Raw genomic sequence first — 575,340 nt, forward strand, 5'->3', positions numbered from 1 at the left:
GATATTACCTTTAAATCCATTTCTGAATACTTCCTTAAGATCAGGGGCCAATCCTGTGGGTGTACGTAAGAATTTATCAAACTGCTTTTGCAAAAGGGGTATGTGTGAGCGCACAGCCTTCTGCCGGGCCCCAGGGTAGCGCGTGGGCAGCCTGGCACGCGTGGAGAGGCTTCCCAGAGCGAGATGGGGGCAGATGTGCCATCCACTTTCTCGGTCTCCAGTCCAACATCTCCCGGGTTCTGCGTGAAGGAAAGTCTGGAAGACTCGGGAGAAGTCGAGGAGCAGTCCAGGCCCACGTCCTCCTTCTTAGATCGCAGCCTTCTATCCCATGCCTCAGCGGGGGCTCAGGGAACGCTGGTTACACGGAACGCAGGCTCTGACTCTCCAGCACACAACTCAGAAACAGCCACCCTCCCATCTGAGGCAGCTGTGTCTGTGACATGCAACCGAATCTTTACAAAACCACCAGTGTCCATGACAGAATATTCTACTACGCTAACAGGGCAATGGGGTCGTCCTGGGGACTCTCCGGTGTCGGTAACGAGGCTGCATTACTTGAGATGGAGATTACTCAAGCTTCCCCCACCCGCCATCTCTTAATCATCTTTAAAATGGAGGAAATAACAGAAGTGCCAACTGTGTGTCCCACATTCCCCTGCAAATACTCTGCCTCGCCGATCTGCTCTCCGGTCATCCCCTTGCACACCCCCATTCTTTCCCCAGAGCTCTTTCCCTCCCTGCTTCCACTTGGGGTGCTCTCCTCTCTCATCGTAACAGCAAGGAGTTCCAGCCATACTCCAAGGTCGCTGGCAAGTTCGAGATTCCCGAGAGGCCAGAGGATGACCTGTGTTTCCTGAATCTTTCTCTGCTGCTTCACACCTGTTGCCAGTGCTCGTGCCTCAGCAGTCAGCAGCTCTCTGGCTGCTTCAGGTGAGTTTCCCCTGTGGCCCATTCTGGCCTGTACCACCACTAGCATTCAGCAGGAAGTTCTTTCCAAAATGACGTCAGACAGACCCGAGTTCAAGGTGTTGGTTCCATCACTGTTTGCCAATTCCATCATTCCTTCCTCGACCTCATTCTCTTGACTTGGATGTTACTTAACAGCACCCCCTTCTTATAATCGCTATTCTATTTTTAAGTACATGACCCTGAGACCCCCTGTCCTGCATCTTTCTCGGTGATGCTCCCACCTGCCCTGAGCCCAGACACCTGCTCCTGACGCTCAGGCCCCGTGCCCGGGGAATATCTTCACAACACTGGCTTCGTCCCTCCCTTCCCCTTTAGACCGGAGCTATCCTAGAATGCCTGCTCGGCAGTCCACTGCAGTACCCACCCCTCAGTCACCTCATGTTCAACACAACTAAAATTCATTCAACAATTCCTTGTTGAGCCAGGATCTATTCTGGTTATTGATCAGAAAACCCTGTAAAAATGTGTGCACTGACGAATGCGTGCATACCTAAAAGGGGGTGTATCCATATAACAGAACGTTATTCCGCTCCCACAAGAAAGGAAATTCTGAAATACACTGCAACATGGATACACCTGAAGACATTCTGTCAAGTGAAACACACCAGTCACAAAGGACAAGAGTGTGGGATTCCCCTTCCACGAGTCCTTAGAGCGGTCAGATTCCCAGAGACAGACAGAAGAACGGTGGCTGCCGGGACGGAGGGGAGGGGGTGCTAGGGAGAGGGCAAGTGGGGAGTAATTGTTAGTGGGTTAAGCGTTTCAGCTTCGCAGGATGAGAACAGCTCTATAAATGGACAGCGAAGGTGGCTGCCCCACAGTGTGAATGCACTTAATGCCCCGGGGGCTGTACACTTACATACGGTGAAGGTGGTAAATCTAGGGGCGCCAGGGTGGCTCAGTAGGTTAAGCGTCTGCCTTCGGCTCAGGTCATGATCCCAGGGTTCCGGGATCGAGGCCCACATGAGGCTCCCTGTTCAGCAGGGTGTCTGCTTCTCCCTCTGCCTCTGCCCCTCCCCCCACTCATGTTCTCACTCTTTCTCTCTCTCAAATAAATAAATTTTAAAAGTCTTTAAAAAATTTTTAAAAAAGATGGCAAATCTATATTATATGTATCTGTCAAAATGAAAGAAGCACTTCCCCTCTTGGCAGCTCTCCTCCCTAAAGGACGCTTCAGTAAAAAAGCAAAAGACTCTGTCCTCATGGAACTTAACATTCTGGAGTCAAGATGGCCGTCGTCACACAAGCAGTTTCCTTCCCCAAATCCCACAGCTTGCCCTGCTTCTTGGGTGTGTCTTGCAGTCGTTCAGCTCCCCCTTCTTCCCCGTAGCCCATCATTCTCCCGATCACCCTTCTTTAAGGCTCTCACCTTTCCTTCCTCCTTCCCAGTATCACCACTTCCATCACCTCTTAATTTCTGAGGAAGCAGCAACACTGCGGTGCCTGTTTTCAACCCAGGTTCTACCCCTGGCTCCTAACAGCCTCGCACTTTGGAGCTTCCATTTCCTCGCCTGTTAAATAAAGAGTCTGACAAGGCCTTCAGGAGGGCTACCGCTAGCTCCGGCACAGGAGAAGTCTCTGGATCACCGTGCCCTGAGGTCTGGAGTGTTCCCTGCAGGCACTGCACAGCCTGCGAAGAAAGGCCTCATTCAGGAGGGGAACCCAGCCTGGGAGACGACTCCCTCCAAGCGCTCCCTGGCTCTCTTTCCTGCCAGCCTGAACTTTTACTGCTTGCAACCTTGTGACTTTGGATTACCTGACCCTGAACCCTGCCAGCCCTGCACCGCTGCTGGGACCTCTTCTGACCTCACAGCCTGTAACTGGGACAGCCTTGCCTGCTGACACTGGACCCTGTTTCTGTTTCCACACACGGGGCGGTTAACAGCCAGGTCACTGCTCGCCAGGCTCTGGATCGTCCCTGGGCCATCCCCACAGCCCCCCATGGCGTGCCTGCCTTGGCCCTGGGCCTTGCAGTGTCCTCTGAGTTCATCCCCTTCGCTAAGCCGAGTTTGCAGTTTGTCTGGGATTGAGTCATTCACTCCAAAAACGCCCACTGTGATGTCTACACCACCACGGGCACGGCTCTAGGCAAGACACAGCAGGATGGAGCACTACTTCTCGTACCAACAGATCCACTGCCAGGACAAACTTCCCCACTCAACGAAGACTTGGGCTCCCCACTGTCGAGCTCTTTCCCTCAACGAGTATTTACTGAGCACTTACTATGTGCCAGGCGCAGTTCCAGACACGCTAATAAAACATTGATTTTAGGAAGTGCAACTTTCTATGTAGTACAATGGTTATGAAGCATGAGCTCTACAGCCAGAGTCTTAGTTGGTGACCCTCAGGAATGACAAAACCTCTCTGAGCCCGTGACCTCACTTGAAAATGGGGATGAGGGTAATAACTAACAGATAAGCATGTCTAAGGAATAAACGAGAGAGCCCATGCAAAATGCTTACAACAATGTACTACAAGGCGCCTGGATATCACAATTTTTATTTTTAGGGGACTCCAAAGGGACCAGTACCTAAGTAGGCCAAGAACTTCAAGAATCCCTGTCCCACCCTGCATGACCAGTATTCCAACAGTGCCTTTGTAGGTGAGTACTGACAGAAGGATACTGCAAGCCAAGCATCACTAACAAAGAAAAAAGATCCCTAGAAAGGGTGACAGGGTGGCTCAGTCATTGAGAGTATGCCTTTGGCTCAGGTCATGATCCCAGAGTCCTAGGATCGAGTCCCTCATCAGGCTCCTTGCTCAGCAGAAAGCCTGCTTCTCCCTCTCCCACTCTCCCTGCTTATGTTCTCTCTCTCTCTCTCTCTCTCTCTGTGTGTGTCAAATAAGTTAATAAAATCTTTCTTCAAAAAAAAGATCCCTGTACACAGTACTATATCTAATCCCAATGCTTTCACATGGGCTACACTTGGGGATATCCCTAAAGATACAGACCCCAAAAGCTACTGAAGGGAGAAAATATTTACGATACAAATAACCAACAATATATGAAGAGTTTCCTATAAGCCAATGAGAAAAAGATAGGCAACCCAATAGAAAACGGGCAAAAGACCTGAACAGTCCCTTCCCAAGAGGATAGCCATATGGCCAGTATCATGAAAATCCCAATGCAGAACAGAGTATAATACTACTTCCTGTCCACCAGAGTACGATAGACAAAGGAGATCATAAGAGATACCGACAAAGACATGGAGCAGCCAGAACTGTTTTATGTTGCTAGTGGGAATGTAATTGGTACAGCCACTTTGGCACGATCTACTGAAACAATGATCCAGCAGTTCTTCTCCTACGTGTATATCCACACAGCCCAAACATCAACCCCACAATGATAATAAATCATGGTCTATTAATGGAATACTATGCAGCCAGCAGGATGGAAAGCAGCAAGAGCATATATTGTGGATGAATGTCACAAACAAAATGGCGGGTGAGAGAAGCCAGACACAAAAGAGAATGTCCATTTATATAAAGCTGAAAAGCAGGCCAAACAGATGGGTAAATTTTAGTAGTCAAAATAGTGTTTATCCTGGGAAGGCGGGTTAGTAACTAGAAAGAAGTACAAGGCGTTTTCAGCGTGTGGAGGGGAGGGGTCTTATAATGTTCTATTTCTTTGCTTGGCCCAGATGTTGGTTAGAGGCTGTAAACACTTTATGCTAAAGTCTTAGGGGGTGCCTGGGTGGCTCAGTGGGTTAAGCCTCTGCCTTTGGCTCAGGTCATGGTCCCAGGGTCCTGGGATCGAGCCCCGCATCGGGCTCTCTGCTCAGGAGGGAGACTGCTTCCCTTCCTCTCTCTGCCTGCCTCTCTGCCCACTTGTGATCTCTCTCTGTTAAATCAATAAATAAAATCTTAAAAAATAAAATAAAATAAAGTCTAAGGATTGTGTTTGCTTTTCTGGACATATGTTATATAACAAAGAAAAATACAGTAAAAAAAAAAGTAGCTAACAAGAAAGATTTTTTTTAAAAACCCAAAACCCTTGGAAAAAATGAACCTTTATTGAAATGGGTTGTTGCTCTAGCACCAATAGATTTTTGTATGTACTCTCTCCACTCATGAAATATAAAAGACACATATACATTTCTGATCACTTTCCTGTTGCCATTTAATAAATGTCAGAGAAGTTACTCTATCAAACTTCAAAAGCCTTATAAAATTAACATGTTTTCAAAACTCTAAATTAATTCATCAAGCTTTATGTTCTGTGAAACAGAGTCTGAAAATGTGCCACAGGGGGTGAGTGTCAGATGGGCCTGGGCCAATGACTCAATCACATTGGGTTTATAGCCCATGTTGAAAGAAGGAGTAATTTTTATGAGAAATCAGATTTTTTTTAATTTTTAATTTTTTATTAACATATACTGTATCATTAGTCCCAGAGGTACAGGTCTGGGATCGCCAGATTTATACACTTCGAACTCACCATAGCACATACCCTCCCCAATGTCCATAACCCCACCACCATCTCCCTACCCGCCTCCCCCTCAGCAACCCTCAGTTTGTTTTGTGAGATTAAGAGTCTCTTATGATCTGTCTCCCTCCCGATCCCATCTTGTTTCATTTTTCCCTTTCCTACCCCTCAAACCCCCCACGTTGCCTCTCAAGTTCTTCATATCAGGGAGATCATATAATTGTCTTTCGAGGAGTCAAGATGGCGGAGAAGTAGCAGGCTGAGACTACTTCAGCTAGCCGGAGATCAGCTAGATAGCTTATCTAAAGATTGCAAACACCTGAAAATCCATCAGCAGATCGAAGAGAAGAAGAACAGCAATTCTGGAAACAGAAAAACAACCACTTTCTGAAAGGTAGGACCGGCGGAGAAGTGAATCCAAAGCGACGGGAAGATAGACCCCGGGGGGAGGGGCCGGCTCCCGGCAAGCGGCGGAGCAACGGCGCACAAAATCAGGACTTTTAAAAGTCTGTTCCGCTGAGGGACATCGCTCCAGAGGCTAAACCGGAGCGAAGCCCATGCGGGGTCAGCGTGGCCTCAGGTCCCGCAGGGTCACAGAAGGATCGGGGGTGTCTGAGTGTCGCAGAGCTGAGTGTCGGGTATTGGAACGGGAAAGCCGGCTACAGAGACAGAGCCGACAGTAAGCTCACAGCTCGGTGTAACCTTGAACCGGTCGCAGGCTCGGTGAGCTCGGAGCGCGGCTGGAGGTCAGGCAGACGGGAGTAACTGGCGCTGTTCTCTGAGGGCGCACCGAGGAGTGGGGCCCTGGGCTCTCGGCTCCTCCTGGCCGGAGACCAGGAGGCCGCCATTTGTATTCCCGTCCTCCGGAACTCTACGGAAAGCGCTCAGGGAACAAAAGCTCCTGAAAGCAAACCTGAGCGGATTACTCAGCCCGGCCCCTGCTAAGGGCGGTACAATTCCGCCTGGGGCAAAGACACTTGAGAATCACTACACCAGGCCCCTCCCCCAGAAGATCAACAAGAAATCCAGCCGATACCAAGTTCACCTACCAAGGAGTGCGGTTTCAATACCAAGGAGAGCAGCAGAATTCCAGAGGAGGAGAAAGCAAAGCACGGAACTCATGGCTTTTTCCCTGTGATTTTTTTTAGTCTCGCAGTTAATTTAATTTTTTTCTTTTTCATTTTTTGTTTTTTTTTCTCGCCTTCTGGTAAATTTTTTTTTTTTTAACTTTTACCTTTTTCTTTTTTAACGTTTTTTAACCAGTTTATCTAATATATATATTTTTTCTTTTTTATATTTTTCTTATTTGTTTTCTTTTTTTAAAAATTCTTTTCTTTTTTTTTTTTTTCTTTTTTCTTTCTTCCTTTTTGAACCTATTTTTATCCCCTTTCTCCCCCCTCACGATTTGGGATCTCTTCTAATTTGGTTAAAGCATATTTTCCTGGGGTTGTTGCCACCCTTTTAGTATTTTACTTGCTCCTTCATATACTCTTATCTGGACAAAATGACAAGAAGGAAAAATTCAACACAAAAAAAAGAACAAGAGGCAGTACCGAAGGCTAGGGACCTAATCAATACAGATATTGGTAATATGTCAGATCTAGAGTTCAGAATGACAATTCTCAAGGTTCTAGCCGGGCTCGAAAAAGGCATGGAAGATATTAGAGAAACCTTCTCGAGAGATATAAAAGCCCTTTCTGGAGAAATAAAAGAACTAAAATCTAACCACGTTGAAATCAAAAAACCTATTAATGAGGTGCAATCAAAAATGGAGGCTCTCACTGCTAGGATAAATGAGGCAGAAGAAAGAATTAGTGATATAGAAGACCAAATGACAGAGAATAAAGAAGCTGAGCAAAAGAGGGACAAACAGCTACTGGACCACGAGGGGAGAATTCGAGAGATAAGTGACACCATAAGACGAAACAACATTAGAATAATTGGGATTCCAGAAGAAGAAGAATGAGAGAGGGGAGCAGAAGGTATACCGGAGAGAATTATTGGGGAGAATTTCCCCAATATGGCAAAGGGAACGAGCATCAAAATTCAGGAGGTTCAGAGAACGCCCCTCAAAATCAATAAGAATAGGCCCACACCCCGTCACCTAATAGTAAAATTTACAAGTCTCAGTGACAAAGAGAAAATCCTGAAAGCAGCCCGGGAAAAGAAGTCTGTAACATACAATGGTAAAAATATTAGATTGGCAGCTGACTTATCCACAGAGACCTGGCAGGCCAGAAAGAGCTGACATGATATTATCAGAGCACTAAACGAGAAAAACATGCAGCCAAGAATACTATATCCAGCTAGGCTATCATTGAAAATAGGAGAGATTAAAAGCTTCCAGGACAAACAACAACTGAAAGAATTTGCCAACACCAAACCAGCTCTACAGGAAATATTGAAAGGGGTCTTCTAAGCAAAGAGAGAGCCTACAAGTGGTAGATCAGAAAGGAACAGAGACCATATACAGTAACAGTCACCTTACAGGCAATACAATGGCACTAAATTCATATCTCTCAATAGTTACCCTGAATGTTAATGGGCTAAATGCCCCTGTCAAAAGACACAGGGTATCAGAATGGATAAAAAAACAAAACCCATCTATATGTTGCCTCCAAGAAACTCATTTTAAGCCCGAAGACACCTCCAGATTTAAAGTGAGGGGGTGGAAAAGAATTTACCATGCTAATGGACATCAGAAGAAAGCAGGAGTGGCAATCCTTATATCAGATCAATTATATTTTAAGCCAAAGACTATAATAAGAGATGAGGAAGGACACTATATCATACTCAAAGGATCTGTCCAACAAGAAGATCTAACAATGTTAAATATCTATGCCCCCAACGTGGGAGCAGCCAACTATATAAACCAATTAATAACAAAATCAAAGAAACACATCAACAATAATACAATAATAGTAGGGGACTTTAACACTCCCCTCACTGAAATGGACAGATCATCCAAGCAAAAGATCAGCAAGGAAATAAAGGCCTTAAACGACACACTGGACCTGATGGACATCACAGATATATTCAGAACATTTCATCCCAAAGCAACAGAATACACATTCTTCTCTAGTGCACATGGAACATTCTCCAGAATAGATCACATCCTGGGTCCTAAATCAGGACTCAACCGGTGTCAAAAGATTGGGATCATTCCCTGCATATTTTCAGACCACAATGCTCTAAAGCTAGAACTCAACCACAAAAAGAAGTTTGAAAAGAACCCAAATACAGGGAGACTAAACAGCATCCTTCTAAAGAATGAATGGGTCAACCGGGAAATTAAAGAAGAATTGAAAAAAATCATGGAAACAAATGATAATGAAAATACAACGGGTCAAAATCTGTGGGACACAACAAAGGCAGTCCTGAGAGGAAAATATATAGCGGTACAAGCCTTTCTCAAGAAACAAGAAAGGTCTCAGGTACACAACCTAACCCTACACCTAAAGGAGCTGGAGAAAGAACAAGAAAGAAACCCTAAGCCCAGCAGGAGAAGAGAAATCATAAAGATCAGAGCAGAAATCAATGAAATAGAAACCAAAAAAACAATAGAACAAATCAACGAAACTAGGAGCTGGTTCTTTGAAAGAATTAATAAAATTGATAAACCCCTGGCCCGACATATCAAAAAGAAAAGAGAAAGGACCCAAATAAATAAAATCATGAATGAAAGAGGAGAGATCACAACTAACACCAAAGAAATACAAACTATTATAAGAACATACTATGAGCAACTCTACGCCAATAGATGTGACAATCTGGAAGAAATGGATGCATTCCTAGAAACATATAAACTACCACAACTGAACCAGGAAGAAATAGAAAGCCTGAACAGACCCATAACCAGTAAGGAGATTGAAACAGTCATTAGAAATCTCCAAACAAACAAAAGCCCAGGGCCAGACGGCTTCCTGGGGGAATTCTACCAAACATTTAAAGAAGAACTAATTCCTATTCTCCTGAAACTGTTCCAAAAAATAGAAAAGGAAGGAAAACTTCCAAACTCATTTTATGAGGCCAGCATCACCTTGATCCCAAAACCAGACAAGGATCCCATCAAAAAAGAGAGCTATAGACCAATATCCTTGATGAACACAGATGCGAAAATACTCAACAAAATACTAGCCAATAGGATTCAACAGTACATTAAAAGGATTATTCACCACGACCAAGTGGGATTTATTCCAGGGCTGCAAGGTTGGTTCAACATCCGCAAATCAGTCAATGTGATACAACACATCAATAAAAGAAAGAACAAGAACCATATGATACTCTCAATAGATGCTGAAAAAGAATTTGACAAAGTACAGCATCCCTTCCTGATCAAAACTCTTCAAAGTGTAGGGATAGAGGGCACATACCGCAATATCATCAAAGCCATCTATGAAAAACCCACCGCAAATATCTCTCAATGGAGAAAAACTGAAAGCTTTTCCGCTAAGGTCAGGAACACGGCAAGGATGTCCATTATCACCACTGCTATTCAACATAGTACTAGAGGTCCTAGCCTCAGCAATCAGACAACAAAAGGAAATTAAAGGCATCCAAATTGGCAAAGAAGAAGTCAAATTATCACTCTTCGCAGATGATATGATACTATATGTGGAAAACCCAAAAGACTCCACTCCAAAACTGCTAGAACTTATACAGGAATTCAGTAAAGTGTCAGGATATAAAATCAATGCACAGAAATCAGTTGCATTTCTGTACACCAACAGCAAGACAGAAGAAAGAGAAATTAAGGACTCAATCCCATTTACAATTGCACCCAAAACCATAAGATACCTAGGAATAAACCTAACCAAAGAGACACAGAATCTATACTCAGAAAACTATAAAGTACTCATGAAAGAAATTGAGGAAGACACAAAGAAATGGAAAAATGTTCCATGCTCCTGGATTGGAAGAATAAATATTGTGAAAATGTCTATACTACCTAAAGCAATCTACACATTTAATGCAATTCCTATCAAAGTACCATCCATCTTTTTCAAAGAAATGGAACAAATAATTCTAAAATTTATATGGAACCAGAAAAGACCTCGAATAGCCAAAGGGATATTGAAAAAGAAAGCCAACGTTGGTGGCATCACAATTCCAGACTTCAAGCTCTATTACAAAGCTGTCATCATCAAGACAGCATGGTACTGGCACAAAAACAGACACATAGATCAATGGAACAGAATAGAGAGCCCAGAAATAGACCCTCAACTCTATGGTCAACTAATCTTCGACAAAGCAGGAAAGAATGTCCAATGGAAAAGAGACAGCCTCTTCAATAAATGGTGTTGGGAAAATTGGACAGCCACATGCAGAAAAATGACACTGGACCATTTCCTTACACCACACACAAAAATAGACTCAAAATGGATGAAGGACCTCAATGTGCGAAAGGAATCCATCCAAATCCTTGAGGAGAACACAGGCAGCAACCTCTTCGACCTCAGCCGCAGCAACATCTTCCTAGGAACAACGCCAAAGGCAAGGGAAGCAAGGGCAAAAATGAACTATTGGGCTTTCATCAAGATCAAAAGCTTTTGCACAGCAAAGGAAACAGTTAACAAAATCAAAAGACAACTGACAGAATGGGAGAAGATATTTGCAAACGACATATCAGATAAAGGACTAGTGTCCAGAATCTATAAAGAATTTAGCAAACTCAACACCCAAAGAACAAATAATCCAATCAAGAAATGGGCAGAGGACATGAACAGACATTTCTGCAAAGAATACATCCAGATGGCCAACAGACACATGAAAAAGTGCTCCATATCACTCGGCATCAGGGAAATACAAATCAAAACCACAATGAGATATCACCTCACACCAGTCAGAATGGCTAAAATAAACAAGTCAGGAAATGACAGATGCTGGCGAGGATGCGGAGAAAGGGGAACCCTCCTACACTGTTGGTGGGAATGCAAGCTGGTGCAGCCACTCTGGAAAACAGCATGGAGGTTCCTCAAAATGTTGAAAACAGAACTGCCCTATGACCCAGCAATTGCACTATTGGGTATTTACCCTAAAGATACAAACGTAGTGATCCAAAGGGGCACGTGCACCCGAATGTTTATAGCAGCACTGTCCACAATAGCCAAACTGTGGAAAGAACCTAGATGTCCATCAACAGATGAATGGATCAAGAAGATGTGGTATATATACACAATGGAATACTATGCAGCCATCAAAAGAAATGAAATCTTGCCATTTGCGACAACATGGATGGAACTAGAGCGTATCATGCTTAGCGAAATAAGTCAAGCAGAGAAAGACAACTATCATATGATCTCCCTGATATGAAGAAATGGTGATGCAACATGGGGGCTTAAGTGGGTAGGAGAAGAATCAATGAAACAAGATGGGATTGGGAGGGAGACAAACCATAAGTGACTCTTAATCTCACAAAACAAACTGAGGGTTGCTGGGGGGAGGGGGTTTGGGAGAAGGGGGTGGGATTATGGACATTGGGGAGGGTGTGTGCTTTGGTGAGTGCTGTGAAGTGTGTAAACCTGGTGATTCACAGACCTGTACCCCTGGGGATAAAAATATATGTTTATAAAAAATAAAAAATTAAAAAATATATATTAATTGTCTTTCTCTGATTGACCTAGAGAAATCAGATTTTTTAACGTGACAGAAGTGGCAGGGACCAGGGTGCAAGGAGTTAAGAATCAAGACTGAGGACAAAACACAGCTCCAAACCAGCAACCCAGGGCTGAAATTTCCAGTGACCACTGGGCAACTGAATTCACTCTAAGCCTGGAAGCCAGGGAGTCCAAGCAGAAACCAAGGATCCCCAGACAAGAGCAAGATCGGGAAGCAAGATGGCGGCTAAGCTGGAAGGAGGCTCAGCAGGCTGGTAGGTGAACTAGACGCTACGGAATTATGAAAGGGGTGATGGGCACTTCTTGAGCTGGAGCAGGAAATAGTGGCTGGGTGTGGGTAGGTTTGGGTACATAAGGAAGTGACTTCAGCTGATCATGGAATAAGAGGATATGACCCTGGGTGTGCTCAGACCTGTGGCTGGGATGAGCCAGCTAGGCTTTCTGGGGGTTCTTTCTCGATGGGGTGTGACATTCTAAATATACACGCACTCATTTGTTCATTGCATTCAAATGCTTACTGTCATTGAACAAGACTTTGGAGGCTTTTGGTTTCAACTGCCCTAGTTGCCTGCTTAGCGAGCAGTAATCTAGAACCTGGGGTACTTAGCCCACAGATAGCACCTTGGTCCTGAACATGAGAATAAGGGAAGCAGTGAACCTGAACTCCAGGAACATCAGGATCTGCCCTATAACCCATCTCCCAGCGAATTCCACCAACCAAGGGGGACGGCAAACTCTCAGTGAAAACACAAAACAGGGAACCCCACATCATTTGTATTTACTCCTCCAAGTAGAATTACCTTCCTGTTTGGCTTGGGCTCATCCAAAAATATATTGGTCTCACTAGAGCGCATGGAAATTAAGTGTGTGTGTCAGTAGACAGAGGAAATAACACTGAGAAATGACCTGGGGGCCAGGAGGTCCAGTGCATCCAGGGAGTATCTGTCCATCTTCCACACTGCCTGGCTTCCCTTGGCTTCTGTCCTGACCCCATTCTCACCATCTCTTCTCCCCCCAAAATGGAAAGCTGCACTCACACCTTCACTGCTAAAGAGTCAGATAGGAAAGTCACACAGAAAGACCCTTGGAGCCTGTCCTGAAATGTAAAAAGTCAGTGCATTCTAGAATCTGTACACAGCCACCACCCACCTCCACCACGTAGAGTAAGGGAAGGTCCTCACGCTGGGAGACTTCTCATTTCCCTGCTCTGGCCTTAGAGCAGCCCTGCCGACCGCAGGAGAAGGGTGCTGGCAGATGAGAGATGTGCCCGGCTGCTGAGGTTACCTGGCAGCAGGTTCGATGTTTTATTGGGTAAGCAACATCATGTTCTCCAGGGCAACAGATAATGTTTCCTGCATTTAAGAACATTTAGCAAGCACCACTCAGTTCTGCAAGGCGGGAGAGAGACCCCCCGCCATTCCACATGATGTTTGCTCGGAGGGGCTTCTCGGCTGCACTGAAAAGTCATCCCAAAAGTATCAGCATCTAAAAATGCTAACAGCACAGCTGAATTAGGTGCATGGGGGACACAGCTGCATCCCCACCCATAGGACCGACAGAGGATATACACATGCTTAGATGGCGGACTTCCATGAGAAGCTATACCATATAAGGTCTAAGCATCTCCCCGTGTCTTATATTCATATAAGACAATGTAAATGCTAAGGAGAGGGGGAAACCTGGAGGATAAAGGGAGAAGACAATGGCCAGACAGCTCTTGGTCTCAAGTCATTTCTTTCCTTCTCCCCCTCTCTCTTTTTTTCTCTCTCTCCTTCCTTCCGTCCTTCCTTCCTTCCACCTCTTTTCTTTCTTTTTTAGTAGGCTCCATACACAGCATGGAACCCAACACAGGGCTCAAACCCATGACCTGGAGATTAAGACCTGAGCTGAGATCAAGAGTCAGATGCTCAACCAGCTGAGCCACCCAGATGCCCGTCAAGTCATTACTAATAGGAGCAGGGATCTAGAAAAAATGACCTCTCAAGGCCATTTCTATAAGACTCTTCCCCTCTACCAGGGTTTCTCAACCTCAGGTAGAAGGGAACACAGGTCGAGGTTTCTCAACTTCAACAGAGGACTAAATAATCCTCTGTTGTGGCGAGGGCTGCCCTGTGCATGGTATGATATTTAGCATTATCCCTGGCCTCTATCCACTAGACACCAACAATACCCCTGCTGCTTCTCCACTGTGATGACCAAAAACATCTCTACACTTTCCAAAGGTCCCCTGGGGAAATGCTCCTGGCAGAGAACCACTGCTTTAGACTCATAACAAATCCTGTCACAAAGACAAGACCCCAGCCATGGCCAGAACATAACCATTCACTTTGGAAAGGGCTGAGAAAATGTAGCCTGGTCATTAATCTCCTAAGGCATTAAGGCAACAGAGACTTCCCCAGGGCATTAAGGCAACAGAGACTTCCCCAGGCAAGGCGCCACCAGGAGATCTGAGAAGTGGGAGGAAGAGGTCTAGGAGGGAAAGATGACCAGCCGACCTCCACTCTCCAGTTTCACAAAAGCCACCTCCTTCCAGATACGGTCCACATCAGAGCAGAAGATGAAGCAACCAAAGAAATCTTCAACCACTAAAGCATCTCGCAGCTCTGTCCACGCCCTCACCCCATCACTCCATATCATAATTCACTTCAAGTAGAGGGAAAAGACGGCTTAGTCCCTCAAAACCTTGTTCAGCCGACCATCCCAGCTCGTTTCTTTGCTCCACTCAATGATCTTGACCAAAAGGTGTCCGAAGATGCCAGACGCCCTAAGAGCAATCCACCAGAACTCCTGTCTGCTCTCCAGGGCCTTGAGAATCAAGGCTGGCAACAGGGCCAAGAGGCACGGAAAAATGTGCAGGCCAAGGCTAACGTACTGAAGTGAGAATTCCAGACACGTGAGGGAGGGCGGGAGGAACCAAATCCCCAGGGGCTGTGGGGGTGGAGCCAAGCGTCCCAGGGGCAGCGCCAGGAGATTCTGCAGGACAGGCTGACAAGCTTCCAGGCTTCAGAAAGGGAAAGATCCTGTGCAACCACAGACTTGCCCAAGCAGAGACAACGCTGCCTGCATAGCTGACTATAAATCTAGTCCACTCGGGCCTGAGTTTGGCTCACTACAGTCCGGCCCCCCACCAGCGACAGTTTTGCTAAATTTAGTGCTGTTCCCAGCCACCCAAACGACTCTGCTCCTCGTGTCCATTTCAGGTTCACCCAGGGACAGGCGGAGAAGAGCAGGACTTGTAGAGAAGAGATCTGCCCTCGAGTGACCCTTGCCCCTCCCCGCTAAAGTCAGGGGCCCAGGGGAGCAGAAGATGTGAGAAACCACATTTGGAGGTCTTCAGGGCTCTGAAAATGTCCCTGCCCCAAGATGGCCCTCCGAAGGAAGAGGGACAGCAACCTCAGGAAAACACCCCCTCCCGCCCACTTCAGCCCACCCAGGTTTCACTCTTGGGGGTCCCAGATGCTATGGGGTGTGAGGGGTCCTGCCCTAAATCCTAGAGTCACGCTCTGCGCCATGGTGGGCGAGCATCAGATGGGCCTGGGCCAAAGGCCTCGTTGCCTTGGAGACACAACTGTATTCAATCAAATATTCACAATTCCTAACCAAAACTCAGAGGTTAACCTCGTGGTTTCCAAACCTGGTGGCACACTGAAGTCACCTGCGGAGCTTCAAAAACGACTGATGCCTGAGTCCCAGCCCCAGAGACTGTGATGTAATTGCTCTAGGGTGTAATGGAATTGGCCCACGCTTCGGAAATTTCTAAAGCTCCCCCAGTGATTCCAGTGCTCAGACAAGTTCAGGAACCAGCGGGTTAAGACCATGGGCCTCTGCCCTCTGGTTGCCCCAGCTGGACTCCTGACCCAACCACTTCCTTGCTATGTGACCATGGCGAGTTACTCAACCTTTCCACGCCTCGGTGCCGTCAACTGGAAAGGGCAGATCCGTGGTGCTGTGCAGACCCGTGGTGCTGTGCAGACTTCCTGAGAAAATCCACGGAAAAGCAGCCAGAACAGCGGTATGCAGTAAGCGCTCAGTGGAAGTTAGGAATCACTATTCTTGTTATTATCATGACAAAGAGCAGGAGAAAAGAGAGGGAATGCAAGAGCTGTCTCTCTAGGCCCGAGACAGACTGTTTCTAGAAGCGGGGTTGGGGGGGTGGGGGGGATGCGGCAGCCACCGCATGCAGGAAGACAACTGCCCACTCTTCCTGCCTGTTCACGCCATTCCTCCCACCTTCCATGTCCTTCCCTCTCCCATCCTTCTCAATGTCACCACTCAGGGCCCAGCTCTGACCAGCCTGGGGCTCTGTCCATTCTCAGACCTCCAACGACACCACCCCCGCCATGCCGATTACTTTGGAACTTGATTATGTGCTCCCCTAGAGCAGCAGCTAGCCAAATAGGTACCAGCCTGTGGGACGAATGAACATTTTAATATGTCCCCGTCTGGTCTCAAAAAGACAATGAGCAATTTGGGGGAGGCCCAGATTCTCATGTTTCTGTGTGTCCCCAACAGCCCTTAGTACCACACTGATTAATAAACATTTGTGGAATAAAAACAGATGTTGACCCAATAGAACTAAATGCACATTGGCAGGGACCCAGGCTCAGTTGCCCGGAGAAGCAAGGCCAGCACCCAAGACCCACGGAATTCCAGGCTCTCCACGCCATCATTAAAAGACCCACCATCACCCCATTCCATCTCAAGCGACCTCACCCACCCACTCCCAGGGCCTGTGTACTGTGCTGACAGCCAAAGGAGTATCAGGCAAATATCTCTGCTTCCCCAGGACCTTGCTTTCCTGGTTCTCAACAAGTCACAAGCAAGTCTGCGTGCCTGGTCGTTCCTGCCATGAAGCCACAGACCCCTGCGATTCCTTAAACACAACAACAGCCAGGCAAAGCCCAGCTCTGCCCCATGGACGTCGAGAGCAGCTGGCCACCCAACAGGCTGTAAGCCTCTTACAGATTAAAGGTCCTAATTTAAACCTCTATTTGAGGTACGACAAGTGGGTCAGCGCTCTGCAGGCCGGTTGGCACAGCTGGTGGAAGGGGTGGCAGCGAGCATCCAGGAAAGACTCCTCCCCTTTCGGGGAAAGATGGAGGCAGAGAATCACAAAGCCAAAGGGAATCGTTGAGTGGGGCTGGCTCATTCCCATGGGCCAGAATCTCCCCCAGATCCTGCGACCTCTGACACCCCTACCGAATGAGTCTGAGAAACAGAGAACAACAGGGCCAAATAATAGTTTGACATGGTCTTCTCTCTGCCCTCACCTTGGTGTGGATATAGCTAATAAAGTCAAGAAAGAAGAGGCCACGCTGCACTCCAGGGAATCATATCTGGTGAAACAGATGGGAAAGGGAGCCCTGCTCCCATCACCTGGTGTGGTTTCCCTGCCCCCTCCATTGTGGCAGGAAACATGGGGCACAGCGAAGGGGGTAGTTGGGGGGGGACAGGCGTGGGTAAGCAGCCCCAGACAGCCTGAATCACGTTGTGAGAGCCTGACTCTGCAGCTCTTTAAAAAAAAAAAAAAAAAAAAAGCCCTCTCACCACATCTGTCTCCATAGAGATGGCCTCTGGGGAAGCGGCTGGAACCCACTGTCTACACCAAGAGCCAAGAAAACCTTCCAAGACAGTTTCTCGAACTTTTGGACCCTGATTCACAGTAAGAAATAAAGTTTACAAGGTGACCCTCTACACACCCATACGCATATACTTTGTATATGAGAGATATGTATGCAAGCTTATAAAACGATATAAATATACATAAAACTGAAACAAACCTTCATGAAATCATACTCCTCTTTACCACACATGAGGCAGCCTAGTATTTTCTATTATGTTCTTTTAAAAAAATGTTGGTCTCAACCCATTAAATTGATTTCACCCTCCATTAAGGTGTCTGGACTTGCAGTCAGAACGCAACTCCGGGGAACACAGGAGGGGCTCACCTCCTTGAAAAAACCTTTAAAGCCCACTCACAGACTCATCTCCTAAAGTAAAATCCCACTGAGTACACGAGTGGGGAGCCTCAGCAGAGGGGAGGAAGAGCACTGGCTGCTCCCGAGGGTTCCCGAGCCTGCTCACTGCTTTGCTCCTGGGTCCGGAGCTCAAGGGCACCCCCTCTTCTACCCCCAGTGGTGCCTTCCATTGCCAGCAGGGAACATGGCCGCATGCAGGGCTCATCTTCAACCTATTCGTTCATTGGGATGAAGCATTACCTCCACGGGATGGACTTCGTAAGACACACACAGGCAGAAAAGTCAACACGGTGCTGCCCACATTGGGTTTTTCAAATCTCCAAATATTCCGTCTGTCTATGAGGGACACTATGAACTCAAGGAACTCGTGTCAAGGAAGTCAGGTCAATTTTTTTTTTTTTAACTGAAGGTACACAGATACTCTTTCTTCATAGGAAGTTTATGACAACAGGAGTAAAACAAACCAATTTTAAACTACCTTCAGCCCTAGCTCTCTGCTTTTTGAAGCAGCCTGAGAAATCGCCACCTCCTCCAGGCAGCTCCCTCTGATGGATCGGGACAGCTAAGGACCTCCTCGAACCCTGCGCCAAGGCAACATGAAACTCTAATGACTCCTTTCCACAATCACTGTTCCCAAAAAATGCAAACATTGCCTCTCTATATCCATAATTACTGCTGGTGTCTGGTGGCCAGGTGTCTGAGTTGGAAATCATGTCACAGAAAAAAGTTAGCATAAGCATCTCATATTCTGAATTAGTAAGTTGGAAAGGTTCATTTTTTTTCCTATTTTTTTTCCCTAGGTAAACTTTTTTGTCCCGTGCTAAATGGAACAAACACTAGACCTCCCCATTTCTGTCAGGACAGAGACCACTCCCGTCTTCTCCATGGCTTCTCCGAGCTTGTTGGATTCACTACTGAACCTGCCACCTATCAGGGTCCTTAAAAGCTGGAATGCCCCCAAACACACTCATGGGAATCAATACTCAAAGAATCCAAGGGAAAAACAAGTGTCTTGTATCCCATATGAGATCTCAGTGAGCACTGACAGCTCCCCCAGCCGACAGCATGGTCTTAGGACTTGGGATCTGTGAGTCCTCTGATCGTATAGGCCAGATCATGTGTTGTTGTGATTCTTTTCTTTTCATTTTTTTAAGAAAGAGACTATTAGTTTCCATGCAATTCCTAATGAGTACTGGTGCAAAAGAGGTTAAGAACAACTATAATCAAATTCTTAGAAAGTTGGTCAAGGCTCTCCCAAGACTGTCCTTAATTCTGCAATACAGACCCTTGTCTCCGGCCACATACAGCCCTCAGAGCACACCAACTAGTTTCTGAAGAAGCCATTTCTTCCTTCATCCCTGGGCCTTTGCATGGCACCTTTGGGTGAAGGCCTACACCTTCAGTGCCCAATTATTAACCATACATAATTACTGAGCACCAGAGAGGGACCAAGAACAATGCTAGCCTCTGAGGATTCAGCTATGAACAAGAGAGACAAGATCTTCCTCCTCACGTTCCAAGAGCTATTCTCCAATTCCCAACAGTCCCTCTGGCTCCTACACCCCCTTCTTCTCCATTCACATTACTTTTACACTTTGTCTTGTGTTTTAGTTGGGGGGGGGTCTCTCACCTTCACTAACCTCTAGCTCCTTGAGGACAGAGACCATGTCCCATTCACACGGCATATTCCTTCCTTTCCCATTCCCGCCCAATTCCATCCAAAAGACAGAGCCTTTCACCCAAACGTCCCTGTACAAATGTGTGTCGATGAACAGATGCTGAGGGACAGGTTAGTCATCTAAGCAGCAAAGACTGGCCCACTGGGGACGAGCCTTGTGCATTGATGCAAGGTGGGGGGAACATGGGAGGTCATCTGCATGGCAGAACGGACACCAGGGCCTCTGCTCTTGGCACAGTCTGCGGCTCTCATTCCAGCCACATGTCTTGGAAGTGGTGCTTCCGGTCCCAGCAGTGAGAAAATCAACTCCCAGTGTCCACGTCCAGCGGGCATACCTCCCAGACTGCCAACATGGATCAAAAGCATACTTGCACAAACATTTTCAGCACATAGGTGAGCGAATGGAAGACACAGCACACTCATCAAGCGTCAGCATCGCACCGCCCCATTCCAAAGCACCCACGCCTTCCACCCTGCTAAAGAAATGGCTCTAGAAGCTACTAAAGAAATCTGGCTACCAGACCTGGTTGTCCAACAAAGGCCCAGAGGTCAGAGAATAGATCTATCCCCCAAGTCTGTTCAGCCAACAAATATCGGTGCATCCCAGCCCTGTTAGATACAAGGAGCAACGGAGAAGAGAAGACCCAACCCTCAACTCGATTAAAGTGAGAGAAACGCGCTCAATATAAAAAGCACCAATGAGAGCCATCACCTCGGATGTGGCAAGTGCAAGACCCACCAGGATGAAGAAGAGTTTAGTAGGATGTCCGTATTTATTTTTATTTGAAGACAAGCAATGAAACACATGTGAATCGATGCCACCGCGACTCCTTCCATTTCTGTCCAGGGGTCACTGTCACGCCTGGCCCTGTGCAGGAGATTCAACACACACTCCAAGATGGTCGGGGACACCCCCGTTGTCTGTGGACTTTACTACCGTTGACATGTGCCCAGTGCAGCAAATCTCAGGGTACTGTCTCCCCTACAACAAATGACAGCCCTCTGTAATGAGAGGGTGAGACCCTAATCACCTGACACGGATCAATACCAGCAGACTTCCTGAACGAGGTGCTGCACTTCACGAGAAATCATGCATTTTTTTTTTTAAAGCAGAAAACAAATTGTTCTAAATCTGCTGACCTTTTCTGCAGTGAGTGCCTGTCAGTAAAATGCTACTTGATAAATATTTTTAAGCAGGTATTCAATCTGTCCTTTCAAGGTAAAGGTGACATCTAAAAAAATGGGTTAAGAAAGCCTTTACTTTTGGAAAGAGACTGACGTCACAGCAAGAACATGTTAAAAAACAGGCATTTGGAAATCATTTCCACCATTATGTGATAATGTTGTCACATTCAATGTGAGGACATCACCTCTGAAATGTCGTGTCTGTGCACACACTTGAAACAGACTGTTCTGAACATGGTTCAGAATCTCCCGAGGAAATGAATGAAATGCAGTGTTTCGGGGGTCTTGAATCCATTTAAATTATACATTGAACCCATAATCCCCGCTTTATAAATTACCCTGACTTGAACTAAACCTTCCAACTGCTACCCAGCAAGAACATGACGCCACCCAATAAAGTGCATTCAACGGGATGGTTCTTAACTAAAAAAGAATCGTTCTTAATAATTCATCCCATTTAATTCTTCAGAAACATCTATGTATTCAGCAGGACAGGCACTGCTCTATGCTCTGGAAATACAGCAGGGAATAAAAGTGACATAGAACCTCGCTCTCGTGGAGGTCACATTCCAGCAGGGAGAGAGGGAAAATATACCAGGTAAGAGAAATACACAGTATGTTAAGTGGGTGAAGGTGTTAAGAACAGAAAGCGCCGCAGGAAGGGATGCAGGAGATGCAGCACTGGACTGCAGGAGATGCAGCGGCTGGACTGAGCCGCTGCAAAGGTACTATCCCGGCACAGACCCAAAAGAAGGCAGAGTCTGCTACAGGGCTATCTGGCAAAAAGCATTCCAAACCCAGGAAGTAGGACCTAAAAGAGGAAATCCCTAGTTTATTGGAGGGGCAGCAAAAAGGCCAGTGGGGTTGGGATGAAGTGAATGGTGGAAGAGTTGTAGGAGATGAGAACACAGAAGCCAAGTGGGACCTGATCACAGAGGCGTACATTTCCACCCCGGGAACCACTAGCCCCAGGAGGCTGTGGAGCCCAAGATGCGTAGCTGACCCAAACTGAGATGTGCTTTGGGTGTGACTTAGTTTGAAAAACCCTGCAATATGCATCAGAAAGTAAAGTATTTTTGACATCCTGGATTAATTTATTAAGATCAATTTCGCCTGTTTCTCTTTCCTTTCCCAATTTAGCTACCAGAAAAGTGTTCAGCTACCTATGTGGCTTTCATGATATTTTATGATATGTAACTCACATGATATTCCTAGTGGACAGTGTTTTGAAACTACAGGGTCCTGTAAACCACCCTAAGAACCAAGACTTTCAGTGAGTGAGAAAAGAAGCCACTGCAGGGTTTTGAGGCTGGTTTCTTTATCATGGGATCTTTCTGCCTACTGTGAGGGTCACGTCACCTGTGAGAGGCCGAGGAGAAACAGGTGAGACATGATGGTGGCTTGGACACGGATGATGACAGTGAAAGTAGTTCTAACGAGTCATATTCTACATATATTTGCAGGTAGAGTCAAGGAGATTTGCTGATGAATGAAAAATGAAAGAACAAGAGAGAAGTCAAGCATGACCGTAGGTATTCTCATGAGCCAGTAGAGGGACGGCATTCCCACAACCAAGATGGAAGACTGTGGGAGAATATATTTGCGTGGGAAAAACAGGAGTTCAGTTTTGGGCATGTGAGTGTGAAATATCTATTAATATCCAAGTTAAAGTATTAAGTACAGTGGGATACACAGGTCTGTACTTCAGAAGAGGGGCTAGCCTCCAGACAAATAACTGGGGGACATTAGCATACAGGTTTTTAACTTTTCATTATGGAAAATTTCAAACATAAACTAGAGAGAACAGTATAATAACCCCTAGGTACACAGCACCCAGCTCCAACTGTTGTCCACTCACAGTCCACCTTTATTTCTCTCTCAGGATAAATCTGAAGCAAATTCTAGACATCATTCATACAGATGCTACTGAAAGCCAAGGGCTGGGAGAGGGTCAAGAGAGAAAGAGAGAAGATGGGGAGGAGGGGGCCCATGTTTCAAGGTCAGGGAGAGGAACTGCTACAAAGGAACAGCTAACGAGGCAGGCGGGAAACCAGAAATATGTGTCCTGGAAGCCAAGTGAAGAAAGAACTTCAAAGAAAAGGGTATGGCCAGCTGTGCCAAACTGCCGGGAGCCCCTGGGATGAAGACTCAGACGTGATGGCTAGATTTAGAAACATGGTGGTCATGGCTGGCTTGGTTGAGAGCCCTTTCCCCCTGGAGGGGTGGGGACAAACCTGCCCAGAGGGAGTCACGAGAGGAAGTACAGACTTGGGGCACTGAAGACCCTCCTGGGCGGGGGGAGAGGGGCAGAGAATGGGGCAGGAGTTGGAAGAGATGGGGTCCAAAAGATCGTAAGCTAAGAGACACCAGGGTACAAGGAAGCGATCCAGGAGAGAGGAGGGGAACTAGTGATGCTGGCAGGGGAGGGAACAATGGAGTGCTAATGTCCCGAGTGTGTGAGGAGGTGGGAAAGGAGTGCCAGGAAGGCGGGCTGCCCTCAGTCAGGACCATGAATGGTTCACGCTGCGGGGAGGAGGAGAATACACTGCACCAGAACTGCTTTTAATTCTGTACTTCATACTTTTTATTATATATCAGCACAACGTGCTGCATAGAAATTATACACACACACACACACACACACACACACACGGGGATCTGCTCAAAAATTTTAACCAATACAGCTACCTGATCAAAAGAGTCCAAGACCACTTAATTAGAAGAAAATAAAACATATCCTCAAACTCTAACCTATGAATCCTTCAATGACAGGAGATAAATCTCACGGCACATTGAATACGTTCTACATTATTATCTTAAATGTATAATAAGATATCTAGGAAAGGTGCAAGAATATTAGTCTTTATATCTGAGAATGTATTTACTCAATAGAGGTTTGTTTTTTTTTAAAGGCTCAGATACTAACCCACGAACTGCAACATATTTGTATCTGAACTGGAAATGGAAACAAATACAACACTCATAGACCCTTCCCAGAGTGTCATGGGGTCCAAACAGAAAGTCTGATTATTTATTTACACGGAAAAATGCAAATGAGTTAATAGTTTTACTAGCAAGCCCGACCTGAACTGTACCATTAGATTCCTCATCGGAAATGGAGAAAGTGGGCAGGTAACGAGGCAGGTAACCTAATCAGAACAGACAGAAGCCTCCGAGCAACCTGACATCCACGACATCACAGGAACAGCCAACCTGATCAAAGAACATCTTAGCACTCCTTGGTGTTTGCTGAGCCCTTCAACATTTCAGAGCACCTTCCAGATGTTTCATTCAGCCTCTCCACCATCTGCCAGGGAAGAAGGCTCTCCATTTTAACTTGCTTAGCTATAGACACTCAAGGCCAGAAGTGTTAACTGGATCCACGCCACATCTGTCGGTGACACTGCTAGACTCCCAATCCTGTGGCTTGGAAAGAGACCCACCAGAAGAGCCACACCTAACCTCTTGGACGGTTCCAGAGGTATCTCTTGTCAACCACATATATGACAGCACGAGAACATGAACGCCAAGTCCCAGAAAGCAGCAGAGCTGACAGCCCAGAAAGGACCATGTTGGTCACCCAGCTTGGCTGGGGTGAACATGTAGGGGAAAGAGACAACAGGCAGACCGAAACCACTGTCACGTGGTTAGCCTGTGAGCTCCACAGGGAGCAGGGCAGCTGCATGACTTCTCACGGCTGCGTGCGCAGCACCCGGCAGAGCGCCCAGCGCAGAGCAGGCTCTCCAGAAATAATTGACCAGTTCTATTAAACCACAAAGATAGGAGCAATAATGAAGTACACTCAGGAATCACAAAAATGGCTCAACAGAACTCGGGAAAGCTACTGATGGCAGCTGAAGGGAGACGGAGCGGAGGCAGCGAAGTCAATCTAAAAGGTCGAACTGCAAGACAAACTCTTTTAAGCACGTTCATAATCTTTATTCGCAGACAACGTGATATTAATCATCAACTCAAGGGGATGTGTGGATCTTGTTTGGAACCAGATTTCAAACAAAATTAAAAAATGGAGACCAGCAGAGAAACGTAAACACTGGCCGGGTGGGTGACTGGAGAGATTTCGGGAGGATCCAACGATGGGGCTATGCTTTAAGAGATCCATAGTGGAGAACTTATGGATGAAATAGGATGTCTGGGGCTCACGGCAACAAAATACAGAGAGGAGTAAGGAACAGGTGGGCGCGGTGCAGATGAAATGAGAGGGCCCACATGCGGATTACGTGCTGAAGCTGTGATAAGAACATGGAATCTTATTCTACTAACTCCATCTTCGCACACATAGGAACATTTCCATAGTAAGAACGTTGAAGAGTAACCGTGATCTCAGACAGCTGCTCATTTCCTCCTATCTGCCCGCCCTCCCTGCAGGGAAATGTGCTATTGTGGGGGCCGCGCCTGCACATGGTCGTCTCTGAGACCACAGAGCACCTCCGACACCTGTCTTCTCGGTCACTGCCCTCATCTTCCTCTGGGGCTCTCCTGCTTCAGCTCTGGCTTCACCCTGGGTCTGGAGAATCCACTGTGCTTTCTCTCCTGCTGGTTCCTACTCTCCCTGCCCTCTTACCTTCCTGCCACCCGCTGCTTCTCCTGCCCAACTCCGCCAGCCCTCCGTTTCCTCTGCAGTGGGCTGCCACTGACCCACCTCCTCATGCTGGGGTCCTTCTCCTATCTCATGGTCCCCTGATGCCAAAGGATCCTCATGCCCAAGGGGCATTACCTCTTTTATACACTCTTTCCCTCACATCACCAGGATGCCCAGGGACATCCTATCTTCCCTGAAATTGGCCACATTTGCTGCCCTGAGCTCCCCTCTTCCTCCACTTCCTCCGAGACTCAGATCACTTCGGCACACTTCCAGGACGCACTAGATCCAGAAGGGTCAACCAGTTAAACGACGTGCCCAGGACAATACACTGCACTGTGCTGACAGTAACGGACAGGACAGACACAGACCTACCTGCTCTCAGGAAGCTTGGGTTCTAGCGCGGATCACAGGATAATGGTTTCAACTGTCCACTCGCCTTCCTGGCCAGATGGTGAATCCTGTGTTTCCCTCCGCAGCCTCTGAACTTCACCCAGTGCCCTATGTGTAACACACCCTTAATAAATATCCGGTAAACAAATATTTCCCCAAGTCAGTGCTCTTGTGTCAACATCGGGTCAAGCCCAGGTAGGATGAGGTCACCCTAAGTTCTACAAATGAAAGGTATTTAGAGGACTTTTGAGGAAGACCCCTTTCTTTTTTCTTTTTTGGGGGCGATAAGAACAGTCAGAGAGCCAGGCTCTGGGGAAAACGTGTGTAGGGAGGTGTGAAGCAAGACTCCTAGAGCCAGGCTCACCCTTACCAGCTAAAAGCAGCTCTGAGTATGCTCAGCTTCTCTCCTTTGCTATTCTGGGTTGTCTGCTCCCTCCTCCCAGTGCCAGCCTCCTCCCTTCCAGCAGCAATGGGAATAAACCTCAGTCACCCCCGCCCGGCCCGCGCCGTGCCTTGAACATGGTTTCCTCCTACCACCAAAGTGCCTCACTTCCTATCCCAGCCCTGAGCAGCCGTGACACAAAACTATCCTGTGGGAGGGAGGGGGGTGGCTTCTACTGTTCCTATTCAGGAGTCTTCACGGTGACTCCGGTATGAGGACCAGGTCCAAAGGGTGAAAGCCTGGACGCAAGAGGAGACCATAAACTTGGCCACAAAAATCCTGACTCCGGGTTCCAGATGCAAGCCAACACAGACACACGCCCCACAAGCCCCAAGCTGGAGAGCCTTGCTCCATCGGAGTGGATGAGTGCCAGGTTCGGGCGGACAAGCGAGGCTTGGTGGCAGGTTCTCGGCAAATGCATTGCCGTGAGCCCTGGCACTGAAAGGGGGCAGTGAGGCTGGACATGACAAAGCAAAGATAGCAAGGGAAATACATGGCAGGACTTGGTAAGACCAACCAGCCTCTCCTTCTCCTTGTGGGGTTTGAGTTTGTCCATTCTGCTCTGCACAGCCTGGGAAAGCAGAATGAGATGAGAGGGAGCATGGGCGGTCACAGTGAGGGCACGACCCATCCCTGCAGAGGAATGCAGATCACCAGGCTCTAAGACATGGGGTGGAGAGCTGCACCTCCAGGCTCTGGGAAAGGGCTGAAAATGAAAGGGATCTCCCAGACACAGGACAGCTCTCTCTGGGCTGACTCCAGCACTCTCCTATCTCAGTTGCCCAATCATGCAATCATGGGTTAGCAAAGGAAGGCCCAATGCAGAAACTTGAAGAACCTTAGGGATCTGAAATGGCTACAGTAAGCATCCCCAGCAGAGATCTAAGCAGTTGCTGGCCTACAGCACACTTTTTCTTAAAAGGCAGGACAGTAAGTATCTCAGGCTTATAGACGAGGGTCTTGGTTACAGTTACACAGCTACACCAATGCGGCAGGAAAGCAGCCACAGACTGTCCAGAAACAATGAGCATGTCTGGGTTCCAATAAAACTTTACTTACAAAAGCAGGCGTCTGACCTATGGGTTGTGGTTTGCCAACCCCTGGTCACTGGAAAAATCTACTCTTCCAGCGTTTCCACACTCCCAAGAGGGATAGGAACCATACTCCCTCTGATGGGCTCCCACTCAGTCTGGAGACAGGGGCCTTCTCTGGAGACCAAACCTCTACCCTGTTACTCCTTCCCACAAAGTATCGAAGAAATCTGGGTGGTTTGTTCAAAAAGCGCGGCCCGCACCAGAAACCCAGAGGAAGGTGGATAAATCTTTGGATGTCAAATCTGAAGGCTTTAGAGATGGAAGAAACCAGACCTCTTAGACAAGGCACTTTTCCCTAGAAAAGGGAGTGCCTTGCCAAAGATCATACTGCTTGCAAAAGGCTCCGGACATTCTGTGCAGTACTCTTCTCCTCTAGAGTGACGACTGGGACGGAACCAGAACAAACAGCCATCCTGGCGTCAGGCTAAGGACCTATGGCTCACCTCTCTAGCAGGTACGTCTTGGGGCCTCTTAGGAATCTCTAAGTGAATGGTAAACCAAAGGACAAGGAGAAAGCTTGGAGAAGTAAGTGTCTGTATCTATCTTTCCAGGACATGTCCTCTTGGACATAGTTACCAGGGAGAAGGAAACTTAAACAGAAACCTGAACTTCAAAAAGGGGTGTGGTTTGGTAGCGGACGTGCATGTTCATTAGCAGAAACGGGTCCAGCAGTCTGGGCGGGTGCTGGGATCAAAAACAAGTACAAGACATACAGCCTCACCCCATCTAGGCCGATGTCCTGCACCCTGGGCTCTCTCTCTCTCAGTATACGTTCTTAACAACCTAGCGCGTTCAAGACCTTGTAATACAATTTCCTACAAGTCTTGTCCCAGAATTGACTTCCCCTGCAAACTTTGACCACGAACATTTCTACCTGGACACCCTGCCATGGTCTTGAAGGCAGTACGTCTGAAATCCAATCAAACACGATGCCCCTCAACAAGTCTGAATCCTGATTCTTCCATCAATCACTAAGACCCAGTATCGTACCCCTTATCCTCCCCATGTCCTATCCATAAGCCGAAGTGGCTCTCTGAACTACTCTTCCTCTGCATTCTGATAAGCTCTACCCTAATCTAGCACCTCCAGTCTGGAATACGGCCAGTCTCCTGCCTGGGGCGCCAGATTCCAGGCTTGTAACAAAGCCAGGGTGATCTTCCCATATATACCTACCTTCCTCCCATCTACCACAACCTCTTCAAGGTCAAGGCCCAGTCCTGTCTTCCCAGCTCCGAGAACCTTACTTAACATGGGAGGTATGTAAGTCTCTACGAATGAATGAACCCCAGATTTCATCGGGAGCCTGGACCACAAAAGAAACCTCGAGGCCTTCCTAATCCCTACTCTGGGACTATGCTGCCAGGCTCTGCAGGCCCTCACCCACCCTTTCCACCCCCAGGTCCCACCACCCCAGAAACAAGCGCCATCTAGCCGATCAATGTCTGACCCTTCTCGTGCGCCAGTCATTCCTGCATCCACGTCTCTGCCCACGCTCTGCTCGCCCTGCCCTGCAATGACGTCCCTGCCCTTCCCCCTCCATCCATCCAACTCCTGCGCAAATGCCGAGCTCCGGGGGGAGATAAGAGATGCAGAAAGGCGCAAGATGGTTTAAAAAAATGGGGAACAGGGGCCCTGATGGGGATACACTGGGGTCTCTGATCCCTGGAGCCATCAACCTCCCAATGGGTCGCAGGCGATTAGAGAAGGAAGAGGCGGGAGGAGGAGCCAGATTTTTCCACTGAACGAAAGGCATGATTTTCATCACTGCTTCTGTTGCCCTGGTAACCAGGGACAGCCCAGTGGAGAGTACAGTAAAAGAACACCATGTTTATCTTTGCTGTCTGATCCACTTCCCTGTACACCCTTCCCTGACCATCCCTGAGCTCCGAGGCCTGCTCCAAATTCCTCCTAATGCCACTCGACCATCCTTCTAGTCACTTCTGCTCAAAACCGCAAAGCAGAGTTAATTTCTGCCCCTCTCCCTCCAACCCTACATACCATGTATTCTTTCACTGCGACATCTGGGGTCCATATCACCACACCCATCCGCCATGCCAGGGGGCCCCCAAGATGAAACGCAGGCCTCAAAACTCAAGGATGGCAACCACTCCACCAGACGGTTCACTGGGCAAGGGGGGCCTCGGGAAGCAAGACGGCGAGGAAGCCGCCCAATCACCTCCTCTTTCTTCGCCCCAAACGGCTGGTATGGATGGGCCCCTGATCTCCCATTCGCCCTCCAGGACCTGGGATCAGGCAGAGGAGTCAGCCTGAGTATGGGGGAGAAGGTCCACCCGCAAGCTTCCACAGATCCTGCCTCCCACAGGGACACAGTGTCGGCGTGACCTGGGAGCGGAGACACAGCGCTCGCCCTGGGAGATTATATAAGCGTTATATAACATGGTAGCACCAATAAGCACATGGATGCAGGGGTGAGTGCCAGGGACGGGCCAGGGGTGCAAGCAAACCCAAGGGGCTGGAGGTACAGGCCTTTCACCACCAATGCCAAAGCAGCACCAGGCCCCGCTGCCCCAGCCTGTCTACACCTGCTCCTTTTACCCCAGAGGACACACAGAGAGACTTGCCTGGCTCTGCATTCTTCTTCCCACGCAGGGCAGCAGGGAGGGGCTGCAGCCATCATGCCCCAGCCCACCAGCAGCCTCTGTCCCGGCAGCCTAAGCCAGGCTGCCCTTCCAGTGCGCAGCAGCAAGGGGGCCAGGGTCCCGGGAGGGCCTGGGAGCCAGCAGCCCCCTCCTCTCTGTCCTTGCACCAGAGCATGTTTGTTTGGGGAACAAGTGCTGCAGCGGCTCCAGGATTGGCTGGGCCAGCCGTCCCTCTGCTCTGTCATTTGCAGTTCCTCTAAAAAAAAAAAAAAGAAGAAGAAAAAAAGAAAAAACAAAACAAACCGAAAGGGAAAGAAAAAAGAAATAAGCACATTTGGCAAATGCCAAATCCCCAATTTTGGTCGACAGCTCTAAACAAAGCTAGAAAGACAAGGTCCTAAGGACATTACCCTATTTCCCCACAGACCCCACTTCCTACCACCTACGAACTTGAGCTATACGCCTGGAGACTCCCCCTCACCTCCAACCCCAACCCCCCAACCCCTATCTCTGGGGCTGACTCTGTTGCTGAAGCTTCTTTAACCGCAGGCTTTCTCACAGACCACCCCGCCTCCGGCCCCGGCCCCCCAGCCTCTGCAGAGTGCTCAGAGTACGCGGCTCCGGATATGCACCAGGGAGCCAGGCGGCCGGCTAGGGGCAGTTCGGGGCAGGTCTGGGCCAGGTCTTCATCAAACTCCTCCACCCTCACCACCCCAACCACTTTATCAATTTGGGGGGGGGGGTGCTGATTAGAGAGAGAGAGCCCAGTGGCATCTCCGGCAGCCTGCCCTCTCCCGAGCTATGCCTCTGGCCTTCCCGCCGCCTCCTCCACACGCACCTCCGCGCCCCCTGAGGAAGGGGGGAGAAAGAAATACGCATTAATATCACGAGCCTCAGCGCACCAGCCCTCGCCCCCTCAACCACCTGTCTCTGCGCTCTCCCTCCCCCACCGCCTTCCTCAACTCCGGGCGCCCCCTCTGCAGCAAAGGGGCACCACGCCCACTGCGGAGCCGAGAAACGCAAGGTGGGAGTGGGCACGGGCTGCCGCGCCGGGGCCCGGGGGCTGCTCCACCACCTCCCCCGCCCGGCTAGCCCTGGCCCCAGAGCCCGGGGCTGCTCCCGGCCACGATCCACTCCCGCACACGCGGCCCGGGCAGCGGCATCCGGAGGCCGCACCGCAGCGCGGGTGGGGCGCGAGCCGAGGGGCCCCGGCATCGCCCCCGGCGCCCGCCCCGGGGCCCTCGGGGAACGTACGCAGGCCCGGCCTGCGGTGCCCCCCCACCTCTTACGCCCGACACCCTGCCAGGGCCCCGCTCTCACCTCCGGCAGCCTCCTCCCTCCCGGGGGACCGCGCAGCCCACCTTGCAGCCCCCAAGCGCCCAGCGAGAGGCGCGCGATGCGCAGCCGCTGCGGACCCCGGCTCCGCCGCGGCCGCTTCCCGGGAGTGTGAGCTCAGCCCGCCCGCGCGCCCGCGCTTCCCACGCTCGGTGCCCTGCGCCGCGCCACCCAGCGGCCGCGGGGGGCACGGCACGCTCGCGTCCGGGAAAATCTGCCGCAGCCCTGCCGACCGAGTGGGAAATTCCCAGAATTTGACCGAAGCCTTGCTGTGGGGCGGCGGACCTGACAGGCCGACTGACCGACTCCAGATTTGGGGCAGAACGGCTCCCCTCCAAACCCGTCTCCCTAGGCGCATCAGAGTTCTTGCTTGATTCCCGGATTTCCGCCCCCCCGCTCCTCTAACCTTGCCTTCTTTATTCCTGCCAGGGCAGTGGGGACTGTGGCACGGGTGGCGCCCACTCTGGTGGAGAGGGGGTGGGGGGTCAGGGGTGGGCAAAGGGCAGGAAGCGCATGAGGTTAGCATTCCAAGGCCTCCTTGGGCCTATCCAGAAAGATCCCAGGTATGCACGGGTCAATTCCCAATCGGAGCTTTTCACACACACGCACAAACACCCCACAGGTGTGCAAGCGCGCCTCCAGCCACCTGTAAATTCTAACTCAGGGGAATTGAAGTGCTATTTGCTTACCTTTTCTCAGATCCAGACCCTTCTGAGGATTGGAGAAGAGCTGTGGGCCCGCTCTCCGGTAAAGTCCGCATGCCTACATAAACACAGTTTCGCACAGTCAGGGCGTTCTCAGACTTCTCAGAGCGCCATGGACCCCAGTTTAAGAACTGGGTCTGCAGATACCCTAAGACAGCAGGAGGCTGAGCTTGTGATTACTTGTACCCACTGCCATCTCTATCATAGTCTTCCTTCCTTCAGAATATCTCCTTTGTACCCCAAGCTCACGTTTCTTCCTGTAGAAATTCCCATCTTTTCTGGTAAGACTCACCCAGAGGCCTCTTCCTTCTGATTTTCCCATTCAGAAGTGCCATCTGCGACCTCGGGAGGCATGTACTTTATGCCACTTATGGCTATTAACACTGTACACATGGAACTGTAATTATTTTGGGGTTGGTTGTCTTCTTGGTCCTTCCAGATAATACTCTTTTAAATCAGTTTCCCCCCTTGGCAACTACTAATGTGCTTTATACGGAATGCCCTTGACCAACAGCGCTTCAAAACCAAAGAAAAGGAAGTTGGTTGAGGGAACAGAAGACTCACAGGAAGCCGGGAGATGAATCTCTTTGCTCCAAAGGAACTCAAAGCCTCCCCTCCTCTCCCACGCTGTACCAACAACGTATAGCCACCATGGGCATACTCGGTGCCTGGCAGATGGAATTCTCAAGGTAGCAGGATCTTTTCATCCATTCCTCCTCCTCTGGGCAAGATGGCCATAATTTAGAGGTGTCTGGGGAAGCTGGGATACAATTTCATAGCTAGAAAGCAGACATTCTATCCCCAGAATCCCCTTATCCAATAAGGAAAACCATCACTGAGTAGTTGCTCAAGCTAATATCGTCCCTGACCCGTCCCTCTCACTGCCTCTCTCTGCGCACATTCCCCATCTATCGCCACTTCTTGGTTTTACTTCCTAAATCTATTTCAAAGGTTGTCCTTGTCTTCAGCCCCATGACCCCATCTGGAGCTCAGCTCACCATTATTTCTTGCCTGAATTTCTGCATTTTTCTCCATGTACCTGCTCTATCTGCCTCCAGTCTTGCCAGGCTCAGATCCAGTCTCTTCACATCCCAGCCAGAAAAATCTCCCACTGATCTCAATCATTTCCCTGCTAAAAATCTTAGGTAACAAACAAAAAACCCAAAACCAAACAGAAAACCCTTTAGGGTAGCTCCACATTGCACCAAAGATGAGGTTCAAACTCTTTTACCCACTTGCCAGGCCTCTCTAAACAGCTCAACTGTCCCTCCAGCCTCCTCTCTTGTCACTTTCCTCTTACCCTTTATGCTTTAGTCATCCTAAACACCATGCCCTTTCCCATCTTGAGCTGAGAACGCCCTTCCATGATGTTTTTTGAAGCTATGCCCTCCTCTAAAGATTGCCTTATGGTCTCCTCCCGTTCCCCTGTTCTAGGGCGTTCTAACGTTCATCACACAGTATTGTCCCTTACATATAAGATGTCTGCTTTCTCCGCCACAAGGGGAGCTCTGCAAAGTGCCCTCGATCCCTGGTGCCAGGCAGAAATGCAACCAATATTTACCGAATGAACAAAGGCTTTGAACATGACACGTACCCCAGAGCGTGGTGGTGTTGCTTGATCTGAAAGTCAGGTGTGGTAGGGCCAGGCAGCCTGTTTTGTTTTTGTTTTTGTTTTTTTGTTTCAAGATTTTATTTATTTTATTTGACAGACAGAGATCACAAGTAGGCAGAGAGGCAGGCAGAGAGAGAGGTGGAGACAGGCTTCCTGCTGAGCAGAGGGCCCAATGTGGGCCTCGATCCCAGAACCCTGGGATCAGGACCTGAGCTGAAAGCAGAGGCTTAACCCACTGAGCCACCCAGGCACCCCAGCCTGCTTTTGAGTAATTGCACTGCTCACTGTTCTTAGTGAATTTCAATCTCTCTGAGTCTTTTGAGTTCCTCAACTGAAAAATAGGGATAATCATACTCAGGTTTGAGGATCTGAAGGTTGCCAGAGATATCTGTGGAAGTATTTTGTAATTGTGCGTTACTTCACTTGATCCTCACAATAACACTTGTGGTAGGCAGCTGACATTTCCCATTTTGCGTATGAAGAAACTGAAGGTAGCTAATGCAAAGCAGTTTGCCTGAGGTCACCCAGTTAGTTGTCAGGGAGCAGGGACTGGTTGCTGATTCCCAAGCCCAGGCTTTCCCCAAACATACATCACCACCACCCCTCCCTCCCATCCCCGAAGTAGAAAGCAGAGTGGGGACCCATTCATATTGACATCCTGAGGATCATGCAGCTGGAAAATGTAACCGCTTACCATTTCTGAAGGGGTTTCTTTGGGAGGGAGGAGTGGTGTGTTGTTGCTAGAAAGTAAAATCAGTAACAACAGGTATTAGGGCAGGAAGGAGTAGGGCAGGGAGAAAATGACCTTGAGGCTGACCCTATACTTCCTATCTCTGACTCCTCTGCCACTTTGGTAGTTATCTCCCTTGACAGCCCACTTTTTCCACATAGTTGGACCCCTGAGAGCTCTGAGGTCCCCCCAAACTGGAGAACTTCCATTGCCTTCATGTTTCCGATTCCGTCTGTCAGCAAATATTTACCTTGCTAAGTGCTTTGTCACTGCCTGCAGAAGACTGGCCAAATGATTTCACCGCTCTGAGCCACGGGTCCCCCATTCTGCAAAATGGGATTGATGATAGCCTGTCACACGGTTGTTCTGAGGATTAAACAAGATAACCTAACAGCTGCTGGTGGGCTGTTGATGGTGGAGACACCTGCCTCCCTCACACCCCTCCGTGTCTGCTAGTTTTCATTTGAGTGCATGGGTATGTCAGTTCGGTAACTAGGGGAGGGTGGAGGGGAGCAGAGGTGCTAGAAAAGAGAAGGAGGGAGTCTGAAGGCCACAGTCCTCCCTGCTGTGCCCCTCCTGGGGACATAGAGAGAGCAGTGGAACCCAGAGGCTCTTTGAACTGTTCGAGCGAGAATGACTTGTGAGTTTCTGGGCCCTTTGAGTCAGCCTCAGTGATGAGAGGCCTTTTCAAGCTCTCGGTGGGCAGGGGGCACGAACCACTGAGAGTCAGAACAGGAGAGGAAGAGTCCAGCCACCATGGTTTGATGACCACAGCTGTGAGGGTTCCTATGCATAGGGCTCTTTTTTGAGAACTCCCAGAAATAACTCTAGGGCGCCCTAAGAATGTCGGTGAAGTCATCCAACAAGCTGTTGCCAATGTAAAACACAGAGGTGTACCTGGCACATAGTAGGAACTCAGTATGGGCCGGTTCCCCGAGATGAGCTTGCTTTAGCATCAGCGCGTGGAGGGCTGTGTTCCTGAGTCTTCTCACAGCGCTGCCTTTGCACGAAGCATGTGTGCTTCTCACTGTGTCCAGTGCCCTGGGGGACACCCAGTGGAACTGCCCTTCACAGATCCCCCTGTGTGGTTATGGTGGTTTTTCTCTTTAACGATTAAATCGTTTCTTCCTTTTCTGCTCAACAAAGACAACAGCCCTTTGGTTTTTGATAAACGTTCCTTCCCTACTAGCAGGTGGATTTGCCCCGGGCACTAAGAGCTGTGCTTTTGAAACACACACATGCCCAGCTGTTTGAATCAGCTACTTCCGTCTTTCTTACTTCTCTTATCTCCTGCCCGTGGGGCTGAGTTTTCTTTGCCTTGGCAGGCTGATAACATGTGGAAGGGTGAGAACAGTTATAATTAATAGACTAATTAGTGGTACAAGACTTTAATAGCTGATTATAGGAAAGTCATTCCCCACCCCCCAAATGATTGATTGATTTACTGCTGATATGTTGCATTATGACAAAATAGCCAGCTTCTAATTGTCCATTGGTTGCTTTAATGGGTCTTTTCCTTCTTTCTTTTTCCTCCTTCCCCTGGCTATTGGTGGGCACAGGCAGAATGGGAGAACTCAGAACCAGCTGATGAGCAGCTCTGAACACACGGAAGTTGTGGGATTCTGATGTCATCCCCCTGTTGAAAGCTCAGAGCTAGAAAGGGAATGGGCGGGATGAGAAGGAAGGAAGCAAGACAGTCCTGCCCCTGTTTGTAGGTTTACCTCCCCAGGACACTTCCCTGATGATACCTCACCTCCTGCAGGGCATAACTCACACACAAGTAGTTGCATTCAAAAATAGCAAAAAGCTTGAAAGAGTCCACTGAATGGAATGCCCACATGGCTCAGTCAGTTATAAGCCTCTGCCTTTGTCTCAGCTCATGATCTTGGGATCCTGGGTTCAAGCCCAGCAGCGGGCTCCTTGATTAGCAGGGAGTCTGCTTCACCCTCTCCCTCTGCTCCTCCCACCTGCTTGTACTCTCTTTCTCTCTCAGATGGACAAATAAAATCTTAATAATAATAATAATAATAATAATAAGAGTCCACTGAAATCCCACTGTTTTCAAATGCTGGTTCCCCCACTGGCCGCCATCTGAGCTCATCATTTAACTTTACTGTGCCTCGGTCTGGTCATTTATAAAGTGGGAATACAACTGTTTGTCCCCAGGAGTGTTGTGAGGATCGTATGAAACACACCAGGTGAGCCAGGTAAGGCATGGAGCACAGTTCGTGGTCCATCCTGAGCCCTGAATGACATTAGCTCTGATGACCAACACTGCCTGAGATTATTTAACTTACCTGATACACAGAAGGAATTTGATAAATGTTTGTAGAATGAATGAATGACTATATCATCTTTTTCAAGGAGATCGTGAGGCCTTGAAGCTCAACAGGGTGAAGAAAAAAGGAAATTGCGCACTAAATCGTAGTAAGAGGCTACCTGTAATTCCATGCTTATCACAGGCTGGGCCCTGAGCTAATTATGCTTTCTGTACCATCTCTCATCTAATCCTTATGTAACCTGATTTTTTATCAGCCTTCCCGGATCATGTGTTTTTGTAAATTTTTTTAAAATATTATTTATCTACTTGACAGAGAGAGATCACAAATAGGTGAGGTGGGGGGTGAGGGAAGAAGGCTTCCCGCTGAGCAGAGAGCCTGATGCGGGGCTCGATCCCAGGACCCTGGGATCACCACCCGAGCTGAAGGCAGAGGCTTTCACCCACTGAGCCACCCAGGTGCCCTAATCATGTGTTTTTGAAATAGGTCCAGTCCCCATACCAGATTTTGTGGGATGTCTGTGTTCTCCCCCAAGACTTTCTAAGATTCTTAGGGGATGAGCTGACATTTTCTTTTTAATAATTTTAAAAAATATTATCTATTTATTTATTCACGTGAGAAAGTGCATGAGAGAGCAAGCGAGCGAGCACAAGCAGGGGGGAGGTGTAGAGGGAAAGGGAGAAGCTGACTCCGAGATTAGCAGGGACCCCGATGTAAGACTCAATCCCAAGACTGTGGGATCAAGACCTGAGCTGAAGGCAGACATTTAACCAACTGAATCACCCAGGTACCCAAGGCTGACATTTTCATGATGATGTTTCTTTTGAATTCCTATTCTGGCTAAATTCAACCTCTTGCATCTATCTTCCTCCTGACAATGTCATTCTCTTGACCCATCACTCTTACTCATAGCAAGGTGGACGTCTTCCTTCTTTCCTTTGATCCTGGAAACCCTAAGAACAGGGGGCCATTTTGTATGGAAGACTTACTGGAGGTCAGAGGCGAGATAGGGTGCCTGTAGCAGCACTGAAGGCAAACAGCTGAAAGTCACCACACTTGGGCTCCCCACCTCCCCCACCTCATGCCCTCCAGGCTGTCCAGCTGTCCAGAGCCCTGCCCACGGCCATTTTTCCCTCCCAAGATACCTTCTCTTCCACCTCTCTACTGTTCTGCATCTCTCCCTGGAAACAGCGGTTTCCTGTTACTTTGCTACACAAAGACACTGAGCTCTCTGAACAAATGTCTCCGTTCTGGGCTATTCTCAATCTGGGGTCAGAGAAGAAACTGAAATGCGTGAATAGGAGGGTGCTCAGCTGCTTTTCTTAACCACTCAAGTCTCCTGAAGCATTTTCCTCAACAAATGAGCCAAGTACCTCTGAGGCGAACCCTGCACTACCCTAGAATGAAGAAGTTTGGCAGGCATATTTTTATATACATTTTTTTCCTCCCTGCTCTACTTCCGGTGATGATATGAGGTAAATATGATCCTTATTTTTTTTCTCCAGGTGAGGAACCTGAAATGATACAGGTTAAAAATGTAAACCACTCAAGATCACATAGATAACGCCAGAGCTGGACTCCCAGGGAAGGACTGAGTCCCAAGCCAGGGAGACCAACCACGAGGTCACATGGTCACTTGATAAAGTTCTAGCAGGTCCGAGGTTGATTCTTCTCACAGGGCAAGACTTTCGCAGGAAACCTGTCAGTGGGGAGGCGGTGTGGGTCACAGGAAAGCAAACTGATTGAGTGAAGGTCAAAGATTTTAGAGCAGAGCGAAAGCTAGAAATAACTACAGATCTCTAGCTCCATGTATGACACCCTGGAGTTATCGCTATTAATCACCATGGAGTGATTACCTGATTGCTTCATTTCTTGATGCAGTGCTTTCTTCAACCTTGGCCTGGGGCCCCCTCTTTGGGAAGATAAGGCCGACGTTCTTTGGCTCTTGGAGTGCTGACTTCATATTGTAAAACATCTCATTGGTAGCCCACCATGTCTCAGAAGCCTGGCCCAGTGACTGAGGCTCTTTCAAAGAGCTCAAAAAGTAGCTATGGAATGAATGGGAAAATGGCTTTCACTCACTTTAATTTGTCATTTCTTTTCCCAAGGGCTTACCTAAGGCAGGGAGGCTGAATTAGGCAGAACTAGACGAAGGGACATCTATTCCCGCAGGGCAGCCATCTGGGACACCGAAATTATAAAGGATGCAAGAGCATCACTGCCAATGGGATGAGGTTACCAAAATGGAATTTATCAGAACTCTTTCCAGAAAGAGTAATGAATATAGTTAGACAGAATTCTTTAATAACCCACTGGTGTAGGGGGGCCAGATTTGACCCAGTAGTAGCAGGGTGACTTTGCCTTTCCCATCCCTGAAATAGGGATTATGATACTTATCACTAGGGGTTTTTTCCCCAGTTAAGTTTGACAATGGAAAATTTACATCTTTTATTATTACTTAGGCGGCAGTCCACTATCATCTGGTTTCTGCCCTCCTACACCCTACTGATTACGTTCGTCAAGGTTGCCAACCACCCCTTTGTGGAAAACCCCATTTTTGACATGGTATACCAGCCCTTCCTCTGTGAAATATTCTCTTTCCCTGGTTTCCTGTTACCCCAGTCTCAAAGTTCGCGGCTCTCTTTGTCCACCCATCTAAGTTTCCACTGAGACATCAGTATAAGTTGGCTGTCTCTTGTTGCACAGCAAGTTCCCCCCAGATTGAGCGGCTTCACCCAACGTTGATGATCTCACATAGTTTCTTAAGGGTCAGGAGTTGGGAAGCAGTTCAGCCGGGTGGAACAGCTTACCTGGGCTGTCCTAGCTCTGGACTTCTCGTGCGGTCTCAGCCTTCATTCATTCACTCATTCCTTCATCCATTCATTTGTGTCTATTTTCTTCCAAGCTCTTCCAAGCTGCCTCACATGGCTATTGGCAGGAGGTTTCAGTTCTTGACCACGTGGACTTCTGCACAGTGCTGCTCGAGACGTGACAGATGGCTCCCCCAGTGATCCCAGAAGAATGAGCCTGTGTGGCCAAGATCAAAGCCATTGTGTCTTTCTTAATCTGATATCTGCAGTGATGCGTCCTCACCTCCGCCCTTGTCACACAGACTGGTACACGCAGGAGAAGCCAGTCCTGAGGAGCGTGTCTACCACGTGGAAGTAGGCTGTCTACCACAGCCTTCTCCTTTGCTGACCCTTAAACATCCATGTTCCCCAAGGTTCTCTTCTCTTCTCATTCCCTCTGCACACCCTTGATACTAGCCTGCTCTCCAGGACTTCCAATTACTGTCTAGACTCCAAAACATGCGGGGCTGCCTCTCTAGACAGTTGTCTCTCAGAAACTTCGGGGTGGACACTGCCCCTTGGGTCCCCAAGGTGCCCACTTTCCAGTCGGGACTCATCCTCACTCCCAGTCCTATTTCTCCTCCTGCGTTTCCATCTCAAGAACGGCAGCCTTGTCCACTCCCTTGTCAAGCAAGAAATGAGAAAATCAATCTTGATTGCGCTTTTCCTTTTCTCCCACATCCAATCAACATGTTAAGGGTTTTCGCGTTTTCATGTTCCCCCTTCTTTTTATTTTGAACAATTTCGAACAGACAGAAAGATGAAATGGAGAGTAAAACGATCCCCTATTCAGTAGAACCCTTCGTCGAGAGTCACCACGACGCACATTTTATACCGCATTTGCTTTTCCTCCCCACCTCCTCTCGCAATATACGCATATTTTTCATAATAATAGTAACATGTTACTCGCCTTTCCACCCCCCAGGCTCTCACAGATGTGCTGTGCATGTATGCGTATGAGGTTTCTATGTGAATATACAGGATTTAAAAGTAGATTGTGGATAATAGGACCCTTCGTCCTTCAACATGTCTGCCGGCATTTCCTAAGAATAAGGACATTCTCCTATATGTCATCATTACACCCAGGAACCAATGCCAGTTAATTTGATCTCCCCAATATATCTCCAGTGAAGCCACTTTTTTTCAGGCCCCCCTATCCCTTATCTTCAGGAGTGTGATCACCTCCCAGGTGCTTTTGCCCTCAATCCACGCTTCTCGTTGCTGCCAGAGTGAATTTTCTACGGTGCAAATCTGATGATGTCGAAGCCTTACTTGAGACCTTTCAGTGGCTCCACATTACCTTCAAAATAAAGAATAAACTTCGCATGGCTTACAAAGCCTTCACCGTCCAGATTCTGCTGGAGAAGCACCGCTAGACAGAAACCTAATATGAGCTAGTCCTGTGCCTTTACGCCGATAATAGCTACATTTTAAAAAGTGAAACAAACAAACAAAACTTTCAAACAATTGCAAAAAAACCCCCCAAACACACAAATGATGTTAATCTTGAAAATACATTTTACTTAACCCAATAGATTCAAAATATTACCATAGCAACACAAGCCCCATGTAAAAAAAAAAACATTTTTTAATTAATTAAAAATAATTAAGGTAATTAAGGTAATGAGACGGCTCTTCTTTTCTTTTTTTTTCCCCCAGGTCTTTAAAATCCGGTGTGTGTTTAATACGTACAGCACATCTCAAAGCAGATGTTGTCTTCAAGGGTTAAAGTGAAATGTATTCCTACCCAAACAGGAAGATTATATTTAACAACAACAAAAAACTCATCCTGCTTTGGTTTTAAAATTTGAATTGATTAAGATGAAATAAATGGGAAGTTCTGTTCCTGATTCATAAAAGCCACATCTTCTGTGCTCAGCAGGCACGGCAACAGACAAAGGATAATTCTAGAGCCCCAGCTCTTCACGTATGATCCACGGTCCCCTGGGGGTCCTTGGGACATTTCCAAGAGGTCTTTGGGTTCAAAACTATTTTTTCAATAATGCTAAAAAATGTGGTTTTCCATTTTCTACTTTTCTTCTCTCTGAAGTGTAGACACTATACTTTTCCAGAGGCCACGTGACACAGAACGTGACAACAGACTGAACACTGACCCAAAGGGAGTCAGGAGTGTTCTATGAGTCAGATATTGAAGAGATGGGCTAACGGGTAAAACAACATCCCTCTTCTCACTCAGTGTTTTTATTTTGAAAATATCATTAATTTTCATGAATGGGTAGGTTAGTTTGTCTACTCACATAAGGAGAAAATGATCATTTTTAAATGAATTACTGAGTAATTAAAAATTCCCCTGATTTAATTTCTGATGTAATGATTATCAATAGATGTAACTCTCAAAACCAAAAGCTCCTTGAAGTCCTCAATAACTTCAAACTGTGTGAGAGAGCTTTCAGGACAGCTTTCTAGAACCTGCCTACCACTCCAGCCTCGCGGCCTGGGATGGGCCCCTCCTCCTTCATGTTTGTTTGCATGAAATTACGGTTCCAGACTAGATGAAGCAGATGTACCTCTTCCTAGTCCTCGGGCTCAGTACTTCTAAAAACTCTGGATCGTGTATATTAACACAAAAGTAGGAAGACTCTGAAAGGTAAAGTGAGGCAGGGGAGGGACCTCATGACTCAAAGGATGCTGCGTCATCAGGGTGGCATCAACAGAGGGATAGCAAGGAGCCTGAACTCCCACTCTGGGTCAAGGATAATGGGGCACCCACCCCAGCAGGAACAAACAGTTGAATGGGGGGCCTGGACTTCCGTCCCCGCCCTCTGGTGCGAAGGAGGAGGCACCCCAGCAGGGCAGTTGATCAAATGGGGTCTGCCAAAGCAGGAGATGGAAATGAAATCTAGAGTCTCGTAACCTCGTACCTAAAACATCCAGGATAGCAATTTGAAATCACTCGTAATATCAAGAACCAGAAACATCTCAACTTGAATGAGAAAAGATAATTAACAGACACTAATACTGAGATGACTGAGATTTTGGAATTATCTGATGAGAATTTTAAAACAGCTATCATAGAAATGCTTCCATGAGCCATTGTAACGTGCTTGAAATAAAAGAACAAATAGAAAGTCTCAGCACAGAAATACAAGATGCAAAGAAGAATCATATTCTCTGCTTGGACTCGAAAAGAACCCCTTGCATTTCCGGAATGACTACCCTCACTTTGCTCTTCCTAGAAAACTGATCTCTAATGTCTTCCTTTAAAACCCTGCTTGTCCCGGATGTCACCTCTTCTGGGAAGCCTTCCCTGGTAGCCATGCCCCTTCCACTCAAAGTATCCTTCACCATATCACTTAGATTCAATGCTAATTATTCTGTCATGTGTCTCCCCCCCGCCATGCTCACCAGTCTAAAAACTTGACAAAAGAGACTGTATCTTATCCCAAGTGACTGGCATCGTATCTGGCTTATAATGAATACTTCAAAAAAAAAAAAAAAGGTTTGTTGAATAAACGAATAAATCAAGAATAAATGGGAACTTTTCAGTGGTTCTCTCTTTCTTATTCAGTACAGTTAGTCTCTGGGGCCTGGCACTCCGTGGGTTACTGCTCACTTCCTGCCTTGCACTTTACTGCGTTGTTGTCTAAAGGTACTGATCGTATTCTCTTCGAGATTTAAAACTCTGTGGGTTCCAATAAACTTGTACCTTACTTGTCTTTGCTTCTGCCCCCTGAGCCTCGAGCACAGCTCCCTGTTACTCTGAAAACTCAAGTTTTGTTTTCTGAGATAAGAGTCCTTGCTTCATTGGGTTTCTCTGAATATTAAATAAAATACACTGTTTACATTCTGGTATTTGAAGAAATACACAGAGAGACCAAGCCCTGTTAGCTGGACCTTCAAGACCTCTTTGCTCCATTTCCGCTGTTCTGACCCAGCTCCCAGCTGTGACCCTTGCTCTGGCTACGATCAGCCCACCTGCCCCCTTCCTTTCCGCTTCTCACCTCTCTACCCCCATTCTCAACTCAGCGGCCAGTTTCACCCTTTAAAAACATAAGTCAGCTCATATTACTTCTCTGCTCAAAACCTTCCAGTGGTTCCGCACCTTAAGCTAAGAGCCAAACTCCTTACCGAGGCCTAAAAGGCCTACTGGGACTGGGCCCGCTGAGCCCCCTGCACGGGTCTGATGTTGCCTGGGCCACCTTCTTGCCCTGCTTCAGGTGTTTGCATTTGCCATCTCCCCTGCACGGCACGATCTCTCCCTCGTTTCATTATAGTGAGCTGTGCTCTCAATTCTCATCTCCGTGGGCGTGACCACCATATGCTAAGTACCGATCATCCCTCTCAATCTTTTGTATTTTTCTTAGCTCTTCGTACAACCTGAAAACATAGGTCTTTATTTACTTAGATAAATGTGTTTTCTTACTGTCTTTCTTCTCCACCAGAATCGTAAGCTCTGCATGGATTTGTTCCTGCTCTGTCCCCAGCCCCTGGCACAGGGCCGATCCCCAGCAGGGTGTGTTTTGTGAAACTTTTGGAATGAATCAAGGTTGGCCATGAACTCCTTGGGTGGGGGCTTTTGGAAGAGAAGCAGCATCCTGTTGCCCAATATTGCTTACCTGCTACCGGATGTGCATGAGGAGGAAGTGTGAGGTTAATCTACCTGGAGGGAATGGAATAGGGATGCCCCGTGTATCCAGACTCAGAGGACAATTGTGTTTATCCATTCAGATGCGACTTGAGCAGAAGACACTTCTGGGTATGCTTTCCACAGTGGACTGTGTGACACTCCCCTTCATTCCCTGGGCTGGCTATGGGCACAGCAGTGTGAGCCGAGCCTCACAGCTTCCCATGGTCTTCAGTCTCTGCTTTGTCCCAAGACCCCAGAACCTGCTTGTCTGTCCAGGCATGGGAACACATGTCGATAAAAGGCTCTAGAGGTGAAGCCCCAAACCTATTCTGACCCTGCCCTCACCAGCCTCATGACATCCAACTGGAGAAACCCTGAAGCCTGGTGGAAGCGTGGGATAGTAGGATGAAGGGAAGAGCTTTGGGTGCAGGACACCGGAGTTCCAGGGCATCTGGGCAAGCCAGCCACGTCTCCTCTCTGGGCCTTAGTTTTTCTTTAATGTGACATAGGGAGTTAGTTACATGTGTCTCTAAAATCCTCTTCAGCGGTGACTTTTCATAGTTGTATGAGCCTCATGTATGAGACCTACCGGACTATTTAAGGGTGGGGCAGCTGGGAAGAGAACCCCCACATGGAAACAAGGGAACTGAGTTGAGTGGTAGGAGCCCAGCATGGCCAGCAGGTGGAGCCATTGCTGCACTTGGGTGCTCAGGCCAAAGGTGGGAAAGTTTGATTTTTAAACAAGCAAGGAGTCCTTCAGAGCAAGCTGTCCAGCCACCCGGGATAACTAGCCGCCACAGCACCCTCTACACACACACGCACACACATGCACACACATGCACACACACACACACACACACACACACACACACACACACACCCCTACTTCACCCCTACTTCCCAAAGCCTACATCGGTGGGCAGACTCAGGGTAAAAAAATTGATTGATAGCAGGTTGCTGGGCCTGAGGCTGGACATGTTTCAACGACCCAGGTGCTTTTTCTCCTCCTTCCACCTTTCCCAGAAGCTTGTACCCTGTACACCTCTTCTCCCTGCCCTCCACAACCTGCCAGACCCCATCGGGTCACTCTCATGGCAGGACATGACTAGATGGAGGTTAAATGGCTTCTCTTTCCAGACGACTGTCTCCCTTTCCTGCTACCCCCCAGGGTCAGCCTCACCTTCTAAGGAAAGTTCTAGATCTCATTCCTTGCCCCTTCACCCGACTCTGCCCCCTGAGTCCTGCAGAGGAACCTGTGGTGAGAGCGGTTGGAGAACATCTTGGGGGAAGTTGGGGTGGGGGAGCACTAAAGGGAAAGGTCTGGCTTTGGCCAGATAAGAATGGAAGGATCCTTTGTTTGGCCCCAACTGCCTCTGCCACTGTTGACACACTTGGGAGTGTTTCCTGAAGCTACTGTGCAGTGTCTGGCAGGGCTCCCTCCCCTACTTCCTGTGGGGGCAGGGGTCCTCTGGGGGCTGCCCTTGTGAGGCTGGTATCTTAGTGCTGAAGGCAGAAGCCACTCCCTCTTGGAGTTGGCCCCCAGGTCTCTAGAGCAGAAGCTGCCCACACCAGCTTCCCCTGCTCTGCTCCCAGCTCGGGGTAGAGAGGGTGGGGTAATCCACGGGCATGGGGCTCCTTCTCTTGCTCATGCATTATTTGCATACAGGGACCAAAGTGTGCCACTTCTCTGAGACGTGCTCACAGAGGCCCCAGGTCCTGTGCCCCCGCACACCCCCCTCCATCCTGAGGGCCTCTGCTGCACTCTGGTCTGGTCTTTCTTTCTAGGACTAGAAACATCTTGCCTTTCCGTGAGCCTTCTCCAGCACCCCACGTGGAGGAAGACTTGGTCAAAGAACAGCACGCTGGCTTTTGCCTGTGTCCCCCAAGATGGGCCCACCTCTTTCCTAGCTTACCCACCCTCCTTGCTCCATATCATAGCAAAGTCCAGCCTGGTCTGACCGAGACACGTCCGTGGCATTCAGTCACAGCTGGCTGGGACAGCTACACAGAACAGATGTGTCTCAGTATCACTTTAATTACAGTATTTACACACACCATTTTGTATTCCGAAATAAAATCCACCCAATCTTCCTATCTCTGGAAAGCTCTATTTCCAACCGTCATTGAAACCAGGATCCCTGCTCACCCCTCTGGAAAAAAATCAAAAATGCAAATAAAAACCCAGGCCACCTACAGAGGTGGCGGCTTGTGACGAAGGTCCTCTGGAGTTGCCAAGGGGACCTAACTACATGGGGGTGCAGAGCTGTGAGGGTCTGGGGTGGGGGAAGCAGAGACAGAAAGGATTCTGCTGGGAGACTGAGTCCACAGCTCAGCCCAGGAGTCAGGCGGAGGAAGGAGGAAGTCATCCAGATCAGAGGATAAGGCCAGGACCCAGCCTCCGAGCAAGGGGCTTCCTCAGAGATGCACAGGTCAAGAGGCTTGGCTCAAAGATCTGGTCCCATGTTCCCGTCCACTCGGACCCACAGGGGGAAACCAAGGCCCAGGATGAGACTCTGTGAGCCCGAGAGACAAGGACTGAGCCATTCCCTCTCCCTCATTTGTCCCCAAAGGTAGGAATGCATGTGTCCATGCACCCCTACTTTGTCTCCCCAAACAGACACAAGAAATTGTTCAAAACTTGGAGCTTCCTTCCAGGCTCAGCCGGAAAACAGGGCAGGCTTCTGTACGTGGATGTGGGAGTAGAAGGTGTGGAGCTCAGGGGAACCTGGAGAGCAGGACGGAAGCCAGTGCCTGAATCCACAGTGACTTGGCGTGGGCGTAAGGGAGACAGTTTAAGACAACAAGTCTTGCTGGTTATATCATTACAAAGGACTGGGTACACTGGGTTGCTCTGGTTTCCCTAAATGGGAGAAGACAGACATGAGGAAGAAACAGGAAAAGGCAAAGCCTCCTGGGAGGAAACTGGAGCCCAGAAAAGCCCATGCTTCCCCTGGGGGTTCTTTCAATAAGGCAGAGAGGAGGGTGAGGGAAGCTCATGTGTGAACAATGCAAGATGGTCCCCTCCTCCCCACACCCCTGGGAGCGTCTCTGCACTTTGGAATTTCCCCCTCACACCTTTGCTCAAAGTAGACCAGATTCTCGGCTTAGCGAGCAGAATGTGGAAAAGACAGGGGTCACCTCCCGGTCCCCCAGGGGGAAAGAACCCCTCAGCCTGGTACAGTGCGGGGGCCCCAGGAACGGCCTCCGAGGGTGTGTGCGGCAGGAAAGGGTAGAATGTAAGGGATGGTAGCTCCAGCATGGAGGCAGCCTGTTGTCAGGTGTAGGGAGGGGCTCCTTCCCCAGACCCTGCTCAGCCTCGCCCCACCCAGCCGAGTCACAATTCCGTGTCAGCCACCACGTGTTGTCTTGCTGAATGGCCGTTTCTGGATGTGGCCTGGCCGGTCCCGTTCTCCTGAGCCCCTCGGTTCACACTGGCCTTTCCCTGAGCCTCAGGGGAGGACCCAGGGCCTGAGCTATAGCCCTGGCCTCCACCGTTCTCCGTGTAATAAGGGTCTTCGCCCTAGACAGTGTATAAATAAAGGAGCATTATCTGGTAAGCAGGGGAGTGAGGTGGGGATGAAGGTAGGGGGAGGGACAGAGGGGGGTTGCAGCTGCATGTGCAGACTCCTTCCTTCCTGAAGAGCAGTCAGGGTTCCAGCTCCTAGAGGAGAAAGGACAGAGGAGAGGCACCACACCGTGCCACCACGACTCAATCACCAGCTCCCGCCAGCAACCAGGCAGTCCCCAGGACGGGATAACCTCCCCAGAGTAGGGAGCAGGCTGAGGCCAAGAGTCAAACCCCAGCCTTGTCTCCCTCATCCAGAACACTTCAAGAGTAGATTTTCCTACTCTGTGTCCTCTTCTTGGGAGCTGGATGGGACCCATGGGCACTTAATATGCATGCAAATAAGTGTGGCTGATTTAGCAGCCTGTTCTGGTCATACCCAGCTAAACTATGCCAGGCAAAATCAGAAACAGGTGAGAGGAGCCTTCCACTGCCCCAGTGAGCAGGTGGGCTGACCCCCCTAGGGCCCCCTCCCTAATCTGTTCCATATCACTCAGCCTCATCCACTGACACGGTAATGTGCGTGAATGCACGTCCATGTGTGAGGGCACAGAAATACCTTTTCTGGGATTTCTCCTCCCCCCACTTCATGACATTTGTGGACTGCCCCAGAAGGCCACTATCTTCCTCATTTTCTTCACCCTGGACCCCCAAACTGACCAGCCTTTCTCCTGTGGGGCTCCAGCTACGGCGGTTCATCAGGAAATAGCCAGTGGTTCCCAAGATAGCCAGCAGGATCCCTGAGGTGACCAGTGCAATCAGGGTCTTGCGGGAATAGCTCTGGTGGCTCCCAACATCTTGTTCAGTGAAGCCACGGATCCCCAGCTGGAAGGCAAGACACAGAAAAGACAGACCGTCCCGTGTGGGATGTGAGTTCTGGAGCCCACGCTAGACCAAAGAGTAGAGAAATACAAGACTTTGACCTCAGGGATTTTTTCTAAACAGGATTTAAGACTGACATCTGTTGATCAAGCTGCACCATAAAATTTTGGTTCAGGCACATAAAGGTAAAGACTGTCAGGTAAGGAGAGATAGGAGAGACGGGTCTAGAAAAGGGAATTGCTTTCTCCCCTACTCCAGTGAATTCCCCTGACCCAGTTCTCCCTCTGAGAATGTCCATCATCTTAGAGAATTTACCTTTTCGAGGTCAGTCTGGTGCTTCTGCAGAAGCTGGAACTTACTGGAACGTTCTAGAATTAGAAACAGGGGCTGCTGAATCTAGAAGCTGGAAGGGCTGTGTCCTCCTGGGATGTTCTAGATGACGGTCTGATGGCCAGGATAGTCCATCTCAGGAGAGCCTCTCCCATAGTTAGCTCCCCTCCCTAGCACCTGTGCTCTTTAAGCTCAAATACTAGATTTCTGTTCAGGAACCTCAAACTTCAGCCCCACTCCCCCCCCCAGGCCCCAAGACAGAGGCACCCCTTACCTGTTCTGTTGGCCAAGACCAGCAGCAGGCAGTGAGGGCTCACTTCAGACTGGGCCAGGAGCAGGGAGCACACCCCAGCCCCAGCCTCAGCCTGCTCCTCCTCACATAGCACTTGGGTCAGTTTCTCTTCATTGTCCTTCTTAAAGTCCTCCTGGGAAGACAGAGAGAAATGGCGAGCAGAAGATGAAGTTACCCACGTACCCTGAACTGCATCCAGAGTGTCAGGCAACAATCCTGATTCAAGTCACACAGTTACTCTCTAAATAGGAAGGCCCCTTTCTTCCCCCTACAATTATAACTAGAAGGGGGAAAAAAAAAATCCTGTGAACTGTATACGTGGAAAAAATCTAATCAGAAAAAAAAATAAAAAGCTCCAGAATTTCGCAGTACCAAAACATCTATAATTCAGTGTCGTAGGTGGCACTGTAAGGGGGCCGGGGACGAGTTCAGGGAACATTATTAAGGACCGTCCCTGCACACATATAGTATTTCCAATGAAATTCAGAAGAAATTGCCAAGACCAGAAAATAGGAACAGGGTGTAACTGACGAAGAGCAAAATCCTTTGTTTCAAGGTTACAACAGCCCCGAATGTTGGAGGAAAACCCCAGGGAAGTGAGGAACAGAGTACAAATCTCTGGCTAGAGAGTCCGTGGCATCCGCGGGCCCTTCCCTCCTCCCCGCAGGGGGCTCGCCCAGAGCCTGAGTCAGACTGAAGCGGAGTTTTCCCAACACCCCCTTTTCCTCATTAGCGGCCTGGAGCCTAGTTGTCCCTGAGGGTCACAGGTTTCTCCGGGTCGCGGGTTTGACTCTCGGACCCCGGGACCCAGCCCCCTGCGGACACACCCTCATGGTTTTTGGGCAGCCGAGTCCCCGGCCGGGGACGAATCGCAAACACCGGCTGCGCCCTTCCAACTCCCTGCCCCCCCACCCCCGCTCGTCCCAGCGGGGGTTCCAGCAGCCTCGGTCAGGGCGCCCCCCACCCGGCCCCGCCCAGGAAAGGAACCGAAACCAAGACTCTCTGCTCCGTCCGGACGGCAGATGGCGAGGAGGAAATGCCTGAGCAGCTCCGACAGCTTTCCTGTTCGGGGAAAACTGTCGGCGCGTGTGAGGCGCGTCCGCGCCGAGCCTCCGCCGGGGGGCGCGCTTCCTGTTTGTGGGGCCGCGCCGCGCCTTGGGGCCCTCCGGCTTGGAAGGCGGCCTGGGTATTTTCCTACTGCAGGAAAGCCGGGCTCCTTTGCTCCTGCACAAGGCAAAGTCGGGACTGGATCGAGGCCCCAGCTTTCTTCCCTCAGCTGGAATTAAGGGAGTCGAGGAGCAGCTCCCTGGGCTCGGAGGAGGCCCGAAGAGCGGCGCCAGCTCACCTCCACGTCTGAGAGACAGGAGTCCAGAGGGAGCCTCAGGAGGCCCTCAAGAGCCAAGGTCACAGAAAAATGAGTTCTCGGGCCACTACTGTTTCACCCCTGAGGCAAAGGTCTTTCAGGAAGTACTTGGATAAAGGCCCTGTTTCTGGAAAAATCTGGTTCTTACAAAGAGCATTTGCCGTGGGCAGTCTGGACGCGGTTGGTCTCCTTCTTCTCTAGGCCCCTTTCTCTTCGGGGAGCCTTCTGTTGCTCCCCTGTGAGCACCCCCCCGCCACACACACACACAACCATGCCTTCTGGATGAGGAGGACGGAAGTCCTGCCCTAGGTGACTCCGGGCTTCTGGGGTCTCTGGTTGAGGTACATCTCCTGCCTGAGAGAGGCAGAGGGACAAGAGCTCCTGCACAATCTAGACAAAGCCACACAAAATGGCACAAACTTCCTCAAACCACAGAATCTTAAGAAGCTGCACCTCAACCATAGTCACCTCTTCTGACAAGTGGGAAGCCCGGATTGCAAAAGGCTGTGCGGAAAATCTCTACACATGTATCCAGTGTGTGGTGGGGTGGTGGTGGGGGGAGGGCAGCTGTGAACGTCCCAGGGTCAGGGCTCTCAGTCTGCCTGCCTGGCTGTGAACATACATGACGCTTACTACGTCTCCGGCGCTGCTCTGAGAGCTTTACATGTATTGACTCACCTAGGCTTTGCATAACCCTCTGCGACGGGTGTTATCATCCTCCCCGTTTGACAGATGAAGAAACTGAGGCACAAAGAGACAGGTGACAGAGCTAGTTTCATGGTAGGCGCCACAACGAAGGGACCGCTAAAGTGCTTGGACATTCAGAGGAGGGTGAGCACACATCAGGTCTGGGGTTAGCAGAAATGTGACAAAGTAAGCCTTGGAGAATGGAGAAACTGTGCTGGAGAAGCTGGTAGGGACAGGCCTTCAGATGGTGCGGGGGGTGGGGGGTACCACAAGGGAAGCCCAAGTGTGTGAGAGCCTGTGACCTTCACAACCTTGGCTATGAGAAGATGGAAGGACACCGCCTTCTCCTTTGGATTCTCCATCTTTCAAGACTCCCACCTCCTCCATGAAGTGGTCCTATCTTGTGTAGACTGGGCATCAACCTTGCCTCTGCTGTTGATTAGGTTCTTTGCAAGACATACAACTAGTCTGAGTGTGAGTTTCCTCAGCTGAAGACTGAGTTGTGTCCAAGGAGATGTTGTAGGAAGAGCAGCGCACAAAGTGTGTAGAACTTAAAGGGACACTGGACAAACCGCATAGTACGATTACTATTCAATAACAGCAACACTACGCACCCCCTATCCCCCAGAATCCACACTCTGAGGTTTGATTATATTCTGCCTTACAGTCAGAGTTATTTCATTCTGGCTAGACTGTAAGGCTCCTTAGCTGGGGGAGTAGGTGTACATTACATAATTCCATCATTTTGAACCCAGGCTGCCCCAAGCATAGCACCAAACAAACAAAAGAACTCACTGAATTGTTGTTCAACTTAAGGTCCCAACTGGTTTGGCCTCCACACAGGGTCCCTCCACCCTTTGCTTAGTTTCTTGGACGGAATTCAAGGGAACAACAGCGGCCAGCCTCCCACTTTGGAGTCCAGCGGCATCAGTGAATTGTGTCGGGGCCGGAGAGGAGCAGGTGGATCCTGAACAAAGCACAATGCTTCTCCGGAAGCTTGAAATAAACATCCTCCCCCCAGAGAGGCTGTGGGCAGATATCATGGGAGAGTGGGCAGGAGGAAGCCACAGCCTTTGCCATTTTGCTCATGAGAATCAGATTTGTGAGTCCCTAGCCACATCTGTTCACACATGGTACTTTGCAAAAATAATACGGACAACAGTAAAGCCATCTAACCTTTCCTGGTAGCAACCTCAGACTCTGCCAAGACTTTTAACATGTTAAAGAAGCATGTTAAGCACTGGAGTGGGGAGGAGAGGGACAGGTATTTTTCTAAATGAGCCTTAAGGGTTTTCAGTGCTGAGATTTTAGAATCAATTCTCATGCTTTCTCTCTCTCTCTCCCACTTTATTAGGGTGTGAGTTTGACACTGGAGGCAAAACCTTGTTTTCATTTAGCGACTAGAGTGAAGGGCCTGCTACAAGTCACACAACAAGGGGGCAGCGGGCCAAGGGCAAGGAGTTAGGCTGTCTCTAGATCTCAGGCTCTCTGCAAGAGACACACTGTCGGGGCGCCTTCGTGGCTCAGTTGGTTAAGCAACTGCCTTTGGCTAGGGTCATGATCCCAAAGTCCTGAGATTGAGCCCCACATCAGGCTCCCTGCTCAGTGGGGAGCCTGCATCTCTTTCTCCCTCTGCTACTCTGCCTGCTTGTGCTCTCTCACTCTCTGAGATAAATTAAATAAATAAATAAATAGATAAATAGATTAAATTAAATAAATAAATTAATTTTTTAAGATTTATAAAATTCTTTAAAAAGAAAGAGAGAGAGACACACACACACTGTCTTCATCTGTACTCCATCTGTAAGTTATTTTTTTCTGCGTGGAAACTGACCTTTAGTGTTTGGGCAGAGGGCAAGGAAGGCGTGGGCTGGGGGAGATGATCTGGAGGCTGGAAGCAAACTGCCTTCGATGGAGTCAATGTGACAGAATAAGGGTGATGTGAGCTGGCTGAGTAGGTACAGCCTCGGCATAGAAACACATGTGGCTTGGAAGAAAGAAAGGTAGTTCTCAAAAACAAATTCCTTGGCAAATGGCTTGAATAGAGATTTCACCAAAGAGGATATGCAAATGGCCAGTAAGCACATGAAAAGATGTTCAGCATCACCAATCATCAGGAAATGCCCATCAAAATCCCAAGGAGATACCACCTCCTGCTCATTGGGATGGTCACTGTATAAAAAACATGATAAACGTTGGTGAGGATGTGGACATATTGGAACTCTGGTGCTCTGTTGGTGGGAATGCAAAACAGCACAGCTGCTGTGGAAAACAGTATGGCGAGTCTTAGAAGACTTAAAAATAGATTTACCATATAATGCAGCAATTCTACCTCCGAGTATCTAACCAAAAGATATGAAATCAGAGTGTTAAGGAGATATTTGTACACCCATGTCCACAACAGCGTTATTCACCGTGGTAAAAGCTGGAAGCAATCTCAGAATTCTTTGGTAGATGCAAAGATCCACAAAATGTGGTCTATATGAACAATGGAATATTCTTCAGCCTTGAAAGGGAAGAAATTCTGACACTTGAGGACATGATGCTAAGTGAGAAAGGCCAGTCACAAAAATATAAAAGCTGTATGACTCCCCTCTCGTGAGGTACCCAGAGTCATCAAATTCATACAGACGGAAAGTAGAATGATGGTGGCCAGAACCTAGGAGGTGGGGGGACGGGAACTGGTTTCATGTGTGTAGAGTTTCAGCTCTGGATGATGAAGAGTGCTGGAGATGGCACAACAATGTGGATGTTCTTAAGACCACCTAATACCACTGAACAGTATGTGGACTTACAAATGGGTAAGGTGGTATGTTTTATGTTATGTGTACTTTGCCACCCCTAAAAATTTTCTTGGTGGATTCCCCCCTGGATAAACGGGTAGAGTCTAAGAGAACAAAGTCATCTCACATTTTGGTAAGTATTTGGGAAACCATAACCACAAAAACTAAATTGCCCTGGCGCCGTGGCAAAGAGAATGAAAGTCAGACTCGGAGTGACAGGGGCTGCTAATGAGGACCTGAAGACGGGGTAGCAGGTGCTTGAGAAGAGCATGGGGTTGCCTTCCCTCCCCCAGCTGGTAGAGGTGATTTCTGTCTAAAGGTGAGGCTGGGGAGCAAAAGGAGAGTGGCTGAGAAATAAGTGTCTGCAGACACACCGACAGAAGATAGGCCTGTCTGATACACACAGTGAGCGCTGCCAGGTCAAATCCTCCATGCAGCCCAGTGCAGAGCGAGCGTCTGGAGGGCTGAGAACAGGCATCCGTAGCTCTGTCATGGGTAACACTACCCCTGATGCAGGTGCAGCCAACATGACCCAAGTACTCAAGGACACGATGCTATAGGAATTCAAGGCCTTCATGCTTCTCATTAGGCTGTGACTAGGACTTGAGTTTCCCACGGTTAGAACCAGTGCCTTGAGGCCCTCTGATGCTAAGAGTACAAATGCAACCCAAGGAAAAGGAGCAGGCACCATGCCGTTCACAGCCCCCAGAACACACTGATCATAGACAAGCGCGCACTGGGACTCAAGGAAAAGGAATCTGAAACACAGTCGGGAACTTTGGCCCAAGATTCTGAGCAAGGATTGCTGACTGGGGAAAAGTTACCTTGGGGAGCTTAGGAGGTACTGCTGCTTAGGGGCTGGGGCAGAGGAGCCCTCAGGAAGAAAGGGGGACCAGCAGTGGCAAAGGGACCAGGGAACCGGTAGCAGGATCGGGTGCTACCGTAGAGCTCATTCATCATGAGCGGGGCAGAAGCCTTCCTCAGGATGCCAGAGGGCTTGCTGCCTTTCCTCATCCCTACACAGAGCCTCCCCAGATCTCAGAAGGGAGCACAGACTTCAGCTCTGGCCTGAATTGAGGAGACAGTAAATAATACAGAGAGAAAGCAACCACAGCACAGTAAGAGGGGTTGGTTCTGGAGTAGCAGTAAGTTTCCGGCACTTGTCTTGAATGATGACCCTAGTTAAATGTGAACCTCAAAGATCAATGGACAGGGGCACCTGGGTGGCTCAGTGGGTTAAAGCCTCTGCCTTTGGCTCAGGTCATGATCCCAGCGTCCTGGGATCCAGCTCCGAAACAGGCTCTCTACTCAGCAGGGAGCCTGCTTCCTCCTCTCTCTCTGCCTGCCTCTTTGCCTGCTTGTGATCTCTGTCTGTCAAATAAATAAATAAATATATCTTTAAAAAAAAAAAAAGAGCAATGGACAGATGCTTAGAATGCTCGGCAGTTAGTTCTAAATCGGTGGGACAAAGAAGCAGCATTCTGGCATAGGAAAATAAGTGCTTAACCAGGATATTGCACACACACACACACACAAAACTCACTTTTTTAAAAGCTATAATTACCAAAGGGTTTGGCAATTTTTAAAAAAATAAGTAGAGTTGAAAATCAGTATCAGAAACAGAGTATTACCTGTACATTGTACATTCATGTTTAAGTTCACTATTTTGCAAATTGCACTTGTTAGTCTATTGTGTGAACTTGTGTCTGCAATTCCCATTGTTTTTTTAAAAGTCCTAGGCTAAATAAAGACCTTAGGTATAATTTTAAAAGATCTGTGAGTCAGAATGACCTAACCGATAATCACAGGTAAAACAGGTGTAATCAGAATGGACAAAATAACTAACCAAATGTTTTCTACAGACTTTAGTTCACCCAGGTCCTTTCCAATCTATGCAATCACACACCACATACATGGCTCCCTTAAATGGATTCCCAACCAGTAAGGAAATGTTTTTTCCTACAAGTTAATAGGAAGAGTCCTGTCATTCCATTCTTAGTTGAGGAAATTGTAACTGTCAGGAAAGATTACTGAAACAAAGCAAGGACGTCTGCTATCACCATTAAAAGTTAATGCCATACTGTATAGTCTTACCAATGCAATAAGACCTGAAACTGAAACAAAGTGTAACTACTAAGAGGGAGGAGAAAAACAATGTACAGCGGCAGTGGTAGGTAACATGACAGCTGGCCTTACAAACAAAATGAATCAACTAGAAAGCTCTTGTAAGTAACAAGTAAGTTAAAGAAAAAGGCTAAACCCAAGATAAATTTCAGAACTCAACTTTCTAATATACCACCAGTGATCAATGGGGAATCTATATTATTTTTTTTTTAATTTTTTTAAAGATTTTTATTTATTTATTTGAGAGAGAGACAGTGAGAGAGAGCATGAGCGAGGAGAAGGTCAGAGAGAGAAGCAGACTCTCCATGCAGCTGGGAGCCCGATGTGGGACTCGATCCCGGGACTCCGGGATCATGACCTGAGCCGAAGGCAGTCGTCCAACCAACTGAGCCACCCAGGCGCCCCGGGGAATCTATATTATAAATAACTTTAAAAAGTTCATAAAACCTACAGGGAAAAAACATAGCTTTTAGTTTTTAAAAACTAAAAAGTCAATATGCTGAACAGTACAAGAGTAGATCAGAAAAATATAGAGGGATTTATAGTGGCTCCAATGAAAAAAAATTTCTTTAATTTTGACAAGATGTTTCTGAAGTTTTTCTAAAAGAATAGACAAAAAATACATTTTTATTTACAGTGTAGTGAGCAACGACCTGCCTAGATGGATATTTAAAGTACTATAATGTAAAAGGATGATAATTATTAAAAATTTAAATAAGCAAAAAAGACAAATCAAACAAATAAAATATCTCTGAAGAATATGCCCTGGTACATATAAAAACTTAATAGAAGCTTAAAAAAAAAAAAAAGAAAACTAACCAGCATTCCAATCAACAATGGAGAGGATCATTCAATAAATGTTAGGAAAATCAGTTACATGGAAAATACAGCATTACAGCATAAAGACATTCTATATAGATTAAAACATTATTTGTCAATTATAATAATAAATTGGTATTTTAAGTTACTGGTTTATGTTTCACTAAAGACTTTCTTAACACAAAAGTAAACTTAAATCTGACAATGTACGTATTCAATGTACTCAAGAGGAGGGAAAAAGGTAACTAAATTTAAATAAAATTGTTTTTGCCTTCTTTGCCCACCAGAGGGGGCCTCTTACTCCCTAAACCCAAAAGCTCAGTGTTGAAAAGTGCCTGACCAAGCTAAATTCTCCCCATCCCACCCAAGTCTCATCCAGTCCAAGATGGCTTAAGGATGTTCAGAAAGGGTTGTGGAAGAAGAGGGAGGAGGAAAGGATAGAGGTGAGATGGGGGGAGTCTGACTTACACAGCTGGAGTCCTCATTTAGCTCTAGGCAGATACCTTGGGTCAATTTCACTTCCTTGACTTGGGAACATTTGATTTCTCCCTGTATTAAAACAAAAACAAAGTAAATAAGCCAGTATCTTTGCTCCCCACTCTCCCTCCCCCTACCGCTTTTCCAGTTTAATTTCTGTGAGGTACTCTCTTAAGGGGTTTTAGGAAAAAGGAAATTTAAAGATGTTAGGGGACTAGAGCTATATAATGGTGTTCCTCCCTTCCTCTGTCTCACTCCCATCCCCATCAGATAGTCAAAACCTGTGTTACTAGCCCAGGCTTGCCAGCAAGTAGCTATTTGCAGTCTTGGTAGACATTAGCTTGGATGGTACAGAAAAGGAAGAGGGGGAAAAACTTTTCCCACTGGGGCTGTTTTCCCTGCAATGGATTATATACTTGCAAGTAAGGCCATGTAAGCAAACAGATAATGGGGTGGCCAGGCAGAACCTGGTGACATTCTTTTTCCTCTTGGCCCCTAGGACTCTCCAGATTCCTCGTCTGGCTCCTTTAAAAACAGAAACCCAGACAGGTTCCTCATGCCTGCCTTCAGGCCCCACGCCCCCATGTTTTCTCCCCTTCCTGCTGAAAGCTGTTGACAACCACGGACCCCAACACTGAGCTCATCATCCCTGGTCTGCCCAGCTCTTCATGGCTTCTCTATTCCTGGCATACTGTCAAACCCTCTCACATGCAGGAAATGGGAGTTGTCCTAAACATTTTTGGAAAAGTCACCCCATTAAATGGAATATGGTCTCCAAGTATGCCCAAAGGAAGATGGTGCCCTGGTCAAAGCCCAGACCAAGGGTACGAGCAAGAACCACAGCAGACCTCCAAGAAACCGCTCCCCCCGACTTTCTATTCCCTAGAGATGCAACACCCACAATATAGATCAGCTACCTGTCTCTACTCCTCTCTTCCCTGTCTATCCTTTCCAGCAATATTTAAGCTGCCTATTTTCTTAAAAAAAAAAAAATTATTTACTTAGAGAGACAGAAAAAGAGCATTGAGGAGGGAGAGGGGCAGACGGAGAGGAAGAGAGAGAATCTCCAGTCAACTCCTTGCTGAACACAGAGCCCAACATGGGGGTCGATCCCACAGTCCCAACGTCATGACCTGACCCGAAATCAAGAGTTGGACGCTTAACTCACAGAGCCACCCAGGCACTCCTAAGCTGCACATTTACCTTATTAATTGGTACATGAACCAAATCTCACTGGTTGGGATGAAAAGAGGTTGACAGGAAGAGAGGGTCTCCATAAATATGAAGTGAGGGGGCAATCTGCCACTTTTGGCCCAATTCACATACCTTGATGATACTTGGGATAAGAGAAAAGGAGGTATAGTATTCAGTGGGGGATGTCACAAGGCTGGTGCTATTGTATGGAGGATCCGAAACATTTCCAGGTGGGAGGCTGGACTGCAAGGTCATAGCTGAAGTTGAAAAGTTGGTGGGAATAGAAGTTACTGTGGTAGCTAAAGAGGTCTGTGACTGGACGGTAGAGTTCATGGTCCCAGACACTAGGATGATCTCAGAGGTAGATGTGATGTTGACTGTAGTCTCTGAAATAGACAAAAACACAAGTGTACATGTGCACATGTGTGCATAAACACACACACACACACACACACACACACACACACACCCCTACACACATCTCAGTTCACCATCTTGAATTAAAATCTTATAGAGAATGATATGGGCATGGACTTCCCAGAAAAGGGAATTTGGGAAGTTAAGAGCTACTTCATGTCCTAACCCTTACCAAAGTGATTTCAAGCCAGCTGTTGGAACCACAGCTATAACTGAGAATATTACTAGAGGTTCTTTTGGGATTCTAACATTGAACTGGATTCTGATCTACCCTAAAGAAGTCAAAAAGCACTTTGAACCTAAAGAGATTAGAGATTTCTAGGGAGTCCTCATCTGATCCTTATTTCATCACTAACGTGAACTCAGCACGAGAGCAGAGTACAAGGAGAATGACTGATCAGGATTAGCTGCCAAAGCTGCCCGAGAGCAAGCTGTCACTATAGGAGAATCATCAGCAACTTACTTCAGGGTCCCCTAAGCATGACGCACAAATCATATTTCAAGGGGCTTGCGTATTTCCATCTGTGGGGGAAAGCAGGCCTGGTGGTGGCAATATCCTAATGCTTTACCCAGGCACCAGCAGCAGGCCCTCTGGGGCCTGAGACAAGCACTTTACCTGAGATGGCTGTTGTGGTCCCACTGGTGTCTCGAGAGACAGAGAGCGGGGTGGTATCTCCAAGAGGACTTTGTGTGGTGGTTTCCTGGTTGGATACATTTGCAGAAACAGCTGAAGTTAATTCTTGGGGGGTTGAATGTGTGGTAATAGAAGTTATGTTTTCCACAGTTGTGAACCCAGAGGCTATAAAGAAACAAGGAGGACAAGTCAGAACTGAAATCATCTTGGAGTCTCATGACATCATGACATCAAGAATATCCTTCTGGACAGGTGACTAATTTCTCACTACTAGATTTTCCCTAGGAAAATAAGGAAGGAAAAGCTTGCATACACCAAGTGTCTAATATGGTACTATTTATAGGAGGGGAAAGTGGAAAGCAACTAAATGAATTACAACAGGATAAATGCTAGATGCATTTCACATACCATAATCATCACAGATAAACAATTGTGAAAAAAAAAAAAACTAAAGCCACATGAGAATATAAGGCAATGTTTGTAACATGTTAAAATAAAATATTAAAATATCAGATTCTATCTGAATAAATATCACAGAGATCTAAACTATAGGAGAGGAAGTACCTTTATTTCCTTTTTAATGGGTCTTCCTCTCTTCTGTCGCTCTCTATCCCCTAGAGTAATAGAGTCTTGGAATAATCACTAGAGTCATGCCATCTCTAGGCAACCCCCTTAAAAAGCTTCTCTCAGTCTAAGGCTTTCCCACTCCCAAACTCCCTCCATTCTTTCCCTTATGATCTGCAAACCCTTCCTCTCCTTGTCTTTTGTTGAGGAACTCAGAAGGCCAACCCCCGGCCCCAAGATTTCTTTCAAGAAGCTCTGACCTAGGAATCCAGTGGATGGATTAGAGAACATAAGGCCTGGCTGCCCATCAAATGGGGTGGGAAGAAAGCCTAGTTCTGGCTCTGCCAATAACCACATAGTTTAATGCGTGTGCCTGTGTGTCTCTGTGTGTGTCTCAGTTTACCCATCTCAAGAGTAAGTGTCTTTCCCTCCATGGATTGTTGGGAAAATGAACAACAAATGTTGAATTGGTATACCATACTCTTCCTGGATTTAATTATTCTCTGAAGATCTTCCTGAGGGTCCTTGCCCTTCCGTGTTTCCTGGGGCACCTCCCAGTGCCATCCTTACACCCAGAGAGGAGAAGCCTCCTGACTGGACCCTGAGCTTTAAAGTCTGTATTTTGTTCCTCCTCCTACTGCCCTGCCCCAAACCGTGAGGAGTCCAGGGACCCAACAGAGATGTACCCTCTCTTCTAGGTCATACGGTGGGGACCAGAACTCCTAGAACCTCTTGCCCAAATGGCTCTTTGCCCACTTGAGGATCTTCAAGGGGCCTTTTCTCCCAGTTGTCCATCCTTCGGAGGGTGAATGCACCTCCAAGGCGTGAGGGTGGCCAAGAGGTGGCTGTTTCAGGAAGAAGGGGGACACGTGAAGCATGTGGGTGATGTGTGCGTCACTTGCATGCAAGATCCCCCACAATGTGTGCCAGATTTGTGGGGGAAAAGGCCAGAAAGACACGCTGGGACCAAAGGCCATCTCTTCCTGCTCAGCCACACTGTGGCCTTGAATTCAGAGACTGACAGGGTCCCAAATTCAAACTTGGCCTTCCAGAAGGCCATGAAGGTATGTTTTTTGAGGTAAGGGGCTAGAGGATATTTCATTTATAAGCTAACTGATAACTTGGGAGTACTTGGATAAGACTGAGGGCCTCTATTCTACTCTTGTTTGGGCTTTAGGAACTTTGGGGACGGACTTGGTACCCAGAGGTCAGCATCCAGCAGCACCACCCTTAAGGAAAGATGCCTGAGGATCCCAGACCACCCAAAGCTTATTTTTAAATTTTCCTGATTAAGATCTAGGTCTGTATTTTGGGGGGTTTCCAGGTAAATAGCAATGTAGAATGACACCTCTTCTTTCCCTCAGCATCCAGAGGGAAATTAGGGTTTTGTTTCATTGTAATTCACTTGGGACCAAGAATGCTGCCCTTAAAATCGGTGAGCGGTCTCACGCTCCCACATCAGCCTCCCTCCCCACCTGCTACAAGTAGATTGATATGCATGGTGAGGACAGTAATCATATCTTAATATTATGTGCAGGTAAGCAGGAAGAAGAAGTGATATTACCATCTCCATTTTAGAGATAAGGATCTTGGCCACGGTTTTGGCCAAGAGGGGAAGCCATAGTTTACGTGGGGCAGAGAGCAATGGGGCCTCTGAGGTTTAGCAGACACTTGAATGGAAGGAGCAAGAGGGTCAGGGAGTCTAAACTGCTAAGAATCAGGATGCATCCTCCCCCCTCCCTTCCAGACAGAAAAGAATGGGCTCCTATCTGGGCCCGGTGGAAGGTGGGCTTATCAAGATAAAATACATGGGAAGCAGATCCAGTCTTCCACTGCCCCTAGATAGGACCTGTTTAGCAATCTGCCCCTAAGGTATAAACTCACTGAAGGGGGCACGGGGTGGGGACACGTGGTCACTGAATTGAAGGGTCATCCTCCCTGGGTACGACTCCAAGGCACCGCTGGAACTCCGCCTTGGCATCATGCTTCCTTCCCACCCTTTCCTCTTCTTCCTTCCAACACATCAATTCCTGGGAATCCTATCTGGCTTAGGCCAGCCCAGCCTGGCCCAGCCCTTTTCTCTTTCCAAAGAAAGCTGGGTCTGACTGAGGTGATGTCATGCTTTTGAATCCCCTCCCCCAGGACCTCCTTCACCCAGACAAACAGTTTTGAACTTTTCCAGATGTGAGCGGAGACCTGCTGCTCATTGAGGACAGAGGTGTCTGTGCCAGATGAGTGAAGCAACCCGGGACCCAGGCCAGCTACTGACCCACTAGGGTCTGGCTCCCGGTGGCCGCAGCCTCCTCTTGCCCCCCAAGCTGGCCAAATTCTGAGCAACAGGTAGCAGGATCCATCAGCAAAGAGAATGAAAGCTCAACCTCAGAATCACGTCCCTGAGCCTGGAGTGGGCAGGGATGCCTGCTGAGAACCTGGAGAAACAGATCAAAGATGGAGACCAGAAAGGCAAGGCTCAGTGATGGGGTATGTTGTGAGTTGGTGTAGAGCGAGGGGTCACAGTGGTCGGGCCCTGGAAGCCAGTCCAACCAAGGGGCTGCAGCAGAGGGACTGGCCAGGAGGGAACCTCGTGGTTTCCCAGATTCTAAGGCTCCCATGAGAAGACTGCATCTCACAGGAGTAAAATTTACATGAAGCAAGACTGGCCCCAGGTCTCTTTATATCCCATCTTCCCACACACGTCCCCATGGCATTAAACCATCAAATGCTGAGCCTTCTTTATCTGAGCTTCCTTTCCCCCAACTCCATAAGGGAGTTACAGCAGCTTACCAGTTAGATTCTAGGAGACAATGGTGAAAGCACCACCCCATTGCATTCTTGACCGGAGCCTTTCAGAAACATAACCCTTAGCCCCAACCCACAGAGCATTTTAAAATTTACAAACAGATTAAAATCCAACAAAAGTACAATTTAAAATCAAACAAAAGGCTATCTTCTGCTGTTTACTTCTGATTCTACCTTTATTAGCTGTATCTCCCTAAGCACCTGATTTGACTGTGGGTAACCTGTTTGATATTGGGGCAAAGGGAGGAAACAAGGTATCAGGTAGTTAGCAAAACGAGGGTAAGAAGCCAAAATGGCCAAATAGAGGTCACGAAAGTCATGTAGTAAAAGTAATGCTTTTAACTTATAAGTACTTATTCCGAGGTGATTATTCTCATTTTCCACGTGGCTCTAACAAGCTTTATTATCAGATATCCTAGCTAAAAGCTAAAACTTAGAGACTCTTAGAAGCAATCAATAAAGAGAAACAACAGCTTATAAAAGAAGAAACAGATAAATGAAAAACAGACATGAGTATTAAAACCCACACCAGTCTGGAATCATTTAGGGTAGGAGTCAATAAATACATACACCTTAATAAGCATGAACAAAGTCACTGAGTTGCAACATAACCAAATTATTTTCCACATCCAACTGAGTCATAAAAGTTAAAGTCCTCTTTTTGAGGGACACCCTAAGGAAGCAGGGGCCCAAGATATTACATTTTTAAGATATTTCTACCTACAAGTAAAATGGAGAATCTTTTCATCTTGAAAGAGGGTGTACAGCATCTCTGATCCAGAAAACTCTGCTCCCTAACCAGCTAAATTCCCATGTCTTGGAGACTATACTTGGAATTGTTTTGTTTTGTTTTTTAAGATTTTATTTATTTACTTATCTGAGAGGGAAAGAGAGCGAGAGAGAGCACAAGTGAGGGAAGGGCAGAGAGAGAGACGGAGAAGGAAGACTCTGTGCTGAACAAGGATTCCATGACCACGGTGGGGCTCGATCCCAGGACCCCAAAATCATGACCCAAGCCCAAGGCAGACACTTAACTGACCGAGACACTGAGGTGCCTCTTGGTCTTGCTTTCCAAAGACCCTCTTAGGTTTAGTGGGGGTTTTTGCAGGTGTTTCCTGATCTCCGGGTCAGCAGGCTGCATCCGACTCTTCTGTTCCAATCCTGGCAGCAGCCGGCCCCAGAGGGGTCTCTGGGAGGAATTCTTGGGTATCTCAGCCCACCGGGAGAGAGTACTGGGAAGCAGCAGCCTGCTGCTTCTGCTGGGAAGCCCCAGCCTGTTTTTCTTTTTTCTTTTCTTTACTTTTTTTTTTTTTTAAGGTTTTATTTATTTATTTGTCAGAGAGAGGGAGAGCACACACAAGCAGAGGGAGCTGCAGGCGGAGTGGGGGCGGGGAGCAGACTCCCCGTGGAGCAAGGAGCCCAATGTGGGGCTCCATCCCACGACCCTGGGATCATGACCTGAGCCGAAGGCAGAGGCTTAATCAACTGAGCCACCCAGGCGCCCCACAGCCTCTGTTTCTGAAAAGTCAGTGAAGCCTCCATGTAAAGGGTAAGCTTTGCCCTCAGACCTTGTACCGAGGTTTCTTTTCCCCGTGCTTGCTGTCAGGGCTTGGAACGAGGGTTCCTCCATACTCTAGACCTTACCTGTGAAATGGGAATAAAAACCGCCCCTACCTCCTAGTTGTTTTGAGCAGCAGAGGAGAGAAGGGGCATAAAGCAGTTAGCCCAGCTGGTAAACGCTCAAGAAATAGCGGTTATCTTTAGTCGGGGGCCCCTTCCTTCTGCTTCTCAGAGGCCTTCAGACACGTCTCTCTGCCACTTATCTGGCTCAAAATCATATACGCTGCTTCCTGAGTATAGGTCTTGTCGCTCAGTTACATTATTAATTTCTTTAGTGTCGGAAGCGTCTCTTGGACTTATCAGTTTTACTCAGGGTGTGAAGCACGACCGTCTGAGCTCAGGAGAAGCCCTCAGATGGCACCGTGCCCGTGGAAGGCGTATTCACGCTCACCTCCTCTATGGAGAGCCGTCTCATTCAGGGCTCTAGTTGAAGAGGGAATTTATTAAGTTAGGGAGCGACCCTGGGTGGATAAGCAGAATTAGGAGAGCTCTAGAAACCAAATCTCATATGGCTGAGGGCCTGGAGTTATTTCATCTAGATCGGGAGTTGGCGAACAGCTGCTGGACCCAAACCGCCCACAGGCCGTGTGTTGTATGGCCAGTGAGCTAAGAAGGGCTTTTACATGTTTCAAGTGTTGTAACATAAAACAGGGTGGAATATGCATCAGAGACAACATATGGCTTCCAGAGTCCACAATATTTACTATGTGGCTCTTGACAGAAAAAGTTTGCCAACCTCTGATCCAGAAAAGAAGAATCTGGGAAGGGAGAATAAATAACTTAATTTATTTAAGACTTTATTCAAGACTCATTTCACTTACTTAGTCACACTTATTTTTTGTCCTAAGCACCAGTGATGTATAAAGGACCATGCTTAGTGCTGTGGGGAGCACAGAACAAGAGAAGATTCCTTCCTGCCTTGTGGGGTGGGTAATGCCAAATTAAATAATCCCTGTCCTCAGGGAGTTTATCATCTAGTGGGGCCAGACAGATCCGTAAGGATTGTCAGGAAGAAAGATCACATTTGTTCTGTGCTCGTTCCAAGAATAGAATTAGATTAGAGGTTACTGAAGATTGGAGCACCCAGTGGGTGACTCAGTGGGTTAGGCTTTTGCCTTCAGGTCAGGTCAGGATCCTGGAGTCCCAGGATCAGCCCCACATAAGACTCCCTGCTCAGGGGGAGTCTGCATCTCCCTCTCCCTCTGCTGCTCCCCCTGCTTGTGCTCTTTCTCTCTCTCTCTCAAATAAATAAAATCTTTAAAAAAAGAAAAAAGTTCCTGAAGATTAACTGATTCTAATTAAGAACAGAATTGAAAGTTAATGATTAGAAGATACAAGAAAGCTAACTTCATTGTCCTACAAAGAAAAGCTGAAAACACCGTCTTATTATTGTTGTTTGTTTTGTTTTGTTTTTAAATGGAATGAACTGGGGAAGTGCCACCCGCCTTTTCCGGGAGCAGTGAGGAAGTGTGCTTGTTAGGTGTTTCATTGAGATTGGGCATCTTGGACTGGCACAAAGAACCTGCCTGTCACCTTCCTACGGTTCCTCTGAATCGAAGTTGAGAAGTTGAGCATAAACCAAGTGTCTGTGGCCTGGGGCTAGCAGCGGACTGGGACTCCCCTTTAACAGGAAAATAGCTGGCCTTGGCCCCCACCTACTCACCCTGGAACCCCAGGCTCCGAGCTTTCCCTGCGGGCCCTCCGTTTCCCCCAGTCCCCTCTTCCTTCATTCTCCACGGACTCCTTTTCTGCAGCTCTGTGCCTCCCTGTCCTCAGGCTGCTGCCGTTCTCCTTGGTGCCAACCAAGCACCCAGTCCTTTCTTCCAGAGCACACTAATACCAGGCAAATGTATGTCTATCAGAGGTTTGAGAGCCTGGTGCCAGCTCACAGCCCAACCCAGAAGAGACAACGGCATAAGCTTGAACTCCTTAGACGTCACTGTGTTAAGCACCCTTGTCACACCAGAGAGTTTCTTCTTGAAGCGACTTTTCCACCCTTGGGCACCACTGTTTCTTTGGTGGTTCAGGGACCTCCCCTTCTCTCACTCTCTTCCTTCTGGCCTCTGGATCCCTGCAGCCTGCGTCTCTTGGGCTCGTTAAACACAAAGTTCCATTTAATTTTTATCCTACTCAGCATCTCAGTCTTCTGTCTGTCCCTGCATATCCAGGGCCTGGTTTGTTTGTTTGTTTTCCCCACCCAGGGATTCATTAAGGCATTTTCTTTTCTTTCTTTTTTTTTATTTTTTAAGATTTTATTTATTTATTTGACAGACAGAGATCACAAGCAGACAGAAAGGTAGACAAAGAGAGAGGGGGAAGCAGGGTCCCTGTGGAGCAGAAAGCCCGAAGTGGGGCTCAATCCCAGGACCCCGAGATCATGACCTGAGCCAAAGATGGAGGCTTAACTCACTGAGCCACCCAGGAGCCCCAAGACATTTTCTTTAACAACAAAACTGGCCATCTAGAGATGCTGCTCTGCTACAAGGTATCAGTTGTGGGTTCTTAGTGTCTTTTCCCCACAGATGAAGAAGAAGCAGACTTCCCAATTAAGCCAAAGGCCTTTTCCTTCACATCCAAAGGGAAGCAGATTGGTCTGGGATGGGGGTGGGGAGGCCACAGAGTACAGGTGCTACGACGGAGGACACCTTGGTCCATCCCTATTTGTGTGCAGCTTACTCCCCCAGGATGCATGCCCCTTTCTCCTCAGCAAAGTCAGGAGCCTTCGGGATGAAAAATTATAGATAATGTGTTTTTATTTCTTAGCTGAGAAGGGAAGAGAATGTTCTCATTAGAGAAGTCAAAATCCAGAAAAATAGGAAATTCTGCCCTGGCAACTCCGAGCGTTTTCTTTTGGAGGGTGGTGTTTTGTTCTTTTTCCACACCTTCACATTCTCACTTCCCCACACGCGGGACCATTTCGTGAGATCAGGCAAAGTCAACTAGAGAGGGAGGCCAGGCGCCCTCAGCGGAGCTGAGTAACCATCCAGCCCTGAAAGTGAGCCCAGGCCCTCCTGCCTGGGCTCTAAAGGAAATCAGGCAACGAGGCCCCGCGAAGTGGAATTTGTTCCTCTTTTTAAAATTTGTTTTTGTAAGACGCTGCGCCCGAGTTTATCTGCTGCAGTTTGGCACTCCTTGCCCTGAGCTCTTGGAGACAAAAGACTCAGAGAAGCAAAGAGGTGAGGACACGGGAGCAAGGCGGCCCAGGAGGTGGAGCCAAAGGGATAAGAACGAAGATGCCCGGGCGTGTTTTCTCAGTCTGACAGGAATGCTGCTGGAGACTCGCATTGGCAAAGGTGCTGCCAGCTGGACCGACCCTCCAAGGGGGACCACTGGGGGCCACTGAATTAGTCAGAGGTCCCCAAGGCTGCTCCTCCTCAGTCGCCATGTGGCAGAGATTCAAAGGGTGGAGTCCTCTCTCTTCTGGAAAATATCTGATAAAATTCTTTTCCCTTTTCTTTTTTCCCCTCTTACATGTAGCCCCAGACAGGATATGGGTGTGGGGTCAGCACGCACGAAGGACCCAAAGGAAGACGAGGAATGTGAAGGGGTGGGACGGGGGGGAGGGGAGGGGTGTCCTTATGGCGAGAGGAAAGATAGGCCCTGGAGGTCTTGGAGGAAACAGATACTCTGAGCCTGACAAGCAGGGTTTCCTATTCTCCTGAAAAGCTTCTCCTCCTAGCTGGTGGCATGGCAGTGCTACCTGGTGGCCTCTGAGCTCCCACTCTGACTCTGGTCACCGCCCAGGCAGCCCGTCCTCAGCCCGAGGAGTCTACTTTTGGTTGGCTGTTGTGCTCATCCTTATGCCAACTTCTCATGGGGACAGAAAGACCTCCAGGAACAAAGCTCTCTGTCAGCGTACATGACACAAAACCCATCAACCCCTCAGTGCCCTAAAATTTCCAGTAACAACACGAAATTCCTGCAATATTCCTCTGTTAGCAAATGGTCACTCACTCATTTGTCCCAAAATGTATACCAAGACAGAAAATGACTCCTGGCATTAAATAAATAAATAAATAAACAAACCCTAGAAAGTTCTCAGGGAAGATATAAAGCTCCAGACTGACCCAAGACATCTGGCAAGATTGCAAATAGGGATCTATGCCCCAGCTGTCACCCCCAAAGCTGAGACAAGGGAATTCTCAGCATATCTGGCCCAGATTTTGCCAGAGTTCAGTCTCTCTCCCCACCTCCTGCTGCAGGCCAAGGCAAGACTGAAATTGGCCAGCTGAGGAAATAAAAAAAGGGTGGGCCTCACTCGGCCCGGGACCAGGTCATCATAAGCTGTGTAGCCAAAGGAGAGAAGAACATTTAATCAGCTGTTCATCAACTCCCCCCTGCTGGGAGAGCACCTTCTAGCACCCAGGGGAGTTCCCCGGTCTAGGACTTCATCAGCTCTGTGACAGCTTTTTTCCCTGCCCAACAGGTCCACAGCTGCCAACTGGTCAACCCAGAGACTAACTTAGAGCTTTCTCAAGCCCAGAGTCTCTCTCCAACTGGGTGGGCACAGCGGGGGACAGCAGAGGACAATGAGAGCAAAGGGGCCTAGCTGGCCCCACTCTGTGGGGCCCTGGTGGGTGGCCTTTCGGAGGAAGAGTAGGGAGTTGGGAGCCCCAGAGGGCTGGAAGCAGAATCTTGAGCAAAAGGGAGAACCAACCAAGTTGAAAAGCTTCTAAACACAAGGCGATGAGATGGAGAACGTTATCCCCAAATGAAAGCAATTAAGAATAAATATTTATTAAGGGTCTATTACCTCCTCACCAAAGTGAGAGCAAGAGCTTAAGGAGTAGGGGCAAGTGTGGGTGAGTGGAAGGACATCCACTAGGCTGCTAACCTATTCACTAGTTTTAGAACTTGGGAAGGGGGGGTTGAGGGAGGGGAAAAAAGCCCCCAAATGTAACAAGTCTCAGTTGGTGCCAGGGTTGGGGGTGCCCGGGGAGAAGGAGGCAGCGCGCAGAACAGTCTCCATCTGCCGCCAGCTTCTCTCCAGCGGATTGGGAGTGGGAGTGGGTGTGGGAAGAGGCAGTTGTAATTCAGCTTTCCCATCCTAAAGGCAAGGATCGTTTCAAGGTCTGTTCTTCACTCCATACTCCCCTGGTCATCTAACTCAGTGGGACTCCTGGGCCTCCAGGGCTTCAGAGCCGGGACCTCTTCCCAGGCTGGCCTCGATCCCGTTCCTTAAAGGTCCAATTCAGACTTGCCCTGTCCCGGTGGTCTAGCGGGCGCCTGCGCTTTTTTCCCAGCAGCCGCTCAGGCCTGGGCTTTCGGAATCAACTCCCAGACGCAAAACTTTCCCTCTTCTCTCCTCCCCTCTCCTGGCTCTGGCTCCAACTTTGCGCTCTGCACCTCTAGCCACGCGAACAGACTCTGGCAATCTTCGAAGCGCTTTACTTTAGAAACAACTCCAAGGAGTCTCAGGGCTCCGACTCCGGGAAGCCTAGGGCGCGTACCTTGGGGAGCTGACCCTGGCAGCGGGGGTCCCCCGCCCTGCCCGTCCACCTCGCCGCTTCCCAGGTGACGCGCCGCTCCCAGCGGGGCGCGGTTCAAAGGGCCCCGGTCGCGCCGGAGCCCCGAGCCGCCGTGGGCGTGGGGCGTGGGTGGGGGTCGGGGTCCCTTTCCCCCCGCGCCCCGGGGGCTCTGCGCGCTCGGCCGCGGGAGAGCGAGGACCCACCCCGGCCGCCCGGGCGCGCAGCCGGTACTCACGCAGCAGACTGAGCAGGCAGAGCGCGGTCCAGCCCCGCGGCATCCCGCGCCACGCGCGCGCGCCCCTGCCGACCAGCATCCTTCCCGCGCCGCTCCGGAGAGATGCGCTCAGCCCGAGAGGCGCTCGGCCCGCGGGACGCGCTGCCCCCGCCCTCCGCCCGGGAGCGGGGTGGGCGAGCTGGCTTTTTCCCCTCCCCTCCCTCTTTATTCCTGGCAAGGCCGGCCCCTCTCCTTGGCCGCCACTACCGTGAGCTTCCCCGCTCAGTCCCACAGGCGGAGGACGTTAGCAGGGGCCGGGGTTGCCGCCGAGGAGGCCAAAAAAGGTGGAGGTTTGTGTGGGCCCCAGACGACTCGTTCAACTTTATATAGAGGCCCGTCTTACTCCTTCAAGCTCGACTTCCACTTAACTTTTAACCCCTTTGTGTCAGCCTGGCCGGTGGCCGGGGCAGGTTTCCTCGGAGTTCCGTGTGTGTTCTTTCCTTTTTGTTTTCCTTTATATTCAACTTTAAGCCGAGAACAGTGTCGCTGAAGGACTTGGCTGTGAGGAGCTGAGTTTACAAGTGTGAGTATACTGAATATTAGGTAAAGCTCGGCACATGCCTGCTGCATTTCGTGACTGTCACACCAGAGACTGTGCCGCATGTTAAGGAAGCATAAAGACAGAGCAGGACACATAAATGTAGCAGTCATTCGTTTCACCCGCCCAAAGCATCCTTGTCGATTTTCTTCTCACTTCTTTTTCCCCCTGCAGGATTTGTCTATTTGTGTTAATTTGGAGGGCTTTTCCTGTGACCGTCCCTAATTTCCCACATAGTTTGAGCCAGTCACCATCATCAAGACGAAGGACTCTCCCCACCCCTAGGAGGCTCTTTGTTGGGTACCCCCTCTCCAGCTCTGGGTCTGTGGCTCTGCAGGCTTTATCTTGCTCTTTCTTCAGGGAAAGGACTTCCCTGACCCCACCCTCTACTACCTGACTGATCCTGGAGCTCCTTATTCCTCACTAGTTGTTCTAGAGGTTGGTAAACTGAGCTGGGCAGTCAGCCTAGTCGCAGATTGGTTTGAATGGGGGAGGTAGAGGCTGGAGGACAGAGGGCGAGGCAGGAACAGATGATGGCACCAGGGAGGGGATAAGATAAACCACAGTCTCGGAATGTGCTCTGAGGTCCCGAATGGAATCACAGGGTTAGGAATACCCAGTCCACCGTCTTCCATGATGTGGGCGCCACACAGCCAGAGCAGGGGGGGAAGGAAGGTCAGACCAGCTCCCTCTGATTTCTCTTGATTTACTGGCCCGCAGACTCCCTAGCATCATGAAAGTAGACTAATCTTTACAGTCTTTCTCTGATCTACTATTATTTGGTTTGTACAGAAGTCAGTCCTGGCCTAAAAACAAAATCCAAAGCTCTCTATTCTGATCCTGTTGGCTAATTTTCCTTTAAGTAGGAAACAATGCCTTTCATCATGCAGTAAAACCAAAGGCTTAAGATGCAAATTTGATAGAACACAATGGTATGGAATGAATCTGTTTCAAAGTGTAAATGGTGATTCAGATCTGATCACCGTTGTGATCTCAAAGGCCTGCAGCTAGAGACAGAAAAGGCTGAAAAATACATTTTAAAATCAGGCATTTGTCCTTGGGACTCCCAATAATAAAGAAAAGAGGAGAGCTCCTCTCCCACTCCCCTTCTTAGCCGCCCCCCCCCCCCCACTTTCTCAGCTCCAGGGGCTGGGGCTGCTTCACACCCAATGAGAGATCCTGAACAAAATGTGAGGTTCTAATCCTTGTTAGACAGGAAAACCAATTTGGCTTAGATGGCTCTTCCTTCACTCTTTGCCTTTTCTTCTGGTTATTTCAAATGACGTTTGTCTGCCCTAGCTGGCCCACAGGAGACAGAAAAGAACTTGTCTCTAGCACCTGAATTTCTCAACTAGCTTTGGGGCAGACCTTCTCAAAGCGTGGTCTCCACAGAATCAAGGTTAGGGTCCGGAATGTGCAATTTCATAGGCAGTACCCGGGATTCTTATGCACACTAAGTTCAAGAAGCCCTAGTTTAGAAAGAAGACATGTTGGGTGCAAAGTGGAGGGCAGCCTTCCGGGAGGAAAAATAGGAGTAAAGGGATGGGAAACCAGCACATCCCTGCCTCTGAGAAACCAGAGCTGTTCTTCTCTGGTCTGCACCACACCTGTTCCACTGGGGTAACCACTAGTGGTTACCCTTCCTATTTTCCAGAGTCACTGAGACACACCACTTCAAGCACACAGAAGCTTGGCCCAACCACTCACACACTCTGGTTCGGTCCGACCACTGGAGAGGAGTCCACCTGGGGCTCCTGCCTCACGGTCTGTTTCCGGTTTCCTGTTTTCTCCTGTTTCCTCACGGTTAGAGAGAGGTAAGTTCTCAAGTCTCCTCAAAGCTCTAGACTTTCTTGGCTGCCCGTTGGCGTCTCTGCCCCCTACTTCACCACTTAATCTGGTGCTAGAAGAGGATGGTGACTATACTGCTCATAGTGGAGGGTGCCACAGAAAGATCCAGAGTGAGAGGCTCTGTCAGGCCCTTTACAGACCTCTAGGTCATGACCATTCTTACTGTGGCACGTTGCTCCATCTCAGCCTCAACACACACACATAGTATCAAGCCATTTAAAATAGACTTGCACTCCATGTTAAATATAACTTCTCTGAGTTAAAAAAAAAAAAAAAGAAAATGATTAAAAATTTTTTTTGAGTTTTAAAGTGTATACGTCATTTGGTTCTTATTATTCAAACTTTATTACATTTATATAAAACTGTTGGAGTTGAATTGTGGCTTACAAGTTGGCTAAGTTTACCTTTTATGGATAATAAATACAACTTTTGTTCATTTTGATTTTCCGATTTCATATTATAGAATCAACACTTTTTCCCGTGTTGCAAACTTATTTGGGCTCTTTAAAAACTCTCAGGGTTTAGATGCCATTTGAGCAAGGAAGGTAGCCTTGGTGGCAGAGGTGTTCAGATGCCACAGGGAGGCCACGAGGACTTAAAGCCCATTCCTTCCTCTTCCCGCCTCCCAGTCTCTCTCCAGTGCCTCCTCTTGGCAGAACCTAACTGGAAACCCACAGGAAAGGGGGTCTGGGAAATATGGCGTGTGAATTCCGGGCCCCAGTGTCTAGTGGAACATTAGTTCCATGAAGCGGGAGCCTCTGGCTATGCCATAGACCAGCTCTAGGGACCACAGAGCCAGAAGTCTCAGGCTGAATTATGATGATCAGGTCACAAAGGTTATTGAATCCGTTGAAAACATACAGCCAGAAAGAAGAGGAAAGAGCTGTAGGTTAGTCTGCATGGGATAGGGAGCAAGCCAGGTGAAAGAACCCCAGTCTTCCGTTCTGCTCCGATGTTATGGTTGTGAGGACCAGAACTGAAGTTAGGTAAGAGAGCAGTAGACAGAACATGGTTGGAGCCAATGTTGCCACCACCACTTGCTCTGTTGGGCTATGCAAGGGCAGGTAGGCCTGGTCCCAGATCTACTCCTCACAGAGTTCGTCAGTGTTCTGTGCAGCTATCCCCTTTGTTAGCATTTCTGGGGCAGAGCATACAGGGACCAGAATGGTGTCACCAACAGGCAGACAATTTAGGTAGATAATGACCTGGTTTTCAGCCCTGAGGTGATATGCTCTCTACCCTATGGCGACTTAATCTTTCTATCCCTTTCCACCGGCAAGTAATACTCTTGCTCATTCCATTGTTTTTACAATATATTCCATTTATTTTATTTTTACATGTCTTTGCAGATTAAAAACTGGCTACCTACTTTTAGCTTATCTGAATTCTGCCAATGTCTCGCAAGACTTGTTTATGTATTATCTACAGTGAACACAGCTGATGAATTTTGCCCATCCTGTTTGCTTTTCTTGGCCTCTGTAGAAGAACTGAATATTTTCCCATAACGGAGCAAACACACACTCTCCCCAGCATTATAGAGAAGAGTCTGGAAGTGTGGGGTTGGAACTTAGAGACCAGGGTGAGTAACTGGCACTGATCCAATGTCATATATTTTTCACACAGATAACCACTTTCCCATTCTGTTTACTGTGTAGCTTCCCCTTTCCCTCTGATCTGAAATGCCATCCTGTCATATGCCAACATTTTGTATAAATGTGGGCCTGTTCCTGGACTCTGTCTGCTGGTCACCCTGTGTACCCCAGGGCCTTTGCTGCTGTCTCATCTACTGCAGCTTCTAAGTCCCGATATGGGTAGCGCAAGGGAAGACCCTAATTTTCTTCAGAAAAGTAGCCTGCTTTTCTCTGCTCTTTACTCTTTCATATGTATTAGAATCTGCTTATCAGGTTCTTCCCCAAAAACAGCCTTTTGGATTTCGATCAGAACTTCTCTGTAAATTAATTTGGAGAGAACCAAATCTTTCCTTCGGTGAACTTGGCATAGCCCTCTGTTGTTTGGGTCTTCCTGAAAGTTTCTGATTTTCCCTGCAGTGGTTGTAATTCATCATTTGTTAGATTTATTTCTAGATGATGGATGTCCTCTAATGCTATTGTAAATCATATCTTCTTTTTAATTATTTTTGTTGCTGGGGTATGAAACAACAATTCATTGTTTTATAGTAATCTTCTATTGAGCTCCCTTGTGAAATTCTCCTATTATTCCTAAGTGTTTGTAGATTCCTTGGATTTTCTATGTAAATGATCATATCAGCTGCATATAGTGACAATTTTATTTCTTATTTCCAGTCCTTCTCCCTCTGAATGATCATTATTATTTTTTTAAGGTAATGTCCTAGCAAGAATGTTCGCTGCGAGGATTAAAGATGTGGTGATCCCAAACATCTCTGCCTCATTCTCAATTTTAAAGGCTAATATTTTAGTGTTTTCTCAACATTTGCTTAATTTTTATATGTGCTTTGTATCATGCTAAACACGTTCCCTTCTATTCCTCATTTGCTGAAAGATTTCTTTCTTTAATAATGAATTTACTATGATTTTTAAAAATGTCTTACCTAGATCTATCGGAATGATACACATTTTCTTCTTTAATATGGTAGTACAGTAAATTACATTTATAGATTTTTCTAACATTAAACCAACTTTGCATTAAGCCCAACTTTGTCATGGTTTATTATCATTTTTATAAACTATAGAATTTAATTTGCAAGTCCAGTGTTCTATTTATGATTTTTGCTTCTGTATTCATAAATGAAATGAGCCTGTATTTTTTCCTCCATCACTATGTCATTGTTTGATGTTGGCATTGGGTTATAAAATCCTTATAAACTGAGTTGGAGAGTATTTCTTTTCTCTTTCTTTTTCTATCAGGAAGAGTTTTTATAAGATTGGGATGATTACTTCCTTAAAGATCTGTTAGAACTTGCCTATGAAACCATTTGGGCCCAGTATTTAGTGTGAGAACATTTTAAAACACTGATTCCATTCATTGTTATGAATTCTCAGTTTAAAAAATTTTTCTTCTTGAGCAAATGTTATTATTTTCCTAGGCAATTATGTATTTATCAAACTTTTCGAATTGTTATTGATAAAATTCCTTCTGTCTCATTAATCTGTTCTTTATCTGGAGTATGTTTCCTTTTTAATCCAGATCATTACTTGTTCGTGAGTAATTTGTGTCTTAACTTGTTACAAATTTTTAAGTTATACGAGTTTTTAAATGACTCGTGGTTGTTGATGTATGTATGCAGGAATTACATGTTGGGATCACACCCCTCATTGCATTTGAGTGGGTGAGGCTGTTCCTTAGAAGGGAGTGAGCTTGGATTGACCACCCAATGCAGGCGCCCAAGAAAATCTGTTGGCATCTTTCACAGACCCCTTGGGATATCATTAAAGGCAAACATGTAATGATGATTAGAAAAGAGGCATAAAATGTAATGTCTCATTTCCCCCTCCCCTCCAAGCACTGGCCTCAGGCCACCATCTCAGTTTGGCTGCTAAGGGACAACCTTCGGAGTCCAAGAGAAAGGCTGTGGCATTCTGGCTAGACTTTCTCACAACCCATAGCTTCTCTGGGCATTGCTGCACCTGGTAAGAGCTGGCAATATATAAGTGAGAAGAAAGCATGTCACAGTTTGATGCTGTTTTGTGTGTGAAGTGGTAACATGTATCCAGTACATACACAAGGGTTGTGTGTGATGGTGAAGTTATGGGTAAATTTCACTTTCTTCTCCACTCCTGTAGGCAGCCCGTGCATTTGGTATTTGCAAGAGCTGTGCATTAATTTTAGAAACAAAAATAATAAGCAAAGCTATTTTCATTTTGAGAAGGTGAGAAGTGTGACGATTATTCACGATTATAGTTCTTTTCTTTAGCTTTGTCAGGACCTGGGCAGTCCCTCTGGGAGCGGCCTCGTGATTCTGAACACAGCTTGGCTAAAGGGTGAATGTGTCTATGATGAAACCAACTTGGATAAACATCCTTTAAGTCCAGGGAAGCAGCGCTCCGAGAATGGGTCAGACCTCCACCGTTTGTGACTGGGAGTGAGGCTGTACTTCTGGTGTTGTCTCTGCTGCTTTCCCTTGTGTCTGTTCTAGGCCTTCAGTAAATCTTCCCAGTTGTGCAGGTCTATCTTGTCATTGCTCATGAATGCTAGTGGATACCGTGTATGTTTCCATTAAAGCCAGGGTATCAAAGCGGGTCCAGGCTGCCCTGGGGGGTCAGCATGTAATTGATTCAAGAAAATTCCAAGATGAAGGATTTATGGATAAACAAGAGGCGCCACTTAGCAAACTGCCTTCCTCACTTGGAAATTCTGTCTGGTGCTACCTGAAGGTTGGTGTAGGGAAGGGATTTCCCTCATGAAGGTGTCCTGGAACCCCCTTCAAGGAGCTGGATCTTCTTGCACTCAATATTGCATCTAGTTCATAGGCCAATAGGCTTTAAAATTCGGGGACCCATCAGTCTTCGTCTCTGCAAACCCAACTGGAGAGTGTTAATAACATACATCTTATGGAAGCCAAAGCAAAGAGGGTGGCTATTTTTAACTTGGGGCAGGAAAATGTGGCTGGAAAGGAAACATCTGTCCCAAGCTATTGACTCGTATGCTTTGTGTAGAGGTCTTTTCTGTCTTGAAACCATCAAAAATAAAATAAGGTGGTTGGTCCAGGCCTGACTCTAGAAGAAAAAGGCAAAGCTTTCCTCAATTCTCATTTCTCCTGCTTATCATCTGCGTTGGTTCTGTGGGCCCAGAAGAGACCACCTTAGAGGCAGAGGGTGGGGAAAATGGCCCAAGAGCGGCCTGATTCCTGTGAATTTGTGATTCCTGTGAATTCCTTCATCCAAGATGGCCTCACCCTTTAGGGTTCAAAATTTACAGATTCCCCAGTTGGGGGTGGGGCAGGTCACCAGAGGTCTCATGCTGGGAGAAGACCTCTGAGTGTCAGAATACTTCCGTTGGCAGTTCTGGCTGCTGCTTTCCAAGCAGAGGAGTTGTTCTTTCTTCTAGGGGCAGCAAGAAAATTCTCTTTCCTCCAAGACAGGCCAGTCTTCTCTGTGTCTGGCTGGGGGAAGGGGGCAAATGTGGATCTGCAAAGGTTCAGAGACCTCTTTTTGTCTCCATAGAAACATTTTTCATATTTTAGAACATATAAAGTGAGGCTGAATTTATTCACCAGAGGCTCAGGATGGATTACCTGATGGAGGAGGCAGGGATGAAGTAGACAGTACTCAGGCTGTGCACTGCACAATTCAGCAGCACCAATCACACACACGTGCGGCATGTGAATAGCTCTCCCTGGAGTGACTAGAGATAGAGAAGAGGAAGAGGAGCAAGGCAGAGAATACAGCTGGTGAGGAGCTCTGAGCCTTTGTCTTAGAAAATCGACCAGTGTAGTTCTGTGTTCTTTCTCTCATATCTCTCTCTCTCTGTCTCTCTCACTCTCTCTCTCTCTGTTTTCAGCCAAAGATTGAACAAGGAAAGAAACAATTTTTGTTTTCCAGATTGAGTGGAGAGTTGGCAGGAGAAATGACTGGGAAGAACAAGAATAATAGATCTGCACAGATCTGCTCATTCCCTCTCCTGGTGCACTCCCAGCAGAGCACTGTCAGAGCAGCAGGGCTTGGAGGGTGTGAAACAGGGCTGCCAAATTGCATGAGTCTCTAAAAAGATCCATATGTCTGGGTTGCACCAAACTTCTGAGATCAGGGAGGGGGTTGATAACATCATCTACTGGATAGGAGTTCAGTTCTCTTCCTTTGGGGAAGATTGCATGTCAGCCCAACTAGATGCTGCTAGACTTGTAATGATCCAGGTTTGGAAACTCGGGGTGCAAGTGCTTGGGGTGTGGAGGAAGGAAGAGGGGCAGGAAGTAGAGTGAATGGGAAAGATGAAATCTCTAAGCCAGAGTCTATGAACCATTCAGTAGGAAAGGAGTTTGGAAGCCCCAGGACATTGAGTTTCCTTTAACATTTTTTTCCATGCCAGGGGAGAATTTTGGGGGAGCCACTGTGCAGATGGATTCCAGCCCATTTGCCTACTTCGTGGGAAGTCTAGACTCAATCCTCTAATCCACCCTCCAGAGCCAAAGAAGAGTCACTGTCTTTGCCTCACTTCCTTAACCCCCAAACTCTAGCTTCCTCTGGGATGGAGGGTAGCAGATGGTACACAGCTGTGAGACACATCTGGTTTTGCAGGGATCAGAGGAAGGCACAAAGGCCAGTTGAAATCCCAAGGGCTACCCTAGAGGCATGTCTCCAAAGCTGGGGTGGTGCCCCTGACACTCTACCCAGATCCCATCTTGGACGGGCTTCATGTTTTCCCTTAGTTCTCCACGCCTTCCCTCCACTCCAGCTTCAACTGGATTCGACGAGCATTTTGTGAGAGTGGCCAGGCAGCTGCTTTCCAGATGTGTGTTTTCTCCTGAGATGGTCACATCCAAACTGAGGAACTTTGGGAGGACTGGCTAGGGACAGCAGAGACAGTGTCTCCGAGGATGTATTGACCTAGGGGAGCAAGCACGGTGACCATCTGAAGACCCCATAGTCAAGCCAGAGGATGAGAACTGAAGAGGGAGTGGGAAGGTCCTGGAGTGTTCTCAGCTCTTGTCTCCAAAGATCTGTGTCCAAACATTTGAGTTTATTGAATTTGCCTAATAATCTGACTCATTGTGTGCATGCATTGTGCGTGTGTGTGTGCGTGTGTGTGTGTGTGTGTGTGTGTGTGTGTGTGTATGTTTGCTTACAAACAGAACATAATCTTGAGGAAGGAGTATCACTTCTCTGTTATCTCCTGCATTTCTCACTTGAAATTCCGGTGGCCTCTAATCTGGTCTCCCTCTGACCATTCTTGATTTTTTCCCTGTTCATTCTTCACACAGCAGGGAGAAATAAAATTTTAAAATTAAAACTAGGACATTTCATTCCCCTGCTGAAAACCTTTCAATGACTTCCCTTTGCTCTACAATAAAGTCCAAACTGCTCACCGTGGCCAATCAGATCTGAAGGGGCTGGGCTTCACCTTGCCTGTCAGCCTCCGCTCTGAGGCTGGCCTTTTCGTCCACTCTCCCCCTCACCAGCTGTGTCAGCCTCCTAAATCCTGCCAAGTTCTCTTCCAACTCCAGATCTCCACCCGAGCCATCCCTTTGACTGACTGCTCTTCTTCGGTGCTTGCTTTCTGTCAGCTGGCTCCTCATCTTGGGGTCTTCCCTGATCGCCTGATTGAAACGAAGCTTCTCTCTGATAGCACCATCCTTTAAAAACCTCATTCACAGCACCTGTGACATTTGACCATCATACACTTATTTGTTGGTCAGTTGTCATCCCCATTTGGCTGTAAGCAACATGAGGGCGGACCCGTGTGTGTTTTGTGTCCTGGAGCCATGCAGGCCAGTAAGGAGAACCCCCTGAATATTTCCTGAAAGAATGAATGAACTGTGGCTTTATTTATTTATTTTTTTTTTGGTCAATATTCTCTGCTTTATCGGTTTGCAGATACGTTTTCACCTCACACATCCGTAAAAGATGTTTTCATGTTAGGGACCGACATAAGATTATCATATGCTAGTGTTGTCATTTCATAAAAATAAGGTCATTTTTTTTTTTAACAATTCAAGTTGAGAAGAGCATAAGCTCAAAAGGAAACCCTTTCTACAGAAGTACGATTGGTGATCTTATCCTATTTTTCATCATTTTCCTGAGGACTTAAGAGGATGTTGTCACAGATGGCCCATGCCTCCTGACTGGCACTTGGAAACCTTAGCCCAACCCTGCAGTTCCCATAACCTAGGACCCTGCCCGGCACTGGTTAGAGTTCTGGGTCAGACCCTGAGTGTCCAGGGGGCCTGGACAAATCACTTCCCGGCTCAGGAGCTCGGCCTTGGCATCTGTGGAATGAGAGGGTTCCATGAAGGAAGTGAGCTGGTGGCTAACTGTGCCTACACCCTGACCCCGAAGAGGGAACCTGAGCCATGCTTGCTGCTGAGGGGACACCGGGGGTGGCCCGAGCCTGAGCCCTAGTCGCTGCTGGGTTGAGGGAGTGTGGTGGTCATTTCCTCATGTGAGGAGCAGCCAAAGGAGGTGGGGGAGCAGCCAAAGTGGGTGGCCAGTTCCTGTCTCTGACCCTTGGGGCAGCGCCCGCCGCTCTTGCCAGGCTCCCACACCTTGGCTAAGAATAGCTCAGCTCCTTCCTGATGGCCGGCAGTCACCCGGAGCCCAGAGGAAGGAGTGCGGGACTATCTAACCTCAGGCTGGCCTGTCCCTTCCGGCGATTCTCTCCTCCGCTGGGGGGATCAAAGGGCCGCCGGGCATCTGACGCGACCCCCTAATTATAGCACCGTGGTGTGTAGACAAGGGCGGCATTCAGGCCCCTGCTGAAGGATGATGGGAAGCTGGAAGCCTTGAGACTGAAAACTGAGGATTTGGGGACCCAGGGTCAGGAGGATGTGGGCTGGGGGAAGAGAAGGTCCTCAGGGGTCTTTGAGGGAAGCAAGGCCCTGGGGAACAGGAAGCTCCTGTTTCTGACTGAGCAGGAATGAGGTGCGGCCCGGGCACCTCCTTAACTGACCAAGGCAGGTGGCCTGAAGACCACACTTGGAGAAATGGCCAACCACGGATGATGGACCATTCCAGAAAGTAGATGCCTGCGTGACGGACCGGCCCTGTTCTGGTTCCGGAGCTGACTTCAGAACCATCACTGGGTCCCAAGGACTCTGGTCCCCCCCCTCATTTATCATCCGAACAGAGACGTTTTTGACAGCAGAAGAGGATGTTTTTAATAACTACGCCAGGACAGCAAGCATAAACAGTCTGTCCTGGGCAAACCAGGACGTCTGGTTGCTCCAGCCACAAACCGTGGCTGCGTGTCCATGTTCTCCTCTCCTTCGATCTCTCCATAGGAAGAGATGAGATAGAGCCAATTAAAGAAAAGAAGAGGAAAAGACAAGAAATGGCAGGACACCCCAGAAGTGTGGGGATCCAGCATCCCAGCGTGTCACAGGTCCTGTCCTTCATAAATCGGGTGGAGTTTAATTCTAACCCCAGAGGAGCTGTGCTCCAGAGCTGGGAAAGAAAGGAGCACGTTTCTCAGGAAGTTGCATTGCTTGGCTGAGGTTGGGGGCCGCCTGCATGGAGAGATAAGCCGGGCGGACAAGCCAAGAGCAGCTTCTTTCCTTGGTTTTCTGCAGCTGAACTTCTGGGCTCATAACAAGTGCCAGAGAAACCCCCTGTGCCTCTTTCACTGTAAAATAACATCAGCTTCCAGTTAACTGTCCGCAGTCTACACAGATCCCTTGAACAAACAGGTCTTCTGTCGATTCCTTAACGAGCACATAAGGAGCGGATCCTATGTTGTGTGCCAGCTTCTGTGCTGATTTTTGGAGATGTAAAAACAAACAGGGCAATGGTCCCACCTTCGAGGTACTCTCAATCATTCAGGGAAAACAGCGGGCCAGACAGTTCTGAAGGTGATGGAAGCTGCTCTGCTGAAGAAACCTGTTCTAGAGCCTCGATTTCAGAATCCTGGAAGGCTTTGACAACCTTTCTTTATTTTATTTTTATCTTTTTATAAGACTTCATTTACATATTTGACAGAGAGAGAGAGACAGCAAGAGAAGGAGCACAAGCTGGGGAGGTGGGAGAGGGAGAAGCAGGCTTCCTGCTGAGCAGGGAGCCCGATGTGGGGCTCAATCCCAGGATTCTGGGATCATGACCTGAGCTGAAGGCAGATGCTTAATGACTGAGCCACCCAGGCGCCACATAACCTCCCTTTAAACGCACAGCAGTTGTCCATAGAGCAAAACCCTCACTAACAGGAATGATGGAATTTACTAGGAAGACTTTGAGAGTAGTTGTCAGAGGTAGGGGCCTTGGAGCTAGTCAGACCTGGTTTTGGATTCTGGCTTGGCTAACTCAAAATTGTGCTCCTTCAGCAAGTTTCTATGGGCAGATGGTAGTAGGGCTTACTTCATGATGCAGGATGTTAAAGCTTTCAAGGACGCACAAGTCACCAAAATGCAGATTCTGATTCAAGAGGTCTGGGCTGGGACCCAGAATTCTGCGCTTTTAACAAGCTCCCAGGTGATGGGGATGCTGTGGTCAGAGGACCGCACTTTGAGGTGAAAAAGCACAGAATCTCAAAAGATCAAAGAAGTGCTGAGTGTGGTACTGATGAGTGGTGAGTTAAGTACTCCATAAACGTACCCTATTACCTTTCAAATGAAATATTAAAATATTTATTTTCATTTAAGTATCTCCCCATATATTACTTGTTATCATAATTTAAAAGCAAGTTTCTTAAGCCGGGGAAACACTCCTGGTTACATTTCTTGGGTACCATATGTTGCCAGTTTTTTCAAGGTTCGTGACAATAGGAAAACTCCAGAAAAGAGGAATGGGAGATACAGACTTTGTGTCTAGTACCATCTCACATCTTCTTGAGGTGCAGAGTCATGGGGACCTGTTCAAATGTCATATCCCTCCTGAAGAATATATCTAACTGTGGATATTGTGAGAAACTACAAACCCATGAGCACTGTCAAGATATTACTCCCAGACCCAATATGAGCCATAAATAGAAACTAGGGAGCAGAAATTAAAACAACAACAACATATGATTAAAGTTTTGATGTTTTTGTAAACTGGTGATTTTAGGATATAGTCCCAAATTTGTTGAGACTCCTACAACTGAGAGGCAGGCTTAGGCTCTATGTCCTTGTCCCTTAAATCTAAGCAGGCTTAGGGCACCTGGGTGGCCCAATCAGTTAAGCATCTGAGTCTTGGCTCACGTCCTGATCTCAGGGTTGTGGGATGGAGCCTTGCCTTCAGCTCTGAGCTGAGTGGAGTCTGCTTAAGATTTTCTCTCTCCTCTCTCTCTGCCCCTTCCACTCATGCTCACTCTCTCTCCCTCTCAAAGAAATAACTAAAATCTTCTAAAAAAAAATCTGAGCTGGTATGTGATCGCTTTGACTAAGAGAAGATGATGCCATCTCTCCCTGGCACTTCAGAGGCTAGACCAGAAAGGGTCCTGCAGTGTCCTCCTTTTTCTGGGAAGGCTCGCTTTCCAGACATGCTCCCTCTCCTGGAACCCCGCCGTCACTTGCTACATGGAAAGGCCCCATCTAGGTGCCCTGGCTGAAGGCCCCAGCTGAGCCCAGCCTTTCAGAGTCCAGATCAGGCGCCAGGAGTATGAATGAAGGAGCCTCCAGCCATCCCGGTTTCCCCAGCGGAATCCCCACAGCGGTGGAACAGAAGAAACCCCTCCTAGTATGCCCTAACCCACAGATTTCTCGAATGTGATGACATGCTTGTTGTTTGATGTCACTATGTTCTGGGGTGATTTGTTACTCAGCAATAAGTAATTCAAACATAAGCAATATTTTTAATTTATAATTAGAGAATGTTGTGGGCCCTCACTTACGAATGTTGAATATCATGTGCTGTAAAGTTTAATAACCTACAAGTAAACATCAAACCTCTAACAACTTAAGTCCATATTCTGCGATTATTATATTGTGTCATTGGAAGAGGAGGAGTAAATAGCGAAAGCAAAAACAAAACAAAACTGGGCTTTGGAATCAGACAGACCTGAATTTGAATGCCAATTTTAAAATTTACCTGTTGTGTGAAAGACAAGTAGGTTTTCTTTTCTCTATGTCAGTTTTCTGATCTATTAAAAGGGATAATAATATCTAACGCATAGGGGATACAGGAGAGATTGAATAAAAATTATAATAAACACATACATAATCATTATGATTCCCATATATATCACTAGGAAAAAACAAGCCCTGGAAATCATGAGTACATATGAGATGGGACCTTAAGTCACATGTGGCGGGAAGGTACGCAGGTTTCTGAAGAAACTGTCCCCTAAATTAATCCTTGACATGAGTGAGAATAGCTAAATTTGATATTCTTAGACTCTAGAATTTCAAAAATTTCCAAAAAATTTTGGGGACAGATATAGGGGAAAAAAATATTTCAAACAGCCTATGATAACCAAGACAAACTTGATGTGAAACAAAGCTGGAGATCTTATATTTCCTATATTAAGGTCAATTATGAAGATAAAGTAATTAATTTAAATCATGTGGCTCTGGCGGCACCTGGGTGGCTCAGTCGGCTGAACCACCTACTCTTCCCCCCCGCCCCCCAGTGTGGAGTTTCCCTCCCTCGGCCCCTCCCCCCCTTGCTCATGCGCACTCTCTCAGTCTCAAATAAATCTTAAAGAAGATTGTGTGTTTCTGGAACAAGGATATGAACAGAACAGAAGAGAGAATTCAGAAGCGCACCCATGCGCATTTGGTCACCTGATTTATCACAAACGTGATTAACTCAGAGATTATGAAGCAAACAGAAGAGGAGTAAGAGGTGTGAGGAGAAGGAGAAGCGGTGAGGGTCGCAGCACCGAGGGGCCCACAGAGCTTCGCTTGGGGAGCAGGAGGAGATCCGCAACGTCAGGGACAGCCGGCGTCCACTAAACGGAAGCGTTACTTAGAATTTGACCTTCACGTGACTGTGGGAACCAAGGTGAGCTCTTCCGGCCCAGCGGACAGGAACCAGAGAGGAGCGGTTTACAGAAGGAGAAGCGGTGGGCCGGAGGCAGGGAGAGTCAGCTGCGCCTCCAAGAACTCCGCGCGCGAGGGGAGGCGAGCCGTTCACAGCAGGTGTGAGGGACAGGGGGTCCTTACTCATGTATCGAGGTCAGTAGAGGCTTGAGAGTGTTTATAAGCTGAGGACACAGTGAACCCGGAGAGGAGAAAGGAGAATCTGTGTGCCGTGAAGATGCCCGATGCGGCCGGTTTAGAGGAAATACAGGGTCTTCCGGGGGAGAAAGGAAGATGGAGAGTCAAGAATAACCCATGAATACACTGTATTTTATGAATCTTTAGATGTCTCTAGAAACTTCCCTATTAATATTTCAGTTAAAAGAGCCCCACTTCTTGGACAGCCTCCTCGAAAGACTTTTTGCTGCTTTAAAAATAGATTTAGGAATATTTCAGGCATAAAAAGGCTATAAAGAGTGATGTAAGGAACTTGTGAGCCTTTTACTCTCTTTAAGAAATAGAGTGTTATCAATACAATAAAAGATAGCTACATGCTACATGATCATAAACTCCACTTCTCCCCACTCTGTCCACAGGAAATCACCATCCAAGCTTGGTGTTTCTTTATTTCTGAGTATTTCTTTATACTTATGTTGTATACAAAGACATTTGTATTTATCTCTGAGTGATATTTATTGTATTATGCATTTGTGACATTTAAATAAACGACATCATACCGTATGCTTTCTTTAACTTTGTTTTATCCCTCAGTATCTTTGCAAGATTTCTTTATGTTGACAGATGTAGCCCCAGTTTATTAATTTTTAGTGGTTCATGGTATTCTATTATGTGGATATACTGTAATTTATCTGTCTCATATTGATGTCTATTTCCAGTATTTCCAATTACAAACACTAACACCATGAATATTCTTGTACATGTTACCTTGTACGCATGTGCAAGAAATTATGTATATATACCTAGGGGTGAGATTGTTGGGTTGTTGGGAAATGCACACTCAACTTTAGGAAGCATTCACACATTGTTCTCCAGCTTGGGCACCCCTGTTTATGTTTTGGGGAAGGCTCAGTTATTAGGTCTTCAAATATTTCCTCTGCCTTGGTCTTTTTTTTCTGGAACTCTGATTAGGTACTTACTAGAACTTATAAATCAGTCCTCTATGTCTCTCCATTTCTTATTCATAATTTCTACCTCTGAATAGCTGAGCTGCATTTCAAATGATTTCTTCATTTCTATTTTATCATTTAGCTAATTCTACTGATTCTCTTTCTAGCCACATCTTCTTTCAAATCAATATAATATGGATTTGTAGATTTAAAATACACATTTATACAGTAGGGATGTCAACTGCATGTTTATGTTGCAAAACATATCACACATACAGAACTGTTGGGTGGTGTTAAGAAATCTTTATTTTTCGGGATATTAATTATTTATTAATTATATGTTACAGTATCTTCTCCCCGTCTGTGACTTGTCTTTTTTTTTTATCGTTTCTTTTGTTGTATAGAAGTTTTAAATTATAACGTACTTTAATTTATCCATCTTTTTCTTTATGAATTGTGCCTTTTATATCTTGTATAAGTTGTCTGTATCATAGTCTTAAAGATATCTTCCTATAATTTTGCCCCAAAATCTTAACTTTTGCTTTTCAAGTAGATTCTTCAATCTAATTGGAATTGATGAGGATATTGAATGATACAGGGATGGAATATTGTTATTTTGAAAGAAGTTAATGAACCCAGAACTAATTAATTATTAGTCTATCTTTTCCTTATCAATCTTAAATGCCACTTTAATCTTAGACACATTTTCCATATTTCTGGGCTCTCTGGCTTATTCCAGTTACATATGTCTATCCTTGTGCCAATACCCCACTGTCTTATTTATCATAGTTCAAAATAAATCTGGATGTAGAGATGGCAGCTTCAATTCAGTCCACCTCATTCCTTTTCTTCAAAAACAGCTTGCCCATTCTTGAACATCCATTCTTCCATATACATTTTAGAATCAGCTTAGCCAGAAAAACTCTCTGGGTAAGTTTGTGCACATAACAGTTTTATCTCTTTCTTTACATTTCTTTTAACATTTATTTCTTTGACTTGCTGCACAGGCCAGAACATGAAGCACGATATTCAGTGGAAGCAGTGATACAAGACATCTTTGCTGTGGTCCAGATTTTTTTTAAAAAAGAGTTTGTTTATTTATTTATTTGAGAGAGAGAGAGAGAGAGTAAAAGACAGCATGAGTAGAAGGGGTAGAGAGAGAGGAAGAAGCAGGCTCCCTGCTGAGCAGGGAGCAGGGAGCCTAACAAGGACCCTGAAATCTTGACCTGAGCCAAAATCAAGAATCAGATGCTTAATTAACTGAGCCACTCAGGAGTCCCTATTTTCTTAGTGTTTTAAAACATAGCTTATATTTATAGTCGTAACTGATTTGTAAATCTTACTATGAATTATTTTTTCTCTTTAAAAAAAAGAGTTAAAAAAACAGTTTTAAGATTTCTAAAAAGATCAACTTTTGGCTTCATTCTTTGTGTACATCTATTGTCTTTTTTTTTTTAATTTTATTTATTTATTTGACAGACAGAGATCACAAGTAGGCAGAGAGGCAGGCAGAGAGAGAGAGAGGAGGAAGCAGGCTACCTGCAGAGCAGAGAGTCCGATGTAGGGCTCGATCCCAAGACCCTGGGATCATGACCTGAGCCGAAGGCAGAGGCTTTAACCCACTGAGCCACCCAGGTGCCCTCATCTATTGTTTTTTTAACTTCTTAAGAAATTTGGCTCTCTAATTTCTATTCTTTCTTATTTTCTAATATAAACATTTAAAAATTTCCTCTAACGTTGCCTTTGTTCATTACACATATCGGGTATGTACTATTTAATTATACTTGAAATTAACGTATTTTCTAATTGCTGTCTTCATTTGTGTGTTTTTTAAAGATTTATTTATTTAAGAGTGAGAGAGTGCACACTCATGTGAGTGGGAGGAAGGGCAGAGGGAGAGGGGAGAGAGAATCCCAAGCAGATTCCCCATGAGGTAGGGCTCAATCTCATGGCCCTAAGATCTTGACCTGAGCCTAATCCAAGAGCTGGATGCTCTACCACATGAGATACCCACATGCTCCTAACTTCATTTGTTATTTGAACCATAGATATTTCAGAAATATGTTTAAAAATCTTCAAACATCCTTGTTTTTTAAAATGTTATTTTAAAGAAATGTGTAATTCCATTTTAGTCAGAAAAGATAGTGTCTGTGATATGGTAGCTTTCCCACTTACAGAGACGTGCTTAATTGACTTAATAATACAAATTTAACTTTCACAAGTGTTCCATGTGTGCTTGAACACAGTGTGTATTTGCCAATTGCTGGGTTCAGTGTTCTATATATAGCCTCTGGAATAAATGTGTTAATTACGTTACTCAAATCTATTTCTAGCTAATTTTTTGCCTGCTTGATCTATCATTTTTGGAGGGAATTGCATTAAAGTTTACCACTGGGTGAGTTCATTTTGCTATTTTCTTTTTGTAGTTCTATCAATTTTTGCTTTATACTGAAATTATTTTAGTACATATGGAAAAGGATAGAATTGTTATTTTTTATGGTGAATGAAAAGCTTATCAATATTTAATGATACTCTTAATCTTTAGTAATTTTTTTATGTTAAAGTGTATTTTGCTTGATATTATTGTAGCTACATGAGCTTTCTTTCTACTAGTATTTGCCTAAAATATCTCTCTTCATCCTTTCACTTTTGACATTTCTGTATCCTTACTTTAAGATATGTCTTTGGTAAAGGTATAAAGCTGAATTTTCTAAAATCCATTTTAATAATCTCTGTCCTTTAATTGATGAGTTTTCAGTCCACTTACATTTACTGTGATTACTTATCCACGTGGATTTATTTCTAACACATTATTACATGTTTTCTATTTGCCCTATGTTTTCTATTCTTTTTTCTTTTTTCTCATTTTTTTAGATTGGTCATTTTTTTTAATTCAATTTTTTTCCTCATAATAATTTGGAAGTTTTACATTCCATTTCAATTATTATAGATGATAACTTTAAACTTTTAATAATAAGTATATTAATTTTAACAAAGTCTACTGATCAGTATTTCCCCTTTTGTTATACATGTTGTTATATACCACTAATTTAATTTTATCTTCATACATTTATTTACTTATTTAGCAAACATTTATTGAGTGCTTGTTATGTGCAAACACTGTGCTAATAGCATGGGATACATCAGTAAGCAAAGTTTTCCAAAATACATATAATAAGAAAAGTCTTCTAAAGTAAGAATTCTTTACACCCTTATGAGGGTTAAGAGTTTTAGGAAAATGTTTTTTTGTTTCTCCTCTTTGTCTCACCACAAGACCCAAAGTCCAAGCAGAAATAGAAAAATTCCTTTGTGATTTATCTTTGTATACAAGCTGGTAAGTAGAAACTGAAAGAGATCAAACTGCCTATACATACACATATTTATAAATACACATACATGCCTACTTGTGTATGTACCCATAAACACAAATTTTATCAAAATGTATCTCTACACAGCTTAAAGATTCCCGTTATTGCATAACATTTATCACCAAACCTTAAAGAAGGAAAGAAAAAAGAAAAACAAACATACCTTTTCTCTCGTTTTCCCTCTTCAGGTCAACCTCTGTCCTCTCTTTTAGCTAATTCTTTTGGGATTTACTTCTAGATTTCTAAATAACATGTTTACCTTATTACTTTCAGACTTTTCATCTTAGTCATTGTGTGCAAATCCCCTGGGTTGACACCTGAAGCTGGGCTGGCTTTCACTTCACCTCCTCCATCATCCCATTCACTCCCCTTGTCCTCACAAGGTTAACTCCAGGAAAGACAGTAAGTGGCTCATTTTATGTAGTTATATCTTAATATAGGACTATATGATTTATGCTCGGCACTAGCTGTTTCATAACTATACAGACTCTATTTATAGATGAATCAAGCAACTTTAATATTTTTTCCCTTTCTGAACTAGTTTTGTTTATCTTTTCTGGAAATAACTAGAGTCCTGAAGTTTGGTTTGCCTAAGTCCCTATGCATTTATCATTGACTCAACCATAACCTCTTCACTATGATTGCATTCTTCTCTCAAGATGTTCAGGTACACCAAACATTCTGTCAATTGCAACTTCTTCAAGAAGGATGGCTTGCAGCCTTCAAATGTGCTCCAGGTAGGACTGGTGGCCATTTAATGCTTGAAGCACCGTCTCATCCTAGGCTGTCCCCTCACCCTCCTCCGAGGGAGTCTCTCTGTTTCTCTCCTGGGCTGGATCCCCTGTTTTCTGTGCCCATCTTCCTTTTTCTGAGCTTCCTCCCCTATTTGTGGTAAACGCAGCCTTCACCAGCATTTTACAAATCAATGTACTGGACGGAGGCAAAACTTTTCAGACCTTTTATGTTTGAAATGGTCTTTACTCTCACACTTAGTTTAGCTAAGAAAAGAATTATTTTTTATAAATTGATTCCTTCTATAATTTTAAAGGCATTACTCCATTGTCATTTAGGTCCCAGCATCGCTGTTAGGCCTGAGTCTTGTTATTCCAATTCCTGATCTTTGGAAGTGATCTCTTCTTTCTGGAAACTTGTGGGATATTTTCTTTTGTTCCTTAGTGTTCCAAGAAACCATGAGGTGTCTTGGTGTGGGTTATGTTCACCTATAATATTGGGTGATCAGTACATCCTTTTTCTCTGGAAAAACATACCTGCCTGTTTGGAGGAAAATATCTTGAATTACTTGCCTGTTTGGATTTTGGACTTTCTGAACCAGTGCCCTGGCTTTATCTTTTCAATAATATTTTCTGTCATGTGTTTTTACTCGATTCGGGGTGATTTCATTATATTTTAAATTTCTGCTACAGTCTTTTTTATTTCCAGAGTGCTTTTTAATTTGTTTACTAAATATTGCTTGCTTGCTTGCTTTCTTTCTTTCTTTCTTTCTTTCTTTCTTTCTTTCTTTCCTTCTTGTTGTTTCTGGCTTTCTATTTTTGTTTTATGGAAATAATATCTTCTCTTATCTCTCTGAGGATGTTTGTAATTCTACCTTTCTTCCCCCTAAATATTCTTCCTCTTATATGGTCTCCACTTCCTCCAAGTGTTTTTCTTTTTCCTGTTTGTTTATTTACTTTTTTGTTTTGGTTTGTGTCTTTCACGATAGAGGCTTTCTTTGCCATGTGATCACCCTTGAGTATCTGCATCTGTACGAATGGGATGCTAGCAAGCTGATTGGAAGCACTGAGAAAGGGGTTTGGCTTGCCAGGTGTGGTCTCTGCAGAAGGGGTGTTCTGGCTGGGATGTATCTTTGAGGGACTCCTGGCATCAGTAGCTTTAGCCCTTCCTCTTGTGCTTGCCAGAGGCCCCAGAATGTTCTCCTTTGTCTTCCCTAGAGGATTTAGTCCTAGATGCCTATCACTGGGAAGTGGCTGGGGAATCCCAGCTTTCAGTTTGGGCCCTTATTATCAGAAAGATGTACCTGTCCGAAACAAGAGCTGGTATCTGACAGTCTAGAGCCTTTGTGTTTTATTTCCATCAGCCACTAACTCTTGTCATCTTGCTGCAGTTTGAAAGAAGCAGTCACCTGTGGTATGGCGGGATGGGACAAGTGAGATCAGGGTGGAAACTGGAGGGCCAACTGCTCTTCAAACGGATCTTCAACCAATTATTTCATTTTTACCCTCAAATTTACCTCTACCCCCTAGAGATTCCTCATGTCAATTGTGAGTTTGGGGAGAAATTGGCAGTCAAAATTCTGCTGTTTCTTAGCTTTCTCTACTGCAGACTTAGGATGAAGTGCCCTAAGTTATCTTCTGAGTCCGTTACTACTCCTTCATAGGTTTTTAAGTTTCCAATATTTTACCATTACTGATTCTTTCCTGCAATCTGTTCTCACAGTAGCTCATTAAAAAATATATTTTTGTTCTGATTTTAGTGGGGCTTCCAAAAGGGTGTCAGTAAATGATGTATTCATTCTCCATATATATCCAGAAGCAGAGTGCATTTCTTCCTCATCCTTCTTTTGCCAAGCATGTAGCATTCTCCAGAGGTCTTGGTTCCAGGTTCCACATTGACTGGGCTTTGTCTCTTCTCTTCCTTATGGTTCTTTAAACTCAAACCTTCACTTGATCAATTGCAAAACCACTCTCAGTAGCTTGGCATGAGTGCAGATTTATGACTGTTTTCCTGCTTCTGTAGGGATTTCTCTTTCTATCTTGTGAGCTCAGCTTTGCATTTAAACAGATGTCAATTATATTTTATTTTGTTTTACAGCAGGAAATTTCAGGATATCTGGTCCAGCCTATCATTAAAGATGGAAGTCTACTGTAGATTTTTAGTCTCTCAAGACTGGCAGTGTTTACTCAAGCAGATAATGTCATACTCATTCACTTATTTAACAAACATTAATTGACCCCATATCCTCAGAGCTATGCTTGAAGCTACTTGTGGATATGTCCTTGTTGTACCTGTGCCCAAGGTTATTGGAGAACAGAACAGAGCAAGACAGTTGTGCATGGGGTTCCTAACTGAGCCCAAGAGGGTCTGCCAAATCATGAAGTTTGAAAGAACCACCAACTAACACACAAAAGAGGGCAGGGTAACAGAGTGATGGTGACTGTTAAAGAAAACTTGGTAATATGTCTGGACCTTGATCATTGATCATTGGCCTTTGGAAAGAGACATTGGCATTTGAAAAGAGACATTTCAATCTGACACAAAAAGAGATGGGAATGTTTCCTCAGCCAGAAGTTGTAATGACCAAATAGTGTTTCACCAGAAAATTCTGAGAGCTTCATGGTGACTACTGGGACAGGAAGGGATAGAGATAACTAAAGGCAGAGAATCCAGCTGGGAATGACCACAACAGTCCATGGATGGACTATGGCTTCCATACTCAATTTTGTTTTTCTTTTTTGAGAAAAGAAGAGTTTATGAAGATCTCTAAAACTTCAAATGTATTTTTTTGAATTTTGATTTAGGATTCCAACTTTATTTCAACATCACACAACTACTTTGAAGTTCTGGTATGGAACATTATCTAGAGTCATATGTTTGCCAAATATCTCTAAGTGACATAAAAATATTAAGTTCTTTGTAGTTTGAAAGGCCTTTCTAGATATGAAAACTTTAAGACAGATTTATTCATCACACCATCTAATTGCGTTTTCACTCTGTAACCTCGGGCATCCGGTGTTGTACAAATCCAATATAGTCCTGAAAATATTTTGGATATTGAAATTCCTAATAGCTTGAACTTGTATTTTCTTATTTTCAGTAGAAGAATAAAAAAGCATTTCTTAAAATCCTGATCAGTTTTCCCATATATCATTAAACCACTCTTAGAAACATACACAATTATCCATAGAGGATTTTGGAAAGATATAATGGATTTAAAACACCAGTTGCATTTAATGAACTCATTAGTAGTGAGTGGACAAATGCTCTGTGCGACCATGTTTTTTGGTAGCTGATACATGTTACATTGTCCTTTCTTATTGTTTACGGTTTTGTATTCATTTTCTTTTTTCAAAATGCTGTTTTTATTCTCTTCTCTTTTTAGTTATAAGGTTTTCTAGACCTCTTCATGTACTTTTTTCATAGGCTTTTCCACATTCTTAGAAGGCATTTTCACTTACCAATGGGGGAGGGGGAAGATGATGGCGATAACGCACAAGTTTAAATAACCCAACCAACAAGACAAACAAGAGAGAAGCCATCTTACAGGGGAAGCATCTAAATAGACCGCAGGGTGCCCCATGATCTCTTGCCCAGACTTGTGTTCAAATGATGAGTTTTTACTGGCCCCAGCATGCAGATATTTTATAGCAGAATTTCAATTAGGATAATGCATGTGGGGTAAAAATGGTTCCAAGTCATTACAGAGAATATTTGGAGAGTGTGATTCAGGTAGTAAATTCGATGTCTGTATTGTGTTCTGTGAACTCACTGTCTTTTTTTTTTTTTTTTTTTAAAGAAAGAAAAATGTTTTTATAATTAACAAAATAAATCCAAAGCACAAAAATACAGAAAATAAAACCAGTTATATTTATTTAATTCCTTATGGTTTGCACCCTGTCTTCTGATTAGACAACAAATCTTTTTGTGGAAATGACCTCATTTTACAACTCAATCCAACAAATGATGCTGGCCGCCTACGTGGTGGCAGGCACCAGGCCAGGCAAAGAGCTGCTTATGACACAGATGGAGTACCTCGGCTGAATTTGTAAGCTTGTTCCAGAAAGTGTTTGTTTGCTCCCAGTTTCCATGTCTGGATTCCATGTATCTGCCACTAGGTAAATGGGTTACTTCTCCTAGCACTCCACCTCCCCAAACAAACAAAACCTTTTCCCAACCATGACCAAAGCAGCAAACAGTCGGATCATTCATACTCATTCATTCATTCAAAATGTGATTATTAAAATAAGAACATGAATTATTAGACCACGAATAATCACAAATCATTGCATGTGATTCCTGTATACTTGAGAGGAAAAATCGAAAGCAGTAAAACACATAAGGGGGCAAATTAAGTATCCTTTCCCCATTAAACTTCAATTTTTAGCTGTAACCTCTTCTTCTAACCCCACTTTCCTTATTTTGCAAAAACATTTTACTTTCTTAGACTAAGTTGCCAGTGTCAAAAAGTCCTAGATCTTCAAAGGGTCCCAGAAGCTCAGTCTCTTCTTTTCTCTGCTTCAGCGTTTCTTGTTCTGGGGTCAAAAGCCTATAAGCGATTTCCTTCACTTACTAGAGAAAGGCATTCTCTTTCACTCCTTGGTACTCTGAATAGATTCTGACGTATGTTAACTGGCAGGCTAGACTTCCAGAGGAAATCTGGCTCTAAGCTTCCAGAACTGACCTTCCTTCCTCTTTTCTTTTCTTTTCTTTTCACAGTCAGAAGAGGAAAAATCAGGAAGACAATGGCAAGCAGTGACAAACACTTGTACACCCAACAGGACAAAAAGTTCTCCCAGTGATCAGGGCAGCTGTCATTGACCCAGACTGACTTCCTCCCCTCCCCCCTCTCCTCTCCTCCCCTTTGAAGGCGCATAAATTCAGTGTCTACTGAGGAGAGTTTTCGCAGGCTCCCCCAGGTCAGCACTGTCTGAGAGCAACACACTGTAAGCCACATATGTCATTTAAAACTTTTCTGCAGCCATAAAAGTAAAAATAAACAGGTCAGTTAACTCTGCTAATATACTTTATATAACACAATGTACTCAAAATACTACCTTTCAACATATAATCACTATATAATATAATAATGTTGTATTTTAGAATCTTTTCTTCATATTAAGTGTACTTTATCCATACTGCACAGCAAATTCAGATGGCTTGGTTTTTATGGGGAATAGAAGACTGGAAGACTCACCCCTCCAACTCTAGCACAGGCAGTGTATGATTTTATAGATGTTATAGTTAGAAAAGTATATTCATATACCTAAGGTGTTCCAAACCTACTTAAAAGTTTCCTCATAACTGAAAATCATTATCCTTCAATAGTCACATCCACATTGATAAAACCCATTCATCTTTTAGAAAAAAAAATAGGTTTGGGGCACCTGGGTGGCTCAGTGGGTTAAAGCCTCTGCCTTCAGCTCAGGTCGTGATCCCAGGGTCCTGGGATCAAGCCCCACATTGGGCTCTCTGCTCGGCGGGGAGCCTGCTTCCTCCTCTTTCTCTCTCTCTGCCTGCCTCTCTGCCTACTTGTGATCTCTGTCTGTCAAATAAATAAATAAAATATTTAAAAAAAAAAAGAAAAGAAAAAAAATAGGTTTGACTTCAAAGCAAAAGACATCATTTTCAGATTGATGTCTGCTTAAGTAAATTCATTAACTCTTGTGTTAATTCAGTATTAACATTGAACTCAAAATAGTATTGACAGATTGAAAAGCAGCTGTCAGTATCGAGTTCTTCATATTTTTCTTATAGTTCTTGCAGCCAGTTTACATAGTGCTTTCAATTACAGTGAAAATGTTCTGCCTATTGACTCATGAAAGGACAGTATAAAAATTATTATTATTGATTCTATTATGAAAAGCTTCGATTTCAATTTCAAGTTTGCATCTGTCTAGGTAGGTCACTGATAAGCTTTTCCTTTCTTTGGAGCTCCAAATTTAGCTCATTTATATGCAATGTGATATTGGTGTGAAAATATAGATCATGTTGCCATTTTTTATCTCTGATTATTGGATATTTGGTAGATATTCCTTTATTTTCAAGGATGAACCTTGGAATTGGACTTAACAGTACATTAATGTTTGTAAAACTTTTTCATCACTCAGTCTAAGAGTATTGGCAAAGAAGTCATGAGGCCATTAAATTCACTGTCTTCTACTTCTTTCAACACTTCTATTCACTTATAATGATTCACTGCATTTGCATGTATACACTGAATGATTTTAACAACTGTATCCATGATAGATTTCATGGAGTCTGCTTCAGAAAACTGGGCATAAATATTTGTAAGCTGTATCATACAGTGAAACAAAGAAAGAAAGGAAACATCAGTTCCTTTTTAAAAATTCCAATAAATCTGTGATTTGAGTTAACATAGCTGTTAGATTGTTTATTGTGCTAGAAACTAACTTTTTAAAAGCTAGCCAAAATTTTTCCTTGACAGATATAAAATAAAAAATATCTACGCCATGAGTTTGATATTTTAGGCTATGAATGGACAATATTTCTTTATAAAGTAAGACGTCCTCAGAGACAAAATAAACTCCAATTACTCACTGGGCAGCGTCTTTTATATTTTGTGACTCATTTAAAGCTAAAACAAAATAAAACGAAAACTTGTAATTTTTCAGATTTTGATATTTTTAAGAAGGTCTTGTATTTTATAAGCAATTGTTTGGTAGCTTAATTGAAGTTCTTTTGGTGAGATATCTTTTAAAAATATTTTCCTCATAATTTTCCAATAAAATTTCTATAACTGAAATAATAGTTTCTTTTACCATGTCTCCATCTAAAAATATATGCATGTGTGTGTATGTATGTGAGAATCAGAGCAGTTTTATATCTGGCCAAAATGACAAGCTGACATCCTCTTTTAAATTCTGAAAATTTTGTGACAACATGGATAGACATGGAAGATATCATGCTAAGTGAAATACATCAGTCACAGGAAGGCAAATACTGCATGATTCCATTTATAGGAAGTATCTAAACTAGTTAAACTTAAGAAAGCAGAAAAGTTAAGAGTCAGAAAAGAGAATATTGGTTGCCGGTGGGTGTGGGGAGGAGAAAATGGGGAATTGTTCAACGGTATAAATGTACTTCTAACAGATGAGTAAGTTCTAGAGGTCTGTTGTACAACATTGTGCCTATAGTTAACAATATAGTATTGTGCACTTAAATCATTAGGATGATAGATCTCATGTTAAGTGTTTTTAACACACTCACACACACAGCAAAGGGACACAGGGAGACTTTGGGAGGTGATAATATGTTTATTTCATTGACTGTAGTGATATTACAGGTGTCTACATACAACCAAATTCATCAAATTATTTACATTTAAGTATGTGCAGTTTTAAATATTTCAATTATACCTCAATAAAGCTGTAAAAAAGAAAAAAAAAAAAGATGAGGAATCTGCGCAAGTCAAACCTGTTAAAAAAACCAGAGAAGTAAAATGGCGGTTACCAGGTGATGGGGATTGGGGAGATTGATGGTGCTTAAGAGTATGAACTTATAACCAGTGGTGAATAAGCCATAGAGATCTAATGCACGCTATAATGAATACAGTCGGTAATGCTGTACTGTCATGACAGAATGTGATCAATATTGCTTCAATGGCAATCATATGACTCTATGTAAAGGTACCAAAGAAACATGCTGTACACCTTAAATATTTAATTGCAACAGGTCAAATTCATCAGATAAAAACAAAATTAAAAACTTTAAAGATTTATTTATTTATTATTTATTCAAAGAGTGTGAGTGGGGGAGGGGCAAATGGGGAGAGAGAGAATGAATCCCAAGAAGACTCCCTGCTGAGCAGGGAGCCTGACCCTGGACTGGATCCCCTGACCCTGAGATCATGACCTGAGTCAAAATTAGGAGTCAGACATGTACAGTGGAGCTACCAGACACCCCCCAAATTAAAAACTTTAAAGAAAGAAAATAGATTGTCTACAAAGGGAAAAAAGAAAAAAAATCTTAAATATTTGACTCTAATTTGAAATACAATTTCAACAATTTTTTTTTTTTTAATATGTAAAGGAAACTCACCAAATTCACCATGGCCACGTGTTTGGTGAAAATGTCTCTTACTTTTGCACATTTAGTTATCTTTTAAAAACTTTTATACAAAAATCAGCTTTCTCATCTTGTACCACTTCAGTAAATGATGATTGCTGTTCGTTGTGGCATTTACAACAGATCTTTTCCATGACAGTATTAACTCCTGGACCTCTAAGCAATGCAGCAGTAGTCGTACAGCCTCATTTTGAATTAAAAAATGAAAATTGTGCTAAAACTAAGATAATGTTTTCGATTTAACTACCAATTAGATTTATGGGTATCCCTGAAACTTGTACCGTCTACATAGAACATTCAAATAAGCACATCATAATATTCCTCTGGCATACAGAAAAAAGTCATTTATTTGAAAGATTTTATTTATTTATTTGACAGACAGAGATCATAAGTAGGCAGAGAGGCAGGCAGAGAGAGAAAGGAGGAGGAAGCAGGTTCCCTGCCGAGCAGAGAGCCCGATGTGGGGCTTGATCCCAGGACCCTGAGATCATGACCTGAGCTGAAGGCAGAGGCTTTAAGCCACTGAGCCACCCAGGCGCCCCAGAAAAAAAGTCATTTTAATTGAATCCATAGGTGGCCACCAAAGGGTCAGGGAAATGCTTACAAGTAATACTAGAAACAGCCCGCTTGCTCACCACGTATGCTGTCACGCCAGAGAAATGGTTGATGTGACGTGTGGTCCTGCCAAAATGATCAAGGGGTGTTATTAGAAAAATATTTTACCCTGCTTCAGTTTTCGAAACGCAAATTATAGCAATGAAGGAAAATAAAAGATGTGGTGCCCTGGTGGTGCTAGCCACATTGTGGGTGCCGTGGTCGCATGTGGCCAGTGGTCACTGGATTGGATAGTACAGTCTCGGATTATGTAGTAGCTAGCCCTGGCAGACTCCTAGCTGAATCTCCAGTCCCTCCAGCAGGGGATTTGGATTCCATTCCCTTCAGTGAATATTAAAAACCACTCATGAACCAATACTTTAAAAATATAATTATACTGTAATTTATGTGGCTCCTCTAAGTAAGGATATAGTGAAATAATAATATAAATTAAGAATTAAGAAAACTTGGGCGCCTGGGTGGCTCAGTGGGCTAAGCAATTGCCTTCAGCTCAGGTCATGATCCCAGTGTCCTGGGATCAAGTCCCGCATCAGATCGAGCTCCCTGCTCAGTGTGGTACCTGCTTCTCCCTCTCCCTCTGCTGCTCTGCCTGCTGGTGCTCTCTCACTCTCTCTGTCAAATAAATAAATAAAATCTCTTAAAAAAGAAAGAATTAAGAACACTCAACTTTCAGAAACCTAGCTTTCACAAGTTCCACCACATTTTTGTTTATTACATATTATATTAAATAGACTATCCCACCTAAACCATTTAACACAATAAAACATAATAAGCAACCCAGTTGTTTGTTTTTTCCGTGTATCATCTGATTGCTGATGATTTTGAGCCAAAAGGACTTGGGGGTGTTGTGCATTGGCTGTTGGGGTGGATGTGGGAAGAGGGGACCAAGGCGGGTGTTCAAGAATTGAGGCTGGGCTTGTAAGGTAGCAGATGTCCTTGTCACCATCCACCCACCGACCCCACCCTGTGACCCTGTCTCTGACTGTCAGGGTGTGAGGTTTGTTCAGCGTAGGAGCTCATCATCCCAGGCTGCTATCTTGCTAGGCCCCCTCCTCTGACCTCATATACCTGGAAGGCTGGCCACTGAGCGGAAGACCTGACCCTGGTGAGGTTGGAGGAAACAGCAAAGCAAGCCTTCATGCAACTACTGTTCTGGAAGCAAAAAAAAAAAAATCTTTTTCCCTCTACCATGATCCTTGTGTATCCTGAGAGGCCTGCAGAAGGAAGGGGGCTGCTCTGGGTTACTAAGCCTTGAGCTCCTCTTTCCTAATAACAGCTGCTTCTGTCCTAGCCAGCTGTGCCTGTTAAAGATCTTCATATGTTGTAGATTACTGGAGTTTGAGTGAGGCACTATTTACAGGAAGTACAGTTAAGGACTTTTCAACCCTTAGCATTTTGGGAAGATACCGCCTTAAAACATGTGAGCATGTTCTTTAAATTCTGGATATGGGACCTGGAAACTTTGTCAGGAACATTGTTATTATAAATGAGTAAAAGGGAGTTATAAGAGTAAAACCTGGTATTTATTGAATCTTTGCCACATCATAACTATCTCATTAATCCTCAAAGCAACATTTATTGAGAGTATTTTTACCTGTTATTTTAAAATGATGAACCTGAGAATGAGACAATAAATCTCATAGCCCGAGAACATAGAGCTGATGGGGGGGTGAAGCTAGGATTCAAACCTAGACAGTCTGACTTTAGAATCTGATAACTTTGCATAGGCATATATAGTATTTACATAAAAATACATATGATTTATGGGATATGTATAAGATATGATACCTGTATATATATCCACATATAGATATATCTTTCTCTCTATCTATATATTATATGTGCCTATATAAAACATCTCCAGTGTTTTTTACTCATTGCTTCTATTTAATCCTTTCTGAACAGAAATCTTGAATACCATCCAGTGATTTACTCACATTCGCTTATAATACCTAGTATTTTTGCTTTTATTGATGTTGCTATTTCATTTTTTTTCATTTAAGCATGAAAACCTTTTTTTCAGAAAGGAGTCAGAAAGAAAATGCAGTGCAAGATAAGGCAGTTCACAGCAAAGTCCTATGGAGTACGGTCAAAGGATGCAAAGAGAGAGGTCAACCAGACACTCACATTGAACAGATGGGCACGCATGGGCAATGAGCTGGTTGTCAGCTTTCTGGAAGTGAACACAAACGCCAAACATATTTAGATGACATAGTTCCCATTTTCTGACAATAAGAAGACTAAAACTCAGCTCTAGACAGAATTAATGTAGGGACCTTTAAATAAAGGGAATTAGGCAACACCGTGAAAGATACCTAATCCTGGTTTTATGTGGCTCAGAAGAGTCATTCAGTTGGTTCCCATCTTGTTCTTAAAGAAGAGCAGCTGCCCTTACATACTAACCTGCTACGTGGTAAGGCACCTCCACAGGCGGAAAACATGTGATCCTGTTCTTCCTTCCAGGCCTAAAATCACATGAATAAAACCTGGAGCGGTTTACCAGCTTGGACCCTCTCCGATCCCCCATGCATATGTGAAATACTTAGAAATAACAATGACAGCCTCCAAACAATATAGACTTTTCTGAACTGTTTGTTAGAATGATAGCTATCCAATTTAGATACCCGATGGGAAAGTGACATGTCCTTCTGTGTTGTTAATAGTAAGAGCTGGACTTGAACTCTTTTCTCAGACAGGCTGACCCCTGCAGACAGGCATGAGCCCCACGGCGTGGGGCAAAGGGTGGGGAGAGCTTGGAATCATACTTGGATAATGTCCTGGGCCCTGTTCTAAATAACCCTGTGAAGGAGAAACCATTATTTTCCGCATTCTTCAGATGAGGGCCTTGAAAGCTCAGGGAGCTCAGAGGTCACCTATACGTATCCTTGAATGTGGAGGTCCTGCTCTTGATAGAGAGCAGTACTCACTGGTCAGACTTGGGAATTCTAGTCCGTACTACTCGGCAAACCAAGACTTCCCTTAACAACTGGTTTCGGCTGTGGTCACGTGTCTATACCTTCCCAAAGCAAACTTCTGTATCATTCTGTACTTTTTGCTGAAGAAGGTGTCTTATTAGGTGACCCAAATAAGTAATAGTGTGAAAAAGCAACTTAAATAGTAGAGTGATTCAATTTAAACAGTTGGAGAAGATTAAATAAAATTGCTCTTTTTAAATTTTGATGAATGCTTACTTATTTCTATGATTTAATTATGGTATAATTTATATTAATTAATGTCCCTTCTGGCAATAGCTAAAGTACAAATTCAATTGTTGCTTCAGACCTTTCCTAGTCAAAGACAATAAAACAATGCCTCTGGTTCAAAGGAGAAAGGCTAGCCTTCCTGTTTCCTAAGGCAGAGGGACATGCTCCTAATTTTCCTAGTATTATGAAGATTAAAAAAGGAGCTTTGCTGGGTCATTGCCCCACTTGGTGCCATGTAAAATTGGTACTGTTTCTGCCATGAGACTAACTAGTCTAAGAGTGCTGTTTTCCCAGAGGTGCTAGAGAAACGGAGGCTAGCCTCAAGTCCGTGTTACGTATTAAATGACGTTGAGTGGCCTGGGTGTCCTTGATGATTTCCCAATGTAGAGGAAAACGTTCTTTAATAGAGCTTTGTCCTTATACAAAGCACTTTTTAATAGTAATAGTAGGAATAGGAAAGTGGGTGTAGATAGGAGGTCACATTAGTTGGCTGAGGGACTGCAGAGATCTGAGGGGCTACGGGAGAGTCAAATAAGAGGATTTTAAGTTTTAGTAGCCCAGATAATGGTGGCACCGCCAGGAGAAGTAGGAAAATTAAGAACCAGGTTGGTTTGGATGGTGGAGGGACTGAAACCACCCATAGAAATCTATTTGAAAATAGACAGTAGGTGGCAGTAAATTCTAAAAAAAAAAAAAAAAAACCAAAAACAAAACCAAAAAATAGCCTGAGCAGTTGCCCACCTCCCTTGTTGGGAGTCATTTAATAATAATGACACCTCCCTTGGGCTGTCATTTATTATTTCCATTAATATTGGCATGATGTAAAGGGTCCGTAATGGTCTGATAAAGGGCTGAAAGAGGCCAACGATTTATAGAAGCTGATATTGCCATGTTACAACCTGATGCAATTTATAGAACCAATGCCAGGTCATCCAGCCATCTGTTCCTCCATCCATTCGAATTCATTCATGTACTCAAGTAGCGTGTGCACCCATGAGCCAGGCACTGCAGGCGTTTTGCTAGGCACTGTGGATAAAAGGGTTAATAGCACAAGGAGCTTAATAAGAGATGATAAGAAAGCAGATAGTAACATCAGAGTGAGTATGCAATGGCAGGGATAGAGGAAGAAGCATGATGTGAGTTCATGGGAGAAGCATCTAACCCAGCCCCAGTGAGTCAGACTGAAAGGATGGGGAACAGAGAGCCGGGGAGGTGGCAAAGTAGGTTTCCAGGTGGAGCTGTAAGCAAGTCACTATGGTTGGAGCAGAAAGGGGTATTCATAAGCTTGGACTGGACAGAATTGCTGGGAGATGGTACCTACTGAAGGATTAGAATGATCTCTGCCTACAGTGGGAAGGCAGGAGTGGGCTTGAGGTAGAGCTTCGTGGAGCACTATGTTGTCTTCTGATCATCTGGGGACTAGAGCCAAGTGTTTCCACCTCAACAAGCAGCGTCTTGGAAAGTCAGGATCGGAGCTCTGGCCCCGGCCCCCCAGGAACCCCACTCTGACAGTCTCTACCTTCCACTTTAGTGCTACTTATCCAGGAATAGTAAGAAACTGTGTTTCATAAGTACTTTCTTCATACCAGGGACGATGTCAGCATCTCACAGTGTCTGTGAGGTAGGGATTATTTTTATCTCCTTTTACATCAAAGGAAAGCTGAAGCTCAAAAAAATTAGAGCAGCTCGCCAAAGTGACGGGAGGGTCTGAACCCACGCAAGCTGTCTCCAGAGCCCATACCTTTGACTGTAGGGAATGTAAAAAGGCAGGTAGCATTCATTTATCTAATTTAGATGTTACCATATCATAGGAGAAGAGTCTGGAAGATAGAACCACACTTTTTTTTTTTGTGGGGAAAAAATGTATATAACATAAAGGAGGGATGCCACTTTAACCATTTCTACACGTACAATTCAGTACCATCGATCACATTCATACTGTGTGCAACCATCATTACAATCTGTTTCCAAAAACATGTCCATCATTCCAAACAGAAACGTAGTACCCATTAAGCAGTAACTCCCCCTTACGCTTCCCCCTGCCCATGGTAAGCTCTACCTCCTGCTTCTATGACATTTCCTGTTTTATATATTTCATAGGAAGGGAATCATACAATATATGTTGTCTCTGGCTCATTCCACCTACTATAAGGTCTGCAAGGTTCATCTGTGTCCTAGCACGTAGCAGAACTGCATTCTTCTTTACAGCTGAATGATATTGCATGGAATCACACATTTTGTTTATCCATTTATCTGTTAACAGATACTGGGTAGTTTTCACCTTTTGGCTACTTTAAAAAATGCTGTAATAAACACCAGTGTACAGGTAGCTGTGTCAGTCCCCACTTTCAATTCTTTTAAGTATGTATCTAGGAGTGGAATTGCTGGCGTGTCTGATGAGACTCTGTTTGGCTTGTTGAGAAATCTCCAAACTATTTTCCGCAGCAACTGCATCATTTTATATTCCCACCAATAATGTAAAGGGTAGAACCATAAGACTTTAAAGGTGAAAAGGATCCTGAGTATACTCAGTTAGCTAAGAAGACATTAGTAGCTTAAAAATTAGTCACCATTTTTTATCGTTGACTGTATGCCAGATATTTACATATAACATTCCACTGAGTCCTCTCCAAAACCCCATGGTGTCAGTTTTACAGATCAAGAAACTGATGCTCAGAGAGGCTGATTTTAAATGCTCAGTATTACAAAAAGGATAAATAGTAGAGCTCAAGCCTGTGCCTTTTCTCAAGTACACTCCGGGTCCTAAACATGGATCTTCTCTGGGGGCACAAGGTTATTTCCTGGAACTAGGTCTCAGTTATGTCCCTCTCTAGGATGATCACAAAATTTAGTGTGCTAGCGAAAGCTTTTAATTATTTCTGTAAATTTATCTGAGGTTCACCTTTTGCGTGTGTGTGTTTTCATACTATCTGGGTTCATGTTTTTAAAATGCAGCTTCCTTGTCAATAAACAATGGAACAGGCAGGAAACAAAACACTTTGTTGTTACTGTTGAGTAAATATAGCATTGGTGCTGGTTCTTCCTTTGCTGAATCTTCTCCGAAGTATTTCTCTGGGTAGCGATTGTAATCTGATCAACGATAAACATTCTGCTAATTTGGATGCTGTTAGTCATTGGGAGAACTCATCAGATTTTTACGCCTGTCTTTTTGTCTTTCATGGGTGTGCTGAGCACCCATCTCTTGTCTGATTTTCTTTGTTATAGATGGAATTTCCACATGCTGCCCCACAGTGCCTGTAGCCTTCCTTTCCAAGTCTTTACTGTGTTAAGACGGTTCACACACTATTGTGAAACACAGGCGTGTTCTGTCTTTAGCCAATGACAACATTTCTCCCCAGAAATTTCCTTCTGCTTCTCCTCTATTTTATAGGTGTTCGATTTCATTCATGCGTCCTGTTTAATGTCCTCGTGACTCAATGTCCTCATTGCAGCGTGGCTGCCTTTTCTCTTTAGCTTTCTAAATAATTTGGTCGACCATTCTGGGGGTCGTATTACCTCCCCCCCCCATCTAGGATTTTAAACCCTCTTATCGGTGATACTGAGAGTTAATCTCACGGGCTTCCCAGTCTGCTCTTTTTTACTTACAGAATGAAAACACACTCAAAAGGAGAGTCCTTGCAACTGTTCCCGCAACGCTTTCTCCAAGGGCTCGTCTTATTCATTTTCTCTTCTCTGTTAGGTTTCTTGGTATCCTAGCCGGGACTTTCGCCGCTGCTGGCAGCCTGTTGGTTGTTCTGGCTTCATGGAAATAGTCGCTCACACTTGTATACCGCTTTATACTTCAGAAGTCACATTGAAATACATCATGTGGCTTGAGTCTAACTTCAGTGCAGTAAGTTTTGCAATCCCTATTTGTAGATGGGAAACTGAGATAGAAGGAGGCTAAAATAAATTTCCCCAAACCGCACAAGCTAAGGGGCAGAAGCAGGGACAGACTTTACATTTTTCTTATATTTTCTTATATTTTATCAGCACTTAGGTTAGTCAAATTCTTTCTGATTCCTAGCAATCAGATAGTAAATTGGCACAGGAAAAAATGATCAAGAGGGTAATGGAAACAAAAAGGAAATAAAGGTAGGAAGAACTAACGTATAAATCAGATGGTGGACACATTTCTAAGCCCTAAGTCTGAACTACATATTTTCTCACTGATCTGTATCAGGTTCCTATTGTTGCATACATAATCCTTACATATTTAACAGCTTGAAACAACACCCGCTTAGGATGCACAAGTCAGGGTTTGAATCTGGTACAGAGAGGCTGGGGTCCCGCTCAGAGGCTCCCAAGGCTAAAACCCAGGTGTTGACCAGCCTGGCTCTCATCTAGGTGGTCTGGGGGAAGAACACCTATCCCAGTCCATTCTTGGTGGTAGCAGAGTTCAGTTCCCTGTGGTTGTAGGACTGAGATCCCTTTTTCTTCCTGGTGGCCACCAGAGCTGCTTCTCCTAGAAGCCGCCACATTTCTTGACGAGTGGCCCCCTCCATCTTCAAGCCATCAGCAGTGTCTTGAATCCTTCTGCCTGAGATCCTTGATGCCCCCTTCTGTCACCAGCTAAGGTAAACTCTCGGTTTTTAAGGGGCTTTGAGGATTAGGTCCGACCCACCTGGATACTCTTCCTATTTTGAGGCCAACTGTGCATTTTAACACAACCTAGTGATGGCAGTCAAGTCCACCGTCTCCACAGTTCTAAGGGTTTTGCAGGATGTGTAGGGGACACACAGGGTGGGGAGGCTGAAACACCTTTTAGAGTTTTGTGCTCTGGAGGAGATATTGTTTTCCACACACCCACAGGCCTTGTTCCTCCTCATCATTTAAAATAATACCGCAGTGTCTCGTACCCCTTGTGAGGACTTCAGGGACCCCTAAAACCTCTCCAGTTCTCGTTGATTTTCTCTTCGAGTGTGGCTGGACTTCCGAGTGCTCCCTCTTAGATGTCTAGTGGACCCTTTTTGACTCTGGTCCCGAGAATTCCTAAATATACGTATCACGCCCCTAAAGGTCCTTTGGCTCCCAAATCCGGCAAATCCCATTCTTTTTTTTTTTTTTTTTTTTTTAAGATTTATTCATTTATTTGACAGACAGAGACCACAAGCAGGCAGAAACGCAGGCAGAGAGAGAGGGGGAAGCAGGCTCTCCGACGAGGAGAGAGAGCCCGATGCCGGGGGCTTGATCCCAGGATCTTGGGACCACGACCTGAGCCGAAGGCAGAGGCTTTTAACCCACTGAGCCACCCAGGCCCCCGGCAAATCCCATTCTTATTGCTGACCTCTCTCTTAGTGCCCAGAGTCGTTTGCCTCAGCATCATTTGCTGGCTGGTGACAGTGGCCTCTGACTCTTCCCTCGGAACCCCTAGCCGGTATCAGGCCTGGGTCCTAACCCACTTCCCATGTCACATAAGCAGAGCAATGACACCCTGGCTCAGCTCTCGAAGTGACTTTGGCTTTCTCTCCAGGTCCCGGTCAGATTAGCATCAATTAATGTCCTCTTCCCCAGACGCCCTGTCTGCCGGGCACCTCCCAGCCATTCCTCATTTCTGATCAGATGAGTACAGGGAATTCCGAGCTCGTTTTGTTGAGGCGGGTGACAGACATCGCAGGGCTCAGTCAGGGCTCGTCAGTCTGGACGGTGATCCTCTGAGAGTGACCCGAGAGCCCACCTGCCTCGGGAGAGGGGGTCGTTTAGAGTCACGGCTTTAAAATGTCATCCTGTTAATGTGCTCAACGTTTTCTCAGGTGCCTCACTGTATATAAAGAATGCAGCAAGCCTGCAAGGAGAGTTGTATTAGACACATTTTACCAACAAAGACACTGAAGCTCAGAAAGTTCAAACAATTTGCCTGAGGATATAGAACTAATAAGTGACAGAAACACCTCACTCGGCGCCTCTTCCATTCCTGTGATTGCTCGCTCTTAAGGAAAGAGTAACACACACTCTCTGGATACCACAAACACAGCAGAAACCGCATTGCAGTCACCCACGTCAGCTCCTCGTGGCTTGTATCCCATATGCTTTTTAAGAGCTTTGATTTAGGGAACCGTCTGCGGCGGTCCTTTCGCTGTCACGGCTGCTTCCAGCCCCACTGGCGCGGCTGCCTCTCACACATCCCAGCACCAGGCCTGCCTTGCAGGCTCCCCCAATGCCTCACACAGCAAAACAACTCGGAAAACAGTTGCCACGAAGAGCCGTATGGAAAAATCGCATGTGCAGTGCGCCTTTGGGACAGCGGCTGTGTCTGCTTCCTGTGGGGACAACCTGGGAAGGAGGGGGACAGTGTCTGAGCAGCAGGACTGTGTGTCTGGGGGCAGAGTGAGGCACCCGGGCAGACATTCTGGCTGGATACCCCCCTGACTCTCGGGTGTCTAACAGATCAACAGCAGAGAGGGGCTGTGGTTGCAACGGATTCCTTTGCTCTGACCCTGGTTGGCTCAGCACTGCCATTTTATTGCTCCCCACGAGGTCCGTGCTGGGGCGTCAGTCTCAGTACCTGCCAAGGGCTTTGTTTACTTGGTAACCTTCCCTGCCCACGGCCTCCACCCAAGGCTGAGTGGGGCTGGCCACGTTCTGCATCCACTCTCCTTACCATGGATGATCAGACGAGGAGTGGGACCCTGATTCAACGACATCCCATCCACTGACTTACTGGTAACCCTTGAGGATGCCTGGTATGAGAACTTCTTCCCTATCAGAAGCTGTGGTGCTTGACGAGGCCAACCAGGTTCTCGTCCTCGAAAATTTGTATGGGAAACCGTAGTGAGCACCAGTCAGCTCGTAGAAAGTGGAGGCGACAGACACTTAAAAGGGGTGGACAGCAAAAGCAACAGAGCCACATCAGTGGTGGGACAGGGCACTCCTGAGACAGGTGTGGAAGACCAAATGATCCAGTGCCTAGAATCATCAGAGACCCCAAATGACACACCCGTCCCCACCTTTCCAGGTCCATTAACTCAGTGGTTTAACAATGTCCTGAAGATCCCGAGTGTTTCCTGACTTTCTTCACTGTCACCCTCAATATGCTTTCCCCTCTTCTAGTCTAATCTCTTTCATTGTCTTTTTGGAAAGACTGAGGTGGTTCTGGGTGATGACATCTAGAGACACAAAAAAAGAGAAAATGTGTGTATCTTGTACCCTTTCAAAGAGAGAGGAAATTTTTCCATTGACTTCCCAGCAAGCTTCCCGGCCACGTCACTGGTTCAAATCCTACCTGGTATTTCTTCCTACATCAATCACTGGGGCCAGCTGGGAGAAGCACAGCCTGAACCCCTCCCAGCCACCCCCCACCCCAGCACAGGCTGGCTCTGTACCCCAACCGGGTCAGGGTCAGTTTTCTGTCAGCCAGGGAGAATGAAACAGCTGTGTCTGCTCTACTTACTTCCTCACACCCAACAACACTGTTCCATTTCATGACATGACCTGGTTGCACCTGTTTCTTTCAACTCAAAGAATCAGTGAACATCCAGATCATCGTTAGAGAGCGGAGGGACGGTCCACAGCAGGGACACTCAGTGTTTGGGAGTCACGTGTGCATGTGAATGCAATATTACATGAGGTCCTAGAAGCCTCCATTACTTTCCAATACCCTATATGGCCTCAAAGGTTTATACACACACACACACACACACACACACACACACACACACTTAAGAGGATCCAAGGAACAGACCTATCACACTGCTGCTAACCACTGGACCGGCTCATTCCTTGCCCTCTTGGGCCTCCTTGGCGGCGTGGCAGTCGGCCTCTTGGGTGTAGAATCTGCTTCTGGCCTATATAGAGGCTTTTCTAGTGGTTCTCAGAACTTCTTGAATATCACAGAATTGGCCCGAGGGTTTCTGAAAACAAAATGGCTAGGCTCTGCCTCCAGGGTGTCTGATTCAGGATTCCTGAGGTGGAGCAGAGGACGTGAACTTCTTACTGGTTCTGAGTGATGTTCCTGCTGCCGGTCTGGGATAAGACTGTGAGAACCACTGCTCTAGCACAAGGATCCAAAGCCTCTAAGAAGGCCACTGTAGAATTTGTCCTGAAGTCGGGACACCCTTCTTCCCTGTCACTTGCTATCACCACGTCCCAGGCAGCAGTGAGTAGAAGGCCTAATTCCCAGAGAAATAGAGGTCACCCCTCTTCAGGAACACTTGGCCTCCCGCTGAGGGACAGAGGGAAGGAGCGAGGCGGAAGAGGGAAGGGGTGTAGCTTCTGCTGACAGAGCCTAGCTGGGCAAATGGGCACAAACGGGCCTTTCCCATCCCTGTGCTTCCACACCTGTAACACGAATAGGTACTGCCTGCTTCGCGGGCAGCTGTGAGGAAACAGCCGAGGGAGGCGTTGGAAGTGTGCAGATCATCTAGGTCCACAGTCCTACTAACGACAGTAGGGGACTAAATCAGGGCTGTGTAATTTGGGGCTCCGCACAGATGAATTTCAGGGTTTCCTGTGCTTGTGATCCTCCCCAAGCAGGTGCCCACTTCTGGAAGTTGTGCGTGCACGCCGATCTCAGCCCTGCGCTCCGGGTCGGCGCGACCCCGGTGCACGCGTGGGGCCTGCGGATTGCTTTCGTTGAAGACTGCGGCCGCAATTCCTCGCCTCCCACAGTCTACTCAGGGATGCCCAGGCTCGAGCCCGGAGCCCCAGGGGCTGAGTGCGGGAGGAAGCGCGTGCTGCCCAGGACAGGAGTGGTCCCGCCGCTGGAGCGGGCGGCGCGGGCAGGGCAGGGGCGCCGAGGGAGGCCGCCCGCCCCTGCCGCGCGTCCCGGCCGGGCCCGGGGGCTGCGCGGGCCGGCCAAATATTATTCAGCGCCCCGCGTCAGCCTTGGCTCCGGGCGCTGGCGCGAGCCGGCCGCCTTTTGGCTGCCTTGGCCCCGTCTGAACCCTGCGGGCGGCGGGCCAGGCACCTCTCCCGTCGCCTCCCAGCCGCCCCGGGCTGTATTCGCGGGGCCTCCCCGGGCCGCCCCGGGTTCCTCCCGCCCGGGCCTCGCGCCGATCCGCCACGCTTGCAGAGCGAGGGCTTTGCTTCAGGGTTGGCCGACGTGCGTGCGCCCTGGCTCCCTGCGCTCTCCGCGCTCCCTCTTCCTCCCCGCTACCTTGGGCTACCCGGCTCGAAGAGCCCGCACCCCGAGCGGAGGCGCGCGGGGAGTGTCCCCAGCTAGGCTGTGCCTGGCGCCGCCCCGGGGTCCGCCCTGACCGCCGGCTCAGGGCCCCTCTGCTCCGGGGCGGGGGTCGGGGCAGCCGCTGCGAGGAGGAGACGCACGCGGCCGCCCAGGAGTCTCCCCGCGCAGAGGTTTCGGGTCGCGGCGCGCCCTTCGGGGCTCCAGCCGGGCGGGGTGCCAGATGTGTGCAGCTGTGCGGCGCTCGACTTCCAGCGGGTTCTGGGTGGGAGCCCCGCCCAGAAGCAGCCCCTGTTGCTCTGTGTGCGAGCCGAGGCGGGAAAGCTTTGTCTTGGCGGGCCCACGCTGGGCCACAGAAGGCTCTGAGAAATGGGCCTTTGGAGGAGAAACTAAAGACTTGGGTTGAAGATGGCGTCTTGTTTCCACTTACCAGTTGGCCAACTTTGAGAAATCTGTTTGCTTGACTGTAAATAATATAGCTATCATTTGAGTGCTTCCTATTTTCCATATTTAATTTTAAAATCTCAACGATTTGCAGAATAGGTGTTACCCACATTCTACAGAGGAATTGGAATCCAGGCAAAGTGACTTGTCAAGCTTAGACCACCGATCTGGGATCCATGACCTGAAACTGTCTCTAACCCGAGACAGTGCTGGCTCAGTGAGGATGTGAATGGCATCCAAAGAATTATGGATACCATTCTCTTCCGACTCGAACTTCAGCCAGGCCCTGAAGTCCAGGCCAGAAGCATGACCATTCCTCCTGCCTAACCTTCACAGCAGAGCCTCCTTAGGACAGCTGGGGAACAGAAGGGGCTCAGACAGGGGACCCCTGACAGCCTGGCCTCCCTACCCCACCTGGAACCAGGGGTGACCCTTCTTCCCTTCTAACGGACTGCTCTATGTCCTCGAGAGGCAGGATGGGCTTCAGTGCTGTGGAGATTTTCTCCCCCCCACAACCTTGGGCAAAGGGATTTTTTCTCCCATGTTCAAGGTTAGAAGCCCAAGGATTTTCACAAAGTCACTCTGGGTGGCCCAAAGCTCACTCAGTCTCAGGACCCCCTGCGAGGCTGGCAGTGCCTCAACTTTCTCATCTGTGGTTAAGAATTCACATTGCAGATGAAATGGGTGAGTTGCTGGGGACAGAAGAACCCGCGTGTCAGAGAAATTTGGGCACTAAAGTGAAATATATTAGTAATACATACTGGTCTCGCCTGACTTCACAAGAATTGTGGTAAGGCTCAAAGTGGGTAATGGCAACACTTTGGGAAGTGTGAAATGCCTCACCAACACTAGGAGGAATTATTCATACAAGGCAGAGGAAAGGACCAGAATATAAAGATGAAGGCCATCATGGAAAAGTGCAGGCTAGCACGGGAAATAAAAAGGACCATACAAATAGTTAAAACGTGAGACTACCAATGCATGCAAGTACTATATGGTATAACCCCGTGCTGCCTATTCATACCCATTCTGGAATAACAAAGAACGTATGGATATATCTGGATAGCCTCTGACATTCTTACTTCCGCTGTAGGAGTTCCTCATCTTCATATTAACTCCTGCCGGGTTGTCTCCTCTCCCCAGATAATCCCCCTCTTTCTGTGAACATGGATCTACAGCAAGATTTTCTTTTTTCCTGGGAGGCAAGGTATATTAGTTTCCTATTGCTGCTGTTAACAAATTACTGCAAATTTGGTGGTTTAAAATAACACAAATTGATTGTCTTACAGTTGTGGAGGTCAGAATTCCAAAATGTGTCTCCCTGGCCAAAAATCAAGGAATTGGCAGGATTGTGTTCCTTCTGGTGGCTCTAGGGGAAGAATCTGTTTCCTTGCCTTTTTCTACCTTTTAGGGGATACCTGCATTCCTCTCTTTATGGACCGTTCCTCCATCTTCAAAGCCATTGGTATTCAGCAGAATCTGTCTCACAGATTCTGTCTCAGCCTCCACTGACACATCTCCTCTGACCTTGACCCTCTTACCTCCCCCTTATAAGACCTTCTTCTGATTACAGGGGGCCCATGTGGATAATCCAGGATAATCTCCCAAAGATCCTCACCATAATCACATCTGTAAAGTTTCTCTTGCCATGTAAGGTAACGGTACCTGTTCCAGAGCCCAGGAACTGGATGTCTTTGGAGGCATGGGGAGGAGGGAATGGAGGGGTGGGGTGGGGTAGGGAGGAGAGCACTTAAAAAATCTAGAATTTCAATTAAATAGAAAGTCTGCTCTTAAAAAGCAAAATATGAAATGCCCAGCTCCCCTCCTTTTGCAACTTTTTGTATAGATGTAACAAATTCCAACAAAATACCTCCCAGCTCCTTGTTCTAGCCATTGAACATCAGACTCCTTGCTATCAGGAAAGAGGAAATAACAGGTAGCAGGAAACGGAATCCACGGAAAAGGAAGGCAGAGATGCTCAGGAGGTTGGCAAGTTGTCGTATGTTCTCCACTGGGGAGGTAGGTCCTTTGAAATGATTAGCTGCTAACAATCACAGCTCTTCAGCTGCTCTACCTCATAAGCCTTTGACGCCATAGACTTCAAAAGTTTCTGAAAGCATTAATAGGAACCTTGGCTCCTTTTCTTTCCCCACAAGAAAGACCTAAATAAAAAAATAAAAATGGTGCTACTCTGATGAAAGTGGGCACATCGAACCCCTCGAGCACTTTTGCCAAATGGTAGAACATGGTTTGAAATCTCTGTTTTGGGAAATCTTTTCTCTAAGTAACATAACAAGAATAATGAGTTAGAAATTACCATTTGGAATACAGAAATTGGGAGAACATCACATTCCAACACCATGCTGAAAGTTACTCTTCTCACTGTGGAAGCAAAGAATGGGACATTCCTTCAAGAACTGACTTTTACTCTGACTCTTGGTTTCCCCACCTGTGTCCCCGATCACAGGCTCGTCTCTCTCATAAATCTGTTTATTTTAGCGACGGGAGTGAAAGGGCCAATGCGCTATATAGTGAAAAATACACATGCCCAGAGATTGGGTCTGGATGAGCTAGCGCTGACCCATTCATTCATCACATACTTAGAGAGTCGCTCTCTCGCGTCCAGGACTGGTTTAGATGCTGGAGACATAGTATGCACCTGGACTTAGTGTGGGCCTTTCACGGGGTGAGGGGAGAAGGGGACTGTGGGAGTGAACGAACAGGGACAGTCTGTGTGGGCTTCCCAGAAGATTCTCAGGTAGGTAGGTGTCCATGCAAGGGGTACAGGGAAAGCCTGGAAAGCTTTTCAGAGGAAATGGTGTGTACAACAAAGTCTAAAAGTCCAGCAGGAGTTAGTCAGCAGAGGCTGGGTTTGGGGGAGGCTAGAATCATGCAGCCGAACATGCAAGGTCAAAGATGAAGAATCTAGTAGAAAGGAGGGTATGTTGGAGAATAAGCAGGGGGAGACGGTGCTGGAGGGCCTGGAGGTCATTTTAAGGAGTTCCCACTTTCTCCCAAGAACTAGGAGAGCCATCCCTGGGTCCTAAGTAGGGGACAGACAAGGTCTGATTTATTCCTCCCCGGCATACTCTGTGACCTTGGCTAATGTACTTCCTCCTTTCTTTACCGCTGCCTGGCTGATCCCTCAAATCCTTTTCTTCTCTGGCCCCGCGGGTCCTTAAGTGCAGAAAGGGCGTGTGGCGCGCAGCCCCTTTACTGGGCCCTCTGTAAACTGGGCGTCCCCAGTGGCCATTCCCCACGCCCCGGGCCTCCTGGTCAGTGCGACCTCTGGAAATAAGAGATCGAGTCGACCTCGCTCAAAGCAGAGCCAGATGGGCACGGGGAGGACGGCGGGAGGGAAAGGCGGAGGCCGCTCGGGGTGGCCAGCGGACCCTGGACTCCGCCGGGATGTAGGGCGGGGCGAGCGCGGCCCTTCGCCGGCGCCGTCATTCTTCCAACTCCCGGGCCACGGCCGGAGCTCACTCCTCTTATCGCCACTCGGGGGGCCTCGGAGCAAGGCTGGCCGGCCCTGAAGGCTGAAATCCGCCCATTGTTCCCTCCCGGGACCCAGAGCCGCGGCTCCCGCTGCGGGGCCCGCGGCTGCCGGCTCCTCCCCAGCGGCCGGAAGCGCGGGCGGGGCCCGGGGGCAGGGGCGGTCACGGCTCCGCGCAGGCGCAGGCGAGCCTGCCGGGGCAGAAGGGCGCGGTCGGAGATTCTGCGGCCCGCGGCTGCCCTCTCGTGGAACTTGGGCGCCATGGCGTGGCCGGCGCTGGCCCGGAGCGGCCGGGCAAACCCAGCCCTGGGAACTCAGCCAGGCGCTGTGTTTTTCCAGGTCCTCGCAGGGCCAGGGGAACCCTGCGTGTTTGTTTGGTGGGAATGGATTACTGGAAAACTAGACGGAAGGTACCCAGCAAATCGGCGTGCACTGTATTGTTTGGGAGTCAACAGCCTGTAAAGTAAATGTCAGGTGATAGCAGTGCTGGAAACCAACGCCCGATCCCTGACCTTGAGCAAGGCGCTGCTGGCAAAACAACCCTGCTGCTTAGAGCAGAGGGCGGGGTGGCAGGGGAGTGGAGACGTAGGAGTCAGAGCTAGCCTCTGTAAACGGTGGGGGAGGATACCACGCGCCCCTTTGCCCACCCTACGAAGACATAATCTATGTGGACTCGGAACACTTCCAGGAAGGCAGGCGTTCTGCAAGGTGGGGATGAGAGTGGAGGGGTCGCCGGGGACCCACCCAGTCATAAGAAACGCGGTCTGAAGGGCAACCCCAAAGAGGGAAGGTTTCGCTGAGAAGAGTGAAGACCCACAGTGGAACGAGAATTATGCGCCCCAGTCGGCTTCGGAACCGACTGGCCTACAGTTCCCTTTAAATGCATCATCACTAGCTTTGTGTGCAAGTCCTCCCCTCATTGCTGATTCTGGGTGGTCCCTGAACTTCTTGAGTCTCACCCTGTCCTGGTCTCCAGCGATTACTTTGGAATGTGTTTCCTCTCCTCAGAGATACAAAGATCTGTCCTGAAAACCGTCACTGGCCTCTGCCTCTGTTCTTTCCACCTGCGTGTCTGGGGTAGTCTGCCAGGGAATGGCTTCTTTAGGGCTCCGGGTTCTACATGCTCTCCCCGCGTGTGACTCCATCCCCACTGACGGGTGTCACCCAGTGCCTGCAGTTGGTTGGGAGGAGAGCGAGGTGGGGAATGCAGCGAGGAACTCTCACTTCTGCAGACGTCAGGCCTTCCATCGGAGGGTGCTTCCTGTCCCTGGCCTCTGCACGTTCAGCCTGGGTGCGGATGCTGGGGTTTATGGCGTCACCCTTCCACACCTGCTTCTGTGTAGGTTATCACTCCGCGATGGAGGGGACTGTAAGGGTTTCTGTGGAGGGAGATGCCAGGGACAGACCTTGGGTCTGGAAAGCTCCTGGTGTGGACTCTGGTGACACTGATGTTGCGTGTTCTTCAAGAAATGTTCTTCTAGACCCGGCGACCTCAATTTGCCCCTCTGTGTGGCAAGGGCTTAAATCTCCACCTCGCCACGTAGAGGGGCAAATTGAGACCCAGAGATGGGAAGCGACTGTCCCAGATCACCCAGTGGGTGCCTCACTGTGTGTTGGGTGCTGCAGGGGACGTAGACATATAAGAGGAGAACTTGCCTTCAAAGCTGGCCACTCACCTGGGCAGATAAGACATGCCTTTTAGCATCATCTCTGTATGCACGTCTGTAATTTTGATGCACGCTGTCTTCTAGAAAACTCCGGTTCTGAATGGGTGCAAATCCATTCCCCAAAACACATGTCAAATCCAGTTGCTGCTCCTAACTTATTGATAGACATCATCCAGTGGCCTTGGGGAGGCAGTGGGCAGCCCAGTCACAGCCTGGAATAAGGAGAGAAAACCCAGCATCCACCCTGCAGTGAATAATAGAACAAAAAGCCGCAGGTGCCCACAGGATCAAAGCACAGAGCAGTAGTGTTTCTGGGTTAAACAGCTCAGCAGAGCAGGCTGGGTGGGCAGTGGGCGCCATGGACATTCCGGGAGGGAAGGCTGGGCTGCGGAGGAGCCTCCAGCAAGAGGGAGGATTTGTGCCTCACAACATACTCTCCCATGGTGATCTTCTACACCTTCCTTGGCTGGGGGGAAGGGGCCTTTCCTCTGTCCTCCCTCCCCACCACCCGCACTTCCAGAGTCTGGAGAGATGGAGTGAGTGGACCAGAAGGTGAGGGGGAAAGAGGGCTGCCCAGGGAGGTAGGAGACACTGGATCCTTAGGCCATGATAAACTACTTTCCAGGCCTCAGTCTTTCCTTCTGTAAAATGAGGAGGTTGATATACAGTCTCGAATGTTCTTCCCACTTTTTTTGTTGCTATTGTTGTTTTAAGATTTTATTTATTTATTTGTCAGAGAGAGAGGGAGAGAGAGCATAGGCAGGCAGACTGGCAGGGAAAGGCAGAGGGAGAAGCAGGTTCCCTGCAGAGCAAGGAGCCGGATGTGGGACTAGATCCCAGGATGCTGGGATCATGACCTGATCCGAAGGCAGATGCTTAACTGACTGAGCCACCCAGGTGTCCCACGTTCTTCCCACTTTCTTAAAGGGTATTTCTGTGAAAAGAGACAGACTCTGTTGCTTGGGCTCCCTGTCCAGTCCCCTCTAGGCCACACAGAGTGATTGCCACAGCTGTCCCAGGCCCACCTTCAAACTCAGTCAGTCAAGCCTCAGAGCGAGCCGTTGGACCATAGGCAAAGAACACTCTTTGTCCCCTTGCCTGTCTTCCCTACCCCCTTGCCGGTGGAGCAACCAGCCTCAGCCTTAGAATAATATTTTGGGGATGAATTATCACTGGGATTTTTACCTTGAAATAGTATTTTGAGATGATAATACATTTGTGTCTTTAAATATATATATATACTGTTCTAACAGGAGCCCCCAGTGCTATGAGGGGCTCTGGAAAGTTTTGCAGGCATTCCTCTCCGTCCAGAAGATCCCCAGGGTCCTGAATACACTCTGAGAATGACACCCTGACTGCTCCCTGTGGAAGTGTGTATGAGTGTGTGTGCATGCGGGTGTGTGCAAGCGTGAGTGAGTGTGCGCGAGTGAGTGTGTGTGTGTGCTGAGTCAGCCCGAGTCCCGGGCCTTTTGTCTCTTCTGCCGAAGTAGCCAGTGGAGGAGTGAAATGTGTAATTGGAGGAAGGAATGTGTCAGTCAGGAAACAACTATTTTATTAGTGAGAAGCCACTGAAAAGCCATCCTACTGTGCGTGGGCACAGGCGTCTGGGAGCAGATGAGGAATCTCGGAGCAGATGAGGAATCTCGGAGCAGAGTGGGGAGAAAACCAGACCATTAGTAAAGAGAGGGGCTCCCATGTTTGTTATAAAGCCAAGACTCCTGCGGAGAGCCCAGTGCACCAGTGCCGACAGAGCACACAGGTGTGCCCCCCCCCCAGCTCCACACGGGCACTGCACCGACAGATCTGGCTGATGGCAGACCTGCACACACGTGCATACCCAACATCCAGATACATTCTAGGCAGAGGCTCAGTGTGATGGGTTGGCCTGCGTTCCCTGCCAGTGGAAGCTCAAGTCTAACACACACACCCCCCCCCCACTGCTGAATGGGACCTTATTTGGAAATAGGGTCTCTGCAGTGTAAACAGGCTTAGAGGAGGTTACACTGCGAAAGGGTGGGCCTGGTACAATGTGTTTGGGGCATGAACTTCCCTGCATGAAGGGGAAACTTGGACACAGACAGGGGCCCGGAGGGAAGATGGCCATGGGTGGGTGGAGGCGGAGATTGGGGGGACACTGCCATCAGCCAACCAATGCCTGGGGCTCCCAGAAGCTGGAAGAGACCAGGAAGGATCTTTCCTTGAGATGTTGGAGGGAGCATACGCCTGCGACACCTCGATTTAGGTTTCTGCCTCCACAACTGGGAAAGAATAAATTTCTGTTGTTTCAAGCCGCCTCGTCGGTCGGTGGTGCTGGGTGACAACAGCCCAAGGGCTTGAAGACGCCACCCCCCCCCCCCCCCGCAAGTAGGTACGGCGCATGCGCACATCCAGGAGACAGGATCTGCGGGGAGGACCGCAAGGGACGCTCAGGTCAGCCAGACTTCACAGGCTCCTCTGCTCCCTCACGCAGCCCCGGGTCTCTTTCCGCTGGAGCTCATTCTTCCAGTGGCCTTAGCCCACCCTCAACCATCACCACCGCAGCCAGCGTTTCCTGGGCGCTTTCCTCTCTGCTGGCCTCTGCTTCAGATGCTCCAGGCTACTCTGAATCTCCCTCAGCAGACCCAGGCGTTGTTTCCATTCACGCAGGAAGGGACAGAGGCCCAGAGAGGTCGGGTAAGTTGCCCGAGTAAATAAAGACACAGAACTTGGGGTTTGGTGTTGATCGTGCTTGTGTCCTTCCACACCTGGGAAACAACTTTTTCCTTGGGGATCCATTAAGGACTGTGTCCCAGATAACACCTGGCCTGTCTATCAACAGCTTTGTGGGTCCCGGGCTGTGATGTCCAACGCTAGACTGGGTCCTCAAGGCTCCCTGTCCCTGTGCCCGGCTGTTTGAAGGTAGAAGACAGGCTGGGGGCAACGAGTGTTCAGGGCTTTCATCCCCCTCCCCCTCTCTTGTTTTGATTGAGAAATATTTTATTCATTAGGGAATATGCCAGACCCTAATATACGCCCGTTGACGTATGAAGTTTGATGAGATTTGACAAATATATCCAGTCGCATAACCACTATTCCAATTAAGAAATGACCGTTTCCATCACCCCAGAAAGTTCCCTTGGGCACCTTTCCCAGTTAGTCCTCCATCACCACCCCAGGCAATGCTTGATCCCATTCCCAGCACTACAGAGTCATTCTGCCTGTTCTCAAATGTCATATACACAGACATATGGAGTATGTCCTTTTGTGCCTAAGTGGCTCCTTTTACTCAGCATATGATTTTTTAAATTGATGCACATAGCTGTATGCCCATAGTTCACTCTTTTGTTTACTGCTAACTAGTATTCTTTCGTATCAATGTACCACAATTTGTTTATCCATTCACCTGTTGATAGACATTTAGATTGTTTCCAGGCTTGGGCTACTGCAAATAAAATTGCAGGAACATTTCTATATGAGTCTTTAGGGGACGTGTATTTCTGCTTCTCTTTGGTAATACCTACTAACTGAACAGCTGGTGTGTGTTTAACTTTTTAAACTGTGAAACTCATTTCCAAAGTGGTTGTACTATTTTACCATCCCGTCTGCAGTGTGTGCAAGTTCTAACTGTTCCACACTCTCAACTGAACTTGGTATTGTCTATTTTTAACATTTTAGTTGATCTCTTGGGGGTGAAGAGGCATCTCATTGTGGTTTTAATTTAACTACAGGTGTTGGCCATCTTCTAATGTGCTTATCTTCTTTTGTGAATGAAATCTGTGGAAAATTGAGTTGTTTATTTTCTTATTATCGAGTTATAAAAAATTCTTCATGTATTCCAGATATGACCCTTGTGTCAGATATATAAATTGTGAATATTTTCTCCCAGACTGCAGCTTGCCTTTTCATTGGTTAAGACAATTATTTTGAATTCTTTGTCAGGCAGCTTGTTGATATCCATTTCTTTAGGGTCAGTCCCTGTAGTTTTATTTTGCTCCTTTGGTGGTGTCATGCTTCCCTGATTCTTTATGATACTTGTTACTTTGCTTGGTGTTTACACGTTTGAAAAATGGTCCCCTCTTCCAGTTTCTACAGATTACCTTCTGCAGGGAAAGCCCTTCACTAGTCAGCTCAGCCAGCATCTGGGAAGGACAGTTGGGGAGGACTGCAGGGGAGGACTTGGGGTGGCTCACAGGGGTCCCTGAGCGGGCCTGTTGCCAGGACGGGACACACAATTAAGGAAATGAACACTGCATTTATGTCATGCTTCTCTTCACGTCAACAACCATACTTGTAAGTTCCCTTAGACCTCTCTTGGTAGAAGATGGATCTGAGTAAATGCTAACATAAAGTCAGCTGAAGTTACTGAACAGAACCTCTCAGACTGCAAACTGGAATCCTGTTGGCTCAGATCTTTATTCTCTCCCTCTTCCTCCAATCTGCAGCATATTTACTTTTTTTTTTGGGCAGTCCACCCCCTTCATTCTCACATATCCCTAAGAACACACTCATACCCACACAAACATGAAGATACCCTCAAACCATCAGACTCCAGATCAGACACCTGAGATCCCTGGACCAGAAATTCACAGAGACAAAGGAGACCTGGAAGTGGTCCTCGCACTGTCCCCAGGGAGTTTGGTTATAGATGGAGACAAAGGTCATTGGGAAAATGGTAGGAGAAACACAAAACCTGTAAGGAGAAACACATGAGTCAGTACACACAGGAATAATGATAGGGAAGGGGGGTTTAATCTGGGAACTAGAGGGATTCCCCCAAAGTTGTGCAACCCTACTCTTACTGAGATGCAAGAGATCATGCAGCTCCCAATCCTTCTTTGACAGACACTTTTTGAGTTTGTGAGATAGTCTGAGATGGGAAGGAAGTCCCTGTATTAATGAGGCCTTTATGATAGTAGCACAACTCATACTATTGAGCAAAAATAGAATCTAGGCTTCAGGTAGGGCTAGGTTTAAGACTTCCAAATGTCATCGAGGCTTTGTCTCTCTGAATTGTAGTCGGGTGTTCTCTTCATGGTGAGCATGGTGGCCATTAATAACACAAGGCTCAAGTCCTACCAGATCAGCAATTCCAGGGAGAATAAAGCTTCTTCCCTTAGAACTTTGGCAGCAAAGTCCAATGGAAGGGGCTGATTGGCTTGGTTTAGGTCACAGGACCATCCTTGATTGGATTACTGGGGCCGAGGGCACTATTCCTAGTCTTGGGCACATTGTGGAAGATGGGCAGCTACAGTTGCATCCAAGCCACTTGGAATGGATTCCCCACGATGCAAACAATTTAACCTGAAGAAGAATGTTCTCGACGTGTGTAATATTTACACACCGATGACATGGGGGCTGATGGTCAAGAACACTCTCTGAGATGTCAAGGGGCTTGTGTTGGTCTCAGCTGTCGCTCTAGCCACAGGCATTTTCTTTGTGGGAAGCCGCAGAGAGAGTGGTCACGCTCCCTGAGCCTCTTTATCTTGGTCACGAACTGAGGTAACTGGGAACTACCCTGGGAGAGGCAAAGGCACAGAGCGGGGCAGAGAGAGCAGGTAATAAGGACTGCAGTGTCCAACCCTCTCTCCCTGCAGGGGATCCATGACCACCCACTTGTACCCTGAAACACAAGGATGGGCACACACTGTGTGGCCTTCCTTCCCCACCCCCACCTCCACCCCAGAACCAATGGCAAATAAGATTACAGAAGCCGTGGAAGGCAGCATTTGGAAATGTAAAAGATAAGCGTGCACAGGGTAATTGAATAGAAGCATTCTGCTGAAAAACGAGCTCTCAGAGCTCATAATCAAGACTATGCTTTACCTGAGGGGCTCTCCCCTGCCTCCCTCTGCAAACCCAGCAGAGTTAACCCTTTGGGAGGGCTCTGCTCGGGGAAGGCAGGTTTTGTTGTCTGAGGACTCACTGGAACAGTCTGATGATGGAGTGAGCTGCCTGCATGGTAGGGAGGGAGTTCCTCGTCCCCGGTGGTGTTCTAGCAGGGGACAGAGGGGCGGGGTGAAGGCTCTGGTTGTTAAAGGGCTTATCAGCAGGAGATTTGGATACCCCCATTCTGATTTTTCAGACTCAATCTTCAGATTTCTATCCAGAGCGTACTATATTGTCAGCAGCAGGGTCAGGCCTGTGAGAGAAAAATGCAAATGCGAGTTTATACAGCGCTTAGTAGGTCCTAAGCTCTATTCTAAGCACTTTGCTTGTAGGAACTGATAGATCCTAGCAGCAGCACCCAGAGGAGGTAAGTACCACTCCTGTCTCCATTTTACAGTTGAAGAAACTGAGGCACAGAGAGTTGAAATAATTTCCCCAGGGATTCAGACTCGGATGACAGGAGAAAGTAGACCCGGCTAGCTGGAAGTCACCATCTTGTTGGGGAGAGCAGAGACTTTGAGGTTGGAAGATGGGGGAAGGGAGATAAGGGATGAGACCCGGGGTGGCTCCCCAGGGCGGCTCTTCAGGGCCTTTTTGTCAATCCCCCTGGCCTCTGAGGCCTAGCCCTTCTCCAGCCCCCCTCAGAGGGGGCTGGGGCTGGATGCTGTCCCTTGGAACTGTCACTCACAGTTGGGCTGGTAACCCCCACCCCTCCAAACTCACCTTCCTCTCCCCCTTTTTTCTCTTTCTCTGGTTATCGTAATTATTTGGGAATTTACAGAATAATCCGTCACCGAGTCCTCCAGAACAAATTGAATGTCAGGTTTATAAAACAACCTAATAAAGCAGATGGCATTACCCACTGCTAAATCTCTTCCCCATTTCCTGCCCCACCCCCTACCCACTTCAGTGTCTCGGAAAGCTGACAGATTATCCATTTACAGGCAGATTAATCCTGAACAGTATAAACACGGGGAGAAAATTACACTTTCTTGTCTCCATAATTGATAAGAAGGACGCATTAATCTATAAAGCCCAGAGGAAGGCCCATCTGTCTGCCCAGGCAGACGTGGGGGTGTCTGGGAGGGAAGGAGTCCCGTCCATCTCTCTGTCTGTCTGACTTTTTATCAGAAAGCACTTTCCCAGGGGCTGCCCTCCCTCTCCCAACCTTGGCCACTGGGCACCTGCAGCCTGAGACAGCCTGGATCCCTGTCCATGAGGCAGGCAGGGTTCAAGGTCCAACAGTTCAGGATTCCAGGCCAGGGGCGGGGGATCTGCCATCGGCATTCTCCTTTCCAGAAGCTCCAGCAGAGAGCCTCCTAGTCTGTCTCTGTGGTGATTCCATAAGTTTGCCTCAAGTGTCCACTCTCTTACCCTTAAGGGGATTCCAAGAGCAATTTGTTCAATAACATTTTGATTCAGTTCCCTCCCTATGCTCTACTCTTACTTTAAAACTTTTTGTAAATTTACACACTTCCCTCCCCCGCCTTCCTCCTCTTCCAGCACCTTCCCTGATAGAGGCAGCTGTGAGGCATTAATTGTCTCCTTGAGGCCTGTCAGAGCTGTCAGGAAATGTCACACCGGCCAACTCCTCTCTGCAGAGGGATGTGAGTGGAAAGAGGGTGTCTGAGAAGACTCTGCTCCAGAAACAACCATCCCCCTCCTGGCTTAGAGACATACAGTGACACGGACAGCCAACAATCCTATCCTCGCCCCTCCAACCCCATCTGAGGAATTTAGGGCAGGCTCCTCTGTCACCGTGCCTGTGACGTCTTGAGATGGGGATGAAGGGAGAGTGGCAGGTGGGAGTGGGAGAGAGGGCCCGGGGGAAATTCTGGCAGGTCCCCATTTGACCAGAACGACCCTATTGGCCAGCAGGACCTTGAAGTAGAGAGAGGAGAAAAACACGAGGATGGGGAGGGAGCAGAGGAGACAACCAAAAAACACGGAGGGACAAGAAGGAAGGAAAGAGGGGGACGGAATACAGCAAGACGGGGAAGTCTATGGTAAGAACTCAATCTCTGCCTTCAGGATGAGTGGGCATCTGGTATGATCTGGATTTCTTTGTCCCCTCACCCCCTATCGTGCTGTTTCCCCCAGAGCACAGGAGAGCGCTGGCCTCCTGACAACTGGGCTCATTTCTAGTGCATCTCCCCAGCTTCATGTGAAGTTGCACTGGGTGCCCAGAGTCTGAAACCTCTCACAGGTGAACTGTGTGTCACAAACACTCCACATCCCATCCCCCCCCCGACTGCAGGCTAGCCTTGGCTAGGCTTCTCCTAAGAGACAGTGGGAGACAGTGCCAGGGACGGAGCTGGGGTCCCCTGGGGCCACTTCTCTCTGTTGGCAATTAATGGGCCCAGAAGTGCTCAAGCATCTGTCTTTGGACTTCCATGCTTTTGGCACAAATGACACATGGTCATCCTGGCTGGCTTTCGAGGATGGCTATGACCAGAGTTTCCCAAATGGTGTCCCTGGGAGCACTGATGGGGCTTGGCTATTCTTTGAGCTCCACAGTTAAATTTGAAGATGCCGAGCCAGCAAAGTTAACATCATATCCTCTGTTTTCTTTCTTTCTTTTTTTTTTTTTTAAACTTTCCTTCTTTTCTCTACTCTGTGTGGTTTTTCTCTGCTTCTTCCTAGTTTTTTTTTTTTTCCTCACCTTCTATATTATAAAGCATTGATTATGGGCTTAACACAAGCCCAGGGAAATCATAAATACTAACCCATTTTTGTTTCATGCTTTCCTTCTTAAAATAAATCATTAAGTTCTACATATATATTTTCTAAATTGACAATTATAATTTTAAAGAAGAAAAAATAAATGACTCTGACCCTAGGGTCCTGAAAGCTTAGAGGTAATATTATTCCATTTTCATTGACTAATTTTAATAAAAATTATTGCAACATGAATTGTGAAATAATGATATGTAAATTATCTACAGAAACCAACAAAGCACTTAATTTTAGCCCCTTAAATGTAGTAATTAATGCTGGATAAACATCTAAGGTTTGGAGGGTTAGTTTTAATTGGTATAAGTTTGGGTGAGAAAATGAAATTTTTTACTTATTCTGTTTCTAACGGTCTCAAACTGCTTCAACCAATTAACTTGTTACTGTCTAAAGAGGCAGGTTTTTTTAATAGGAAAAACTGAGTTTCTTTGTTCTGCTACTGTATTTTCACAAAGTGACAAAGCAGTCTCCACATGCTATCCAAAGAGCAGGGTTGTTTTTTGTTTTGTTTTAGGGTTTTTTTTTTTTTTTAATTTGTGAAGTCTTGTGTTAGACGTTCTCTGAACATGCAGGGAAAGGGAGAAATGTTATTCCTGCCCTTACAAGGACAAAACAGATTGAGGAAACACGTGCAGCCTGAACATATCATTAAGAATTTCACCAAACAGAGGCGCCTTGGTGGCTTAGTTGTTAAGCATCTGACTCTTGATCTCGGCTCAGGTCTTGAACTCAGGGTCAACTTGAAAAGAAAAAAAATTCACAGAACAAAGCCAGCTGGCTATAAAATTTTTTTTTAAAAAAAGATGACGTGAAGTAGAACACTGGAGAATGAAGAGCTGGGGTCCGTCCACATGCGTCACCTTTCATCGTTTTGTTCATGCTGTCCCTGTGTCTAGCCTGCTTGTGCCATTGCTCTCTATACCTGCTTGTATCCATTCCTGGCCTCTCTTCCCCTTCAATGTGGTAGAATTGAAGACACCTCTTCTGGGCCCTCATTGTATCCATTTCAGACTTCCAGTAATATATTATTGAGTTTCTATTATATTTCATGTTGGCATATCCAAGAGTCAAGAAGCTTAATGAACTCCAAACAGTATAAAATTAAAGAAAACCACATGTAGGCTTATCATAATTGATATGGTGGAAATTAATGTGAAGAAAACCCTTTGAAAGCAGCTAGAGGAAAAACTACACTTTACATATAAAGGAACAAAAGTTCTAATGACAGATTTTTCATTAGATCCCTGAAGGTCAGAAGACAGTAGAACATCATTTTTAAAGCGCCGAAAGAGAAGAACTATCAACCCAGAATTCTATATCCAGCAAAAATATCTTCCAGGTATAAAGTCAAAATTAAGCTATTTTCACATGAAGGAAAACTATGAGAATTTGTCGCTAGAATGCCTATTTTGTGAGAATTCTTAAGGAAATTCAACAGGGTGAAGGAAAATGATAATAAAAGGTCTTGAGGAATGAAGGAAGAAAAACAGAAAGGGACAAAAACAAATATCTGGGTAAGCATAAAAGACCATTTTTTTCCCTTTTAAGTTTTTTTAGAACAAACATGAACAAAAAAAGCAAAGATTATAAACTTTCTGGTGGGATTTTCAATGTCTGATGATAAAATACAAATGACAATGATAAATCTCAGTTGAGGGAAATAGTAGAGTTTATATGAGTGCATAACTTCTATATTTTACTCAAATATGGAAAGATATATTTATATAAATATATAATAATTAATATAAATAAATATAACTAATATGAACAAATATAAATGTATATAAAATAATAAATACATATACATATTTATATATATAATTTCTAGAGCAAAAAGTACAAATAATACAAAGAGATTTAGCCAAATGCCAATGACAAATAAAAATAGAACGCTAAAAATTATTTCCATAATCCCAAGGAAGACTGGAAAGGGAGGATAAAGGTACAAAAATAAGGGGAAAAAAGAAAATAGATGGTAAAATGGTAGAACTTAATCCAACAATATTAATAATTACATTAAGTGTTAAAGGTCTAAACCCTTCAATTAAAAGGCAGAGAGTAGATAAAAAAGCAAGTCAGTCCCTGCTATACTCTGCCTTTAGGTGACATGCTTATATACAAAGACACTGGCGACTTTAAAGTAAATAGATATCATGCAAATAATAAGTGTAAGAAGGCTAGAATTGCTATATTGAGATCAGATAAAATAGGCTTCAAGATAAAGAGTATCACTATAGGTAAAGAAGAACATATCATAATGATAAAAGGGGGAATTCATTAGGAAGACATAACAACTACAAATGTACATAAACCTAATAACAGAGCCATTTCAATCTTAGGAATAAAAACAAAAAGGAATGCATTTTGATACACAACATGGATGAATCTCAAGTCATCATATTTAATGAAAGAATCAAGAAAAAAAAACCCAGTACATACTATATACTTTTATTTTTGTAAAACTCCAGAAAATGCACTCTATTCTATAATGACAGAAAAAGTATCAGTGGTTTCGTGGAAATGGACATACAGGCAGGGAAGACCACAAAGAAACTTTTGGGAATTGTTTGTCAGTTCTTTGTGGGGATGGTTTTATTTGAATGTACACTTGTCAAAACTGAACATATTGCATACTTTAAGTATGTGTGGCTAGTTACTGCAGTTATATCTCAATAAGGTTGGAGGAAAATGAATCCTTAAAAAATCAGGTGATCACCTCTCATTCCAGTCTAATGCTGCAGGATCCTTGCCCTCCTTTCCCCTTCCTTATGTGTATCTCCTTCTTGCACACTGATTCTCTCCAACAGCTTTTCAACCTCCCTGGTTCTCAGGCACATTGGTATATGAGCTTATTTGCTCACTGCCATACTACGTACAAAATTGCTTTGGATTGCAATACCAATCCACCTTCAAAACGATGCCGTTGGATAAAATTCAAAACTTCTTTGCAGTTATTTTTAGAGTAGGTCTCACTGAGACTGTACAGCCCAAATACTATGCTCAAAAGTTAATTGGTTTTTTTTTCCTTCTGTAGAGTTATCTTATCGATTCAATACACAGATAGGTTCATTTATTTCTGTTTACATTATTTTTAAGGTCTTTCCCTCCTCCTCGTGTTCAATGATTTAGTTTCACTGTTGTGTAGTGAAATATTTACATGGGTCAAAAATCCAAATGATACAAACAGTACATTTAGAGAAGTTTCTGTCCTTTTCTTAGCACTTCTTCTTTGTATCCACTCATTCCCTGTAGGTAACCAATTTCACTAATTTATCCTTCCTATGTTTCTTTTGCAAAAATGAACATAAATTCTTATTTTACTTTCCTTCTTACAAAAACATAGCATACTATCCATGTCTTTTACTTAAAAATATCCTGGAAATTACTTTCCATCAATTAACAGAGATAATATTCAGTTTTACAGCTATATATTATGCCAAGGTATGCATAGACAATGACTTATTCTACTAATCTGTTCTGCATATATGCATATACATTATTCCCAATATATTGTTATTATAAAAATGCTACAATGAATCATCTTGTGCGTATTTTGTTTCAGAGATGGGTCTTCAAAGTAAATTAAATGTAAATAGGATTATTGGGTACAAAGTTAAATGCATATGTAGTCGTGGTAGATATTGCCAAATCCTTTCTGGGGTTGTACCATTTTGTATTCCCATCAGTGTTAACTTTGAGAGCCTATTTTCCCATATTCTTGTCAATGGAATGTTTTATAAAAAGCTTTTGAAATTTTGTCTATCTTGAAGTTGCTGAGTGGTGTCAATGAGTTTTAACTGGCATTTCTCATATCTTCTCATTTTCTAATGATCTTTTTATATATTTCAGGACCCCCCTCCTCCCCATTTCTTTGGTTTAGTCTGTTTCAACTTTCTCTCCTTGATTTTTGTGAATTGTTTACATGCCATGATATTAGCTTTTTATCTGTGATACACATTGCATAGATTTTCCCAGTGTATAATGTGTTTTTGATTTTGTTTATAGTGATCTTAGGTATAGGTTTTTTTTTTATGTCACTGAATTATCTTTTATTGGTTTTGGATTTTGAGCCATAGTGAGAAAGTCTTTTTCCAGTCCAAAACTGTAAGGTAATTCACCTGTCTTCCCCTAGTACTTGTGTGTTCACTGATACATCAAATGAGCCTGATTCATTTTCAGAATGTGAAGTGTGTTTCAATTTTATCTTTATCCAAATGATTATCCAGTTGTCTCAACATCCTTTATCTAAAATTCCATCTTTTTTCCAGTAATTTGAAGATGCCATCTTTATCATATAATACATTTCTTTATGTATTTAGGCATGTTTCTGGATTATTTCTGCCATATCACTTTGTACCTTCCATATATTCTACATTTTTTTGGATTTTAATTTTTCTTCTGTTATGATTTCCATTACATAGATAGATTTTCTTATGCTTATGTAAAAATTATATCTTCTATTTTTTATTATTATATTGGTTGCCTTTAATTTAAAACCTGCACTTCTGTTTATGTGTTTGATAATGTCTAAAATCTTAGTTTTGAGGCTTATAAATATGCATTTTCTTTTCTAATCCCTTGTTTGATACTTGCTGTTTTAGACAAGCTTTATTAAGGAATTTGATCATTTTTCCATCTAATTTTTTTAGCAGCACTTTCCTGGATTTATTTCTGTTTTTATTTAAGTGCTCTTCCAAGAGAGTTATCAAAATGGGATTTTGTGTGGTAAACCTCATATGCCTGAAAATATCCTGGTGGCACTCTTGCATATAAACGACAATTTGGCTATATATAAAATTCTAGGTTCGATGTTATTTTCCTTTAATACTTTGATAGTATTTCTCTGTGTGTTCCTATATCCAACATACTGTTAAGAAATCTGATAAAAGCTGAGTCTTTACCTTTTTTAAGATGACTTGTTTTTCTTTCGGTAAACTTGGAATTTTCCTTTTGTATCTTTGATTTCTTAATATTGCCAAAATATGCCTGGATGTGGGTTTTTCCTTATTATCCTATTTGGGACTCTATAAATCCTTTCTGTCTGGGGTCTTTCATCTTTTATTCTTATTTCTTCAACCAATCCCTCCCCTCTTTTTCCCTCAGTTTATTGGAATTCCATTATTTAGGCATTAGTACTTCTGTTTAGTTACAACTTGTGTTAGTGTTTCTTGAAAAGTTTCTATCATCGTATTTTCGCTGCTGCCTTCCAGAATGCCTCAGTGTGATCTCCCAGCTTACACATATTCTGTCTTCAGGGTTATCCATTCAGTTATTTATCCTTTCTACTTATTTCAATTATTATCCATACACAGTGTTTCTATGAGTTCATCTTTTGTGGTTTCCACCTACTTCATGTTTCAATAGTGTCTCTTTTGTTCAAGATACTTATTATGCATATTTAAAAATCTTGGTCACCTGTCCCAATTATCCTGCTTCATGGGATGTATGGTGCTTGGTTCGTTATCTTTCTTTGAGAGTGCTATTATTCCCCAGGGTCAAATTGTGTTGACCTGTAAACCCATGTTCCCTTGGGGATACAGTTATTCTGTCTGTAATGTGTTGTGGGGAGGATTTGGAGTCCTAGTTTGCTCCTTCTGGTGAATTTGAAGAAGAGGGGAAGGTGTGAGCTCCAAGGCAGAGAGCCCCTGAATGAGTGAACAGCCAAGGGTGACTGGAAGCGCACTACTGGTCCCGTTAACTTTTATTCCAGCAGAGTTTCAGGATTTTTCTAAGACTTCTGGAATCCCAGAGGCCTGGATTGTGATGCTGCTTAGTCTAAGTAGACAGTGATCATCTCAGGAAGCTCTGTGCGTGTGGGGGGGGTGGGGGGGTGGGGGGTGGGGTGGGAGGGTGTTTGTGCGGGGGTGGAGGTGCGTCTGGGTAGGTGGGTGACGACATGTAAGACCAGAGCTGGAGAGCCACCCTAATCTTTCCCTGGAGCTTCTCCCCCTCTGTTCCCCTTCACACACCCACCTGTCCCTTTCACACACAGACTATTCTCCGTTGTCAGGAGCCTTCTGTCTCCCAGAGATTTCTCACAGTTTTATGTTTAGATCCTCAGATAACATGACTTATTTTCTCTGCTGTAGTCTCTCCAGCATTAATTTTGGGTGAGGAAGCTAGCAGCTTATGCTAGTTTGCCATCTCCTTGGGAACTGGTGACTCATCCTTTGTGGGTAAATGCTCAGTCTTGGAAATGTCCTCTTCCTCTCCCCGCTCCTCTGCATTGTGGTAGAGGGTTTACAAGGTGATGGGCTGCCATGGGGGAAAGGTGTCTGAGATTCACTCAACATCATTCCCAATGGCCTGCTCTTTCCTGAAGAATGGCTGATCTGAGCTGGTGCCTGCCCTGGTGACTTCTGAGGCCCCCATCTATTTGTCTGAGGCCTCATGCTGGAACCCACTATTAGTAAGTAGGGTCCGGTTTGGTGACTCTGGGTGGGAAACACCTGAAGTCTTTTCAGCAGATCTCAAGGCTCTGCTGGTCTGATGACCCACCAGGCAGCTCTAAATTTGTTCACCAGGGAACAGGAAGGTCCTATGTCATCCCTCGCAAGCCTCGCGTAGACCTAGCAGGGACCTAGGGGTGGCCTCAGGCTTACAGATGCGGCAAGCACCCTCCGTAATGACTACTTTGGTGCTCTGTGCCATGTTGGCTGTCTAGGTGCCAGGCTTCTCTTAGACTGAGATTGCCAGCCTGCCTTAACCTACTGCCTGGAGAGCACCCCACTGTCCTTCTAATATTCTTGATCTCCCCACCTCTCTCTAGATGTTTCCATAGTGCTTCCCTTAATCATAACCTATAGAATTCTGCTTAAACTTCTGTTCTGACCCCTTTCCCTTTGCATCATAAGTATTTATGTTTCTGTCTCCTTGGTGAGAGCATGAGCTCCCCTAGGGCAGGTATGTTTAATGTTTTTCCTTGCACTGCTTAGTGTCTGGCTTAGGGCTTGGCATAAAATAAGCATTGGATAAATGTGTGTTGAATCACGTTGAATAATACAAGTTAGAAAGAGATAAGTGGTTTAAAAGAGGTGTTTGGAGGGGAGAAAAACATTATTTATGGTTGGAGGATATGGAAAGGTTTCTTAGGAAGGTGAAATTTGAGGGTTTTGAGTGATGGAAAGAGAACACTTGAGGTGCCGAGAATACCAGGAGTAAAGGCATAAAGATGAAAAAGCACAGGACGTTTGTTCCTTTTCTTGAATTTCTTTGCAGACCCCTTGTGCAGTGCCTTAGACACAAGTGGCATTAAGAATAGAGAGCACTGAGTAAGATAAAAGTCCCTGTGTCCTTCTTCCTCCCTTAGAAGGTGAGCCAGGAGCTGCAGATGCCCAGTGGTCGTAGAAAACTCAAGGTCAGAAAGAAAAGGACATTTCTTTGGTATGGATGTGTCTAAGATTACAGTGTTTCACACCTGTATCATTCAGTCAAAGTCTCTGTAGGAACGAAATGGCACAGCCAGACAATGTGACTGAGGAGAATTTAAGGAAGGAGCTATTCACAAAGGTGTGAGCTAGTAAAGGAAACCAACGTGGCGGGAGGGGTGGCGGTTGGGCACCACTGGGCTGGAAAAGGCTCATCCCTAGGCCCGAAGGACAAAGAGAAGAGGACATGCCCCATATGAGGGGCTGTCCAACAGGAACTCTGCCTCTTCTAGAGACAGTCAAACTGGGGGTGTGTGCACATGTGGGTACATGTATGTATGTGTGTGTACACATACATCACTTTCTCCTCCTGCCCTTTCACATCCCCTACCAGTGCCTGCCACTGGCCAAACCCAGCTGAAAGCCTCCAGGGGTACAGAGCAGGGTGTGGGAAGGTGCAGAGTGGGCCCGCAGATGGAGAAGACACCCATTGTCTCATTTAAGTTCAATGACCCAAGGAAGATGGCTTTAACTGTTAACAGCTGGGAATTAGAGTTGAGGAAAATAAAGCCTGAGAAGTTGACTTTTCCAGGATCAAAAGTTACTCCAAGGAAAAATTGGGTCTTCATTGTCTATAGGAGCTGTTGTTGTTGTTGCTGTGTGTATGTGTGTGTGAGAGCAGGGGTTCATGGTAAGGAAGAGGGGCATGTATCAGGCTGGAGTCTTCATAGGCCACCCTGGAATGGAATCCCTGGGGCTGATATTATGTGTTAGAAACTGGACCCTAGGGCTTGAAAGCATGAAGAACACTAGGGGCCCAGGCCCGAGGAGAGGTGATAACGGTGACTGGAAACTGTGAGCTAGAGTGGGATTCTCAAACTTTTTGGTCTGAGGAGTCCTTCACACTCTTCAAAAGAATAGAGGCCTCCGAAGGCATATGTTTATGTGGGCTGTATTTCTAATATGTTATTACCTGTATTAGAGATTAAATCAGAACTGTTAAAATACTTATTTTCAATTTATTAAAAAATAACAGTAATAGAATGACTACATGTTAATATAAATGACTTTTTTTTTTTATTTGACAGAGATCACAAGTAGGCAGAGAGGCAGGCAGAGCAAGAGAGAGGGCAAAGCAGGCTCCCTGCTGAGCAGAGAGCCCGATGCGGGGCTCCATCCCAGGACCCTGGGATCATGACCTGAGCCGAAGGCAGAGGCTTTAACCCACTGAGCCACCCGGGCGCCCCTAAATGATGTATTTTTATAAAAACTATTTTCCAAAATAAAATTAAAAAAAAAAAACCAAAACTGTGAGAAGAGTGGCGTTGTTTTACATTTTTGCAGCTCTCTTTAATGTCTGACTGGATCCCATCTGCGTTTGCAGTCAGTCTGTTGGGATATATCGTTCTGGTTGAAATATGTGAAGGAAGTCTACCTTCCAAATGCGTGGTTAGAATAGGTAGGAGTTTTTTTTTATTATTAAATTAATTAATACATAGTGTCTTATTAGTTTCAGAGGAAGAGTTCAGTAATTTTTATCAGTTGCATGTAACACCCAGTGCTCATCACATCATGGGCCCTCCTTAATGCACATCACCTGGTTACCCCAATTTTCCCCCCAGCTACCCTCCAGCGACCCTCAGTTTGTTTCCTATAGTAAAGAGTCTCTTATGGTTTGTCTCCCTCATATTTCACCTTATTTTATTTTTCCCTCTTTCCCCCTATGATCCTCTGCTTTGTTTCTTAAATTCCACATATGAGTGAAGTCATACAATAATTGTCTTTCTCTGATTGAGTTGTTTCACTCATCATAATACTCTCTAGTTCCATCCACATCTTTGCAAATGGCAAGATTTCATTTTTCTGATGGTTGAGTAATATCCCATTGTGTATACAGGTAGGAGTTTCTAATAGTTTTTTTTTTTTTTTAGAATTGTGACTATTCATCTTTGATATTATACCAAAACTCAACCAATAATAATTTTTTAAAGGTTATTTGCAGTGAAGAATTTGAAACCATATCAATGAAACTTTTATACTCAATTCTAGGTATTGTATAAACTACATGGGTGAATCTCCTTCCAACGGTCCTTTTACCCATGCATGATCTTGTAGAACCATGCATTGGATGTTTGGAAAATATTATTTCATTGAGTTATGTGGATTTTCCAAATGTTGACACATTTCATTATACAGGGTCTTCAAAACCACATCAGATTTGTTATTATCACCAGTGACCTCATCGGGAAAGATTTTAAATATTGGAAAGCTGGTAAGTTTGTGGTGATGAGTCCACATTTTCCAAAATTCTAATTTTTACATGAAAGTCAAATTTTATCATTGGCCACAAATTTGTCAATTGTTTTAAGTGATGGGCTCATTTTGTTCATTTTCTTTTTTGTTTGTTCTAATTAAACCAATAGTTTTAATTTTTTTTAAGTTTTTATTTTAATTCCAGTTAGCTAACATAGAGCATTATATTGGTTTCAGATGTGCAACACAGTGCAATTCAGCACTTCCAGATGTCACCCAGCGCTCATCACGAGTACCCTCCTTAATCCCCATCACCTATTCCGTGCTCCCCCTCCCCCGCTGACCTCCGGTGAGCAGTTTGTTCTCTATAGTTCTGAGTCAGTCTCTTGGTTTACCTCTCTTTTTCTCCCTTATGATGATTTGTTTTGTTGTTTAAATTGCACGTATGAGTGAAATCACATGGTATTTGTCTTTCTCTGACTGATTATTTCACTTAGCACAATACTCTAGCTCCACCCACGTCATTGCAAATGACAAGATTTCATTCTCTTCCACGGCTGAGTAATAGTCCATTGCGTATATACACCACCTCTTCTCTATCCGTTCATCAGTTGATGGGTACCTGGATGCCTCTATATCTTGGCTATTATAAATATCGCTGCTTTGAACATAAGGGTGCATGTATCCCTTTGAATTGGTGTTTCTGTATTGTTTGGGTAAGTACCCAGTAGTGCAACTGCTGGATGCCATGGGAGTTCTATTTTTAACTCTTTGAGGGACTTCCAAACTGTTTCCTGCAGTAGCTATGCCAGTTTGCATTCCCGCAAGCAGTGCGCGAGGAGCCCTTCTTCTCTTCATCCCCACCAGCACCTGATGTTTCTTACGAATTTGATTTTAGCCATTCTGACAGATGGGAGATGATATCTCACTGCAGTTTTGATTCCCATTTCCCTGATGATTGGTGATGACAAGCATGTTTTCATGTGCCCATTTGCCATCTGTATGTCTTTCTTTGGAGAAATGTCTGTTCATGTGTTCTGCCCATTTTTTAATTGGATTATTTGTTTTGGGGGTGTTGGGGTGTTGAGTTGTATAAGTTCTTTACATATTTTAGATACTAACCCTTTATCTGATATGTCAGTTGCAAATATCTTCTCCCATTCCACGGGTTGTATTTTAGTTTTGTGGATTATTTCCTTTTGTTGGGCAGAAGATTATTATTTTGATATAGTCCCATTAGCTTATTTATTTTTTTAATTTATTTTTTTTAATAAACATATAATGCATTTTTATCCCCAGGGGTACAAGTCTGTGAATCGCCAGGTTTACACATTTCACAGCACTCATCATAGCACATACACTCCCCAATGTCCATATCCCCACCACCCTCTCCCGTCCCCCCTCCCCCCTCCCCCCAGCAACCTTCAGTCTGTTTTTTGAGATTGAATCTTTTATGGTTTGTCTCTCTCCCAATGCCACCCTCTTTCATTTTTTCTTTTCCTACCCCTCAACCCCTCCACATTGCATCTCCACTTCCTCATATCAGGGAGATCATATGATAGTTGTCTTTCTCTGATTGACTTATTTCGCTAAGCATAATACCCTCTAGTTCCATCCATGTCATTGCAAATGGCAAGATTTCATTTCTTTTGATGTCTTCATGGTATTCCATTGTGTATATATACCACATCTTCTTTATCCATTCATCGGTTGATGGACATTTAGGTTCTTTCCATAGTTTGGCTATTGTGAACATTGCTGCTATAAACATTCAGGTGCACGTGCCCCTTCAGAGCACCACATTTGTATCTTTAGGGTATATATCCAGTAGTGCAATCGCTGGGTCATAGGGTAGCTCTATTTTCAGTTTTTTGAGGAACCTCCACACTGTTTTCCAGAGTGGTTGCACCAGCTTGCATTCCCACCAACAGTGTAGGAGGGTTCCCTCTCTCCGCATCCTCACCAGCATCTGTCATTTCTTGACTTGTTAATTTTAGCCATTCTGACTGGTGTGAGGTGGTATCTCATTGTGGTTTTGATTTGTATTTCCCTGATGCCGAGTGATGTGGAGCATTTTTTCATGCGTCTGTTGGCCATCTGGATGTCTTCTTTGCAGAAATGTCTGTTCATGTCCTCTGCCCATTTCTTGATTGGATTATTTGTTCTTTGGGTGTTGAGTTTGCTAAGCTCTTTATAGATTTTGGATACTAGCCCTTTATCTGATATGTCGTTTGCAAATATCTTCTCCCATTCTGTCTGTTGTCTTTTGGTTTTGTTAACTGTTTCCTTTGCTGTGCAAAAGCTTTTGATCTTGATGAAATCCCATAGTTCATTTTTGCCCTTGCTTCTGTTGTCTTTGGCGATGTTCCTAGGAAGACGTCGATGCAGCTGAGGTCGAAGAGGTTGCTGCCTGTGTTCTCCTCAAGGATTTGGATGGATTCCTTTCTCACATTGAGGTCCTTCATCCATTCTGAGTCTATTTTCATGTGTGGTGTAAGGAAATAGTCCAATTTCATTTTTCTGCATGTGGCTGTCCAATTTTCCCAGCACCATTTGTTGAAGAGGCTGTCTTTTTTCCATTGGACATTCCTTCCTGCTTTGTCGAAGATTAGTTGATCATAGAGTTGAGGGTCTATTTCTGGGCTCTCTATTCTGTTCCACTGATCTATGTGTCTGTTTTTATACCAGTACCATACTGTCTTGATGATGACAGCTTTGTAATAGAGCTTGAAGTCTGGAATTGTGATGCCACCAACTTTGGCTTTCTTTTTCAATATTCCTTTGGCTATTCGAGGTCTTTTCTGGTTCCATATAAATTTTAGGATCATTTGTTCTGTTTCTTTGAAAAAAAAAAATGGATGGGATTTTGATAGGGATTGCATTAAATGTGTAGATTGGTTTAGGTAGAATAGACTTTTTCACAATATTTGTTCTTCCAATCCATGAGCATGGAACATTTTTCCGTTTCTTTGTGTCTTCCTCAATTTCTTTCGTGAGTACTTTATAGTTTTCTGAGTATAGATTCTGTGCCTCTTTGGTTAGGTTTATTCCCAGATATCGTATGGTTTTAGGTGCAATTGTAAATGGGACTGACTCCTTAATTTCTCTTTCTTCTGTCTTGTTGGTGTAAAGAAATGCAACTGATTTCTGTGCATTGACTTTATATCCTGACAACTTTACTGAATTCCTGTACAAGTTCTAGCAGTTTTGGAGTGGAGCCTTTTGGGTTTTCCACGTATAGTATCATATCATCTGCAAAGAGTGATAGTTTGACTTCTTCTTTGCCGATCTGGATGCCGATTTAATTTCTTTTTGTTGTCTGATTGCTGAGGCTAGGACGTCTAGTACTATGTTGAACAGCAGTAGTGATAACGGACATCCTTGCCGTGTTCCTGACCTTAGCAGAGAAGCTTTCAGTTTTTCTCCATTGAGAATGATATTTGCAGTGGGTTTTTCATAGATGGCTTTGATAATATTGAGGTATGTGCCCTCCATCCCTACACTTTGGAGAGTTTTAATCAGGAAGGGATGCTGCACTTTGTCAAATGCTTTTTCAACATCTACTGAGAGTATCATATGGTTCTTATTCTTTTTTTTATTAATGTATTATATCATATTGATTGATTTGCGGATGTTGAACCAACCTTGCAGCCCTGGAATAAATCCCACTTGGTCGTGGTGAATAATCCTTTTAATGTACTGTTGGATCCTATTGGTCAGTATTTTGGTGAGAATGTTCGCATCTGTGTTCATCAAGGATATTGGTCTGTAATTCTCTTTCTTGATGGGATCCTTATCTGGTTTTGGGATCAAGGTGATGCTGGCCTCATAAAATGAGTTTGGAAGTTTTCCTTCCATTTCTATTTTTGGAACAGTTTCAGGAGAATAGGAATTAATTTTCCTTTAAATGTTTGGTAGAATTCCCCTGGGAAGCCATCTGGCCCTGGACTTTTGTATGTTTGGAGATTTTTGATGACTGTTTCAATTTCCTTACTGGTTATGGGTCTGTTCAGGTTTTCTATCTCTTCCTGGTTCAGTTGTGGTAGTTTATATGTCTCTAGAAATGTATCCATTTCTTCTAGATTGTCGAATTTGTTGGCATAGAGTTGCTCATAGTATGTTTTTATAATTGTTTGTATTTCCTTGGTGTTGGTTGTGATCTCTCCTCTTTCATTCATGATTTTATTTATTTGGGTCTTTTCTCTTTTCTTTTTGATAAGTCTGGCCAGGGGTTTACCAATCTTATTCTTTCAAAGAACCAACTCCTAGTTTTGTTGATTTGTTCTATTGTTTTTTTAGTTTCTATTTCATTGATTTCTGTTCTGATCTTTATGATCTCTCTTCTCCTGCTGGGTTTAGGCTTTCTTTGTTGTTCTTTCTCCAGCTCCTTTAGGTGTAGGGTTAGGTTGTGTATTTGAGTCCTTTCTTTTTTCTTGAGAAAGGCTTGTACTGCTATATATTTTCCTCTCAGGACTGCCTTTGTTGTGTCCGACAGATTTTGAACCATTGTGTTTTCATTATCATTTGTTTCCATGAATTTTTTCCATTCTTCTTTAATTTCCTGGTTGGCCCATTCATTTTTTAGAAGGATGCTGTTTAGTCTCCATGTATTTGGGTTCTTTCTAAATTTCCTCTTGTGATTGAGTGCTAGCTTCAGAGCATTGTGATCTGAAAATGCGCAGGGAATGATCCCAGTCTTTTGGTACTGGTTGAGACCTGATTTATGACCCAGGATGTGGTCTATTCTGGAGAATGTTCCATGTGCACTAGAGAAGAATGTATATTCTGTTGCTTTGGGATGGAATGTTCTGAATATATGTGTGATGTCCCTCTGGTCCAGTGTGTCATTTAAGGCCTTTATTTCCTTGTTGATCTTTTGCTTAGATGATCTGCCCATTTCAGTGAGGGGAGTGTTAAAGTCCCCTACTATTATTGTATTATTGTCGATGTATTTCTGTGATTTTGTTATTAATTGGTTTATATAGTTGGCTGCTCCCATGTTAGAGGCATAGATATTTAAAATTGTTAGGTCTTCTTGTTGGACAGACCCTTTGAGTATATAGTGTCCTTCCTCATCTCTTATTATACTCTTTGGCTTAAAATCTAATTGATCTGATATAAGGATTGCCACCCCAGCTTTCTTCTGATGTCCATTAGCATGGTACATTGTTTTCCACCCCCTCACTTTAAATCTGGAGGTGTCTTCGGGTCTAAAATGAGTTTCTTATAGGCAGCATATTGATGGGTTTTGTTTGTTAATCCATTCTAATACCCTGTGTCTTTTGATTGGGGCATTTAGCCCATTAACATTCAGGGTAAATATTGAGAGAGATGAATTTAGTGCCATTGTATTGCCTGTAAGGTGACTGTTACTGTATATTGTCTCTGTTTTTTTCTGATCTACTACTTTTAGGGTCTCTCTTTGCTTAGAGGACCCCTTTCAGTATTTCTTGTAGAGCTGGTTTGGTGTTTTCAAATTCTTTCCGTTTTTGTTTGTCCTGGAAGCTTTTTATCTCTCCTTCTATTTTCAATGATAGCCTAGCTGGATATACTATTCTTGGCTGCATGTTTTTCTCGTTAAGTGCTCTGAATATATCATGCCAGTTCTTTCTGGCCTGCCAGGTTTCTGTGGATAGGTCCACTGCCAATCTGATGTCTTTACCCTTGTATGTTACAGACTTCTTTTCCCGGGCTGCTTTCAGGATTTTCTCTTTGTCGCTAAGACTTGTAAATTTTACTATCAGATGATGAGGTGTGGACCTATTTTTATTGATTTTGAGGGGCGTTCTTAGCATCTCCTGGATTTTGATGTTTGTTCCCTTTGCCATATTAGGGAAATTCTCTACAATAATTCTCTCCAATATACCTTCTGCTCCCCTCTCTTTTTCTTCTTCCTCTGGAATCCCAATTATTCTAATGTTGTGTCATTTTATGGTGTCACTTATCTCTCGAATTCTCTCCTCATGGTCCAGTATTTGTTTGTCTCTCTTTTGCTCAGCTTCTTTATTCTCTGTCATTTGGTCTTCTATGTCACTAATTCTTTCTTCTGCCTCATTTATCCTAGCAGTAAGAGCTTCCATTTTTGATTGCACCTCATTAATAGATTTTTTTATTTCAACTTGGTTAGATTTTAGTTTTTTTATTTCTCCAGAAAGGGCTTTTTTCTCTCTGGAGAGGGTTTCTCTAGTATCTTCTATGCCTTTTTTGAGCCCTGCTAGAACCTTGAGAATCGTCATTCTGAACTCTAGATCTGTCATATTACCAATGTCTGTATTGGTTAGGTCCCCAGCCTTTGGTACTGCCTCTTGTTCTTTTTTTTTGTGGTGAGTTTTTCCGCCTTGTCATTTTGTCCAGATAGGATTTGCTTTCTCCTCCTCTGGAATTCCGCTGTTCTCCTTGGTGAGTGAAGTTGGTCTTGGCTGGATTTCTTGTTGATCTTCTGGGGGAGGGGCCTGTTGTAGTGATTCTCAAGTGTCTTTGCCCCAGGAGGAATTGCACCGCCCTTACCAGGGGCTGGGCTAAGTCATCCTCTCGGGTTTGCTTTCAGGAGCTTTTGTTCCCTGAGCGCTTTCCATAGAGTTCCAGAGGACGGGAATGAAGATGGCGGTCTCCCAATCTCCGGCCCAGAGGAGCCGGGAGCTTGGGGTCCCGCTCCTCAGTGCACCCTCAGAGAAAAGCGCCCAACTGCCCCCATCTCCCTGGCCTTTGGTGGCACTTGGAGAAAAACGCCCATTACTCCTGTCTCCCTGGCCTCCGGCCGCGCTCTGAGCTCACCCAGCCTGCAATCGGTTCAAGATAACCCCAAGCTGAGAGCTCACTCCTCGGCTTTGTCGCTCTAGCCAGCTTCCCGGCTCTAATACCTGCGAGCTCTGCAACACTCAGACACCCCCGGTCCTTCTGTGACCCCTTGAGACCTGGGGTTATGCTGACCCTGCGTGGGCTTCCCCCCGGGTTTAGCCTCTGGAGCAATGTCCCTCAGTGGAGCAGACTTTTAAAAGTCCGATTTTGTTCTCCGTTGCTCCGCCGCTTGCCAGGAGCCGGCCCCTTGCCCCACAGTCTATCTTCCCGTCACTTTGGATTCACTTCTCGGCAGGTCCTACCTTTCAGAAAGTGATCAATTTTCTGTTTCTAGAATTGTTGCTCTTCTCTTTGTTTTCCCGTTGGATTTGTAGGTGTTCGCAATAGTTAGATAAGCTATCTAGCTGATCTCCTGCTACCTGATGTCATCTCAGCATGCTACTTCTCTGCCATCTTGACTCCTCCCCCCCATTAGTTTATTTTTGCTTTTGCTTCCCTTGCCTCAGGAGACCTATCTAGAAAAATATTGCTACGGCTGATGTTGGAAAAAGGACTGCCTGTGCTCTTTTCTAGGGTTTGCTTGTTTTCAGGTCTCCCATTTTGAATTTATTTTTGTGTATGATGTAGGATAGTGGTCGGTTTCATTCATGCAGTGGCTGTGGAGTTTTCCCAACATGATTTGTTGAAGAGACTGTCTAAAGAGACAGTCATTGGATATCCTTTCCTGCTTTGTCACAGATTAATTGGCCATATGATTGTGCATTGGTTTCTGGGTTTTCTCTTCTGTTCTATTAATCTAGGTCTATTTTTGTGCCAGTAGCATACTGTTTTGATTACTACAGCTTGATAATATCACTTGTAATTCATGGGAATTGTAATGCTTCCAACTGGCTCTTCTTTTTCAAGATTGCTCTGTCTTTTTGGGTCTTTTGTGGTTCCATACGGTTTTTAGGATTGTTTGTTCTAGGTCTGTGAAAAATGCTGGTGGCTTTTTGATTGCCTTGTGTAGTAGAGACATTTTTACAATATTCGTTCTTCTAATCGATGAGCATGGAATGTCTTTTATTTTCTTTTTATATGATCTTCAATTTCTTTCATCAGTGTTTTATAGTTTTCAGAGTGCAGGTCTTTCACCTTCTTGGTTAGGATTTGGTGCAATTGTAAATGGGATTGTTCTCTGTCTCTCTCTCTCTCTCTTTAAAGATTTATTTGACAGAGAGAGAGAGAGAGAGAGATCACAGGTAGGCAGCGAGGCAGGCACAGAGAGAGGGGGAAGCAGGCTCCCCACTGAGCAGAGAGCCTGATGCGGGGCTCGATCCCAGGACTCTGAGATCATGACCTGAGCCGATGGCAGAGGCTTAACCCACTGAGCCACCCAGGCGTCCCTGGGATTCTTCTCTTCATTTCTCTCTCTGCTGCTTCATTATTAGTGTATAGAGAAGCAACAGATTTCTGTGCATTGATTTTGTATCCTGCAACTTTACTGATTTCATTTATCAGTTCTAGCTCTTTTTTGGAGGAGTCTTTTGGGTTTTCTATATATAGTGTATCATTTTGTTCGTTTTTGAGAGAATTTCTACCAAAACACCAGTCTGAGTTACTATTGCTCGTCAGTTGTTCTTTCAAATAAAAATGGTGCTCCGTATCAGGAGTAACTGGTTCAGCTCACCACTCCGTCCCACAAATGCCTTTTATTTGAGATGAGAATTGGGTTTTGAAATGCAGCAGAAATGCTTTGTGTGTACGTCTCAGCTAGTCACGCAGAATGTTAAAAAGATACTCAAGGGTGGAGATTTAATAAAATTAATGATTTCTACTACTTCATAAGGAACATTCATGAGTAAAAGTGGCTTTTTTTTATTGTAAGTGTGTGGTGAGGAAGAAATAAAATAACTTTTTGTTCGATTTGATGCTAGTATTTTGGCTCACACAGGTGTCAGCAGTTTTGCTGACTTCCCACCACTGCCTTCCCACTACTGGGCAGATGTCAACTCCGTGAAGATGACAAATGTTGTCTAAATAGTTAAAACTATTTTTAACTCCTTGGCCCCTGATAAGGTCTCAGGGAACCGCAGGGATCTGTGGACCATCCTTTGAGATGCGCTGAGCTACAGAGTCAGGAAGAGGTGGTAACAAGGCCTGGGAAGGGAGCCCCACCTGTGGGAGGAGCTGCTTCCAGCCACTCCCACACCGTCCAGGAGGTCTGGGCCTCTGCTGCCCACACAAAGGGCAGCATCTAGGGCTGTGGGGGCTGTCTCGGCTGGGGAGAGTGTGTGCTAGGGATTGATCAACTTTAGTCTGAAGCTCAAGTAGCTTTTCCAGGTCAGACAGTGCAGCCTTCGGAGAGTGGGGACTGGAAAATGCAGCAGAGGCTGCATGGGCAGCAGTTGCTAAAGAGAAAGACCTAGAGGGCCATGGAATGGGCTATCCTTCTAGAAGACACCCAAGGAGACAAGTGGCTGCAGGTTTGCTGCCCTGACTCTGGGCTCCGGCAGGGGTCCCTGTCCCTGCCTACCTGCCTGCCTGGTAACCCCACCCCACAGCCAGTTTGGGGGCCTTTTAGGGTCTGTTGTTCCTTCCTTTAGTGGCATAGCAGGGGTAAGTGTGCAAATGGAGGGAAATGTCTCCCCGTCTAAGCTCACAGATCTGAAGAGGGGTCAGGAATTCATTGGGAGGATCTGGGTTTGGTTCTGTTTTATTTTAAAGTGCTACGTACATCTTGTAGATGAAGCTGAAGCCTCACGTATGCAGCCCTAACTGATTCCTAAGTCTCATGGCTCATTATTCTCACCTCCCACCCTGAGTTTGGTCCATTCCATTCTGTCTCCCACCAGAAATCCCTGACACCCTCCTCTTCCACCCCCACATCAAGCAGCTTCCCTCCTCTGCTTTAAACTTGCCCCCAAATTCACCTTCTTCAGAAATCTTTCTCCATCTCTCCAGTCTTCCTCTGCAGAAACTAGTCTCTGATTCATTTCCAGTTCCTCAGTGCTCATAATAGGTAAAGCTCCCATCTTTGAGCAGCAGGATTGCTGGGTGCTGTGCTGAGTATCTCATGTGTGGTGTCTCTAATTCTTATCATAGGAGTCATCCCCCGATCCCCAGTCCCCTTTTTCTGGATCTAGCATCGTCGCAGTGATCTGGTCAAGCATGTCGATTTTCCCTCTAGTACATCACCTTCCTCTGTTCTCCTCTTTTCATCTGCACACCTCTGCCCTGATCCAAGCCTTGTCTCCATGCCCGGACTACGGCATGGCCTCTTCCCAGACCCCATGCACTAGGACTGAAGCTCCTTGAGGACAGAACTTGCCCGTTACATTCAATGCCATCTCCAGAGCCCAGCATAATGTCTGATCATACTATCTGTAAGACATTTACTTTGAAGAAATGAACAGATGGAAGCACTGGACAAAGGAAAACTGATGGCCATTTTACAGATGAAGATACTGAGTCTCATTAAGGAATGTGCCATGACCTCATGCTCTCCCCACAGGAAGGGGCCCCAGTGAGAACACAGCCATGTGCGTCGGTCGCTAAAGCCTGTGACTGCTGCCCCCCCCACCCCGCCCCCTGCCACCTGTCTTCCTTACTTGAGTCAGACTCCCATCATCCATTCTGCCTCCATGCATTACTGACCAGCCTAGATGGATCGTGAACTCCTGCGGGAGGGCAGTGACGGCAAACGTTCTCATAAGTCCCTGCACCTGACAGTTGCCTTGATTTTGAGTTGGGGGCTCAGGGTTTCGAATAGGATCCCTCAGTGTTAGGTACACGATCCTTAAACAAATAACTCCGCCTCTTGGAACCTGGCTTCCTGGTGGGTAGATGGGGTTGATGATGTGCGCATCTACCACTCAGCAAAGCCACAGAGAAGCAGGAGGCCAAGGCTGGGACAGGGGCAGTGGCAATGGGGTGGGAGAGAAGCCAATGGGATGGGGACATGTCCTGGAAGCAGAATCAACAAGTGTCACCAGCATAAGGGATGGTGACCATCTTTCCTGGTTGGGGACCTAGGACTGCTGTGCAGGCCAGAATGAAGCCCCCGTCCCTCACTGGGGTTCTTCACCACATGGGCTGTTTACTGTGCTTGAGCTGTTGAAAACATCCTCCTTTCTCAACAATAAAGTCTTAAAATCACCTTTGGTCGCCCTCTTCCTTCTGTCATCCAGGGTGTTCCCCAAGAGCATTCGCCGCTGACAGCGTGAGGCCGCGCTCTCCTTCCCGGGCTCGTTCTTACTCTGTTCCTGGGCGTCTTCACCTCGGCCTCTGTCGGAGCAGCCGCCTCGAGTCCCAGGATTGCCTGCTGCTCCCGGGTGAGCCCTAGAAGGGCTCCCCATTGCCTGTGGAGATCAGCCTTCGGAGCCCGGCTTCGGCTCCCTGCACATGGGCTCCCATCTTGCCTTAGTGGCCTCTCGCCCCCTCAGGAGCCCACCCTTCAGTCAGACTCATCTCCTCACTTCTGTCTTCCAAAGGGGCTTTGCTGTCCTTGGGAATCCTAAAATCTTTACTCTGGAGGAAAGCTGAATGGCATCTATCCGGCCTCTCCCTCAGTTCAGACTTCCTTCCAGATTCTTCGCTAATAAAATGGTTTCCTCTGGATTGCAATGGTTTCCAGCAGTCCCTCCTCCAAAGGGGTACTAGCTGCTCCCCTGCATTTCATTTGCTACTTGGCCTCCCCCGAACCCTGCCTCCTGCCACTGCCGATCTGCCTCCCTGGGGCCCCGTTCACATCTCACTCCTCCAGCGCCCTTCTCCGGCCACCAAGCCTGCAGTGGTCATCCTTCTTCCTTCCCCGTTTCCTGGTGGTGGTAGTTAACAACGTAAGTTGGTTTTGGTTTTTTGTTTGTTTATTTGTTTTAAAAATTGTCATAAAATACACATACCACAAGAGTTACCATCTCAACCATTTTTAACTATTCATTTCAGTGGCCTGGAGTAGAGTCACGCTGTGGGGGGCCCATCACCGCCATCCATCTCCAGAACTTTCTCATCAACTCATTAAACACTAACTCCCCATCTCCTGCCCCACCAGTCCCTGGCAACCACCCTTTTATGTTCGGTCTGTATGAACTTGACTCCTCGAGGTTCCTCGTATGAGCAGAATCAGATGCATGTGACCCTTCGTGACTGGCTTACTTCACTTAGCCCGTGTCCTCCGGATTCACCCGTCCTGTAGCACGGATGCATAGTCAGCATCACCTGCCTTTTTGAGGCCGCCTCATATTCTACCAGGCGTGCAGGCCACATGTTGCTTATGCGCTCCTCCGGGGGGGGTCCCCTGGGTCGTTTCCCCCTCTCGGCTACTGTGAGTGAGCAGCACGAGTTTTGAGTCAGACAGGATTCAAAGTTTCAGTCTCGGCTTGGTTTGCTTTGTCGCTGGGGTCAGATGCCTAACCTCCAGGAGTCTCAGGCTTCTTACATATACTATGAGGTTGTGTTACATGCCTTTTAGAATTTTTATAGGCAGTGAAGGAGAAAAGGGGCGTGCGGGAACTGGTGAGCCACCTGCCAATGGGGGGGTGCTCGGGGGAGCCGGGAAGTTCCTCCCGTGGGTCACGTACCAGCATGACTTGGTAGCGCTAGCTGCCCTCTTTGTGAAATCGACAGCAGCTCCATCTCTATAGCTCCTGTTAGACTCTCAGGGGGCAGGGACTTGAACATAAAAAATAATCACTAACTCTTTGCTGATTGTTTGACTTGGAAACAGCTGTGTGTGTGAGCGCATAAAAGCAGGAGTGTGAGTGTGAGTCGATGTAAATATGTGTGTGCACGCCCATATGGGCACGAGAGAGGGGGTGGGGGGGTGTGTTTGCAGAAGGCAGGGTCAGCCCATAAATATTGCCTCTAGTGTGTATGACTCACATGCTGGAAGACCCCACATGGTGAGGGTGGGGAACAGGGGTGCATGTTTTGTGTCTGTTTATTCTGTATTTCTTGCCCCCCCCAGGTTCTCCATGCTGCTCCCCCCTCCCCGGGGGCGGAGGCCACACATGTATGGAGTGAATAAGTGCGCTGGCAGTTGGGGAACAGGGTCGCACATAACAGAGGAGTATGGACAATCGCACGTTCTTTGTTCTGCCTGCTGGTCCCCTGTCTCCACTTCACGCCCACCCTAAAGCCCCGTTCTCTGTGCCAGCCTGGCCTGCCCACTCCCGCAGCCCAACAGAAGGCCTGTCGCCACTTGGCTTCTGCGTGCTCTGGCCTTGTGACAATGCCGTCGCCCTCCCAGCGCCTCCCCCTCCCCGGCCACTTTGCTTTGGCAGGTGTGAAATATTAATTGCCTCACTGGGGACTGGGCTCTTTCTGTCTGTCGTGTCTGACCAGAATATCATTCTCTCCTGCAAATATAATTACCGGGATGTGGGGGGGGGGGGGGCTGCAAGGTAGGGAGGGGTGGGGGGGGGCATTGAGAGGGGCTGCAGCTTTTTTTCTTAATCGCCTCTCGCCTGTCTGTTAATTAGGAGCCGTGCTTTGCTACATGCTGAGATATTTTGGTTAATTATGAAAGAGAAAAGGACAAATTTGTCACGTCTTTTGTTTTCATTCCGCCACGTCTCGTGGTGACAGCGGTGTAAGGCTGACGGACTGCTCAGGCGGCAGCGCCAGATGCTCACAGCCCCTCCTCAGGAGGTGGGGGGGGGGAGGGACCTGGTGGGGGGGAAGGGGCCGCCTGCGCCCATCCGTGGGGGTCCAAGATAGAGATTCCCATTCTCTCACGTGAATGTGCGGGGTATGCCAGGGAGGGTCCCCCTCCCCCAGAAAGAAGTGGTGGGGAGACACCTTCCTGCACTGTGGGGTCTGCATCGCTGGCCTTCAGCTGATATCCCGTGGGGCAAGCCTGAACTTGCCATGAGAGTTCAGGGCAGACAGGTGGCTTGCTGGTACCTCAAGGGCCCTGAGGAAGTGCGAGGCCTGTTCGTGTTGGAGTCGGGGGTGAGTCTGATGCAATGTGGTACTCTGTGAGCGCACCATGGCATAGCCCGCCCGGGGCTTGTGCAGAGATGTGCTAGTCCTCTGGCCACTGTCGTCTGGCTAAGGCCTCCAGGCCCACCTGTACCGTATTCCCCTAGAGCGGGGGAAGACCCCGCCTTTGGGCTCGGTGGCTCCCTGAGCTCCTGTGTGATGGTTAAGTTTATGTGTTGACTTGGCTTGGCTATGGTGCCCAGCTGTTTGTTCAAACACCAGTGTAGATATTGCCTCAAAGATATGTTTTAGATGTGATTAATATATCACGCCAGTAGACTTTGAGAGAAGCAGATTAACCTCCATAATGTGCTTGGGCCTCATCCAATGAACTGAAAGCCTGAAGAGCAAAGGCAGAGGCTTCCCAAAGAAGGAGTAATTCTCCCTCAAGACTGCAACATGGAAATATCCCCTGTTTCTCACCTTCTAGCTGGCCTACAGATTTCAGACTCAAGACTGCATCAACTTTTACCTAGCCTACCGACCTGCCTTCCAGGTTTTGCCTTTGCCAGCTCCCATGATCCCATAAGCCAAATCCTTAAAATAAGTCTCTCTCAATATATATGTTATAGAAAGTAACCTATAGCCATACCTACATATGATATATGATGCATATGGTATGTGTATCTCCTGTAGATGTTCCTCTGGTGAACCCTGACTAATATGGACCCCAATGCATCCCTTACCCACAACCTGGTCTTAGAGTTGCCTGCTTCATTCCCTGTCTTCTCCACGAGTTGCAAGGAACAACAACAAGGATGCTAATGCCCTAGTATCCCCTGGGCCTTGCACAGGGCCTGTCTGTACTAGGCCTTAATATGCATTTGTTGCATATTGAATGAGTTCATTTGGGAAACAAGAAAGACCTACATCCCCTACAACCAATCAAATAACCATCCAAGACATCCTGGGCAGTTCCTGACTTATAAATGGGTTGGGTTCCAAAAATTCATTTGAATTAGTTGTCTGAAGCTTTTTCCCATAACAACAAGGATATCAGTGCTGGCAAGCCTCCAGGGCTGGCTGCCAAAAACCTATTTAACCCATAGTATAGATTAAGTACTGTGCATTTGCCATGAAAAATAGTAGAAAACAATACTCTTGCAAGGCTAGTAATTAAAAGAGAAATATGATAGTATTGAATAAAAATAGATGAAATTTTTCATTTTGAATATTGGAGTTTGAGGAAAAACAGGAAGGGATGAGCAAGTAGAGGGAGACTTAGGGAAAATCTGAACGGAATTTCTGAGTCGTTGCGACAGTTTTAGGAGTGGATGGGGCCACGTCTTTATTTGATCTAATTTCTGCTGAGAACTCAAGATTGTTCCTATCGCTCCTTGATTGCTAAATAATGAGGCTCCTTCTCACTGGTCTCAATTAAAGCCATTAGTTTGTCCACAACTGTAACAAAAGGAGGAAGTAAAGGAACCCTGGGGTGCACAGGAGAAAGCCCACAAAAAAAAAAAAAAAAAAACAAAAAAACCAGAATGGGAATGTGCCCAAGTGGGAAGAGCCTGGACTGGAGACCCGCCCTGAAGCCCTACTGTAGGGAATGCGGCGCTGCCAACTCGGCAGTTCCCCGCGCCTGTCACCAGGAGGCACTATTGTGCCGTTGTCGCCTAAGACTGGGGGTGCGCTGCCTTTGAGGAGTGGTTGCCTTTGGGAAAACGGGAGGGATAGCGTGGGGTGCACATTTCCAAGCTGAGTGTCAGGCCTGCATAGGCATTCTCCAGTTCGAAAGATCGAGATGAGTGTTACAGACAGAAAAAGATGTCCCAAGATCCAAAGTGGGGAAGTGCGGACAGTGGGAGACTCATGGGAAAGGTGAGCCTGGGACTGGATCTTTGGGGCTAGCATAGTGGGGCCAGTGGAAAGACCGGAAGCCCCCCCGGGGGGCAAGTTTCAAACAGGGTCAGTGTGAACAAAGTTCCTGAAACAAGAGGGGGGCCCAGTATGTTCTGGGAAGGGAGGTAACCCTGGGGCATTGACTTTGTGAAATAAAACAATGGGGAATAAATGTGGATGTTAGGATCCAGAGGTCGTGGTGGTGGTGGTGGTGCTGTTTTCATGTGTGGAGTGGGGAGCAAAACAGTGAGTTCTTTTTTAAAAATCAAAAGGTTTTGACTTTGAATATTTTCAGATTTGCCAAGATAGTCCAGGGTTCCGTGTACCCTTCACACAGCTTCTCCTAATGTTAGCATCTTACATGATCATGGCACATTTATCAAAACTAAGAAATTAACATCTGTACAATGCGAATAAGGAAACTATAGACTTTATTCCACTTTAACCAGTTTTCCCACTGAGTCTCGTTTCCTGTTCCAGGATCCCGTTCAGTATACCCTGTTATCTTCAGGCCTCTGTCTTCTTCAATCTGTGACAGTTTCTCAACATTCCCTGATTTTATGGGTTTTTAGAAAGGATACCACCTGGGGGAAGTATCCTTCACATTGAATTATTCCAGGAGGCACATGATCTCAACATGACTTATTACTGGGGATGTGAGCCCTTGAAAACTTTCTCCAAGGGTAGATTCAATCTAATTTTCCAAAATAATTGAACATTCCTGCCTACACACATCTTGTTGTCCAGATGAACTAGAAAAGCATTTCTGTTCCTGAGAAGCTGCACACTTGACCCTCTCTGGATAACTGACCATCAGCATTTTCTTTAAAAAGTCACTATTTCTCTCTCTCCATGCTTTGTTAGAAGTGAGTCACTAAGTCCAACCTACACCCAAGGAGATGGAAATTAAGCTCCACCTTCTGGAAGAAAGAGTGGCGAAGAATTTTTGGAGCTGTGGTAAAACCACCAGGTAATAATACATATTGGGGGAAGATAATTTGAAGCTATGCAACTATCTTATTTCGATGAGTTCATGACTGGGAACACTGATTTCTGTAACTGTGGGACAGAGGACATACTTTGGAGGGAGATAGACATATGATAAGAGCTCTGGGGTTCCTAGGACTAGGGGTTTGTGTGTGAGAATCAGGGAAGCCCATTCCTTTGCCCACCGTCAGTCTCCAGCACCTTGTTGCCAGACCTGGGAGTAGCTATGTGTTGAGACCCTAGCTGGGACCCCTACAGACATGGTCATGGAGGTGGTGGAAGTGGGGCGGGGGTACGTGCAGATGTGGTAGGAGAAAGGTGCAATTTGCATGGTTTCCTGGTCATGAGTTATTGGCCATCTTTTGCAGGGGAAGGGTCAGGAACCCCATCAGCTGTAAGAAGTCAGGCTGTCTTGTCTCATGGCCCTTCCTGCTGGCCCTGGGATGGATGGGAGTGGAAGGGTGGCTTCCAGCTTCTTTGAGGGCCTTCCTTCTGAGTTGAGACAGCAGCCTGCTTTCCAGCCCACTCAGGAGCTGCTGATAGCCTCCTCTTTAAGGCTGGAGCCTGACACAGAGCAGCTGGCTAGTCCACTGATTGTGCTTGATCTCGATCAACCCTCCTGCCCCCCAAGCACCCCAGATCCAGGAGGTCCGTTTGTAACTGGGACTCTCTTAGCTCTGTTGGGTTGCCAAGAGCAGCGACGCACTGATACAAGCTGCTGGTGTCCTAGCCTCAGGGCCCTGGGGGCTTTGGCCCTTCTATTTTTTCCTTCACAATTCAGCTTTAAAGACAGTTGCCTGGAGAAGGGAGCTATTTGTGCCTTTAGAGCTGAGGTTTGGATCGCCTTCAGGGTGTCCCTCGGGCTGGTTATCCTCCTTTCTCCTTTACTTAGTCATCTCTGGCCTGTCCAGCCTGGCTGAGTTGGTGGGATTCAAAGAGTGGCATCCCCAAATATCTCCTATGATTGATCATTGAAGGAATGATCTCTTTCAGCATCTTCAGCCTGTCTTTGACTGATTTGATTTCATGGATCTGTGACCTGGTCTATCTCACCTCTTCCAAAAAGCTTTCCTGGATATTAACTTTACATCTACCCAATTTTAATTTAGCTAATTTAACCTCAATTCTGTGCTGTCTCTGAAATTTCAGATGTAAACATTCATACTCCCTTACTAAAACGTCAGCTCTTTGAAGGCATCTCCCTCCTCCTTAAGTCCGTATTATTGATAGGCAGATTAAAAGATGAAAACAGAATTTTTTTTTTTTAATCCTATATGGTCCTTAGTGCCTTCTGACTCAGTTTGTCTTCTGGAATGGTCGAAGACCTGGATCAGACTTCCAGGAACCTAGGCTTGTCCCATCCATTCTCACCTGTGTGTGTGTGTGTGTGTGTGTGTGTGTGTGTGTGCTGGGTCGGGGTTGCCTGTTATTCCAACCCTGTGGCCAGCCCTCTGTGCTGCAGCTTGTCCAGTTCCCAAAAGAAATTAGCAGGAGGCAGAGTTACCCTTCCTCACAGGGCTTCGAAGAATTCCCCCTACCCCAAGGCAACGAACTCTTCCCTGTCCCTTCAGATGAAGGCTCCAGTGCCTACAATAAGGAAACCACGGACAGACATCTTCCATCTGTCAAGAAGGGGGGAAGCGTGCTGGGTCTCTCTAGGTCTTTTATTCTTTTCCTTGTCTCCTTATTTGCATTCAGTAAGGAGGTGACACATTCTAGAACATAACCTCCCTTTTTCATTCCAGGAATCTAATTGTTATTTCTGTGTTTGTGAAAGATAAAGGATTAGCAAGAATGCTTTGCATTAAGGCGCCATTTATAAATGCTTTATAATTATTTATGAAATTATCCCACATTTTATAGCATGGGAGATAATAACTTAAGTTGATGTATTAAACATGCACAATCATTATTTTAACAATATTAAATGCACCTCTGTAGAATAATCATTTCATAAATACGAAGAAAGCATTCAGAAGTGGCACCTTAATTTAAGACATTACAGGATTCGTGACACCCAAATCCACGACCCTTTTTCTTGAAGACAGATGGAGTTTCTTATCTGGCTGCAGTGTTCCTCTTTCGTGAAGTGAAAATGAATTCTTAAATTAAAAAATATATTATCGAGGTAATTTTGGCAATGTGATGAAGCAATGGGAGAGGAGATAAGCAGAATTTCCAGGGACCAGAACAAATTGGACAAACCTTATCTTTGCTTGTCTCCATCCTCCCCACGCCCAGGGTACTGGAAGAGTCATCTGGTCTCTGGGAATCCTGCAGTGTTCTGGGGAGGAGGTAAGAATGGGCTGATGGTGAAGACCGTTGCATTATTTCCCTCTAATGCCACGGCTTGGGGGGCTGTTTTGAGAAACCCTAAGAAGAAGATCCATTTTGCACAGCAGTAGGTTTCTGCAATGAGGGGCTATAAAATAAATTATTTTTTTTGCCAGGTTAGTGAATCCAAGGTAAGTAAGCCATGCTCCCCAGAGGTGCAGCACCACTGTCTTTTGCTGGTGGTGCCCTCTGCTGGCCACTGCCAGAATTTCAATACCATACATTCACCGTCTGCACGGATAGCGAAGCTCTTTTTAGGGTCTATGCCCTGTGCTAAGCGTTTGGTCAACATGATCTTATTCAATTTTCACAACAATCATTGAATGACAAAACTGAGCCTCAGAGAGTTTAGGCGCAGGCTCAACCTCTTAACCACTGCACTATCCTAAATCAGCAGGCCTGACCTCAGGCGGCCCATGATCCAGCTCCAGGCCCAGGGATGAGGGCAAATCTACTCTGCATTTAGAGACCACGCTCCACGGTCTTAATGAGTCTATTTAGACGTGCATCTTAGTCTCTAACTCAAGTCTAGTAGTATCTCCAGTGCAAGTCCTTTGGGAGAGATGGGGGTCTTTGAAATGTATACTCTGTATTCTCCGATCCAGTCATGGCCCCTGTACTTTCAAATCCTGGAAGCCACTGCGGACTCTTCTTTCTCTCTCACCTCATACGCAGGCCCCGTCGGGACCATCTGTTGGCTTCACCTTCAAAATATATTCAGGATCCAGCTGCTTCTTCTTCCTTTTTTTTAAATTTTGTTTCTTTCTTCTTTTTTTTCTTTCTTCTTTTTTTTCTTTCTTCTTTCTTTCTTTCTTTTTTTTTATTACCATATAATGTATTATTTGCCCCAGAAGTGCAGGTCTGTGATTCATCAGTCTTCCACAGTTCACAGCACTCACCATAGCACATACCCTCCCCAATGTGCATCACCCAGCTACCCTATCCCTCCCCCTCACCCCCCAGCAACCCTCAGTGTGTTTCCTGGGATTAAGAGTCTCTTATGGTTTGTCTCCCTCCCAATCCCATCTTGTTTCATTTTTTCCTCCCCTCCCCCCACAACCCCCTGCCCTGCCTCTCAAATTCCTCATATCAGGAGATCATATGATAATTCTTTCTCTGATTGACTAATTTCACTCAGCATAGTACCCTGTCGTACCATCTACGTCGTTGCAAATGGCAAGATTTCATTTCTTTTGATGGCTGCATAGTATTCCATTGTGTATATACACCACATCTTCTTTATCCATTCATCTGTTAATGGACAACTTGGTTCTTTCCAAGAAGCTGGACATTGTTCCAGCTTCTTTTTTTCCGAACCACTTCCTCCATTACCATCTTGGTCTAAGGCCCTGCCACTGCTTGTGGGTGTGACGTCAACAGCCTCCTACCTGGGTTTCCATAGCCGTCAGAGCGAGTCCGGCAGGACACCAGTGAAGGTGTACTCCTTCACCTTCTCATGGCACGTAAAAGCCAAAGAGTCTCACAGTGATCCAAAGAACCCTACAAAGTCTGGTCTCTGGTCACAATCGCCACCTCTCTCCCTCTCCTCCCTTTTGCTCACTCTACATCTGCCCATGGGCCGCCATGGCATTCCTTGAATATGTGAGTCGAACTCAGCCTCTGAACCTTTGCACTGGCTGATCTCACTGTCTGAAATGCCCTTCTCCCACATATCTTCGTAACTTGCTTCCTCACCTCCTTCAACCTTGCCTCAAATCCCACCTACTTAGTGAGGCCCACCCTGATCCCTCTATTTAAAATTACACTCCTCTGTGCCTCATTGCGAATCTTCTTTCCCTGTGTTGCTTTTTCTCCATCAATTTCTGGTCTGTTATATAAGGTACTTAGCGTGCTCATTCTCTATCTCCGCCATCTCCCCCACTAGAATGCAAGCTCCCTGAGGGCAAGTTTTTGTGTGTTTGGTATCTGTTTGTTTCCCAGCACTCCGGAAGAGCACCTGGCACAATGTAGGTCCTTAACCAACCCTGTTTCACGGCGCAGCATTGCTGCCTTGTCCCCAGTTGGTGGAGGATAGAGTGACTGTCCTGGTTTGCCCAGGACTGGCCTGGTTTTCATACTGAAAGTCCAGCATCTAGGAAAACCTCTTAGTCCTTGGCAAATCGGGACGGTTGGTTACCTGAATGACAGGCAAGAACGTCAGGAAGAAGGGACAGCTGTCCCCAGGAGCTAGTTAGATCTCCACCACCCCCACCCTGGCCTGAGCCTGCCTTCGCCCACATCACTAGAGGATGGGGTGGGGGGCGGGGAGAATGGCTCCATCTCAGAAAAAGCCTTTGAGTTATTGAAATTGCAGCTTATTATGAAGAAGAAAGCGAGTTTCTATTTCCCTGTAAGTGGCACAGGAGTAGAAAAATGATAGTGTAGTGATGTTCCAGTGGAACAGTTATTTTCCCGAGCCGGAGCAACAGAGTGCAATCTTTGACCACCCACCCCCTCCAGCTGAGTTTAGTGGCCGATAAATCTTCCTCGGGCCTCCCGGACCTGTGGCTGCTGCCTCCGCAGGGCCTCCCTGGCAGGCTCGGTCCTCATCTTCCCCACTGACCCCTGCTTCTCCTGACTCTGCTTTTTGGGTGATTGATCTGGGCCAGAGCCGAGGGCAGAGGTGAAGGGAGACTGAGGCAGAGGACAGGGAGGGGGTTTCCACTCACTCAGTCAGGCTCAGGGCGTGACCTTGAAGCACAGATGTAGGAACGTCTGCCTCGGGGCTGGGCTGGGGCAGTGACAGAGATACAGAGCAGGGAGCAGAGATCAGAAAGGTTTTAAAGCCCGTCGCATTAAGATGGTCTGGGAAGGCAGGCGAAGGAGAAGGCCGGGTCGGAAGGCGAGGCCAGGTCTGGGAGAACAGACGAGCACAGGTGGGCTTGTCTGTCCTGCCTGCCCGAGGAGGTATACCAGCAGAACTTTCTCTCCCTTCTGACGAAGTCTCAGTGTTTCCTGAAGTTGTTTGGTCCCTGAGTCTGCCTGGCTTTAGCCCACTGGCGCGGCCCCGGGGAGGACGCCACCCACCGGGGAGGTCAGCAGCAGACTTGTCTTGCTCACAGCTCTGGAGGCTGGAGGCCCAGGATCAAAGTGCGGGGGAGAGCGCTTCCTGGCTTCCAGATGGCCCTCGCACAGGGTCTTCCCAAGGGAGAGGGATGAAGTGGGAGGAGAGGAAACGGGCGCTGCTGTGTCTCTTCCTCTTCTTCTAAGAGCACCAGCCCTACTGGGTTCGCCCTCCCCCCATGACCTCATATAACCTTTCCACCCCCTTACAGCCCTGTCTGCAAACACAATCACTCTGGGGCTTGGGGCTTCAGCCTATGAACTTGGAAGGGGTGAGAGGGGCAGGGGGACACAGATATTCAGTCCAGAATCCTGCCTTCTCGCTGCTTCCTCTTGGTTCCTGGATTGCTACCAGAGAAGCGGTCTGAGACAATCTCACGCTCAGCCTGGATCGTGTCTCGTCCCCAGATATTTAAGCGGTTCTGTCCTTAGACCAGCAACATCAGCGTTCCCTGGGAACTACTCAGAAATGCAAATTCTCAGGCCCTACCCCAGACATCCTGAATCAAGGACTCCAAATCGGTTGTGTTTTAACAAACCCTCTGGGCAATTCTGGGCAAAGTCGGGTTTGAGAACAGTGTGGGTCCGTGCATCAGGTGTCACAAGCTGGTTTCTGCCCCTTACCTGGCCTCTTCCATCACCTGTCTTTCTGGACCCAAGCTGGGCCCTGGTTGGGGTGTCCAGTCTCAGCCAGTTTCCCTCACTGCTGGCAGAGCCTCGCCTTCTCCGTGTTTTGATGTCCTTCCCTAGTACCTGGTTCTTGTACATCACTGGGTCTGTATTTTCCTTTCTGCTCCTGAACCTGGATGCCCAGGCCAGGGCCCTCTGCTGACTGCCGGCCTTTACTGCCGGCTTTAGCCTTCACTGGCTTCCTCCCACTGCCCACTGGAGTTGACCACGGAGGACTTCCTTCCTCCATGCAACCTGAGGGCCTAGGCCACCGACTGCCGCCATTCCCCTCACAAACCTGTGTGTCCACATCAGCTTTGGGCCCAGCGGGGGGACCACAGGGGCCATCCTGGCCCAGAGTCCACCCCCCGCTCAGCCCGCCCGCCCAGCTGCAGCCATTCTCGTAGGCTGGACCCTGTCCTGGGCTATGACAGGTCCCAGGTTGCTCCTGGGGTGATGCCGGCACTTGGAATGCGAGGCCGTTAAACTCTGCAGGGTGTGGGCTGGGGGGATGGGCTGAGCTGTTGGCTGGGCTCCCAAGTCCTTAGGATTAAGGACAGGTGGTGGGTTTTTATTTCATTGTTATCAATTATAGGGGTCCTTCAGCAATTGCTGGCTGGGAATGAGAGGAATGAAGAAGCCTGTGGTTTTTGTCCTAATTTGTTTGGTTTGGGGCTGGACCCCGAGCTCGGGAACCACAGTAATTAGCCCAGCTGCAGAATTGGGCAAATGTAGCACATGGCTGTCATTGCTCCAAGGGGCCGGGCTGGCACCAGAGCCACTGGCTCCAACAAGGGCTTTTGTCAGCTGGGGGTGGGCTGCGATCGTAGCAGCGGATGTGGGGGGTGGCGGGGGGCGCTTTGCGTTCCCAGCCTCCCTCCCCGCTCTCTCTCCCACCCCTTTTGGCTGGTGGAGCTGCCCCATTGCCGAGTCTGGGGGTGGGGGTGAGGCAGGGAGAGAGCCCTGGGATGAAGAGGGCAGGGGCCAAAGGCGTGGTCGTGGGGACTTGCGGGAGAAGTGGGGGTCTGGTGTTGGAGGAGCAGGGGAAAGCTGAGAGAAGGGGCATGGCAGCCACGGACAGACAGAAGTCATGTGTAAGCCCAGACCTCGGGGAGAGGACATCAGCCATTTGCCAAGCCAACCAGAAAATTCAAAAGATGGGTCAGCGTGCAGGGGAGCGCCCCGGATGGGAGAAGGGGAGGCGACTTGGAGAAGGAGTGGGCGCTGGGCTACTGAGAAGGGCTCTGTGGCAAGCCGCAGCAGGGCTGGGGCTGAGGCGGTGGGGGCTCACGGAACTCCCACGGGGGAGCCCATCGCTTGCGTCTGGACGTGCGTTCACAGGGCCCGACCGTGGAGCCACAAGCTGTGGGACCCGCACGCGCTGGCCTGCGTCCCACAGCCTCCCTGGGGCTCCAGGACCTCCCTGGCTTTCCTGCTGCCCCTTTCAAGTGCTGCTCGAGATGCCACATCCTCAGCTTTCCAGTGTGAACAGTTAATGCCTTCAGGCACTTGGCTTCTGTGGGCTGCGGAGGGTCCAGAATCTGTGACATTTTGCTGACTCCAGTTCTTTGCTCTTAATTGTAGAAGGAAATCATAGCAGGAGGATTTAGGGCAGACATTGGAGAGAAACTCTGACTCGTAAAAGTAGGTGAGGCATAGAAGAACAGTGTGACTTATCTCAACCATCCGTCCAGAGCTCTGCGAGCTGACCTCTTCCAAGGCTGCGGAAGAACCCCCCCAACACGCCCCGCCACCACCACCCTGCCCCTCTCCCCAGCCACAGACATTTTAGGGCTCTGTGAGTAGACTTGAAACCAGATGCCTCCCTGGGAGCTAAAAACTCAGCAGCTGCCATTTACTTCTGTACTGAATTGTCTTCTTTGTAGGATGACCAGAGGGGCCGCTGTCCTAGGACCACAAGGAGGCACAGTGCCATTAAGAGACAAGTAGAGGAGTGGGGATGCTGGGCCTCTGCTATCTTGGGCCAGATGCCCCTCCACCTCTCCCAGGTAGAATTCTGTTGGCCACACATCCTTCCTCTTCCCGTCAGCAGACCGGAGGACATACTCTCTTCCAAACCCATGGCAATGGCAGCCACTGGCTTCTTCTCTTGCCCTTGCCATTCCTAAAGATTCTGGATGGACAGAGAGGCAGGGAAAGGGTTAAAACGCCCACACCCTGAGGGATGGTTAAGGCAGTGAGAGGCCAAGGGAGAAGTGGGCATGAGTCAGGGCAGGAGCCCAACGCTGGGCTTTGGGGTATGGCCAAAGCCAGGGCCAAGGTTTGGGGTGAGGAAGGTTTGGAGGAGGCATCCCAGGTTTGGAAGGGACATATCTCCAGGAAATCCCCCTCCAAACCTTCCTCACCCCCATTTCCTGGGAAATACCCCTCCAAACCTTCCTCACCCAAAACTTGGCCCTGGCTTTGGGCCACAAATACGGATGGGCTGCAGGCCAGAAGGTCACAGACTGCTGTGCTGGGGTTGCTTAATACCTTTGTAGGTACACTTTCATCCCAATAGTCTGATATCCTTCCGGGGGAGCCTCAGTGCACTGACCTCATTTCTGTCTCCCCCCTAGAGCGATCTGCGGTCTGCGTGAGGGGCAGTGATGTCTCTTTTGTTCATTCTTATGTTCTCTGGGCCTACACCTTAGCAGGAACTCACTAAAGTTACCTAAATGAATTTGCCCAGGAGGGAAATACAGTTGCGGGGCCTGGAGCTGGGTGTGGGGGGCTCCCAGCCATTTCTGCCCTGGGCTCTTCCCTCTAGTTTCTTTTTCTTCTTGTGTCCCCTCCCTTCTTCATAGTCTCCGGCTGTCAACTTTTATTTTTCCCATTTTCTCTCTTTCCTCCCCGTAGACCTGACCTGGTCCCTGGCTGTTATAACCACATAAGCAGAGGTATTCACAGTATGCCTGCTCAACGGGGACCTCCCGGAAGGCCCGGGCCTCGTGGGAAAACATTGAGCTATTGTGCTTGCCTCCCAGGGCTCCAGCTTCTCTCTGTGGCCTTCAAGAAGCACCAAGGTCAACTTCATCCAGGCAGCCTGCGCAGGTCCAGAATACGACTTTGTTCTGTCACCCTGACCACGCATCCTACCCCACGTTCTCACAGACAGTGAGTGGTTAGTGCCCTTTAGGTAAGACACAGATTTGTAGCGCAGGCAATAGACATTTTTGAGGAGGGATAATGGGATGAAGGGACAAATGTCAGAATGCCATCAGTGATTTGGTCAAAAAGTCAGTTTCTGGAGAATATCTGAAAATCACAAAATAGTTAACGTTAGCTGTCTATACCTCCTATCTCAACATCGCTGCCATGAAAAACAATAACCAATGTGGGTGCTAAATGAGCCAGGGATTCTGCAAGATTCTCCTCCATCAAGGAAATTGTTGGTTCCACATGCTGGTGTCCAGCGTGTAAGGTCCTTTTAAAGGAACCAGGCTTGCCTACACATGCAGTCCCATTTGGGGAACTAAAAAGCTATCCCAGGGTGGTAGGGAACCTTAACAATATGCGTCAGTGATCTCTGTCTCTTGGTCTTCACCTCCTTATATCATCCCTTGTCCTTTGGTATACACTGGACTTCTTGATTTGCTTCTAAAGAATAAAACATTGCACTTCCAAGACGAGGTTATAAAAAGACAGTGGTTTTCATCTCGGGTGCTTGTGGTCTCCTAATTTCTCACTCAGTTTTTTGGTTTTTCTTTCTCTCTCTTTCGCCCATTACCAGCTACCATGCTTTGAGGACCCTTAGACAGAGAGGTCAGTGTGATAAGGAATCGAGGCCTGCCAGGTAACCCATGCATGAGCTTAGAAGTGGGTCCTCCTAATAAAGCCGTTAGAGGAAGCCACAGCTCTGGTCTTCAACCTTACAAGAGACTTTGAACCAGAGGCATCCAACTAAGACATGCTCAGATTTACGACACACAGAAACTTTGAGATAGTAAATTTTCGCTATTTTAAGCCACTGAGTTTTGGGGTAACTTGTTACACAGCAGTAGATAACTAGTGCACCTGTATATCACCAGTTTTCATCTCATTTCATCGCCAATTGTCTCCACTGCCCCTACTCCCCATTCCCTAGCACCCTGACTCTAGCTCCCCACCCCCTAACCTCTCATTTTGATTCTTACTCTTTGGCTTCTTGTCCAGCTTCTTGGCTGGTTTTGACCTTGTCAAGTGGTTTTGACCTTGATTCCTCTCCAGACGCAGTGTTGGGGGTCTGCCTTTTGACACCATGCTTCATAAGCTTGTGTAAGAAACTCCTCCCTCCTAAACTTTCTCCCGGCCAAGCTCACCTCTCACCTGCTCCAGGTCCACACAGAAGCCAGATCAGAAAGTCAGCCTACTTCTAGAACAGGAAAGCTTAACCAGACACGCTGGAAAGATTTTCAGTGAAGGCTGAAACAACCTTCTTATCATGAGAAAATCCACCACATTCTCCTGCTGTTCCTATCAATCCAGACTTTCCTGCATTTGTTAGCTGATGGATGGCAAGTGGCTAGTCCATTACTTTGTAAAAACAAGATGTTGTTTTCAGATATTTATCTTTCCTCCCTCTTGCTCCCCGCTCCACCTCCAAGAAAAACTTTCATTTGTTAAGTCTAGTCAGTATTTCATTCATTATTATCGTTATTTTTGAAATTTAGACATTAGAATGATCAGGTCTGGGTTCCATTATGGGGCTCTTGTGACCTAGGGTAAACATTCTCTGTGACTGGGAGAGTATGTGGCTACTTTTCCTCAGTCACCCTGGTTTCATGATAGATCAGGCTGCAGAGTCAATCAGAGGCCAACTCAAGATTGGGTACAGAACCAGAACTGATTCACATTCATTGGATTGCCTACAGATATTGATGACTCAAATTCAACGTTTCCATGTGGGCTGGCGGGGAGGACCTAGCCTAGATTGGAAGCTGGACATGAAATTCCTCACCTCTTGTCACCAAGAAAATAGTACACTAACAGATGGAAATGCCAGGTAACAAGAGATAAGTCCCTTGCCCACAGAGGATGCATGGTAAATGTTTGCAGGAATGATGAACAGAGATTTTTTTTTTTTTTTAATTTATTTGACAGACAGAGATCACAAGTAGGCAGAGAGAGAGGAGGAAGCAGGCTCTCCGCAGAGCAGAGAGCCCCATGTGGGGCTTGATCCCAGGACTCTGGGATCATGATCTGAGCCGAATGCAGAGGCTTTAACCCACTGAGCCACCCAGGTGCTCCTGAACAGAGATTTTTAAGGCCACTGAGGACCTGCCTGGCCCCTCTCGCCACTCTTCCTGGATGATTTCATCTAGGACCATACTGTAGTCTTCACCTATGACCTGAAAATTCCCAAAGCATTATCTTCAGGCCATTATCTCCAGGCCTTGAACACTAGAGCCACATATCCAACAGCTTTAGACAAATGCCCTTGATTGTTGCTCAGAAACAGAAAGTCCTTTGTGTCCAAAATTGAACTTACTGTCTTTCCCCCAAAGCCGCTCCTCATCCTGTCCCATCTTCTGGAATCTCTCTACTTTGCTCAAGCTAGAAAACAGGAGTCAGATGTGAGTCCTCCTTCTTCCTGACCCTGCCCTTGTGATCAGTCATCGAATTTGGCTGGTGATTTCTTGCATAGTCCTTGAAGGGGGCCATTGCTGCCTACCTCCCTTATCACCCTGGTGTCTCTCCTGTGTTACTCCTAACTGGCCCTTCTCTTCCAGGGTAGGTGTGGCCAATTCATCTCCAGATTCCTGCTGGAAAGCTAAGTGCAAAATGCAGTTCTGTTCACAGCATTTCATTCATTCATTCATTCATTCATTCATTCATTCGAGAGATAGAACACGTGTGCATGCAAGTGGGGGGAAGAGCAAAGGGAAAGAATCTTCAAGCAGACTCCCTGCTGAATGCGGAGCCTGACGGGGCTTAATCTGGCCACCCTGAGATCACAACCTGAGCTGACACCAAGAGGCAGACACCTAGCCGACTCACAGCACTTTCCTGTTTAGAATGATTCAAAGTGGGGCTCTACGCTCGACACGGAGTCTGCCTGAGATCTTTCTCCCTCACCCTCCGCCCTTTCCCTCCTTCATGTGCTCACTCTCTCTCTCTCAAATAAATAAACACATCTTTGGAAAAAAAAAATTCAAAGATTTATTTATGTATTTATTCATTTTTGCCCTTGGGTCAACGGCCCAAACTGTGAGTAGAGGCTGCAAAGCCTCACCTGGTTTGCTCTTCCCTGCTTCCCTCTCCAGCTTTAGCTGCTTGTCCATAACATACCTTGAATCTTGTGTTTCAGGCACAGAGAACACCTTATGGCATTCTAACCCCTTTGTACACAGGACTTCCTTGCCCGGGAATTAGCCCTCGGCTTGTTACTCGGCCTGGGTTCCTTCTCTTTGTCCTTTCGAAGTCAGCTTAGCTGCCACCTCCCCTTGAGGAATGGTCGCTATCCCCCAAGTCTGGGGTGGCTATTTCCTGGTGGGCCTTGACCGCACCCTGGGCTTCTCTGCCATCACAAATACCTGCTTGTTTCTGGGGCAGCCGGGGCAGCCTTGTGGCCAGAGCCTCGGACAGTGCCTGGTCTGCAGAAGGGGACTGGTAGGTAAATCATGAGGCCCCAAAGGAATGTGCCAGATCTACGGAGGGGAGGTTCTTCCCCTTCTAGCTGCTGGTACACAGTAAAAACCTCTACCTGCCCCATTCAGCCAGTGGGGAAAATGAGCCAGGAGAAAGTACCGGACTCAGGATCCAGAGGCTGCTGGTTTGAATCCGACTCTGCCTCTTACCAGGGGAAGTTACTGAACCTCTAAGCCTGAGTCTGTTCCACCGTGAGGCAGGAACCCTACCCCTGGGCAGACAGGGCTGGTGGAAGGAGCACACAGACAGGGCTCGCCAAAGAGCCCAGCTCAATAGATGCCTGGTTAGAACAGAGTCCTCCCCTCTGTTCCCACGGAAGCCTGAACCCAGGGCAATGAACTTGAGCTTTCAAGAGCAAGGCTGACAGAGCAGACTTGATAAGCACCCTGGTTGTCGGATATGATAATAATAGTCTCATTTATTAATATAAAGGCCCGCTAATAGAGGCGGCGCTTTTAATTAGCCAGCACGGCCACAATATTAATTTTTATCCACAGTTATTTAAGTCCGGGAGCCTTCCTCCCCTCTTCTGTTAGCACTTAGCTGCAGGGCGATTGAGAACATTTGTAATTGGATTTCTGTGCAGGACTTAATTATAAGGAGACAATAAAGCCCCTGAAATGCGGCAGGTTCTACCCTGCTAACTATTATTTTCCAGACACACGCTCAGGCCAATGAATGCACAGATTTATCTAAATTATAATTTTTAAACTTAACAAAGCTTTCCTTGCCCCGCCCCGCAGGACCGAGGGGAATCTGCCGGGAGCCCGGATTTGCAGGGAGGAGGGCGCGGAGGACGCAAGCTTCATTCCTGTAATCGAATGCTTCGCTCCATGGGCCACCAAGCGGCTTCCCCAGGCCCCTCGGGATCTCGGAACTGTATTTTCTTCCCTTGGCCAAATGGCTTATTAATAGAATGGGCTTATTTATATCTCACCCAGAAAATCCCAAAGTGATGCGGCAACAGGGAGATATCGAGCCAATTAGTTGTGGGGCTTGTTGTCGTGGGGGGAAATCTAGTTATTAATTTACTGCCCTTCACCAGTGGCAGAATCGATTCCAAGGAAACCAAAAGGAAAAGAAGAAGAGAAAGAAAACCACGTGCTGTAGACCATCTGGGAAAACTCAAAGAGAGAAGGCTACACCATTTCTACCTTCAGCAAAGCTGTCTAGCCATAGGAGGGCAGGGAGCCGGAGGCCTGGTCCCCCGTCAGCTGGGTGTGCTGTGAGCTTCAGCCTCTCCGAGTATCCATCGTGCAGGCCTGACTGTTACCTCGGTGAGCACATTCGGTTCTCACCACACTCTGCGAAATGGGCTTATTTCACCCACTTCAGGAAGACACATCGATTCGTTCATTCAGTATGAATCCTGTAGCTTTGGAGAGGCAAGAGTGGACAGGGGAGAGAGGCTACCCTCTTAGAGGTTCCTTTCCAGCCCAGGGGGTGAGTGGCCCATGGCCATCAGCCAGCATTCGTAAGAACCCAGGTAGGTTCCGGCAACGACCCAGGTCTGGGGCATCACTTCGCCTTCTCCTGGCTGCCAGGTTCTGCGCATGCGCGGCTGGCTACACAGCACACCCTGTGGAGGTCTACCTGCCATCCTAACTGGGCGCCATCAGAGAAGGAAAAGGGTTCCCCAAGGGGTACAGCTCTGTGAAGGACCTGGAAGAGGAGGGTCTGCCGGGATGAGGGGGTGGGAGATTACCTTCTGCTCCCCTCGGAGCGGTGGTGGAAGACGAGTTCAGAAATACAATATTGTTTTTTAAAGAAAAAACTACGATCATCATTTTGCTTGTGGAAACTGTTCAGATCACATTGTAGCATATCGTGAATGGTTTTCCCAATCATTAGAAATTCTCCGTGGCTGTAATGTGAAATGCTGGTATAATATTCCATCTCGTAGATAAACCACAGTTTATTTAACTTTCCAAAACTCGTGGATATCCAGACCTTGGTGAATATTTAATTTGTTTGTAGTTATTATTATAAATAGAAGAGAGGAACATATATGTGTGTCCTTATTTTCACTTGCTCAAAATCAAAGTGGAATGATTGCAACAAAGAGAATGAATTTGTTAAAGATTCTTGAGGCTTCTTGGCACACTGGCCCTAGAAACATTGTACAAATTTCTTCTGGGCTGGTGATGCGTGAGAGGCCTTATCATTATGCCTTAACTTCATCAATACTCCGCATTGACTTTTACAAGTATTTGCTAATTTGATAGGGTGAAAAAATATATTTCATTGCTGTGTTTTCTTCCAGGGTATTGACTGCTAGTGAGGCTCAACATTTCTTTGTATGCTTAAACCATTACTTGTATTTCTTCTGCAAATAGCCTATTCTTGTTCTTTGCACATTTTTCTTTTGGGTTTAGAGGTTTTTTGTTATGTATAAATGCTATTTTATATTTTAAGAACATAAATTTTTTGATGTTTTTGTTGCAGACATTTTTCTCAGGTTGATTTTGCCGTTTATTTTTATTTTCTATGATGTTTTTTTGTAGAGATGGTTTGAATTTTTATGCAGCCAAATATATGTTTTTTTTTTCTTTGTGACTCCTCCAATTGCTTTTGTGCTTAGAAATTCCATCTCCACACTGAGATGGAAATAGTAATCTATATTTTATCCTAAGTATTTTATGGTTCTCTCTTTTTTACACTTAACCCTTTAATTCATTGGACATGTATTTTGTTCCATGTTGTGTGATAAGGACTTACAAGATTTGTCCCCTAAACAGTTAACCATTAATCCCACCATCATGTATTAAAGAATGTTTTCTTTCCCCATTGGCTTGGATGCCACTTTTATCACATGCTGATTTTTTTTTTTTAATATACAGTACACTGTTCTGAGCTGTCTTATTCTGTTCAGTTGGTTCTTCCATTATAATCACACTGTTTTAATTATTGTATCTTGTACATTCACATAATTTAAAATATGACATATTTGTATATGAAATGTAGCATTTTATTATCCGGTAGAACAAATCTCCCACAATGACTCTGTTTTAAAAAAAAATTGGCCATTCCTGTTCATTTTCCAGATGAATTTTAGAACCATGCTGTCTAGCTCCAGAAAAAAAGAAAAAGAAAAAAAAAAACAGAAAAAAAATCCCATTTGGGACTTGAAAGGGATCAGATTCAACATATATCTTAATTCATGAACCATTTGCATCTTTGTACTATTCAGTCTTGCCATTCGGGGAAAATGACATGTTCTGGGTTGTTTTTTCCCCCTCCTCTTTTCTTTGTTTTTGCACACTTAACTCTTTAATCTAAGTGAAATTTTAGTGTGCACTGTATGGTGAGGATCAAAACTGATTCTTTTTCAAAGACGATTTCCCACAGTCCCAGCGTTTGCTTCACTTGCACCTTCTCCAGTGGTTTACGGCGGCTATTATCATTTATTAAGTCCTTAAATACATAGTAGGGTCTGTTTCTGAGCTGCCTAATCCCATTGATGGGTCCATTCTTGTGCTAATGCTACACCATTTTGATTCTTGTCTGGTCTTCCACAGGAGGCGCTGGAAGCATGACCTCCTCCAGATGGCTTTTGGAGTCTCCGCCCCCTTCTTCCAAACCAGGATTCATTTCCTGTTATAAACACTCAGCCCCTTGGTCTGAGCCTCTCTGGTCCAGAAGCTTTTCAGTGACCAAGGGACTGGGATGGAGCGGTCTGATGCCAGGTTTGGGGGTTTTAGTTGAGAAAACACCAAGGGTGGTGGTGACTGAGGTGGGGTCCCTGTGTCTATTGCTTCTGTCCTTCCCACAGTTCAGAGCGCTCAGAGGCCAGATGTTGGCTGTGGGGCAGCTCCAGTCTCCAGGGCTGAATGAGGGAGAAAGCAGGGCCAGAAATTTCAGGGAGGTGGTGCAAGTTAATAATGCTTTGCTAGAAACCTCTTTCTTTGAGGGCCTGCTCTGCACCGGGCCTGGGCTAAGGACCTTACATACATTGCTCTAGTTTTCACCAGAACTACCTGAGCTAATATCGCATTTTACATATTAGAAGACTGAACTAGAACCTCAGCCCCTCCCACAAGGGAGGGAGAATTTACCAAGGTTTGGGCTACTTTGAGCCCTGTCCTGGTGACAGAATAAGGTGATGTGGGGTCCAAATGTTTGCAGCTGGTCATCTGAGTTGAAGGCTCAGTGGTCCTCTCTCCATCCAGGCTAATGGGGTTACGTTGGGGGGCCATGTCATTCTTGGCCATGGCAGAAGCTCGGCTTCTGGTCCTGCCTCCCCCCTCCCTCCCTCTCCCCAGCCTGCTGTAGTTCCCTCCTCTCTGCCAAGTGGACAAGTTGGCCTTTGTAACCGCTAACTTCCAAAACTGAGAGTGTTTAGGGGAGAGCTGGTGTGCCCACCGATGGTGGGAAGCAGAGATGTGGGGCATGGGGGACAGAGTGAGCAGAAGGAACCTGTGAGTTGAGAAGCCTGTTGCTTAAAGGAGGGTTCTGTGGACCTGATCACATTCTGTCCAAACCAGTGGATGAAATGGCTAAAACAGCCAGAATTTAAAAATAATACACATTTGTTTATTTCATCTTTCATTAAGAAAAGACTACAATCTAAATTTGTGTCTAATCTTGGTCAACAAACAGGGAGCCCAAGGTCACTTTACTACCCATGCAGTCTGTGCGTCCTTGACACCGTGGGATCCCCCCCTTTTCCACTCGAGTTCAGTTCCCATTCACATACCCGAGTATTGACATACCTCCCACGTTTAGCTCATCGTGGCCTATAGCATTCCATCATATCGATGATCCACATTTTAGCAAAACGTACGCTGTCTGGAATGGGCAATGCATGAGCAGACTGATAACGAAAGATCTGGCCATGAGAACATAAAACTTGGCTATGGGGGGATTTTACCTTTTAGAGGCATGGGGACTGTCATAATGCAGATTATCATTCCGATAATGAGACGGGTAGAGCCCTGGGCAGGGAATCTCACTATCTAGGTTCAGAGCTTGGCACTTTCTACTGTTGACTTTGTGTGTCTTTGATACTTTCTTCCCCTGGTTCTCAGATTTTCCTTGATCTCTTATGATTCGTGGCAATCATGAAACCACAGAGATGGAAGGACATCACAGTGACTTTGTTTAACCCTCTTGTTTTACAGATGAGAGAACACGGGGCCCTGGAGGTCAAGTGACTTGCTCAAGGTCACAAAGTCAGCCATTATCTTTGCAGACGCCACCCCAACCAGCCTCATGGCTTTGTGACTCATGTCAGAGGTTGGCACTCCCTTGAAGTAACACCCTTCATTATTACTCGTGCCAGTCCCCTGGCAACCTTTGGAGGGTTTTTCCCTCTGAGTTGTTGACGGCGTGCCTCCTGGACTTCTGCCTCTCGTTCTGGAAGCCCCATAGCTCTGACTTGACCAGGCTTTATAGAAGAGGGAGAGGGCCATGAGGTTTCCACCTGGGCTCTGGGGCTGCCTTGTTTCCTTACAGGACCCCTGCCTCATGTCTTTCATCTTTTCCATCTGTCTGAGCCATCCTTCAAGCTGCTTTTGGAACAGCCTGAAGCAGCCACATATCGCTATGCTGCGCGGGCCGAGCCTGGGAGCTATTTAGCTTATTGTAATTATCTCACCATCTTGCTATGTTTCTATCTCAGTTCACAGAAAGCTCTAAGTGAACAAAGACCCTGGCACAGTGGGCTAGGGTAACAGGGCAGGGTGGGGTTTGAGCCCCTGGAGATTTGGCTGGATCAGACAATCCATAGGTCTCAGGTCCTGATGGAGCCTCTCCTAGGGAAATTGTCTTGTATGGTAGGGACTGGAATGAGACCCTAGGAGCAGGTCTTGCCCATGTGACGGTTTCATAGAACAATGGCAAGTCAGTGATGTTGCTGAAGCAGAGAAGGGACGGCTCCACAAAGGAAAGAGACCAGCTCAAGGTTGAGGAGGAGGGAAGAGTGGCTGTCTCTGGTAGGTGGGTGCGTGTCCTTTTCCATCCCCTATAGGGACCAAAGGAAGGCGACCCTGAAAGGAAAGGCCGGCATCCTGGGGGATGTGGGGGTGGGGCTCAGAGAGAAGAGAGAATCACTTCATAGTTTTCCAAGTTCAGAATTTTCTAAAGACTGGGATCAGAGAACATCAGAGGAAGTTTCCTCAAAGGGGATGTTTTGGACCAGATCTGTGTACTTTTGTCCACTGTCCCCTGGCTCTTTTTTGCATCTTACATAAAATGCAATTTTAGGGGTGCCTGGGTGGCTCAGTGGGTTAAAGCCTCTGCCTTCAGCTCAGGTCATGATCTTGGGGTCCTGGGATCGAGACCTGCATCAGGCTCTCTGCTCAGCAGGAAGCCTGCTTCCCTTCCTCTCTCTTTCTCTGCCTGCCTGTCTGCCTACTTGTGATCTCTGTCTGTCAAATAAATAAATAAAAATATTTTAAAGTGCAATTTTATTCCAGGGCAAAGACTCAGAGAAGAAGGGGGAAATGGCAATGGCAGGGCAGGAATAAGGAGAGGACAGTGATGATAGGAAGCCCCGGCTGGTGGGAAGAAGCTGGATTCCAGCCTCCCTAACACTGAGGCTAAGGTCATGTTGGATCCCCCTTCCCCAGAGTTCCTTGAGAAGGTGACATAGAGGCATTGTCCCTGGAAGTTTTCCACGGCCTGGGTGGACAGAGAGCTAGAAGGGGATAAGAAAGAAAGGAAAGGAGCGCCTGGGTGGCTCAGTGGGTTAAGTCTCTGCCTTCGGCTCAGGTCATGATCTCAGGTCCTGGGACTGAGCCCCACATCGGGCTCTCTGCTCAGCAAGGAGCCTGCTTCTCCTTTTCTCCCTGCCTACCTCTCTGCCTACTTGTGATTTCTCTCTCTGTGTCAAATAAATAAATAAATAAATAAAATCTTAAAAAAAAAAGAGGTAAAGGAAAGGTGCCATATTTAGTCCCCACCATGTCTACGCCATGTCCCGTCTATCTTTCTATTCCTTTCTCTCTTGGTTCTAGAGGAGGGACATGACCTGTTCCTCTGTCTTGGTACCAACTGTCTTGTCGGCAGATCAGCTCTCACCAGCACAAGCCCCATTCATTCTCAAGATTCTCTCAGCTCTTCACCAGATGAAAACAAGCAGAGTTTACAATAGAACAGACCTGGGACCAGTAAAGTCTATAAATCTCGTATGTCATGGGCATTCCTGGTCTTCACTCAAGTATAAACGGATTGGGTGCTCCGACCTCAGATTCCATGTCTCTCCTCCTTCCTTGTGAGGTGGCAATAGGGGGGTCTCTCTCTCCCTCTCTCAACGCCCCCACCCACCCACCCCCAATAGCCTGAACCACCTTGGGGCCTCTCCCTTGCTCTCAGTCTCCTAGCGCAGCGGGAATCTTGCTGGTTCTCTGGAGATGGAAAACGAGTAACTTAGGACCCAGTGATTTTTGTTTTGTTCCTCACATTGCTCTAAAGCGACCGTCTGCCCTGGACTTCTTTTTTTTTTTTTTTTTTAAGATTTTATTTATTTATTTGTCAGAGAGAGAGCGAGCGAGAGCGAGCACAGGCAGACAGAGTGGCAGGCAGAGTCAGAGGGAGAAGCAGGCTCCCTGCGGAGCAAGGAGCCCGATGTGGGACTCGATCCCAGGACGCTGGGATCATGACCTGAGCCGAAGGCAGCTGCTTAACCAACTGAGCCACCCAGGCGTCCCTGCCCTGGACTTCTTGAATCATCTCCTGACACGGGGAGGCTACTGAGGATTTAGAGAAAAGAGCGGAGGCTGATCTGGCGGATGGATGTTTGCGCATGGCAGCTCCTTACGGGAACCTAGAACGCCCCTCCTGCGCGGCTGGAACTCTATGAACAGCAGCTGTATCCTTCATTCTCAACTTTGGAGTAGATCTGGGTCCCTTGGACTATTGCTTCTTTGCTATTCCAACATTACCCTTTCTGATTTCACTATCACCATGCTGGCTCCATTTTTGGTCCTTGTTCTCTCCATGGTTCCTCGGATCAAATGTTGAGTTTTGAACTTGGATTCTAGTCTGGCCTTTGGCACTTCTCTCCACTTGGCCTCCACCTTGGCTGTGGGTCAGAGGCACCCCTGTCTGGTAGGGAGGGTGGTCCCCAGGTGGGACCTTATTCTTTGGAGCCCTAACAGTTCTCAGGGGCAATTCGGGGTGCAACATGGGGGGGGTGGGAAGGGGTGGAGACCTGGGGCGGGAAGGGGAGGCAGAGTGGGTCGGGGTTTGACTCCCTATCTCTACCAGGGCAACTCCACTCGGATCTGGATTCTGTATGAGCCTTTCTATGGTAAAAAGTTGGAAACCATAGATCTTTTAAAAACCCCTTCAATTTATAAAGAAGAAAGCAGAGATGGAACAAAGAAAAAGAATTTGTTAAGGTCACCTCAGTGATTTACTGGCAGCTTAGGGCTTTAGGAGGAGACAGGCCCAATGACTGGGGCACACTCCTGAGCGCCTTGACCCTGGAGCATGATCCACACCTCCAGGAGTCTTGTGGTTTCTGTGTTTTGCCCTTGTTCTGCTGGGAGAGGCCTGAGGGCCCAGAAAGCTGTCACCAGCTGCCTCTGAGCTGTAAGGACCATCCACCCCTTCTGCTTCGAGCACTGTGTGCTGGAACCGGCGAGGCCCCTTTAATGAGTCCCGAAGACCCCTGACGGCATAGCTTGTGAAGACCTGTGGGGTCAAGTCCCACGGAGGTCATTAACCTCAGTGTGATTCTGGGTGTGCTATATATAATTTCTCTGACCTCGGCTTTCTCGTCTCTAAAATGGTAGTAAGCAATATTTCCTCTTCTGACGTTTATAGGAGTCAGTCTGATCATGTCTGGGTGGCTTTCCCCACAGGAAGCTCGCCCGTGTGCACACCCTGCCTCCTACACTACCTTACCATAACACTTTCAACCTTAAGGTCAAGGAAGAAAGAACTCAGGCGAACTGGCCAAGAGGAGTGATCATGTCTGTTCCCCTTCTCCTCCATAGGCGTCCTCACCCCCTTATAGGGAAATGGAAACTAAGAGCTGCCTCTAAAGTAAAGGAAGAGGAGGTGGGTCCCTGTCATTCCCCAAGCTCAAGGCTCACGGTTATCAGTGGGGACTTAGCTCCCATCGTGGTTCTGTGGTCTTTAAAGTCACCAGGGGTCATCTTGGGTGGAGGTGGAGTCGGGCACCTTCCTACCCTCTGGGGTCCATCACCTCAGGCTTCCCTCCCATCTGGCTGGGGGTACCTTGGACACTCACCAGCTCTCCAGGCTCAGCATTTCTAAAATGCATCCTCAGAGTTGGGGGCACTTGAGGTGACACGTAGGAACTGAAAAATGGAGCCAAATGAAGATGGGCAGCTACGGAAAGACAAGACTGGGAAGATGGACCTGGCAGCATGGAATTCCACGTGATTCTTGGGGATATAACAACGAGGCTTTTTTTTTTTTTCTTTTGTACCAGTTTTTGATGTGTGCTTCTGGTGTATGATAATAAATGGGCTAGGATAATGGACATTTACGAATGTCTAAGAGAAAGACCAGAGATGGGGATGATTTCCAGTTTTTCCCACTTCCCATTATTCCCCATGATGACTCTCAGAGTCAGGCCCTCTCCCGGGGTCTGGAGCTGGAGCCCTCCCGGCCCCTTGGTCATGTTTTGCTCTGAGGTCACTCCACACCTCCATGAAGAAAAGTCCCTTTTCTTCTTTGCTTAACCAGCAAAGGTTGGGAGTTTTCAAAAAGTAATTTCTACCAGGAAATTAAGAGTAAAAGAACCCAGGTTTTAAAAAGCATCCAAGTATAAACGTATGGTCGTCAGGGGCTGGGGGAGAGAAGCACGGGGAGTTGTTTAGTGGGGCTGGAGTTTCCGTGTGACAAGATGAGAAGAGAAGGGACGGATGGCGATGGCCGTACAACAGGGTGAACATACTTCATGCCCCTCAGCTGTACACTGACCCATGGAGAAGATGGTCACTTTTGTTAATGTGTATGTCATTACAATTAGAAAAAAAAAAAAAAAAAAGGAAAGCCTCCAAGTGGATGGATTTACGGATCCTTGACGTAGGGTTTAGCTTCACTGTTTGAGAGTGGGTTGACTTGTCATTTCCTCCCTGTGATGGTTAATTTTTTGGAGCAACTCTGTGAGGCTATGGTGCCCACTTCTTTCAAACATCAGTCCAGGGGTGCCTGGGTGGCTCAGTTGGTTAAACGTCTGCCTTTGGCTCAGGTCATGATCCCAGGGTTCTGGGATCAAGCCCCACACTGGGCTCCCTGCTTGGCGGGAGCCTGCTTCTCCCTCTGCCTTTGCTCTCCTCTTTGCTCTAAAATAAATCAATACAATCTTTAAAAAAGAGAACAACAAAACCCACCAGTCTAGGTGTTGCTGTGAAGGTACTTTTTAGATGTGAGTAGCATTTATAAGCAGTAGACTTTGAATAAAGCAGATTGCCCCCGATAATATGCGTGGGACTCCTCTAAATGTCGAAGGCCTTAAAAGCAAAACTGAGGTTTCCCAAGGAAAAATAAGTTCTGCCTCCACATGGCCTTGGGACTTAAGACTTCAACGTTAGCTCTAGCCCGAATTGCCAGCCTGCCAGCCTGCACCTTGGACTTCAGACTTGCTAGCCCCCAGCCCGGCATGTGAGCCAGTTCCAGAAAGTCTCTGTGTCTGTCTCTGTCGATCTACCCCTCCTACACACACACACACACACACACACACATACACATGCACACACACGTACCCACACCCTATTGCTCTATTGATTCTGTTTCTCTGGGAAACCCTGACACATACACTCACCTGGCACTAGTTGGGGATGGAGGTGCCCAGATTTCCCCCTGAGGGGAGAGGAGGTACCCCTCCAGGTCTGGTAAGCCCTTCATTTCCTCTCCTACTCTGTTTCTCTGGCTTCTCACTGGGCATCAGCCCTCCTGGGGTATGTGCCCTCTGCCTCCAACCTACGTACCTATCTCTGGTGCCCCTGCCCTGGACCTAAGGGCCTGGCTTCCCCTTCGGCTTTCTGGGTGAAAGGGTGTCTTTCCTATGGGGCCCCAAACATTTTTTGGACCCTGGCGCTAGTCAGGCTTTCAGGAAGCCACCTACTGACTTTGTAGGAGGTTGTACTCTCTTTGTGGCTTTAGTCCAGGGGGTTTGCCTTGATTCATTTCTCTGTTTTCTATCTACTTTTAGCATATCTACTGGCCGCTTCTTGGCTGGCTTTGCCTTTGGGTAAAGCCTTGATCCATTTCCTGTTTTCCTCAGTCAACAGCCACACCTAGGCTCGTAAGGACTTAACTCTCAGGCATCAGTTTCCTTTGTGAAACCTGTAAGCATTAATTCAGCTTCTTCCCAGAGCCAGAGAGAGACCCTCATCTCCTCCTGCCTGTAGGTCCTGTTAGACTGGCCATAAAAGAAGGATGGCTAATACTTTCTCTGTCTCATTCACCTATTATAAAATCTAAGGTGTCTGTTATATGCATCATCTTATTTAACCCCTCCGAAAACTCTCTTTAATATACAGTATCCTCATTTTATAGATTTGAGAACTGATATGCAGAGAGGTTATGGAACTTGTCCCAGAACATACACATGGGAATGGGTTTCAGCCCCAGACAGTCTGAATTCAAGTCCTGTGCTCTTAGCCAGGGATAGATAGAGAAAATCGAGCAAGTAGAAAAGAGTAGGGTATGAGGAATAAAGATAAATAAGACAGAGATATAAAGCAAAGTTAGGAAGAGGATGAATATTATAATAACTTGCTGTTGAGGGTCAGGTACACATGTGTGCTACAGGTGGGTCACAAATTTGGCTCCAAGCTTGGAGCCACAGGTGGGAGCCTCCTCCGTCTTTCAGCTCATTCGCTGAGCAGAGGGTCGGACAGCTCCTGGTGTTATTGCGATCAATACTGTGATCAAGCACAGGTTACCACTTCCCTAAGTCCTTTCGAGTGGCTTCTCGTGCAGGGTATCCCTCAAATCGAGGGGCCCAGCTGTCTGAGCATCCTACTGCTGGAGTTTGGCAAAATTATTTTGCACTTGTAGTAGGAATGATATGTAATTCCCCACTAAGAAAAGGGCGGAGCCTTTCTCTCTTAGAATAAAGATTTGCTATTGATGTGGGATTGTAAATTCTGAAAAAGTTGCAACGTTAGGACTTAGCTTTCTTTCCCCCTTTATATGTCCAACAGTGCCTAATCTAGTGTCCAGCTCACCTCAAGTGATGAATCAATGAGGACGGTGTTGAACAAATAAGAATGTTAGCGGAGCCCGACGGGAGTGCTCCCATAGCACCTGCTTGTTAAAACGAGGGCCCATTTCCCCGGAAGACTTCCAGGTCTTAAATGGCCTAGAGCTAATGAGAGGCAACTTATTGCAGAGGGGCTGGGGGAAAGAGCATGCAGTGGGAACTCTGCCACAGCTCTGCGACCTTCAGGAAATCACTTAACCTCTCTGAGCCTCAGACTGTAAAAATGGACCATGGCTTTCGTATGAGAGGATGTTCTTGCTAGAGCCTGGAATACTGTAGGTGGTCCACAGAACTGGGGCGCTCAATCGTTCATTCTTCAGAACATTCTTACTGGCCTCTGCGGCGGGGCAGGACTCACTGTGCGTTGTCCTGGGAATACACCAGTGAACCGAACACGGGGTGGGGGGGGGGGCAGGAGATTCCCTCTTCCCCTGTCACTTCCTTCCCTGCAGCAGATATTTGATATTTGATAATAGGCCTGCTTCGGGGCACCTGGGTGGCCCAGTCCCTTAAGCGTTGGGCTCTTGACTTCGGCTCATGGGTCGTGGGATCCAGTCCCAGAGCTGTGTCCGGCTCTGCTCAGCGCGGAGTCCGCTTGAGATTCCCCTCTTTCCCTCTCCCTTTGCCCCTCCCCCTGCTCACACACACTCTGTCTCTCAAAATGAATCCATCTTTAATAATAATAATAATAATAATAATAATAAAATAATCTCAAGTCCAAGTTGTTGAGGGACGAGCGGGGAGTGGCACGAAGGCCCAGGGAGCCCGAGGAGAAATGGCCTCCTCCTCCATGCGGTCGGTGCCGCGCGGGGCCCCAGACCAGCCGAGGGCGGGATCCCACCAAGCGCAGCGGAGCCCGGTCTCCGGGGAATGCCCCGCCCCACACGGTGACCCGGCCCCCCTGGCTCATCAAGGTCATCTCTCCCTGCGGTGGAACGCACCTCGGCCACACCCTCAGCACGGTGGGAAACGGCGCGCTCATGCTACGCCCGCCTCAGCGCTCTGCTCTTCGCCTGGCTCTTCAGGGTGTCGTGTTTGCATTTTCTCACCCTCAGGACGAGCATTTGCATCTCTCCAGTCTCTCCGGGAACGGCGCGTGCGTGCGTGCGTGCATGCGTGCCCACACGCATGTGCACAGACTTCGTAAACGCAGAGCCGCCCAGTCAGCAGGGGCAGATCTTCGCAGGGATGCTCTCTTTGAATCCAGCGCAGCCCGCACTGCGCTTTTATATGGTTTTGTGCTTCGAGTCCCAGGCCCCATCTGTCCGTGTGTTGGCGGTCGCCGCAAGACTGGGCTGGCCTTGACAGCAGGGGCCGTGTCTCTCCCGCATCAGACTGCAGGTGCCCTGAAAGCAGGGACGGTCTCCCGCCGCAGACTGGAGGCCCTCGAAAGGCAAAGCTGCATCTCGTCCTTCAGGAGCCTCTGCTTTTGGCGTGGGCGCCAGCCTGGGGGCCCAGAGAACAGCTCTGACCCGGTGGTCATGAAGGGAGCCTTCAGCGGTCTCCTGGTGCGCAGTTTCCTGAGATGTCAGACTGACAGATTACCTAGCTGACCTCGTCTACTCCTTTTATCTGCCGAGAGTGGAAGGGTCACCCAGTCACCCACACACTTGGGGATACGAGAAGGAGAAAGAGAAAAATGAGAGGAGAGAAGAGGAAAGGAGGCGTGGCATCCTCGGGTCCAGGGATCAACTCAGTCAACTTGCCACCTCCCTGGCTCTTTGCCGGGACTCCACCCGCCCAACTGATTCCCCCGCCAGAGCCCTGCTCCCCACTCCCACTCCCCCCAGCTGGATCTAATAGGACACAGTATCTGGCATCATCCCCTGATCCCCCTTCATCCCTTAGCTGAAAGTCAAAGGAAAACAATAGAAACACCCTACTCATGGTGTCGCCAAGACATTCCTTTTTTCAGAATCCTTGTGCTTTTCACCAACCTAAAAGCTTGATGAGGGCAATGACCATGCGTTCCTCATTTATTATTCCTGCCCCTTCCCCCAGCCTTGCCAGGGTGTCATGCCCTGATGGTAGATGCTTAATACACGTTTTGTGTAAACGAATGAATGTGATTTTCAGGAAGGACCAGGGATGGATCTCCTCATTCTCCTGAGACCTCATCTTCCCTGGCAAAAGTGTCTCAACCCTAAGTCTATGCACTGTCTTTTGTTGGGGAAAAGCTGTATTCTGGGGTCTTGGAGCTAGGGGGCAGTGTCCACCCATTGGTACAGCTGGAGCAGAGAGAGTGTGTGTGTGTGTGTGTGTGTTGATGATGATGACTGGACATTATGAAGCTCTGGCTATAGAGAGACTTCTAGAAGTCCCTTAAAACCACTTAGCTCATCTTTCCTAAGTAGCCTACTTCTCAGATATGCCCATGAAATATTATTCTGCATATATGCCACTGAACAACCAGGCTTATCTGAAGATATGTCTTTTCTTTTTTATCCAGTAAACTTTATTTATATATAACAACAGTACAAATTGTGTCCTTGGCTTGCAAAATAGGAGTGTTTCATATTTACAATAAGTACACAATAATATATTAGAATAACCAAAAAACCCCCATTTTATTGTAACATTTTAAATACTTAATTTTCTTACAGTTTTTATTCCACAACACCTGTAAAAACAACAAAACCAGACAACTATCATTGTATTTTCTTAAAAATATATATAATACAGATTCCAGTGTGTCAAGAAGAGAGGGTTTGGGTAGGAGAAGTTGGGGGGAGATGCAGGTGGGCTCAGGTCCCTAGTTTCATGGTATAAAGAGCGTGTCCCTTGTTCCCCAACACACTTGCTAATGCGGGACCATGTTCCATTATGCCCTGGAATGTCAACATGGAGGGCCAATAAAGCCAAAGTCAGGGCCTTGACTGAAATCCAAGGGTGCCTCCCATCTTCCTTGAGGCTCGACAGGAGAAGCAGGTTGCACAGAAGAAAGGATAGAGCCCAGTCTGAAGGTGGAGCCCTGCTACAGTGAGGAGAACGAGATGGCGCTGTCCACAAGAGGCCGAGAATCTGTTCATTAAGCAGGGGTCTTGATCAATCAGCTCCCAGGATGGCCCCTGATACCAAGAGTGAAACTTACCTTTTATTCATGGTGTCACTGAGTCCTGGGAGCTAAAACTGCCCTCTTTGGGAAAACCAGGAGAAAGGCAAGAGACGGGGAAGAGAGACTTTGGAGTTATAAAGAGGATGCCGCCATTTTCTCCAAGCCTGTTCCTGAGACAAGGCATCGAAGGTCCTGAACTTGATCTCCCAAGTCTCCCTATGGTATCTGCTCCCACAGCCCTATAACTATGAGGCTGTTTTGCATTTTCTCATCACCCCCTAGCCCCTGGCCCAAGAGTCTCAAGTCTTTTGTGGACAGGCCTCAGGAGCCTCAGAAGCAACAGTGTGACTGGGAAAAAATGGCCTCCCCGAAGGCAGCTGCCAGCCCAGCATTTAACTGCTACAGGTTAATGGGGGCCTGTGTGGCAACTGGGATGTGCCTGGAGATTTATCCGCCAGAGGCTTCACACATCCTCTATTTGTTCTGTCCAGATCGTTTTTAGTCCAGCACATCCATCCATTGCTTCTGTTTCATGCTTGGCGGAGCCAGAGGCCTCGAATGCTATTTCTTGTCCTCATTTGGTGGAAATGAAGGAAGGTCAGGAGCTCAAGCAGCAGGGGACAGGCCACCAGAAGCGTCAGCGGCCGTGGAAGTGAGAGAGGCTCTCACTGCAGAAGGAATGTCCCCAGAATAAGGTAAGGCAGCTGGGTAGGTCGGCTTTCTTTCTTCTTCTGGCCCCCTTTCTGCAAAATTCCTGCCCTCTGCAGGTGGTGGGGAGAATGGTGCCAACTAAGTTGGTGGCAGGGACCAGTAGCCTGGAGACTGAATTTGCTAGAAGAAGATTCTTCTTGGTCTTATTGATTGCTGCTTCTCAGCACCCAGAGCAGTCCCCAGCAGACAGCTGCCGGCATGTGAAGGCTCCCCAAATGGAGGAATGGAGGAACCAGTCCCCGCCCTTGCGTGAGACCAACAGCTGATCCACTCTTTGCATGACCGAATTCCGCAAGAACGGGAGCTTTCTGCAGTGGTGGGTCAGAAATGATTTGAGAGATGCGCTGTGGGGCAGGGAGGAGGGCATGCACAGAAATACCTGACCCCCCCGACTCCATGCTGAGAGCAGAGGTGGCAGCAGGCCAGCTGGAGGGACCTGTTCCACCAAGACAGATATCTTATCCATCTTTGTCTCGTCCCTTAGCGCCTTCTGTCTTGCCAAGCATATTTCTGGGGTCCTTTTCCAGCAAATTGTCTCTTGTAAAGATTAATGAAACAAATGAAGCTGGACTGATTTTTGAAAGAAACTTCCCTTCCTGTCTCCCTCCAAGATGGAAGGGCTTCATGGGGGGGTAGGGGCTATGCCTTTTTCCTTACATGAGGTCAAGATATCTTCAAATTAGATAATAGTGAGGAGAGAGGCCAAGTCACTCCCCGTTCTCCACGTTCTACTGGCGTGAACTCCATTGGTTCTTGATGACCCAAAGCCAAGAGCTGGTGGAGGAGGGACAGATGGGAAGCTAGAGTGGGGGCAAGACTCCATAATCTTTCACCTTCATGGCCTGGCTTGAGTTGCACCAAGTTCTCCTTTCTCCGAATTCCCTCCTCAGAGATCCCCGTGCCACCTCCTTTGCCATCCCAACTTGCCCGACACTCTCATGGAATCCTGAGAAATGTGCCCAAGCCACTTATGCCAGCTCTGGGTCCTCTCCCTTCCACTCTCCGGCTGGCCATCCCCCCATCATTCTCTACACTCTTGAGAAACCTTCAAGGAAGCAGCCCCAGGGCAGTGAACGGTCACCCGAAGGAGCTCTTGGGAGACGCTCAGGTAGATGTGTGGAGGCAAGGCTTGGTGAGATGCTGTGGAAATGTCAGACTTCCTTTCACTTCTTAGTGGAGCAAAACCCTGGATGCTGGTCTGTGCAGCCGTGTGATCAGAAAACCTTTGTTCAGAGCTCAGAAGTCATGTGTCGGTGGGCGGGGATTTTCGGTGGCCCCAAGCGACCCCCACTTACGTTCCTCTTGCCCGTATCTTCTCTCCTTTCATCACCATTAATCACAGGCTCCGAGCTGATAAGCTTTGGGTGCTATGAAGAGCAAACACTTTGGCTTAGTGCAGAAGGCCAGTCATTAGTATTTCTTTCAGGCTATTAATAGGGCCCAGAGAAACTTTAGCAGAAGTGGATTATCAGAAGAAAGTGGCCTTGGCATGGCTGGCTGTGAATTATAATGAAAAGAGCGAGTTTCCTGAGTATTTTTGCTGAATGCTTTTCTCTTTCCCTTCGTCAGCTGCATTGAGGCAAGGAACTGAAGCTGAGGAGACCAGGCGATGTCTGCTGTGTGGTTAGTGCAGCGATCCAGAGCCACACGCCAGGGATGGAAGCCAGCCCTCAGAGCTCCCCCTCCCAGAGCCCTTTCCTGGGAATCCACTGTGGTCAGCAGAGCCTTTGGAGATTGAATTGTTTGGAGGTAAATCAGGGCACAGAGAAGGTGGGACCCAGAGTTAATTACAGAGGAAATGACCCTGGTCTGGTCTCTCTCGGGCTGGCTGATCCAGTTTCCCAACACTGCAGCCCCCTGAAAAGTGGAAGGTGGGAAGGGGAGGATGGTTCTTCCCCGCCTGCCCCTTCCCACTCCTTTGCCTTTCCCTGGCCTTTCTTCTCCCTCCCTCTGATGCTGCTTACAGAGAAGCTGGAGCTGCCTGCTTGGATCCTTGCCAGCGTGGAAGGCCTGCAAACTCTGAAGGCTGTCCCGGTCGCCCATGTCTTGCTGCCAACAGAGCCACCTTCCCCTGGATGACTCCCACTGGCTTTCATGGGTCCTCTGGGCCAACGTGTGGAGCTTTGGTCTCTCTGTTTAGAAACTACACTCAGAAGGGTTGGCCGTCCATGGTTTTAGGTGTCAGCAGAAGAGAGAGAAAAAGGAAGAAGCCCGGTGAGAAGCCACCCACTTGTCCTTCAAACTCAGAGGGACGTGGGAGGCAGATAGGGAGGCAGGAGACAGTCACGTGAGGATGCTACAGTCATTTCTACTGAGCCAAGGGCTCAAATGATCGACCAGGAGCTTCCTTCCACACATGAGCGGAGGGTTGTCTCCCCTCTGCAGGCACAAGAGAAGGATAGAAAGAAAGCATCACAATACAGGCGGCCACTTCTTTAACTGATGCTCTTCAAGTATTGCTTGCTGTAAACAGTGTTTGGCTTTTGCTTTCTCTTTAATTGCAAGAACCCCCCGGCAGACTGGAGTAGAACTTAAAACCAAACACTCATGTCCCCAAATCAGCTCCCAGATGGGATCTCCTGGAAGCCGGGGCCACACACACCAGACTCCTCTCCAGGGGGCCTGGTTGATGACAGGGACTGATGTAAGGCAAAGCTGCCCAGTGTCCTCAGGGAGGCCAGGCGTCTGGTCTGGGAGAGGCCCACCTCTCCCCCACTTCTGATAGTAACTTTAGGGGAACCAAAGGGAAAAGTACCAAAGGTCAGCTCTTCATTTCTTGAGGTTTGAGATTAAATAAAAGAAAAAACAAAAAAAACAAAAAACAGTAGCAGAAAGCATTGGTACCCTACAGACACAGATCTCTCCAGAAATGAGAATATACAGGTATGTGGTCCATAAAGCTCCTTTCCGGGGCAGCCAGGCTGAGACTCTCCGTGGCCCCACGGTCAGTGCTGAGTTCAGTACTTGCCACAGTCCTAGGGCTGTCGGGATGATTCCAGGTTGTCCAGGCCTCTATTTTGCGAAGTGTATGGTGTGAACTTGTGCTCATTCTTCTTCTCCTCCTCATGTTCTTGTCATTTCAAGGGAAAGCAAATGATCACTTCCCTTCCAATTCCTCCCAGCTTCTCTTTGCAGGCTTTTTCTGGCATTTGGAAATCGGAGTCATTTGAGGAAGAGGGGGAGGGCGGGGCGAAGGAACGGGGACGGACCTCAGATTGAAACAGAAGTGGGACAGGATGAACAGGGAGGCTTTTTGTTTTGTTTTATTTCTGGTTTTTTTTTTTCCTTTTTCTTAAAAAAAATTAAATAAAGTTCTCATTATTTCCCCAATATACATCAAATGAGTTTTCATGCAAAGCAGCAGTCACAGAGGCAGAACTGTTCCCCAGTTCATGCCTCTCGGCTTGAAGAACCACCTTCTCTGTGCCCCCTGCCTCTCTCCGTGGTTCCTGTGGGTGGACGATACCCGCGGTCTCTCCCGGCAGGGGCCGCGGGGACGGGCCGTGGCTGGCGTGGGGGGGAGGGGCCCTCCCCTCTCCCCGGGATGGGGTCTCAGGGGACAGCAAGCTCTGGGGTCTGCTCCCCTTCACTTGTCCTTCCTTCTGAGACGCCCAGTGTGACAGCTTTCACCGGCCCCTCTTCCTGGGAACAGGCGGCTCCGTCTCTCAGCTGTCGATGGACATAGCACTTATGAGCTGCTCCACCTTGTACGCCAGCCGCTGTCGCCGGGCCTGCTCGTCCTGCTCCAGGGCCCCGATGAGCTGAGGAGCAAAAACAAAGGGGGAGAAGACTTCAGGACTCAGTCTCGGTAGAGGAAGCCCTTGGCCGAATCCTTTATCCCTCTCCCTGCCTTGCCATTCTGGTGTTTAATGAACACAACTAGGGATACTCTGAAGGACTGACTGAATACATGCATGTATGTGTGTGTGTATATGTGGGCATGTGTGCACATATATGTATGTATCTTTTTTTTTTTAAAAAAGATTTTATTTATTTCACAGAGATCACAAGTAGGCAGAGAGGCAGGCAGAGGGGGTAAGCAGGCTCTGCAGAGAAGAGAGTCCAATGTGGGGCTCAATCCCAGGACCCTGGGATTAGGACCTGAGCTGAAGGCAGAGGCTTTAACCCACTGAGTCACCCGGGCACCCCAATATATGTATATATCTTAAAATAACGAGTTTCAAATGATATTTGGCATATTTGACAAAGTGCTATGTAAATATTCGCTATCATCATCATCATCATCATTATTATTATTATTGGTACTAATGCTAAGTTCAAGGACAATGCCAACGCGTGCCTTGGAAATTCTCCGGAGCGGTCCTGTGCGACCTCTGTTCGTGTTAAGGTCCGCCTGCATGCCTGAAATGTGGCTGCCAGTGTCTGCCCCAAGTGCAAAGAAGAGTCTGATTCATTGTCTGAGAGAGGATGAAATTAGGTATACAACACTTTGAAAGGAACAACAATTATGTTATTAAAAGTGTTACTGATTGTGTTAACAATGAGTGAAAGACAATGAAATGTGTAAGAAAGCGCAGGGTGAATTGGAGAGGAGAGGCTGCCGCCTAAGGGAATGGGAATGAGTTTTGACCTCACTTTTTTTTTTCCCCCTTTCTTTTTTAAAGATTTAATTTATTTATTTGACAGACAGAGAGAGATCACAAGTAGGCGGAGAAGCAGGCAGAGAGAGAGGAGGAAGCACGCTCCCTGCTGAGCAGAGAGCCCGATGCGGGGCTCCATCCCAGGACCCTGGGATCATGACCTGAGCTGAAGGCAGAGGCTTTAACCCACTGAGCCACCAAGGCGCCCCCTGAGCTCATGGGTTTTTGACTCCTTGACTTCGTCATCTAAATTAGCCTCTTTTGCTGTTATTGATGGGCTGAGCCCAGTGTTCTGTGTAGCTGCCCCCCGGCTGCGTGTGGCCCTCTGTCCCCTCCCAGGCCCCGCCTTACCTCTTCACTGTACTTGCTGACATAGGAGTAGATCTCATTGAGGGCGCTCAGCATATTGAACTCCACCGCGTGCAGGCGGGACTGCTCAGCCAGGTAGGCATTCATGTCCTGGTCGCTGATGGCGGGGAGCTTGGCGATGTCTGCGTAGTATCTGACGTAAAGAGGACAGGCTCCTTAGCGGAGACCCGGCACCCACTCCCCTGCAGGATTCCGACCTCAGGCCCCTTGAGAGCACGGGATGTCCCCAGTTGCTCCTGCCTCCTTACTTCTCTTCTGATAGGTCTTCCTCTGGTTCCTTGCCTCAAGCTAAGGTTGAGTCCTAGAGACTGGTGCTCACTAGGCCAGACTCCATCCACCTGGGAGCTTCCACTGCAGCGACCCCCCCGCCCCCCCGCTCTCCCAGAATGTTTAAAAGCCCAGATGCTGACCAGACTCTGATTGGACTCCTTGTCTTCCAATTCCCAGATCTACTACTTGCTGGCTGTGTGACCTTGGGCAAGTTACTTAGCCTCTCTGAACCTCAGTCTCCTCATCAGTAAAATGGGGAGGGTAATATTTACTTTGCAACTCCATTGGATTTTTGTTTTTTAAAGATTTTATTTATTTATTTGACACAGAGAGAGAGAGATCACAAGTAGGCAGAGAGGCAGGCAGAGAGAGAGGAGGAAGCAGGCTCCCCGCTGAGCAGAGAGCCCGATGCGGGCCTTGATCCTAGGACCCTGGGACCATGACCTGAGCAAAAGGCAGAGGCTTTAATCCACTGAGCCCCCCAGGCACCCTCCCTTAGATATTTTAATAATAGATAAACAAATCTTTATTACAGCACTGGTTGCTTACCAGGTGCTCTATAAAAGGTAATCAGAATGATAATGATCTGACCTCCAAGGGCACAAATTTCCCCTTCTCCCCCCACGCAGAAGTTTGGATAAGGGGGAAGGGTGGGAGCCTGAGATCCAAGGGTACCACAAACATAGCTGTGAGCTGTGAATCCTCAGTCAGTGAGGCCCGTGGGATGGTAGATGGCACACACAGACGGGGGTGAGGGCCTGTCCTGGGGGGGCTACTGACCTCTCCACCCAGCTCTTGTAGCTGGGGATGTCCTTGGCATACAGTAGCTTGTTGGAGGGGGAGTCTTTGCCCAGCCGGTGCTCTGATGTGGAGCAGGAGTCCATGAAGGTCTGGGCCACCACAGACAGACAGGCATCCGTGATGCTGCCCTTGTGAATGTCGAACACAAACTGGGGGTTCTTGATCACGTTCACCCAGAAGCGCAGGGGGAGGCTGCAGGGAAAGGCAGAGCAGACCCTGAGGGCCGAACCTCGGCCGCACCCCGATGGTGTCCATCAACATTCCTCTCCTCGCTCTACCAGTAGTAAATCTCTCCCCAGAGGGCAAGGGAATGAAACCACAGAGCTGCTCGGGCCAGGGCTGCAAATCTTGTCTAGGCTGCTCCTGGCCCTGGGGCAAGGGAGGGGGCACCACACTATGCTAACTGGGTGCTGACCCTGAGCCTTGACCACCACAGGGTATACATGGCTGGGTTCTGTTCCATCCAGGCAGCTTTTCCCAAAGGCCTCCAGGCCCCCAGGGAAGCCCAAGGATAGAGAACTCCTTGATTTTCTCAGAGCTTCAGACAAAGCCACCAGCCTAGAGTCCCTCTGCAGTGCCCTCGGCCATTGTCCTGAAAGACGCAGCCTGCAGCCCCAGGCATTGCCTGGGAACCCGCACAAAGGGCACCACCTGTGCTCCCCGCCCAGCCTGGCCCCTTGCGCTGCTTCCCAGGACTGGCCAGGCCCACTGGGGCTGAGCGGTGGGCCCCCCTGGGGACAGCTCTTTCAGGGCTGTCCCCAGGGCTCTCTCCTCTCTGGGCAGGGGGAGGGGGAGGAGAGGAAGCCATTGTCGGCCTGCTGGGAACGAACTCACTGCAGCTCTAAATTTTTCCCACCCCAAGAGGAACTGATCAGTCATTAGGAGTGTTCCTTCTTGCAACTTGGGAATTTATAACCAGAGCAGAATGGGTTTTCTCTGCTTCTGAGGCCTTCAGGAGGCTCAGCCCATTTATTCCCCTTCAAAATCATGACAGCTGCTGTTTCTGTGCGTTTTCCAACTTGGCCTTCTCCTCCAGTTGCCTTCAGGGCCCTAACTCCTGGGCTTCTCTGTGGAATGGTCTTTGTTCCCTGGCTTGTCCTTCTGGCCTGAGATGACATTCCAGAAATTCAGCCTACCCCTCATCTCCCCTTCTTCATCGCCTCTTGACCCTCAAGCGCCCCGAATGTTCCTGAATGTCTCCATCATGCCCAGTCTTGGGAAGATCCACTTTGCCCATTCCAAGTCCTTCCAGGATGATTTCTGCTTATCTTTCAAAGGAGAACAGGATGGCTCTTTTCTGCAGCCGGGGAGGAGCTGCCTGGGCTGAGAAGTGACTCATCTCTTCCACCCTCCCATTCCCTGGCAGCTTCAGGGAGCTTCTGATATTCTTTCCTTGGACACTAGCTACTTGAGGTCTGGCTAAGGGGACCCTTCCTGCCACAAACCCAGGGTAGGACATTTCTATGAGCTGGGCCTATCTGGCAGCAGAAGGCAGCGAGATGGGGATGATCCAGAACCTTCTCTTCATCTCCCTGAGATTGCACACTTCCAGTGCCAGGCTGGGGAGCCTTCCAAAGCCAAGGAGACAGCCATGGCCCTGCCGCTGGGAATGCAGATGAAAGGCCCGCCCTGGTGAAGCGGGCAGTGGGCTCCTCACCCGCCATCACCAGAGTCTCCCCATTTCACTCCCCCGTGATCAAAGTTGCAGACTCCAGAGGGCCAGCAACCACAGAGTCTTGAAGAAGAAAGGATTATATGGGTTTGGGTTTTTCCAAAGTGTTTTTCTGGTTGCTAGGATTTTTGATTCCCAAATAACAGCCGGGGCCCATCTGTGTCGGCTCTGTTTTCTGAGGAGATCGCTGACTCCAGACAGCTGTGCGGGCTGCTTGCCCAGCCCAAATGCCCAGACCTCCTCGCGCCCCTCTCGGGGCTCTTTCCTGGAGGAAAGTTTTTGACTCCGGCTCTCAGCCAGGCCCTGTCTGACCCTGAAGCCAGTCCTCAGCTCGGTCTGTGGTCTAGATCTCAAACCCAGGAGAGAAAAGACGTCTTCCAGGGGCCTGTGGAAGCCCCTTCTCCCACTGCTGTGTGTGCTGTGGGGTTTACCTTAGGGGAATAGGTAGTCAGGCCTACAGGACACACCCTGCCTGCTGCTTCCCCAAACCCCTGGCACCAGGGGTCATCACTTGGCCCTCAGGGGTCAAGTTTGCCATGACCTCCCCCTGGTTGGTGGGCTTGAGTCGGTAGCAAGGGCAAGCTCTCTCCCCAGGGGTCTATGTTCACGTCAGAGTTTTCCCGTCTCAGGATGAGGTGCCTTGGGCTCTGCCCCACCCAGAATGCCTGACGCTGCCTGGCTTTGCAGCTCGGCTACTAGGTCTCCAGTGTGACCCTTCAGGTTCCTCCAGCAACACTTCGTGAGAACCAGAGGGCGCAGAGTCAGGGAGGAAGTGCTGCCTGGGAAAGGTTCTCAGCCTGAAAGGGCAGAGCTCAAGCCCAGGTCCCGGTGCCAGGCCCCTGGCCAGGCTGGCCCCCCTGGTGCCCACAGCCCAGGGCCCACGTGGGCTCTGCAGAGCACATGTCCGTTGTTTGTTCTGGGATCCTCGGGTTACCCAGCCGCTGCAGAGCACGGCTCCCCCATGCCCCTGGTCCCTGCCGGCCCCCCCTCCCCCAGCTTGCAGCCTCTCCAGGCTGTAGCCAACGCACCCCTCCTCCCGGCTCCCCGAAGGCTTACCAGTTGCTTTTCCAGGTGTGCCGCACGTCCGTGTCGTGGATGCCATGTCTGTCCGCCTGCTCATCCAGGAAGTCAAACATGTACTTGATGGCCAAGGGCAGAGCGCTGCCTCGGTGCACCGTGCTGAACAAGGTCTCAAACAAGTCATCCACGAACTTCTGCAGGGTGCCCTGGGGGAGGGGCGGGGGGGCGAGAGTGAGGGGGAGGGTGGGGGAAAGTGGGGGTGCAGGCAGCAGACGGGCAGACCAGATGGTGCCTTGGACAGATCCTGCCTTGGAAATTCGTCTGCGGCGCCAGGCTGTGCAGACAGCATGGTGGGGGTGGGGAGGGGGCCGCTGGGGTGTCGGGGAGGTGGGAGGGACTGAAGAGGCTGCAGATTCCTGGGAGGAATCTCTCCTCCAACCTGCAGCCACATGCCCCATCTATGCCTGTGTCTGTGCCAGGTGGGAATGCACTTGAGGTGTCTCTGTAGACAGTGAGGGCTCTGAGCCCCAGCTGCCCACAGGGACTGGTGAGCACGTGCTGGGAAAGGAGAATGTCTGAAGACCGAGCTGGAGGACCACGAGCCTCCTGGCCGAGGGTCTTACTGAAAGGTGCAAAGAGGTTTGCCATACATGTGGCCTCGGTGCTGCAGGTGAAGGGTCCAAAGCCAAGAATACCCAGGCACAGACCTGACGTACAAGGCTCTGGAGGGTCTCTGGGCAGGGACAAAGCTGGGCCTGGGTCCCCCAGTTTACAGGTTCAATGGACACCTCTGAAGGTTAGGAACATGTCCAATCTTCTCTGGTGGCTCTCTTGGTCTCTTATTAGCATATTAGGAAAAGCAAAATTTGAGACATACGGTCTGAGGGTGTATTTCTATGTCCCTTTAGGGAGCAAGTCAGAGCTGTAACTTGGATGCCACTGTAGGAGAATTTCAGCAGCATTTTTGTGGGGTCAGTGGGGGAGAGTATTTGAAATCTGACCTGTGCTGGCAAATATGGGCCATAGAATTGCCATACTTACAGGCAGATGTGTTCTCTGCTTGGGAAGCTAGAAGACAGCTTTAGATCCTAGCTTCTAGCACTGTGGCTACCTCCACTCCATCAGCATTTGGGGGCCGATGGGGTGGGAAGGGGAAGGGGGAGCCTTCTCTCTGATTATTGGCAGACCCAGCCTTTGTGTTGTCCCTCCCACTGTGGCCAGAAAGTGGGTGCAAAAGGCAGTGTTGCTGGGCACTGGTCTATCTGTCCAGCTAACACCAATAAGAAAACCCCAACATTTTCCTCAAAGGTGCAGGAACCCAGAGATGAGAGCAGCTCCTCTGAAGAGTAATGGTGGGCTTGAGGGGTGGGCCAGGGGCAATGATATTATTGCCAACAGTAATAATGATATTTTGCCAATGGGTAGAGAACAACAGTGGCCTGAACCTCTGGAAAGTCTGCTCTGGGACCTGGACCTGCTCGTCTGAATGGGTCCCCTTAAAGGACAGATTCCATGACACCCTTACGCTGGGGGTAGGGGGTGGAGGGTGGGCAGGACGTACCCCTCTGTGGAGCCCTCCCCGGGCTGAGCAGAGCAGGAGTTTACCTTGGTGGCCAGTAGCCGGGTCAAGTAGATCTCAGATACCATCTTGCTGCCTCGGTCACCCTCCTTCTGGTCCCCATGGTCATGGTTCTTCACCAGATGCCACACCTTAACCCCGCTCTCCAGGTCTGGGGTGATCATGGGGGCTCGAGACCGCAGGCTGTCGGGACTGCCTGTGTACCTGAAGGAGGAGTCTGAGGAGAAGGGGGCCATGGAGGCTCATAAGACACTGATTTCACCATCCTTGCTTGTAGAATCCTTCTAGAATCTTTGCCCACCCACGGCACTCACTCAGAATAAACCAGTTTCCACTGGAAGGAGACCCCTGGGACCTCATATCTGATGGGTTATTTGGGGATCCTCGGTTGGCACGAGGACAGAGGAGCCTAAAGCCTTTTTCTTTAAAAAGAAGATTTAGAAATTCTGTGAGCTGCAGAGAGCCTTGAGAATTTGTGAACCAACCCCCCCCCCCACCCGCAACTCCTGATGCTTCCACAGCAAAGAATAATCAATAGGGGGAATGTCAGCCGAGTACTTTCACAGGGGCTTTGATGAAAAATCTGGGTGCCAAGAAGCTGTGAGCTGTAATGGCCTCTCTTGGGAGTCTGTGGGTCCTTTTTGGAAAACATCTGGGCCCAGTCCTGAGGTGTCCTTTAGCCCAAAAACCTTACTGCATACACAGAGACAGAAAAAATGGAGCAAGAGAGAATGAAGCATCATCCGTATTACCCAGTGGGCGCTGGGGGTCCCAGCAGCCTAAGGGATGGCTAGGCTAGGATGCCCCATGTCCTGCCCCAGTTGGGACCCTTTTGAGAGTAAAGGGGGACCGTTAATAACTCATCCAGAACAACAGGTACAAATAGGGACTGGCAAGTAGGAACCCCCATCCACATGCCTCCCTGATTCTGGGCCCCTTGCACTCCTTCACCAGGTCGTGGCTGCCCAAGGAAGGGGGCACGGTACACCCGTCCCTGCAGCTCTGGGGTCACAGCTGCACTGGCAGTGGCTGCACTTGGGAGGAGGGGAAGCAGACGCACAAATGTCCTTAACTGGTGGAGGGCAGCTGCAAGGGCTGCCTGCTGTTGTGAGGGATGGCGAGCGACCCCAGGTAGGCCACGGAAGCTGCCCCTGAGCTGCCCAGGTTGCCTTCCTGGTCCTCACCGTATCTGCTGATAGATGTCCGGGAGATGCTGGCAGAGGCCGGGATGTTGTAGGACGACGTCTGTTTGGGGACCAGGGCCACCACCGATCTGTCTGACACCTGAGAGGGTATGAAAGGAGTTCAGGAATACTAAAAATAATATGGTTGCTACTCGCCAATATGTCCGATATGGTAGTTATTGGCCACCTGTGCTGATCGCCCACTTGAAATCCAGTCAGTCATAACGGAGGTAACTACAGACTACTAACTATAACACAAACCACTTTGCTATAAATGCGTAATTCACACTGGGTTTCCATGAGTTAGCATGGACAGAATAACACAAACTACCTCATTAATAGCTTTTCTATTGGTTCCATGTTGAAATAATTACCTTAGAACCCACGAGGTTAGGCAAAATATATTGTTAACACTAATTTCGTCAGTTTCTTTTTACTTTTTAAACGTGGCTAGCCAACAAATTTCGTTACCCGTGTGACTTGCACCATCTTTTTACTGGACATTTGGGGCTTGGCCGAGCCTCCTTGCAACCCTGTGGGGTCGTACAATTATTCCCATTTTACAGGTGAGGAAACTGAAGCAGAGGGGAAGCGAAGCACCATCTTCAAAGTCAAACAGACACTACGTGGTACAGCCGATATTTGAAGCCAGGCCTGTCCAGACTCCAAAATACATGTTCTCCCCATTATATCTTAATTTGGGATTTTATTTCAAGTCACACTGGTCTGAAGCCCATTTTCCCTTTTGGCACGGATTTCTTTCTGGCCTGGGTCCTATACTGCTCGGGCCACCTTGAGGAGTTTCACCAACAGGGTGGCTGCTCTCAGGGAGCCCAGAGGGAAAGATGGCGCGTTCCCCTTCCTTCGTGAGGGGCCCAGGCTCAGCACCCAGCCTGGAGGGAAAGGGCTGATAAATGAGGAGCCATATTGAAGACATTTGGGGCCATTTTGATTTAAGATTACCCTCCATCCAATAAAAATGGAGAATCCCCAGAATTGTGGCGATCCAATTAAGCCCCTAACGCAGAGGGAATAAAACAGCTATAATAATGTTATGGGCCATAAAACATTCCTATTAAACCATTTTTTATTTTAACAATTTTTATGAACTTTATAAGTTTGATTTATAGCTGCACCAGTCGTAAAACCATCTTTCTGGGTCTTAAATTGTCAGTCCCTCTCTCCCACCAAAAAAGAATTAAATGTTGGGAAGTCAAACTATAAAGGAACATTAGTGCTAACGAGATTCCCTGATAGCCGGTTTTAGTAGTGGTGTTTAATTTTACCCTCCCTATAAATCTGCGGGAGCCCGGCAAGTTTTTTAACATCTCTTTGTTAATTAAGATTATGCAGATTTTCTCCTGGAGGGGCTTCCAGGACCTTTGACTTGAAGAAGAGTCACCAGGGGCAGTGCTCGGACTTGGTGGCAGAAAGCTGCAGGGCCCTGGGCTCCTGTGGGTGCCTGGAAGGGGCCCAGGCTCCAGCCTGGGTGGTTCCCAGGGGTCCACACCATCCTCCCAGCTCTGGAACTGACCTCTGTCTTTCAGGAACTCTCCTTGCCACTGACAGCCTAGAAATGATACTCTGAAAACCTGGCAGGGGTCGGGGAGGATACTCCCAGGAAGAATAGATTACATTCTGCATGTATGGTTTGGTGTCACCTGGAGGATTCACAAGGTGACTCGAATGACCACAGTTCAACCCAATTCCAGGTCTTGTCACTAAATGTCTCTCGTCTATAGTCCTAGCCTTCCTTTCTCTTGACTGACAGGCGGTGCAAATATTCACTGTCCGGGCTGCCTGCTGGGTCTGACCTGGGCTCTGCCTCTTACTACATGACCTCAGGGAAGTCGGTTAACCCCTCTGCGTCTGTCTTCTCATTTGTCACTGGGGATAATAATGGCATCTAGGTTTGTCGTGAGGCTCAAAGGAATCGGAACACAGGAAGGCTGACAGCCGCGCCTGCCCCCAGTGGGCACTCAGGAAATGCTGGTATTAGTGTGACTATGAGCACCATCGTCATCATCACTGTCCCCCAAAGGGAAGCACAATCCCTGTTGTTCCTTGTCACTCAGGGCTGGCATGTGGGAAGTACCTTGCACCCGGGAAAGCTCAGTAAATATTTGAGGAATGAATGAATACATGAATGAGAAATGACATTGGGGAATTGAAAGTGCTTTGTATGAGGAGCACTGTAAGAACAGAGCATTCTATTCTGATTGGGAGCCTTAGGATGGACAGCCCAGTAACAAGCATTAGGCCATCACAGACAGAAAAGAAAGGCCTCCCTCCTGCCCTTGAGAAACTTCTGATTCAAGGGCACAAGGCTAGTCTCTTTCGTTTTTTGCTTCTTTAGCTCAGACTGGTTCATTCCAAGTGTTCTCCAGGATGCCCTAAGGCCCTGTAAGGGGGGTGGGGTGGAATGGACAGGAAGGGGCTCTAACACCTTGGGGGCAGTCTTCATCCTAGGGACCTCACCTGCTATTTCTAATTCTTCCCACCACCTTTGCAAGCCAGACGTCATCTTGCAAATGAAGAGCCCAAGGTTGCAAGAGGTTAAAGTCATCCCACTGTTGAGTGGAGAAACGGGGGTTGAAATACGGCTTGCAAACCTTGAACCCTTCTCAGACACCACACTCCATCCACCTGGGGCTAGGTGCAATCAGGGTTACGAAGACGACGGGGATGGAGCCTGGAGAGGGGTGTTTCTGGGGCTGCCCCAGTGCTCCCCACCAGCTTCCTCTGTGCCTCGGAGCATCCCAGCCTGCCCCTACGGCCTTCATGACCCTCGTGGCCTGGTCTGTGGCAACTCGGTGCTCACCAGTCCGGCCCGCCAGTCCCTCTGTCCCCACCCCTCGTGAGGCACCACGGAGGACGGTGTTACTACTCAGGCAATCCCGTAGGGTCTTGCAGCCTGAGGCGCTTCTTCTGGTTGGTTTAATTTCCCTCGGTGTCTCTCATTTCCTGCTTCTATTTTAGTATTTTTCCCCCCGAATCTCAACCAGCCTACCTGTGCTTAATCTTACAGAGAGCCCCAGCCATGAGTAGTCACCATGGGAGGGAAGGGGAGATGGGAATAGATCCTTCCAGGATTTTTTGTTCTTTTGCTGGAATTTTTTTTTTTTTTTTTTTTACTATTAATTCATTCAGTGCATCCACCAATGCGCTGAGCACTTTGTCTCCTGTACTGAATCTATTCCACACGACTTTATGGGTTGAGGATCACCTGAGAAGGGAGAGACCTTGAGTAATTTCCCCAAAGACACCATCTAGTACATGGCACAATGCAAGAGCTCAAAACAAGTCCATCTCGTCCCCGGCTCTATGGCAGGTGAGTAGCAGAACCTACGTCAGTAAGATGCTGAGGACAGAAAGCCACAGATCCCTATGGCTGGCGTCCTTACAGAGGACCTCACAAGATGCAATTTTTCTGCAGACGTGGAGGTACACAGGAGAGAAACGCCTTGCCCTTCCCAGACCAGTTAAGTCAGTTTCTCGGGGTGGAGTCTGGGCATGTGGGAGTTTTGTTTTGTTTTGCTTTTTAAGATTTTATTTATTTATTTGACAGAGAGATCCCAGAACCCTGGGATCATGACCTGAGCCAAAGACAGATGCTTTACTGGCTGAACCACCCAGGCGCCCCATGGGCACTCACGTTTTTATTAAGTTTCCTAGTGATTTTAATGGGTAACCATGGCTGAGAATCTCCGATTTAGATTCTGAAGGACGACGAAAGGGGTGATGGCTTCCGAGGGCCTAAGAGCAAACCCTGGAGTGAAGGAAACAGTCTGGGGGGGGGGGTCAAAGGTTGTGGGGCAAAGCCCCCATTCTCACCTGATAATGCATCAGCGTGTTGAGCCGCTTCCAGTCGCCCTCGATCTTAGTGGTAATGTCCTCGTCTTGCAGCACGACCCGGGCGATCCGGCCTTGACGCCACTCTGGGTGGAGGGGGTGGTGCAGGTAGCAGCGTAAGCAGGCAGGGGCCTAGGAACCAGGGTCACCCAGTCCTGCCTCCTCTAGGGACCTGGCAACCCCAGCTCCAAGCTGGTGCCACCCATAGCGTTTAGAGACATTATAGGCTCCACGGGGTCAAGACAGCTGTCGCAAAGTGTGGGCAGGCAGTGTCTCGGGAGAAGTGCTTCCTGTGGTCCCTCATCTGGGCAGGACCTAGTCATGGCCTTAGAAGGGTCCTGGGCAGGGTGGGGCTTCCTATTTTCTCACCCCATTCCATTCCCAAATGCCCTCCTGGAAGCCACTTTTTGACTCTTTGCCCACCACACTCCAAGGCGGGGCCTCCTACCCAAGTCCATGTCAACGGCCCTCGGCCGCTGGGAGTAGGGCACGTTCTTATAGACGGCATCGAGAATCTTCTCCTTGACCTGTGTGATGGTGTCACAGTTCAGCACCTTCACTGGGATCTCTGGACTGTTCTCATTGTCGGGGTTGACGCAGTTCAGGATCTACAAGGATGATAGAGCGGGAACAGGATGGGTGTTTAAGGGGCCACTTGAGGGAGAGCGAGAAAGGCCTTGGAATCCTCTTTCCAAGGCTTACCCCTCTTATAGGAGAAATGTCTGTGCCTCAGTTTCTCTTGCCTTCCTGCCATCTGCCAAATGACAACCTGAGTCATGCCTACCCTTCTCAAAGAATTGAGACTCTACTTTCTAGGTCCTGGTTGGCTTGGGGGCGACTGTCATCCTGGGACCAGGCGTCCTAGGGGTTTGGAGATGGTTCCAGGTGTATCAGGGGCTGACCATCTGCTTCCCAAAGCCTCTATATTAGGAACTAGCAAATTCATCTTCTCCCCCATAATGCTGATTTCCCCATACCTAACAGAGGGTGGTCTGGCCCTGGCCTATCGTCTAGGGTAAACTGAGGCAGACAGCGCTCTTTGGGCCCACCAGATGAGATGGGGAGAGGGAGCCAAGGCGTGTCTGCCCCGCTTCTAGAACACTTTGCATGGCCCTCAGACTTGATCCCAGGCTGTTTCCCAGCCTCTTCGTTGACCACTGGGATTGGCTTTGTGCTCTGATGGCAGAGTACCGAGCAGAGGCAGGAGGTGTGCCATGTCCCCTGAGTTCCCAGCCTCCTCACCAGAGTCTTGTACTCGATCTGCTGCCGGATGAGCTTGTCCTCGCTCAGGGAGTAGCGGGCCTCACCCGTGATGGCGTCGATGGGGCCCTTCTCCATCTGCTGCTTGATGGCGCAGTACAGCATGAAGAGTGGCTCCCCCGCACATTCCTGTGGGCACAGGCAGGGGGCATGGGCTGTGGGGTGGGGCGGGTACCCGACTCCTCTTCTCCCTCTCCTCACCACCGCTCCTAGACCTGCCTTGCTCTGGAGCACCCCAGCCAGGCTGGTTGCTATTCCCGAAGGTTCCCCATGCAGCATTCATGGCCGGCCTTGGCACAACAGCCCCTCGTCTTGCTCGCAACGCTAGGCCCTGGCTCACCCTCACTCTCACCTTCAGGAACTTGTGCAGGAGGAAGGCAAACCAGTTGGTCAGCATCTTCTCAGCCACAGACTCTGTCCTGGGGAGAAAGAAGGGATGGGAGGGGCAGTCCTTTATGGAGGGGTCCTCAGGGAGCGGGGTCTGGCTCGGATGCATCGTGGCCCAAACAGGGCATCAAAGGGCACAGGGCTGGGAGCCAGGACACCAGGGCTGAAAGTATGACCTTGGGCCAGAGGCTTTTGCTTTCTGGGCCTCAGTTCCCTGTGGAAATGGAATGGTGCTCTGGGTCTGCAGCTGAAGGTGCCAAGTACCCCATTTCCACAGGGCTATCAATTCCTAGTTCTCCCTACTTCCTGCTGGCCTCAGGATGAGAAACAGAGCTTCTCTGTCCCTTTGGGATACCTTGCAGGCCTGAATACTCCACTTTCATATCCGGGAGGTCCCTGGTACATGCCGCTCTAACCTCTCAGAATCAGACTGCCTGGATTCCAATCCTGACTCTGCCACGTACTGGCTGTGGGACCTTGGGCCAGTCATTTCACCCCTCTGGGTTCATTTTCCCCATCTCTTAATCGGGACAATGATAATAGTGTGTACCCCCACAGGGCTGTTGTCAGAATTGGATGAGTTAACATATGTAAGGGGCAAAAATAGCACTGACCCCCAATGAGCACGATTCCATGTCATTCCTGCTGTCCTGTGGGGTCGTGGATCCCAGCCGCTCAGGTGGAGAGCAGGAGGCACGAGTGTTTAGCAGACAGGGAATCTGCTTCTGAAAACACCAGCGCTCCCCAGCCTCCACCCTGGGCTGCAAATCTGGGGACTCGGGAAGGAACAAAGCCGCTATGACAGACCTTCAGTGATGGGGATGCCGAGGGGTGTTTTAACACCCTGCACGTGGCGCAAATTATACCCTCTGGTTTCAGTAAATCCCAGGCATTTGCCAGGGCTGCTCAGCAGTCTGGGCCTGGGAGAGAGTGACAATGGCAGAAGAAATTGTAGCTTTGTCCTCGGGCCCCTCCCAGCACCCTCTCCAAGCATTGTGCCTGAGATTAGCTCTAATTTAAATACAACAGTTCTTAATGAGAGTTTCTAATGCTCAGATTGGCAGGAGGGGGACTCGGTACTCAGGAAACAAAGACGTTCTTCCTCCCTCCTCACCCCACGTGGGTTCTGGAAGCCTGAGACCTCTTCCTAGGAGCAGGCTAAGGAGGAGGGCGGAGAAATGGAGGAGGTGCCTTCGAACCCCTGGTGTCAGAGGCGCTCCAGAGCTCTGCTGGGCTCCCTGGGGCCTGACCAGGGCAGGAGAGTTTGGGGAAGGGAGACCTAGGTCTCCAGCCCTGTTTCCTGCCAGAAAAACTACAACTGGGGAGGAGGCATGTGGTTCCTGCTGGCGATTTGGGTCCTGGAAACTGGGTGCAGAAGGGAGAGGCTGCACAACTCCCTGGCCCCGTCTGAGCACCAGAACCTTTCTGTGATGAAGGAAGGGTTCTCTAAGTGCGCTGGCCAGTCTGGTGGCCAGCACACGGAGGCCGAGCCCTCGGCACCCGGCGAGCACGACGCAAAAACTGAAGGTTATGTTTTATCTCATTTTTGTTCATAGCCGCCTGTGGCCACCGTGCGGGACAGCGCGGTGCTAGCGGCATGCGGAGGGACTGACAGCGGGAGGCATGTTGCTGCTGCCGCTGCGTCCATGAGGACGCTGAAGTAGAGGGGCCATGTCACAGGCTCGGGCGCACAGCGCTGGCGGGTGGCGGAGCTGGGCTTCAAGCCAAGCCCCGAGCCTGGGCTCCTCCATGTCGTTTAGCCCCCGGGGCCTCCGGGGACCAGACTTGGCGCTGCGCGATGCGCGGACCCAGGCTGTCGTATGCCGGGTCCGGTCTGGGGGTGCAGAGCCCCTTGTGCTGCTCCAGAGACGCCCTGCGCGCGTGTGCCCGCCCCACCCCCACCCCCGCCGCCCTCTCCTCCCCCAACACCAGCCGCCCTCCCCGCCCCCCACCGCGGGGCCCACCTCCGGAGCAGCAGCTTGGGGTGGTTCTTGTTCTCCAGGTTCTTCTCGATGAGGTCAGAGAGCAGCTGCTTGAGGACATCGGTGGCGTACTCCAGGCGGCCCTGCAGGCCGGTCATGATGAGCGAGGCCACGTTGCCGCGGTCGCGCATGGAGAAGCTGCGCTGCAGCTCGAGCGTGCGGATGAAGGTGAGCAGGAACACCTTGTTGTTGATGAGCTGCGCGAAGAGCTTCAGGGCCTTCTCCACGTGCTGCTGCCCGTTCCCCTGGACCTGGGGTGGACCGGATGGGCGCGCCCTCAGAGGACAGCCTCGGCCTCCCCGACCTGAGAGGGCAGCAGGGCTCTCGAACTCCGGACGGGGTAGGAATGGCAGGTCACTGCAGTCTCTGCTCTGCTCTGCGCGCCCACTGGGGTGGGAGGCCTGGCTCGGGCAGAGCCCTCTGAGGAGATGCGGGCCGTCTGATTTTCCCCGGGGTTCAGTAGGAGCTACTCGGTCAGACCCGCTTGGTTTACGAGTCTCCCTGTAATCCTCCCTGCCCTGATTTATTATCTTTAGTAAAACAAACCAACACATGAACAAACAAACCTCACAGAATCACGTCTCTCCGTAAGCCACCTTAAATCCATCTGAGAGTGCGGCAGAATCTTAGCTAATTAATTTAGTCATTAATTAAAAAAGTGACAATGAGCCTTCCCCTGGAATCATCCCAAAGAGCCTGCGTGCCCCCCTTGGCCGAGATCTGCCTTTTGTGGTGAAGCTGTTCCCAGCTGTTTGTCCTCATCATTCCTGACCTTCCTCTGAGCTGCTGGGCCCCAAGCTGCATTTCCCGGGATAGGACCCCCCAGGCCCCGCGCCTCCTCCCGGGATGAATCGGGGAGGGTGGCAGGGATTACCTCTAGCTCCCGCAGCACAGGATGGTCCTCGATGCCAGGGAACAGGACTCGCATAGCGTAGGTGCGGTAATCCAGGTAGGGGATGCCCGAGCGGTCCAAGTCGCTGGTCAGCTCATTGATGTCAGTCTGGAGCTCAGCAAAGGCTATGAAAGTTTAGAGAGATGAGAAGGCTCAGGAGGGCACCCGCACAGGGAAGGGGCAAGGCAGGAGAAGACGTTTGTGAAGGAGGGGTGGGCCCGTGGTATACAGACAGGAAGGGTTGTATAGGGATGTTTCCAGAAGGGGTGAGCTGTCTCCAGGCCTCCTTTCTTAGGTGGGCATGTGGGCCATTTCTAGGTTATTTCCCCTTCTATGCTGGTGCATCATTTTGACGTTTCTTTCTAGGTATTGCAAGTGTAGTTAAAACAAAGGAAAGGGAAGAATACTATGATTTGGGTCCTGCATGGCCTGCAGGTCCCAGAAACAGCTGAGAGGCAGTAGCCAGGGGGAGGAAGCAAAGACAAAAATAGGCAGTTTTGCTCCTGGGTTTTTTTTGTTGTTTTTTTGTTTGTTTGTTTTTTGTTTTTTTCCCTCCAAGCAAGAGAATAAACCAAGATGCAAAAACCCTGGGCAATGATGAACATGAAAACCACCATGAGATACCACATCATACCCATTAGGATGGATATTACAGAAAAACGGAGGAGCTCCTGGGTGGCTCAGTTGACAAGGCATCTGACTCTAGGTTTTGGCTCAGGCCATGATCTCAGCATCCTGAGACTGAGCCCCGAGTTGGGCTCTGTGCTCAGCGGGGAGCCTGCTGGAGATTCTCTCTCTCCTTCTGCCCCTCCCCCAGTCATGCTTGCGTGCTCTCTCTCTCTCTCAAAATAAATAAATAACATTTTTTAAAAAAAAGAAAAATGGAAAACAAGTACTGGAGAGGGTGTGGAAACATGGGAACCTTTGTGCATTGCTGGTGGGAATGTAAGTTGGTGCAGTTGGTCTGGAAACCAAATTTGGTGGTTCCTTGAAGACAAACATGGAGTCACCATAGGACCCAGCAACTCCACTCCTAGGTATCTACCCAAGAGACCTGAAAGCAAGGACTTAGATATTTGTATACTCATGTTCATAGCAAGGTTATTCACGCTACTGAAAGGTGGAGACAGCCCAAAGGTCCAAGGACAGATAAATGAATAAAAAACAGGTGGCACATATATTCAATGGAACGTTACTTAGCCTTTAAAAGGAAGGAGATTCTGCCACGTGAAGCTCTAAAATGCGGAGTGAAGTAAACCAGACACAAAAGAACACATAGTGTAGGATTCCATCTACAAGAGGTTCCCAGAGTAGTCAGATCACAGAGACAGAGAGCAGAATGGCGGCTGCCAGCCGCTGCTGGGGAGGGGAGGTGGGGGGGTTTTGGTTTAATAATTACAGAATTCAGCTGGGGAGGGTGAGAAAGTTCTGGACATGGATGGTGAGGATGATTGCACAACAGTGTGAATGTACTTAATGCTACTGAATTGGGGGAAGGAAGAGCCCTGGGGTGTAGAGACAGTGAGGGTTAAAAAAGGTAAATTTTATGTTTTGTATATTTTAACACACACACACACACACGCACACATAGTGTGTGCTAAGGGGACACTAAGAACACCAAACCCAGCCTCGGGGCACATCCCTCTGGTGGCAGGCCTGGCTCCAGGATGCCCCTCTCCCCTCTCCTCTCCTGCCCTGCCACCAACAGAAGACTTTGCCCACCTGTCCCCCACCCAGAGCTTCCTTCTGTTCCAGCAGAGGCCTTGTCTCTGATCCTGACATTTGCAGCAAAAGGAGGAATGTCTTGATTCCTTACTGAAATGTTTACTCAGAGAACCGGCTGGGTCCTCAGCCTGAGGGGTACTTGGGATACTTGTCACCTCAAGGCTGTGGTTGCGTGGGAGACAGAAGAAAACATTCTCTACTCCCACGTGTGTCCGTGGCCAAGGACGCCAACAAGTGGCAGCCTTCGGCGCGCTCAGCCTGTGGCACTGGTGGGAAACTAGCCCTGGGGGAGGGGCTCAGGCCAGAGGCAGGTGGGAGCTCCCTGCCCTTCCTGCTGTTGTTTCCACAGGCTCCCAGGGCAGCAACGCAAGACACGGGAGCTAGACTCCCATTTGGGGGGGTCTATAGGGTCTCAGAGGGCCAAGCCTGGGAGGCTCTGACTGGGGAAATGGAGGCCCTAAAAGGGAGAGAAGGGGGGCCAGCTTGGGTGTTAGTCAGGGCACAGGAAGGACTAGAACAAGAGGAACAGGCCTGGGGACTCACCAGGGCATTCATTTTTTTGGAAGGGTTGGGTGGAGGGAAAGGGAAGAGAGAGAGAATCTTAAGCAGGCTCCACGCCCTGTGCAGAGCCCAACATGGGGCTCAATCCCACAACCCTGAGATCACGACCTGAGCTGAAATCAAGAGTGGGACACTTAACTGACTGAGCCACCCAGGCGCCCCCAGGGTCATTTTTAATAGGACTTCTCTGGCACTAAAGGCAAAGGGAGTTTCTGGGCAAGCAGAGGCTTAGGGTGGGAGGCATGGCAATAGAGATGAGTTGTCTAGAGGGAGGAGGTAATAAGACTGGTGAAGAGAAATGGGGCCAGGAAGCGAGGCGGTGCCTCCACTTACCTTCCTTACACTCAAGGGCCACGCGGGACTCCAGGTTGTCCATCTGCATCTGGAGCCTCTTGAGAGTGAGGTCGTTTTCCCGAGACTTCCGCTTGTAGGCAATGAGGACGATGATGACGATGATGAGGAGGAGGCTGCCGCCCGCCGCGATGCTGACAATGGCTGGCAGGGTCAGCAAGCTGTCTGAGATGACACTCACCGAGCCAGGAGAGAACACCATCCCGCCCACGTGAACCTGTGCATTGCACACACACAGACGCTGTAGAGCCCTGGCATGCCATCGCATCCTTATGTTTCAGGGAGGGCATGAAAGACCACAACCACACAATACAGACTCAGACATGGAACAACTTCCTGTTTATTATCTGCCTGTCGTTTCTCGTGTCCTCAACTCCTACCCATTTCAATGCAGAACATGGTGACGAGGTGTTAGGAAGAAGCCTTACTTTAGGACAGATCACGCATGCACGGTGGGGAGAGGAGGAAGTCAGGAAAGGAAGGGAGTTCGCTCACCATGACTTTGTGCTGTCCTGTGAGGTTGGGAGGCTCGCAGAGGAGCTGTGTCTCGGACACGGTGACAGCACACGGGGTCTCCCCGATCAGCACTGTGTAGTTGAGTTTGGCGCCTCCAGAGGCGGGAGGGCAGAGGTTTTTGCCCTGTAGATAACAGTAATCTTAACGGAAATAATTGACACATGCGTGCAGAAGCTAATCGCCTATTACAAAAGAGATTAAAGAGGTGGGGGAAGGGCAGCCATGCAAAAACCAATAGATGGCTCCTGGGAAGTTTTTGGAGAAAACGTTAAACAGCCGCAATTTAGAGAGCCAAAGGGACAATGTGGGAGGAGAGAAAGAAAGGCAGGAAGACATGGGGAAGAAGACAGGAAGGGGAGACCTCCAATTGACAAGGGCAGGCAGGATATACATAAAAGTAACAAAACCCATGGACAGATCGTACCAAGGAACCATGACCTCTTGAAATGTACATGCGGGTTATGGTGGCCAGGGAAGTGGCGATAAAAGGAAATGTCTACTTCGGATGTGCTACAGAACCCCGGGGTCCCGAAGCTCATGAGATCAAACAGAAATACTGGAAAGGGTCTCCTGAGAATCCCAACTGCAAGATCTTTCACCGGGTAAGTCCGTATCTATAAACAGTGCCCCTTTGCAGGGAGCTGGCAACTCCGCAAGTCCACAAAGGAGAACGGGAAGGGCCCGGGGTGGGGGTGGGGGGTCGCCATCACCGCACAGAGCAGGCTACACTCTGCACATCCTACCTTCAGAATGATGGGCGATCCTGGCTTTTGATCCAAGACTCCGGTAGGGCTGAGCAGTTCAAAGGTTGGGTTGGGGTAGTAGATGAACTTCGTGTCGTTGTAGATGAGCAGGGACTGGACGTTGTTGAAGACGAATCCAAACTCATCTGGCCGCTCCACGGCGTCCAGGCCAGGCCGGTAGTCCGTGGTCAGAGAGGGCGCCAGACAAGTCAGGGTGGTGGTGTTCACGACTTTGCACACCTAGGAGGCCCAGAGCACAGCACTGAAATGCAGACTGTGCGAGGGTGGCGGTGTGTGTGTCATGCTACTGCCTCCCACCTTGCTTGCTTTGGCCCATCACCACTGTGTTCTCTTCATGAGATGGTGATCCCCTTGAGAAAAATGGCTGTGAAACTTTTTTTGAGGGGGGAGTGCATTTGAACATCATTCATTCATTCATTCATTCACCAACACTGTTTGAGCGCCTAGTCTGTGCCCCGCACTGTGCCAGGAGCCGGGGCCATCTAGTGACAGCGTCACCGTCTGCAGGGGGAGACAAAGGACCGAACATGCTTTAATCATACAGTCCTGGGGCCTGGTGTGCAGAAGGGGCTAGAGCCCTGTTAAATGCATGATGGGTGTGAGAAACGCCCTGGTGGGCAAGGACCGGGTAGGGTAGCAGGGTGTGTGTGTGTGTGTGTGTGTGTATGTGTGTGCGTGCATGTGTGAGCATGCACGGCCATGGGCTGTGGATGATTCAGGGATACTTAGAAGAAATGAGTGTAATGTAATCCAAAGAATGAGTGGGACCCACCTAGACAAGGAGAGGGTGGGGTGTGGGGAACAAGTCCCGGGCGGAGGGGACAGCAGCACAGGCTTAGGGTTGAGGGAGCGTGGAGCGACTGAGGACAAAGCAGGACAGGAGCAGTGTAAGGTATGTGTGTGTGTGTGTGTGTGTGTGTGTGTTGGGGAGCAGGACGGAGCATGAGATGAGCCTTCTGCCAGCACCCAGTAGGTGTTGAATTAATGTTTATTCAGTACACTGATGAATAAAAAGAATTCTTCAACTCTGTGAATGTTCTTTTCGGGCTCTCTCTCTTCTGCTCCCTCACTTTGCACAAGGGAACAGCCCCGGGACTGATACTGAGTTGATGATGTCCTTTCTTTCTGGGTGGACCCTGGGGTCCCTACGAGAACTCTAGCTGCTGGCCCTCCTTGGCAGGGGTTGTGTCACTCCCTCCTCTGGCGGTTTAATTCCGGGGCTGCCCAAGGCAGCGGCCAGCCCCAAGGAAGCACCACAGGACCCCGTGTGGCCTACAGACAAAACCTGGCCTCCCACCCCCTCTCCTCCTGGCTTGTGTTCAGCGCGCCCCAGTTTGGGCTTCGGGCGTCCCGGCTATAGCCAAGGGCATCTGGGAGATCTCGGCTGCACAAGTACACACTGTCCTGGCAGGTCCACACATGCTGTGAGTCTGGCCAACAGACACACACACATGGGCTTCATGTTCTGAAAACAGGACCGCGTGTGAAGCTGCAGAAAAGCTGACAGTGATTATGTCAGAGCTCCAAGTCCAAGTATTAACCCCCGCGCTCCAGAGGGAGGGGAAGAGTTTCATCAGACCCGCTCACTGAGGGCCTCATGCCCTGTTGGAGGGCAGGGCCTGCTCCTACCCTTCCCGTACAAACTGCCGCTATCCCGTATGAGACGGACGGCCCCTTGGTGTTCCAGCTGGGGACGCTCTGGAATGAGGAACACGGTGTGGGGGTCGGGAGCCATCAAACAGGCAGAGCTGAGCCGGCGAGTCTCGGACCCTGTGCTCTGCGGGCAGCGCTCTTTCCTCCGCATCCCCATCTCCGTCCGCACGCCTCCCAGCACCCCAGACTGGACTCCCCTCTGAATAAGCAAATCGCTCCCTAACAAGCGTCCTCTGTTTGCTTCCTGCCCGCCCGCGCCCGGTGCTGCATCGGCACTTTGTTTGCCAAACATTCCTTGGGGTTTTGTGGCCTTGGCTTTGGCCCTTCTCACTTCTCACTGGGGCTGTTTCAAACTCCAGAGCTGAGGATGACCTGGTGCCCAGGCAGGCCGGGGAGGTGGGGAGGGCAGAGTGCTGCTCTCCTACCGCTCCTGACCGAGGCACAGGCCGAGTTTATGAGCGTCCCAGGTGCAGACCCAGGCTTGATGAAAACTGCACACCAAGGCCTCTCCTCCAGCTGGCCTGCAGACCCCGGGCAGGTCACGGAACCTACGATGCCCAGCTCTCCACAGGGAGGAATTATGATGTAGCTCCTCTAAATACGGAAGGCATTGGGGGCGGTGGGGGGTGGCTGGGGGAATCGCTTAGGACATTCCTGCCTTGGGGCTGTAAGAGTGCCCTGGTGAGGGGAAGGGGCACTCTGCACCTGTCTTTCCACATGGAGGTCAGGCCTTCCCAGACCAGTGTTCTCTTCCGGTGGCTTCCGGAGAACGGAGGCTGCAGGCATTGGAGGTTAACCTCGTTGGTCATATACTTACTCTTTACCACGCTAACCATGTCTTTTACTTTCTGTATTTCTGATGCTGTGACATCTGGGGCCTACTGACCGGGAGGACCTCCCCTCCCAGGGCCAGCCAGCACCTAGAGACAGCAAACAACTTGTCCGCTGGCCAGAGCAAGCTGTTCTAACACAACCCGATCAATCCTGCGCCCACCCCTGCCCCCAACACACCTCCTTTCACAGGATCTGAGCAGCTCTCCACCCTTTCTGACCACACCAGGCCACGTACTGGACAGCTGGGGACAGCCCGTGCACCCCAGAGCCCTCGACCATGATTTAGACTGGGTTATCCTAAACCCGCTCACCTTGCCTGGTCGGTTCCTTCCCGCAGGAGTGATAATAAAGGCACCTGCCACAGCGCCTTTCTCTCCCTCTGCTTCTACACCCCCCCTGGCGCTTCCCACGTGGCCCCCCATGGCATGGCAGGCCCTCTTCCCTGTGGCTCTGTGAGTACAACAAACCGTCTTTCCGACGGCAGCTGTCTCCTGTTCTGTCGGCCCTGTCACATCTGAGTCATAATAAAACCTATGCTTTAAAACATGTACCTAATTGGTGTGGGGCTTTCATCCTTGCTGAGTGCGAGTGCACTGTTCCCATCACCACACCTCACCTTCCTTCCTTCCTTCCACTTAGGACTTGGAGTTTGACAAGGTGGTCTGGGACCTACTGGGAGCTACTGGCCTCGGTCTGGAAGTGGAGTGGAGGCACAGGCTCTTTTACTCATGGATCAGACTCTCCATGTGGGATAAGGAGCCCTGTGCTCTCCTGGCCCACAGAGCTGTGACCGTGGCAGCTACTAATGGTGTGACACAGGTGTCCCCCCATGTCTGCCACAAGGGAATGTCATAACCAAATCACCAGCACCTCACCTGCTCTAGTAGCAAAGAGCCCAGGGGATCCTGGGGATCCCCTGGGCTCTTTGGGGATCCTGCTGGCCCTGCTACCAGCTACCGTCCTGGTTGGGGCGAAGCCATTACTCCTTTCTGGCCTTCATTTCTGCAGCAGGACAATGAAGGGGGGTGGACCAGAGGATCCCTGTAACCTTTCCAGATCTAGCCTTCAAAGACCGTGCATTTTGTGCCTTTCAGCACTTCCTAGGGAAGCTTCTAGCATGCTGGAATCCTGTCAGGGATGAGAGGATATATAACACCATCTTTCCCATCTCCAACACTGCCTACTCAATCCTCTGAGGTCAGAGCAGTAATAATAGCAATTATAGGACAAATAATGGCCATAATAGCACCTCCTGGACTGTAATTATGAATACAATCGTGTTTCAGAAAATATTGGCTAACCAGACTGAGATGAAGCCACTAGAACAAACTAAAACAAAAAAAATTGATAACGCCATCACAGACATTCTGCTTTTATGATCAAGAACTTCTTTAAAAAAAAAAAATCACAAAAATCCATTGCGAAAAGAATTAAGTGAGACAGCTCAGCACTGGAGAGTAAAGTCAAATGTTGGACCGGCCATCTTCTCCACAGGGGTACAGGGAGCCATGTGCAGTGACGAAGGTTTGTCCTCCAACCACCCCGGGCCCCGCCAGGGGCTGTGTTACAGAGCTGCGCGGAGAGTCTTATCATTAGCATTTACAGGCAGAGAACAGAGGATCACAGAGCTTAAATGACCGGATCACGGTTGTACGACTAAGAAATGGCAGTGCCCCACTTCTAACTCAGAAGCGCCTGATTCTGGAGGCAGAATTTCTTCACCCTTTTATACTGCTTCTTATCGGACCTCCAACTGAAAATGCATATGAAACAGAAGCCCTTTCACGTTGTTTCGCAAGCTCAGAAGCCAGTGCATTTATACACTCATCGACTGCCTTCCGACGAGAAATGATTACATGGTCATTGTAAGAGTCACTGTAAGGTTCGGGTGTTTGCGGCCCTGATTCCGGGCTTGAGGTCTTGAACTAACTTTCTTCCTCGGTTGGTGGATACTCCCGGGCTAACACGGACCTTAACAACATCACAGACGTAGACACAGGACTGTGGTTATGGAGGGCCAGGCAGACTAGGGGGTACTCACGTTGACAGATTCCTTGCCGTTGAACTTGACTCGGACCCGTGGCTCCTGAATGACATCTAGGTTGAAGCCTGTGATGGTCAGGGGTGTGTGGCCACTGGGAACAAGCACGGAGGCTGGGTCAGGTTCAGACTCCCCTCAAACTGTGAGCCACCACCACCCCTGGGTCCCCTCCCAAGTCACACCTGGCCGAAGGGGTTATGTCAGGTCAGCCAGGTGCCTCCCTCCCACCTCTGCCTCACCTGGCGATGCTCCACTCAGGCTCAATGCGCTGCACCCGGGGGTCGTCTATGTACTCGAACTGCAGGTTGTTATCCACGTGGGCTCGGTCGACGCTCACGGAAACGGGGACGGGGCCCAGTCCGTTGGATGATGGGGGTGAGACGCACACAATCTCGTTCATTGACCGCCTGACAGGGAGACAGCAGGACGGGGGTGAAGAAAGGCCTGGGCAATGGGGAGAGCTCTCTGGCTTCTTCTGGGATCTTCCTCGGTCTGAGGGTGTGGGTAGCCCCGAAGTGCTCTGTTCTTTCCTACTCTACACAATGAAACAGACCCGTTGCCTGTGTATAAGGGTCCCTCTTTAACCGGAACTCCGCCTCTGGTTGGAATAGGGAGGGAACAGATTAGAGAGGGGGATTACAGAATGTGGGGCAGAGGCAGGGCTTCATGGGCTCTGGGGGGAATCTTTTCTTTTCTGGATTTTTCTAGAATAGACTAGGTAACCAGGGCTTAAGAGTCTGGTCAGTCATTTAATAAATGTTTACTGAGCACCTACTATGCAAAGGAAATGCACAGTCCTTGCCCGTAGGGGGTTTCCAATCTGAGGAGGAGATAATCCTGAGGCATGCTGGGCTCTCACCCATGGGTTCTGTCAGGATGCTCTCAGGCGTCTGCATATCCCCAGGGCTTTATTGGTGGATCCCGTGAATAGCAGGTGTTCCAGTTTTTATGCACAAGAGATGTCCCAAGGATGAGTGTGTGTGCTTGCAGAGGACTGAGGCCATGCAGCCTCCATGTCTCTCAAGGTCCCAGAGTGGGGACCTCATCAGTGCCCAGTCCCAATGATGACCGAAGAGTTTCTGGGATTTCCTCCCGAGCAGTTCTCAGGGCCCTCATCCTAATTATTTTTAGAAGTGTCTTGGCGGGTTCATGAGTGGTACGTACTGCTATAAACTGAGTAGCATGTATTTGGCATAGGGACAGGAATGGTGTTTGGACCCAGACTGTCTGGGCCATGGAAATAATGGGGCGGGCACCTGTGTGAACATGCCCAGAGCAGGTGTGCACACGCCTCACATGGCCAGCCGTCTAGGGCTCCTGTGAGTCCATCTTACCCATAGAACTCGCAGGTCTGGTTGCCCAGGTATACAGCCACACTGCTGCCAGCCCCGAGGTAATGGCCCGTGATGGTCACCATGGTACCTCCTGATTCTGGTCCTCGGATGGGGTTGAGTGACAGCACAGAAGGGTTCTTTAGAAAGAAGCAGAGAAACAGTCATAGCTCAGGTTTTGCCCAAAGTGACAGACCCAGGCTAGACGTAAGGAACAAAGGAGGGACGGTGTCTATGCTCTGGGTAAAGGTACTTTTCCTGCCTTTTCTAATCTCTTCTCCTGGAGCTGAGACTGTGTCCAAGAAGAGGCTCTGGCATGTCCAAGGAAGGCAGAAGCACTGCGTTTTAGAATTAATTAACTCCCTGGGGAATCCCGTGCTCATAACATTGATGGGAAGGCAGAGGTAACACAGACTAATCTATCAATTAGTTTACAAATTGAGAGCAATTTGAAAATGCTTCTCTATCTAGAGCCTGTACTGATTTTTTTGGCATAAAATCGATAAGACTGAATAAAGCATCCTTGTCTAGACTGGGCCACCAAGGGGCTCAAGTCCTCCATTAATGGCCCACACATGTGTCCTGTCCCCTCTGAAGCACGTGAGGGGCACCGCAGGGGACCTGGTGCACAGAGCTATCTGCGAACGCTTGACATGGCTTCCCCAACCTTCATCAGGAGGATGGCCCGTCAGTGACCAGGACTTTCTAGTAAACTCACTAACCTGTAAAATTGAATCTGAAGCTTGAAAGAAATGTCATCTGGTCTCTAGTGCATCAGGGAGCTGACCTGAATCAGAGAGGAATTGCTCCTTCCTGGGGGATAGGGGAGTGGAGTGGAAAGTGCATTTAACTGAGCAACTACGCCTGCACTAGCCATTCGCTGTCCATGGCCCTGCAGCAAGTTTCTGGGTCATTCTGGGCTTTTGTTTGTACCCATGTCGAGAGGGGGGTGGGCTCAGTGATCTCTAAGACCCCTCCCAGCTGGGACAGTCTATTGATTCTGTCTCCACCTGACACCCTGTCTGTCCTGCGTTGAAGACGGGGTAGGCTGCCGTGCTCTCCAACCCTAAAAAAAGACCGTAGGCTAAAAAGGGCAGAGATGCCAAGATAAGAAGGCAGAGCCTGAAAAACCTAGAGCAAGTGGTAAAATGTTTTAGAGAGAATAACATTTTGTGGTCTAATGATTTTTCAAAACTCTTAACAAGGCTGGTTTGACCCCTTGGCTGGTGTTAACACTTTTTAATGAACGATTCAATGTGATGATATAGGTAAGTGTCAGAGGAGGGACTCTCGGGCCCCAGAGGCAAGTTCTGCCCAGAGGCAGAACCCCAGAGTACTGGTTCTGTGGGAAGATCCCCAGAAGCAAACTATTTTTTAAAAAATTTAAACATTTTTATTTATTTATTTGATAGACAGAGATCACAAGTAGGCAGAGAGGCAGGCAGAGAGAGAGGGGGAAGCAGGCTCCCTGCTGAGCAGAGAGCCCAATGTGGGGCTCGATCCCAGGACCCTGGGATCACGACCTGAGCCGAAGGCAGAGGTTTAACCCACTGAGCCACCCAGGCGCCCCCAGAAACACACTATTGATTCAGAAGGAAGACCTGGCTGGCCTTAAGGAAAGCCTTCGTGATTCTAGTGCTCGCCACCTGAGTGCGAGGAGACGTTTTCAGGTGTGAGAATGGTGAGGATGTGCGTATGTGCGTGTAACCACCCAACACACAGAGCAACTCACAAGCACACCCGATCCCGTGGGCCTGCAGCAGACACACGTCCCTGTGGGATTTGAAGTGACTTTTCTAAACTCCTACTTACAATATCCTTGGTACAAAACAAAGCATGTGGATAAATATAGACCTTTTTAATTAGGTCCCTCAGGCAATCTGTCCTCATTAGGCTGGAATGAGACTAAGATGTCACACTGTGTGTGGGGGGGGACAAGGGGCAGCCCCTCCCTGCTCTATGGGTAGGATCTACTTTCTAAGAAAGGCCTGATTTCGCCTTATTTAGCACTCCGACCTGCGGCTCTCTGGGACTCTAACAGCATCATTAGTCACACATCCATCCTACCCCTGATTTTGGAGGGGGGTGTGGGACTTCGCTGAGCAGTCTGGAGTGGATGCGTGCCTCTGCTGGGATCTCAGCCCTTTGGAGGACCCAACACTCACCACAAAGGTGTACTGTTGATGGGACTTGGTCATGAACTCTGGCTTACACTCGCCAATGCACAGACGCACAGGCCCGGATGTGGTTCCCACGAGGGCATGGCCCATCTCACAGACGATTCTGAGGAGACAGCAAAGCTTCCCGTGAGAGGCTCCGCCAGAACCGCCCTTGCAGCCTGCAGTGCTCACTCCCATCCCATCCCTTGGATGACTCTTCACGCCCTTGCCCTGGGGCTATACCGAGACTCAGCTTGCTCGCTCCTCGAGCTGTGTGACCCTGGGTAAGTACTTTCCCTCTCTGGGCTTCAGCCTCTCATCTGTACAGTGAATGAGATCACCTCCAAAGCCCGGTGCGCCCCCAGATGCTATGTTGCCTAATTCTCTGAATAACCCAATCTTCCCAGTGCTGAGTGCAGGACCTAGCGCTGGGCAACTACCCAGTCTTGGTCGAATAAAACCCAACGTTGACAGAGAGACCTAGGGCAGGTGATTTAGTTAGCATTCTTTCCTTTGTGACAAACCAAAGTCGCAACTCTCCCAAAAGGAGGGAGGGAAGGCCTATTTGTCAAGCTGATTCCTTTGTGGTTTGTCTCCTACGGTGAGTTTTAAAAAGGGAAGAGATAATCTGGTGAGACAGTGAGTGCCCCAAACGGGAGCCCCCGGCCAAAGGGAGGTGGGGAATCCTGCGGCAGCCCCGGCGAGGGGGTGGGTGGTGGATGAGTTCATTAGGACAGCATCTGACATTGGACTCCCACTTAATCAAGGTCTGTGTGCACTATGCTGGTGGGCGAGGCAGTGAGCCCGCCGTGGGGCTGGAAGTCACGTCCCACATTAAGAGGCCGGGTCGCTGGAGGGAAGAGGGGATACGGCCGAGTTCTCTCTCATGAAGCGGCGGATCGATACCCCCCGTGATGACTTCCCTGGCGCCTGAGATCAGTTACAGCAAGCACATTTAGACACTGGTTGCCTTGGCCACAGCAGCCTTCTAGAAACGGGGGGCAGCTGGAGGATATGGGAGAGTCTGAGGAAATCAGGTTCTTGGGGGTTCCTCTTGCCTGGAATTAGGAGGCATGGGGCGGGTGGGAAAGGGCCCCACCAGGCTCAGCGAAAAAAGGAAGCTAGGGACCGAAGAAAGGGCTCTGCTTTTCCTCCCAGCACCATATGAGAGTTCCCAGGAGCCTGGTGCCCCCAGCAAGTCTGCTCAGTGGGAAGCCAGGAAAACAGAGCCGGGCACACTAATCCCAAGCATTACCCTGGCACTGCGGGGAAGGTCGGTGTTTAACCAGCCACTGCTTATCTCCCCAGCTTCTCCAGGAAGGAAGGTAACTAAACAGAGATTTCATTTCGATGTAATAAAGCTTGCATTAAACAAATATACCGCATGCTCGCACACACGGCATGCCACGCCGATCTCCACCTCCTTCATAACAGTTAATCCCAAATAAGTACTTTAACTCCTGGTGAATATTGACTTAACATGCAATATCTGTCTTATTACGTTTAGCATATTAGATTCAACAAGAAAGTACTGAATGCACACGGAAGGATACGCTCCCTTCTCTTTCTCCGTGAATAAATAAATTAATTACGAACCCAGAAAAAAGACAATTGTGATGATCCATTAGTATTTTACACATAACTGTCCTCTTAAACCTCATTAGCAGAGCATTCGAGAAGCTTAATTTAAGGTACCACATGTGGTTATTTTCATGCTGCTGCCTGCTTGGAGTCACAAATCTCTCACCCTGTTTCCTGGGCCCTAGTGCCTGCCCCTGGTTGGTGCAGGGTCCCCGCCAGCCTGCAAACCATCCCCTGTGCTCTCAAGGGGCCTGACAGGCCCCTGTCATCTACTGCAGGGGAAGAGGAGGACACATAAGAGTGGGGGAGCACATCAATCTCTCTCCCTCTCTTCTAACCAGGGCCCTCTTGTTCCTTACTCACTCTTCCCCTACTCTGTGCTCGAGTCATCCTCCAGAAGACGGGAGGAGGAAATCATGGCAGGTTTGACGTCCTGGAGAAAGGAAATAGGAGGACATGTGAAAGTCCGGGGCATGTTTTTGATTCCTCGGCCCCAAGGGTCCACCTAGAAGAGGACAAGGCCTCGAAGGGACTGTTCAGCTGTCTCCGTAGGGAGTTAGCAAGGGGCTGGAGCCATTTAGCACACTGTCTTTTTCTAGAACATTTTCTCACTCGGGGCTCATGTCCCAAGAGAGAAGCTTCTCATATGAAGGACCTGGGAGAGGAGGGGTGGACGGGAGATGAGCACCGCCCAAGCGTCCAAGGCCAAGTGTCGGTCATTGGCTCTGACGGCCCCACCTGGGAGGGCATGACGCAGGCGCAGTGGCTGGGCTGCAGCGAAGTGTATGCTCTCCCTGCCTTCACACTGCACCTGACACTTTTCCCCGCTTCCTCTCCCCGAGGTTAATTTCATCTTGCAGTGGGGAGCGGGCAGTGGGCAGCTGTGGGCCATAGGAGAGGGTCTGGGCTGGAAGGGAAGAACTGGGTGAGAATCCTAAGGAGTCAGCATGCGGAAGAACCCCAATGGCCTCTAACCCTTCTTTCATTCCTGGGATGCGATGCTTGTGCCAAAGGATGGAGGGGCATTCTTGAGTGCATCGGTCATAGGTACGTGTTCTCAGAGCCCAGGGAGAGAGGAAGGTAAAGGAAGAAGCAAGGGCAGCTGCAGGGAGTAGAAAGGCTTATATGGAGGAATGAGGGTCGGGACAAAACAGATTCAGGACTGTAATAAGAGTAAGAGTGATAATTTATGGAGCCGTGATTGGGGCAGGCACTGCACAAGACAGGGTCTCGTGGCATCTCAGGCTCTCCTCCAAGGCGCGTCTTATCATTTCCGTTTTATGGGCAATGACACTCAGGCTCAGAGAGGCCAAGTGACTCATCCTTGGTCACAATGGCTGATCCGCGATTCAAATCCAGGGCAGCCTGGCTCCAAAGCTTGTGCCTTTGACCATTCTGTTCCACTGCTTCTAGGATTAATGGAACGCCTTCCATGTGTTTTGGGGTGGGGGTAGGTAGACATGGCAGAAACGCGAGGGAGCAGATGAGGTTGTTGGGGGTGTGGGGAGATGGGGGGGGTAGGATGGGGAAGTGCCACCTGATTTCCCAAGACTCTGAGAGCTGGCTACCCGTGCTCCCTACCTCCCTGGGTGTGGATGATCCCAGGCTGCGGTGTGAGCACCACTGCCTCCTTCAAGCCTTCCAAGTTGGCAAGGTTCCTGTGGTTGGATTTCTGGGGGCCTCCTGCCTTCCCGGCCTCCTCCTGGTGTATCTGGTGGCTCTAGGCTCCCTACATCTCATAAGGAGACCATAGCTGAGGATGCCTAAACTTTTTCCTTGCAGAATGAGGAGCCTGACCAATAATCACCCGGCTTCAGCATTTGGAGGTTCAACTCCTTCCTGGTTGAGAGGGAGCGTCTGGAGACACATGTGTGACACCCACAGGCTCTCTGATGGTAGGAGGGGCAGTTCTGTGGGGCAGAGCGTTTACTGCTCTGACATCCTGAGGACCAGGATGCAGATGTATCTGCAACAGATGCAACTGTAGAGAACATCCAGTTCTCCATTCTCCAGATGAGATATTTGAGGATCTGGGAGCAAAGTGATTTGCCCAAAGTCACCCAGCTCACCAACAGCTGAGTTCCTGGGCCCTAGTCCAAGGCGCTCACCCCCATACCGTACCACATCCCCCAGCCTGGCAGAGACGGTGCCTTTCTCCCCCTGAGTGTACAATCCTGTGGTGAGAGCCCAGGCAGGGAACATCCAGCCAGCCAGGCCTGGGTTCATAGGTACAGCAGAGGAGGCAGGAGGAAGGCAGGGGGTCTGAGGACCCTGGCGGAGTCCCTCTTGCATTGTCCCTGTCCCTGGAGGGGCAGACTTTAAGCCTCTACCTGCATTGTATCACCTGGAACATGTCCTATTATGGAATCGGCGGGCCCTCCACAGACAGGTGGGTGCTGATTGCAGGACTAAGTGGGACCCTTTAACCAACATTAACCTAATTGCTGAGTGATAGATGGAATGGCACAAGCATATGGTGAGCCATTACTGTGCCCGCTAATCCTGCCCGCACCCGGGACACTGCGCTGGCCCGTTTAGCCAAATTCATCTCTCCCAGACATCTGTAACGATTGTGCCTGCTGCTCGCTGCCTCGGATGGAGGCTTAAATGATGTTCACAAACTCCGAAACCTTGAGAGTGGCGATGACCCTGGCACGGTGGGGAAGCAGGGCTGCCCCAGCTGAGGTGCAGAGAGGGCTTGCTCCCTCCTGTCCGCCTGGTACCCCAGAAGAAGGAGGTTTTCTGGGGTGCCCAGCCACTGGCCTCAGCCGGGACCCCAGGTGACCAGTCGCCTCCCTGGGCTCTCCTCACCTCCTCACTTCTCGTGTCTCTCGGCACTTTCTCCCTCGTGGCCCTGAGTGAGGGTGGTGCCTTTGATTTCAAAGACAGAATACTGCCGCCCATTCCTAGGGCACACCGTAGTGTCCGTTTCTGCATCTTACTGAAAGTCTCCCAAACCCCGTGCAGTGGAATCATGACTTCCATCAGGCTGAGGAAGGTCAGAGAGATCAGATAGTCTGCTGAGGTCTCAGACCTGGTGAGCAAAGCAGCTGGGACTTAGACCACCTATGAATTCCAAATCCCATGAGATCTCTGTGTCCAGCTCCTCAAGAGTTTGTACTTCTCAGCTCAAAGCCTTACCTGGCGGCCCCCCAGACCTTCTCCTTTGGAGCCCTGTGGCATCTCACCAAGCTGGACACTTGGCCTGTGTCCAGAGGTGCAAGGCGGCCCTTGAGGCCAAGGCGGATTCGGTGTCAGTGGGACCGAGTGTCTAGCCCAGCCCAGCAGGATGCTGACCTGGAAGGACTCTGTCCTGCCTCCTGTCCCAGATGCTTTCACCTTTTCCTCTGGCTCCTCTCCCTCACCTCTCTCTTGGAGACCCAGCCAGCCTTTCCTCTGAGATTCAGTCCTTGCAGAGACAAGATTGTCAGGGGAGGATCTCGTCTGAAGGATCAGAATAGCTCCTTCCTGTCCCCACTTGTGGGGGCGAGCAGACCTCCATGTGGTCCTCAGAGTTTGCGAATTCACTCCTCTGACTCTGATCCTACTCTGGGCCATGTCAGGATCATGGGCCCTGACCCCATAGGCCACTCTCTGATGGATCATGGGATCTTCAGACCACTCTTGTCCAGGAGCCTTGCCCCATCACTCTTAGGACACAGGAGAGACCTGGAGGAGAAGTCAGGGGCCTCAGGTTCCCTCTCTGCCTCCGACACCTGTGCACAGAGTGGACTGGGGAAGTCCTTCCACTTCTCCAAGCCTTTGGCTTTCTCCTGCTTTGTCAAGGGCGATAGCAACATCTATCTCTCAGAGTCCCTCCCAATTAAAGTGAGATAATTGATGAGAAAGGGCAAGTACTGACAGAAGATAAAGTGATGTCATTTTCCTGGTTGTTACGGGAGGCTGGCTCTGGGGACGTCAGGGGGAGGAGCCTGGGGCTCCGGGAGGTGGAGCTAAGGGAGAGAAGCCCCTCCCACAACCCCTGCTCTGGCGAGGGCTCCTAGCACCCCTGGCCCAGCTGTGTTCTCAATGGAACCAGGGTGACCTGACTCCACTGTACCTGACAAATCATGCAGAATGCTCCGGCTGCTCCCCCTCGCTGTCCCTTGTTGGGTAGGAAGCCTCCCTCCTGCCAAACTCCCGCCCCCAGCTTTGTGCCCAGCTCCTGCCCACCGACTCCACAGCGGTCGCCACTGCCAAATGAACGCCCCAAATTGGAACATATGTCACTCCTGGAGCCCCGTTCGCCTGTCCGCTGCTACACGCCTATTTTCTAATTTCCAGCTGACATTTCCCTTAGTAAAATAAATGAATTTGCTCCGGCGGAGGCCCTGCTCGGATTAAGCTGCTGTCAGAACCCCATGAGCCAAACAAATTGTTGCTCGCAGCCCACCGAGCGGGATGCATTCCAATGGGGGCTAGCAGGGGAGGGGCCAGGGAGACCCAGGAGGAGCTTGGGCTGGTTGGGAACATGGCTCAGTCACCACTGGCCAGGCGAAGACGGAATGAGGGGCAGCGTCGTGCGGGGACCTCGGAGGCCTCAGGAGCCAGGGAACGGGGCATCGCAGAGGGTATGAGCCTTCGGGAGAGGAGGCGGGGTAGAAGAGGGCTCTGGGCAGGCTTCTGGGGGCAGGGTCCACGGGAGGAAAGGAATGCGAGGGAATCCTGGAGACATCCCAGGGAAGGGAATGGGAGAGTCCCCACCTTGAAGCTGCGTGGGGAAAAGGGCGGGGCCAGAGCGCACTGGACTCACTGCTCAGCGATGATGTAATCCCCCGGCAGGGGGGTGCAGGGCACCCCAGCCACCTGCACGTGGTGGGCGATCTCAGAGAAGTCCAGGCCCAGGTTCACGCCATGGATCGTCACTCGAGTCCCTCCTTCAGGTGGTCCAGACACCGTCAAGATCTGCGGGAGGGAAATGGGATCACAAACCTGCGGGGCCACAGGGGAGAGGCAGCAGGGTCCTCACCGTGCCCGGAGGGAGGCTGCAGGACCCTTGCACACCTGGAATCTGGGGGAACGGAGCATGTTTCCTTTATTTATTGTAGCCTATCTAGGCTCCTGACATCATCTCGTTTTATATGACTTCCTTGGATCCTGAGGTCATTAATTCATTCATGCATTCATTTACTTAAAAAAAAAATTATCAGCAAGGCCTGTATGAAAACCCTCCTTTGAGATATGTCTCTAATTCACAAGCTCTCAGATTGTGATCAAGTCACCTAATCTCTTGAAACCTCAGTGCTTAGTTGTGAAGGTGGGGATAATCTTCTCTACCAGGCTGGCGGGTAAAGGGCTTTGTCATTGTTCTGTGCTATTATTGCCCCTCCCGCCTGCTAGACGCTGTGGGGGTTACAATGGCGAATAGTCCGGAAATCAGGAAATTTGCCCTCAAGGAACTTCTGGTCAAGGAGGAAGAGATAAAGGAAGCTTGAAATAACGCTGATGCTGGGCACACAGTGATAAGATGGATTCAGAGGAAAGCTGTGGGAGCCCAGAGTCGTCCAAGATTAGGAATTGCTCTGCGGGTATGGTGAAAGATGCAAAGTGTGTTTGACATTGTGCGGCAAAATAAATAAATAAATAAAATAAAATAAAATAAAATAAAATAATCCCATGATGCCTGCTGGAACCATGAAAAAAAAAAAAAACCAAAAACTTCAGGATTTCCAAATTTTGCTGGCTTCTCATTAGCAAAGATCATTCCGTTAGTTCCTAATTCAGTCACCAAATGTTGTCTCATTTTGCTTTGATCCACCAGGAAAAGATATCAAGCTCTCTCAAGGTGTAAACCTCTGTCTGAGATTAGATAAGGCTCTTGGAAAAATGCAGCTCTTTGGGATGGAACAGATAGAGAGCCCAGGGAGTAAGTTCATCCTTTGTGGTCCATACTTATCTGAAGCAGGAGGAAGTTAGAAGTCAAGCGAATCACTGGAAGCAGGCTCAGGGTATCTTACGGTAAGATTCTTGTCTAACCTATGTGTACAACTGTAAAAAAGTCTGAAGCTCTTTTCACTACACCATAAGAAAGGAAAGACCAGGTGGGAGGGAGGGGTGGAGAGAGGGAAGGGTGGCTTGGTCAAGGCCAAGACCACCAAAGTCTCCTAAATGAAGCTGCAGCCTGGGACCTTCTGCCCTTGGGTCCCGCTGGGAGCCTCCCTTTAACCCTATACATATTGGCAGGGCATCCAGTGGGCAATGGAGTCAAATATGTCCCAGGGCAGAGATGATAGGTCAGTATAGGTGAAATGCTGCAGAGGGTTCTGGAAATTCTTCCCTCTTTCCTGCTCCCCAGAGGAGCAGTGAGAGCTTCCTGTGATGTGAGCACTATGACTTGTGCAAACAACTGGACCATGGATGCCCAGGTGATGGTGGGCAGAGAAGAGAGGTTGGTGGGGAGGAGGACTGGAACAGGCCTCCTTCCCCACCCGGCTGACTCCTGGGATCTCATCAAGTTGGCTGCAAAGCCAGGACTGGCACTCAGTCCGCCTGACCCCACCCTCTTTTGCAAGTCTTACATTGCGTGGTTTCCTTTCCTCCTTGACGGAGTAGGCCATGAGCTCTCTCATCTGGGGCCTCATTTCACCCAAGTCACCTTGTCTGAGGCTCTCCATTCCTTCTCTGGGAATAAAATATCCCACCCTCTGAATAAAACTAAATAAGATTCATGAACTGAATCAAGAGAAGGAGAGTGGAGTTGGCTTGGAGGCATTTCTGTGTTGGGTGTGAGTTGGAGTAGGAGAACAATGCAGAGAGAAAAGAGCTGGCCTGAGGAACCAGTAACCCCACAGCTTTCCTGTGTGTGTGTGGGGGGGGGCAGAATCTAAAAATAACCCATAGGGGATCTTGGCTGTCACACTCCTCCCCTGGAACCTGGGCCCCCTTGGCTCTGCTAGACAGACCCTTGTTAATGAGGAACAGGGAAGGGGATGCCTCTGTGCCCCTGCAGGAGACATCAGTCAGAAGGAATTTGCTTTGAGCAAATTCAAGTGCCCGGTTCTCCTTTGATCCAGGACTGAGCTCCACAGGCCCCTCCTGCCCCTCCCCCAGTCACCTGGATGACAGGAACCCACCTACCAAACGGAACTGACAAAACTGTGGTGATCGCTTTGCTCTCCTTCCCCCACTTTTATTTTTAAAAATACATTCTTTTGCTCGCTGCAGTTAATTACAACCTTTCAGAAAAACTGTGAAACGAAATCTTTCTGGAATGCCTAAAAATATTTCCATCTCGCAGGTAGCATGTGGGGATTGTGCTGTGGATATATACAGCGTTGGCAGGCTCTGCAAAGCAGCTTCCTTCAGCTGGCGAGTCATCGCAGCGTCCCCTTCTGACATTCAAGGGTGGGGTCTGAGACATGACTGTCCTTGGGAGGGACCGCAGGGTCCATCTGCCAGCCCAGAGCTGAGCAGAAGCATAAGCCAGCTTGCGTGTCGCATAAGCCAGCATATTGTTTACAGAAGAAAGACTTCTTTTTTTTTTTTTTTTTTTTTTAATTGTTAGCAAGTGTTGTAGTTTTGGCATGAAGACACGTGCAAAGAGATAGCTAGTTTGGGGTGTGGAGAAGCCAGCCGATCACTTGTAAGCTAACTAACAGCTGCTGGAACCCAAACCTGGAGAACCAGAGTCCTCAGGGGTCATTGGAGAAGGCCTGGGGGATGCTGGGGCCCTGGGGGTCTTCTTTCCCACACAGCACGTGCTCCGTGCTATCCTGCCGGCACCTGGGGTAGGTGGCAAAGGAGTTTGGGGTCGAGGCATTAAGCAACCACCATGCAGGCCCAGCGCTTACGAGGGACCCAGCTTACGTCTTCCTTGCTTAAAACAAAACTGATGTGTAAAAGTCAAGATTTCCCAAACACAGCTGAGGAGGTGAGGATTTGATTTGCGAAAGGATTCCCCAGGTCTCCATTACCGATGACTTCCAAATCTATATCGTCCGCTCCGACCTCTCTCCTGAGCGCCATATCCATATATCCAATTGCTCCTGGACATCTCTGCTTCCACAGGTATGTCCCTCAGGCCCCTCACTTTTCACCGTGTCTGAAAATGAACTCTTAATTTTTCCTCCTTCCACTCCCAACCTGATTATCCTCCCAGATTCTCTTTCAAGGTTAACGGCATCACTGTGCCCCCAGCCAGGACCCTTGCAAGCACCTTCGCCTGTCTCCTTTCCCTCACCTACCTACCATGTACAATAAATAACAGTCACCCGGCACTAGCAGATCTTATTCCCCGGCATCTTCTGAATGTGTGCCCCGCTCTGTGTTCCCGGGCGGCGATAAGCAGAGCCCCACCAGCTCTCACTCGCACTAACTGCAAGGTGGTCCAATGTTAGAGCTAACTTCCTCTTGCCACCGGCTGACCTCCATGAACGCACCCTTGGCCAGGTGACTAGTCGCTTGCTCAGAAAACCTTTAATGGCTCTGACCACGGACAAAGCAAATTCCCTCATTCCTGGCCTGGCACGCGTCCTTCAAGTTCTTCTTCTTCTTCTATTTTTTGTTTTTTTTTAAAAGATTTTATTTATCTGAGAAATAGAGCGTGACAGGGAGTAGCATACTTCACCCCAACCCCCCCCCCACCCGGAGCAGAAGGCCCGATGCGGGACTAGATCCCAGGACCCCAAGATCATGACCCAAGACGAAGGCAGACGCTTAAGGGACTGAGCCACCCAGGTGTCCCTCATCCTTCAAGTTCTGATCTTTGTTACTTCTTCAGCCACATCTGCTATCTTATACTATGTCCTCCATGTTCTACCCAGATGCCAGCTATTCCTGCCAGCGGTTCCTGCCCACGCATAGCACTTTAACCATCTCCGTGCCTTTGCTTCACGTGTGCTCTCCCAAGCTTAAAATTAGAGTGAGTCAAGGTGGAAGTCTGGGCTCAGGGTGCAAAGGAAGAGAGAAAGGTATCCTGTCAGACACATTCCTTAACACCTGAGGGCTTCCAGGTAGCTCAGAGAATAAGGGCCTTGAGGTCTGAGCAGTGGCGTGGAGTGGTAAAAACCCAGGCATCCTGCTTTCCTTGCTTCTCCCAGGACCAAGTATCAGGGAGAAGCTATAGAGGGGGGGCTTTATGGAAAAGGACTTACTCTCCAGAAAGAAAGTGAACAGGATCTTTTAGGATGCCACTTCAAACCAGACAGCAGTGGGATTCCACATCCACCCTAGAGATGGCCCACAAGCAATCCTAAAAGCAACATTAGATTCTGGGTTCTGTGTGTAGCATCTGTGAAGCTTGGTTCTCTTGGGAGAAGGACATAGGTCTATAACGACCAAGTTGGTGGAGTTCCCTGCTTGCAAAACTACAAGGAGGACCTTTCTGATCAGGAAGAAGTTCTGGGGCTTCAGGGAAGGGGAGAGCTAGCCTCCTGCAGGGCAGGATGGGAGTTATATAGACCACCCCCACCGACTGACAGAGGGGAACCAAGACAGGGGAGGGATGGTGGCCAGATCCACGCGTCCTGGCTTCCAGTTCAGAAGGCCCTTGCTGCTGGCTGCTCTGGGAGAGGGAAGAGAGCCCACCGGGGACCCGGGGAGCACCTGCAGCAGGAAGACAGCAAGACAGACTTGAGCCTGAATGTCCGCTCTAACACATGTGAGCAACATGACCTTCAATCTCAGGGTCCTTATCAGAAAACAGATAACAATACTTCCCTCCCAGGGACATTCTGAAGGTTAAGGAAGACAACACTGGAAAGTCCCTAACAGGACAGTGGGTTAGAAAGCAGGTCTGGACAGCTGGCAGTTTCCTCTCCTGTGTTCCCCCTGCACCTGTGCCTTCCCAGATCATGAAGATATGGGATGGTGGAGTGGCAGGGAGTTTATAGAGGCTGGCAGTCTTTCTGTTTCTCTGGAAGGAGGACACAGGGACCGGGGAACGTAGACACAGACATGACTGGGGGTAGAAAGCGCTGCCCATGGGCTGACTGGAGAAAACCTGAGAGGCGTCCTACAGCCTGAGCCTGTCCATGCTGCCGAGGACGGGAACTTGGCTTTGGGGGATTCTGGGCCCTGTGCGGAAGCATACTCTGAGCCAGACATCACCCTTTTACCCAGAATAAATTTGGGAGGACACTGGCCCTGTCTAAAATGGTCTTCATTCTTTCCTCCCTCCTTTCTAGCCATTTCTTTTTCCCTTGGCAATTAGCCATTCTGGGGTAGGCAAAGCATCACACAATGAACTCAATGAATATGCTTCCAGGAAAGTAATTCTGAATGAGACACCCACACAAACAAATGGCTTGACAGTCTGGGATGTGGATGAGTGTGTGTGAGTGTGTGTAGTGAGGGTGTGCAGAGAGGGGGAGGGGAGCTGAACCCATGTGAAATCAGCTGGGATCTTTAGATATTGATCATTTCAGCCCCATGCTACTCAGCACGTACTCTCCGTGGACCAGAAATCTATCGAACTTCTCTATGGATCTCAAAAGCAGGGGATGAGGTAGAGAAGTGCCCAGAAGCAGCTGCTGTTGCTGGGGGTGAGGGGAAGAGGGCTAAGGCACTCCTGTGGTCTGTGCTGACTCCCGCTGTGCCCTCCCCGACCCACCTCCCCAGGGCTCAGGTTCAGCTCTCTCCTGTACAGCACGTGCTCCTGGGGAGAGCTAAGGTCCACAGGGCTATAGGGTCTAAAGGCCAGGTGCATTTGACAGGCTTCTCCCCCCACTGGCCAGACATGTGCACTGACCAAGGCCTACCTCTTCTACAAGCCTCTGCTAAGAAATGCCTCCCCCGTGAGGCTTTCTCTGACCCCCTGGGGCAGATTTCATAGCACCTGCTCCCACACTCCCACTGCCTTTAGTGAATGCCCCGAGAAAGTCATGGGCACTCCAGGTTGTAAACCGCTTCTTTTCTCAATAAGATAATTACTATCTTGGGACAGAGACGATCTCACTTTTGCTTAGCGACCTGATACTTAGCACACTGCCTGGAACACAGCAGCCCTGCCTAAGTATCTCCAGGTCTCTACTGCTGGGAAATACTGGTCCCAACCAGATCGCAGAGCAAACTGTGTTCTCTAAGGACGGCAGGGGGACGGGTGTGTTCTCAAACTGTGTTCTCTAAGGACGGGTCCATGTGTGGTTCCGGTGCAATGCAGTATTGCAACAACCGAATCTCAAGAAATTCCGCTGCGCTCGCTCTCAAGTTTCACTGAAGCACACTTCTGGTGTGATCCCTCATTGAACAGATGAGTGAACACCTGCCTCCTTGTCAGACGCCTTCCAGGTATGGAAGACAGCAGCGAAGCCTCCCTGGTCTGGCTTCTGCCATTCTGTTAGCCTTTTGTTGGAACATCTTGTTTTCCAGACCCTTCAATCATTTCAGATGCTCTTCTCTGGACCCTGGGGCTTCCAGGCATCCTCTGAGAGTCTAATGACCCAAAGGAAGCTTGTGGCTGGTGCGCAGGCCTGTTTGAAGTACAGTAAATGGCGCCCATGCAATGACTTCCCGCTGCTTGTCACACACACCATGAACCCGGCCAGCCCAGGGCAAGTCCCAGAGGGAGGCTAAACCCTACATCTCGTTTCCAGGTCCATTTTTTCTTTTTTTCTCCCTCCCTGGGGTCCCTTCCCCTATTTAGGTACCTCTCACCCTACTAGTCTCTTCTCCTGCAAGAAACCTTTATTTGCATCATCGTGGGAACTTGTGTTATGACCCTTCCCCAAGAGCACTGGCTTTTTCGCTGACTGTAAAATAAAACATTTGTCTATATGCAGCCTTTGGAAGAATAATGTGGGAAATGGGTTACAGCAGAGACCTCAGTCCAGCAGCCCTATGCCCTCCCCAGAAGCAGTCACTGGTGGTGCCCAGGTGTATAGGTGGGTAGCCCATGTCTGGCTGGGACTTTTTATCAGCTCATCCTATGCCTAGATGGGTGAGAAGTAGGATGTGGGATGAGGCTGGCCGGTGCTGATGGTAGGGGACTAACTAGTCTCCTGCTGGGCCCTCTCCAAGCCTCCTCGAGCCTCTTATGGGAACCACTTCTCCATCTCCTGAGACCCCACCTGCCAGCCATGCAGCACCACGGAGTCCCGCTGAGCTCTGGGCACCCCCGCCAGACCTGGGCTCCTGCCAGACTGTGTCGTATCTGTTTTCCACCGTGGGCGCCGTGACCTGGAAAGCAGCCGCCGTGATGCTACACTCGCCCTGATTCTTGCAGTCACTAATTGAACAGTTCGGAGGGAACTGTGCCACAAAGCCGCCCAAGGGCAGGAGCAGATGCGGCCCATTAATTACAGCTGGGGAGCTCCGGCGGGCTTCACCCAGGAGAGGAGCGCGAGGTGCCCCAGGCCCAGGGGCCCGGCAGCCTGGGGAGTGCTGCCCAGGGCCCCTCCTGGGACTTGGGCGGAGCCTTGGAGGGTAGTGTGGGGGGCTCCTGCAGGGTAGGGGCTCAAGGGGTCAGAGGAGGGCCGCTCCTTGGTGGAGGCCTCACGAGGCCCGGCTTCCATCCTAGTGAAGCTGGCTTCCTTGGGTCACAGCTCCTGCCCGATAGACATGGTGGGAGGGAAGACAGACACTGAACAGTAGCCCCTGTTACTGAAGATTCTGATAACGCTGCCTGCCATCATTTATTTCATTTCCTCTATCATCACATATTCTCATACCATTTCATTAGTTACTTATCATGAACTAGGAATTTTGCCAAGGGCTTTACATATTCTATCCCACTTAGGGCTCAAAACAAGCTTCGAGGGAGGTCCTATTGTAATTTCCTTTTTACAGATGCGGAATAGCACCCAGAGAGGTTAAGTAATTTGCTCAAGGTTACACAGTGAGCGGCAGAGCCCACCAGGTCCCGCTAACCTGTGCTTCCAGCCTCCACAAGACGCTGCCTGAGTTGACCTCCTCTTGCCCTGGAAGAGACCCCTTGTTCATCAGCTGGGAGAACTCATAACCTAGCCGACTCGTGAGTTTCCCTCTGCTCAGGTTCCCCCAGCCCCTCTCCCAGGGCTAAGGCCAGAATGTGCAACTTTCCAAGAATCTCTGCCATTGGCATTGCTGGTCTCTGCCATGTCTCTGATCTTCTCCACTCCCCCCACCCCCTCTCTGGCCCCATTCCCCCTGTGGATGTCCACACACCCGCCTTGGCCTTGTCCTCTTGTCATCTCTGCCTGTGCTTGTCCAGTCTGATGCCTTGAGCAGGGACGACTGGTTTTCTTTCCTTCTCGGCGGTAGGCTGGAAGAGCGCTCCGTGCCGGCACCTTCCCCGACTCCGACCCTATGGGCTGAGAATTCTGGTTTCCTAAGTGAGCCCGTGAAAGAGATGAGGGATAGTGTACAGGTCACATGTGGGGCTCTAGAGTCAAGTAGCTGCGGGTTAACTCCTGGTTCTAAAACTTACTAGTGGGGTGTCTTCGATAACATTGTCACCCCTCATTGTGCCTTGGTTGCCTCATCTGTAAAATGGGGCTAATGATCCTGGTAGTCCCACCCTCATCCAGGATGCTAGAAGGTCTGCATGAGATGACATGGCTGCTAAAAGCAGTTCTGGGTGCCCGGTGAGCACTTGGTGAAAGGTAGATACAATATTTCTTATTACGAGTTTATGGTGAAGAAGTCCGGACAGAAGCCAGGCTAGCTGACATCCAGAAGACAAGTGCTGTGGCTCAGCACGGCTGCCTCTCTGATGGGCCTGTCCAGCTCCTTCCATGGCTCCAGCAGGCTGTCAGCACCCTACACAGGCTTCCTAAGAGCACCTGGGACAGACTGACATCAAAGCCTCCCAGAGCAGCCAAGGGAGGGGAGCCCAGAGAAGGTGCTCCAGGACAGACACCCCGCAGCTGATGGACAGGCTCTGTAGTAAAAACTTCTGTGTCTGAGACTGGGATCACGCCCTGAGTGCCCGCCCCCCCAATCAGGACCAGCCAGGGAGGACAAGCTGCCAGTAGTGGGGCAGCTAATCTTCTTCTGACTCAGCCACTTAGTCCCTTCCCTGCTGGTTGGAGCTCTCCTGACTTCAGAAGGCAGAGGCGCCAACTCTGTGCCTGCACATTCTGATGCCATCCTGATGCTCGGCCAGAGACACCTGGAGGCTGGCTGGGTGCACAATGGCAAATGGTCACATTCTTTTCCACTTTGGGTGTGTATGTGTATGAGCACAAGTGTGCAGGCGAGTATGCACACTCTTCAAGGTCGGCTAGAGCCCAGCGGACGCGCTCTGCGGGGATCTCTGGCGCTGGTGGCACCAGCTCTCCTACCCGGCGTGAGTCCTTGCTGGCTCTGTCTTAGCTGATAGTACATTCAAAACCTAATTGTTATCTCAGCAGAGTAACTCCATTATTCATTCTGACACCATCCCCCGTTAGCTGTTTGTTGCAGTGATGTTATATTAATGAGGCCTGCAAATAAATGAACGGGAGATCAGAGTGCTGACTTGTTTCTCAGGAAAGCTGGCTGACATATTTATTTATTTGTTGGGAACTTTGCAGCGAGTCTTTCTGGCCCTGGGCAGGTGGCTTTTGGCCTCTCCTGCAGAGATCTGGTGCAGCCTTACGGATAAATACTTGTAAATGTTCAACTCCCCGAACAATTTCACGAATGCATTCACAACCGAGGGAATCCGGGAAAGAAAAAAAAAAATCTACTTTCAATTATTTGGGCAAATGGAGAGCAGACGGAATGCAAGAGCAGTGGATCATCTCCAACAAATATTGTATCAACTATTATTTTTGCTTGGTTTTAGAGAGCGATGCACATGGTTTTCCACATTTGGTTTTCTTTTCCAGTTACACATACCTAAGATAGTATTAAAGAGAATTTATGTTCCCTGAGCATCAACTAGTAAGGGATTGGGCAAGTTAATGACATTGAAAAATTCATAAAGTAAAATCTACAATGGGGTTGATGGAGAGATGATTGTAAAACTGGGGGCACTACAGCCTGGCATCAGTGCGGTCAGAAACACAGGTGAGCTCAGAAATGCATAGGAGTATTCTTTGGTACCCCAAGGTTGATAGGTTCCTGGCCAATCCCCGAGGACCCCAACCCTGGAGATTTGCCCTTGCATTTCAAGCCCACTTTGCTTACTCTTCCCTCTGGTCTCTAGCATCACTGCAGGTGTGAGCTACATAGGCCCCATCCTCTGGGCTCAGAGTCAGCTCAGATGTTTAAAAAGAACGAACCACCACACTCGGTAAATTCCAACTTCGATCTCAACCCCATCATCCCATTGATAGACACAATCAGAAACTCACCAGATCAAGTCTGATAACTCTCATCAACATACATAATTAAAGTAACATCTATCCTGTAGACAAGAAGGGGGTTACCCTAAGTTTAAACACACCCAAAATGCTCCTCCTATTCCCCCTTCACTCATAGGAGTTAAGTGTAGACTTAATTATGTCTAGGAAGTCAGGTAAAGGTTACCTTAAAGCTCAATACAGGGTGTGTCAATGCTCCCAGTTTTTCTGGCCTCCCCTGGGACCTTCCAGAAGAATTCTGATCCTGGGCACAGATATTTTTGGTACACTTGCAGTGGAATGAGGTGGAAAAGTGTATGGCCAGAGAAAACTCCTCCATCCCTCTGACCAAGAGAGCTAGCATGGTATTGTGGGGTGAGTCTACATTCTGGAGTCAGAAGGCCCTGGTTTTGAATTCATTCCGCCACTAACTAATTGGGTGACTCTGGGCAAATTATTTACTTTCCAAAGCACTGTCTCCTCAACTCTTAAATGAAGATAATTCTGGGCATCTTGCAGGATTGTTAGGTTGGGTAGGTGTGCAAAGGTCCTGGTGCACAGGAGAGTGTGGCTGTTATTGTGAACACTCCCAGAACTAGGATGGGGCTCACATCTGTTCATGTCCCCGGCCTGAGGTAAGTGTCCTCATTAGGTGTCAAGACCAGGATCCCAGAAGACAACAGAAAAGCGTGTAGATGAGAAGTCTCTGTCCTAGGTCCTTTGGATGAAGCAGAATGGCCTGGTGGGCAAGCAGATTCCAGCCTCCTCCAGGTGGTCTATGTTCAGGGATAGGCTGGGATTTTGCAGTGACACTGCACCTCCTGCCTCTCCTCCCAGAACTAACTTATCCACGTGATAACTTCCAAGCCTAGCACAGCAACTGGCATGCAGTAGTTGCTCATTAAATAAATATTTATTTGTTGCAACGCTCTGTTATGGGTTGAATTTTATCCTCCTCAAATTCGTATGTGAGAGCCCTAATTGCCATTACCTCAGGATGTGACCTATTTGGAGAAAGGTGCCATTCCAGAGGTCATCGAGTTAAAATGAGGTCATTAGTGTGGGGGTTTATGCAATATGACTGGAATCCTTATTTCGACAAACAAACAAGCAAACAAAAATCAGAGACAGACATAGGAAGGAATGTCACGCAGTGATGAAGACAGTGCATCTACCAGCCCAGGAATGCCAAGACTGCAGCTCTGGCACGGAACAGATCCTCCTCGCGGCCCTTGGAAGGCCCCATCCTGCAGACGCCTGGATCTGGGATTTGCAGCCTCCGGCACGGCGAGACAACACAGAGCTCTTGTTTAAGCCCGCTCCGATGGTTGTTTTATGTCACTGCAACCCACGCTGACCAACACAGTCACTCTGAGTGGAGATCTCTGTCGTGGGAGCTCTAGAGCCCCTCGACCCTTCCTACGTTTTCCTCCCCAATTACATATTCGGTCTCTTTTTCCTTTCTGCCAATGCTGCCCCTTCCTAGCTCGTCAGAAAATGTTGCTGCTGGGCCTTCCTTTCTAGTGGGTGGCTTGTGCCATCCTCCTCTTTGAGATCCTAGCAGTTCTGGAAGCACAGCAACGTGGAGGGCCAGGCATCTCGCAGCCTCTCTTGAAGCTCTGCACGTCTCTTGTCCCCATGGTGGAACAGGGGACACGTGCACAGACACAGGCGTGAGAGCTAGAATGGAAGCAGCCTGGGATGCCCCCCATGGGGGACAGCATCGTTATCACACCACGGGCTGGCTGAGAAAGAGCAGACGGTGCGTCCTGAGGGGGGCTCGAATCTGCAGTTTATGCCGACTGAGAAATTCTTACATTGGCTGTAAGACTTGTCCTCAGTGGAGCTGCCCTAGGAGGTGGGTCTCTAGGGGTGGGCTTAGTTGCCATGGAGACAGCTGGGTGAGAAGGGGTTAAGGATGAACCCAGCTGTTCACTCAGCTAAGCTTGAGCCCACCCCTTTTCCTAAAACAGAACTCATTCGAGGTCAATTCATCCATCTCTCTGCCCCTGGGCAGGGCAGTGCCCATTCTGGCCCCCATCTGTTTCCAGCACCGGAAATCCTGCTGCCTCCAGCAGCCACCGCTGGCCATCAGAGTCTCCTTCCCCTCTCACCACCCACATTTTTGTTACTACTCCTTGCCATAAGCACACAGCCTAAATTAAATCGTAAGGAGACATTAGCTATCTTCAAATCGAGGGATATTCTACAAAATAATTGTCCTTTACTCGTCAACAGTACCAAGGTCGTGAAAGACAAAGACAGACTGAGGACCAGACTTCGTAGTAAATGGCTCTCACAGATGAGTTTGCACAGAGCGGGTGGGCACACATTTGAAAGGCAAGGGCCACAGACAAGGGGGAGGCACGTATGCAAGGGCACGAATCCCACAGAATTCTGATTATTAAGAAAAAGATCTATGCCAATGTCAAGGAATTAGCCAAGAAAGCCAAGGTAAAGAAAATGAGCTGATTCTTCTTAAAAGTTACTTTTAACAAATGATACATTTTTGGTCACGAATGCCAGAGAGGCACATGAGCTCGATTCTTCCTATTACTGGTGATACTAACTTCCATCACTGGGTAAAAGTAGTGTCTACCAGATCTCTTCTCTGTAAAGTGTCTATTTTTCTTGTTATGATTAATACATATCTTGCGGGGAGATGGCTTAAGAATATGTAAATACCCTATTTTTTCATCATACTTTCATTTACCAATTTTAGTATTCATCAGCCATTCTTCCTGAAATAATTATTACTGTGAATTTTGCCAAATGGTGATTTTCTATTTCCCTAGGTCCTTTTACATTTTTGAGTGAGAATTCTAGTAGAAGAGCTTCCTACGTCCCCCGTGGATTATTTATTTATATCAAGAAGGAGCAAGAATTCTTATTTTATCCTATTGCTTATACTCAAATAGTATCACTTCTTTTCATGCTCAGATTGTCCCAGATTTGGCTATTGGGGCCAACTTAAGTTGGCTCCTGTGCCCTGCTTACACATACTCCACGTTTTTGTTACTACTCCTTGCCATGAGTATACAGCCTAAATTAAATCATAAGGAGACATTAGCCATCTTCAAATCAAAGGATATTCTAGAAAATAATTGCCCTGTACTCGCCAACAGTACTAAGGTCGTGAAAGACAAAAGGCTGAGGACCAGAGCGCTAAGGAAACGTGCTTACAGAACGTCACCTGTGACCCTGGGTTGGATCCTCGACCAGGAAGAGGGGGACAATCAGAGGGACAATTGGCACAATGTGACTCAGGCATGTATATTACCTGGCATTATTGTATAAACGTTAATTTCCTGATTTTGATAATTGTCCTGTGGTTATATAAGATGTTAATTTTGGAGAATCTGGGTGAAGGGTATATGAAAGTTCTTTGTACTATTTTTGTACCTTTTTATAAGTCTAAATTTATTTCAAAAATGAAAAGTTAAAAAAAAAATGAAGATGACTTTTCCAGGAGAAGGATGGGAGGAGGTTGAGGGTAGGGGACGCAAAACTCAAGGGACTATTCCTGATTCGAGTGAATAAAATATTCCAGGCCTGGATTCTCCCTCCTGCATGTCCTGTCCCGAATGATGTCCCCTGCATGGCCTGAGCCACCCCACAGATTTGTCTCTCTTCCCCAGAGACGCACTTTCATTTCTCCACAGCCTCCACCTGAAAAACGCCAACAGGAGACCCCACTGCTTGGGGCCTCCGACTCCTGCTGCGATGTTCACTGGGAAAATCAATTATAGCCTAATTACCTCAGGGGGTTAATTAGCATCATGTCGCCTGGGTGTCCTCTGTGAATGGAGCAGCCAGTCAGTCCCCGGTCAGTGAGCAGGGGCGACACCGAGACGGAGGTTTCCCGGGGAGAGAAGCCTGCCTCAGGGCTGGGAAGGCACCCCTGCCAGGTGGGGAGTAGACTGGGCCGAGGCGGCAGCCAGGGTAGGTGGAGGTGAGCGGTGCCGGCGGAAGCGAGTCCCTGCCTAATTTAAGCTCCCCTATACCACAGGCGCAGAGACATAGACCGACAAGTACAGCTGCAAGATTCCTGGGGCAGAGCAGGTTCCGGCAGTTGCTAGAAATCAATAGAATCTGGGAGAAGGCATGAAGCCCTGAGCAGCTCAGGGAGCTGGCTGCGTTAGGGCAGAGGCTGGGCCCTACCAACAGCGGTAAATGAGTAAAAGGAAATTGAGGAAGTCTGATCTTTGAGGGGCTGCATCTCCACACTCACAGCATCTTCCCACCAGGATGAACGAGAACCTAGCTGGCAGGAGACACTCTCCCACCGCACTGTGCTTTTCCTGGGATGTCCCGCCATGTGGATGGATGGCATCTTCCTGGTCTACCTGAGCTAGGAAGGTTGGACATCAAGGAAGGGGAGGCCCTTGCTTCTTGTGCTACATTACTTGGGCAGTTAGAGACTTTACAAGTAGTTCTATAGTTCAGTAAATCAAGCTTAAATACCAGTTCTGCCATTTACCAGCTGCATGAACTAGGGCAACCACGCCACTTCTCCGAGCCTCATTTTCGTCATCTGTAAAATGGAGGTGAGAAGGTTTGCCTCCCACGGTGGTTGTGGGATTAAACAAGATGGTGCCAAGTGCAGTAAATAAACATCAGCTCCCTCTTCAAATAACCCGTTTTAGGTTAAAAACACTCAATTTGATCTTGAGGGGTTTCTTTCGACAGATCTGAAGCTTCAAAATGATCACATGGAAGTTCCAGAAGCTTCTCAATACTCGAACATAGGTGCGAGCCAAAGGTGCTTTCTTTGGCTCGTAAGGACAATGCGCCAGGAAGAGGGGCAGTGCTTCCACTTGGAGAAGACGCAGAAATGGAGCAGCCCCTCACTGCTTTCTTAAATGAGCGGACCACGGTGCTACCTGCCTGCGCCTTTATTCCCAGTCCCCATAAGGAACGTGCAATTAGTTTCAAAGCACAAGTGACAGTCGGTGAATAAGGAGCCACGAAGAGTGATGAACACATAATGCACCCAAAGTTAAATACAACTATTTCTCTCCCAGGCCATTCAAAACCCCGAGCAGCTGCTTTTTCATTCACATCATCTATTCATCTGCCTTGGCAATTTGCTATTCAGGAAACATCACTTTTTTTTTCCAGGATAATTAATTACCTATTTCTTTCCATTAAAATGCACAAACAAATTGGGACAGAGAGTAAATCCTGGGAAATGGCACGGTGGCCAATGTAGTGCCTGCCGTTGCTTTCGCCTTCCGTGTTCAACTTTGCAACTCGGAGCTAATTGTGGCTCCTGAAATCACATTCCTGCTGAGAAAAGCTAAACCTGCTCTCTGAAATGTTTACCCACCACGCTGCCAATTTCCCGTCCCCACCTGGCTCTGCCGGCCTGGCAGGGAGTTGCGCTGGCTCTGCCTCCCCTGTGTGTACGCGTCCACACCGATGGGCACCACATTCACACACCGGCCTGAGGGCACACATCCATATGCTTGTCACTTACACCCGGACGCGGGCCATCGAAGCGCCCAAGAGAGGCTTCCCACACCCCACATGAAACGTGCAGGACACTTTGAATTCTTCTGCGTGAATGCCTGACCCACTGCACATCCACCACGGGCCGGCTCCTGGCCACCCCGCCCCCTCTGGGAACCTGTGGGTCTCACCTCGGTGATTTGTGGGTTGGAGCACTTGACATTGTGGCTGGACCAGTCGAGCCAGGGGCTGGAGGGGCTGGTGCAGTGCTGCTGCAGGGTGCACCTGCGCTCGCCGCTGCACCATCCGCACTCGAACTTCCGGTCGGCCTTCAGGCAGAGGCCACAGCTCTCCCGCTGAGCTGCACACTTGTAGAGGTGCACTGCAAAGACAGGGTGCAACACAGCGGGATTGGAGAGGGCTCCTGGTGACCGAGCCTCTTCTCGGAAGCACCACAGCACACACCGGCCTTGGGCACGGACAATACCGGTGATCGCCATCATCCTTGCAAGGGTAACTAATGGGGAACAAATAGTGAACTGAGCCTCTTCATTGCTGAAAGGTACTGCAGAAAATACTATTTAAGAGTTCTGGCTCTAGGGGTGCCTGGGTGGCTCAGTCCATTAAGCCTCTGCCTTCGGCTCAGGTCATAATCTCAGGGTCCTGGGATCGAGCCCCACATCAGGGTCTCCGCTCTGTGGGAAGCCTGCTTCCCCGCCCCCCACCCCGCCGCCTGCCTCTCTGCCTACTTGTGATCTCTCTCTCATCAAATAAATAAAGTCTTTAAAAAAAAAAAAAAGAGTTCTGGCTCTACACTGAATCGTATCAGGGCTTGGACTGTGGTCTTGCTACTTCTGGCGATGTGACAGAATGTCACTTCCCTGAACCTAGTATACTTAATCTATGACATGGCTGTGATCGTTGTCTTTTGCAAGGTTTGAATGAGGTATCATGTCTTAAGTACTTAGCACAGTGCCCGAGTGTCCATAACACACCTGATGGGCCAGACAAGCTTAGGCTCTTCTCTTTGAGGTCCCACTAAGTTCTTCGACACTGTCTTTCCTACATGGGGCCCTCATCACAATAGGCAAGGACTGATTTCCCCATTTCAGGTAAAAATGAAGCTCCAAGATATATATAATGAGTCTTTTTTTTTCTTTTTTAAAGGTTTTTATTTATTTATTTGAGAAAGCATAAGAGGGGGAAGGTGCAGAGGGCAAGAGACAAGCAGACTCCCCACTGAGCAGGTTTGATCCCAGGACCCCAAGATCATGACCTAGACCTGAGCTAAAGTCAGATGTTTAACCAACTGAGCCACCCAAGCACCTCAGCGTATAATGACTCTGGAAGCTTGCTAAGGTTAGTGCCCAAGCTAGGATGGTGGCATTCCAGCTCTCTGTGCCACTAGACTATAGATCCCAAGAGGATCCTGCCCAGAAACTGGGGACTGGGGCATCTGGGAAAGAGGTCAGCTTGGCTCTAAGAAAGGCCAAGTGGCTAGCAAAGTGCAGGCAGAACTGAGGAGACAGAGTAGACACAGTCCTGTTCATGTCCCCTGCACTGGGGGGTTGCATTCCCACAGAGGACAACCTGGCTACTTAACAGGTCACTTTTGGAGTCTGCAGACCCTTGGCCTTTGCTTTTGTCTCTTACTGACTTAGAAGCCCTTGGCAGGCCAGTCTGCAGAGGTGTGTTTTGGGAACCTGGGGCTTCATTGTCACCCACTGATGTTTTGAATTCAGAATCCTGCATAGAATTCTCCAGAAACAGAACACTCAGAGAATCACTTTCAACTTTTCTGGTCAAGCAGACAGACATAAGCTTTCAGGACTGGGGGTTGGGGGGTGCCTATGCTAGAAACTGGGCACAGGCCCCAGGGGGGGCATTTTTTTTTTATTCCTCCATAGGTCGCCATCCTGTTCCTCTGCTCTGTCAAGTGTCCCTCAGTCCCAGGTGCAGGGACGACATTTAAACGTCCTTATGCCCACGGCTTCTTACAGCAGAGGGCAGGAAGTGAGAATAAGATGAACTATGACATAGTGAGCGTTTACTAACTTGCACAAACGGTGCGCGTCTGATACCTCATTTGGTCTTCGTGCTGACCCCAGGAGGGGATCACCCCTTCCCGCATTTCACAGGGAAGGAAACTGGAATGAAGGCAGGGGCAGTAAGTAGTCTGAGTCCCCCTGCCTGTAAGTGAAAACACCAGGATCTGAATTCTAGATTCTAGAACCCAAGTCCATAAACACCATGGCCGTCTCCACCCAACACGGCGCACAGGCACCAGACACACATGGGCCCTCGGAGGGACAAACAAGGAGATGGTGCTGCCTGAGTGTCCCAAATGTCCAGAGCCCCCAGGGAGGGGTCTGACGTAAGCCTGCATGTGGCCGTTCTCCTGCAGCGACCTCTGGGATCCCAGCCCAGATGCTCAGCAGGGAGAATGTCTGTCTCTCAGTGGTGAGGAAATGTGGCCGGGGTACGAGGAGGAAGAGAACAGAAATTTCCCTGGTTCAGTTTCTTTCTCCCAGCCTAAGTGGACTCAACTTCCTTGAGGGTGTGTGGTTGGGGGCCTCTGGTGGCTCTGGTCCCCTCTCTGCGCCCACGGGCGGCCCTCAGGCTGAGGGAGAAGCTGGGGCAGCTCTAGCTACTTGAAATGTAGTGAGATGTGGCTCATGGTGTGGGGAGAGGTGTCTGGAGGGCAGAAGGCTTGACATCCCACAGTGGCCCGAGGAAGGACAGTTGGGTGGTCCAGCATGTGACTCTGAGACTGGACATCCTTGGTTCAGATCCTGGCTCTTAACTTTCTGGTTCAGCTTTTTTTTTTTTTTTTTCCTTTCCTTTTTCAGCTTTATTAAGGCATAATTGACCAAAAGAAATCATAAGGTATTTAAAGTATATACTGTGATGATTGGATATACATATACATCGTGCTAGGGTTCATCCCATCTAGCTAATTAACATATCGATCACTATATATAGTGATTATATATATAAATCATATATATAGTGATTGATATATAATGATATATATATAGATAGATAGATTAGAAATATACATTTAGGTTGTTCTCTTTCGACAGACCTCAATCATACCATGCAGCGTTACCAACTACAGACACTGTGCTTTGCACTAAATACTCAGACTTCATCCATCGTACAGCTCAAAGTCTGCACCTTTTAACAATCTCTTTATTTCCCCCCACCATCCCCCAGCAACCACTTTTCTACTCTCTGTTTTTATGAGCTTGACTTTTTTTTTTTTTTTTAAAGATTCCACATATCTGTCTTAAAAGGCTGGAGCGCCCGTCAGTGTGCGTGCATTCCTGTGCCGAGGCCAGTGCTAACATGTGTACTTTCAGTATCTGTGCTGCGGAAGTGAGCACTCATGGTTCGTTTCATAACCTCTTTGGGGCTCGGTTTCCTTATCTATAAAATGAGAATGATACTAATACACCCCTCTCAGGGTTGTTATGAGGATTAAGGAGAATCCTCTCAAAAAAAATCACTGGGTGAGGGGCGCCTGGGTGGCTCAGTGGGTTAAAGTCTCTGCCTTCGGCTCAGGTCATCCCAGGGTCCTGGGATTGAGCCCCGCATTGGGCTCTCTGCTCTGCATGAAGCCCGCTTCCTCCTCTCTCTCTGCCTGCCTCTCTGCCTACTTGTGATCTCTGTCTGTCAAATAAATAAATAAAATATTAAAAAAAAACCACCAAGTGAGTGCCTACCCACACTGGCATTGCTTTTGTCCCTCTGGAGAGCAGACGGGCACGTTGATATTTGCTGCCCAGAGGGCAACGCCTGCCTGGCACATGGGAGGAGCTGCCCGCGAGTTTGTATGAACGACAATGGATCAGGGTGGCGGTCATGGAGCGTCCCTCCCGGGTCAGCCCAGCTCCTCGGTGAGCTTCCCTGCAGCAGTCCTGGGTTTGCGTCCTCCGGCTTGCCCACTCCCCCACATTAGGACCTGGGTGGGGTGGGGGTGCAGCCTCACAAGCCTTCTTTGTGCAGTGACGGGACCAAGGACAGGGGAATCAGACCCTAATTGAAAACAGAATCTCTATTTCCCTGGAACCTGGCAGGACGTTCCTGCTTGCTGCTTTCCTAGGTCAGGTTCTGCAGACACTTCAAAGTCTCCGGGAGCCAAAGAAAAGTGCGAGGAGCCAGCAGCTGCCCGGCGGATGCTCTGGTTGTAAAGAAACAGGGTTCCCAACAGGACTCCTTTGATGGCTCCAAATGTTGCTTTAGGATCCTCTGAAGAGTTCCGCTGACAGAGGGAGTGTATTATTCATGGCACAGCGGCTGGCCTGCTCTGATCCCTCCGCCCCAGTCTTTCCTGGGGTCACGAAAAGATCAAACCTCTACCCGGAAGTAGCTGCTCACCTTTCAGGTCCTGTGGGTTGTCGATGATGAAGTTGCCGTTCCACACCACAGCGAAGTCCACGGGCAGGTTGCTGATGTCCATCCCGTCGTACTGGTACTGCGGGGAGAGGGCAGAGAGCGCACGGCTCGCGAGGCTCCCCAGCACAGGGGGCCAGGGATGCTGCTGGCTCGTGAGGCTCCCCATCACAGGGGGCCAGGGATGCTGCTGGCACCCTGGGGGACCGGGACTACAGCGGAAGAGAAACCGGGGGCTCCGGCTCCCTCTGGGCAGAGAAAGGAGCAGAGGGAGAATCAGGCGAACCCCCTTTGCTGTTAGATCGATGTCTGCGACGCCCTCGCCCCGACTCCCAGTCACAAATGCCAAGTGGGTCCCGCCCAAAGCCCTTGGTGTGGTGCCCCCTGCCTCCCATCATCCAAATCCAAACTCACTTCTCCAACCTCGTCTTCCACTGCCCTCCTGCAGTGGAATCCACCTGTCTCCAGACACAACGGCCCCAGCACGTTTCTGCCTCCGTTCAGCTCACATGGCCTGAGGAGCTCCTCTCTCTCCAGCCTCCATCCTTCAACCTGCCTGTGTTCTTCTGGTCCAGCTCAGACTCACCTTCCCCAGGTGTCTTCTCTGACATCCCTAGAGGCCTCCTCCGGGCTCTCTCTGCAAACCCCCCACCCCACCCCTGCATTGCCAGTTTTATCTCTCACTGCCTGAGAGCTGCTCTGCATCTTTTCACGTGCAAGTCCACATCCTGCTGTGTGAATCCCACCAGAGCCTCCGAGCAGAGCACACGCACAACAAACAGGGCTGTGGCTGCTGGTGGGCTGGGCGCTGCAGGGGTCCTCTGGCTGCACGTGAGCTTTACTTTGGCCAACAGTCCATTAGGGAAAGAGTTCAGAGCTTCTGGTCACAGATCTGACCAGGCTGACCATGAAAGGCCTCAAGCTGTGGCCAGGGGTCTACTCTCGCTCTCCCACGCTGGTCCCACAGAGGACCAGCAAGCCTGGCACACACTTCAGAAATAGGCTGTCAGGTAGCCCAGCCTCTGCTCCTCAGTGAAGACAGGCTTTGGGAATCCCCTCCCGAGAGACCTGATCCGCCCTGGCCACTGAGATCTCAGGGCAGGCCACGCTCCTGTCCGCCCCCTCCCGCCCCCTGCCCTTCCCGCCCGCTTCCTCCCTTTGTCCTGTTGCATTTCTTTCTCATCCCACCTTCGCCTTGTGCTTGGCGGCCTTCCACTGATTACAAATTCTATCAAGCGCCTGTGACCTGGGAATCTGACAGCCCCCTGATAAGAAGCCCAGATTCTCTTTATCTCTCCCAGGCGAATTAGCTTCCCTCAACACCTCTGTCACATCACCCCCCATCTCCAGCTGACCCCCCATAGTCAGAGACAGGAGTTGGCAGATAAAAAGATCTTCTCTGGGCTAGTATTATAATTAAACACCTCGTGCTTTCTGTCTGGCGTGCAGGACTGGTTTAACCCTTGCAGCTCTCGAAACTCACGGCTCCCTCCTTCCCCCTTCCCCCTCCCCGCCTGCCATTCTGCTTCTCCTGAGTTCCTGTCCCCTGTCCTCTGGTTTACACCTAAGTGGCGGCGGCGGTGTGTGGTGGCATCTCCTGGCGCTGGCTACAAATGTCACTGAAGGCCGAGAGGTCTCTTTGAACTCAGAAAGGACACAAAGCTCTCCACTGACACCAGAGGGTCCTCGTGTCACTCAGCCTCCTCTGTCACCACCAACCTGCTCAGCTCTGCTTTGAGGGGTGCCAGCGTCTGGGGATGTGGGGTCAGCCCGTGGACCCGGAAGGTTCTGGGAACGGGGGCAGCTCAGGCACGGCGGTGAGAGAGAGCTCTGCAGCGGGCAGGGCGCGGCGGGAGTCCCCTTACCGAGCTGTTCTGGCACTGGACGCTGGAGCTGTTGAAGCGCAGGGCAGGCACGCGGTGGACGGCGCCCTGGATGTTGAGGACACACTCATAGCCTCGCTGGCCAGACTGCGGCTGGGGCAGGTTTCGAGCCTTCAGAGTGATGGGCTTTACCTCTCCGACCGGTATCAGAATCTCCTCTGTGGGCACCAGCTGGGGACAGTCCTGGGGGAGCAAGCGGAGAGACGCCATCTGTCCCGACTCGCACTTTCCTATGCGTCTCAGCCGGGGTAGGGGGCAGGACCCGGGTGCCCGGCCAGACCTCCTTGTACCCGGGTGGGCTGCCCATGAGAAGGATGTACCTCATTTAAGGGGCACTGGGGCGTCAGCAGGGGAAATGAAATCTCTCTCTTAGCTCCCGGAGCTTTGATATTGTCATCCCCAGTCCACACGCTGTCCCAGATCTGGTGTGCGTGCTACAATTTAGGAATTCATTTCCAAGCACCAGTGTGGCAGGCTGTGGATTTTATCTCCTGCCACACAGGATAAAAGAAGCCCCCGCGCGTCCCCGTCCCCAGCCTGGACCGCCTGCCTCTCGGTTTCATCCCCTCCCCGGCTCCTGTCCCCCCCTTGCACCGTCCGGCCGGAGGCATTCTGTTATCGACAGTGTCAGCTTCTCCGCTCCGGCTGAGTCGGCCTTTCCAGAAGGGGGATCAGCGCTCCAGGCAACGCTCTAAACACTTGCTCTGGCTTTTTATCTCATTTCATTACCAGGCCCTGCGTGAATGCCATGTTGCTTCGGAAAACAAAACCAAGAAAAGAAAGTCTTGGTGGGGAGGGGCTGTGGGAAGGACCGTGCGAGCCCAAGGAAGTGAGAGAGCTGGACTGATTTTCCGGACTTCTCTTCCTAGACGTTTCTTCTCTCCCAGGGGTCACGTTGCCACCTTCCCGCAGCTCTGATCTCCTGCCCATACTCTCCCTCGTGGGGAAGACGGAGCCCAACGGCCTCTGGCAGGGAGGATGGTAAGGGCCAGCCACCTCCATGGGCGGTCACTTCCTGTCTCCTGGGACCAACAAGGGAAATTCTTGACGGGGTGGGGGTGGGGGCTGGCACTTAGTGCCCTGGGGCCAGAGCCGCTGCACTTCCTGTGAGGCGTGGGGCAGTCTTGAACAAGGAGAACGGTCCCCAGCCCAGTGCTAAAAGCGCTCCTGGTAAGAAGCCGTTGGTGACACAGGTGGCATTGAACAATGGACAGCCTTAGAGGCAGAATTCGGAAGAGACGTAGGGGACCACAGCTGGGGCTGAGGCAGTTGCTTCTCTCCTCAGGCCTCAGGTACAAGCCCTCACTAGCTGGCCTCTGTCTCCTCACCCTGGGGGCTCTCGTGCACCGCTCCAGCCATCTGGGATTTCAGATGATTCTGAGTGGCAGTGCCCCCAGCTCTTGGTCCTTTGGTCCTTTGGAGATCCTTTTCTCTCTACCGGAAACACTCACTGGTACCTCCTGCCACTCTTCGACCTCCTGGCTCCTGCCTCAGCCACTCTGTAGCCTGAATGCCTCATAACTAGCCTTCAAATTCAGCTCTGCAGCTCCTTTTCTGGAAAGCTGTCCCTGACCCTTTCCCCGCCCTGGCCTTCAGGATGGGTTACAGATGTTCTCCCGTGATCGCATTTAGCCCTCAGGATTGCAGTTTCTTGTTGGCTCACTGCCCTCGCTGCTGTGGAAGCCTGGAGGCTCAGGCCACGTCTCATTCACCTCAGGGTCCCCGGTCTCTATCCCCGTTCCTGACATGCAGTGGGCACTTGGTCATGGCTCGTGGGAGGGTAAACAGAAAATGAGAAAATGAAGCAACACATGAAAAGATCGCTAACTTTCTTTCCACCTCCGGCTTTCTACATTCTTCAGAGCCTGAGGGTCGAGCCCTGCCTTGTGAGCACCAGGAAGCCCGAGGAGTTTGATTTCCAAAGCTGTGGTTGGGAATGGTCACTACTTCTGGAGTCGCGTGATTACTCAGTTGGGCCTGTCCACATCTAGTAAGAATCCTGAGAATTTATGAAACTCTGGATCAATTTTCCACTGAAACTTATTGAGCAGGACCTGGAGGAATGTCTGGGGTCACTGGTGCCCTCTGTCGCCTGTAGGCTAGCTGCATGTGACGACCCCCAGCAGACAAGGTCTCTACAAGAGACAGGATCATAAGGCAACCCCAGAGCAGATGGGTCCCTGCTTAGAAGCCAGTCACTCAAGCTGCCAACTCATAAATACGCTCCTTCCCGCACTCTTCCTCTCATGCCCTGAGGGCACGCTTGACAGAGTCTTTCATATATTTATAGCCAAGAAAAAAAAATGAACACCACTTTAGGGAAACCCAGACATCCCGTGGAAAAGGAGATACTATTTCCTGTTAGGGGCTAAAAAATCCCCATCGTGTCTAATAAATTAAAATTTTAATTTAGACTAGAAATAAGACTGAGGTATAATGAGGGTGTGTGTGTGCGTGTGTGTGTGTGTGTGTGTGTGTCTGAGACAGAATAAATTTTCAGACACAGAACTAGTTGATACATTGTAAGTGATGACTAGTTGTTTTTCATCTCTAACGAGCTCAGAGAACAAATTCAAGTTTTAGCAGCACTATCTTCAAGATGTGTTTCTGGAATTATGATGTTTTGTGTCAGTAAACAAGATTGTAGAACGCTTTTAACTTCGGCAAATTTACATCTATTACAAATATATTTTTATATATATTTATTGTATTACATATTTATTTACATATAATACACACACACACGTGTATACATCCTTATCTTTTTGTCTAGGTTAAGTTGGGTCCAACCCGGAGGTTAGAGAATCATAAGAAGACACTTGAAAAGTACTCCTTTTTTGTTTTTTGTTTTTTGTTTTTTTCTTAAGGGATTCTAATATTTTAGAAAAGAGTCCCACGGTCTGCTGTTTCAAGACCTGCGGGGACCAAATTTAAAGACAATGATTGGGGCGCCTGGGTGGCTCAGTGGGTTAAGCCTCTGCCTTTGGCTCAGGTCATGGACTCAGGGTCCTGGGATGGAGCCCCGCATCCTCTCTCTGCCTGCTTCTCTGCCTACTTGCGATCTCTCTCTCTGTGTCAAATAAATAAAATCTTAAAAAAAAAAAAAAGACAATGATTAGGGGCTTCCCAAATGCCTTAACAGGTTTTAGATTGCCTCAGTACAGACAGATGTTTTATCCTCTGCTTGTTTTTTCGTGGGGGTGGGGTTTGGTTTTGTTTGTTTGTTTGTTTTTTTTTGCAATTTCAGGCCACGAGGAGTAAGATTCTTTCTTTTATTCTCTAGGGTAAAGGAAGAAGGAGTTGGGGGTCAGGTACACTGCCTTCTTCTTGGGAAGCAGGGGAGGATCTAAAAGTCTGGGGTTGTGAGTGGCGCAGGTGAATAATACATTAAGGAGGAAGCAGCAAGCTTTCTGGGCAGCAGCAGGAAGAGTGAAGGCTGAGGGCAGGTGCAGGAGAGCCAGCAGCCTGGAGCACTGCTAAGTCGTGGGAACTTCAGTGCCTCAGGGCCTTGAGGAAGGCCACTGGGTTTCATCAGATACAATGAGGCCACTTGCAACTCCATTGTTTCTGTGAGCTTGCGCGCGCACACACACACACACACACACACACACACACACACACACACAGTTGCTGTCCTAAGAAAGAAAGCGCAAATAACCACGCTATGCTGCTATGCTTTCCCCGCAGAATGTTAAGACGGCTATCAGTGTTAAAATGCCCATTGCTACCGTTTTTCTCCCTGTCTTTAGGTCATCTTAACTCCTCTCTCTGTCTCCAGGCCAACTTGGCAGCAGGATCACCTCCTTGGCAGCAATCTGAGTTTCTGTCCAGAGGAACAGATGTCCTATCTGGGAACATCCCAGGGGCGGGGGTGGGCTGGGGAGGAGGAGCCCCGGCTCCGGGGAAGGCAGGACCCTGGCGTGGGAGCCCCGCGCTGCTCGGGACCGCGTCGCCCACTCTGTTTAGCTGTGCTGCTCAGCACGGAGGCCCCTTCGGCCCTCCGAAACGACGTCTCCCATGCGGAAATGGCATTATCTTCACCCACTGGACTTCAAAGAGAGAGAGCAGCTAGTATCCTGGGAAGCTAATCGGATTTATTTGGTTCTATCTTTCCCCTGGGACAGGGCGTAAAGAAGATATTTATGTATCTACATCTCACTAGGCCTGGTTTAGCCGTGGAGGGAGATGAGCTTTTAGAGCCGAAAGTCATACACAGTAAGCCATACACAGCCCTGCGCACGGCCGCTTGCTAACACCATGTCCCAGCTTGATCCGGCCCAGGGAGGCAGAGACTCGGGGGGTGGGGGTGGGAGGCATCAGAGATCTCTTATGCTCTGCACCGTGGAAAGGTCTGGCTCATAACCTTAAAAGAGCTCAAGAGATGGTTCAGTTGAAATTCAGTTTCCTCATCTATAAAATGGGCCCAGAAATACCCGACAGGCTTAGAAGGCTTAAAAGAGAGGCCTATGAAAATATGTTGTAAATGGCAAAAAACAAATACAAACATAAATATCCCTACGTACTTCTTGCGTGTGTGTGTGCATGTGTGTGTATGTGCTTGCGTGTGAACCCAGGATCAGAGGACATCAGCTTACCCACAGTCAGCCTGGGGACATTTACTCTGCGTCATGCCTTCTGCATGTATCTGAGGAAATTGCTTAAATTACCTAAACCCCTGTTTACTCATCTATAATAGTATTCATTTCATAGAGTGGACTAAATGACTGTGTGTGTGTGTGTGTGTGTGTGTGTGTGTGTGTGTGTGTATATATATATATATATATAGTGTTGCATATATAATAATCACTCAATAAATGTTCACTACTGGGGCGGCTGGGTGGCCCAGACTCAAGTGGGTTAAGCCTCTGCCTTAAGCTCAGGACCCTGAGGTCCTGAGATCAAGGCCCTGCACTGGGCTCTCGGCTCCACAGGGAGCTTGCTTCTCCTCCATCTCTCTGCCTTCCTCTCTGCCTACTTGTGAGCTCTCTCTGTCAAATAAATAAAATCTTTAAAAAGAAGTTCACTACCAATATTTTTATTTTGAATTAGGTACTTTCTTATCAAGCCTAAGCATATGGACTTGGTTCCTCACACCCCGGGGAAGAAGCAGGAAAATCTACCTCACAGGCTGGTTGGTCAGTATCTGCATGTGGGCCTACTAACCCAGCTTCCACGGGCAGCCTCCCCATCTGGAGAGATGGACTGGTACCAGTCCCTGCACACCCCAAACCCTCATGACCAAGGAGCATAAAGCCAAATTGGGATCCGGCCGGCAAGTGTGGCTGTGGCCATGGAGACCAGCAAGCTGACTGGCTCTGATTTTCTGCAGAAAGCATACTGTACTCAGCTCTTTTGGATGCCTGAGTTCTCTGTTGCCTTGGGCAAAAAACCTAAATTTTTAGCATCTTGGTTGCTACATATGTCAAATATGAATTATGTGAAACTGCAGGTCTGTTTCCAAAATCAATTGAGATGCCACATGTCCATGACTCTCAATCCTTAGACTCATTTGGAATGGGACCCAGGAATTTGGAATTTTTAAAAAAGATTTCATTTAATTTATTTGAGAGACAGATATCACAGAGGCAGAGGGAGAGGGAGAAGCAGACTCGCTGCTGATCAGGGAGCCCCATGCAGGGCTCGATCCAAGGACCCTGGGATTGTGGCCAGAGCCAGAGGCGGATGCTTAACCAACTGGGCCACCCAGGCGCCCCAAGAATTTGAATTTCTAACAAGTACCCAGGTGATACTGATGCTGCTGGTCCCCCTACCCTGACACATGGTTTGAGAACTCTTGTCACATGTGAGAAATTACAAATGTGTGCTATGTTAATGTTCCGTATACATCAAAGGAACTCATCAGTTATACATTGTTTTGAGGAAGTAGACATAAAATTTTGGTTCAGAGTTAGGGGGCCCTTACTGGACGTACAAAAGAAATACTCCTGGATCCTCAAAGAGGCACCTAAGGGATTGCCAGTGCCCAGAAAAACCTAAAGACATCGGTGCAGACCCCTAATACAACAAGGAAAACCCCACCCAAGCTGGACGTATGCACTTTTGCTGTTGCCCACATTTTCAGAAATGGGACTCCCCAGAGGCAGAGCTTTGGACGGAGAAGAGCAGAGCCTGGGAGCTCTTTGCTGGGAAGGGATGAGTGAAAGACCGTGGCCAAGAGCTTGCTGGGAACCTGAACCTGTTTCCTTTCCTGGGCGAAGTTAGAAGCCGGACACAGACCAGGCTTCCACCCCTGGCCTCCAGAGTGTCAATCCTGGGGCCCGCGCCGGGGGCCTGTGCTTTTCAGCAGTGAGAAAACGGCGGTCTGGCCCAGTTCCACTCGGGAGAGGCAGAGGCGACGCTGTGAGGGAGAGACAGAGGGTACCTCTCTGCCCCAAGCAACAGACATTCAGGAAAGAAAGTGAAACTAACTGGGGGTAAGAAGCCTTTGGGGTTCCCCCCAGGGCTCCTTCGGTATTCATCCAATCCCAAGTGGCCGGGTGGCAACAGCTTTTCTGTGGCCCTGCTCCCTGGAACATTCCAGTCTCTCCCCCGTGACTGTGAGGGAACCGTGTTCCAGTGACTTCTAAAGGGCACGAGGGAGGCCGGCATGTTTCCAATTAGCCTTCTGGCCTCCACAGCCCTGCAGAGTTTATTTGTCTCGCTCTGCACGCCCCTCCTCCTGCCCTCTCTCCAGCGGCAGGCCCCTTCCAGGCTTGGCTTTGGGTTTCCCGCTGCCGGAGGGGGAGCCCCTGGGAGAAAATGAAGCAGCTGTTCCTTCTCGTCTAGATCTGCACTCCTCTCTGTCTCTGTGCGTTTTGTGGTTGGCCTGGCTTCATTTTACTAAAAAACTTAAAAGTTGAGGAGGGGCCCACGTGAAGGTCAGTTTCTGAGACCTTTCAGCACCATCTTCTCACGCCGGCCTTTGCCTCCGAGCAGCCCTGTCTGCGGCTTCTGCTGTTCCTGGTCTGCCTCACCGCCCTTCGCCATTCTCCCGCGGACTCCCTGGCTGGGTGAACCACCCTCCACGCTGTACCCGTGGCCCTTGGGTCCTTTCCTTTGAGTAAGAAGACTGACCTGAAAGTGCCACACGCTTGCAGCAGAATCCCAGGGTTGGGATTAATTTCCAATGTCCACTCAGACCAGGGCAGCTCTTTCAGGCCAGCTACATCCAAGCACACCGACTGGCTGGAGGGGAATCTTTCTCTGGAAGGTTTTCAGGGCACTACATAACTGGTTCCATCACGCTGGGGCACCTGTCTTAAACACCACCAGTGGGCACCATCTATGTTTCTCTCTTTCAAGATGGGCACATCCCATGTTTCTGGCTGAACGTAACACGTATTATTTCAGAAACTCAGCAGAATTCAAGGCCATGGGTGTGTGTTTGAGAAACAGTTCAAGGCCTACTATATTCTTACTTAATTTTTTTTTTTTAACCTTTGGAGGTATAATTGGCAAATGAAATTCTAAGATATTTAAAGAATGTATCATGATGATTTGAGATATACTTTCTTATGTTTATTCATGGAAACAACTAGCATTTCTATCATGACTAGGAGACATTAGAAGACTCTTTCTCTCTCTCTCTCTTTTTCCATAAGACTCTATTTCTTGATCAGGGACAATGATATCCAAGGAACCCTTTCTAGTGGCATTTGGGTAAAGTGGCCATTTCTTCCTTCTTTCAGGCATGCATTCCGCAAACACTCCCTGAAGAAAACGCTGAGGATTTAAAGATACGATGTAATCCTTGCCTTCAAGAAGCTTCTAGTCTAGTGCAATGGCAACAGGTATGTAGAAAGAGTACAGCAGAATACACACAAGCTACACTTACTTACTTTTGCAGATTTTCTAAAAAGTGGAAGAAGAGGGTAATGTGTGTACACACGTGTGCCACTTATATGAATACGTACGTCTCTACAGTTGTTCAAACCCAACCAACTGGCCATTCTAGGGTGTGAAAACCATTAAACACAAGAAAGGGAAAGCGACCAAGCATGCCTCATTTTCCCAAGGCAAGCTGTGAATGTGTATGAAAGTCAACATCACTGGATACTCATCGGATGAGGTATTCCTTGGAAAGACAAGCAATCTGATATTTCATGGTGTTGATAACAAAGGTGGGCCAGGCCTTGGGGATGGAACACTGGCTGTATAACAGACTGGGACTTTTTAGCAAGGCCTGGTTCTTTTCACCAGCTGAATTTCCTTCTCTTTCTAGAAGGCCACCCACCCAGTCATACATCAGAGTCAAAGAATCATTGAAACTTGGAGTTGGAAGAGAGGTTGGCATGAAAGAATGGTTGAGAGTGAATGTTCCATTGAATCACACTATGTCTGTAGCCAAGCAAAGGCCTCAGACTCAAAGAATCAATGCCATTCAGGGCCCTCTTCTAGACAATGGAGTCGGTTGGTTGGATATGTCCTCTCAGCTTTCAGTCTCAACCCTCAGTTCCCCTCAAGCCTTTGAATGTAGAAGAGTCTTAGGAGTCTAGAAGATACAGCACATTTCTCTGCCTTTGGGGTATTTTTCTGCCACTTTTTCTTTTCTTTTCTTTCCTTTTTTTTTTTTTTTTTTTGAGTTTTATAACAATGGGGTCTTTCTAACATGTAGAATCTCTGGGAGGAAGACCAAGATGCGTCAGGGCAGGGAGATGGCCAAGCTGCTGGACTGCCCACCTGAAAAGGGAGGGCTACTCAGATGCACTAGAAATGTCACCATGCCAAGGCAAGCCCTGCTTACCTCTGAAATATTGATCCGGCCCTCCTGGAAGGAGCAGGTGGTGGGGTCGTGAGTGCAGAGGTTCCGGTATTTGCACCAATGACAGCGGAAGGCGCTGTTGACACAAGACAGGCACCTGCAAAGATGGAGACAGTAAGAGGCAAAGAGAAGGGAGCAGACAGGGAAGGTAAGGGTCCCAGGTAGCCCACGTATTATGATGGAGGCTGGTTATCCTAGCCTTTCTCTCAGGAGGGCTGATTCGTGGGGCACCGAGAAATATGGAATCTCCTTTGAAGATGTTCAAAGGACCAGAAAATTGGAAAAAAAAAAAAAGAGTCTAAAGTGGAAAATGTAACTTATAGAGCAGCGGTGTGTGAGAGCTGGCCTGCATCAGCTCAGGAGAGCTGATTATTTACATTTCTAGGAATTTTGCAAGTGGTCGGTATCATGTTAATAACTTGAAATCAGCCATGGACAGAGTATTTACACCCTAGAAATTGGCAAATACTGCATACTAGGGTTTTTTCTTGATTGATGGCCGTTAAATATTTACCAGCATCCCACCACTTGTAAGGCACGAGACATAAGACTTAAGACAGAAAAGCACAGGGATAGAAATTGGGCAGATAGGATTCCGGGCTTGGACTGCCACTTGGGGTCACCTTGAGCAAGTCACTTCACTTTCTGCATTGGAAGTTCTTCATCTGTCTGTCATAAAACTTTCCTGTCTGCTCCACAGGGCTGTTTAGCATCAAACAAGATAATGTGTAGGAATGGTTTAGAAAGGTACAATGTTAAATGTGTTACTTTCAAGTGCTCAAATTACCTGTTATTTCGAGCTCTTAAGACACATTTGAGTGTCAAAGACTAGAGCAATCACACGTGTTTCTGGGCTTTGGGGGAGTTAACAATATAACAACATGAAATGGCAATTTGTCTCAGTCTCTAAGTAGGGGAGCATAGCAGTAGTATGGGGGTGTCGCATGCATTTCTTGCCAGGGTAAGCGCTTCTTCCCCTCTAGTTTTACCTGGGGGCTGTGTGTGACCAGACCATTATAATGGAGTTGGGTTTTGTCAGTGGGGTGGGTCTTCCTGCTCCTTGTCAGCTCCCCCCCATCTAGCCTCTGACAACTAGACCAACCTGGAAGGGACGCAGCTGGGTCTGCGATCTGGCGCCATCTGGTGGCCGCTCTCTTTACATTTCGGTGGATGGGTCTCCATCTGGGGGTGACATGCTAAACTGTCACCCTGTTTTGGGTGCATTAGCCCATCTACACCTCCTCCTCCCTGTGCTGATCAGTCTTACCCACTTCCGGATATGCCCAAAGGGACTGTGTTTCTGATCTTGGGCCACACCGACTGGTTCTTGCTAATATCTTAGGATTCAGCAAGTAAAGAATGAAATTGGACAAAGAAAGATAAGATGGGCTTTAAGCCCGGCCTTTCCCCTGGCTCACTTTGTGACCTTCGCTGCAGCACTTATACCTGTGGGTTTCAGTCTACCATATTAAAAGCAGGGGATTGAACTTGATTCTGTGACTTTTTGCTAGGAATGCCAGGAGTAGAACAGGGTAAGATAGTGTTTGGCAATAAAATGGAATCTTTGCTGTCAAGGAGTAGGTTTGGTTTTTTTGTTTTTTGTTTTTTGTTTTTTTTAATAATTATTGGGTATATTTTGCTTTGTTTTGCTTTTGTTTTTTGTGGGGTTTTTTTTGGCTAAAACTTGCTGTCTGTGACTGCATTTCTGTTGCCATAGCAATGCAAAGTGGTGACATCACACCGAACTGCCCTGGAGATGAGGATGCTCTCACGAACAATGAATTCCATCACCACTGTGCTGGAGTTTGAGAAGGAGGTGGGGAGTTTCTTTTGCCAAGACGCTTGCGTTTTCCCCAGCGGGGTTAGCTGGGATGGGGACGCAGTGGTTAGTGGGCAATTTAGTTTATTTTGGTTTCTGTACTTATGCCCTGCCCCCACCCCAGGCCCTTTTTATCACTTGTCCTGCCTTTCTCAGCACATCTATTGACTTACCTCAGTGGGGCCCAACTGTGTCTCCTTCCTTAACTACTGCGGAGATCCTAGAGTTCCAGCAGCTGATTCCCATGATAAAAATCGAGATCAGAGAAGGGGAGGCTGGGGAGGACTGGCTCATTGGTCTCTTTTAATAGCTAAAGATTCCTTTCAGGTACAGTGGCACACAAACCCTCTCCCCATGTGGATTGTTGAGCCCATCTTGTCCACAGCCTGGACCCTACAGACAGGATGCCTTGGAGTTATGTAGACCTCAGGTTATTCCTGTCTTGGGAAATGGGAAGGACTGGCCCATAGACTATCCCTAATGATTGCTCCTGGCTCCTTCTGGTGTGGTGTTGTTGCTTGATCTCTCTCCTTGTGGAATGTCCAGGGTCACTGGTCCAGTGGCTTTTATGAGGCCCTATTATAGAGACCCATTTCCCTTTTTCTAAACCAGAAGGTATAGAGATCCCAGTTGGTATAGAAGGAGTCTCAGCTTCTCTTCCAGAGAAGATAGACAAAAACTAAATATGGGTCTCTCTTCCTGCCCCACTGTAGAAGCTCTTCGCTTGTGGGCACCACTGGTAAGTGTTCTGCTGCTGGACATGGCTGGCGAGGCCAGTTGGGGCCTACTCAAGCTCTTCTAGGGGCTGCTAGTTTGGTCTGGTTTCTCCCTCCTCTTTGAAAAGCTGAAGGCTGGGTTTGGACCACAGTGGAGTTAAAGTCGGCTCTCCCCCTCCTAGCCTGTGCCTTTATATCCTGTCCTCCTCTGGGGGTAGCTGTGTGCATAGTTGACTTCTACCTTCGAGTCTCTCTTGGACTCGGACATGGAGCATACGTCTAATTACATTCACTGTCAATCTCTCCGTTCAAAGCCACCACCAACTGGTCTTATGGTCTTTGGACCATGACCTTCGTCTTCACGTCAAACTCTCTGTTTACTGTCTAAGCTGGAGAATTGGGGGCAGGGTTGTTGGGGGTCCTGGCAAGGGAGATTGGATGAGATCAGCGTCTTGGACAGTGAGACTCATTCTGTTTAACATAACTGAATAAACCGAACAGAACTGAAAAGGAACGTTTATGGAGAGCTTACTCTGTCCCCCACCGTATGCCGGGCCCCAGGGGAGACTAGGAGGGGAAGCCAGCACGTTGGAGCTTCGAGAACCCCACACCTGTATCCATGCCCAGGGCAAGGCCCTCGCCCGGTAAGTGCTTACAGTTGGTGGGCGCTGCAGTTGTAGAACTTGAACTCGGTGCTGACAAATATCTTCCCTGTCTCCTTGGATCTCAGCTGTAGCTCTAGCCCAAACCAGTCTGGGGGTAGGAAAAAAAAAAAAAAAAAAAAAAAAAGGAGAGGGTAACACAACCTGGGGGCTCAGTGGAGAATCTGAGGGTAATCCATTAAACCGGTCCAGGGCTTTCCTGGGGGCATAGATAGTAGATGAAAACTGCCTGAGGCATCGCCTCCCAAGAGGGTCCCCTTGATCCTGCTGAGACACCCGTCACTGAGACCCAGCCACCACCCCCACCCCTTAGGGGAAACGGAATGAACCACATCCCACGGAAACCCTTGCTTTGGTGAGGCATGTTCAGTTACTGAAAGACTTCAGGAAATATGAGGCCCGAACCTCTCAAGCCCCCAGTTCCATGGGGAGAACCCCACTGGAAATCACTGGCTGGAGCCACTGCCATTCCTAGAAGGGAAGGGAAATCTGCATATGGGCAGATTTAACCCAAATGGGAACAAAGGTTTTCCTTCTTCCTAAATTTTGCTTTGGGCCATGACAATTAGCTTTCAGGCTCAAACGAGCTGTATAAGCCCATGTTAGCATCTGTGATATGAAGGCTTGGTCAGGCAGCTTTTGTGCTGGTGCTCCCATCCTGCCCCCTCTGCCCTCTGTGCATCACCCCATCCCCCGGGCACTCTACTCTTGACCATTCTTTTTTTTTTTTTTTTTTTTTTAAGATTTTATTTATTTGACAGAGAGATATAGCAACAGAGGGAACACAAGCAGTGGGAGAGGGAGAAGCAGGCTTGCCGCTGAGCAGGGAGCCTGATATGGGGCTGAATCCCAGGACCCTGGGACCATGACCCAAGCCAAAGGTAGATGCTTAAAGACTGAGCCACCCAGGTGCCCCTACTCTTGACCATTCTGGTAGGGCAGCCCCTGGCATGTGACTCTCTCAGCACACACTTCTTACCTTGATCCAGAGGGATGCCCGGGACATCCTTGGGTCCTGGTGAGATGCAGATGACCTGGCTCCCGGACACTTGTCCCTCCACCTCGGTCAGGTTCCCGAAGGCACAGGAGATGCCCACAGACAGGTCGGGGGCATCACTCACAACTAGGCTGAGCTGTGGGAGGAGCAAAAAGCCTCAGGAGGAAAGAGATGACACCATAGGAAGAGAGAGTTCTAGGGCCTCTGGGGACCAGGGCTCCGGGTCTAGCCCTGCTGTGGCCTGCTTGCAGACTCATGGCCCCCAAGCTCATATCTAAGGAAGGACATTGGTCTAGTGATCCTCTGACTTTGACACAGAGTAATTACTGGAGTGCAGAGTTGATGGCTTTTATTAATATCACTGAGTTTAGTTTTCAATCTTGGCCAGCCTCATAAAGGACTGGGTGAAGGGCCCTTAGAGGGAAAGGTACCAAAATTCCTCTGACTTTTGTCATTCTGACATGAAACCATGACCCTGGAAAGCAAGTCTTGAGCTGAGCCCTTTGCAAACAAGCTGTAACGCTGGCTTACCAATCTGGAGGGTTACTGGGTTGGTGGGCAACAGCTAGCCCTCTCCCTGGCTACGATTCAGCGGCTGCTTATCAGGATGGCAAGTGTCCTAGAGTTTCTGCCTCTCTGTGCCCCCAACCCTAGGTGCCCTGCTTGCTGACAGCCCCCGCCCAGTAGGGCGGTGGCTTCCTAAGGAACTGTGGGGACCAGAGAAAGCAAGGAATGTGGACACCAATAGCTCAGTCATCTGCAGTCATCTGCTGCCTCTGGGTTCCAATGATCTAGGCCAGCACTTTCCAGCTTTTTCAAGTTTGCATACCCTCCTCTGAATGGTAAAAATACCACTGAGCGCCAGAAATGAGTTTGTCCACAACACAATAGAATATCTAAGTGATATTTGACACAATAGGTAAAAAATGCGCCTGGCTTCCTCTAGCAACAGGGGGTGACCATAAGCGTGCATGGCAACAATACCCCGCCCCACCCCCGCCAGCCTCCAAGTCGGGAACCACAGTGTACATAGGTCTCCCATTGTCTTCCCACCAACACCTGGCTCTATTTATTTGCCGTGGCTTCTCACTCACAGTGAGTGTCACCTAGCCTCTCCAAACATTTGTTTGCTGCTGAATCCCTGCCCCAGTTTCGTTTCCATGGGGCCAAGAGACTTAGGTACAAACTCCCCTATTTGTTCCCTCGGCTCCATGGGAGCCAAAACCTCCTGGTGGGGATGAATGAACAGAAATCTTGGAAGGTTCATTAACTAATTAACATCCGTAAATGCTCATAAAACCTTCAGAATGAAATAATCGTGCAGGGCCTAAGGACATGAAATATTTGGGGTTGTACCCCGACAGGTGGTTAAGGGCTGTTTTAGTCTCTTTAATATTCACTTTAAGTACATACTGACTGTGACTTAAGCCTCGGTCTCTGTCTCTGTCTCTGTCTCTGTCTCTCCTCTCTCTGTCTCTCTCTCTCTCACACACAGAGGCAACTCTAAGGTCTGTGTGAAAAACCGCATGAAGTGGAGGAATGTAAACAGAGCATGTAACAAACAATGTGTTATTTAGTATCGGATCACACTATGTTGTAGATGTTTGTTACTAAATGCAGAATCTAGATTTACAAAACAGATCAATGGGTAATGAGTTTCCCGGGAGTACAGAGAATGACTGTGCCCTTTACAATAGGAACTACCATTGGTTTTCTATAAACACAGCATTTCCTTGGAGTGTTTAAAGTGAGAGCCAGTGACAGATATACGTGCACGTGTTGAAGGAACACGCGCACACCACGTGCGTGCTCCGTGCCCTCCCCCGCCCCCTGCGGCCCCCAGGAGGTGTTCCTTACCCGCCGGCTGTGTTCAGACACTGAGATGCTGCTGGGCTGCACCTCAAGGCTCATGCACTGGCTGATGCTGGCCGCAAATCGGTTGGGTTCCCAGGCGCGCTGGCACTTGTCCCTGCGGGAGCACCTGCCAGGGACACACATTCATAAGAGGTCAGGCCTCTGAGACCCATCTGCTGGGCTCCACGGTCCCCTGGCGGTTTTAAGAGCGGTTTTCTGCTCTGAGGCTCTTGGCTTGTCTTCTACTTATGCTTTTCACTTAGCCCAGAGGGCCTGGGTGACTCCCAGATGGTCCTGATCACAGTTAAACACAGACTAAGAGGAAGTGGGACTCACCCCCAACATGAGCGGTACAGTTTAGACATAAAGAATAGCACCTGGGGCCGCCTGGGTGGCTCAGTCGGCTAAACGTCTTTGGCTCAGGTCATGATCTCAGGGTCTTTGGTTCAAACCCCATGTCAGGCTCCCTGCTCAGTGGGGAGTCAGCTTCTCCCTCTCCTCCACGCTCCTTCTCTCTCTAGTTATCTCTGTCGCTATCTCTCTTTCTCTCAAAAAAAAAAAAATAAATAAAATCTTAAAAAAAAAAAAAGAATAGCTCCCGATAGATAGCATCTTTACAGGTTGTGTGGTGAGCAAGGGCGGCAAGTCTGGGGAATGAGAGGGGTAGCCCCAAAAGAGGCTAAGCATGTGAGCTCTGGGGCCCGGCTACCTGGATGCTTCCCTCCTTCCCCCAGGCCACTGCATACTACGGTGTCCCTTTGGGCAAGTGACTTAATATCTCCGTGACTCAGTTTCCTCAACCATAAAATGGAGAGGATGGTGATAATACCCTACCTCACAGGGCTGGCGTAAGGATTAAATACATGAGTACTTAGAAAATGGCTTTTTGGGGCACCTGGGCAGCTCAGTTGGTTGAGCACCCAACTCTTGATGTCGGCTCAGGTCATGATCTCAGGGTCCTGGGATCACGCTCCCCCTGCTCCTTTGCTCTTACGTGCTCTCTCCCTCAAATAAATAAATAACTCATTAAAAAAGAGAAAATGACTTTTCAGCCCTTATAATAATGTTAATGATGATGACTATTCACGTTTTCATTCTATCCCCAAAAGGTGTCCAAGGCAGGACAGGTCTTCACTGAGTGGGACGGCCTGCAGGAGATCCTATGGCTGGACTAATGACTCTCTGAAGGCAGGGACCATGTTTTATTCATTGAGATGGTCTCCCTGTCACATGCTGTATCTTAAATAAATATCTGCACTGTGAAATAACGCCTGGAGACAGAGAAGCAGACTGGGGTGGGGGGGGGGCTGCCTTCGCCAGAAAGCTGTGCGGCCGGCCATCTCTCCCGACAGCTTCTTCTCGGCCCCGGGGCAGCAGGTGGGCACGGGGACGCCTGCGAGCCGGGCATCTGCTGGCCGCCCATGTCACAGGCGAGCACATTCCAGGGCTGGTGCTTCTCCAGACCAAATCCCCCCCCCCCCCCCACATACCACAAGATGCCACAATCCCTCAGTGATTCCCCCCACCACCACCTCCCCCTCCCCCGCCCCTCCCTGCCTCCTTTCCAAGCACATAATGGATCTAAATATGAATGCTGTCAAAGAAAAGAATTATTGAGGTTTAAGTGAATCCTTAAGATAGCTCTAAAGTGAGCTCTTGACTGGGGCCTTTATCTCATTGACTCACTGAAATGGCTCTTTTTTATCATACTATTTATGGCAACAGCCCTAACAGAGATAAATAGCCCTGGAGACAATAACACACTTGCAAGAGCCAGGCACACAGAAGAGACAGGAAGGTTTCAAATCCCCCCCACCCCCCAGACCTAAAGCCTCTTCAGCAATCTCCCTGGGCCTCCATTACAGTCCAGTGTGCAGGCCTGGGAACTGGAACTGGGCCCATCAACTCCTTCCCACCCAGGCAGGCCGCAGGTGGCAGGTGCGAGGGCACGGCGGGGGGCCTGCTGACCGCAAGGAGGACCGAAAAGGAGCAAGCTCTGGGCACGAAGAGGAAAAAGCTTGTTTCTAAGGGCTCTTGACAGGCTGGAGGGAGAGGTGTGCCCCGTAGGTGGAAGGGATTCTCTGCCACAGGTAAGGAGCCCAGAGGACGGAGGAAATCGCAATCTATCCTGATGTGGCAGCTCAGGGGATCTAGAAGCCACAGCCCACCCAGACAGGAGGAAGACAGGGGTGGTGTGGGGCCGCCGGGAGACTCCAGCACTGTGACAGATCAGTAGGCTCAAGCATGAGCTGGGGAACACGGTTGTCCTTGCTGGCGAATCAATGACAATTCCCCATCTGTAAGGGCTGTTCCTCTTGGGAGAAGCGCCGAGTGCACCCAGGCTGGGTGGGCAGCGCAGGGAGCAGGGAGTGGGCAGGTAGCCTTGGGCACTCTGCAGGGGGCGGGCAGCCCTCAGGGTCCCTGATGAGGAAGAAATCCTCCTGATGAGAGAGGCCGGTCAGCACCACAGAGGGGAAACGCAGGGGTGGCCACATCAGCCATTCCCGTGCTCAGCAGCAGCTGCACCCCTTGTCTCACTGTTCCCGCAGGAACGTTTTCTGCAAAACTTCTTGAAGAGCCTTTTACCTCCAAACCCAAGCCGGGAACCCAGTATTTGTGGGCTTAAATCCAGTCCGGATTTTGCATCTGTGAGGCGCCTGCTTCCCTCCCTCCCTCCCTAGGCCTTGCAACACCTGCCACAGAGGCGGGAAGCCAAGAGCTATTGTGCAGGACCCTGAACTCTGGCCCTCCGCCTCCGCCTCCACCCCAAACCTCGCTCATTGCATGGAGATGCTCTGCCGACTGGCAGCGAGCCAGGGAGCTTCCAAGTCCATTGGGGAACAGAATTCCTAGCCAGCGCCTGCCTTTTGGTTTTCACCCTCTTCTCTCCCTCTGGGGCCCTTCGAATTAGGAAGTTTAAGTGTGATTTTGCATTTCTATTGAGCTGGTAGTCAAGGGGCCGGGTGTATCTGAATAGGGGTGTGAGGCTAGTTAGAGTGAGACACAGACTTCTTGAAATCATGAATTAATGAGGCCAGAAGGGTCCTCCCAAAGGTTCAGAGTTCATAATAATTACTTTGATTTGTACAGCCTATTCTGCGATTCCTTATTTGCAAAGCATTTTATTATTTCATTTAATCCCCACAGTGTACCTGTGAGGTAGGCATTATCCCTATTCAGCGCTGGGGGAGTGAGGCCCAGAGCGGTCAGCGGACCATCCAGGGTCACACAGTGGCTCACTGGAGTCCAGATCCCCCACCCCCAACCCCACCCTGGCGCACTGCCATCTGCACGCGGGCGGCAGGTGGCAGGATGCACTGAAGAGTTTCTGGGGAAGCCGAGAGAATGCTAGAGCTTTCCTGGTGAGTTCTTCTGGTGCCACTACCCTTCCCGGTATTGACAAGGTGCAGATTAGGGAGCAGCCAGGAGGGCAGAATTTGGAAGTGAAATGAGAGCAAAGGCATGATGCTGGGAAAGAAGGACCCCCACCTGCCTGCAGCCTCTCTTCCTGCTCTCCAACCTGGATGTGAATTCCTGGAAATTCCTCGCACCCTGGAAACCCCGGTCACATCCTCATCAACAGTCCCAGGAAAGCACCTGGTCATCAACAGTCCCAGGAAAGCACCTGGTCATCAACAGTCCCAGGAAAGCACCTGGTCATCTGCACTCCAGGCTCCTTTTTGGAACGATCCCCAACTTACATGTTGTGCAGGGAGCACCAGCCACAGTGAGGGTCCCCCGAGCTCAGACACTCTCCACAAGTTGTGTACTGCTCACAGGATTCCACGGGGACCCTGGTGATCTGGCAGAGAGAAGAAAGACAGCACAGTTAGATCAGGGAGTGAGGACTGGCTGATGTGTGTTCGGACTCACCTATACTACTCCCACCGGTAGTTGCACTGTCCCCGCGGGTAAAGAGGGGACACTGGGGGGCGGGGGAATCAATGGCCTCTCTCTCATCCGTTTGCCTGGTGCAAGGTGGGGTTACAGCTAAGGGGAATGTGTTTCTGGGGGTGGCCAGCCCAAGGCTCCTTCTTGCCTTCACCAGGGGCAGAAGCATATCTTCCTCTGTCTGCCCACCACTCACGTCCTTCGAGAGCTGGCCAGGCTCATGAAAATGGTGACCTCTGCTGAAAGCCCACTGAATGCCACCAACTTGTCTCTGAAGGGCTTTCAGCTGGACTTGGGCAAAGATACCCTGCCCGCACAGAACACATTTGAAAAGGGAGAGAAGGAGAAACTTTTCCTATCCAATAACATTCATCGTATGGCACAGTCTCTCTACATCCAACCCAACATACCACCTGGATCCAATTATCCCATTCTCTGATGTCTGCATGCAATTTTTTCTAGTAAATCTTCCATCCTTTTGAAAAGTCTGGTTAAATGGGAACATCCACAGAGATGAGCTGCCTGATTCCGTCTTGCTGGGGAAAGTGGGAATTTGCAGATCAAGTCTCTGCCCCCCACCCCAAGGGTGCAGCCAGAGCGAGCTCCCGCCAGTTTCCCTGTGAGGCCCTGCAGGGCCTTGAGACGGGCCTGTGTGGACCCGAGGCCACCACCTGCCCAGTATGTGTGACATTCAGGTAAAGGGGTCTGAAGATTGCCTTCTTCCATCTGCAATGCTCAGTACCGTTGCTGGTTGGGGCAGGAGGCTGATGGGCTGCAAAGCCATTTGCTGGGCTGGGGCTGAGTTCTCCTTCATCGGAGCAGAGAGGTCCCCCACCCACTGGATGTGTAAACCAAGTGCAAACACACAGCGTGGGGTCCAGCCACACGCTGTTCCGCCTCGGGCAGAGGGACAAAGGATCTGCTGGGGACACTTTCACAGCATGCTCCTGAGAGGATGGGGAGAAGTTTAACACGCTTATCTAGCAAATGTTTATCAGTTGTCACTACAGCGAGGCTCCAGGGCGACGTCAGAGGGAAAGACTAGCCATCAGACCACGGGTCCTGCTCCACGGAGCTCAGAGTCCATGGGGAGTTGGTAATTGCAAAGCTGGAGCTTCTCACCTGGGACAGGCGCCACCGTAGAGGAGGGGTGCCCAGGACAAGGTGTGGGGGGAAGAGGCCATTGGAGAAAGCCTGAGTCAGGGGAGGAGAGCGCTGGTGCAGAGACGCGGAGGGGCACAGCACAGTGAGCCGTTATCACGAGCAAAAGTCATTAAGGACAAGTTCAGCAGAACTCAAGGGTATTGCCTGGCTGGGGCAGGGTGAGATGTCATCGGACATACGCTGGGGCCAGACGAGGTCTCGTGCACACGTCCCGGGAGGCTCCCTTTCTTGGTTGGGTGCTCCCCATTCTCACCGTATCGTAACACCTAACATTGCATCACAAGGCTTTTCTATAAGTGGGTGGACGCGATCAGCTTTAAACAGTCCTAACCTCCTTTTAATCACAAAAATGATGCAGGAAGGATAATAGTAAAATCTGGCAGTTCAGTTTAAGAAACTAGTCCTGGGAGAGTGCAAGCCAGTCTGAAATCGCCTCCAGGTACCAGACCCGAGGGTGTGAGTCGAAGCCTTGTCTGTGGTGTGCCCTGATGGCTGACAGAACAGCTCAAGGGGCTGAATTGCCCCTGGGCCGCAGGGACAGACAGGGTGTCTGGGCAGAGAAAGGCCGCCCCACACCGGGAAGTGCCCCGCTCAGGTCTGTACTCCAAGAGCGGTGCTGTTCAACCAAGGGTCCTTCGTGGAAGAGTGGTCAGGGCGGGGCAGGATCCCCACGCGGCGTCTGAGGGTGCAACTCACGGACCTGGGATGCCTGTTCACATTCAGAGAGATGAGTCTTGGGGTGCCTTCCCAGTGTCTGAAGGCAACTGTGTGGCCACAACAGGACTCAGGGGTGAAAAGTTTCAGGAAAGCCCAGCCAAGGAAGGTCAAGGTCGTCCAATAACATTCAGCCCTCGCTTTGGCAAGGAACTCCCGTCTCTGGGATGGGAAAGTGAGTCAAGGTGACAGGTGTCTGGAAGGCTGCGAGAGGGATTTCTGCCCCCAGAGGGAGGCTGCCTTTGTCCTTTACACTCTGCTCTATTTCTTGCAGCTGACCTAACTCCTCCCTGAGTCTGCTCACGATTCCTGCCCCGAACGACTTGGTACAGTTGAAAGAGACCATCCAGGAGTGCCAGGGGGCTCAGTCGGTTAAGCGTCTGACTCTTGATTCTCACCCAGGTCATGATCTCAGGGTCCTAAGATGGAGCCCCACATCAGGCTCTGGGATGGGCGTGAAGACTCAGACGATTCTCTCCCTCCCTTTCCTTCTGCCCCTCCCCCTGCTCGTGCACGCTCGCACGCTCTCTCTCTTTCTCAAATAAGTGAATATATCTTTAAAATAAGTAAATAATAAATAAATAAATAAACAAACAAATACATAAATAAATAGAAGAGACCATCCAGCCATTGCTACCAGCCACTGGCATCATTACATTGCCTTAAGAAACAACCTTGACCTCTCAGACTTATGGCCTATGACTCCTCCAAGGAGCACCTTTCTGAAAGCCTGCCTCTCCTGGGCCTGGATCTCTAAGCCCTCCAGGATCTCTGCAACCCCACAACACCAGCGGGCTTCTGCCAGGTCCCTCCAACGCGCCCCCTGAGGCCTGGGCACCACTGCAGCCCAGGACCCAGCCTTCCTTTCTTGGGTTTCGGGCTCCGTGTGAGTGATGTCTGCATCTGGCTGGAAATTAAAACAACTGTCTGCATTGCATTCGGCCCGTCTGTCAAAACACAGCCCGGCTCTCAGCAGCTGGGAAAGACGGCCCTGAATGGGAGCAGTGTCTCCAGCAACAAAGCCCACTTTCACGCCAAGTGCCACGGAGATAGTGAGAACCCTGTTCTTCTCCAAACATGAAACCAATAGCACAACTATTTTTCCTGTTTCCTGGGCCCTCCTGGTGGGAATTTCTCTCTCTCTCTTTTTTTTTTTATAATGCACTGAGTTGAAGAGCAAAGTGAAACAGGAAACTTCTAGGGTGGGGGGAGGTTCTAAAACTTGAATCATCCCCTCCTCCAAGATCTACTGGGCAGGCACAAAGCAGAGGCAAGAAATGTCCCCGGGACTGACATGGAGACCCTCCATGTCAGATGTTTCTGTGGGTTCTCTGTCTTTCCCATATTCACGAGTTCTCGTATTCATTCATCAACCCATAGTCACTGATTCATTGATCACACCCCTACATACAGATAAGGGCCAATGCTAGGCACTTCAGGGGAATAAAAACAACTGCACCTTAAGACACAGCCATCAACTTCAAGTTGCAAACAGACCAGCCGTGAAAAAACAAGAGAGTGATGTGTGCTCTAAAGCACTGTAAGAAAGCTGAGGGGATTCAGAGCGAAGAGAAAATACTTTTCATGTCTGCTGTGTCTAACGCGATAGCCACTAGCTCGTGTGCTTATAAGCACCTGAAACGTGGATTCTAAGAGGTGCTCTAAGGACACAAGGCACCCTGGATTTTGAGGATTTTGTATGGAAAAAAAATGTTATCACACAAATACTTTTTTATTGACACACGTTAAAAATGGAAGTTTTCAGACAATGGGTTACATAAAATCTATTATAAATATAATATATAAATATATAATATATAATAAGATTTATATAAAAATATTTTTTAAAGTATATAAATATATAATTATATATATAATATATAATAAGATTTATATATAAATCTTTTTAAAAGTATATAAATATATAATTATATATATATGTAATATATAATAAGATTTATATATAAATCTTTTAAAGGTGTAGCTGCTAGAAAAGTGAACATTTTACACAGGGCTTGCATTTCCGGCTTGCATTCTGTTTCTATGGGCCCGTGCAGCTCTGGGTGGGCGTTCTGAGCAGGTTTTGTGACAAAACAAGGCATGGGCCTGGGTCTTGAAGGGTGAATCATATGGACACAGAAGGAGAGCGCCCCAGGTGGGAAGAGCTTCCGCGCAAATGGAAAAGCAGAGTTTCTTCAGCAAACCTTGCGTGAGAGCCGGGGAGCGGTGGGTATAAATCTGGAGAGGCGGGTTTGGCTTAAGTTGGGAAGGACAGGGCAGACCACGGAACTGGGGATGTATGAAGTGTCTGAGCTCTCTAGACTGCCATGGCTTCTCCAGAAGAATGTCCTCCAGAAAGACAGGGTCCAGGAGTTCTCAAGGAGGAATGGCTCTCCAGGCATGGTCCTGGACCCCAGCACTGTTGGCATTACCTGTGAGGTTACAAGGCACGAAAACCCGGAGTCCACTGAGTCAGAAACTCTGGAATGGGGTCCGAGTGGTACTTCTAACAAGCTCTCCAGCCATTCTTACCACCTAAAGATTGGGAACCGCTGGTACAGATAACCTCACTCCTTGGGTCTTTTTAAATGTCAGGTTCCCCAGGCCAGGAAGAAAGGGAATAAAACTTGACTTTGGGGCAGTGGAAGGAATGAGACTGCTTTAGGGGAGTGGGAGAAGGAGGTATTCTGGGGACGGCTTTGCGCCCAGGGAGAAACCAGCCCAGACAGCTCTGTCTCTGGAGGCCCTAAAGGACCGAGTTTGAACGTCTGAAATCCAGATGCTTGGCCCTGCGTCCTAGGTGACAGGCAGGCACGTGCTCTAGGACCGGGCAGGGTGGGGCAGGATGGGGTGGGGACCGATGTGGTTTCCAGCAGCTCCAGAAGGAGCCCGAGCTTCCTCCCGAGAACTGCCATCGAGTAGGGCGCACTTTGTCGGGGCTGACTCAGAGTTTAATGGGACACTCTATGACGCTGTAATTAGTGTTTGTTTATTATGATTGCATTTTAATTATGCCGGAGGCTCGCCCACCCTCTCGGCTGAGTGCTGGGATCCAAGGGTAGCTAGGCTGGGAATGAGAAGGCTGCGTCGGAGGATGCCCTCCTCCTGACCCGTCCCCCGCCCTCTCCCCGGGACCGCGGAGCTGCTCCGGACAGCTTCCACGCTCGCGCTCCGCATTCTCTGCTGCTTGATCTTAGGTCTCGTAATTATACCTCTAATGAATATAACTGTCCTATTAAGTCATTTACTTAAGACATACTCTTAATTAAAGGTGACTCATACTGTGTTCCTGGCCCCTCTGGCCTTGGGGCCCTGCATCTCGAGTGTCTTCCTTGGCCTGATTCAGCAAGACTGGAGCTCTGTGTAAGAAGGGATCCGTGGGGCTGTGCAGAGATTAGGGTGGTTCCCCCCACTCTCCCTCTTCTTAGCATCCCGTGTAGTCTCACAGGGCGGGAGGCCCAGCCCGGCCAGGAACATGACATCAGAGTCTTACTGGCTCAGGTGACAAGTCATGGAGGGAATGGCTGGAATCAACTTTACGCCTTGAGATCTGGAAGAACATGGCAGACCCGCTGGGGTGTAGAGCACCCGGGGTGAGGCCAGGAAGGCGTCGGAGGCCCTGGACAGGCAGAAACTCAGGTACCAACACAACATCCCTCTTCAGAGTTGTCTGGGGGTAGGCACAGGAAACAGAGCCCTTTGCCAAGTGAGCTTGGGGACAGAGAATCAGTGCCATGTCTCTGCCCCCGGAAAAGAGCAACATGGTTCTGAGAACCCAGATGGGTCTCCTGGAGAAAGATCTGTGGTGAAGCAGCACAACGCATGGGATTCTGACAACCGATTGTGCCCGGGCGCCCTGTAGTCCTTAAACCCTTCCTGAGCATTTGTGTTGTGTTACACTCTCCGCTGGGCACTGGGGCCGTATTCTCTGCCTTCCTGGAGTTCTTGGTTTGTTTGAGGACAAATGCAAGGAAACATACAATCTCAACACAACGGGATAGATGTCACAAGAGATGGAGAACCAAGAGACCGTCGTGGCTCAAAGGACAGAGAGCGGAGGTTTGCCTGGTTGGGGCAGGAGGGGGCATGGCACTCCGTGGTCCTGAGGCCCTGCGGGATTCCTCTGCAATCGTGCAAGAGAGATACAGAGAGAACAGGAGAAAATCAGGGAAAGCTGTTCTCCAGGCTGGTGGGGCCCCTCGGAGAATGAGCATTTAATCCCCCTCTTCCCTGGAATCTGTTGCCCCCCGGCCCCCGCCAGATGGTACACCTGTCCCCACACGTGTTCCCAGCCTCCTGACACAAGGGAAAGAAACAGAGGCCTTCTCAGTGGCCAGGAGCCAGGTGGCGGGGTGGGAGGTGGCGCACACAGCCCGGCTGGGGCAGGCAGTTGGTCTGATCAACAGCCTCGCCGTCCCCAGGGCCAGGGCAAAGCGCACAGCAGCTGAAACCCAACTGTCCCCTGAGCCTTGCTCCTTGCCTTCATACCTCCTTTAGGTGGTCCCACCAGCTGGCCCTCTCTCCCCTTCCACTTAGGAAGGTCTCGGCCCCTCTTTCTCTTTTTTCCCCGGTTCAAGCCTGTTTCCCAGCAAAGCGCGATGCTCTCGTTCAACCACGGCCGAGGGCAGTCCGAGGAGAGCCGCGGCCGGGCCGGCACGTGGACTGACTGCCATCCAGGGCACTAGCTCCCTGCACCAGGGGAGGGTCTGAGCTTTTCCGAGTGCTTTCACACGCTTTATCTCCTTTGATCTGCACAGCTCCCCAGGGAGAAAGACAGGGCGGCCATTGTTAGGTATTATGATTCCCATTTGATCCACTAGGAAAGAGAGGCCCCCAAAGGGCTTAGCCCCAGCTCCGTCTCAAAGTGGCTCCTCCATGGCCCATGCTGGTGACATACTGTCAGGGAGCTTTCTGAGGATGGGGGAACGGGAGGTTCAGGGGACAGTTTTAGCCGACAAGGTTTGAGGTGAGCCCAGAGCCGGGTTTAGGAGGCAGGCAGGAACCCGAGGGGAGGTAAGCCTATGGCTTCTCTGTCCCTGCAGTTCTGCGTAGCTTGTTGGTACCTGGTAGTTGCTCGGGTGGGGGGGTGCATCGGCGGGTGGGTGGAGTCTTTCCACACAGGATTTCCCCAAACCCCATCAGCCCCGTGGCAATGGGTACAATCGGCCTCGAGATGCCTGAGTGCTCAGGGCTCTGTCCTTCCCTACCTACCAGACGGGGCCAGGGTTCAGAGTCCTCACTGGGAAAGGGACACAGGCTGCTGACCCAGTGCCCAGCCCAAGCCAGAGTGGACCCTCCAGGGACAGGAAAGGCTGCACCAGCTCCTGATCGGCCTTGTACTCCATCGCCCACGGTTCAGCGAGTTTCCATGGGAAAAGACAACTTCTCCCTCTTGTCCTTTCAGGCCAAGACCTTCTTTCTTGCCTACTGGGTGCTTGAAGCTGCATCTTCATCTAAACTTCCCTGCTGGGAGTGGGTGGGGGCAGAGGTATGGGGCAGCAACGAGACCCCCTCTTTGGATCTGTTCCCCAAGGATGGAGGGGTGAGGAGGCAATAGGGGGTCTCCCACTGAAGGCTGGCAGGCTCCTGGCTGGCACCACCCGGCTCTGAGCTGAGCAGTTAGAGGCCTGCAGAACAGCACGAGGCAGCAGGAATAATAACAATGATAGATTTCATTTATCCAGTGCCTACTGCATGCCAGGCACGTGGTACATAGTATCTCACTTAATCCTGTGCCAACTTTGCAGGCAAGGTATTCTCAGGCTCACTTTACTTATTAGGAAACAGTCTTGGGGCAATAACCCACCCAAGATCACATGCCTTGCAGGGAGGGGGCAGGCACAGAGCTGGAGTCCAGGTCTGTCTGACTCCCAGGCTGAGGGGTAAGGTGGAGACAGGCCACCCTGAAGATGGAAGGCCTTCCCTCTCCTGAGGCCGCCCCAAGGGCTGGCTGTCGGGGCTGCCTTTCTTTCTCCTAGAAATCAGGTGCCAGCCGCAGTGCCTTGCCATGTTCTTGGACACTGCGATCGCAGACGTAGAATGGTTCGACTTAAGGTTTTTAGACTTTAAGATGGCGTGAAAGCAATACGCATGCAGCAGAAACCGTGTTTTGAATTCCGAATTTGGATCCTTTCCCAGGCTAGCAGTACGTGGTACGAGGCTCTCTCATGCTTCGGGCGGCGTCGGCAGTGAGCACAGCGCCCAGTCAGCCACGGATCCCAGAGGCAAACAACCCGCGTACTTCACAGCATTCTATGCTCACAGGACCATGCTGCTTTTCCCTTTCAGTACAGAATCCAGTCCATTACAAGAGCTAGGCAATGCTTTCTTATCAAACAGGCTTTGTGTTCGACAATTTTGGTCCATCTGTAGGCTAGCGTTAAGTGTTTCCAGCACATTTAAGGTAGGCTAGGCTCTGCTATGATGTTGGTAGGCTAGGTGTAGGAAATGTGTTCCAGCTTACGATGGTTTCATGGGGACGTCACCCCATCCGAAGTCCAGGAAGATCCGGACAATCACCCATCTGATCACTGCATGCCTCTTAGCTCATTTTACTCTCCTGCTTGCTGGCAATGAGTCCAATGGCAAATCCAGAGCTAGTCCCAACAAAAGGGTGCAGAGAGGGAGAGAGGCTGGTGAAGGGGAAAGAGCCCCTACTAGGTTCTTTTTCAAGCTGGCCAGGACCCAGAACAATAAAGGCAGAGGCTCTGAGCAGGTTGCCCAGTTTCCATCCTGAGCCTCCCAGGAACGTCACAGAGCCCTCAGCACAGAGGCGGAAGGGGCTTTTCTGTCCTGGTCTCACCAGGAGTTAGTGGTGTGGCTTGGGGGCAACCCAGTTCGCCTCTTAAGCCTCCAGTTTCTTACCTTTCTCACGGACACAACAGTACCTGCTCATCAGGGAGCCGAGCACCTTTGAGCTCACATTTTCAGCTTCAGTCATTTCTAAGAATCAACCTCCCAGTAATTAACGTGAAGAATTCACTCTGGTTTGTTCCCAGGGTTACATCCAGTTCTTCAAAAATCAATAGCCATGTGTGAGACCTCCTTAAATCCTCATAAAGTAAACATCGGCCCAGCCTCCTGCCTGTCCTCCGAGCCGTAAAAAGTCACATGATCAATATCATTAAGAAAAAGGAGGCATCAAGCCCCCGGAAAACCAGCTGGAGGTTCTCGAGTCTGTGATTCCAACTAAAGCAACATGCAACCTTCTGACCAGAAGCTGACCCTGGGGCTGACTCCTAAGAACTCCTGACTATCTGGGGACCTCAGGGCAGAGTGGAGTTCAAAGACAAAATCTATTTTTAATGACTTGGGGGAGAAGAGTGAAGTGGCTGAGTAGTTCGTAGTAATTAAAGCTATCTATCACTCAGAGAGTAGAATCCAAAGTTGGTTGAACTTTTCAATGACAGTTTTCCCCTCCTCATTCATAAAGCCCATGCAGGAGTCAAAGGGGAAAGGGTGGTGGCAAAAGAAATTTCTGGCCCTGACTAGTGAAATTTATCCTTTTGATGAGCACTAGGGCAATGGCCTCTCCTGGGGTCTTTTTTTTTTTTTCAGCGAGAAGCCATATTTTGTATTGACATTTTGGTGGACACTGAACGTAGACAGCTGATAAACCATAGGATATTAACTTGTCAGCACTCCCAACCTCAGTTTCCTTCTCTGTGAAATGGTGACTATAATGATGTCAACTTCACAGGGATGTTTGGGGGCCTCACTGACACCTGCACACCAAGAGCTGTGCATACAGCTGGTGCTCAATAGTGGTAATTATTACCATGCTCATTCTTTATTTACAGACCCCACTGAAGGTGGCAGTGTTTGCATGGGAAAGGGGCACAGGGCCCTCACCCAGGCTCTGCACTCCTCTGCTGCGCGACCTTGAGCCGGCCGCCTAGCCCCTCTGGGCTGAGACGGCTGATGTGTCTGTCATACAGAGAGAATGATGTCTGCACTTTGCATGAAGAGCGGTACAGCCACTCCAACTGCTGTCCTTAATGATGACATAATCCCTCCTTGAGGCCGAAGTGCCCTAAAAACTCAAGATCCTCTGCGGAAAGAAGTCAGATCAAGCTTGGTCTCCTCAGGATTAAGGTAAAACTTGGGCAAAGGAAAAGCACAAAGAGGGTAGGAAACCGAGTGGGCAAAGTAGATATTCCAAACACCATTAACATATTTTCTTAGACAGGAGTTCTGGGCCAGAAATATAAGGGAGGTAGAAGTGGGGCCCTTTCTAGTTTTGGTTTTCGGAAGGATCTACAAAGAAGCAGAGATGCAGATACTATGCTGTCTCCATGACAACCGTGGGTTTGTTCAGTTAGGGAAAGTGGGTGGGAGAGGAAATCGGGGATGGGAAATGGGGCCTAAGAAATAACAGATCTCCCATGTGGGGTCCAGATGTCTTGGACCAGCCAGGTGCCACCGAGTTCCCTATCGGGTCAACATCAACTCCTCTACCCCCAGGAGGAGGAAGGTGATAAGGGCAGGAGGATGGAGTAACACGGCAGGGATGACTCCAGCCACCCACTCCTGCTCATTCATCTGCACTTGTACTTGTTCAAGTGGTTTCACTGAGGGCCCTGATGCCCAGAGCCCAAGTACAACCTTATCACATGGAGACTGACTTTCTCTAAGAGCTGCGCCTCTGCCTTGTCGGTCCTGGTTTCTGGGCTCCATCCCCTTAACTTCTTGTCCCCGTGCTTTCCAGTTACCAGCAGAGGAGATGAGAGGGGTGGGGCCCCAGTTAATCCCCAATTCTCTCTGCAGCCTCTCTGGTGCATCAGCTTGGGCAGGTGAGCCCTGTGGTGGGAATGCTCAGAGCCCAGGAGGATGCTGGTCAGGTTCTGGACCACGAGTACCTTTGATGTTGTCTGGGTAGAAGGTGGGGCCTACCTTTGTTGTGGTTTGGGATAAGGACTCAGGGAATCCTTCCATAAGAGGATAAATGGGGCCTTCAGGACATCCTTGTTCCTAAAGGGGACAGTAAGAATGAGCTCCTTTGGGCAGAAGCCCCAGCACTGCCTCCAACCCAAGCTCCAGGTTTCTGTCCCCTGTGCCCAACTGTGCTTCTGGCTCTGGCTCTGGCACTCATGGTTACTGACACAAGCTTATAGTTTCTCAGGGGCTGTATGAATTGTGTACAGATGTCCCACTCTTGATATCTTCCCTTGCATCTGCTCCTGGGGTTCTGAAGGGACCCCATGTTGAAGGCCCCAGGTCACCTTGACATAAGGAGAGCAGTCTTACTGAAGAGTGTAAGATTTGGCCAAGGCCAAAGGCACAAGCCCTCCTTCAGGACACCCGAATCAACAGCTGCGCACGTAAAGAAGGTCAGAGCCAGCTTCGCTCTACCCACAGGCACTGGAGCTGAGGTGGACCTCCCTCTCTCCACCTAAAGTGTTGCATAGATCTGAGCAGACAAGAAACCATTCGAGCCTCATGTTGTTAAACAGAAATTGGGTTTCCAGGGGACCTTATGGAGGGCATCTTCTCAGCCATCTCTCTGTTTTTCTCTCTAACCATCTGAGACTTGGCCATCTTATCTTCCTGACACACGAGATCGGAAAATAGTACCTCTGATTTTTCGTCATATGACAAGTGTCTGACTCCCTTGGGAAGCACAGAGCAGATTCTTGTCACTCACAACTTCCTAGGACAAGTTAATAGGTGAATGGACGAGTGTGTGTGTGTGTGTGTGTGTGTGTGTGTGTGTAGAGAGAGATAGAGAGAGAGACAAAGAGACAGAGATGGTGGATAATAGTACATGTTAAATCTCTGTCTAAAGACAAAAAGTCTCCTACACGTCTATAAATTTTAAAATTTTCCTTTCTGCACAGAGTTCATGTGTTCATTCACACAACCCTGGCAAGACGGTGATGGGCGAGGTAGGAAGGCTCCACGCTTTGCTGGATTCTGAGCCGCCATGTTGCTCCCGGCATCTGCATAGACTGGTCGGTCAGTGGAATAGAGACCCTTCCACTGGGGCAGCAACAGTAACAGGGCCTCAGTGCCCTGTACCCAGGGGCGAGCCTGGAGGGGCTGTGACCTGGCCTTGGGAATCTACATTCATGAGTGGACCTACATACGGTTATTCATAATTTGGTGTTTATCAGTTGACTGTTATAATTGGTGCTTATATCTGTCCCTGGGCTTATGGACTCTTTTACTTATTTGTTAATCCATCAAGGTATGAATCTTTAATTCATTCATCTCTTCATATATCCAGCAGACCAGATATCAAGTCTCATACTGTGGCGCTACAAAGTCAAGTTAGTCACGGTCTTACGCTGCCCTCAAGAGGCATATCATCTCTGGTGGGTAAGCTGGAAAGTCCGAGGGTCGCTGGAGAGGTTCCTGGCTGAGAGTGATAATCTGCAGGAAAGTGTCACCCTTTGTGGCAGGCCTGGAACCACAGTGATATTCAGAGAGGCAGGAGCAGAGACCGAGCGTGAGGAGACGCAGAGAGGCCCCCAAGAATGAGCACTGGGAGAGCAGGGAACTGGCGGGAAAGGTAAACTGAGGGAACCAGGGTGGTAAGAAACAGAGCAGAAAGGAGGAAAAGGACAAGCTGTGCATTTCCTCTTGCACCATGTGTCCCTCACCTGTCCCTGTCAGAGCATCCCTGCTGCCTCCCCCAGGAGGTCCCCGCTGTAGGTCCTTGGAGCAGGATGGTGGCTGTTGGTCCCAAGGGTCTCCCTTCTTCTATTCTCTGGATACCAGATGTGCTCTGCATACCCTCATTTCTCTGTTCTTCCAGAAAGGTGGACGGCATGGGTCCTAGAGTCAGACCGCCCGGGGCCGAATCAATCCCTGCCTCTTCGCTGATTAGCTATGTGACCTTGGGCACCCTCTCAGCTAAGCCTCACTTGTTGATTGGTGAAATGGGGTTAATACTAGCACATATTTCTGTAAGACTCACTACCTGCAGATGAGGAAGGAACGGAGGCGCAGAGTGTCACAGTGAATTCACTGGCGGTCACACAGCCAGGAAGTCAGAGAGCTGGGGATTCGAGTCTCGTTAGGCTGGCTGCAGAGCTGGTGCTCCAAACTTCCACATTAAGTTGTCTCTTAGGCATGAAGGTTAGAAAACCATTAGGTTGGTGTCTAGCACACAGAGATCAGTTATTAGGAACAGGTGCATATTAAGAACATGGTATGTATGCTGTGTAGGCATGAAGTTCAAAGAACGAACAGACATGTCTCTACTCTTTAGGTACTCATAGTGTAAAACAGATAAACCCCGGGAAAACAGAGAAGCACCCCCCCCAATTTAATGCAATATTAGCACAGATTGATGGAGATGTAGTACAGCTACAGGAGTAAAGGGAAAACCACGGAAGGATTCCAGGAGGCAGTGTTTTATGATTATGCCCTCAGCTAAAAAACCTAAATAATACAAAAAAAAATTTTTTTTTTTTAAAAACAAGAAAAACTGCCTCTTAGATGAAGTTTATAGTCCAAATGCCCTCCCTCAACCCCAATATCTGAGCCTTTTAACTTCTGATCCCCACCAGCCTGACATTTCCACTCCAGACTCCCTCTGTCCGTGTCAAACCCCTACTCCTGGCACGGTGGTCCCTCATGCTGTGCACAGTCCTGCCTCCTTAATTTTACTCAGACATTCCTGCTCATCAGAACGTCCTCCCGCCTCTTGCTCACCCCTGGGCTCCCCCTCTTCCATGCAGCCTTCCTTGATCAACCTCTGTGATGTCTCTGAATTTAGAATCTGACCACCTGCCCAGCTGGCAGGACTCTAATGCACTTTGTGAAAAAACAGTCTTCTTAGAACTCTATCTTTTTAGGTTACTCATAGGGCTCTGCTTTTTACTTCTTTGTATGAGATATCCCTGTATGCTCCGACTTCACTTTCTTACACAAAATAGGTCTATAAATACCTGCTGAGAAGCTAATCACACTTGCCCAGTGATCCAGGTTTTATTTTAAGCTTCTTAAGTAAATGTACTAAGAACTATGCGAAGTTTCTCTAGGTGTGGCTGACGCCCCTGGCATTTCTGCTGGGATCCATTAGGTGATGTGAAGGTTTTAGTTAGTTTTTTTTTTTTTTCGTTTTTCTTTTTAAATAGACTTACTGTTTATCACCCAGCAGAGGTGCATGGTGTCATGGAAAGGACATGACTGTTTGAGTTAGAACGGGGCTCGGCATCACGCTGTACTCAGCTGTGCTGGGTGAACCACTTAACCTTTCTGAGCCTCAGTTTCTGCTTTTGTAAGTACTATCAGATACCAGAATTAAAGCATCCAGCAAAGCACCAAGTTACAATGACCACAGCAAGCTCACTAAGATGGCAGACGATCCCGCAATTTTTTTAGAGCAGACTGTCAAGACTCTTCGACCTTCATCTTGGGTCCCAGCCCCAAATCAAAGAAATACAGGGGTCAAGGAATGAAAAGGAAAAGATTTTGTGAAATGTTCGGAGGAAGCCCTTGGAATGCTGTAACCTAGCCAGCCACCCTTTCATAGGAAAAGCTTGAAAAGCTTGAGATGCATGCCCCGCACTGGAGGGGATACAGTCCACAGGAAAACCTAGAGGGCAGGACATCCAGACCCTCAGCTGACAGCTCTCAGGAGGCAGAGCAAAGGCAGGACCTCGGGCACTCCCTGAGCGCCCCCACCCCGGTGACGGGGGCCGACTGAGGGTGTGGAAGTGCCTCCTTGCACCAGATTCAGACGTGGACACCTTAGGAAGGCGAGCTGGCCTGGGAGCATTTGATGACCTGTCCCAGACAACCCCCTGGACCGAACAGGGACATACTAAGCAAGAGTACGACAGACGAGCTGGAAAATCAGGGCCGGGAGCAGAGAGCTGCCTGATGGGAGCTAGAACCAGGGCAGCTCGGCAGAGGGGTGTCCAAGGGCCCACGAAGGACCCAGACCCAAAAGAGAGTTATTAGCCAGCTTGGAGAGTGGGACACTATCTTGTGACAACTCCAGTTCAAGTGTGAAAGGGTCTCTAGGACCCTTCCTCTCTGCTTCCTCAAAGGGTTCAATAGCAATACTCGGGTGGGGGAAGAGAAGTGAGAAAAAGAGCAGAACCACTCCTCGTGGCTCCAAGTGGGGAGCGTGCAGGAGGCCCAGGCGGCAGGACGGGGGTGGATCTGGCTTTGGTCAAGGCCAGAATTTTACTTTTGTTCTGAAACTGGACATTATAACTTTGAACAGAGACTGTTTGAGCCTTGAAGGCCTTGGTATTTCTATCCAAGAGTGAGCGGATGAGCTGCGCAGGTGCTGAAGACAGGGGCAAAGGGGCCGCGGGAGACAAACCAGAGCAGCGTTTCGGTGCTATCTGCCAACGCAGGGGCGGGCAGGAGAACGCTAAGGGCGCCATTCCTAACTGCACGTCTTCATGACGGTCCCACGACATCAGAGCCATGACCCTGCATGGTTCAGGATCAGGCTGCCCACATGCCTCCGCGGCAACTCCTGGTGTCACTTCTGGGGACAAACTGAAAACTTAGCGATAACGTGATTTTAAATAAAAAGAAAACTCTGGGTGTCGACTCTCAGATGGTCCTGCTGAGTGTTCTCTCTGAAACCCTGGTGTCCTGGGGAGTGGACAAGGGGTGCAGAAGCCTCTTTTTCAACTCCAGGGGTTCACGGGTCCTAAGAATCTGAGAACTGCCCCAGTGGAAAGCCTCAGGGGATGCGAGCACCATCATTAAATGTGACATCCCAAGCTGGTCTAATGGAGACAAAGGGGTTAGGAGGCGCAGGTTCCTGGTGAGAAGCCCTCTGGGGGCCCCTGCCTCCCAGACCCCAGCACCAGCCCTGCCTGAGCCATCCGTGGGGATTACAGCTCTGCTGCTCCCCCCTGCCTTGAGGGCGGTGGCAGGGAATGTTCAAATCTTTCCTTTCCTCACTGCTTTCTATTCCTGGCCTCCTCCAATGGCTGCTTGGGATGGAACCCATGTCACGGAGCTGCTGGGCATAGAAAGGTGGAGGGGAACTTGGGGAAATGGAAGAGAAACAAAAGATTCTTTTCCTTTTCCTTTTTTTTTTTTTTTAAACAGGTGCTTAGGAAATTAATTAGAGCAAATAATCACCAAGTTGTCTGAGTCTCTATTTTATTTGGTGCATGCCGGGTCTGCTGGAAAAAAAAAGGGGGGGAATTTTAAATAATTTTGGAGTTATAACTGATGTAATTAGGTGCTCAGTGAACACTTAGCATCGAGCTGTGCTTATTAAAATTACTGTTTTAATCAGAACATTGCTGGAGAATCATTAATAATACAATGGCTTGATTCCCTGGAACTCTAATTAGACCTGGACTTTTAACCACCTGAGCGTAATCTGGCTCCGTCTGGATGCACACCACGGGTGATGCATTATCATTTCAGGCCAAGCGGGATGGAGCATCAATACTGCTCTTTAGTGACGGCCAGAATGCTTTATTTTGGAGGGTGAGAGTGTGTGGAGGAGCCTCGGGGGCTGCTGAGGCTGAAGGTGGGGATGGAAGTGAAGGGGGTCAGCCAAGGGCTCCGGGTTGGAGGTCTTCAGGAAGGAAAGGCAGGAGCTATCTCTCCTGCCAAAGGGCATGCCTTATCCATGGTTCTGCCTGGGAAACAATCAAGCCCTAATGTCATAGATCCAGTGAAGGGCCATTTCTTGGGATGGTCTGCCTTCATGGGGGTCGGCCTGTCACCCAAACCAAACTCAGGTTCAGACGGGTGCAGCTTTAGTCCCCGGCCAAGCCACTGTCATCAGAAATCTCATCCATCCCTCCCTGAGTGATAACCAAAGGTTAATCTGGTGAAGGACTGGGGCCCCTTCTTAAGTTCCCTGTCCAGCACTTTGGGTCACCCTAGAGAGAGACCATGAGGTGGGCTGAGCTTCTCCAGAACTTTCCAACCCTTATTGACATTTCAGGGTTAACTAGGTCCACAGCCGGGAGGGAGTCTACCTGGCTGTGTTCGCGTCCCAGGAGACACTTGGCTGAGCTGGTGTTTGGGGAGTGGAGTCAATGCCCCTGGCTTTGAGCCTGGAGTTTTGGTTTCTCCTTCAGATGGTGACTCAGCTGTATCAACACGGATTCGGCCCCCACGGCGGGTGGAGTGCTCGGATTGATGTCACGGGGGTGCCCAAGAGCAAAGGGAATGGAATCATGCTCTCTGCCCTCCTAGAGCTTGCTAACTCCTTGGAAGGACATAACAAAGATGTGAAAACAAGATTTAGGATACTTAAAAGGCAGACACTGAGAAGGGAAAATTAAGCTGGAGCGGGGCGAGGGCAAGCAGAGTTAAGTGGTGATCAGAACACGATGGGATTAATCAGAGAGGGGCTAAAGGTCTTCCGGAAGAGGACGTGGGGCCAAGAAGGGGAGGCAGCCCTCTCTGTGCCCTCATTAAACATTCTTCTGGCTGCTACTGAAAGCCTTGAGACAACAAGATTGAACTCTCTCGGAAGCTCCCGTTCTCAGCCACCTCTAGCCAGTACAGCACTTGTGTGCTACTGGAAGAAGGCAGCCCCTCGAGGTGCATGGCTGGTGAGATGAGTGAGGGCTCATTTCAGCTCCCACTTGCCCCTCAGCCAGATACTTTTGTGCAGTACACAACCTGAACCATCACGTCTGGAGGCCCTGATGTCCCAAGTCTGTAGGGGAGTAGAGTTGAAATGTGTGGTGTGGCTCTATTGGAGTTCAAGCCTAGCAGAGCCAAAGATAGAATATTTTTAAGGGCTAAACATCATACCTCTTGTCAGCCCTGCGGGGGGTCAGTGGGAGGCAGAAAGAAAGTTGGAGCAGAGTGGGCTGAGGAAGAGGGATGTTTCCACAGAAGCGGTAGGACTTGAGGAAGGCGGGGTGAAAAGTCATGGGCAGGAAAACATCACAAACCAAAGCAGAGAGAATGAGCTTCGGGGTGTGTACTGGCCATAGCGAAGGACATAAGAAAGATATCCCCATTCAGATTTCTTTTCTTACTAGTTCCACCGGGAGAAGACATTTTAAATAAGAATCAACAAAATAAAACAACTCTAGGCCTCCCTCAAGGAAGTAGAGAACAATGGAAGATGTTTCCTGTAAACCAACAACGCAGGGCCGGAGAGCCCTCCTTCCATTGTGGGGGAGCTCCAAAGAGAGGTTTAAGATCCAGAGGAGTGACAGGAGTCCCCTTCGACTTCCAAGACTGTCTCACGGGCAGGTCCCTCATCCCTTCCGGATTCCTAACAACCCCTCACCTCAGGGGAGGTGGGAGACGAGTTTATACACATGGAAAGGGAGGGGGCAGGCAGTCCTTCTGCTTGGGAGAAAATGGCCAGGCCTCAATTCAAGAATTCCCATGCTTCTGAAAATCACACACACACACGTACACACACACACACACCACAAACTTGTGTTCCTACGCGAACACATGGAACACAAACACACAATCACCTTCACAGCAAATAGCCTGACGCCGCACACACAATTCCCACATGCTCACGCTGACATGCCACGCCCACATTCCTGTCACACACAGTCTTAACGCACCGACGTTCCTACCCCACTCCCTGCCACCCCCCCGCCCCCCGCCTGCACCACAACTGTGGGCAGGAAGAGCCATCAGGAGCTGTCTCCTTCGGGTTTGTCGTGAAGAAGGATTAGGGCTGCCCAAGATTAAACAGAGGAGTTAAAAATGACAAACAGACTTCTAAACAGGATTAGAGTCTTAATGAAAACCATAATGAATGGAAAAGCCACACAGATATCATCCATTAATGGCCATAAATATCAGACCAACAGATGAGATCTTAGATACTGCAGTTCCGAACCCCATCAAATTACTTCTATTGTAATTCATCAATAAATAACCAAGCCCAGCCTCATTTCCGAGGTCTTATCATGCTGTGGAGAATAGACTCTGAGACCAGACAGACCTGGGCTGGAATTCTGGTCTCTCTCCTGACAAGCCTGGGCATGTCCCTCTGCTTTTCTGACTGCAGTTTCTTCATCTATAAAACACAGATAATTATCCCCCTAATAGGGATGTTGTGGAGATTAAATTAAGTCCCGGACAGCTCTAATAATCACTTATAATAATATTAATAATTTATTATTATGGGTATGATCAATTTTCACTGTTATCTCTTGTTCTCTCCCTTTTTCAGCCTCCTGGGGTCAAGGAGAGCCAGTTGGCTGGTGGGATCAGTGGAGAGAGAAGGATAAAGGAGAAGGGAGACAGAAGGAGTCGGGGCAGCAAGAAACGGAGGCAGGAGCAGAGCAGAGAGAAGACAGGAAAAGGACAAGAAAACGGGGAGGAGGATGGCGGGCCTCGTGGATGCTATACCCTGGCATCATCCGTGCTGGGCTGCCCATGCCCGTCTGGGTGGTGGTTCCCAGGTAGAACCAGGGTGTGGAGTCGACACACAAGTATGGCCCTGTCTTCCTACTATTTTTTTTTTTTTTTAAGTAACAGTTTTATCACGATATAATCCACAAAATTATAATTCATAATTTCAGGAAATTCACCCACCTGAAGTGTACCCATCAACGGTTTTTAATATTTTCATAGCTCGTACAACCATCAGCATCATCAATCTCAGAACGTTATCATCACCCCCAAAAGAAACCCTGTACCCTGTAGCAGTCCCCCTCTTCCTGGGACAACTGCTCCCGCGCCAGGCAATCACCAACTGTGTGTAGATTTATTCGAGACATTTCATATAAAGAGAAGCGTACGAAATGTGGTCTTCTATGGCTGGCTTCTTTCATCTAGCATCACGTTCCCATCCATGATGTAGCATAAATTAGTGACTTCTGAAATTTCTTAACTCAAAGCGGAAAAGGGGAAGGAAGAGAGCCTCATATGCCCGCACCCAAGCACGGCTCCACAAGTTCACGCTGAGAAAGCTCACTGAATCCAGGCTAGTCCTGAAGTTACAGACTCAGAGGGCAGCCAGCGGGAGGTTTCATTCATTTTTACCACCCGGAGAACCCAAGTGCGGGGAAAGGATGCGTGTTTCGAGTGTGTGCGCTCCGCGCCCTCCATATGCTTCTCACGAACAAAGGAAAACAAAACAAGATCCAAATGTAAGAGTCTCTTGTCTATGGTTTTATGATTTAGATTTAATGTTAAGAGGCAAATGAGAGTCTCTTGGTATTCTTCCCATATGTCTCTCTCTTATCTCTTAAAAGTGACAATTCCCAACTCTATTTTTACAATGTAAAAGGATGGCTCTTCTCTAATGGTTATCTGTCATTGTTTATGTTGAAAGTAATTTTGTACATTAAGATGTAGCCACAGGAGGCAGGAAAGCGACACCCCTGGGCCACAGGCAGTCCCTGAGGTAGGAGGGGCTTGTGATCTGGTTTGAGAAGGACGAGGCTGGTCATTGGACTCAGGAAACGTCAATCACCTTCGTTCTGTCCCTGAAGCGGGATGTGTCCCTTAGGGCAGCTGTGCTGAGTTTCAGGAATGATAGGGCGGTGTCTATTCAGTCCAGCTGACTCCAGAGACAGACAATACTTAAAGACTAAATTGTGTGTGTCCTTCACGGACCATACTGTCGCCAACCATCATTACCCCATGGCCACTAGATGTTAGTCTAGGGCCACTGGTAAAGCCACGGGACTTCATGCAAAGTGGAGCCAGACCTACCACTGACTGATAACTTCTGTTTCAGGGAAGCCCAGTGAAAGAGGGTGATGCCAGGCTGTCTTTCTTCCCCACAAATCCCAGGACTGACTGAGCTTGAATCACAGGAAGAGGAGACTGTCCACAGACGGGCCAAGACAGTGTTACAAGCTACAGTGGCCTTTAGAGGCCATGCATGGTGGCCGTACTAGCAGCCACAGCTGGAGAACCGGGGAAGGACTCCGCTAATGAGGAATGCCCTTGAAGTGCAGGTATGATTACTGTCCCTTCCTATCGGGGCTGTTCAGTGATCAGTATCTCCAGTGATCTCAACGGGTACTGTGAGACTCCCAGGAACTCATTTTTAGAACTAAATTCATTTGAAAATGGAACAATAACGATACCAAATGGCCTGTTGTGTAGGGCCCTATTTCATGAAATAAAACGACAGTGTTGCCACTCTAAAAAGGTCAAGCATTGTTTATTAACAATGCCCAAAGAATCTCATTAAATCTGGGAGCGTGAGGACAGAACAAACTAATATGATACATGTGAAGTGATTTGCATACCAAGGAGGACCGCCCTGGGACCAGACTAGCAGTTTACGTCTCCCCATGGCTACTGTTCAGCAGTCCCCGAGCTCCTCGGGGTGGGTGGGGAGGGGGTGCTGCTGTCCATTGCTCAGCTCTGCTCTTCATTCTGCTTAGCAAAGAGGAGGCCCTGGGCAGATTTTCCCAGCCCGAGGGCTCCTTCCTCCATTGCAAACTACTCCTCAGTGGCATGGCAAATAGACAGGGGATCCCAGGTGGGGGGAATGGGATTCTGGAAGTTTTCTTCGTTAATCTGGACACACTCCAATTTGCTCTCTGAGCATTCCAGAGGCCCTAACTCTAAGAATAACAGGTAAAATTAATTCTTGTCATTCTCTGTGATCATATTCAAACCCAATATTCTTAGCTTGGCCCACGGAACAGATCTGCCTACCCCCACTCCCCCATGCTTTCCTATTAAAAGCATTTTCTCGAACAGGGAATGAGTGCACAGTTAGTGCCGGGAGGGGCTGGGGTACCCCCGACCTGCATCCAGTTTCCTAGAAGCTTCGAACCTCATGCGGGAGACACTGGATATTTACTGTCATTTTTACCACAAAGTTAAAGGAGCTCAAAGAGCCGAATTCCTTCTGATTGGAGTGGACTGGGGAGGTTTTGAGTTCTGCTGGGGGCACAGGAGCAAGGACACAGGGAGCTGGCAGCAGGCAGACACGTTTCGCTTTCTACAAGTTCAAAATACCTGCATGGTTCTTGAGCCTTGAGTCTGTTTTTCCTTCATCTAGGGAGGCTATTAATGAGAGAGACAGCTCCTTGAGATGAGATGGCTGAAGGCTGCTCCCAGCGGGCCTCAGAGGCTCGGGAGAGGCCCGTGACTACAGACAACCACGGGATGGGCCGGGCGGTGAGTGCAACCAGGCCAGGGCAGAGAGCAGGATGGCAGCTTAGCCTGGCTTCCTGCAGAAATCTCCTGGGCCTGGGGAGGCAATCTTGAATCAAGGGGTGGCTCTGTCTTTTTCTGGCTCTTCTAAGAGCTTAGGCCTTTCCTGTGGTTTTGGAGATAGGACCGATCGTGGACTATGTAGCTCGCCTTTCTTGGAGAAATCAGACTCCCTTCCCGCCAGTCTCTAGCGGTTAGGGAGCTAATGGCTGCCCAAGACTGCCAGGGTAGGACCGGGAAGATGTAAGATCTTCTTAAAAAGCTACTGTTTGTTGAATGTTTGCTGTGCCCCACGTCCTGTGCTCAGTCTTCTGACGTCACCAGCTTAATCCCTGCCACAACCCCATGAAGGAGAGTCTAGCATTACTGACAATGTATCTTAGAGGAAACTGAGGGCTTACATTAGGTAACTGGGCAAAGGTCAGTCTAGTAAAGAGGTGCGGTGGGGATTCCAGAGCTGCTGAACCCAGGCTGCCCTTCCCCCCAGCCGCTGGGCCTCCCACCAGCACGCAGGTACCACCAAATGTGTTCGGAGGGCCTGGAACCCCCTTGCCTGGCCTGCCTTCCCGGGGAGGTACAAGCTCTGCTCTGACCTTCTCCTCGCCACTCCCCTCCCCTCCCTACCGCCACAGCCCTCCCGGAAGGAAGCTCACGAGAAGGGATGCAGGCACACCGTGTCCTGGGCCCGGGGACAGGTGACCTTTCCAATTCAGCACCTTTATAAATCTTACCTAATGAAGTTAAGGGGAAAAAAGAATTAATGAATAAATGAAGGTTAAATCACTCCCTGCAGAAAATTGATGCTGACAGCGAGGGCCAAGAAGAGAGCTCGGGAAGCAGGGAGCTGACTTGCACAAGAAGCTTTTTAAAATTCCTCTCCCTGAAATTCGAGGGAGCCGTGTGGCCGGCCAGTTCTGAGCTCGGCCAGGAAGACTTTGGGACATCCAAGGCATACAGCCCGAAGGCAGTGGAGTAAGAAAGCCATATTCTATCTTGGGTAGTTTTTTTCTTTTTGGAAACCAGTTTGGGGGTTTCTGATATACAGACCTGTGTTTGTGCCCTGCACACACACACACACACACACACACACACACACACACACTGTGAACATTGTATATACATCGTTAACTCCTGCAGCCAGCCAAAGCATGGGCACCTCGGGTCCGCCTGGCTCATTCCCGGCCTCCCGGGGCTTCTGTGGAGTGTCTTCTTGTCAGCACTCACTTGCTAGCCCTGTTGGTCTCCTTGTCACCACCCTCAGCTGCCACCCCCATATCCCCAGGGCTGCACACCTCAGCCCAATTGGCTCAGAGGGGCCAAGGGAGGAAAAGAAAGACAAGCAGAAACAGCCACCAGCCGGGGCAGGCCAGGGGGCAAAAGAGGTGTGAGGAGAGGGTGGGGGTTCCGGGAAGGAGATGGAAGAGGAGGTGCACAGTAGAGCTCACAGGGCAAAATCTGGGTGGGTGCCTGGGAGGCACATCTGCTCTTCCCAGCGGCAGCGCTGGGGCTCACTGAGTCACTTGCTCGGGGGGCAGGTCACTGGCTGGCCTAACCCGACCTCTGTTTGGCTCCTCGGTGCAATGGGAACTCAGAGGAGGCCTATGGAGGAGGATCAAAGGCAAGAACCCTCCCTGGTGCCGGCACCGGGCAGATTCTGCTTCTTCCTGTTGTGTGTCTGTGCCCACAGGTTTTTAAGAATCTGATCATGAAGACAGGGAGGCTCCAAGGGATGGGCAGAGCAGGCCCACCCCGCAGTGAGATGGGGGGCACGGGAGGCAAGGAGCCAGCCCTGGGCTGGTGGAGGGGTGGGAATGCGGAGGGTGGGCTGGAGGGGTGGGGGGAGACAGAGAGACCTGAGCTGACTAGATCAACGAGTAAATAAAAGGTCATAGTGATTTTTCCAGGCACCCAGGGAGAAGCAGGCGGAGAGCTGTGCTGACGGCAGGCGCTGACAATTGGCAAATGAGCTTCTGCAGTTATGTTTCCCTTCCTTATTCTCGTCTCCTAAGACAGAGGCTAGAAATAGATGCAACTGGCAGATGACTTAAGGATGAAAAATGAGCAACATGTTAGTTGCGGGGGCTCAGCGGCAGTGAACCGGGGAGCTCATGGGTGAACCTGAGAGAAGGAAGAGGGCAGAGCTGGACCTGTCTCCAGGGTCCCGCTCCCGCTCTGTCCCAGCCACTTTGTGGGGCTCCGTCATTTCAGCTCAGCAGCCCTAGAAGGCAGGTATGATCATTTTCCCCACTTTACAGAAGGGAAAACTGAGGTTTAGGACAAGCCAGGCCCTACCAAAGAATGGTAGAGCCAAGATTTGAACGCAGGCCGATCTGCCCCCAAAGATGAGCTCCTTACACCATCCTGCAGAGTCTCCTTTCCGTGCACTCTCTCTTTTCTTATCTCCCGTCATCCCCTCCCTCTCCTCCTAACCTTCAACAAGTGTTTATTAAGCCGCTAGTTAGGGCCACACACCGTAGTATCTCTTTGGGAGACAGAAGGGGCCCAGAGAGGCAAGGTCTCTGCTACCAAAACATGTTGCTGGGATGACTGAATGAATGAATGAAGCGGGTACGATCTCTCTCTTCCTCTTCCCGTGAACCTAGATGAGCAGAGCTTTTCCTCCCTGTACAGAGAAGTGGCCGTCCTGAAGGGTGGTGCAGACTGGCGTGATCACAAAGGGGTCAGGGGTGGGCTGTAACCGGCCATGGCACTCTTTGTCTTGGGGGTGCCTCTCAGATCCTTGGCCCTTGGAGGCAGGGAGGGGGGATGCTACTGTCAGCAAAGGAGAAACACTGGGAGCTTGGTGCGTGATTGTTTTCTGCCAAGTTCTGTGGGAGCAGCAGCAGGGAATGAGGGAGCCCGAAGCACCTTCTCTTGGGTGGAGGGATGGGTGGGTGGGTTGAGTCCACCTGAAGTCCTCTCGTCACCTGTGAGCTACGGATAGTCTTTGAGGACTGATACCTCCTGACCCTTGACTTCAGCTCCAGCAACGTCAAACTGGGGGACTATTCCCTGAATACGCTGAACTTGTTCATGTCTCTGTGCTTTCCTTCACTTGAGAAATACTCCTGTGCCTTTTGTTCCACCTGGTGAGCTCCCCCCTGGCCTCCTTTCATGAGTCACCTAGAGCAACACCTCCTCTAGGAAGCCTTCCTTGATTCACAGACTATTGGAAACCACCCTCTCCTGCATTCCCAGCCCTCTCTGCACACTGTATCACAATATTTTTCCCCTGGCGTATGTGTGATTTTGTCAACGAGCTCTGTGCTCACAATAGGTTCTCAAAGGTTGTTTGATAAATTGCCTGGAAGCTGAGTGGTTAACTAAGACATTGTTCTCAGCTCTGTTCATTTTTCTCTTTGCAATCTTCCTCCTGCCCAACTCTCATCTCTGCCCATCTCCTGCTTCTCATTAAACATTACTTGAGGGACAGAGGCCGGACCCAGACTGTCTGCTAAGCCACCAGCAGCTGATGACATAGCCGGTTCTCCCTCCGCCTGGTGCAAATTTCAAACCCCAACCTGTTTGCAGAGGTGGGGTGTGGGAATAACCAGGAGGGGGAGTGAGGAGGGTTGCTCTGCGCAGAGTGGAAGAGGCTTTGGGAATTTAACTGCGTAGCACACAAACCATGACCTGGAGACAGTGGCTGACGCGGGGTCCCTGAGCTGGGCAGGCTATGGAAAGATCAAAGGGTCAGCTTGGAAAATGCAGCCAAGTGGGGCTCTGAAGACTGAGCAAGCCCGAGGAGAAGGAGCACAGACCTGCCTTCCCCCCAGCGAGCACAGCCCTGACCTGTGGTCTGAAAGAGCCGTGTCGTGTGGCTACCCTTTCCCACGCCCAGAACACAGGAATGCTTGCTCTCATCTGACGCGTCCGCCATGTACGCTGTTCTCGTAAGCACATACACTCCCAGACCCACGTCAGCCTCTGTCCCTCGGAGGAGGCTCGTGGCCAGAGTGGAGGTGCTAAATGTCATGGCCGCAGGGGTCATTCAAATACCTTTTCTTCATTAAGGAAACTGAGGCTCCAGCGGGCCTGCACTCAGACATATGGGGGAGACTCCAGGGATTAACTGGAGGCAGAATCCTAACTTACCACTCCCCTGTCACTCTCCTGTCACCTCCTGCCATCCCTCCCCAACCCTCCCCCACACACCTCCTTCACAGCTCCCAGTTTGGTTCTCAAGTCGTCCCTGGGACCAGGCCCCGGGGAGACCAGTTGTCTGCTGGGCAGCATGTGTGAGTGGCAGGCCGGGACTCACGGGCCCTGAGGAAGAACCCCCATGTGTCAGTAAGCCAGCACAGCTGGTCACCTCTGGCTGAGGAGCGCAGAGGTTGTAGTCTGGAGAAAGCGACCCATGGTCGGCTTCCCATTTCTGGGAACCCTGTGTTCACGGAACCTGTCCCACATAAAAGGCCCAAGCCCTGGGTACCAGCAGCCAGTGGGACTGAGGCCCAGCTCCTCCCTGCTCCCGCACTGGCACGCAGGACCCCCGGCCCAAGAGGAAGGAGCCTCGACAAGTGGGCCCAGCAGCCAGCACCCACCTCCCACCCTCTCTGTGGAGAATGGGCTGTGCCCCTCAGAACTTCCAATCATGCACCTCAGAAGGGTTCGCTGACTTCCCCTCCCCGCCCCCCCCCACCCCGCCCCTTTGCTGACAACGCCTGGTGCATCTCTCGGCACTTCCGAAGCCGTATCTTCACATCACAGCAACTGTCCTACTCATCAGCGGATGGAAATAACTTTTCACGACGGCTCCTCTGATGTTGCCATCTTTTGTGTTGATCAAAACAACAAAACGAATCAGACTCTCGGCGTTTGATTGAAGCCTAATTGGAAATCCAAAGTGGCACTAAATGTTATGGTCTAAATAAAACACATTCAATTACAGAAACCCAACACGGCAAGCATGAGCGAAAGCTCCGGGAAGGAGCTGAAAAGCAGGCTGCAGAGTTCTGGGGCGTCACTGCGGGGCTTCCTGAGTCTCAAGACAGCAAGCACAGAACCCAAGAGCCCAAGAACCCTCCTCCCCCTTAGGGCAGCGAAGGCACGGATACCATTTGTCTGGTTCACACTGGAGTAGCCTGGGAGGGGCTGAATCGGGGCCTCATGTCTTCTGGACCTGCTCTCCTTGCAAAGATGGCCAGCTATGGATAGGGGTAGAGGGGGTCCAAGGGGGTCATGGCATCACAAAGGGCCTTGCTCAGGTCCCTTAACCTTGCCGAGCCTTCCTTGTGTGCCCAGCGGTGGTGACAACGCCCACCTTCCAAGCTTGCTGTAAGGACTCCAGATAATGCTTGTGAAGCCTGTGGTCGGCCACACAGGCCACACCGCAGCTGTACCTCCCTCGGGCAGGACACTCTCTCTTCATCCACTCTGACCACCAGAGCCATCTCCCTGGACAGTCCACGTAAGGCCCCGGGCAGTGCTCACTCTCCTTTGTTGGTTTTGAAAACAAAAAGCGCACTGCTCCAGTCTCCTTGGGAGGTATCAAACGAGGACCTAGGAGTCCGTGCTGGTCCCCTGAAGCCTTCAAAGCTGCTGCTAAACCTTTTCCTTAATTTGGAACCAGGTGGAGAGGGAACAGGAGGGGAAGGGCTTTGTGCCCCATACGCGGCAGCCAGGGGGCGCCGTCTCCGGACTGGGAGGTGCGGCTTCCGCTTCAGAAGGGTAGGGTGGAGTCCCAGCTCTGCTCTTAACCAGCTTGGTGGCTCCCGGCAAATGACTTAGCCAGACTTGAATTTCAGTGTTCCTATCTCTAAAAGAGGTGAGGCCAGTACTTCTCCTCCCAGGGGACTGTTGGATTAGCTGAGGTCATGTTTGTAAACTAGAATAAGAAAAACACAACCTGAATGTTAGTTAGATTTCAACACATCTTAACGTAGAGCTGGGAGTCAGGGCAGGGTGGTTAATTTTCTTTTTAGGTGTGGCTACAGGCAGGGCGTGATCCGTAGGGCCTGAGCCTGGTGATTATGCATGTGACAGGGATCATAAAATACCATGACAACTACCAACATTTATTAAGCAGGTAATAGGCGCCAGATACTTTTCAGAGGGCTTTTTATGTATTCATTCACTTAATTTAATCCTTAGGCAGACGCCATAATTATGCCCATTTTGCAGATGAGGAAACTGAAGCAAAGAGAGGTAAAGCAACTCCAGCTTTAAGTCCCAGGTCACACAGCAGGAAGTGGGGAGTAACGCCTCAAACCTCAGCAGGCGGGCACAGTCTAGAGCTTGTACTCTTCATGGGGTCCGGAAATGGCCCATTGTCACCCGCATCTGCTTCCTCACATTCTGGTTCGGTAGACCTTCCCTTCTCAAGAGTCACCTCCCCCTCCTGTCTCCCGTCCTCACCTATCAGAGAAAAGGCGGCTCTTCACTCGGTAATCTCTGAGGTCTAACCAGCTCCGAATTGCTGCGTCAGAGAGCAAATGAGCCCTCTGCCGGAGTGACCCCGAGATGGAAAGACAAGGGCAGGCCTCTCCCCGGTTGGTAGGACTTGCTTCAGTCCCGGAGCACACCGCGTGTCTCTGCTACAGCCTGGCTCACTCCCTACTGCAATTTGTCCCCCGTCCGTCTTCCCCACCAGAACCTCCCTGAGGGCAGGGATTCTACTTTATTTATTACTGCACAAAAGCACACTTCCCAGGGCTGCCGTTGCACTGAAAAGAGCAGAAAGAAATCAAGAAGGTACCTATCGTCAGGCAGCCCGATTTGTAACATTTGGCTGCAATATTACTTAGAAAGCCTGCCCTACCTATATCTGCATATGCAAATGACTTGTCAGTGGACAGCTCTATGCATTATACATGGTAGACACTTTAACGGTCTGTTGAGTGAATGAGTCTATGTATGCAAATGGTATGCAAATCTTTCCCTATTTTAATTTGACCCTCGGGAACATCTTCAGTGACTCTCTTGGGCCCAGGTGGTGGTGGTGGTGTTTTTTTTTTTTTTTTTTTTAATTGAAAGTCTTTAAAGACAACCAGTTTTCTCTCTTGCCTGTGCCCAGAGAAGATGTTGTCAAGTTGGGAAAAGAATGCTGGGCTGGACCAGGTTAATCAGGATTAATTCTGCTTCTCCTGGTCATTCAGGGGAGGACATCAGCAAGTGACCTGGCATAGGTCTCCTCACCTTTAAAAACAAGGGAGTGGGTTTCCTGCTGGTGGTGAGACCCTGTGATTTCCCCTCTCTCAGAAACAGGAACATCACCCTGGGCAGGCAGACTGTCAGTGTTCAGCACGACCTGCCTAGAAAGAGAAATCAAATCCCTTGCCAAGGATTAGAGAAAGTCTCCAGCCCCCCTGCCCATTTAGAGAAATGAGGTTTTTGGGCACTACTTCTCCCAGCCTGGGCATTGTGTTCAATCATTTCCTTCCAAACCAAAGGATTTTAAAATAAGAGGCTGGAGTTTTCTCTCTTAAATACAACAAGCCAAGCGTCTGATTAATAGGGTGGGTTTGCGTTTCCTTTCTCTCATGTGAAAATATTTATTAGAAAAATGTTCCAATGAGAATATTAATAGCCAGGGAATCAGCTCTGTGTCAGCTTCTTTGTTCCTTGACATTTGAAATGGGGGGCGGGGGAAGGGGAGAAAGAGGGAAAATCAGAACCCAGGCTTGGGGGTGGTCACCTTTCCCTGGGCCCCCTCCCCCAAGAGGCAGGATTCTGCCCTTCCTTTGGGAAAGGCACTGAAAGGAGCAGCTTAGCTCCTGGGCCACACCGGGGTCCCCATCCTTAACCAGAAACACATGTGCATCAAAGGCTTGGATTGAAAGTGACACATTTGAAAACAAAAGTGCAGCCGAAATTCGCTTATCCTCACTTTCCTAATCCGCAAACTCTGTAATTCTCCCCAAAGCCCCTCAGGCTCCGCTGCAGTCCAAGCCTGCTCACATTCTCTCCTCCCCCTGCCTCTCAGCCCAGGTCTCCCGCCCCAGGGCAGAGGGAGGGCTCCTGTTACTGGGACCCCGGTGCCTTGTAAAAATACACCTTGGCACGCTCTGCCCACACCCTGGGAAGCCTTATCGCCTGGACTAAACAAATGTGCACAATCAAAATAATAGTCTGAGATGTCAAAATAAATGAGCAGGGAACATCTGGAAGTGTGGTTGCCCACATTTTTTCCTTTCCCTGCCTCAAGCATTTAGATGCCTTTGGGGTCTGGCAGCTGGTGGGGCCGGCTCCAGGTAGGAGACTCTTACTTCCGAGTCACAATAGACCCTTTGAAAATGCTTATTTGGGGTACTAGGTCCAGGTTTGCAGTAGGTAGGCCCTCCCCCAAATCAAGGAAACCCAAATTAGCTCTCTGCTTAGCCGGGGCATACGGCACATCCGGGGGTGGCACACCGGAGTGGTGTGGCCCAGCCTTGCCTTGGTCCTCCATCCCCAGCCCACACCTTCAACGGAGGCCCCTTAACTGAGGGCCAGGGAAGGGGTCTCTCCTGCCCATGAGCCCCTCAGAGAAGGATGGCTTCACAATCTCCCCAAATAATTTGTGTTTCCAAAGTTTTGCTTGCTCCAACTCTCTTGAATTACTTAAGGCGGGGGTAGTTAGAAGGTCAGTTTCCTGTGCGTCTCTGCGGTCTAAGTCAGCCACGGCCCCCGCAGAGCCGAGGCGGGGCACCACGGAGGCGGAGGGGGCTGATGTATTATCACCGCAGGGACACTGCCCGGGAGAACCCCTTAAAATTGTGTGCCACTGTCTGGGCGATTTCCTGGCAGAGTGACCCTGTTCCTGGTGGATTCCCTCGCTGGCTTGCAGGAAGCACTTTCTGAGCCCACATTTAATGTGGGCTTCATTTAGGATCTATGCAACCTTTGGCTAATCACCAGTAGGCTTTAAAGCCCCTGGCGCTTCCCTGTGAGCTTTGGGAAATCAGACCAGTTCTGATGACTCTGGACTTGGGTGTTGAGCGTTGCATGACACTAAAGCGGCAGCTCACCCACTCAGATGCCCGCTGGGCCTCCTTGTTTTCCTGTGGGGTCAGGATGGGTGATCCCTAAGGTCCTTAATGGCTCTGATGCTCTGTGTTTCCATGACCTTGGGGGTCAGGAAACCATGTATTTATCTTCCCTGAGTCTGCCTCTCAAAGTGTGCTCATGGGCCATGGAATCAGAATCACCTGAGGTGACTGGCTGTGGAGAGGTGAAGGGGAAGGGAGGAGAGACAGCTCTGCGGCTTCTAAGGGTGTGTCTAAAGGGCGACAATTCTACCTTACTTGTGGGAAGGCTCACTCTCTGAGTCCTGAGCTGCTGTGTCTGCCATGGTCTGCCACGCTCAAGAAGTTGGACTCTAGGGTTCACCGTGCTGTGAGGAAATCTTATGCCCCATGGAGACAACTTGTCTGAGGCACTCCGATCAAAAGTCCCAGCTGAGCAGAGCCTTCTAGTTCCCAGACAGGAGAGGCTTCCAGAAGATTCTAGTCCCTAGAATTCTTAGCACCCCAAGTTATTTGTGTTGTAGAGAAGAGACAAGCCCTCTTCGATGCACCACGTCTATGTCCCTCACTGACACAGCTTCGGAACATAATAAAATGTTTGTTTCACATCCCAGAATTCTGAAGTGGTTTGTTATATAGCAATAAGTGACCAGAACAGTGAGCTAGCTACAGACAAACACAAGGTCACTCGGAACTGGGGTCTGAGTGCCCACTACTCAGGGAATGGCAGCCCTACATTTTGAGACCTGGTTTCCTTACCCGTAGAGGCCAGAAATGAAAAGCCCCATGGGTGGCCCTTTTTTGGCCTCATGTCCTCGAGTGCAGCCAGACAGGACCCTGAGGACTTGGGGCCTGACCAACACTCAGGGTTCCCCTCCCTTCTCTCCATAGATGCCTGCATGATTGGCCTCCTGGGCCTCACATCTGGGCCCGGGGCTGCCTCTGCTTATATCAAGGGGAGCGGGACTGTTTAGTCTGCTGGGCACATTCCTGGATTTTTAAAATAAATAGCAGATTATGAGCGACTTAGCCTGATGCTGTCACTGGGCCAGGCCACAGGCTTCTGAGCCGTCCCTTAGGAGGGAGCGGCAGGAATGACAGGTTGGAGGTGTTTAACTTGGGAACTCTATCCCAGCCATAATTTAAGTGGAGAGGGTTCTAGCCTTCTCTGGGGTCCCAGAGAACTTCTAATAATATGACTGACAGTAGCAATGATGATAATAATTATATAGCACACTGAAGGCACTATGTGTCAGACACAACGGTTACCATTATTCGGCCCATTATACAGATGAAGAAACTGGGGGTTAGTGGTGTGAGATCTCAAAGCTGAATGTCTAGCAAGTGGCTGTGGGTTAAATGGAGATCAGTCTGATTCTCAGGCTCCAGCTCTTAAACACTACGCTATATTGCCTTCCCAGGCTCTGAAATAGATAGCTGCATCCCATGCCCTCACCCACCCGAAAACACACACACACACACATGTGCACGTCCCACTGCCAGCCTTTCTGCTGTTCCCAAGGCCCTTTCCAGCCTGCAAGGAGCCATTCTCCACTGTGACTCCCTTTTTCCATTTCACCCTTCGCTGGATCATTTTATGCCTCTATTCCCTCTGCTAATTCAAACTAATTAAAGTATAAAATAGAATAATTGCTTCCATCCCCATACTCTTTCCCATCCACGTCGAGTACAGCGTTATATTCTTTATCTGGGAGTGGCCAACCTGACGAGTTGGGTGGAAACTGGAGCTATCAAGTTTCTTTTCATCTTCTCGCTCAGTTCTGCACTTGGCTTGTAGCCTGATTTCCCCTGGACTTGCTGTCTGACTTCCATTAGACACTGAGGAGATGGGAGAACTTGTATTCACATCCACAGCATCTGTCAATCTGCTGTTGAGGAAGCTGGGGCGGACTTTCTAGGGAAGAACCAGGCATCCTATCCGTGGGGCACCTGGGCAATTAGCAGGATTGGGAAATCAGTTCCCAAATGTTCCCCTGGGACTGGCCAGCCCTGGATCTATTAACAGTCCATTAACATCGGCTTGTTAGGCGGTGGCACCAGTGACCCAACACTTCTTACTAGTCCTATTTCTTAATTACGTGTAATTAACCGAGAGAGGGGGAGGGAGCGAGAATGAATGAGCTGTATGGGATCGTTCCAGTTCCGTAGGGAGATGCAAACTTTTCTAGGCAGAACTTGAGGCCAGAGACTGGGTTTACACTCCCAGGATGCCAAAGGTACAACAGGTGCTGTGTCTTGGGGAAGCAGCAGGGGGGACAGAGAGACAAGAGGTGGGGATGAGGTGAGGGCCGGGATGACAGCAAGCTGCTCAGAGATTTACCAGAAAGTGAGGGGAAGCCCCATCCCCATCCCCATGATGTCTTAGAAGGTCTCAGGTTTTCCTGAACCTCAGAAGTCTTAAATCACTGCCTCAAAACAGCAGTACGCTCATCCATAACCAGCCGGCATTTCCGCCCTCTCTGTCACCGTTCAGGGAGGAAGTTCACACGGACACCCACGGCCTCATACAACCCTTGTTTTAAAAGTTCCTCATTTGGGGCACCTGGGTGGCTCAGTGGGTTAAGCCACTGCCTTCGGCTCAGGTCATGATCTCAAGATCCTGGGATCGAGTCCCGCATCGGGCTCTCTGCTCAGCGGGGGGCCTGCTTCCCCCCACTCTCTCTCTGCTTGCCTCTCTGCCTACTTGTGATCTTTCTCTGTCAAATAATAAAAAAAAAAAAATCTAAAAGTTCCTCATTTGGTCTAACCTCAGGCCTGTCTACTGTAGTTCTGGTGTTGTCTTCTGGAGATGGAGGAGAGTCTCAATCCCAACACCTTGGACAAGCCTCTTCAACAGGAAAGGGAGCCTAGAGTTAGATTTGTTAACTGTGTCTCTGAAAGGGAGGAAACTGAGTCTGTGAGAACTCAAGAGTCTAGGCCCCCTAGTTCGTCAGAGGCAGGCCCAGACTAGAACACGGAGCTCCAGGCTCAGCCCGAGGCCTACTGGCTGAAGCCCACAGCCACTTCACTTCCCCTTCATCGTCAATCATGGTCACCACCCTCCTGAGGTGGAATCGTAAAGGCCTGAGAGCCAGAAGGGGCCCTACGGAAGCTCAGTGACCCAGGGTCTGTGTGGCATGTGAGATCATGGGAGAGAAACTCCCTTCTGCTGAGCAGAGTCTCTGCTGAACCTCACACTGACCCCGGTGAGACACAGTGAGGCTGAGCGACTGGTTTAAGGCCACGTGGTTATGGACTGTTGAGACAGGATCCAAATCAGAGCTTCAGACTTCAGAGACAATCTTATTATCTGAAGCAACTTCTCTATTTCATGACCAGGGAGAGGGTCATGCTTCCAGATCTAGCCACAACTGGACCAGACCCCTAAGCCATCGGACTCGGTCTTCATCAGCTCCCGTGAAAGTGCTTCTTGAAGGATGTGAGTACCCCGTACTCAGAGTTGCTCGGGCTCAGACAGATGGGCCCCCTGAGTTGTTCTTGGCCCTCATCCCTGGGACCATCCCCAGGTGAAATCACCTTGCTACCCATTTCTACACAATTTATAGCTCTCAGGGTGACAGGTCTCAGAGCTCGGCTACAAATCCCCCTTAGACGTTGCCCACAGATCACAGCCCCACCTGGCATGGGGAGCTCTCTCGGCTAATATCTCACCTGCCTGGAGACAGCCCCATTAACCCCAAGTTCTTCCCATAGCTGCTCAGTGGGACCAGCTACTACAGAAGCCCTGTGTTTGGGGCAGACAGCACAAGAACGGCACAGCAGCAGCAGAAAATGAGGACAAAGGCCAGGACACTTTGAGATACGTTATGCAGACCCTTGGTTGGGCCAGGGCTGATGCTCTCAGAGGTGACACCAGATACGATCTCAGGAGGTCATCCTATTCCCCAAAGGCCACTTGTTAGGCTCCAGCTCAGGCCCAGACCCTTCTCCTCTGGCCACATTTTGAATGTAATTCCAGAAAACATCCCATTTGAAAAACAGATATGCAGCCAAAATCTGAGCCTAGGCATCTTCTCAGTTCTCCTAAGGCCTCACTGGTCACTTCTGCTTGCTGTCAATGCTCTTCCACCACGCTGGGCTCAGAGAGCCCAAGAAAAGAGTTTTTACCAAAAGTTACCTTCCTGGTCCTCAGGCATACATAACGTCTTCTGAAAATATCACATTTTATGGATCTGCTGGATCCTTCTGACCATCATTTATCCACCTCTCTGGACTGCCATGTATCCATCCATCCCTCTGTCTGATTATTATCCTGCAGAAGCATCTAGAATGGTATTCACCAAATGTTGACATGGTGTTACATTTTGGGCAGACCCGTCTGGGTACTCATTGCTATTTTCTTTTCTGTATGTATTGCCGGAATTTGCATGGTGAGCATCCACCGTTTCTGTTTAAGAAATAACCTTATGTCTATAAATAGAAAAGAATAGGGGAAAAAGGCAGAATATTTATAGGCTTCAGTGGGATGTTACAGATAACTGGCTACGTGTCTCCCTCGTAAGACTGTAAACAACCTGAGGGTAGAGGTCAAGTCCCCTTCCTTTTGATGCTTTCCCAGCACATCGTTCCCGATAAATATATTCCCAGTCATGGGCTTTGTTAGGGCCCACGGACTGTTTTATTAGAATGAGACATCAATGTTTATTTCCGAGACTGTCTTCCCCATCCTAGGTTAGGCTAAGCCTCCTCCAGCTTCACCCAATTCCCATCTGCCCCTGTTTATGCCTCAACTGCAGGGGCCATATGAAAGAAGGTAAAAAGACAGGTGGGTTCAAGGGGGTCTGGATAAAATTTGCATGCAATCTGCATGTGATTTGTGTCATCTGTTCTCAAGAAGTAATTTTTGAGTTAGCGCTGCGTCACTGCTTCCCTCAGTGCAGTTATGTCCCCATTGGTCGCTGCCTTCCTCCCTCCACTCTTCCCTCATTCCCGGATTCAGCATTCTTATATTCAAAAAAAAAAAAAAAAAAAAAAAGAGGAAAAGAACTTTGGGCAAGGTGGGATTCACCAAGTACACCAGGAATCTTTGCAGTGTATTTGGGACGACAAACACTCAGGAGCTGGGAGGTACCTCGTGAACGCTCACTGGTCCTCCAGCCCAGCATCTTTGTCTAGCCGAGTCAATGCCAAGACCATCGTCCTGCTGAACAGCAGTAGACCCACTGACTGAACGAATGGCAGATACCAGCCTTTCTGAAGGTCTTTGCTTTGCTTTCTGCATCACCATTACTCCATTCCCCATCCCCCCGCCACCTTGCCCATCACCGTGGCTATCCCGCATTTACCTTCTCTTTGCTCACACATATTCAGAGCAGATACACTCAGGGGGGAATCATGCTTCATCAGAGAAGGTGAGGACCCTGCCCAGTGGTTACCGCACAGAGGGTAGAAGTCTGTTTCTCAGGCCAACTCTGGTTTCCCAGAGCTGGCCAGCTTCTACTGGCATCAGTCTATGACTCAGGCCAAGATTTTTATCTCCTTCTGGGGCCCCATCTTGGGTCTGTCTCTCCCAGGATCAGGCCCAGCCAGGAGGCCTGGATTATTTACACTTCTTTGGCTCCCTCGAGCAGCAGACTCTGTGGGCCCGGGAGCTGTAAATCTACCCCCTAATCACACCAAGCTGCTTCGTGCAGTCTGGCCCGTTCTTGCGGGGCTGTTCATCACGCACTGAGACAGGGGCTGTGGCCTGGAGAGAAGCCTCCGGGAAGTGGCTGGCCCCAGTTGCTTCTCTCTGGCTCCCTGTGAAAGCCTCCAAGGACTCTGCCTGTCCCTGGACCTTGAGCTGCAAGCCCAGCGGACCCCCTGGTTAGATGAACAGTTTCTGACCAAAGGTCACAGGTTATCAGTTACTCCTGGGCTTTGAAAAGAGGGACGGGTGGGCACTTACCTGTCTTTCAGACATGATGTATAGGTAACGCTCATCAACGGAGAAGGCCATGTCCCGGAGGATGGGGCTCCCGTCTTTGAGTACGGAGACCATCTCGTACTGGACCCCTCCATGGGGGGGACCATCGGCTCGAATCTGTAAAAGAAACAAGGCATCCTCAGCATCAGTACTCAGCCGTCCCCCAGGGGATTACCTGCTTTGGCCTAGAGCAGGTCCCTTTACCTTTACCCCCACCCTACCCCTACTTGCTACTTTGAACCAGAATTGGCTTCAGGGAAGGTAGAGGTGCTTCTCAGTTCAAACAGCCCTGCTTCCAGCAAGAGAGATCCCTTCCCCAGTGGTCTGAGCCTGCCGGGTCTGGGATTTCTGATGGTGGGTTCTTTTGTGTGTGCGTATGTGCCCTTAGGAACAATTCTGAATATCCCAATGTGGTTTTTGTGGCATGTGTCTACATATATTTACAGCATGGTGTGGAGGATGTGTGTGTGAGTGTGTGCTTGTGCACACTGACTGGTGTTTAGGGTTGGGGAGTCAACATCTGCTTACAGTGTTTCTGCCTCGGACGGGCGAGGAAGAATGGTTCCACAATCCCATAAAAGATCAGAAAGCTGGTCATCAAGAGACTCAAGATTTTAGAATCTCAAGAGGGTCTTTCTGCCCCCAAACATATCCCTGCATGTGTGCAAATTCACCCTGGGATTCTGGAGAGCCAAAAATCCTGGCTCAGACTCTCAGAGCCCAGCTCTGGATAATAAGTCAGAAAGAAAGGACTCAGACACCATCAAGTTCACTGCTTCTCAGCCCTTCCTGCACGGGAATTATCTCGGGAGTTTTAAAAGATACGAATGCCAGGGCTGGATCCATAATCAGAACCTCTGTGGGTGTGGCCTGGGCGTCTTCTTGGGGATTCAAAGCTCCCCAGGTGAATCTGATGAGTGGCCAGGGTCAAGAAGCAGAGATGGAGTCTAGTGGTTTTCAAGGCTGCGTGCCTTGAGAATCACCTCAAGGCGGGGGTAGGGGCAGCACGGGCTGGGGGGCGGAGTTTGGGGGCTTGGGAAAATGCATTGCTGAGCCCGCCCCTGGAGTTTCTGATTCAGAGGAAATGAGGTTTGAGAATTCTCACGTCTAACAAATTCCCGGGTGATGTGGAGGCTGCTGGTCTGGGGGTTCGTGAGGGCTAGTCTAAGCTCTGCAAAGACAATCCCTAAGGTCACACAAAAAACTGGCATCCAGGAGTCCTCGGTTTGAATATGCTCCTGCCTTCCCGTTTCTTGTTCCCAACATAGCAGCTGACTGTTGAACAAATAATCCCCAGCCTGGTTTGTTGTCTCTGTCCTCTGCCCATCTGAACCCCCTCTAGCTTGAGCCCTATTTCCTTCGTGAAGCCTTCCCTAATCTCTCCACCATACTAATTGCTCATCACCCTGATGCCTTTTTTCCCCCCCTACCATTTTGTTTTAGGATTATAATCAATTGATCTGTTCATTGTGTATGTACTTGCTACTGTGTATTGACTACCCACTCACATTGTTCTCTAATTGGCTCACATGTGCGTAAGTCTGTCAACACTGCGAGGGCAAGGATACGCTTTCTATTTCTCTAACAACCCTCTGAGGACGAGAATGGGCTCGGGAACCTGGCTGGTGATGGATAAGATGGGATGCTTGAGAAATACTTGTTGAAAGGACATGAACTAGGAACCAGGTGATGAAGTCTCATGAACTCTAGGGCTAAGTCAAAGTGAGGTCAAAAGGCATTTTCTCTGGAAGATTGTAGGATTCAGGCCGCCCACCCCCTCACATTCCCTTTCAATTTTCTCTCGTACTTCTAACTACGGCCTTTCCTCTCCCACCACACCAGGAGTTCCTGAGGGGCAAGGACCAGGGCTTACTCATCCCAAGGGCCAAGCTTGGTGCCTGACGCCACAATAACTTCCCCTTTGCCTTTTCTCTGCCAGCTAGTAGCTCTTGCATCCGGGGAAGGGTTTGGGGGGGTCATTTAATTCATTCTCAGAGAGTGGAGGAAGACTCTGGGGTCAGCAGTGATGTCACGAGGCTGAGGTTATTACCCTCTACCCCAGCGCAACTATGATTACGAATTCAAGCAGAGGGAAGGGTCTCTACCTGGAAGAATGCCCCACAATTAAAAAGGTTCCCCTTAACATCTGAAATAGCTTTCTCTCTTAGATGGACTGATCTGAAATTTCCTTGAGGTCCTTCTAGAAATTCAGCAGTTTTTAGTCAAAAAGGTTCCTGGGCTATTGCAGACAGTAAAGAAAAGATGTGAGGGTCATGGCTTCCTGCTGGTTTGACCTCAGTGTACTGTCTTCATTATATGGGGGAGTTCGGGCTCTGTTTCTTCCTCTGAAGGGGAAATGGGCCAGCGCTTCTCATCACCCTCCCTACGACAGCCACTCCTCTTCAGGGAGATTTAAGTCTCCTCAAGCTACCGGCTCTGCCCTAGGAGCTGTGGAACCAGTAACTCCCCTCAGGCCCGGCCCAAGATCTCCCCGCCTGGAGAGGCATGTTAACCTTCTGCCAGTTGGGGCAGCCTCCACTCCATGAACCCGGGCACCCGCCTGCCTCCGTGGCAGGGTCTGGACACAAAGTCCAAAGGGGGAATGCCACAAGTCTGGCCTTCCCTCTGTGGTCCCTAAGACGAGATGGTACCCAGGGCCAGCTTCGAGCTGGAATCAAATCAAAGTCAACTTATCATCACACACTCTGCTGCGTTCCACTTAGGACCAATCCCAGCCACTAACTTTTTCCTGAATCAGAGATCTACGTAGGGTTTTTTTTTTTTTTCTTCCATCTGCAACCCCAATCTTTTAACAAAGCAGTTGAAGGCAGAATCAAACCTACATAACTCTCAAACGTCAAAGCTAAAACCAAACCAGAACAGAAACTGTTCTTGGTATTGAACCTGAACTAAGCGATCCTATTTCATTCAGTCTAAATCCCTGGAGGGAAGAGCACTATTGCCTCCCCACTTACTCCCTCATCCCATGTTAACTGCCTCCAGCTTGTGTAACCCTCCGAGACACCTGAGGGAGGGCAGAGAAGATGGAGGATGGGGCCAGGAGGCGAGGGCGGCAAAGGCACAAGTTGGGGGCGGGGTCTGGCAGGCAGTGGCGGGAGAGACCGGGTGGGCAGAGTGTAGGTTTGGGACACAGGGTTCCCGGGTTTCTGTTCCAACTCTGGGCCTGGGCTTGAGTTCTGCCTAATGGTACAGTTTGTGTTCAGATCCCTCCCACGAGCCTCGGTTTTCCCTTCTGGATAATAGGCCGCGGTGATCTGCTCAGTGCCGGCCAGAGGAGAACCACTGTAGCATGTGCTAGAGCTATAAGGACTTTGGAGCTCACCTCACCTAAGCTCTTCCACTCCAGGCTCGCAGCTGGCCAGTGGTGGAAACGGGGCTCAACCCGGCTGTAGCCCGTGTGGCCCAGAGGAGAGCACATGGTGGATGGAGATAGCACATCCTGGGGACAAGGGTCCTGCCGCAGGGCAAGCACATGGTTTCCCAGCCTGCTCTGCCTCGGAGAGAAAGTTCTGAGGTTCAAAGTTGTCTCCATCCTTGTCTACCATTACCACAGGATGGTAGTGGTAGGGGCTGGTCCTGAGCCAAGGTGGGATTTTTAAATCCAATGAATCACATCTATTTGATGTGGTCCCAGAAGAGCTAAAGTGTGGTGGCACAGTTTTCAGCTTTTCAGCTTGTGTCCCCAGGGCCAGGTTTCAATGACCACAAGGTCAACAACGGACTTAAGTAGGTCACGAACCAATCCAAGAGAAGGGGGTCTACAGCCCGAGCTGCACAGGGCAGGGGAGGAGCTGAGGCAGAGAAGGGAGGTGCACACGCGGGGGCAGGAGAGTCACCTGAACATGACTTTTGGGTTGGGCTCCTCCTCTTCTGAGAGGGCCTGGCCTCAGTGGACATGCAGAAACTACAGAGGCCATTTTGGTTGGACAAAGCTCATGAGGTAGCATAAGAGGGCCAGCCGGAGGGGGACAGTCTTTATTGAAACCGGCAAAAGATAGAAGGTGCCCACACCATCATGCAAGGAGATCCAGGCTGGTTCTAGTAAGAACTCCTGCTGCATAGAGCACTCACTGCGAGACTGAGTGGCTATAGGACCCTGCGACTTTCTCAGGAGGGTTTTGAACACAGGATTACTTCTTTTGCTTCATGGTTTGACATGGCCCTACCTGAAGGCAGTAGCACAGACCTAGTGAATTTTCGAAGGGCCCCATTTGCCTCAAGAACTTACAACAGCTACCCTCCTATTGCTCTTACAGTGTGCCAAGTGCTGTCGAAAGTGCTTGACAAAAATCAACTCTCTTATCCTTGCAAGTACCTCTGAGGTAAATGTTCTTATTATTCCCATTTTACAGATAGGAAATTTGAGGCCTGGGGGGATTCAGTGGCATTCCCAAGATCGCACAGCTAAAGAGTGACAGAGAAGAGAGTCCCACACACAGCGGGACTTCTCAGGTGCTCTGCGACCTTCTTAGGAGAGGACACTAAGGGGCAAACAAGCTGTTCATCACCGCCAGAAGAACAGACAGAACAGATGGGAGAGACAGAAAGTCCCAGCTCTCCCCTCCCCCACACTTCCTCTTTCGGACCCCAAGGTCCAGGCAGGGCAATCACCCATTGCCTGGAGTCGACCATAAACTCGGAACCTAATTTTCAGGGATCTTCATTGGGAGGCGAAAAGTCAGTTTATCAGGGTCGTTTGTGGGGTGGGGAAATGCGAGGTGCAGCCCAGCGGAGGGCGACTGCTGGGCCCTCCGGCTGGGGAGGGGCCTCCGCTAAGTGAGAAGGAAATAGTAATCCCATCAGTGCCTTCCTTTAAACCACAGCTAGGTCTGTGCAGAAATTAATGACAGCCTCTGGAACATCCAATTCAAATCAGCATATCCAATTCCAATTAACTAGCTTACCTGTAGGCCCCTCCAAACTCTTTTTCTTGGGCATCAATTTTGTCTATAGTTAGCTCTAAATTATGGACCCCCTGCCTGGGATTTGTCACCCTAATGTCACTTTATTAGTAGTACTGGCAGCATAAATAGTAATGTTATTTATTTATTTATTTACTTGGCAAGAGTTGCTGAAAACCAGTTGGGAATCTTCTTCTTGGGCCCTCCCGGTAGGAAACAGATTGGCTGGAGAGGCGTCACCGCGCAGAGGGAGGCACCGGTTGGTGTCTGGAGGACCGGGATCTAACCCCAGCATTCTCATTAAAGGCCTATGTGACTTCAGGTAAGTCACCTCCCTTGTTTGTGTAATAGTTTCTGTAGCAGCCAAAGGAGGTGGGAACTCCTGCCCTTATGAGCACAAAAAGGATGCTAGGAGAGTGAAATGAGTTATTAGCTATGACTTTCAGGACTGTCCAATATCCGTTTATGACACTTCTGCTGTGAGCCAGGTCTGCGCTCGGCGCTGGGGATGCTACGGGACAGGATCCCCTTGGGGAACCCCAGGAGCTGGGAACGGACAAGCCGACCAGTCTTCAGGAACACGCGGCTTAGCCCTTGTGAGAGGAGTTGGCAGGGGGAGGGGGTGGCGGGCAGGGGGGGTTGCTAACGCTGGGGCGTGAGGGAGGCCCTGAGCAGAAGGCTTCCTGGGGGAGGTGGTGCCTGAACGGTGGAGCAGGGGTGGAGATGTGAGTGCTTTGGCTCATTTCAAGTGTGATGTCAGTATAAGCGTGTTATTGTTATGTCTGCGCCCAGATTTCTTGGAAACTTGGTCTCTCTGACCTGAGCGCCTGGAGAGGATGAGACTCTTGACGTGCATTTATTGAGGGCTTGTCCTTTTACGTCGGAAAAGTCACTTTGGAAGACACCTATATTACTTGATTTTATCTCTTTCTCAGGAATCAGGGCTCTCGTACTATATGAATGTGTGGGGGTTTGCGTACACATACACACACACACACACACACGGAGACGTTTAGACAGGGGAGAGGTGGGGCAGGCCTGGTGCTGCTCAGACTGAACTTGGGGGTGAGTTAATGAGCGAGTGTATCTGCAGCTGCCTTTAGTGCTGCACGAGAGGATTCAAGCTGAAGTTTATTTTTGTAGGGCTTCATGACCCGAATTATTTATAGATTGAAGCCTTTGGTAAATTCAGCTCCGAGATGCTTCCTCCTTCTCCGCTGCGTATGCAAGCACGCACGCGTACACACACATGCACACAGAGGCAGCAGCGCCTCCCAGGCTGCTTCTGTCTGCCCCTTCCCCAGAGCTCTGCAAGGATGAACTAACCATGCAGACTCCCAGCCAGGGAGGCCGAGGATCCCTGGCGGGGTCCCGGCCCTGAATGCTGGGACAACTGAGAGGGACACTGGAGCCAGGGAAACTCAGCCTTTGGGTCACAGGGAACCAGGAGAGTAGAGGTGGAGAGAGACAAGGCCAAGGACCCCTCCTGGCCCTAAAAAGGAAGAAGGTCACTAAGATAGGCTAAACTTTGTGAATTTTGCACCCCTACCTGGTGCGTGCAGGTGCATACACACACACAGACACACACACACACACACCCTACCACATATGCAGATGGTTCTAGAACTGGTCCCAGGTGAGTTGTCGGTTAGTCACTGGGGCTTTGACACTGGAGATTGACATTTCCATGTACAATTATTTCTATTTCTGTGCATGTTGGGAATCTGCCCTAGATATTAAACTGGTGGGAGGGCGGGTGATTTGGCAGAGGGTTTCATGTTCTAGAGGCTCCTGGATTTCATCCTTCTTGGAAGGCTAAGCCATGGAAGGCTTTCTCCTGGAATGTGGGGAGGGGTTCCTGAAAGAAACCGTTGGTTCTCTGGACTTCCGCATCTCGGAACGGTGAGATTTAAGAGCCTGGTTTATGATAGGTGATGTAGTGAGTATTTCCTGAGCAGTGACTAGAAGTGTTCAGAGATCAGGCTGAGGGGGTTGGCTGCAGTAAGGGTCTCTTCTCCTAAATCTTGGCTTCATTGCTCCTCATCGGCCAGGGCTGGATGGTCACATGACCACTGATCCATGTGGCCCCACAGAACTGAGAAGGGCAGCCTCTGCTTCAGACCTTCCTGTGTTTAAGGACCAACTGCACTTCAAAAGGGCACCAACTTCCTTATCCCAGGGGCCTCTCCCTTTATGACTCAGCAGAGAGTGACATCAAGATCAAGAAGCAAAAGAACCCACTTCTTGGTTCTCCCTCTGTCAGGGAGGGTTTTGAGCTCCCAGGCCAAGGATAAGGCAGGAGCTTACACAGGTGCCTGTCATGGGCATTTGGGAGTGCGGGGCTCTGGCCTTGGACCAGCCCCACCTTGCAACGCTGCTCCAGCTAAGACTCCGGCCAGTTAGGAGGATCCAGGAACCAGAAGAAGTTGCCAGGGGCAGCGGAAGCACTTGATTGTTCTGGGAAACAATACGATAAACACTGGCGAGGGACAGCTGAAGCATTAAACAGCCACAGCCGAAATCACATCACACAGCAGCAAAGCAATAACTCACAGGGAGCGCACAGAGTTGGGGGGGGGTGCATGGAGGGGTTAGGGGGAGGAATTAATAAAGAATAATGAGCAACCTCTGCCAAATCGAAATCTCTGTTTACTTGAAGCTCCAGCCACGTGAGGCTCTCAGAATCCCCATTCGAGGTGCCACACACAGGTTCCTTGCCTGGGGATGCCCTGCCTGACTTAGGATAGCATCTACCCTTTAAGATTTTTGGACTGGGAATGATTTGGAAGCACCTCTTTGGGCCCACCGGGAGGGCGATGCGGGCTTCCTTGCCAAGCTTTTAGAAGGGGGTGTGGTGAGAATCACCACAGAAGGATCAGGCAGATTCTCATCATCTCAGTGAGAATCGGGCAGACTGATACCCAGGTAAACTGCCTTGGAAATGCCCTGCCCGCAGCAAAGGAGCACTTTCTGGGACTGAACACAGGCGGCTTCTGAATCGCTTATCTCCCTTTATCAGTGTGGTTCAACGTATTTACTGAACAACGATCGAACATGTCAACCCAAGTGCAAAAGGCTGGAGGTATAAACATGAAATGATCTTGAACACCGGGAAGTCAGCCTCCCCAATTCACAGAACAAGAAACATTAAGAGTCGAGAGCAAGTTAGGGACAGAGCCAAGCTCAAAGCGGAGTCCGCCTGATTCCAAAGCCTGTACTCTGTCTCTTTCATGAGGCTCCCTCTGGGGCCTCGCTTTTCCCTAAGTCAAACAAGAGGACAATACCTGCACTGGGACTAAAAATTACATCTAAAAAGTGCTCAGTGCCCCTGGAGATAAGTCCTGGGGGACACAATAGATCATATAGCTGTCTCCTCCACTATGACAAAGGAGGACACTTGCAGTTTGGAAAAAGAGCAAAGGGTGGGGCGTTTAAGAGGGTTATTACCCTCTTTAATTAACTCATTCTTTTCAATGGCTAAAATTGTTCTGCATTTTATAATCTGGAACAGTAATCTCTGGCTTTCATGAACACTGAGGATGACATTTAAAGCTGTAAGGATGGGAAGGGAGGTCTAGACTTGTGAGCACAGCTATCTGACACGGGGCTTGTGCCTGAACGCAGGAGGCTCCCTGAGATTTTAAAAGCAAGAGTCATTTGGAAAATGCATGGGGCTTGCATACACCGTGGTGCAGAAAATGTGCGGTAACCGAGAGACTGGAGAGCACACCCACGCGGCCGGACTTCTCTTCCCATTGCTAACGGGCGAGGCCTGAGTTTTTATTGCCTCTTATCTGGGCTACAGCAATAACCTGAGAAATCTCCCTGCCTCCAGCATATTCCTGCTATAATCTGTTCTACCAACACGGCCAGATTAATCTTCTTAAAACACTTATTTGATCCTGCCTTTTCTGTATGCAAAATCCTCAAATTTCAGGTGTTTGTAATTTTCTTTCTCTTGCTTATCTCACTTCTAATTTTTTTTTTTTGTGATGAACATACACTACTTTTGGAATATGAAAGAAAGCAAATCATCGCATACACCCATGCACATGCACACAGAACGCCTTTAAGTGCCCCCACTGAGAATTTAGAAAAGCTCATGTCCCTTCCTTGCCATGCATGGGTCTAGCTAGCATGGCCTTCTCACCATTCTCTAGTTACGTGTATGGGTTTTTGGTCATCATGTCTTGGCTTGATAATTTATTCTCCTTCCTAGATCCTAGCCATCCTTCAAGGCCTAACCCAAATGCCCCCTCCTCCAGGAAGCTCATCCTGATCTCTCCTTTGAACTCCCAGAGTCCCTAGCAAGTCTCTTGGCATGGTGATCTGTGAACACATGCAGTGATCTCTCCTAAGATTGTAAGTTCCTAGGAAACAGACACTTCTTGGTACAGTTTCATATGCCTTCCTGCATTCAGTACTACTGTACACATAGTAGGGCTTGAATCACACCTGAGGATGGAATGAATGAGTCCCTGAAACTGGCTAGGAATGGAACATTAGCCACAGCTCCCATATATTTAACCCCTATGAGTGTTAGACATTGTACTAAGGGCTCTCTACACGCCCTCTCATTAAATCTTCACCACAACCCTATTAGTCCCATGCTACAGATGAAGAAACAGAGGCACAGAAGTGTGAGGTGACATCAAGGTCACATAGCTGGTGGGCAGAAGAGCCACAATCTCAACTCTGTGAGGCCTTCGCTTTTCTAGGCCTCTGTTTCCCCATTTCTGGAAAATAATAAATGAAGAAAGAGAGAATCTGGCTTTGCACACCCTCCCCTCCCTCCACCACATCTGGAGCCTGGCATGTAAAGACGCTGTACACGCTTCTGTTGAAGTGATCTCTTTGGCTCCCAGTGGACTACTAAGAGCTCTTGGGAAGAGAGCACTGCAAAGGCTTAAGGTGCTGCTGTATAAAGAACTCTGGGCCCACTCGGCCGGAGCTCGGCTGGCTTAAAGGCAAATGGAAAGCAAGGGTTAAATAAAGTGCAGAGATGGTCTCCGAGCTGGGGTCTGAGAAAGAGCATCAGAGGAGGAGGGAAAGGAAGTGGGGCCAGAAGGCCTCTATCCCCTGAAATCCCGAGACACCAGCACGGGGGTGCCCCTGTGCTCTGGTATGTCTGACTTCCCAGCAGAGCCCAAGGGCAGAACAGACAGCTGGGGGGAGGGTCTGGCTCTTTTAAAAGATTCTGTTTTACTAGCTGTCGTCTTCACACCTTTCCCCATCTCCCCTCCCAGGAGAAGGACTTTAATAATGAGCTGCTTCGTGACAACAGACCCCTAATTAATTCATTGCTATTCTTCTGGGGCTGGATCACTCTAATCAAGATGGGGTGGGGTGGGGGAGGCTGAGCAAGGGCTGTCTGATCTCCGTGGTCTGCCACTGACGGTCGCTGGACTCCCCCGCCTCGCTGCCCCTAGACCCTTCCCGGTCACCTTGTTCTCTCTCACTGGACACCTGCCTCTCCTCAGTGCCCAGCCCCTCCTGGCACCGATGCCCCACAGCTGCCGGGCACAGCGCCGGGAGGCAGCCCCTGCGGGGGGTTCATTACAATAGCACCGGTGGTGTCAGGACCCACAGCACAGGGGGAAGGAGAGGAGTGCCCAGCCTGGCAAGGGGCAAACTTTGTACGGGCTTTCTCGGAGCACGAGCAGAATACCCAGCAGGCTCACAGGCAGCAAAGAGCAGCCCTGTCCTTCTTGCCAGCCTCCCCCCTCCTCCCGACCCAAGAGGCTTTCTCGTCCCAGGGTGCTCTGTGCTCCTGGAGTCTGGAGAGCCCACATCACCGCACCCAGGGAGTGGCCGCATTCGAGCAGTTCTGCGGAATTCTCTGCATGAGGACCTGAGCAGACGCCTGAGACCAACACTGACATGGAACGACTCTAGGGACATTTTGGAACAAAATAACCTTAAAAAAACAAAAAACAAAAAACAACAAAAAAAAAACCATAAAGCCAGATCACACTTGGAGGTGACAGAAACTAAAGGGCACACAGGTCTCCTCTCCAGCAGCCTCTTAGGTTTCTCAGTTTCCCTCCTAGATCATTCCAGCCCCACACTTCAATCTTCCCAGCTGATAGGTGCCGACCGTCCAGTCAGGGCTGACGTCTTCACTGGCTGGGGTGGAGGTGACATGGGGGCACTCAGCCCAGGGACTTAATTCTCACTTTTCTCATCTGCAAAACCGGTAAAAACAATACTGCCTACTTGAGGAGGCTGCGGAGGGGACAGATTAGATAAGGGATAGGAAGGCATCTGGGACCCTGGAAAAGGCTGCTGGGAGGTGAGGAATTTTGGCCGGATTTTCTTTGGATCCGCAGACTCGGGTGGGACCAGGCCACGGAGAAAGATCGGGCAGGGAGGAAATTCTTCAGGGGCCCACTGGGGTAATCGGTCACCCCCACTTTCTGTCCTTTCCAAGGGAGTAAGCTGGGTGTGGCGGTGGGGGGGGCAAGAGTGGGTGGAGGAAGGAATTGGAGGAGGAGGAAGGGATGAGGGAGAAGGAGGAGCCGTGGGGGGAAGGGGGAGCAGAAGGAGGGGGAAGTGGAAGAGGAGAGGTAGAGAAGGAGGAGAGGTGGGGGGGGAGGGCGAGGAGGGGGAGGGGAGGGGGAAGAGGAAAAATGGAAGAGGAAGGAGGAGGAGGAGAAACAGGCAGAAAGGGAGAGGAGAGGGGGGAGGGGGGAAGGGGAGAAAAGGAGGGAGAGGAAGGAGGGGGGAGGAGAAGAGGGGAGGGGGAGGACGGAGGGAGGGCAGGAGCGGAAGGGGGGGCGGAAGGAGCAGGAGCCCTTTGCCCTGTGGGAGTCTGTGGTCAGCTGCGGAAGGCAGCCTCCTGTGAGAGGGAACGGTTTTGCGAGGGTCTCCACAGGACCTGTGCTGGGGACAGAGGGCCGAGGCCACTGGGGCCAGAAGGGGGACGGCAGCTTTTGGATTCAACCCCTTTGACGTTGTGAAAAGGAGAAAAGTGAGGGGGAGGCTCCAGGCTCTTCCCCACAGAGAGAAGGCCGCTGGGGCAAACCTACCCACTTCTAATCTGCTCCTTAAAAAGAGCTGGAAGGAGCTAGAGCTCAGCTTTTGTGCGGAGCACTAAAGCATCCCCCTCGTCCGCCCCTCCCACGCCCCCACTCCTCTCTCTCTTTTTTTTTTTTTCTCTTAAAAGAGCGCTCCACCTCTCCAGGGACTGGAATCATTAACTGAACAGCACTTTGCCTCTCATAGCTTTTGACAATTTGGCAGTGAGCTGGAACGTACAGAGAAACTGCAAAGCAGCAGCTGGAGAGAGGGTGGGCAAGAGGGGTGTGTCCCGAGGACCCCAGCCTGCTGTGTGCCTGGCCCCTGGCCCTGCACCTGGAAGTCCTGCTCTGTGGCTCCCACTCTGTGGCTCCGGGGAGTGCTGGGTCCCCAGCTGTCAGGCAGGTGGGGGGGGGGTCAAGCAGGGATCTTTGTGTGGCTTCACCCAGGGGCTGTGGGGTGGGGGGCGGGCTGGCTGCCTTCAATCCAGACAAGGGAGGCCTCAAGGAGAGGTGCCTTACTGGCACCTGAGCCTCCCTGTGACAAGCAGAGGAAGGACACCCGAGGGCTGAGGTTTGAGAAGGAAGCAGGAGCCTAAACAGGGACCTTGCAAGGCTGCCAACCCCAGGTGCCGTCCATTTCCCAAGAGGGAAACAGAAATGATGAGAGAAAGGAGGGTCATGGTTCCCCAGTCAAGCTGTGGCAGAAGCAGAGTCAAGAAAGAGAGCGTTCGAGGGTCTCCTGGGAAAGAAGCTCGGTTGGAACATCTACGGAACTGGCTTTGAACAGTCCCAACCAGGAGAAAGCTGATGGTTTTGAGGGGATTTCTCAGCAAGGCTAGGGAGTCCCCAGGCATCCTGCTGAGGATGAGAAAACACCTTGTCTTCTCCTTGTCTTGCCCATTGCTCCTCTCCTCACTGCTGGCAACGGAGCCTTATTTAGTAATCCTAGAATGGGCTACAGTTACCACTTCCCAAGCACATACTCCATGCTGAACAGGGCCCCTGGCGCCTTACCCAAAATATCTACTTTAATCTCCAAACCCATTCTGCTGATGAAGAAACTGGGGCTCGGATAGGTCAGATAGCTTGCCTCGGATCACAACAGGTGGTACAAAGAGATTTGAGCCTGGTTCAGTTTGCTTCTATGATCTTGTATTAAGCCACATGCTTCCTGAAAACGCATTCACCTTTGTCTTGTGTATGATGTTAACATCTTACTGTCCGTCATTTTAATGCCCTTATGCTGCTGCCTGAGCCCCTGTAAAAGTGCCAACAAAAATTATAAATTCCCAGATCTAGACGCTGAATCTCTATAGTTCATTTTACTCAACTTTTAGCAGAGTGCCAAGCACAATGGGGTGCTTTAAAAAAATTGCATTCTATCCTTGCATCAAGTTACAGCCCCAGAAAGCCAAAAGCTTGGACGACAAAAGCTTAACCAGCAAGCTTCGCTGTCTTTATTGGCCTTATCTACTTGCCGTTCATTGCTGTTGCTCCATGAGAGCAATTCACTGGACGTCGACCGTTACATGGATACCGCAGCCTGGGCAGCCTGGGCGCATCAGCAGGAGTTAATACCAGAAAATTGTCATGTAACAGATGCTCTGATTCTGCTGTCAAACTTTTGTTCTGGTTTATATACATGGTCTCGTGAGATAGATCATTTCGAGAATGTAATGAATGTCTGGGCATCGTCTCTCCCGGAAAATAGGTACACGTCTTCCTATCTGAGAGTAAGGGTTTCTGGATCATCCCATTTTTCTTTTTGATTTGTCTACCAGGATACTCAGGCCAAATCTGGGGCTGGGTCCTGGTGCTTACATTCGCTTTATTGTTAGCATACTTATGTCTACTCCCCTCATGTGACTGGGATTTTCTAGTTCTGCGTGAGTTTCATTACATACCTTTGCCAAAGTTTTTATTATTGGGCTATCTATTTCCTTATTTGGAACGAAGTGGGTTAGGAATACGTACAAATAATTACGCTCATGCTCTCACATGCTCTGTTGGCACCACGTGAACTTGTACTCTGTTGTAAATTGCTGTGATAAATTCTCAGGTCTCGGCACTGTGTGCTCATATTCTTTTGGTGTTGGCCAGGGCGTTTCTGAGCAAAGGCCTGAACTACTCCTAGGATGGTTTAAATATAGATGCTGTTATGTTGGAAGAGAGGGAAGGAAGAGGGAGGTACCACTAAAAACTAAGAACCAGATTTCAATTTGCATTCTTACTGAAATCCACAGATCTGCGATGGGTCTTGCCCACAGTAATGTTCTCCAACTGTGTGTAAAACGGAAGAATGAATAAACGAATTAGTGAATGAATGGTTTTCTGAGCCAAGAGATTCTCCTTGTAGGAGAGAAGGCAAGGACTGTTCGGCAGAAAGCCCCATCTTCAGGCCACAGAAGAAACTCAAGCTCACTAGAAGCCCCGTGGAGGTCAAGCTCCCCACCTCCTCCTCGTCCCCTGGCCAGGTCAAGAGCATTTGTCACCTGCACTGTGTGTGGCAAAATGGGGTCAGTGTGCTGGACCCCAGAAGGAAGGGAGTGGGGAGAGGGGGAAGGAGGAAGGTAAGAGGGAAGCCTGTTTCTGCTGCCTTTCTGTGCTTGCCTCTGAAGGAGAGCGCGGCCCACAGCAACGGTGGGGGGACAAACGGTCGTCTCTACACAGATGTCTGTCTGTCTGTCTGTCTTGCCTGGCCATCTCCTTTTACCTCTAATCTTCCATCTTCTCCTGGTCCTTCTTGTGCTTCTCCTGCCAATTCCTGCTTCTGCTCATCTGTTATCTCCCTGTCTGTCTCTCTGCCTCTCACCCTCTCTTTGGCATACGTGCACACACACATCCCTCTCCCAGGTCCCCCAGCAAGAAGCTCTCCTTCTGCCCTTATCTCACAGACTCCAGAGACAGTCAGGAGGAGAAGGTACCAGAGCTCGGGACACTCCCACCTTCCTCACCGACCTGTGTCCCAGCTTAGACTCCAACTCGAATCCCAGTGGCCTTGCCAACATAGGTTGGGCTAATTTTTTCCTATAATTAGAAGGGAACCCCCCCAATTCCATCTCTAATCCCAGATAATTAGCTCTCTGATTGCCAGTGTGGGACAGGAAACCTCTTGTTTGGAGAGGGATTTTGGACACACAGATTAGGCAAACACAGTGCAGGAAGCTGCCCTGGGAGACGGCTGTTCACAAAGTTTGTTGTTGAAAGAGGTTTGTGGTGGGTATGGGGCCTGTTTCCCGCCTGGTGAGCCAAGCTGCCTTGGACCCTGTCAGGTTCTCCAACAAATGGGTATATCTCTCCCCAGCCTGCAGGCTCCTCCCTATAGTGGGCCCGTCTCCAACATATCAGGCCAAGGGGATTTTCAGGGAGGGGATTCCTTCTGCTCTTGGAGGACACTGTGTGTCTCTGCATGGGGGAGGGAGGGACAGCCCCAGAGGTGTCCACCCCCTCACGCTGGACGGGTGGCAGTCAAAGGTTAATACAAGCTGGTAGGTGCTAAGTCTGCCATGACTCCTACTGACCCAGGGAGTAGGAGACATGCCAGCAAATTGGGAGAAATAAATCTCTCTCTTCCAGGATTTGAGGAGGACTCCTCAGAATGAGGCTGAGGCCAGCTGAGGCTGGCACGTTGCAGGGTCATATGCTCTGCAGACAATGTACGTTGGTAAGGACATTTCATGTTGTTTGTCTGTCATCTAAATTTTCCTTCTCTGATCCTCACAATCATCCTGTCGGGGTGGGGATCCTATGATAGAAGAAAAAAAACTGAGTCCTTGAGAAAGTAAGGTCACAAAGCAAATCCTCGTGGCCTAGCTGAGGGTTTGGCTCCGGGCTCCAGGCAGCTGTTGGTCCCTGTTCTTTGCACATCTTCCAGCTGCGAGATCTTTCCATTGTGAGTTTGGGCATTTATTTAGGATGTCAGAGTGATGGGAGATTTGGGACACCGATATCCAGGGAGATAGATCTAGGGCTCTGACAGCCAAGGCGGTGGGGGTCAACTTCATGAAGACTCTGAAAGCCCAGTGCTACCATAACACCCACTCAAACTTTTTCCTGATGCACAATGGGGCTGGCATTCTTGGGCCGCCTGAATAACCCTGGTGTGGAGAACTCGGAGGCTTTTTTCCCCCCTTTTCTTCAGCAATCCTCTGAGCCCTCAGATTAGCTTCTGAGAGGAAGGGTCAGGAATTGAAGCTGGGGCCGGTGCATGGGGGAACCTGTGCTTTCAGGGCTGGAACAACAGGGGCTGTGGGCTGGCACCTGGGGGATGTGCCCAGCCTGCTGGGGGAGGCGCCTGGCCCTGCTTCCCCCACTGCGGCCGCTCCAGTGAGCTCAGAGCAGGGGGGAGGGAGGCAGGCCATGGATGGGTTCCAGATGGACTATCAGGTTTGCCCAGAGTCGACTCTGAGGCTCCTCTGGTCTCAGCAGCTCCCTCAGCTCTGATTCGGCTGCGTGGCGGAAGCCTGCTGTGGAATGCCAGTGAAACCCAACCCGCCTCTCCCCCAGCTGCCCCTCACCCCCTCTGCATCGGAGATAGCACCCTTCTTTCCAGCCCCTTCTCTCCTTCCTCAGTACACTCCCTGCCCCCAGAGGTAGAAAGGGTTAGAGCTGGGGACTTTGCCCATGGCTGGGGACCCCCCGTTTGGGATCTTTCACCCATTTTCCCCTGAGGAGAAGTAGCTCTATAAGGTTCTGGGTTCAAGTTCTGGATCTCTGAGACCCAGTTGCCTGCATGGGGGCGCCTGGGAGGTAGAGGGCCGAGGTTCCCGTGTCCTTCGGATTGTCAGATGTGCCTCCTCGGCCCTGGGCCAGACATGGGAGGGGAGAAAGGAAAAGCAGGAACAAGGCAGCCGGATATCTGGTATCACCACAGTGCTGCGCCATGGCACGGCTTCCAGAACAGCCAGAGCGTCTCCTTCCAGCCGACAGGCTGGAGGAAAGGGAAGCTCTCTTTACACCCATCCTACAGATGAATATACGGAGGCTTGGGGAGGTTTTAGAGCCAGGATTAGTTTTCAGTCTCCTGATGTGGCTGCAAACATTTTTGAAACAGTGTGAAGAGTGTGCCAAGAATCGGGCCTCTGCTTTGGGGATACAGAAAGAACTAGAGCATAGATCGTGCCCTAGAAGCCAGTGCTGTTTTCCTTACATCACGTAATTAATAGATTAATTATTCTCACAGAGGGCCCTCAGGGTCTCACAATATAATCAGACTTTCACACATCCTCACCCATTCACTGTGGTTTCAACAGGAAGATCAAGTTCATTTCTGCCTGGCAGAGAGAAGAAGTATTGCGGATCAAATAAGGGGATTACGTCAGGCTCTCCTGTCCGGTGAAATGTGCCTCAGTGTCCCTTTTGGTGTCAAGGTTCTGCTAGACGGCCATTTGATTTTGAAGTTTCTAGAACCTTCCATCTCAGCCTCCTCCAGGCAGCCTCCTCCTTCCATCTAGCACTCCTCTTCTCTCAGGTCTGCCTTGGGTCATTTGTTAATGACTGGCAGGCTGGAGGTGATGCTGCCCTGTCAGGGTTGATTAGTTGGGGCTGAAATTTGCATTTTGCTTCAGAAAACCAGTTTGGGATCTGGATGGCAGAAAGCAGCAGGGCTCCAGCTTCTATAGAGAATGCCCCTGAGGCCAGGCATTTGAATTAACCACAGAAGCCTTTTCCCCCCTTTTCCTCCACTTCCTCAAGCCCCTTCCTCACCTCTCCCCTCACACCAGAAGGCTGGTTAACTGCAGCAAAGGGCTCTCTGAACATGCTTGCAGAAGAAAGGCCTTTCTTTTTTTTTTTTTTTCTTGCTTCTTCAAAGAAGATGCGAAGCTCCCTCCAGCCTCTCTGGAGAATCAGGGAGGGAACAGGCTGTCTCAAAATGCCATTAAAACATCTCTCACATTAAAAACAGTTGGAATGTGCAACTTCACAAGAGAGCGGTTCCGGGAAACACCAGTGGTGGTCTTCCACTACCTGAGAGTGGGGACAGGTGTCAAAGGCACTGCCCTACTCGCCCCCCCCCCCAACCCTGCCCAGGTCCCTGGCTCTATCCTGGGACCTGCAAGTATCCTTGGGCAAGACAGTTTGTCTCTCTGAATCCCAGTCTCACCCTTTTAATTAAAAAAGCAGTAAGTAAATCTGTTCTCTGTCTCCTCCCTCCCCAGTTTCAGAGAGAAGTGGTCCTGTTATTCTCAGAGATAACAGTCTCTGTTCTCGTCACACACCATCTTCCCAGCCTCCCTCGCCTGCCCTTCCTCTCCCCAGTCCTGGTGCTATTTTAAGTTGAGGCTTCCAGCCAAAATCTGTACTTTATTAATTACGCGTCAACTACTCTGTGTAATGTTTAATGCGTTTTCCAGATTGTATCAAATCCACTGTGAAGGGAGGAACCGGAATGCCGCCTGGGTGCCGGGCAGGGTGGGTTCTGGCTGGGGGTCGGGGCCAGGGGCCAGCCAGCCTGTGTCTGCAGGACTTGGGCTCCCCTCCCCTCCCCCACCCCGAATCTCTGCGAAGACCAAGGCCCGATCCCACTCACAGCTCTCTATTTAAAGAACATGCAGCACCCTGAGAGGAAGAGGTAGGAAAACCTCCCTCATTAGGAAGGGCCGAAGGGCTCAGGACAGCTGAGAGCAATAGCAGGGAGGTTGGGAGGCTGCGGGGGGCCGTCTGAAAGTGTGGCTCAGTGATCTGCCAAGGCAAGGCCGGAGATGATACTGACCATCTGTTTTTCTCTCAAGAGAAGATAGAAATTGCATTTGTACCAGAGCAAGAAAGTTGTGAGTAAGACCCAGACATGGTATTCCTGACCACCAGGTTTCTAGCACCGTTGCTGACCAGCTGGGTGATCAGAGCAACTCCTCCCGCTCCTCTGGGCCTCAGTTTACTGATCTGTAAAACTGGTATTGGCTCAAGATGTCCTCTGGGCCCTTTCTAGATTGGGTCTTCTGGGTTTCTTTCTGGGAGAATTTCTGAGAGATTATGGGGAGAAGCAGAGTCTCTTTGGGGGGAAACAAAGATGAATTCTGTGCACTCCTGGACCTCCAGGAATTCACAATCAGGAGAAGACAGAGTATGATACCACAGGACGTAAAGATAATAGCCAGTGGGTACCATTTTATGTGCTTTACCCAGAAGAACAACTAAATGCCCGCAACAGCTCTGGGAGATAGCTTCTACTATTAGCACTGTATTGCTGGTGACAAAAGTTAGGCCCAGAGAGGTTCAGCCACTTGTCTGAAGTCACACTGCCAGGAAACAGACAGACCTCATTTTGAGCCCAGGTAGTCCCAATCCAAAGACTGCGACATTCACCACTGTGCACACTGCCTCGGGGAAAGGAACAGAAGGAGTTCACATTTAAGCTGGCTCTGCTCTGCCACATGCGGTAACCAATGATAATGATTCAGCTGACCGGAAAAACCCAAGAAGGCTTCACTGAGGAGATGGGATCTGAGTTGCCCCTGAAAGGAAGGATGGGTCCTCAGGAATAGCTTGAGCCACGGCACAGACATGGACTGAAGAAGGGGCACTTAGGGAAGAGAAAGGGGACTGGCAAAGCTGGGACCAAGGGGTGAGAGTGTAGCAGAGGTGCATGGGGAAGGGGTGCAGGAAGGGGTGAGGCATCACTGGTAGGGGGGTGCCAGGACCTTGTTCAGGAGCCTGAGCCTGGGCCATAGCCTAACACATTGAGGGAGGCTTTCAGGGCACTGAAAGAGGTGATCACTACCTCCGGGGACAGGGAGCGGAAGCTGGTGCAAGCAAGTTCCAGAACTGCTCATAAAAGCTCAGCTAGGGCTGGTGGGAAGGAGGGCAGGTGGGGGCCCCTTGAGAAGACAGACAGCTAAGCAAACATGGCCATGAGGGAGAGGGAGGAGAAAGCCCAGGGGAGCTCGCCTGGAATCACTGGTGGTGGTGGTGATGAGGGGGCGTCTAAACTGTGCGCAGCAGGGGTGAAACGCGGTTGTTGGAGCATTTAGGATTCAGCTTGCATCACTTCCCCAGGGAAGCCCTTTCTGGCCTCTCCCCAGCCCCAACAGCTCAGGTTCCCTAGTGACTGGGTCTTGGCTGCTGATGGGACCTTGTACATAGCTTTCAACTGGTCACCACTGGGACAAGCCGTTACTCACACTGTGACTCGCTGGTGTCCTTTCCCCCATGAGCCCATGCTGTGGGCAGCCTGTACCCCAGGGCTGGACCGGGCACACGGCCTGTCGATGCTCAGGAAGTCCCTGCTCCCCGTGACCTGAGCTCTGCCTCTCGGCTGGATGCCCTTCTCCCACCCTTGGACGTCAGCCCCGTGGCTTCTCATCACCGTTTCCCCGGGGTCCGTGCCTCCCTGTGGAGCGCAGGGCGGGGAGGTATTCATGTGTTCACCTGTCCACTCCCGCCACACTGATGGGTTCTGACACTTCTGTGCAGTGTTGCCGGGTGGCAATAATGAACAGTTTAGCATGGAAATTGGTCTTAGCAGGAGGGGGCTGCTGTGTGCGTGCCCGATAGAGAACGATGGGCTAGGGGACACCTTCAGAGCTGCGGTGCTCCAGCTAAAGAGATCTTTATGGCTTTCCTTCCCCGGTCGGCCCCTGCTGCCTGTCCACCTCCGCCTCTTCTGTGTTCCCCCGAAGTCTTCTGCCTCAGCCCTGCATTCTGGCTCCGTCTGCCCCCAACCCCGGCTCAGAAAGTAAGACTGTGCCGGTGGCTGGCTGTTCCTTCCCCTCCTCCCAGCAAGTTAACCACCTATTACCTGTGGATGGTGTCTTCCTTGGGGAAGTCAAAATGACATTTTCCCCCAAATCCTTGTGGGATTTTGAGAAACAAGGGAAGAGGAGAGCATCTGATCCTCACTGTCAGAGTGAGATAAGCGGGCTCCTCACCAAGCAAGGGCAGGGAGCATCTCTGAAAACTCCTGAGAAGGGGTGGGGGGCAGCGAACTCCTTTCTGGGTCCAGTTGGAGCCTCCTTCGCCCGGGCCCCAGAGCCAGGCTGCCTCGCCCTGCGCGGGTCCGGGCGGGAGGGTGCGCCTCCGGACGTAGTTAGCAGGCGCTGCCTGACGCTAGCGGCACTAATGGATTCTGTTATCTCGCCAGGACCCTTGTCTGCAGATGGGCAAAGCGGAAGGAGGTGGCAGGTTAAAAATACTCTGTTAGCAAAGAGGCTTAGGTGCGGGCCCTGCCATGAGAATTGCAGCGACGAGAAGCCTCTGCGACAGGAAATCAGCAATGGAACCAAAGGGGCTGGACCCTCGGCTTCTCTTTTGCCTCCAACTTGAATTTGCCACCATATTGAATATGAGCACAGAGACGGGGATGGTCGGGGGGGGGGATTCAATTTGCCTGTTTTACGAGGCCTCTCCAGCCATGACTTGGGTGGGACAACTTGCAGTCACCCGGCCCTCTCTGCCTGAGGTGGTGGATGGCCAGGCTCTGATTCATTTTATAGCACCCATTCTCTTACCCAAGGAGAGGAACCGAGTCCTGGATGGATGGGAATAATAATACCCTACATTTATAGAATGTTTTTATTGCTTCTGAAGTGTTTCTGTATACAGTACCTCACTGCAGCCTTAAAACATGCCTGTGAGGTGAGAATTATTGTCCTAATTTGATATATGGGAGAACAAGACTCTAAGTGTTTATGAGACTTGCCCAAGGTCACGTATTTAAGAAGTAGCAGAACGTACATTTGAAGGAGTGTTTCCTGATCTCCTGTCCAGGGCTCATCTTGTATCCTTTATTCTCTCAACATTTTGCTCCCCTGGGGCTGTCACCAACAGCCCAGCCCTCAATTTCATTCTTCTTTAAAGCCCACTGGCCTCTATTGGGTCCAGGCTGGTCCAGCACTGGGCTGGCCTGGGGGCCATTTGCATTCAGTCCCTCAGGACCCACATGGAAGCTTGCAGCTATGGCATCCCTTCCTGGGCTCAGGGCTACGGCATCCCAGGATCGAGAGCAGCCTCAAACTTCCAAGTGGGCCTTCACTTTCCATGTAGGTCAGGGGATCTGGGTCTCATTTTTGACCAAAGAGAACGAATGTCTGGACTTTCACTGGCAAACCGATTCAGGGCTCACTATATTCTTCCTTCCTGTTCAGAAAGCTCCCCTGAAGGTTCAACTTCCTGCTACAGCTGAGGTCTATTTAGACTGAAGTTTACTTCCCACATGAAGTAGGACCCGTGTCCAACGGCCCAAGGAGAGAAGACTCTGGAAAAGGACCCCATCCCACCACCCCAGGAAAGAGCAGATTACATTTCTCATGGACTGGCAAGAAATCAAGGGAGGGGAACGGTATGGCAAGAAATCAACCCAAAATTGAAAGATTTTGGAAAAGAGAAAAAAAAGAAATCTCAACTGACTGGAAACTCTCCCAGCGACACCACAGTCCCCTGGTTCTACTCTCAGTCCCCGTTTCTCATCATGAGGTCTCAGCCGGGGAAGGCTGCCCTAAGAACTAAAGTCAAACAGCCACCCATTTGGCGCGGCTGGAACCCTCAACAGGCTCTGCCCACTAACGTGGGAGCAGAGATTCCTAAACACAGAAAGACACCATCACCGACCACAGGGACTCCCTGAAGAGCTGAGAAGGACAGAACGCAGCATCACTTCAAATGCTGTGGAATGCCCTCTGTGCCCAGCAGGGTGCTAGGCCCAGGGAGTTGGCCTTGATGGGGTCTTAGCCTTGATTGGGTCCTGGTCCTGGCAGCTTGCACCACGAGGAAGCAATGCAGAAAACTTTGAGCCTTAATGACAAATGCAATGTAGACGGATTTGGAAATTGTTCTGGAGAGTTCAAAAGAATGAGAGATGAAGTCCATAGGGCAGGGGGGTGAGGAAAGGAAAATCAACAAATGTGCAAAGTAGTGCAGTAATGAGATTTGCAAAGAACACAAAAGGAGGGCATCATGTATTGACACGATAATTAACCAAAGGCAAGAAGCAGGCCTGGAGCTGCAGGAGGGTGGCGGGGGTGGGGGGGGACACACATGGGGGCAGGAACGGAGAAGGAAGGGTCTCCCTCCTGGCAGCTCTCAGCGGATGGGTTCCTCACCTCTGGCTTCGGTCCCTCCCGCCTCACCTGGTACGCTCACCACCTCCGCTCCTTCCTCCCAGGCCCCAAGCCACTCTCCTTCCCAGGCGACAGGATTCAGAGCAGCTCAGCACCTGCTCCTGCACCTGGGGCTATAAGCCGGAGAGGGAGTTCCCGAAATAGCATGCCAGGCTCGGGGCTACGCAGGCATGTCAGCAAGCTGACTTCCACAGTCTCTCGGGTTGCTGGAGGAAACCCAGCCCTAACTTCGGAGCTTCACCGACTTGTGTGCCAAGTTATGACCCCCTTCGCCCACTAAATCTTGGGCCAGAGCTCCTCACGGGTCTGCCCTGACCACTGAGAATCTCATCGAGCGTGTCTGGAAGGAAAGGGCTCCGAGGAAGCCAGGCAGGGGAAGGGAGAGGAGACGGAAAAGAGCCGGTGTCCTGTCTCCCACAGCCCTCACAGCCACGGGAGCCGCTAATGCATTAATTAACTAAGTAGTTTTGAATGGACTCCATTGGACCTCATTGTCTGCAGCCGCCATTCCCTGGAGGAGTCATCACAGACGCGCACGCTGCATAATTAAATATCAACACATGTGTCCCCTGCCCAGTGCTGGGACGCGTATTTGCTCACGTTAATGAGAACCGGAGTGGTCTTCCTGACGGGAGGCCCAGAGAAGTAAGAGGGGTGAGGCACGTGTCACCTGAAGATGAGGTCCTTAAGTCCAGGCCCCCTCTCTTCCTGCTTCCCCACCACCCTTTCCCCACATCCCACCCCCAGAAGGGCATCTCAGGACCCCAGGTGGAAGCTTCTCCACCAGACCACAGGCCACAGCGCCATCGGCTTCCTGCCTCATAATGCGGTTGGCCACAGCAGCCCGCATAGGGGGCATAATGACTCTGTTTCTGCTTAATACAAATTGTGGTTATTTAGCAGTCCAAATACCAATTCCCTATTGAGCTCCCCATTGTTGAACCCCTCCCCAAATGTACTTAAGCAGATGGAGCACCACACCCATGTGCTGCCCCTGCCTCTGCTCTCCCCTCTCAATCCATCCAGAGATTACTTTCTGGCTTTGTAGGGGGTCCCACATTATTAATACTGAGATGGGTGGCAAAGTGCATTTGTTATATGATGCAGCTTGGTGGGACCGAAAGGGCAGGCCTTTAGAGTCAGAAGGCCTGGGTTCGAATCCCAGGGCTGCTACTTCCTGGCTGTGGAACACTGAGCAGTTGACCTAAACCTTTCCTTATATGGGAAGTGGGCACAATGACACCCGCATCTGGATGGGGAGTGGGGACATCTGTTCTGAGAAGTGGGTGTACCCTAGGGATGGAACTATGCCTTCCACTCGGATTTCAGCTGAGAGCACGCTCACTCAAATGCAACTCATTCTTACCCATGTTGTTGACCGATATATCCCGAACCCCTATAAGAGTGAGCACCGTATAGCAGATGCTCAGGAAATAGTTGAAGGACACAATTTCTCCTATTCGACTTTCATACCAATCCCATGCAGTAGAATCTATGGCCACATTTTGCAGAAGAATCAACAGGCTCAGAGACGGTGAATGGCTTGCCCAAAGCCCAACAGCTAGCTTGGGATGAACCACTCAGGTGTCTGACTCAAGGGTTCTTTCCAGTGCCTCCAGCAGGCTCTACACACTTGGGGAGTTTCTCATTTTATAAAAAAAGGGAAAATAAAGACAGAAAGAAGATAAAGTGGGTATTGCTTTTAAGAATGACGGGCAGTGCTCCTGAGAAGCTAATGGGCCCCAAGACAGTTCTTAACTGGCCAGCTGTGGCCAGGTTATATTGTCCCATTAAGTCCCAGTTTTAACCAGGACATGAGGCCACAGAAAGGGAACTCTGCAGCAGGCACGAGAGGCTGGACTCCTCCAGGATCCAGGACTCGAGACTCTACCCCCACATTCATTTCAAAAGACACTGTGCCCCCTGGGCAGTTTTCCATTAGGCGGAGCTGACCATGAGTCCATCTTGCACTCTTTGGAGTAAACTCCCAAGAGAGGGTGTTCTGACTGTCCCCACCCAGGCCTGCTGATGCTTCCAGACCGAGTCATTGGACATGGGACTGCCGGGCTGGAGGAAAGGCAGGCGCCTCCCTGCATGGCATGCTCCCATATGCTGCAGAGAGCCAGAGGACAGAAGAGGTTGACCTTTGGGGCTCAGAGCAGACGGAGTGACAGGCCACATGCTCCAGACCCAGACATGACACATACTAAAAAACTGATAAACAAGAGTAGATTAATGGAGTGGCGACAAGACACAGGGCAAGTTCAAATGGGCTACACGTGATCAGCAAAGGCGTGGACCAGCAGCTCGGGTGCTTCTGGAACTTTGGCTCATCAGGAATATTTCTCTGTCTCCTACAGATGCTGCAGAGGCCTCGTCCCAGGGCAGGCTGGTGCTCCGTCCACAAGTATACCTTGGGTGCATCTGGCCCTACCCAGAAATAAGCCAGGGCCCATCTCCTCGAGGAGAGGGGGCCCCTCTCCTACACGTTCTACAGTGGCCCCAGCTTTGTGGGGGCTGGGAGCACCACAGAGTCAAGAGAGACTCAGTCCTGGACTTGGAGGTGACATTGGGGTTCACAAGGGCAGAATCCGGGGTAATGGAAGATAGATTTGGGGCATGGGGGCAGAGGAAGAACAGAAAGAGCATGCTCAACAGGTGAGAAAGAGGACCTCAGGCCGCAGAGGAGACAAAACCCACAATGCCAGGGACAGCCGACTTTAGTCCAGGTGTTGGCACAAACCAAGTATGGCTTTGAGCAAGTCACTTCTCTTTTATGATCCTGACTTTATTTACCACCTCCCCTGCCCCGCCCCCATAAAGGGCTTAGGTTGGATAAACTCTAAATTCCTTTACTATTAAAAAAAAAAAAAATTAAATTCCAGACTGATCCTTCCCTAAATGTCTGGACTTTTCTGGTCCCTGCCAAGCTCAGAAACAGGATCTCCAAGGACTTTTCCAGCTAAGTGTGGGGTGTCCCGTGCATCCCTCATTAGATATTCCCCACCTCTTCTCACTCCCCAGCCCCCCTTCATTTCCCCATATGCAGATGGCTTTGTTTTCCAAACCTGATGGATGCTGACAGGTAGATTGTCTCAGTGTCACCAGACTGCCAGAGGCTGCTTAAGTCAAATGATTTTCTTTCCCCTAATAACTTGGAGGATTTTTTTTCCTCTTAAAAGGCAAAAAAAATAATAATAATAAATAAATTGAGGTCTTTTTTTTAAAATGCCTCTTTTTTACCTTAAAGAGACAGAGTGTCATTTATCTTCCTCTTTAGCCCAAAGTCAAATGAAAGGAACGTTAAACAAAGACCAGTCTGCCTTGGAGCAGTCATTTGTGACTGGAGGCTGGGGAGAATGGGATGGGCCTTGGGGACCATCTCCAGAGACTGGTGATTGACAGGCTGAGGGGAAGCGGGGGCGGTTGGGGTCTGAACTACAGCCAGGAGGAGAGACACAGCCACCCACAGAGGCAGGGGAACTGGGGGCCCTGTGGGGTGGGATGCCTGCCAGATAGGGGGTAAGAGGCTGGCTAGCGGGCCAGAGTGATCTGTGGGGGGCTCATAAAGGGGAGAGTTCAGCCAAGCACAAGAGGACGGGATGAATCCGGTGGGCAAAATCAAATAGACTTCATGATGGGATTCCGTGACCCCTAAATTATTCTGGCCTTTGGAACGGATTTAAATGCCTTCCACCCTCTAACCTGTATCGTTTTTAATGAGTCACTAACCGTGATTGGGTGATCCACCAACCAACTAGTGCTTTAAGCTCCTCCTACTGATAAATATCCTTACAGTGAGAAGATAAATAAAATGCAGTTCTTGCTCTCCAGAATCCCAGGATCTAACAACGAGAGCAAGACAGGGAAAGAAAAATAACAGGGAACAATGCCAGTGAGCAAATGCCTGATGACGGTGGTGGTGCCAGGCATTCAGGAATTAGGTGGAGCTGGGGAGGGAAGGCTTCCTGGAGGGGGTATCACTCCTAGTGGTCCTGTAATGGGTGGTACCTTCTCATCAAGGGTTGCCATCTGACTGCAAGATGGGACAAGGGGACACAGATTAAAGGAACGTGGGTATGTTTGACCAACTTAGAAAGTGGCAAACTATCCATATCAAAGAGTGACAGCATGGCAACTGCTTGAGCCTAAAGCCCTAGTAAGATTTAAGGATTTGGAGAGTGGGGTGGGGTACCTTCAGACTTAATGGTAATTGTACTCATAATCATAGCTAACATCTACTGAAAGCTCACTGTGGCCAAATACTATTCTAAAGGTTTTCTATGCACCATCTCATTTAATCTTCAAATCACAATTAGGAAGGCTATTCCCCTCTTTAGAGTTGAAGGAAACTGTAGCATTGAGAGTTCAAGAAACTTGCCTAAATGACCTAATGGATTCTGTAAATGCTAATGTCTTTAACTATTACATGACAATAATAACAGCGCCTACCTGATAGGGTGGTGTGGTGAGGATTAAATAAGAAGCCAAATGGGAAGCGCCAGGCACAGTGCCTGGCACATAGTAGGTACTCAATCAATATTAGCCTGAGCATCATGAAAAGTGGCTCTGGGAAAGAGGTGCATATCGTGCTTGCACAGCCATGTGAAAGCCTTTGGGGCCTCTGTTAACTCATAGAGTAACATTTCTCTACTGGGGGAAGTGTAATTGGAAAGGTCATGGGATCGCATCAGGAAAGGCCTGGAATGCCTGTATTTGGCCTGGGGAAAGGGTTTGCGCTGTTCTCCTTTGCGATTGCTTTACAAAGTCTCAGTACCTGCAACTCACTGCTGCCCACCCCCTCACCCCACTGCTGCTTCCATTGCGGATGCCTCTGCTTGCTCCAGATGCCTGCAGCCCTGCCCATGTCTGCAGGTGACACCCAGGGCTCCCCAGGGTCTGATGTCAGCAAGGGCAGGTGGAACAGAGCACACGCCCTTACACTTATCTCACTGCGTGAGAGCAAGGCCTCTGAGTTTTGGGGTGGTGACTGTCCCAAAGAAGCTGTCTTCTCCTTCTAAAAGATTCTGAAGGCAGGGGTGCCTGGGTGGCTTAGTGGGTTAAAGCCTCTGCTTTCGGCTCAGGTCATGATGTCAGGGTCCTGGGATAGAGCTCCGCATTGGGCTCTCTGCTCAGCAGGGGGCCTGCTTTCCTTCCTCTCTCTCTACCTGCCTCTCTGCCTAGTTGTGATCTCTGTCTATCAAATAAATAAATAAATTGTTAAAAAAGCCAAACATTAAAAAAAAAAAAAATAAAAGATTCTGAAGGCAGAGAGAGCAGACCTCCTGGTGCCCCCAGAATGTACCTTGTCCACTGTACCAAACAGAGGGTTGGCTGGGCTCGCGCCTTACCCAGCGTGCATCTTAGGAGCTTGAACCAAGCTGCTCCCTGTGTTCAGTGGGCAGCTTCTTGAGCAGCAGAGAAGGTGGGGCAACCGTGTTGCTCTAGGGCCAACTGGCTACAGAAGAGGGGTCCCTCCGGCCCCTCCTAAGGCATCTTTCCTGATGCCATGGAAAGAAGCCCAGGCCTCGGAGGAAGAAGATTAAGAGCTGAGCCAGTCCCTGCTCTCCCTGGGCTGGGGCTACCTCCATAGCATGTGGGAGTGGAGGGCTGTGGAAGGCAGTGGTTGGGAGTGAAGCCGGGAGCCCTTCTCCCTAAGTCTGATTCTTGGCTGTGGCCTTAAGGAGCCACGTGACTTGGGGCAAGGTACTTAAACTCCACAAGCCGAATTTCCTCACTTGGAAAATGGGCTGCAGGGTCATGAATTAATACATGCTCAAAACTTAGAGGCTGACCTGGCACCGGAAACGTTAGATGTGCTTCCCAGGACCGCTGCCCCCACGACTCCCAGCAAGTCTGCTTGGTCAGCGAGCCCTTCCAAGCCTCCACCAAGTCTGTGCTCCGTCTCCTGGTACTCTGAGCACCGTCTAGATTCTGACCTAGCTAGCCTTTGCCGAGCGCCTCCTGCATGTGAATGTTTTATTACATTTAATCCTCCGAGTCTCGCAAGACTGACATTAGGATGCTCATTAGGAAATCAGACCATCACAGCTCAGAGAGTGCAAGTGAAGTTCTCAAGGTCACACAGCTAGCCCATTGCAGAGCCAGGATCCACACATGGCCCCACCCGGTTCTCTTTCCACTAAAATCTGTCTGCAGTGGGGAGAAAGGACCAGTCCTTTGGTACAAAGCTGCCACTTCTGGCCAACATGTCGGGGCCAAGGCCCTGGCTCCCAGCCGATCCAGTTCTGGACCCAGTGTGTATGCTGAGCCCGTCTTAACGGCGGGCAGGGGATTGACCAGGGAAAATGTTACCAGCTGAACCAGCATTAGCCGCTGAGAAGTAAGATTGACCCTTTCGTTACAGGCCTGACCTGTGGAGGGATGGGCAGCTTTGAGCCGGCAAGAACGCTCAGCCACATCTGCTCCTGCGGTCTGCGGGACTTCTGCCTCCTCCATCCAGCCCTGGGATGCTACCCGGGCCCCGGCGTGCCAAGATGTGATGTGTGTAGGAACACATACTCACACGGGGGACAGAATTAGGGGCCCGGGGATGGAGATCCTTGGAGAGAAGAAGAGTGAGGGGAGTATGTGGGTCTTCTTCCTTATGCTGAGCCCCCTCCAAGGAGGGTACTGGGGTCAGAGGCCAGAGTCTGGGGTCGTGATGAGACTGGTCTCCGTAAATCTGTTTGGGGCTTGCCTGGTAATGGAGGGGCCCTGCCTACACACTGGTCTTGGCCTGTATCAGTGAGAGTGGCTTCTGAACACAGGAAGGAGGCCAATGGGGACTTGAGAGGGCTTGGTGGCTTAGGGTTGCGTGGGGGCCTGTGGGATGGGGAAGGAAGGGACGACTCTCAGGAGAACGTGTGTTCTTGTTCTATTCTTGCAGGGCACCTGGGGGAGGCAGGGAGGAGTCCAGAAGGCAGGGTCAGAAGGAGGCTCAGCAGGCAGAGGCGGGAAGACGTTGGGGCTGCTGAGGGAGGGAAGAAGGCACCGTCAGAATCTCTGGATGGTCGTTCGCCAGATGTGGAGACCATATGGAGGACAAGCTGGAGGTGGGCGTGTGGGAGACAAGGACAAAATAGTAGGACGAGGGCTGAGAAGGGCATCTGAGGCAAGCAGAGAAGCAGCTCACCTCCACTGGCCCGGAGACGGCACGCAAGTAAGAGTGGGAGGGGCTTGCCCATGGCTGGCTGGTACGCCAGGACTGTGGGACTTGCCAGGCCCCCGGCTGAACACTCTGCCCACTTGCTCTGCCTGAAGCTTCCCCCAGGGCTCGACAAGACCCCCACACCACAGCCCCTGCTCTGCACCCGCCCTCATGCCTCCTCTCCTCCTGAACACCCTCAGCTTCACTGCGGCAAAGTGCCCATACTCCCCAGACTGCAGTGGCGGCCAGGGGACAAATCCCCACAAGCCAATGAGTCTGTATTTCCCGGTCTCCTTCAATGTCTTTGGGATGCCCGGCAAACTGGATCTGGCCCCCAGCTGATGTGACCTCTACTTGGGACCCAGAACTCTCTAGCCGGGTCCGGCCCATTACTATCTTTCGGGGAGCTGGGTCAGCCTGGAGCCAGCTGTGGCTGGAACCCTGCACTGTGGCCACTCTGTGGGAGCTCCCAGACCCTGCAGGAAACAGACCTCAGGGGCACGCCGACCAGCCCTCCGGCAGGGAGCAGACTGGCTGATCTGGCGGAAGTCTTTGGGAGGAGGAGTCTGATCAGTGCTGTGGGACATCTGGAGAGCCTTTACCTGAACAGGACTTGGAAGCTAGACTGAGAGAGAGAGCAAAAGAAGGCTAAGGGGCGAGCTCGGGTCCGGGGTGGGGGACAGGGATGTGCTAGGTCAGGAGCAGTGGGGGTCTCCCACCCAGGTCCACTCACCCCAGCTCAGCACCTGACAGGAAAACATGGAAGCAAGAATGGGATACAGCTGGTTGCTGGGCAAGAGAGCGGAGTCATTCTTTCCGGGAGGAGGTCCCTCCTTCCTTCCCCCTTCACCCCCCCATGGCTGGCATTTCTGCCACCCCTGGTCCTCTGAATGCGACACGCAAAGGCTCCTGCCTGTGCGTAGGAAAGGAGGGAGGCTACGTGGCCTGCCAGAAGACAAAGGGAAAATGACCTCGGAAAGATGGTGTTGAGGTGGACAAGGCTCAACTGTGCAGCCCTTCAAATTCCAGGCAACCTGGTGAGCTCTACATGCTGCCGGGTTCTGTCCTCTGCTGGGAGGTCTGGGGTCAGCTGCCTCCCCCCCAGTAAGTAGTCACTGCTCTCCTGGGGACAGGGCTGGACATCTGGAAAGGTGAGCCACAGCCCCAGTGCAGGATGGGAGCTATAACCTGCGGCCCCAGGGGACAAGGGTCAGGCTGGAGAAAGGATATAAGAAAGACAGTCTTCCTAAGAGAGTGTCTATGAAAACCTGACAGCCCAAGACGGAAGACCCTACGGTTCAAAAGACAGTTAAAAGATACCTAGGGACTCATCAGGAGGGTTATAGGGTTGGACATGGGTCGGCCTCTCGTTGAGGGGTATCTTGGGGTTTTGTTTAACGCGAACTGATGGATGCCTCAATTCTGTTTCTGTCTGAAGCCACCAGCCTGATGGACCTTCCTTCCCCTTCATACTCGTTTGGGGCTTTACACTTTGCAAAATGCTTTCAAAGTCAGCTGAATCTAATGCACACAAAATATCTGTTGAATAGTGGGTTAAGACTTCCCGACACTTCACAGCTGAGGAAAGGAAGGTCGAAGGATGTCGCTTCTGGCGTTAGTTCCCACCAGCCTTTCCAGTCAGATGGTAAGAATCGGCTTAGATGGGCCCAGCAAAGTCTTTTAAATGCCATGGAGGTGAGCATGCAAAGGAGGTCCCAATGGCCTCTAATGAGCTCTGGGCCTGATGCATTTCCATGGGTGTGAGCCGGGCTGTGATCACCAGGCTTCTTGCTTTCCCCATGTATCCAGGCATATCCTTACTTACCAGAGCGGCAGCCTTGGTCGCCCCAAGCATAGGCTTTGAGGCCATGTAACAACAGGCTTTGGGGGTATGGAGAATAAGACCCACATATCTTGAGGTCATAGAGAATAAGACCCAGAGACCACGAGTGAGAAGGTCCACACGAGGATGACAGCAGTTGTAAAAGTCTTGAGAACAATGAAAGAACTGGAGAAAGCCCCAGAGTGAGAGTTAAACTGTCAAGGGGTACTGTCCTGGTAGCAAGTGCCAAGGGGGAAGTAAGTGACTGAAACAGCGCGGGGAGGTGAGCTACTGATGCGTCTGGCGTGCAGCCCTGGAGCTGGAGCTCTCGCTCACCATCACACATCCCATTATGTCCCTAACTTGCCCGAAGACCTTAAATAGCTCTCACTTGGTGGCCAAAGTCGAGCTGTTGAGCGTGCCAGTCCAGACCGCTTAGCACCTGGCCCTTGCCTGCCTGCACTGTGGCTCTGCCTCCCCCATTCCTCCTGGAGCCCCGACCTGTTCACAGGCCTTGCGCGTGCTGCGGTCGGGCATGTAGGGTCTGCATGGACGCTTCTTGCCGTTGCTGGGGAGCAGTCTTCAGCCTTTTCTTGATCTGAGAACTCCTTCCTGTATTTATCAGTTGAGCGCAAATGCCTACTCTTCTTTGACGCCTTTTCCAACGTTGCCAGGCCAAGGCTCTTGTTCTTTCTGCTTCAGGCCCTCGGCCCGAGTATGTATTTCTGTCTCAGTGCTCTCCGATGGCATCTTCCATTTGTTAGCATTTGGCAAAATGCGACTCGCATCTTTGTATTCCTCCCAGCTCACCCAGTCCGGGTCTCAACGTCTCACTAGTTAGGTGTGCTGTCGGACGTAGGAATGACTTGCAGCGAGTCAAGGCCTGGTTAGGAGTACAGATTCTAGAACCGTCCCCGCTGTGCCTCTGGTTGATGGCACACTCTTTGCTTCTCTGTGCCTTAGTTGCTCCTTTTGTAAGATGGGGATAATAATTACAGATACCTCACAGTGTTCTTATAAGGATTAAGAGAGTTAATATATGCAAAGCTCTAGGACACTGGCATTTAGGAAGCACTACATAAGTGTTTACTGTAATAATTATTATCTTTTGAATGAATGGAGAAACAACATGGAATTAGCAAGCTGGTCACATTTTTCCTTAGTGAACTCAGAAGAACTCAGAAAGGGTGTCATTTGATGGAGGGGTGAGAGGAAGGTTCTGATGGAGTGAAACAGGGAATGACGGCCAGCAAAAAGCCTCATCAGTGGTCCGGAGAACTAGGCCAGCGGTTCTCCAGGTGTGCTCCCCAGACCAACGGCATCAGCCCCACCTGGAACTTAATAGAAATGCTCAGGCCCTGCCCCAGTGGGGGGTTACACAGGGTATATTTTAACAAGCTCTCAGTGATTCAAATATGCCCTCTAGGTGAGAGGCAACCAGGCTAGACTTCCTCCATCTTTTATTATCTGGGTACAGTGTGCACCTCGAGCTTCCAAACCTGCTATTGAAAAAAATCGGCTCCAGCCAGAACAGAACAAGCATCAGGGAGAAGACACCCGAGCGGATCGCGGACTGTGTCCTAGGATCTAGCATGGGCTCTGTCACACAGGAGGAGCCCGAGTGCCACTTGGAGTCCTCTCTCCTCCTTTTCCTGCAGAGAAGTGGTACCCGCGGAAAGAAAGAGAAAATCTCTGCTCCCAGGGCACTGCTTCTGGAGAATCCCTGAGCTCTCGGTAGCAGGGGGAGGCCAAAAGCAACAGCGCAGAATTGTGGGAGCCTTGCTTTGAGGATCAGTGCTGTGGGCCCTGGGCACATGTTCTTTCACGGGCGTGGGGACAGTGTGCACAGGGACGCTGTCCCTCTCTGCGGAACCTGAGGCTCCGCTAGAGGAGCAGGTGGGAAGGAATGAGGGAGGAGAGCTTGGCTGGGGCCCAGCACTCCTGACAAAGGTTTACTCAGTGACTCAGGCTGGCCTCAGCCTCCCCCTGAGAAAGGCCTAAAATACCAAATGAAGGAATAAATCTTCAGGGGGTGGGGAGGGGGTGTTGCCTGCCTCTGCCTTCTCTCCATGGGGTCCTTATGCTTGAGCGCTAGCAGCACTCCCTTACCTCACGCTGCACCTGCGCCCTCCGCCCCCCTGGCTGGGAAAGCAGTTCAGAGGGCACTGAATGAGACACAGTGCAAACACCCGCATCGTGAGGATGGGAGGAGACAGGGAGTTCAGTGGCTCACCTCTTCAATGTACTCAACTTAGGATGATGTAGGGCAGTGGTCTGCAAGAATGACAGCATCAGCACCATGGCAGAAACGCTGAATCGGCATCCAAGGGAAGCACAGTTCCAGGTTGGTCCCTATCCCATCAGTCTGAGACCCCGGGGCAGAGCCCAGCAGTCTGAACTGTACCAAGGTCTCCAGGGGATGTGGATACAGGCCCAGGTTTGAGAACCACTGGTTTAGGGCAAGGCTTGAAGTGCTTTTCTTCTTCCTAAGAAGAAGGACACTCCCTGCCCACAACGGGGGTGGGGGCATCTCCCCTGCCCTGGCATCGAACCCCACCACACAGGGCCCGCCCCCGCCCCCCGAGGGTGAAGGTGTGGTGGGCACTGGCCAGAGAGAGTCTGTGGTGACAGCGCAGGAGGCAAGGCCCCGTGGGTGGTGATGGGGGAAGGAGAGAGGCGGGGAGACTGCCATGACTCATTTTCTCTTAACACAAATGCCCAGAGGGGGCCTCTGCTTCCCCGCCATTGAAGCGGGTAAATTGCAGGATGATGATGGTGATATTACCAATAGTGACGATAATAGCCCCAATAACGGTGAGGTCAGACAGGCACCTTCCCGTCTGCGGTCAAGGGGTAAGTTTGCGGCTTTGGTGCATTTACTTCTGCCTGAGAAGAAAACCTGGATCCCAGCCAGCTCTGCTTCCATGCCAGGGTGGGGGCCGGTGCAGCTAGGGGCTCTGAGACCTGAGCCCTCCCTCCTTGCTGCAGGACCCCCCCTGTCATCAGTCAACGCCCCCCGCTCCTAGAAGGCGAGTCTTCCCTGAGTCCAGGCAGGTGAAGGGATGGGGAAGCAGCCAAGAGGCAGGCAGCATCTGATGCCTTCCGCCTCCGGAAAGAACATCCGGTGGGTCTTCAGTTTGCAGACGAGATGCCAATCCGGGAGATCAGGGGACAGCCAGAGGCAGGCAGCTGGGGAGAGGCTCACCCTGGAGAAGGTGAAGGCACGGGGGCACTGCCGGCCTCGACGCGTCCCAGGGCAAGCCACGAAGAGAAACCAGACACAGAATGCGTGTTGGGGTAGGAGGCCTCAGCAAAGCCATAAATACTTTGGAGCTGGAGTCTCCCCTTACACATCATCTCCTCCTGCCCTTGCCCAGAGAAAGCTGGCAGAGCAGAGATTCGGAATCTCAAGGAGAGAAAAGGTCATCTGGTAGCATTCTCCTTCCACATTAAAGCCCCCGCCACCCATGCAACCCATCTCTTACTCCTCAAGATTTCCCGGGATGAAATATTTCCCCAAATGCTACCATGTTTCCAGGAGGATCAAAGGGAACAACCAAATACCCGAGCCCTCCGTCCCTTCCCTCGTGCCGCCTGCCGCCCCGCCCCCACGCTGGGCTTCAAACACAGGAGGAAATTAGCACAAGGCCCCCTGTCATCACAAGCAGTGACTTGTGAACATGTGCTTGGGTCGTTTCTCCTCCACTACAAGAGGTTTGGGGCAGCTCACTGGGGGCCTGTTTTTTTTTTTTTTTTTTTTTTTTTTTAAAAGAACTGTGTGTATGTTAAAGTCATTAAGGTTTGAAAAGGGGGTGGCGGGTAGGGGAGTAAAGGCCATTATATGGGAACAGAAGAAAAATGACCTGTCTTCAGGCTGTCAGCAGAGGAAACGCCTCTGCGCCAGGGAGTGGGAGAGGGGGTTGGGGTCGGGGGCTTGAGTGGGCACCTCTGCGCCCAGGTGGCTGAGAGCAGGGTGAAGGGAAAGATTTCGTCCCTCAGTCCATGCCCTGGCCATGGCAGTGGCTATGGCAGCCTGGGCATGGATGGTCACTGTGCCTGTGTTAAAGACAGGGAAGAGCTGGGAGACAAAACAGAGCGAAAAAGAACTAACATGGACCGTGAGCTTCCTACACGTCAGGCATGGCATATGCACTCGCATCCACTTTCCAGTGAACCCCATTTTGCAGATGAGGAGACTGAGTCCCAGCGGTTAAGTACCTTGCCCGAAGTTACACAGTTAGCAAGTGGCAGACTGAGCCTAGAAATAAGGCCACAGGACACCACGGCCCACATCTTTGGAGACTTCGCTCCAGTTAAGACCAGCTCGTTGTATGGAGTTCCTGCCCCTCAAGAGTATTTGCAACCACCGCCCCCCACCCCAAAGCAGCCATGGGGAGCTGGGGCAGAAGACATCTCAGCTGGGGTGTGGGCAGCAGAGCAGAGGCAGCCGGGAAAGAATCCCAGCTGTTCCAGAACAGACCAGAATGTTCCTCTGGTTGGGGAAGCATTTGGTCGTTCCTTCTGCCCAAGTTTGAGAAGGGATCCTGGGGGCTGCGGGTTCCTCTGGAACCCCAAACTCCCAGTCTTCCAGCCCCATCCCCAAGCCCAGCGCTCACTCGGCAGGAAAACTCTAGCCTCCAGGCCCCAGCCTGTGACCTCTTCTTCCCTTTCAGACCTTAATGTCCCCGCACAGGAGACAAATTTGCACGTGTGGTTCTCTGCAGCAACTTGGCTCTGTGCACTGCCATGAGGAGTGTCCCAGGTGTCCTGTCCTGCCTGGGGCACTGAGGAGCCTTTCTCATCTCCTTCAAGGAGAGCCTGTGGCCTCCCCAGACACTTTGGTCACCTGCCCAGGCTGAGAAGAGCGGTGGTGGGGGGCAGTGGGGGAGCACAGGGGAGGGCCATGACTGTTTTCGCATTCTCCCAGGTAGACAGACCCCGACGGGGGAGTCCCTGTTCCCCAGAGCACAGGCTCCACATCATGGCTCCAGTGACAGCCCTTGTTTTCCTTGTTGGGGCAGTTCTGGAAGGATGAAAGTCTGATCCCACTGGCTGCTCCACAGGCCTCCTCTGCCAAAACATACTGTGAAACGACCCCTGACCTTCACCTCATACTTTCTCTGCTCCACCTCCCGTCAGCCCTGTTTGCCCCTCTCCTCCCCGGAGAGGGTTAGACAGCTCGGTAATTTAGGGATCACCAGCAAGAGAGGTGCAGAGGTCAGAAGTCAGCGAGGGGCTGGGAGGGGAAAGTCACCCCTGCTCTCTGGCGAGCCCCCCCGCCTCCTCTTGCCACCATCTGCAGACCAGGCCCCCGCAGGGTTGGCAGGGTGGGGACCGGAGCTGGGGCCGGGAAGTGCTGCTGGACAGATACGAGGAGAACACGTGTTTTTTAATCCTGCCCCAAAAAATAACTCGAGATGCAAATGTACGCCTCCGGTTTTCTTCTTTGGAAACTTTGCTAGGGAAGGAAAGGGTACATTCCCCTGAGAAGCGGCTGATGTTGGAAGTTCCTTCTACGATCTCACTTCAGTTCCTCCCTGCTATAGTTGCTACAGGAACAAAAGCCAAGCTACCCAGTCTGGGTCCTCTTTCTTTCCACCGCCTGTTCAGTCTAGCTCGGCACTTAGCTCGGCTCCAAACGCAGTGAGCGGTTCGACTCCTTCAGGGAGATGAGCAGCCAGCTCACATCTCTTCCTTGAGAAACTGGGACCACCGAAAGCCCACGAGAGGGTCTTACTGCAGTTCCAGAGCTACTAAAAGGGCTTTGCTCAGCCCCTGTGAATAGAATTTTCTGGAAATTCCATTCACGGAAGGTTAGCTCTAGAAGGGCCTTGCAGTGCTGTCTTCTCATTTCGTAGGTAGTGAAACTGAGGTGTATCACTATCTTCTGCGGGTTGCAGAAATGAGAGCTCTTCAGCTGTCCGAAGGGAAGGGAAAGGGGCTTGCAGACCTGTCTTAGACTGACCAGAGCTACGGAGGGCGTTTGCATCCAGTGCATCTGGGTTCTCGCCCACCGCCCCCCTGGGGAGGGGCAGCTCAGCCTGTCTCTGGGGAGAATCGGCAGCTGGACTGGATGGCCTAGTAAATTAACATAACTTCACAGGGCAGTCACCTCCATGGCTGGGGGAGCCAGAGGAGTTCAAGGGGCTGGGATCAGAAGAAGGGACACTTTGCTCCCACCAGGCTTTCTTCACATGTGGAATCCAGCCGGGGCTGCCAACCTCCTGGCCCAGCAAGAGAGCCTTTCCTCACTTACTCCCACAGACCTGGAGGAATCGGGAAGGCTGAAGCCCAGGGGTGGGGAAGCAGGGATTTTTTCAGTCTGGTACGGGGAGTGCAAGCTCCTCTGGGGCTCCCTTCCCCTCCAGGGGTGAGGTCAGAAGAATAAAGGTCACAGATGGACCTGCCATTGGATGAGGGAGGCACATGTGTTCCTGCGTGCCTGGGAAGGAAGGGGGGTTTGACACACCAGGGTTTGACAACTCAGGCGGGGGAGAAGTCATCGATGGCTTGGAAAGCAGACAAGGTTCATCCTGAATCTGGAGGGGGGTGGGCAGTGGAGCCGGAGGAAGTCACTTGCTTGAATGTCACTAACATTTCATTTCACCCTCCCTCCGCCTTCCTGTCTCCTTCTTCGTCTTCCCTCCCCACCCCCACCCTCTGCAGCAGGGGACCAGGGGCAGAGGAAGAGAGGTCTGCAGGGCCTCTTTGACTCCACTGACCATCAGGGGCCAGGAGCTGCTGCCCACAGGAGGAAAGCAAGTGGCGGAGACAGAGGGAGGGTGGCTGGCAGCAGCTGCAGTGTCACCCGGCCCTGTGTGCAACCCCCCTTTCCTCTGCCTCCTGGTCCCAGGCTGCGGGTGGGAGCCGGGCCAGGTGGGGTGGGCATCGGTGGGAGGAGGGAGGGGAGGTGTAAGAATGTCACAACTCTTCTGTTCATGTTGCCAACCTGTATGCTTTCTTTAGACCCTGAGTCTCTGCTAGTAGGAAGCTAGTCAGTTTGCCCCGGGGAGGAGGGGGTGGCTGTCTGTGGCAGAGGAGGGGTGCAGGGGGCCGTGACAACCGGTGGGGTCTTTGGAATGATACCCTGCCTCCCAGCCGCACCCCCCTCCCCCCTTCAGAACCAAGCAAGGTACACCAAGGGCAATCCTAGATAAGGTGGGCGTAGTGTCATTAGCCTGACTTACTCATCACACCCCGGGCCTCCACCAGGACGAGTGTGGGCAGGGAGGGGGACTGGGGACACGGACTAGGGATGAGGCAAGTGGTTATGCTTCAGTCAATTTGGAAAGTTGTTGACATGATAGAGATGGAATGAGAGATGCAGAGCCAGATACCGGGCGCACCCAGCTAAACCTGCCACCCAGCTCACTCAGGGGCCCAGCTGCTCTCCCCACGTCAAGAGGTCCCCTGGCGGGTAGAAGTCGGGAAGAGCACATGTGCACACACGCGCACACATACACACTACAGACGGTCCCCCCGCACGTGCGTGTGCACACACACCTCACACGCACACATAAACGCACAAACACACATAGACACACACCACGTAGTTGCAGGGAGATTCTGGAAAGGCTCTCTGGCCCATTCTCAGTAAGCCTCAGCTGTTCCTCCAGGCTCTGGCGGGGGTGGGGGGAGGGTGGGGAGGCCCAGCAGATGGTCCCAGCTAAGCCTGCAAGTCTCCCAGTGCCTCTAAATTCAGGGTCTGGGCCCCCCCAAGGCCAACAGTCCAATTAAGCTTTGTTCCCACAGGTGGAAAGCAAATGAATTCGGAGCCATTCCTTCCCTTCTTTCGGGCATGGAGCCCTCAGGCCTCACCCCCTCCCCCTCGGCATCCTTGCAATTTCCCATATGGACTCCTTGCCTCCCACACTCTGCTCTGAAGATTAGGTTACTCAGGGATCACAGACCCCCAGAAAGATTTCCTTCCAAGATGTCCTCTAGACCGCAGGGACCTGCCTGAAGACTTCAAAGGAAAACTCGGGGCTCAGAGGCTTGGCCCCCACTCAGGAGCGTCTTTCGGTCCCAGAGGGGGCCCCAGGGAATGGAAGCCAAAGATCTCTGAACCTTCCGTTATGTTGTTCCTGTTTCCTTCTGCCGAGGGCCTAGAAAAGCTGCAGGGAGACCCTGACACCGCCTCTCCTAGAGCTCCTCCTCCTCCCCGCAGAGCTCATGGGCATGACTGGCATAAATATATCCATACATCTCTTTATAAATACACACATCTTTAGCTATATATATCTTTTCTTCTAAAGACTTGGCAAGAATTCCCTAGAAGACTTTTCCATGACACAATAGAAAACCAGCAGAGTCATCGGTTTGATGGTTGCCTCAAACACAGCTTTGGGTTGACCTTCGCAAAGCTCCTTTGAACCCTGCTTCCCATAACTGAACCCCTCTAGCCCTCACCGGCCTCCCAGCGCCTGGCAACCGGAAAGTAAAGCTCAGTTTCCTGAAGCTGCCACTTCATTCCTTGTTGGCCTCTGTCCGAAAGCAAAAAAAAAAAAAAAAAAAAAAAAAGAATCCATTGCTTTTGACCTATCATCTTAAAAAAATAATGGGCTCAGTATCTGAGCTCCAGCTGGCAGCAGGAGGAATTAGCTGGGTGACAGGATCCCAGGGCACTGAGGGACAGTGTGGGTAAGGATGGGCTGCTGGAGGTTTTGGAGGGGGATAGACCTCTGTGGGCAGCATGATGGGGAGCACTAAGTAGGCATCTATCAAGGCTTAGGAACCACTGGGGTACCACTGGGGCTATGAGCAAAGCTGTGGTGGATCGGCTTGACAGCTTCTTTGACGGCTTCTGGAATAAACAGGAGAGACTCCGGGGTCTAAGAACAGGGCCGGAAAAGCCACTCAGGTAATGACTTTCCACAGGAGCTCTCATTAGGCACAGGTTCTGAGAACCCTATCTTCATCAGCCTGCATCAACGTTTGTTGGAAGAAGGCCCAGGAAGGGAGGAGGTAATGACTGGCTCTTCCATCTCTCTTTTTTCCCCTTCCACTACTAAAGGTGGGTGGAGACGGCCCCTGCGACCTTTCTTTGAGGCAAGGAGATCCCAGCCACAGGCCCATACGGTAGTTAATCCCCAAACAGTTTTTCTTTTCTTGATTTTCAAAGTGGGGGTTGGAAGAGGGGCTTCATAAGTGAAGAGTGGAAAGTGCAAAGGAGAATCAACAGAGAAATGCAGAGAAAACGTAATTTGGCAAAAACCAAACAAATTTCAAAGCCCCAGCTACACCTCCTGGAGCCTTTCTTGCTTAGTATTCTTTTCTTCTTTTTTAAATTTGGGCTGTTATCCTTGCAAGGGAGAATGCCAGCAGGTGTTGCTGGCAGCTGTTTAATGACAGTGTCAAGAACGTCTTTCAGGAAGGGAGGCTTGGAGGCAGGGGGCGGTGATGGAGAAAATGGGGAGGGGGAGGAGGGAGAGGCCCCCCATGTGCAGAGAGGTGGCTGAGGAAGGGAGCGCCGTTCTGAGAACTGCAGTGTGATTTCGTACAAAATTCTTCCTGTAGGAAGTAAGGGGGAGGGACAAGAGGCATCTTTCAGCGTTTGGAGGACCTCAGAATTTTGAGCTGGAATTACGGGCAGCGCGCTGTGTCTCTGGGCAGATATCTTGGCTCCTCTACTCAGCAGCTCCCACTTTCATCCTTATTGTGAGTGACCATCGTGAGGATTAAATAAAAGGACCCGGAGACCCTTGGAGACGGATCCCAGCAGACCCCAGGGGTGATGAACCCTGCAATTATTCCACATCTGGAAAAGGTAATGGCTCCCAGGTTGGCAGGGGAGGGCCGGGGACCAGAGAGAGGAAGCTGTTTTTTGTTACCGAGCCGATCTCTGTTCCAGGCTGCGCGAGAGGCTGGATTTAGAAGACGGCGGGGCGGTGGCCACAGAGCCTTCAACAACCAATGCACCTCCTCAGAAACCACCAAAGTCTGACATCCTTTTCTGCTCTGTGCTTACAGCTTCTTTCCCTCCGGCTGACCTCCTGGAGGTAAACCTGAAAGTCTAACCCATCAAAAACCCTCCTTGGTAACCAGCACGGTGGGAAGAGGTCCTGAGGTACTCTGCCCTCCCTGAACTGTGGCGACACTTCTTGTTGGGACAATGACTGACATTTTGTGCAAGGTCCTCACGGGTTGACTTCCTCCACCTGCAGGGCATCACGGGGACACATAGTCTTATAAATAACTTACAGATTTCAGGTTCTCTCTGCAAGGCCTTTCTCATTCTAGGTTTTTGTTTTTGTTTTAATGGAGATGGCATTTTCACTTTGCATTGCATAGGTCACCTATGAAACTGATGGGGGGAAGGGCAAGGCTTTGGGACAGCAGGGAAAGCAGGTGACTGTAATCACCCTGGTCCTAGGACAGTCAGGGTACAATGGTGGTCAGCTCCAGAAGTGTGTCCCCAGGGTCTGAGGCTACCAGTAAGACGCAGGGGGCGGGGAAGGGGAGAGCACTGACCCCTTCTATCTGGACAGCAGTGTGCAGTTTTCCAGATGTTTCCACACATACTATGTCTCACTAAATCTGTCCCTTATTCCTGTGAAGTGGGAATCAGACTTATCAAGGTCTCCCTTTTATAGGTAAGGGACCAGGATGACTTCTTTGAGGTCATGGCTGTACAGTCAGCCTAGAGCCCAGACCACTCAGTTTCTGGACTTCTTTTCCCCAGCTCCGTGTTGTTTCAGAGCCAGAGCCTCTGACAGAAGGGTGCACCATGTCCCATCTTCAAGGGAAGCAGGAAGGAGGAAAACACGTCCCATGCCTTCAAACAGATTGTAGGTGCCTGAGGAAACGGCCCTTGTTCTAATAGTCTTTTATATATCCCATGGCCCATAACCCACAGTCTTCCAAAAAAGTGGTTTGAATGGCTCTTTGGGTTAGGTTATAAGGAAGGACATAAGGGAATCGAGGTGTCATGGGGAGTGGTGAACTTTGAACCACAAAACGAGGGTTTATGTCAAAGGCTCCAGGACGGACTGACTGAATAATCCAGTGGGAATTTCATTTACTGCGTCTTCTAGCAGGAGGTAAGAACATCCACCCCTAGAACTGCTATCAGAAGGGACCGAGATGACGCATGGAAAAGTATGCTGCATCCTGTGACACAGGACCTTGAGGTTCAGGGGCTCACAGGTGAGACAGCAGAGAGATAAGGAAGTTTCACCTCTGAGGGCCCTCAGAGCATCGCTCATGCCCTCCTGCCCCAGGTGGGCTGAGCGTCGTGTGCCAGGATTGGAAGAGTGGGCTAAGGTGGAGGGGGAGCTAGGGGTCTGGTGCACGGTAGGCTTTCAATGAATGGGTATCCGTTCTACAACATCCTCTAGGGTAAGAAGCACTAGGAGAAGGGCAAAGGGACAGCTGTGAGGACAGTAACTGAGGATCTTCAGGATCCCTCCCAGCCTCGGGATTTTGTTTGTTTTTTTTTTCAACCCAGCATGGGACCCAACACGGGGCTTGAAATCATAACCCTGAGATCAAGACCTGAGCTGAAATCAAGAGTCAGATGCTTAACTGAATGAACCACCCGGTCACCCTACCCTCAGAGTCCTAAATGATTTCGTCTTTGAAATAATGTTTTCTGAACAGGTATTTCTCCAAAGAAGACATCCAAATGGCCAAAAGACACATGAAAACATCCTCAACATCACCCGGCATCAGGGAAATACAAATCAAAACCACAATGAGATGCCACCTCATACCCATCAGAATGGCTAAAATTAACAAGTCAGGAAACGACAGATGTTGGAGAGGATGCAAAGAAAGGGGAACCCTCCTACACTGTTGGTGGGAATGCAAGCTGTTGTAGCCACTCTGGAAAACAGCATGGAGGTTCCTCAAAAAGTTGAAAATAGAGCTACCCTATGACCCAGCAATCGCACTACTGGGTATTTACCCTAAAGATACAAATGTAGTGAACCGAAGGGGCACGTGCACCTGAATGTTTATAGCAGCAATGTCCACAATAGCCAAACTACGGAAAGAACCTAAATGTCCCTCAACAGATGAATGGACGAAGAAGATGTGATATGTACACACACACACACATACACACACACACAGGAATACTATGCAGCCATCAAAAGAAATGAAATCTTGCCATTTGCAATGATGTGGTTGGAACTAGAGGGTATTATGCTGAGCAAAAGAAGTCAACCAGAGAAAGACAATTATCATAAAATGTCACTCATATGAGGGATTTAAGAAACAAAACAGAGGATCACAGGGGAAGAGAGGAAAAACTAAAACAAGACAAAACCAGAGAAGAAGACAAATCACAAGAGACTATTAATCATAGGAAAAGAAACTGTGGGTTGTTGGAGGGGAGGGGCTTGAAGGGAAGGGGCTCCTGGGTTGTGGACATTAAGGAGGGCACATAAGACTGATGAATCACAGACCACTACCTCTGAAAGCAATAATACATTATATATTAATGAATTGGATTTAAATTAAAAAATGAAGTAAAATAATTATAGTCCTAAAAAAATGATACGCCTTCTAAAAGGGTCAACTGCTGCCACTGCTTAATGGTCCCGGGCCATTCTTTGGGTCCTTGCTGGGTTGATGGGTAAATACAGATGACTCTTCTTTATATGATCACTCTAGGGGAGGTGGTGGTGGCTGTGGTCTCTGTCAGCTGACTCGCAGCAGACACAGGGCCAGATGTCAGTCTGTGCTTCACTCAGGTGCCTGGGCTGTCCTATACACAGGGCCCCTGAAGAGACCCAGAGCACAAAGGGAGGTCCAGCAGCGGGGGTGCACTGACTACCCCTTCCCATCTCTCTGAGCCTCTGGAGGGAGCCAACCTGGGGCTGAGGCAGGGGGAGGGCCACATTGGCTAACGTTCCCCCGGTCCTCCCTCTTTGCCAAGCACCGTGCGAAAAGATGAACATCCCGACCTCATCTAGAGGTTGACGCACCCTTCAAAGTAGGCATCATCATTGTCACTCTGGAGATGGAGGAACTGAAGCTTGGTAAAGTTAACCCACTTCTCCAAGACCGTCTCCCCAGCAGGTGGCAAAGACAGAATTTGCAACAAGGTGGTCTGTTTTCAGAGTCCACATTCTTCCCATTACACACACGGCCCCTGTCCAAACAGCTCACCAGTCAGGAGCTACCAATAAAATACCACACCTCCTACGGTCGGCACTAAATCAGCATGAGGAGAAGCTGGAGGCTGGAGGGGAAGAGATCTTTATCAAGACACTTCGGGAGTAGGAGAAATACTTCCACCCTCCTCCCAGCCAGAGGGTTGGCTGTGTGTGTGAGATGAGAAACATTTTGTGGGGAGGGGAGGAGGGTACAATCTCAGGCTCCCATCACCACCCACACCAAAATAAACCTGAAGGCGAACCGTGGCCCTCAAGGATTCTGCTCAATTGCTTCTGTGCGCCTCTGTGAGGTTACGTGGGGGAGAGGGAAAGAAGGAGGCGGGAAAGGGAAAGTAATCTCTTTTTCCATACCCAATGGCATTTATCAACCACACTCTCCTCCCCAAACTTAGGCTTCTCGCTCGCTCACCGATTTCCTGTTTTCTCCTTCCTGACCTTGCGCAGAGAGCTGGCATAGTTTTGAATGAGCCTAGACTCTGGGGCCAGGCCCCCTGGGTTTGGTCTCCAAACCTCCCACCCCACTGAGCTGTCCGTTAGAGACAGACTCCGTGAATGAATGGGGAAATAATTTAACCTCCCCGAGTCTTAGTTTTCTCATCTGGAAAGGTCCACTTCACCATTCCTGTGTTATAGGGCACCCAGAGGGCGTGAAGGAGGAGAAGCGCTTAGCACCGTGATGGGCACATCATTGATAATAAATGTTTGGAGCCCTGACCAGAGCTTCCCAGCCTCCGTCCTGCTGACATTTTGGACAGGCTCCCATTCTGTTGCGTGGGCTGTTCCGTGCCCACGTGAGATGGCTAGCAGCGTCCCCAGCCTCTACCCACTAGATACCCCGAGCACCTCTAAGGACCCAAAATGTCTTCTGGACAGTTGCCAAACATCCATGGAATCGCCCCAGTTGAGAAAATGGCGGCTGCATGTAATTAACGGTGGCATTACCACCAGGTGATACATTTGAAGGCACATAGTGGGCACAGATAGAAACGGTCATTTTTCTGAATGGGTGATCGAATGTATGAATGAGCCCACTACCTAGTAAAGGGTGTTGTTCTGCATCTTCAAACTCTTGGCAGGAGGCGTGCCATCTACTAAGTGCTATACTCTGGAAGTCTGATGGACTCACAGAGGGGTCTGGGAGGGAACCCAGCACCAACCCCCCCAACCCCTTGGTATCTCTGCTGCCAGCTGTCTTTGGGTGCGGACCTGGGCTTTGCTGGTGGAGCACTGGAGGGAGTGAGGCTGCGAGCTGAGTGAGGCTGAAGGCAGTGTCCCCTCTGGGAAGGGCCAGTCCCAACGGGATTTGCCGGCAGCAGTGATGACTCGAATTTCTGGGTATGAGATGTGACTGCTGGAATCATCTGCACTTCCCAAAGGACCTCTTCGTTAGCCACGGCTGGTCATAGACATCGACAGGAACCCCCAAGTCCTACTGTGCCTGGAGGCATAGCACACACCTGCGAGCCCCTCTGACTAGAAGATGCCTTTGCACTGGAACAGAGCGATGATTCGGGTCCTAGGATTTCCTCCTTCCTCTCCTCTCCCCACTCTCCTTTCTTCCTTTCTCAACAGATACTGAACATCGGCTACAGTACTTGGCACTCTGGATACAGGGATGACAAACGCGGCCCGTCTTAAAATTGCTGAAGGGCAGGGACAAGGGAAAGGGCCATGATGATACATGGGTTAATAACAGGGAACATGTCCTGAGCACTTAGTCTCTCATGGACATGGATCTGCGTGCTTCACACGTGGACCCTCATTTACGTGTCCCTTGCAACAAGCCTTCGAGGCAGAAACCATGACCATCTCCAGCCTGCAGACGGGGAAGCAGGCACAGAGAAGGGAAGGACTCCTACTGTATCACCATACGTGAAAGGGCAGGATCAGGAGTGGAACCCAGGACACCGTGGCTCTTGGACCTGAACTCTTCTTAACCATCGTGCTCTTCTGCTGACAGCCATGTGACCGGGGTGGGGGGCACAGAGTGAGCAAAGGGGAGGCTTCCTGGAGGCAGTGAGGCCACAGCCTCTTGAAGATGAGAAGGTGCTAGCTGGGCGAGGGGAAGGGAGAGGTGGCCCTAGCCTGAGAGAACAGTGAGAACGTGAGAAGGAACAGAGAGACACGCCAAGGTTCCAGGAAACAGTTCGTCCCCTACCAGCATGGACGCCCCACCCTCAGTCTCATGGCTAGGTTAGGGCCCAGCCAGTGGATAGGACTCCTACCTTCTGACTTGGCCTGGTCCTGGGTACACCCCCTGGGAGCCACCTATTCGGCCTCCTCTCCCAGCCCTTACTGATTGGGCTTTGCAGCCAAGCCTGGGACCTCTGCTCTGTCTCTCACTGGCGTCGTCTTCCCCAACCTGCAAGCCTCATCTGCTCTCCCTCTGGCTCACCCTTTGCCCTGATCAAGGTTCTTGCAGCCTTGCCTTGTTCTGCTGCTACTGACACCGGGTGTGTGTGTGTGCGTGTGTGCATACACACAGGTGGGGGGTCGGGGGCGAGAATGGTGTGTGTGTGCCTGCCACAAGGCGTGCACACCGTGTGGATGGGCAGACAAGCCCACCATTTCATCATCTGTCATTTGAACCTGTTTTTTTGATTAAAAGAGGGTGGAACTGGGGGATTGGAGTGGTCACTCTAGGGCTCAACGGCACATCGTTTAAAAGCCATCGGACAAGGAGGCTTCACGTTTTAGGATCACAGACAGCTTTGAGAATCTTATGAAAGCGATGGGCTGTCTACATAAAAATTATAGACATGCAAGTGTTTACAGTTTTTTGTTCTTTGTTTTTTTGTTTGGGTAGATCATGGTCCCTCTGAACCCAGGTTTTAAATGCCGTACATTCAACTTCTGCCATATTTCCTATCGGGTCTCCCTGCCTCTGCGCCTTGCAGAGGAGTGTCCTAAGATGGGGTGGGCAGCTACGGTACCATGAATGGTGAAACCAGACAGACCCGGCTTTGCCTCATTTGCTTGAAAGAGCAGAGGCCCCAGGTTTGAACACCGCTTTCTACAATAAGGGTATTAACACTGCTCCCACACAGCCCTAAGGGGTCTGGCTGTCAGAAATGATCTCTGCCTCAGTTTCCACACTACATGCACGCTAGTGAGCTCACATATTTAGGTGATGATTAGGACAATGGGTGGACATCTAGGTTCCACTGTAAGTGTCACTGCTGGGTGACACTGCAGTGTCACTGACGGGCAAATGACTTGACTCTTCTGGGCCAGTTTCCTCATCCCTACGATGAACAGGCCATGGGCTTGTTAGGATGACAACATGAGTTCGGCATGGGTAAAACATACATGAAAGCTGTTTGTGTTCCTCAAACCACCGAACAGGTTTAAGGGTGTTCTCCTTATCTTGGCATGCAGAGACGAGGGGGAGATTCATACCAAGAGGTATGGACTGGGAACCAGAGAGGATAATGGAGATCACTCTTCCTTAAAAGCGACAAATTCAGGCCCCGGATATATAATGAACTGCCCGGTCATCCATCGATGAGTCCTGGGAGGTGTGGGGGGAGCTCAGAGCTCAGGACAATCCTAGCAATATCCAGTGACTCTGGAGGCATCTGCTCTCTCATCTGTGGCTCCCACTGTCAGCGAAGGGCAGACTCAAGGAGCAGCCTCCCTGGTCCTTTGTGTTCAGGATACTACGAGGTACAAATCAACTTCCAAGTTCTCAGTGATGGGAAAACAAGAAGGTTCTTCATTGGGTCTGCTTGCTGTTAATGAGCTGATCAGTCGGAGGGAGGAAGGGGAGGGTGGAAAACCCAGTGAAAATGAACAATCCCTACCCAGAGTCACCAGAGTGCTCTGTACCTCCCGTCTGACGTCTGTGTTTTATGCAGTGCTCAGGCTGCTGGTGCCTGGGGCCCGCAGGCAGGTTTATGAGATTAAAGCCCAGTGCCCAATAAATAATTTAGCAGCTTACTGCAAAAAAACCTACACGCAGTATAATAGCTACTATCTCCAGCAGTCTGATGTGTACATACATTTTAAATGCACATCACTTTCATCTACATGTTTCCATTTGATGTGGAGTCCAAAACCAAATAAGGAGGAGAAAAAGAACGTCACCTCCACCTTCTGTCTACGTCCTGCCCCCAAGATGGGGCTGATGAGAAAGAAGACTAGTCGATGCACTAAGAATTCAGGGCTTTGCCGGCTTTTCTTTTCCACATCCCACCCCCTCTTATCTTTGCTCTGTTCTTTGCTTTCGGTTGCTGTTTGTGCATGTAGGAAGCATCTGAAATCTCTACTAGACCAATTATTCATTCTGAATTTGGTTTTCTTCTCCCAGGGGTGCCTTTTAGGGAGCAAAGCTGGCTCCAGGTGCTGTCTCCTACGGCGTCACAAGTGACTTGCTTGTGGGTGCAGCTCGGAAGCGGAAATAAATATCACTGCCACGGCCACCGGAGTCCCGGCTGAAGTTTTAATGAGCCAGAAGCAGTGGTAACTGATTGGTAAGAGCCGGTCTCAGGCACGAGAAAGAGGGAGAGTACTGGAAGAGGAGGAGGAGGAGTGTCACAGGGAGAGAGGCTGGGAGAAGGCAGAGAAGCTCACAGGGAGATGCTCCCAGATCCAGAAGCATCAATGGGAGATGAGTCGTACATAGTAATCTACATAGCAACATGACTAGGCAGGAGAAGAATAGACGCCAAGGGGAAGCAAACTCTTCTCACTGGAAAGTTTACTGGTTCTGATCGCAGTTAAGGGACGAGTGGCCTCAGTGAAGGAAGACAGCCATGAAGGAGAGTGGCAGGGCAGCCCTTGAGCTTTCTTGGAAATCTGGAAGGCATCCATTTCCACACCAGCCCCTCGACTGTCCTTCTGTGGGTGGCACCTAACCAAGACCACTGGCCTTGCACAGATAGCACCAAGCTTACCCCCTCCCCCTTTGTGCACCTCCTTGGCCTTGGACGCATTTACTGCCAGTGGCTGTGGTTTATCTCCCGTTGTTTATGGCCTGGGACAGGCTGCCTACAAATAGCTCCCCAAAGAGTGGGGAAATGCAGGCATCTGCCATTCTGTGAAGCTCTTTCCAGAAATGAAAAGGACAGTCATAAAATGTTGTGCGGGGGGGAGTGGAGGGTGGGTAACATGCATCATAAAAAGCGTAATGGACTAATGCTAATACACAGACTGGCTCCAGCCCAGGGGTGTCTGCTGAGCTCAGACATAAATATTGGGGAGGCACCAAGGAGACAGATTTTTTATTTCTTTGATTTGATGGTAGGGGGAAGTTGGGCATATTTTTTCCTCTGTTTCTCTGACTGTGGCCATTCCTCTGGGAATACCACCAGCCTGTCTGAGACTGAAGCCCCTCAGTGTTTTATGGCTTCCAGAGCAGAGAGACTCCCGGAAAGACCGGAGGGGCAGGAGGATCTGTGGGTACACGGCATTGCATCACAGGGTGAGTCAGTCTTGGGTTTTGTTTGTATCATTCCAAGATCTTACGGGTGACAAGAGAACCAAATAGGGGGAGTGTAATTATGTTGAATGTGTGCTTGAATGAATTTATGAGTAACTATGCGCTTGCCCAACATCAGGTTAATTTCCAATATTAAAGGACTAATATTATCTGATTAATGTTTTCTACTTAGTGAGAACAAAAACAGCAGTGACCCCAACCATAACCCAACAAGAATCTCCATGCCCTCGCAGCTTCAGGTATGAAGAGTAGGACCCTTGTTGGTTAATTAATGAAAAAGTCAGGTACTTGGGGATTCAACCACACACACTGTTTTCTAGAGTTTTATGTGGAAAAGTACCTCCATCTCTGGTCAATGGCGGCCATTGGCCAATTGCTGTCTACCCACACACGTGCCTTTAAGTATGCCCTTGTGTAGAATGGCCAAATGTATGGTGTATGTGTGAGGCAGAAGGCAGAAATGTACACAAATCCTGTGTCAGAAGAGCCTCTTCTGGGTGAGGCTAACGTAGTCTTGCCCCCTCCTCCACGGCCTGGAAGTACTCAGTGCCTGGGAGGGGTGCGGGGTCTGTGGGTCCTGACCTTGAGGATAGATTTGGTCCACCCAAAAGCCTGGACCACTGGTAAGCAGGAGAAAGAGCAGAAGCTATGGGGCAAAAAGAAGCCCTTGTGTTTCAGGGTGAGTTGAGAGGGCCGAGGGCCTCTGGAACTCATGTTCCGGTACCCCATCTGTTCTGAAGGAATTCATTTTCCATGTGCTGTCCCTGAGCACGAGTGGCAGAGAACGTGGTGTTCTTCCGAGGCCATGGGCACCGAGAGCCACCCCTTTGTCTTCTGTACTGGCTCTACGTAACAGGAGACAGAGAAGTGGGGAGTGGGAGCTGTTCTTAGGTGCAGAAGACCTGTGATAAGCAGTTTAGATACGTCCTGAGCCTTATTATCATCTTTATGAAGCAGACATTACTATCATCACCTTCAACTCCAAGTTTCCAGGAGGTTAAGTAACTTAGCCAGGGTTATATGCTTTATAAATAGTAGGGAGAGGACGTGAGCTCAAACCACTGTCTTCTCATGACGACTTAAAAATATGAAAGGGAAAAAAAAATCAATAAATGATGATTTGGAGGAAAATTAAACTCAGTTTGAAGGTCAAAAGAGCAGGGACTAATGCATCCCTTCTGTCGAGGGGCACATATTGTTATTCTAAGTGATAAGGCAGGGGGTGGGGGCGTTCCCACATGTTCTATCTTAGCAGAGGCTTGAGAAGCCTTGGGTGTGTGATGAATTACTCAGATTGAGGGTGAATGGGGCAATGGGGCACTCTTGAACTGGGGGCCTGATCATAATCACAGGCAGGGCTCCCCAGTAAATAAATATGCTACAAATTTACCCAGAGAAGAATCTTGTCATTCTTTCCCATCACGGGTAGCAGCAGGTTCTTTTAGGTATGAGGTTAGCTGGTGCTCTGTGGTCCAGGGAGCTCTCAGGGAGAGGGGCCTTGAGATCAGTTGTGAGTAGGGGTCTTGCCTAATCATCTGTCCAATTGGGCCTCTCAATAGCCCCAGCAGGGGCTTGGCGTAGATCTTTCAACCAAGCTTAGAGCTTAAAGAAACATTCTTTTTCCCTTAGTTGACTCATGGCCACCTTAAAGTCTGAAACAGAAGATTCAGTCTCTCAGCCTAAGCTGACTCTTAGTAGATTAGATTTAGGGAAGACCTTCCTGATTATGAGCTTGACCATGATCTCCCACCTTCCTGCTGGAGGCTTGACCACGAGCAACCACAATAGGCTCTGAAATAGCCATTTCTACCGACTTTACAGAGCTGGAGACACACCTCGTCGCTGTCCACAGCAGTGGGCAGGAGGGAACCTTTCCTCCGGCCTCACCTTGGCTTGCTGGTATTTCAGTAAAGGCCCAACACAAATATAGAATGTATAATTTTCACATCATTCTTGGCAAATCCCAGGTGCGCCCCATTAGCAGAGTTCCAAGGATGCCATTCTCTATCAAGAAAAAGACACGTGGCATCGTAGTGCTTAGCTCAGGGCCCTATTAATAGCAATCCTAATTATATGGCTGCAAATTTAATTCATAGCAATGATTAGTGTCAGAATCAAAGGCATCAGGCATCAATATTGATGGAACTGCATAAGCCCCATAAACAGAGAACAAGCATTCGGGCCCATCCCCCTAGCGGAGGTTTGCGGTTAACTATTGCATTAATGTCTCTTCCAATTTCGCCAGATCAAAATGACTCCATTTTTCAGTGTCCTCCAACCACCCCCCTGGAACCTTTGCCCTGCCAGCTCTGAATGGGTATGACTGGCACACAAAAGATCCCAGACAGCATCTTTGAAGAAGAGCCCGGGGCCTCGGAGGGATGCACGGGTGATGGGCCGAGGCCCCCACGCTTTACACAGCAGCTCTTGGCCTTGTCAGCAACACTCCTTTGTCTTCCCTTCAGAAAGCTCAAGGCAAACAATGATGCCTGGAGAAAGGGGAGTCAGCTGGGGACTGTGTGTGGCACAAAGGGCTGCCACCCCATCCATTGTGGCCTGGGCTGAGATGGGTGGGGAGGGGGAGGACGAGGCCCGAGGGGGTGACACAAGGCAGCGTGTGCCGAGGTGACAGCTGCCATGTCCCGGGTTCCCAGGGCACTTTTGCCGGAAGGAGTGCAAAGCGTTAGCCCTTCCGTGCTTCTCTCGTGCCCCTCCTTGCCTCTCTCTGAAGGGCAGGTGGTAGGTTACAGAGGGACCCATGGGATCGAAGAGAAGACCAACCGAGTGCTCAAAGCCAGGGCGGACCAGAGCACAGGCCTGGACTCAGGCTCCAGCTCTCCACTGAGAAGCCCCGTCACTGCCAAGTTATTTCACTTTGTTGAACCTCAGTTTATTCACACGGAAAAGAGTATGGATCCTTCACTTACAAAGGTATTAAGATACTTCACTGAAAAACACTTAGCTCAGTACTTAGCACATAGTAAGTGCTTGATTGATAATACAATCCCCCCCACCACAAAATGGTATGCCTAGAGAGGACAAACATGTGAGACCTGAGATTCCCGATTCAGTGTCCCTCTGATAGGTCAGAACACCTTAGCCCCAACGCAAGCATTCTGTGGTCAAGCAGGCCTCCTTGCTGGCCGGGACCTGCTAAGATCCTCAAGCACGCAGAGAGGGCTTGGGGATGCTGGTCACCCCAAAGCAAGGCTATGTGGTCAGGCCCACGACAGGAAGCTCAGCCAGACCCTTGTCCCGGGGAGAATGATCCCACAGGTTCTGCTTAGGGAATGCTTGTATGTCAGGGAGAGGTGGAGTTGTATCTGGTGTTTTGTGCAGAGAGAACATTCCTCCATATGCCAGAGAGAGAAGGGACCAAACACTGGACTTGAAGCACCTGAATTCGAGTCTTGTCTCTAATGCTAAGAACCTGGGTGATTTTGAACGGATGTAGGCATCAGCTGTCTTAGTAGAAAATATAACAATAAATAATCTCACTGGCCCAAAATCTTTGTCTGGACCAGTTTTCTGAGACCCTTTCTAGGTATAAAATCAGGGTGAGCTTCTAACCTTGTATGAGGGAGTCCACCTTCTCCCCGGCCCCTCCGGGCCGTGCTCTCACCTACCTTGAACTATAAAGGTGAGAATCCCTGATTAGTTACTAAAGCCTGTGGGTGCCATTGCTCCTTCCAGGTTAGGTGGGGACACCTGGCTGGTGGCAGTAGCGTTTGATTTAAAATCCCAGAACACGGTATATGAGTGGTGGCTGATTGGGGCAGCCACAGAGGATCTGGCTCCTGAACGTCTACCCCACCCTGGAGCCTAGAGACCTTTCTCCTGTGGCCGGAGAGGGACAGAATCCTAGGAAGGGCTCCAAAGGACAGAAACTCAGGTTGACCTTCACCACCACGCGTCTCCATGGATTTCCTGCTTCTCTGAGCCACATGATGAAAGGACACATGATAAGAAGGAAACAGAAGTTCAAGCAGCTGCAAGCTTCTGGCTTCATCCTCTTGAACCACAGAAGTGACCTAAGCATCTGCTGGGCCCATCCCCACCTGAAATACTTGTAGCTCTGGTTCCAGTTCCCACATCTTCCCTCGATCATCCCTGTGACCCAGAGCCAGTCCTTAACCTCTCTGAATTTCTGTATCAACCTCTGCAACAGAGCAGAGAAATATCCCAGCCTTTCCTAGTCATCAGAAAATGGCATGGGAATAATGAGCTAATAGAAACCTGGGGGATCTGGGCCCCGGAAGAAGAGCCTGATAACAGCACAGAAGTGGTGGCAGCAATAAGACGCGTGAGAGTCACATTCGTAGCAACAGCAGCAACGGCCATCATTTATTAAGCACCTACCACGCCTCGGGCTCTGTATCAGGTTCTTTATATCTGCTGTGTCTGCCATGCAGGCATCAGGGGGCCAGCGGAGGAAACTGAGCGCCCCCGACCCGCCCCCAACCTCCATAGTTAATCCGAGGCAGAATGGACAGCCCTAGGACATGGCGGTTGGCTTGGGAGCACGCACGGGACAGAGAAGGGCTCTGTTGTAGTTCATTCTGCTAAGCGGCAAGAGCAGCTGGCCACTTCCCCCAGCCCCGCCCTGGGGAGGGGTCCGTTCATATTGTTTGTGCAACTCTCAGAAAGCTCTCACTGGTGACTAATGCAGCTGGATGCCAATGTCCAGCAGGATTAGATTAGTTCGGCTCAGCTGGTCTAGTCTTCGAAGTATTTTTTCCCATGACTCAGGGCTGGGGAGGGGAAGAGGGCAGGATTCTCTTCCTCCCTCTGACCTTGCAAACATGTCACTAAAAAAGGAGGCTGATCTGACAGCTCCACTCCCCCAGAGAACCAGACAAGAAGTGGGATTTGGGGAAAGCCTCAAAGCAGTTAGTAATAATAACGCAAAGCACTTTTGTGACAAGCACTTAATAGGAAGTACTTTCCGTACACGATTTCATTTGGTCCTTCCAACAACTATGCAAAAGTGTTTATTGCTACCCCACTCCACAGAAGAAGAAAATCGAGGCTCATGTGTTAAAGTCGCAATAGTAGTGATATTTAAGAGCAAATACGCTCAGATCCCACACCATACTGTACAGGAATTATTTCACCATGCTCTGTTTTTTTCTACCAGCCCCTACTCTCTTCCAAACATACTATATGTTGTGCTGACTTACTCTTTTCTTTTCAGTCTGTCTTTGGACAGGGAGATAAAATCTTCCCGAGGGCAGGCATTTTGACAGCTTTGTTCTCTACTGTATACCCAGACAATGGCACACAGTAGGTACTCAGTCATTCTTGGCTCAACAACGAATCACTGGACTGAATTCTCAGCAGAAGCTCGCGAGGCGAGTACTGTCACTGCTCACGTGTTACAGACAAAGAAAGCGGCCGAGCGTCAGGACATATCCCGTAAGCCACCTATGCGTGCTTATGCAAATCAGTTTCTACCTGAAGGCAGAGGAACGGAACCAGTGGCCTTTGGAGGTCCCCTCCAAACCCACATACGTGTGCACGTCCTCTATCCACGGGCAAGCATGCCTCAATGGCCTGAAAAGATGTGCTCTGTATTTTCCCAAAGATGAGAGCCCTGTAAATATCAGCACCTTGGTCCCTGACAAATGCTGCCTGGCCTTATGTGGGTCACCTGGATTCTGTGAGCTTGAATCCTCACCCCTCCTCCACCCCGTCCCTGAAACCCAGTTCCCTGAGTTTCACCTGTCCTGAGATAAAGCCTCGAGCCCCAGGGGCTCCCTCTTGGACGGCAGAGAGGCCTGTCGGGCACACGGCCTGTGCCTCCTACAGGGACCGTCCAGAATGGGAGTCTCTGTGGGGCATCACAAAAGGCGCAAAAAATAAGCGAACCTTTAACATCTCCCCTTTCAGAGTGGCTCTGGGAGATCAGGGTCTCCTCGCCGGGGTGGGGGCAGCTGGGGCTCTGGATGGAAACCCATACCCTGCCTTTCTACACCTGTCATGGTCAAACAGAGGGATGTGGTGGCCAGGGGAGGGGGGTCTGGGGGGATTCTGTAAAAATATGCCTCCTTCCGGGTGCCAACAGAGTGCTGCGGTTCCCAGCTTCCAGGAGACCAGTGCTTGGGACCCAAGAGGCCTATAAAACAACAAAACAAACAGCGCGTTTGGCGGCAGGAGGCTGGGCAGAGAGCCAAACTCATTACCCGGGATGTAGTGGTGAGCTCGGGGCCACCACCTGACTCTTCTCTGCAGGCTCCAGGGAAGTGGGAGAGGGTGTCTGCTGCCCCGGACCCCAACCCCCCCGCCCTGCTGAGATGCCCGAGGCGGTCAGGGCTTCGGGTCAGCCGTCACAAGTGCCAGGAGAGCCACGAGGTCGCCTAGACTTGGACCCACAGCCCCGGTTGTTGACTCAAACCAGGGTTCACACTGAGAAATGAGTGAATCATTTCCACTCAGAGGAACGAGTGGCTATTGTTTGGTGGCGTTGGCACAGACAGAAAAGCATGTTTCTCAGCTTTTCATCGGTTTTGGCCTCTTGTCCGCCAAGACAGCTCCACCCCAGGAGGAAGTCAAGTAACAGGTTAGGAACTTCCGTGTGTTTGGGGAGGAAGTATAAAGGCCAATGTCATTATTTCCAGCAGAGGGGCCGTGTCACCTTAGGGAGGACACTTCGGATCTCTGTGGCTCTGTTTTCCACATCTGTAAAATGGGGCGGAGATGCAAGAGGCAGTCACCGTATTTACTTGAAGTATTCTCAGAAGACGGAAAGACCCATAGGAAAGTGTCTTGTAGATAATCAGTGGTACCACAAAGCTGATAATAGCCCTGGGGCTCAGGAGAATGATGACTTCGGTGCTCTCGGTGGATCTTTGTCCAGCGCCCAAGCTGCCACTGCAAGGAGCTCCAGTTTTCCTGGCTTTGCTTAGTAAACCCTTTGTGAAATCAGAAAAAGAATGGGCTTGGGAAGTCAGGGCTTCCTGTGGGCTGCGGACGGCAGGGACCTTGGGTTGGTCGGTATGTCCCTTAGGGAAAGACAGAATTTTCCTCAAGAATTTCACAGGCATTTCCGAGGCCATGCTGGTTAGCTAATGGGAAAGGAGGTGGTGTTAAAAGAGGCCAGGGCTCTCCCCAGAACTTGAAAAGGGCTAAGTCTCTGCAGATTTCTAAAACTGCCCAAGAGTCCTGTCACCGGAGGGGAGGGCTGGCAGGGTGGGGCCAGGGCAGTGGCTACCTGGGCCTCTGCACCTGCTCCCCGCCGTCAGCGGGCCCGAGTCTGATCCAAAGGAGGCAGATGGCCGGCCATGCTATTCTGGGGATCTCCAGGCAACAGAGTAAACACTGTCCCCTTCTTCCACCCCGGGCACTGTGTCTAAGAGGACCGCCCACCCTCTTCCAAATGTTGTTCGTAAACTCTTTTCCTGTTACCCACCAGGCTCCCCCATTTTCTTGATGCCTCCTCCCACTGCCGCCCCCCTCCCCCTGACATATCTACCACAGCATAACTTCCTTCCCTTGCAACCAGCCACGTCAACAGCAGTCACTCTCGGCGTCTCGTTCTCTCACGGTCAGTGCACCTAGGTGCCGGGCATAGGAAGGCGGCACCCCGTACACTGGAGAGAAATTTAATGAGCACCTAATGCGTGAGCGATGTGGGGTCGGGCCGTGGGGAAGGGGGACATAAATATGAAAGAGAGGGTCCCTGTCCTTCAGCATCTGGGAACCTCAAGGGGACACATGAGTTAGTAGCTGCTCCCATGTTGGATGCCATCAGGGCGAGACTGCCTGCTGGGAGGGGCCTGAGGAAGGTGCTCCTCCCCATGCCTGGAGGGGCAGTCTAAAGGGTGCGTTACCAGTCTGTTTCCAGTGGGGAGACAGAACAGAAAGCCACCAACTCCTGCTGGGTAAGGCCCGGGGAGGGGAGGGGAGGGGAGGCCTGCAGAGACACATAGCTGGGACAGAGACAGAAGCTTCAGCAGTCATCAAGGAACCAGAGGGACTCCTCCCCAAACCTGGAGAGAGTCCTCCCTCCCGTGTCCTGTCAGCTTCTGTCTTCTTAGCCCCCCTCCTTCCCTCCTTCTCCCCACAACTGTGCTCCGACCGCCTCCTGGGCTCCTCCCTTCAAGCTGGGACATCTTAGTCAGTGAGTCTGCAGTTCCCGATGCCACTGGTCCTCCTCCATCTGCTTTGGCACGAGCTCCCTGCCTCTCTTCTCTGGCTGCTCAGCCTGCCCTCAGCCACGACACCATGGTGCCCAGCCCCAGAATAAACCCGTTTTCCCCTCCTTTATATCCCCGCCCTCTCCGCCCCCGCAAGGCCTGCCTGCCCTCACCATCTTGCCCATGCCCTGTCCTGTCTGTACTCTACACCTCTTCCTTGACCCTTACGGCTTTCTGCTGCATTCCGAGAGCAAGCTGAACCCAGTCCGTGACTTCAAAGCCCACACCGAGAGTGCCTCGGCTTCCCTGTTTCCGCCACAGCCTGCCCTCCCTTGACGCCTGTCAGAGGAACCGTGGCAGCATAAGGATCACGTGGCTGGTGCAGGAGCCCCGCCACAGCACCCCTGGTTGGTGACTTGGAAATTTCCATGTCTGGGAGCTCCATTCCTTCTGGAGTCAATTCTTCCCATGTTGGGACAGTCTGGCCACCAGAAACTTCCTCCTTATGGTATGTGTTTTACTGTAACTCCTGCTTACAGGTTCTCTTCTGCCCTCTGCAGCCATACTACGAAAGTCTAGTTCATCTTCCACAGCTTGTAGACTAAGCATGTGAACGTCGAAACCAGACGATGAAGATTCAGATTCTCACTCTGCCATTTACTAGCTCTGTGGCCTCAGATGAATGTCTGGGACTCTATTTCTTCATCCATAAAATGGAAGTGATAACAGCACCTACCTCACAGAATTATATCAAGATTAAATGAGGTAGCAGATGTAAAGTTCTTAGAATAACACCTGATATAAAATAAATACTCTAAATTGTATTATCTGCAGAAAGCTGTTTTGTTTCCTCCTCTACTCCTTTCTTTGAGTTACTATCCTTTTAAAAATATTCTTCACAGGGCACCCGAGTGGCTCAGTGGGTTGAGCCTCTGCCTTCGGCTCAGGTCATGATCTCAGGGTCCTGGAATCGAGCCCTGCATCAAGCTCTCTGCTCACCGGGGAGCCTGCTTCCACCTCTCTCTCTCTCTGCCTGACTCTCTGCCTACTTGTAAGCTCTGTCTGTCGAGTGAATAAATAAAATCTTAAAAAAAAAATTCTTCACATGGCATAACTCTACCATGTCTCATGACCTGGAAATGATCCTCCTATTAGAGCAGAGAGGACTAATTAATTTGGGGAAATCCGCAACACCCAGGCGGCTCCTCTTGACCTTGTGGTCAACAAAAATCCCAAAATCCTTTTCACTTGGTCCTCTCAGGGCTGGACCCTTGCGGTGCACCACCTGGACCTTCCCCTCACCAATCCTACAACCCCCCCTTCCCTGCGTACTCTGGACCTTCCGGGTACATGCTCTGTACCTTCTCAGTGTGGCACCCGAGGTCTGGAATGCCCTTCTCTCTCTCACCCATCGGCCCATTCATTAGTTTCTCAGTCCCAAATCCTGGTACTCTTCCTCCTCAATAAAGCTTTCAAGATCAACTGCACCATAGTGGTTAGTTTCTCTGCCATTGTTCCATCCCTGTGGTGGGCCATGGCCTGTCTTTTTACCACCTGTAGTGCACTGACCCTTAGCTGATGCAGATATGACCCCCTCTTGGCTTTGAGGTCTCATCCTTATTCTGCCCATTCCTTCCACAGGCTTGGGGTTCAGAAGGCCTCGTCTGTGATGTTCCTCCAGTGTCTAGCAGAGAACAGTGTATAAGCAAGTATGCGTCACAGCATGTCAGAGCCCCTCATGGTCATGCACGGTCTCTGCGCCCTCTACACTTCCCCACATGAACATCCTGTTCCGATGGCTGTAGTGGCTGAGAGCTGGACAGTCCGACAGACGCCTGGTCAGGCAGGGAAGAAGTGACCAGTTCTGACGCACCCTGCTTCCCTCCCCTCTCCAAACGCTTAGCTGTTTTTTTTTTTTTTTTTCTTTATTTTCCTTCCTGTGTTGAAAGAGCTATGGGGCCTGGGCCATGGTAGAGTTTCCTGGGGACATTCCACAAATTCCTCATGGGCTGAAGAGGGTGGGGGCAGGCGGGTGGGTAAACGGGAGGCCAGTGGGAGCCGGGGTGCAAGTATCAGGTGCCTTGAAGGAGTGTGGGTGGAAAGGAAGGGCGGCTGCACAGGAGAAGGAGAGATAATATGATATGAGCTCATAGAAACAGTCAAAGAAAGGCCAAGTGAAGACTGAGAAGGAGCGGCCACCTTGCAGGTTGGAACAAGCCGTGGGCAGCCACGCCCCTAGCCTTGCCCTTGAACCCGCTGACTTGCCTCCACAGCGACTGGTCCGCCAGGATTCCAGCAAGGCCGAGAGTGTTTGGCTAACTTGGGTGTGTGGTTGGGAAAGATGCCCCAAGCAGCGCCCCGGGTGTGATGCACAAGATGCAAAGAGATACCGGGGCTGGGACGGGGACTGCTGACTGCGAAGGTCCGCACGAGGGTTCCTTTGCATCTGGCCGGACCTCTCTGCGCTTATCCAGTCCTTATCCCCCCGGTCAGCAACCGTTCATTCCTGAACGCACACCCAGGACTGACGAGAACGGAGGCACAAGTCCCTGGCTGAACTCCTTGGCAAGCCTGGACCTGAAGATCATTCTCGGCCTCCATCCCATGCTCCGTGGCTGCCTCTTAGGGTAAAAAGGATGCCAAATTGAGTGTCAGGGCAAGAAGCGACTTGTCCTCGTCTCTGTGCTTAAGGGCCTCAGTTTCCCTGCCCAGCCATGAATGTATCGGGCAAGATGCTCTCGAAGATTTCTTAGAACGGTTCTCTTTCTCAAAAGCAGTTTGGGGGCCTAACCCATGTGTGAACACTTGGTGAAAGAATTAGGCAGAAGGAGGTAAATATATACGAATGGAGCATGACCCCTGCCTTTAACAGAACTTTTGAGAGAATAAAGGAGACAGTCACACAAATGATCCAGAATGGTGAGTGAAGGCGCTGGAGGAACAGGGGAAGGTGCGGAGCGCCAGCCTCACGGTGGGTACCTTGACCCTTGGCAAGCCTTTGTGCATTAGAGAAAAAGGTGGTCTCTGTGGGCGGACGACTTAGTAAGGGGAGCCCCTCTGGGTGGATGATGGTATCCTCGGGCACACGGCTTGACAGAGAGAGTTCAGGCTGGACTTCAACTCCTGTAGGCTCCTTGGCCCAATGCCCCCATGCAAAGCGCTATCTACCTGCCAGTACAGGGAGAAACCCCGCAGGGAAGTAGCCCACACTACTCAGGGGCCCACGCTAAATTCCACACTGGCCCAGTGGAATATGCCGCTTTTAAATCTTGGTAGAATAAGAGTAAAGCAACTCCCTCCCCTCCCCCTAAATTCTGGAAAGGCAAAGGCAGGAACCACATCCATACTCTCTTCCATGGGCCTAAAGGCCAAGCCAAGGTCCATGGTCCCAGGACCGGAAGAAGTAGTAACCTTCAGCAGAGCCAGAAAAGGGTTAAAGGGCCTTTGCATCGTGAGAACCAGAAGCTGTCTGGACAGCTGAGCTCCTCCACACAAACCTAGACCAGTTGTCTCACCTCCTCTGGCAGCGACTCCGAACAAGCAGAACAAGCAAACCCTTCCTCAGGCTCGCTCCTCGCCACCCGTCCTTCCACATTCCCGAAAGACCTCTCTCCCGGGGCTCTAAATGGGTTTGGGGGAAAGAGCTGCCGGGGGGTGTTAACACCAAAGGGTGAGACGTGCTGAGGTCTTGCACGGGCCTCGGCCCACAGGTGGCGGGACTGGGGAAAGGAGGCAGGACGGTGAGCATGGGCAGAGGGATGAGCTAGAACGGGAAAGAATGTGGCTGCCGGAATCCCACGTAATGAACCAGACCGGGCTCCTCTCTGCACCCTGAGCTCTAGACAAGCAGGAACAAGCTGCTGGCTCAAGCCTGCTGCGCCAGAGGCCTTCCGCGCCCCCGGCCCCGGCCAGCCAGTGCCCTCCAGCTGGCAGAGGGGCCCGGGGCAGCCGTGAGGTAAGACACAGACTTCCTCCTGGCAGCTCAAGTCTTGAGCGGGGAGTGGAAGGGTGGGGAAGGGTCTGTGGTTGCAGGCAGAGGAAAGGCAAGACAGTCGTTTCTCACGCAGGCACCACACGCCTGGATTCTTTCAATCGGGCCCAGTCACCTGCTCTGACCACCTGCTTTGGACGCAACAAAGACTTCTGACCAGTGCCGTCAACTGAACGGTGGCAAGGGATTTGTGATGTGGGTGATTCATGACACAGAGAGTCAAAGTGTTGGTTCTACTTGATTTGGAGATAAAGGCTGATTCTCTTTCCTCCCCGCTGCCCTCAGGCTGAGGTACCTTTCTAATTTTGTGAAGTCTGGACAATACTGAAACATGCTGGCCTTCTCTAGTCACTCCCCAATGACTGGAGGAAGCAGCTAGAAGACAAGCCACAAAATTAACCCCTTTCTACTCCCCCATTCTAGTTTTTTCAAGGAAAGGAAGAGTTACCTGTATTAAATCTCTGCCAACAGCTGAACAGCTCTGGGGGGTCTGCGCTCACGGACTCTTACCTTTTTCAGCTTGCCGCTCTTCGTCCCCACAAAAACCACGCTGTAGCCATTGTAAACGTAGGAGGCCACTGAGGTCATGCGGTCCCGGCTGGTGGTATAAAGGGTCAGGCCCTCCACTGGAGTTGAGCCTCCCAGCGGCTGGTTGATGTCCAGCCCACAGAAGTTGTCATCGATGGGGACCGGCTGGAGGGAAAGGAGGGAATTGGGGTAAATGACAGCGGAAGGGCAATCTCCTTACACTAGCCCACACCCAACCACCCGCCCGAGGACACCAGGCCTCAGAAGGTACACTATTGGGGTTCAGGAACCTAACACATGCCTCCAACGAAAACATGTCACCAAATGACTCATAAATCCTACGCCTGCTCCCGTGAAACCAGACAGAGGGGTCTGTAGGCTTCCTCGCACTAACCCACAGCCACTCATCCACTCTTCTGCCAAGAGATCCGGGGTCATCTAGAAAGATAACTGCTTCAACTCATTGTCTGGTCATTTCCATGTCCTCCATGTCCCTGGGGACCATATCCTATTTAGACAGGGGAGACTCAGTCTGGAGGCAACACCACAGGATTTCTATCAGCTGGAGAGGGTTTCTTGTTTGTGCTTTGGGTTGCCAGGCCTCGTCTCCCTTTGGGTGTAAGGCATTGCAAGCCATCCCAACATTCATCAGATCGTACGTTGAGGATAGACTGAAAAGGATCATCATAATACAGGACAGGCCCTTATACTTTGGAAAAGTTACTTCATCTGCATAAACCTCCATTTCTTCATTTGTCATACTGTTTGACCATTTTTCTGAGAAAATTATTGAGGAGCAAATGGAAGAATCCATTCCTCAGTTCTGTTAAGTTGTACGACGGTTTCCACTACTGCACACTCGAGGTCTTCAGCCATGTTTACGGCAACAAGAATACAAGACAATGCCGGAGGTGGTCTCCTTCCTGTCTGAAGGGATTGCTGGTGTGCCCAAATAAAGAGTATCTTTCAGGAGACACTAGGGCACCTTAGAAAGAAGACCACCCTGAGCCAATGAAAAATGAACTTACCCCAAAGCAGAAAGACCTGAATTCTGGCCTCTGTTCACCTGCTAGGTGGCTGTGTAAACCTAGAACAGTAATGAACTCTCTTGGACTTGTTAAATGGGAATGTAAATGGATTATTTCTAAGATATCGCTCAGTTGCAAGAAAAAAGAAGAAGAAGACTACATGCTTCCTAAGGACGGGGGCTGCCGAGGGGCTCGTCTTGCCAGCACAGCTCCTAGCCTGGGGCTGGGTCATGATGGGTCCCCTGAGATGCTCCGGCTGACTGTTTAACCAGGAATCCTGTGGGCAGAGGCTACAGACCCCGGGCCAGGAAGAACCCCGAGAAGCTGTTCCTCCTGGGTCTGAAAAGGCATCCCAGAGGAGGAAGGAAATGACTGTTGTGGGAAACATAGAAAGCATTAGGGAGAAACCTGCAAGCTGCTCCCTTCAGCTTCCTCCTCTCACCCTCACCGGGGAAGAACAGGCTGGGGCATCACTCACTGACAGCTGACCTCCTTGGAAAAAATGGTTTATGAGCCAGGGCATGTGATGGCTAAACCGGGGACTTCCCTTCTGCTCCCTTCTCAGATCAAGGGAATAGAGCCTCGTGAGGAATCTTGTGATTCCTTGGTGTTCTCCAGAGAGCAGCTGCCCCAACTCCAGTGGGAAAGGTGGAGCTGCTCTTGTGTGTATCTGAGTGTATGGTGAGAGAGAGAGAGAGAGAGAGAGAGAGAGAGTGTGTGTGTGTGTGTGTGTGTGTGTGTGTGTGAATGTATGCATTCTTTAGCAAAGGGACTGACATTTAGGTTAAGGATGACCTTGAACCACTAGAGAAAAGGGAGACACAGCAGAAGGCATAAGCTCCTCAAGAAGGGAGTGAAGCAGTGGCATGCTGGACAGCTCACGAGGGGTAACCGTGCACATCTGCAGTCAGTAGCATCACACTGGTGGCCTGAACTTGGCCATGGTGAGAGTATTTATACCCTAGAAATCGCCAAATACTTCTAATCAAATATTTCCACCCCACCCCCTCTCCCTGCATAGAACCAGCTATTTAATGGTTACTAGCACAGCACTAGACCCAATGATGGAAATTTCTAGCTCCCAAGAAAGGCAGGTCGCTTTTTACATTTTCTGCTTTTCCTTCCCATCCCTACACCGTAGGCAGCAGGTATCCTGGTAAGACTTAAGAAATCTAAATTGTAGTCCTGTTGCTACCACTATCCACCCATGTGACCTGGGTATGTCACAGACCCTCTCTGAACCTCTGTTAGGTGAAAGCATTGGACCAAGTGATGGTCAAGATTTCTTTAGCTCAAAAGTCCTTGATTCAGGGCTTCAGTTTCCTTCCCACTTTCTCCAGGGGCTGGTAAGGCTGCAGAGTCTGGGCACAGGCAGAGACCAAGCCCATTTTTGAGCAATGACAGCAAAATCAAAAAAACTGTCTGTGATTGTGGATTTCTCTACACCCTTCCTGATTCTAGAATCTCCAGAACTGAAAGGGAGATATTTTTTTTCCAGAAGCTCAGCCCTTGGAGTTGACTGGCATTTCTTTCTCTCTTCTCTATGTTGTCAGGGGTTTCCAAATATCTGATGCCCCTTTATTTTTGCGCAAACGGCGAGAGCTTGAACTATGGCCTCCCTTAGCAGCAGCATGGCTGGACAGAAAGAGCTTGGACTCAGAAGTCATATGGGCTGAACGGAGCTCGAATTCCTGCTTTGTCATCAGAGTTGTGTAGATGTAAGCAATTTAGTTAGTCTGTGTGAGCCTTTGTTTTTCCATCTGCTCAATGAGGATGATCGTCTTTGCTTCATAGGGTTATACCGAGGTAACACTTCAATTGCCCAGCTCGGTCTTCAGCACACGGCTTCCATTCGGTGAGTGACAGTCCTCTTCCTCACGCGTCTTCTGGGCACAAAGCTCAAGCCCTTGATCTGAGACATGCTAGTCCAGAGATTATGCTAAAATTAAGCCGTGGGACCACAGCTTCACTGACCCATCCCTTGCCCTCCCCAAGGCCACCAAATGTTTCTGGATCCCTAGGTCTGGGACTCCTGAGATTGTTGGGATTTTAAGCAGCAACTCGTATTCCAGCTTCACTGCCCATATTGCTGCAAAGGTTGCACCCAATGACCATGACTGTCAGGGATGGGACAGGAGGGCTGAGGAGGGGCTGTTCTCTCAGGTCCTGGTCCCACCGACTGTCACCTCTCTCCCAGTGCCTTTGCTGCTCTTTGGTCACTAGCCCGGGCTTGTCTCTCTGCAAGCCACTGGAGCCAGAGAAGGGTGTAGGCTTCCTTTTCACTCTGGCTCAGAAGCAGGCAGGAATCAGCAGTTTCCTCCTGACAAGGCCCCCGCTGGGCATTGGGAACCAGGCAGGACTCTGCAAGGGGGTTAACCCTTGCATTTCCTCACAATCTCTCCTTATTGGTTGGAGACCATAAATTACAGAATAAAGAGTAAAAAATTTTGGAGACTATCTAGTTCAAAATAAAGAATTTCAGAGACTATCTAGTTCAGCCTCCTAGCCTCCTCATTTAATATAAGTGAAATAACAGGGGTGCCTGGGTGGTGCAGTCGGTTAAGCATCTGACTCTAGGTAGTGGCTCAGGTTGCAATCTCAGGACCCTGATCTTGGGATTGTGAGATTGAGCCCTTCGTCGGGTTCCATGCTCAGCCGGGAGTCTGCTTGAGATTCTCTCTCCCTCTGCCCCTCTGGCCCCTGTGTGCTCTCTCTCTCTGTCTCTCTAAAATAAATAAATAAATAAATAAATATGTCTTTAAAAAAAAGTGAAATAAGAGCAAATAACTGGTTTTGGGCTATTATGATTAATATCAACAATTTTAGCTTCCATTTATTGAATGCCTATTATGTGTCAAGTATGGTGCTAAGCATTTTATATACATTTTCTATTTGATCTCCCTAAGTCATAAAAAGAGGGTATTATTATCTCTATTTTAAAGGTGAAACATTACAACTCAGACCAAACACATGGCTTGCCCAAAGTCACAGAGTTTTAAGTGGTAGAACTGATTTTAAAATACAAATCCGCTGGACTTCAAAGTCTACTGTCTTAGCCACTATCTTACCATACCAAGCAAACGATGGTGTGAACAGAAGCATAGGTGAGGCATGACCTGTTTTCTCACTTTAGGAAGTGGTTTTTGGTTCCACTAGCAGGCACCCTCAACTTAGGGTACTCAAAAGGCCATATGGGGCCCTTGGCCTCAGATTTTTCCCCAGGTTGCAGATCCAGAGTCCACAACACTTTGCACAGAAATCTATCTTGGCACCTGTCACCCATCCTAAGAGGTAACTAGCAACGGTAAACCTAACTCGATGCTAATCTTTGCCATGTATTATCTCATCTGATCATCCCATGAGGTAGGCATTACGATCCCTGTTTCACAGATGATAATGTGGAGACATTAAATTACTTTTGAAGCCAGGAAGCAGCACAGATAGTATTTGGACTGTGATCTTTGTCTCTGAGGCCCAAACTCCTAGCCACTGTATTATATTACCAGTATCTGCCTCTCTCTCCCTCTCATTCTCTCTCTCTCTCTCCCACTAGATTATGACACATGTGAGAGTACTTATCACATCTTTTTATGGGTGCATCCCCAGTGCCTGGGACGGTGTTAGGCACTCAGAACATCTTCAGTACTCTCTTGTTAAATGGGTGGATGGATGGGTAGATGGAGGGGTGATGGATGCATAGAGGGAGGGATGAATGGATGGACGGATAGATGGATGGGTGATGAATGCATGGAGGGAGGGATGGATGATGGATGGACAGACGGATGGACGGATCATGGTGACCACTTAGATGGCAGCATCTTGGCCCTCTGTCAGGGCAGTGCTCATCACTGCTGTTCTTGTATCTGCTGTCCTTAGGTCTGGATTCCTAGCTTCCCTTCTTCTCATCTTTTCTCTTTGCCCAGACTCTGGATTCTTTTTCCGTAGTATTCCATCTACCAGTCCAGCTTGACTCCTTTCCCTCTCCTCCGACTTACGTATCTCCCTGACTACTTGGCACTGGCACCTGGCTTCCCAGTGGTCCACAAAGCCCTCCACGTGCACAGTCTGGTTCCCGTCATCGCCCACCAGCCTCGATACTTACCATCCTTTCTCCCACATTCCCTGATCCCAAGCCCTGGATCCCACATGCTCCCTACCTCTTCACACACACCAAGCATGCCCTGAATTTTTCGCCCTTGCCGCTCCCTCTGCGGAATGTTTTCCCCAGATATCAACATGACTCACTTCCTTACCTTCCTCAGTCTTTGCTCAAATGCCACTTTTTCAATGAACCAGTCTTCTTGGGTACGGCCCCTCCCTCTTCCCTGCTTTATTTTTCCCTACAGTAATTACTGCTGTCTGAGAGCCTACACCTCTTATGTATTTCTTTGTCTCCCCTCACTCATGAAAGTGCCATGAAGGCAGGGCGCTTGGCTGGCTGGGTCACTGCGGAAGCTGGCAGGGCCTACAAGGGCACCCGCTATGCATTTTTGGAACAACTCAATGGATCAACAGACACACTCCAAGTGTTGGGTATAGGTCAGGCTCTGTGTTCCTGGTTATAACCAGATAACGTGAACCTAAAACCCTTCTCATCTGAGTCCCTGGGTGGTGGGGAACCAGCTGTACCATGGGTAACCAGCCTGAAAATGGAAGGCCAGTGTCGGATCAGGAGGAGGGGGAGGGGAGCGTCTCCTTACCGCCTTGGTGCACTGGACGTCCTTCCCCAGCAGCCAGTTGAGCTCCAGGTTGCCCTCCCCCTGGTAGCAGGACTGCAGGCGCTCCTTGATCTGCAGGTTGATGGCCCGAATGGGGAAGGCACAGAGGGCAGAGTCGTCCGGCGGGTGGTGATACTGCTTCTGCCCTTTGGAGAAGACGGCGAAGAGCACGTCATCGTGGCTGCTGATGTTGAAGGCCTGGGCCAGGGAGTCCCCGGGTTTGGCGAGGTAAGCGGCCTGCAGGAGGCGGTACTCCACGCCGGCCCGCGTGCAACCGAAGGGCAGGGACACGTAGGAGTGGAACTTGGGGTCGTCCTGGCAGAGGCGCACGATGCGGGACGTGTAGAACAGGTCCCCCGCCGAGTTGATGGCCACGCCCTCGGGGGTCTCGGGCTGCACCGTCAGGAAGTAGACGAAGCCCCCGCTGGCGAAGCCGTAGATGTAGAAGATGTCGAAGTGGGAGACCAGGGCCAGGGTGTCGGAGGGGATCTTGATAAGGGAGGAGACAAAGTCGCTGTGCAGCTCATAGTCGAGCATGGCGGAGGACTCGGGGTCGCGGGGCAGCTTCCGGCTGGACAGGGTGGGGAAGTAATCCTGCTTGCCGTCCACGGCGGTGCCGATGAACAGCTTGCCGTCCTCGCCGTCCGAGCGCACGATCACGCCGTACATCGTGCCGGTCTTGTTGACGCTGGACAGGTAGTGCTCCTTCTTGTGCGATGGCTCCACCAGGATGAACAGGTCGTCCAGCCGCAGCAGCTTGCACACCCCCTGGTAGAGGCTGCCGCAGGCCAGCAGGCGGTTCTCTGAGTAGTCGATGATGAGCAGCTTGTTGACGTTGTTGGTGAGGGTCAGCACCTCGCTGCAGGGCTGCACGATGAGGGGTGGGTAGCACGACTTGTTGTCCTCTTCTGGCCCCGTCTTATGAGCCACTTGGATGGTCAGGTTGCCCGTCAGCTTGTACACCCGGTTGATGGCCCCCACGTACACCGCCCCCGTGCCTCGGTGCACCGTCAGGTGGTTGAAGGTCCAGTCCCGGTTCTCCGAGTGGAAGGTGCTGAACTGAGGCATGCCGGCGGCCCCGGGGGCCAGCAGCACCCAGACCACGGAGAGCAGGACCACCGACCAGCTGTCAACCTCTGCAGCCCGTGGCCAGGGCCTCCTCTGTTCCATTCTGAGTGGGGCGGGCAGGAGGACACGGAGCCTCTCAGTTCTCATCTACTCCACCTTCCTGGGCTGGCCCTCACATGGTTCTGGAAAACACAAGGCAGAGTGGTCAGAGGGGATAAGAAATCCTGCGAAGGCGAGGAGGATGGCCTGACCCAGGGTCCCGATCCCGGCTAGCTCTGAGTCTCTTCCTTCTCTATTTTGGTTTTTCTATTTTTAATATACTTTCCCCCTCTTTGGGATGTTCAGGGAATCCTGTTATCTATTTTGGTCTCCAGCCTTGATGCTGTAAAATACTTTCTTTCTTTTTTTTTAACTTTACAAAGCATCTCTATTTCTGTCTTCTTAAGACATCGTTTTTTATCTCTCAGAGAGGTTAAAAGACTGTTTAAGTCCACCCAGCCAGTCCATCCGAGTGTCGGCACTAAAGCCAGTCTTCCCTACCCAGGTGTCACGTCTGTCCTCTCCCGGTCGAGTGGAAATTTCTCCTGTTTTTGAAAAGCTTGTTTAGAAGGCCCTCTTCTAAGCTCTCCAGGTCAACTACTCCCAGAGCCTGAGGTTGCCAATAAAATTCCTTCTTATTTCCGACTACCCAGCCCCTCGCACTGCTGCATTTCAGTGCCGTCTCAGGCTCTGTCCTCCGCAGGGAAGGACACCGAGCTGTTCATCCTGAAAAAACAGTGCCCCCCACTGCCCCTCAGACTCGTCCTCTCCAGAAACGAGAATTCCTGAACGTGAGCTGTTGAAACTTGTTAGAAAAGTGAAATACGGGGACCCTGTCAGGACTGGGGTTCTCCTGTGTGGCATTCAGGGGCCTGAACGGCCCTGGGGAGAAGGATGAATATTCCTCCCGCTCCAACAGCCTGCTTTGGGACAAGGGGATGGCGTCACCACCGTTCCAGTGAGCAAGTGGCCAGGTCTGGCCGGAATTGCTTCCACTTCGGCTTCTCTCCAGGTGAAGCATGGGAGGAACCGACCTCCTTGCTGAGGGGGGCTGGCTCCCTGAGTCCGGCCTGAGCCACCTGGGCAAGAGTTCTGGGCTTCAAACATGTGGGGAGAAGCAAAGGGAGACGAGTCGACAGTCACCCTCATTCCAGCCACTGTGGGGGCCCCGCGATGGTTTAAGGATGCATGAAGTCCATGCCTGTCCTGCCCGAAGTCCAGTCACTCTCCTGTCCCGTCTCCTCTGCTCCTTCCTCTCCTCTGACCCCCAGGTCTGAAAGCTTTTCTGTATTCTTAGGAAGCTGCCAGAAGGGCAAGGTGGGGCTCCTGTGGGAGCTTCCACTCTCCCGAGCAGAGAGGATGGGAGAGTAGAGCTTGTCCCAGTCTCTGAGGGCACTGCCTCTGATTTCCAGGGACAGGGACAGCGGCAGAGGCGGCAGCGGCGGGAGGAGGCAGTGAGCTGTCTGGCCTAGAAATCTGCTCTCTAGCTGGACAGACTGTCCAGCAACCTTCTCAGACAAGTCCAGACAGAACTCTGAAAAGGAGTGGAAACGCTCAAACTAAGGATGGAGAATTTGCTCCAAGGCAGCTTAGGAGAGCCGTGTCTCCTTCAACTCCCCCCTCCCGCACGCCCCCTGCCCCCAAATCTGGCTGGAAGGGGGTAGAATTAGAACAGGCGCAGTTTTGGAAAATCTGCAGTTTTGCTCTGTATCTTTAGAATCTCTCCTCCTCGAGGCCTTGACAGCCACCATGGAGCCAGAGGGAAGCCCCACCTGACCACCCTCCTCGAACCAGGCTCCACTGGGGTGTTCTGGGGTGACTCACGAGGCCCCAGGCTTCCTTGGAAAGAGGAAGGCAACAGCGGCATGAGGCCCAGGCCGACCTCAGCGACTCCGACACAGCCCTTCCGGCCCCACGCGCGCACCAGCAAAGCCTCCCGACAGACAGGGCTTTGGGCTTTCGGTTTGAAAACGAGAGGTTATTTTTAGTGACGTCCTGGGGCCGGTAGCAGGACGTGAATTCCTCAAGAGGAGCTGTGGAAAGGAAATAACAGAAGCCTCACATTCTCCAGCTGGAGCGGGAATGACAAGAGACCATTCTGGCCATGCCCCTGTCTCTGGGCAGGAAAGCTCCTCTGGCCACGCGGAGGCCAGAATGTCCCCTGAAGAGCTGTGAGGAAGGCCGTGGAAGAGTCCGCAGCCTGCACTTGGGGTTTGGTCTTTTAGAAAGTGTGCCCTCAGACTCCCTGGCCCTGAGCTGAACATTACACTTCTGCCTTCGCCATAGCACACACGCTGCATACATGCTTAGCCCGTGGCTGGAGGAAGAAGGTCCTGGTAGCAGAGAGAGCACCAAAACACACAGTGTGAGGTTAAGATCAACCATCTCACCCCCCTGCCCACTCTCCTCCTGAGGCACAATTTGAATAGTGAGTGACTTTTGTTAGGCACCATTTGGGGACAAGCTGGGCTCTGGGGCAAGTCAACTTCACCTCCGTTTCTGGCAGAACGGGGCAATGACTGAAGGTATCTCTCAGGTTGTCACAAAAGAGAATGAGATGATGTGGGGAACCTCTTAGCATGGCGCTTGGGACACAGTGAGTGCTCAGCTTGGGCCCACTGTTACTATGATCACCGAAGCCTCCCCAGGAGACTGTGCTTCAGGAATCCTGCCAGAGCTCCTGAGCTCCCTTTCTGCTCAGATTCTTCCTTTTCATGGGAATAAACATTGTGGGTAGACAGTGAGGCCCAGGTCTCCCTGACTCAGTGAAGGTGCTCAATCTGGGAAGCCTAAGTCAGGGGAAAGGGAACAGATCCAGAGTGATTTTCTCTATCATACTACTGCAACAGTCCCAACGTTGCCTCTCGGCAGCCTGCCCGAAGACTGGTGGAAGTGTGTTTCCTTTAGTTTCTAGAGTTTGTCATGGAGACTGTGGTCCTGGTAAGGCTGGTTGGGCCAGGATTTCTCACTAGACCACTATAGTGGCCTGCTTACCTCTTACTCCTTAATCAGCATCTACTCTGGGACCGACAGCTCCCGGGACCTTCTGCCCTTGTAGCAGCAGGTACTGGTACACAGGAGTCAAGAGGAGGCACGGTCTACAGTGCAGGGGTGGCAAGGGAGGCTCATGGTCCACTTTGGGAATGTGGCTCTCACAAGGACAACGGACTTAACAGCCAAGTTGAGAGCCTCCGTCACTCTGTGCCAAGGTTGATATTACCATTCCAAAGCAGGGCCCAGCTGGCAAGGATCAGGTCTCCTATCTGAGTTCAGAGGAAAGTAGAACATTTGTGCCTCTGCTGAGAGGTGGTGTGCTCTAATGGTTAAATGCCTGAGCTCTGAACTTAGCTGCTTGGATTCAAACAGAGCTGACAGCTGTGTAAACTTGGTCAAGGTACTTAGCCATTCTGTGATGCTCTGTCCCCATCCATATAAAATGGGATTAGTAGTAGCATCTATCTCATAGGATTATGATGATGAAGTCAGTTTACACATATAACACACTTAGAATGATGTCCAGTCCATTTGAAACGTTCCAGAGACATTAGCCACTATTATTAATAATTTGTCAATATTTCCAGCTCTTCATGGACTCCGCCATTCCACGATCTGTCTCAGAATGAATTTTCCAGCCTCGGTTTGGTAGAAGTCAGCAAACATGTGCCTAGGAACTTGGTATAACCAGCATTTCTTCCCGATACCAACTATCTAATGTCAACCTGGGAGTTTTCCCTTAATGACATGTCCTTTTTGTCATCTCTCTCTGTGGCTGTGTGTGAAGTCAGTCTGTCAGAGGCATTCTCAAGAGCCAAAACGTGCCTGTTCTTTCTTTCCCCCGTCCCCTGTCCCCATTCAGGACATGCTGCTCCAGGACATTCGCCCTCTCGGCCGAGCCTCTGAAGACGTTTCACTCAGAGCACTCCTGATACCAAGGAGAGGCCACCCCCTGGCTCTCTGGGAAGCAAGTATCCCTAAATATTTTATTCGGAGGGCTTGATGACACCATCTCTATGATCAGGATTCAGGAGGCAGGTGTTGGTGACAGCCCATGGAAGTATCTAATACCTTCCAGATCAGCTGCTGTAGGTGTCGGTGGCAAAGTGGGGAGAAGTGACAATCAGGCACTCCCAGTTCAGCTCAGGGCAGGAGCCTCTCCTCCCTGCCTACCCGCTCTGATGCCTCTTCCCAGGAGATCTGGGTGACATGCCTCTGTGCTTTCACTCGGTCTCCGTTATTGCAAAAGGAGCCAATAGGAAGGAGAGTTAGAATCGGGGTACCATTTTTGCTAAACTGAGTTGAAGTTCATGATCATAGATCTCACACCCTTGGACCTTTCTGCAGCAACACCACCACCACCATCTCCATTCTATTGTCGCTGTCCCCGCCTTCGTCACCACCACTTGCACCATCATCACCAGCAACCTCTTGCCTATGACATTCTTCATGACAATAATGGCAAAAGGTGCCTGTTATTACCACAGCACCGACTCAGTGGCTCTCATGGCCAGGATCCTGAGGAGCCAGATGGTGACAGAGCGAAGGTAAGAGTGGCCGTGAGGCTGTGACGTTGAAGAGGGAGCTAGCTGCTGATCTTGAGTTCCACTGTCACCTCCTTCCTCACCCACTGTGGGGGTGGGGGGCGGGCCGTCCTTTGTCCCAACACCCCTTTCTTAGGAGTAGAGCCTATAAAGCAGGAATCCGGGCCAACGCTAAAGGAGATTATAAGATCACTCCAACTCACTTCTTTTCTCTTTTCTTTCTCCCTCCCTTCTCTCTTCCTTCCTTCTTTCCTTCCTTCCTTCCTTCCTTCCTTTCTTCCCACCTTCCTTCCTTCCTATAAAGAAACCACAGACCATGGAAAGAAAAAAAACAATTGTCCAACGTGACCCAGAGTGAGTCAGAGACAGGCTAGACCTTTTGATAGAAAGTCCCATGCTTCTTCGGTAGGTGAAAGAGTCCCGGAAGTCAGTTATGTTCTGCCTTAAGACTGCCCCGTTTGGGGTAAAGAAGGTGCCTTTGATGGTGGCAGTCCCCGGATGGGCAGAAGGGAGCCCGCCACTCGGCCTGGGCAGGGAGTGACTATGCAGGGCAGACTCAAGGAGGTGAGGGACTCGGGGCCGAGGGGGATGGGATGAAAAAGCCAGTCAGTGGCTCCTTTCTATGTCCCGAGAATGACCTCCTCTAAGCCACACCCATTGTCACATGCGGGAATGGCACCCACGTTTTGACTCGGGGGCTATGCTGTCCCAAGCCACATCCTTCTGGGGTGCAGACAACCTCACAGACAGGTCAGAGGCAGTCTAAGTGACAGGAGGCTTCTTCTTCCCAAAGAGTTAGAACTGCAGCAGGAGGGACGAACGTTAGATATTAAGGGGAACAGCCTGTCTAGAGAGGACTCCTGGGCTTCATGCCAAGGAGACTATGGGCTCTTCTAACAGGGAATTTTCCCAGCAGCTGTCTAGGAAGACGTTTACCCCGAGGCAAGGGATTGGTCCCAGTGACCTCAGAAGTCTCCTCTGGGTTTAAGATTTCTATGAACTAAAGTCTATGAGGATGAAATGTCTGCGCGTGCGATTCTGGGGGCCTGGCTTGTCCCCTGTGGGCGGCACGATCCTGAAGGACCTGTCATCATGTCATCTGTGCAGTCGTACATGCAAACATGCCGGACGTCACTCTGTCGAACACGCACCGCGGAGGTAGTCCAGGCACGTTGGGTAGCACAAGGTGAGCGCGAGGGCGAACGCCAAGGCCCGGGGTAATGCCGACAGCTGAAAGGCCTCAATTAGAGTGAAAGGAGTTATCTGGTATTTAAATAATTATTAGATTGAAGGAATAATCATGGGTTTGAGCTGATTTTTTCCCCACTGTCACCCTGATGGCGTCTATAATATTATTATTCAAATGCCCATGATTCTCATTGAGGAGAGACCAGGATGGAGAGGATAGAGTGGGGGAGGGGGCGGCGAGCACGGAGGGGCTGGGGGGAGGCTCATTTAATCTCCATGTGACAGGGCTGCAGGAGGGACGATTAGTCTTTTTCTTATTTCAGCTGTCACTCATGCACAGACACCGAAGATTGTTATTAGCGTATTTTATGCACGCGATTTAAAGGGAAAGGGGGGGGACTGTGGGAAGAGGGAGAATTTCCTACAGAAAATAAAGGGACCAAAGGAACAATTTAGATGTCACTGCTGTACCAGCTGCGTTTGCTTCATTAATCGAATGTCATTTTTCCCCCAGACTCTGTGCTGTTATGTGACGCTAAGTGACTACATCTGGCCCCAGAGCGAGGGGAAGAAGGTGAGGGGAGCCCGAGGGGGAAAACGGGCCTCTTGGCATCCATCCCTGAGGAGGTGGCATGGAGGATGCTGGCTGATACGGTGGCCCTACGGTGTGTGTTGAGACAACGTCTGGTGACACCTTCTCTCACCGTGAGATGTGAGAGAACACACCCACCCGGATGTGCCTGGGATTCCCGTCACAGGTGGGTGAGCAGAGCCCGTGGCCAAGCACTGGGGAGTAAGAGAAGGGAACATTGGGAGGGGGGTTGGCTAGGGGTTCCAATCGGCAGTGAAAGAGGAGCCCATGTTCCGGGCAGCGAGGCAGTGAGGGTCTGGGTGACCAGAGCTGTGTGTGGTTTTCTGCTCTGGATCCCACATGATGACATGACAGCCAAGGACTCACCTCTCAGACGGCACAGTGGGCAGAGGCAGAGTGACGGGGCAAAATGCAGAGGTTGGGTCCTGGCAAGAAAGGCAGAAAGGCAGGTGTTCGGAGTTCCATCATGACCCCCCCCCCAAACAATTTGTTGCAAAGTCCTAACCCCAGGGCCTCAGAATGAGACTGTATTTGAAGATGGTGACTTTACAGAGGTTAATTAAATTAAAATGTGGCCATTAGGTTGGGCCCTAATCCCAATGACTGGTGTCCTAATAGAAAGGGGAAATTTGGACATAGAGGCCGACAGGCACAGAGGGAAGATCAAGCGGAGAGACACAGAGAGAGAAGATAGCCATCGGGAGGCCAAGGAGAAAGGCCTGGAACAGACCCTCCCCTCGTGGCCCTTGGAAGGAGCCAGCTTTCCAGACACCTCGAACCGCAGCCTCCAGAGCTGGGAAGTCAGCCCGCTGGTGGCACTTGGTTAGAGCAGCCCTAGGGAGCCAACACAGCAGGGGCACGGAGAACATACTCCCCCATCTCCCATCGTGGTTGCGGGTTGTTCTTTTAAAGGAATTGGGCGTGTAGGCAGGCCCGTGCAGGCACGCGTGTCTGCATACGCCAACTCGGGGCCCAAGCCGTAGACATGTCAATCTCCATGTCTCCGTGGGAACTGACGGCAGCAAACATCCTCTTTCACCTGCGCCCAACTGAGGCCCAGAGACCTGTGGCGCTGCCTGTCACTGCTTTATCCCCGGGGGATCAGAGATGGCATTTCTGCCTCTCGCTCATGGAGCTCTTCCTGCGAGTGGCTCCTGTCCTGTCTGCTGCACCTGCCCAGAGGAGTAGGGGAGTCACCTACAGGCCCCTAGAACCCGATGGGAAATTCTGTGCTCCCCTCCAGCTGACACCAGCTCCTCTCCCAGCTCTGTTACGGGACCACTGCCTTTTTTACCCCAGGTGACGGGTTTTCTGTTGCTTCCCTCAACCCGCCCCCACCAACCCCTGCTCTCCCAGTGGGCTCCAAAGGGGCCCTGGAAACCACACCAGCTCTCCCAGGGCCTTAGCAAAACATGTGGTGTTTGTCCTCTTCCCTCTCAGGCCATAAAAGCTTGGAGTTGTCTCCCTGAATTATGAAGGGTTCCAAAGACACGCACACACACACTCGAGGGGCGGCGGAGGGGAGGGGGCTCGGCTCCTTTCTGGGGCAGTGCCTGGGCTAGCTTCACAAAGTCAAAACAAGATTCATTACCCTGGGGCCAGGAGCAGGGAGATACACCGCCTGACCCTGCAGACCTGCCCCATATGTCATGGGCCTGTCAGAAATCTCCCAGAATTCCCTTTATTATCTAAAGGTCGCCCCCCGGGCAGCGCTGAGAGAGCCCATGGTCTAAACTAAACTCCAAGAGCAATCAATTTCAAGCAGCTGCCCGCCCCGCCCCCCTTCCCACTCCCCCTTCTGCAGGCTTTGCCCTCTTCAACCCCCTCTGGGGGATGGCCAAGGAGGAGCAAGCCTTGCCATGGCTACCTCACCCTTGGGGCAGAAAGCATTGCGGGGAAAGTTAGCGGGACTCTGAGCATCAGGCCCTGGGAGCAAGCCTGCCCTGGGCACTGCGTAGGGCCTTGAAAGGTCACTCGGCTTCTCCTGGGACTCTGAGCTGGCCCCTGCTTCAACCATCTGAGAAGTGGGGGCACTGTTCTGGCATTTTAGGATGAAAGAACAGAAAAAGGAATTCTCAGGCTCCTTCCAAAGGCAGGCTGGGCATCATCAACGTGGGGATATGGCTTTGCTAAACTGAGTTGGATTCGTGCTAAGATAAGAGCCTTCGTACCCCGAGGGCCACGAGTAGCGTAAGTTAGCCACTGCCACTGCCATTTGTTTCCTATAGCAAAAAATAATGAAGAGGAGCTGCCATTCTTCTACTATTTATTAACTAATTGCTGAGTGGCCCACTGTGCTAGATCCGTCGCACATGCAATGGAGAATCCTGTGCTTACCCTGCAACGTGAGTGTTCTCCTCTCCATTTCACAGATGAAAAACCCGAATCTCGGCAAGACTGAATTGCTAGACCAGGGTCATTCCGCTAGGAAGCGGGACCTCCTGACGGCCATGCTTTCTCCGCTAGTCCACTCTACCTACATATTCAGATGTTATTTTTCAAGCAAACCCTCTCATCACTGGTCTGGGAAAACTCAGCAGAATGTTAAGGAAGACCTGGCAAGTGCTTGATTTCAAAGGTCAAAACGTGAGCCTCCCATTTTACTTTGGTACTGAAGCCGGGCCGGGGGGTGGCGGGAGGGTGTGGGTCGGGATGATTGTTACAAGGTGGATTCTGGGGCTGCTCTGTGGCAAGAGGTCTGCTAGTTTGCAGTCACTTTTCAGAGACATTCCAGATGACCTTTCCAAGGAGCCCAGAGACGTTTCTCCTGCCTTCTCACCCCATCCTTACTGTACCTGGGAGAGCCATGGGGCTCTGGGGTTGAAATGGGGCAGGAGAGCAGGACACAGGGTAGAAAGTACCCTACTAAATTGTTAAATAAATTACGGTTACCACACAATGGCATATTATGCTGCCATTAACTGTAATGTTTTCAGAGAATAATGACACAGCTCCGATTCACAGCAGTGGGAGGGAAAGCAAGAGAAAGGGAGAGGAAGAAAGAACCCAAACAAAACACCAGGCATTCCTCTCCGCTCTCCGCCAGTGGCCTGGCTCAAAACCTCACTCACTTTCCCGGCAAGCTGCCCAGTCTTGCATCTCTTGAAGGAAAATTGCAATGGCCTTGGCCATTCCTTGGCATGTCCTCCTTCTCTTGGGGACCCTCCTGCCTCTCTGCTACCCCATGGCTCCCAGAGCCGGCCACTGACCGCTGACGTGCTCCAGGGACAAGGAGCACTCCCCACCACTGCAGCTACATCCTCACGGCAGGGAAAGGAGCCACTGGGGCCAGATCAATGTGTGTTTCTTAAACCCCGTCCTTTTCCAGAAGTCAGGCTTCCCTAAGTTCAAGAGTGGGTCTCCTTACCAGCAAGCCTAGTGTCATCTCGCTGACACATGTAAGACTGGCTCAGACTCTCCTCGAAGACGGACCCCAGTGAAAGCCACTGGCAGCGAAGATTTGGCCGCAGATACCCTACCTGGTGTGCCTCGCCCTGCATCACTTCCTGTGCTTCAAACTCCTTGTCTATTTGCCAGGCCCGTGGCTGGAGTGTGATATCCACCTATGGCAACTCCTTCTGCTGCCCAGATAGACTCAAGGCGGACTGCCAAGTCCCCAAGTTCAAGTTCTTCCCAAGCTGGCTCTTCTTTTTACAGCTTCCCCTCCCCCTCTCCCAGAGTGACTCCTCTCCCAAAGAACCGGTTCACGTGCTGAGTCCCCAGGACATCTTGCAGAGTTTCACCACCCTAGCTGCTCTCCCTGGAACACCTGTCCCCACAGTCTTCTTGGCCTATCCAAGCCCTGTGCATCCTTCAAAGCTTCGGGAAGCCTCAAGTTTCTCCCCACCCCTCATCGCTTCTCTTTCCTCCAAAGTCAGCCAGAAAGCATTGTTTTTAGCACACGCTGCATTGCTGTTGTTGGCTCTCTTGTTATAGGACTGTGTCCTACTCTCCATCGAATTAGAGGCTCTTAGGTAAGAGTTCAGGAATAATCCCTGGCTCTTCGGCATCCCGTGATGGGCAGCATGATGCCTCTCCCTCAGTTCTGTGCTCGGCCTGAGTCATGACAAGCAGGGGACAGGGGACATGGGGATGCCCATGTGCTTTCCTCAGCGACTAGTCTGCCCTGCATCATGGCATGAACCAACGCGCTTGGCTCCATGATTTGCCGTAACTGATGGAGGTAATGAAGAAGGGGGTGAACAGTTTGGGAAAGGCCCTGAATGTTGGTCATCTTGAACCCGCTGGGGAAAAAGCCAATGTCACTGGGAGGTGGATGAAATGGGGCAGAAGGATGAAGAATGGTGGGGGAGGCCCCAGCTCTGTCAGTGAAGGACGTGGAACACAGATGGACCTCGTGCAGGAGAGCTCCAAAGAGCTCTCACAGATCACACAGAATGCATATGGTAAGTGGCCAACTTCACAGGTCACACAGAATGCATATGGTAAGTGGCCAACTGACAGCAAGAATGATCAGGAGCAGAATGGGGTGGGGTGAGAATCTCCCTGGAAAGTTCCGGAACAGGGCTCTTCCAGAAGGGGGTCAAACTTATGGTGGTGCATGTGGGGCCAGGCAGCAGACACTGTGGGCTTTGGGGACAGACCTGGGCTCAGGTCTTGCTCAACCACTTCCTAGTTCAGTGATCTTGAACCTGTTATTTAACCATTCTGGCCCCGATCTCCCCAGCTGTGGAAGGACACCGCTCAGGGCTGTGGTGAGAATCAATGAAACAATGGATGTGCAAAGTATTCCACAAACTCCACCGCTTTGAATAAACACCCGTGACCCTTGTTTCTGTTTTTGGAGAAACACTGCACAAGGACATCATCCCCTTGACAGCAGCCGGCTGCCCTGTGTATGCTGGTGACAAAGGCTGGAGGCTCTGTGTCAGCCAGGTGATGCAAGATTCTTAGGACGGGGAAGCCCTCTGAGGTCCTGGCCTCTCAGGAGGAACTGGGTGCCACTGACCCTTGTCACTTTTCTCCCCAGTCTCTGAGCCCCACGCTTTCCAACTCACCTCCTACTTTCTCTCATCCTGAGGGTGATTTAAGGGCCATTTCTGCTGCTCTTGGTGATCCATCCAGGTGCCCTTGGCAGGAAAGCAGGAGGGAAGGAGGAAAGCGGAAAGCTGGCCCTTGGGAGAGGAGGAGCAGGAGCCCGTGCCGAGGACCTTCCCCGGGCTGGAGCTCCGCATTCTCCAGACTCTTCCCATACCGGGTCTGGCCACCATGAGGGGTAAAGTCCCCCCCCCCCCACCCTTCTTCTCCAGTGCTCTTCTGAACTGACAACCAGCCTCCGAATAAAAAGTTGTAACTTCTTTTTCAGAGGAAGCTTCTTAAGCAGGCTGTGCCCCACCCTGTGCCTTCCCACCTTCTGTTTCTATTCTTCTCTCTTTGTCTGAGACTCTGAGCTCCTGCAGAAAAGATCCTGAGCTGCCAGGCAGCCTCTCTTAAGTAACAGGCATGTTCACACCCCTGCACACGGAGCAGGAGGAGTGCTCTGGAGCTGGATAAAAGGGACACGTGTGGACCAGGAGGGGTTGCCATTCTGGAAAGAGATCTGTCCACTGAAGGGGCTTGTCGGTGCCCAGATGCACAAGCACGTGGTCTGCAGGACCCTTACCACCTGGTTGTGGCATCAGCCCCTCGGGGAGACCCGTGTAGTCCCATCAGCTTGCAATGTCTAGGACCCCAGCCCTCCTGGGAGGGAAAGTGAAGGACACAGTTATCAGAGAGGCTGACACAGGGGGAGAAGAATGTGCTGGAGGGAAAGCTGGTGGGGGGTGGGCGGGTGGGGGTGATGCAGACTGGTGCAGCAGGAGAGGGAAGTTGGGGGGTGGTGGGAGGGTGTGGGGCCTGGGGCAGGAGATGAAAAGAACTCCCTGAGTGAGAATCTGGCCTGGATGATGAATGGGGTGTGAGAGAAGAGCCTGGAAAAGGGTAAACAGCCAGGAGGGAAGCAGGAGGGAGGGAGGGGTGGGGAGAAAGAATGTTGGGGTCAAAGAGCAGAGAATGCTCTCTCGGAGTGATTGGTTCAAGATCCAACATGTTGCACGGCGGCATTGGTGCACATATGCACAGAGACGGGCTCCGCCACGGCCTCCCCTCCCATGGCCCCGCCAAGGTGTGAGCGAGTCAGCTTCTCTGCCAGACCCATTCTGTGCCCTCTGCGAAACCTTTCTTCTGCTGTTTTGTTCTTAGAACCCAGGAACCATCCCCACCCCCCGCCCTGTAATAGAAACTGCCATTGGCACAGTGATACTAGAGCTCACTAAGAATGTCCCATATGCTATGTCACTGGCATACTCCTCCCACAGCCTGTGCGGGAGAGCTGACGCAGGTGAGAAGGCAGGTATACCTGAGATGGAATGTTCTAGCAAAGGTACCAAGTGTGGAAGTGAGACTTGGGGCTCACGTTAGCCCTGCTGCTCTGCTCCCTGGAGTTGGAGGTGTGACCCCCCTGAGATCTCCAAGGTGAGACTACTTGCTTCAAGGATCACTCACTGCCTCCAGCTGGGCAAGACTCCAGTCATACTCAGGAATGCCCTTTGGAATGGGGGTGGGGTATCAGGAGCTCAACTCAGAGTTGAGTTCTTGCAGACTCCCATGAAAGAGGGAAAGGTCTGGAGCGTCTGGCCATCCACAGAAAACCATTCAGCTCCCATCCAGCCCTGGCTGGTGGGAAGGAGAAGGGCTAGAGGCGGCCCCCAGAGCTAGCACCGGTAGTGGCCGATGGAGAGTCCAGAAGCAGGACTCTGTAAGGACAGAGGCTGGGATACCGAAGCCCCCAGGGCCCTCTAACTGCTCTCACCTGTGGGGCAGAGAATCAGCTGCCTCCTCTCCCCCTCTGAAGACCTACCCGCTTCTCCCAGTCTCTGCAACCAGCCCCCACCTGCCACGGGATGTGTGTCCCACCCACCTTCCCTTAGCTCTCTCCCCTGGTCCTGCTGCTCTTCAATTCCCAGCCCTGGCAGATCACTGATTAATTCGGGGCTGTTTAATAACCCTTCCATTTCGATGAAACAAGCTGTCTTGTTTTCTTTATTTTTAACACCGACTTTCGTTTCTTTGCTAAGCATCGTACTGTCATTTAAATTTCTCTGTCTCCAACCAAGCTGATAATAGACTGGAGTGAGCAGCTGCTTCCGTCCTGTTTATGACAATGATTAGAAGTTAGAGCTGTGCAAGCAGAGAGCTGACCAAGACTCCGTTCTGACGGGTCTGCCCCTGCTTGTAGACTCAGTGCTCACTTGAACGTGATGATGAGAATTCTGGCTCCAGAGGAGCCCAGGGCTTAGCCCAGCCTAGCCTTCCTGGCACCCTGCTCAGAGGGGAGTCATGGAGGTGGAGGGGGGAAGAACCGGCGCTGTTTACTGCGGAATTAAGTCCAGCAGCTGCGGGTCATTCTCACGAGCCCGGGCCAACGCGCCACTTCACTTCCAGCGGAGCCTTTATCCTCGGCTGTATTTACCAAGCAGCAAACAGGGACTCCAGGTTATGGGACCCAGAAGTGGTGGGGATCTCAGCCATCACCTATCGTACCTTTCTGCTCCAGAGAGGAATCCCTTCTTCAGGCCCGGTAGTCACCTTCCAACCTCTGTTTAAATTCCCCCAATGCACCAGGGCTCATTCCCTCCCTGGAGGGCCCCATCTGGGTCAGGTTAGTCCCTCTCTCTTCGGGCCCGCTGCAGTACTTACACTGAACTTGTGCGAGCATCCTTCACGTGCATCCCCTGACTCCCTTGACATATTGCAAGCCTGTCATGAGCTGGACGGGGACATGCCTTCCTCCCAGAACACTTGGCGCATGGTACATATTCGATAAATGCATGTTCAATCAAATTAAATCATGTTGCACCAACCTCAATCGCTGCAAATAATGCACCTTTCTTCTACCTGGGCCGGGCTCCTGGAGAAGTGTCTGTCTTTCTCTACCTGGGCAAGTGTCCTGCCTCTTCCTGTCCTAAGGCTGTAAATGGTGGGCTTCCCAGGGGCCAGGACCCTGCTTTTCCCTTCAGGCCCTGAGGGACTCCACAGCTGGTGGAAGGCTCGGCCAAGAAAGCTGCGGGCATGTGGAGGGAGCCAATCAGGTGGCCTGGACCAGGTCCTCTGGATCCCAGTTCCCCTGCTCACCCCCTCCGCGTTGGCCCTGTGAGAAAGCTCACAGGTGCCAGGTGCACAAACTCTGGCTGGCCTGCCGCTCCCCGGCAGCCTCCCAGCCAGCCCCGTCTGCAGGCAGCTGCTCTGGCCATTGTCTCACCCTCTTCAAGTGCTGAATGCTGAGTCTATAGAGACCGAGACACAAACAGTGCCCACAGTGCCTCCAGGGGAGGGAGGGGCGGCCTGGCCTTGCCAGAGCCATTGACTGTGCAAATAGCAAGGCTCCTGGTGGATGGAGGAAAGCTGCTTGGAGCAATTGAAAAGAGGGGGGCTTTTCTACACCACGCTGAGCAGCTCCACGGAGAGGCAGTCTGGGTGCCCTAGTGCCCGCGGACTGGCAGAGAGCGGGAGACTTCGATTCTCAGGGAGTACTGCTTCACCCTGAGGTGCCTGCTGGCTTAAACCCGAGGGAGGGAGAGAGAGTGGTGCCTGGATGGCTCAGTCGGTTCAGCGTCTGCCTTTGGCTCAGGTTGTGAACTCGGGGTCCTGGGATCGGTGCTTCTGTGTGCTCATTCTCTCTCAATAAATAAAATCTTGAGAGAGAGATAGAGAGAGAGAGAGATGGGGAGGTCACTGGGCAGAGCTGTGAACTGGGAGACTGGAAGGCCACTGGCTAAGGGCCGGAGAGTGCTGGGCTCGGCTGGGGCAGACACACGTCCTTGCACGTGGAGGGCTCTGCATGGCCACTTGCTGTGTGGACCATCTACGCACCTAGTTCGGACTCGGGTTTCACATCTATGATAGGAGCCTGGGTAAAAGCTGCTATCAAATCCTCAGAGACCATTTCCAGGTATTCTACATTTAACACCCATTTCTTTTGTAATTCAAGTTGTTTTCTCAAAAGTGATTTAGGAAAAAAAAAAAAAATCAAGGCACCCCGTCACTCTCATTTTTCCACAGCTGGCTCTTGGACAGGGCTGTCAGTTCCCAGGACTCGCTCCTTCCAGAACCGCTTTCTGGGGTTCTACGCTTCCCACAAGGGACAAGGCTCCTTGTGCCTCAGCTGGATGGGAGGGCAGGGGGCTTCTTGGACCGAGAGATGACAGCTGATGCATCTCACCAGTCATCCTCCTGTTGTGTCCAATGATCAGCGCTGGCCTAGGGTCTAACCCCGGAGGCCTAGGGTCCAGCCTGGGCTCTGGGACCCAGCTCCTGTCAATGCCCTTCATGCCGAGTCTGCCTCACAAGTACTCACGCTCTGAGAAGCGCTCTCTCTGCAGGAGAGACACAAGCCTTCCTGCAGGCAGGCAGCCAGAGGGGCCCATGAGATCTGCCCCTTCTGCCATGGGAGGCGGACTCCCAGAAGTATGCCAGCTTACCGGTTCTAGAACAGTAGCAGTCATCCAGTCATCTCGACCCTTAAAGCCAAAGCCACCAAAACTCTAAGGGTAGCACGTCCAGAATTCAAATTCCAGCCACACTCGTTAAATTTACCCATGAGCCATGCATGTGGCCTCAGTGACAGGATCACTACTGCCTTTCCTCTCAGTTTCCTGAGGAAACTGAGTCTCCACTGAGACTTTTACCTATTTTTCTATAGAAGAACCTTTAGCGTACAGATTTCCTTCAAGTAAAATCTTATTTTCTCAGAAAGTTCCAAACAAATTCAGAGAGGGAGAGAGAGAGAGAGAGGAGAAAAATGTCCCTAGCCTGGCTTTATTCCTGCTCTAAATTTTAGAATAGTTTTGCACATTTGCAACAACTGTCATTTTTCCAAATCCCCTGTTTTCCTATGCCTGCCTCCAAAAACAAAGGGCAGTGAGGGTCCTTGAGTAGTCATGCAAAGCTTTCATTTCCACTGTACAGATGGACAAACTGATTACAGGATGAAGGGCAGGAGCCACCTCTCTTAGCGAGGGCTCCCTCTTGCCCCCCTCCTGTGATCAGAAAGCAAATGGTGGATGAGCCCCAGTGGGCAAGTGAGAAATCTTTTAGGAAGAGGAAGAGTGACAAGTGTGACGGAAGGCCCTTTGTTCCTGGGCATTAGGACCTTTTTCTGATACCAGACTCTTCCTGGCCATCTGTTTCAACACCCTTCTCAGGGGTTCCAAACCTCCTACACAAGGGTGCCAGGTGTGGCTTCCCAGCGCCACAGGTAATTCACATCATTCCCCCCAAGTGTCTCACAGCTGGGTCCTCTGGTGCAGGAAGCTGAAGGGCTCCACACCCTGATGGTGGGGGGGGGGGGTGTCCCTCAGAATGGGGTGGTGGACTTGAACTGTATTCATTTCTGGATAAAACTCAGAGGAGTATTTGCCTAAGAGAAACCCCAGTGGTATGGGTTTTCATTCCACAGAATGTCAAAGGACTTGGCAGGAAGGCATAGGGTGCGCGGGCCAGTCTGACCTCCTCTCTCTGGGAACGCACCACCAACGGCCAGTATGGCGCGTGTGGAGAGCAGGTAGAGCTTGCTGGCCCAAGAGAGGGCTCTTGTGTCTGGGGACAGGGAGGGAGTGGTCTTCCTGTCTGGCCTTGACCAAGGCTCCTGCTGAGGACAGTGGAGAAAGTAAGTTTTTCTCCCTCAGGTATCTCTGTTGCTCAGAAGAAAAAAAAAAAAAAAAAAAAAAAGGGTAAGCCTGGGGAGCAGTCATGGGAGGCCAGAGGTCAGAGGCCAACGTAATATTTACCCAGCCCAGCCGAGGCCTTTCGCTTTTATAAAGCAGGAAACCACTTCAAAGCAGCAACATCCCCTCTTGCCACTTCTGTCTGCTCTCTGGTCCCCCTGCCTTACAGGGAGTGCAGGGATTTTTTACCTCTTTCCTCTCCTCCTGAACTTCCAGTCTCTCCCTTAATGGGGGGAGCCTCTGCTCTGCCTCCTGCTCAGAGAAGTTCCACAGTTTGTCCAGAGTTGTGGAGCAGTGATAAAGCCAGGGCTTCCCCGACATTCTGAGCCCGTCTTGTCCCTAGATTTTTCGTTGGCCCCAAGAGTGAGTGGCCGACCACTTTGGGACATGGGCAGGTGCTGGGTTAGCTCCTTCTCTGAAGCCCGCATTCTACGACCCGAGCTGAAAGCACAAAATGAGGACAGGAAGAGGCCCCAGACCCTAGAGCCCAGTGCTTCCGTGCATATGAGGGGAGGGATCATAACCTTCTTTCTTCATACACGTACACACACGTATGTATCACATACACATACAGATCCACATATATTTACACACTCATAAGCACAGATTAAAGACCTCTTGAAGCCCAAGCATTCCCCCTTGTCCCATCTGTCCCAAGGCAGGGTCTGCCCACCCCAGATCTTATGTGGCCATTTTAAGCTACAGGGAGAGTATGGCCTTCCACTATAGGATTGGATAGAGTTTTTCCATTGAGTTGAAATCTTCCTCATTTTAACCTCCTTTTTCCTTCATCCTTCCTGCCTTATTTCTGGACAGAAACCTAAAAAAGAGATTGGTCCCTTCTTCAAGGTAAGAAACAGGGCAAAGATGGCTGATGGACTTGGCTCGCCTGCCCAGACAAAGGGGTAGGGGTAAAATCTGATTTCTTTTTCTCTCGGGTCTGATCCACTTCATGAGTTCATTCAGGTAAAAGTGGGTGAGTTAAAAGGAGGATTTTGGACACTGAAATGTGAACACAGATGAGTAATAACATTTCCTGATGAACCACGTGGGCATCTCGCAGCCAGGACCGGAAAGGGATACAATTTGCATAGAATGCAGAATGGAAAGCCCTCGGGAGTGTGGGTCATGGCACTCTTGCTCTCGGATGTTGAGTAACAGAGAACAAGGACATGGGGGTCTGCTGAAAACTCCAGAGAACGAGGGGAATCGGGGGTAGTTCTGAGAAGCTGAGGAATGGGACAATGTGAGACAGTCGTTCCTGACAGTCAGCCGAAGTTGTCAGGCATGTGAGTCTCTCTCCTGGAAATCTCCTCCTTCCACTGACCAGAGCCAAAGTTTCCAGGAGCTTCTGTGCCTTCACCTTCCCGGTCCCCCTAGCTCACCGTTAACGCCATCCTGCCGTGTAATAAGGTTTTCTTGGAGGCTGCTTGGCTTAGGTAATACCCCCTTCCCCGAAGCTTACTATTTCTCGGAGGGAGCAGCTCTTACTTTTTCATCTTTGTTTTGGTGCAACTCCATCGCCAGCACCGCACAAGTAAGTGACTGAGTTCTATTTGTTTACATGAAAATGGATTTCAGTCTCTGCTTTTGGTGTCTTCCTATTTGGTTCGATGCAAGGGCAGGACAGGTGGCGTACTGATCCATATACCAAGGGTAAAGTTGGGGGGGATGTCCTGGGGTCCTCCCTCCTCCCCTCTTCCACCCCCTGCAAACCCAAGCAAGCCACTAAGGAAGGGAGGGTGCTTCAAGGCAGGAGGAGAAAGCCTGGGGTGAGCTCCTTGACCGCGTAGACAAGCACTGGAGGCACCTCTGTCCTCTCTCTCTCTCTGTGTCTCTCTCAGCTTCAGAGAGAATGTTGTTGTGGGGGGCACGGAGGAAAGAGGTTCATTCATGGGCTGCTCACGCTGAGCCCCAGGATCCTTCCCCCCCGCTCCTTCTCAAAGACAAGTTGAACTTTCCGAGGGCAACTCCACTGCCTTTTATCTCTCACACTGAAAGGAATTTTAGCCAAGGAAAAGCAGGAATAAATTTTCATAGCATGACACATTTATCCTGTTTCTCTTTTTTCTTTTCTCTTTCCTCCCTTCCTTCCCTCCGCTTGACCCCAGGTAAACAGGAGCCGAAGGGAAGCGGAGATGCGGCATCAGAGGCTGGTCAAGAGCTGAAAAGATGTGGGTCTCTGGCCCCCTGCCCGTCCCCAGACGTCGATCTTTTTCCAGACCCCTGTTAGACGGTTATTATCTCCTAAGATGAGAAAAGCCTCGGGACTCTGTTCCCTCTCCAAACTGTCCTCTGCTGAAATGAAAGGGGGGGGGGATTATGATTCAGAGAAAGGCTCCCACAGAGAATATGAAGATGAAGATGAAATCAGCGAGGCAACGGTGACATGTGTTCGGTTCCTGAAAACTGTTTCCAAAAGAGTCACCTCAGGAGCAGTTTTGCCACTACACCTGGGAAGATCTTAAAAATCCACATTTAGGGAGCTGGAAGGGGGTGGGAGGGGGAGGCATGTGAAGACACCTTGGGCTTGGGCCAAGAACTTCCGTTGCTGATAAAGAAAGGCAAGAGCCTCTAGGCGGGCAGGCCAGCGGAGTGCACTGCCTGCTAACTCGAGAGGGCAGCCCCTTCCCCAGGGCCCACCCCCAGATGCCCCCTGTCGGGGCCGGCTGGGGCACCCCCACTTAATGCCGCCGACGCCTTTCCCAGACGGCGGCCCAGAGGTCCCACTGGCAATAGGACCCTGCCAGTTGTAGTCTCTGGGTAGTGACAGCTGGGAGTTCCTAATATATCTATTTCTTTCTTCTCAAAAAAAAAAAAAAAAAAAAAAAAAAAAGCACAAAAACCACTGTTTAGGGCCAAGCCTGGTTTTCAAGAGCGCCCTCTAGTGGAGATAACCTGCTACTTCAGCTTCCCACTGCAGCCCAGATGGAGCCTCATCTTGCCTGGGAAGACTGAGCAGAGCTCCCTTCTGCCTACTCTGTTCTTTCCCACTTCTTTCGGTGTTTGCTCTCAGCTCTTTGTGCCCCGCTTACACTGTCGGTCTCTCCGTCCTTATCTTCCTTTGCCGTCACCCTGCTTCTCTGTGTGTCTGTGACTGTTTCTCCATCTGGACTCGGGCTTTCCACATGTGCCTTTGCTCCTGCACCTTGTTGGTCTGCCTGCTTGGTTCATCTGCTGGCTTTTTTTTTTTTTTTTTTTTAAACTTCTGAAGTTCCAGACGCCAGGTCTGATGAACTGGAAATGCTCTGACATGACCTGGGATCAAAGGACCCACTCTCAGAGAGCCTATATGGGGACTTGCCAGCCGGATCACAGAAGCACTAGGACAATCCACTGTTCTGGAGAAGGGAACTTGGACAGGAACTCTCCCTTCCTCTGTGCCCCAAGCAAACCTTGGGCCATCTGGGTTGATACATGTGTTTGAAACATTGTTGAACCTGAGCTTGGGGTCTTGAGTGGAACCAGCCTGCTTCCCTCAATCAATTCTCCCCACCAGCCCCCCTGCTTCCTGGTCACTGAGAGGCATGCTGGCATGAAGCAGCGGGCAATGCCTGGGTGAAGGGACAGCTGGCGGGGGCTGGGGGAAAGGGGGTGCCCCTGCCAGGGAAGAGCAGGGAGGGTGCATGGGGGCCAGGACTGAGCCTCTGGCTGGAGCAAGGAGAGACAGAAGAAGTGTTTTACTGAGCTGTCGGGGGTGGGGCTGGTTTGGGGGGGAACCCCCGCAGGGAACACCTGCTGGGCTTCTGGGTTTCTGAGACAGATCCTTTCCCCCCTAAGCAGGAGATCTGGCCAAGGCAGGGCAGGGGGTTAATGGTTAACCAACTGCAGGAGCAAGGAACTTCTGCACTGCTCAGGCCTAAGCCCTCTCTCACCCTCCCCTCCTCCTCTTCTTTTACACTCTTGCCCGGTAGGGACCCTGCTCCCCAACAAAGAACTTTCTCGCCTCTATTTCTGCCCTCGAATTCCAGATGGAACAGTGTGGAGCTAGATAAAGAGGTTCCATATGCCCCAGTGCCAGGGATTGGGGGCCCGGAGAGCCGGAGGGCTAAGCCGAGGGGAAAAGAGGTGTCCCGTTCTTACCATCCATCCCTCCCAGGGCGCCTTGGGACCAGCCGTTTGACCCCAGGAAGAACTGCCTTTCTCTGTCTCCGCAGGGCTCACCTTTAGAAATGACCAAAAAAGAAGTGGACGCACACCCTGCCTTCATTTACTCTAATCAGGCATGAAATCTTTGTAACTAAGTGAAAAAACTGTTTCCCATAAGGGAATCGGTTCCATTCATCATTGTTGGAGCTGAGCATATGTGAAGGGGAGAAAGAGAATGTTCACATATAATGAATTGATAACAGACTGCCCCTGGGTGAGGGCGGTGGTGATGGGGGAGTGCAGAGGAGCAGTACGGCCACAGCACCCCCAAGCCTGTTTCCACCAGTTTCCCTGCGGACAGTCCGGAATTATTTGTAGTTAACAGACTGTAACACAATGCTCTGGGCTCTTTACGATTGGGATGGGGGGTGGGGGTGGGGGTAGGGGCTTTGGCTTGGCTTGGAACGCCTTACCTCTCCATTTGCCATGATGGACAGAAGTATATCGGGCCCAGTCTGTGTGCGTGTGTGGAGACAGCTGTGTGGCAATGCGGAGAGACAGCTGGGGGGTGGGGGGGTACTTTGCTGCTGGGGACAGGAACCGCCTCCCCCCACAACAAACGTTGTATCTTGGGGAGGCAGCTGTAGAAGAGGAGGCGGGTTAGAGACTATAAACCCCCAAACAGTGACAGCTCCAGCCACGTAAATATTCCATAGTACCTGAACAGGGTTGGGGGGGACGGGGGGGGGGCTTCCGCTGCTGCCAGCTGGCGCCTTGTATATTTAACTGTGGCCCTGGATCCCCTCCTGCTCCGGCGCCTTCTGGTATCACGCCCGGGAAATAGAGATTAACGGAATCATCAGAAGTATTCACAAATGGGAAAGGGGCCTAGTGGAGAAGGAGCTGTTCTTTGAGGGTTTTCTTTTCCACCACTCGAGATACCTGATGGGGAACTCATCATACAATTACTACACCTGCAGCTTCTGATGGGCAAGCATGTGGGGGGAGGGAGGATGCTCCCCAGCTCTTTGGGGACAGGGATAGGTACTCAGGCCAGCTCTGAAAGGTGAGTCACCAACATTGTAAGGGTATGGTTTCTTGAGGGGGGGTATGGACATCGTTTGCTCATGTGGACTTGTGTTGGAAGGACAACCAGCCCCTCTGCCCTGCTCCAGACTGTGGGGCATCCCAATCCTCCTGTCCTGCTAAAGAGAAGGGCCAGGAGGGGATTCTCCTGCCAGACTCATGACCCCTGGACAGAGGAGACCTTCTGGTACTTTTACTTTACCCCCGTATCCCCACTGCACATTGTTCCAAATGTCATTTCCATTTAACTGCTTTGCAAGCCAATTTGCCCCGTTTTAATGCAATTTGCTGAGGACAGTGAGGGAGCAAGAGAGGGCAGCCTGCATTGCCCTCTCTTTATCAGCGGGTCCCTGAGAGGGAAAGGCTCTTCCAGGTGACGCAGGAGGGCAAGTTCTGGGATGAGGAAGGGTCGGCGAGAAAGGGGGAAATGCCAGGTGGAAAAGGAAAAGAAAAACCACCTCACTAGGGTATCTTGACAGATTTGTCTCAGTTTCCTTGGTTCCCTACCCTCTCCGGAGCCTCAGTCCACATGCCCCCCCCCCCAATTCCCACCCCTTAGGCCAAGGAGGAGAGATCATAGGTAATTAGTTCAAATGGTGCTGTGTGAGGAGAGGGGAAGTTAATGAATTCTCCTCTCTTGCTGGGAGGTCAGAAGGGAGAGGGCAGCTAGCAACTCCAGGAGCTTTCTGGGGTGACTGCACAAAAGTTGTGCATTTCATTTAGGAATAGTTGAATTCCTCCAGCCAGAGCTATCTCTCCCAGAGCTCTGTCACTCTGTTGAAGGCCCCAGAACTCAGAGCCTACCCAGAGGGAAGAATGAAGTTTCAAGGTCTGGGAAAGAAGCCCAACAAGACAGGAGCCTGCTTCTGTGTTGGGGAGGGCACGGCTGAACTTGACTCATACTCTTAAAACATCCAGCCTGGCCCAGATACCCATCTTAGTCGGAGGCTCACAAACCTTGTCCACCGTCCTTGTAAATAACAGGAAGAGAATGAATGGATCCCCACATTTTTGTGGGTTCCTCTGAGCTGCTAGAGCCCTAAACCACTGCCACAAGCTACAGCTGGCAGCCCCCTTTCTCAAACTGGTCCTGTCCCTATGTCCCTTTCATAGACACTATTAGTATGTAACTGTCACCCTAGGCTCTTCCTTTCCTATGGGAGACCAGATCAGATTCCACTGCCGGGTTCATGGGACTCTCATTCCTAGACTCTTAAGGGACCTAGAACTCCCAAGCCCTTTATCCACCTCACCCCCCATAATCACTCAGAGTTGAGTCTAAGCAGGCAGCTCCTCCTAGGGCAAGGGTCATGCCAAACAGGTGGAAATTTGTCATGGACCTGGAATGTCAATTTCTAGTGACTCTCTGCTCATCCAGACCAGGATTAATATTTACAGAGACTACCTGTGGGATGGATTAAAAGAGCTAGAATGTTCTAAGATTCCCTCCATCACTTGCGGGGTGGGGCAAGAAGGAACACATGGAGGGAAATATTTTCAAATGGTTTATTAGGAGCTTTTCGGACCCTGGGCAACCTCCTACTTCAGCCCCCAACTCTCTCGTGCTGCTCTAACCAAAGAACGGTGCTAATATGTGCTCTACCACGAGGGAGCACAGAGAGGGTCATGGAGCACTTATCCCTTCTCAGTGCCTTGAAATCGCTCCCTGAGCCTCAGGGACCCCGCGCGGATGATGCATTTCCCTTCCATTCCCAAGTCCCCTGATGTGAAGGAGGAAGCAGCGGCCGCCAGGCAGGGACTGTGGCACCAGAGTGAACGCCTCCGAATCCAGCGCTGGCCACAGTGGCCTCCGGCTCCCTGACTCTTGCAGGCGAGGCCCGCTTTGGGCGCCAGCTCTCGGGACAGCCCCGCCGCCTCCGTGCTCCCCAAAGCCGCAGAGTGCCAGCAGGTGCGCGGCGGGGACGCGCCGCGGAGCGCCCTCCCCGCCAGGAGCCGGCGGCCGGCCGGGAACCCCCGGACGGGAGGCGGCGGCTCCGAGTCCGCCAGCACCCCCGCGCACGCCGCGTTCTGGCCCGCGAAAGTGGCCGAGCCCGCGCGGGGAATCGAGCGCCGCAGCCGAGCCCCCGGGCCCGGAGCCGGGAACCCAACCAGGCGGGCGCGGTAGCAACGGCCGCGGCAGGGGCGCGCGCTCGGGGACAAGGCGGAGGGCGCCGGCTACTCGGAGCGCCCGGCCCCAGGCGCCGCTTACCCAGCTCGGCGACGTCGGTCTGTCTTTCCGCTCCCGGATGGTCCGCCTCGGCCGCCGGCTGCCGAGGGCGGCGCGCTGCCCCTCTCGCTGCCCGCAGCTCGCAATCACGGGGACGACCAAATCCACATGGAGTCCAAATTCATTAAAATCCACGTCCAGCCGCCAGCCACTTATCTGTATTCCTGAAGTGGCCCCTCGGTCTCCGGTCCGCGCGCCCCTCAGTCCCCCGTCGCCCCGCAGCAGCCCCGCCGCGCGCTGTCGCCGGCTCGCGGGGGGAACCCGGAGGCGCCGAGGGGGCGTGTGGGGGTGCCTGGCGGTGTCTCTCCTGGGGAAGCAGCAGAGCCCTGGCTGTCTTAGGATTTTTCCAGCGCGACTTTCCGGGCTCCTCTGACATCAGCAAGCCCGGCGCTTCCTTCCCTTCTAGCTCCCCGGTTCGGTCACAGTCCCATTTCCTCCGGGAACCTGGCTTTCTAGATCTATTTCGGGGCTGGCTCGGCTTGCTCCTGCGCCCGCGCTCCCCGCCGCTCCCCAGCTCGCGGGGTCTGTCTCCCGATCGCTCGCCCTCCGGGCTGACAAATTCCCAGCAACTGCGCTCGGCCACCCTCCCGCTCCAGTCTGGCGCGGACGCCGCTGCGCCCGGCAGCTCCGGCTCCCGCGGTGGCGGCGGCGGCGGCGGCGGCGGCTGAGTCCTCAGCGCCGGCCTCCCTATATTACCATGCAGCTCATTATCATAGAGGCCGCGCGCGTTAACCCCCTCCCTGCCGGCCGCGCCTGCCGGGCCGGGGCCGGGGCCGCGCCCGCCGCTGGCACCGCCGCGCCCGCCAGCACCCTGCCCCCGCCCCCGCCCCCGCCCCCGCCCGCCCGGACTGCCTCCTCCGCGAGCTGTCAACAAAGGAGAATCAGGTTTGGCATCGGGAGGCCTCCGGGTTGCCCACCCTGAGCCCAGCTCAGCCCGGACCCACCGGCCACCTTAAGTGGCCGAGGGGGCAACGAAAATCTGCCAGGGCCTGGGGATTCTGGTGGAGGCCTTGTGAGCTCAGCTGGCGTAGCCCCCTGTGCGTAGAGCTCAGGACGCCCGCAGAGTGGGTAAGGGCAGTGGGGATGTGCTCCCCCCACCTCCCCCACCCCCGCCTTAGCATCACCTGTCACCGCGCCCATCCTGCACACCTCCATCTTCATCTTTAATTTGAGTGAGGGGTGAGTGAGGAGGAATTGACTTTGGCAAATGCGGTCGAGAACGGGGCCTCAGAATTGGTGGGAGCAAATTTCCTCTGCTCGTGAATTTCAAAAAGCCAACAAGCTGTCAAATGAGGTTTGAAGTTGTTATTGTTATTTTTCTAATGCAAAGGTGAGCTTTGCTCTGAAGCTCAAGCTTCCAGCTCTATTAGGGATCCTGGGCACCGGGCAAGCGTGGGGGGACCGGCGGGGCGCGCTTTCCATATTCAGGCCCAGGGAGCTTGCCTGGCAGGGCAATCAGAGGTGGAGGTAAAATAACTTATTTTAATAACCTAAGGTAAGAGGTTTCTGGATTCCGGATGGCAATGCCTCGGTTGCTTTTACGACCGTTGATTCCGTGCCATAGAGTCTCAGCATGTCCGCAGTGCCTGGACGCGGCTTTCCGAAAGAGGCCTGCAAGCTAGACCCCGGTGAGTTCGCAGGATCTGCGTAGTCCCTGCTCGCGATTAAAGCACAGGCGAGTTTACTCAACATGTTCAAGTATTCGGATAAACTCCATCTACTGCCCTCTGGTGGCCACGGTCCTCAGTGATATAAACAGGAAAAAATTAAAAAAATTTAAAAATCACTCCGGGGAGCCCTGGAGGGAGTCCATGAAATTCTCTGAGCAGGAGCTTAAGAAAAGGGGTGGTGGTAGTTGGAAATTTAGACTCACCGGTGGCCTTGCACGATCGTGCATTCAACACAGTGTACAATATGTGTGTAGAAAAATCTAGGCTTTCCTTCATCTACAGAAATGAACTAATTCCTCAGAAGTTCTTTCATCATTGTAATTAGCTGAAATTTGTCTCCCTGTGACTTTCACTGGTTATTCCTGGTGGTGTCCTGTGGAGCCACATAGAATCTATCTAAGCTGTTTTCCCTGATCCATACCTGCTTTTTCCTTTGAACTACTTTAGCATTTATTGTTGGCACCCCTCAGGGCAATTATCATAAGTTACCCCATATTATTATTTATTTCTCTTTATAAGTAGGTCTTGTCTCCCCATCTAGACAGTCTTGTCTACCCTCTTATCCGAGTAGCCTGCATATAAACCATAATTTATTAAAAAATATGATTTGAAGAAGATGCTAGAAGATTTTAGAACAACATTTCTCCCATTTGGTCGATACATGGAACATCAGTCTGGCCAACTACACCCAAGACAGCCAGTGGTAGGGTTGAAAATATTCAACTGATAAAGCTTGAGGCTGAATATTAGGACTTTTTGGTTCTACATCAAATGCTGTGGGACCCTGGAAAGGGGTCACATCTCTTCCCCATGTCTCAATTTAATCACATCTTGGGAAGATTATAATATAATATGAGATATAATATAATATGAGATAAAATTTAAATAATTGTCTCATAACACCTCCCCCACGTGTGGTCCAGAAATAAATCCTAGGATGAGGAGCAAGACAGGATACAATGAAACAGACTCCTCCACCCATCCGGTCCTTCATCCCTCGCCTCCTCATGCTTTCCAAATGAAAGGAGGGAAAGAGACAGCAAGGGAGAGAGAAGACACGTGGAAGAATACGTTGTAGGCAGCATAACACAATATCGCCAGTTTTCCACATTGTCACTGAACACGGTCTAAGATCTGAGTCTTGTGAGGTTTTGGGCGTCAGCATAACCACCAGGAGAACACTAATTCAGTCCACTGAGCCATACCCTGGCTGAAGCATGCTTAACATTTCTGGACCTCAGTATGTCCATCTATGAGATGGGAATTTCTACCTCCAATCTTCACATAGTTGATGGAGTTAAAATAGATCTATGTAAAACCATTGGAAGAATTAATAGCATCATTAACATGGAAAGATTTGTTCATATTTTTAGTCCCAATAGGCTAGAATAAATATGGATCTTATTAGTTAAGTACATAATTATAACGATATATCTTGGGAATAAAAAAAGAACAACTCAAGTTCATGGTTTGTATCTAAATGTAACATCCTGTGAAATAATGACAATATACACAAGCATTGGGTCTTTCAACGTGCTCTGCTAAGTGCTTTCCTTCGATCACTAGGTATTCATTCATTCATTAATTCATTCCACAAATATTATTTATTGACAATACGTTTGTGAAATTTCTTTCTTAATGGAATTGTATACCTCATTATCTCTTCACCTACTTTTTAAAGAAATCATGCTAATAATCGTGTTAATAGGCTCCATACCCTTGGACCTGTCTATGTCTTCGTGGAACTCAAGTTTCCTGGTGTTTTTCTGGCCTTTGATGTCTTCTTCCTCATCCCGTCCAGCTGGTGTCAAACCCGTCACCCCTGGGGACTCACGGAGACTCTGCCAATGCCTTGAAATTCATCCTTATTTCCACAAGGACAGACGGTCCCAGCCCAGCACAGTTCTGGGCAAGTAGTGGGTATTTAATAAATACTTAGCAAATGAATGAATAGGTGGCTGGATGGCTGGATGGCTGGATGGCTGGATGGACGGGCCTCTCTTTGTCTTATGCCAATTTCCCATCTTTGGAAAATCCTAATAAGTTTAGCAGGGTTCTCCTTCACCCCAACCTGCCCACCTTGGCCAGTGGCGGTGCTCCTAAAGCCTCACCCCTGCAAAGTCACCTGTAGCTCCTGCTCCCTGTTATCCCACACCACACCCCCCACCTGTCACTGCCTGTTCTTTGCTCGTCATCGGACGGGTGACTTGGGGATAAAGATCAGACAAGTGGAAGAGGATGAGGCAATAGCATTCTAGAAACGGGGCTGGGTTTTTTCTGGGAGAAATGAGTAAGTATTTCTCCTGCAGAGGGCAAGTGCGGTTGAGCAGGGCTTCTCAGGCTCCAGAAAGCAAGCCTCAGACTTTGGGGAGACGCCCAAAAGGCCCAAAAGGGCAACCAGCCGATCCCCAGAGGGAGTCCTTTCTCTGCCACTGCAGCAGCTCCAACCCCGCAAATAGACGCCAGCGCAGTAGCCCCTCAGATCCCGGGAGGTATTTTTGGTGCTGGAAGCCGGCCATACTTTGGCAGGCTTTCAGCATGAAGTCTGCTCCCTTTCAGAGGTGGTGGGGGGCGGGGGGTAGGTGGCAAGCCATCCGCATTTTGCATGGGAAAGCTGCCTGTGAGTGTGTGTGTGTGTGCATATATTTAAGGTGCCTGGAGTGGGATGGGGGCTGGGCCTGGGAGGCAGCGTGACCTGACTGCTGTGGACAGAGGTCAGGGCCTCCTGCTTGCCAGTGTCAACAGGGGACATTTGGGGGAGTGCATGGCCTATAACCAGGCTTGCATTTAGCTCCCAAAGCTGCCGCCAACTCGAGCGGTGTCTACTCCAAATGCGTGTCATCTTCCAGTCGCCCTCACCCCGAGCCTTCAAGGCAGGGACACGTTCCTCTCGTGGGTGGGCCCCTCTGTCTCCCATCCCGTATGTACTTCACCTTCACCCAGTGGACCCTGGTCCCAGGCTCCTCTACCCCCGCATTGTTAGGAACAGAGGGATGGGTCTGACGGGCCATACAGGAGTACGTGGGCCAAGTCCCGTGCATGGAGGAGAGGCTGCTGGGATGCCAGACTGGTGAACCTCATGCCAGGCCGTGGGGGCATGGGCCCAGGACACAGCCACGGGGCCCCTGCTCCGGGATTCTCAGGACCATTCATAAAGATGTCACCCCCCTCTTGCGTCCCCTCTTATCCCTTCACAAATCCCGCTTTCCTGTGTACTTTAAACAGTAGCGAGCCTGTTAAGGCTCCAGATCAAACAAGGCAGGATTTCACTCCTTTCTCACTAAACCTCCCACAAGCGGAGCTTACCTCCAGTCCTATATACCTCGCCCTCTTTCCTGAAGCCTCTTCCCCTCTCCCATAAATCCAGTATGCTCCTCTGGGAGGACGTTATTCTCTGTGAGGCCCAACCAACTGCAGCCTAAACCTACCTGGACAATACCCTGGAACAATCCACAGGAATCAGAACGTGCAAGGTAAGGGGTCAGGCGGGGAGTCTGGACTGCTGGGCTGCGGGTGTGGAAGGTGAGGGCTGCGTGAAGTCCTCTGCTCGCGATTTTGGCTGCTGCTCCATGCCTACATTGTGAGTCTGTGAAAGGGCCCCCCTTCCTTATTTTTTTCTAAGAGATTCAAAAAAAAAAAAAAAAAGAGGCACTATTTATTTGGTCCTGTAATCTCAGGCTAAGCTGCTCTGTGACTCAGTTTCCCCATCTCTGAAGTGGAAATGCTATCCCTTGCCTTGCATATTCTGCTTCACAAGAATCAAATAAGATACTGGCTGTGACTCGGAGAGAATTATGCAAGCATATGGGGAGGTTGCCTTAAAATCTAGAAGCTCCTTCCAGAGCCAAAGTTACTTCTCCACTGCGGTTAACTACAGTTCATTCTCTTGTTTGGTTTTCCAGGGAAAAGCAGCTGGGCTTAGAAATATCCTTCTGCTTATTGGGGCGCCTGGGTGGCTCAGCCAGTCAAGCACCCGGCTCCTGGTGTTGGCTCAGGTTATGGTCTCAAGGTTGTGAGATCGAGCCCCGTGTCGGTTGTGTGCTCAGTGTGGAGTCGGCTTGGGATCCTCCCTCTCCCCCTGCCCCGTTTGTGCCCTCATTCTCAAATAAATAAATAAATCTTACAGAAAGAGAAGGAAATACACTTCTGCTTATGAGGTGGCTGCGTCGTCTCCCTATTACTCCGAGTCTCTTTCCCTACCATGCCTCCATTGGAAAGGGCTACAGAGCAAGAGAGATCCTGCCTCTTACCTTCCCCTACAGAATCATAAAGCACATGCACGTTGGAGCAGGCAGCGCACGTCCTCCCACATCTGCCAAGCAGGCGGAGTGTCCAAGGTGCCTCAGTGAACCCTCCCTTAATTGTCGAGGACTGAGAATGGCATGGACCCTCCCTGCTGAGGTATATCATGAAGATGCACTTTCGAGGTCCTTCCCCGTTCAGTAGCCCTCACTTGCCAGGAAGCCCCACATTGAGCTCCCTGGCTCCGATGGCCCAGGTTGATTCGGGGGACACTTGCTCTCCAAGCTTCAGCTGGAACTGGGCTTCCAGGCTTCGTGAGGATTCCGTCTGATGGCAGGCACACTCAGGGCTGTGGGGTTAAGACTGGACGGAGGCAGCACAGTTCCTTCCTTTGGGATCAGAAACTTTCAGAAACAATAGGAAGCGATCATTTTGTCCAAGTTTCTTTCTTGAGGCAAAATGATACCTTCAGTTGCTTAAAATTATCTGCGGAGAATGACCCCATCTCAGCCACAGCGGTCCGCAGAAGACCCATATGATACATAAGCCTCGCCAATCTCAGCTTGCGGGGTGAGTACCATCACCCCATTTTACAGATGCAGAAACTAATGGCCAGAGAGTCAAGGCCACCCAGGTAGCATGTGATGTGGTCAGAAATGGATCCAAGGTTGATCTGACATCCATTTTCTCCAGTCTCGTTGTCTTCTGAGGAGGCAAAAGTGATGAGACTGTGGGAATCTGTACTTCAGATGCCAGGAAATGGGAGGCGCTGGGTTTCATCCCTCTTAGCTCCCCACTGCCCCCCGGGAGCCCCTGCAGGTTCATCCTGAGTCAGGGAAAGCTTCAGCCCTACTTACGGTCACGAGTGTCATCTTCTCTTACAAAGGAGAGCATGTTGTAGTTGTTATCGTGATTATTACAAACAATCATACTAATGAGCTCAATTCTTCCCCATTTTGCAAGACGTGTGTTTAACAATGAGAGCTGGCCCGGAGGAAAGAAGTTGCCAGCACGGGCACCTCTCTGCTAGCTCCTGTCGCCTCCGCCCTGCACCAGCGCCACATAGGTGGCCATGCCCGCCTCTCAAAATAATGGGATAATTGGGTGCAACGCGTGTGACCCCCACTCCTTCCAGAGAGCCCGCCAGTCCGTCTTTGTGGGAACCCACAGGGAGCAGGGTGAGCAAAACACTGGTGTCTGCCTTTGCCTTGATTGCATTTGTGCCCTACAAACCCCAACAGAATTGAACTTACATCTCCTCCTAATTAGGGGAGAAAGAAAGACAAGAACGATAGCAGAAGAATTTCTTCTTGCCTCGAACTGCAAGCTCTTCTGGGACAGAACATTACACTCTCCTTCTGTCTGCCCCCAGCCTCCGACTTCTCTTTCCTGACTGACGGGTGGAGTACCTAACACAGAGCCCAGGCCCTCCCAGGGAGGTATGAAAGCTGGTATTGAAAAGCTAGACCCAGCCCCAAGGTCCTGTCTCTGGTTTGCCAAAAGATAGAGAAGAGCAGCCACTGAGGGCAGTTTGGAAGGTCTCGAGCCAGACCTGTGGGGGCTGGTCCAGGGCCCTGCAGGAGTGGGGGTAGGTGGGACCTCACCCAGGTCTGGCAGAGGGCCAAGTCCATTGCCCCATGCAAAAACAAAGAAAAACATTGCTTCAGTAAATCAGATACCCAGCCGTCCAGGTGCAGACCCCAGTGCCTGCTTCCATGCTGTAAATTTGGAGCAGCGGGACCTGAAAAGGTCCGAAAAGAAATAATCCAGAAATGGCACGAGCCCTTGGCCAACAGGAAACCACTGCATTATCACCGGCATCACCAAATGGTTAATAGGCACCGGAATAAAACTCTTTAGCCTTGCTTTTTGTCTTCTGAGTTTTGAATTCCTAGAAGGAAAGATCCATGCTTCTCCCTCAGTGTCAGTTTGTGGAATAGTCTCTTGCCGGGTGTCCCAGGTGGAGGATGACGCGGGAAGGAGGGGACAAGAACCGTTCTCTGTGTCCATCTTTCTCTTCTCTCTTTCCTCCTTTTCCCCTCTGGGGTCAGAGCACCATTTTTGCTTGTTTTTGTTTTCTGGAATGGCTTCGGTTTATTTAGAATCACAGTGTGAATGAAAAGGCTGTGATTTCCACCAAAAGGCAGAGAGTGGAGCCCACTCTCTTGGGAGTTATGAGATCTGGGTTCTGAGCCAGGCCGGTTCTGAGCTTCTCTGGCCTTGCATGAGTCCCATCCCTCATTGGCCCCGGTCCCCCCATCTGTGAGAGGCAAGAATGAGGCTCCATGCTCTCCTCTCCTAGCCCTGCCTCCCTACCACCCCTCCACCGCTGGCCTCGAAGGATGAAGGAAGGGCAGAGGATACGGGAAAGCCTCCTTGTAGTGGCGAAGACATCCCAGTGCCTAAAAAGTCAGCGAGAGTGCAATATAGGGACAGAACTGAGAAATAGGGTTTTGCCTTTGAGTTGTTTCGAGTGGGATGATTACTCTCTCTGCCGGCCTTTGATAAAGTCTTCTGTTCAGGGCTCTGGCATTATGAATCTTCCTGAGTCACGGGTGACTCTAGCCCCTTCGATCCATTCAGCCAACGATATTTCCTGATGTTTCAAAGGCTTGAGAGCGTAGGATGGTTGGGTATCGTATATTCACTCACCTCCTCTCTCCTTCCCCCACCGGCCTGGAGCCCCAGCCTCTTGTTTTTCTTGTGCAATTCCCATTTTGCATGGTTCTGCAAGGTCCCTGATAGCGGTAGGGTGAATCTCAGCCCAGGCTACTGCCCTCGGGGTGAGGCAGCCCCAGGTCCTGGCCTCCTGGAGAAGGTGAGAGTAGAAAGCCTTCCTTGGTCTCTTGGGGACATCACCCCCCCTGGTGGAACGACAGGGAACTTCTCTGGCTTCCATAGAGCTGGGCAGCCTGGCAGCCGCACCTCTTTCCTGTGCAGTTTTCAGTGTGGCTAATAATTATTAGCCTGTATTAATCACGACAATGGAAGAATTGCAGGCCGTGATTTTAAAATGATGGGCTCCAGTCAATGACTACTTGTGACAGCAAAGGGGAAACATCAGCTCCAGGGAGCCCCCATGTAAATGGGGAGGGGGTGTTGAATGAAAGATCAGGAATAACAGAACGTGTATTTAGTTCCATTTTCCTCCCTAAAAGGGCCCTGTCATAGTAATTTCCCCTTTCGTGCACCATACCTTGCCATTATTTACAACATCTTCTTGGGAGAATAAAACAGCAGTGCCTCCCTCATCTCCCATCTCCCGTTGGCTCCTCCCTCTCCCCCCCCCCCCCATCAATTGTGTCTCTTTCTGGAGTTTGGCAAACACAGCGACTTCCTCCTGCTGTGCTTTCAGTGGAGTTGAAATGAATGTGGTTCTAGTTATATTTTTCCCTTAATCATTCTTTTTCTTTTTTGCTGGAGAGCATTTTCACGAAGCACAATCACAGAGGAACAGAATGTCCTGATGTTTGGGTGAGCAGCGTGCATTTCTTTTCTTTTTTCTTCCCTTGAATAAAAATAACACCCGTAACTATAATATCAGAGGATTTAGAGGCCATCTTTCAAGGTTTTTCAGAATCCTGCCCTACCCTTTGTGCACAGTCTATTTCTAACAACCCCTACCCACCCGCCCCAGGCATTCTGGCTCCCCATCAGTCCCTTGCAATCGCTAAGCTCATTTTATTCCCTGAACTTCTGCCCATGGGATTCCTGCCTTCTGGAATGTGTCATCATCCCCCTTCCCGTCCATCCGCCAGCCGTCCAATGGCTCAGCAATCTCCAGGATCTTCTCCAGACCCATCTCTTTTCTGCTATCTTGGCCAAGGGCACTTTATGCTCAGTGTATAAGAGTCCGTAATTGTCCCTACCCACTGCAAGCTTGGTAGAGAAAGGCCACTTAACAAATGCTTGCTGAATTCCTGCCCTTATGGTATCTGCCTTTTTTTTTTTTTTTTTTTTAAACTACTTCAGAGATGTTAGAGATCACCTTCTCTTAGAGAAGTTAAGTAGTATGTAGATCACATGTCCGGGAATGGCAGAGAAGATAGTGGAACTCAGATGTTCTAATTCCAAGTCTTGGGTCCCCTCTGCTCTGCTGTGCTGTGTTCGTGCTACAGTCCACTCCGACCTCTTCTGTTACCCATCGGTAGGCTTCACTCCAGCACTTGTCTCCTCTCATCAGATTGCAAATTGCTTATGGGCAAGGACCATACCTTAGGTTTCTCTTGTATCTTCCACTGGAAGTGAAAGTTCTTTATCATCTGTTAACCACTTCCCTCCAACTTGTCTTCAGTCTGCCAGAGCCAATGGAAGGTCTTGGTTCTGATGCTGGAGTTTCCTGTGGACCCACACTGACGAACACCCATGATCCATCTTCCTCACCAAGGCTGACCGCAGGAGCCGTCCAGTTCTGCTCCACGGACCTGGGTGTCTTCCATGCACGGAGCAAGATGACACAGGAAATGTCAGGAGGTCAAAGTTCTCCTCCTTTGAGGCATTAGAGATGCCTTGGGTTTCCCTGTTACACCAGCGAGGACAGCCATCAGCACCTCGAGAACCCTATTCCTCCTTGACTGATCCTCTCTTCCCCCTTGACTAATGAGCTCAGAAAAGATCCTCAACAGAAGAATATGCCAAACTGTTTTGCAATTTTTATATTCGCCTCATTCCAGGACCCGAGAATCACCTCTGTGCTTTGGATGAGTTTCAGACTCAAACTAACACCCACTTCCCTTACTGCGATAACATTTAACAGTTAACATTAATGTAATAATATAATATACCAAGTTTTCATGTACACGAGAAGCAGGTAAACTAAAAAGATTGGCAAGCTCAGTTGTCGTTGCTAAGAGCAGAGATTTCAGAGTGGGTTTGATTCCTGGCTCCCGTACTGATGCCTCTTGGTCTCAGCAGAATGACTCAACTTCTTGCTGACTTCCGTCTCCCCCGGCCGTAAAACAGGAAAAGAAGTTGGACATCAAAGTGTTGTGATGAGAGTCAACGGACAGTTGTGTAAACTGCAGGGTCGGGTGGAAGAAAACGTGTTATTTACAAGGCCCTTGCTCTGTGCCGCCTGCGTCTGTCATTCACGGTGGTGGCCTTGGGGTGGGGGGGGAAGGATGGGGAGGGTGGGGGGACTAGCCTCATTGTCTTCCTCTGCGAAGCAAGAAGCATTGTGTCTGTCCTGATGCTCTTTGGTCTTGCAAAGAAAGTCAGGAACTTGGGTAAAACCGTCCCTGTTTTCCAACGAAACACTGAGGTTTAGGAGATTAAGTGCTTTGCCCAAGGGGATGCGGCTGATAAATGGAGAAGCCGGGATCAAAACAAGGTCTCGTGAGTCTTGCCCCCCTGCATTGCTCAGGGAGATGTGGGGGCTGTCCTTCAAGTCTTTGGATGATTCTATTTCCTTTTAGCATATGCCATCTTTACTTTTGGCCGTGGGTTCCCTGGAGAAAGGTATTGACGTTGCCTCAGAGCCATCTGGCTCAGGTAACTCAGTCAAGAACACACTGACCTTGAGACTGAGCCCACTCGGCTTTGTGGCTCTTTCTCCCCCTCCCACCACTGCCCTGGGAGATTTTGCCTCTAATGGCATTAGTGTGTGCTGTGGGCAGCATTGATTGGATTATCTTAATTGTTTGGGAAGGAATCGTGCTCCTGAGTCCGGAATCCCACTGGATAGCCCTGGGCGTTGGGGTCTGGTTCCTGTCCCCAGAGCCATCACCAAGTATGCAGTTGTTTTCACTTTCACAGAGGACGAGGAGGAAGGGAGTGGTTGTGCGTGAGAACTTCATTGTGTGACAAAATCGGTCCCTTCCCAGAGAGAAGGAGAGTCCAGTTGGCGCTCTCTCTATAGGGCCCCATGGCTCTCACAGTTCCTTCCTTCTCATTTGCAGCCGTGCTTCCTTCCCTCTTATGATAGGACCGTTTGGAAATCAGTCCAGAAAGATGTTGCCGTATTAACTCCCAACAAAGACACCCCCACAAAGTTAAGACTACAGCTGTTGCAGTGGAAAGAGACCCTCCAGGCGATTCGGTCTGACCCTCTGTGAGTTTCCTAAAGTTGCCAGAACCAGGGACCATGAGCTGAATGACTTACAACAATTTCTTCTCTCCCAGTGCTGGAGCTCCAAGGGGGAAGTCCAGGAGTCAGCAGGGCCCTGTTCCTTTGGAATGCTCTAGGGAAGAAGTCTGCTTTGTCCAGCTTCTGGCTGATGTCCACAATCCTTGGCAGTCCTTAGTATGTAGCCATATCATGCCAATGTCTGCCTCTGTGTTCACACAGCCATCTCTCTCCACCCACGGACGTGCGTACGAGTGTGCGCATGGATGTGCACAATGACACCTTAGAAGGACGCCCCTCATTGGATTTGGGCCCACCCTCGTCCTGGATGACCTTGTTTTAACTTGATTTCATCTGCAAAGAACTTACTTCCAAATAAAGTCTTGACCAAGTAGGTGGTCATTCTTTGAGTGCATCTAATGATAAGGCATTTACCATCTTATAAATTTTGAGAGGCCTAGAATATATTACTAATACTCTTGGCACCTGTTATAGTTTTACAGTACCTTTAGCCTGAAAGATTCTTAAATTCTAGCCTAAATTTTCCTTTTGAACCTTAATCCAGTGCAAGGAATGATTTCTCCAAAAGCCTTGGGCAGAAAGCTTTTCTCTACCACTGACTGACCTCTTTTCCAAAGGCAGTAGGCGAGCCGCCGGGAGGATCCTACCCCACGTCACAGTTTTGTGTGCATCCCCAGTGAGAGAAAGAGACCCAGAATAATCACAATAAAATACTCACGATTAGCATCCCTATAGGACTCTTGCCTTCAAAGCCCTTCTGCCCCCTTCTCTGGCATACATTCAAGTTCACCAGCATGCTTGTCCACCCCCTCTGGTTTCCTTCATCTCCCATAACCTCATTCTTGTGGACTGAATACATTTGTTGCCTTGCCTCACACTGTAGAAGCCAGAGAGGCCAGAGTGAGCCCTGGATGTACGTTGAGACAGGCGATTGCATCTGTGTATGTATGCATGAGAGTGTGTGCGTGTGTGCATGTGTGTGTGTTCATGTGCACGCACTCCATGATTGAAAAGAATCTGTTGGGTTTAATTGATGCATTCGATTACCATGATGACTGCCTCCCTGGAGCTTTCCAAAATAGCCAGATGTACCAAGTGGACCCCCTCCAGTTTTAGCCTTTGGTTCAGACTGCGAGCTGGGGATAGGGAATGGTGAGGATTATGGAGATGGGCACATTGGAAGAAATCCCTAAGCCTTGTTTCTCTAAGGCTCAGCCACCATCTCCTTCCACCAGGACACCAATTAGACTATCTCTGGCCTGGAGAGCCCTGGATAAAAGCGAAAAGGCAGATGTGGAGGAGGCAAGTGTGCTGTTGCTTCTGGGAGACCCCCTGCCCCCGACCAACCCACCTACCCACGGCCTCTCTTCACTGCTAGGATGAGCAAGGAAAATCAAACGGGAGAGCTCATCTAAACTTATTGTAGGAGGAGGGGATTTTCTCAGCCCGCTGGCTTCTTCCTCTCAGCTGACGCTGATTGTCACTCGTTAGACACCCGCCTGGCCATGGCTTTTGTCCCTGAAGCCCAGAGAAGAGTTGGAGGGTCTGATTCCTGCCTTCTCCATAGTCACAGACACGTTACATTAACCCGCGTGGCTGTACTAGATGTCCGAGACTCTACGCAGCTCCGTTCATACCAGAAGGCGTCCTCTGAACTTGGACTGTTAGTGGGAATGAGCCGAGAATGGATGGGGTGTACAGACAGCCAGGGAGGGAAAAAGCCTGATGGCAAAAGCCAGGAAGGCAGGGAAGTTGGATCCTAGTCCTAGCGCAGCCTTTAACTGCCCTTTCTGATGCAGGCCACAGTCGTCTCACCTTAGGGATTGGACTTGATCCCTAAGATCCCCTCTGGCTTTTAAGTCCTGCCTGGGGACGGATGCTCCCCGGAAGGGATGAGAAGCCCTGTGTCATCTCTGCCCTCGGGTAATCCTAGGATTGGTAAAGGGAAGCAGCTGTTTTGCTAAGAGTGACAGAGCTCTGGGCCTGAAGATCACAAAGCCAGTTTCATCCTAGGTGTTGACAAACTGTGCGACCTTCAAATGTAATTAACCTTTCCATACAACCAATTCTCTTCGAGAGGCCCAAACCCACCCTCCATCTGTCTTTAACTTTTCTCGGGAGAAAATCTTCAAGGTAGATGGCCTGGCTGGCTAAGTTTTCCTTTTGGCACCATCTCCAACAGCAGAGGGGAGGATCAGCCGAGAAGCGACCCCTCCAAGGGCCTTGTAGGTGCTCCAACAGGGCATTTACGCGAGTGGCCGTTGGTCGATGGCTCTCAAGCTGGCTAAAAGCAGAATCATGGTTTGTTATTTAATCCACATTCTTGGTGATCACTTTTGGCGATTCTGATTCAGTGGGTCTCGGATAGAACTTGGCAACCTGTACTTTTAAAAGTGTATTGAAAAAGTGGCATGGGTAATTTGGATGCTTATCCAGGGCTAATAAGCACTGATTTATGCATTCAATTCAACAGATTTTCATTGTGGCTCTGGCTGTGTGGGATATAAAAGAAAAACGCGTAAGGGCTGGTCTGGCCTTGGCTTTCTAGGAAATCCTAGCAACTTTTGCTACCGAGAGAGGCAGACATGAATGCTACAAACTGTAATTAGGTAAAACTTGGGAACTAACCAGTTAGAATTGAGACATGAACAGTCAGGATGGAGGGTGGCCGTAAACAATCTGTGTGACCACATCGGTATATTGCCAGCAGGATATATTTCTGGCTGTAATCGATTTGATGAGTACTCTATTTCCGGGTGGTGTGGGCTCAGAAGAATGATATTGGAGTGGAATCTTGAAAAATGAGGAGGATACAGATATATCTTTGTATCTATTTAGATTAAAGTAATTACAGAAGGAGAAACCAATAAAGGATAGATCATAAAAATAACATGTGTACCTTTAGAAAGAGGGAGAGAATAGAGGAGGCCAGGATAGGCATGAGAATTCTTTGAATAAATCATGTTTTATAGATTTGTCTTTGGAATTATGTAAATATTTTTACATAATCTTAAAACAAAATACAAAAAAAGCAATCCCTAAAAAATTTAGAAAGTAAAATGAAAGGAGGGGAAAAAAAAAAAAGAACTTAAATGTATATCCAGTTGGAGCATAACCACACCAGGAAAGTATTTCAAGTAACTTAAAACAAGGGTGTATTTTTTATATCCCTAGTGGGACATGCCCTAAGTACAGAAAGAACTACAAAATGAAACAAAACCTGGAGCTATTTTTTGCAGCTGTGTTGGTGGTGGTGGTGTTCTATTGTTGTTCTGAGGCTGCAGGGTTTGTGAGCCTGTACCATTGTTTTATGTGTGTGTGTTGGCATATAAGCAATTATATGAATATTATTGAGATCAGGGATTTTTATTATGGGAGAAAGGACATACTGATGTGAGATTATTGAGGAGAGGAAATACCTGTGGTTCTGCATCTGTCTTGGAAATATTATTATAACATCCCAGTATATATTATCTTTTAAAAAGTACACGTTTAGTGGCTCTCTGTATGGAAGAGACTTAAAAAGAAATGAACAAATTCGGTAGCACGGAACAACCCTCGTTCCTAGATTATGTTTTCTAAATACCATTTTCTCTTAAAAGGAAACAAGATTTCTTAGAGAAATGGCTGATGCCAAGCCAGTGCAGGAAATATACAAGATGAGTCCCCCAAATCTTGTCATATCAGAAACCAAGCTACATATGAAACATCACTGGTGTCCCCATTTCGGAAGGACTCAGGATCCTACTAGATTAGATTCTCACCAACCAGAGATGGGATAGCTTAGACATACCAGGATGGATAATAACTGCAAAGGGTTGAAATTCACAACAACCACATTCATATTCATGAGTTCATAATGATACATCTCTCGGTCATTGGAGGAACTATCTCATCATTTTTACGTTGATAAGTAAAAGAAAAAAAAATCAAGCATTTATCCTGTTTCTCATCTATGGTCGGTATTTCAGGTCTATCAACTAGACGAGGGGAAGTTTCTCTGTATAAAAGCATTGCAACCAACAAAGAAAGACACACGGAATTAGAATGTCACCATTCTAAGCCCCTAAGTAGGGTTGCCAGATTTAGTGAATGAACATGCAGGACTCCCAGTTAAATGTAAATTTCATTTGAACAACAAATAATTGCTTAGTGTGTATATATATATATATATATATATATATATATATATATATGTATATATATATTTGGGATATACTTATACTAAACAATTGTTTGTTGTTTATCTGAAATTCAAATGTAGCTGGACATCCTGTATTTTATTTGGCAACCTGACAATGAGTAAATAAATGTAGATAATGATCATTGATATTGCTAACATCACAACAAAAGGACCAGCCAGACACTGTGAACCTTCTCATAGAAATACATAGCACGGCCTGTGAAGTAATTTTGTCAAATTATTGAACCTGAATCAATCAAGCCTGCAGATCTAACTATCAATTTACAGGAAATACAGAGGGACACAGGAACACGTTAAATGATACGCAATCAGCAAAATCCAAACTGTCAGAAACATTATACAGCAAATGGTCTAATCTCCAGACTAAAAAGTAACAAGGGGAAAATGGTTGAACGAAAGAATTGAAGGGGAACCTATAAATTAAAAGAGACTTAAGAGACATATCAACCAATTGCAAAGTGTGGACCTTTCCTCGTATCATTTGCAACAGAAAGAAAGAGAGGGAGACAAGAGAGACATAGATAAGACCAAGATGAAGTTTGGTATTATAGCCTTGTTTTTATATTTTGGGGGGAGTATGGTTATTGATTTTTCAGAAAGTTCCCCTTTTCAGAGATACACACTGAAATAATTTAAGATGAAATATGAATTCTTTCAAAACACTTGGGGGGAGAGATGAGGTGGGTGGCCTGTAGAGAGAAGAATGACTACATGCGGATCACTGCTGAAGCTAAGTGAGGCATTCATTGTACTATCTTGATACATGAGGGCTTATTATCCTGATATTTATGCTTTTGTACATACATAGGAATATTTATTAAAAAAAATTTTTTTTTAAATGAAGGGAATCTCTGTTGCCCGATTCAGTGGGCTAGCAGGATCTAAGTACTTGACCTATATTAGTTCATTTTAATTTCACAAAGACTCAAAGAGGTAAGTATTATCTTTATCTCTATTTTACAGATGAGGAACTGAGGCAGGGAAGGTCAGATAAGTTGTCCAAGGTCATGTAGGACTAAGAGGGCGGTCGAACTCCAAGCATTCTGAGCCCATGAGCTTAACCATCAGTCATCCCCTAAACTGGCAAAGTGGTTTATGTGCCTTGGTATGTAGTTAGCCCTTGGGGGGATGCCTGCGCTCCCCTGCATGGTGACCTGTGCTCTTGGCAGTGATGTCCCGTTGTTGGTGGGGATTATGCTCTGTGGGCATTCTAGTTTGAGACTGGCCATTTGACTTAAACGGGCTTTAAGGTGGTGTCCCATTATGAGATTCTATTGTGTTTTTTCTTTTTTTTAAGATTGTATTTATTTGAGAGAGAGAGAGAGCATGGGGAGAGACAGAGGAGAGGGAGAAGCAGACTCCCCACGGAGCAGGGAGCCCAACACAGCGTTCAACCCCAGGACCCTGAGATCATGATTGAGCTGAAAGCAGGTGCGTCCCAAGATTCTATGGTTCTAAGTAGTTTTTGTCCCGGTGAAAGTGAGTCCTGAGTGGGATATGCCAATTCTTCACCTCTCAGAGCTATGGAAGCAACTGGGAGAGAAACCAGGAACCCAGGATGAGACCGCAGTAGGGGAGGGAACTCACCAAACCTGGAGTTCCTCAATAAGGTCCCATCTGTCCCTTACCTGGACCCTCCCTTACAGAAGGCAGTGTGCCAATCATGTGCCCTCTGTTCTCCAGGTAAGCTCATTGGCCTAAATATTTGCAAAATGTTTTCTTCAGCTTCTGGGTATAAACATGGTTTCCTTTATAAATACCTGCTCCTTCCCCAAGGAAATCATGCCTGCAAGTAGTCTGATTTCCAGGATTGCAAGTCCTCCGAGTTGGACCCAACCTTCCCCAAACTGTCGTCTTGCTGAGAGCTGACATTCAAATGTCTCCCTTTGAAGAATGGAGCCACATTTCTTCTATACTCAGCTCTCCCCTTTCACTGAGTACCCGTAGCTCTTTTGCCTCACGAACCTGCTAGAGTAGAAGGATTTGGAGGTCACAGTCAAAGGAACTGGACATGCGGGCCACATAGCAGGTCCCTGAGCTTGTTACAGGTGCATTGGCTTTATCAGTTTACAGGAAGGAAAGATGGGTTTATATGCAAGTCCCCCCGCCCCCTGATTGGGGACAGTCCCATGGATTGGCTGACACATATGTCCTATTTTTCAGAACTATCTTTGGAGCTGCCAAGAGTCAATTTCAGCTCTCTGTTTGGATAAGATGGAGGTTTCAAAGGAAAGTTTTCCTTGGCAAAACCTATGTCTTGGCTCAAATAGTCCAATGATGAAAATACCCAAGACCAAAGACGAGGCAGGGCTGCTTCCAATTACTGGGGTTGAGCTCGTTGGGAATAGGTCTCATGACATTCCTTGGGTTGGAAGCAGACAGCATTTTGATTAGTAAGCCAGGGGAAAAAGAAAAAGATCATTTCTCTGCTATTTGGTGGACTTTCCCAATTATGGAAAGGTAATTCAAGACTTTGGTGATTTTGGAAGTCTTCCCATTGGAAAATTCCCTTGGATATTTGGTGCTGGTGTTATTCTGGAGCATCAGGAGTCTGGAGACTTCTGGAGAAAGTGAAGTCTGAGTCGTCCGAGGACTAGAGAGGACATCAAAGGGCCCTTGTAGATGTCTCGCCTGGGACTTGCCCACATGACTCAGAAGTGAGGTCCGGCTTCTCATGTGACTCGAACTCATTATCAACAAAAGAAGAGCAGTCTGGGATGCCGGCAGAGCAAGTCAAACATCTCCTCAAGGCCAAGAACCCAAAGAAGTTTGAGAAAAGTCCATAGAAAATGAACTCAGAAGGAAGAAGGGTAGGGAAGAATGAGAGATCCCTCTTTCTGGATGACAAGCCCATGCTTTTTCTTTTTTTTTTTTTTTTGGTTTGGCTGATGATCCTCAGCCACTGATAAGGAAGCTGATGCTGTCATTCTAGGCAACTCATTTCATGCAGGTCGGGGTTGGGGGGCACTTGCCTTTTGATCCATAACACCACCCCGCACTCCTTTCTGAGTGTGATATTTGCTGAGGCATTTGGATGGAGATGAAATGAGGAAGCTTTGACTAAAATAACTCATTTCCATTTCTTAAAGTTTTATTTCTTTTCTTAATTTGCAAACTGCTTCCTGTGGGTCAACCTCTGCCCATGGATGGCCCCCTCTTCCTGCCCAGGCCCCCAGTGTCCTCAGAAAGATGGTCTAGACCTGTCGGTTTTCTCGTTATCATTTATGGGACCCTGGGCGGGCCTCGGCCATCTCAGTTAGAGAGAAGGGATGCAGTTCCTTAGCGCTTTTCCCAGTAGGTGAAACTATGCCTCATGAGCAAATGGATGGTCATCTTGAATACAATCTGAGATCTATGTTCGACTGACGCAGTACATATTAGGACACAGTTCTCTGGGTCCCTTTGCAAATGGAATTGTTCAGATGAGCTGTCCTGACACTTTCACACAGGCCATGAGTGGCTTGACTCTCAGTTGATCACAGTTCCCAGCTCTGCCCTCAGAGCAGTGGCCACTTACCAACATTTCCAGTGATGATCTCCTCACAGGTTCTGCCATCTAGATAAGAAAAGGGAGGGGGCCTTCTGCCTGCCCCTCTCCAGAGACCAGACTTCCATGCAGAGGGAGGTGTGGGAAGGCAGAGAATCAGCAACCTAGAGTTGCTGGAATCCATCCTACAAGGACAGTCCCATCCACAATACTCTCTCCCGTACCTTCCCTAGCCTTCCTCAGGCTTTCTGCAGTAGAAGAAAGTGTCTGTTAGGAACCAAACGCTAGCAGGGCTGAGAAACTTCCAGTTTAATTTCCGGAAGGAACACAAGAAACAGCAGGGTTGTGACAAAACACTCCTGGGAAAGATCTTTAAGGCTGAGGTCCTTTGGACACAGATGGGAGTGGGCGAAGGCAACAGGCCAGGCTCTTCTCACCGCTAGTGTGAAGAGCCCACCCATCCCGGCAGCACATTCCACTCCTTCCTCCCTCCAGACAAGGACTCAGAGGTCAAGGGCGCCTTCCGTACCACTTTCCCTTTCCCTTTATTCTTCTCTAGGTTCCAGCTACGCAAACTGTCCACTTGATCAGGACGTCCTCGCCTCAAACTGAAGACAACTTAATAAAGTTGATTTTCCACATGTGGAATGTCCCTTCTGTACCATTTTGCCAAAGCTCGCCCTTGCCTGTTCTAAAATCTAGCTCTGCCACATCTCCTTCTGGAGCTCACCTCACTCCTGAACACCTGCACCGACCTTAGGGCTCAACCTGTCACAGCACTATAAAAAGTCAGAGCTGGGTGGCCTTAGAGATTACCCAACTGTCTCATGTTCCTGTGGGGAAACTGAGGCCCAAAGTGGGGAAGGAATTTGTGGGATTGTGAAATGAGAGAGTGGTACAGCCGTGGTTATAAGTCAGACTTTGCACCTCCTGGGTGAGGACTCTTTCTTCTGTGTGAACTGGTCTTGTTTCTTTTTATCACGCATTTGAGCCACATCCCCATTAATCTCTAAACTTTCTGAGGGCTTGTCGCCCCTCTTTTTCATGTTAGGGGCTTTGCTGTGGCTAAACCAATACCCGACACGTTCGGCACATGACATACTACCTTATTTCATTCTGTCTTCGTAGACACTCTCCAGCAGCAGCAGAGATCTAATTGATTCCCCAGAACACATGACGAAACTTTGATGCAGAGAATTGGATGGCTTATCTGAGGACATCTAGAGACGTCAGCTCACACGGGAGAACAGAAGGCCCTGGTACCAAATAACAACGCAGAGGACGAAACTGATTGTTACCTAACAAGACCTGTAGCCAGGGGAACTCGGATGCTCAGAGAGGATGATGGGGTTCTCATGGTTCAGTGCTCTGTCTGCTATTTCCCTGTGGTTCTCTGCTTGCCGGATGCCTGATTCAGTTGTACTGTCTTATAACGGGCAATGCTCGGAGGCATGGCTGGGTCAGAAAGAAGGGGCTTGCCATTAGCCCTGATTATTTAAGCAAACTCTAATTCTTCTTTCCCAGCACCCCGACTCTCCGCCCTATACCCTATACGCTTGCCACGTGCAGAATGTCTGTGGGTTCCTAAGGGAATGCTGGGCTCCCAGACAGCGGGGCTTTCCGCCCCTCCCCCAGCCCTCCCCATGTGGGCTGTGGGGAATGCAGTCGCATCATTTGCATTTATCAGGGAGAATATACCGCCTTGTCTGTAGCCTTTAGTCTGACTGAATTGCTTTTCTGCTTCATGAGACACACAGCGCGCCGGCCCAGTGCTCCCCTCTCCTCTTTACTGCACCAGCATCGGCGCAACCCACTTTGCTCTCCATCGCATTTATCATATTGATCGTATAAGAAATAGATCATAAGCAGAATGAAATTACCGAATGCAATGATCTGGGGCATCCTATGGACCAGATCAATCTTGGGGCAGCCAGGAAAAAAAGTCCCTTGCTGTGACGTTTTCCAAAGTTGATTTTCATTGCAAATAGAAATTTCCATCAGCTGAGGTACCCAGCGGGGTCGGGGGTGGGGCAGTACAGGGTGGCAGAATAGGAGCTTGATAAGCCTCATAAGGCTCATTCATTAGGAAGGAGACTTCCTTAGCTGCAACTCCCTTGAAATGGATGTTTGAGGCTCTAGTTGTAACAATATCCATTTTCTCCTGCTTATCTCTCATTCTCCAAGTTGTTCTTCTTGTGTGTGTGTTTGGGGCAGGGAGGTGATATCGAAAAAAGGTAAGATTCTCACTTATTTAGAAGACTGTCAAGGACCCTTTCTAATCTCCTGTGAACGCCTGGAGTGAGCGTGGCTGGTCTTTGTCACCCTGGCCCCAGCCTGTGGGTGTGGAGTGTCTGTGGGAGGCTGGAGTTTTAACAGCACTGTTTGTAGGGGACAGTGTGGGACTTGTTTATTAAACCGCTTCTTGAAAACATAAGCTTGAAGCCCCCACCCCTCCCAGAACTGAGGCTCCAGACATGACCTCTGCCATAATAAGAACTTTCTCCCTGTCTGGAGACAAGGCTGCTGAGTTCAGCTGAGACTGGAAATCCAAGTGAACAAGGTCCCTGGCAGCCTGCCACCCCCTCAGACTGAAGCAGAAACCCACAGTGGGAATGTGGTCCGAGGCCCCGGTCACCCCCTTCCCACTGTGAAATCCATCCCCAGACGCTGAGACTCAGTGCTATTGGCTTTGGCAACATTCGTCATGCCAATAAACTCATTGAAATTGAAGAAACCAGAGGGGAAAGGAGAGCAGAAAATAGAAGGGGGTGAGGACAGGGAGAGGGGGGAGGGTGTACAAAGAACAGCAGGGAAGAGGAGCTGCCCCCAAACCCTCCAGTGAGCTTAATGGGAGAGATGTCACGGATGCCAAATGGCTGAGTTCATGGAGAAGAGAAGGCACAGGCACGAGCAGACCCCCTCCCTACCCCCAAACGCACCTCTGTTTGCTCCCGATTCTGTTGAAGCTTCTATACTCATAGAAATGTCTCTGGAAAGCTTCCCATGACACAAATGGCCGAGGAAATGCCCATGTACACATACACACACACTCCACCACCAATGGGATAATGAAGGAGAAAACATCATGAAATAGACCAACCATGACCATGAGGGAAATATACCAGGCCCTTAGGACATGTTTAAACCAGGGGAGACCTAAACTGCGGAGACACTGGGCAGAGCCGGGTTCCCGCTAGCACCACCGTCCCCCACCCCAGAACTGCTCTGGAGCTGCGTTCTGCCCTGAATATAATTCTTCGAGTTCCATAGTTTTCTAGAATTAGGGATGCTGCCTAGAGTTCATCCAGGCCAGCTCAGCATTGTTTTTCCTGGATATATGATTGCCTCTCCTAATTTAAAAAAAATTTTTTTTCTTTAAGATTTTACTTATTTATTTGAAAGACAGAGAGAAGGAGCAAGCACACAAGCAGGGGGAGTGGCAGGCAGAGAGAGAGAGAGAGAAGCAGGTTCTCAGCTGAGCAGGTAGCCTGATGCAGGGTTCGATCCCAGGACCCTGGGATCATGACCTGAGCCCCAGGTAGATGCTTAACTGATTGAGCCACTCAGGCACCCCTGCCTCTCCTCATGTTAAGGGCCCCCAGAAATGGTGGCCGCCATATTTCATAGCTCGTGTCGTCAGAGAAGCCCTCTCATTAGCTGATACTTGACTGTCTTCCTCATCTGCCATGACTGAGCACAAGTACCAGCACCAGAACCCCGGAGCCCCACCAGGACGCGGTAAGGGAAACTGTCCGGCTGCTCGCTGGTGTCTCCTGTCAACGCAACTCCTACTTCCGTCACCTCTTCCTCAGCCTGTCTGCTTTGGTGACTGTCTTGGCTTCCTGGCAGCCCTGCACTGTTCCTATGGCTCCCCTTCTTGCCTCTCGCTTCAGATGTTCCTCCACGGCTAGCAGAGAGCTCGCTTGTCTGTTCCGTAAGCCTGCCTAATTTAGCCACCTACCTGCTTCTCTGTTCTAGAGATCAAATTTGAGACAAAGCACATTTGCTGGGTAAGGAGGGTGCGGAAGACCATTTGAGGGAATGGCTACTGATTATACATTAGCCAAAGTGAGGGCGGGAGAGAGAGCTGTGACGGAGAGGAAGACCACCTCTAGCTATGACTGTGACGTCTGGTAATCCAAGAACACAGAAGGGAGTTGCCAAGAACTTCTTGGCTTTTCGAAAGCTGGGTTGGGTTTGGTGGGATTTGATTTTGGAAAGTGGGTGCTCACGTAACTGAGGACCATCACTTGAATTTAGGAAGGGGCTGTTTACTTTTCAAAGAGAATTTATTTCATAACCACAGGTTATTCTATGGAATTCTTTTTTTTTTTTTAAAGATTTATTTATTTATTTAACATAGAGAGGTCACAAGTAGGCAGAGAGGCAGGCAGAGAGGGGGGGGAAGCAGGTTCTCCCTGAGCAGAAAGCCTGATGTGGGGTTCAATCTCAGGACCCCGAGATTATGACCTGAGCCAAAGGCAGAGGCTTAACCCACTGAGCCACCCGGGCGCCCCATTCTATGGATTTCTAATCAGCGGTCACATTCATGTTGCTATGTGTCATAAGATGGGTCAGAATCATGGGTTTCTCAGGGTAACCTCATCCTGGCTACGGACAAGCATGGAGAAGCAATGCCCTCTTGGCCGAACTTGGCCACACCCATGTAGATACACACATGAAAATGACACCTTGCAACTGAGGGAGGGAAGCATCCTATCAGAGACTCTGTGGTGAGTTGGAGAACCTGTGTCATGTGTAAGAGGACAGCTGTGGTGTTTGCTGGGTTTGAGCCAGCTGAGAAATTATGTGGGCTCTGAGACTAAATAATATAAAGGGACAGGGAGCAGGGTACAGGAATGCTCCCCAATGACTCTACGGGAACTTTTTTTATCAGCTAGGGCTTAATCTGAGACAAAAGACTGATGCTGTGAGCATAGGATTCCCGCCCTGTCCAGGGCCTGATGGATCCATTCCTTTAATGAAATGCACACAGTTTATTTTACCAACTCTAATTACGTGAAGAATGAGTGTCAGGTTTCTTTATCCTTCTGCCGGCCCTGAATCCAGGCCAACTTCACAAGACTTACGTGCACTGAGGCTAATGGAGCTTTTATTCCAATGAGCTGAAAGCCAACCCACCTTTGTAGAGAAAAGAATATTAAAAAAAAAAAAAGCAAAGAAATACTTAATGTTCGTCTAGCGGATGAAAAATTTCACAAGATAAATTAAAGTGTTTTCTGGCTGAATGGAGAAACCAGGGCAGGATGGTGGAGATAATTTTCCCAGGACTCAAAATGATTTATCTTATCTCTGTGTTCTTCAGACAAGAGGTTCCATTTATTTAGTCATTTATTTTATTAGTTTTCTGAAGATATCCCCCCACCCCACCATGTCCCTACCACCCAACACAAGGACTCAGCACTTGGCATAGGGAACATGGAGTGGGGAGAGGGGCCTGAGATCCAGCCCACCACTCATTCAGTCACTGATGCAGTCGGGTCACATAACACTTCCACACTCGAGGCTGTGGGCTCAGATGGAAATGGTTCCTGTCCTCGCAAAACTAGTAACTGAATGGGAGACAGGCTCATAATCAAGCAAATATCATTCTCTGTGATAAATGCGATGCTGTCTGACCCCTCTCTGCCACCCACATACCCCAATAACAGGCTTTGAGGAAACCTCAAGAGATCGTCTTGTTTAGTAGCTCTTAAAAGGGGGGATTTTGTTTGCCAGGGGTCATTTGACATTTTTGGTGGTCGCACTGGGAGAGCGGGGTTCTGTGGGCATGCGGTGGATAGAAGTCAGAAATGTTGTGGAATATAATACTCAGAATGGTAACTCCCCTTCCCCTCTCCCCCCTCCCCCTGCGGAAGAGCTTTCCAGCCAAAATGTCAGTAGTGCGACTGTTGGCAAACCTGTGTCCTCCTGCCTCACACCCGTCCTGTGCTCAGACCAGGCCGAAAACATTCCTGCTCCTCTCAAATATTCCTGTTTGCTCAGGCAAGATCTGTGCGGGTCTGAGAGACGGGATTTCCCTCTGCTCTGCTCTTGTCACTGGAGATAGACCCGCACTTGAAAAGTAGCATTAATGAGTCAACTTCACTTTATGGGAGGTAGTGGAAAGCTCTTTGGGAGAGCAGCTCAAGCTCAGAGTGGAGATGAGAAAATAGGATCCTGCCTCCGTGCCTCCCATTGCTTTTTTTCTGGGGCTTTCTACCACACACAAAACTCCTCACTTGTAGAGCTCTTGGCAGTGGAAATAATTTGGGACTAGGTTGAGTCCTTAAATAGTTTCCCTTTTGCATGCCCCAACCATTATCCCGAATGTTTGTAAAAAGACTGCCAAGGCTTTTTCTTCGGATCTTCATGTAACTCTATGTTACGTACCATGGAGTTATTTTTGAGCAATTAAGGCTCCCCATGCCAGATTTTCTCATCATCTACCAAAGGCATAAAGAGGGGGCCTTGTGTCTGGCTTTCCCAGAGAAGCAGATGGCACTTTGGGTACTGGCAGGAGACAGGTGTGAAGTTTCAGGGGCCGGAGGGCTTGTCTGGCGTACTATGCAAATTTGGCTCCATTTTGCATCCCTCCCAGGAGCTACAACCAAATGGAGCCCACTCTTACATCCTGTGTGTGTGTGCGCGCGTGTGAGAGAGAGAGAGAGAGGTGGGGTAGGGAGGGGGAATTGTGAGGTGAAGGTGTATATATTTGTACGCTGGGACAAGCAAGACCATCTACGACATCTGCAGATGAGAATAAAGCAATTCTTAGATAGTAAGGAAAGCCGTTGCTTTCTCCTGGTTTGAATTGTTTGAAAAAAAGAGATGGATAAATCCCTTGGGGTAAGCTCTCTTGGAGGACAGTGTGTAATTTCCCTGTAACTTGATTAGCCTCCGAGTCTGCTCACCAAAGGCGACACTGGCCAGAGTTGTGTTACTTCCTGACGTGCAGAAATGAAGGCTCTTTTGCTTGCTTGCAGGAGGCCGAGACCTCGGAGTGACTAGCTTAGCTGCTAAGAGTCAGGAAGGGGCTGAGCTGAGCAGTGCTGATGAATTCTTCTTACACAAAGACCATAGGTTAGCCATAGTTGCAATTAGTGATTTGTGTTAATTGGCTTATCCTGGACTGTACATACTGTATCTCTCCTCAGTAAGGGCACTGTGCGAAGGTGACCACATGCTGAAGATTTTTTACGAACAGCTCCAATTTCGTATGCTTTTTTTTTCCCCTTATATTTTCCAAAGTACACTCATACTTGTCAAACCATATGTCCCATTTTTATGTTTTAAAAAATATGTTCCCTGTAACTATCAGATTATTTATTTTGCCATGGTAACACTCTCTAGTCCCTGATAACCCAGAAACCAGAAGGAAAAAAAGGCCTTACTTCTCTTTACTTCACAGATTCTGCCCTAGCTCCACACCAGCCTACCAATCCCAAGATTTCAGGCTGGAGAATTTCAATGCAACTTGTTAGGTAATCAGTTGCATTCTTCAAAGAGCAAGACTGACCACACCACTATTCACTCTTGCCTCTAATGATTAGAGTTTACTTGCTTTTACTGGAATGCCATTCCGTGCCAAGGATGGGTCATTTGTGGCTTCCCACTAGCTAACACATGCTACCATTTGGGTTACACAAAGGAATATGCATGGCTCAGTGGAAACTCTTCCCCATGGTTTGGTTAATACCATAAATTTCTGATGAAAATCACTGCCTCTTACTGAAGAAGCAACACATTCTTCTTGGAGAACATTTGCCATGAATGAGAAGGAGATGTACCATATTTGCTTGGCCTGAGCCATCTGGGGACCTGAATACTGTTGGCAGAGGGTCTGAACAGACAGGCCTATTGGTTCCTCACCAAGAGCTGACACAGCCACATCAGTGTTCACCTGGGGCTCACGTGTCAGTGTTTCATGTCTAGTTGATTCCTTGGCATTGAAGCCCTTCAGAGACATCTGTACAAAGACCAAGTTCCAGGCACCCACAGAGAGTGTAGACCATAGAGACAGCAATGGCTTTCTCCATCTTTTAGGGATAGAATTAACACTGTCATCTGTATAGGCAAGTGGTAACTTCTGAGGTAACGACAGAGTCCTGGGAAAGCGAGGTGAGACATTATTAGATCACTTCACTCCTCAGAAGCCTTCAGTGGTCCACCCTGCAGGGACCATCCACTGGAAACTCCTTGGCTTGGCATGGATGGCGCCCTGAATGTTCTAGACCCCCACATACGCTTGTGACACTGCCTCTCACTATCCTCACTCACTTGCTCCCTGGGGAGCAATTCTCCCCCAGTGACATATCCCAAGAGCTATTCCCATGGAATGCTGCTCTCTCCACAATTTACTATTCAAGTTCCTGTGTTTAGATTTGATACCAAGACTGGGAGCTGGTCTGCCATGGGAGCAAATTTGAAAGTGCATATGAAAGAGTGTAAGATGGTGCTGGGAAGGGGGAAAGGTGCTACAGAGTGATTTCATCTAGGTTCTGTTCCAAGCACTTCATATTCAGGCTTTCATTTAATATCTCGAGTCCTCGAGTCACTATTTCTGAGTGAGTTAGCACGCTCGGAGGACCAGCATCTTTCCCACTTCCAAAATGGGGATGACCCTGAACCCAGAGTCTTTGCTTTTAGGCTTTCTGGTTGACTTTTACTGTTCTTAGGAGAGCCTACGAGTCCTGTCTGAGTTCCCTGGAATGGAGATTGTGAGAGGACCAGGGGTTCTGCCTGGACACCTAAGTAACCGGCCCCAGTACCACCCTTGCAGGCCCCCCTTAATTCACACCAGCTCCACCAGGGATTTTCGTTCTCCTCGGCGGGGGGAAATTCACTTCTCCCTTCCCTTAATCCCCCAGCGTTTTTATTACTTGTAATAGCTTCTCCAATTTTTATATGGCTTCTGCATGATGTCCTTGATGAGAGCCCCATTAGGTAGAAGCCATGTCTCTTTAGGTTTGTATGTCCTGAATGTTGCTAGACACAGAGAAGACCCTAACACATTTGTTGAAATTGTTGAATTTAGCTGATTTGTACAAAGAGCTGAGTAAGTTCTAGGTCATGTCATTGTGACAGATCTTTGAGCTCTGTCCCAGGCGACGTGTGTGTGTGCGTGCGCATGCACAGGCTAGAGGACCCAGTCGGAAGAGGAATTTGTAACAAAGCTTTATGGAGATAAAACTGACTATAACTAAGCCACTTTTCAGGGAGCTCAGGCATCTGCTTATAGAAAAACAATTCCAGACTGAAGCATAAGCTTTTTCTTGACTCAGTTGTTGCTTCCCTTCTAGGGGCCTCAGAGTCTTTCAGACCTACCACATCAAGGCCAAGACTAGAGACGTTGCTGAAGCTCCTGCTGGCACCTCCTTCCCCTCTGTTCTCTTGGCAGATCTTCTCTCCTCCATTCCTGTGTCTCTGTCCCTGTCAACTCGCCACTGAGTCGAGTTTCCCCCAAGACTCTTGGAGCAACAGTACTGAGGGTTGCTGGGACTTTCAATGCCAAAGTGGGCTGTGGCTGCAGAGCCACAGCCTGGTGAGCTCCGGAGGGGTCTGCTTGGTCACGATAGGGCACATGGGCCGGGGCAGTGGGGTGTGACCATGGACTCTGAAGGATCCTCCTGCATCTCTTGGGCACAATGGTCATTCATTCGAAGTCTCAAAAATTTTACATCTTTATCGAAAATGTTCCTATCAGACACTGTGCTAAAATTTGGGATAACAGAGCCGAGACAAGTCCCTGTCCTGGAGGAGCCCTTAGGAGGAGACAAATGCACACACAAATAAGTCTGGAGCAATATAATGAGTGCAGTAGTCAAGGTATGGTTCAGGAGCACAGAGGAGGAAGGGCGGCCAGACTCAGAATGTTTGTTTGCTGTCAGAACTACGATACGTGCATCACATGCCCCCCAAATCCGACAGCATTGCTATGCAGTTGGCATGAGAAGTCTGTTGGCAGCACAGAGAGAGCTCATCTGCAGAAGTCATCCCTGGGGAGCTGAAGAGCACTGAGGACTGTGTGAGCAAATCACGCAGCTGAGGTGGGAAGGCTGAGCCCTTGACGTGCACTTGAGAGCCTGGGTTCGAACTTAGACTCACCATGTCCCAGCTGTGAGCCTTGCACAACTTCCTATCCTTTCTGAACTTCAGTTCCTGCCTCACTAACATGTGGACAGTGATACCCTTGCTCTTCAGGGTGGACGTGAGAGTAGAAGTCAGGTACGGATGTAAATGTCCTCTGGAATCCACAGAGTGATAGACGCAGGGTAGGTATCCTTTTTCTACCGTGGCAAGGGAGGGTAAAGGCTAAAACTGTAAAGTGTGAGGCAAGTGGGTCCTGCAGCATGGGGAGGGGTGGGTTCCATTGGGAGGAGTTTGTGAGTAAGGTGGATGCTGGAGTCTCACAGAGGCAGTGGGCATGCGGAGCGCCGCATAAATGCCTCAGCTTCGCCGTGGTCCGGAGCGCTCAGACTCTCCGTGCCATCAAGCTTGGCAGTGCGGCTGTTGACAGCTTGAGAGTGACTGCCCCGCTTTGGGATTGAGTAGCTGTTGAAAACTAAGATGCAATTTGATTTTTGCTGTCAGATAGAGTTAGACCAGGAGAAATTTTCTGTAAAACACATGTGCTGTTTTTGGGGATAGTTTGTGATCATTGTGACTTCAGGGTTTACATGTTTTGTGCCTGTCAGACTGATGTACAAATTCAAAGTTAGTTCTGACACTTGGAACACACAGAGGCATAATTGTGCGTCGTACTCTTTACTGAACTTGCTTCCTGATGACATTGAGAGCTCGGTGCTACCAATTTAAATGTGTTCAGGTATTCCTGATAACAGTGAATAAAGATACTTCCCAGAGCTGTTACTTGCTTATGGGTCCAATTTTCCCTTCGGAGCCAAGCAGGGTGCATGTGGGGGCTGTTGCCAGGTTGAGGAACCCAATCTCCAAGCAGATCCAGGTGAATTGCAGGCAAGTTATTGTACCTGAAACCTATAAAGGGAAATCTATCAGGAGGTCAAAAGGCAGGAAGGTGCATTTCAAGTTTGGGTGCAGAGTGCGAAATGTGCAAAGGAAAATAGATGGCGGGGACTAGGGAATCAGGCTGTGAGGAAAACAGGAAGCGTGGGGAGCTTGCTCTCCTTCAGAGCCTGTGCACCTGCAGGGGTGGACCTGGTTGCTTGGAATATGGGTGGAGAGCGTATTTAAAATCGCTCCATCAGAAGTACATCCTTCCACTCAGCATTAATTCATCCAACATTTCTTGAGCATCTATTATGCAGAAGGCATGCTCCTAGACATTTGGGATACATCAGTGATAAAGGAACTAAAAAATCGCTACTGTCATAAGTTAGCATTCTTGCGGTGTATGAAGATAAAAGAAAATAAACCATAAGCATAATAAACAACTAAATGTAGTATGTTATTAAAGGACCAGTGCCATGGGAGAAGAAAAGACAGTGCAGCTTCGAGGAAGCTTGGGGAGAGTACAGGGCTGAGGACTGGATGGGGCAGATGAACTTTGCATTAGGAAACTGGGGGGGCAGGCTCCTTGACAGGTGGTATTTGAGCAATGATTTGATGTAGTAAGGGAGTGAGCCAAGGAGATTTCTGGGGAAATATTGGTCAGGTCAGAAAGCATAGCCAGGGCTAAGACTAAAATAGGAGATCTGGTAAGTAGATCATTTGGGCTGGACTGGAGTGAGTGGGGAATCTAGATGGCAAATCAGTAAGATATAAGGTCGAAGGGGTGCCTGGGTAGCTCAGTTGGTTAAATGTCTGCTTTCAGCTCAGGTCATGATCTCAGGGTCCTGGGATCGGCCCCTTGCTCAGAGGGGAGCCTGCTTCTCACTCTCCCCCTGCTGTTCCCCCTGCTTGTGCTCACTGTCTCCTTCTCAATCTCCTTGACAAATAAATAAATAAATAAATAAAATCTTAAAAAAAAAAAAAAAGAAAAGAAAAGAAATGAGGACGGAGAGGCTGGGGAAGAGGGCACTTTTACAGGGCTTATTGGAAACCATAACAGGATGGTGGCTTTTACGTGGAGGTCAAGCATTGGCCAGTTTGAACATCCTTTCTCAGGTACAAATGTCCCTAGGACAAATGCAGGCCCCGATGACTAACTGTCAAGGAATGTATATCTTCGTTGATAGGATGGAACTAGAACTTTCAGGGCTTCCTCCCTGTGCTAAAATGATGAAGAGGAATGGAAACGTAACTCTATATGCATCTAGCTCATTGCATTCATATTTCTGGAATGAAAGAGTTGAAGCCCTGTTTAGATTTCCTTTTATTATCAGTGAGCGTAGGGCAGGATCCCTGTTGATGGAATGTTACTGGTGTTGTCCTCTTGTCTCTGTTCCCTTCTTTCCTCTCCACTTCAGGTAGGGAGCCACAGGAGCACTCTGGGAGGGGAGGGGTAAGAGAGTGGGAGCCCTGGAGGAAGGGACTGGCAACCAGCCTCTGCCAGTCCCAGGATTAGCGCAGGTCAGCACCACTTACGTCTTCCTCTGCTGGAGATGATTCCTGCACAGGCAGAGGGAGTAGACAAAGACAAATAAAGACCTCGGGATCTGCTATTTGCTTTCAAGGAGTTGTGTTTGGTCGCCTGTCAGAAGATAATTTCCGAGGAGGGCTGGTCCAGGAGGACAGAAAATCAAACTTGGGTTGAAAGATCTGAAAGTCTGGGGCGGGCGGGGGGGGCAATTGAATCCCCCAACGTTATTGGCTGGACAACTCATTCTTGACCCAAGTCTGGAAAAATGTTTTTCTTTTCAAAGAATGTGTTAGAAGTCTCTTGCCTTGCTTATCTAATGTTGTTTTAAGGACAGAAAATGCCAACTACATGTGTGTCTTTAGGAAATTCCGGGAAACGAAATGGAATACTCCAAGTCAAACTTAATGGTTCCAAGTTGAGGCCAGGAGTTCTCCTGGGAAATCACCTTGTTCATCTCTTTGTGATTAGGTACGACTCAATCCCTCCCAGGCTGGGGTGGGGGGTGTTGTGAGAGCTCTGTGTGTGTGTGTGTGTGTGTAGGCCTGCGTGCACGCAAGTACACACACACACACACGCATGTATATATAATAGTCATTGGCCAAACTTCCACAGTCTTCCTCACTGGGAAGATTTTCCTATATCCAAACAAAGCTTCTTTTGCTTATAACCCCTAGTAAGCACAGTTTCTAATGGAATAAATGCAAAGCAGTAGTTTCAACCTTCTTTCCGATGGGCCTGGCTTCATTATATGGAGTTGAGATAGACAACAGTCTACACACTATTATTCGAGACACCCCTGACCCCGTGTATTTCCTCTGTGACCTATTACAGTGCCCCAAATAGCATTACAAGCAATTCATTTCTTTGCTCATTGAAGCCTCGTTAAGAGACAGGCTATTAAAATGTAAATATCTCCCAGATAGAAAGCTTCAGGTAATGCCTTTTTGCTCTGTTATGACAGCTAGTTTGGGCTGATGAGATCCTTCAGGGAAGAAGTCTTTGAAATCCTACAGACCCAGTTGAGAATCGTGGCTCTGCCATTTCAGAACTGTGGGATCTTGGCAATTTCTTTAACATCTCTGTTTTCTCCTCTGAACAATGGGGGGAAGATAATACTAGTCTTCAGTTTTGCCAAAGGTGAAATGAAGATATGAGAAAAAAACATCTTATGCAGTGCTTGAAACATAATAAATATCAACAGATGAGTATTATTATGGTTAAGTGCTTTGGGATGGAATCTAGGATAATTGTGGTCAGGATTACTGGGAGCAGCACAACAGCTCCCAAGGAAGAAAAGACACCCCTAACCCCTAAAACCTTTATTTTACTTCCTTGGCTAGCCCTCCCCAAGAACCCCCCTCTGGAAGCTATATTCGGGGAAAATGAATGAGTAGAGAAGGAGGCATTCAAGTTTTTGTTTCCTTCAAGTCCCTCAACCACTGCTCCTTAATCATTTCCATTTTTCCTTTCTCCTTACTTTATCATGAATTTCTTTACCTACTACCCAGAGAACACTAAAGAGAGAAACTTGGCTTTTAGCATGAGGATCCCATCACGTGGACAGTGGGGCAACCAGATGCCATTCTGAGGGCTGCACCAGAGTGGGTGAGACTCGGGCATCATGGCCCTGGCACAGCCCAGGCACCATTGTGCCAAGGCTCACGCTGCTGATCACGCTGCTTCCTCTTCTGAAGTCTGCTGCATCCACAGATTTAGGAACCAGCTTGATGGAAGAGAGTGGGCACTGGGGAGTTTGGGAGCATCAATCCGTGCATGCCATCTGTGGCTAGCTTTATATAGTGCAGGGGAAAGGGACAGATCAGGATGGAATGGTTGGCTTTGTTTGACTTCGATGGGAGGGAGGGGGGCAGGAAGAGTGGGGATGCTAAAATTGCCTGGGAGTGGGAGATGATATTCCTTTCTCCCCCACTTCTCTCCTCCACTGGGTTGGAACCAAAGTAACCTCTGGTTTCTCTGGAAAGGAAAGCAGAGGCAGTCACATCTGGCGATCTGATGGTCATAGGAGATAGAGATGCCGGCTTGAACTCATGGATTTTGAGACAATATAAGAGGTTGCTGTTATTGCTGGATAATAGGGAGAAAGATAAGAGGCAGGATGCTACTGCTGAGGGGTCATCAGGTCATCCTGTCTCCACAGGTATGAAACAGATCCAGATAGCTGGAGAACTCTTGGGCGGAGATCTCTCTTATTCATGTGCTGTGGGAAAAGGGCTGTACTCTGTGGGGGTGATTTTCAAGGGGATACATTTACTCCATAGTCTTAGGCCTACTGAAACAAAACGAAAGTATTAATTTTCTGCCACACAGGACATAACTACTCTCCCTTTTTGGTTAAGAGATAACCCAAGATAAAGGGTTCCAGGAAATGCTTGAGATCCAATGGACAGAACTGAGCACTACACCTATCCTTAAAACTCAGCTCTTACATCTCCTTTTCTAGTGGTTTCCTCCACCACTGGGAACACTAATCACTGTCCCCTCTTCCTCAGGCCTCGCTGCATACTTCTGCCGTTGTACAGGGTACTCTGATTTATGCTCGCTTCTGTATATGCCTTCCCTACTAGACCACGAGATCTTTGAGGGAAATGTCTATCCTATTCATCATTGCATCTTCTGTGCCCAGCTCTGTGCCTGAGGGACGGCAAGTGATCTCATCCCAAGCCTTCCTTAGGGTTGTGTGTCGCAGCTCCTGCTAAGGACATCTCAGTCTTTTGGGAACATGCTCTCTCTCTCAACAGATACAGAGTCAAAATTGTTGTTGGTAAATGATCCAGTGAAATTTCTCTGGGGGAATTTTCTGAAGCTGGAGGGTTCTTCTTGTCTCTAGAAGATAGCCTTCACCAGGATCCCACACTGTGGGAAGCAGACCTGGACTAGAAAAATTCAAAGTGGAATTTATTCTTAAAGGGGATCTGTTTATTCTGGCCACCTTCCAAACCTAGTCTGAGGAGAAAGGCCTCACATTAGAACTTGATGGAATGGGTTCCCCTCCTCTGTCACTGTTTCTAGAAAGGATGTTGCTGTTCTTTGAAAAACTGCTTTCCTCCTTTCCAGAAGGATTAGTGAAGCTCTAAGTTCTGGCATGTGTCTCTTGTTTTAGTAGCTTTCCAAAAAAGATAGTTATGCTCAAAGTGCAGCCCAACATCCACATCTGTGAAGGTATTCCGTTTCTAGATCAGTACAGGTAAAGTCATGCTCTCCTTCCCAACACGTGCTCTTTCTGGGACTATCAACTTCTGGGTCTGGTTGCAAGGAGACGTGGTTCAACCCAGAAAGAGTAAATTATATCAGTTTTCAATGACTTGTCTTTGGGCCTTTGACAGGAACTCGAGGCTCAGTCAGTATGGAATAAGAAGTTAGCATTCGTGTGAGGAGAACATGCTTCTATCTCAGGACCTTTACAGACTCCCCAGGCGATCTTGGGCAAGCCCCTTAACTTCTGCAGACCTCAATTTCCTTATCCACAAAAGACTGCAAGAGCAAGTGCTCCAGCCACCTTACACTGCTGTTTGTGATTCAATTCATGTGCTTCCCGGGGGCGCCGGGGTGGCTCAGTCAGTTAGGCAGCTGACTCTTGGTTTTGGCTCCTGTCATGATCTCAGGGTCCTGAGATTGAGCCGGGTATTGGGTTCCATGACGGAGTCTGTGTCTTTCCCTCCACTCCCATTCCCCCCAGGGAATCTGCTCTCTCTTGAATAAATTAAACAAAAAATTAAAAAATCTTAAAAAAAAAATGTAGGTGCTTTCCCTGAGCCTGGTTAGTGCTCCAACAGAGAAGAGACAGTGTGCTACTCAGAAGGCAGTGTGCTACAGTAATCCGTACATGGGTTGGGATTCAATTGTTCAGCCATAAATTCGGATCCCCGCTTCCCCCTACTTATTATGGAAGTCAGTGACTTTCCCTATGCCTCATTTTCTTTGGCTATACAATGGGGTTAATGATACGTACATCTAAGAACAGGAGTGTGGGTGAGTTGTGGCAGCACATGCCCTCCACAGTTTGTTTATTTCAAGTGCCACCACATTCGTGCCTGTCGCTTGACCTTGATTCCACTAACTCCTTAGATTATAACTCATTCTGTTCGGCACAGAGTATCCAGTTTTGGGTTTGGGGATACTTTATCAAAATCTGCAGAAATGAGTTCTTCCTGTACTCTCTTAGAAAGCACATTTCCTTGGGCTCACTATTATTCCCTAAGTCTAAATTCATAGACTTTATAAATCACAGGGCTCTCAACTCAAATGCTGACGGAGGCCAGGAGATAACATAAATGTGTGAGCTGGCCCATGGAGCAGACACTAGGAATAGTGGGCTCTGTAGTATTCTGCAGTCTCCATCTAAAGACTTTCAAATTAAAATTCAAAAAAATAAAAACAAGGGTGCCTGGGTGGCTCAGTGGGTTAAGCAACTGCCTTCAGCTCAGGTCATGGACCCAAAGTCCTGGGATCAAGTCCCACATCAGGCTCTCAGCTCCATGGGGAGGCTGCTTCTCCCTCTCACCTCCCCTCTCATGCTCTCTCACTCTATCTCTCTCTCTCTCAAATAAATAAGTAAAATCTTAAAAAAAAAAAATAAAAACAACTAGAAAAATACCCTGTAAGATAATCAGCCTGATTTGGCTTGAAGAATGCAAGTTTGAGACCGTATTGTATCACTCTTCATCACTAAGGTTAACCCAGTTGTTGGAGGGGATACAGGGTGGTTGCTATTCCTGTATGTTGCTCACCGGCACGCATTTTGGTATGACATCTCATAATACAGTTTGACGTCATTCTGTAATTAAACATTCACTTTCTCCATCCCTTTGCAACTTTGATGCTGTGTAAATACCCAAGAGATACTTCTGTCTATGGATACCAAGATAAATGTATAAGGATATTCACATCGACACTGTTCAGTAGCAAAAGTGTAAACAACTCACGTACCCCCTGGCTGAGAAGTGGGGGAGGGAACTGTAGTAAAGTCGGTCAGATCTGGAATAAGAACTGGCAGGCAGGCGGAGGAAACCACAGTTCTGGGCAAGAATATGGATGAAACTCAGAACTGTCATACTAAGTTTTTGAAAGGTAAGACACATACAGTGTGATGCCTATTTTATGTAGTTAAAGATTAAAACAAAAATGTGCCTTTTAGAAACACATATACAAGAAAGCAGATGGTTTCCCTTAGTGTGGGGTTCTGGGCTGTGGGATGGGGCGTGGATGGAACCAGAGGAGACCACAACAAGTCTTCGTGAAGGTTCTAATTTTTTTGTGTTGTCTGTGGGCACAACACAGTTTTATTACATTATTTAAAGATAAAACCAGACAAGGTAAAATAGTCTTCATACCTTTTAGAATGGTGTCAGAAACAAACGAGCACTTTAATGTGAAAGTGCTTTGTAAACTCTAGCACGCACCATAAACGTGAGGTGTTATTATGATAAAGAGATCCCTAAGGCTGATAGCTTCTGGCTGCATTCCTGAGGTATGATTATGGGTTATACCTTGGGAGGAGGGTGTGTCTTTGGGCGATTTGCAATGTTGGGCTCACTTCTTCCAACTTCTTGCCATTTACTCCCCATCACTCGCTTTGGTGAGTATGCTCCCAGGGAACAGGCACAGACACACAATCAACAAAAACAAAGGTCAGATTATAAAAGTAAATCTCATACATAATTGCACATGCCCCTTCCCTACACACACACAAACATACACACACACACACACGTACACACACACATTTATGCCACAGTGTCTGGTGCCCCTAACCCAACTAGACATGGCTTCTGGATCCTCTGTAGTTTTGGGTTATTGATGACATTCTATTTCTCTAACAAAGCAGATGATAACCACATTCTGAGTAACAATTGATCCTCCTCCCCTGTTTTTTTCTAGGTTGTAATTAAATAGCCAGGCAAATATATAATATTACTAAAGGAAAGGTGACTACTTTAGGTGAGAGAGAGACATCTCTTTACTATCTATTAGGCACCTACTCTGTGCCAGACACTGTACAGGAGGCTGGAGATAAGGCATGAATATGGCCTGGCCTCTGCCCCAGGGGGAGCTCACAGGCTAGCTGGCAATGGGACTGCTCCACAGGTGGTGAAACACCCTGGCTAAGGGGTCTCTTCAGTGTCCTGCTGCAAAAGCACTGACAAAGGAGCCTTATCCAGCCTGGAGGTGAGGAAAGACATCCTGGAGGAGGTAATACTTGGGTATGAAGGAGCTGAAGTTAGGAAGTTGAAAAGATGACAGGCAGGGCACCTGGGAGGTTCTGCTGGGTAAGCAGCCAACTCTTGATTTCTGCCCAGGTCATGATCTCAGAGTACTGGGATTGAGAACCTCCTTGGCTCCATACTCCACAGGCTATCTGCTTGAGAATCTCTCTCTCCCTCTCCCATGCCCCCTCATTAAATAAGTAAATAGATCTTTTTTTTTTTTAAGAGGAAAAAAAAAGGATGGACAGGCAAGGAACAATACATTCAGCACATAGAAGAAAAGAGGAGAGAGAGTGTATGGCTACTAGGGGCCAGTGGAAACTCTTGATGGATGGACTGGAGCTCGTGTGTGTTGAGGGGTGGGAAGCGATGAAGCCGGGGAAGAAGGCGAGAGGCAGTTAATGAAAGGTCTTATTACAAGCCTTTTGGATTTTATCCTAATGTCAATGGGGAGTCATTTAAGGATTTAACCAGGGGAATGACATAAGCAGATTTAAGTTTTAGAAACATCACCCTGGCAACAGTATTGAATTTTAGGGGAAGGGACCAGAGGCAGCAAGACTGTTAGGAAATGGTTTCCCTATTCTTTTCAAAACATTGTTGCTCCTTTGGGTCAGGCCAGGGGGCTAACCCAAAGATCCTATGGGGTGCCATCTTTTATTCTTTGCTTAAAATATCAGGTACGGGCTTCCTGAGTTGCTGGGAGTAGAACAGTGAAGTTCTATTTCAAGTCTTCCTACTGCTTTGCTATCTTGACAAGTTCTTCTCTGGACCGCAGATTTCTCTTCCATTACATAAGGAAAGGCATTTGCAATGCTTCTTTCTTCTGGAAGGAATAAGATGGCAGTTGCTCCTGAAGGTGTCTGAGTTTGTTAGAAAATGGAACCACCCACCACATGCCATTTATTATTCCTATTTTGGAGAAACATTCAACGTTGCACTTGGGAAGGAAGGGCTTCTGGGTATGCTTTTGTTCCCCAAGCCAGGTCATGAAATTCTCTTCCTCTCTCCCCTGACGGCCTCTGCTCCTGGCACTGAGAACCTTGGTCCCCTGTGCTTTGTGAAGTCGCCGTCTCTTCTTTTTAATGAGACTAGTGGTTAATTAATGAATCATTGGCCTTACTAATAAAACAAGTGTGAGAAGAGATTATTCAGCTTTGTGTTTCCCTGGAACATTGAGCAGGGGACAAGAGCTTGAATTGACTCTTTGGGTCACTTTCTGATGTTTGAAAACAGCCCCTCTCTGTGACCTTTTGCCCAAATGCCTCATTTTTTTGAGCTTGGCCTCATTTACAGTGGCTGTGGTATCCACAATGTCTCTGGGTCAAAGGGGACTCCACGGTCACATCCAAGCCCACCAGCTGTAATGGTAACCATGGAAACCAGACACCGCAGGGTCCTTCCCCAAATGATGTTATGTGGCACCAACTCCCATCTCTCTGGACTAGTTTCGACCAAGTTTCCATGGAAGCAGGAGAAGAGACAAGTTGACTTGGGATCTTCCTGGTAGCCAAGGATCCATGTGTTGAATTCTTTGGAGCCCAAGTAATAAGGTGATTGGTACAGAAGGCTGGTTTTCAGAGAAAACACATCTAATATTTATGGAGCCATAACCATGGGCCAGGCGCTGTTCTGAGCAATTTGCGTCTATTAACACATTCAATCCTTATAACAACCCTGTTGTAATCCACGCCTTACAAAGAGAAGATGGATGCTTTGCCCAGGCTCCTCAGCCAGGACATGGAGGAGCTGGGGATAAGCTTCCTTCCCTTGCCGCATTCTTCACCACCACACGACTGTCTCCTGTATAGAACCACAGGCCCAAGATTTTGAAATGACCTCCAGAGATCGCTTGCTCCAGCCCCTATCTCTAGGCACTTGAAGTTCTATTATATGTTTCCTATGTACAAAACAATGGAAGCCCAAGGGGTTAAGTAGCTTGTCAAAACATGGAGATATTAAATGTTTGGAGGGAAGGGAGTGCCCCCCCCCCCCCCCGTCCACTCCGTTAAAGGGTCAGAGGAGCGCCGCTCCTTGCTGGTTCTTTCCCTTTCATCGCGTGCCAAGCAGAACACGCTCTCGCATTCCCTCTTCAGCAATGCTGGTTTTCCTCCCACCTAGCAGTCGGCTTCATTCCCCTGGTTCTCCCAGGCAGGTCACTCAGGCCCAGCTCTGTGTTTATATTCGTTTTAAAGAAAATTTTAGAGACCTACCTACCCCTCTCTTTATGGCTATTTGGCTTTGTTTGACAGGGGCCCAAAAGGGGACATTTCCCAGGATCCCCTCTGCCTCATGGCCTGGTTCCCGTGAGGCAGCAGTCAGGCCTCCTCGCACCAGGGTCCCACGGGGGGACCTGCTTGGACAAAGGACTGGAGGTGCTGGGCTCTGAGGGAACCCGGGTTCCTGAACACTGTTTCAGTCACATTTTTACCACCCACCCTTCTATTTTTTGCTGCAAATCAGAGATAATTAGACATCCAGGATCTAGATGTAGTTATTTTTTTCTTTCTGTTAATTCAAGACAGGTAAGGAACATCCTTTCTCTCCAAAGACAATAGCAAGGCTGCCTCTGCTCTCCATGTCTTTCCCAATTTAACTCAGCTTTCCTACACACACACACACACACACACAGTGTGTGTGTGCTCATCCTGATCTTATGGTTCATTCTTCGTTGATGGGATGAGGTCAGTCTGCAATTGCCAGCAAGGCCATCTTCGAACTTTCTGTGCCCAACAGTTTGTGTCATTGTCTTCCTCCAAGGGCTACTCTCTTGTCAGAGCTACGCCAGAAGCTGAATGTGCCAGGAGACCTCAGGTCCAGGAGAGGGTTCCTCCAGGCTCTTGGCTCTCTCTCCTCCCTCCTGTGGTCTGCCTCTGCTCAGGTCCTCCACAGGAGGAAAGAGCAGCAGAAACTCCAGACTGGTTGACTGTGCTTCACACATGGGGGCATCTCTGTTAGATGAAGCTGAACCCAGTTCACAAAAACAACCTTCAAGTACAGAAAACCAGTAATCTTAGGGCACTCTGCATCTGTATACCCAATCCATAGTGGGTCCTCTCAATTCTACCTCCAGAATAGCTCCTAGATCCATCTGCCTTTTTCTAACCCCCCCTGGCCCCCACCTTGATCCAAGTCACTATCATTTGCTGTTTGGACAACTGCTGTCGTCTTCTAGCTGTTCTTCCTGCTACCATCTGGAACCCCTACGATTCACGCTCTACCCTGTAGCAAAGAAGTCTTTTTCATAAAGCAAATCAAATCCCTTCTCTGCTTCAAAAGCTTCCTTTCACTTGCATCAAACCCTGTGCGATCTGGTCCTACTCTGGCTTCTCACACTTTCATCCCGCAGGCTCCTCCCATTATGCACCAACCATGGTGGCCTCCGGTTGGGTCCTTGCACAGGCCGAGCTTGCTCCTGTCTGTTTCAGAGGGCTTTGTGCTTGCTTTTCCTTCTTCCTAGCACCGCTGTCCTCCTGCCTGTTACATGGATTCCTCTCCATCTCTCAGGTCTCAGGTCCAACATCACCTTACAATAGAGATCTTCCCTGACAACCAGGTCAAAGATAGTCTTGGTCCTATCAGACCATCCTGTGTGCGCCCTTCATAACATGTGTGCCCATCTAGAGTTGTCTTCTTTAGCTATTGGTTTATGTATTGTTATCAGGTCTTTTGATTAGTTTCTAGAAATGAGCTTGAGAAAAGAAGGGCCAATGTTGATTTGTTTCCCTGCTGAACTGCTTAGGCTTGGAGCTTAGTAGGCATTCACTAAATATTTGTCGAATGAATGAATGAATGAATCATTTCGACTCTGGACAACTTAAAGGTCTCAAATTTTGGAGCACCTTTTATACGCAGGGTCATCCATTCTACAAGCCAAAAGGTTGCACACGGTCTTCTGCACACGGAAATGTGTGTGTGTGTGTGTGTGTGTGTGTGTGTGTGAAGTTCTACAGGGTCTGGAGATGCAGTTACTCCAGTGTCTGCTCCCAGGCATCTCACCACCTCCCTCACTTGTGGACTTGATTTCCTGCTTGATAACACTCTTTACAGGAAAAATGAATTTGTTTCTGACTCCAGCAATGAGCATGATTAATGTGTTCTCCTTTGAGTTCAGGACCTCAATTTAAATCCTTTCCTGTTCAACTCGATCAGGAAAGGTTGCATTCTGGATCTGTGCTGAAACAAGTCCCTGCACTCACAAGGAGTCAATTATTTCTTGAGACTTGAGGTCTGCAAGCCGAATGGTGCATCCCCGTGTAGTGCTGGGTCTGAGTCCACATAGGGGGAGGAGACCTTGAATTTGCTCTTCATTCCCATAGCCATGGACATCAAATAGATTTTTTTTTTTCCCCTGTCACAACTTCTCCTTAGGTTGTGACTTTTTCTTCAGGCTGTTCCTTAGAGTTTCTTAGCACACATAGCTGGTTCAGATACTAAATATCTGGGTCATAAACTACATGAAATTCAGGGAACTCACAGGTATGTCAGAGGATATTCCAGTGAAATGTGAGCTCAGAGATGGAGTCCAAACTACTAATTTGTACTCATGTTTTAGGCTGGAGTTAGGCTGCTTGCATTTAAATCTCAGACATGTCCTCTTAGGAAAACTACATCTTTCTCTGAAACTTAGTTGCTTCTTCTGTAAAATGGAAATAATGATAATAATTACCTCATAAAGTGATCACTAAGATTAAATGAGATAATATGCTCAGAGAAAACTCTTAACATTTTTAGCTCTTATTACCATGGCAATGGAAGAGGAAACAGAAGGAATAGTCCCTCAAACTCAATTCATTAATAGGAGGCATGACTGTTAGGGTATAAGGTCCCTGAGAGCAGAGATAGTCTGTCTAGTTATCTCCTCACCTCAGTTTCCACATCTGAGAAATGGGTATAAAATCATTAACTACTTCAATAGCTTGTTCTCACATATAAGATATCTTGTAAATATGAATGCCTCCGGTTGGTACTCAACACAAATTAATCACTAAACATTATCATCAGCAGTAACATTATTATCATGAGATCTTATTTTTATTCCTTTAATAGTCTAGATTTTCTAGAATTTAGCTCAAGGCTTAGAATCTGGTCTGCTCTCAATAAATTTATAACAAATGAGTCGATGAACCAGGAGAAGGCAAGCCTCCTGACTGCCAGTTCCATGGCCTTTCCTCCAGATCACTCAGCCTCAGGACTTCCAAAATGACACTGCTACTCCCATGATCAAGTTAGCTTAACTTAGGTTTAAAATATTAATTAGCCACCTGGACCTCCCAGGCATTTTCCTTGCAATTGTTGTGTGGCTCCAATCAAACCTTCATCTTTGAGATAGACCATTGTCAGCTTGTGATGGTGGAGTACCTTGGTGGCTATCTACCTTGCCAGCTGCCTGCTACCTTCTGGCTTCTTCCAGGAAATCTTATTCACTCTCCATTTGCTTTTGTGCATTTGGTCAGCATGCTTGGTTAATTCTGATCCATAATTATTAAAACTCCTGTCTGCTTGTCTTTTATTTTTACCTACCCCTGGCTGATTCTGGAACCGCCTGGGCTCTGTGCTTCATCTCTCCCTTGGGTCCTGCTAGAAGGGGGTCGCTCTCTGTCTGGGTTATTCTAGCTAGCTCTGACCAGACTCTAGGCTTCCCAGCCACCCTCCGGAACCCTTGCTGTCTCCTCTGCGTGCCCTTATTTCTTTAACTGTCTATCCACTGACGTCACAATTTCATTCCTGGGTATCACTTACTCTCCTGACCCAAGCCCTTCCCACCCCCACAAGCCTAAATACCTCTTTCCTCCCAAATTCACAATATGCCATGTGCACAGAAAAAGGCAATCCCCATCTGGCTCTGGGAAGTTTTTAGAGATTTTCACTTAAAATATTTAATTGCTTAAAATGCTATAATTCACAGCCACTTTGGAAGGGGGGAGAAATTTTGGACTTGGATCTTTAGTCTCTCTTATCTTGCACTCTTGCTATTCCAAGTGTGCTCAGAGGACCAGCAGCAATGACGTTGTCTGGGAGCTTGTTAGAATCACAGAATTTCGGGCCCACATCCAGACTGAGTGAATTAGAACCTGCATTCTAACAAGACCTTGGCTGGGTCGTCGTATGTGTGTTAAAGTTTGCAAAGTGCATCCACCTTTCTCAAAACTCAGTGTGAAGGAGATGCCCCAAGGTTCTTGTTAAAATGCAGATTGCTGGGTTCTACAACCAGAGAGTTGACTCAGTAGGTCAGAGATGGCACCCAGAAACTTGCCTTTCATTGTATACCCTGCACGTGGCTTTGATCCAGCTGGAGACTACACTTTGAGAAAGGCTGCCCCAGTCTGAAAGCATCCTATGTCTCAGGTCCAGCTTTTAGGATAGTGTGAGCAAGGAGTAGGCATTCAATTAAATCTTTATTGCATGGAGTTTAATTTCTCTAGTTTTTCCTTGGCTTTTCTTTTTTTCCCCCCTGCACTAAGAAAGGGGATCTGAAGGTAGTCATTTTGGTAGTCTGGCTGCTGGGTGAGTTGATTAATCCTATATATCTTGATTAATGCACTAAACTACCCGGACTGCCCTGAGATCTTTATTAAACACCTATTTTTGTACGGGCTCAGTATTCTGCTGATTTTTCCAATTTCCTGCTAGATAGGTAATAATATGATCAGCTCCTTACCACCACCCCCCCCCCCCGTGTTTTTTTTTTTTCAAAAGCCTACATCAAAGCTTAGAGGTATGAAGGAGCTTCTACTTCAGATTCCTGGGTATGGAGACAGACTCACAGCCCTGTGTAATTCCCTCAGCACCAGTGTGGTCTAGACCTGTAACTTCCCTGGAACTAACAAAATACAGCAAAAGGGATGGGCTGACCCCCGTGTAATGACCAAGCCTATAATGTGATGATATTTACATTCTATGAGACTCCATCTTGATATGGACTCGAGATGCTCTTTGCTGACCATGAATAAGTGGGCCATGTTGCAGAGGACCTGGCGGTGAGGCCTTGTGGGTGGCTTTAGGAACGCCAGCACAAAACTGAGCAGAAGGGAAGCCCACCAGAGCCATGTGAGCAGGGAAGCTGATTCTTCCTCAGCTGACTTCTGGGTAAGAACCCAACCCTGGCCAACACCATGACCGTTGACTTGGGAGACCTAAAATCAGGGACCCAACTGAGTCATGCTTGCATTCCTGACCCAAAGAAGCTGTGAGAGAATAGTGTGTGTTTTTTTAGCTTATACGTTCATGGTAATCAGTTCCACAGCCCTAGACAAGGGGCACTCTGGTCATGGCTGCTAAGTTGACCTGCAAGAAGACACCTCAGTCGATTGGGTCAGCAGAAAATGGCGACCAGAGGAGTGCGGGTGACAGGAAGAGCGTAGCCTGTGCCTGGTTTTCGTCTCCATCATTCTCAGGAGCTGAGGGAGATTGCAGTGGTCTCCTCATAAAGCTTCCCTTCACTTCCCCAGGGTCTATTTTGTCTATCCTCCTACAATGCCTCAGTTTCCACCCCTAATGATAATCAAACGTGATGTTTCTACCTGGGTTCATAGAACCAAGGTGACAAGTGATGCATGACAACATTTAATTAATACCCATAACCTGTTTAAAGACTGGGATAAAAACTGCTATATAAGTGAAAAGTGTTTTTTTTTTTTCAATTAATATTTTTCGCGTGGCACACATCATTTCTCTAAGCCTGTCAGATGTGTTAGCTTTCTTCTGAAATCTGCTGATTCAGGCTTTCTTGGAAAACCAAACAAAAGGAGATACACAGAGATGTAAATGCATTTCCCATCCACCAAATAAATAGAGTTTAGAGCAAAGAGGTTATCTTTCTTAACCCCGTGAAGACCGCACCAGATGCAATCTGCCCCTGGCTGGGGACGCCAGACCCTTGTTCGTGTGTTTGTGTAGGAGAGAAATCTTGATCAATAATTCATTCTGAAATGCTTCCTCTTTCTTGGTCCTCCCCTTGTGCCTCCTTTCAAGAGCGCTCCAGTCACTGTGGTATGTATATTTAATTGGTTCCAAGACAAGACTTGTTCACCTTGAAAGCAAGTGGCTTTCAGAAGTGAAGGTCAGAGGATAGGGAACAGAGTAGGGTCTGTCTCTAGCTCTGCATTCGGTTTGGCAGAATGGAAAGGATGGCGGCCGCAGGCGTGCTTCTCTGGTAGGGCCCCGGAGCTGTGACCTGGCTTGACAAAAAATGAATTTGGAATCTTCTTTTCAAGTGGAAAAGGTTAAGTGCTGCATAATGCCAGGCGGGAGACTTTATCCTGAGAATTTTAGGCAGGAGATGCTTGCTGCTCCCCAGTCTTTTGCCATCGTGTCCCCCGCTGATGCAGAAGACTGTCTGGGTCCCTGCCTTCTCCCCGCACCTCCCTAGAGGGTTTTGCAATGAGGAGAGGATACAAGTTAAAATTCAAGTTCTCCAAAAGTGTTTTACGACTCCTGTAGTCACCTTAGGACTCTGAGGTGGCGATTTATATGTTGCATTTTAATGATACACAAACACAAAGAGGGAAAAGATTTGGGGCAGAAGCTGTTGGAGAGAGTGGACCTCTGACCCCTGACACGTTCCTCCACATCCTCACCTGCCTGACACTTGTTTTCCAGATGCATCTATCACCCACTTCTAGCCCAGGCTCTGACTGGGCCCCATCCCTGCAGGCAAAATGAACTCTGTGTTCTGGCACCAACCCCAACCGCAAATGCACCCAGAACCCTCATTCCTCACATTCAGACTCGGCGTTTCAGTTGAAATAAAGCAAACATCACAGCGACGCAAAGCAGCCATGCTTCCCCAGGCTCAGGCCACTTCCTGCCTGTGTCTTTGCGGGAGTCCTTCAAGGCCTTGGTCCGGGCTGAGCCCTCTGCGTGGCGAGGCTCCTGTAGGGTAGTATGTGGGACGAGGGAGATGTCAGGGAAAAAGAGAAAGCTTCGGGATGAGAACATCCAGTGCAAAGTGTGTTCTACCACTACAGTAGCGACATCTTATTCACAAATGATACATCTCAGATAATGAAGGAAAGGCAAGATGTCATTGACTCTCCCTCTTTCCGATCAGAAAACGGAGTCTCATTTCCCTACCTTTACATGTTTCCTTCTATAATTTAAGAATCTGCACCACGAGACATTTTGCAAGTTTTCTCAAAGAGTAATCAAGTGAGTATGTAATGAGCATGATTTGCTTATTTCAAATTCTGTGAGGCGATTTATAAGCGAGAAGCCTGTGGTGTGGCACTCTCCCTGGGATCCAGGTCCTGCCCCCAAGGCTGGGTGTACTGGGGAGATAAGATTTACACCAGGGAAGTTAGGACAGAGTAAGACAGAATGGAATGTAAACCTGGAGGGTGCTATGGTTTCTCACTCTGATTATTTTAGAGGTTCAAGCTGGTGAAGAGTAAGTAAGACAGCTGGCCGAGTTAGGGAAGCTTTGTGGAGGAGATAGGATGGGAAGAACTGCACAGGTAATCCTCGAACCACTCCCTGGGCTGGAGCCCCAGGCTTACTGGGGCTCTTCCTCTTCTGTATTCTCCCTCCACATTTTGTCTTGGCTGCTTTTGTTCTCTGCTTCCAAATGCACTTGGGCTGTTAGTTGCAAGTAATCTGGGGGCAAGACGCTCCTGTCTGAGCAGCTTTTCCCACCTTTTAAAAATGAGGACATCAACCGGTCTTCCAACTGCAACAGGATGCCGGTCTCCAAAAGCAGAACGAGGTCAAGGAAAAAGTGAGGAGCCAGGGTAACTCTAGGAGGAGTAACTCTAGGAAGCATACTTCTAGACACGGGATGAATCTTCTCCCCTTCCCTCTCGTTTCTGCCTTCGCCCTCCCCACCCTCCTTCTCTGGATGGTAAGTAAAGCTTGGCTGTGCTCTGTAAGGCCGGGAGAGGTGTGGTGAGTCGAGGGTTACATAGAACAGGCCACAGAATATGTCTCTGTCACTGACTCGCAAGTCCCTGAATGATGCCCTCTGGTCTTGTTCCTTCTGGAGGCCAGATGACTCCGAGGACCCCAGCCTCCGAGCTGTGCCAGCCTGCCCTTTATTCTTGAAAATCAGCACCAGCCCCCCTTTTCTGCCTAGCTGCAGAATGTCAAGCCCCGTACCAGGTTGTCCTCTCCACACATTTTTTTTTTTTTTTTAAAGATTTTATGTATTTATTTGACAGAGAGAGATCACAAGTAGGCAGAGAGGCAGGCAGAGAGAGAGAGAGGGGAAGCAGGCTCTCTGCCGATCAGAGAGCCCGATGCAGGGCTTGATCCCAGGACCCCGGTATCGTGTCCTGAGCCGAAGGCAGAGGCTTTAACCCACTGAGCCACCCAGGTGCCCCTTTCTCCACATTTTTGAGGGGAGGCTCATCTGAGGAATGTTTACATATTCTACAGGCCCATCCTGGTTTGTCCGCCTCTGCACTACATCTACCTGGATCTCAGCTGTGTGGGTCCTCTGTAGCGTCTTGTAACTGGTTTCTTTCCCCAGACTGCTCTCTCTCAGGCTGACATGTAGAGCAAACCTGAGGTTTGAGGGCAACAAAAGGAAATTACAACTAAGAATAGAAAATTTGAGAAAAGGACACTAAGCAAATTGTCATCTATTGCTTCTAGCACAGGACTCATCCTGGTGCTCGGGCGGGCGTGGGGGCATTCTCTCTCTCTCTCTCTCTGTCTCTCTCTCTGTCTTCCATGTTACTGGGGTCAAGGACTGGCCCCCCACATGAGTGCCTTTGTTCATATTCTCTACTGGGGTCCAGGTTTTTCAGACTTCTCTGAGGTTTCAAGGGGGAAACAAAAAAGAAATTGATATCTCCATCACTGGCCCCCTGAAACACAGTACTGATTTCCAGAAATAAAAATCTACCCACAGTGAAGGCAGAGCTTGACTTTTGTAGAAAGGATGAAGTTTTCCTTGTCCCAAGTATCTCCACTGGCTTCTTCTGTGTATATAACCAGAAATTTCAGAAGGTGTCCACTTCCTTTTTACAAAGAGTTCTTAGACCCCAAATATGAATATGTAAATATCTAATTTTTATCTAATATGAATAATTTCTTACACAGTTGAAATATTCATTTCCTCTGCTTCTGGCCATCAATGATTCAGAAATATTGAGGTTCTTTAACAGAATACCCCTTCAGTGCATGGCTGCAAGTTGTCCTTAAAAGCTCTTTCTGGCTCTGAGAGCCTAGAAACTCCTGGTTTCTGTGAGGTTTTCCATCAAGAAGAGTCTCTCCTTTTGTCTGTTTTTGGGTGCATTTCTTTCCCTAGGGTGTGTAGGGAAGTGACAGAGGATACTTGCTTGGGAGTCACTATTGGTTTCTGTGCCCAGAGGCAGCCTAAACGAGAGACAGATGTCCAGGCTGCCATGGTGGCCATTGGTTCATGGTCAGGTGATGGGGTAGACAGACAGAGGCCTTGGGTATCCTCTTGGCCATCACTTGCCTGCTCTCATTGTCTTTACTTTTCACCTATTCTGGGAGCAGTCAATCTTCGCCTGTATTTGCAGCCCCAGCAGGGAGCCCATTTCCATCGAAGAGAGGACCCCTTTAATGAATCGAGCTCATTTGTGCAGGAGTGGTACAGCCATTGATTACAGGGCTGATTGGAGCTGTGACTTTCTTAGGACGAAAATTACTGAAACAGATTAAAGGCAAATGATGGGCAGCTTTGTCTTCTTGGGAAGGGGTAAGGGTGATTCTCCTTATATTCTGCCTCACCTAAGCTGATGCAAGTTTTGAAATATTCTTCAAGGTGAATTAACTCCTTGAGGTCGCCGTTGCTGCCATTCTATGTGAATTTTGAAGCAGAAGGGGACTTTGGTAGTCACTTGGCTCTAGTCCTTATTTTATACACGAGTAGGAGGAGGATACTGACATGACTGAGGTTACACAGGCCTCCTCCGTGCTCTTCCTTCAGGCTACAGCAAATTGCTTTTCATGATACAGAAAAATCTAAAGTAGAAATAGACTGGGTCTGAGGAGAAATTGAAAATACTGGTGGATCTTCTAGCTGGTATGGTGGCCGCTCTGTACCAGGAGGATTATGGCACAAGAGGACAGATGGAGGAAAGAAGGTGGGTACTTTTTGGTAAGGGGGTTACTCTGGAGCTGTGGGGGGCATTCCTAACCTGGTTCCTCCTGTGCTTCCTTCCCGAAATTTCCCCCTTGCCCCCTTCACCCACCATCCTGTGGTCCTCGTTCACCTGATCCCTTGTTCATTCTCTCCTTTGGCACACATTATGGGAGCCCCTTTTCCTTTTCAAAGCATTTTGTAGACACCTGGGAGCCTTAGGAAGCTTCTACATTTGCCCTGAACTACAATTTTTTTCCCAACGAGATCGAAACACAATGTAATGCAATAAACGAAAAGTAAATGTGAGTTCTCCAGTCACGTTCTATGGTAAACTTTCAGAGGACAAGGAGCTATGGGCGTTTTGACTTGGTTTCCCTGATTTGGGCAGTTCTGGGTCCTCAGAGGACATTTGGTGACTGACTGAATGAAGTATGCGGACATGAGATTGGCTGCTTAGAGGTCTCCCTTTGAGAACTCTACATTGATGTTATTATTCTTGCTCCCATTACAAGGACTTTGAAACACTGCCTTCAAGTTTAATATACTTGTTCCTCCGTGCCTTTTACAATGACAGAAACTGCTTCAAATTGACACTTTGGCTTTATGGCTTAGAGAACACTGTCATGTATATTATCTTTCCTTGTTCATAAATATCCAGTGAAGGAATGGCTACCATTTCCAATTCACAGATGAGGAAACCGAGGCTGAGAGAGGCTACGGGCCCACCAGAGGCACAAGGTTGACAAGTATCTGAGAGGAGAATAAATCCAGATTTTTTTTTTTTTAAGATTTATTTTTTTATTTGAGAGAGAGAGCGCGTGCGCACGGGAACATAAGTGGGGGGAGGGGCAGAGGGAGATAGAATCCTCAGGCAGGCCCCCTGCTGAATGCAGAGCCTGATGTGGGGCTTGAGCTCAGGACCCCAAGATCATGGCGTGAGCGGAAATCAAGAGTGGGAGGTTTAACCGACTGTGCCACCCAGGCCTCCCTAAATCCAGATCTTCTGATGCAGAATCTTGAATCCTTTTCATTGCTCTACCCCGACTCCCTGTGACAAAGACTCGTGTCTCAGGCTTGTGTTCCAACTTGATCCCGCAGAGCTCAGAAAGACTTTTGGCTGTTACCAAAGGTCAAATCAATTCCCCCTCAGAAAATGAAGATTTGCTACTGTTAAAGTTACACTGAATTTATTTAAGTCCCTGATGTCATTCTCTGGATGAGTTAGTTCTGAAAAAATAGTCTTTTGAATAATGGCAGCTCTGTGGTTAGAAAAATGTAACTTCCTAGCCATGTGCATGATTTTTCAGGGGTATGAATATATGAAGTTGTGTGTGTACATGTGTGCTAGTTTGGGAACTCTCAGAAGCAGAGGCTAGGGACTTTAATAATGTACCATATTTCAGATCGTTATTTTCTTTTAACCCATTTAATTCTCGCCTCACCACAGATGAGTTAGCCAAGACTCAAGGAGGCAGTGGGAGAACCTGGGTCTTCCCGCTGACCCCCAGCCTACAGCAGACTCCTCTGTGATGTAACTATCTAGCCTTGATTCCCCCTGGAGGGTTAGTGGGGAAAAGGGAAGGAAGGAGAACATTCTAAGAGCATCTCCCTGCTTGCACTGGATGTAGGCAGCGTTCCCCTGTTTGGCCAGGATGCCTGAGTTCTGTTTGCCTTCTGCTAATTGGGCGAGGGCTGGCGCAGAGCCTACGGTATGTGCAAGAGAGGAGTGAGCGGGAACAAGTTACCCTGATTCTGTTTATATTGGATAAAAGCTTCGATGCTTGAGAGTAATCTGTATCTCAGCTCTATTTACTTTGCAAATAGAATAAAAGCCTTATTGCTTGTGCATAAGAGAGATGGGTACTCGGGTGGAGGGAAGGGGAAGTAGGGGTGGAGAAGGGTTTTGGTGTTATATAGGCAGAAAGGTGCTAGACCCTGAGCCTTGCCATTTAGCCTCGCTTCCGTCACTATGTGTGACCTTGTGCAAACCACTTTCCCTCTCTGGGCTACAGTTTTACTGTCTGCAAAATTTTGGACTAAAACCAGGGCTCCCATATTGGCAGCCAGCTGGCAGAATTCAGCCTAGGGGCATTTTTTTTTTTTAAAGCAAAGTGTTTTACAAAAACAATTTAGGCTGCTCTCACACTCTACAATTCATTGGCCTCCCTACACCTTGCTGGATTTATGCATAGATGTTACTTACCCATTAATACAGACATTCAAGGTAGAGACAATTGGACCACTTACTTTAAAAAAAAATCCCTAACATTATTTGGTTCTATTGATATAGTAAGCCTGTTTATAATAAAATCTTGATGACCTTGAACGTAAGAAGGGGTATAGTGCCCTGGCTAAGTGTTAGGGATCCAGAGCCAGTCTGCCTGGGTTTAAATCCTTGCCTGTCACTTACTAGAACATTACTATTCTGATCTGCTGCCTCAATTTCCTCATCTGCATAATGGACATACTCCTGTGAGGATTCAATGAATCAATTTTTCTAAAGAGCTCAGAATACTAACAGGCACATTTTAAATGGTCAATAGTAGTTAGCTGTCACTGTGATTATTATTAGGCCTTTTAATGAAATATTTACACCATCTTGTCTTGAGTCACAAATAATCTTAAAATGTTTGACTAAAATTTCCAGGACCAAACTGAGTGTCTGCTATCATAAAATGTGCATATTACAAAACATCATAGGACGAGACATAGAGGAGGACCATTTCAGAAGGACTCTGTAAACTAGTCATGTAAATAAATATAAAACCAATTGGCTCCCATAATTCTTTTTATCTACAAACTTTCATTTGCCAGTGTCTCATTCGATCACCGAGACGCCGGGGAAGCCTGAGCGAGCATACAGAACTCTCTGAGGCCTGGCGGCTGCCTTCTCGAACACTCCCTCCTTCGTTCCATGAAGGGTTGGAGTCCCCATTTTTCCCGGGCCGCCGGTTGTTGGTTCCATCTTCATGGCCGGCCTGGCCTGACGTGGGGGGACTCGGGAATACCGGTGTCACTCTCATTGAAGCAGCAGGTGAGGAAAGAATACTTAAAGAGAAAATTCATCAAAAATAGCAAGTAGCTCCCCATCCATTTTCCACGTGGCATGAAATAATAGTAGATAAGATTAGGAAATGAAGGTAAAAATGACGTGCACGAGCTCTCTGTGTGTCATAGCCTCCCGCTCAGGGCTTCAGTAAGAAGCATGTTTATTTGACTAGTCCTTTCTAAAGCTCAGACTCCTACCAGACGTGTTTATTACCCCGTTAATGTGGCCAGACACAGTGATTTGTCCCGAATCTGATGACTGAGCCACGGTTCTAGGAATACTTGCTTGGGGCCCTGGCTCCCTGAAGGCCAAGGCCGAATGAACAGTAGCCTTTTTTGGAAGCTGAAAAGGAACAGGTGGGTGGGCGTGTGAGGGTAGCATTAGTAGAAATTCTCTCTTTGACACCTTCCGTCCTTATGCGGAGGGAGCTGACAGGGGGAGTCCTGGGCGCAGTGACAGGTAAGCAATTAGCCTCACAGAGAAGAACCACTGTCAAGAAAAGGGAAAGAGGACAGGGACGGGAGAAAGGGAGGTGAGAACTCCCAGGGAGCTCTCAGCACAAATGGCCCCAGCCGGCCACCAGGACACCTCGGCATTGTGTTCCGCTCACAGGGAAGGCCCCAGGCCGCCTGACGGCTGCTCTGATACTGCGGTCAGGAGCTGGATGGAGTGCGGGGAAGAATGCCTTCCTCCGTGGGGTTCTGAGGCTCCTGGGCTTTCCCAGGCTGCAGGACCGCCATGCCTCTCCCCGCTGAGCTCCGCTTCTCGTCCTGCGCCTTGGGTGACGGGCCGCTGGGACCAGGCCTCCTGCTCCTGCCGTGTGTCTCCACCTAGCAGGACTTCTGGTTCTCCCCCTGAGGGGGATGGGACTGGCTTTTGGGGTGGGGCTGCTCTTTGTCCCGTGGCAGTGTCCTTCCAGTCACAGCAGGCTGAGCATCCCTCCGTCCCTCACTCCGGTGCACTAAGAGCCCCCACTCCCCAGGGGACACTGAGTCAGGATGGAAAGAATGCAGACCACCCACGGAGTTGCATCTGTGGGGGTCTGCTGTGGGGGGCGCATCCCTCCCTCTCTCTTCCCTGGGGGAAGGCAGTGTTTTTTTGCTTCGGTGAATCTGGGGGAAGAAACCGAACTCAGCCCTTGCCTTTCTCACTTTCTAGCCTCCCTGCTGGCAGAGACAGTGTGTCGCGTGAGACCCTCCGTGGATGTCCAGCTTCCCCAGCGGCGGGCCGCTCAGCTTCTCACTGCGGCGGGAAGCTGTGGACTTCAGGCAGGGAGTGTTAGCGGACGTCAGGACGGTCTCGCTTCCCATACAGCTTACGAAAGATGTAGGCGATATTTTGATCTTTCGCTGTTTTTGGAGACTTTTTTCTTCTCAACTGGAAAGCAGAAGCAAGGGAACAGGGGTGTCACTTCCTGAACACCCCTCAATGCATGTGCCTCAGGTTTCCCCATTTTCTGCCAGAGTCTGTTTTTGTCACTGGTTCATGGGAGAACGGCCACCCTCATCCCAGCTGCCAGTGAGGAGAGGATAGTTAAAAGAGATGTCACGACTCGGGGAGTCTGAGTGGTGCAGTTGGTTAAGGGTCTGAATCTTGATTTTGGCTCAGGTCATGATCTTGGGGTTGTGGAATCGAGGCCCACTTGGGGGTCCGCACTGAGCAGGGGACCTGCTTGGGATTCTCTCTCCTCTCCTTCTATGCCAACCCCCGTCCTGTTCACGTTCTCTCTCTCTTTCTCTCTAAATAAATAAATAAACAAATAAAAATAAAATAAAAGAGGTATCAGGACCGTTCAGTGTTGGGTACAAAGGAGAGGCTGGCCCTTTCTCCTATAGACTGGAGAACTCTGGCTCTCCCCGCCCCCTCCCCGCCCCACCCCTCCCAGACCCTCCCTAAGCCCTCCCCAAGCCCTTCCTGCCTCCACAATGGGTAGGAGGAGCAGCATGGGTTTAGCGGAGTCAAAAACTCACTTTCTAGTTCTGTAGGTGAACTTGGGGGCAGACTCTTTTATCTGGCAGAGGACCCAGATCTGACCAAGTAAAGGGAAAGCCAGCCTCTTCCTGGGTCCTCAGTGAGTGTCCCTGCCCAGGACAGAGGACAGCTTCCATCACCCGCAGGCAGGACTGAGTGAGGGTTGGAAAGGGGCTGGGTGTTGTCCAGGCTAGGGCTCCAGAACATCTTTGTCCAGTCCGGGGCCAGGAGGGCCATGCCACTGGGGGTGTTCCCCTGGAAGTAGAGCCTGAGATGGGGATCCTTGTTCAAATGATTTTCTCCAGATTTATTGAGATGTAATTGACATACAGCACTGTGTAAGTTTACGGTATGCCCAGTGTTGACTTTATACACATATATTGCAATGTCATTACCACTGGGGTGTCACCTAACACCTCCATCCCATCACATAATTACTATTTCTTTTCTGTGGTGAGAACATTTAAGATCAAGTCTGTTAGCAACCTTCAAGTATCTAGTTCAGTGTTTTTACCTATAATCACAATGTTGTTCACTGGGTCCCCAGAGCTCATTCATCTTCTAAGTGGCGGTTGGTATCTTTTGACCGACATCTCCCCTTTTCCTCTCACAGCCCGCATGCCTTGGTAACTACCATTTTTCTCTCAGTTTCCATGAGCTCAACTTCTTAAGATTTCACATGTAGGTAAGAACACATAATGTTTGACTTTCTCCGTGTGTCTGGTTTCACTTCAGCATAACGCCTTCAAGGTCCATCCACGTTGTTGCAAATGGCAGAATCCCCTCTCTCTCATGGCAGAATAGTGTTCCATTGTGTGTGGGTGGGTATATATATATCCCACATCTTGTGGCGGGGGGCATGTTCGTGGGGGAAGGGGAGTGAGGGAAGTGGAATGGAGCAAAGGCAATGGCCAAGGAAGGGTGTGTTCTTTTCGGGACACTCCAGCTCTGACCCCTCAGGGAGTCTTTGAAATACAAATCACGGACAAAACATGACCATTCCAGGCAAGGCTTGGTCTGCAGGGGGTGGAAGAGCCTAGTCTCAGAGTTAGTCCTGCTCTGGCTTAACCAAAGGCAGAGCTGCTGGGAAGGGAGTAGCAGCCAGACAAGGCAGAGCGGTAGCAGTGGCTGCAGGCGCAGGTGAAGGGTGAGCAGGGAAAGCGTCCGCTCCATGGCAATGGGAGCAGTTTGAACAGCAGTGGCTCAGAGAGTGTCTTTTCACATCAGGCAGCGCAGGAAGAGGGTCAAAGGGTCCTTTTGGTGGCACCATAAACTGGATATCATTATGAATCTTATCAAGAACAGCCAGACGGGGACACCTGGGTGGCTCAGTGGGTTAATCTTCTGCCTTTCGGCTCAGGTCATAATCTCGGGGTCCTGGGATCGAGCCCCGCATCGGGCTCTCTGCTCAGCAGGGAGTCTTCTTCCCCACCCCCTCCCCGTCTCTGCCTCACTCTCTGCCTACTTGTGATCTCTGCCTGTCAAATAAATAAATAAAATCTTAAAAAAAGAACAACCAGGCGTTTATGCCTGGGCCCCATATGCACACATACATAGCCCATCAATATTTTCAAATTGTATCTCTAAAAATCTCTTACAGTTGTCATTCAAACACTGCACTTGCCCTTAAACTGAAACTGCAGCATTTACAAGTCAGCTCGATTGTTTTGTGTGTAATTTAAAGTCTGCAGGCTTCACCTGTGACAGGGGGGGTCCGGTGACTCCTAGGAGGAATCTTTAAAGGTAAGATCTGCTTGGAGGGTGCAAATCACACAAGGTAGATCGTCCCTAGAACTCTCACTAGTAGGAGCAGACCCCTCTTTTATGTTTGCCCAACCAGTGTAGATGCCAGGCCTAAGTGGTGTGAGGAACCCAGGAAACTATGTCTGCCGTGCGGGGTGCTTGCTGTTTTGTACATATCCTCTGGGTACACGGTCTAATCAGATTTAGTGAGTGGCCCAGATCCTCTGTGACCAATGGCATCTTCTAGAAGCATCCCATTCTAATTCTATCTTTTTCCATTGGTCTTTTCTTTGTTTTCTAGAGATAAGTTAATGGTAGTGGTATTTTCAGGACCTTTGGTTAAGCCAGAAAATGGAAGAACACTATTCATTTTTCCAAACAATGTGCTCCCTATGTCACTTGGCCAGCTTCTGTCTTGCAAGTGTCCTCCTAGGGCCCCCAGAGCTCTTTCCATTCCATTTCTACCTTCAGTAGCTCTGGTGCCCCCTCATCCATCAGCGGCCTTATGTAAAGGTTTCCCTTTTCCTATGAAAGCTGGGCTGTCCTGTGTCCTGGTCCCTTAGGGTCTACTTTCTGCTAATGTGATGATATGTGACAATGTATTTGCATTCAAACAAGACCAGCTTCCAAATAAAATGATCCCTTAGCCTGGGCTCCAGGACTCTTGCCTTGGTTAACATTCTGGGAAATGTGGCTGTGGAAAAGAGATATGCAAATGTAGTTGCTCTGCAAATGTAAATCGAATAAACATACATATAAACATAAATTTACATTGGGCAAACCATTGCCTAGAAAAGAAGGGGGGAAAAGAAGAAATAGATTTTTGTGAGCGGTGGGAGATGGAACTAGAACCCAGTGCCCAGAGGGAGATGTCTGAGGGGAGAATCTCCATAAGAACAGGGACAAGAAACTGGACTGAGAGACAGGATGTGAGGAGGCTTATTAGACAAACCAGAAAGATCCAGATTTATGGGCATGACATGTATAAAGAAAAGGCATGACTTTGGAATCAAAGAAAAATAGGTATGACATTTTCAGTCTGCTACGTAGGAGCTGGGTGACCTTGGGCAAATTAATTTGTCTGAGGCTCAGTGTTATCTTGTAGATAAAGATCTTGTGTAATAGGAGGATACTAATAACCACCCAATGGGCTATTAGGCGATTGGATGAGATGACATGTGAAACTGAAGAGTGGCTGACACACAGAAGGGACAAAATAAATGTTTTTATGTCCTCTCCGTCCCCACCCCCAATTAAGTTCAAGAGTCACAGTGACCTTGGCTTTTTGTTGGTGGTGGTGGTTGTGGGTGTAGTTTTTTTTTTTTTTAAAGAGTTAGAGAAATCTAGTTAATAAAACGGTAGATGTGAGAACCAGGGAGAGACTGGTCAATCCTTGTACCATAACAGAGCACTGAGGGAAAATAAAAGAACTTCTGCCTGAATTGGGAACTGTTGTTAGAAATTGCCATTGAGATGTTACTCCTTAAGGGAGTTTGGTTGGATTGGGTAGGAAGAGGAGTGGACAGTGGCCTAGCTGGTTTCTGAAGCTAAGAAAGACAGTGAGCTCCAGAGATGGGCTGCGTGAGGGTTGGAATCAGATTATTTGTTTCCAATCTCCTCTTGGCAACAGACTGCTCTATGGCCTCAGACAAGATGCCTAATGTAGCTCTCAGTTTGCTCATCTGTAAAATGAGGACAATTAGAGTCCCTACCCTGCAGGATTCTTATGAAGGACTCACGAGATAGTATGTGCCATACTCATCATGCAGTGGGGGGCACTTCCCAAGTGCTTAAACTATTAGCTATTGTTATTATTATTTGCAGTGTTCTTGGGCATGGATGAATCCTATGGAACTCTTCCCTTGACTGCTTCATCAGGCCATAGAATAATTCATCTATTTCAATCTTCAGCTTGACTGTGGGGCTTGTTGAAGAATAACCAAAGAGAGGAAGTTCTCTACAGGAGCCTCTGGAGTGGGAACAGAAAGGATTCAGAATACACAGGTGGTAGGAAGGTAGATGACTAATAAATTTCACTTTGGACAGTCAATGTCTGTTTATCTATTTGTTCATTGACTCAACAAATATGATTGTCTACACATTATGCATGAGGTGCTGGGAATGGGGCAATAGAACAAGAAAGCTATGATCCCAAGAGCGAAAGTAAGAGTAAAATTGTGGTCAGGACCATAAAAAGGCAGGAGGAAAAATCAGCCTGATGTTAGAATAAAATAAAGGAAAAACCTTCCTATAGAAGTGATATGAAAGTGGAGAGCTGAAGGATGAGGAGGAGTTAGTTGGGCAAAATTTGGGAGAGGAGGAGACATCATATATGAAGGCTTTGAGGCAGGGAGCACCTTGGCGTGTTGGAAGGCTGAGTTAAGACCAACTTGCCTGGAGCTGATGTGAAGGAAGGAGGACGATGTATGAAAACACAGCTGATGAGGCAGGTGTGGGCCAGATCTTCTCAAATCCTGAAGCAGAAGTTAAATAAGCTAATGAAAAGTCAACAGGTAAAGAAGATTCCCTCTGTTTAACTTCATTTACATGGCTAGATTTCCTTCTGTCAATCTTATGAGTGTTGCCCACAAGGGTTCAGCCAGTTAGGTACCTGTAGGGAGGGGAGGATGGAGGTCTTCACCACAGATTCCCTCACACACTCCAAACACTGAGCTCCACGGGTGATGTCAACAGATAAGCTGGTGGGAGATTCTTATTCTCAGGATTGGATGTGGATGGTCCCCTATGGCAAGTTGCAGTGTCCAGACATGGAACAGGGAGCAGAAAGAACTTGATCAGAGAAGGTTCTCATATCTCTATTCAGAAAGATCTAAAATGATCCCAGAAAATATTTTAACCCCCCCCCCCCAAATACATCATGGGGTATTTTTTAATCTTTATTCAAAAAAGATCTAAAACAATCCCAAAGAATATTTTAAACCCACGCAGAGAATACATCAACAGAGTAGCCAGCAATTGTTAAAAAGCTTCCTCTGTATCCTTAATTTGATTTGGAATGACCACCCCATGGTAAGTGGCATGCAATTATTCAATAACAGCTTTATGAAACCATTAGCCATCATCTGTTTAACCACTTCTTTTGACAGATAACAGCAACAATCCCGATTTACTAAATATCTACTATATCCTGGGCATGGTAATAACTGCTTTACATATATCCTTTTATTTAATCTTCATAACAGTCTTGAAAATTAATTATCATTAATGTATGTTTGTGCATGTATGACACACAACACAATGGTCTACACACATTTCAACTGCTTGGCACTAGGTAGGCTCTTGGGAAATTCTCTGTGGTTCCTACCCTTCAATCACAAAAACACTGAGGATATCTACTTGGAAGTCTTTTAATAATCCACATTAAATCCTGGAAATTTAATGTATACAATTTAAAATTTTATTTCCATTTTGCTTTGTTATGCCTTATGCAGTCAGAAGGCAGCACATTTTCTTGCCTAATTATATTCCATAGATCATAGTTCAGAAGTGCATTTTCCTTTTCTGACTCATGGGTATAGGAAACCCTAAAGGCCCCTGGATGGCAGGGTGAACGGAGCCTGGGGAAACAGGGAGACATGTTACCCACTCATTGACATCAAGAGTTGATGGTACATTTACCAACGAGGACGGAGGCAGATAATAACCACTCAGTTCTGTGTGCACCAAGAGAAGAATTAATTGGTTGTATGGATCTTATTAACAGAACAATTGGAAAGGAGCAGCTAATTTCTTTCTGTGGGAGAGCTGGTTCCAAGTGGAAGACAGAATGAAAGGGAAGGGTCATCTTTATGAGATGATTTGCTTTTTTCTTTTGAAAATATAGCAGAAGATCAGGGGGTTGGCTGAGTTTGGAGACTGAGCTTGAAAGGGTTACTTTGGTCTCTCTACCCAAACTTGCCCATCTGTTTCCCTTCACTCCCTTGTTCCTCTTCGGCTTCCCTCCCTTTGGATCCACCTCCACCTCATTTGTGAGCTGATTTCATGATGGAGCAGAAATGCCAATCAATCGTTTGGCCATCAGGAGGAGAACATCCCCAATCTACATTAGCCTGCTGGGCCGACTTCCAGAGCATCCTCTACGACACATGAATTATTACCGAAACATTACTGCTGTCAGCACATTCTGCTCTATACAACTTCCTATTATTATTTTTTTGGCGGACAACACTGAAATTTTAAACAGTTCAATCTCGCTTAAGTAATGTGAATTTGGTGGCTCAGGAAACAACTTTGTGCCTCCTCAGTGAGAATCCACCCACGTCCGTGGTTGGGCTGAGGCACCAGTAGGAGTGGGTCTAGCACAGATGGAGACCTGCAGACAACTTTGATTTGTTTTTCCCTTTCTGAGTTCATCCAGTTCCCAGCATCACTTCTCTTTCCCTTTCTTGCCAATGGCCAAATGAGGCTTCTGGGCTCCTGATGGTTGGGTAACAGAGTAGGAGGAGCAGAGGATCCATCAGCTTGGCTCCAGCAGGGGCATGGGGCACTGCTTAGGTCTTCTCTCAGCGAAGGACTTATGTGCTGAGCTGCACTGAGTATAACTGGGCTGTCTCTGGAATTCACCTGGACTATAGGCTATGATGGGAATCATAGATAGAGCTTGGGAACTCCTGAACAGAATTAGATGGTTTTTGTTTCTTTTAAAACTCTGTCATGAAATGCGTAATTTATCATTCTGGAGTGTGTGTGTGTGTGTGTGTGTGTGTAGAGTGTGGGGAGCATAGGGTCAGAGCTGATATTCGGGTGCTGACACCTGGCAGGAGAAGGCTGTCAGGTCAGGTGGATCAACCAAAGTCAGGTTAGACCCAACCAAAGACAGAGCACGGTCAGCTGAGGGCCAAACCCATGCCTATGGAGAAGATACGAAAGGTATAGGAAAGAGAAAATGTCAAATCCCAGGCAAAATGTTAGAAACCAGTGGATATGCTAAAGCTCAGAGATGGAACCAGGAGGGGAATGCAGGGCCATGGAAGGGTGGTGTCAGTAATAAGGACTGTGGTTGCCGAGGCAATTCTTGGCCTTGATTTGTGGCCCCTCATACCCTTGCTGTGTGGGCGAGAATAGGGACGGCTGATCTAGGCCATGCAGGAAGAGGCGGTGAGAATCACTGCCTGGGGCTTACTGGGGAGGCAGAAAGAGAGCTGATTCTTGCTCCTGGGGTTTGCATTCTCCTGATACCACCCAGAGGGCTGAGGGCTTTAACCGGAGACAGCTAACTCTGGGAACCATGGCCTTTCCTCTCAGTTTCTCTTTGGAACCCCACATAACTAATAAGTTTAATCATGAATGTGCTCAGAAAAAGACTTGGGTCCCAGAGTCATTCTTTGTAGGGTCCAGTGATTTCACAGGACAAACTTTATCTAGAAGTAGCCCCTATTTCTAGCTCTCCCTTCATCAGGGAGGAAGATTCATCTAGTGAAAAGTCCTACTTTTGAGTTTAGGCCCCCTCCAGTTTCCAGTTCCTGAGCCAGTTTCAGGAATGCAGGCAGGACCTGTGCAAGTAGCTTTTGCTCAGCACTGTGTTGACGGTAGAGAGAATCCATTTCATGAGACCTTGGATTAAGAGGCTTAGCTATGCAAAGAGTCCTCGTTTTCCATGGGCACTCTTTCTCCTAAATGTACCTTGGATCGCATGACCTTAGAGGGAGTTGGGGATTGAAGTCAGCCTTCAAATTATGGAGCTTTTCAAGCTCTTGCCAGGTGGATTTGTTCCTCAGGGAAGGACTCTATGGTCCCTGGGGCTTGCCTGAATCTAGCCTCATTCCCACCAGTCCCTCCAGGACTGTGATCAGGCAAACAGTTTTTTTGAACTCAAATGGAATTTCTCCTCTGGTAGTTTTCATTGGGGATGTAGGGGAAGGAGCATGGGGGGGGGGGACTATTCTCTAGATCCGCACCTACTTTAACCCTCAAGACAAGGGCAGACCGTTGCAACTCATCACTTTTGACAATTGTTTCGATTCCAACTATGGGTATTCATGTTTTCAGTGCAAAAGCCTAAAAACATTCTTTGCCAGTTTATCTGGTTATTGCCTTGGTAATCCTAGAGTCTTCATGTTGTTCCCTGGGAAATGGAGCTTGAGGCAAAATTTATGGCAAATGCTTTATTGTGTGTAGGTGTGTAGGCAATCTGAATGAAGCAAGATGGAGGCAAAAAGGAACCAGACAGGGCAGGACAAAAATCAGATGCCCTGCAGTACACTGTCAAACTGGCCAGAGTTCCAAGCAGGAAACATAGCTAACTGTGTCAACTAAGATCCTGGAAAATAAGAGTACATTTGCCTAAAATAATTTCCACTTTTGAATGCTCACCAAGAATGAAACACTGGTCCTTTACGTGTATTAACTCATTTGCTCTCCATGGAGGTGCGATTAGCAGCCTTGTTTCCTAGAGGAGGAAACAGATGTGCAGAGATGCTTGAAGGTAGTTGACATTTCTAAACCCAAGGAGTTTGGCTTTAGGGCTTGTGCACTCAACCACTCCATCATACTGACTTTCGGAGCAATGAAGTGTTTTTATGCATTAAATATTCCTTGGGTATTTATCAAAAGCAGCAGCAGCTATGGCAAAGGGAGTCAGGATTCCTATCAATCTACTGAAGTTTTGTAGCAGAGATTTTTCAAAATTAACATGCTTAGCAACTAAGTCCTACCAGGAAGGTAGGTCTAAGTTTTGGCTTAGGCATGCATAGGTTAGAAAGGTTCTGTAAGTGATTCTTACCAGCCATGACGATCGAGAACCATCTTTAGATCTTTCCACCTAGATCTAAGGAAGTAGAGGTAAAATAGATATCCCTATCTGCTTTGTAATTTCTAGGAAGTTTCTTCCTAGCCCTTTGGGCTAAATTTTACACTCCTTTTCTTAATTTTCTTTTTAGTAAGAGACTTTTGGGGCTGCTGTTGTGTGTGTGTGTGTGTGTGTGTGAGAGAGAGAGAGAGAGAGAGAGAAAGTGTGTGTGCATGCATGCACGTGTGTGTCTTTCTGGACTCCCTCTGTTTTGTTTACTACGATTCTGTTTGTATAAATAGATACTCCCTGAAATGTCTCAGGGAACATTAATTGGGTGTGTTGGATTTGACAGAATATCACAAATATTTCTGTTCACATTGGATTTCATTATTCTCCTTAAAAATATACATGGATGTTAATGCACACAAACTCCTCAAACCTTACTTGTATGAGAAGCTATTTGAAAATGTTTCTAATATTTAATAAATGTTATCTAGACCCAGTGCTGTTCTCTAGTAACATATTACAAAGAATGTCTTAAATGGCATTAGTAATACATTCTTGACAGATGACTCTGTAACAAGCTGTTCCTAAAGCAGATTCATTATAACATAGAAATCATGTTAAAACAGCAGATTTTATTCTCATCAAATGCACATACCAGAAAGAAAACCAGCTAATGATTGTGGATGCTGGTGTGTGTGTATGTATGTGTGTGTGTGTGTGTGTGTGTGTGTATTTGTGTGTGCATGCTTTGGTCCAGAGGATGTATAAACATTTTGTAGCTGTGGAAACCCTCCAAAAGAGGAGGGGGGAGGAAATTAGATCTTTGTAGATAAATCCAGCCACCTATCTGCTCACCCTTGGCAGCTAACCTCTTAAATCACTAAAACTTAGAACTAGAATAGATCCCATCATTTTATAGATGAGAAAACTAAGACCTACTTTTACCCTCCATCTTCTAACAGTTAGTCAGGCCTTGATGCTAAATCTTCAAGGTTGTCAGGAGAATTCTTTGAGGCTTGGGCTCTGCCACTCCGTCTGGCTTAGTAATGTTTTGAAAATGCAGGGGTGCCTGGGTGGCTCAGTGGGTTAAGCCGCTGCCTTCAGCTCAGGTCATGATCTCAGGGTCCTGGGATCGAGTCCCACATCGGGCTCTCTGCTCGGCAGGGGGCCTGTTTCCCTTCCTCTCTCTCTGTGATCTCTTCCCTTCCTCTCTCCTACTGTGATCTCTCTCTGTCAAATAAATAAATAAAATCTTTAAAAAAAAAAAAAAGAAAGAAAATGCAGATTCTCCAGTTCTTTGGACCCTGAATTTAATGTAGAGCTATTTACTCTTGGGCAGTCTTGACGCTGTCATCTGAGGAATCAGATTAATAGGAAAATTTGTCCTCAGTTTCACAAAGGGGAAATTGTGAATTATAGAGACTATAAGCAAGTGATCTTTGGCCCACTGTAGGAAAAACACTAAAGCACATTATTAAGCAGATGGTCTGTGATCACAGAAGAAATAAAGAGGTGATCACTGGAAACATCCATGATTTCCTAAAAGTAAGGCATGTCAGATAATCTTAGTTCCTTTTTTGACATCTTTATTAGACTGCCAGACAGGGGTGGTGATGGTAGGGTAGGTCATGTAGACAGAGAGAATAAGAATATAGTAAGGCTGGTGACAGAGTTTCTCCTGATGTCATCTGGGATGACCTCGAAAATCCAGGCTTTGTGTGGATTTGCAGCTGATAGATCAACACCATTCAAAAGAGAGTTGATCTCTAGAATGATAACCATAGGGAGGGAGGTCTCCAGGCAGCAACTTCAAGGGCTTTACCTACCCCTGTCATGTTCCAAGTATTTATCAATGACTTGGATAAAATATTGAGCACGGGCTTATCGAATTTGTGATGACACAAAGCAGAGGTCAACTAATATGACAAAGGATATAAATAAGTTTTAAAAGATCTTGATATCTGGAAAGATGGGTTGAGACTAACAGGATAAATTTGACAAAGATGAAAGCAGAGTCTGGGTTTTAGGTTTGAAAGAAGCTTAATTTCACAAATAGAGAATAAGGAGGAATGGGTCTGAGTGCAGTTCATCTAAGAAATATCTGGGAGGGCTTTGGCTGACCATAGACTTGACCAGGCTCTCTCTATATGATTTATATTTATATAAATATACACTATATGAAATACATAGACACACATATATAAGCTTTATCTTACCACGTCATTTATTTATATATAAATAATGAGAGGGTTTTTATCTACAGAGCAAACTGTCTTCCTCTCTCCCAGTTAGAGATCCCTTAGAGCACTGTGGTCTGTTCTGGGATCTATGCTTGGGAAGGACACTAACAAATAGAAGAATGGAAACCAGAACACTCTGAACAGAGTCCAGACGTCTTGTCAACAGAAGACTGATTGAGAAAGTTGGTGATGCATTTAGGAAGAGAACGCTTTGGGAAGTAGTAACAACTGGGTTTAGACATGTGAGAGAGTCTCACAGAGAAGATGGATTGGATTATTCTGTGGTGTTCCAGAGGGCAGAACTGAGGCCTAGGGATGGAGATAGGAAGTGTATAGTGCTTCAGTGTAAAGAAGATTTAAAAGAATAGTGGTATCTATATGCAGGTAAGGCCGACTTCTGAGTTAGTCAGCTCCTGGTTACTGACAGGCTTAAAAACAGAGGTTAGGTGACCACCGGAGGACCAGGATGCTTGAGAAGCTTTTAGTACAGAATGGGTGGGTGTCAGGGAATCTTCATGTTTGCTTTCAACTCCAGGATTACAATCTGGTTTCTGGGCTGGGCCACTTTTACCAATCTCTAAATGGTGCAGGGCACTGATTGTCACATTGTCCCCTCTCTCCCTCCTATAAGTCTGTGGGAGCAGACCAAGAAAAGGAAAATAGGCTTAGGGAAGGCTTGGGTTGTCAGAAACTTCTCTTTCTTCTAGGGTCTCGGTGCTGAGACCTACAGAAGGCAGCGGTGGCTCCAAGCAGCCCAGATGCCAGAGAAAATTCCTATCCTTCAGATAAAAAGGAGGATGGCCAGTCCTTTGAAGTACATGTATCAAAGCTTTAATAAAAGCGAATAAAACTGCTATGTGCGGTTCATATCTCCTGAGAACATCAAGTTAAAGCCTCCCTGAGGAAAGAAACTGTTATATAACTATTCTTATGATTCTCTTTTTCTCCAAACTCAATCTTTAATTAAAAGGCCACAATAACTATTTTGTATTAATTGTAGAATATAATTAAATTTTAATTGATCTGCCCAAAAATCTTTAAAAAATTTGTTTGTGTACGTGTGTGTGTGTGTGTAGGCATAGGGGTTTCTTTCTTTCTTTTTTTACAACAATGAAGACACTGAATGGTGGCTAAAAATTGAACACAAGATAAGGCCACCTGAGAGAACCACCTGGACATGGACAGGTGGATGCAGGCCCTGGGCTCCTGGGAGTCCTTGTCGTCCCAAAGCTTCTGACAGTGGCCATAGTGAATTCTTTCATCTGTGAAAGGTTAAGATTTCCGGCATTTTTTTACACAGACTGGGACAGGCCAGTTCTAGGAGGCCCCTCGTGTCCTGACCACTTATCTCTGGAACAAAGGGGTGAAGGGTAAGAGGTATGACAGGTAGTCTGTAGACCCAGGATGAGGGACAGGCAAATAATGTGGTACCCAGCACCAGTCTACCAAGAGAGGCTTGTGCAAGGAGAGGAAAACTAGGAAAATCAATTGGTTATGTGCTAGGTGTCATTAGAGGAAGTGTGTATTACTATCCTCAATTCCCAGCTAAGGAATCCGAAGGAAAAAAAGTACATCTGATGGTTGCTCAAGGTCACACAAATTTTAAATAGCAGGGCTGGGATTTGAACTCCAGCCAGGTTCTCCAGCCAGAGAGGTTCTTATTACACCACAGAGCCTCTAGGGGTATATATTTTCAGTCCACAAAGGGGCAGCCAATGGGACTGTTTCCAAGTTGGGGCATATTCACTCACCTGTGAAGATGTCTCAAACACCAAGCTGCCATCTGCCATTTCTGGTTCCCTGAGGAGAGAAGGCGTGGTGTTCAGCGAGGCAAGAGAGGGGTTAAAGCCAGAGAGTGGGAAGAAGGGGGAGTTCGCAGGGACAGAAGAATGTGCTCACGGTAGCCCAGAGCTGCGGAGAAGCCTCAGGCAGAAGGGCAGCGTGGGGAGTGGGGGTGGGGAGGGGGAGCACATGGCAAGAAATGTCAGGAGTCTAAAAGCCATCTGGAGAGATGGAGACAGGGAGGATGGCTTCCTGGTCTAAACCACTTGACCAAACCTTCAGATGCAAGACACCCTTTGCCCTGATGAGCCAGATTTCTCTGCCAGCAACTTCCTGAGTCAAGGGAGTGGGAGGAAGAAGAAAGATGGTCTGGGGAACGTAGAGCTGCATGAGGTGGATCCTGTTCTTTCCTAAAAGGAAAGAAGCCACTCTTGGTTCTATTTTTGGTTTATGGAGAAAATCTGAGCTTATCTCACTGGCTGCTTTCTGTGCCCGAGGGTTGGGATAAAGCCTGAATGCAGGTTCTGCTCCTGCAGTCATGAGGACCCCTCTTTAGGGCAGCGGGCGAAGGGGTTTTAGTGAGAAAATCCCAGGGAAGGTGATTCCTCATTAGTCCCTCTCATCACCCTCGGCTGGGATTGGAGCAATTACCCCAATAAGAGGCACATCTGGGTCCGGGAAGGGGGCCTGAGATCCTGTGTTTTCAGCAGTCTCTCAGGAGCTGCTGCTGTTTCGGGACCACATTTTGAATGGCAAGTTGTCAGTCAGTCCTGCCCAAAAGGAGCTCCCATCTCAGGATCTCCCTGTCTGCACCGTGAGGAAGCATGTCTGCCTCTCTGACCGAAGCACACCACCGACAGGTTGAACCCCCTCTTCATGCCGATACTTTGAATCTTTCCAGTTCCCTGAGTGCTTGGAGTCATCTGGGAAGGAGGGGACTATACAGTTCTTGAGAATCTGGCAAACTGGCTGGTTCCTGAGTGTTCCCTGCAGTCTTGGCCCTGTGCTGCCTCAAATGATTGATTAGAAGGACCGGGGCAAAACCTCTTGGTTTTCAGGACCAACCTGGCTGGAAATAATGATGAAAGGAAAGAGTTTAGGAAAAGTTTCCAAGTTGGGTCAGGTTTTGGCAACATATGCTCCTTCTGTGTGTTCTGTATTTTCTCCCATGTTGCGGCTGGGGAAACGGTGCACATCTGTCTCCCGGGCTATTCTCTGTGCTCAGCTGCTGGCTTGTCTGCCAGGGCTTCTCCTTGAGCAGATTTCATGGTCCATGTGCATAGTGGGTGCTTCTGCGTGAGGAGTTCCAACTCGCTCCAGGGCTGTCAGATAGGCTGTGAATGAAGGACCCATCTGCCCGGCGGTGGGGGATGGGGTGGGGAATGATTTCTGAGATCATGTGGAGCAGAGGCTGAACCGGAAATGCAGTGCCTGCTCTGCGAGCTTCTTGGAAGGAAGGCGGCCTACCCTTCCCTTGTTCTGCTCCTCACCCCCACAGTCTCAGGTCATGGACATTCTCCTTTTCGCCCTCAACCCCCAACTACATATCTACTCTCACAGGTCTCAGTCAGATGCCTCCATCGGAGCCCTCTCAGCATCTGGCTTATGTGTCCTTAGGTGTGACAGATTCTGCCAGAAATTCCTGTCTGCTTTCCTGGCACAGAAGGGTTTCTTGAATGAAGCTCCTTCAACACGGGCTATGGACACCCTGACAGCCTTCAAGGATCTGGATGCACGAGACGGGTACCCAGCGGTGGCCCCCTTCCCCTCTCGGGGCTCCTGCAGCTTTCTTTGACATTTGCTCTTTGCTTTGCATTCGGTAGCTCATCCTTAATGTCCTTGAACATCTAAACCTCAGTTTTAGGGGAGAGCTGGGAGGAGGAATTTGAGACCCAGTAGAAAGCAGAAAGCACTAGAGGCAAGGGTCCTAGAGCAGACTTGGCCAGTTGTGAGGACTTTAACGAGCAGATTGCTTGACTCTATGACTTTGCCCCATTTCTTTAAATTTGAGCCGACTAGACTTGTTCATTCATTTACTTAATATATACTAATTTAACATGTATTTTACATCCAGGTGCTGTAAAAGGCTCTGTAGCAAATACAAAGGGGAGAAAAAAACCACAATGTTTTAAAGCATCCACTTAAAATATGCCAAGTACCAGCAGCATTGACTTCATTTAGCAGCCTGCTAGAAATGCAGACCCTTGAGTCCTCCCCCTCTGATTCCAATATGAATCAGAAATTGCATTTTAACAAGATCCCCCAGGTGATCCGTGCACCCATTCAAGTTAGAGAAGTACTGACTACACCAATAATGCCACGTTCTCTGCTTTAGCACCCATCGTTTCATGAGACACGATCCTCTCTTTAAGGCTCTTGTAATCAAGGACGAGAGAGAGAGTCTGACAAATCCCTATTCTACAATGTGGTGAATGTCTTTATAGAGATGGGAAGAGAATACTACAGAAATTCAACGGAAGGAAGGATTGATTATGCCATTCACTCATTTATTCTAACAATGCTTAACCACTTGCTACACGCCTTATATTCTCCTGCCAGCAAGGAAGTGCAAATAATCGTAGAACCACGTGTGGCTTCTTTCCTCTAAGGAAACAGCAGGATCCATTGTGTCTTACCTTGCTTTGTCCTGACAACCTCATTCAGCTTTCTATCTTTAAGGAGCTTACCTTCTCGTGGGGAAATACATGTGATGAACAATTTAAAATATATTACATGTGTATATTATATATGTATATATGCATATCGATGTACGTGTGTATATATATGTGTGTGTATGTATGTATGTAATTCCAGATTGTGATGAGTTCTGTGAAGGATATAAATAGGATAATATGGTAGTGACTGGGGGTGGGAAAGTGGGAGATACTTTTGGGTGGGTCTAAATAAACCTCTTTGAGGAGCAGAAATCCAAATGAGGAGGAACCAATTATGGGAAGATCTGACCTCTGGGGGTTGGGGTAAGTGTGTTCTAGGGAGGAAGGATGGTACATGAGAGGCTGGACAGAATGGACAGAACTTACCTCTTCTCAGTGCAACAGGAACCCAGGACAGAGATGAAGGCATAGAGCTGTCTGGAGCCAGCTCATGTAGGGCCATGTGGACCATGGTAAGTGTGACTGAATTTTACTCTGGGTGCAATGATAATAATATGCATAAATATATACTTTAAACACTTCTGGCTGCTGTATGGAGATGGGACTGTAGAAGGTAAGGCTGGAAACGGAGAGCAGGTAGGAGGACCTTGAAATACTGCGGGTGGTGATGATGGTGACTTGGACTAAGATGGTAGATGTGGAGCCGGAGAACGGTGGGTGGATTCAGGATAGGGTTGGGAGTAGCATGAAAAGTTTCTGGAAAAGCTCTTTTAGCGGAGTTTAGGAGGTGATGAGGTGGATTTTTAAAGAATAAATTGGGATTTACTGGATAGACATTCAAAGTTCTAGATTTAGAAGCCCAAAAGTCTGGAGGCATGTATGTTGGAAGCACAAAGTTGGCTTGTACTATTCTCACTGGACTAAAGGAATAAAAAATACTTGAAAGCACATATTTCTTTTTTTAAAAAAAAAGATTTTATTTATTTATTTGACAGAGAGAGAGATCACAAGTAGGCAGAGAGGCAGGCAGAGAGAGAGAGGAGGAAGCAGGCTCCCCGCTGAGCAGAGAGCCCGATGCGGGACTCGATCCCAGGACCCTGAGATCATGACCTGAGCCAAAGGCAGCGGCTTAACCCACTGAGCCATCCAGGCGCCCCGAAAGCACATATTTCTAATGGATATGTGGTTCTTCCCCTTCGCAATGGTAACCCTCAAGCATGTGGTAATTTGCTGGGTTTCTGAGCAGGTGTCTCCAAATCCCTCTACCAAATTCCATAGTACAAATGTCTGGCTCATCACTTGGGAGAGAAGAAAGGCTCCTCTCTTTTCTTCTAGTAGACCAGACATTGGTCCTGGATATGCTCATGTATACCTTCTCTGGAAGACATAATTTTGGTCTCCTGAGCAGTATGTTTTCAGCCCCAAACTCCAGAGCTGTCCCAGAAACCACTTTATCCAAGCAGGAAAATAAATGTGAATATCACTAACTCAGCAGCCTGGCAGCTGCAGACGATCCCATTATGTCAATCACCATCAGCAATTCCCTGTAACTGGCGGCTGTCATCCTCTTGGAGATTAATTGCTGGGAATCTGTTGTATGTATTAATAGATCATTTATTCAGATTGATCTTTCACCCATTGATCGTCAGTCTTTGCACATGACCAGGTCTCTTGTGATTTGACTTCTGGGGCCAATCTTTACTCTAAAAGATTCCCCTGGGATTTGTTAGAAAGCACAGTAGCCCCATGCAGGCTCCAGGACCACTAACCACATCTGCAGTTAGTCTTCGTCCGCCTCCAGAGAGCCAAGGTATGCTGTTGCTTCCTACCCTCCATCATTTGATTTTTAATATCTTAAGTTCCAGATCTGCACTCAAAGCACTACTGTTGGGCTGTGATCTGAATTCTTCCCTGAATAGCTCTAGTATCTTATCCTTCAGAAATTTGAGCTTCTTTCTCATTCTGCCTTACCCATGCCAGTTCTCATTATATCAGATACAGAACCTGAACTCACCCCAATCCTTCAACTGGCCAACTCTTACCCATCTGTGATGGGCTGTGTGGTGTGTTCCTGCTGAAATTCATATGTTGAAGCTTTAACCCCCAGGATCTCAGAATGTGGCCATATTTGGAGATAGGGTCTTTAAAGAGATAATTCTGGTGAAATGAAGTCATACAGGTGGGAATTTTATCTAATATAACTGGTGTCCTGATAAGAAAAGGAGATTAGGACATAGACGTATATACACATGGAAGAAAGGCTATCTGGGGATACAGCAAGGAGGCAGCCATCTGCAAGCCCAGGAGAGAGGCCACAGAATTAAGCAAACCCCACTGACACCTTGATCTGGGACTTCCAGCTCCAGACTGTGAAGAAATACATTTCTGTTGTTTAAGCTACCCAGTGAGTGGTATGTTGTTAATGTAGTCCTAACTGATGAATATGCCATCTTTCAAGTCTCACCATAAATAGCACCTTTTATGACAGGATTTCCCCAATTCCTGGATTAGCTTAGGTCATCCTACTGTGTGATCCCATTTCTGTCTTTTCACTGCCCTAACATTCATTATACCATGTTAAAATTATTTATTTACTTTTTCATTTTTAAGAGTCTGTTAGCTCCACAAGGCCAGGGACAAGTTAATATTGTTCACTGATATGTTAAATATGGGAAATAATCTAATTACTATAAGAAATAAACCTCCAAATCTCCAAATCTCAGTGACTTAGCACAAAAGTCTATTTTTTATTCATATCTCAGGCCAGCATAGGCACAGAGTTCAGGGATGTAAATCTCCATTTGTGGCTACATCTTCCTTTGGGTTCCTGAAGAGCTTCCAATTTAGTAGGTGGATGTGGAATGAGAAACTGATCATTGGTGGGAGGCTTCTAGGAGTCAGACCTGAAGGTGGAGTACCTCACCTCTGCTCACATTTCACTGGCCAGAACTCAAGTCACATGACCTCACTAGCTGTAAAGGAGGCTGGGAAATGTAGGAATTTTATGCCTAGGAATCAAAGGAGAACATGGAAATTGATGAACACAACAATTTATTCCATAACTGCTATATTTCCAGCACCTGCCCTAGTGCCTGATTTATAGGTCCTTAATAATATTTTTACCAATTAAATCATTAACTTCCACAGGTCACACATTTAGCCTTAGGTGCAACGGATGGGATGGTTTAGAAGTATAGACTCAACTCTACCTGGAGGCCTATCATTAAACGAAATGACCTCATTTGTGCACACTTGAAAGATGAAATTTCCCAGTCTCAAAAAATCCCTTTAAAAGTAACAATCTGAAAAAAGACAGTTATTTCATTTCTAACATTTTAACAAAAACAGGCTGCTCAGTATGTGTTTTTGCTATCTTGCTACAGCTATTTGCCTCTAAGTTATTAGACTCTAACCTCCTGGAGAGCAACACATTAACCATCTGGGAAGACAGCTTCAATCCCAGTGTCTGACGCATCTTCAACTTTCTTTGAGCCAACATTTGTTGAGCATTTACTATATGCTATGCTAAATGCTTTCTACCCGTTAACCCATTAAATTGTTCCATGAGATAGCAACAACAATTGTCTGTTTTTTATATATTGAAATCCAGTGTTCAGAGAGCTTATGAGAACTTGTCAAGCACCACAGAATTAGTGTGTAGTCAAAGTAAAATGAAGATCCTAGTACCTAAGATTTCAAAGCTTGCATTCTTAACCACTATTCCAAGCTGCCTTTCCTATGCATGCTCATTACCCTGAAAGGAAGTTGGCCATAGGCATCCGAGCTAAGTTCTATGATCTTGTGAGGAAACAAAGGCTGTACTGCCTGTCCATGTTCTTATTTTCAAGAGGGTATAGCTCATCACCTCCTTGAAAGTAGGAAATGTTTGCCTTTGTAGTCCAAAGAACACCTAGCACAGAACCTTCTGTACAGAAGATCCTTTTTCTTTTCTTTTTTTTTTTTTAAGAATTTATTTATTTATTTGACAGAGAGAGATCACAAGTAGGCAGAGAGGCAGGCAGAGAGAGAGAGAGGAGGAAGCAGGCTCCCCACTGAGCAGAGAGCCTGATGCGGGACTCGATCCCAGGACCCTGGGATCATGAACTGAGCCGAAGGCAGTGGCTTCACCCACTGAGCCACCCAGGCGCCCCCTGCACAGAAGATCCTTGATGTCTGTCTCTATTCTCTACAAGGTTAATGGACCAGGACCCAAGGAAGGAAAGGACTGGTCAACCTATCTCCATTGCTTGGTATATCCTTCCCCAAGCACCCACTCTCATACTGCCTTTACCTCCTGCTCAGCTGCTCTACCCAGAGCTCTCCTTGGAGGATGTTTTTTCTTTATCCATATGCAACAAGGAGGTGATGGTTCCTTGTATTCTCTGGGAGTGAAAGACTTCTGTCCATCTCTGAGATTGATGGTGGTGGCAGAGGGAGAGAGCCAGAGGTTTCTGATGGCATTTCCTTCTTGAGAATAAGACAGAAAGGGAGAAAACTTTGTGGTAAGTTGAGTCCTTTCAGGAAATAATAGCTCTCCCTCCAGTCATCCTCTTTTATTCTTCTAAGCCCCATTGCATGAAGAGTCCTAGGTCCCTATTCTTCCAAGCTGCAGAGTCCAGAGACAGAAAAGCCTGGATTCTAGTACTGCTGTTACAGTTCCTAGGAAGCAGAGGCTAAGGCCTATCCTGATCCTTGCTCAGATCCTTCTCACTGTCTGCTTCAGAATGAAAAAAAAAAATCCATTTAGATGTGGTTAAATGTCTCTCAGTTTTTAGTGCATTATTAATTTTTTTTTGTATCTTTGAAAATGACATTTTTCCCAGGATATTTTGCCAGTGGGATCTCCTGGCAAACAATACACTAAAAAGAAAATAAATAGTGTTCTTTTTGCATGCATTTGGCCAAGTGAAGACCCCCTCCTGTGTGAGCACTTGGTTGAATTATTTCTGCCTAGTGGCTTTTCTGTCCCTACAACAAGCTAGTCTGCACAGCTCAGTAGTGGATACGGGGAGGTGAGGCTCTATTGTTTCACAGATCCACATGACTCGCTCTTCTCCTTTGGGTGGATGGGATATAACTTACACAAGAAATTATAAGTGTGAGAGAGACATATGTAGATGATGATGATGATGATGATGATGATGATGATGATGATGAAGGCGATGATGAGTTTTGGCGGAGCAAGAGGATAGAGAATTTTCAGCACCTCTCCTACCTTTGTCTTTGGCTACTCAATGTGAAAAGAGAACTGGTCCTTATCATCCTCAACAAGTTTCCAGTGCTCCATGAGTTCAAGTTCTATAGCTTGGTTCCTACTACTGGCAGGAGCCCATTGGGGATGACAAGTAAAGAGGGGAGGTTGAAGAAAGATATTCCCCAGTCACCCCTAAGTCCATTTCCACTTCAGGCTGAGGGCCAAAGGGAAGCTCTGTCTCTCCTGATTTGGTTTGAATTCAGGCCATCCATCCCGGATGAGCTGCATTCCGGGCCTTTTTCTGGCTGATGTCAAAAGGCTGAATGTGGACTTCAGGAAGGCTTGAGGGCTGTCTTGCCTGCTAACACTGATTTTATGATATGCTAAACATAACATTCAATAGCTATTATTTCCACTGTCAGAGAAACAACTTGAGCCATCTATCTTCCTCCTCAGACTATATTACATTTCTCCCTACAAATGACAACGCATTATAATATCTTTTATTATAATATTACTTATTTATCACCAAAGGTTTTCCAGCATTAATGCTGAGGGCCCTCATCCTTTATCTGCTTTTTGGTTTGTTTGTTATGGATGTCACACTTTATTTATCAAGATGGGCTCTCTTTAGGATTTGTGGAGATGGGTCTCCTCTGATTTACTCCTTACATAAACCTGGGCTTTTATCTCATTAGATTTCTCAGCACATCGGGAGGACAGGATGGACAAGATTTTCTGCTTTCTTGCTTTGTCAAGGGATCTGGAAGAGCCGGAATTAGGATGGTGGCACTTGAGACTTGGAAGAGAGCCTCTGGCAGCATGTGTGGCAGCACGCCCCTCTCGGCAAGCAGGGGGACAACCTTGCCCAGCCCATTTCAGCGGGGCTCCACAGTAGGAGCTCCCAAAGTTGTTCTTGGTAACCTATTCCAAAGAGTCCTTTCCAAGAGTCTTCTTCCCCACCTCCAGGGAAACACACTAAATTTAGTAAAAATGTGACATTCTCCTGAGATCTTATTTCTCTGAGAAGGGTACTGGAAAGCCCAACATAGAAAATACTTTAAGTGGCATATACACTTGGAAGCAATTATTTGTTTTACAAAGAATAAAAAAAAAAAAAAACATGCTTCCTTAAAGAATGATTCCTCTACTTCTCTTAAGTGACTGTGTATACATCATTAATGACTAGACAGAAAAGCGCCCCCCCCCACCCCAGTTGGGGGCAGGTGGATGTGCAGGCAGAGAAGATAAAATTAAAGCGTCTGCAAACTAATGTTTACTGAAATTCTGACAGAATTGCTGATATGGTCCTTGTAAAAAACAGAGATGTTTCTACATTGATACATTGATATAAAAACACCACTTTACATTCTAGTTTGTTAGAAAGAAATATGATTCCATCGTACTTTAGAATGAATGTTTGCCCTGCATTTCTCTCAAAATTTCTCTAGTGCTTAAAATCCAGTGGAGACTGAGCCCAAGGTCAAAACTGGCCTTGAACAAATGGCTAAATGAGGGACATGTTGTGGTTTACCTTTATTTTTCTACCTACCTTTTCTATTAATGCTCCTTTCTCATTGTAAAATGAGGCCTCTCCTATCCCCTCTTCCCTCTCCTAGGCAGCCCTTACCTAAACAACCTTACCTTTGTGGTCCTGCTGCAAGTGTCTCAGCTTTGCAAGGTAAAAATCTGAGAGGTGGGTGGCTGGTTACAGCCTGGAGCCAAAATATTTATCGGGCTGGTTCACATTTTTAATAGCAGACTATTGGAAAGCTGTATTATTATTATTCAAAGAATGCTACTGTTATGGTGCAAATTCCAGCATCACTGAGAACACTCTGGAGAGGAACTTTGGACTGGGGCTGGAAGCACAGAGGACCCAAGGGAAGTACCTCAAATCACTCCAGGTGAGAGACTCAAATCCTCCCACCTAGGAGACCAGCTCGAAGTGTCTGGTTGGGCGATCCTTGCCCTTGCTCTCCATCCTGAGGGTCTCCTTTCTTTGGCAATATGCCAAGTCCAGGCCCAAGGCAACAGTGCAACCCTGGGACTACGCAGAGTAGAATGTTTAACATCCACACAAGACAAGAGTTTACAAACCTTCGCTGCTTCCCCTAGAACAGGGGATGAGTTGAAAGGCTTGTTCTGAGTGGGAGAAGGGCTCAGATGGCTCACTCACAATTGCTATTCTTGTCCTTTGTTTACCCACCTTCTTCCAAAAGAAAGAAAACGGTGTAGCAAAGAAGTCCTGTCTGATCATAGGGATTTTCAAAGCGACACCACACAGGGGTAGGGCAGGACAGGGATGGGGTGGGTGTCACAGGACAGCTTGGCTGACTGGCAAGAACTCAGGAGTTGTTGGAAACTCATTACTGATCCACTCTCAGAGTCCTATTCTCTCCATTGAGCTCCTGAGCCAGCAGCCAGGCACCGGGAACTTGAGAAGGCTCTGGGAACTATTCACAAGGTGGAGGGACTCTTCCTAAAGCAGTATAGACCTCTTTGTGAAATCCAAGTGTAGATCGGGAAAGTGGAGAAAAGGATATTGAGACTTTACATTTTATTAGAAGTGACTGTCTATCTTATATCCCACCCTTCAGTGTTGTTTTCTGCAAATAAAAACACAAGACAAGGACAGTGAGTTGAAAACAAGGGCTACGTGTCCGGGTGAGTGTGCTTTCCTTGAATGTTCCTCATTCCCCCACTTTCCGGTGGTGCAGCTGCTTTCCTTTCTCCTTCTTCCTGTTCTAATAAATTCATTTGGTTTGGGTAGATTTGTTACCTCGAACCAGCGGAGTCCCCTTTCCATTCCAGGAGGAAGGAGAACAGATGTAGCCATCTTGCTCTTAGAGGGCCCAGGGCCCAGAATGTGTGAACTCCTTCTCCTGGTTTGCTGCTGCTTTGGATCATTAATTAGAAATAATGCAGTGTTGAGCACTGCCATCATTTTAATACAGTGTTTAAGACAACAAATATCATCATTTGTGGACTAAGGTTTGTGAAATGGCGCCATCACTCTATTTGCACATCATTTTCCATGAACACAAAGACCTGTGGCCATGTTCTGTGAAACAATTTGTAAGCTTTGTGTGGATGGAGAGAAAGATCCCCCTGAAAGCTCTACCCTCTCAGGATCTGAGTCTGCTATGGCTACAGCCCACTGATTTTTTGGGATATTTTTGACTGCACAAGTTATTCTTCCCTGTTGCCTTGGGTGATCCAGATTGACCCCTTCAACACCACACAGCTGACTTCTAGGAGAATGAGGTTGACTTGGTGCAGGGGACATGATCGCTCAGTGTCATGGTTCTTAGGGAACCTGCTGGAGTAGCTGGGCCAAGGAAGAAAATATGGAAGATGGTGTCTCTACTCTGGTCCAAAGAGCTCCAGGTCCCATCTTCCTCCCTTCCCAAGGACCTGCTTTCCCTAACTAACTGATTGGGACTGGCATTGATTGAGGCCCACCTCTCCCTCAACCCCCACTGATTCAGTTTATACTTTCAATATTTTTCACTTGGATTAATGGGAGAGACCTCTAGCTGTTCCCTACCCATCCCTCCAGTCTTAATCCCATAATTTAGACACAGTGACTCTTCTAAAATGTGAATCTGACCATGTTAGTTCTTTGCTCAAAATTCTCTTCACTTATTTCAGGATAAAATTCAAACTCCTCTGCAAGTCAAAAAAAAGCTCATTATGGACTGTTCTTTCCAATCTTACCTCTTACCATCTTCCATACTGACCTACTTGCAGTAGGTACCCCCTTTTCCCTGGAATACTCTCCCTGAAACTGTTTTCCCTTATTTGGCTAACTTCTAGTTAGTTGTCTTTTAGGATTAGTTCAGAGATTCCTTTCATCTGGATGCCATTCATAATTGATTTCCATGGATCAGGTTTAAGGTCAAGTGTTTGTTCTTGAGGTGCCCATAATCTTTGGGCTTGCTTCTGACATAGCAGTATTTCTCTCTCTCTCTCTCTCTCTCTCTGTGTGTGTGTGTGTGTGTGTGTGTGTGTGTGTATGTGTGTGTGTGTGTGTGTGTGTGTGTGTTTCTTTTTGCTTGCCTGTTTGCCTACAAGAAATTCAATTTTTGAGGCAAGAACTATGGCTTAGTCATCTTTTCAAGTCTTGTATTTGATCAATAGATTCTTAGCAAATGTTGGATGATAAATGTCTGACCTATGCCAATAGAGGCTAATTGCTCACAAGTAAACTCTTTTCTTCCCTCCTTCTTTCCCTTCCTCCTTCCATCCTCTCTCCCTTTCTTCCTTCCCCCTTCCACCTTCCCACCATCTCTCTTTCTTTCATCCTTCCTCCTTCCTACCTCCCACTCTCTCTCCTTTCTTTTTCTCGTTCTCTTTCTTTCTCTTTCTCTTTCTTCACTCCTTCCTTCCTTCCCTCCCTCCCTCTCTCTTCTCTTTCCTTCCCCTTTCTTTCTTCCTTCTTCCTTTCCTTTCCTTCCCCTCTCTTCCTCCTTTCCTTTCCCCCTTTCTCATTTCTCTCTTAGTTTGGGATGTTTTTCCCTAATGCTACATGTGGTACTTAACTGGGCTTAGCAGGGGCTCATTTATTGAGTAGATATCACCTCTGCAGTCTCTCCCAGGTAACTCTTGAGAGATTTAGAGCCCTTCCCCAGCTCCCCTCCCTGATTTTTCTACTCTTATCACCAAACACACACACACACACAGGATTACTTATATCATCTATAGCTCATGTCATGGCCCAGATAGCCCCGTTCTGTCTTGCATTCTCTAAGTATTCCAACAGAAAGTTGGTACATTCTGCATCTCCTCTCCCTACCATCACAACATTAGAATCCTTTGTTTGTATCCTGCACAGGGAGCAATGGTGCACATAGAAGGTAGAGGAGCTGTGGTGAACCCAAAGGGCTACATCTACTAGGTGGAGTCTGGTAGGGAATTATTCTTTCCCCTCTCTGTTCCCCTTCCTTCTTAGGCTGGGGAATCCACAGTTGTTGGTCATCATTAGTGTTGTCCATTAATATTTCCCAGACTCATGGCAGGATTTCACTTACTTGGCTAACAGAAGTGGAAGGGTCACTTTAGACAGAAGCTCCTAGAGTGGAGAAGTGATTCACCACTCTCAGATGGTGGCTGTTCTGTCTCAGATTGGGGACATTGATGAGCAGAACCCCCTTGGCAAACTGTATTGGATACATACTAGTATTGAGAAATAAAGCTTGATATGAAAACCTGCTGAGATTTGCAGGTTACTGGTTACCACAGCATAATCTGGTTTCCCTGGCTGATGCAGAGTCACTGAAATAAAAAATTTCTCTTTGCTAGAATTTTCCTTCTGGGAATTCCATAGAGAGAAGTGGTTCAACATTATGGATGCTGACACTTCTGCAGCTCTAGCTCTCCCTGATCTAACCCCTGTGGGCAGAGAGCCATGATTTTTCATCCTGCCTGCTTTTCCATGGCATTCTCCTTAGGGAGACCACTGCCATAGCTTCACCACAGCAGACATCTCTTGCTTGATTTCTGTAACATCTTTCCCTTTTTCTTCCACAAAGATCAATCCTCCCTGTGTTTGGGGAGCTGCTCCTGCCTCACACCAACCTTCTGATTGTGATGGGCTGCCAGTCAGCATCACGTACCCCTGACCACGGAAATGGGCACATTGATCTAGGCCTGACCATTTGTCATTCCACAAACAGTTGGCACAAAGGGTGACCCAATTTGGTTTATTCAGAGAATTTTCCTGCTGTATTAAAGTGGGAAAGTAGAAGCACCTCTTTCCTTTGGGCTCTAGGAAGCCTTGAATGCAGATATGCTTCCTGCTGTATGGAGACAGGCCATCTCCTCTTGGAAAGAGTATTGTCAACACACACAGAACCAGAGTCAAGAGCTTTGTATAGAGAGAAGCCTGTGGATTTTGTGAGCTAATCCCCTTGTTCTGAAATTAATCTAAGTTGTTTATCTGATAGTAACGGAGAGAATTCTTACTAATTTACCTGAAAATATTAAATCTTCTTTTTCTAAGTGATCTTATTTGCCCATTTCCCTTCCTTCCATGCACTGACAGTAAATATATAGGTTACCCCAGTTCCTTGGACGTGATCATCCTGGTGAGCAGGACCTCGGGCCCGAGAACCTCAGAGCGATGCAGCTGTTCACATCACTTAGGAAGAGGTTGGATACAGAACCCCTCAACTCCCTGAACGCTGCTGTACGGCTGTTACTAGAAATAAGTAGAGAGGCCTCTGAGCAGAGGAAATAGAGTCCATATACTCACATTCAACCTCATGAATATTATTCTGTGGATCATCTATTCATGAAAACTCAGAGTTGATTTCTTCTTGTTATACTTACAAGTATAAGGCTTTGTCTATTTTCTCCTACCTTAGAATACAGGTGGTACATCAGAAAGAGTGAAAGAGGGGGTGCTTTGTGTCCTATTCACTGGAAGTGACATTTGATAGCCAATTCATAGGGAAGTCAGAAAAACCTTAAATGGCAAGCAAAATGCTTCAAGGTTGGGGCTGTCAAATGTCAGGACAAAGAATATTTCACGCAAGTGGAGACCAGAGCACATCACTATTCATCAGTGAACCGCACATCCTTGCTTCTAGGCTTCCTGCAAAAGCAGATGCTCCTAATGTGACCTTGAGTCAATATAATGTTCAATTACTTTTGGTATCCTTGGTTTATTAAGACAAGGGTCTGTATAATTCATTCCAAAAAACACTGATATTACTAATTGTTTCAAACACTAGGCATTCAAAGAGTTAAATCCCAGTTTTTCTAGCAAATTCATTTATGTAGAACAGACTTTTCTCTGATGGTGTTGGGTTGATGAGGTGTACTGTATTGTTTATCAATATCCATAATTTTCATTATGGATATATTTGTTTTGTTTGCATGTACACTCTTTAGCATGAGATCACGTTTGTGTTTGTAAACACTAAAACACAATACAAATGTTCTTTATCACCATGCTCCCTAGAAGCCCTGAAGGACACGGACACCCACTGGCTCTTCTCTAGGAATCCCTAGGGAATTCCCCATTCTCAAGGTTTTCTGTACATAAAGCTCTTCCCCAGAACTTGTTAAAAATGTAAATTCCTATGGCCCATTCTCAGATATTCTGACTTAATGGCTCTGGGGTAGAACCCAGAAACCTCCACTTTAAGGAAGGGTTCCCTTCCCCAGTGACACTAACACAGGTAGTCCAAAGACTACCTTTCTATAAATATTGCTCTGTGATTCTCTAGAGCCTCCAACAACCCTCAGATGCTTCCCTTTTTCATGGTGGGCCTGAAGAGAAATTTTCCTTCCTGTACTGTGTCTAAAGTCAGAACAAAGATTGGAATCCTTGAGCAGAACCTAGAAGTCATAAAATAAAATAGGATTTGGTTGAGGTGACTGAAATAAGTTGGAATAAAAAAATAAAGACTTCCTAAGTCAAGTTTTAGATGGTGGTATAATTAGAATTATTATCCATTATTTATGTGGCAGATGATGTTCACGAGATGCTTGATGACTCTATGTTAATAGGCAGTGTCTTTGCTGAAGGGGAATGTGACATTGCTCTAGCCTTGCTCTCTCCGCCTTCCCTCCCTCTCTCTCTCCTTCTGTTGAGCCCCGGCCAGTTCTAACAGCATTTCTGGTTTGGCACCTTGTAGGAAGTGGAGTATAGAACTCAGAGTTGTTGATTCAGACTCTGGTGACCATCTTTCTGGATTGCGCACATTGTTTGACACAGTTAGGGGTACCGCTGCCATTCTTTCAACACCCTCTGTGTGCTGGGCACTTGTCGTCTATGACCTCATAAAATTATCCCAACAGCCTTGCAAGTAGATGTTACCTCTTTAAGAATCAAGAGGCTAAGGTTCAAAGAGGTTAAATGATCAGCTCATGACAACACAGACAGTAAAGAGTGGAGCCAGCTCCCAGGGCCTCCCCACCACTTGTTGGAGTATCAGACTCCCCAAGAGCCCACCAGGGGAAGAGAGCAAGCCAGGCCTCCTTTGTCTTGGTTGCTCATCTGGGTCTGTTTAGTGCTGTGCTCTCATGATGGTCCATGATGATTCTTGCCTGCTCTTGTCAGGTTTAGTTAATCTTCTCTGGGTTCTTCTAGCATCAAGACCTGGACTACTTACTGAAGGTGCTCTTTTGGTAGAGTGGGATTGATTTTAACATGAAGATTTCCAAGAACAAAAAGCACTTGGTACACATTATCCCAGGTCTATGGATAAACCACATTAACTTCATGACTGCCTTTGCTGTGACAAATGACCTTTTTTTTTTTTTTTTTTTTTTGACAAATGACTTTTTTTCTTCCTCCACCTGAACATAGCCTTTCAAGGAGGCCAGACCTGTCATGCGAGGTTGGTGTGTCCTAGGAGAAAGGGGAAATGCAAAGTTAAGCATAGTCTGTCAAAACAAGGGGCAATTGGGCTTGAAAATCCCTGCTCTTCAGGGGCAGTGATATCCTGGTTTAGTGTAATGAAAGTCCTCATACCCAGTGTCCTCTAACAATCTGACTTTAATGGGGTTACTATAGCTGGGGTAAAGCATTTTATATGGAACCAGGTTTACATTATCCTACTCTTTAGAGATCTTGCTTGCAATGCTGTTCAAATCCTTTAATCCATAAATAGGATTCCAGACAGCACTGGGCTGCCTTCCAAAACTGTAATCTTCCAGTATATGAATTATTACCAAAAGATTAGGGTGTTTCTAGTAATAACATTTCAAATAAATCAGCTTTCATGGAGGAACAACAAACTAATATTGGAAATAACAATATAAAGACATTTATATAGCCACTTGCTAGAATAACTTCCTTAACCAGGGGCTTCTTTTCTCATTTACATTCATTCTGTTTGAAAAGTCTTTTTTCATTTATCATCAGCTGCTGGCTTTAACCTTAAAGCATGCCACGTGTTCCCGTGTCCTGGGTCTCCTAAGTCCCTTCTTCGATGCCTCTGAAATCACCAGGTGTATTTATCCAGGGATGGTCAGAGGTGTTGATTATTGTCCCCAGAAACTCCAGATTCCTTTGACCTTTCTCTTCGGTTCCAGGCAATCGTGTAGGGGAAAGGTATAAGTAAATTTCCAGTTGGGTAATACTTTTTGTGGCTTCATAGCAAAGATCATGAATGAGACGGAGTAGAAGAAAAGATTCTTAGCACGACCTTAGAGATTGAATGATACAAAGATCTCTGCTGAGATTTACCTTGAATGCATGGACAATGACGACAACACAAGGACGGTGATATGACGTTAAGAACACTTGTTTTGTATCTGGGAATTCTGGCTTCCTCGTGCACCAGTCTTGGGCACCTTGGGAAATTCTATTACCCCTTTGTTCCTCTGTATCGTCATCAATAAAATGGGGATACTTCCTACCCCAGGGGGTTGTGGAAAAGATTAAAGGAAGTACCGGTGGCACCATCAGCACAACACAATTTTCTCTCCTTTTTCTTGTTCCTTTGAACCAACTGAGTTCATTCTAAGGTGGCTGATGGGAAGTAAGGAGACTCCCTCTTTTAGCGACAGATGGATATTTGGAGACATGCCTCCAAGCTACTAGTAGAAATTCCAGGTTCAACTCCCATTTCTGTGGCTAACCTATTATGACCTTGAATGAGTTGTCACACTTTCAGATTCCCATTCCATTTTCTATTAGAAGAAAAGTGTCTGGTTCCTCCCTACCTTGTAGAGTGAGGAAGTAGTAAAGCCAATGTACTTATATGAGGTCACATTTTAGGAGACATTTCATAGTCATAGAATTTAATGCTAGAAGAGGTTATCTAGGAAAGGAGGGAATTAACATTCATTAAAAGTACTCACCATGTTCAAAGTGCTTTATAGGCTTCACCATATTTAATCCCAACAACCCCGTTAGGGAGGTGGAGTTATGCCCACCTTATGGAGGTGGAAGCCGAGGTTCACTTTTAGGTAACCTACCCAAGCTCACATGGCTAAAATGTGGCGGAGGCAGAAATCAAACCCTGATCTGTAGGACTCCAAGGCCATCGTCTTTCATTTTACCATTTTTAAAAATCATTTGTAATTCTCCTCTTACATTTGACAGAACTGGGACTCAAAAGACATTGAATCACTCATCCATGGACTTAGCTGGTTCATGAAATATCCAAGACTAGATCCCAGTTTTCCTGATTGCTATTCCTGAGAGCTACCCCCTCCGAAAAGAATTGGTATAACTCTCCTAACCTAACCCTCTGTCTTACATTATTATTTCAAAAGTGTTTTGTTTTCACTTTGGATAGATTTTCAACAGACAGAGGCTCCTAACATTTTAGTTCTCAGGCTCCCTTCTTATATGAAAAGGTTAGAATAGTTGATTTCTTTGGTTCCTTCTAGCTCAAAAATTCTATTATTCCTATGACCCTCCATTCCCCATAGTAGTTAATGATCTGTAAAGACACACTTAAATGCACAGGTTTACTACCTTCTCGCTCTGCAAGCTAGAGGGAAGCCTGCTATTATTTTTCTTCTTCAAAAGGGAGATCTGAGACCCACATGGCTTGAGCAACTAACTCAAGGACATAGCTGCTTACTGGCTCAACCAGGCTGAGAATGCTTGAGGGAGATCTGTGTTTTATTCACCTTTTAACCTCGATCCTTAGCAGAGGGCCTGGGACACAGTATGTGCTCGGTTAGAGGAAAGCAGACACAAGTTCATGCATTAATGGATGAATGAGTTGGACCCAGGCTTCGCAACTCCAGTGTGCACTGCCTTTAGCAGCTTTGTCTTTCTCTCTATCTCCTTTTTCCAAAACCTTTCGAAATGGGGGCAATTTGCCTCTCTGCTAAGGGCTTTCTTAAAACGGGGTAGACCTGTAGTGTGCATTTCAGATCAGGAGTGTAGCAGGTGTGAATACAGAGCAGGGAGGATGAATGAATGGATTTGCACACACCACCCCACCTACTGTTGGTAGCGGTAGTTTATTATTAATGGGCTGGGAAAGGGGACGCCTGGAGAAGAGATGTTTGCGAATTGTCTGCTCAGATTAAAGGACCTTTGAAATGGAAAACATTAGCCCTCTGATTGAGCCCTGCACTTTACATTTTGGACTTTCAAATGAAAAGGAAAAGAAAAGAGAGACAAAAAAAAAAAAAAAAAAAAAAAAAAAAAAAAAAAAAAAAAGAAAGAAAACAAACCAAAAAAACAAAAAACAAAAAACAAAAAAACCAAGCTTTTTGGAAGCTTGTGTCATTTTTTGTTTCTCTTTCCAGCCCTCCGCTTAGCCGCCCCAAAAGGCAATGATGAATGGAGCCTACTACAAAGGGGAGCCGGCAGGCACACAGGGCTCGGTGCTGTTTCTGTCAGGGCTGCTCAAAGGGAAGGCAGCACCACACAGCGCGTCCCCCCTTTCCTCCCTAAACAAATGTTGTTTTTACTGAAGTGGTGACAGTCTGATTTAATTACAGGGAGAAAGGGAAAAGGAATGTCCATTCTTCTGGGTGGAGATGTGAGAACTAGAATTCACCAGTCCCCGGGCCCCTTGCTCAATGGCACTTTCTGCCTCAGTTTCCCCATCAGTCAAAACAGAACCTAAGCTTTCCTAGCTATTTCGGGGATGGCGTGTGTGTGGAAGGACTACTTTGCACAAATTAATTTGAAGGCAGCAAATGTGGGAAAGGCGGGAAAGAGGCACAGGATGGACTATAAAGGCCAGTGGTGCCAACTTGGTGCTTTTGTTTGTGTGTCGTTATGTGAATGTGAAGGCTGAGGCATAGTTCTCCTGGGGGAGTTTTAGGGATGTGCCCGGTGCCAATTCCCATCCCTTTAGTTATAGCTGAGATTCATTTGGTGAGATGATATTGATATCTAACTTCCTGAGCAGACCTGCTGACTTATGGAAGACCTTCCTCAGATCCTGCTGGTGGGGCACTGACTTTGCCAAACAGGTCTTGCCTCTGGGAACTGAAGACAATGCATCTTTGCTGAAAGCCCTGGGTCCTTCCCTCCATGTGTAGGAGAGGGGTGGTTCCACTCATTAGCGGGCAGGCCTCGTTTTCAGCGGCTGGCTGGCTCTTCTGAAGCAACAATTGTCTCCTCTTCTGTTAAACTGTCAGCTCGTTCCCTACGGTGCCTCCGACTTCCAGCCTGAAAAGAGAGAGCCTTTTCCGGGCAGGGCAGGGAGGTGAGCTCTGCCAGCGAGTGAGCAGACATCCTCCTGATACCGGACAACGATCTTAGCTGGCCCCTGTGGAAATAAGGAGATGGGAAAATGACAAATTGATAACTCTAATCTTCTAGATTATCTATCTATCTATCTATCTATCTATCTATCTATCTATTGTTATCTATCTAATCTTCTAGATTATTATTATTTCTAGATGCTGTTAGGGTTGTGCAAAGAGGTTCTGTGACACCTAAATGTGTCAGCCTCGGAGTTGCAACAATGGAACTCTATGAAGAATCCACCCAGGGTTAATTGGACCATGCATTTATTTTTAGAAATTAAGCAAAACCCCAAAGACAGCCTGTAGCATCACCTGGGGGAAGTGTTAGGATTAGAAGCCCAGATTTTTAGGTTCTAGTTTCAAGTCTGGAGCTAACAAATTAGCTCATGTGACTCCAACATGCTGCAAGGCTAATGGATGGTAATAGATGTCTTGACCAGGGGGTGAGCTTGGGTGATTCTGTGTCTGCTTGAAAACTGATCTGCTCGTAGATATGATGCATTTTATGGAACCTAAATCATGGTAGCCTAAATTCGGGATATTGTGAGGTTTCTCCGGACACATTTCTCACAGATGTAGAAGGTATTTGAGTTTGCTTTTTTGATTCTGGTTTATATTAAAACAGACTAGAAGGAGAGGAAGTAGAAGGAAGAATACTGTAATTTTGTACAAATTGGAGTTTCAGTGATTACTTTCAAACAATGAAAAAATGGTCTATGGCACCCCCAACACACCACTCACCCTTTCTCCTTACTCCCAGGGTGTTCTCCGTGTGAACTTTGTTTGGAAGTTTCCAGAAAGTACAGACTAGCTCCAGAATTGCTGTGACATCTGTCTTTGGGGTGCTCTTGATGGAGGCAAGCAGAAATTCTGGCTTGGGAAAGATGGAAAGGTGAAAAGTTCATGAGCTATTCGAAGCTGAAAAAATAAAAAATCGCATATCCATTAGAGCAAAGAGATGAGGGAATTTCTAAAATTGCTAATGGGACTAATTTACCTGTTTTCCCTCGAGAGGCAGGTTGATCCTACACTTCAGGATGTTATGGATCTCTTGCCTTTTCCTGCTGTCTTATGAATTTTTTGTCACGTAGCTTCTCTTTTCTCCTTTGTTTTATTCTTCGGAATCCCTTTTCCTCCACCCGGGCTTCTGGGTAACCAGCCCCACGATGCCAGGTGACTTGCTCCCGTTCAGCATAATTGAGTCTTCACATTTGCTTGAATCTTGGGCCCCTTTGGAGCCAGCCAAGCCTGGTAATTAAAATGTCCCCTTCATCTTTAATTGCTTCATTTAACATCTAGTGCAATGGTTTAGGAGTGCTCGTGCCCTCTGCAGCGAGAGGGTGTGCCCTGGATAACTGGCAAGCAGCACCTCTTGCCCTTGGCTCAGACATATCAGTCTATTTTGGGGGCCGGGCATCTTCCAATCCCAGCCCTCCTTTGGCCCACTGTGCTTTTCTCACTTGTTTAGGAAATGTATTTTTAATTTTCTCTGCATTCCCGGCTGTCAAGTGGGGCCAGTCCCTGCCCCAGCCCTATACGGAGAGAGGATATGACATCTGTCAGCAACACTTATCATCACACGGCCACGAATTCTTACCTGAGTCAGGTGCAGGGGGATGGGGAGAAGCTCTGGGTTGGGAAGGGCAAGGTCAGATAAGGAGTCTCAGCTCCACTGGTTCTAATTCTGCCAGCGTCTCATTGTGATGGGATAAGTCCCTTGACTGAACCTCCTCTGGCCCCACTTTTCTCACTACACCAGGTGGTCACCAAGGGGACTAAGTGAGACAAAGGAGGGAAGTTTGGTAATGTCTTAGAGAAATGATGAAAAATTGAATCTGGCACAGACACCACCTGGGATCATGAGAGTGACTAGAAGAGACCATCTCTCATCTGTATCCTCTAACTGTGACCCTGGGGGAGGGGTGATGACTGAACACCCCTAGATATGGGTTGTATGGCAGGAGGGGGGTGATGTTGGTTGCTGGGGAAACACTGTGGCAAGAAGTCTCCAGACCATATTCCCTACCTCCTTTTCTCTATATTGCTTTTCCCAAAGAAAGCATGCTTGGGTAGTAGGGGTAGGTGTCTTCTTATTGGAGGAATTCTATGATGTCACTGAAGAAGGATGGGTCATAGTAGCTCTTGCTCATAATTTGAAGAATTGCTCATCGTAACAGGTTAACGATACATTTGCTGAAACACTTTCACATGTTAAGGAAAGTCAAGCAAAGTGACCTTGAGTATCCTTTGGGAGCAGGAAAGTTATATTGGTGATACTAAGCTCCTCCCTACCGAAAGTGAAGGATAAGGTCAATGTATTGCCATGTCCACCAGAATTTTTTTTTTAATGAATTTAATAATGCTTTGAATCTAGTAACTTCTATCTCTTAAGCATCGAAAAGTATTAGGGCTTCCTTTTGAACGGTGTGTGTGTGTGTACATACACGTGTGTTGTTTTGCACTTGTTGGGTGGATGGCATAAGGGCAGAGGGGAATCCACCATATTTTATGTGAGGTGAGATGCCGTGAGAAGACACCACCAAGAACTTGACCTCTTGGATAGGTCTGGTTGTTTGGTAGAAAACTGACCTTTGGTGATTGCCAGATTCAACAAATAAAAATATAAGATGTTGAGTTAAATTTGAATGTCAGATAAACAATGAATTTGTTTTTAGTAAATGTATGTACAATGCAGTTTGGGGACACACATAATAAACAAACATTTGTTGTTTTTCCAAAATTCAAATTTAGTTGGGCATCTTTCATTTTAAGTAGCAAATCTACTTGGAATGGGGTGGTAGATGATATCAGAGTCTCTTTGGATTGTGAAGGAAACACACAACTCTTATTTTTCCTCCCAGATTTACAGTGCCTATGAAATCCAGACTTGAGGGTAGGAAGTTCAAGACCTTGTACCCAATCAAGTATTCCGAAAAATTTTCTGCTGTATGTTTGAGAGCAATAGGTATGCTGAGAAAATCACCTGGTTGTTCAGCACAGGGTCTCAGAATTTTGTGTTTATTTAGGATCCATATTTCTTACCCTTTCATTTGAAAAACATTTATTGAGCACCTACTGTGATCCAGACATTGTGTTTGGTCCCCAGGTAACTACAACAGAAAGCCAATAGTACTACTGTGTTGTTGGACTGCTGAAGTTATAAGGGAAAAGAACAGACACACTCAAGAGAGCCAAAAAAAAAAAAAAAAAAAAAAAAGAAGAATGATTTTTTCTCTTCGATATTGCATGTTTATCTCAGATTTTCTCTAAATTTCTATTCTGTTCTCCTTTCCACCAGCCAGATTTTTCTACTTACTTATTTTTCCATATGGTTCCAAATGGCTACCCGGGTACCTAAAATTACATAGTCTTCCAGTGCCAAACCAACTTTAGTATTGGCAAGTATCTCTATGTATCTTAGCTTAAATCCTTGGAGAAAATTTCACTAACTAACTTGTCTTTTAGGCAGTAGTCATAAGATGTTCATCAGCTTATGGATTCATTATTTTTGTGTCAAGTGTCCTCCGATGGTTCAATCAGCTATGGTCAGATGGGGGAGCAGGCAAGAATCTCTGCAGAATTGTCTAGTACATTCCACTCCTTGCATTCTCTTCTCACACATTTAGTTCCAGGCGTATTTCTGCCTAAATAAATAACTATCTTTAAAGCTTAGTAGTGAAGTGTGTAGGCTCTGGAGTCTGACTGAGTGTGAATCTTGGCTTCGCCATTTTAGTTTTATTATGTTCTTAAGAAAGCTACTTAAACCTTTCTATTCTTGAGTGTCCTCACTGATAAAATGGGCATAAGGACAGCAATCGCATCATAGAGTTGCTGCCAGAAAATACATATAAAACGTGAAAAGGGATCAGAAGGTGAACGCTTAATGAATGGGAGCTATTACTAGAGGCATTGTCATACATATGGGTACACGTCTGTGTCACCTCTTCCCATTAGAAGACAATGTGATGTCACGACCTGCTGTTGCATCCAGAGTCAATGTCAAAAGGGCCACTTTAATTTCCAATCTCTAGGTGATGTCCATTTGTCCCCGGTTCCATTCCAGTAGACCTAAATGGCAAATTTAATCAATACAGGCTTAGAAATTCAAAACCAGAAAATTAAGATAATAAAGAAGTAGAATTAATATAAATCATCATCATCATGATTCCTCTGCAAAGTAAGAGGAAGAAGAACATTGTAGAACAAGCAGCCTTGAAACGTGGGGTGCCCCTTCTGGTCTTCTAAGTACAATCGCAGGTGAGAAAATGTTGGCAGAGGTCTGAGTAGCCTGGGCCTCCTTTTAAGACTCATTCAGCTTGTGCATGAAAATTTCAGCATCTGTTAAAATAGGATGAAATGAAAAATAGCCCCTTGCCCATGGACTCAGTCACAAAAAGCTTCTCTGTCCTACAAAAGTCAAATGCCGTGTGACCCACACTAAACTGAAACTTGGAAACCTGAAGTTTTTGTTGCCGCTGCATAGGAAGCATCAGCCTCTCTGTGTGGTACTCTGATTTCCAAATCAAGGTCTGGACTTACCTCAAGTTTCTCAATCAGTGCATGAATTGTTGGGGTTTTCAGGGTGATGATTGCTCTCATCCCTTAAGCTCTCACTGAGTTTTGAATCAAATGAGAAGTAAAAAGTGGAAGAAAATATATGGGTCAAAATATAAGCTTTTGCTTGTGATACTGGAGTTGACAAGCTATGGTTTGTATCTATGGTCAGACTTACCTAAAATCATTCTCAATAGTCTGCTAATGCCTAAAAGTAGAAGCAGAGAATCATGAGCCTCCAGGTCCATGGTTATAAGTTCATCAGACACCCCCCCACCCCCCACACACAATTGGGAAACAGGAGCAGAAGCAAGCATGCTCTTTCTGTGCACAGTTTCAGAAACCCAGAAGGTGCTAAGTCAAGCAAGCCCAAGTTCCTTACTCCCGTGTTACCCATTAGATGGTCAGTTCCATTTGCTTTGGAAAGAATCAATCAAATATGCAGAAAGAAGAGCTGAAGTAATTTTTGCCAAAACTTTGGAAATAACTGAACTTCCTATTTTTATGGAAAAGATAAAAACTTGGGGATGGGGAGAGGATGTTTGATTAACTTCCATGGCAGTGGAATAAATACATTGTCCAGGTGGGATTGCTGGGGATCCTATGACTCCAAGACTTTGTGTTTGGTTTCATACTGATGGGAATGGTGCTTAATGCCCTACCTGAGACAGGGGTGATGAACAGTTCCTAGGGCCCTGGGTTAAAAGATGGTAGAGTCAAGGCTGGATATCACGAAAAGGGAAGAGCACTCCCAAAGCTCTTCTGGGACTTCCCAAATCCTCTGCATCATTGACGAAGGGGAATGACAACATAATACCTTCCAAATTGCTACTGTTTGATAGCAGACATAGTGGGGAGTAAACATAGCCACCTGGGTTTGGTCCAATATCCAACTGGTCAACTAGCTGTTAATGAGATCTTCTCTATGTTTAAGGGGTTCCCCTGCTAGATCTCAAGAAACTTTGGTTCCATACACAGCCCCACAAGTGCACACATAAACACAGAGCGTGCATGTACTAGGGAACGGAGAGCAGACTTTTAATGCAGTGGGACTTCTGAGAGGAGAACAATACTGGTTTTGTCAAAGCAAACCATGGGGGAAGGTTTAATGGAGGTGACAACATTGCCTGATAGATTTTAAATAATCTAGAAAAGAGTATGAGCATCACAGGCTGGGAATGGGGATCATTTGGAGAGAGAGAGAGAGAGCGAGCGCAAAAACATACCTTGTTATTAGGGAAGAATGAACAAAATAGGGGTGTGTGTGTGTGTGTGTGTGTGTGTGTGTGTCTGTGTGGTGTTAGGAGGGAATAATGGAAGAGGTATGTAAAGATACCAGAATGGAAATATACAATCTTTCCCCAGAGCTACAAAATAAAGGCCCTTTCGTGCCTTTCCTATCTGACCTGTCTTGGGTATCTGTGGTGCTGTGATCATATTTCCATACTTAGGGAGAACATACATTCCACAAATGCCTTTTCTCTACACACACAGACTCTCCATACTCATTGCCAACCACAGAAAATGCCGTATTAATTCGATTCAGGAGCACCTTTCATGATAGCATCTTTCCCAAACCCCCACAGCAGGCTCCATCTCCTCTTTTCTCCCTTTGATGTATCAGCCTCGAGGGACTTAGAAGGAAGCAGACCCCTCTGCAGGCCCAAGGGCCCCTTTTCCATTCCTCTGCCTCCTTCCCACTTAACACCTTCCTTGCCTTCCCCAAGCAACGGTTTCAGCTCCTTTCCCCCTGTGAGAAGCACGCTTGTGTGTCCTTATGTGGAGGAGAGATGTCTCTGCGGCAGATGTTGGAGGAGGTGATCCACCCCATCTCTCCGCACCACCTTCTCCTGCCACACGGGACAGCTGTGCTGCGGAGACATCTGCGTGGGTCTCGGCAGAGTCTCTCTAGTTCCGGCTCTGCTCTCGAGAGGGGTGTTGATTAATGAGAAGCGACTTTGTGGTAGTGACCGGAAGTGAAAATCAGGGGAAACAAGGGTGGGATGGGGCGGTTAAGGAGAGCGGCATGGGGGAAGGGGGATCTGAGCTGCATTTTGGAGATTGGGGGGGATTTTGGTTAGCTGTAGAAGGGGAGAAGCGGGTGCTTGATGGAAATTTTGATAGTGCTTAGGGCATTGATGGTATAATATCGGATGTCAGTAAAGGGTGGAAATGTATTTCCCTGCCAAGTTCTTGGCTCAAATGCCTTGAGATTTAAGGGTATCTTAAATAGGTTTCTTTCCCCTATTTCCCATTCTCTACTGGTTAGCCATATTACCAGTATCAGGCTATAAAGAGATTTCTTTCAGTAAAGAAAACTGTACCCCAATTCTAGTGCTTTCTGAAAAGGCTGCTGGTGATCAGACCCTTTCTCTCTCTTTTCCCTTCCCCAAGACTTTTTCCCCCACCTCTCCAGGCTGATGGAGTCTTGTGACAAAAGAGGGAAAGGGAACTGCTAAGGAGTTGGCTACTGTGTATCTTCATCACCATCTGGGTGGGGGAAGGTGAGAGGTGGACTCAGTTCTTGGGACATGGATGGGGAAGGGCCCACAGTTGGTGTGGTTTTAGGAGAGGGTGATGCTAAATCAAGTGTATCATTTCCAATGTGCCACCAGTCAAAACCAGCTCTCAACAAGTCTGTGATAAATTTTTAGAAGAACGTTTTAATGATGAAATGACCATCTTTGAAATTATTTAACAGGGAGCCTGCTTTCCTCTCTCTCTCTCTCTGCCTGCCTCTCCATCTACTTGTGATTTCTCTCTGTCAAATAAATAAATAAAATCTTAAAAAAAAAAAAAGAAATTATTTAACAAGCGATTGAGCAAAATTCCCTCACGAAAAGTGTTTGGCCTCAAGTTCTTGAAAATGCCTCCACCTCTTTGTTCCCAAATGGACAAAAACACAAACAGTCTCTAATCACACGGAACACAGCCCTCCTTCCCAGCCTATAATTATGGTGGGGACCCAGAGAGACACTCGTTAAGGACTCTGTCAACTTGTCCATTAAAAGAGCTGGAGATATGTGGGGGTTGTGTGTGTTTTCTTTCATTTTTCTTTTTTGTTGTTGTTGTTCTGTTTTTTTTTTTCCTTTTCTTTCTTTCCCCTTGAAAGAGTTTAGATCATAGCCACTTCCAGAGAGGCTGAAACTTTGGCATAGATTGTCAGCAGGAGAGCAAATCATTACCAACAACTTTACAACACTTGCGAACAAAATGGATACAGCTTTGATTTGGAGAGGACCAAACTGACTCTGTGACCTTAACTGTTTTCAAGGTCCCTGCTGACTTGGAGACTGGGTTCATGCTTGCTGCAGAATTGCCAGGGAAAACAGAGGCACCTGGCCTCTTCTTTTGAGGGAACATAAAAACACACTCCAAGCTTTCATGCCTCTCTATGGAGCTAATTTACCCTCCACCCTCTTTCTTCACCATGCTCCTGTTTCTTTTACTGATTATCAACAGAGCTCAACTTGGGGGCAATGCCAGGTTTTCAACTGAAGTGTTCCTCAATGCTAGAAAAATGGCACTCAGAATGCCAAGGATTATTACTCAAAAGCGTTTCTCCTTCTGTTCATTTCAATGAGAACTGTTTCTGTTCTAGACTGAAATGGGGATCTCAAGCACTTGAAGAACAAAAGGATGGAAAAACAGGGTGATCATGAAGCAGGCTGATCTGTGGTCATTCCTTGGCCAATCAGGAAGCAAAACCCAATGGTGAAAGTAAAACTCTGAAATTATTTTAACAAGTGAAAAATTAGCTAATGCATTATAATGGGACCGAGAGCCAGGTGGGATCTCGTGGCTTATGTGATGCTTGACTTTTTTCCTTCTCAAAAACTTCAAGTCACCCCATGTCATCTGAGTAGAATAGAAGCTCCTTATCCTGGTGGGATTCAAGACAATGCAAGCCATGGCCCCATCCTGCCTTTGTGGATTAATTTCCTCCTGCTCCACTAGCTGTTCCTTGCCTGCCAGCTAGACTCCTGGAAAGGAATGGAAACTTACATACAAGCAGGACTGGAAAAGAGACAGCAAGTGATTTCAATTCATAGTAGTCGTAAGTGACTGATATAATTTGTTGTTGTTAAAAACACTTTTTGACGAGGACTGTCACTCTGGATGACTAAAAAAGGATAGGGACACTGTCCTAGAGAAGGCATGAGATCTGTGGGTGACTGATGAATAAACCAGATTACTTGTAATTTAGCCTTGGGCCAGGTTGGAATTAGAGCTTCCTTAAATTAGGAGAAACTTCAAATTTACCCTGCCCATTTTCCATATCCAGGCAGGTTCTAAATTTTCGAGTCAGGGCTGGACTGGATGCTACACAAGGCTGCGTACCACGAACTACTGAGTTTCGAAAGGTGTCTCTCACAGTCTATCTCCTGCTTTATTCATTTACTAGAAGTCCTTGATCTATATTTAAATGAAAATGCCTCAATTGTTTCTAACCTTAGCGAAAATTTTAAAAAGCAGTATTTTTCCAGAAAGAGGTGAAAAAATGAGAAACTCAAAGGCCATTAGATGCCCAAGGGGAGAAAAGAAAGAAAACCTTATTTTGCCTTGAGCCCCTCCCTGCTACACCCCACCCCCATCTCCCCATTTACCCCAACTCAGCTGTTTGTCTGTCTGGTAGCCCTCATTGGCTATGCTTCCATCCTTCTGTCAAGTCCCCACTCCAATTCAATTTCAAATTGAACTCCCTCCCACTTTCTCTTATTCTTGCCCAGAGGAGATGGAGAACAGCTGGTCACCATCTTCCGTATGATAACCCTTCATATGGTGTAATTTTATTTCCTTAAATTAATGACAGCGTGTTGGGTGTCTTCCATCCCAGACACATTTTAATAGATGTTTTTAACATACGGAGGGCCGAGGGAGAGAAAACAATGCCTCTGTCGTGTTTGGGCACATCCTAGATTCGAACGTGGCTAAGTCTCAACAAAGCTGGTATCTTCTGATTGGAGACAAGATTGAGAGGAATTTACACCCGCCCCCCCCAAGCCCCCCGAGCCCCTGCGAGCAGTCAGGATGATGGAACCCTGGGCGATGTGCCTTTGGGTGAGGTAGGATGGATTGTATAACTCCAAAACCTAGGTGTTCATTTGAGATCAATTATTTACTAACTTGATAACATTACTGCCATGACAGAGAAGCCCTGTAGTGAGAAAAATCATTCTCCACCTCCTACTTGACAGCATTTTCTTCTCACAAGGCAGGAAAAAATAGCATTTGGGTGGGTTTGAGCTCCTCACAGAGCTCTGCTCACAATCGTGGCAGTACTGGGGAGTGGGATGGTATTCTTGGGGGAAATGCAGGTGTTTCAAGGATCTTTTCAATTTTTCCCCAAGCTTGATATCTTGGAATTCTACCCCCACTTCATCTCACTACATCAGTAATCAGACTTTGAATCTATCTGTCATGGACTGACTGAATGTTCATGTCCCCCACTCCTAAAATTCATATGTCGAAATCGAATTTCCCCCAAAGTGATGGTATTAGGACCATAGGCCTTTGACAGCTGTTCAGGGCAAGAGGGTGAAGCACTCATGAATGGAATTAATGCCCTTCAGAGGAAACCCCAGAGGCTGTTTGAAGGCACAGCTAGAAAATGGCTGTCTATGAACCAGGATCTATCTAGGTTCTCACCAGAGCCTAACCTAGCTGGCACCCTGACCTTGGTTGTCCAGCTTCCAGAATGGTGAGAAATAAATTTATGTTGTTTACAATACACTTGGTCTATAGTTCCTTGTGTACCAGCCCAGACAGACTAACATTGCACCTTTCCAGAATTATCCATTTCTTCCCACTCCCACAGCTACAACCTTTCACCAGGTTTTCATTAGTTTGCTTCTGGACTTCTAATAGCTTCCTAAACGGTCTCCTCTCCTTTGAGATGTTTTCATTTTCCCTCTTTTTCTCTTGCCCTCTTCTTCCGTTCTCCTTTTTTCTTGCCCTCTGTCTCTTTTGCTTCTTTGTCTTTTGCTTAAAGCCAATTCTGGTCATGTCATTTCTCTGGCCAAAATGTGGGCTGCTGGGTTTGCATCGCTGGCCTGCCAGTGACTAGCTTACTGATCTTGGACAGGTTATCAAATCTCTCTTTGCCTTTATTTTCTCATCTGTATGATGAAGAGGTTGAAGATTGTCCCTCTAAGGAAACTTAGAGCTCCAATTTTCTGCAAATAGCTTCCCATGTATAATGTCTGCCTCCCACAGCCTTTCAATTCTTCATGACCAGATTAAAATATCACCTCTTTCCTTAAGACTTTTCTAATGGGTCAGTTCATGAATACTCTCCCTTCTCTGAATTGCGACCCCATTTTTTTAGTGTATATCTTCCTAACTTTTTCCATTTTCTGTTTATATTATGTTCTATCTTCTTTTGGGGGAGACTCCATACTTTACCCTGTGTATTTATTTCTCCTTCCCATGCCTGGTTCCGTGTCCTACTTGTAGCTGGCACTCAAAATATGATTGTTGATCTTTTTATGGATGTTTATTAGTAAGTTTGGGAGCAAAGGGAGGCAAAGGGAGGCAGAACCCATCAAGAGTGGGTTCACTGGTGTGTGCCAGAGGCTAAGTACAGGGCTATGAGGGGGTGAGACAGTGAGATTAGTGGGTGGGAAGGGGGGGCTTCAAATAGGGGCTCCCTCTGTACCAGCCTAGTAGCTAGCACGTAATATGTGCCCAAAACATGTTGTGGGAGTGAATGAGGAAAGCCGAGATACACAATGCCTAACATCTGTAATTCATTTGTCATTGTGCACTTCCAAACAATCTCGAGTTTCGCTGTCATACTTGATCCTAAAATATCAAACAGGAACATGAACTAGGGTATATATTACATCCCTACTTATAGATTTGGAAGTTGCGTAAACTTGAACTAGATGCTGCATAGGACCCATATGCTGGGTGCTGAGGCTCAAAAGAGGTCCTCTGTGAGCTCAGAGTCCTGAGAAGAAGACAGAGAGGAAGGGGCCATTACCATGGAGCATCAAATGGCAACACCTGTGGTAATGGGCGTGTACCGAAAGAGGAGAGTTCATGGACAGAGGAAGGATTCTAGAATGGGAAGGCTTAAAATAAGTCTTAAAAGATGAGTGGAAGCATAAGCAAGAACTCAGGTACCCCCCTCTTCCAGCCTAGTACTCTTTCTTTTTGGGTAGAGGAGTGCTCAAAATCAAAATTATTTTTGAGTTTACCCCCTGCCCCCAGCTGCAAAAAACCAGTAGGTCTCTTCTTTGTGTTATGGGAAAAGGCCAGGGCCATAGGCTGAAGTATATAAATGCAGGTCACTTTTTCACCAACAACTCAGGGCAAAAGTGGGGAGACGGAAAGGTGCCTCGCAGGCCACCCCCCTGCACAGCCCCGCCACTCCCCTGCGCTGCTGCTTTGGGAGACAGCCGTGATAGGCTGGGCTCCAGCTGGTGCATTTCTCTGTGCCCGGTCTGGGCGGCTGCCGTCAGGGCTGGGGAGACAAAGGGATGAATGGTCTGAGGTCTGGAAAGGTGGGAAAACGGAGGCGGGCAGAGGAGGGGCTGGGTGGCGGGGTGACTGACTAATTGCTTTGTTCGGTGGCGAGGCTTTTCAGCAGCAACAACAGCTCCTTGAAGGCCCCTTGCTTAAGTGTTTTCACATCATTAGCTCCTGTCATTAATGCCATCAGCTGCTTCCACCCGCTCATTGCTAGTCAGGGGCCAGGACAAGTCACAGACTGGCTCTTGTTTGCAGCTCTCTCTCTCTTTCTCTCTCTCTCTCTCTCTCTCTGCCTTCATCCCTAGCCAGGCCTTGCTCCTCTAAGCTCTCATTTTCTGGCCATCGGCGCCCAACCTGTTCCTACATTTCATGTGGCCATCTGTTAGGGGGCTTGCTGATGGCTGTCCCTTGCCATTCGGGCTTGGCCTATTCCATGGAGGGAGGAACCGGGTCTGTGGCTCCTGCATTGGCCGTGGCCCTCTCGCTGGGGCTGAGGGCCAACCTGCCCTCTGACCCAGCTTCACATCTCATTCGACTTAGTTCCCTGCTGTGTCCGGGCCTCAGTCGGATGCAGGAGGGGACTGATTTATCTAGGGACATGGGAAGAGTACATCTGCCACCCTTCAGTCTGTATCGGGACCGCCACTGATCACACTGAGAGTCATTCATTGCGAGCCGATAAGTGTCGGCAAATGAGCTCATACCTGCATGTATATTTACTCCCCTAACAACCCTGGACGGGGTGTCACCTCCATTTTACAGAGGAGAAAACTGTCTCAGGGGAGGCTAAGAAACTTAGCTCAGATTACATTAGCAGGACCCCAGCTCTTATGACTTCAAAGTTGTGTTTGGAGGTCCCTTTGTGTGGCCGATTACTTTATTCCTTAACTGGCCCTGTGGAAGGCGCATAGGGATGGCAAAATTTGAAGCAAACAGAAGAACTCCCACTTTTGGCACTTAAGAGGTGAGTGGCATTTGATAAATCACTTAACCTCCTTGGTTTTCACTTTTCTTATCTATCCAACGGAGATGGAAAACTACCTCATTACCACTGTTGAGAGCATCAAATGAGATAATGTATGAAAGTGTCTGCAGAGGGTCTTCAAAGAATGGTGACATTATCTAGACTGTCATTGCTAATAAGGATCACAATTGGGAAAAGCCACTGGGCTTCTAGGTAGTTGTTTTAGTTGAATTATTTTATGCTATCTGCTCAATTCATGTTTATTTTTTGGTACTTGTGTATCAGTCAGAATAAAGTAGGTTAATTTGTAGTAACAAATGGGCCCTAAATCTTACTGGCTTAAAAGAACAAAGGTTTCTTTCTCCCTCTATGTTATGTGCCCACATCTTGGTTGACTAGGGGCTCTGACCTGTGGGCATCTTTACTCCAGAACTCTGAAAAAGCATTCCCTGGCCAGGGTAGCTCTGGTGGTACTGCCAGGGAGAAAAAGACACAGTGGGTCTCTGAAAGCCCCTGCTTGGAAGTGACATCTGTCCTTTCTTCTCACACTTTGCTGGTCAAAGTAAGTCCCATGGTCACTGTAGAGTTCAACAGTGCCATTGGACCTCATCCTTTCTCTCTGGGAGGGACACTGAACAGAGCTGAAACCAGAAATTAGCAGAGTAACAGTCTTCAACCCCCTCCCCTGCAAATGGGGCTGTAATTGATTTGGATAGTCTCAAAACATACAGATTTTGGTCTTGTTTTATGCACTGCTCATATTTGCCCAGGAATGTTTAGGTTTCTTATTGTCAGCTTGGATGAGCTAATATATTGCCTAAAATAACAAAATACACTTAGACCTAGTAAAAACATTCTCAGTGCTGATGTTCCTTGGGGGGGGGGGGGAATAACTGCTTTTTCATATCAAAAAGTTTCCAACCCCCACCCTTTTTTCTCTATTAGAATAATTGTTTTTGTAATTCAGTTTTTGATAATGTGCTACTTTTTACGCATGTAACTGTTGTTTTATAGTGGAAAATACAGCATTTTTTATTATTCAGAAATCTGAATTGGAATAGCCTTCAGTTGCCCCTTGTTCCAGAAAAAGGGAAGTTGAGGAGCAGAGTGATGAAGTCCCAGAACCTAAGTCAGGTTCGGTGGGGTGAGGAGGTTCGGAGCGGACGACTAAAGAAAGAATTCTTAAGACGTGGTTGGTGCAAAAGGTGATTTATTAGAGCACGGGGCCAGGGCCCGTGGGCAGGTGGAGATGCGGCTGCCCCGGGTTGTGAGGGTAAGCATGTTATATACCCTGCGGTTGGGGGAAGGTGAGGGGAAGGGAGGTTTCAGTGGAGTTTTCATATGCTAAAGAGGGCCTACAAGGTGCCAGGATGTTTCAGGCCTGCCGGAGGCCTTGCCCTTGCGGCTGGATCAATGTTGTCTTTAGACCAGCCATTAACATTAAGATATTTGGGAGACTTTTTGGTGGGGTGTCACAATCCTGCTATCAATCGTCTTTGTTAGTGAGCTTTAGGACATTTGTAAGCCACGGGAGACTCCTGGCTAGCAGGATCGTGAGCTCCGCAAGTTAACTATGTTCATCCTGCTCCCGCATCAAGAGGGCTGTCCCGGTAAATGTCATTTTCCCCACGGCACATCCCTTTGCCTCCCTCTCTAAGGTATCATTTATCCTGGTTTTGCTTTGCTTACAGTACTCATTTGTTTGTTTCTTTACTTATCAATCACAGTCTGCTACTAGATTGTCAGTTTCTGGAGGGTACCAACTGTTTCTTTCTCATCTGTGTCTCTTCTGGCTCCTGGTTTTGCTTTACATAAGGTCTCTTGAATGGAACTGGGTGGAGGCAAGAATTACCCTCAAACATAATAGAAAACAATAGGCTATTTCCCTCTGCTCCTCAGGTAAAAAGCTGTAAGAATGTTTTCTCCTCCATAGAAAATAGAGAAGGGTCTTGCGAGCTATTCCTAAGGGTTATACTTTTAATTGGCCTCAGTTTGCTCTTCCTAAGCCCAGTGCCAACTATGCAAGCTGGACGCTAATATGTTTTTCCTTTATTCTCACTCCATCAAATATTTGCTCACGCAGCCCACATTAGGGACAGTCTGTGCTCTGTGGGGTGGGTGGCAGTTGGCAGGGGGAGAGTGAGAAGGAGAGAGGTTTGAGAGTCACAGGCAATTGCAAAACAAGAAAAGAATTGTATACCTTGCTATTTGGGGGGAAAAAAGATAAGATACACGAAGCCTTGATAGAGACTGCTATATTAAATTGAGAGGAAAAATTTCTTTGTCTGATTTTTCTGGCTGAGCCCTAGGGTCAACAGAACAGAGCACAGAGCTGGCTGGTAGCTGATTTAATATTCAACTTTTGCCTAAACACAAGAGCTAGAGACAAAGGCTAGGTTAGTACTACACAGAATGATTGTTACCTCTCTCTGAACAGCAGGGTTTGAATAAGGAGAATTCTAGTTACTCAGATGATAATGAGTTTGGTACAGCTCATTTAAGAGTCACATCGATTTACCCTGTTTCCCCAAGCAATGCTTGGAGTTCGACACAGAATTCTAAGGACCAGGAGAACACACGCCTGTCTTCTGGGGGCCCCACATGGGAGCTTGCTCCCTTCCACTGTATGGACTTCCTGGGTTCTCAAGGGATTCTGGGTCCTCCATGAATGTGTCCAGACGGGTATGCCCCATTTGCCAGATACCCCGCTTCTCCTGGCACCAGCCTTCATGATGCTTCCCGCTGTCGTGAACACATACGCACACTTCTTTATATTTTTGGGTGTCTGGGCGGGATCAAGTAGACAGACATTGCCGTTAAGCTTTCACATAATCTAAAATTATTTTGGCAGCAAGAGACAGACAGGAGTGAAGAGAGGGGCGCAGAAAGGAGGAGCTGGTTTGGCATCCTCTACCTTCCATTCACAGTGTTTTGTAATTTCACAAAGCCCTTGCACATTCATTTTATCACGATGGGATGGCAGAAAATAACTCTGCACTGTGATCCAGACACCTGAACTCTAGCCCTACTTCTGATTCTCTTAACTCATTTATTAAATATATTTTGAGTGCCTTCTGCACTTTGAAAAGCTCTGGGGGATACAAAAATGAAAAAGCCATCATCCTTGCCTTTGAAAGAGTCACCATTTAGTACAGAAGCATGTAAACACATATAAAAAAAAAGTGATAAAAATACAACGTGATAATGCATGTCAAAGGCATAGTACATGGCTTTGGCTATGGACTCAACAAATGTGAACTCTTATTGACATTAGTGCTTTATCATTCTGAAGTCCTAACGGAGGTGTGTTCGTTGTGCTACAGGATCCCCAAGGAAAGTTTGTAACTGGGGTCTTAAGTGGGGGTGCAGAGGAGAGCTGTAGGGGAGAAATTGCTTTTGACCAGAATCTGAAAAGAGGGATAGGAGATCCATACCTGATCGAGCTTGGGATGGGAAGCTGGGTGGCAGCGGATGAGGGTACAGGAAGGTGGTCCTTATGGTGGGAACCACCTGCCCAGAGCAGGAATGCTGGGCAGAGGGGTGTGTGCCTGTATGTGTGTATGTGTGTTTGTGTGTGTGTTGGAGGGACACATGGCTTGGCTAGAGTGTAGCAGGGGGGTTGAATGACAAGAAGTAAACAAAGGGCCTTGTACAGTGGTTAAGGAATTTCGATCTTATCTTCCAGGTTACAGGAATGAAAAGCACTTCATATATTTCCACCAGATTTTCCATTTCAGAAAGCTAACTCTGTCCCTGGTTAATCACATGCCAATGCCTAAGGGATGAACATCTAGAGAGCTCAGTTTTCTCGTGTGCAATGGGCTTAATGACTAGGGACCCGCTCACCGAGTAGACATGTTGCATGCACCAAAATGACAAAGAAGGGAAAGGTCTCCTTTTTTAAGGCTTGCTTTGGGCAGGACCTTTGCTTATACTATCCGCCTCTCCTTTCTCTACAGCATGGCGGGTTCCTGTCTCCTTTGAACTTCTGCAAGCTGTCAGCCTCTTCTTCTGAGCTCTGCTTGTTAAATCTGCTCTCAGAAGAAGCCTTTTGAGTTGGCTTTCTGTGGCTGTGTTAGAAATTACCACAAATATAGGGGCTTAAAACTAAACTCAGTCCCTGCGGGCCTGGAGTCCAGACCCAGCTTAGATGGGCTCACTTTTTGGGGTCTCACAAGACTGAAATCAAGGTGTCATCCAGGTCTCGTTCCTTTCTGTAGCTTGCCATCCTCTAGCTCATGAGGTTGTTGGCATACTTAGTTCTTTGCAGTTGGAGGAGGGAGCTCCCTACTTTCTTGCTGGCCATTAGCCAGCTGCCTCTAGAACTACTAAAGGCTGTCTTCCATTTTCCTGCCACATGGCGGAAACTCCTAGCATAGGAGTTTGCTTCTTCAAGGCAAACAGAAGAGCATCTGCTGCAGCTTGGGATCTCTCTGACTTCTGTCTCCAGTCCATTAATCCTTTTTGAAAGGGCTCACCTGATTAGGTCAGGCCCACCCACACTCAAGGAGCAGGATTGTACAGGGCGTGTACACCAGGGGATGGAAATGTTGGAGGCCCTTTTAGGAGTCTGCCTACACCCCCTCCCTGACTGTCCTGCACAAAAGTTCTTGACTTTCTTGAAATTCCTAAAGCTCCCGTGTGGTCTGTTACCATCCAGATCCTGTAAACACTCCATGGTACTCTGTTTCATATTATACTTGAGCTGTTGCTGGGCGAGTCTCTTCAACTTCCAGAGCCAGGAAGCTGCAGGTATGTATTTTTTTGTAACTATTCGTAACCCCCTTCACTGTTGTGGAGAAGCTTAAAGGTGCTGGTATTTTTTTTTTTTTTTAATTTACTTTTTCATCTTGTCTCCAATGTTGCTGTACATATGTTCTTTATTGTCCTGCTAAAAATATACTGAGCAATGACCTTGCAATGCAGAACTGCTCAAAGGCCTTGGGAGAACCCACTGGAATGCCATGCCACACGATATCTTTGTGGAGGCAGTCAGTGAAATCCCTGAAATTAGAAAGACTGAATTCTGGAGCCTTGAGGTGACTAGAGAAACAGATTTATTTGTGAACAGAAATAAATTCTTTGCCTAAAAAAAAAAAAAAAAAAAAAAAAAAAGAAGCATTCCCTTTCAGCTAGTGACTAATAGAAGCTTAACTAAAGCTTAGGTTTCCTCCGATAGGCAATCCTGCTCTACACATAGCTCCTGTCTTTTCTTTTGGAGACTTTAAAGGGGAGAGACTTGGTAAGCCCCAAATCAACCTCCAAACATTTTCCCTCTTGGGATTCACCTTCCTAAGGAGGTATAGTGTGTTTGGAAAACAAATGTGTAGCAAATGCAGTTTGAGGCAATCCATGTCCACCCAGCTAACCGAGCTTGACAGGTCCTCAGTGATGATAAAACATATGAACTACTTTCCACTCAGTAAGCAGAGCTTAGAGCTTCTCCTTTGTTCACACTACCTCTGGCTATCGCACAGCAAGATTGCTCAGTAACTTTTGATGTTGAGTTTGGAAAAAAAAAAAAAAAAAGAAAGAAAGTCCTGTCCCTGTTTATTTTTTTCACATTTGTTATAATGGTAGATTGTCAAGATGGGGCCATTAAATATATGGGGGTGCATGGCCTCGTGCTGGTCAGATCCAAACTCAACCCACCCACATTGTATATACAGACTGGTGTTTGAAGTTGGAAACGGGCTGTGTCTACGCCGGGCAGACAGATGTATGGTGTATAGACAGACAGTGTATATAATAGCTTGCATTTCAGTGTATACACAGCAATACACACAGGGCATGGTTGTTGGGGGAGTAAGAGGGCAGAAGGAGGCTCAGGGCTCCAACTTTTCAGAGCCCCAGTGACTGGGCTTGCTTGGTGGGTAGAAATCCAACAAGTTTTCCCTGACTTAATAGTTTTATTGTCTCCCCAGGGCCACTTAAAAGAATCTAGACCATGGGGGATAGTTTGTCACCCATTCCCAGCTGGTCCTAGTCGGACTGCTTGTGTAGGTCAGAGCCGCAGACTCGGTACCGGCCGGACATGGGCCTCCAAGTGCTGGGTAAACTCCGGGATGGGCTGGTTGGCTGCGGAGAGAGAGGATGGGACATAATGAAGACTTCATCAGGATGTATAGGAAACTGGAAACGAAATCAGTCCTGGAGACTGCCTCACCAAATCTGCCATGTTGCAAATGACAACACAACGGAGATTCAGATAAGCTAAAAATCGTTGATGGAGGGTCTAGCCCTCAGATGGTAGCTGAGACTAGACTGGCAGCCATATTCCCTGATTTCCCAGCTCCGACTGATGTTCCTCCGTCATCACGCTGCACTCACGGAAAAGATGGTAGGCACTTCACTCTCACTCAGTCCTGGCACGCTCACTGAGCTGCTGCCAGATGTGGGGCTATGGGCTCAGCAGGCAGAAAGAAACTAGCAGGGCAACACACAAAAGACTTTTCTTGCTGCACATGGAGAAGCAACTTTCATGGGACAAAGGAAGTTTCTCTCACTCCCCCATGTGCCCGGAAGTTCTGCCCCTGTGCTCCACGCCTTCACGTCAGACCCAGGTTGTTACTAAAATGCATCTGTCCCCAGAAGGGTGTCACCTTCATACTCATTTACCCTCAGGGTGTACGATTGAACGGGATCCTCTTCTGATAGATAAAGGGAGGGCAGTGGGTGCCTGCACGTTGGAGAGGGTGGGGAGGCACTGGAAAGAAGGCTGGTATGAGGATGGGGCTGGAGGACAAATTGCACGGAGTCCTTGTTTTTCCAGGGTCTCTGCCTAAGAGTGAAAGCTGTACTATGGGGGCTTTCCTGGGCTCAGGGAGAGGGAAGGAAGGAGAATGGCTGTCACAATTTGCAGAAGTGGCCCATTTGTCTATCCCTTCAATCGGGGCTGGTAATGTGATGTGCCTGAGCCACTCAGATGTGGCAGAAGTGACATGGTGCTGGTTTTGAGGTCAAGCCAGGAAAAGCCTGGCATTCTTCTTCCTTCTCCCTTTGGGTGCTTGTAACCGCTGTCGTGTGGACAAGCCCAGGCTCACTTTCTGGAAGTTCAGAGACCACGTGGAGCAGAGAAGAACCATGCCAGCTGCAACTTCTTAGACCTTTTAATGACTGCTAACTGTTATGAGATGGATTGTGTTTCCCTGGAAATGTGTATGTTGAAGTCTTGACCCTCAGAATCTCAGCATGTGGCTAGATCTGGAGATAAGACTCTAAAGAGGTTACTAAATTATACTGAAGTCATTAGATTGGGCCTGAATCCAATGACTGGTGTCCTTAGTTGAAGAGGATCTTTGGACATGGACGTGTGTGCCCAGAAGGAAAACCATGTAAAGACTCAGGGAGAAGATGGCCATCTACAAACCAAGGAGGGGGATCTTCAGGAAAAAAAAAGAAAATAAATAAATCAACGTTGCTGACATCTTGAGAGTGACTGTAAGCCTCCAGAATTGTGAGAAAATACCTTTCTCTTGTTTAAGGCACCCAGACTTAGTAGTTTCAGGCAAATGAATAGACCAGCCTAGCAGTTCATCGCAAACTCATGTACCAGTTTCTCTAACATCGGCCAAACCTGGCTTGGGGTAGCTCAGGGTAGCAGAACCACTGAACAGATCCCAGCCCAATTTACCCACCCACAGAACCGTGGCGTAAACAGGAGATTGTTCTTTTAAGTCTCTGGGTTTCAGAGTGTTTTTTTTCTCACCCAGCAGTGGATAATGGATACAAAGGTTAAGATGCAGCAGACGTCTTGCGGTAAAAGCATGCGTGCTGAGTTGGCCCACAAAGCTCAGAGCATCCCCCCACTGGTTCCTGTGCGGGGTGGGGGTACAGAAGCCTTTCCCAGAACGGAGTTTACTCGGGGGCACGGTGGCTCTGTCGGTTAAGTGTTTGCCTTTGGCTCAGGTCATGACCTTGGAGTCCTGGGATTGAATCCCACATTGGGTTCCTTGCTCAGTGGGGAGTCTGTTTTTCCCTCTCCCTTTCCCTCTGCTCCACCCACTGGCTCTGCTCTCTCTCTCTCTATCAAATAAATAATCAGAAAAAAAAGGAAAAAGAAAGAAAGAACAAAGTTTACTCTGTATTGATTTACCACACCTGTCTTCTCATCCCAAACACCAACACCATCAGCAAGAAGAGCTGAGTTGTTACCGTTGCTTTACGGTTCTCTACCCTTTCTAGGATGTGCCCACTGTCACTGGTAGAATGAACTTACCCTGGGGAGTCACAACTCAGATAAGTTGTTAGGGAGTGACTGTCAGGAGCTGTGATCCAGCACTGTCAGGGGAGGAGTGACATGACGTCATGGCAGGAAATGTCATGCACATTGATACTATGGGCTACCAGATTGCATTTTGGGTCTGAAACTAAGGTGTCTTTTGAGCAAGTCTTCAAACTGATATGTCCTCATGTATGCAATATAGATAATGATATGTATTTATTATGTAATAATAAATAATAATATGTATTTATAGGGTTGGTATTACTTACAGAGGAGCAATTGCAAATAACCTATATTTCTGTACATAGTAGACTATCAGTAAATGTCAGTTTTCTTTTAGCTTGATTCTACCACCATTGAGATATTCAGGTTCATTTATTCACTGGTGCTTGTTTAGTTGCTAACAGGCGCCAGAAACCATTTTAGGCTCTAATAAGACAGTAGGGAGCCAGACAATGATAAGTCCCCGTTCTCATGAAGACTCCATCGTATTGGGAGTTTGGGTAAAAGTTCTCTCTTTCTCTCTTATCTATCCATCTATCCATCTATCTTTCTATCATCTACTGATCAATTTTGGAGGGCTCAGAGGGTAGTGGGAGCTCTGCTCCCATTCCATTACCTTTAATAAGAATAGCTTTTTATCTGTTTTAGAAATTGGGCTTCTGAGTAAGGTTTGGTTTGAAGAAAAGGTTATCTAGTTGAAAAAAATAAAAGAGAGAGAGAGTTTTGAAAAACACTCCACTGTCTCATTTGCCATCAGGGAATTCTATGTTTTTCCTTACATAAATGATTTTCCAAGTTAACTCAAACTTACTACTTGAACTTGAAAATGTTACAAAAATATAGAGTATATAAAAAGAAAATTTAAAAAGTATATGCACACTTCTCTTTTTAGCGTATGTTGAACATAGAATATGTTGAACATAATGCACACTTTTCTTGATGGTTCCAAATTCTCAACCTCTCTGAAGCATTTGACAACACTGACATCCCACTCTTTGAAACTTTCCTAGGCGTTCACAAGACTGTATCCTTCAGTTTTCTTCCTCCTTTTTGCACCATTTTTTTTCTCAGTTTCTTTAACCTACTCTTGTTCCTCCTCCTACTCCTTAAATGTCACTGAATTTCTTCTTTTGTTTTCTTCATTCTTTAACAAAATGATTCTATTCCTCTGGTCTCAACAGTCTTCTCCTTGCAGATGGCAGATGACCCCTCATTTCACATCTCCGAGTCCATTCTCTACAGAAAATAAAACATTTCAGCTTCTATAGGGCAGGCATAGCTACCTAGAGGTCCTGGAGACTGCACAAATACAAGTCCAAATCCTGATTTCTGTAAGTCTTTTTTTTTTTTTTTAAAAGATTTATTTATTTATTTGACAGAGAGAAATTACAAGTAGGCAGAGAGGCAGGCAGAGAGAGAGAGAGAGGAGGAAGCAGGCTCCCTGCTGAGCAGAGAGCCCAATGCGGGACTCGATCCCAGGACCCTGAGATCATGACCTGAGCCGAAGGCAGCGGCTTAACCCACTGAGCCACCCAGGCGCCCTGATTTCTGTAAGTCTTAAAAGCAGCTTCTATTCTTAGCTTCTGAGCCATGTCTGTTGGTCACTTATTTGAGAACCTGAATCCCTATCATCTAAATTTCCTTTTTCATCCCTCACCTCCATGGGTTTTAAGATCTGTTGATTGATAATACAACTATTTTATCTATTTCTTTTTCCTCAAGCAGAGCTCTAATTGCATTAGTTGCCTATTGGAAAATCTCTATGGTTTCCCAGTGCATAAAAAATAAATTCCTAATTTCTATGAATATCATCTTCCCCGATTTGGCTCCAACTTACCTTTCTACCTTACTCTCTATACATCTTTGACTTTGAAACTGTCTTGTACTTAAAATTGTTAGTTTGTTTATTTTTATCTTTATTGTCACCTTTGTCCATTTGTCTATCTTTTGCCTCTTTCAAGGTACAATTTAGATTTATTTATTTATTTATTTATTTATTTGTTAGAAGCCAGAAACTGAGAGAAAGTATTCATACTACATGTATTTGGCAAAGAACTTCTTTGTATCCAGAAAACCCGTACAATTCAATAAAAAGAAACTACTAATCTCAATAAAAAAATGGCTAAAAAATCTAATTCACAAAAGAATATATACAAATGGCCAATAAGTATGTAAAAACATGCTCAACATCATTAAAACTGAAACACAATATACTGATACACTGTATCTTGAATAGAGTAGCTAAAATAAAAACTGACAACCCCAAGTGTTAGCAAGCCTGGGGAATAACTTGAATTCTTAAGACATTTTCTAGTGGAAATGTAAAATTACACCATAACTTTGGAGAATAGTTTGAGAATTTCTCATTAAGTTAAATATACACTTAATATATGACCCAATAATTTACCTATGAGATATTTTATTCAAAATAAATGAAAACCTATGTTCTTACAAAAACTTGTACTTGAATGTTCATAGCAACTTTACATATATTAGCCCCAAACCAGAAAAAACTCCATGTCCATAAGATGATAATTGGTAAACCAACTATAATATATTTTAAAAAATGTGATTCTACTAGGCACTAAAAGGAATTAACTATAGATCTTTATCATAATGCGGGTGAATCTTAAGATATTATGTTGAGTGAAAGGAACCAGATATAAAAGACACATATGGTATGATTCCACTTATATAAAATTCTAAAACAGTCATAAATAATGTATAATGAGAGAAACGTGTGGTTGCATGGGTCTGGAAGAAACTGGTACTAACTTCAAAGGGACACAGAGGAACTTTCTGGGACAAGGGATTATTTTGTATCATTTTGGGGATGCTAGTTACATAAGGATAGACATTTGTTACAACTCACTGAACTATACACTTAAAATGGGTACATTTTATTATATGTAAATTATATCTCAATACAATTTTATTATGAATAAGGAAAAAACAGTGGTTTTTCTTTCTTTTTAAAATTTATTTATTCTTTTCAGCATAACAGTATTCATTGTTTTTGCACCACACCCAGTGCTCCATGCAATCCGTGCCCTCTCTAATACCCACCACCTGGTACCCCCAACCTCCCACCCACTGGCCCTTCAAAACCCTCGGATTGTTTTTCAGAGTCCATAGTCTCTCATGATTCACCTCTCCTTCCAATTTCCCTCAACTCCCTTCTCCTCTCCATCTCCCCTTGTCCTCCATGCTATTTGTTATGCTCCACAAATAAGTGAAACCATATGATAATTGACTCTCTCTGCTTGACTTATTTCACTCAGCATAATCTCTTCCAGTCCCGTCCATGTTGCTACAAAAGTTGGGTATTCGTCCTTTCTGATGGAGGCATAATACTCTATAGTGTATATGGACCACATCTTCCTTGTCCATTCGTCTGTTGAAGGGCATCTTGGCTCTTTCCACAGTTTGGCGACCGTGGCCATTGTGTTTTTGATTCCTTTAGGCCTTAACTCAGATACTATTTTCTTTATTTTAAATGAACTATGAAGTATGTTTTACATTTTTTTTTTCTCAGCTCAGATGAGACAAATGACTAACAGAATGAATGCTTAAGCCAGACTGACCAGATTTGAGGACCCTGACACTTAAAGACTCTGGGCAAATTATTTTATTTTTCTGCACTTTAGTTTTCTCATCTGCTAAATATAGGGTTGACAATGGTTTCTTTCTCATTAGGCTGTTACAGGGTTAAATATATTAATATATAGAAAAGACTTACTACACTATTTGGTATAGAGTAAGCAATATATATGTCTTTTTATCTTTCTATGGAGTAACCATCTCAAAATATTTGTCACATTCTGACTTGAATTTGAGCTGTTCCTGCCATTTGATTGAAAGCCACTTGATGGCAAGGGGCATGTTTTCTTCTTGATGTCTCACAAAGATTCTACCACTATATTTTGGGTAGTTGGTTGAAATGATTCCACTAGTAGAATGTGCCTAAATATAGAAAATAATACTAGAAGCTAATCTGTAACTGCATGTCACTACATTTGAACATTTATCATTCAGTCTTCAAAACAACCTGGCAAGATAGGCACTAACGTTGATTCCATTTCATAAGTGAGGACCCTAGGACCAGAGAGGTTAAATGACTTGCCCAAGGTCACACAACCAGGGAGGGAAGTTGGATTTTAATGCTCTCTTATGGCTTTGGAGTTTTATGGAAACTTTTGTTTCTATTCTAAGGAGACTGATATGAGTTTATTTCATGTTTTCTTGGGTATGATTTTTATGTTCTTGTTTTTTCCTTCCTATTTTCTCTATTTCTTTTTATAATGTCACAGTTTTGCATCGTCTATGTACCTGAGACTGGTAGAATACACCACTGGCTCCCCCCCCCCCCCCCCCCCCCCGCATCCAATCACTTCCATTTTATGAAGGCCAAGAAATTATGTAATTTGCTTTGGTTGAATTTTATCTGAAACAAAAATAAACAGGTTTGAGGGAAGGCATAGGGAGTTTTCCTATAAATAAAATTTTGAAATTCTGGGGCAGGAAGGTTTCCATTTTTTTTTTTTAAATTGAGATATAACAGAGTCATTGCACAAATCATAAGTGCATAGTCTCTTGAATTTTTACAAAGTAAATATCCAGGCAGCTACCACTTAGATCAAGATATAGATAATTGCCAGTGGCCCAGAATACTCTTTTGTTTTGGGCAGGGATTTTTTTTTTTTTTTTGACACCTATTATAGTTCAGAGTTCTTCTTTGCTTATGTCTGGGTTCTGGATGGTTGCATTCCTGAATAAAGCAAGTTAATATTATTCAATGATTTTAATAGTCTTATTTTTTCCACTATACTGTATACCCCTGCCATACACAGATAATGGATAGAGCTTTCAACCTTTCTTCATTCTGGGAAGCATGTTGCATGGTGGCAGGGGTAAGAAGGACGAGTAGATGGGGGGCTGTGGGGCTGCTCAACTCAATGCTCCCAGAATTGGCTCTCTTCTGCAGAAGCAAAAGCAAGTCTCTCAGAGTGACACTGTCCCAAGCTTCATACTGCCCTGAGTCTGTGTGCAGACTCCTGTATTTCCCAAAGATGGCTTCAGGCCACACTCTTTCCCAGCCCCCAGAGTGTCCCTGAAAGCAGCTAGTCTTTCTGTGTGGGGATCACATCACCTGCTCCTGCTCTGTGACTGTGTCCCTTTCATGCTCACTGCGTCCCTTTGATCTGCTGAAAATGTCCTTCTCTATACTTCTGATGAACATGAAATTAAACCTGGGGAGCAGAGCAGGGGAGGCTGGGGCTGGAGCAGGAATGTGTTGCCCGAGGCCCTGGCTGGGCTGTATTCCAGCGACTGAGAGACAGCTGTGGCCAATGGCCTTTCGAGAGGTAGCCTCAGGAAGGGACTGGCTGATGAGCGCCTCGAGAGCCCCATCTCCCAGGGGTGCAGGGGCTGCCCATCAGGCTGCATTCTGAAGGTTAGCAGCGGGACCTGGGAGCTGAGAGGGAGGGGAGGAGTTGAGAGGGCTTTGGGGAGACTTGATCACCTGCTCTGCCTTCTGTAGATAATGCCCCCGCCTCCCTTTTTTCCATCTGGTGAGTCGGTGATGAGACAAACAACCCTTGGCAGAGTCAGGTGTGTTTAGGTAAACCATCTCTATGAGGCAGATTGACTCAGAAGCCAACTGGAGAGATCTGGCCCCCTTATGGGTTCAAACCTCAACCCCTAATGGTTAGCTCTTGAAGGGGAATCTTCACGAGGGAGGGGCCATAAGCCACGTGCGAGGGGATCCTCAGGATATTGGCCCACATGTTTGGCACGTGCTGACTTTCTTCTTTAGCCTGATTTGGGCCCAAATGCCTTTCTGGGGCCCCTGATCCCATAGGGACAAGATAGACCTTTGGCAAGCCTTCACTAAACCCTAGAAAAGATCAAGAGTGGGAAAGAAGTGGGAGAAATAGAAGACATATTTTAAATATCCTGGTCCACTTCTGTAATGGGTTCCCAATGCCAGCACATCCTGCTGTAAGGGGCATGTGTCCTACCCTCCAACCCCTCAAGGCCTTGCAAACCTTAGATGGCCCTTTGCCCAGGATCCTGACACATTTCATCTTAGTCTGTACCTGCATGGGGTAGGGGGTTGTTTGTTGAAAATGAGAATGAAGCATCTGCCTTTTATTAACTGATAATATGTGCCTGTAAAATACTTCACATGCATTGTTTAATTTCCTGGTTCCCAAAATCTTATGTTATGGGTATTCTGAAGCCCACTTTACAGGTGAAGAAACAAAGTCTCAAACAGATTAATAACCTAGCTAGTAAGTGGTGAAGTTAAGATCGAAATCCATGTCTCACAACGCACTACTCAAGACCTCCTTTAAATGCTGTCACACCTTCCTGGTCAAACCTGAGAGAAAACCAGCCTGCTGTCTTACAAGAATCTCTCCTTTGCTCCAGTTTCCAGGCTGAACAACAGGACCCTTCCAGTCACTGCCCCAAGAGGGACCTGGACCTGGGTGACAGGTATACAAATTTGCCCCCACAGGTGCCAGCATTGTAGCCCCATTACCCTGCATCATCCTTCTCCAGCATTCATAAAAGTACTCTGCAAATTAAATAAAGAGGGGAGGGGTCACCACTTCACAGGCTGATTTTATGTTTTACAAAAGACTTCAACATAAGATTCTTTCATGGAAAAACACGAGAGCCCATTTCAAGTACCACTGATTTGCATACAGTAACTCAGGAACACAACTGCTCTGCATGAATAATCATGGTTATGGTAAGAGCGGCCACCACTTACTGAACACTTACTATGTGCCTCATGAACTATTTACATATTTCATTTGTTCATCACGACTTAGCAAGAAGGCATGTTCTTCCTCATTTCAGAATTGAAAGCATTGAGATACTCTCCATGTTTACAGACACTGCGAGCGGAGTGGAAGTACAGATTCTTCCTGCTGACTTTAGAGACAATGCCTCTTCCCACCCCAGATGGACATGGTAATAAGAACTTGTCTTAACAACCTCCCTCACCATCAGATTATTAGCACAAATAACCTTTCTTCTTTCTCTTCCGAATGGGGCACTAAATGTCAAATACTTGTCAATCGCTGATAAAATATCTTATTTGAACTCGTTTTTCTCCTTTTGCTCATATTGAACTGTTCTCTAAAGTCACTGAGCCCCCCTTCAAACCTTACTTCCTCGGGATGCATCTTATCTACAACTCTTTCTAACCTCCCTCAGTATTCTTGATCAAATCAATTCAATTGGCTCCACAAATATTCCTTGATGGCTTAGCTCCTTCCACTCCCTCAGAATATAATGAGGAAGGAGAAAGATTGTTCTAGGCCCTCAGGGATCTTATATTCAATTAGAGGTTGTCAGGAGTTAAATAAATAATTATACAAATTATTTATTGAATTAAAATTGTGATAAATGCTACCATGGAGAAATACAGTAAAAAAAAAAAGAATATAATCTCAATTCATTTAGTGCCTATAGAACACTTGGGACTATTCAATGTACTTTATAAATGTTAGCTTATTTGATTTTCTCAATAATCCTTTGGGAAAGGTCCTATCATTATCCCCACTTAGGGGATTAGTAAACCAAAGCACAGAGCAGAGGTAATGAGTTCGAGTCTCTTAGTTAGTGAATGGTGAAGACAGCACTTGGCTCTAAGAATTGTGGTTCCAGAGCCTGGATTATTATTATTATTAAATTTATTTGAGAGAGAGAAGAGACAGCACAAGAAGGGTGAGGGGCAGAAGGAGATAGAGAAGCAGACTACCCAGTGAGCAGGGATCCCGGTGTGGGGCTTGATCCCAGGACCTTGAGGTCATGACCTGAGCCAAAGGCAGACGCCTAACCGACTGAGCCACCCAGGCACCTCCAGACCCGAGATTATTAATCACAAACTGTAAGAAATAGAGTATTGACTCCTGAAAATACTGTTTTAGTGGACACACTGTAGGGGGAGATGAGAGGGGGTGACAGGACAGGCCAGAGGGTGAGAGAGCCTATTTGTCAGAGTTAGGCCTCTGCCTGCACTCTTACAGTACCCCATCATCATTCTGGAAACCCTGTTCTGCTGGTTGGCCCCTTCCACTTCCACTTTTCCACAATGTTCCTCTTTTCTGCTACAGTTTCCGAAGCTGATGAAAATTCTGTGTCTCCACTGATTAAAAAGCAAACAGACCAAGAAATGGCAAAATGAACAAAAGGCAGAAGCAATGGCAGCTTGGTCCTTCTCAGCTGCAATTTCACGTTTGTCTTTCATGTTCGCTTCTTCGTCTATACCTTAAATGCTGGTGTTTCTTAGGTTCTCACCAGGCATGAAAATTGCCTCTATCTCTAGTCTTGCCCCTGTTTCTTGGGTCTTGGTTCCTCACATACCTGTGTCCCCAGCCTGGACTTCCCATCGGAGGCTCAGTCCTTGTACACTAGATCCCTCTGCCCGGATGCCTCTGGCAGGGCCCTCAAATCCATCAGGTCCTGAACAGACCAGATGACTTTCCTTCCCTCGCACTGTTCTGTTTTGAATAAATAACTCCACTCTGCTCATTCGGCTCGAAATATGGGACTCATCCTACCCTCTTCCTACTCTTCTCCCGTATCACCACCTAAATAAATAGGAAATTCTGCCCACTCCTCCTTCAGCCCAGCTTCTCTCTCCCTTCTCTTTCTGACACCCTAGTAGCCGCTTCCCCACATCCTCTTCTCTGGTCTTTGGCAACGGACCCCTAATTGACCTTCCTGCCTCCAGTGGCTCTCCTTCCATCACACACTCTGCTGCTCCCAGTGCCATTTTTCTGAAGAGCAAACCATGGTGTTCCCTTGCCTGAAAGTCCAAGAAGAGTTGCTATGGACTGAGGGCCCAACGCCTCAGTGTAGCTTACATGGCCTCTTAGGCCCTTGCCTCTACTTCCCTTCACCATGTTCCCCTCACTTCAGTCCAGCTCTCTGAAGTTTTCAGCACATGCTGGATTCTGTTATGCTCCTGGACCTTTGCACATGCTGCTTGCTCCTCCTGGTGAGTTTCTCCTCAATCTAAAGGCCCATTTCCTCCCTCATTTTAGCCTCTGTAGCACGTGATGTCTTGCATTTGTTTTTCAGCCTCCACTAGTCGTATTCACGAGGGGCAGCGTGTCTTCCTCTCCCTTTCTTTCCCGGGCAGTACTTGGCACGGGACAGCTGTTTGTCAAGTGTTTGTTGAGTGAATGAATGAAGGCATAATTTTTCTGTGTTACAGTAGGAGATGGTGACTTTTGTGTTGTTAACAATTCTGTCTGAGGTCAGTTGACTCATCGAGGAACTTTGGATTTGTATTAGCTTCCAAGTTGAGAGATGGGCCCTTAGAAGTAGTTTAAGGTTACTCTAAGATTTAGGACACTTGTAGTGTGAAAGCATTTGAAAGTGGAACAGTGTTTACTGTTGAGGGTGTATCCATTCAGATTTCTCTCCTTGCCTAAAACTGTTTTTAAGGAAGGCATTTTAAATGCTATTAAGATTTACTGAGTCCTCACTCTCTTTTGTGCTGGTCTGTTAAGTGCCTTAAAAGGGCAATTGTGGTGTTATCCTGAAAAAAGTGCACCAATGAGATGTCCTCATTATCCCCATTCAGCAGATCACAAGTCTGAGTCCCAGGGTCACTAGCTAGTAGGAGGTGGAGTCAGGACTCAGACTCAGTCCCATCCACTGTGATTCACCTGTCACCTCCTCCTACTCTATATTATCTCAATTTTTTGAAACTGGTTGGGGAGCCAAAGTTTCATTTATTATAACATAGGCCAAGGGTTGGCAAACTTTTTCTCTAAAGGCCTAAATGGTAAATATGTGATTCTCTGCTGGGGTATATTCTTCTTTTTTGTTGGATGGGAGGGATATTCTTTTATTTTTAGAATCCTTTAAAAATGTAAAAACTGGTTTTAATGCATGGACCATAGAAACACAAGTCAAAGGACCATGGCCTCCACAGGGTTTGCCTTCTGTCTACCTGCGCTTACCAAGTCAGGACACTTTTTCCCTCAGACCACGGAAACAACCCATGGAATTAAGTAGTATTTTAGCAAATCTTGTTATCTAGAGATCAAGTAGTATAATTCCACAGCAAACAGACTGACAGGCCCAGCCTCCTCCGCAGCTGCCTCCAAGGGTTTCATTAAATGCTGACCAGCCAGACCACTAATGTCAATTGTCTGCTCCGTGAACAGTTCTGTTTTATAGAATGTCAGGTACTGTTGGGAGCAAATATCTTAACTTTTCCATTCTGACCTCAACAATTTACATCAGGGCCCTCTCCCAAAAGATCTGTGGTAAAGGAGGGGAGGGGACTTAAGGTCTCTGACCGTCTGGTCTTAAATCTAAGTCAATCAACAGACAAAGATTTTATTCTACACCTCCTCCCTAAGCTCCAGTATTATATCTGGGAAGTACGGAAAAAAGCTTCCTCAAGGAATTTGAAATTCACAAGGGGAAGGGAAACCCAGTGGTCCTTCATCTTTTGGGGGTGAGAGAGTATTGAGTATTGAGTATCAGGGTATTGAGTATCAGGGTAGACCTTTCAGTATTGAGTATCAGGGTAGACCCTATCCTCCCTGCTAGCAGCTGGGTGGAGAGACCGAGCAGCTAGTGTGGGGTTCATTTTCAAGATTTTTACTCTCCCAGAAGTCTAGGCACAGGTTCAGTTTAAAAACTCTTGCTTTAAACAATTGGAGAAAAACTAAATGCTTAAGTGTGTGGTATTGATCGAAGAATCGAAACTCTTCTGAGCCAGGCATGTCTCTGGAGGAATCTGTCCTCAGGCTGTCACCCACCTGAGTTCTGGGTCAACGCCATCACTCAGCCACCAGTAGGAAAGACCCATTTTCTTGGCGTTTCTGTCTGTGTTGTTCAGGGTGATGTGAGACCAAGTATGGAGCCCCAGAGGTTTGCTCCCCTCAGTCCTCTGCTCCTTATCTCTGTGTGTCATGTTTTCTAGGCAGTGCCTTTAGCAGGAGGGCATGGTTCGCTCGTCAGCAGTTTCCTGAGAGTGTTTTACCACAAATGCAGGACAGCCCTCTGGGAAGAGGGAAGCATGAGCTATCTCCTCAGACTCCTGCTCAATGAAACATGTGTTCAAAAGAAATTTTATTCTCCTTTCAAAATGGTGATCTTTGGGGTGCAGCCGCCAGATGGATACCGAGGGGCCAAGATGGCAAAACTGAGGGGTGGGGACAAGGGTCCTCTGGGGCCCCAGAGTGCGGACCTGAGGGTTGTCACTATTGATACCCGGCACCAAGAGAGTGGCACCAGGGGCGGCTCTGCTGAAATGGCCCTTCCCAACCTGGCATTTGGTTCTTGGTGTTTGTTCTCATGGCTGCTAGAGGGGTTTGGATGGTGTCCCCCAAATACCCAGGTGCACTTGGAACCTTAAAATGTTGGCTTATTTGCAAATAGGGTTTTGTAGATATGTTGGTTAAAGGATCTCAAGCGGAACTCATCTTGGCTATCGGGTGGCCTCTAAATTCAACGGCAGGTGAACGTCTAAGAAGAAGAGCTCACAGACCCCAGAGCAGGTGGCCCTGGGAAGACGGAGGCAGAGACCAGAGCGATGAGGCCACAAGCCAAGGAGTGCCGGGAGCCACCGGAAGCTGGAGCCACCGGAAGCTGGAGTGCTTTCCTCACTGGAGCAAAGCACTCTGAGGGAATATATTTATGTGATGTTAAGCCACCCGGTCTGTGATGCTCAGTTACCACAGCCCCAGGGAACAAACATGGCAGCTTTCTGATTCTGTGCAGAACCCGTGGGAAGGAGACCCTGACTCCCCGCATGTGCAGGATGATGCTTGTAGAGAAAGGAGGGCGGTCCCAGACCCCCGGATGTGAGGGACCTGCCATTCTTGTTCTTGGATGTGCTAATTTATTGAAATATCCAGCGAATCACTTGAGCTTTCTGGGTGTTGGTGTCTCTAGTCTGAAAGGAGCCAAATCTCTTCCCTACTTCTGCTTTTCCACCAGTTTCTCTAACACAATTTCAGAAATTCTAACTGATAACTTTATTGTCGCTACCATCCAATCTTCCCCACCTCCCTTCTTTACTCCCTCAGTGTCTTCCCTCATAATTTCTTCTCCATCTGGGATCAGCCTCCCCACATCCATCATCCCAAACATTAAATCCACAATGAACTGAACTGTGATGTGTGAGATTCTACGTTACTTGAGGTAGAGATCATTCATGCCCACTTCACAGCCAACTCCAACTACAGCATTTTCTAAGCCCTCATTTGTAATGCAGGCTCCACATTATCCGGTATAAAGGGACGGTTTAAGTTCAATGTAAATGCTAAGGGAAATGTACTCATTTTGGTATTTTTAAATGGCAAAGAGCCATGTTTTTCTCCATGTGATTTTTCTCTCCAGCCCCTGCCCAAATGTCACTGAGTTTGGTTAAAATTACAGATCTGTAGCATGTTATTGCGGTAGAAGTGAGACTTTAGAGTTAAATTAACTGGGTTTCACCCTCATTCCAGCATTGCCTCATGCGGCCATGGGCACAATGAATGCCTGACATGCACCTGGTTTCACAGGCCACTGAGGAAAAGACACCCCACTTAGTGTTTATAGACTATACTGCCGTCATCAGATAGATTGTAGCCACTGGATGTTAGCTCTCCTTGGTCCCTTTTCTATTTTTATTGGCTCTCTTTTTGTTTCAAGGTGGAAAACTGACCTATATCCAATGCAAAGCATTTCTTGGTATCTAGAAATTATAGCTAAGACTTACAGAATTCCTATCATGTGTCAGGCAATGTCCTAAGCACTTATGTATGTTAACTCATAAAGGAGGTACTATTATTCTTCTCATTAAGATGAAGAGACTGAGTTATGAAAAGATTAGGTAACTTGATCAGGTCTTCTCAGTTTCCTGGAGATAATGTCAGGACTTTATTCCAGGACATCTGGCTCTAGAATCTGACTTGAATCACTGTACACACCGCATTGAAGTTATTGAGGTCAACAGACAGTGAAACATATGGACTTCCTGAGTGGCCCAGTTGGAACGCGGATCTCTTTCTTACAAATTTTAATCAGTGGCAGAATCTTAATAGTTGACCTCACAGAGGCCTCTGTTTTAAGAATGGGTACAGGGGCACTTGTGTAGCTCAGGGGGTTAAGCATCTGCCTTTGACTCAGATGGTGATCTCAGGATCCTGGGATCCAGCCCTGCATTGGGCTCTCTGCTCAGTGGAGAGTCGGCTTCTCCCTCTTCCTCTGCCTCTTACTCTGCTCTCTCTTTCTCTCTCTCTTAGATAAATAAATCTTTTTTAAAAAATGGGTATACATGGCAAAAACTCAAAACAATTTAGCAGTGGTCAAAATTCCCTTCCCTTGAGGACTATCCTAAGAAAAAAATAGGTAGTCAAGAACAATGGTTCCCCACAAAGGTTTTGGTAGCAGAAATGAGTTGGGAGCCACTCAGGAGTGCTAGGACTTCGGCTGAGTAGTTGTTGATCTCTCTCAGGCTGAGTTTCCTCTCTGGAACCTCCTCACAGAGTTACGGTAAGGATCCAGGGAGATGATGCAAAGTATGTCAACTGCCAGGCAAAAATAACAGCCAATAAATGCTGTTGTGCTGTCACGAAAACCCCGGACACAGACGCAGTGGTGTCAAGCCCGTTGTCAGGATATTCTGGGTGCCGTAGTCACTTGGAAAGTATAGAATTCCTTTAAAATAGGAATGAAAATACCAACATTTATAAATGAAAAGTTCTTTATTTTCCATAGATTAGAGTAGAATAAAGGCTATCTCTGCATGGATGCCACTCTGGCTTACATTTTTACATGGGTTCTGGGGGACGGAGAGAAGAGTAGAGTTAATTAGTGAGAAGGGATTATGCCCAACCTGAGTATATGCAGGGAAAAATGTCAGATGCCAAGTGTGGGGCAGTAGGAAACAACCAGTGGAGGCCCTCACCACTCATCCCACCTGAGTGGTCAAGAATCTACCTGTGAGATATGGTCCCGGAGAGAGCCAGAGATGATTCTAGATGCTGTAGGCTAAGCATTGCCTTAAGAAAGAGCAAAAAATATTTTACTCTTACTCATACAACTTGTTTTCAAGTATATGTGTGTGTGTGTGTGTGTTGTGTATGGATTGTTGATATGTGTGTGTGTGTGTGTGTGTGTGTGTGCTGTTGGGGTTAATAAAATAAAAAGTCATTTAAAGACTTCATTGAGGGGTGCCTGGGTGGCTCAGTGGGTTAAGCCTTTGCCTTTGGCTCAGGTCATGATTTCAGGGTCCTAGGATCGAGCCCCGCATTGGGCTTTCTGCTCAGCAGGGAGCCTGCTTCCCTCTCTCTCTCTCTTTTTGCCTCTCTGCCTACTCGTGATCTCTCTCTCTGTCAAATAAATAAAATAAAATCTTAAAAAGATTTCACTGAATTCGTAGTAACTCCTTGTTAGTATTCTTCAAACAGCAAATAGTCAAAATATCAATATATCAAAGTAATTTTTTTATATTAGAAAGTGTGTACACACTACACTGTACACACTACACTGATGAAAGTGTGTAGCACAATGTCTTTGTGTTCAGCTGCTCAGCAACAGTTTCCATCCTTGGCCTTGCAGTCGTGGACACAGGTCTGGCTCTTGTCAGGAAAGGGTCATGTGCCAAGACTGCAGGTCAGGAGGTAGAAGAAACAGAACTTTAGATGAATCTAGACTGGGGTAAACTCCGAGGCCACAGGGACATGGGAGACCTCCTTGATAACTGCATTGTTCCCCAGGAGACGGATTCAAATTCATGGTGAGGATATACAGATGGGCTTCTCCCTAGGAAAGAACTAAACCAAGGTGCAGTGTTTCTGGTCTGTTGAGGTAGGGTTTGAGCTTCCCTGGGGCATGAGAAATGACATGAAAAGCCAAGGAGCAGAGAGGAGAGAACTCATTTGGTCTCCCTAGAGTGGGGACAGAGAGAAGGCTGCAGCCCAGTGCCCATGGGGTCCCTAGCAGCAAATTCTACCTGAGGCGCTGCTGATATCATTCATATGGGCAGTGAGCTCCTACGGATTTCCAGAGTGGGTTCTCTATTTCAGTAATTAATGGTGTGGTGTTGGCGGGAAGCACAAGCTTATTCCTCACAGCTGGGCACATCAAAGGCAGTCAGGAAAAAAAAAAAATGTACGATTTTCCCTCCCTCCCCACACCTTACTTGGGTGGTCATCCAGTCTCTGCATATGCATCTTTAGTGATATCCGTCCCTTTAGGGGTCAGGTGGGGTCACATTCCACTTAGGGGAAAGTAGACCTGTTTATTATTGAAGATGGGGTGTTGCAAATTATCCCAGATTCCCAGATGACTACTTGGAAAGAGGTGAGGTTATGATGTTGAATGGCAAGTCTGTAAGTTTCCAAGTTAGGAGCTGATTATCTTTGCAGAAATTTTTAGTAGCACATTTGAATACAAGTAAAATTGTTACATGGAGAGTAAGTGTGTGTATGTGTATGTAAGAGAGAGACAGAGACAGAGAGAAGAGGCAGACGGATAGGCACAGATTAGAGAGGACAGAAATTCTTTCTTTCTCTCTTTCTTTCTTTCTTTCTTTCTTTCTTTCTTTCTTTCTTTCTTTCTTAAGATTTTATTTATTTAAAAGAGAGAGGAATGGAAGAGCAGAGCAAAGGGAGAGGGAGAAGCATGCTCCCCGCTTAACAGGGAATCCGATGGAGGGCTCAACCCCAGGATCTTGAAATCATGACCCAAGCTGAAGGCAGACACTTAACTGACTGAGCCACCCAGTCACCCCAGGAACTTTTTCATAAGCGTTGAGAAATATGGCATCCTTTCAGGAGGCAGGATCTAAAACACAAAAGTGTCCTTTCAACTCCACACATCTGGAATTCTCTGTCTTCTCTGAAGTTTATGATTGTTTCAGTTGCTAATCATCACACAGGTGTGCTCTGCCAGGCCCCCAGCTAAGTGAATTCTCTACAGAGCGGTGCCCACCCCTTGCAGCAGAGGAAGCATCTTCTCCATTTAAAGTGAGGAAAGCGAGGCTCAAATTCATTAAATGACTTTCTCAAGATCACAAATTCATCCAGAGCTGAGCAGAAGCCACGCTTTGTGAATCACCCCTGCGCGCACCGCTCATTTCTGTACTTCCCTGGACCCGAGACTGCCTTTCCCTAGTAGGATCTCCGAAGCTAGAATTAGAATCTTAGAATTACTATTCAAACCTTTCTCCCAAATTGTGCATAATGGGATCACAAATTTAGCTCCCAACTTCGCGCAGAGGTGCAAAAGAATAAAATATGAAATTTTACTTTCGTCTGTAATTAACTTGTTCTTTCTTCTGCACTTCCACTTAGTGCGAAAATAAATTAACTCCATGTCCAGTCTTATATAACCTTAGTCCCATTTTAAGTTAAATAATGCCTTCAGGTAATGTGTTAATTTCACTCTAGGAAAAAAAGAAGTCTGAAAGTCATGGAGCGCTTCTCTTTCTTTGGAATTTGGGCATAAGAAGGTGGGTTGTGTGGGTTGGTATTGGCAGATATATTAGGACAAATAATGCCAGTTTCTATAACAAACAACCCTCCTCAAAAAAAAAAAAAAATCTTTGTGGCTTAACACAAACAAGGTTTATCTCCCCTTCATGTAACATTTGATGTGGGAATGGCAGCTTTCACCAAGTGGTGACTTTGATTCAGACTCCTTTTGTTTCTTTGTTTTGTTTTGTTTTTCCTTTAAAACATCCCTTTCTCTCCAATACATGACCTTAGTGCTTTTCTGGGAAGAGAGTGCATAAAGGGATTGTGCATGGGTGAACATTAATAGTGCTCACGTTCCATTTATCAGAACCTGGTCACAAGGTCTCCGCTGAACTGAACGGGGAGCTGAGAAATGTAGTTTGCCTGTGTGCACAATAGAGGACACAAAACCAGCAGGACCTAGATAGAGTCTGCTGCCGTGAGGAGTTTCTCTCCTGCCCTGTGGCTAGTTCCTCCTGCTAATGCTGGCTGCCAGCTCCCCTCTCCCCCCTAGCCACTGGGTACCTCGTCTACTTCTGATGCTGAAGTGGTGCTTGATGTAATTCAGTGTCTTTTGTCTTGGCTCAGCCAACACCTCCAGTGGAGCTCTCTGCTGCGTTGATCTTGCCTTGGCTCCCGCTGGCCCTTACTACTGAGCCTCACACTATGTCTCTGGTCAGCTGGCTGGCCAGAAGGTTCACAGCCAGACGCTCTTGTGGGGTCATCCTGTATTATCATGGGGAACCCAGTGAATCGCAACTTAGGAATGATGAGTGGTGCAGTCGACCTAAATTCATAGCTGCCCCGTGCCTGACCACACACCAGGAATGATCTCTGGCAAAAGCCTAGGTTGGTAGGAGGCTGCCTGTTAGCCAAAATTTTTTCCAGAGCTCCAGAAGAACAAAAGGATGGATGCCTCCTCCCATTAGTGCTTCTGTCCTCTTACCTAGTATACCTTCTTCTCTGTACCAGGTCCAGATTGGGGGAGCGGTGAGTCTGGGCTCTTCTCTGTGCCCAATCCTTCCCACCTTCCCTAGGATCACTCAAGGGTGGGCTTTTCTTCCGTCTCCCTCTGCCTTAGCCCCTTCCTCACAGAACAAACCTTCACACTTAGAAAAACACTGAAGACTGAGTCCGGGAGCTGATTGAGACCAAGTGTCCGAGTGTTAAAGAAGGAGATGAAGAGATTTGAGTAATCCTGTCGCAGGACAATAGCCTGGCTTGCTGGTTTTTGCTGAGCGTCAACAATCTAGATTTTGACTCCTAGAATTGACTATTACCTCCGTTTTTTTCCTTTATATTCATTCTATAACAATTTCTAATCTCTCCCAGGCAGGCAGATGCCGAGACTGGAGAGTAAAGGAATGTATATTCAGACAAAAGAGAAGCCTCATTTAATTTAGAATGCATCTGTTTAATGAGGATCCTCTCAGGATTATGGGCCAGGATGCCTTCATTTAACAAATATTTATTATCGTCTGAGCACTGTTCTAGGTAATGGGGATACTGCAGTAAACAAAGCAAACTGCCCTTGAGAAGCCTGTATACCTGCACAGTGGAGGGACACAGAGTCCAAGGATGTATCTATTCTAGAATGCTAAGTAAGTGAGGGTCTATGTACATGACGCGAAGCAGTGGTAAGTGCTGGGGGAAAACACGGAGGGGAAGGGATGGACAGGGAAGACCTCACTGCAAAGACAGCTTGTTTTTTTGTTTTTATTTTTTTTATTTTTATTTTTTTTTTAAGATTTACTAGAGAGAACGCACGAGCATGTGTGTGTGGCAGGGCAGAGGCAGAGAGAGAATCCCAAGCAGACTCCATGCTGAACATAGAGCCCAATATGGGGCTTGATCTCACAACCCTGAGATCATAACCTGAGCCAAAACTGACAGTCAGAGGCTTAACTGACTGGGCCACCCAGGCAGGCACTCCCAGAAGGTAGCTTGCAAGAAAAGACCTGAAGAAGGTGAGTCAGAAGGACCTGTAGCTTTTGGAGAAAGAACGTGGCAGGCAGAGGGGACTATGGATACAAAGGTATGAGGAGGCCAGTGAGGCCAGTGGAAAGCAAAGAGATCAGGGGTAGTGGGTAGGGGTGTGCAGATGATATTGAGTCTTTATGCTTTATGCTAAGTGAGACGAGGAGCCCCTGGGGGTTTCTGAGCTGAAGAGGGATTTGGTCTGACTTCCATGTTAACAGAACAGCTCTGGGCCAGTGTTAGCATGAGGGTTCGGGCCACAGTAGCTCATGCAGACACCTCTGCAGGAGATCCCAAGGGGGCAGGGAACGTGTTCCTGCATGCAGAGGTCCATAGAGGTTGGACAGGCTTCATCATCAGGAGACTCTTCTCTCTTATTCAGTTCCTATAGGACCGAGGTTGCACTCTTGCCTCCAAGCCAAATCTGTGCTGCCTGTTTTTATAAAGGTTAATTGGAACACAGCCATGCTTATTTTGCTAAATTATTGTCTGTGGTTTTTTCTGAGCTACAATAGCAGGGTTGAATAGCTATGACAGAAACCGTATCATCCGTAAAGCCTAATATATTTACTAACTGGCCCTTTTAGGAAAATGTTTGGTGACCCCTGCTACAGGAAACAAATACTGGAAAACATCCAGGAAGGAAAATCAAAGACATATGAAATGTGGGAATAAAATATAGTGGAAACTAGAAGATGTCAAAACACGATGCAAATTCACTGGCACCAAAAATATGCCATAAAATAAAAAGGAAATAGGAATTAAATTGAAATCTAACTTCCTAGAAGTTGGGTGTTTTGGAGATGTCAGAGGTGACATTAGTTAAGGTGGTCACACTGGTAACAGCATTGGTGAAAGAGTTATCTGTCGTATACCTGCTTTCCCCACTAGGAAACTTAGTGGCTCACAAGCCAAGCTGAAAAATTCCATCGTAAGTTAGACGGGGTACATCTGCATTTGACCTGATTTGTTAATTGTCTTGCCTTTTTTTTTTTATCAAAGTGTCTCGCTTAAGTATATGCGGATTTAGTCTAAGAGATCAGCAACCCCTTTCCATTATCAGCTCCTTTATATTAATGTCAGATAATAGCTAGTAATAGCCTTAGTTCTTTTATAAGTGTGTTTAATTTTGCAAAAATAATGGGGGCTTTCTTCTTCTCCCACATCCCATTCCATGGTTCATTCCCTCTGCTGAACATCACTAGCTCAGCCCAAGGCAGCCGTGGGGCGCGGGCATTTCCGGCGGATGTCGGACTGTCGGGTGCTGGGTGGATAGCTCCTAGCTCCCTTCCCACCTGAGCCCTCTGTGAAGCAGCTGCCTGGCCTCCTAAGTGGTTGGCTATAGCAGTTTAATCGGTTCCACTCAGTGCATGCATAGTCACCAAGACATTTTCCAAATTACTTATAATTAATGCTCTAGTCATTACAAATGAGTTGCTTCAGACCAACTCCAATTCCCTATTCAACGGCCCAAGCAGGCGGCATAGTCAGAATTGGGGTCACGGGTCCCACAGCCACCTGGGAGGACGGTGCCATTGCCCAGAGTCATACCTGTTGCTGCAAATAAAGTCACGCTGATAAGTGGTGTTGGTGTGGATGGCAGTTATTTAAGTTGTCTTTTGCGACCTCCAGTGCGGGAGTGTCGTTGGCCACTCATACAGCTTTGGCTCTTCCTGCTGGGTCAAGCAAGATTCATGCATTCTCAACCCCATCAGTGAATATACACAGGTACACACACGGAGGTGTGCAATCACACCATAGGATATTTTTATACAATGTCAAAAAGGTGTGGTGTCTATTCAGTACCATGTGGAGATACAAATCTTTTGTATTTATAAATTCTTTCATCTTAGCCCAAAGTGCTATTCCAAATCGACTTCATCTCATTTCTCTGCTCCTCAGCCCATAAAGTCAGAGCATTGAGGATGACCCCCCTCATGTGGCATGTGAAGAGATTTGGGATGGGGTGGATTAAATGATGCGTTGTCAGTTGGAACTTGCGGAGTCTGCATTAGAAAGTCTGGTTCCCTCTTCTCTTCCTTCTTCTTTTGCTTTCCTTCCCTTCTTCTCTTCTTCTTTCTCTTCCTCCCTTCCCCCCATGTTTCTATGCCTCCATCTCCCTCCCTTTTCTCTCTCATCAGTTGCTTGTAGGGAACCTGGAGGTACTTTCCTAGGTGCTGGCGATGAGGAACAGGCATCTCAGTGAAACACGGAACACAGACATGGTCAACACATCAGAAGGATGCAGTGTTGGAAAGGAACAACAGATGCCTAAGTAAGGCATTGTGGAACTTTCTAGGTGGGGGGAGCCTAAATCCTCCTGGAGGATTAGTAGAAAATTTTCTCTGTAAGTAGTATCTGTGTTAAGGATGGAAGAAAGCATAGGAATTTTACAGATGAAAGAAAAGGTATAGGCAGAGGGTAGAGCTTTTGCAAAAACACAGCCTTGTGTAGGGTGGGAACTGCAAGACTCTCAGCATTATGGAGGCACAGGGGCTCTCTTCTGATCAGCCGCAGACCCTAACCACAGTTCCGCCCATTCCTGAGACCAGAGGAACAGACACCAGGAGCTATGTCATAAACATTGTCTGACGTGGATTAATCCTTCCTGCCTATTGCCAGCCTTTGATAGCTGTTCCTCTTTCTTCAACAATGAAAAGAGCCATGTCAGTCTAATGACTGTCATATTACCTCCCATTAATTTCATTATTGGACACTAACTGTTTCTAGTAATAATTCATTCACTGGTAATGACTTGGTGTCTGATTCCTGGATAATTGCTGTCACAAATGCGATCAGACGGGTGCTCCGGGTTGTTTCTCCATCTGGGATTGAGGCACAGATCAACTAAGGGCTCAGAGCTCATAGGATCTTCCTCGATTTGACAGGGAGAAGTCACCTCATGAGTGACAAGGCCAGAGATTACTCCTGGGGATTCTGGAAACCTGATATCGATTTTTTCTTGCCCTTGGGATTGTGGACCGCCACAGTGAGTCTGGGTATGTCTGTGCGCATGCACTTGGCCATTGCTCAGTGGAAACATTAAGCCCTTCTTTCACTTAAGAAATAGTAATTGAGGGTGCCTGGGTGGCTCAGTTGGTTAAGCAACTGCCTTCAGTTTGGGTCATGATCCCGGAGTCCGGGGATCGAGTCCCACATCTGGCTCCCAGCTCCACAGGGAGTCTGCTTCTCTCTCTGACCTTCTCCTGTCTCATGTTCTCTCTCACTCTCTCTCTCTCTCTCTCAAATGAATGAATAAAATCTTCGGGGCGCCTGGGTGGCTCAGTGGGTTAAGCCTCTGCCTTCAGCTCAGGTCATGATCTCAGGGTCCTGGGATCTAGTCCCACATCAAGCTCTCTGCTCAGCAGGGAGCCTGCTTCCTCCTCTCTCTCTGCCTCTCTGTATACTTGTGATCTCTCTGTCAAATAAACAAATAAAATCTTTAAAAAGATAAATAAATAAAATCTTCAAAAAAAAAAAGAAACAGTAATTGATATCTGGCCAGAAGCTTCGGAGGATTAAATTTTTTAAGCCACGACATACAGAGGCCTTGACTGCAAATTACTCAAACTTCACTCAAATTGCCCACCTTTATTTGTGAACAGAGATATGGTACTTGTTTGGAAGACCAAGAAAGGAACTTCTGGGATAATGTGTGGTTGGTGGTAATATTAGAAAGAGGACTGAAATCTACTATAGAATTAATGGGCCAGGCTGTTTCAAAATATCAAAGAGCAGAGAGAAGGAACCAGAATGAAAACGGAGAAGAAAGGAAAATGGAAAGATATTCATGAGGGACCTCAGGCCAGCCTACTAAGCTGCTTTCCCACCAACACCGTTGGGAGAGACCATTTCTACAGAAGTAAGGCTGACAATGTGAGGTAATATAGCATTATTATTATTATATATTATATTATATTATATTATATTATAATTATATTATATATAATATGTTACATACATTATTATATATAATATATTATTTTGTATAATATAATTATATAAATTATATATAAATTATATATATAATTATAATTATATATATTATATTATGTTATAATATTATAATATAATATAATATAGCATATTATATTATTGCATAATATTCTTTGGCCTCAGATTCACATACCTGAGCTGATCGGCCTCCTCAATTCATGACACAATATTAATATTACCCCCGGACATCCTATTCCATAATTTTTGACTGCTCTGTTTCCACTGTTCACATTTTTAGCCCTCCTTCTGTAGGCACTGATTCTTGTGTGCATCATACATAACCTTGCTGGCTCTATTGGTTTTCTATTGTTGCCTTAACAAATGACCCCAAATATAGAAGCATTAAATGACACAAACTTTTTCTCTAATGGTTTCTGTAGGTCAGAATTCCAGCCACCTTGGCTGGGGTCTCTCTGTTAAGGGTTCTACAAGGTTGAAATCCAGGGGTGTGCTGGCCTCAGTTTTCATCAGGGGGCTCAGGGTGGGGGGAATCTCCTTCTTAGCTCATTCAAGTTGTTGGTGCATAGACATTCTTTGTTGGCTGTTGGTGAGTGTCATTCTTTGCATCTAGAAGCCACTCCATTTCCTGGCTCATAACCCTCTCCATCTTAAAGCTAGCAACAATGTGTTCAATCTTCTTGTGCTTAGCATTTCTCTTATTAGAATCTCTCCAACTTCCTCTTTTTCTCTCCTCTCTGCTTTGCAGGGGAAGTTGATCCAGCCTCTGCCCCCACCCCCAAAGGTACAGGATAATCTCCCTACTTTCAGGTCACATGTTTAGAAAATGTACTTCCATCTATAAAGTCCTCTTTGCCATATAAGATCACATATTCATAGTTCTGGGGATTAGTGAGTGTCATCTTCTTAGAGGTCATAATTTTGCTTCCTATTATGACCCAACTTTCATTTGCTTACTTTAAAAAACTGTATCGTTTGTATATATCAAAAAATGAAAGGGGCACCTGAGTGGCTCAGTTGGTAAGTGTCTAAGTCGTGATTTTGGCTCAGGTCATGATCTTGGGGTCCTAAGATTGAGCCCCACATTGGGACCCAGGCTGGAAATGAAACCTCCTTAAGATTCTCTCTCTCTCTTCCTCTGCCTCTCCCCCTCCTCCCTCCCTCCGTCCCCTCTCTAAAAATAAAATACTAGTTTAAAAATTACAGAAATAATTTTTTGCTTTTAATCTTACTTTCCTTTACTTAAGATCTTTATATTTTTTAATTTTATTTTTTAAATTTATATTATATATAAAATAATATTATAAATAAATAAATAAAAATATATAAAATATTTGTATTTTATAAATAAAATAAATAAAATATATATTTATATATTTATATATAATAATTATATTTATAAATAAAATAAATAAAAATATATTTATGCTTTATATATTTTATTATATATAAATAAATATATATTTTATATATAAAATAAATATATTTTAATAAATATATATTTATATATCATAAATATATAAAAATAAATATAAATAAATATACAATATATAAATATATAATAATAAATATATAAATAAATAATAAATATATATAATATATAAATAAATATATTTTTATATATTATAAATAAAAATAAATTACATATTATATATATTTTATTTATTTTTATTTCTTTACTTATAAGATCATCTTTTTAAATCTTTCCTGTTCCTTATTTCTAACCCATATGTAGCATTCTTTCATAGACCTATATGAAATACACTACGTTTTATTTATCCATGTTCCTAGCAGGAACACTGCATAAACAGGGCTGTAGTGAATATTTACGTCTGTATCTCGATATGGTCCCATGTGGAAATTCCTGCGTGACGTTACATCCATGAGTAGGATTGCTGGGTATCAGGTGAAGCACATCTAACTCCACGACATCAGGGTTTCCAGATTGTACTCCAGAAAGGATGTCCCAATTTGATTTCCCATTAGCAAGTACATCAATGCCCATTTCCCCACATCCTTGCCAGTGGTTTCCTTGCCAATATTCAATCTTGGCCCTGTCACTTTCTTGTTATGTACACTTTGGTTAACATACTTAACATCTATTTCCCTCAGTTTCCTCCCTTGAAAACAGAATGACTTTAACTAGCATCTTCTTCATAAAAGTATTAAGAAGGTTGAATGAGTTTTGCTCAGAGTAGGACCTGGCACATAAGAGGTATTACTATTTTAGTTGATTTTCAAATATTTACAATATACGAGGCATAAAGTTGCAATGTTTTGGTTTTAATTTGCATTTTTTTCATGATTGGGGGGTAGAACATCACTTCATATACTTATTAGCTGTTCTGATTTTCCTTTCCCTTTTTGTGACTTGCCTATTGTACAGTGAATAACGGTTTCCAGTGTTTCATGGCCTGTGTTCATCCTCACAAATACCAAAGCCAAGTCCTCCATATGTCTAATATTTAAACTAGCTTACATACTGTGAACTGTGCAGGAAGATTCTGCCCTTGGAAGAGAATCACTGACAAATAACAGTTCTTGTTACGCACCGGTGTATCTCATAAGCACCCCTACCATGCGATCGTGCTCTGCCTCAGTCTGGTCTTGTTCACTCTCCACCAATAGTTAGCTTCACTGCTTACAGAAAACCACTGTTGGGGCATCTAAGTGGCTCAGTCAGTTGAGTGTCAGACTCTTGATTTTGGCTCTGGTCATGATCTCAGGGTCGTGGGATTGAGCCACGTGTTGGGCTCCCCCCGCAGCAGAATCTGCTTGAGATTCTCCCTCCCACTCTCTGCCTGCCCTTCCCCTGACTCCCTCTCTCTGTCTTTGACTCTCTCTCTCTCTCCAATAAATAAATAAAATCTTAGTAAAAAAAAAAAAAAAAAAAAAAGAATATTACTGTCATTAGGGTTGTAGATTTGGTTCTGGTCTAATTATATCCCATTTATGCTCAATCTGTGCCTCAGGGACAAGTCTGTGGCCTCACCATCGATTGGTCCCAATGGGGAAAGAATCAGAGAGGTGAGAGTCTGACTCCGTTACTCCATTTCCACTGCCAGAAACACAACGGAAGGCCTGGACGAGCCACGCAAGATATTATTGTGCAGGGCAAGGACTATTATAAATGGGCTAGTCCACAAGCAAATTGACAAATGGAACTTTCTGATATGTATAGAAAGCATGATTCATAACTTAAAAACAAAAGGAATTCAATTTACTGAAACATTCCATGGAGTTAGAAATTGGTGAATTCAAACACCATCAAAATAATGAAACAGTCTCACTTTGTAACTCAACTGGACTATTTTTCATTTCTTAATTTTTAACCTTGTTAATTGTAAAGGTTGTTGATGTATTATTTCTGAAAGGTTGCAAATAGTTTATAGCCTCTGTGTGGTTTCCGGCATACCCAATGGGCAGTATATTCTTACGGTTGTTGAGCATTCTTTTTTTTGTAAAATTTTTCAAGTTCATGTTTATTGCTTTGGGAATATTTAAATAAAAATGACAACATGGCTCAAGAGACAAACTCCCTGGAGGCGGGGCCCTGCAGATGAGAGCAAATGATATTAAAGTAGATGGCAGGATGTGGTCTGCTGGGATGGGAAGTTAGGTTCCATGGTTTGAAAGGGTCAGGTTTAAGGAGATCCGTTGTTTTCAAGAGTGAAGAGACCCCTGCTAGACCAACTGGTGTTTGGAAGCGAAGTTTTAGCTGATTTGGGATAATTGATAAAGAGGTGATAAAGAGGTTCTCTCCTAAAACTGTACAGACTTCCAAACCCATGGTGTATAAAAAGTCTCCCTTGCAGGTTGTAGTATTTGGGATAAAATATTGGCATCCATTGACATTTGGACACACCTTTAAAAATAGTTATAGGTAATAACCAAGCACCTCGGAGTGTGGATTTTTCCCTATATTAGCCTCAAATGTCACAGTGACTTGTGAGAAAGTCAGTCTATTTCACCCAGAGAGGAAACCCATGTGCCCAGAGCCTGCCACAGGATTCTCCTGAAGACCTCTACCTGTGAGCAGCTTGCTGGGCCAGTGAGTTGTCTCAGCTCTTAGCACATGCCGAGTTATCTGTGGAAGTGAGCCTTATATTCTATGGGATGGCTTTTCCAATTCAATCAGGCAACAACTTGAATTTAGGAGTCCTTTCCTGATGGAGAACACTTCATAATTTCTGCTCTGGTCAGGAATTTGTCTGACTCCTCTGTCTTGGAAGATTTCCTTATGTTTCCATTTTGCTCACATTTCCCAGGGACATTCTTCTAACCAAATGTACCAGAACAGGAAAATTTTGTCTTTATTTTCCATAAATCCAACAACCTTAGAACAATAAAATCTCGAGTGGAGTCCCTGCTATGACTCAGAAGACTCCAGTTAAAAGAGCTGTTGGTAGAAGGTCATCACCTAACAAAGGGAGTGTCCATAAATCATAATTAAGAACAATAATATCTACTAATACTTATTAGAGATAACACATATTTTGAACATCATGCTAAGCCCTTTAAATGCATTATCTTACTTAATCCTCTCAAAGACCCTATGATGTCAATATTATGATCATTATTTCCACTTTGCAATGAGGGAAGTGAAATATGAAGATGATCACTAACTTGCCCCAGCTATTAATTAAAGGGCTTGGTATTAAGCCTGATTTTGTGTGATTCCAGAGCCCCAACTATCAATCGCCACTATATTAACTGCTGCCCCAGCTGAGAAAGTTTAGGTTTTATCACCTATTACATATGCTGTGAAGGATGCAAGGGGGATTGCAAGTGTTTATAATGAGGGTCAAGACAGTGGTTCAGGCCATAAGTACTCAGTCTTTGGCAGAAAAGAAAGCTCTGTGGGCTGGAGTTGTCAGGGAAGTAATTATGTAGTAGGTGGGTCTGGGAAAATGGGAGAGGATTTGTCCAACACTTTAAAGAAGAGGATGATTTCTGGATAACAAGGTAAATTAAATAATCACCCCCACCCTGCCCAGAAATACTTAAAAAAAAAAACAAAAAACACAATTGAGTCATATAATAGACTATCTTCTGACCAGTGCCTAGAATAATATTATGAAGTCCTGTGACAACTTTTGCATTCTCAAGAAAAGCTGTTATGTTATCTCTTATTCCAAGAGACAGGGAAAGATCTATATCTGAAAGACCTGCCCTGAAGACCTCATTCTAAAGGCTTGTGTAATGAAACTAGTCAGATACCAAGGTTCTTATTACTTTTCAACACTTGGGAAGATTCCAAAATGGCAGCTGTTTTGACAGATCCATGATATTAATGGAATTTTGTCTAGAAGGAAATAATTTACTTAGGCATGCCAACTCAGAAGCAAGGATCAAGAAGAACTTGAGCTGCTGATAGGAACATAGGTCTCCTCTTCTGAATGAAGAGGTGATATGACGGAAAGAAGAGCTTGCCTTTTGTTGGTTGTGTCCTCTGGTCCGTGGCATGGTCTTCTCCATCCTGAATTATTGGGTGACATAACATGCGCTCTAGCAGAACACATTATTATTATTCAGGAGCGAGTGACTTGAAATTGAAATGCTCACACGGTTGTGAACTCCAACAGTGTTAAAAATAAATCCCTTTATCTGTTCTACATTCCTGGGTTGGTATTCTTTTCCATTGGAGCCCCCTTTAAAAGATGTGTGGCCTGCGCGTTGAACAAGATCGAATGTGACTTTGCAAAAATAGAATGCCTGGTGTCTCCTCTTTCCCTCTCCACTCGACAATGCAAGATAAATTCACTCCACGGGAACCTTTTGTGGGCTGTACTGCTCAGGCAATTTGCAGTTTGCTGGGGGAAAGGCAGCTCACGCTACATTTATCACCCCCTGCCGCCGGCTACAATTCAACCCACTTCGAACCACTGAGCAGAGGTGCTGATGGGGGCTCTGGCATTAGAATTCCACATCATAATGGAAGTGCAGGGAAGCAAAAGACAAATGTATCTGGACCACTCCAGGTCTTCACTAAGGAAAGGGTCAAAAGTATGACACTGGGTGATGGGGACCAAAGATGAGTATTTTGCAATAATAAAAAATATGATTGCATTCTTCCTCCTCTTTTATAGTTTTCCTTCTGGTTATCCTTGCTCAGATAGTGAGTTTTCTATTTTTATCAGAATCATCAACTCATATTGTGAGCAGTAGCCTCAATTTCACTCTACAGTCCCTGTACAACACAACATTGCCCAAACAAATAAAAAATACAAGGATGTGACCCATCTTCTTTTTCTTCTTCTACTTCACCCAGGGGCTTGTTCTCTAAAACAACCAGACAGGCAGACAAAATGAACAACAGAAAATGGGTATAGCTGACTGGTTGGGGGTGGGGTTAATGTGTTAGTCAGCATAGGTTAGGTTATACTACAGAAATGAGCAACTCCCAAATCTCTCCAAGCCAAAGTGTATTTCTCATGAAAGTTAAGGGAGGAGTCTACATTATGTGGCTACTCAGGGACCCAGTCTGATGGGGCACAAGTTTGTTGTGGCACCATCTAGAACACACAGGCTTGTCAATGGTTCTGGCAGAAGAAGAATCTGCTGGAGTGTTTCCCACTGGCAATGAAGTTCTTTGAAGCATATTCTTTCCAATCATAGTCTCTTGTCCAAAACCTGCCACAAGGTCTGCTATCTGCAAGCAGTTGAGGGAGGATAATGCTCTTAGGATAATGTGTGCTTAGAAGGATAATGTGTGCTTAGAAGGAGGGGTGAATTGGTCATGGGTGAACCCTAGAAGTCTTTCCTGCTGTTGTATTATGTCTCTACTCTAGGTTGGATTAGTGAAGTAGAACTAAATGGAATGATGGTGTTTGTTTATTTTAAAAATCTGATACACTTATCATTTCTTTTTATTTCTAGTTACAGTGATGTTCACAAATGTTCAAACAGTCATAGGATTTTGGTACTAAAAGGACTAAATCAATCTCTTATTTGAAAGGATAGGAAGGCTGAGGCCTGGAGGAGTTATGACTTGTCCATGGCCTTCCAACTGTCATCAAAGACAAGTTAATTTTCAGGCTAGTACTCTCTCTACATCAAGTTGCCTTCCCTTGTTGTATCCCTTGGGTGGCATCATCATGGGGGGAATGTGAGCTCAGAAGGCAATGTGGTGCAAGTCTGACCAATAATGAAAGTGAAACATGATGAGATTCGGTAACAAAATGGACAGCATATGACTTTACTTGCAGTCTTACTACCCAATGTATTCATTGCTTTGTTTAGAACTGACATATTTTTATATTATTAACCCATTTTTCTATCTGTTATTATTATTTTTGACCTGTTAATTATCACATTAATGATAAATATTTCCTTTTAATTCATTTCAAGGTTCGCATTTGGTCCTAGGGCCCTGCCTTGATCTATGGCAACACATCCTAATGATTTTATGCCATGGCACACATAGAAAATATTAATATTGGAGAGTATGATGGAGAAAGCCAATGAGGCTGTTCAATCCTTGGGACAATTGCTCATGAGTTCTGGCTGCTTTAGGTCCCAGTCTGGCCACCTGAGGAGCTGAGGATCAGTAACTTCGCACACCAGTAACCCAGCCAGAATGCATAGTTGGAGAAGCTCTGGCATTCAGAAAAGAGTGCTGAGCTGGACATAAGCTTATCTTTCACACTGGTTGGATTCACAATCAGAATTTTATGTCTGTATTTATCTGTGCTGGTGTGAAAGTGGTATTGGTTACAAGTGATTGTTAGAAGAAAAAAAGTCACCTCACTTTGACCCCTCTTGATTTGGGAAGATTTCTTGGAAGAATTAGACTTTTAGCAATATTTAGGGAATGGCTACCCACACCAAGTTGGAATTCACAGGCAAGCTTATAACCCTGGAGTGCTATTTGGGGCCATTCTGGAGGTATAATGAAGCCATTTTAAATAAGGGATATTTTCAGCATAAAATGCTTAACAGATCAAATGCCCCTAGGCTTCTGCTGGTTTCAGAGGAGGCAGAATGGGAAGCCACACTGATGTAACACGGCTAACAAGCAAATGTTCCCTTTTGGCTTGAGGTGAGCAGCTCACGGGGTGTAACTTAGGTGGGAACACTTTGGTGGTCAGCTTAGGTAATGAGCATCTGCTGGGAAGATCTTGTGAGCATTATTTGTGCCAGGGTCTGTGCAAAAATATCACTTCCCTTTATGGTGTGGGGTTTGAAAGGAAAATGGCATCCCATTGGATAAAAAGGGTTTGATCACTGTCTAGCCTTATCTTTTTGGTCCTTTGTAACTCTTTTCTATGTCACTGTTTGACATCTATCATTAGAATGCTGCCAGACAATTTTCTCCCACCCTTTCTACTACATGGAGGTCTCTTTGTTAAAAAACAGGACACTAATGTTGTTTCAACTGGGAGTGTGTGTGTGTGTGTGTGTGTGTGTGTGTGTGTTTTGAGTATGGACATGTTTGTAGAGCATGGACAGAAGGCTGGAATTTCATCCTAAGGTATTCGCTGACTCTCTGCCCAGCAACCCAAATGCTGTGGAATAGACAGAAGTAGGTCAGGACAGGAATTGTCCTATCTCAGCATATTATAAGGTGGGTGTGACAAGTGAGTGAGCTGTCAGTTCAGAGACAGAAGTAGGAAAAACCAGAGATGGGTAGGGTGACCATACAATTTATCATCCATACTGTGACACTCAGGAAAATGAAAGGGGGTGCTATTAATAATTACACTGGGACAATGTGTGTAAATTAGGGCTGCCCTAGGCAATCTGAAGTGAATAGTGAGTGTGGGGATGGGTTAAGTGTCAAAATGCCAGGAGAGGAGCGGCCACATAATAGAACCTTGTCTTTCCATTGGAATGGAGTCAAGAGCATGGCCAATGCTATATACTGGAATAACATAATGAAATCGCTAAAGACTGAATGGGTTCAGTGAGATAATCAAGGTCTTCCATGGTTAATAGAGACTTAAAAGTAAGTAAGGGCTAACAAGAATTATGCTTGGAATGTGGGAGCTGCACGGACCTGAGTAATCCAGGGCAGTGGGTTGTTAACTCCTTTAGAAGGCCAACAACTGTCTCCCTTCCACTACAGAAATCTTTTCATCCAACTAAAAAGCAAAGTTCCTTATACTTGACATCTGTTGACAACAGGAGATCCACTTAAGAAAGAAGCAGTCTAGCACTGCCGTGTATAAAGATGAAGTGCTAAGAGTACAGGGCATTTCTGGTAGAGAGCTGTCAGTAATGATGGGGATAGTCCACTCGGGAAACACCCTCTATATTTCTTTCCAATTTGTATTCTACACCCAAGACTAATATTGGATACAGAAAAGTGAAAAATAAAAGCCCAAGAATGTCTATAAAAGAGGTCATCTTTTTAAAGATGATACAATTCAAAAGGCAAGAGTTTCTTGAGAATCCTATGAACGCTGATCTTTTAGGGGAAAGCACCTGACACTCAGCAGAACTCCGATTCATTCATTCATTCATTTAATTGAGTATCTGCTATTTTATTAATTGAGTCCCTACTAGTAGCTAGTTCCATACTTGAAACAAGGGATATGGAGAGAAATGAAACATGGCCTCTGTTTTGGAGGAGCAGTCATTCTAGTACGAAAATCATGAGGAATCACACTGTAATAGTAAAGTGCTGGTATAGGAAGGGATAAAGTATTAAGGAGAGTCAGACAAGTGATCATTTGGGATCAAGTTTGGAAGATGTGTTGGACATTGACAAGTATATCAGATAAAAAAATTCCAGCCAAGTGAGATAGCAAAAGGAACCAGGATATAACAAGGATGTGGAGTGTTTTGGAAGAGGATACATGCTTAGCCGGCCTGAAAAGATGGAGTAGGGAAGACAAAAGCGAGTGGCAGAAAATTAAATCTGGGTTGTGTTGGGCTCCTGGATCTGTCAAAGTACAATGGTGACAACGGAGGAGACTCTAAAGACATGAGAAGAGAAGGGAAGAGTATGAGAAGCTATCAGTCCAACAGAACAAGAGAAAAACATGTAGGAGAAACATAGAGACATTAGATACCCATGGAGAGAGGAGCAAAATTCTCAAAAGAACCATTACAAGGGCTAACAGGCACACAGTTTGACTTCCCTTAACTGCCTTTCTGAGCCTGAGAGTTGTGGCTGAGACTCATGGTTCTGGGGCCCCCGAGACTCAGCACAGATGTTAGGTTAATGACACCACAAAGCCTTCCCATAAAGGGACAGACCCAGCCCATATCTTGCCTCTAAGAAATATCTACGGGTAGAATAAGCAGAGTTGGGTTTTTTGTTTGTTTGTTTTTTAAACTCTACTCTTCAAAGCAAAGATCGGGACCCAGAGCATGGGGAGGGCAAAGTGGGCTTTGTGGTTGGAAGCTCTGCCAGGAGCACAGGGCCCACCCTTTGGCAAGTTCTGCCGCCAGGTTTTGAGGATGCTGTCAAGGAAAATGCTGGTGCTTTACTACAATGCCAAGCTACCTGCTGGGATAGATTAGCCTGAACAAAAGCCACATTTACGTGAAACAAATGTAGGTCCCTAGATCCTGGGCCACATATTTAATAAGTGGCTCTTAGACGCACTGTGGTTCTGCTCACTCATTGTCCCACCAGGCTGGCTCCCAGGCAATCCAGATAAAGACAGGAACTTGGCTCCTAAGTTTAGCTCACCCCCATCATTATGGCAATGGAATATACAAACTCAGATTGTCAAACAAACACCAGACACAAGGGTATATTTCTTATTTACTCATTTTGCAATTCTGCTTCTTTTGGGAAAATGAAGATTGTTGCCCTCATCCCAGTAGCATGTGACTGTGATGAAGGCCACTAGGAACAACAACTAGCTCCTTTAAGCCTGATGCAGGCTGGTGGGGGCTGGGAGGGCAAGCAAGAGGGTATGAGACCAGAGCCCTGCAATTCTTATTTTTGTCCTTACTTCTCCATAGACACACATCAGTTAAGAACGCTGTTCCTATTGGTCTCAGGTATATGACTCCTACCCAGAGTCTTGTGGTCATTAATTACAGGGGTAGGGACAAAAGTGCCATTCATTTGCTCAGTAACTATTTATTGAACAATGATCACATGCCAGGGACTGCACCCAGTGCTCTGGAAACAGTGACAAAAAATCTAGGGATTTACATTCTGATGTAAGATATGAGCAATGAATGAATGAATAAGAAAAATAGTTACAGATTATAATACCTAACACTCTTACATAAAGCATAGTGGCCTTCTTCTAAGTCCTTAGATATGCATATTTGGCTGATTTTTTAAATTGTTCACATTGGACCATTCTTGACAGCCCCCTCCACCATAGCAATTTCATAGATTCAACCTAATATTAAGTCAATCTATACAACAACCCTAGGTATTATCATGATGATTTAATCAGTAGGAAGTAGAGACAGGCAAGTAGGTTGCCCAAATTTGTGGAGTGAGTCTGTGACAGAATCAGATTCAAATGCAGGCAATTTGGCTTCAGGGTCCGTGCTCTTAACATTACCTGCATGCAAGCTGAGGAGACAGGGAGTAAGTGCAAAAGGCCTTGTAGGATAGATGGTGAGGGAAAACCTCTCTAAGGAAGATTGCTGAGCTGACAACTGAAGGATAAGAATAATCTAGCCATAAAATGACCTTGAGAGATGCCACTATCATTTGTCAAACACTCCCAAACTTATAAGGGCAACTTCTAATTTTCTTATGCAAGATGTGTAGACCTAGACCACATCCCCCAAGGTATATCCTTCCTGGGGACCACCTCTGGGCTCATGGCCCCTCACATATCCTTCCTTGCCACTTCCTGGAAGGAGAATTAACCTGGGAACTGGCCTTACTCATGAACCTGCCCCTCTTCTCTGTGAACTGAAGGATCCCTTCTCCCCTGAGCCTTCAAACCCATGTCACAAATCAGAAAAACCCTGGCAGTAGCGTATGTCCTGCAGGCCTCCCTCAGTTGTGTGTCTCTTGTGTACAAAAAAGTGCTCCTCAAATGCTCACAAACCTGTGGGTATGAACTTGTCACCACAACCTCACGGACTGAGCTACTTCCAATGCCTGAACACTTTTCCTGTGTATCCTTGACTCTATGACTTCCCTCGGCCTCAGTCAATGAGGCAAATGTCTCCACTGAGCTTCCCAAAGTGATCATAGGAGGGTTTCTGAGGCAAGGAATTCCACAGAACATTCATTTCTACTTCTCCACAGGTGGTCCTTTCTCTTTCTTCCTCTTAGCTGAGTTCTGAGATCCTGTCCTGCAACAAGGACTTAAAGTATCTCACCATATCTTATGGTGGTTTAGCACTGAGTCATGTTCCTTGTTATTCTGGCTGAGGATATGGTTCCTAGTACTAATTCTGGCACTTCATTTTCCCTTTCCACCCACCCCCTCATCCATGGCACACCTTTTCTGAGAACAGCCCTTGCCTTTATCTTGTGCCCAATTACAGTTCTATGAACCATATTAGAAAACAATAATTCTATTTTGATCCCACTCCAAGCTTCTCTCCAGCCTTGTTTTTAATTTTACTGAGTTTTTATTGTGGCTGGAATGTCTTTGAATGGCTATCCGATGGTTGGGTTGGGAGGCTGGGAGCCTCTTTTCCTATTGTGGATGGCCAGAGAAGACCACATGACCAAGCGGTGTCATTTACCCTGGGCTTCTTTTCCACCCTTCACTTACTTGCTGGGATCTAAGAATATTCAGATCCCTTCTTCTCTCCCTGATCATTGCTTGAATAAGCCAGAATTAAAGAGTTAAAAGAATGTCTGGGAGTTGTTAGAATTGGACTTCAAGTAAAGATGATTCTGGGTTGGTCATGGAGTAGCAGATTCACAGATACCATGGTGTCCCAAGAATAGAGAGATATGCATTATGATGGCTCTGAATACAGACCCTGGTGTCACAGGTCTACACAGGTATAAATCCTGAATCATTCACATAGGAACCATACAAACATAAACAAGTTTAAACTCTCTGTCCTTCAAATTAACTTCCAATAAAGTAGGCACAATTTCAATACAAATTTAGTACTTATCAAGTAGTTATGAGATTTAAAAGAAAATTTAAAAGATTTAAAAGACTTCTTTTTCTCGACAAAATAGAATAACATGGACTGGTTTTACCATCCTGTCTGAAGCAACCAAAGGAGAAAAACAGACAAAATATGTGAAACACTGGTTTTGAGGCACTGGACCTCAGGCAACAAAGAACTGTGATCCCTGAGAGGTGGGAAACAGATGAGGTGAGAGCATCAGTGATATCAGCTGATGGCCTTGAAGAGTTTCTAGTTTGTGACACAGGCAGGGAAATCCAGGTAGAGCCTAAAATTTCCTAAGTTGAAAAACCAGATAAAGAATCCAAAGAGTTCAAAGTGGCCATTGTTTACAAGACAGAGAAGTGAAGAGGAGAGAATGACACAGAAAGAGAACCCCAGAGGTCTGCAGAGGGTCCCTCTTAAGTATTCAGCAGAGTGTTAATTAATATACGTGTGGGAAAATACCGCTGGCCAAGAAATAGTCATCTAAAAGTATTAGAGGAGCATCTGGGTGGCTCAGTTAAGTGTCCAGCTCTTGATTTTGGGTCAGGGCATGATCTTGGGGTATTGGGATCGAGTCCCATATGTGGCTCTATGCTCAGCACAGAGACTGCTTAAGATTTTCTCTCTCTCTCCCTTTGCCCCTCTTCCTGCTTATGCTCTCTCTCTAAATAAACAAAGCCTTAAAAATGAATAAATAAAAGTGTTATAGAGAGTAGTGTTGGGTGATAACACAATGCTGCAAATAGTGCTTGTTCCCCCTATCCAGACTGGAAAAACTCATAATTAATGAGGTATAGGATGCATACTCAAGGAGCTCTTGGCTCAGTAGTGGAAATTATTAATTTTAGATTGAACACAAACCTGGTCTTACCTAACACATCTTAAAGGTAAGACAGAAAAGGATCAAACTATTTTCAAGTAACTCAGTTCTGCCTAGAAACAAAGCTCAAGATATTTGTAGGAATTTAAAAAAATACAGCACCCAATGAAATAAAGTTCACAATGCTTGGAATCTAATACAAGACTATTAAGAATGCAAAGAAATAGGGATATATGACCCATAATGAGGAAAAGAAATCAATTAAAAATTATTAAGATGATAGAGTTATGTAAGGACAATAAAACAATAATTCAACTGTATTTATATGTTCAAAAAGTTAAGTAGAAACATGGAAGGTATACAAAGCATCCAAAGTGAACTTTGAACTTTAGAAATAAAAACTACAATGTTTGATGTGAAAAATACAGCAGATGGGGTTAATGGCAGGTTACATATTACAGAAGAGCAGATTTTTAAACATTAAGACATAGCAAGTGAAATTACCAGAAGTGAAACACACAAGGAAAAAAGGAACTTAAAAATGGAAAAAGCTATGGGATAACTCAAGCCTCCTGACACACATGTAATTGGAAATCCCTGAGGAAAAAGAAAGGGGAGTCAAAAACCTATTTGGAGACAGATTTGACAGTTCTTTTTCTAAACTTGATGAAAACTACCAAGTTAGAGATCTCAGAAAATCAACAAGGACAAGGTAGACTTGCACAAAGTTATCAACAATTGGACTGATTTACCTTTACAGAGCAATCTCACCCAATAGCAGCAGAATATATATTCTTTTTATTTGTTAGAACATAGTCAACTTTTTCTTAGGAATGGAAGACTGCCCTTAAATGTCTGTCCTGTGGGTGGGGCTTTGTTGTTATTGCCAGCTGTTAGGATAGACTATATTCTGGTCCAGAAAACAAGTCTCAACAAATTTAGAAGGATTCACGTCTAAGAATATATGGTTTGTGATCACAATGGATAAGCGAAGAGTCAATAACAAAAAGATACCTGGAAAATCCCTCAAGATTTAGAAACTAAATAATGTACTTCTGAATAATTGGTCAAAAATTGGTCAAAGATAAAATCAGAAGAATTCTGAATTGGATAAAAAGAAATACATAATATGTTAGAATTTGTGGGATGCTCTATAGCAGTATTTAGAGAAGAAACTATAGCACTAAACATCTATATTAAGAAAGAACAGACTAAAATCATATGATCTCACTTTCCATGTTAAAAAACTTGGAAAGAAAGGAAAGCTAAATCTAAAGCAAAAGAAACAAAATAATAAAGATCAGAAATCACCAAAAGCAGAAATCACCAAAATAGAAAACAGTCTGTCTAGAGGTTTTTCAGTTTTATCAATCTCCAAGAACCAATCCCATGCTCAGGAAGCAAAGAGAGAACACTATTTACCAATATCAAAAATGAGAGTTGACCTCACTACAGATATTAAATGAATAATAAGGGAAACATTGTGAACAGCTTTATTTGTATAATTTTGAGATGAAATTGACAAATTTCTTGACTGGAACAAACTACTGATACTCATTAAGAAGAAATAGGTATTCTGGATAGCCATCCAGCAAAAAATACATTATATCTATAAACATCTTTCTCCAAAGAAAACTGTAGACTCAGGTGACCTGACTGGTGAATTCTCCCCAACACTTAAGGAAGAAAAAACACTAATCAAGTGCTCCAGAATATTGAAGAGGAGGAAATATTTCTCAACTCATTTTTTGAGGTTAGAATTACCTGGATACTAAAACTAGAAAAAGACATGGCAGGAAAGCAACAACAATAGACAAACACACAAGGGAAAAACTATAGACTAATTTCTTTTAACAACATACATAAAGAAATTCTAAACAAACTCTCATCAAATCCAATTCAACAATATAAAAATATAAAAAAAGGAGAATAATATCTTGAGCAAGTGGGATTTATCCTAGGGAAGCAAAGGTTTATGTCATTTTAACATTTGAAAATCAATCAGTGCAATTCACCGTATTATCAAACTATTCAGAAAAACTATGAAACTATTATAAACTAAACTGTATAAAAACTATTATAAACTAAACTATTATCAAACTATTAAGAAAAACAACATGACCATCTCAATAAATGCAAAAACATAATGTGACAAAATGTAACATCCAGTCCTTAATCAAACTCTCAGCAACTAGGAATTCAAAGGAATGTTTTCAACCTGATAAAGGCCATCTACAGAAAACCTACAGCTAACATCATCGTTAATAGTGAAAGACTCAATACTTTTCCTCTAAAATCAATAACAAGACAAACATGTATGCTTTCTCCTTTTCTATTTAACATTGGAGATTTGTCTAGCACAACTAGGTGAAGAAAAATAAAAATAAAAATCACGAGGATTGAAAAAGAGAAAGTCAAACTTTACTTGCAGATGACATACTTGTCTATGTAAAACTTCTTTTTTCTATCTCTGCCAATCTTTTTGAATCTAATCATTTTTTGTTGTGTAGGACTGTCCTATGGGTTGTGGCATGTTTGGCAGTAACCTTGGCCTCCATTCACTAGATGACTGTTTCACTGCCCATGCCCGACTCCAATGCATGAAAACTCAAAATGTCTCCAGACATTGCTGCATGACCCTCAAGGGTAAATCCATCCCTAGTTGAGAATCACTCATACAGCAAATCTGATGGAATTTATAAAAAAACAATGAGAACTAATAAGTAAGTTTAGCAAGATTGCAGGCTATAAGGTCAATATATAAAAACCAGTTATATTTTCATAAAATAACAATGTATAAATGGAATTGAAATTAAACTACAGTACCATTTATAATTGTATTAAAAATATGAAATACTTAGTAGCGAATCTGATAAAAGATGTGAAAAACTCCTGCAATAAAACTATAAAATATTGTTGAGAGAAATTAAAGACCTAAATAAATGAAGAGATATACTTTATCACATGTGGAAAAACACAACAGTGGTAAAATGTTAATGTCCTTAATTTGATTTATAGATTTGGTACAATCCCAGCAGGCTATTTTGATACAAGTTGTTAAGCTGATTTTAAAATTCACTAGATATGCAAAGAATCTAGACTTGCCAAAAACAACTGTAAAAAAGAACAAAGTTGGTTTGGGTGCCTGGGTGGCTCAGTTGTTAAGTGTCTACCTTCAGCTCAGGTCATGATCCCAGGAATTGAGCCCCACATTAGGCTCCCAGCTTCATGGGAACCCTGTTTCTCTCTGTCCCACTCCCACTCCCTCTGCTTGTATTCCCTCTCTTGATATCTCTCTCTCTGTCAAATAAATAAATAAAATCTTAAAAAAAAGAAAGAACAAAGTTGGAAGGCTAACACTACTTGATTTCAAGGCTAGTAAAGCTATAGTAATCAAAACACTATGATGTTAGTTTAAAGATAGACAAATATATCAATGGAAAATAAATGATAATCCATAGATAGACCAACACATATCTGGACAACTTACTTGACATAGGTAAAAAAGCAATTCAGTAGTTTGGTAGAGAAAGGATAGTTGTTAACAAATGATGCTGAACAATGGAATATCCATAGGGAAAAAAAAAAGGAAAAGGAAAAGAAAAAAGAAAAAAAGATTAATCTATACCTTGCATATTATATAGAAAAGTTAACTCAAATGGATCACAGACTTAAATGTAAAACCTAAACTGTATAACTTCTAAAAGAAAATGTAATATGAAATATTTGTAATCTTCAATCGGCAAAAGTTTTAGAGATAATATGCCATAAGGATAAGTTATAAAAGAATATATTGATCAATTGGCCTTTATGAAAATTAAAACTTCTGCTTTTCTAAAGATTATGTTAAAAGATTAAAAGACTTGGGGCACCTGGGTAGTTCAGTGGGTTAAGTCTCTGCCTTTTGCTCAGGTCATGATCCCAGGGTCCTGGGATCTAGCCCCACATTGGGCCCTCTGCTCAGCAGGGAGCCTGCTTCCCTCTCTCTCTCTGCCAGCCTCTCTGTCTACTTGTGATCTCTGTCAAATAAATAAATAAAAATATTTTTAAAAAAAGAGATTAAAAGACAAATCACATTAGGAGAAAATATTTGCAAAGCATATTATCTCATGAAGTATATATATTCTTATATGTAATATAAGAATATATATAATATATAAAATATATATAAGAATATTATATATATAAGAATTTCTTATATATATAATATTCTTATATATAAGAATATATATATTCTATATTCTTATATCTTCTATATTCTTATATCTTTTATCTTATATATATAAGAAATATATCTTACATACATAAGAAATTCTTATATATATGTGAATTCTTATATATATAAATTCTCATATATCTTATATATATTATTATATATAAGATTATATATAATAATATATATATTATTGTATATTATTATATTATATGTATAAGATATAATATCTTATATATAAGATTATAAATCCTATATATATAAGAATATATGTATTCTATATTCTTATATCTTCTCCTATATTCTTATATCTTTTATCTTATATATATAAGATATATATATAAGAAATTCTTTTATATATATAAATTCTTATATATAAGATTATATATCTTATATATATAAGAATATATATATTCTATATTCTTATATCTTCTTCTATATTCTTATATCTTTTATCTTATATATATAAGATATATATATCTTATATATATAAGATATATATATATATATATATTCTTATATATAAGAATTTCTTATATATATAAGATATATATATCTTATATATATAAGAAATTCTTATATATAAGAATATATATATATTCTTTATGAGATATGAAATATATCTTTATGAGATATGAGATATATCTTTATGAGATATTTTCTCATATGCATATATAAAAATATGTGAAATATATATTTCTCATATGCATATATAAAATATATGCATATGTCGAGAATATGCATAGAACTGTTAAATCTCCATAGTAAGACATCAACAAAATTAAAATTTTTGCTCTTCAAAGTATAGCATCATGAAAGTGAAAAGGCAAGCCACAAGGAAATTTTTGTAAATTATATATTTAATAAGGGACTTGTATCTAGAATACATAAAGAACACGTACAACTCAATAATTAAAAAATAAATAACTCAGTTTAAAAATAGGCAGAGCATTTGATAGAAATTTCTCCAGAGAAGATATACAAATGGTCAACAGGCACATGAAAAGATGCTAAACATTATCAGCCACTAGAGAAATGCAAATTGAAAACACAGTAATTGCCACTTAATAACCACTAACATGGTTGTAATAAAAGAGACAGATAATAGTAAGTGTCTTTGAAGATGTGGAGTCATCAGAAACCTCACACATTGCTGTTTGGAATGTAAAATGGTACAGATCATTAAAAAACAGTCTGTCAATTTCTAAAAAAGGGTTGAACATAGAATTATCATATGGTCTAACAATTCCTCTATCTGAGTGTGCACACACACACACACACACACACCATAATTGTATTGGAAAAACCCAGCTCTCCTTCTTATGTCTCTTTTACTTTTACACAAAATACTTGACTTCTGACACTTCTGGTCATCAAGTGTGTGGGAGTTTTCCCCACAGCAACAAGCAATTCTCCACGCCACTAGCTGGGTGTCCTACTATTTAATTAAATTCTGATGCTATCTACAAATCCCACAGGTTGAGAGCTCAGTCCCACAAAACTGCTCCCCACTTTAGGTGACAATCACAAGTACAGCTGACCTTGGAATAACACATTTTTAAACCACGCAGGTCCTCTTGCAGAGATTTTTTTCTTGGTTAAATACAGTACAATACTTTAATCATATTTTCTCTTATGATTATCTCAGTAAAATTTTTCTTTTCTCTAGCTTACTTTGTATATACCTATGTATAATGCTTATGTATAATACCTATATCTGTACATAATACCTATAACATAAAAAAAAAAATTTGTGTTGACCATTCATGTCATTGTTAAGATTTCTGGTCAGCTGTAGGCTATTAGCAGTTAAGTTTATGGGGAGTCAAAAGTTATGTGCAAAGATAATAATTATTAATATTATATTATTATTTTAAAAATGGGGGTGCCTGGGTGGTTCAATCAGTTAAGCTTCTGACTCTTGATCTCAGCTTAGGTTTTAGTCTCAGCATTGTGAGTTCAAGTCCCACATTGGGCTCCTTGCCCAGCATGGAGCCTACTTAAAAAAAAAAAAAAGTTGTATGTATATTTTTGACTGTACAGGGGTCAGCACCCCCAACTTCCACATTATTTAAAGGTCAACTGTAGTAGGTCCCCAAATTACTCACAATGTCTGTCCAACTTGGATATAAAACAGAGTTTCCTATGACCTCCTCCCCATTTAGATTTAATTAGTTTGCTAGAGTGGGTCACAGAACTCAGGGAAATGTTTATTTGTGTTTACCTGTTTATTATAGGATATGATAAAAGATACAGATGAACAGTCCGATGAAGAGATGCTTAGGGCAACGTCTGGGAGGGTCCCCAGGACAGGAGCTTCTGACTCCATGGAGTAGGGGTTTGTCACACTCCTGATTTGTGGATGTGTTCACCAAATCTGGAACTCACCAAATCCCATACTAATCCCAAACCCCAGGATTTCAGGGAGGCTTCCTCACATAGACATGATCAGTTACTAGTTTCATTTCTAGCCCTTCTCCCTACTCTGGAAAATGGGCTGGGAAGGGGATGGGGACTATTCCAAGTTTCTAATTATGGCTTGGGTTCTCTAGTGACCAGCCCCCATCCAGAAGCCCACTCAGAATCTCCTTATTAGAACAAAAGATGTTTCTCATGCTCTTAGCACTTAGGAATTTACAAGGGATTTAGGAGCCCTGTGTCAGTGATAAGGCTAAAGACCAAATATTAGAACCAGAGATGTTTTTAGCACTTTTATCATTTAGAAAATTACAAAGGTTTCAGAAGCTCTATGCTAGGAACTGGGGGCAGAGACCAATATACGTATTTTCTGTGATTTCACAAAAGTCCACACAAAAGCTTGTATATAAATATTCAAAACAACATTCTATATAAGAGCCAAAAAATTTTAAAAAGCCAAATATCCATCAATTGATAAATGAATAAGTAAAATGTGGCATAGCCATATAATAGGAAATTATTTGACAATAAAAATAAAGTTCTGATACCCACTACTACATGGATGACCTTGAAAATAAGCTTTGTGAAAGAAACCAGCCACAAAAGGACATTTATTACAAGGCTTAATTTATATGAAATAGCCAGAAAAGCCAAATCTGTAGAGACAGAAAGTAGATAAGTGGTTGGCAGGGGAGCAGGGTGGGGAGAGTAGGGGAAGAAGGAGCCGAGGTAGGGAGTAACTGCTAACGGGTCTGGGTCTTGAGGTGTTGAAAATGATGCAAGTTGATTATAGTAGTATTTCAAAATCTGGGATTATACTAAAAACCACTGACTTGTACATGTTAAATGGGTGCATTGTTTGGTACATGAATTATATCTCAATAAACCTGTCATTTCGAAAAAGATAAACATTGAGGGAAGGGGATGGACCCTCCAAAAGGAAATGGGACTTTTTAGGGTGATGGGAATGCTCTGCATCTTGATCTTGGCAGTGGTTACTGGGCAGAGAAGATTTTCAAACCTCATTGAAATGTATGTAAATGAATCCACAACAAAGCTGATCTTGTAAAAACTCAATAATAAGGACAAAACAAGCCCATTTTAAAAATGGGCAAAATATTTGAACACACACTCACCAAAGAAGATATACAGATGGAAAAAAGTATTTTAAAATATACTCAGCATCATTAGTCATTCGGAAAATGGAAAGGGAAACCACAATGATACACCACTCAGTACCTGCTAGAGTAACTAAAATTAAAATGATTGACTAAGTGTTGGCAAGGATGTGTTGGAACTGGGACTTTCGTACCGCTGCTGCTAATGTAACATGGTACAAACACTGGGTGAAAACACTTGGCAGTTTCTTGAACACTCAACATACATCTACCACGTGGTTGAGTTATTCCATTTCTAGGTGTTTACCCAACAGAAATGAAAACACATGTCCATACAAAAACTTGTACATTACATAAATATTTATAAGCAGTTTTATTTGTGGTAGTGCAAAACTGGAAACATTCCAAATGCTCATTAACAGGTGAATGGATAGACCAATTGTGCTCTATACTACCCAACAGTATCATGGAATGAACTATGGAGTACATGGTGCGTGATTCTGTAGGAGTTGCAGGATTCAGTAGGAAATGCAGACAAATCTATAGCAGCAGGAATCAGGTCACTGGTTGCTTGGGGATGGTGCTGGGAAGGGGCAGGAGTGAGGTCACAGGGAAATTTTGGGGCATGGTAAATGGATATGTTCACAATCTTGATTGTGGTAATAACTTTATTGGTACATGCATATGTCAAACTTTATCAAATTATGTGCTTTAAATATGTACATTTTATTGTATGTCAACTATAGCTCAATAAAGCTATAAAAACAAAGATAATACATTTAAAGTTTCTGGCTCTCAGTGAGAGTCTGTTTTCTCTAATTGCCCCTTGGCTCCACACACTGAAATTACAGACAAGAGAAACGTCCCACCCTGGCCTGGACAGGATTCCCTGTTGGAACCCAGTCCTGGCTTTCAGGGCTGCCCATGCCGCTCCCAAAAGATATTTGTTAGAGGAAAGAGGTCAGCAAAGACTTTTCTTTATGCTTTTCAAGAAAAGTTGTTTTCTTTAGTCCATAACATTTCTTGCTCACACTAAGCCTTCTTGGTGTCCTAACTTTAATAATTACTTCTTTATTTTGTGAATTTTCATATGGCCGCTAACACAAATCAAATCATCCAACCATACCAAATTAATTCTACCAGTATTTTTTCAATGCTAAGTCTATGTGAGACGTGACAATGATGTGTAAGAAAGAGGCTATGTCTAAAAGGAAGTCCTAGCAGAGGAGCATTTGGGGGCTCACATGAGAACACTAGTGATTTATGGAGAGGCACAGTGGGGATGGTGTATGGGGGACCTGCAGATAAACTGACATGGGGGTTACTGAGACAAGAACATCTTCTAAACCTCCCTCATTGAATTTTGTGACCTCATCCTGACACCCCAGATTCCCTTTCTCTTCCACTGCCAAGAAGTTTGCACAAACTTCTCCCACCAATGGGAGAAGGGGAAATGTTCCCTTGCTATTTGTCTTGCTTGTTGCATGTGCCTAGAGCGATGGAAAACTTCTGAGCTATCTGATGACTTGGGGAGGTCTGGTATTTTCTATCTTTGCCTGTACCACTATCTGCCACTTCCAGAGATGCGCTAGCTGAGCTTGTAGATCTGATTTATGGAGGACTCCTAAAGACAACTTTCAGCTGTGTATTTGTATGCAGCTCTCTGTATGGGCTACTCGACAGGCATTCCGATTTAGGGGGAGAAGCATATGCATCTCAGAAGGAAGCAGATGCTGCATAATCAAGAGTAATTTAGAAGGAAAAGAGAAGGTGAAAAAAGGACAGACCCCATATCTGACAACATCAGAAAGTTTTGTGCCCCAACTGTCCCCCTTCTGAGGCTCCTGGGTGCTTTTTGGATCCCAAGGAACTGCACTGGGATCCACAGGCCCCATTCTAACAGCTCGATGTGCAAGGAGGAAAGCCTCCATAAGAGATGTGAGCTATGGGAGTCCCGGCACCACCAAATCCAGCTGCTGCCATGGACGGGATCGCATTGTTGGCGGATGAGGCAGAAGGGGCCCCCAGCAAAATGTCCAGATCTACAGCCCAGAAGTGAACGTGGTGTGGCACAGTGTGAGAATCAAGGTCTTCAGGGGTCTAAGACCTCAGACAGTCATTCGCAGTGAAGATCTGCTCTACTGCTTCCTGGTCACTGGAATGTTCTTTGTTCAACCACAGCCCCATCCAATCCATTGTAAAACAGGGATTCTAATAATAATGCCCATGTTCCCAGGTTGTTCTAAGGATTAAATGGAATTGTATGATGTGGGGAACTATAAGAGTATAGAGATACACATTTAGGTGATTTTACATGTGGGACCCATGGTATTTGGCAGAAAAGAAAATCTGTGGCTGCCAAAGATGTTTCCTTGGACCAGAGCCTGCTGGCCAACCAGGGGTGGCCATCACAGTGATGGTCATGCCCACAATGAATGGGGCCTTCCTTTCAGATTGAAACCACAGCCTCCTGACAGCATGTCAGGAAAGGCTGCCTCTCCTTCCTACTTTGTCTTAGGAAAAATGAAATGTTTGTTGCTTCAGAAAGAAGGGCTTAACCTCAGGCAAAATAAAATAATCACAACTTCAAGGTCTTGGAATGACTTGTGTTCACTAGTTGTCTATAAAAATTGAGATCTTTGGGTACCATGGTCTCCTTAGTCAGGAGAGGGGGCAGTGCATAAAGTTAATGTCCCTGGAGCACCACACTGCTCTTGTTGGGAGGTAGAAGGTTTTCCTTGAGTGCTGAAGAAAATGTCTCTTTACAGTACTCTGATGGCCCTCTTAGTAGGTCATGCACCTTTGTACACAAGCAAGCAACAATTATTATTCTCTTCCCACTCCAAGAATCATGCCAAGATTCATTCCTTGAAATGTCTGTGGTATCTTGTAAACTGACATCTTCTCCAGCTTCCCTCAGAGTTCCTAACCCCGGGTGTGCTGACAGGTTGCCCTTGTCTCTCTTCCCGTGGTTACTGCTCACCGTTTCTGTTCCAGCCAGCCAGAGAAGCCACATGGCGCAACTTTAAGCCCCATCCACCATTGTTCATCCTCTTGCTTGTCTACGCAATGTGATATGGTCATTTTCACCTCAGATGGGAGTGCTGCTTTTGGGTACTGCCTGAATATTTGCCCATTGTTTTTCCCTTTTATTGAAAATCCAGAGGTTTAGAACTATTGGAATGGTTAGGTGGCAAGAAGGGAGGGTTGCAGGCCTCTCCTTGTGATGGTGTTCATATTTATATTTGGTTTTAGTTTTGTACTAAAGGAATGGACTTTAAAGTGTCTAAGTCAATACCTGGTACATACTAAGCATTCTGCACATGAGATAGTGAGAGGGAGCACCAGCAGGAAGGAGGGAGAAACAGACTCCCCACTGAGCAGAGAGCCTGATGTGGGGCTCAATCCCAGGACCCTGAGATCATGACCTGGGCCTAAGGTAGACACTTAACTGACTGAGCCACCCAGCCACCACCATCGTCATCATCCTTATAAAATACAGAACCATGACACATGCTTCATAATTTACAGAAATGATTTCATGGACTATCCTGTTTCATGTTCTAGAGTTTCCAAAACTCACCAATTTTGTGCTCCTGGAATATAGACTCCTACCATCCTTTCTAGATTCAGTGCTTAAGACATTCTGAGGAACACTCCTTGCACAGTACCTGGCATATAGGAAATATATAATATATGCTAATGGGCTTTACTTCTTGCTTAACTCTTGCCATGGAAGTGCTGACCTTGGAAGCCCGAGCCCAGGTTCCATCAAGCAGCTCTGCTCTTGGGGTCCATCCACCCTGGGGCTTCTGATCTTTATGCTCAAGCTCCTGGAGGAAGTGGGTTTAGTTTCCCCCCAAATAAGCAAAGGAATTGTGTCTTTCTCCTCTAATTCTTTCTCCTGCCTTCAGTCTAGATGGTTATTATTTTATCCCTCAGCTGGCTTTCTCTCTGCTTCATAAGCAGTTCAGCTAATGATCTTTTGTTTTACAGATAATGATCGTGAGAATGATAATCTCTCTCTTTCTCTCTCTCTCGTATCATGCTTCATAGTTTTTAGACCACTTCCTCCACCACCCCCTCAAAACAAATGGGTGGGCTGGCAGGAATGTACCATTTTCATTCCCATTTTACAGACCAGGGTGGGGCACTCAGAGATAGATGCTCACACTTTTCTAAGGTTGCACATCTAGGAAGTGACAGAACCAGGTCTAGAATTCAAGGTCTTCCTGTTAGGTCCTTGGTGTTTTCAGTATGATCTCCTGTGGATGAGTGGCAGATGTGGACATGCAGAATTGGAAATGAGCGAACCCCAGAATGAACAAAAGAAGTGACCATTGCAGCCATGCTGTAAGAAACAACCAGGTTATGTGGGGGAAAGTCAGCATTGTTGGTCTAGAAGTGGATAGAGTTAGGGGGTCTAGCAATGAGAATTTAAATAACCAAAAGGTGTAGCAAACCTCCAGGAAGAAGTCCATTAGTTGAATGAACAAAGGAATGAATACTATCAAAGAGAAGTACATTCCTTAGCTTCTTTCTGAGGATGTGTACTTATTATCAATTCTCTCATTTTAGGAAGAGGGAATGCAACCTCTTAGAATAGTGGTTCTCAAAAAAAGCATCTGTGAACTCAAGGGGATATTAGACAGCATCTGGAGACAGTTTGGGTTGTCACTACCAGGGAGAGAGTACTATGGGTATCCCGTAGGTAGTGACAGGTGATGCTGCTAACCATCCTATAACTCATAGAACAGCCCCACACAACAACGAATCATCAAGCCCAAAATGTCAGTAGTGCCCGAGTTGAAAAACTCTGCCCTTGAGGAATAAACATTTCCATATGTGTCCAATTTTTGGCAGAGAGACAATCTCGGCATGAAACTTTTTTTTTTGGGTCTATGGCTAGTGGGTAATGGAGTTCTTAAGGGAAAGAGAAGAACTTCAAGAATTGTATTTGATTCAAAACCAAACACTGGCTCAGCTCAATATTTGTTTCCTCTCTACAAAATTGACCATACCCTCCTATGTGGATAATAAAGTGATAAAAATAAGTGCCAAGTGATGTTTTATAGCAATATGCTCCCAAGAGTTGGGCGAGTTAAAGCTGAAATATTGATAATTAATCTATCCAGATCTTGAGAATGGAGAGCCCTACTGGGAGTTGGAAAGGTCAAGAAAGAACTGATTCTAAAAAACAGTGTGAAAGGTTGAGAAATCCATGGAACATCAGGAGGAAGTCTTAGAGATTATGTAATACTGTTCCTTTTCCATGTGGGGAAACCAGAGTTGCAGAGTTTTCAGTCATGATAATGATATGGTGGGGATGAGACTCAAGATCCAGAGTGATTGAGGTATAAGAATGTCCCCAAATTCACTTCTGTGTCACCGTACTGTGTACAGGGCCAGGTCTGATGCAGGTATTTCCTTGGTTTGGTCGGGCATTTTCGGCTAGGACAGGAAGGAATCTGAGAAGTGCTATCTGTGAGATATAGGTCCTTTGGTACAATGTGAACAAAATGACACTAAACTCATACTCAAAATTTGCACATCATGTTGCCCTTTCTGAAACTTTTTACATGGTCTTTTTCACATTTAGGCCTCTGAACACATAGTTGTTTTTGTCTGGATTGCTTCTTTTTCTTTTCCAAATCATCCTCTGGTTAGCAGCCCACCCCTCCTTCTGTAAATCGTTCCCCCACTCACCCCCTCTCCATATGTTCACTTGTGCGTGCACACACACACACACACACACCCCATATAGGACAGATCCTTCCATTCTGCACTTTATTTTTATGCTTTGGACAAGCTTTTGCAACACAAGAACCTGCATCATGTTGGATTTTGTAAAACCAATAAACAACACCCTCTTTAGTCCCCTATTGAATTCAGAATCAATTGAGAAATAAGGCACAGTTGTCAAACAGATGGAAATACAAATATAAACTTTATTGGTAAAATTTGCTAGAGAACATGGCTTAGGTCTCTAGCCAAATGTGGTTCCTAACAATTTCTCCCAGCATTAAACTCACCCATCCACTCCTAGGCAGAACCACCAATGTGGGGGGCAGTGAGTGACGATGGAAAGCCTGGGCCCCCCACACTTTCTCTTTCTGTGGATTGGTAATGTTTTCCTTCTTGGGAACAAAATATTTTAGAGTTGACATCAAAATATACAGTCTGTCTCTTCTGTTAGACTGTGGGGAACTTGGGTGTGGGAACACTGTATAGTCTGTCTTTGTTTTCTTAACTCCAAGTTTGGTGCCTAGTCTGTTAAGTTAATGATGTTAGACATTCTTCATGTCTCTTTCTTCTACTTCATTCCGTTCGCTTCAAACAAAAGTTTGATGTTGCTGATTCCTCTCCTATCCCCGGGTAGGCTAAACCCGGCCCCAAATGTTATGCCAGTCAATATCACAATGCCCCTGTGAGGTAGTGTTCCTGCCCTCTTTTTCAGAGGAGGGGAATAAAATTCCAAGGCTATTTAGTAACTTACTTATTGATCAAGTCAGCCAACAAGCAATGGTAAAGCCACGTCTATGTGTTGTCCTCCAGAGCCCACATGTGTTATGGGGTTCTCATTCACTAGCTCAGAGTTCATTTTTCTGTGTTCTCTTTCAAATTCTCAGCCTACCCCAAGGAAGCCAGATTTTGAATAGACTTAATTCTTTTTTTTTTTTTTTTTAAGATTTTTATTTTATTCATTTATTTGAGAGAGAGAGAGAACACAAGCAAGCAGAGAGAGAGAGGAGGAAGCAGGCTCCCCGCTGAGCAGAGAGCCCGATGCGGGGCTCGATCCCAGGACCTTGAGATCATGACCTGAGCCGAAGGCAGCGGCTTTAACCCACTGAGCCACCCAGGCACCCCTGAATAGACTTAATTCTTAATCTAGTGAGTTTGTAGGCTTGAGAGTTAACTGGACTTAGTGATTTAGCTACCATTAGACACTCTCCTGCTAAACCATAGTGGGATAACTTTTCTCAGAGACCACTGAGCTCTGGGTGCTCCTCCAGGTGGGGCCCATTTTCCCATCAAGAAGATCCTTCTTTCAAAGTTTTTACCCATCTAAGGCCTAACTTTAGGTCAGACTTGTCCAAAAAAAAAAAAAAAAAAAAGAGAGAGAGAGAGAGAAATAGAGAAAGAAAGATAGAAAGAAAGAGAAAAAAATTCCTGATGGACAAGTATGTCTGTGTGTTAAGGACATATTCCTTCTCAGTCAGTGTGTTCTGCCTACTTAGTCAGGACCTCATTTTCCTGCCCCAGTAAATCCATGAGCTTGCCAAGATCTTTGACTCTATTTCTGGCTATTTCAGATGTTGCCCTGGAGGCAAGCTCTGGTAAATGGCATCCCTAAACAAGTATCTGCCTATTCTCAGAGGCAGGGGGCTCAGGTGAGATCCCAGCCCACTATTTTCTTTTTCTTCCATCACCTCCTAGCACCCAGGGGTAGAACACCATGTTTTGAATCTAGTACCCTCTTTTCTAAGGCAGTGAGGGCAAGTAGATTGCATTAGTTATTCTCATTTTTGTAGATGAAGACATTGAGATCTAAGGAGGTTCAGATGCCTGCCTTAGGTCCCACAGGCCTGATGATCTGGGAAGGAAATGAGGACTTACAAGACCTTGGTCATTGTATCTCTACATACCCAGTTCTGTCTCTTTGCTATATAGCCAGACACTCCCTCCTGGTCTCTAGGCGCCCCCTCTTGCCTCTTCAATCAGGAGGACATAAAATGAGAGGGAAGAGAGAATAAAGAAAAGACAAAAATCTTTCACAATTCAGCGTAGCTCTAATCCAACATGACAAGGCCAAGTCCATCTTTTCATGGTGCCAATTACTTAAAGGGCATTGATGCCATGGCACCATTAAAGTAATAGCAAAGACGGATTGTAGGACATTGCGGATCAATGTGCTAAGTGTTGTTCAACTTGTTCAATGAAATAAAGCATTGGATCATTAACCTTACCAATGTCAATGTGTTGTCACTATCAAATTCAGCTAAATGAATGTCCATGGCCTTCATTAAAGAGTGCACTTTGAGGCAACTAATGTATTAATACCTTATTGGCAGATAATAAAAGGAGAGGCTTTCTAGGGCAGGGCAAAGAGTGTGGACAGAAGCTCAGAATATTTGATGGAGAAGGGGATGGTGACAGATACAAATGCAGAGATGTGGACTGGGTCAGTAATTGAGAGGGAGGTAGAAGGATGAAAAAAAGAATGCACAGAGCTATATGAACACTTGTCTCCTTGACAGGCATGTCTGGAGAACACAAAAATTGATGGTGGACTGGAGATGAAAGCTGCAACTTTCCATTTTTTCTTTGGGGATATCTATCTAGTTTACAAAGGGTTCGCTCAATATTTTTTACCCTAATCCAGCTGAGAACCTCAAAGAAATGAGAGAGTGTTTATAGAGAAAGCAATGAGGGGTACATACAGTGTGCTCTAGAAGGCTGGCCTCAGAAACATCTGCTTCTTCCTCTTGCCACCCTACCCCTCTGTCCCCCGATGGTGAGAACCTGTGGAAGAACGCTGGTTCATTGACCAAGGCTGGGTTCTTGGATGGAGGCAAGAGCTATGGATTAGAATTCAAAAGACTTGAGTTTTGCTTCTTTGTCCTGCTGCCATTGGCAAGAATTCCAATTCCTGAGTTCAGCCCTACTAGATAATTGTTTCTCAGATATATTCCCTCCCGATCAGTGTACCTATTTGCTCAGGACCTCAGCACTGATTTCAATCTCTGGATCTTAGTTTCCTCATTTGTAAACTGAGGGGCTGAGAGGGCTCTACACAGGTTTTTTTCAGAGCCTTAAGCTCTGCGGGATGATGTGGAGGACACTGAGGGAGAACAAGTGCAGGCAGCAGCAGGAATCCGATCCCTTCCCTTCATTTGCCCAAAGTAGTTTGACTTACATACATGTCTATTAGGCTTCTGCATAATATTTCATTGGATAAATGGATCCCATTGTCAAACAAGATAAGACAAACAAGCAAACAAACAAATTGGGAACAAAAACTCGGGACCATGTAATCCCCAACATTTAATAATTTTTAACACCGAAATGTACCAGTTGAAAAGTGATCAACACAGTCCATCATTTACTCTTTGTATCTAGCAACTGTCAATCAGGCAGATTATTTTTCCCCACTAACAAGTGCTCTGATTATCTTGGCACGTGTAGAAATAACTTCATTGTGTCTCCACCATGGGTACATGCATTAATGTCTCAATACTGATAAAGCTCCTGGAGTTGGGTGAGAGTTTTTGAAAGGGAGCCAAGTCCAGTGGATGGAAAGGGAATGGGTTCTCTGGTCTGGGGGGGTGGGGTGGGTGAGGGTGCAGATAAAAGTAGATAAGGAGGCAGAGATGTTGATGGAAGGAAGGGAGAAGGGATACTATACCGGGCAACCGGCGTGGCGGCAGCCAAATAGGATTTTGATTGTCCAGTAATTTCTGGGAACTATTTGCCCAGCGATTCCAAGTTCTGCATTACTGGTCCAAGCTGGTGATTTTTTTTTTTTTTTTTTTCCTCCATTAGTTGTACTAAGTGTCTCATCTATTATAAGTTTCTGCTGGGGGTGCCTGAGTTTTACTCTTACTCATTCTCCAAAGTGTCTGCAAATGTTTCCCAGAACCTATAAAAATTATACTTTATAACTTTTACATTTTATATAATATGAAAGTTTACATTTTCGACTCCTAATGATGGTTCTGCAAAGGATCCCCCAGTTGGGCCAACACTGCTAATAGCTAGCTACTCTGGGGTTCTCTCCTTGGTTACTTGTCCTCACGTGAGGATTTCCAAGTCAATCCCCACAAAAAATGCTTGCACAGAAATCACCCAAATTAATACAATGGAGTTCAAAACATGTACTTCTAGTTATTTTCACGTGTCTTCTTAGAAAGCAAAGCAAGTGTCCTTTGGGTCAGGAATGATTATTTTGAAGAAGATTCTTTCATCTGACTGTACTCATTGGAGAAAAGGGCCCTTATCTTTATTTTATGATTATTTTGTTATTGGTATTATTTATCTCTATCAGTGCTTTCCAACGTTATCTCATGGTACGAATTCCTTGGGGTACTTGAAAAAAAAATACATATTCTTGGGTTACTTCCCTAGATCTCAAATCAGTAGATATAGAATGGTTGCCCAAGATTTTGTCAATAAAAATGGAATGAAGTGCTTCAATGATTTTTGTCATCACAGAAGTTTGGGAAACACTGAACAGTATAACTGAGTGCCCAGCCAGGGACTGGCACCAAGAGACCCCAGCAAACGTTGGCAAAGAATAAAGGACATTGAGGAAGCAGGATTAATGATGCAGGTCTAGCCTAATGGGGAAAAGAGGAACACCTGGGAAAAGCTGGCTCAATTCATCTGCTTTATGAGAAACTCATCCTCTAACGGAGACTAAGTATATTTCAGACACTCATGATCCTCCCCTGCCCCATCGCCCCAGCCACAACTACATTCTCAAACTAGCCTCATGGAGCCTGTATCTGGAGTCAGGAGATGGCCAATCAATTGAGGAGGCAGAAGTTAGACTCTCTCCTGGCCCCAAAATAGTGCTCTTCATAGAAACAAGGGGTAGATCCCAAATAAGCATCCAGATTTCCGTTCTTTCTAGTCTCTTAGTGTTATCTATGCTCCCTTGCTGCCTCCTGCTCCTTTTCTGCTTTCCTGTGCAAGTGGGGTCCCATTCTTGTCCTCCCTTGGCTCACACGGATTTCCCCAGACGAATGTTTCTACTTCTTGAAGGAGTAAGACTCTCTGGGTTGTGCTGGGCTTGCCTGTTAGGAGACACTCCCAGAGGGACTCCCCTTCACTCTCCTATTTGTTTGTCCCCGATTGTTGACAGATTATCTGGCTTGAGCTTTTCGGCATATATGCCCCCTTGTCTAGTCTGGCTCTCTGAATCCATGGGATTTTGCATAATTTGATGATATCTGATTGAGTACTGTGTACTGGACAAGGGCCTAGGGAGTCAAGGGGGTATAATATGCAGCCTTCCTAGCTTAGAGTGTAGGGAGAAATAGATCAGAAAACCAGTGCTGGCTAAGCAATATAAACAGTGCTGGTTTAAGATCAAGCACAGAATACTCCAGGAGGTCACAGAAGGGATCTATCTTACCTTAACGCTGAGCACATCACGGAAGGTCTCTTACAGGAAGTGCTCCCGATCTCTGTCTTGAAGAAGTCAGCCAGCCAAAGAAGGAAGCTCGATGGGAATTCTGGGATGAGGAGGCAGCATACATAAAAATACTTTTTTTTTGGTAATTAGATTCCTTGTGTTATTCCTTGACTGCCCTGGTCTTGGACTGTATTACATATAGGGAAAAGAGTTCTGGGATCAGGAGTCCGAAAACTATTTTAGTTATTTTCCTCTTTTCAATGGATTGTATGACCCTGGAAAAGCCACTTCTTTCCTCAGTGTCTCAGGATTTATCTCTATAGGGGGTTTGGAGAAAATAACCTTTGCGTCCTTTCTGGTGATTCTACTCTGAACCTCCCCATAGTATATGTTTTGTCACTGAGCACAACAAATTGTTCTATTCTCCATATTGTATATGCACGTGTGTATGTTTGTGGGTACCCACAGGCACTCATGCATGTACGGGTTGCTAAGCTCTATTTGTGTATCGCTGTCTTTGTTATAGAACTAAAGTAAATGTTCCGGGAGAAGTCATGCCTATATATATATGTTTTTATTAGGACATAATACAGTACCCAACACACACACATGGGTACATGCATGCATGTGCACACACACACACACACACACACGCACACACTCATCCTCTTCTGAGCAGACCGCCCAAGACGGAGAAGGGGAGTGGAGGGTGGGTGAAGGAGAGCAGAACAAGGGGCTGTCACAGCCTGTGGCTTAAAAATGGCTTGAGTTGCAATTAAAAAAGGCAGAGGCCAAAGGTTACTCCCTGGCATTTCACTCAGGGTGGATAATTTTAGAGGGCAATGTGTCTCAGCTTGTTGAGCTATTTGGAGGGACTTGCAAGTGCTGGAGTCTGGCTAGCCCGGAAATAAAACTCAAAGAGGCTGACGCATTCAAAGACGCTCCAGAGAAGGAGCGCATTGGCAGATGTTAAATGGAAGAAAAACTCCGTTTGATTGACGCTGCTCCTGGATCCTTATTTCTTGATTAATAGTAGAGATTGGATAATTTTTAAATTATTAATTATTTGCAGAGCGCATCTATGATATCAGGTAGTCTTAGGCAGTTCTGTCACGGGGAAGGTTAAATACTCTCTGTACTTGATAATTACCTAATCACCATGACTCCTTTACATGAATTCTGCCCCGAATTCATTATGACTGGGTTGGGTTATTAAAGCTTGCATGGAAAGAGGGAAAGCACCCTGTTGTTTGCAATGATGTCGCAGTGAGTAAAATAGCCTGGTGCACCGAGCTCATCCGGGACAGTCTGGAATAGATTCTCCTGCCAGTGAGTTAAATTTGCTCCCAGATTCACCTTTGTGTTTCCATTAGCCAGAGGTGCAAAAGGAAATGCAAATGAGCCCCTATCTAGGGAAATCTAAGGCCGGGGGGGTAGTCACCTGCAGGAGAGGAAGGTGAAAGCAATTAAAGAAGGGATCGCCTCTCCAGAAGCTGCGGTTTCCCCCCCAAACCCTCTTCATGGTCCACTGCTGGCGGGTCTCTCAAGTGAGCACATCCGTTCGCTTTGTCCTTTTGGCAAAACTGTTTGCTGAATCAATGTCAGCTCAGCAGGGTGAGGCCAGAAACCTCTCATGCAGCCTTGGCCAAGACAAGAATTCATGGGAGCTAGAGAGGGGGACAAATAAAATGCAGTCACAAAGGTAAGCGTGGCTCTTACCGAGCTGTCCTTGGCTGGGATTACAATGCATGATCACCGACAGTGCGGAAGGGAGGCGGACCAGGGAAGCTCACACAGGGCTGGGAGCTATGAAAATTGGTAAGAGCTTTCTGGAGGGCAGTTTGGTGAAAACGTGTTAATACACCTTAAAGAGGTGTATATCTTTTGACGGGATATTTCTATCTTTGGAAATGCATGAAGATATATGTCTAAAATTTTAAAATATTATTAATAAACTACACATTGAATCATGGAGGATTGGTTAGGTTCTGTGTGGTTCATTTATATCATATGATACTTTGCATTTAAAAAGAAAATCAAACTGTATACCATTTATTGATATTGGAAAATGATCCTGACTTACCTTTAAATTTTTAAAAAAGGAGGCTGCAAAAAAGTAAATATATGAGAATTTTCCCTTTTTCTAATGTATGTGTAAATACACTACGCAAGTATGGAAACACAAGAAGCCATGATGTTACTGGGTGATTTTTGTTTCTTTTTTTTCTTTTTTTTTTTTTTTTTTCCTTTTTTCAAGAGGTTGCTGAGTTTTCTGACATCAGTACATGTCACCTTTGTTGTTAGAAAATACATGGCACACTTTACATCTGTCTTTTCAGGTTTTAAGCTTCAGGTTTACAGTGTCCATCAAATGCTTCGATAGTCTCCTAGAATGTCTATAAGAGTTAAACATAATCTAAATTGTTTAGAAAATATTCTGATCCTCTGAACAACAGCAATACTAGGGTTCTGACCATTCTATTAGCAGACCCTGTTTTAGAAGTGGGTCAAAAATTGTTCAAGGGCTTTCACAGAAAAGGTAATCAGAGCTCATTTGGGGACCTTCAGAGGGGAGAGGGCATAGTCGTCATTAGGAACTGAGGTTCTACTCCTTACTCACTCCGAGCAGGTTTGAGTTTCTTCTGCCATGGGAAAATCAAAGCCACATAATTTTTCAGATTTCCCCAGATCTAAAATTTTAGGATTCTACTGTTTAAATCTCCACTGACAGCTGCTGTTCGAAAGTCAGGAATGGGTGAAAAGTCAGCTTCTCTTCACTCGAATAAGATATTGTGGCAAGATAGAATTCTTCCAAAAAAGAGTTACAGTGTATTTATTCATTTATTTATTTATTTATTTTACTCAGAGATGTTTTCTTTCTACACATAGAAAAATGACGAATTGAATGAAAATTATTTCGATTCCCTGAACCAAACCCTGTACTCTCCCCCTTATTTTGGTTTTAACTTAGACATCATATCTAAATAGAAAACAGACTTGGAGCATTTTCAGTATTATTGACTATTAAATCTACATTGTCTCTGAATTGAATCTTGGCCTCCTTTGTGATTATAGCAGACACTATAAGTTGCCTATCCAAATCCACATTTTCTGGAATGGTTGTGTGAGGATGTGATGTTGGAATTGCTGTAGTCCTATCACACCCTAGACAGACAAACCACAGGGCAAATACCAATATGCTGGAAAAGAGGAAAAAAGAAATGAATCTAGAACCTTAAGTCTCTGAGTAGCTGTATGAACTAAACCTGGAAATGTCTGCCTATGGACTTTCTATTATATTGAGTAACAACACCTTTTTTTAAGTTGATTTTCTTATTATTTGAAGCCTGAAGCATTTTAATTGGTCTCTGCCTTTCTAATTACTTCTGGCTTGCGTGGGGAAAAGAGTTATAGCCAAACATTTTAAAACACTACATGATAAAAAAAACCAATCAGGAATCACATCCTACCCTAGAGCAGCTGAAATTCAACAATATGGTACTGGTGCATGAACAGAAAAATACAAAATCCAGATACAGATCCATAGGTATATGGTGTCATATACAGCCCAATGTTCATAGCAGCAATGTCCATAAGAGCCAAATTGTGGAAAGAGCCAAGATACCCTTTAACAGAAGAATGGATAAAGAAGATATGGTCCATATACACAATGGAGTATTATGCCTCTATCAAAAAGGATGAATACCCAACTTTTGCATCAACATGGATGGGACCAGAGGAGATTATGCTGAGTGCAATAAGTCAAACAGAGAAAGTCAATCATCATTTGGTTCACTTACTTATGGAGCATAAGGAATAACATGGAGGACATCAGGATAAGGGAAGGAAAAATGAAGGGGAGGAAATCGGTGGGCAGATGAAGCATGAGAGACTGTGGACTCCGAGAAACAAACTGAGAGTTTCAAAGGAGAGGGGGTGGGGAGATGGGTTGGCCCAGTGATGGGTATTAAGGAGGGCATGTATTGGATGGAGCACTGGGTATTATACACAAACAGTGAATCATGGAACACTACATCAAAAGCTAATGATATGCTGTGTGGTGACTAACATAACACAATAAAAACTTTTTAAAAAATTTAAAAAGTACACCCTCTGGAATTATACTGCCCAGATATGCATGCTGACCCCACAAATTATCAGCTATGCAAACACAAGAAGGTTATGTAAATTTTCTAAACTTTGGTCACTTCATCTATAGAACACAAATAATATCTATGACGACGGTGTCATTGCAAGGTTAAATAAGATAATACACGGAGGAATCTTAGTACATCATAGAAAACGCTAAGTTTTCTGGCACTTGGTAGATCATAGAAGGTGTATTGGCACCACTTAATTGCCATTTCAAAATTCTCTTCATTTACCTCTTAATCCAAGTTCATGCTGTCCAGAGGTAGACCCTAGATGCATATGGCTACATGTATTTAAATTTAAATTAATTAAAACCCAAAATTGGCCATTGAGTTTCTCCATTTCACTAGCCACATTTTAAGAGTCAATAGTCATATGAAGCTTGTGGCTACCGTATTGGGCAGTGCAGACAGAGACCTTTTCTATCCTTGCAGAAAGTGTTACTGGACAGCACTGTTCAAGAGCTTTCTGCAACACCAGTTGCATGAATTGCAAAACTTTGACCAGCCTCATGCAGAGGCAGTCAGACAACACTTTTGTCTCTGACCCCCACCACTTAACTCATTTTCTGCTGTGGAACATTGCAATGAAAAGTGGAACAACACAGTTAAAAATGGGTTCAGCATTCATCCATGCCCAGCCTAGATTTGTAGGGGAGTAGATGTCCGCGGGGCCACCCTTGACCCATCAGGGATAAATGCTCCCCTACACTTCCAGTGTATTTAGTAACAGTTCCAGAATATACTGTAGTAAACTTTCCGAGAAGGTCCAAGGGAATTAGGCAATAGTTACCCATAGGGATGGTTGACTTGAAAGCCCTTGTATTGTATTGACTTTTTTTCCTGCCATGTCTCAGTCATTCCCCATTAGGAACTGATGTTTCATGGGATAACGTTCCTAAGTGCACACAGTTTTTGTCTCAAGTACTTCATTCAGGGAACCAGAGCTAAAACAGAAATATACAATAAAATGTTAGCTAATATCCTTATTGCTAACTAGTAAGAGAAAGGGCAGAATCATTGGTAACTGGTATTTAAATATCAGCAGACCATTTTGGAAAAAATAAAAGATAAATTTACACCAAACACATAAAAACTCTTTGTGGATTAAAAATTTAAATATAAAACATCCTACCAAAAGTACAAATAGGAAAAAAATCAGAATGCTTTTCATACTCTTGGTCTAAGAAAAGCCCTCTAAAGAGAGATTTCCAATAAGTAAGAAAAAATAGAGAGAGGAATAAGTCAATTAAATTTTTATACTTTGTATGGAGCAAAAGATACTATAAACAAAATAAAAACAAAACCCCAAGAATTTAACTACATTATAGACAACTGAATAGTGTTCCTAATGTAAAAATGCCTTCCAAATATTTATAAACCAGTAAGAAAACAAACAAACACAGAAAGAACCCAGCGCTCTGTCACCTATGTGTGTTCTATAAATATTTGTTCATTGAATATATAACTCCATGGAATAATGGACAAAGTATAAAAAAGTACACTGAATTAAAAAATCAAATGGATTATGAACACACTATGTTCACTTTCACTAAAGATCAGAGAACTACCTATTAAACAAGACAAATTTTCTCCTTACCCATCAGATTGACAGAAATACAAAGGATTGATGATATCCGGTGTTAATCAAGGTATGAGGGACAAGGATACTGCCATATAGTGTTGGTGGTTACAAAATTGATATAATCTTAGCAAGAACAATTTTACAGTGTCCATCAAAATTTAAGATGTACATATCCTTTGACTCAGAGATTACTTCAAGAAACCCAGCCTAAAAAATTTTTTTTAAAAATTACAAAAGTAAGTGTGCAAGAGTATTTGGGCTATAAGTATTTTTATTACACTACTATTTGTTATGTCAGAAGATTGAAGATGAACTTATATCCATCATTTGGGGCATGGTAAATTATAACACAAAAAAACCTCTGGGATAGCAGGTAGCCATTAAGAAAATGAAGTAGATTTAGATGTATGTTTATTGTTATGGGTTGAATTGTGTTCTCCCCCAAAGATATGTTAAAATCCTAACCCCAGTAGTTTCCTTATTTGGAAGGAATCTTTCCAGAGATAATCAAGTTAAAATGGGGTCATCAAGTGTGGACCCCATTTGGTAGGACTGGTGTCCTTATAAAAAGGGGAAATTTAGATACCGAGATAGGGACAGAGGGAGGGTGATGTAAAGACGCGCAGGGAGAAGACATCCATTCAACCAGAGTAATATGTGTCTACAAGCCAAGGAATGACAAGGATTGTTGGCAGACGGCAGAAACCAAAAGGGGCATCAGAGAGAACCTGACCCTGCCAATACCTTGCTTTAGGACTCCTAGTCTCTAGCACTGTAAGAGAATATGTTTCAGTTGTTTAAGCTTCTCAGTTTTTGGTATTTTGTTACAGTGGCCCGGCGATGATTTATCGTGAAGCAACATATCAAGTTGCAGACCAATAAATGTCATAGAAATTTATTTTTTAAATAATGCTGTATTTATTTTCCTATGTTTATATGTACATAGCAATCTTCTGGAAAGATATCCACAGGCTACTTAACAAGATTACCTCTGTGGAGGGGACTTACTGGGTGAAGCCGTTATGGGAATGATGTGCTTTTTACTTCACAAATTCTTTTTTTCTTTTTTTTAAGATTTTATTTATTTATTTATTTGAGAGATGGGGGAGGGGAGAGAGAGCATGCATGGTGCTGGAGGGGCAGAGTGAAAGGGAGAAGCAAACTCCCTGCTGGACCCTGGGATCAGGACCTGAGCCAAAGGCAGATGCTTAACCGGCTCAGCCACCCAGGCCTCCTTTGCTTCATAAATTCTTGTTTCATTTTTTTCTTCCCCATGAACATGTTTTACATTTGTAATAGCCTTCCCTTTGTAAAGATGCAAGTCCCTCACACAGTCAGGAGCTTTGTCTGCAGGTGAAGAGAAGACCAGAACTGAAAGAAGAGAAGAGGACTCTGACACAGGGGGTGAAATATGGAGTTCCATGGCTGGCCGCCTTGGTCTCTGAAATTTTCCAGAGAAAGTACTGGTTCCTAGTCAATATAATGGGCCACTGACAGAATCCTGAATGCCTCGGAGCTACAGAGAAGAAGAAATCCAATCTTGGCATGAGGGGAGGAGACAGCCTCTTTTCCCTGGAGGTGGGAGGCCCCTCCCTTGGAAGTTTCTGGCTGGCAGTTTCCAGCCTCCCAGGGACTCTGCACTGAACACGGCTGTGAGAAGGTAGCTCAAGTGTCAGTCTGAGCACTATTTAAAAACTTGTTCCCAGGCTCATTTCTGAATATCTAGTGATATTCCGCAGGGCTTGGTGCTAGGGCTGGGGACCACAAAGTCACAGGAAACCCCGTCTCATCCCTCTGGCTTCTTTTCCTCAGCTCTGAGGGGCTCTGAGGGGACCAGGCAGCGGGGAGCTGGCACAGTGCAAGGAGAGTACGGCAGGAAGAGATACGGGAATTTCTGGTGACAGACAGAAGGGGAGCACAGTCAGCGGGACCAGAAAAGCCAATCTGTGAAGTCAACCAAACCTCTCAGGTGTCTCGGCGACTCTGCTTTGGCTCCTGCTCCACGTCTCGCCCAGTCTCCTCGAGCCTTGCTTCACAGCTCTTGGTAACTTCCTGTTTCCTTCCCTCTTCCTCTCAAACCAAGACAAGGTTTGATCGCACCAAGACAGTGAGGTAGGTAACCTTTCCCTTTGGCAGCAACAAAGACTGGACTTCCAACTTTAGATGTTAAAGGAATAAATCTCTTAGGAGGTGAAGGAGGATTTTAAATGGCTCTAAGGGTCTCCCAGCAGTTTCTAACACAATATACTTAGCCCACAGCTGGTGATGATAAAATAGAAAATCCAGGTGATTTTACACCACACACACACACACACACACACACACACACACACACACACTTAATCCTTCCACAACTTTCTGAGGTAAATTATATTTGCTTCCCCATTTTACACATGGAGAGCCTGGGTCAAAAATTTAAGTGTCTTGTCAAGATGTGACAGGATTGGGGTTTGAACCCAGATGGTTCGGTTGTGGGTCTCAGTACTTAGCAGCCTCTTGCTCTGCCTCTCAGTGCTGTGATCCTGTGTGTCTGGAGCCCTGACCTGAAATCACGAGTGAACCTTGCTGGTGGGTTTGTGGAGCCAAGTTATGGGATGTGAATCAGAAAGGCATTTGAAATAGAATCAATCCTAACCAGCTGGCAGGAGAATCCATGGCAAAGGGCTCATCAGACTGTTGAATATGCCTTTGTAATATGGTAGAGACACTGCTTGCTGGAGGGTAAGTGGAATTCCAACAGCAGGTGGGATTGGATTAGGGCTCTGGGGACTAGGAGAACGGTCTCTCTCCTTCCGCCCAGGGCCATGATGAATGTGACATCCAGGAAGCCTCTCCTTGGCTTTATAGAGAATTCGCCCACCCACAAACCCACTCCACCCCACTAATTCTCAGATTTGCACTTCATAGGCTCGACCAGACAAAGCCCGTGACCTTCATTCCTATTTCCAGGACCTATTTGTCCTTGATGATTTCAGCCCAGGGTCTCTGGTTATCATAGCGTTCCAATGCATTTAACGCCTCCTAAAAGCTGGTGGATAGAAACCCATATTCACTGTGCTGTTTCACAAGTTAAATATTTTTACAGTTTGCAACCCAAAGGCAAGGAGATCAAACTGTGCAAGTTGCAAAGGAAAGCCGAACAAGGCGATCTGACTCTCAAAGCTGTTTTCCCGCATTAAACTATTCCATTGTCCTCTGTCCTCTTCCCACCTTGCTCTCTTCTTGAATAAGAAACTTTGGCTCTCCAGGAAGCCTGAATGAGCTTTATGGATGAGACTGATATTTAAGACCCTGGCAAAGCCCGACCTTCGGCTCCTCACTAAGCTGCGAGGACAAACTGCAGTGCTGGGGACCGGAGATTTAATTCCCACCATTGTTTCTCTCTAGTCCCTTATGCATGAGAAACACAGCTGGCTCAGCCCTGGGACCCCAGGAGTGCATCAGAACCACAGACCCAGAGAATGTGGGAGCTCAGAGGGCCTTGGCAATCACCTGGTGAGTCCAACCTCCTCCTTTCACAGATGAGGAAGCTTTCTTCAGATGTGTGTGCCTTGTAGATTTGGCTGCTCTGCTCTCGCTCATGCTCTCCAAGTCAACAGAGAGCGGCAGGGTCATGGGGCACTCACGCCAGCTAATTCTGCTAATTTGTGGAAGTAGAAGGGTGTCAGTAGGAAGGGAAGAGATTGCAGATCTGGATGTTAGCGATGGGGAATGTGGACAGAATACTTACCACCGTGTGAGAAGAGAAGAGAAGTCTGCCTGGGAGCCATGTCCTTGAGAAGGTTTTTTATGGAGGCAGGAATGGAGAATCCTTCATCTGTCCTGCTTGCCTTGTTCTTGTTTGGCAGAGGAATCTGATGTTCTCCCCATTCTTCCCAACCCAATGAAGGGGTTCCTGCCTGTCAAGTGCTCTCATGTCCCCCAGCTAGCTGGGGCCATGACTGGGTTGGCTAGTAGTCACTGAGCACTCACCATGTGCTGGGAACCATTCGAAGAGCTTGGTGTGCATTCACTTATTAAATGCTCACCAAACTCCCATGAGGTAGGTGTGAATATTAACCCCACTTTATAGATGAGGAAGCTGGAACAAGGAGAGATTAAATAACTTATCCTGGTTCACACAACAAAGTCACTGAAGTCCTGAGGAGGAAGAAATACTCCGAGCATCTGAGTTTAGGGCTAAATGTGTCTTGGGAGCGTGTGCTGGTGGTGAGGGGAGGTAAATTTAACTGGAAGCAAAATACTCCCGTCATATACACACATAATCCAGTTGAGAGACATTGCATTCTAGAAGCAATGGGGACTTTCAAGTCAGAGGTCTGTTGCTGGAGATTCTAGTTCTTGCTAACTGTATGGTTTTGGGCAAGAAACATACTGTCTCGGAGCTTCCATGTTCACACCTATGACACAGACATAATGACAATGGTGATGACGAGGAGGGGGACAAAGAATACCCCTGGTGGAGCCATTGTTCAGGTAGAAGTTATGAAGGGTCAGATGCTAGTGGGTATTTCATCAATGGTAATCCTAGCTAGGACACCAGCTCCTTTCCTCGTGCCTCTTGTTTCCAGGTAGATGTATTTCCATTGGTGTAACCCTCCTGGCTTTTCTCTTCCTCACTCACTGAGTAACAGAAGCACAAGGAAAGTGAAGTAACTTGCCCAAGGTCACTGAGCGAGTACGTGGGGAGCTAGGACTTAAACCCAGACAGTCTGGCTTCAGAGGCCACAGGCTTTGATGGTTCACCAAAGTCCACATGTATCAACCGTGTTTTCTCCCCTTGGCAGCAAGAAGGCTGAAACCAGCAACTATTTGGAAAAGGCAGCAGAGAGAATTGGACTCAGAGCTAATGACTCAAACCACTCTTTCTCTGATCTTATTTCATATTCCTATTTCTTGTTAACTCTAGAAGTGGGAGGCACAGGAGACTGTCCACTCATCCCTCGTCTGCCCTGGAATCGTCTTGAACACCCATTTTCTTTGTGTGACTATTAGTATCGTCTCGCTTTCCCTCTCAAAAGTGCCTTCATTTGGGGCGATATTATGTGGTTGTTACATGTAGAAAGCATGGGAAGTGGTTAGGCAAGAGAGAGGCACAAGTCACAGGCAAGTTTATCATCGCATTCTTTAGGGCAGAGAAAAAATGTTTGGCCACATTCTTTTTTGAGGGCTGAGTTAGCTGGCACCACAAGAAACTAAGACCACATGACTTCTTGGAATGTAGGCTTCCTGAGTTTTGCCTTGGCTGTACTATTTTTGTTCTGGCTCTTGAATGAGTCTCACTAATGCATTCTGGGGGCCATCAGAGCCCTAAATGACAGCTTAACAGCAGACAATCACACCAAGCCTCCTTCAACATGGTCAGGAGCAGCCCACAGGCAACCTGTTGTGGGTGACAGGGACAGGAAACCTGAGGCCAGCGATGACCTGTACTGCCTGGGTCCTGGAGTTAAATTTACTGGCATAATTGTCAGATGTAATTTCCCTGCACCTCTTTCTGCTAAGTGCTCTTTAAGAGCAAAGCACTTAGTAAATTATAAGGAGGTACCAGCACAAAAGTGCTTACAAATAAGAATTATGGAAAATCAGAAGCCAAACGCACACAACAGCAATTTTTTTTTTTTCTTTAATCAGAAACAGAGTCAGAACCATACAGGAGGGGTGAAATTTCCCAGGCAGGCGATAACATAAGTTGCTCATATATTTTAAGATCTAATCTATCATTTTAAAAATTATTTGATTACAGGACAGTTTCATAAAAAAAATAGAGTCTGTGTTACAGTGTTCAACTGGGTGGCCCCAAGGGAAGCTAGATAAAGAGTAATAATAGAACTAATGGGAATTAAGTTTATGGTACTAACCCGCCAGACTGAGCGAGCAAGAGGCCCAACTGGGTAGATAGGGGAATTCAGCCACCAATTGGCCCATGACAACTGTGTTTGGTAGCTGTCTCTGCTGGTTTTCATTTCAGGAAAGGGAGTTGGTCACACGGTAGATGGCATCTGACCTCAGCCACAATGATGGCGGAAAGAAACAAAGCCCAGGCTTTCTGGAATCTTGGGCACTCCCGCAGGAAGACTTTGAGTTTCTTAGAAACGGAGCCTCAAGGAACCAGTCATCTATCAAAGCGATTGTGCTCTTGCCAGCTCCACATCAGTCACCTCCTAGGGGGAAGATCATTGAGCACAACTGGGCGGACGTTTTTTCATGTCTCACCATCGCTGCTGGAATTTGTAGCACTGGGTTCATGAAAGGCTATGTCTTTGGGAAAATAGCAGATTGGGCATCTTTGAAAACCACAGATTACATATACAAACACGCCTAGGACAGTGTGCAGAATACAGTGGGTAGGAAAAATGTCAGTCCTCATTTTTTCTTTCCCACCATGTCTCTAGAATAGCAAGACAATGGATGATGTCTAGAGACAAGACTTGGTTGGGTTCTCCGGAGCTGAGTCCACTGTGCGCTCCGAGCAAGTTTATAGTTCACTCACAGCTTCGGAAGCTTACCTCATCTTAGAATGAAATTTCTTCAGCTCCTTTCTTTCTAGCATCATGCACATGTGGGTCTCTGGTTTCTGCTCCCAAGGCCATGGCCACCAGCTAGAGGTGAGCTGATTTCAGATGAAACTGACCTGAGAGCTCCTTGGCTCTTAGATAACAAGAGCTCCCTTCCAAAGAAAGAAAGAAAGAAAGAAAGAAAGAAAGAAAGAAAGAAAGAAAGTAAGAAAGAAAGAAGAGAAAGAAAGGAAGAAAGGCTTTCTGCACTGAATATCCTTTTTTGCTGGTAAATCCAACGGGCAACCCCGAGGAAGGAAAGAGAATAAACTATGATCTTAATACCTACCAAGATTCCCTTATTGCAAATAAGAACCCCCAAAAGGCAAGACTTGAATGCCAAGAAGTATCTTTTTCTTTCCTGACTGAGATTCTTCTCCCCCATTCATTGTGAAAGTCTCAGCTGGTGCTACATGTTTGCAGGAACCTAAGTGACAAGGAGACTCTCAGGTGCATAGCTGCACAGGTATAGAATGTATCCCTGATAACCCAGAGACAACAGGACCACTACTTCTACAGGGAAATGTCCTGCTGACCCCAACTACCAGTGAACTGCCCCTTTCCTCTTCTCCATCCACTGGGAAAAATGCATGAAAAAGCAAGTGCCGCAGAGTCCATTATGAAGAGAATACTACTTGCCTACCATCCCTTCCTCCTACATCATCAAAATTGGTCAGTTTAATAATGCTTTATATCCTTTCCATATTGTCAGGTAAGATACATTGCAAATGTATATGGCTTAACAAATATATGGTAAATAAGCATTTTTCCTGTCCTTTCTATTGATAAAAGATTCTACAGAAAGTTGAAGGAGGAAAGAAAGCCACTTTGTAAAAATGATAGATACGGTATAAAACTCCATCGCTTAAACATCTAACTTGCTGAGTTTTAATGGGGTTGTCATCACCGGACTGTTAGCTTAACTTATGAAAATCAAGAAAATGCCTTTTTGTTGCTTCATAAATCCTGATGAACAATAGTCTCACAACAGAAAACAAGCTCTGATTTTGGAATGATCGCTTTCTGTGTATCGCCAGTAATGAAGTATGAAGGAGATCGAAGACTTATTGCTTACAGATATTAGCACAGACCCAGATGGCTCAATTTTTTTTTACCATAATAGATAATTCTTGAATTATGTGCCTAACAAAGACAAATTCTAGAACTAACGGAAGGCATTTATTATATTAACAAGTGTGTTTTCGATTCCTTCAAAACAGAATGTAATTTAATCTCGGCTTCAGAGACAGATTGGAAATGTTAAATGTCTGCTTTTCAGAAGTGATTTCTGTAGGGAGAAAAGTATTCACCATCAGCTTGAGCTGTGTAACTGGGGGAAAGGATGTTTATCTTAACAGTGCAGAAAGGGAGAAGTTGTGGAATTTTTTTCCCATTTTCTTTTTCATTTTTTAAATATAGAGCAGATTGTATATATCCTAGTCCTTCCCCAGGGCAACTTCTGCCTTGCTGAACATAACATATTCTACTGTGAGAAAGAATAATTATCTGATAGTGATGGGGACCCTTCTTAGCATTCCGCACATATAAATGAAAACCTGAGACCTGCCCAGTGGGGTTCACAGTCCTGTTTCTCTTGGGGCTCAGGTGGATGTGGCTGGAGTCAGGAACAGAGGTTTGTGCTTGGGGGGAAGATCCTTATTAATAATCAGCCTGTGAAGGATGGTTGAAGCTCTGGAAGGTTTGGAAACCATGCCATGTGAGAAATCACAGCAGGGCTTGAAGAAGAGATAGTCTCATTGGAGGAGGGTAGAGGGAAAAAGGTGATTGAAGGGGTTTGCCCCACATGCAGGAGGCATGTGGCCCCAGAAGGTACACCTGGACCAGTGCCCACTTTTCACAAGAAAAAAATACTGTCACTCCATCTAAGTAGTGTCCTAAATCACCTTCCAGAGAAGAAGGCATCTAGGGTGCTGCATTCCATTAGAGGTTCAGGTACTCATGCCTTGAGTGTAGAATGGGGAGGATGGGTTCAATGGAGATGTGAAAGACAGGGTGCCAAGACAGTGAACCTTGGAGTAAAAGAGAATTTTAAGGAAACCTCCATCTGAAAGGGCTGGACAAAAAGATGGAAATAGGACACGAGGCAGTGGAATGGAAAGAGGAGACCACAGGATGAAGCAAATGACTTCAAAAAGGAATCAAGAGACCCCAGTGGAACCAATCCTGCGAGTGCTAGACTCAACTCAAGGCTTATTAAGGCACATCTCTAACCTCACCTGCAGCGGGAAGGGAGCAGTCAGTGAGTGGAGCCAGTCTAGATGAGAAAGAACTTGCTAATATTTAGAACTGCTGAGGGAGAGAATGAATGGTCTTGTAAAAAAGTGATTTCTCCATATCTGCTCCTATTCATGTGGAAGCCAGTTGCCTTTCTCTTTTCCAGAGCTATAGCACAGGGATGCCAAGCTTGGGTGGGGACACAGTAGGGATGAGAGCTAAGGTCCTGTCAATCCCAAGTTGGCACAACATATCTTCCTTGCCTCAATCATTTATACAGCCAGCCTTTCTTTATTAAGTGCTTACACGTGTTGGTCCAAGTGCTTTGGGGACAAGGAGGTCGACACCCAAGCATAGACCCCCACTGTCACCGATCTTCTTGGCTAGTGGGGCAGACAGAGAGTGAACAACATGTACACGTGTGCTGGTTTTTGTGAGGAAGTGCAGAGGCCATGGAGTGTGTCACAGCTATGTCCCCTGACAGGGTGAGAGCAGGCTGCCTAGAGGAGGTGATGTTTTAAGACTGATCTAAAAGGTGAACAGGAGTTGGTTAGGGGTAGGAAGGAGGAGAGGCTGGCGAGGAGAAGAGAGAAGAATACCCCGAGCAAAGAGAAGAGTATGTCTGACATGCTGAGAAAGAAAGAGAAGTCTCTTCTGTGGGGTAACACTTCAGCTCGATGTCCGGACAAAGTAAACTGTGGTATGCAAGAAGAATCTTGAGAATTTATGTGTACTGCTTAATTAGTTACATTAAATTGAAAGTGTAGGTAGGGGAAACTGGAGAAGGAATGCACACATTTTGGCATAGATGAGAGTGACCTGGAAGGGATGAAAGGAATGGGGATTGTCTTTCGGAGGCAGAATTTGCTGACTGAAGTAGTGGAATTTGGGGGTGGCTGGAGGAGAATAAGCAGCTGGGGGGTGCCCCTGAGGAGGTTAAACTCTAGAGAGCCAAAGAGAATGAGCCCTTCTCTCTTCTCTTAGCCAGCAGGATGCCAAGACAAGCTTTCCTTCCTTGAATTCATCTGCAAAATATAACTCTCTCCTGGGTATTTTTCTGTCATGAAAACCCCTCATTTGGGTTACCCTACCCTCAGGCTCTTCCATAGCCAGATTCAACAAAAAAAGTATATCGGGGATTTTAAGAGAGGAACCCCCATGCATTTTACTTCCGCCCATTACTTTATGGCTTGCAAAGCGTTTGACAGACATTTGAAGAGGGTTTGATTATCTTTGTTCTATAAAGAGGACCTGAGATTTGGAGACGCAAAATGCTTTATCCAAGGTCACGGCTCCATTCCATGGCGGAATCCTTACATTTCTGGTCTATCAGTTCTTACTCTGGGATGCAGTTCCCATTGCTGGGGCATTAGGAACAAAGGGTTCTTTCCAAGAAGAGTCCCAGAAATTGAAATAAGTAGGGTAGGTGAAGAGACAGACACAAGGAGGCTCCTTTCCAGGGCAGCTGGATGCCCTTGGAGAGGGTGCAAGGACTTTTCCTGGGTGAAGGGAAAGAAAATCCCCCCACTAGAATTTGCTCTGCTATTCTTCTTCTTCATTTTCTTTCCCCCTTCTTCTTCATTGCATTGCTGTGGAGTTGAAACTGGCTGAATCAGCACTGAATCATTTAGCAGGAAATGATGAAAACTGTCATTTTCCTCTGTCGGTACAGTAACACACGGCAGAGAGAGCCGAAGATGACGGAGGGGCCGTCTGACAGTGCCTCTGGCCTCAGATTGGATTGTGGGTGGGAAGAGCCCACGATCTAATCAGCAGTCATTCCCTGGGGTGAGTTGGGAAGTGTGAATGTGAGGTTGTCCCTGCAGCAAGGACAGACCCACAGAAAGAGTCCGGTGAGGTGAGGAGGCAAAAAGACAATCTGCAGATCCCCTAGAAAATCTCATACCAGGCAACAGACACCCTGGAGATGGACTGACCCAGGACCCTTCTGGTGCTCACAGTGCCTATGTGCAAGAGAGCCAGCCACGGGGCCTTTGAGAGGAAAGCGCTCCCCTTGGTCTCTAATAAGTAGCAGGTACTCTTGCTGAAATGCCTTCCCCATAACATCATTCAGGGGACAGGTGCCAGGTGTTTTCACAGTCTCCTCATTTTAAAATGCACTCAGGATTTGTCCTAAAGCAACATAGCTCTGTGCTGTTTACCACTCTATTTTACCCTTTGAGCCTCAGTTTCCTCTCCTGGAGACTAGAGATGTCAACATTATTGGGCTGAATAATGACATAATGAATGTGCTAGCACTTTGGGAAGTGCCCATTATTATATTATTCAGAATCCAGAGTCTCCGGGGCACTTTAGGGCCCCTATCTGAGTGCTTATCATAAACAAGCAAACACATACTCTCTCTCCCATCCTCATCCCCAGCTTAATGGGTTTAATGCAACTGTGGACATAACCACTGACCTATATGCTCCAGTTTGGAGGGGGAATTAATGGGAATGAGCCAGTCACCCAAATCCTGCTCTAAAGCTAAGAGATTTTGTAGTTATGTGCATCATTCAGTCGGCAAAAGAAAGGTAAGCAATATTTTTAACTATCCACATGTTTCTAAATGTCCAGATTTTTGGCAACAGTCATACAGCAATTTAGAAATAATGTTCCAGAAGAGAGAGGAATAGAAAGAGGGTTTTTTTTTTCCCCCTATTGAGCAAGCAGATGTACAGTCAGAGCAGCCCCTAAGAAAAGATGGGGTCTTGTTTGAGACCATGGCAGTGTTTATGGAAATACTGGGTGCTCAGTGGGTATTATGCATTTGGAAGATTTTGCTTGAGTGAAGCTACATTCACTCATGATTATTACTCCAGGAAAGTTCTGCTCATCCATTTTTTTGCGGGGTGGGAGGCATTCATTGTTTAACAAATATTTGTCCAATTTTGACTACTTAAAAAATGTTTTTATAAAAGATCACTTTGGCTTCTGAGCAAGGATTGAACTTTGAGGAAAAGGGTCGGGTCGCCTAGGAGGCCACTGTTGGTGAATTCTGATTGAATCTGAATTTGAATCAGGGTACTGGCAGTACAATATAATAGAGACATCTCTTTGTCACTAAAAAGTAGTTTAGCATGACTTGACAATAGATGGGATGCTGCATGTGTGTATGAAAGAGAGAGAGAGAGAGAAAGGGAGAAGAATCAAAGGTGGTCCTTTGGTTTTGGTGTTGACCAAATTGGTAGATGAATGTATCATTTATTTAGATGGCAGAGACCAGAAAGGAATGGGTTTTGGTGGAAAAAGGAGACTCGAGAACTCTGTCTGTCTGGACATGCTATGCTGGAGACACCTGCAAGCCGTCCAGGTGGCGATAACAGGTACGCGGTTGGATGTCCAAGTTTGGAGCTCACTTGGGAGAAGTCAAGGCTAGAGAATACAGATATGGAAGTCATCCTCACTTTGCTATCTAAATCCAGGGAACTGGATGAGCTAACTTAGGGAATGAGTGTAGCTAGAGAAAGGAACCCAGACACGACATTTAGAAGAGAGGCAGAGAAAGAGAAATCAGAAAAGGGCTTGAGAAGAAATGGCCAGTGATGTGGGAGGAAAACCAAAGAAATGTGCTGTGGTGGAAAAGGAGGTCGCTCTGAATAATTCCGAAGGTCCCGTTCAGGGCCAGCTCTGATTCTGCTGTTCTTTGCATTACATCTTCTCTTCTTGATTGTGCAGGCAGGTAAGTCCAGGCACTTGGACTTCTGCCCACATCTGGGAAGGGGCCCCAGGACCGTAAAGAGTAACAAATTATCTGCTTATCACAGCTGACACTGCCACCTTTTTACCCTATTATTTCTTGTAGTGATTTTCTCTGACTTTGGGGAAGTTGTGGATGTCCATGCTTCCCTCCCAGCTTCCTGCCGTGGCCTCCCGTCATCTCTGCCCAGTGAGTCTTTTTCTGCTCTGGTTTACCTGCTCACGGTCTTCGAGTTTCCGTTCTTTCCCACCCTTACTTGCCTTTTATCGGATTCCGCACCTGACCATGCATTTTGCTGTGATAGCGAGTTTGTCTGGCTATTGTTCATCTGGTGCAAGTATATTGTTCCTTATCAAGTTTGCCCCTCCTATTGCGATTTGGGGACCGTGTCTGTAACATCACAAAATCTGTGTCTGCCAGTCCCCCCCATAATTGCAGAGATGAGACAGAATTCATTACCACCGAGGTTACCCTCACATGAGAATTTTGTTCAAATTACTTAGCCTTCAGATGACACTTCCCTTTCATTTTAAACGTGTTCTCTCCCTCTCCCCACTCTCTCTCTCTGTCTCTTTCTCCGTGGCCCCCACCCCCCTGTCATGTCCTTGTTGAACTTGTGCATTTCATTCCCATGCCACTGCTTGCTTCTCTGATTGGAAGACCACTTGTACTGATGCTTGGCATAGTGTAAATGTTTTATGTTTGTGATTTGTTCAGCAAGGTCTGTTCAGAATGAACACAGAATGTCAGCTAAAGTCCCTGCGTGTGAAGAACATCGTGTTCAGCCTTTACTCCCAAGGCAAATTATTTGCTTAAGTAAGGGTTTCTTCCTTGATTACAGCTCTTATTATTGAGATCGTGTCTGAATTTCCCAGGTGTGTGTTGAATTTTACAATCTTGCACTGTACTCTATGGAACGAGTCTCAGAAAATATATTTGCTCGTGCTCCCAGAGACAGAGTCCTTCCCTCAGCAAGTAGCCGTGGGAATAAAAGGCTCAACAGAAACACAGTATCTGGGCATACTAATGACTTTTCCTGTCTGGAGCCATTGGCTAGCTGTTAACTGTGATAGATACATCTATTAGGTGTCATACGCTGTTTTAGGAGATCGCCTCTTTTGATTTGCAAAATCTTAGAGGAGAAGAAAGCAAATGAGTGAAACTAGAATAAAGAATATTTGATGTGAGCAATGTACATCGAAGACCAATGATGTGTCGAGCAGTGCGCTAAGTGGAAGGGACCCAAAGATGAATGAGAAAAGTACAGTCAATCTTTGAGGACCTCTGTGTATGGTAAGGGACAGAGACATGTAAATACACAATAAGAACATGCTGAGAAGCTCTCTCTGACAGAAACCTCTGCAAAAAGATAGGGGAGACTTGGAGATGGAGTTACCAATTGACAAGGAGTACTGGGGACAGTTTGACAAAGACTCTTAATGACTGTGAGTCTGTCAGATGGAGGAGGTGGGGCACTGCCCTCCAGGCTGAGGCAGTGATCAAGTCTGGGGGAACGTGAAGCAGTGTCGTCTGACCCAGGAGAAGGTGTGAGTGGGGGCCGAGGAAGTGAAGAGGCATCCTGGAAAGGTAGGATGGGGCTGACGACATCAGAGCTCCTCCTTTGTCAAGGTCAGATCTCAAGTTCAGGGTACCTTCTCATAAGACAAGGAGAAGATCATAGATCTTCCACAAGGGCAACAGCAAAATACAGTGCAGCCAAATAATTCTGCCACTCCTTATATAGGCTTCTGATTTTCCGTTCTTAGAAAATTTTACTGCTAGTTTCGGGCTTTGATTTCCCTCCTGGCTTTGCCTTTCCAGTTGGCCGCCACAGATTTGGAGACTGACCCTGGGTTGGATTGCTGACTTTGTGTCATAGCCTCCCTGTTTCTACACAGGG

At 47.7% G+C, this 575,340-nt stretch overlaps 3 protein-coding genes and 9 long non-coding RNA genes across 17 annotated transcripts; 6 read left to right on the top strand and 6 right to left on the bottom strand.

Moving 5' to 3' along the window:
• Positions 1-11,994: 11,994 nt before the first annotated feature.
• On the bottom strand, positions 11,995-31,451 carry LOC116575703. Its single transcript, XM_032317109.1, has 4 exons — positions 31,303-31,451; positions 29,965-30,238; positions 29,381-29,625; positions 11,995-13,364 (listed from the first exon to the last, which is right to left on the bottom strand). The coding sequence occupies exons 2-4, from the start codon at positions 30,225-30,227 to the stop codon at positions 13,207-13,209; spliced, it is 666 nt and encodes a 221-aa protein (XP_032173000.1). The 5' UTR covers positions 30,228-30,238; positions 31,303-31,451; the 3' UTR covers positions 11,995-13,206.
• Positions 31,452-46,094: 14,643 nt separating this feature from the next.
• Positions 46,095-70,375, bottom strand: CD34 (CD34 molecule). 2 transcript variants are annotated; one of them, XM_032317945.1, is made up of 8 exons: positions 70,273-70,375; positions 59,569-59,751; positions 58,668-58,921; positions 57,333-57,413; positions 49,071-49,221; positions 48,782-48,834; positions 48,305-48,469; positions 46,095-47,599 (listed from the first exon to the last, which is right to left on the bottom strand). In XM_032317945.1, the coding sequence occupies exons 1-8, from the start codon at positions 70,349-70,351 to the stop codon at positions 47,414-47,416; spliced, it is 1,152 nt and encodes a 383-aa protein (XP_032173836.1). In that variant the 5' UTR covers positions 70,352-70,375; the 3' UTR covers positions 46,095-47,413. The 2 variants fall into 2 exon arrangements, with proteins under 2 accessions (XP_032173836.1, XP_032173837.1); XM_032317946.1 differs by lacking the exon at positions 46,095-47,599 and adding an exon at positions 47,606-47,740.
• On the top strand, positions 69,641-77,807 carry LOC116576122. Of its 3 annotated transcripts, XR_004280056.1 has the most exons (5): positions 69,641-70,083; positions 70,783-71,287; positions 72,504-72,663; positions 74,047-74,276; positions 75,039-75,544. It is a non-coding gene; the product is annotated as an uncharacterized LOC116576122 (long non-coding RNA). The 3 variants fall into 3 exon arrangements; XR_004280057.1 differs by lacking the exons at positions 69,641-70,083; positions 75,039-75,544 and adding an exon at positions 76,590-77,807 and having other exon boundaries at positions 70,844-71,287; XR_004280058.1 differs by lacking the exon at positions 69,641-70,083 and having other exon boundaries at positions 70,844-71,287; positions 74,180-74,276.
• Positions 77,808-107,657: 29,850 nt separating this feature from the next.
• Positions 107,658-110,375, bottom strand: LOC116576592. Its single transcript, XR_004280215.1, has 3 exons — positions 110,071-110,375; positions 108,991-109,134; positions 107,658-108,174 (listed from the first exon to the last, which is right to left on the bottom strand). It is a non-coding gene; the product is annotated as an uncharacterized LOC116576592 (long non-coding RNA).
• Positions 110,376-161,157: 50,782 nt separating this feature from the next.
• On the bottom strand, positions 161,158-163,732 carry LOC116576536. The gene is made up of 3 exons (XR_004280199.1): positions 163,642-163,732; positions 163,459-163,523; positions 161,158-161,246 (listed from the first exon to the last, which is right to left on the bottom strand). It is a non-coding gene; the product is annotated as an uncharacterized LOC116576536 (long non-coding RNA).
• Positions 163,733-179,237: 15,505 nt separating this feature from the next.
• Positions 179,238-391,507, bottom strand: PLXNA2 (plexin A2). The gene is made up of 32 exons (XM_032318661.1): positions 390,833-391,507; positions 365,282-366,549; positions 359,536-359,718; positions 296,354-296,488; positions 259,378-259,478; positions 255,680-255,803; positions 253,805-253,958; positions 252,820-252,916; positions 249,611-249,725; positions 240,850-241,050; positions 238,970-239,066; positions 234,781-234,971; positions 218,710-218,861; positions 212,382-212,499; positions 210,220-210,356; positions 209,125-209,292; positions 208,886-208,979; positions 204,337-204,576; positions 203,573-203,716; positions 203,060-203,294; positions 200,423-200,565; positions 199,531-199,799; positions 197,532-197,598; positions 197,162-197,308; positions 196,368-196,527; positions 195,902-196,005; positions 192,068-192,167; positions 190,910-191,100; positions 189,341-189,510; positions 186,592-186,804; positions 185,524-185,674; positions 179,238-184,332 (listed from the first exon to the last, which is right to left on the bottom strand). Exons 2-32 carry the CDS (start codon positions 366,512-366,514, stop codon positions 184,237-184,239), a joined length of 5,730 nt encoding a protein of 1,909 aa, XP_032174552.1. The 5' UTR covers positions 366,515-366,549; positions 390,833-391,507; the 3' UTR covers positions 179,238-184,236.
• On the bottom strand, positions 244,073-245,586 carry LOC116576456. Its single transcript, XR_004280168.1, has 2 exons — positions 245,391-245,586; positions 244,073-245,331 (listed from the first exon to the last, which is right to left on the bottom strand). It is a non-coding gene; the product is annotated as an uncharacterized LOC116576456 (long non-coding RNA).
• LOC116576454 lies at positions 246,575-249,611 on the top strand. The gene is made up of 3 exons (XR_004280166.1): positions 246,575-247,301; positions 248,556-248,657; positions 249,482-249,611. It is a non-coding gene; the product is annotated as an uncharacterized LOC116576454 (long non-coding RNA).
• Positions 337,803-339,977, top strand: LOC116576455. The gene is made up of 3 exons (XR_004280167.1): positions 337,803-338,104; positions 338,308-338,404; positions 339,937-339,977. It is a non-coding gene; the product is annotated as an uncharacterized LOC116576455 (long non-coding RNA).
• Positions 354,216-355,972, top strand: LOC116576451. Of its 3 annotated transcripts, none has more exons than XR_004280163.1 (5): positions 354,216-354,518; positions 354,650-354,779; positions 355,002-355,125; positions 355,284-355,441; positions 355,574-355,909. It is a non-coding gene; the product is annotated as an uncharacterized LOC116576451 (long non-coding RNA). The 3 variants fall into 3 exon arrangements; XR_004280162.1 differs by adding an exon at positions 355,937-355,972 and having other exon boundaries at positions 354,217-354,518; positions 355,002-355,441; positions 355,574-355,799; XR_004280161.1 differs by having other exon boundaries at positions 355,002-355,441; positions 355,574-355,911.
• Positions 371,222-378,253, top strand: LOC116576452. The gene is made up of 3 exons (XR_004280164.1): positions 371,222-372,130; positions 372,673-372,890; positions 375,097-378,253. It is a non-coding gene; the product is annotated as an uncharacterized LOC116576452 (long non-coding RNA).
• A 16,934-nt stretch (positions 391,508-408,441) lies between the features above and the next one.
• Positions 408,442-413,921, top strand: LOC116576453. Its single transcript, XR_004280165.1, has 3 exons — positions 408,442-408,482; positions 408,571-408,734; positions 411,667-413,921. It is a non-coding gene; the product is annotated as an uncharacterized LOC116576453 (long non-coding RNA).
• The last annotated feature ends 161,419 nt before the right edge of the window (positions 413,922-575,340 follow it).

The sequence above is a fragment of the Mustela erminea genome, chromosome 17 (genome assembly GCF_009829155.1).
Source record: "Mustela erminea isolate mMusErm1 chromosome 17, mMusErm1.Pri, whole genome shotgun sequence".
Lineage (NCBI taxonomy): Eukaryota > Metazoa > Chordata > Mammalia > Carnivora > Mustelidae > Mustela > Mustela erminea.

Bases quoted from the DNA above. Each gene is read 5' to 3' on its own strand.
- LOC116575703 (XM_032317109.1), bottom strand. From the start codon at position 30,227: ATGACAGAGCAGAGGGACGGCTGGCCCAGCCAATCCTGGAGCCGCTGC. The intron at 29,626-29,964 runs GCAAGTCTCTCT...GCCTGATCCCAG, and splicing joins GAAGAAGAATGCAGAGCCAG to GTCCTGGAGGGCGAATGGGA. The intron at 13,365-29,380 runs GTATGTAGGGTT...TCTTAAATGCAG, and splicing joins TCGCAGTGAAAGAATACATG to GAAACATTATCTGTTGCCCT.
- CD34 (XM_032317945.1), bottom strand. From the start codon at position 70,351: ATGCTGGTCGGCAGGGGCGCGCGCGCGTGGCGCGGGATGCCGCGGGGC. The intron at 57,414-58,667 runs GTATGTGAATTG...GTTTTAATACAG, and splicing joins TTATCCCAAGTATCATCAAG to GGAGAAATCAAATGTTCCCA. The intron at 49,222-57,332 runs GTAAGTCAGACT...CTGTCTTCCCAG, and splicing joins TAAATGAGGACTCCAGCTGT to GAGGACTTTAAGAAGGACAA.
- PLXNA2 (XM_032318661.1), bottom strand. From the start codon at position 366,514: ATGAGAACTGAGAGGCTCCGTGTCCTCCTGCCCGCCCCACTCAGAATG. The intron at 241,051-249,610 runs GTAAGCAGGGCT...TTGCTCCCCCAG, and splicing joins GCCGGATCAATATTTCAGAG to GACTGTCCCCAGCTGGTGCC. The intron at 208,980-209,124 runs GTGAGGCAGAGG...GCTTGTTCCCAG, and splicing joins CCTGAGTGGAGCATCGCCAG to TGGCCACACACCCCTGACCA.